Here is a 576716-nt window from a genome sequence, read left to right as displayed (position 1 = left end):
AACATGAAAACAACACTTCCAATTGGTTCTTACTAGTTTCTATTCTGGAATTTACACGCAGCACTCCACCCACTTCTCTCACTATCTTTTCTACTCTCAAGAGAGAACAACGTCCTACATTTTTCGGAAGACTTTGGTGAAATGGCTACCGTATCTCATTCATCTTCCGAATCTGAACAAAATGATCGACTACCTTTAAGAAGAAAAAAAGAATCTTTCATCTGGCAATTTTTCACTTATCCTGAAGATCAAAAGAAACTAAATGCACCAAAACTAACCTGCACGATATGTGACTCGTTTCTCTCAAGAGGAAATCCAACAAAAAAATATTCCTTTTCCATACATACCATGGTGCGGCATGTCAAACAAGAGCACCCTGTGCAATTTACAGAGGGATTGACAAAAGCCCTGGCCACGCTATTACCATTAGAGGTGACCAGCACATTTTTTGATCGACGACCTGTATCTCCATCGAGTGCAGAGATGGACTTGAGATATTTAACTATATATGGTTTATAACCTATAGTTTTTTCAGTGAATTTGCTCCGCCGCCCACCCCAGCCAAAATAACGAGAAACCCTATGCAAATATTATAAAAATATACAACACACCAACAAAGTAACAGGGTAAAACGTTTAATTAATTAACTATTTACATGGCAGCCTGCTGCAACATCGATCCAAATGCATGACACTGTTCCTGTCAAGGTAGCATAGCTGGCGGCCTAGGGGTGGAGGACCGTTGTGCAAATACCCCGGGGAAGGCTCTGCATATGCTTGGTCCCTGACATTCTTCGATGTCACTGCCTTCCATAAATGTCATAAGTCCTGGATGTTGGGTGCCATAGTTGAGGGTTTCACCTAAAGACACGTCCTGCGGTGCCCTGATCCAACCATCACATATACCTGCGCCAGGAGACGGCGTGGGGTGCACTGGAAGGGAGAGGCGGCGCGAACGAGCCTCCCCCACCTCCCCAGGTGGAGGTTTCTCAGCTACACCCCTAAAGACACGTCCTGCGGTGCCCTGGTCCAACCATCACATATACCTGCACCCAGGAGACGGCGTGGGGTGCACTGGAAGGGAGAGGCGGCGCGAACGAGCCTCCCCCAACTCCCCAGGTGGAGGTTTCTCAGCTGCACCCCAGCACTTCACTCGACATAGGCGGCCGGCTCCCAGGGTCCGGCGGAACTTTTAGCCTTTTGGTGACTCTTCCATTCTGGACCTTGTCCCACAATCCGTTTGACCTGAAGACACGTCCTGCGGTGCCCTGGTCCAACCATCACATATACCTGCGCCAGGAGACGGCGTGGGGTGCACTGGAAGGGAGAGGCGGCGCGAACGAGCCTCCCCCACCTCCCCAAGTGGAGGTTTCTCAGCTGCACCCCAGCGCTTCACTCGACAAGATGAGTTGCGCCCGCTCCTACGGCACAGTGCCTTGCTCGGCCAGCTGAATTATGCCTGCTCTTGCTATTACAGCGTCTCACCCACCATCCGGCTGAATTGCACCCACTCTTCCGGTACAGCGACAGGCGGCTGCCACGGAGCTCAGGAAATGGCGGTCGGCTCCACAGACTTGGGCCTGGCCTGCAAGGATGGCTCTGGACAACCCTGGAACTCGGACGCTTGACTGCTACGGCATGGGCCCCATTCCCAAAAGCGTCCCCTCAGCCTTGAAGATACTACAAGAGTCACCGGGGCCCCCGACTCCCGCAGACTTCCGGTGGGCAGCTTCTGCCATGATTGCTCGCAGAATGGCCACGACGTAGCCACGGGGTGCTCTCATGCTGACGCCAGCTTCAGTCTGAAACATCCAGAAACACTGTAGTATCGCGTTGTCGCGTAATGCGTCATATGACGTGCCGCGTTAGCGCATCCGGTGCGCGAAGCGCAGCTTCCCAGAAGCGATCCGGGGCGCGGCGCGAAGCGCGTAACGTAAGCATAACAGGTCATGTGACTTGTTAATAAAACTTTTCATTGGTTCATTTCACTTTTGGTTTCCTAATGATGTAAGGCTAGGTCATGTGACCTAAAAGTAACACTTTTCATTGGTTTAGAACTAAACCACACCTCCTCAGGTGGTGGTTGAGCAAGAGGTGCCCCCCCTCCCTACCTTCATGTTGCCTGATTCGGCCAGCTCAATCGATCGAGCATGAGACTCTGTTGTGATCTGAAGAACAGCTGCCTGCGGTGCCTCACAGAACCGCTTAATGAAGGCCCCCGAGGGGCGGTGTGGTGGCGCGGACTGGGAGGGGCCGCTTATCTCCTACCCCGTCCCCAAGTCTCGCTTGGCCAGCTGAGTTCCGATCACTCTTGCGGCCTACGACATGGAGAGGCCGAGGCGTTGACTAGGCGGGACCTCCGGCCGCAACCACAGCGCCAACGATCGCTGCTGACGGAGGGGAGCCTTGCCGGTGAGAGCCACTGATCTGAAGAACCGCTGCCTGCGGTGCCCCCATGAGCCGCTAGACGGAGGCCCACGAGGGTCAGTGTGGTGTGGTGGCGCGGACTGACAAAGGTCGCTTGGCTCCTGCGCCCTCCCCAAGTCTCGCTCGGCCAGCTGAGTTTCGCCCACTCTTGCGGCCTACGACATGGAGAGGCCGGGGCGTTATGGATCAGTATCAGCAAATTGATACAGATTGATCTCAGTCTTGTTGCCCTGGTGTGGCCTGAGATATGCGGCCTGGTCCCTGAATGTGTGCAGGGGGACGGTATTGATTGGATCAAGATGGCGGCTTCACACCAAGCTGACTCAAGTGTTGCTGCTGATGCTATGCAGACAAAAACTGGTTTTCAGTTTGTACATTCTTCAGGCTTTTTCTTCATAAATGTAACAATATGAGACTCACTAGGAGAACGGCCGTTTATCTTTCCTTTCAAAATGCTGCCAACAATATTTTCTGAATGGAAGACACCATCTTGTAGCATAAAGGGCTGCGTCAAGGGTGGTATTGCCCAGAATGTCTTGTTTTCTAGTGCTCGTAATGACGAAGCCAGAAGACTTTCTTTTCACGCGATAATGAGAAATACTGAGATTGTTACAGGATTTTCTATCAGATATGTGTTCGCATTGCTGTAGAAGCACTAACACCGTGGAAAATTCCACCGATAGCAGTAATATTTTTAACGCCGAGCACCGGCGATTTTTATCACTTAGAAGCCTTCCTATTATGAAGGTTTATCTCCTAACTCTCTGATTCTCAAACTGTGCAACGCGGCTCCCCTGTGTGCCGTAATGAAGTGCTAGGGGCGCCGCCCACACTCTAGTGTGACTAACCATCTATAAATTCCACAGACATCTCTACCCTGTTATCTACAATTGTGAACATCAAAAGGAGCTGCGCTACGCCCCTGTGAGAGGCCTCACTCCCACTGCTGCAACGGCTAGGCAGTCCTCCAGATGCACAAGAACAGCCCCTACGATCCATTGAAGTTCTGTGTCGGTCTCAATACCACTTACGAAATGAAAATAAGCACTGAAGAATATTCAAGTATGTAGTACCCCTCCTGCTACAGCATACAAAATGCATTCTATTACCTATAAAAAAAGTCAAACACCCACGCTACAATCATATAGAATACTTCCTCTAAAGAAGCCTGTGAATAACTTTAAAACATCAGGTTAACCTTTTTTTACTCTCATCATTGTCAAAAATTTTAAATGAAACGGTTTACATTTTTACTTTTTATTTCCAGTAAATTTTAAAAATAAATGTTTATAGTTCCATAGGCTCAAGCAGGTCAGCTTCCCACCCTATGTCATACAAATCTGACAAATCGGCATCCTCATCATGTTCTTCATCATCCTCAGGATTTAAATCATCTAAGGGATCTACTTCCACTGACGTTTCAATGACAAGTTCAACGATAAGATCGACATCAACGGATTGCTCATTATCACTCATGGTTGATGTCGTTATCTTTAAAGAAAGAGAACAACAATGAGATGTTGCAGAGTAAGAGACAAATCTCGGAGACTATAATAGTAAAATTGTTTAACAAGAGTAACATTTTGCAGCTATTATTTAGCCATGTCCAGCGATGCTGAGGAGGTGAGGCCTATGTCCAAGTTTTCAGTGAACAGGACTCATCTCTTCTTAACCTTGGATAAGCCTCACCGACTCTGTGTCCCCTGCTCATACTTAAATGTAAAGAGGCAGATTTATGTTAACTGGCGCATCCCCAGAGATGCACCAGTTAATGTGCACCACTGCTCTGCCACCCATGATGTGCCGCATTTACAATGTGGAACACCATTGAGTAAAAACAGCACAGATACGTCACGCATCTGTGCCGCAAAAGAGGCGCATTGCAGGAATCACGTCGCAAGTGCAACATGTCTACTGCAATGCACAGGAGCAAGCCACACATTGCATGGTGCATCACTCCTTATGCCTGTTTCAAACAGGCGTAAGGATTTGATTCAGCAATGCTATAAAGCTGACTCAGTGAAATCTTCTAAATTTCACTGTGTTAGTTTTACAGGGCTTTCATACATGCACCTCTCGCCATTTTGTCGGTTTTGGCGCGTTTTTTTCCCCTTACACAATAGCATAACAGAAACGTGATAGTGCTTCGCATGAAGAGAGCTGATTGATAAAGACATAATGTCTAACCACTAGCATTTTTATATATCGTTCCTAAACTGAAAGGCCAGAGACCTACTTCCATTTATTAAAATATAATATACTTCCTCATAAGAGTGTATAATTAATTTTGCAAAACCATATTCATTTTTCATCAACTATACCGTTTGTATTCTATGTACTACTGACTATACCGATAACTTTGTTTTTTGCAATGTCTCTACTCGTATTACATTAGAAACTTGCCTTGAAAACAGTGCATTTCTGAATAAACATTTCAAATATACACGTTCTCTCTTTTAATCCATAATCTCAACTAAAATGATTGTATACTGAAACAGTATTCATGTGTTCCACGTAGCTTCAGCTGTACTAACTTAATATTTTCTTTTGTCGACCTGATTTACTCATACTAGAACCCGCAGGCCTATAACATCCCGTGAACCCTTTCTTAGTAGGTCGCGCACCATGCAGACAGTTGTACCTCTGTAAAAAAATAATTTATTACTCTTCTCAAGCACCGCCGCAGTTCCGCTTCACTCAGTGTTAATCACTGCTCCCACGCTTCTACAGACCAGACGCTATGTCGTATTTCTCTCCTTATCACGCTTTAATCTCCACAATAACAAACAATTCTCCGCCAGCCACCAGAGAACAGAGTGCAGATGCAGAGGCACTAAGTCGTGAAATACAACATACCCTCTGCTCTATGGAAACAACCGAGCGGTAATTCTGAAAGAAAACATTCACTAGCGCTTCAAAAAAGCATTTCAATTATATAAATAGTTTTTTGAAAACGTTCCAACTACTTTGATGCGACTATCTGTGTGTGCCTCCACAGCAAAGTTCCTCAGCCCGGACTGAAGGCAGACACAGACAGACACACACACAATAAGATAACACAGGGCAACGGAGACGGAAAACAGAAGAGAGATAAAGATGCAGTCAAACAGCAGGAGTGAGAGAGATATTTTTATACTCCGTTTGGTACCTCAATTTACGAACACATTTACTGCACAAATCTGTGTACAACCTCATGGTCAGAACTTTTCATTTTAATTTACTCGACCACCTCCCCCTCTCACCCCACCAGTACGAGCCGCGGCCACAAACTACAATGTAATTTTGTCGTCTGTCAGAAAGTTTAAGAATTCATTAAGCATTACCACTTTTTGAAGACGATATCACATGTAATATACCATTTCTCTCTCTATCTGCATTATCTGTCTCTCTGCTAATATCATTTTTTCACTTCATAAACAACTTCTCTCATTATATATAAAGGCTTCAAAATCACACAAATAATTACTCTTTATATTAAACATATTTTATACTTCATATATCACATTTAAATTAAAAATAGTTTTAGAAATACAACACATTATGACAGCCAAAAATCAGTTTAGTTTCAAACTATGAGGAAAATCAATCATTGTTTGTGAGTAAACCATATTTTACGGTACATGACAAAACAAACAGTTACAGACTTACCTTTACCAATGCTTTGTACGATGTACAACAGTGACAGTCACAAAATAGATATTCGTTTGACGGAATCTCAATTATGCTGCTATCACTGCAACCAAAATTCAATGGCACAGATATACAGTCAATACAGACTCATATATGTCTCTTCAGCCAATCATATTTCCTCCCGCAAAATTTTGTATTCAAATTTACATTTCAGTTGGTTGTCCCTCACAATATTCTCAATGTCACATAAAAGTCACCCATCACCCACTGCCATCTCTGGCTGTTTCCATGGTAACACCTCATTCTGCACCTGGCTGAAGGCACAGGTCAAAAGTTCATATCTCAACGTTCTACAGCAAACTAACAACACTGTTTTCCCTCCAGAAACACCTGCCTATCCACAGCTCTGTTACATGTCATTTTTTTCACACCCAATACTACTTTTTCTTTTACATAACATTAACATGTAACGTAGTCTTCAATCTTCACGTATTAGAATCAACCAATCATTTTTCGTTTTTCAACCACACCAAGCTTCATCCATTTTTTTATCCTGACTTTCAGCTTCTAACTGCCATTCCACTTCCAGAACCCATCGGAGTACGAGTGCATCTGCCTTGAAAATGAAGGTTTGGCTTTTAGGACACAGCTATATTCACTGGAGTGGAAAATATGCAGCAAGCAGACGAATTTCCAACCTTGATTTACCAAATGTGCAGATAACGTGGATTGGGCAAAGAGGATTAAGATGTCACCAATTAATACCATTGGTGAAAACTTTTATGCATCTCCCAGAACCAGACCTTATAATTGTGCACTGTGGTGGGAACGAGCTTGGCACATTGACTGAGGTAGGTCTGGAAATGCTTCTAAAAGACACCTTTCGACAATTGATGACACTTGTTCCTCGAACTGCCTTGGTATATTCCAATATATGCCAAAGACAGAAATGGAATTGGTCCAATCAACATTGTGCACAAATTGAGAAAGCAAGGAGACATGTTAATAAATCTGTTTCTGCTTTCCTCAGAGATTATAGCATGGGTTCTATTTACCACAACAACTTGCGTTACCACATGCAAGACATCTATAGGACAGATGGTGTTCATTTCACGGATGAGGGAAACAGAATCTTCCTCTGCAACATCAGACTCTGCATCGGTACTTACTTATAAATGCAGAAAAAACTCAATTAACACAAGGGCTCTTTTCAGAGCCACCTTATATCAAAGCACTCAAACTTCTGATTTATCTCCATTTTCAAACTCTTGTAAATAGGTGTGCGCGCCCGGGTGCGTGCACCCCGCAACTTAAAAAAAAATATATATATATATGTTCGCGTTTAAGGTCCTTACTGCACACCCTGAGACAACCTACGCAGCAAAACAATCTCTACCTTCTCCCCTTTCCATGTTCCAACGCTTTGAAATGACAATATATTTACTCGCAGTGACAAAATGGCGGTCAACACTTCCTGATTTCCTTCGAATCGAACGTTAACAGACGTCACGCAGCAACAAAAAAAAATTCCGCTCGCGCGCAGCCGCTCTAGTGCGCGCACCCGTACGCGCTTATAGATATATAATTGACTTTAACTTTAATTTTCTCAGCAACTACTGAACAGATTTACACCATTCCAAAAAAAGCGTAATCTGCGAGCCGGACTCTACAGTTTTGCCAAATTTCTTATAAATTCATTCAGCCGTTCGACCTGTAGCCGTGTCTAAACGTCCTATGGAAAATAACATGGAGAAAACACGTTTTGGGACCCCCCTTTTATCTCAGCCCCCACTTCACCAATCCCTCCCAAACTTTCAGGGAAGGAGCGCAGCGGACCGAGTCATCTTCTTTGAGAAATTTGCAAAGATTCATCCACCAGGGCCAAAGTTAATCCAAATAGAATGTTGAGGATTTCCTATGGAAACTAGGTCCTAACTATAACTACCTACTGGCGACCGCCAGTAGGTAATATATGTATATGGCGATAGCCAGTGGGTATATATAGTTAGGATTGCTTTCCATAGGGAAACCGCAACATTCTATTGGGAATAACTTTGGCACCGGTTGAGGGATCTGCCTGTAATTGTCCTTAACTTCGTCTCGCTGCGCTCCGCTCCTTCCCTGAAAGTTTCGGGGGAATTCGTCAAGCGGGGGCTGAGATAAAAGGGGGGTCCCAAAACGTGTTTTCCCCATGTTAATTTCCATAGGGCGGTTGGACTCACTTTTAGCCCGAACGGCTGAATGGTTTTCCACCAAACATGGCAAAATTGTAGGGACTGGTAGCCCGATGTGCCTTTGCTATGTCTCAAGATATGTGCTCCAGTGGATTTTGAGTAATTTAGGTTAAAAAAAATATATATATCTATAGCAGCTTACCCGTGAGCTTACCCGTACGCTTACGGTACGCTTACCGTACGCGTACCGTACGGGCACCTATGCGTACCGTACGCGCACCTACGCGTACCGTACGCGTACCTCTAGTGCGCGAGCTGCATTCTGATTCGCTGCCAATGTCTGTCAACACTCCAAAACAGAAACTGTTGGCAGCCATCTTGTGCCTCGGTAGACTGAGGCACAGGAAAGCAGAAAAACAAACGTGTAGAACTCAAAAAGGGGGCAGGGTAGAAGCATCCTGACCCCCTGGGCCTGCTCAGGGGGTCCCACAAGGACCCCCAAGGCCCAAAAGAAAAAACAATTACGGAAAGTCGCGGGGTAAGCTTACGGTGCGCGTACCTCATTTTTTTAAAAGAAAAAAAAGATTTGGGGGCCTTGTAGAAACACCCTGACCCCCCTAGGGCTGTTCAGGTGGACCCACAAGGATATTAACATATATAAACGTTATCCGCTAATAGAATTAGCATTTAAAAAACCTTGCAAGTTCACTGAAAAAACCAAAGGTTTCAGGCCTTATGTAGTTAGGAATTAGCATTTAAAAAACCTTTGAAATTCACTGAAAAAACCATAGGTTTCACACCAGTTATAGTTAGGAATTAGCATTTAAAACCTATGAAATTCACTGAAAAAACCATAGGTTTCACACCAGATATAGTTAGCTGAACATTGTACTCATACACACACACACCCCACACACATACCCCACACACACACACACCCCACACCCCCCACACATACCCCCACACATACCTCACACACCCACACCTCCACCCACACCCAAACACCCCACACACCCAAACACCCCACACACCCACACCCACACCCACACCTTACACACCCACACCCCCACCTACACCCACACACCCCACACACCCCCATCCACACACACCTTACTCCCCCCCACACACACACCTTACAGACACACCCCACACATCCCCCACACACACCTCACCCCCCCACACACACACACCTCTGACACACACCCCACACACACACACACACACACCACACACACACCTCACACACACACACACACACACACACGCCCACACACCCACTCCTCACACACACACACCCACCCCCACCCCCACACACACCCACACCCCCCCCACACACACACACCCCACACCCCCCCCACATACCCCCCACACATACCTCACACACCCACACCTCCACCCACACCCAAACACCCCACACACCCACACCCACACCCACACCTTACACACCCACACCCCCACCTACACCCACACACCACACATACCCCCATCCACACACACCTCACTCCCCCCACACACACACCTCACAGACACACCCCACACATCCCCCACACACACCTCACCCCCCACACACACACACCTCTGACACACACCCCACACACACACACACACACGCACACACACCACACACACACCTCACACACACACACGCCCACACACACACTCCTCACACACACACCCCCACACACACCCCCACACACACACACACCCACACACACCCCACACACACACACACACATCCTACACACACACACCCCACACACATACCCCCCCACACACACACCCCACACCCACCCCCCCACACACACACACCACACACACACACACTCATTGTTTTTTTTTTTTTGAGGGGGTGCGCACCCTGGTACACGTATCGGTACATGTACCGGTACGCGTACCCTGGAGAAAAAAAGAAAGACAGAGTTTTAAAAAAAATGTAGCATTTTTATATAAATAGGAGGTACCCCGCGACTTTTTTTTTTAATAAAGTATTTTTTTTGCCTTGGGGGTCCTTGTGGGACCCCCTGAGCAGGCCTAGGGGATCAGGGTGCTTCTACTCTGGCCCCTTTGTGAGTTTCACACCTTTGTTTCACTGCTTTCTTGTGCCTTGGTTCTAACAAGGCACAAGATGGCTGCCAACACTTCCTGGTTTTGAGTGTTGACAGACAGTGGCAGCCAATCAGCATGCCTTCCCGAGAAAGCTGCATGGTCATTGGCTGTCAACACTTCTAACCAGGAGGTGTTGGCATCCATCTTGTGCTAGTGTTGACAGACAGTGACAGCCAATCAGCATGCCTTCCCGAGTAGGCTGCATGCTCATTGGCTGTCAACACTTCTAACCAGGAAGTGTTGGCATCCATCTTGGGTCTTAGTAGACTGAGGCACAAGAAAGCAGAAAAACAAACGTGTAGAACACAAAAAGGGGGCAGGGTAGAAACACCCTGACCCCTTAGGGCTGCTCAGGTGGTCCCACTAGGATATTAATATATTTAAACGTTATCCGCTAATAGAATTAGCATTTAAAAAACCTTTGAAATTCACTGAAAAACCATAGGTTTCAGGCCTTATATAGTTAGGAATTAGCATTTAAAAAACCTTTGAAATTCACTGAAAAAACCATAGGTTTCATGTCTTATATAGTTAGGAATTAGCATTTAAAAAACCTTGCGAATTTACTGAAAAAACCATAGGTTTCAGGTCTTATATAGTTAGGAATTAGCATTTTAAAAACCTTTAAAATTCACTGAAAAAACCATAGGTTTCAGGCCTTATATAGTTAGGAATTAGCATTTAAAAAACCTTGCAAATTCACTGAAAAGACCATAGGTTTCAGGCCTTATATAGTTAGGAATTGGCATTTAAAAAACCTTGCAAATTCACTGAAAAGAACATAGGTTTCAGGCCTTATATAGTTAGGAATTAGCATTTAAAAAACTTTTGAAATTCACTGAAAAAAACATAGGTTTCAGGAGTTATATAGTTAGGAATTAGCTTTTACAAAACCTTTGAAATTCACTCAAAAAACTATAAGTTTTAGTGGTGTTATAGTTAGTCATTTGAGATGTCATCAGTGATGTCACTGACCATGTCATGAATGATCTAATATGTGACATCATCAGCAGTGGATTGCGGGTGCGCGAAATATAGTTAGTACAACTAACTATATAGGAGCAAATTCAATGGTTTTGTATGAGTAAAATGTCCAGCTAACTGTAACACCACTAAAACTTATAGTTTTTTGAGTGAATTTCAAAGGTTTTGTAAAAGCTAATTCCTAACTATATAACTCCTGAAACCTATGGTTTTTTCAGTGAATATATATATATATATATATATATATATATATTACCTACTGGCGGTCGCCAGTAGGTATATATAGTTAGGATTTTTTCCCTATGGGATTTTTGAAAATTCTATGTCTAATAACTTTGGCGTTTGTGGACGGAATTGGCTGAAATTTTCTGGAAAATGGAACATTTTGTTTCTGAGCAGCCACTGGAAATTTGGGGGGAGTTGGTCCAGGGGGGGCCGAGAAAAAAGGGGGGTCCCAAAACGTGTTTTTAACATTGAGTTTTCCATAGGGCGGTTAGCCTCACTTTTAGCCCGAACGGCTGAATGGATTTGCACGAAACTTGGCAAAATATTAGGGACTGATAGCCCGATGTGCCTTTTGTAGGTCTCAATATATGTGCTCCAGTGGATTTTGAGAAATTAACGTTTAAAAAAAGATATATATCTGTAAGCGCGCTCTGGGCAGCGCTCCGGTCCGCGGACCTTAAGCGTACCGGAACTTCGCGTAGCTAAGCTGATTGGCTCTCCGGTGTCTGTCAACATTCTAAACAGTCCGGAGCGGCCGCCATCTTGTCTCTCGGTAGGATTGAGAGACAAGAGGAGGCCAAAACAAAGGGGGAAATAACTATAAGGGGGCATAGTAGATCCTCCCTGACCCCCTAGGTTTGATGTGGAGGCTTTAAAGGGGCCCCGCGAAGCAAAAAAAAATAATTTTTTTTTGTTTTTTTTCGTGGTTAGCGCCCGGTACGCGAACCGGGAAGCGTTCTGGGGAGCGTATCACAATGAAAAATTAATGATAGACTTTTCAAATGCTGTATGTTAATTGATTGTTGGTTTTGTTGATTATTTTTTTTTTTTAAAGTTTTTTTTATTGTGTTTCATAATTTAATAAACTTTCTAACATTTCATTGTCAGAAATTTCATAATCATGGAATATAGATTGTAGTCTCTGAGGTTGTAAAATGTCCTCATTTGCAAGGAGGTTATCTACTGCTTGTACACATTGCAGTAGTTCTTGGTCCCAAGATTCATCCATAAATTCAATCTCATTTGGATCAATGATTTCTGTGTTGGACTCTGGAAGGACAATTTCAAATGAAATGTTTTGTTCACTTTCCATTTTTCCTGAAATTTGCATAAAAAAAATATATATTAGTAGAGGTAGGGCACTGTTGGGATTAATTTTAGATAGGCAGTTTTTAATAGAGAATTTATCTTTGGGCAGTGTATAGTATCAGAGTGGAAGTAGGAATATAAAAAAGTGTATCTAAATTTATAAGTACTACAGAGGGATAGTATATAACTAACAGAAAAAGTTTGCCATATTAACTTAAAGTGCTCAATATACTTCAGTTTTAAAAATAACAACTTACCTTTAAAAAGAAGTTGAAGTTATTAATGAAAATTCTAATAGAAATGTACACCAGGAAGTAGTAGTCAAAATGGCTGTGTTTCCTTCTCTTCCTTTATATATATTCGGGTACATAACCAATCAAATGTCAGGTAAAAAAAGTAGAAAATGAAAGTAACATTTTAATTGGTTGTCAATTCCAACACTTCAGATGTGTTTTGTGAAGTAATTTACCTCACGGTATTTAGTGAGTTCTATAGGCTAAACGGCTAAATGGAATTCCAATCAAATTTGTGAAAATGGTAGGGATTGGTATGTAGTATGAGCTAATCTATATTTGGTGAAATTGTCTCCAGTGGCTTTTCTGTGAACTACTTTCCCACCTTTTTTGATGGTGCGCTTCCCAGGAAGCGACCCGGTACGCGAACCGGTGAGCGCCCTGGTACGCGAACCTTAAGCGTAACAGGAGTCCACCATTTTGTGTTTCGGTCGAATTATGATACAAGATGGAGGGCAAATAATGTTCAGAATAGGTAGAAGGGGGCATGGTAGACTTATCTTGACCCCCTAGGTTTTGTGAGGGTGGCTGAGGAGGCCCATATGTGCGAAAAAAAAACATTTTTTTTAAAAATTTCGCGAGGTTAGCTCCCGGTACGCGTACCGGGTAGCGCCCCAGGGAGCGTACTTTGTTGAAAATTAGTAAAAAAAGTTAGACTAAAATAATAATTGTGAGTGATTAGATGTAGGGTAGCTCTGAGAAGAGCTTTTGGGTTTATGGTACATTTTGGTACTTATAAGTAGGTACCAATGCACATTTTTAAATTCAGAGTGAAAACTCTGTTGCCCTCATCTGAGAAGTGAACTCCATCTCCTCTGTAGATATCTTGCATGTAGTAACGCAAGTTATTGTTGTACAGGGAGCCCATTCCATGGTCTCTCATGTAAGCTGAAACAGATTTGTTTACATGCTTCCTCGACTTCTCAATTTGTGGACAAAATTGGTTTGACCACCTCCATTTCTGTCTTTGGCATATATTTGAATATACCAAGGCAGTCTGAGGAAAAAGTGCCATCAATTGCTCAAAGGTGTCCTTTAAAAGCATTTCCAGACCTACACCAGTCAAAGTGCCCAAGTCATTACCTCCACAGTGCACAATTAACAGGTCAGGTTTGGGCAAATGCATAAAGGTTTTCACCAATGGTATCAATTGGTGACATTTTAATCCTCTGTGGCCAAACCACTTAATTTCCACATCTTGTAAATTGAGGTTAGGTAAATTCCTGCTTTCAACGTACCTTTGAGCCCAGTGAATATAACTATGACCAACAATCCAGACAGAAAACATGGTGAGAGAAGGTTCTCCTGCAGTCAGATGAAGTGTGGCAATGAAATGGCAGTTGAAAAAATGTGAGTTTGAAATGAAAAAAACTGTGGAGTTTCTGTGTTCATGAAGTAGTAACAGTGATTGGTGGATTTTGATTGATGAAAACAGAAAGTTAGGGTGTAGAGATGTGTTCTTTGAAAGATGTATTTTGAGTGGTCAATAAAAAATCATTAAATGAAAGAAAGCACTGGATATGCAGGTGCACTGAGAGTTCAGAGTTCAATTGCAACATTGTTGTGTGAATTTGCAAACACCAGAGTTTCTCCAAGAGGTGGTTGCTATGGAAAATAGGCAGAAAGGGCAGAGGGGGAAGGGTTTTCATTTGAAAAAAAGTGAGGGAAGAGTTTTGATTGGGTGACATGAGAAATATGTGTGAAGAATTACACCATTTCTGTGCTTTTGATAGCTGCAGACTCTGGAGTGCATACCTTTTGCTCTGCTGAAGACAAATTGGTGTGTTTCTGAGACTGTTTTCAAACTCAAAGTATTTGCTAAGGTGAGAAAATATTTCTTTACTTTAGATAGAGAATAGTGTGCTTTAAGGAGAAAATTATGATTTATGTGGCGCAAATTGCTTGTAAATATGCTCTCACATGTGCATGGAAAATTTAGATTTTGAATGTTTTTGTTATATAGCCATGTTAAAAGTGACGCAACCATGCTGGAAAGCCAATCAAAAAATGATTTCATGTGTTTTAATGACATTTTAAGTCATTTTCTGATGTGCAGTGTTTAGAAATTATGATTTGAAAATCGTTTTTGTGGAAAAGGAATTGTTTTTAAATTCATGACAAGGATATAATGGTGTATGGTTATTTATAAGGCAATTGACTGTCCTTGATGTTATTTTTCTCATTTTAGTGTAAGACCTTTCTCTGTGGCGCAAATTGCTTGTAAATATGCTCTTACATGTGCATGAAAATTTTAATTATCAATGTTTGTGTTACATAGCCATGATAAAAGTGAACCAACCATGCAGGAAAGCCAAAAAAAAAACGCTTTCATGTGTTTCAATGACATTTTAAGTCATTTTCTCATGTGCAGTTTTTTGAAATTATGATCTGAAAATCGTTTTTGGGAAAAAGGAATTGTTTTTAAATTCATGAGAAGGACATAATGGTGTATGGTTCTTTATAAGGCAATTGACTGTCCCTGATGTTATTTTTCCCATTTTAATGTCAGACCTTTCTTTGTGGCGCAAATTGCTTGTAAATATGCTCCCACCTGTACATTGAAAATTTTGATTTTGAATGTTTATGTTACATAGCCATGTTAAAAGTGACCCTACCATGCAGGAAAGCCAATCAAAAAACGCTTTTATGTGTCTTAAGGACAATTTAAGTAATTTTCCCATGTGTAGTGTTTTGAAGTTATGATTTGAAAATCGTTTTTGAGGTAAAGGAATGTTGTTAAAATTTATGTTCGCCATATGCCCCCAAATTTCTTTTTCAGGGTTGCAGCAGGGTGTTCTTGAGACACCCCTGCACTTTTGGAATAAATTCCTAATTTGTGATGAGCAAATTGTTAATCGCAAATTGCACCTTCATTTATATGAGCCTCCTAGCCCATGGAAATGAATGGGTAATTTGCAATTAGCAATTTTCTCAAACAAATTTGGAATGGTAAAGAATCGCTATTTATTCCTTAAAATTCGCTTTTTTGGAAATGCAAAATAGTTATATGATACATATGGCGGTTGATGTCTAACAAGATAAGAAGCTTATGGATACATTTATGATGACTGGTGCAATGAAGTAGAAATCACTTACTTCATTGGTAGGCCTTTACAATAAATTATCTCCTCTGTATTCTTCATCAAGCATAACTTTAATCTGCAATCCTGAGTAGGCCTCACCTTAAACAAACCTCTGGATAGGCCACATCTTATTGTCATCCTGATTTAATCATTTATAATGCTAGGGACAGATTTATGATATGTGTATACCTCTTTTGTGCCACTTAGAAAACATTGTCCATGGGGAAATGACTTAAAATGTCATTAAGACACATGAATGTTTTTTTTTAAAACGTTTGCAATTTTTTTGGGTCACTTTCAACATGGCTATGTGTCTGAAACAGTCAAAATCTAAATTTGCAATGCACTGGTGGGAGCATATTTACAAGGAATGTGCTTCATGGGGAAAGGTCTTATAATGTAATATGGGAAAAATGACATTAGAGATACTGAAATGCCTTATAGAGAAGCATACACCATTATGTCCTTGTCATAAATTTGCAAACCATTACTTTTCCCCAAAAACGATTTTCAAATTATATTTAGAAAACAGTGCACATGTGGAAATTACTTAAAATGTCAATAATTCAAAATTTGTGATTCCTTAAATGCAATGTATCAAAAAAAAATATGTAAAAAATGATATTAAGGATTTGGAAACTACCACCAACTTCTAGTTTGTGGTAATTTGCGAATTCTTTTCAAAAAGCATTTTTTTTTTTTTTAAAAAAAAGGTCCCATATGACGCCCATACATGCCATTAGGGCATGTAGATGTAACATGTGCTCCCAAATTTCTTTTTCAGGGGTGCAGCAGGGTGTTCTTGAGATACCCCTGCACGCTTGAAAAAAATCCTATTTTGTGATGAGCTAATTGCTAATCACAACTTGCAACATTAATTCCTATGAGCCTCCTAGCCTATGGAAATGAATGGGTAATTTGCAATTAGCAATTTGCTCATTGCAAATTAGGAATAGTAAAGAATCGCTATTTATTCCTTAAAATTTGCTATTTATAATATGTAAAATATTTTGATGATACATATGGCAGTTCATCTGTAACAAGATAAGAAGCTTAGGGATAGATTTATGATGAGTGGCGCATCCCCAGGGATGTGACAGTCATCCTGCGCCACTGTTCCGCCACCCATGGTGTGCTGCATTTACAATGCGGCGCAGCATGGGGCAAAAAAGGCACAGATGCGTGACGCATCTGTGCTGTAAAGGTGGCACATTGCTGGAGTTGTATCGTAAGTGCGATGCAGCTCCAGCAAGGATCAGGGGTGCCCCATCTATACAATGCTGCGTCAAGACCTATGCCAGCTTCAAGCAGGCGCAGGGTTTTGAAGCAGCTTTCTCCTATCTGATTGTAAATGCGGCACACCATGGGTGGTAAAGCAGTGGTGCACATTAACTGGTGCATGCCTGGGGATGTGCCATTTAATATAAATCTGCACTTTAACATTTGAGTATGTGCAGGGGACACAGAGTCGTTGAGGCTTATCCAAGGTTAAGAACAGATGAGTCCTGTTCAGTGAAAAATTAGACATAGGCTTCACCTGCTCAGCATCGCTGGACATGGCTAAATAATAGCTGCAAAATGTTACTCTTGTTAAATAATTTTACTATTATAATCTGTGAGATTTGTCTCTTACTCTGCAACATCTCATTGTTGTTGTCTTTCTTTAAAGATAAAGACAACCTCAACATGAGCGACAATCTGCAATCAGTTGATTTTGACCTCATCATTGAACTTGTAATTGAAACATCAGTGGATGTTGATCCATTGGATGATTTAAATCCTGAGGATGAAGAAGAGCGTGATGAGGATGCAGATTTGTCCGAATTATATGATATAGGATGGGAAGCTGACCTGCTTGAGCCTTTGGAATTATAAACATTTATTTTTAAAATTTATAATCAATAAAAAGTAAAAAGGTAAACCGTTTAATTTAAAAATAAAGACACCTTCAAAAACAGGTTATGTGTAGTGTCTTCAATAAAATATTAAAATATGCTCATAAAATTAGATCAGATTCACATATAAAATAGCATAGGTAACATAAATATAAATCTCATTTCTTTTCTGCTATTTCTGTATTGTAAATTTGCAAGGACTAAAAAATCTTCTATTTAAAATGTCAAGTAGTGTGTTATGTTTTTGATCACTATTACTGATTTACTGTTTGATAATAATGTTTAATAACATTTTTATTATATTTTTCCTCAGATTCAACTATGCCTACAAAAATAAGAGAGATGAAGGCTGCAAAACGTCAAAGACAGCAGGAGAAAAAAAAAATGCAGCAGTCCTCTAACAAAAAGATTTCTCAAGCGATGAAGAAAGCACCGGGTAAGAGCTCTAAATATTTCATAAGAAATATTTATAATAAAAAAAATATTAGTACAGAAAATGTTTCAATCCATAACAACACAAGTAAATCAAATGGAAAGAAAAGGACAAATGAAAATGTTACTGCTAGAGCAAGAGATAAATCTGTGCATGATAGTAGAAGGAAACAACAGTTTACGGAGATTCGTAAACGAATGTTCCGTAACAGGATAATTGGCAATTTGTTAAAAAATATTAAGAAAGGTCAACAGAAATTAGTTTTTTATAGGAGAAAAAAAAAAGTTGAGAAAGTTATTGATCAGGCTTTTGAAATTAAACGTAAGTTATTTATTTTGATAATCAATAGAATTAGGAAGCTAAACAAGGCAATTTTTGATTTCAAAAGAAATAGTAGATGGAAGAGAATAGTTAATCGTAGTAATTTTTGTGAAGTTTTTTCTGGAGAATGGATACATAGTTCAAGCTGTGAGGCATTTTTTAATGAAGAGAGTTATTTCCAGGATAATGATTTGGTGCATGCAGTTGACATCAGTGGTCGTGCTTATGAAGTGAAAGATGGTTGTCCAGTTGAAAAAGAAAAACTTGTGACAACAGAGGCAGAAGAGTTGTTAGGTAATGAGGTTTTAGGAAGACGTGGTAAGGGTCCTGTGTACACCTGGAAGTGTAGTAGTATTTGCAGTGTGCGACAGGATTCCATCAATTTGCTTTGTGATTTTGTACGGTCATTTAACAAGAAAAGTTTGAAGCAGAAAATAAGGTTGTTGCAAGAATTAGATCCTTGCAGAGTGAGAGAAGTGACAGGTTTGCATGGTCATTCACTGGCTTGTCTTTCCAGGAGAGTATGCCAGAGTGTTTTTCATCATTTCAGGATGCTAGCAGTGCATCATAACAAAGTGAGGAAGTTAGTTAGACTGTTGTATTATGCTAAGAGTCCAGCAATTATGCTGAAACAATTATGCGCTGCTCTTTTGCATGGTTCTGAAATAGATGTGAAGAATATATGTGAAGAAATTGAGTTTTGTTACTTTGGAAGTAAAGAGGAGAATGTTGAAATTGAGCAAGAAGTAGAGGGTCATTTGGAAGATAGTGTACAGGTTTCCAGTACAGATAATTTCCAGAGGGAAATTGCGACGTTTGACATGAAATCAAGTGAGAGGCCTAATTTCACTTGTGTGTGTTGTAGACGCACTTATTATAAGAATCAGACTAAGTTAGTGGATTTATATGCAAAAAGTGAAAGGGAAAATAATAGTGAATGGAAGGATTTTGCAACATACTTGATGGTAGAAAATTGTTTTGATTTGGGATTGGATCAACGTGTGTGTACTTATTGTTGTAACAAATTAAAACAAAACCAGATGCCTGCTAGAGCAGTTCATAATAATCTGGAATTGGTTGAGATTCCTTCTGAATTGAAGGATTTAAATACTTATGAATCTATTTTGATTCAAAGTATCCATCCCTTTCAGGCTATTGTAAGAATGGAGCCAAAGACAGGGAAATTGCCTCCATCAGATTTACAGAGAGGATTAAAGGGAAGAGTTGTTTATTTGCCTCTAGATTTGAAGAAAAACATTAACACAATTGGAGTAGAAAAAGTGGAAGAGGAACCTCTGGTTATCTTAGTTAATGGGGTTCCGACAAAGAATAAGAAAATATGGCAAGATTTAGTAGATGTTAGGAAAGTTAAAAAGGCAACATTGTATTTGAAAAAAAATAATAAATACTATAAGAATGTATATGTTGCAGAAGAGGAAGTAAGTGAGGAAGAGGATAGCGATTTGTGTGCTGGTCAAATTGAGAAAGTAGAACCCTCTACTAGTGAGGAAATATATGAACATTATAGTGTTCATCCTTTGCATTCAAAGGAAGTCATGGGGAATGCTATTGAGTTGTTTCAAATGAAACAAGCCAAAGGGAGTCCCATTAGTGTTTGGGAGGAAAGTTTGGAAGCTCGGTGTTTCCCACAGCTTTTTCCAACAGGTCAGGGAGGAAGATATGATGAGCGACCTCATCAAATTCCTGCTTCTGAATACCGGACTTTGCGATTGTATGCAGGAGATGCTAGGTTTCGACAATGCATTCCTTATTTGTTTCATCTCCTGTTTGAAAGCGATCTGTCTGGACTGTCATATGCAGTGAACCACATCTTGAAAAGTGGTATACACATGCAAAACATCTCGGCAAGTGATTTTATGGATAAAGTGAATGTCCAAGATAGTATTTTGGAATCTCACCTGATTAATCTCATGGCGTGTCAGCGTGGTACTAATGAGTACTGGTACCGTCGTCATGGTGATTTAAAATGTATGCTGAGGAACTTAGGTACTCCCACATGGTTCCTCACTCTGAGTTGTGCCGAGTATGGCTGGGAAGACTTACTTCAATTTCTACGAGAGGCAAATGCTAACGTAGAAAACATCGAATTCAAGACACCCGGAGAACTGTGCTCTTTGGATCCAGTCAATGTATGTAGGTACTTCAATCATAGATTTGAAGCTATGATGTCTTTCATCATGAATAAGAAGAATCCACCTCTTGGAGAGGTGTTGGATTTCTTCTGGAGAAAGGAGTACCAAGCAAGAGGAGCTCCTCATATACATATGTTGCTGTGGATCAAGGATGCACCTAAATTTGGAACGGATCCAGAAGACTCAGTGATGAGTTTCATCCAACAGTATTCTACGTGTGCTGTTCCAAACGCAAAGGAGAAGAAAAGCCTAAGAGAAAAAGTTCTGCGTTTCCAAAGCCATCGATGTGGAAAGTACTGCCGTCGTAAATTCCGAAACAAAGACAAGTTCTACACCAAATGTCGTTTCGGCTTCCCACGACCGGTGATTTCTAAAGGAAGAGTAAACAGTTTGATGTCTTCGCTGCGACATAATGTGATGAAGAAATCACCTAAAAACACTTACAATTTGAAGAGGAACGAAGAGTCCAAGTATATCAACGACTACAACCCGGTGATTTTGTCCATGTGGAATGCTAACATGGATATACAGTTTGTGGCTGATAACTGTATGGCTGTGGCTCGGTATGTGACGTCGTATATCACCAAAAAAGAGAAGACAGAATTGAAGGATATGTGGGAGGACATTTCCCATGAAAAGAGCCTCAGCAAGAAGTTGTACAGTTTCAGTCTGAAGATGTTGTCGCATCGAGAAATCGGAGCGTACGAATGTTCTGACCGGTTGTCTTCAGCAAGTCTCTATGCCAAGTCCAGGAGTATCGTTTGGGCGAGTCTTGGTCTTGCTGCAACGCGTAATCGAGTTCTCAAACCTGTGCGGGAAATTGAGTATTTGGCGGAAAAGGAGCCAAACAGTACCGACATTTTGAAGACAAACATGTTGGATACATATTATCCAAATCGAAGCAGTCACCTAGAGAATGTTTGTCTGTATGAGGTTCTGCAAAATTACATGTTCAAGAGGAACATCAAAGAAGATACTGAGAAAGGAGTGTATGCTGTAATAGGAAGTGAGGGATGTCTGGTCAAGCAAAGAAAATGCCACTTGATAAACCATCGAAAATTGAGTGGCGAATCTCCTGAAAAAAAGGAGTTTTTCTATTTAGCACTTTTGCAACTTTTCAAGCCTTGGCGTGCAGAAGAGGAACTGCTTGGAGATTTCCTCTGTTACGAAGACTCTTTCAATGCCGCCAAGGAGACCATAGAATGTCCTGCTTTTCCCAAATATGTAGAAATGTTGAATGCGGAAATTGAGCAGGAAGCAACGATTGCAGCCGAGATTGCCAGAGACAGTTCTCAGGACAGTCAGAGTTCTGCTTCATTGAGTCAGGATCCACTAGGAGGACCTCTTATTGAAAATGAAGCTGCCACTGCTATGAATGAGGTGGAAAGAGCCATGGCACATGCTCAAGAGGATGCGGTTAACTTAGAAGAGTTGGAAAGGCAACTCAACGTTGAGCAGAGGAAAATATATGACGAAGTTACCATGCAAATTGATCATGGATTAAGTCATGATAAGAAAGAATGCTCATGTACGTCGTTGAAGCCTGTCCGACTGTACGTGAGTGGAGAAGCGGGAACTGGAAAAAGTTTCCTCATTAAAGCAATTTCATGCTATTTGCAGGAAAGGACAGAGTCATCACTGTCTTGTGTTGTCACTGCTCCAACTGGACTGGCAGCACATAATATTAAAGGGATTACTTTACATCGTTTACTGATGCTGCCAGTGGAGCATGACAACAAATTAGAATATCACAAGCTATCTGGAGATGCTTGTTTTGAAGTTTCAAGAATCTTGAGGAAAATGAAACTTCTTATCATTGACGAAGTAAGCATGGTTTCCAATGTCATGCTTGCCTTTGTGCATTTGAGGATGCAAGAAGTTCTCAAAACAGAGTATGATGTGTTATTCGGTGGCAAACACATCATTGTTTTTGGAGATCTTCTGCAGCTGACACCAGTGAAAGGGCAACCTGTGTTCAAAATGCTCACGCATGAAGATACCAGGAAGTGCCTAGGCAGCATTGGCAACGTCAATATATGGTTAAACTTCAATTATGCTGAACTGCATGAAAATATGCGTCAGGCAAAGGATGAAGTTTACAAGACTATTCTACAAGATGTTAGAATTGGAAAAGTGACCGAGCATGGGAAAGAAGCTTTACATGCACGATTACTGTCAAATTTATATCCAGAACAAGATGTTGTGCCTGAGAATATTTTTCAGAAAATTACTGATAAGAAATCTGGAATATGTTTGATGCCAACTCTTGCAGAATGTGCAAAATTTAACAACAAAATGTTGCATTTAGAAAAGCAAGAGATTGTGAAAGTGGAAGCTATTGATAGAGTAGAGCATATGGGATCAACAATTATTTTGTCTGAGAATCTGAAAACAAAATTGGATTCATTAGAGAAGAGTATATCTAAAACTGCAGGTTTTGAAAAGACTCTGAATGTGTGCTTGAACTGCCGTATAATTTTAAGAAGGAATTTACATGTTGAAAGAGGTCTGGTAAATGGATCAATGGGTAATGTTGTTGATTTTGTGAAATACAGAAATAGAGATGGAATTGAATTTTTAAAAATTAAATTTGATGGCATTGAGGAAGTACAGCTAATTGCTCGTTGTTCTGCTAGATTTTTGCTTGTAAAAGACTTATATGTTCGCCGTAAGCAGTTCCCTGTTTGCTTGGCATATGCGGTGACAATTCATAAATCGCAAGGTTTAAGTGTAGACACTGCATTGGTGAATATTGGCAGTTCTGTGTTCAAGGAGGGTATGGCATATGTGGCATTGTCACGAGTTAGAACTTTATCGGGATTGTACTTGATTGACTGTGATGTCAGAAACATTTGTGCAGATCTAGATTGTGTTAAGGAATACAATAGGTTAAGAAGAGAGTATGCGCCACATTTGCCTCAGTTTCCTTTGTTTGAGAAACGTCTGGTAGGCCGGAAACGAAGAAATGAGAACAATACTGGGCAGGTTGTAGCAAAAAGAAAAAAAGTGAATGAACCTAAAATTACAAGCAGAAACAAAGAGGATTCTGTTGAAGATGTTGTTGGTTTTCAGTTTGAAAACAGTTCTGGTGTCAACTGCTATGCTAATGTAGTAATGAATGTTTTGTTTTCTCTAAAAAATGTAAAAGAAGAGATTGTGGTCAATTCTGATCAAAGATTTTGCAGTTTGTTAAATTCTGTGTTAGAGAAATGTACCACTGATAGAAGAAACATAGAAAGTGTGTCTGAAATTAGAAATCTGTTAGATAGATGTTCAGGCCAAACACAATTCTCTCAAAATATTCAGCAAGATTGTCAGGAGTTTTTAATGTATATGCTTCATGTATTACATGCTGAAGGTGTAGATGTAGATCAGCTGTTTGGGCTTTCTTATCAATGGCAGCATGACTGCGAGAACTGTATGGTATCAAGTACTACTAGTGTAGACTCAGAAAGATTTGTATATTTAACTTTGCCAGACAGTAAATCAGTCTCCTTTAATAAGCTAGTAAAAGCTGCTAATCACAACATGGAGTGTAGCCAATGTAAATCTGAAATGATGTCTACATTATTTATACGAACATATGGCCAGTACATCATTTTAATGTTCCAACGATGTAGGCCTGATGGAACAAAATTGACAACTTTAATAAAAAATTTTGTAGCTTCGCAGTTGTCAATATCAGGAAGGACTTTTGTAACTACAGCAATTATATATCATGACGGCCCTTCAATATCATCAGGACATTACACAGCTTATTTAAAGTCTAGAAATGGCTGGTCATTCTGTAATGATTCTGTTGTAATTTTCAAAAAAAAATTGCCGTATGACCTTAAAAACTCTTACCTGGTGTTTTTAAAACCAAAATTTTAGGAAAATAATCTCGGGATATGATCTGTGGAATTTCAAGAAGTTCTAATGGCTCCTACACAATTTGGCCTTGAGGATAAGTGTAGTTCAGAGACATAACTTCTAATCATAGGATTGGACATCATGGACATGTATGTGCAGTTTAAATGAGTTCAGAAAAACTGTTTCTTTTCATAAGCTAATTAAAGCAGCCAATCAAAACATGGAGTAGAGGGAATGTAAGTCTGCAATGCTGTCTACTGTTTTACATTACTTTGTGATTAAAAGTGATGTAGAGAATTAAATAATTGTAGTACTCATAGAGGTAGTGTAAGTCTGCTTCATATTAAGCAGTATCAGTGTCATACGAAATGTAGAACATGACTGAGCAAGAAGGGGAAGATATTACTATTCCAGGATTGTGAAAATGATCTTCAACATTTTAATTCTGAAAGTTGCGGGAATGCCAAATGATGGGATTGGTTAACAAGAAATCCAAGAGTTATACATGGCTCTGACAAAATTTGGCCTTGTGGAATCTTGTGGTAGAGAGCAAGAAGTCATTTATTGTATGTAACATGTTTTTAAAAACGATGGAGATTTTCTTTCAGAAACTGGTGGGCTGAAAGTAATAACAGCACAAAAGAGTATAAGCTATTCATAGGACATCCTTGGACGTCATGGAAAGTAAGTTAACTTTAAGGAGTTCTGATTTTTGATTTCTGATCTTGTATGGGTTTTTTAAACACAATCATTTTGATTGTGTTTTTTTTTCCCCGCTGTTACATGATGAATACCTTCAAGTCACTGTTTTTAGTGAATTTTGATACATTCTGAGAACAGCAAAAATAAACCATTTAACATGTATAATTAATTCTGTAATGTTTCCATTTATGATGTATATGTAGAACTGTGTAGAAGGCATGGAGAAGGTGAGGCTTCTGTAAGTGTCAAAGTTGTTGCATGCAGTGCTGCACTTCTGCGTATTCTTTGATATGCTAGACTACATCTGCACAATGAGATACCTAAGCAAAGGAAACAGAAGTGATGTGATTGTGAAATGAGCAAAATAAATTGCATGTATTTCAATTACATCACCTGTGTTTCCTATCATTACGAATCACATTGTGCAGATCAAGTTTAGGTCTGTCCAGGGAAACATAGGAGGTTTGGACTTTGTTGAAGATTGCAGTGGACATGACTCACTTCATTGGTAGACCTTCACATGTATTATGTCTTCTATTCTCTTCAACAACTTGAAATTTCATCTGCAACCCTGAGTAGGCCTCACCTGAAACAAAACTCTGGATAGTAGACATCTTATTGGCATCCTGAAGCAATTATTTTAAATTTTAGTGTCTTGCGACACTTTTCTGAGAGAACAGCAATGCAAAAGATGCACTATGTTTTAAGATAGGCCTCACTTCATCTGCATCAAGATAGTGTTACTTTAAAATGTATATCTTTAGGACTGTGTAGCTTCTGTAAGTGTCAAAGTTATTGAAAAACTGTTTGTCCTTCAATCTTTGCCCTTGTCTTTTGTAATTTTTCAATACATGTTTTTATATTTTTCAAATGTTTGTTCTCTCTTTCACAGATTGAAAGTATAAAAATAAAAAGTGAGGAATTTAACGACAATTATAAGGTAAGTATTTTGTACTCTTTTCGTTACATTTCTATCACATTGAACTACTATTAGTTCCACTGCTTCATTTCTTTAATCCTCAGTTTCCTGCCTTTGCTACTTCCCTCATTCCTTTCTCTATTACCTACTTACTCAACTCCTTCCACTTTTTTTCTCAGTCCCTCTCTTTTCATAGTTCCTCACTCTTGTTCACTCACTCCGTCTCTATTACTCTTAGTGTCTTTGACTGATCACTGTATCACTATTTGTTCATAATGCTTTCTCTGTGTAGTTGAAGCACACTAAGGGGCATATTATGAATGCAGCCAATAAAATTATTGCTCTTTTTATTGGCAGAAAACTGGTGCAAAAGCGGCTTTAGCGGCAGTTTTCTGCCGCAAAAGCAGCTTTAGCGACACATTTCTGCCTATAAAAGCTGCAAAACTTTTATTGCCTATGTTGATAATATGCCCCTATGTTATTTACATTAGGGCTATATTGTCCAGTATAACAATCAAAATTGCTCTCCAAAGACACCAGGCAAAGCAGACGCTCCCTCAAACAGATCACCAAGCGCAATTTACCCTACTTACAATCTAGCCTGTTCTCTGTCGAGACTTTAGCAATCTTTAGAGCACAAGATAAGATTTTTTTACATGGAAGAGCCATACGTATTGCAATTCTACTTAAGAAACAAGCATTGGCATAGACAATAGGTCTCGCCTTTGGGACCTTATACGTGTTTAGCCATGCAACAGTTGATGTTGCTGCACCAAGGATATTATGCTGCATAACTAAAGACTTAGAAGGTCCAAAAGTCGATACCTATTGGCTATGCCAAAGCTTGTTTTTCTTTCACTTCGTTATCTATTTTGTTTTTCACAATTATACCATCTTCTGTCTGTTTTTTGGTAAATAGATCTATTAAATAGTATCTCTTCTTTACTACCTATAGCTGTCTTTCTTGAAACATCACTCTCTGTTTACTTTCCTTATACTTACTCTTTTTTTTTAAAAAGTTTTTTTTTTGGTTAGCTCCCGGTACGCGTACCGGGAAGCTAAACCGGAAGCGAACCAAAAGAAATAGAGCTTGCCAGAGTGCTAAACATTCTAGCAATTTTTTGGGAAAGGGAAGGTAGTTCTGAAAAGAACTTTTTTTTTTATATTTTTGTTGTTTTATATTTTTTTTGTATTTTTTGAACATTTTTTGTTTTTTTTGTATTTTTTGAACGATTTTATATTTTTTTTGGGTTTTTTTGGGGGGGGGGAACAACAAAAAACAGGCGTTGAAAAGGGCTCAACAGGAGCAAAAAAAAATTACTGGGGGCGGTTAGGGCAATTATGATTGTCATAAGCCAGGTTGATGGCATTAATACTCATGTTACCACATGATATCAACGCACCACAGTGCATACAAGTATGTTTCATGTGCCCAAAATTCTCTTGGATGTTTGGCACAGTTTCCCGTGCCTCTGCTGGTGTCAATGATATTGACGATGTTGACCTGGCCACAGGAGTTGCTGTTGGGTTTTGTTCCATATCCCGTATTTCCGCCCGGCTGTAATTAAGTGGATGCTTCCTGGTCATGTGCCGATGCATGGTATAGTTCCCATAGCTATACTTTTTATCAGTCCCTCTTGATAATTTCTCTTTGCAGATGAGGCAGGTCACATACCTCGCATTCACTTTCTTTTGCCCTGGAGGGATTGAATAAAACTGCCAGATGAAACTGGCTTTCCTATGGGAAACCCGGGGCACCTCTTCCAAGAACTGTGGTTCTTCTCCCTCCTCTTCCTCCATTTCTTCCTCTTCCTCCTCAGTGTTGGTGATGACCTGGGGAGGTGGTCCTCTCTTCCCATGAGGAGGTGGAGGTGGTGGTGGGGGTGCACCAGCTGAAGCAAGTACTGAAGCCATTGCTCTACTATGAATAAAGGTCTTCCTCTCACAATGATGAAAGTCAGAGTGAGGAAAGAAGGAGGGGTTTTCATCATTTGGGAAAAACAATAGTTCTCAACCAATGAAAAGTGTTATTTTTAGGTCACCTGACCTAGCCTTCCATAATTATGAAACTAAAAGTGAAATGAACCAATGAAAAGCTTTATTAACAAGTCACATGACTCTAACTTTCATGTTACGCGCTGCGGAACGCTCCCCGGTTAGCTTCCGGTTCGCTGCGCTTCGCGCCTCGGTCCGCGCCCGGGGACACTTCCGGGTGCGCTAACGCAGTACGTCACAAGACGCATTTCGCGGCAACGCGATACGTCGCGCTTTCGCGCCGCGGATCGCTTCCGGGGAGTTGCGTTTCGCGCCTCGGTCCGCGCCCCGGGGCACTTCCGGGTGCGCTAACGCAGTACGTCATAAGACGCATTACGCGGCAACGCGATACCGTAACTATGTTGATTTGTTACCGGTTCGCGGACCGGATCGCGGAATCGAATTGAGCTAACGGGAAGCTTCCTGGTTCGCGGACCGGGAGCGAAACAAAAAAAATATTAAAAAAAAATTATTAATAAACATATAAAATATATTTTTGGATTTAAAGAAGAATACATTTTACAGCTGTAGATATTAGCTTTTAAAAAACCAATGAAATTCACTGAAAAAACCATAGGTTATAGACCATATATAGTTAGGAATTAGCATTTACAAAACCTTGAAAATTCACTGAAAAAACCATAGGTTATAGACCATATATAGTTAGGAATTAGCATTTAAAAAACCTTATTTTACTCACACAAAACCATTGAAATTCCATATATAGTTAGTTGCACTAACTATATATCGCGCACCCGCAATCCACTGCTGATCATGTCACATATTACATCATTCATGACATGGTCAGTGACATCACTGATGACATCACTGATGACATCTCAAATGACATCACTGATGACATCACTGATGACATCTCAAATGACATCACTGATTACATCACTGATGACATCTCATTTGACATTACTGATCATATCACTGATGACATCATTCATGTGATAATACGATGAACCTCTTCAGACTCTAATATAACCTTAGATACACTCAGTGTAAACAGACACTCATAGACTGTCACTCATCCATGAAGTTACACACACACCTAGTCAGTCATGCAAACAATCAATCACACCTCCATTTCCTTAACTATACAGTTAAACACACCTTACTTATTCAAACATATACTAAAACATATTTACTCACTTATACAATCCTGGATACAAGTTCACAATGATCCATACAGCCACTCACACATTCACCGGCTCTTATGCACAGTTATTTATATATGTCAACTCTCACATGTACTGTATTTTACATATGTACTTACTTTGACATGTAGCACTGAGATATCTATTCACTCACCAATACAGTCATGCACACAGTCAACCGCCCATACAGCTGTTTCCACATGCACTTTTGAACCCATACATCTATGCAGAGAGTCATACACCTCCCAGCCACCCATACACACTCTCAGTCTCCCATACAAATACTTGGGCAACCAATCAATAACCCATATAGTTAATCATATAGCTACTGATCAACACATGCAGCAGTTTACAGAACAACAGACATAATGATGCACAAATTAAGACAGTTTAGTCACTAACCCATGCACTCAGTGAGACACATTTAATCACTCACTCATACAGTCAGTCACGCACCTACTAAATCCTTTGTTCAGACACTTCTACATCCACTCATTCTTCAATATGTAAGACATATTTTAACTTTACAGAAACATACAGTCACTGGATGTTGTCATCAGTGATGTCATCAGTGATGTCATTTGAGATGTCATCAGTGATGTCATCAGTGATGTCATTTGAGATGTCATCAGTGATGTCATCAGTGATGTCACTGACCATGTCATGAATGATGTAATATGTGACATGATCAGCAGTGGATTGCGGGTGCGCGATATATAGTTAGTGCAACTAACTATATATGGAATTTCAATGGTTTTGTGTGAGTAAAATAAGGTTTTTTAAATGCTAATTCCTAACTATATATGGTCTATAACCTATGGTTTTTTCAGTGAATTTTCAAGGTTTTGTAAATGCTAATTCCTAACTATATATGGTCTATAACCTATGGTTTTTTCAGTGAATATATATATATATATATATTGATATATATATATATATATATATCACTTCAGTCTTTCAAAGCAACGGATCCGGACCACGGTATAGTGCAATTATATTCCTTTGTTCAGTGCAAGACAGCATAACGCGCTTCAGCTCTCACGGGAGCCTTGATCACATGACAAAGTTTGGCGTTATCATTGGTTAATTTAAAGTGATTGGTGCAAGCGTGACTCCTTTGACCTGTGCAAATAACGCTATTGACATAGCAGAATTACTGTTACAAATTCAATAATACAAAAATATCGACAAATATATACAAAAAGGTAAAATTGATAAAACTTTGATAAAAGCATAGCCGTAACAATCCATGATCGTATAGTATCATAAATAGAATTTGGTTCTAGTTAATACCAGTAGCCTTGCTTTAAATCCAATCAAATAGCCTTATTGTTCATATCCTATCCCCTAATGTATTCTTGTCTATTTCTGTTCTCACGTATATCTGCACATATGTATTTAAAAATGCTTAATTTGTATAAAGTGCTCAGTGCTAAATCACCCAATTCCCTGAGTGTAAAATTGGTTTGTTGATTGATGCAGTTATTCTTGGTTTCATCCTTTGTTATTATTGCAGGCAAGCCTCTCTAGTTATATTTCTATGTCAGTACTGGAGCCCCAGTACCTGACATATATTGTAAGTGGTTGAGGTGGAAATTGTTCAAATTGATTAGTGACAACTCCTGACCCAGATGAAGCATTATAAGTTCAGCCCAATTGTATAGGTCAAACTTCTGTATATCAATATAAATACCAATAGACCCATTCTTTTTCAAATATATGTGGGTTAATTCGTACACGCTATCATCTGGTTCTCGTGCAGGTTATGCAACAGATAAAGTGCAAGTGATATTTGCTTGATTGTGCCGCAAGTGTGGCTTGTGCAAAATGGCACTGATGTATTATTAGTAAAATCTTCTAGACAGTGATCAATGTATATTAATAAAATCATAACATTAATTGCAAAATACCTTTTTTGATTGCAATATCATTATACATAGAAAAACATCAATAGAATCCACGTAAAATACATATAAAAATCACAAGCTTAAATCCCTCACACTTAAAATTTCCACATAAAAGTCAATTTGATAATTCAATTAAATTGGATTAAAAGACCCCAATGATAAAATGTTATTCAACATTTTACAAGAAAGTGTATAAATCTTCTGTAACGTTCAGCCCTGTTGGATATTTAGAATTCAGCTCCAAGATATATCTGGTCTCCAATTGACGCAGACGTTCCCTGCTCCCACCTCTTCTACTGGGTGAGATCGAATCAATCACAAAATAGTTGAGGTCCTGACTCCTCGACCCATGGATAATTGTAAAATGGCGTGCCACCGGATAGGTGTTATCATGATTATTAATCGCCTGAAGGTGCTGTAATATTCGTTTATGCACCTGTAACTTGGTCCTACCTACATATTGTAGGTTGCATGGCCAAATTAAAATGTACACGGCATATTTGGTTTTACATTACATGTCAGAAGTTTGGTTATTTTAACACTTCAGGCACTGAATGGTGTTGTGTACGTTGTCCGGTTTTTCGCTTGTTGGCACGCCTTACAGGTTTTGCATTTGTAAAAGCCGTAAAGTGGTTGTAGCCAGTTGGTATTGTCTATGACCTCTGGGCTGGTCTTCACCAGTTCATCCCGCATTGAGGGACCCCTGCTGAATGTAATGGAGGGTCGAGTCGGCAACCTCCGACCAATGACAGGGTCACTTAGTACCATAGGCCAATTTTTTGTGATAATTGATTGGAGCTGTCTGTGGTGGCTGTACTGCACAATGAATCTAAATTAATCTACTGTTTCTGGGTTTGCCTTTCTATTGTCTTGTTTTGAGGCAGGGGTTCCTGAGTCTATATTTACGGATGATAGCAATTGATATCTATCGTAGCGCATGGATTTTGTAATAGCTCTGTCGACCACCCTTCTTGAGTAACCCCTCTCAAGGAGCCTGACTCTACTGTTTGACTGCACTTCCCTTAAATCATTATCATTACTGTTTATCCGCCTCAGACGAAGCATCTCCCCATAGGGGATGCTTTTTAACAGATGTCTGGCATGGGATCTACTCACGTGTAGCGTCGGTCTCTTTGTGGAATAGCTTTGATTCAATCTTATTATCAGCCACATAAATCAAAGTGTCGAAAAAGCTCACTTCTGTAGCACTTATTGTCGCTGTAAATTGTAAGTTCAAATCATTGGTGTTCAGAGCTGCAACAAAAACATTAGCATAATTTACATATACATCTCCTTCCCAAACCACAAACAAGTCGTCCATAAATCACAACCACATTTTGACGTTTTTGCCATCATCTGTCTGTGTTGGGTTTTGAGGACCAGCTCCTCCGACCAGCCCATATGCAAATATGCATAGCTGGTGGAGAAGCTGGGCTGCATTGATACACCTTTGGTCTGTTTATACATTAGATTGTTAAATATAAATATGTTGTTGGTTAAACAGAAAGCCACCATGTGAATTATCCTTTCTCTTTGCATGACGTTGTATCATCTTTCTTCTCCAGGTAAAATCTCAATGCCCTGGAATTTGGCGTGTGATATAATCGTGACACAATTTGGAGAAAGTTTTCCCCTAGCTGAAGATGTTCTAATAAAGTTTTCAAAAACTCCCAATTTACACGATCAAAAGCTTTGGCAGCGTCTAAAGCCACCACCGCCAGAGGGAGCTTCTGCTCGACAGCGACATCTATACTACCTATCAGGGAAAACGTTAGTTCATTTAGGTGCCTGCCTTTCACAAATCCTTTTTGGTCTTCGTGGATAAAATACGGGATCACTTTGCCCAGCCTATCAGCCAGGATCTTGGCAACCAACTTGTAATCACAATTTAAAAGTGAGATAGGTCTATATGAATCCATATATTTCGGAGACTTGCCAGCTTTAGGTATGACGATTATATTTGCCTGGTCCCATGATGCAGGAATCTCCCTTTTTTCAGAAAACACCTCATTGAACACCTTTGTTAGTAATGGTGCCAACCCCTGCAACAAACTCTTATAGACTTCTACAGGAAGACCATCGGGCCAGGTGCTTTGCCTTTTTTTGCCCGCCTAATACCTTCCTCTACCTCTTCCTGCCTGATCTCTCTGTTCAAGACTCTTCGGTGTTCTTCCGTAGAGGGCTTTAGAACTCTGACCTACTCCTCCATCTCCTGCCTATCCGGATGCAGATCTTCACTGTACACTTCCTCAAAGTGATTATAAAATGCTTCCACAATCTCATTTGTATTTGAGGCTACTTTTCCTTCTACACCAACCTTGATCTCTTTTATCATATTTCTAACCCGATCTTTCCTAACCTTCCATGCTAGCAGTTTGCCTGGATTTTCCCCGTATTCGAAATGATCCTGCCTAGAAGCCTCCCATCTCTCCTTCACCCTCTTATTAATCACGGCCGTGAGTTGTTCCTTTAACCCTTCCAGCTCTTGAAGAATCTCCTCCTTAGGAGCTACCCCCGAATTTATAATAATAGTTTCATACTTTCGGATTTCCTGTTCCAAACTCTGTACTTCCTGATAGTATACTCTCCTTCTCTTAGCCCCCAGGGTTCCCAGTCGCCACCGGAGGAAAGCCTTGGTGGCCTCCCATACATTTAGTTAAGATGATGGTGCTTCCTAAGTTGACCTTTTTATTTGAATCTATTCCTCTCATGTTTGAGAAAGATGGGGTAGCTAAATTACAGAGCGAAATTGGTTCATTTATTTGGGGTTCCAAGGGGTCAAGGCTATCTTGGAAAAAAATTCGGAGAAAATATGCTAAGGGAGGTCTAGCAGCTCCAGATTTACAAATCTACTCTTGGGCTTTTTTGCTTAAAAACTGTAGAATGCTCCTCGGAATCCCCAATAATTTAGCAATGGGAGACCTCTTTGCTGCCATGTTGAAAGTAGAAAAATGCCACTTGCGGGGCTTTCTGTATAAATTCGCAGATCCAAAGTACTTTAAAAAAGTTAGATTGAAGGTCTTAAGAGATTTAGCTACGGTGTGGTACCGTATTAGGCGAGTGACAAAAATCCCATACTTCAGCGTGGCTGCACCAATCTGGGAGGCTCCAGGGGCTCCAAGGTGGACGGAGGATGTATTAGCTAGGGCATTAAAAACAGAGGGCCCACAGGTTTGGGGCGAGCTGTTCTGCGATGGAGTTTTGCTACCGTGGGCGGTCTACGAGCAACTTTGGGGTCGCAACTTTGCAAAATTTAAGTATCTTCAGATACAAAGTTGGGCGGTAGGTAAGGAAAAGTTAATTGGACGACACAACGAGTTCGAAGAGAAGCTGATTTCAAACATTCGGATAAAAAAAGAAGTGGCAACATGGTATTGGGAAATAGTCGAAATGGAGGATGACCCTTTTCAACTACCAGAGGTCCTGTGGGGAGAGTGCTTGCCGAGGATCGCTACAGAAGAACAATGGCAAGTAGATATGTTGATTCTTTACAAAGTGGTAAAACCTGCAAATTTAAGGAGGAATCACCTGTTCACTCTCCACAGGGCATATTGGACCCCAAAGAGGCTCGCTAAATTTAAGGATGGGGGCATGGTGTTATGCCCTAAGTGCAAAAGCCCAAATGAAGATGACATACATATGTTTGCGACATGCCCAGAGATTCAAGGTTTTTGGGCAGCTGTAAGTACAACGCTATCAAAAATGTTGGAGCTAAATATTACGGTAAGCCCTGAACAGATCATCTCGGGCAGATTGGATACACAAGGTAAGGGCCTTGATGATAACTCTAAACTGTTTTTCTATGCCATTTTGATTGCTCGAAGAGAAATATGTAAATTATGGGTATCGCCAGAGCCTCAGACAGACTTAATGTGGATTAGAGCTATGAGAGGCATAGCTAAGTTGGACATGGCCAGTCAAAATAACAGGAAGCACCAGTTTTGGAATATTTTTAATCACTATGGGTGAGGGAACGGGAGTTTAAAAACCTATGTCTTTAATGATGTGAGAAGAAAATGGTCAGATGATTAAGTCACTTTTGATGCTCTTGGAGGTCAATGTAGTCTATATGCTCTGCTGCACCAGGCATGGCTGTGGTACCTCCCATCCCCCTTAAGCCTATAAGCCTGAAGCATAAGCAGTAGGAAACAACCTCTCATAGTTGAGTTGAAAACCACCTAAGGGCGCTACAAGATAAGAAGGGGTGGGAAGTGGCGTATGAGGACAAAAAAAAGAAGAAAAAAAAATCGCAATGCCCTCAGGCCATCTGGATGTTGAATGCTGGTGTATAATGAGCACACATCCAGTGCTATAAATAGATATTCAGGTTTTCATTGGGAAATCTTCAAGTTTTCTTAAAAAGTCCCCTGTATCACGTACATATGAAGGTAATGTTTTTACAGCGTCTTGGAGAATAAAGTCAACATATTGAGATGTGTGCTCAAGTAGGCTATTTCTGGCTGATATTATTTGCCTGCCGGGCGGTTTCAGTTGATCTTAATGGATCCTCTGGATAAAATAGATTGTGGGTACCACCAGATGATCATTCTTTAGAAATGTATACTCTTGAGGAGTTATTGCTTCCTTGTTTTTCCATGTCAGTAATTTTGAATGGTAAGTTATGTACATTGATTTCACTTCAGTGCTGTTACTCTTGGGAGCTGTTTGTATGCCTCATTTGTATATTCATCTTTAGACATCATACCAATGTTCCCACCTTTGTCCGAGTTGCAAATAATGATGCTGTTGTTTTTCTTCAATCGTTTCATAAGTGAGTCATAATTCTGATTTTGTTTGTTGAATTTCCATCTCTTGTTTTTCGTTTTGAGATTTAGTTGTGTTACTTGATCAATAACACTTTCATGAACCATATCTTTGGAATCTGGCATCATAATGGGGTGAAAGGTCGATTTAGCTTTAAATGGTGTCTTAATCCCTTCACTTGTTGTGATGTGATGGTAGATTCCAATTGCTGGGGTTCCATGTTTGAGTTCTCAATGGTTGATTCATTGTTCAGCCAAAGGTCTTGCAGCTCTTGACTGAAAGAAGCCTCATATTGTGTTGCCAGAATGTCATTAATTATTTCCATTCTTTCAGTCTATTTGTTTCTGATAGGGCTGTCTGCTTTCCTATTTAGTGTGTGGAATTTATTTAACTTCAGTTTCCTGACACCTTTGAAGATATCCAACCTGGTTTTGGAGTAGTTAAAGTCTCTCGTGGGGCAATATGAGAGCCCCAGACTGAGTATTCATTCAATGTTACGTTGGCCAACTTTATGATTGTTCGATCTATGGCACTCGCATCAGTTATTTACCCCTCCTCCACCCTCCTCGTTTTCTTTGATTTTGGCCTGTTTCTATTGGCCTACCTTCTTTGTCCGCGGTTTTTGTTTGTTCATAGTTGATTTTCTGGGTTCTTGGGCGTACGGTTTGTTGCCTGTTGTAACATAAAACACCCAACTCTGCATCAAATGTATGTTGTTGTCCAGGTTGGTTCTTTCTCGTGTCCTGTTCCATTTTACTGTCTTAGGCTGAGCTAAGGTCCGATTGAGAGGTATCTGAGGTTGGGTCCCCGCTCCTAGATGCTCCCAACCTTAGACCTGCACTTTTGTTATTCTTTGTAGCTCTCATTGCCTCATATTTTTTTGCAAAGGTGAAGATTTGACCAAGGTCATAATCGGTCTTATCACGATTACATTCATATGCTTTTCTTTCTTTAATTTTATCATCCTCCTTCTTGAGTCTACTCATCATTTCTTTTCGTAACGTTGTTTGTTCTTCAGCTTGCCTTAGAGTTTCTAGCTCATCATTGATTTTAGCTATTTCTTCAAGCAGGGTCTCCCTATCAATGTCGGCATATTTCACTAGTATGGTAACCAATTTCTGAGAGGACTAAAGATTACATTGGGCCCATTCTGGCATCATTGCCGGATTTGGTGATTCGTAACTTGGAGTTAGGAGTATCCGCAAACCGCACGGTATCCGATCTACATCAAGATATCGCTGTAATGAGCAGGACTGCCACCATTTGCTTTGGTCTGCCCGCATCTTTTTTTCAAGTTTTAAAATTTTTTCTCTGAGTGGTTCTGTTTTGTTGCAAACCTCTGCGTCAACATTCCTGGTGATACTTGTCACTTGCCTTCAGTCATCGAACATCTCTAAGGCTGTGGCTTCAATTTCGCGAACTATGTCAGCCGACATTTTGCACAATGTTATTTGTATCCTTCTGTTTACAAAGTCGTCTTCTCTTTACTTTGGATGTATGACTTTAAACCTGCACACCTCTCCTCCCCTCTACCGCCGGTATAACGTACCTCAGTATCCTCATGGTCCGCTTAAATCCTCTCATTCAATCCGTTCCGTAGACCTTTGGTTTTTCAATGCTTCTCGGCATCGGGGGTCACAACGGCAAAATTCCTTCCGGATTCAGTTCAGTACTTCCTGGTTGCCCATGAAGCTCTTGTCTCTCCATGCGATGTTCCTTTTTGGAAAGAAGGTCTGTTACATATATATATATATATATATATATATATATATATATATATATATATATATATATATTACCTACTGGCGATAGCCAGTAGGTATATATAGTTAGGATTGTTTTCCATAGGGAAATCGCAACATTCCATTGGGAATAACTTTGGCGCCGGTTGAGGAATCTTCCTGAAATTTTCCTTAACTTTGCCTCGCGGCGCTCCGCTCCTTCCCTGAAAGTTTGGGGGGGATTCGTCAAGCGGGGGCCGAGATAAAAGGGGGTCCCAAAACGTGTTTTCCCCATGTTAATTTCCATAGGGCGGTTGGACTCACTTTTAGCCCGAACGGCTGAATGGTTTTCCACCAAACTTGGCAAAAGTGTAGGGACTGGTAGCCCAATGAGCCTTTGCTATGTCTCAAGATATGTGCTCCAGTGGTTTTTACGAAAATGTACTTTGAAAAAATATATATTGTGCTACATTGGGCTATATATATGTTAGAGCCCAAATGTAGCCCAATATAGCCCAATGTAGCCCAATGTAACCCAATGTAGCCCAAAGATGGCCACCAGAGACAAAAAAAAACAAATGTAGCCCAAATATCAGCCAGATGTAGCCCAACTATAGCCCAATGACAGAATGTCCCAGAGTGTTCTAAAGAACAACTAGAGTGCTAACAGTCTTACTTATGACAAAAGTATGGCACACCTGAAGTCATCTTGATTGGAATAAAGTGTTAACACTTAAAACATTTAATTTGCAAAGGAACAAAATGAGGGGGTTCATTTTGCCATAGAAATTATGATTAGTGCTGAAGAAAGAAAAATTAGGGCACATTTTACGTGACTTCTCAAATCCTCTTATATTTCATTAAAAAAATTCTGATATGCAGTCTCCCAAGATGGCCACCAGAGACAAAAGAGCCCAAATATAGCCCAAATATAGCCCAAATATCAGCCAGATGTAGCCCAACTATAGCCCAATGACAGAATGTCCCAGAGTGTTCTAAAGAACAACTAGAACGCGAACAGTCTTACTTATGACAAAAGTATGGCACACCTGAAGTCATCTTGATTGGAATAAAGTGGTAACACTTAATACATTTAATTTGAAAAGGAACAAAAAAAGGGGTTTCATTTTGACATAGAAATGTTATTACCTACTGGCGATAGCCAGTAGGTATATATAGTTAGGATTGTTTTCCATAGGGAAATCGCAACATTCTATTGGGAATAACTTTGGCGCCGGTTGAGGAATCTTCCTGAAATTTTCCTTAACTTTGCCTCGCGGCGCTCCGCTCCTTCCCTGAAAGTTTGGGGGGGATTCGTCAAGCGGGGGTCGAGATAAAAGGGGGGTTCCAAAACGTGTTTTCCCCATGTTAATTTCCATAGGGCGGTTGGACTCACTTTTAGCCCGAACGGCTGAATGGTTTTCCACCAAACTTGGCAAAAGTGTAGGGACTGGTAGCCCGATGAGCCTTTGCTATGTCTCAAGATATGTGCTCCAGTGGTTTTTACGAAAATGTACTTTGAAAAAATATATATTGTGCTACATTGGGCTATATATATGTTAGAGCCCAAATGTAGCCCAATATAGCCCAATGTAGCCCAATGTAGCCCAATGTAGCCCAAAGATGGCCACCAGAGACAAAAAAAAACAAATGTAGCCCAAATATCAGCCAGATGTAGCCCAACTATAGCCCAATGACAGAATGTCCCAGAGTGTTCTAAAGAACAACTAGAGTGCTAACAGTCTTACTTATGACAAAAGTATGGCACACCTGAAGTCATCTTGATTGGAATAAAGTGTTAACACTTAAAACATTTAATTTGCAAAGGAACAAAATGAGGGGGTTCATTTTGCCATAGAAATTATGATTAGTGCTGAAGAAAGAAAAATTATGGCACATTTTACGTGACTTCTCAAATCCTCTTATATTTCATTAAAAAAATTTTGATATGCAGTCTCCCAAGATGGCCACCAGAGACAAAAGAGCCCAAATATAGCCCAAATATAGCCCAAATATCAGCCAGATGTAGCCCAACTATAGCCCAATGACAGAATGTCCCAGAGTGTTCTAAAGAACAACTAGAACGCGAACAGTCTTACTTATGACAAAAGTATGGCACACCTGAAGTCATCTTGATTGGAATAAAGTGGTAACACTTAATACATTTAATTTGAAAAGGAACAAAATGAGGGGTTTCATTTTGCCATAGAAATGTTATTACCTACTGGCGATAGCCAGTAGGTATATATAGTTAGGATTGTTTTCCATAGGGAAATCGCAACATTCTATTGGGAATAACTTTGGCGCCGGTTGAGGAATCTTCCTGAAATTTTCCTTAACTTTGCCTCGCGGCGCTCCGCTCTTTCCCTGAAAGTTTGGGGGGGATTCGTCAAGCGGGGGTCGAGATAAAAGGGGGGTTCCAAAACATGTTTTCCCCATGTTAATTTCCATAGGGCGGTTGGACTCACTTTTAGCCCGAACGGCTGAATGGTTTTCCACCAAACTTGGCAAAATTGTAGGGACTGGTAGCCCGATGTGCCTTTGCTATGTCTCAAGATATGTGCTCCAGTGGTTTTTACGAAAATTAACTTTGAAAAAATATATATTGGGCTACATTGGGCTATATATATGTTAGAGCCCAAATGTAGCCCAATGTAGCCCAATGTAGCCCAATGTAGCCCAAAGATGGCCACCAGAGACAATAAAAAACAAATGTAGCCCAAATATCAGCCAGATGTAGCCCAACTATAGCCCAATGACAGAATGTCCCAGAGTGTTCCTCAGAACAACTAGAGCGCTAACAGTCTTACTTATGACAAAAGTATGGCACACCTGAAGTCATCTTGATTGGAATAAAGTGTTAACACTTAAAACATTTAATTTGCAAAGGAACAAAATGAGGGGGTTCATTTTGCCATAGAAATTATGATTAGTGCTGAAGAAAGAAAAATTAGGGCACATTTTGAGTGACTTCTCAAATCCTCTTATGTTTCATTAAAAAAATTCTGATATGCAGTCTCCCAAGATGGCCACCAGAGACAAAAGAGCCCAAATGTTGCCCAAATATCAGCCAGATGTAGCCCAACTATAGCCCAATGACAGAATGTCCCAGAGTATTCTAAAGAACAACTAGAACGCTAACAGTCTTACTTATGACAAAAGTATGGCACACCTGAAGTCATCTTGATTGGAATAAAGTGTTAACACTTAAAACATTTAATTTGCAAAGGAACAAAATGAGGGGGTTCATTTTGCCATAGAAGTTATGATTAGTGCTGAAGAAAGAAAAATTAGGGCACATTTTGAGTGACTTCTCAAATCCTCTTATATTTCATTACAAAAATTCTGATATGCAGTCTCCCAAGATGGCCACCAGAGACAAAAGAGCCCAAATGTAGCCCAAATATCAGCCAGATGTAGCCCAACTATAGCCCAATGACAGAATGTCCCAGAGTGACAAAAGGATGGCACACCTGAAGTCATCTTGATTGGAATAAAGTGGTAACACTTAATACATTTAATTTGAAAAGGAACAAAATGAGGGGTTTCATGTTGCCATAGAAATTTTATATATAGATATATATTCACTGAAAAAACCATAGGTTACACACCAGTTATAGTTAGGAATTAGCATTTAAAAAACCTTTGAAATTCACTGAAAAAACCATAGGTTTCAGGCCTTATATAGTTAGGAATTAGCTTTTAAAAAAACCTTTGAAATTCAATGAAAAAACCATAGGTTTCAGGAGTTACATAGTTAGGAATTAGTTTTTAAAAAACCTTTGAAATTCACTCATAAAACTATAAGTTTTAGTGGTGTTATAGTTAGCTGGACATTTTACTCATACAAAACCAATGAAATTGCTCCTATATAGTTAGTTGTACTAACTATATTTCGCGCACCCGCAATCCACTGCTGATGATGTCACATATTAGATCATTCATGACATGGTCAGTGACATCACTGATGACATCTCAAATGACATCACTGATGACATCACTGATGACATCATCCACGTGACAATCACATACACCTTTTCATACACTATTACAATATTCATCACTGTTTGTAAAATACAGAGTATAATATTTAAATCCATTGTCACAGCAATACAAGTATCTAAAAATCCACTCAGTGATTCATAGATGTATACACACATCTAATCACTTACCTATGGATTCATGCTGTCAATGAACAATAGAACACTATCAAAAATACTTATACATCTATATCGACATTAAACAACAGCACACATCCTATTCACATATGAAGTCATCCTACTCACTTATGCAAACAATGGATCATACTTACATATTTACTTAGCAAAACACTTATACAAACACCACTTCTTCTATTCATTTAGATAGTAAGTCATAGTTAGTGAATTATAAAATCATTATTACAAGTATACAGTTATCCATACAATCACTCACACAATCATTGTGTCTTATGTATACTTATTTATACACAACAACTGACACATACACTGCCTTTTATTTTTCTAGTTTGTTGGACCCGTACCTTTGAGAAATATATTTGCTCATCACCACACCCATAAAGAGATTCCCTCACCCAAACTGTTAGAACATGTAGTTTTAACTTCATATATCTACTGAATGAACTATTCACACATCTTTGGACAGTCACACCCCCCCCCCACCGAACCACACACACTTTCACACTCCCATACAAATACTCAGTTAACTAATCAATAACTAATATAGACTTTCACATAGCTAGTAACCAACTGTAGAATCAGTTTACACAACAACTGACAAAGTGATACAGATATTCACATAGTTTAGTCACTATCCACTATATTTAGTGAGACATAATAAATTGGTCAAGTAAACAGTCAATTACACTGCTACTAAATTCTCCATCCAAATATTTATTTATATATATCCACTCATTCTTCAATGTAAATTGCTATATATATATATATATAATGCATATTTAAATAACGAAGCAAACCACTTTCACTGGATGATGTCATCAGTGATGTCATTTGAGATGTCATCAGTGATGTCACTGACCATGTCATGAATGATCTAATATGTGACATCATCAGCAGTGGATTGCGGGTGCGCGAACTATAGTTAGTACAACTAACTATATAGGAGCAATTTCATTGGTTTTGTATGAGTAAAATGTTCAGCTAACTATAACACCTCTAAAACGTATAGTTTTTTGAGTGAATTTCAAAGGTTTTTTAAAAACTAATTCCTAACTATATAACTCCTGAAACCTATGGTTTTTTCAGTGAAAATATATACAATTTGAAGAAGCCCCATGGCGAAATGCGTCGTTGCTGTATTGTTCCCGTAATAAATCATCTGTGGAACGACCCCTGAGAGTGCTATTTTCTTTATGGGTGAACACCCTTGGATATTTGGAGCTTGGATATATATATATATATATATATATATATATATATTCCAAGAAAAAACTCCGACCACCTCCAGTAGCAGCTGGCGAAGACGGAGACTCAGACCTCTGCAGTGTTTTTTCAGGCAAAAATGGTTTTTAGTCACAACCTGCGACGACGCGTTTCGGGCTGTCAAGCCCTTGATGACATCCAGCGTTTTAACTGCGCCATGTTTTTACTTTTATACATGCTATGAATATGCACTCCCCGTTTGGCATTCATTAAAGTCACATGGTCATGGTCACTAAAAACAGACTATAATCGTAGTATATAATACTCTGAAATCCGCCCTAAAAAATGCATGTTTGCTAATTATCAGTTAAAATGTCAGTGCATTTTCAACATAAAAGCAAAACATCACAATTCAATGTATAAATACAACTAATTTTGAGCAATACATAGGTATTTGCAAATTATGACAATACAATGGATAAACCGATAAACCGACCGCTGTCTGATTAATTGTGTCGATTGATGATATATTTATATGACATGTACCTTATAAAGTACAATATAAAAATAGATAAATCCAGAATGCCAAATGCCAATAAAGTGCCTAAGTGCTCTATATTTTTAAAGTGCAAATACAGAATTAAAGTGCATAATAAATTTGTGCAAATAACAAACCTAACCCCTTCCTAAAAAGAGGACCAATAAAGTGCAGTAATAAATACGTTAAGACCATAGTTAATATGATTATATCTTATAGCAAACATACATACCAATTAATTATTAATAAAATTCCCCGAATCGGAGAATTACAATCATTAAAAAAGATGATAAAAATTGGATAAAAAAGTTTGCTAAAAACAATCAAAGACACTAACAATTGGTCATAGAGAGAATCATCGTGGAGCATAAATATGGGAACAATGGAAAGATACATTATTTACATATCATGAAAAACACCAATAAGCAGCAATATATATTCTCACAACTATAAAAAAGTATGCATATCCTCAGTATTATTCTACCCCTGTGGCCACTTACTATCAAAGTCCAAAATAAATTTTGTTTCCAGTTGCCTTAACTGTCATTCTCTATTGCCACCTTGTTTGGACTTGGGTATAGCACTGATTACATAATATGTAAGACAGTTAATGTCTTTGTCGTGGCTAATGGAAAAGTGGCGAGCCACAGGGTACGCTGGATCATTATGCAAGATTGCCCTGATATGCTGTAATATTCTGATGTGCACCTGCAGCTTGGTACTATCAATGTAGTTAAGACCACAGGTGCACGTCAGTACATAAACACCATATTCTGTTCTACAGTTGTAATTTCCCTTGATAGGGACAGGAGATGTTTCAAACGGGGTACAATAGGAGGTTTTATTACAGCCAAATTTACATGCACAACATGATGTGCATCTTCTGAAACCATTGACAGGTTGTAGCCATGTCGTAGTTTTTCTGGTTTCAGGAGAGTTTTTGTCTAATGCCGTTCCCATAGATTTACCTTTTCTAAAAGTTATAGCAGGTAATGTGGGCAATTGTGCCCGCAAAGTACTGTCTGTGAGCACAATCGGCCAATGTGTAGATATTATGGATCTAATTCTTCTCTCTTGTTTGGAAAAGGTGGTGATAAATCTGGAGCTATCCAGTGTGTTACTCTCAACGACCTTTTTCACATTGTCCTTCTGGAACAAAGACTCTCTAGGTTGGTTATTAGCTTTACTGATAGCCTAATTGATGACTGTATCACTGTAACCTCTTTCCTTTAGGCGTGTGCACATTTCCTCTTGGCATCTTAAAAAATCATCATTGTCGCTACAGATACGTTTCAGTCTGAGGACTTCGCCGTAAGGTATACTGGCTATAAGGTGTTGGGAACTGTTGGCGTGAAGTGTAATGTTCCCCGCCGTCGGTTTCCTAAAGAGCGTAGTGCCCAATTTACCATCCTTGACCTGAAGCCTCACGTCAAGGAAATCAATCTGCGTGTTATCTATATTAGAGGTGAAATTTAAATTCTGAGAATTGTTGTTAATCTCTGATATAAAAGTTTCTGCCTCTAATTGTGTCCCACGCCACAAAAGAAACACATCATCAATATATCGAAAGTATGTAGCCACATGTGTGTCAAAGGACGCCTTATGCGTGTGCCTGAGGACCTGTTCCTCCCACCAGCCAACATGCAAGCATGCATAGCTGGGGGAGAAACAGGCCCCCATCGCTACTCCTCTCAGTTGTTTGTATATTACATTGCCAAAGAGGAAAAAATTATTGTGCAGACATCATTTGATTAATTCAATGATAACTTCACTATGTCCATAGTATTCTATTGGTCTTTTGGACAAATAGTACTGAATGGCCTCGAGTCCCTGTGAATGATCTATGCTTGTATATAAGGACTCTATATCAAGCGTTATTAAAAGTAGGTCCTCTGTCCAAACTACCTCATTCATTTTGCTAAGGATCTGTATCTTTAATAAAACTAGGGAGTGATTTAACTAGATCTTGTAAAAAATAATCTACATATTGACCTATGCTCTCTCCAACACTATCAATAGCGGAAATAATAGGCCTCCCAGGAATAGGCATTCTATCTTTGTGTATTTTGGGAATGAGATATAGTATGGGTAACTTGGGAAACTCATTATGTAGATATTTGTACCCACGTTGTTGCTTCTTTTTCTTGACACTATGATTTAACCTTTTTAGATCTGTAATGATCATATCATGATATGTGTCAATTGTATCCTTGGGCATAAGGGGTACAAAACATGATTTAGATTTAAAGGGACTGAGCCCAGCCCCTTTCTGTACACAGTCAATTTTACGCAACTTATTTTGTGTGGACAAATCGATGTAATCGTTTTCTGTTGGCTCCCCACTTGCATTGTGTAATTCATATAAGGTGAGTAAATTAGAGACATCAGAAACCAACAGTGGTGGAGTAACTTCTTCCTCCCCCTCCACATTTTGTCTTATTTTTTGATCTTTGCCAGGTTTTTGGGCAAAGAACTTTTTGAGTTTGAGTTTCCTGATGAAACAATACACATCTATGCGTGTGCTGGTGTAATTAGAAATTGTCACCTGGACAAAAGTTCAAACCTAAGGCTGACAGTTGTTCTTCAGCTTTGGATAGTTCAACATTGGTAAGATTGATTACACTTTTGTCCATTACTGCCGTTTCTTATATATATATATGAACTTATTTAGTACAGACTTCTATCGCATGCGCTATTTTTCCTTTTTTTATTTCTTTAGGAATTTTACCTTTTTAAGTATTATTTTTATAGACTTGTGTACCATGTTTTAGCAGTAAGTAGAAATTTTAGTATGTCGTCCAGTGGGATGAGGAGTGGGTGTTATGTTCCATATAGGTACCCTAATATAGGCTCAGGTAGTCACCTAACCCTTCACCTATATTCTCCCTACCATTACTCTACATAACAATTCTTAGTACTGACCTTTTACCTAGTACCTAGTTACAGTAATGTCCAAAGATGACATGGGGTTTTCTCTGAAAAACTTAAGCCTCATTCATTATGCGTGAGGATTCTTAGAATCACAGCAGGACAGCAGGCCTACCATCTCCCGCATAATAACTATGTAAAAGGTTCATTCCTTCCATCATCCTTGCCCAACATGACACAGCAAGGTATATCCCCATGGGGTACCACTTTAGGTGTATATACATCATCTCTTGTTGGGATAGTGAGAGGAGAAAAGGACTTCCATGCCAACACACTGACGCAAGACACCGAGGCTCCTGCTCAGAGGCACGCCAGCTCACAGTGGTCTACCATCCCTTGCGGGCTGTTCATCTCGAGACCAAAACGGGGTCCCGCAGTCTCTCACTTCAGGTAATGGGATTGACTTTATCCTAAAGGGATTCTTGGCTGTACACCAACATACATGCTAGGTACATTCAGGTAAATCAAGTTAGAGAAGCATCGTAGGAGTGCGCATTTTACTACTGTCATGTATTTTATATACTTGCCTGTATTCATTGTTTTTGCACGATGGTAGAAATCTACCATCCGTATACTTTGTTAGTGCTTATAATTATTTATATCTGTTACTGTCTAAAGGTTGTTTCAGCACACCTATTTTACACTAGAGTGACTCTGGTCCAATAAATGCTTATTGAAAAACGTCCCCATCGTTTATTCTATGTATCTCTCTGAGACAAAGTGAGCAGGAGTGACTGAGAGAAATGTAGTACACTGTTTCCACGATTCTGAGGGATCAGGGTTGTCATGTTCGATAGTTGCCAAGAACTATTCTCTCCTTGGTAAGAGGAGTTTCTAGTGGCACTGTGAGCTAGCTCGTATACAGACTTACATATTCGGTAGGGGTGTCCAGAATCAGTCTGACTCCAATCCGACAGTATATGTTGTCTAAACGCGTGGATTCTATATAGGTTTATAGGAACTACACAGCATAACCTTAGCAATGGCAGCATGTCTACCCTGCACCCCCCTGCCCCTTCTCCCCCAAACTGTTTCTCTGCCGGTAGCAGGCAGCGGTCATCCTAATGTGCTGCCTGACAGAAACAGATGCATGATTTAAATTATTTCAGAGGAAAGGAGATCATCATACCTTTCAATGCTGCTTTGCTGAATGAACTTCTCTTTCTCCCAAAAACCAGGGCATGTATTTTAAATGAAGTCCATACATGCACGTCGAAATCTGTTCCAGAATTGCTTTTTTAAAATTCAATTAATCTTTTTAAACTGGCACACAGCCAACGCGTTTCGTTCCCGATTTTTGCCAGAGGGAACTTCGTCAGGGCTCCTATATAATCAGCTGGTAATTGGCAGTAAGAAGTGTAAATGGTGGTATTAGGTCTCATGGGGGATGTATGACGTTACAACGCATGCTTTTACCACGCATGCTGTTACAACGCGGTTTTTACAACGCATACCATTACAACGCATAGCGCTTTGGGGTGCTGGATAGTGAATAGTTTAATTTACTATTCCAACTCCAGTCCCCGTGGACACTAGGAAAGGTGTTGGATAGTAAATTAAATCTATTCCCTATCCTAGAGCGCCCCCCAGCGCAATGCGTTGTAATGGTTTTCGTTGTAAAACCTGCGTTGTAATAGCACTGCGTGGTAAAAGTTGCGTTGTAAAGGATGTTTCCTCTCTTGGGACATAAATTGGCCACAATAACAGGATAGGTGATAAAATCTCGCGGCTCAAAATAGTAGGCTTGTAAATATCCTATGTAGTGAAATCGAAATGAAGAAAAGGTCCAAACATCACTTATTCATCAAGGGACTTTGTAAATATAAAGTCATGCTGTATCAATTAGTAAAACGGCGCCTCCCTGTATATTGGCATAATAACCATCAGTCAGGACTACCATTCCATACCCCCATTTACACTTCTTACTGCCAATTACCAGCAGATTTTATAGGAGCCCTGACTGTGTCCCAGTTTTAAAAGATTAATTGAATAAAAAGAAGCAATTCTGGAACAGATTTCAATGTGCGTGTATTGACTTCACAACGAGTGCACCTTCCATTTCCTTTTTGAGAATTTGGCAACTACTGACACCTCCGGGCGGCGGATGAGGGAAGTAATTGCACCACCTTCTGAATTTATTGTACATGTGGATTGGATGTGCTTGACCTTGATCTGCCATTTGCCCTTTCTTTGCTAGCATGTATTTTAAATGAACAAAAGTGTCCACACACCGGGACAATCCTCGGAAATCTGGGACATCTGGTCACCCTACCCCTACATTTTGAAGTGACCACAAAGCCAAGGTGCAGTAATGTGAAAGTGTCCTTGAGCATGGGGAATGAGGGAATGTCAGTGTCAGATATCCACAGTGAGAACTGGAAATACAATGACAGACCCAACATAAAGGTAGGACTAGAAATGGGCATTTGCACATGGATATATGTACAGAAATATGTATGGATGAACTCACCACTGCTCTGTGTGCCACATGTTATGGCAACATTACATCAATGCACACCTAAAGTTATGTGCCACAGAGACCCATATACTGGCACACAACATCCTCTCTGAGCCAATACCCTCATCACCACAGCTGGGAGCAAACACTGAGGGTCCAGCCGATCTCCTAAACTGCACTGTGAAGGAGGGTGTTGTAGTGTCATGCTGAAAAGAAATACCTTGAGATGTACCACATGAGGGGGCTTGAAGGTGCATTGGAGGAGCAAGCACTGACAAATGTATGTCAGTCCTTGAATAGTAATTGGACTAGGTAGTGCCTAGCATTACCATAACGGCAATTGTATGCACAGAAATCTACCATCCAAACTCCATTGAGTGCAGTGACATCTTGAAAGAACAGAAAGCAGACTTTGCAGCTGCATCACCTTCCAGTGCCCCAGAACTATTAACAGAGATATCTGTAACACTACAAGCACAATCTCCTACTCTCTTCTACAAATCCCTATGCATTGAAGTCACATTTGTGTGACCAAAGTGAACTGTTACTAAAAGCCTTTGCCAATATCAAACACTAAGGCATCTTAGAACAAAATAAGGTGTGCATTCACCCATCTAGATCTTGTCAAATGCCAGAAGTATCGACATATCATATGTGTAGCAATACGTAAAAAGCACATTCATGTGTCTCATTTGGCTGAAAAAAAGTGGCATCCGCATGTGTCAAATTTGTCATTGGAAGTACATATCAAGATCCACTGAAGGAATTCCAATTGGCCCATATCTATTAATTCACATTTTACTGATTACATATAGCTCTGTGTACATGTGTGGCTAAAGTAACTATCATGCATGTAGATTCAAAATGCCTCAAGAGTATTGACAAGAAGATTCACTTGTACTCATCAAATACAAATGCAACATACATCTCATTGAGTGTTGTCCACTGACTCACTTGCACAATGGACTTAGAAATATGCCTAAACTATGAATGCATATAATATCCAATGCAAGGTTTGGCCATTTACCCCACACTCATACACAAACTTCATGTGGACATTGACACCCAGCCAATGTAGGTACACAAATCCTCACAATAGCCCAATAGATGTACCTACTCTATGAACCATTTGCTATCATTTTAACAATTTTTCAGACATTACACATGAATAACAGTTAGCAACAAGAGCTATGTTTGGACACAAGAATACCAAAAGACAAAAAATGCTTTATTCAGCCTCCACAGTCAGATGAAGAAATTGAAGGGCAATTGCCAGTCCAAATGTCTATGTTGTGGGCCAGCAAAATGTTGCCCATCCAAACTTGCCTTCAGTAATACTGCAAAGAGATAACTCCCCTGGATGGGGCATCTAGGGGGCAGGCCAGGCACCAAAAGAACTAGGGTGGGCTTGGTTGGTCCTTGGGAGGGCTGGGCTCAGGATTGGGGGTTGGCTAGGTCAGTGGGAGGGCAGGATGCTGGGGGGAAAGGGCTGGGCTTCAACATTTTTGGGCTCTTATATCCCTGAATGGTGGTGAAGGGAAAGGGGAGAGGGAATTTCTTCCCTTTAGTTTTGTTCCCTGTGGAAGAACTGGGGTAGGATGGGGAAGATGATCTTCTGGGTTGAGGAGGGGGTAGGGCAGTGGCAGGACGGGGCGCTTTCCTCTTCTGGGTTTCTTTCTGTTTAGGTTGGGTCTCAGTAGGGGGCTGGGAAGGTGTTTTGGGGGTTGCTTTCGATCAGTTTGGCAGGCTCTTTTTAGGTTTGGGAGGGGGTTGGTCAGTTTGGAACGGGAAGAGGTCAATTGCAATGAGGTGAAGTTTTTGTGCCAAGTGGGTACAAGGAGAGGCAGGGCAGGGGGTGTGGAGGCAGAGGGTAGTGAATTATGTGGCATGTCTGTGTGTACTGGTGTGGTGTCTGTTGTGGTTGTTTATGATGGTGTGCTGATTGCCTGTTTGTATGTGAGCCATGTGGTGGACTGGGTGTTCTGTTTGCCTGCATGTCAGTGGATATGGAAGTGAGTGTGTCTTCTGAGTGTGTGAGTGCCTGTCTTTGGACTTAAGTCTGTGTGTTTGTGTGCTGCGTGTGAACATTGATGTGGATGCGTGGTCAGGTTTGTGTATGCTTTAGGCAGGTATGGAAATAGGAACTGTGGATGGGGAAGAGGTAGGAGGGGTGGAAAGTTGGATTTGGGCTCAGGCTGCCGTGAGTGTGGAGACTAGACCCTGAATGGATCTCTGTAGACAAGACGTATCAGAGTGAATGCTCCCCAGGAAAGATACCATCTGGGTCTGCTGATTAGTGTGTATCTGGAGGACATTCAGAACTGCTGCCTGAGCTACACCAACATGTAACCCCCAGGGACCACATCTTCGGGGAGATGGTCCTCAGCAGGAAAACCTTCTGATGGGTGTTGACCTGACATGATGACATGATATCAGGCACTTATTACACATGCATTATGTACATATCCAGGTACTTACAGCCTGATTCATCAAGCTTAATTGCGCTCGCAAAGGGCCAGATTCTGAGAATCTGGCCCTTTGCGAGTGCAATTTTTGCATTTGGGATTCATCATCCCAAATGCAAAATTCGCTATTAAAGAATTCGCATATTTGCGAGGAATTGCATTTAAGGAATCTCTATTTGAGATTCCTTATATGCAATTCATGAACCATTTTAAAATACCGAAATCGCAATTTTGGGCCGCTATTTACCGTGAGGTCCAACCTCGTGGTAAATAGCGAAAACTTAGAAAAATGCATTTAAATGCATTTTTCTAAGTTGCATGTTACACACACACATGTCCTTTGGACATGTGTGTGCGCAACACCAATGTAGATTACATTTCAGGGGTGCTACAGGGTGTCCTTTGGACACCCCTGGCACCCTTGAAATCGCTATCTTATTTGCGATTAGCAAATTGCTATTCGCAAATAAGGAATAACTCCCCATTCATTCCTATGAGCCTTTAGGCCCATAGGAATGAATGGGGAGTTATTCCTTATTTGCGATTAGCAATTTGCTAATCGCAAATAAGGAATGTGTAGGAATCGCATTTCTTTATGCAATTTCTACATGAATCCCGTTTTGCAAGTCCTTAATAGCGATTCCTTATGATTCGCTATTAGGGGCTCTCAAAACGGGAGATTGATGAATCAGGCTGTTTGTCACATAGGTCATGAACAGCTAGCTTAATCTATATACAAGCTACCAGACTAGAGTTCTCAACATTGCACCTGTTGCCAAACATGCCACATTTACAGATTTAATAACACATTTACATTTCCCGTTGACATCACACACTCCAACCTGACCTTGCCCTAAGTGACCATGCAATACAGCTATCACTACACTGTGGATGGGAGAACAACACAGGTAGTATGAAAGCTCATAACTGCTAACCTCAGCACACCTATGTCTTCCGTGAAAGGGAACAGTAGAATTTTCTCACTGTACATACATCTCAATAGTATGGGCATTTACCATAGATCACACAGTGACAATAAAACATTGATCTACACATAGCCTGAATGAACATTATAACCCCTACACCTGGTTGCCTTCCTACACGTGAGATTCCCATTATTGAGCACTGTGATTTGCTATGTGAGGGCTTGTGACATGGCTGATGTAACGCTGATATTGCATCATGTGTGTGGAGTTGTTGTAACTGTATATACAAAAATAAATACTTTATTTAGAGAATAAAGTCTATCAAAGTGCCTACAATTACAAATAAACTTAACATGATGATTGTTTTCACAATTTTTCAAAGGTCTGTATAATTCATCATCAGTACTTACTAGTGAAAATGGTTAAAATACGTATCAATGTAAAGAGGATAAAGCGGATAAAAATACCTTTTGTTCAAAAGCGAAGCAATGCTATTAAAGCATTGGAAATTAATTTTATTAAAAAGTACAAATATTCAGAAAACCTCCACTGCCTCGTTTTGAGATTCAGAGTGTATTTTTAATTGCTTCGCCACGCATCCTAGAAATTTTACCGGCTTTTGTGATAGCTTGCGGCTGCTCATTGTTCAATAAAATATTAATGACAAATGGTAATGCGAGTGTCCCCCTCCTCGATCCATAGGAGCCTGAGGAATCTTCCAGTAGTATGGGACATATAGAGAGCAAATGAGTTATTGACTCCTGAAATAGGTTACACAGCTGACAAATTGTTGACTCTGATTTGTCTGCCCATGGCGGAGACAGATCTATAGACACAAAAGTTCCCATCTGAATCTCCAGAAATTTCTTCTTTGGATAGGTAGAGAAAGGGTAATTAATATATGTTTGAGGGCCTTTTCTATCATAGCTACCAAGGACCAGATAAGAGTGTTTTCTTTTAGCAAATACTCTTTGATCTGATTTCCATGATATCATTTTTACAATTCTGTTCAGGAGGGTTTTGAACTGTAAATGAGGGTTCCCTTGATTGAGTCTGTACCAGGGCTTGAGACCAGATGTTTGAATGTTTTGTGTTGTCGAAGCCCCCAACTTCAAGCCAGATAAGATGTTTTAATGATCCTTGCACAGCAGATCTTGTAGAGTGCAGGTATTTTATTATGCCGGCCATTTGTACAAGCATTTGATCCTGTAGTGTGAATTCCAGCCTAATTTGTGTTGGCTACGTGTTACCTGGCAGTTGAAATAAAGACCTGGACACTGCGCTCTGTGCCTTGTTAAAAAAGGACTCCACTTTTTCCGGATAAGCTTCTGAGCCATATGACAATGTTGCCACCAGTTTAGCAGAGACAATTTTCAGAAGTGCCTCGAAAGAGAATTTATTTGTGCCCCTGGATATTGTAACTGTTTACATTAACAATTTAACCACATATGCAAATGACAATTCACATTCACTATTGGAGTTTGATTAGGTATGACTCCACAAGTAAATATTGTTTGACATATGACAGAAATCAAGTCATCATTATGTAAAACTGATGTGTACATGCTTAACTAATACACCATATGAAGTTTGTGTTTGATCATGAGATATTCACACGAGAACAGCGATATAAAGTCTAGAACAGTATTGACACATATACAGCAGTGAACTTGTCCATAACATTTACAAAAACACTTTTAAACAATTGGCAACAGATGTCAATGTGTGTCTCATTGACAAAATCTGCCTGATGTGCATGGTTAGCTAACATTTAAAATATTGTTTATGTCAGAATTGCTCTCACCTGCCCATCTGATGTGTCATACAGCTGCTTGTACAGGGTAGGGCCATGTCTACCAGTATTTTCAGCTCCTCTGTGGTGAAGGCAAGGGCCCTGATCCCTGAACAGCGAGACATTGTAGCTCCCAGAGGATATGAACACCAGCAGCTGGGGAGGTCTGCAAAAGTGCCGTTTCTGTAGGCAAGTAATATGTATTGCAAAACGCAAGACCTATATCTAGACCACATAGGCAGTCTTCTGTGCAGGCAGTCAAAGGGATAGGTCCACGCCTGTCGCATTTTCCAAAGTCATCCAGTGGCTCTAATTGTGCCTGATACTCTGCCTACTGCACGGTTCAAAATAGCCGGTGGTCCGCGGCTAAGATTGTTACATCATGGAAGTTTACTGCGTCATTCCGTAGGTGGAGACAAATTTGCGAGCCGCAATTGTGAACCATAACAAGTTACAACATATGCCTGTGTCTGCCTCGGTTCTGAGCTGCCTAATGTGACTTTTTAAGGATGGTTTGGTTGGTGCAAAAAATCTTGCCAATGTTGCTGTTTTGTACAACACCATGCCCGATGCACTAAAATGTGTGTTAAAGGAGCATCCAAATCAAGCGTCCACACTCCCATAATGAAGTCACCTTGAGAGTAAATACACCAAATAATAGTGTTAGAAGCCATTATCACCCAGTGTGTGATCTGAGTGATATCCAGGTGGAAACTGGGTGTGTGTCTGATGATATATAGAATCCTACATTATCCGATTTTTGTAAATTAATTGAACAATGTAAGTGGCCTTTGTGTACTATTCTTAAATGTGCATCTGCATATTAAGAAAGATGTACATTTTCAAGGGGTTGTGTATTTCATTCTATGTGCAATGCAGACATGGCAACATGACAGTGTTCACCATGTAGCATTTGTCTGCATGACGTGCTCAGTGAAACTCAAGATGTATATGGTGTACATGATGCGATGCATAACCTGATCCTACTGTGTTTACGACAACATTGCAAATACCTAAGTCATGTGTCCGTGGCATGTGAGATTTGGAATATGTCCTGCTTGATTTTGTCTCAAAACAGTCTGTCACTAGTGATATGAGTCTAGTGTACTTTTAGTCCTGTGTAACATTTGAGACATAGTCAGAAATGACATGTATCCTGCGGTATGTTTAGAATCTTTTTGTTCAATGAAATCTGGTTTGCACTGCCATGGACTGTTATGTGTTGTTACTTGGTCTTTGGTGTTGGCAGTTGGGACCTTCATTGGGTCCACATCAGAACTCTCCGACTTCACAGACACACAAAGTTAATGTGATGGGCAGTACTGTATTCTTAGCCACAATTTTGTTCCAGTACACAGTGGCCACATCTGGCCTAATGTTCCAGCCTATGTTTAGCAATGTCCTTCGGACTGTAGTGCATGCATTGACCAGGCACACAGACAGCTACACCAAGTTTCCCAAACCAGGGGAACTGGCCATATCAGCTGATTTTTATGGGTTTGGGAGAATTCCACATGTCCTTGGGGCAATAGATATTGCTTTGATTCCACCACTGGCCAATGAGCAAGTATATAGGAACAGGAAGCACTTCCACTTAAACAATGTACAGGTGGTGTGTTTGGCAGATATGTATATTTCCCATGTCTGTGACAGATTTCCAGGGTCAGCCCCTGGCTTATACATTCCATGGAACAGCATGATACCCCGTTTAATGACTCTACTACCTCCAGATCAGGCCTGGAATGTTGGTAAGTAAGCTTTTTAATGAAGTTTGTTTTGAGCAGTTTTGGGTGTGTATTTAGTAAATGTTTGCTTGAACATTGTACTCATGTTAATCTTTCATTTAGGAAATGCAGGATACCCCAACCATTGCGGAATCCAGTCACCCCAGGTGAAGTCCACTTCAATGAGGCTCATGGGAGGACGAGGCGGATAGTGGAGCAGGCTTTTGGCCTCCTGAAGGCAAGATTCTGCTGCCTTGATAAAACTGGAATGGTGTGCCAGATTGCCATTACCTGCTGCATGCTCCACAACCCGGCAATAAGGAAAACATCCCTCTAATTGAAGATGAAGGAGAACAGTAGGTCCCACCGGCTTGTGTTCCGGGACTGGGTAAGGATGACAGTGGTTAGGAGGAAGGAGTTGACTTGCGTCAACAGCTTATCAACAACTTCTTTTCATGACTGTAAGTATGCACTGAGATGTATTTTCAATTCTACAGTGCTTGTTGTTGTGTAGCTGTGTGGACTATGTGTATGTACACATGCGAATGTAGGATGTGTGTGCTAATGTTTGTGCAAGACAGGTTTTGAATAGTTGCATGCACACTGTTTCACTAATGACTGCCCAAAGACACCTCTGGGGACCTGGTGATAATTAAATTTAAGAATAGGAACATCGCCCCCCTACTTACGATTTTGTCAGCCCAAAGAAGGAGATGGCCCCATCAGCATTTGGGACTTGTATGACTTCTATCCGAGCTTCCTACACATCCCGTTACTTAGATCAACGGCAAAGAAACACAACTCCTGGGGAAGGGGATCTTGTGCACCTAGCGCCACTAACCTCCTAACCTCTAGTAGATTTGAACCACTGTTTAAAAATCGTTTTTTTCTGAGAACCAACTATAAAGAGGCCACCCATGAGTACTAGCTTAAATGACACGGTAGTATCCAATTTATAAAGCCTCATTGTATTTCCAGCTGTCGCATGATGAACTATGTGTGGCTACCATGGTTGGTTTTTTAAAGAGTGTTTTTAGGAATAGGAAAAGTTTAACGTGCCCACAAATCCATTGTATTCATAGTTATTTTATTTTAACTGAAATATAATGTTATATTCTGTGTACATTATGTATCGATTTCTGATGAATGTTGCTTTTATGATTTTTAAATTTACAAAAATCGAATAAAGCTTTTCTACCTACCTTTCTACCTACCACTAATGACTATAGTTAACAGTGGCATTGTTCTGGTTGAAGTTTCAGTTGGCTCTGACTTGATAGACATGATCTGTCCTTGCTAATCTTATTTCATTGTTGTTTCAGTTTACTTTGCCATGTCATCAACTGAGGGGTGTTTCTGGGTTGTACCATCACCAGGCATATGATGCTGTGTTTGAGTACAACTTGGACATGGAATGATCCTGGGAATGTCTGGTACAGACTTTAATCATACATATCTGGTATGACACCTGCTTGCAATAGTAGGGAAGGAAGTTGCTACAACGCCAATGGACTTTCCTTCCATCGTGTGTAATTTGTTTTGCACTTTGTAACATCATGTGCTCAAATACAATGTGGTTGTGGTGATAGACCATGATAATTTCCATTCACATCATCTAGATTATCAATGTGTGAAAACTTGATGTAGCTGTAGATGGGTGTCCTTATTGTATGTCACAGTGCAAGTGCCACACCACTGACATATGCTTGTAACCTGCCTAAAGATGCGGCACAACTTGTTGTAATGAGACCTGTTTGAACTGGCCAGTAATACAGTCCTATTTTGTTTTCTTTTGCCTATTGATTGTGTATGGCATTAAGGGTGTTTGTGATCTGGTACCAGGTTTTGCAGAAAAATAAAATTTGTGTTTCACACTGAAGTTTTGCCTGCCTGATCTAGCGTCTCCTAAATTGTTGTTTTGTTGATTGAACATGACAAAATAGACTAGTGGCATAGATTGTTGAGTGGGATGTCAACTTCTGATGATTGTTTATACAATTAACTATCTGTGAATAGGTACAGTGGACTAAAGTTTGTATGATACACTGAATGTGTATAACTACTGAGTGGTGCCACGCTTGATTGACTTTGTGGCACTTAAGTTATGATTTACATGTACTTGTTAACCTAGTTTGATTACACTCTCAGAGTGATCACATGATAATTACAAAATTCTCAGATAGATGTCAAAGGCACAACATGAGCTAGCTAATATTAATGTACAAACACGTGAATAGGTGATGACCCACAATATGGATCAGAAAAAAATAATAATTAGTGAAGTTGACAGTGTTGTTGTTTGATATCCAACAGATCATAGCCACAGTTATCAGAGTCTAAAGTTCAACAGTGTACTTCCACCTGATGTGGAACATTTGGTATGGATAGTCAACAAAGTGAACAGTTAGCTCACAAAGAAGGATATATGGTGCCCCTTTTTGTACTGGCTGGGGACTGTGCTTTGCCTTCCAGCCCTCCCTTATCTTTCTTTTGCCAACCCACCCCGCGTCGGTGGGAGGGGAAAAGAACGGCAGGCTTCTGGGGAACTGAGGATTCTCACCAGGCTCAGTGTCCCTCCCTGTGGCTTTCGTAGATGTTGAGGGCTCAGATGGAGACATCCCACAGGAAGGGGTACTTGTCTGTGAAAATGTCTGGCGGAGGATGGTACTGATCTCCCTCAGCCCCTCTGTGATCTAGTCCATTTGGTCATTGAAATGCTCAAGTCTTTGGTCTTGGGATGTCTTCAGTTGTTCAATGTTTCAGAGGTGTTGAGAAACCTAGTCCATTGCTCCCCGGTACCCCTCATAGGTATCCATTACCGGGTATAGGTTGGCCTGGGCATCTATGTCACCAGCTGTTTGCCTACATGGATCTACAAGTTCCCTCCCACCATCCCTACCCCCACAGGCAGGCATGGTGTGTGCCTGCACAGACGTACACAATCCTCCTTCCTTATTGACTGGATTTGTGTTTGTCAACTCTAGAGTGGATTGTGTTGCTGTGTTGATGTTGTTGCCCTTGGTTGATGGTGTGTCTAGTGACGGGTCAGCCGTGTGTTGGTAGCTGAGGTGGGAGATGTCGCAGTGGATTCTGCTGGACATGCTGGTGCTGTCTGCCAAACCAAACCTGATGGGGCAGGTTCCTCCTCCTCGTCAAAGGGTTCAGGATAGTCTTTTTCGCCAGGGAGCTCATTCAGGGCTAGAGTCTGAGACTGGTTAGTTTCTTCAATTTGCAAGGCGGTGTTCCCAGTTCGTCCTGTTGGGACAGATATGACACAGTCAATTATGTGTTTATACATTGTACCTCACCTGGTACACATTAGGTAAATGCCTCGATCCCAAAACAGTTTTAGATTGATGATTTGGCACGTATCCCCATGATGTTAGCCTTTATTTGGCATAAATAATGCAACTTTATCATGGTGTGACTTACTTCTCGGATTCTGCTCTCGGGAGTTTCCTCTCTGCGTCAATCGTAACGCTGTTCTGATTTCGAAGTTTGGGGTTTATTACAACTACCTTCCCCTCGGCTCAGATGCCAGACCGAGGTAACGACGGAAAGTGCGTGGCCTCTTTGTCCTGAGCGAGTGCCAGGCGAGGTGAGGTCGTTCCCCCCTACATTGATGGGAGAGGTTTTGAAATTAAGATATGAGACTACTCCACAACTGGTAGGTCTACATAATCTACACTGACTATCACGTCTTGTGGTAAGTGTTGCAGTAGTGTACATCACAGGTCCTGATGAAAGCCCGTGGGGGCTGAAACATGTCGACCAACTAAAATCTATGATGAATAGTAATTTTTTACATACTATTTTCACTCTGTTTTTAAACATGCCGTCTTGATGGTCGCACCTATTAAAGCTTTCTTAAGACATCAAAACAGGCATTTTTATATCACCACTATATTTGTTTATTCTCTTCACACTTTCTGAGCACTGCAACTTGCCCCTTCAGCCTAAAAAATCTCATCTTCTGGTTGATGGTCTTATCAGATGATCCGACACTAGCAATCCTCAAGAAACTCTCTGAGGAGGTGTCTATCGGATACCATCTTTCTCAATAAAAACCCAGATGATGAAGTTCCGCCAATGGATGGGCTGATGGGTATTCTTTCTTTTGTTTTGATCTTTCATTTCTCTCTCCTATGTCAACTCTTGGATAACCTCTTGGTATTCTTTGAGTCTGTATACCACAAATAGGTACCGACCATAATGTAATTTTCACAAGACCCTTGGTATCTCTCGTGTGTTATTGTATTGTTCAGTTGGGGGACAAGATACAAGCAGGTCTATAAATACTAATTCCCCTGGGACCCTTTCTCATATTTTGGTTTCTGGTGTTTATTACAACTACACTTATATTTGAATGACGGGATTTTGTATGAATGACTAATGCTATCAAATAGGATTTTTTATTTTAATTCTATATCTAGAACTGACACGTATGAACACTGCATATGTGGAGTGGATTAGTTTTTTGGGAGAACTAAACTGTACTTACTCTGTCAAATTGGGCTAACAGTTTCCCTGACTTAATATAGGGAACCATGTCAATTTCATAACATTGTTTTGCCCTGATGAAGTTCTTAACGCCGTAACCGCGGCGGCGATTCCTCCGTGGTGCGGGCTTTCTAAAGAGTGGGCGGGGCTGCGACGGCCGTTGGCCGTTCGCAGCACCAGGGAGGGAGTGCTCCTGTCGGCAGCTGGGCCAACGGGAGCACAGAAGGGGCTATAAAAGGAACGAAACGCGGTGTCCTGTGTTTTTAAAACGAAGATGAATAAAGGATTTTTGAAAAGACAATTTTCGCTGTCTTGTGACTTCGCCCCTGGTGCTGCCTCCACTTTCGTTTGAAGTTTTTTCTCTGGATTTCCAGTGAGATCTAACTACAGCAGGTCTTGGAGAGGCTTGGCACAGGATTCCATTACTGATGGGACTTTAAGATTGATGTGCGCCCATATTAAGTCAGCTGTAGGATCATTAGGTTTTCAATAAATGGTGTGTATTATGGTCTTGCTCCACCTCTGTGCTGATATGGTCATGTTCTCAAATTTAATTGTAACATGTCTACTGACATTGAAGTGTAACTGACACTCTGTGGCTGACACTTGAGGATTAGTGAGCTCCATACCTAAACCATTTGCATGACATACATACTCATCAATTGGAAATGTTAGTTGTTGTTTCTCCTGTGTGCTGTGCATGGTCTATGTATCACTAGGCACATTGAAGTAACAGCCTTACCCCGAACAATTTGTGCATTTTCCATCAAAATTTTGTCATATTGTGAATGATGTACTTATACTTTTTTTACTCAAGTCTGGGGTACATCAGCCTAAGTAGGCAAACATGTATGTCCATAGCATTGTGTATACACTGCTCACTGATTTTTACCTTACACTCTATAGTAATATGTGAGGCAAATGGTTTTGGAGGTACATTAAAGGTGACTGTTTTTGTGAGCTTGTGTTAGAAGGCCTGCTGGGATTTGTGGTCAGTACAGTGAGTCTTCCCCCCATCCAGCCCACCTGGGCCTATTGCTTCCTGACAATGAGGGAGAATGAAGTAGTGAGATGGCTGACCCAGGTGCCTGTAGTTTAGAGCATAAGGCCTGATGGGATTCGTGGCAAGTGCAGTGCGTCCTTCTCCCACCTAGCACACTCAGCCCACCTGGGCCTATTACTTCCTGCCAGTGAGGCAGAGTGAAGTAGAGAGATGGATGACCCAGGTGCCTGAAGTTTGGAGTACAAGGCTTGCTGGGATTTACGGTCAGTGCAGTGAGTCCTCCTACCACTTAGCACACACAGCCCACCAGGGCCTATTGCTTCCTGCCAGTGAGGGAGAGTGAAGTAGAGAGATGGCTGACCCAGGCGCCTGTAGTTTGGAGTATAAGGCCTGTTGGGATTTGTGGTCAGTGCAGTGAGTCCTCCTACCACCCAGCCCACCTGGGCCTATTGCTTCCTGCCATTGAGGGGAAGTTGCAAGGAGAGATGGCAGCCACAGGAGCCGGCTGTTCTTAGGTGGAGTGTGAGCGACTGATGGTAGGTGTAGTCCTTACCTTTTGGGCGATCTCATTACTTGATGAAGTGGTTTGCATTACATACCTGGTGACTACTTTAGTTAAGGGCCTTTTGTTTTAGATGTTGACAAATGTTGTTGGTGCCATGATGACTTAATGGGTATTCACTGACAGCCTACATGTACACATTTGTAAATGTGATTGTCTGGGTAATTTATTATGTTCAGTGCAGGTATGCTGTAAGTATTAGGTACACATCTACAATACCTTGGCTACTGCTTCATTAAAAATAATAAAAACTACAAAACCTGGAGCATTGCAATTGTATGCTTAGTTGTCATGGATGACTTGTGACTGATGTTTGGCAGTCACTTACAAGATGCCATTCCTTCAGGTTTTCCAAACAAGCTCTCCAGCGGAATGATGGCATGCACCTTCTCCTCCCAGGCAGCAAAGGGTACGGTCTGTTGTGTGACCCGGTGGTTAGTTTTGGCTGTGACCTTGACCCTCCTCCTGACATCGTGCCACCTCTTCCTGATATGCTCCATTGTACGCAGGGTGCTGCTTCTGCGTTCACCTTGTTCACTATCCTTTCCCACATCAGGTTTTTCTGACTGATGGAAGTTTGTTGGACTTAGGTCCAAAATAACTGTTGCTCAACTCTGAGGATTTCATCCACAAGCACTGTCAACTCCTCATCAGAAAAACTTGGCAAAAAATGCCAGTCTCTGCTCACCCTAACTGTAACTACCACAACTATATCATAGAGTGGAGGTAGTTATAGTTAGGGTGCCCAGAGGTAGGCATGTGGTTTATTTTTGCCCCTTAATAACTTTGCACCTGTTTGATGAATGTCCGCAACCTGCTGCCACTGTTTCATTCTTGTAGTCCTGAAAGTTTTGCAGTGTTTTGTCAGGGAGGGCAGTCCCAAAACAGATGTAAAATCCAATGCATTTTACATAGACTTTTGTTTTTCGCGTTGATTAAATTTGGAAGGAATATATATTTTTTGAAACACTGGAGTCACCGCCGCTGCACCACTTGTCCCCGGTGCCGTCCAAGCGGTGGTGAGCTGCAATGACATTATTCCACTATAGAGTAATTTCGAACTACAAACGGATGCACTCATGGGTTGATGTTGTCAGCAATTCTTTAATGTGCGGACCCCCCCACCGACAGACGTGTTTCGGCGTAAGAGCCTTTGTCAATGTCAGTGTTCTAAAGCAATTACCATGCTTTAGTATAAGCCCATACTGTATCATGTGATCGACATAGAAATTAAAAACGGGTTCATGGCCTTATTTCATGGTGGCCACCTTTTAACGTGCAGTAAACTAAAATGCTATGGCAAAATGTGCAAAACAGTCATATTAAATAACTATTTACAGTCTGTAAGTTGTTCGCCTATCGTGCATGTTCATATCTATGCTTAGATGCATATGGAGAAGGTATTTTTGAATTCCATAAAAACCCATATTTTAGACGTGTATATTGTTGAGAACACATCCTGAATGGTAGAATGTAGGAAGAACTGGATTCTCACAATGAAGAAAACGGCACTCCTCGTGTGTCAACACACACTCCTTTTCCCATTTCAGGAGGCATTGATGAAAGACTTGTATACAGTCCACATACTCAGATCTTTGTATGGCAATGGGCACGTACTTCGCCCCCAGCTACTCGAACTTGTTCGTGGGCTGGTGGGAGAAGCACATGGCCTGGGCAGAAAGGAACAAAAAATGGGCTTGACAATATAGCCTTATGGGCTAGCTATATCGATGACTTTTGAATAACACCTCTGTCATGTGAGATAGCCAACACCATCTGCACTCATGTAAAACAATAGCCCTGGGGAGGTGGTGGTCCCTTGGAGGGGGGGCCCTGCGAACCCCCCACCATTTTTTAAATATAAAATGCATTCCCCCAGGCCTTGGCCCAACCAGGAGCTCAATTATAAAGAAGAGTGGGTGCCCGCACATTTTTTAAAATATGTTCACAGATATTCACAGCGTTGATGCGGAATTGCTGCAAATTATTTTTAAAAAAAATCATTTTTTGCCATGGACCAAGGCTTGGGAGTCCGGGTATTCCTACCCTGCCCTCTTTTCTATTTTTTAATGTTTATTCTTGGGACTCAGCTCAAGCCGATGTTCAAGCACTGGTTCAAGTGGAATCTATAGGTCAATTTCAAACTGGTTAATACTCCAGGTTGATCTTGGGTAACTTTGTCTTTTGGCTTAATCTGTTCTGTTCCATTGTTCTGTTCCATTGTTAGTCAGACCTCAACACAGAATGCATCCCCCTGCCCCATGGTTCACCAACTCCCAGAAACAAGACACAAAACGCTGCAGTTTTAGAGAGGCAATGGAGGAAGCATTAGTTGTCCGAGGCTAAGTTAGTTTTCTTGGTGCATTGAAAAAATATCAAACTAGATCTGCCCGTGCCACCTTCTTTACAGAAAGGATTACGAATTTCCAACACTGCCAGAAAACTATGTATAAAGTTGTGAAGGAACCTTCAGCAGCAAGTACTTTTCTGCCTTTTTCCTCACTTTCTCAACATCAATGTAACAAGCTAGCACCTTTTTTCTTAATAATGTAGAGTCCATTCACTGCCAACTTGACTTGAAAATATCCCATCAAGGTAACTTTACTTTTCCTGCTACATTAAATGTAGACCTGGCTGACACTTTTTTCCAGGCCATTTCTTTTAATGAGCCTTGAAAAATCAGGGCTTGGCTTCTACTGGACTTTGTCACACTTCAATCTTTACTGGGAACTATCAAGTTTGGCTCCCCACTTGACCCTTTTGCCACATCAAAGCTTACACTTCTGGATGAATCGGCCCTTATAGTGAGTCTTAACTTTTTTAACAACACTGAAAGGGGCTCATTAGGATGGTGGTCGTAGGTCCATCCGTGGTGCTGGCGGTGGTGGAAAATGTACTTTTCCATGCTCCATCGGTGGTCCTCGCGTCTGCCATATTACAATGGGCAAAGATAGACCATTTTCCATCCGCTGAGGAGTCTCGGGACCCTCCAGAAATTTCCTTTTGCAACAGTGACGGAGGGAGGCAATAGAGAAACACTGCCGTGCGGAATGACGTTACGATAGCTGGACAAATCACAATGCCTCAAACAGCCCATCACAACATAGCGGAGAAACCAGCCACCTGTAGACGGTGAAAGCAATACTGCGAAAAACTAAACTAGAATCCCGGTCACCTCCTCGCGGTCTTGACCGTTATGGATGCTGCTCTTCAAGCCCTTCCGCTTGTACCTCATCCACTTCCAGCAATTAAGACGTTGCCGCGGTCAAAACCACAGGTACGTAAAAACACAACTCCGCATACAACCACAACATACAATTCGTGTGCTAAAATACGGTTCCTGTCCACATCAGACACTCTGGTGGGGACAGGAACACTCCCCCAGTGTACTCACACATGGCCTGCCTTCTAAAAATGTGTACTTCCGCATCCGGGTCACCCATCAACCACGAAATCACTGCAATGTCCCGGGCAAGTCACCACAGCGGTAAACACGCAGGAAAACCGGTGCACAATGTAGTAGGCAGGGTAGGTGCCAGGTATGGGCATTCTGTGCAGCTTCCAAGGGCTCCACCTTCACCCTACCCACAGTACACTTCCCGCACTCATTTGGGCACATGCTGTCTGCCCCTCCTGTGCCCCCCCGGCCCAATTTATCACCCAGATGTGGCTAGACCTCACACATCAAAGGGCAAGGTAGATTGAATGGGAAGGTGAGGGTGAAGATGAACACCCTGCACAGAAGGTCAGGGGCTGGACAACCCTCCTCCTCCTACCTACCTTCCACTCATGTGAATCCAACAGAGTTTAACACCTTAGCTGCTATGGAATGTCCAGCTCCAGTGCTGGACATTCCATTGCGCAGGTGCAGTTCGAACGTTCAACGGCCGACGGCAGCACTACGGAGGTAGTGGTGCCGTCGGCCGTTGATCGTGCGCAGCACCTAAGGTGATAATTAAGAAATGAAGACTCACACTGCATATGAACAACCACTGAAATGTTCATACTGCCTGTCAAGTCCCTCAGAAAGATCCCACACTGACACATACACATACAATAGGTCAGCAGCAATGTAGGACAATAAATGGGCTAGCCCAAAGTGAAGTGCACAGTGCTGGAAAAGCACACAGCACAAGCCACATAGCATGTGTACATCCCATGCAAGAGGAGGAACATCTCACGCTACCCTTAGGCCCTCAAAACAGACATGGGTGGCACAGTGAGTGAAATCAAACCACAGTGACCTCTGCGCAACAACTCAGGGATGCATCAATGCAAACCATGCATAGGCACAGGAATGATAGAACGTGTCAGAAGTCATATAGTGACCAGCCACACATCTGTGTCAACTTACTTGACATGTGTATGCCACCAGCACAACACACATGGCTCATTGTCACACTCCCTGACTGTCAAACCCAAGTAGGACTGTCACACGTACCCCTCATCTACCCATCCCACACCTGCAGCATTCAACACCAGTGAGAAACACACATCAAGGAGGAAATAAGGTCCTGTGAGTTTACTGACAACCAATCACACACCCTGGTGTGCATCTACAAATGTCAGACTCACACTCAGGGATGTCTGAACCAATGCGGACCAAAAACAATAGCCAAACACAAATTTCACAAACAACATCCTCAGAAGTTTAACAAGCCCAGCCATGTTCAGTCAAACAGTGAAAAGGCAATGTGACCCTAGACAGAACAGCAATACACAATATTGTCACTCTGGAACAATGCACAGACACCATACCCCCAACACAAACAAGAATTGCATCATAAAAAGCCAATCATGAACACTAACTGCGATCAAGGAGACAAATTAGCTAACACAGACATACACACCACACCAGTCATCAAGTGAACATGGTGTCACAGTGTACCACAAGCATGCACATGCACAATCCTGACAAGTGACAGGTCAAAAATAGGAGGACCAACCACTATTGTGCTCTCAAACCAAGCTCATGAACCAGAATCCACCTTGCTGAAATGCACACTACACACGCAACATACATCTGAATGTATCACAATGCACAAACTACTCACACACATTCATGCAAATAGAACATCGCACACACATTGCACCTGTCAGTAGAAAGAGCCAACACAGGCCAAACACTGCATCCATCCACAACAAAATCACAACAGATGCACATACCAATCCATCACATAGCAAACTTACCAGGACATCAGGGGAATGCACACTAGGCAAGTACAAGGCATCATACACTCACAGCACTGCATGCATACCAAGCAGTGTGCACACACCAACCAAACCAGTAGCATATCTGAGTGCCCCACCATAAACCCCCACAACACAAATCATCACAGCACACAGATAACATCACAGTCAGGAAGGGTAGCAGTACCTCAGCAAACACACATACAGCTTAGCCATTACCCACAGCTGCACAACTCAGGGAAACCCAGATGCAAACAATATGACTAGAAGACTGTGCTGATCAAACCTATGCACTGCACATGAGCAACTATGACTGCAAACTAGTAGAAGAAAATAACATATAAGCAATTGTGAAACTGTCCTGAGTGGCACATTGGTCTTGTACGCAGATCATCCTCCCACAGTATAGTGACACGCTATGAAGTGGCAGGGAGGCTCACACACACTGGCAAGCCATGGGGTGGAAGACATGAGATTGAAGTGTTGTGTACATCAGTAGTGGACAGGTGAGGAGTGTACAGTCCACAAACACATAGAGGAGTAACTCAGAATGTGTAGGCATCAGAAGCTCCTATAGGGGATGGCATGACTCCTCATACCACATACCATACTTGAGCCAAGAATGTGTCAAGTGACAGCAATGCATGAGAAAACTCTGGATACTCACAACTGACAGCGACAATACGTAGGTGAACCCCAGGAGCGCAAGGACACACCGACACACTGCACAGTGCTCAACCTACAAGTCCTACATGTGCCCACAATCTGAAGCACATGTCTGACAGTGTAAACAAATAGGCACTCATTACCTGGATCATACATGTGTGTAGTTGGCATGAACAGGGGCACATACACATTAACACAACTGACAATGGCAGACCAATCACACTGTTTGACTACTCAAGTACACACATTCAAATGAACACATGTGACTATGAAGACAGGCCCACACAAAATAACTACACACCAACACTGCTGTGCACACATCAAGAAAGAGCCCAAAGAAATACCAGACCATGGCCACTCTGCAATTAATCCTGTTGATAGCATTCACCTCTGTTCTGGTATTGCACCCTAACATGACATGTGTACAATTTAGCAAACCTGAGCACAGAATGATTAGGAGATGAGTAGATCATCACAACCATCATTGTACACTCAAGCCTCAGACTCCAGAAGAACAAAAGTGCTTGTTACCTCTGTAAAGCTCTGAAAAAGTAAAACTAGCAATTGGCAATGTTAAAGTGGCATACAGAGCATGTGTCACATGAATGGATACCCATACATAAAACCTTTTATTTAGCAAAGACATTGACAAAGCAGACAATAGGAGTAACATTCTTTATTACATAATACCCAGATAGGCATAAAAAGTACAAAACAGCAAGGCCATTGGCCAGTGCAAATTGAAATTATACACATGTGTGCATGAGAAACTGCACAGGGAATGGGCATCCAAAGTGACAAACAGCAAGGCCATTGGCCAGTCCATAGTTCCAGTGCGCACATTTGTGCATGAGAAACTGCACAGGGAATGGGTAACACCGTCCACTGCACTTGGAATCACCCCAGCTCAGGGGATACAAATGGGCAGTCCAGGCACCGCTGTGGGAGAAATGGTGTGGGGAGGGTGACTTTGCCTCAACTTTGGCTTTCAGTTGAACTGGGAGGTGGCTGATTGTCGGGCCAGTTGGAGGACTGGACCTGGGAGAGAGAATACTGGCTGAGGTAGAGGCATCAGTATCTGCGGGAGCCTGAGGGCTGCTTGGACTGGGTGAAGTGGTGGCATGGGGAGGTGGAGACATGCTGCCGGGAGACACAATGTGTGAGGGTGAAAGTTGAGGGCTGGGCCTCAACTTCTTGAGGATTCGGTAGCCCACAAGTGTCTTGGCCGGAGTGGGAAGTGAGGTGTGCACAACAGCCTCACTCTCCACCAAAGGTGTATCAGGTGCAGGTGGCTCTCCCTTTGGGGATTAGCTGGATCTGGTGGTGTGCTTGGGGTGGCCTTACCTTTTACCCTGCATCCCCTGTTGTCCAGGTGACCCCCCACTTTGCTCTCCTGTCCCAGCTTCACAGGGGTGTGTGTTGGAGTTGACGTTGTAGGTGAATCTGCCTTAGAGGAGTGTTTTTGCTTAGTTGTTGCAGGCACCAGGTTCACAGTAGACAAAGCAAATGTTTGTTTGTGTTTGGGAGCAGGTGTGGGGATAGGAGGGCCCATGGATGGGGGTGATTTTGATGAATGTGATGTTGATGCCTGATTCTTGGCCTGATGCCCATAAGTGTCACATGATGGGCTTTTGCCTTTGCGTTCCTGTGTGCCTGTTTGTGTTGTGGGGATGGTGTCTGTGGTCTGGTCCGCTTGGAGTGCTGCAGTTGTGTGCTGTGTGTTGAGGACTTGGCGCCTAAGGGCTGTGGCGTGTGGGCACTTCCGTCAGGTGGTGCCACTTGTACGGTGGTTGCTGAAGGGACAGGTAATAGTAAAACAATGGTCCAAAACCTATTTCTTTTTAAACTGATCCAAACAGTCAATATTCATATAGTTATTTGTTCATGGGCGTTCACTAAAAATCCGCACCTATGCAACAATGCACTCAGTTTTTCAAGCACAAAAATATCACTACATCAACCATAAAACAAATCAGAGTACAAAAACTAATTTATTGTCTCTAGATCATATAATTGATAGTTCATAAATTTCAGTATAGAGAGTTGCCCAAAGACACGTGCACAAGAAGAGTGATCAAAAGAGTGTATAGTGGATAAGAAGAAAAAAAGGACAAAGTAATAATGAACAGAATATTCACATTTTCATACAATTACGGTTTTACAATTTTCCATATTCAAACTACCTGGCCCCATAAGACAATCAAAACAACTAATGTCCAAATTAAAATTTTACTGTGTGGATCAGTTTAAAAAGAAATAGGTTTTGGACCATTGTTTTACTATTACCGTAGTATACCCGGGTCCGTACCTTTTGGGTTACCCCATTTAATGAAGGGACAGGAGCTGGCCTGGGAGCCTGTGACTGGTGAATGGCTGCCGTCACTGTGGAGGACAAAGACTGGACATTTTGGTGTAGGCCACCCACGTCAGAATGAATTTCCTCCATGAAGGCAACTACCTGTGCCAATGTCTTGTCATGATCCTGGAAGGCATTCAGGAGAGCAGTCTGACCCACACAGCTGGCACAAAAGGTCCCCCGCCTCCACACTGAGGGCAGCAGGGGAGACAGGGGCAGGGGCAGCGGTGCCTGGGGGAAGGAGACTCTACCCTTCCTAGGGCTGCGGGCACGGACAGCACTTGTGGGAGCAACTGGTAGGATGGGCACTGGACCATGTGTGGTGGAAGAAGAGACAGATTTTGAACTTCCTGTGCCCGCCAACATCAAGGAGTCACCGCTGGAGTCTGGTGATGTGGAGGTTGGTGTTTCCGAGCGTGATTCATCCTGGGCACTCCTGTCCCCCTCCGAGGCGCTGGTCACATCAGTGTCAGTGGGCTCATGTGTAGCAGTCATGCCAGAAGCTTCCCCACTGGTGAAGGTCCCCTGTCCTTCCAGGCCCTCGGTAGATGCTGCAAGAGATAGAGACATAGGTTCAGTATAGTGCCATACTCGCAAACATCATATGCATGCAAAGCACAAAACTTGAAAATGATACTCCCATGTTGCCCTCCTCCATGTGCAGTCAGCATGTGCAACCTTTATGCAATCATCGAAAGATTCATGGAAACATACATAGTTGATAGTAATTCCCCAAGTGGCATTGTCACAGCCAAATAGCTGGCCCGTGCCTCCTTGTACCCTAACATACTATTCTCTGTAAGCATACCTACGTGCCTCTAGGTGAGATAGATATACATCTTAATGTGTTGTCTCAGTCACATATGGAGTCACTTTAAGGGAACACCACAGATAAAAACTCCCAAATGTCCTTTTGCAATGGCCACAAGCTCCTGCTATCTACCATGTTGTGCTTTAAAGCACAACTACAGTTGCACATTGGTGTCAGCAGTGTAGTTGTAAAAATGCATAACAGCTGCACTCAACACTGAGGCCACTTAGAAATAATTGCATCACACTAGAGACATCACAGAGGTCTGCACCTGCTCCGGGTTGGGATTCATGCTGTCAGTCACACCCAAAGTCACCCCCAACTTGCTGCTGATGGGCCCTCAAGCATCCATCTAGCTCTGGCTGTGTCACTGCCAAGATGCTGGCCATTAGTGGTGTCATGCTCCTAAGTGCCAAACTGCCACTCCGAGGGAGCATCCCCAGCGTCGTCTCTGCCACATTTTTGCTCAGCCGGTAAATGTCATCCCTCCTCTTGTGACGGGAAACAACCTTTACAACGCAACTTTTACAACGCACTACCATTACAACAAAACTTTTACAACGCAACATCCATTACAACGCATGGATTTACAACGCAACCATTACAACGCATGACACTACAACACACACCACTACAACGCATGTCATTACAACTCAGTCATTACAACGCATACCATTACAACGCATAACATTACCATCCAACACTTACCCTACTGTTGCACCCCCTGGAGTTAAAATAGTAATTTTTACCCCTACACTATCCAACACTTACCCTACTGTTGCACCCCCTGAAGTTAGAATAGTAATTTTTTCCCTCTACACTATCCGACACTTACCCTACTGTTGCACCCCCTGGAGTTAGAATAGTACATGTTACCCCTACACTATCCAATACTTACCAAACATGCAATGTAATATAATGCGTTGTAATGGTATGCGTTGTAAAGGTAGTATGCGATGTAATGGAATGCGTTGTAAATGTAGTTTTTAAAATTTCGTTGTAATGGAATGCGTTGTAATGGATGTTGCGTTGTAAAAAATGTGTTGTAAAGGTATGCGTTGTAAAAGTGTGCGTTGTAACATCATACATCCCTTGTGACAGTGTGTGTGTCTTCGGTTGGAGACACCCAGAGCCCGTACCTTGCGTGCAATGGCCCTCCATATGGCCATAAGCTGGTGGAACTTAAGCTGCAGGCATTGAAGACAATAAGAGGAAGTTTCAGTGACAGTGTGTCATCTACCACTGTGTGTCAGTACAGGAGCATGAAAAAACATAGCACACCAATAGATAAATGTTGCGTAGAGGCCATACAGCATGACACGTAGTACACATGCATTAAATAATCTTATAGAAATGTATACATGTATGATGATGGACACAGTACCTGGCCATCTCATACACATGCAGAGTGCCAGCGCAGGAACCAATGTGAAGAAGACCCTCATCTGTGATACAGTATGTGAGTGAGCAGTACACACAATACATTTGAAATGATGTATTGGGGCAGACTCACTGTGTCCTACACTACACACCCCTCAATGTCCTTGGCCAGTGAATGGCTACCTGTGTCATGGAGGTCACATTTAGGGCCATGATCTTACATTCTCACACTCTTCTCACAAGGCGTAGGCCAGTCTTGTGCAATCCTCAGGCCTAAGATAGCTCAATAAGAAATAGGGTAACGGATAACACATATGTTTCACTCATTCCATTTACTGAAAGGTCCATGTATCATCGGGCAGTTTCTGTGCAGGCCCGGGGGACTCAAACTGAGGTTAAATGTGGGCCATCTGAAAATTCACATGCATGTACAATATGAGAGGGCAAACAGTGCCTACACATGCAAGACAGAAAACATAATGAAAACAATGGAAGGATGATATATCCAAATTAATTTTTTCTGATGTGTCATTGGAAAATTACTACCAAGAGTGTTACACTCAGGCATTTTACTCTTGAGCATAATGCACACATATCCAAGGGGGCAATATAAAAACCGTTCACACATTCTTCAGTACCCTCTGGACGAAATACATTTGTAATGTCACAACTGAGCCTGTGAAAACCTCATGGATTATGACATCACATAGCAACAGCAACGTTTTTTCAGACTTCGACTGTCCTAACCAGCATTGTAACTGTATGGCTGCAAAAACACTACATGTCTCTCCCATCCTTCAATTCAGCCATGGATCTGTGGAAATAAGGCTACATACCCCATTGTCATGAAGTCAGCATGCTAGGCATTGTATCACACATTTACATTACCCAGTCTCAGACCAACGTTTGCTTTTTTCTTGCTGAAGAAGTGCTGTAGTAATGTCCACGTTGCCATCCTCCCCAAATACTCAGGTGCAATTCTTACTGGGCCATGTATGGAGCATGGTATATGAAAAATAAAGATGTTTGCACATTAACTTGTACTCACAGGCACATACTCCTGCAGAGCAATATCATGTGAGCACTCTCAAACTTTCACTCTGAAACACTTACCAGTACATTTGGCGCACCATATAGCCTCCCATACTGTGGAAGGACCTCATCCACCAGGACCTCCAGCTCCTCTGTGGTGAAGGGACTGGCCCGGATGTTTTCAGTTCTTGCCATCACTGGGTGCAGGGGACAGGAACAGCAGCAGTTGGTGGTGAAGAATGGCAGGCAGCAGTGTATGGATGCAATCGAAATGTGTGGCTCTCCCACAGACATATATATCCCCCTGGGGTTATTTCAGTAGTACTCAGCTGCTACAATTGGTGTTTTTGGTTAGCATTTTTCAAATGTAACCAATACCCAGGACCGCGGTGGTGGTGCATGCCTACCGCAAGTTTCAAATTTGTAATTCACGACCGCGGCTCCTATTGGCTGCAATGGCATGGGCATTGGTGGTGTCACACCGCGGGGGCCAGGCGGACGCTACCGCAATCGTGCATCTTTCAATTGTACCCAATGAACGGACCCGCTGTAGCGGAGCATGCCTACCGCGGGTTTCAAATGTGTAGTTCACTACCCCAATCACGGTTCCTACTGGCTGCAATGGCATGGGCATTGGCGGTGGCACAACGCGGGGCCAGACGGTTGCTACTGCAATCGTGCATCTTTCATTTGTACCCAATGTCCGGGCCCGCGGTAGCAGAGGAAGCCTACAGCAAGTTTCAAATGTGTAATTCACTACTGCGATCGTGGTTCCTATTGGCTTCAATGGCATGGGCATTGGCGGTGGCACACCGGGAGTGCCCGGCTGTCGCTACCGAAATCGTGCACCTTTCAATTGTACCCAATCACCGGGCCCGTGGTAGCGGAGCACGCCTACCGCGGATTTCAAAAGTGTAATTTACTACCGCGATTGTGTTTCCTATTGGCTGCAATGGCATGGGCATTTGCGGTGACACACCACATGGGCCAGGCGGTCGTTACCGCAATTGTGCATCTTTCAATTGTACGCAATGACCGGGCCCGCGGTAGCGGAGCCCGTCTACCGCGTGTTTCAAAATTGAATGGTACTACCGCGATCGCGGTTCCCATTGGCTGCAATGGCATGGGCATTGGCGGTGGCCAGGCGGTCGCTACTATGATTTGGAATTTTTCAATTGTGGCCAATGACTGTGATTGCGGTGGTGGAGCACGCATACCGCACCTAAGGACACATTATGCTCTAGCAATGGCAAGGCCAAATCTCATCATGGAACACTAGACACTTACAATGTATTATGCCACCTGATTGCTAAATTCAATGCTAGTGTGACATTGAACTTACTGATGCCTATACATGCCATGTCAGTGCACATGATCACATGTCACGTATGATATTTGTGTGCATGTACACAGATTTGGTGTGTAATGGACTCTCATATTTGTGAACATGTCAATGTGTGAGATGGCTAATCAACCCACAATAATGATGGACTGACTACATAATGTACCTATTTCACTGTGTAGATTGCTGAATTCATTTTGATAGTTGATCAGCTTACACACACTGTGCTCATGGTGTAGAAAAGTTGTGCTCTGTGCAACTTAAGCAAGAAGGTGTGGCAGGTGCAGCAGCTATGTAGAAGTCAGCAGTGTTGCTTTTCAAACATGTGCTGTTCACCCCATGTGGGAAGGGTATGCCCAGACGTGGGTCCCGTGCTCACTAACTAAGCCACTGGAGTCAAGCTATCCTGGCTGAAGACGGCTGATAGCCAGAAACCGGTCCTAGAATGCTTGATTCCGGTCCAGGGAAGACATGGCTTGACAGTTCGGGCTGGACTGTTCCCATGAGGCACAGGGTCAAGACTGATTTGCATATGGCCATGTCTGAACTGGGAGGACTTGGTGAGCAAAATAACGATGGATTAAACCCAGATCTGTGACTGGGGGTGAATGTTTTGCCATTGTGCAACATTCCATCCATCATCTTGTGTGTTTTGCTGTTCACCCCATGTGGGAAGGGTATGCCCAGACGTGGGTCCTGTGCTCACTAAGCCACTGGAGTCAAGCTATCCTGGCTGAAGACGGCTGATAGCCAGAAACCGGTCCTAGGAGGCTTGATTCCGGTCTAGGGAAGACGCGGCTTGTCAGTTCGGGCTGGATTGTTCCCATGAGGCACAGGGTCAAAACTGATTTGCATATGGCCATGTCTAAACTGGGGTGGCATGGTGAGCACAATAACAATGGATTAAACCCAGATCTGTGACTGGGGGTGAATGTTTTGCCATTGTGCAACATTTCGTCCTTCCTCCTGTGTGTTTTGCTATTCACCCCATTTGAAAAGGGTATGCCCAGACGTGGGTCCCATGCTCACTAAGCCACTGGAGTCTAGGGTATACAACGTTTACAACGCGCGCGTTACAACGAAGTACCATTACCACGCGGTTATAACAACGAAAGTTGTTACAACGCATTGCGCTGGGGGGCGCTCAAGGATAAAAAATCATTTAATTTACTATCCCAACACCTTCCCTACTATCCACGGGGACTGGTGTTGGAATAGTAAATTATATTTTTTAAATTTGCGCCCCCCCAACGCAAGTCGTTGTAACGACTTGCGTTGTTACAACCGCGTGGTAATGGTACGCGTTGTAACAGTGTGCGTGGTAGTGACATACATCCGAGTCTAGCTATCCTGACTGAAGACGGCTGATAGCCAGAAATCGGTCCTAGAATGCTTGATTCCGGTCCAGGGAAGACATGGCGTGGCAGTTCGGGCTGGACTGTTCCCATAAGGCACAGGGTCAAGACTGATTTGCATATGGCCATGTCCGAACTGGGGTGGCTTGGTGAGCAAAATAATGATGGATTAAACCCAGATCTGTAACTGGGGGTGAATGGTTTGTCATTGTGCAACATTCCGTCTATCATCTTGTGTGTTTTGCTGTGTCAACTACTCCCAGGGCTGGTGACACAAGATGTAGGAATGTACCATTTTCCATTCACATAGTCAGATTCTGTTTTGGAGGCAGTCATTATATACATACTGACCACATGTACAACTACATGAGATCAAGGTGTCTCTGCATGTGACTTGTGCATTAAGCTGTTGTTTCAGTCCAGTCCAAGGACTCCGGGTGAAGTTCGCTACAATGATGCACATGGAGTACATGTCGTGCGGTGGAGTGTACTTTTGGGCTTCTGAAGTTTAGATTCCGTTGTCTGGACAAGAGCGGGGTACACTACTCTACTCTCCCCAAAAGGTGTGTCAGATCATAGTTGCATGCTGCATGCTCCACAATCTGGCCTTGCGCAAAGAGATCCCCCTGCTCCTGGACGATAATGAGCAGCAGATGTCACCCCTGCAAACCCACACATGCCCAGTGACGACGATAGTGGAGAAGAGGAAGGTGTTGACCTGCGTCAACAGCTCATCCACAACTACTTCCCTTGAGTGTAAGTGACATTGTACAAAAGTGACATTGTCTGTTGTCTTTGATGGTAGTGGCAAGGCATAGATCATGTTTTTGACTGCTGTCTGTTGTAGGTTCTTTGCATATGGCTGATGTGTGTGCCCACAGAACATATTTGTCCAGGTACCTCATGTCTATGTTGAAGTAGTTGGTCATTGTTATCTGTGCTGGTTTGTGTGCTTTGATGACTAGTGGTGTGTTCTAGCTGTGATGGCATCACCTGACAAGTAAATCTCATTCTCTTGTGTCTTTCTAGGTCCCTTCACCCTCTCAATGCCTTAACACAATCAGAGCTTGTGGTATATTCGATTTGAGTTGACATTGTACATACTGTGATAAACATGGAGTTGACACAAAAACATAGATGTGTAAAGAGTGTTTATTTACAATAATTATTTGTGACAGGGAATTGATTATTTACAAAATGGTGCTAAGTGAATTTGTGAGTTTTCAGTGATGGTAAATGAGACAAATAGAGTAGTCACCACATTGATGTAGTCACACAGTCCAACAGACTCCTGCCATCTATATGACAATGTGGGTAAGGATAGTCAACAAAGTCAATGTCAAGGGGAACAGAGGTGCCATTATGAGTGGGTCGGCGACTAGCGTTTGTATGGTGCACTGCCTAGTGATTCTCCCCTGGTGTTTCTTGGACAGCCCCTTGTGGGTTTTTTCGGGGGGTTGCCCTGCTGTGGGCTCAGCAGTGTTTGAGGACTAATTTTGTTGCAACTCACCCCTCTCTGTGGCCGCAGCTGAGGTGGTGGGAGTATCAGCATGCGGGCCACTGGAGGGGGGTTAAGCTGTCATTTGGGCCGCATGTCTGTCTCTCAGAACACCTCCAAGCTGGCCCATGAGGTTCACAATTTGGCCCATGCGCATGTCCAAGGACCTCAGCAGTAGACAGAGCTCTCATATGCCCCAAGGACTTTGGCGAAGGTGGCCAGGGTTTCAGTCCCAGTGTCCTCCTGTATTTGTCCCCAAGTTGCCCTCCCACCTGCCCTGCTGACCTGGACCTGTGGCATTAGTACTCGACGCACCCGCAACTCTCCCTACCCTCCTCTGATTGTGTGGTGGTAACCACTGAGGCAGGGAGAGTGTTACAGCAGGGGTCAGCGCTGTTGCAGTTGCAGTGGTGGTGGGGACAATGAGGGCCTGAGACGTAGGGCGCCCTGGTAAGCTGGATGGGCCAGGTGGTTGCTCCTCATCCGAGAAACGTGGGGAGTCTGCATCCAAGAGTTCATGTCCCCGGGGGGCAGGGGGGACTGGGTCTGCAGGTTGGTGTTGTCCCTTTGAACAGAGGTGAAATGGCCATTGAAGTGCACTCCACAAGCTTGGTGTTACTGACGTTTGAATGTTACATGTGATACACCACACACTTTACATCGCACTCACTTGGTATGGCTGCAGGATACTGGGCATCAGGACATGATGTTGAGGTACATACATTACTTGTCCATGGTGTGACATGTGAAAGGGAAGCATGTCCCACGTACAGATTGTGTGATTACAAGGACATGTTGTCATCTAACAACTTGCGGCACATCAACTTTATGTGATGCGTCTTTTTGGTTTGCTTTGCATGAAATCACTTTCAGCTCAGCAAGAACTAGCCATTGTAATATTGTAATGTTATACATACCCTTTTCATATCATGTACTTTACTTTGTTTGTCTGATTGACCATGCATGGTTTGTGTTCATATGGGTCTTCATGCTCTGACACCATAACAATTACACATTGCATTCAGTGCTGTGCATGATTGGGCCCTGAATTTCTTCCACATGTCACTTGGTGAGTCAAAGTTTAATTTCTGTGACAGTTACGTACGTTTAGCTCTCTGCACGCTGGATGTGGCTTTTCGATATATGCCAAGTTGGATGGCAGGGTGCATGCACTGTCTACCTACCTGTTCAGTGACACAGTGGAGGGAAATAGCTGCCACATGGTTATGAGTGGGACAAGTGTACCTTCCTGCTCAGCTTTGGGACAAGGGTGCCTTCTGGAAGTTGTAGTGCTGGCTTCCCACCCACAAACACCCCTCCATGTACAGATGGCTACCTACCTGTTAGGTGAAGGTAAACAATGCAATGGCTGCCACATGGTTGTGGGTTTGGGGAGTGTTCCATCCTGCTCAGCTGTGCTGCCACGAGACGGGACAATGTGATCTATCCGTGTATACCGGGTTAGGCACCTTGGTTTGAATCCACAGCCGCGGACTGACTGATACCACGTCCGTTTACCATACGATAGAATATTACCTTGATCCAGGACCTTTGAAAATCCGCCTATTTTACAAGAATGATAACCACCACCCTTCCTGCTCAATGGAGTACGAGTAATTCACTTTAGGACCGTCGACAGAAGTTCTTTTAGATTGAACCGCCATCACGAAATCATTTGGCGTGTTGATCTGCTTTATTTCAAAGTTAACCCGCCCATCCCTCCCCTCCTGTCCTGACGAAGACCCGCACGGTAAGGGAAAATACCCTACGCGTAATAGGGTCGAAACGTAGACTATCTACCCCCTTGATACCAGTTTCTACCGCTAGCAAGATTGATACAGCTGTTATTGGAAGCCTGGTTACAGGAATCATTTGACCTGTATGGCATGTTTATGTGGCCCCTTTGGGAAGCCAATATAGTAATGTATTTATGAATAATATATATACAATTTATTTATTTTTGGGATTGCACTTCAGTGAATTAACTTTCTTTTTCCAATTTCCACAAATACCCTCACCACCCCCTTTTTACCCTTTCCTTTTGGGCACAACTGCAACTGTAATTGATGAACCTTCTATGCGAATGTATAACTAATAATAAGGTTGAGTACTTTGTGAACAAAAACACTGTACTCTTGAATTGTTTCTTTGATTCCTCTTACACTTATTCCATTTTTTATTCTTTGTCTCTCCCAGTCTGGGACCCCTTATTCTATAAAAACAGCTGTGGGACAAGCAGGCCCGGTGGGACTTGTAGTTCTGGCTTCCCACCCACTAACACCCCTCCCTGTTAAGAAGGCTACCTCTCTGTAAAGTGGAACAGAGGAAGGGATTAGGTTACACATGGCTCTTCGGTGGGGGGAGTGTTCCATCCTGCTCAGGGGTGAGACAAGAGAGCATGAGAAAGCAACCTACCTGTAAGTTTGATGGAAACAATGCAATGGTTGCCACATGGTTCTGGGTGTGGGGAGTGTTTCGTCCTGCTGAGCTGTGGGTCAAGGGTGCCTGGTGGGAGTTGAAGTGCTGGCTTCCCACCCACAAACACCCCTCCCTGTTGAGATGGCTACCTACCTGTTATTCGAAGGCAAACAATGCAATGGCTGCAACGTGATTGCATTGGTTATTATTGAGTATGCTAAGAATCAATTCTGTTACCTGACAGAAGCAGCTCTCTCCACATTCTTGTACACCCAGGTTCTGAGGGGCACGAGGTCATCCCATTATACTAGATGCAGAGATCAGCATGGTTTGCACTCCCCTTTGTTCTTTGTGTCTTTCTGAGTAGAGTACCTTTAGGAAGTCTTCCTCCTGTTGAGTCCCCTTCTCTGAAAGAGAGAAGGTTGACAGAGGCGCTGATTTATTATGGATGTCCTTGTGGTGAACGTGTTTACAGTGAGAGCAATTTGACACAATGCATGTGTAGGAAGTGTAAAAGAAGTTGGAGCTTGCCATTGCTACGCCCACCAGTTTCACCAAGGTTGAAGCTGCCCATTTCTACTGGTCCATCGATGCACTGTGGCATTCAGTACCAGACTTTGATTAGAGATCACACACATACCATAGACAAATAATTGGGATTTACCTGTCTCTGAAGTCTTTACCCGATTCTAGGGAGAATTTGCTCCTTAGATCACAGGGGATACATTCCACTACTCTCAGCGGTGAATCAGGCATCCCCTGATTAGACACTGGCAGACTACATCCAGGATTGGAGGAGCGCTTCTGTTTAATTTTTAATTGGCTGTCTATTCGGTTCTAAACCAGTCCTGAGGAAGACCCTTTGTGACGTATATTTACTTACGCATACATTCTGAGGTTCTGTGATTCTCGAACCGAACTCCATTTTGTTTGAGTTGTTCATGACTCCATTTTGTGTTGCCTTCCCGTAGGCCTATGGAGCTAACCGAACGAACAAAGTTGCATGGGCTTCGTTGTTCATGTACGTATTAACTAGGCCTTTTCTGACTTGTGAGTGAACTGCAGGACGCTGACCCCGTCACCTGAAACTGACCCTTTGCGAAGCCAATTTTCCTGGCTGATCGTTGTCTGAGATTGCCAATCAATGTTCAGGATATCGTTAACTTTAGTGCCCTTGTACATATCTTATCCTATTCAGCATCTGACCTATTTCCTTTAATTATGACTTTTCATTACATGGATAGTGCTTTCAATTATGGGTTTGTCCGGCTTGTAGAAATCGAATTTGGGACATTCCTAATAATTAACTTGTGGGTTGGTACAATGTAAATTGAGCTTTTATGATGTGATAATGTGTGGGAAAATGTATTTCATTCATCAGTATTTGTCGCAGTGGGTGTGCATTTATAATGAGCAAATTGTAGATAAAAAGTGATGTCTTGCTCTACGAAAATTGAGCAGTTTCCTGAGTTGTACACTGTGTTGTATTGCTGGGATTACTGTTACTAGCTGCAGCTAATAAATTTGATCTTTGACGCCATCCAGAAGTATTCCGTGTCTCTGTATAACAAGACAGGAGAACCCGAAGACTTTGGGCGTGCCCCTGGCGCCGCTGGGTTCTAAAACCGGGTTCTTCAGTTCTGGGTCAAAACATCGATGCTTTTTATCAGTCCATGTCCATAGCCTCAACATCCTCAAATTAAGAAGAAGAGAGCTCAGAGGGCTGCTGTAGGACTGTTGTATATATATAGGATGGACCCACACTTCTATTTATTGTCTATTTAGTGTTTATTTGGTTGTTGAAATCTGTATTTGTTTGGTTATCTGTATGTACAGCACTCTTGCACTTTATGTCAAATGGCTAAGCAAAGTAATATTCTCTATGTTATGTGTTTCCATTGATGTATGTGACAGCCATACACTTGAAGGAGCCAGGTTCCACGTTCTAGATCTACTCTGGAACCCCAGGTCGATTTCTCTATTTTATCAGTATGAAAGAGTGGAGGGTAGGAAAATTGTTAGCCAATCAATCATTACAGTTCCAATGAGCTATGACTCAGAAGAATCACAGACTCCCATTTAAGTTTACTTAGTTTATTTCAAAGCCAAGAACAGTTGGAGATACAAACACTTCAAAATGAGGGTGTAGAAATACATTGGAACTACTAAAAAGCTGAACCTACGGGTGAAATGAATGCGGTTCAGCATGCATCGAATAATCAGTTCAAGAAGCAGGATACAGAAAATAATTGCACCAACATCAAGATTCCCCTTCATTGGAGGTTCGTAGGTATAAAGCATTAGTCTGGCCCTACCCTACCACTAACGTGACATCCCTACTTAGCTTTTCGCAAGGCAAGATTCATAAAAGTGTCAGCCTTGAAGTCTTCCTAAGAACTCCCTTCACGTTTAGATGGGCCAAGTAGCACAAAACTACAGAGCTCGTTCTAAGATGCTCTCTCTTTCAAGGCAAAGTTGAAGTCCCCTGGACACTTTCCCAAACTTAGATACTTAACTTTGTAAGAGTAACCAAAGATGCATTGTGACATCACACCATCTATGCTAGCCACTTCCTTGTAGGTAACGTTCCACATGGCAGCAATGCTCCCAGGCCTTGGCGAGATGACCTTGATTCCCAAGCTTACTCTAATGAGCAAATACAATAGTCCTTTATTATCAGTATCGCTGTTCAGGTAAACATCCTTCACAACGAGGTCAAAACACCACGGTGCCATTACGACGCGTCTTTTACAACGGTGCTCTAGACTAAGGAATAGTAGATTTACTATTCCAACACCTTCCCTACTGTACGTAGGCTGGAGTTGGAATAGTAAATCTTACTATTCCTAAGTCCAGCACCCTACAGCGCAAGTCGTGGTAACGACTTGCGTTGTAAAAGATGCGTTGTGATGTACCGTGATCATTTTGATAGCCTTGTAACATCATACATCAGCTGTTCAATGTATCCTCCCCTCCCTAAGCCTAATTTCTAAAACAAAGACATTATTCTAGCTAACAAGGATGAATCCTCCACCTGCAACAGAAACGTGAGAAAGAACAAAACCAACATGCCCATGAAATTTACTAGTAAGTCTAACGCAAGAGCTTTCAAAGGAAAAATACAATTCAGGGCTACAGAAATTGGTCAACATAAGAAATGGCAGAAGGCCTAATGAAGTTACACATATAAAATGAACATTATTACTGACCACATCTAAGTTTACACTCTATTTAAGCAGATCAATTATGTGTACAAATTCTGCACATTAATGTTTTTGACTAACCACACAGAGTTGCAATATTAATTTCTTCATGTTTACATTGAAAATATCCCTAGCACATCACCTTTTACGTTATTACTGTTCACGTTCTAATGGCCTAAGTTAATGAAATAAAGAATTATATGTAGCTGTGGACTACCCACGATTATAATGCACCCCTACAAATGAAAGAGCAAATTTTTCGCTCTAACCTCAGTGGTTACCAACACCATCACACAATAAGAGGAGGCAAGGGAGAGTTTGCAGGTGCGTCTAATGCCAACTCCACAGGTCTGGGTCAGCAGGGCAGGTGGGAGAACAAATACAGGAGGACACTACGACCGAAGCCTTGACCACCATCACCAGAGTCCTTGGGGCATATGAGCAGACCCAGGGACAGATGGCCAGGTTGTGGAAGAAGTGTGTGAGCTCCGCCTGCTGCTGAAGTCCATAGACACGGGTATGGGCCAACTTGTGGACCTCATCGGCCAGCTTGTGGGTGTTCTGAGTGACAGACATGAGGCCCAAATGACAGCTCATCCCACCACCTCAGCTGCGGCCACAGAGAGGGGTGAGCTGCAACAAAATGACTCCTCAGACACCGTTGAGCCCGCAACAGAGGCCCCCCTGCCAAACGCACATGGGGCAGTTTGAGAAAACACTAGGGGAGGATCTCGTGGCAATGCACCATCCAAACGCTAGGCTCCGAGCCAGCCAATATGGAACCTGTGCTCCCCTTGACATTGATTTTGTTGACTATCCTTACCCACATTGCCATGTGTATTGGTAGGAGTCTGTTGGACTGTGTGACTACATCAATGTGGTGACTACTCTATTTGTCTCATTTACCATCACTGGCAACTCATAATTTCACTTTGCATAATTTCTTTAATAATCACTTCTCTGTCACAAATACTTATTGTAAATAAACACTCTTTACACACACACATGTCTTTGTGTCAGCTCCATGTTTATTACAGTATGTACAATGTCAACTTAGAATCCAATGTATCACAAGCTCTGATTGTGATGAAGGATTTAGAGTGTGAAGGGACCTAGAAAGACTCAAGAGAATGAGATTTACTTGTCAGGTGATGCCATTACAGGTGGAAAACACCACTAGTCAAGGTACACAAACCAGTACAAATAACAATGAGCAACAACATCAACATAGACATGAGGTACCTGGATATAAATACCCTGTGCAACACACATCAGCCATTAGCACAGAGCCAAAAACAGCCAGCAGTCAAAAAGATCTTCTTACCATCAAAGACAACAGACAATGTCACTGTTGTACAATGTCACTCATGTAAGCTGATCAACTATAAAAATGAACACAACAATGTACACATTGAAATAGGCACATGATGTGGTCAGGCCATCATTACTGTGTGTTGATTAGCCATCTCACACATTGACATGTGCACAAATATGAGACTCCATTACACACCAAATCTGTGTACATGCACACACATATCGTAGGTGAAATGTGAGTAAGTACATGCCAAAGCATGTAATCATGTACAGTGACATGGCATGTTTAGGTATCATTGAGGTGAATGTCACACTAGCATTCAATTTTGCAAACAGGCGCTGTGATACATTGTGAAGGTCTAGTGTTCAATGATGGAAATTGTCTATTGCCATTGTTAGAGCATAATGTGTCCATAGGTGCGGTATGCGTGCTCCGCCAATGCAGGCCCGGTCATTGGTTACAATTGAAAGATAAACAACACAACAACAAACTGGTGGTCTAGCAAGAAAAAAAAGGAAGCACAGAACACAGGTGATCGCAAATCATATACTTATATGACAGCTATTCGTAGTAAGATGATCCTGACACAAGTACAACTTCATGACAGAAGAAACCCTGAGGAAGGAAGACCGAAAATAAGGATTTCCATCAACTACCCTTCGTGGCCAGTGTCATCATTTGGAATTCCTGAAGTGCCCCTGTCACCTCAGCTCTTCTGGCAGCAAGCCAAACGCTAGTGAACTAGGCGTGATGTAAGGCCAATGATAGACAGATGACAGGCTGAGTATCTCAAGGAAGTATACTAACAGAAGCAGTGCGAATAAAATAGAAATGTGAGTATAAGTGAATTAAAAAAGTTCAACAGTAGTCCAAAATATATTTATTAGTGACAACTGGTGAACTTGTTAAAAAAACACAGTGTCGGCTTTGAATTTATCTACCGAGAAAAAATGTGGTCCACTGCTTCTGTTAGTATACCTCCTTGAGATACTCAGCCTGCCATCTGTCTATCATTGGCCTTACATCACGCCTAGTTCACTAGCGTTTGGCTTGCTGCCAGAAGAGCTGAGGTGACAGGGGCACTTCAGGAATTCCAAATGATGACACTGGCCACGAAGGGCAGTTGATGGAAATCCTTATTTTCGGTCTCCCTTCCTCAGGGTTTCTTCTGTCATGAAGTTGTACTTGTGTCAGGATCATCTTACTACGAATAGCTGTCATATAAGTATATGATTTGCAATCACCTGTGTTCTGTGCTTTCTTTTTTCTTGCTAGACCACCAGTTTGTTGTTGTGTTGTTTATAAATAGAATTGGGGATTGAAACTGGTATGGTCTTTAAATATTTTCCCTGAGACCCCCTTTCTCTCCCCCTATGGGAGTGGAATCATGTATGAGTACAATTGAAAGATGCCAAATTGTGGTAGCGACAGCCAGGCCCCCACAGTGTGCCATCTCCAATGCCCATGCCATTGCAGCCAATGGGAACTGCGATCACTGTAGTGAAATACACGTTTGAAACCAGCGGTAGGCGTACTTCGCTACCGCGAGCCCGGTTATTGGGTACATTTGAAAGTTGCAGATCGGAACCACGATCGCAGTAGTGAATTACACATTTGAAACCCTCGGTAGGCGTGCTCCGCTACCGCAGGCCCGGTCATTGGGTACAACTGTAAGATGCAGGATTGCGGTAGAGACCGCCTGGACCCCGTTGTGTGCCACCGCCAATGCCCATGCCATTGCAGCCAATGGGAACCGCAATCGTGGTAGTGAATTGCACATTTTAAACTCGCAGTAGGCATGCTCCACTACCGCGGGCCCAGTCATTGGTTGCAATTGAAAGATGCAGGATTGCGGTAGTGACCACCTGGCCCCCGCGGTGATACAGCGCCTATGCCAATGCCATTTCAGCCAATGGGAACCACGATCGCGGTAGTGAATTACAAATTTGAAACTCACTGTAGGCGTGCACTGCCACCAGCAGCTGAGTACCACTGAAACAACTTAAGGGTCCTATATATGTCTGTGAGAGAGCCACACATTTCAATTGCATTCAGACACTGCTGCCTGCCATTCTTCACCATCAACTGCTGCTCTTCCTGTCTCCTGGACCCAGTGATGGCAAGAACTGAGAACATCGGGCCCGTCCCTTCACCACAGAGGAACTGGAGGAACTGGAGGTCCTGGTGGATGCGGTCCTTGCACAGTGTTGGAGGCTGTATTGTTTGCCAGCTGTATTGGTAAGTGTTTCAGAGTTAAAGTTTGAGAGTGCTCAGAATCATCACATGATGTTGCTCTGCAGTAGTATGTGCCTGTGAGTACAAGTTAATGTGCATGTATCCTTATATTTCATATACCATGCTCCATACAGGGCCTAGTAAGAATTGCACTTGAGTACTTGGAAAGGATGGCATGGACATTTCTACAGCCCTTCTTCAGCAAAAAGAAACAAACGTTGGTCTGAGACTGGGTAATGTTAATGTGTGATACACTACCTAGCATGCTGAGTTCATGTCAATAGGGTGTGTAGCCTTATTTCCACAGATCCATGGCTGCATTGAAGGTTGGGAGGGATATGCAGTGTTTTTGCAGCCATACAGTTACACCTGCTGGTTCGGACAGTCAAAGTCTGAACAAACATTGCCTGTGCTATGTGATGTCATAGTCCATGAGGTATTCACATGCTCATTTATGACATTACAAATGTATTTTGTCCAGAGGGTACTGAAGAATGTGTGTACAGTTTTCAAATTGCCCCTATGGATATGTGTGCATTATGCACATGAGTAAAATGCCTGAGTGTAACACTCTTGGTGGTAATTCACCTATGACACATCAGATAAATGTAATTTGGAGATGTCATCCTTCCATTGATTTCATTATGTGCTCTGTCTCGCATGTGTAGGCACTGTTTGCCCTCTCATATTGTACATGCATGTGATTTTTCAGATGGCCCACGTTTAACCTCAGTGTGAGTCCCCCTGGCCTGCACAGAAACTGTCCAATTTTACAAGGCCCCATCAGTAAATGGACTGAGTGAAACATATGTGTTGTCTGCCACCCTATTTCTCAATGAGCTATCTTAGGCCTAAGGATTGCACAAGACAGGACTACACATTGTGAGAAGAGCGTGAGAATGTAATATAATGGCCCTAAATGTGACCACCATGACACATGTAGCCATTCACTGGCCAAGGACATTGAGGAGTGTGTAGTGTTGGGCACAGTGAGCCTGACCCGCACATCATTTCAAATGTATTGTATGTATTGCTCACTCACATACAAAATCACAGATGAGGGTCTTTTCACATTGGTTTCTGTGCTGGCACTCTGCATTTGTATAAGATACCCAGGTACTGTGTCTATCATAATACATGTATACATTTCTGTGAGATTATTTGATGCAAGTGCACTATGTGTCATGCTGTATGGCCTAGGATCAACATTTATGTATTGGTGTGCTATGTGTTTTCATGCTCCTGTACAGACACCTTGGTACATGAAACAGTGTCACTGAAACTTCCTCTTCGTGTCTCCCATGCCTGCAGATTAAGGTCCACCAGTGTAAGGCAATATGGAGGGCCATTGCACGCAAGGTGCAGGCTCTGGGTGTCTCCAACCGGTGGCACACACACTGTCACAAGAGGTGGAATGACATCTGCCGGCTGAGCAAAAACATGGCAGAGATGACGCTGGGGGTGCTCCCTCGGAGTGGCAGGTTGGTGTGCAGGAGCATGACACCACTAATGGCCCGCATCTTGGCAGTGACACAGCCAGAACTGGATGGACGCTTGAGGGCACATCAGCAGCAAGTTGGGGGTGAGTATTAAGGTAAGTGTGACTTTGGGTATGAGTGACTGCATGAATCCCAGCCATTAGTCAGTGGGAAGCTCTGTGATGTCTCTTGTGTGATGCAATGGCTTCTAAGTGGCCTCCGTGTTGAGTGCAGCTGTTCTGCATTTGTACAACATGTGGTTTATCATGTGTTTAAAAGCATGACCCGTGTCATTGACAGATGAGATATGGCCTTGAGATATATGCTGCAGTATGAGTGTCATAAACATCACCTAGCAGTGAACAGCAGTGAGCATCATGTTAGTTTGCATTTATAGATGTGTGCTGTGCACAACATAAAATTTGTGACAACTACACAGATGAAACCAATGTGCAACTGTAGTTGTGCTTCAAAGTACAGCATGGTGGATATCAGGAGCTTGTGGCCATTGCAAAAGGACATTTGGGAGTTTGTATCTGTGGTGTTCCCTTAAAGTGACTCCATATGTGACTGAGACAACACATTAAGATGTATATCTATCTCACCTAGAGGCATGTAGGTATGCTTACAGAGAATAGTATGTTAGGGTACAAGGAGGCACGGGCCAGCTATTTGGCTGTGTCAATGCCACTTGGGGAATTACTATCAACTATGTATGTTTCCATGCATCTTTCGATGATTGCATAAATGTTGCACATGCTGACTATTCATGGAGGAGGCCAACATGGGAGTATCATTTTCACGTTTTGTGCTTTGCTGGCATATGATGTTTGTGAGTATGGCACTATACTGAACCTATGTCTCTGTCTCTTGAATCATCTCCCGAGGGCACCTGAAGGATGGGGGATCGACACCAGTGGGGAAGCTTCAGGCATGACTGCTATACATGAACTCACTGACACTGATGTGACCAGTGCCTCGGAGGAGGACAGGAGCACCCTGGATGATTCCGGCCCGGAAACATCAACCTCCACATCATCCGACTCCAGCGGTGCCTCGTCGATGTTGACTGGCACAGGAAGTTCCAAATCTGCCTCTTCTTCCACCACACTTCGTCCAGTGCCCACCCTCCCGGTTGCTCCCACAAGTGCAGTCCATGCCCGCAGCCCTAGGAAGGGTAGAGTCTCCTTCCCCCCAGGCACCGCTGAACATGCCCCTGTCCCCCTGCTGCCCTCAGTGTGGAGGCGATGGACATTTTACCCCATCTGTGTGTGGATCAGACTGCTCTCCTGAATGCCTTCCAGGATCATGACCAGAAGTTGGCAAAGGTAGTTGCCTTCATTGAGGGGATTAATTCTGACGTGGGTGGCCTACACCAAACTGTGCAGTCTTTGTCCTCCACAGTGACAGCAGCCATTCAGCAATCAAAGGCTCCCAGTCCAGCTCCTGTCCCTTCAGCAATACCCTGCCAGTGGTACCACCTGAAGAGAGTGCCCACACGCCATAGCCCTCAGGCATCAAGTCCTCCACACACAGCACACAACAGAAGAACTCCAAGCTTACCTAATCACAGGGACCATCCCCACAACACAAAACAGGCACACAGGAGTGCAAAGGCAAAAGCCCATCACGTGACACTCATGGGCTTCAGGCCAAGAAGCAGGCATCAACATCACATTCATCAAAATCACCCCTTCCAAGGGTAACCCTGGGCAAAGTACTACGCTATGCTCGCGTAGTTTGCGCTACTTTGCACTACGCGAATTGCACTAGCACAGTGCAAACACGCGTAGCGTAGCAGTAATTTTTTGCTTGCTCGCGGTCCTCAACTTCAAGTTGGCGACCGCTAGCGAGCAAAATGACATTCCGGCGAGACTTTTTCCTCGTTCGCGAATATCAAGTTGCCTATCGCGAGCGTGGAAAATAAACCTCCCGGCGAGATTCTCAACGCGGGTAGGTCAGGTTTCTCATTGCGAGTGGCCGTGTATGCTCGTGACTGCTCGCAATGAAAAATTACCAGTCCGCATTGAGAAAGCTGCCACTCGAGAAGAAATCTACTCGAGTGGCAGAAAACGACTGCTTGCACTGTGCAGGATGCGGTTGGCGCTGATTGAACAGTGCGGACAAGCATCCGGCACTGTGCAATCAGTGCAAACAGCATTTTGCACGGTGCACTACGCAGTTCGCGAAGCTCGTGTAGTGCGAAGTGCACTTTGCGTAGCTACCCGTAGCGCTACTACGCAAACTACGCCCAGGGTTATCCAACGGCACTTCCATCCCCACACCTGCTCCTAAACGCAAACAAACACCTGCTCTGTCTGCTGTGAACCTGGTGCCTGCAACTACTAAGCACACACACATTTCTAAGTCAGATTCACCCACAGCATCAGCTCCCACCCACACCCCTATGAAGCTGGGACAGGAGAGCAAAGTGGGGGGTTTACCTGGACAACAGGGGATGCAGGGAAAGAGGCAAGGCCACCCCAAGCGTACCACCAGATCCAGCAAATCCCCACAGGGAGAGCCACCTGCACCTGATACACCTCTGGTGGAGAGTGAGGCTGTTTTGCCCACCTCACTTCCCACTCCAGTCAAGACACTTGTGGGCTGTCGAATCCCCAAGAAGTTGGGACCCAGCACTCAGCATTCACCCTCACACACAGTGTCTCCCAGTAGCATGTCTTCACCTCCCTATGCTACCACTTCACCCAGTCCAAGCAGCCATCTGGCTCCCACAGCCACTGATGCCTCTACCTCAGCCGGTTCTCTCTCTCCCAGGTCTAGTCCTCCAATTGGCCCTGACATTTAGCCACATCCCAGTTCAACTTCAAGCCAAAGTTGAAGGCAAGTGCCCCTCCCAACACCATTTCTCACACAACAGTGCCTGGACTGCCCATTTGTAGCCCCAGAGCTGTGGTGAGTCTCATGGTAGTGGACGGTGTTACCCATTCCTTGTGCAGTTTCTCATGCACACATGTGCGGACCAGAACTATGGACTGGCCAATGGCCTTGCTGTATGTTACTTTTGATGCCTATTCCCTGTGCAGTTTTTTCATGCACACGTGTGCGTACCAGAACTATGGACTGGCCAATGGCCTTGCTGTTTGTTACTTTTGATGCCCATTCCCTGTGCAGTTTCTCATGCACAAATGTGTGGACCGGAAGTATGGACTGGCCAATGGCCTTGCTGTTTGTTACTTTGAATGCCCATTTCTTGTGCAGTTCTTCATGCACACTTTGTAGCAGGGATTCTGCTCCCAACAGAACCGTGCATAGAGACTTGAAACCTCAGTGAATTAGGGTGTGCCAAAACTCACCTTAGTATCCAAAATCCCCTACGAGACTAGCAATCAGAGTCTATTTGGTTCTTCCATAACCCCAATGATTAGACAACCCAGAAAATGGAACTTAGGTTACCTCAGGCAATGTGGAACACATGAACACTCTTTCGTTATACTCTCATACCAGTCCAAAACAGGGAGTAAAAAGAGACACGAGCAAGTTTGAAATATTTATTTCTCATGCCGTGTTCTCAAGCGCAGTATCTTAGCTAATACAAGCAGACATATTATAAGCAACAAGATTATCAGCATAGTTACGATTCCATAAAATACAAAGGCAGAAAGCATGTTACAATGCTAAATGGAAACAGGTTTAAATATACCTATATTTCACCCTCCCTTGCTAGTAGGTTATTTTATATCTACAGAAGGTCTCTTGGGGTTCCAAGGGCGGCCCCATACCTCTGGTCCCAGCAGAAATGGATCACATCAGTTTCTGCAACAGCTCTCTGCATGCGAATGTTCTCCAAGTGTGTGTGATCATGTCTACGCAGTGCATTATTAAACACGCCAAAATCAGAGGTGGCCACAGCTGCATATATGTTATGTCTAGAACGGGCGCTGATCAGTCCGAACAACAACCACTGTGTTGAAATATCATTGAAGGCCTAGGCACTCACTGTTCAGACAAAGCTTACCAAGCAAGGCTGCTAATATAGAAAAACATATTATTCTTGTGTTAAGCAAAACCCTGCTAACTCTAAACATTTCTAATAATGTGTGCCGTGTGCAAAAGGCGACAGAAAGGAAAAATGGCGTTCAAACTTCTAATAAGCTCATGTCAACTTAACACAGTGTAAAGGCAAGGCTCATCCCCATGACACCCTCCCTTGATCTAAGCACGGAGAAGAAAAGGGGCAATTTTGGAAAGCAGAGTTCAAGAAGGATAGTCAGAACCAAGTTCAAATTGCCACAGTGAAAAAAATGGGAGCAAAGTCCATAAATTGAAAGTACTTCAAATCAAGCAATTTTTGCCCCGGAAATTTGGAAGCCAATAGGGCTGGGCGGGGAAAAATGAAATCGATTTTTTTTGTAGTAAATCCAATGTCCAACATGTGACCTTGGCCATGTAAGAGAGAGTGAAATGCGATAACACATCCTACTCCAACAATGTATATGCAAAATATGTAGCAACACCCTCCAGTAGGAAGTCACTGTCCTCATCTGAAAACAGTTCAGCCATCCAATTCAGCAATGGAAAAGAACATGCATGTTCCTCAATTACCGGAGCCTCTAGCACCATCAGAGGGCAACTCGGTGTTTATTCAATAAAGCTGCGTGCCAAGAAATCTTGCGCCGCTGCGAAAACATTCCAACGTCCCAGGACTCCATGCATCGCTGCAAAGGCCATAATCCCTCTGCCAGAACAAAGCAATTCATGAGCAACTAGGGGGCTCATAAGTTGATCATAATCCGCATTGGGAGACACCGTATTGCAGAGACACAAATCCAGGGCCCAGTCGAAATAGCAACTCAGGCAATGAAAGACAGGCTGGATGCATGTGAAAAAGGAAAATCAAAACGATAATCCATAAACTGCACTCAATGTAGCAAGAGGCAGCGCTCCATAATATTCGCGCAGTCGGTTGCGGAGCAGCAACAATCGTGACAGATCTTCTTGCAACACAGGACTTGCATCCATTTGGCAATAAACAAAACAACAGAAGTACGCCTGCAACCAGAGTGAGCATTAAGGGAAATCCACTAAACAGGCTGGAAAAAATTGAATGAAAAAATGCTGGGAACACACCAAATATAGTTTGAAAAGAAGTCACAAGGCCACTGCTAACAACTTTAAAAAAGTGAGCCACCCCTGAGGTGGAGGATGCATTAAAGATAGTGTGAATTAACTCACCGAAATGCAAGGGCAAATCCATATTTAACAAAGCATGCACTTCTGTGCGGGTGTTTGCCATGTGAAGGACAAATGTTTCATGAGCAGATGTGAGGGCGACTTCTTTCTGAGACAATAGTGCTCTTATACGATTCATCTTGTGGAACTCTGCTTTCAAGGTCGGAATCGTCGGCCAGATGGAAGCATCAAGCTTCCCATGCGGAGGTGGAAACATTACATTTTTACAACAGACTACACGCTCACTGACCGTAACCACGTAAGGAATTCCGGCTACCATCCCACAATAATCGTCATTATTTAAAAGTAAATAACTCCCATTTGCCAGTAATGTGAATGTGGGTATGATAGCAGGTGCCGGTGTACCTTTCAAAATACATGCTAAATTCGTCTTGTTCTGGTTACAAGAGCCATGTAATTGGATATTTGTTCACATTAATGAGTAATCTGGTGTTGTAGTGCAATCCTCTCCATTCAAATTAACCTCTTTTCCCTCCCTAAGGCACCTATAGGTAAACGGTAACGACCAAGCTTCATGAAGATAAGCAGTGCCCAGAGGTTCATATCTGCCTATTGCGTAGTACTTCATACAGGCCTCGAACTTGAAAAGGGGAAAAGGTAAAGTTATTAATCCGAGGATAAGCCACGTTGCAGAATTTGTCTCAGACACAGAAAATGGTAACGGTTCTAACTTTTCAATGTGTAACATAGAAAAAGTTGCTTCTTTCATTGACATAAAACGTTGCTTGTCAGTCAAATTAAACGGGGCAAATAATGAGGAAGTATTCATGTAATGCCAAGGCACTTTCCCTGATTTCAATGTTTGCAAGGTCCAGGCAAACTGCATAATAGAACGCAATTGGTTTTGACCATGGTACAAAACAGACACATCTTCTTGCACAATATCAACAACAGATGACACAATATTATCTAACGTGTAAATGCGGGAAGAAAGTGTGTTAATGCTGTTATCTATAACGGCTAGCACTTTCTCTAAATTTGCCTGATCTATAGCTCTAATGCGGGAAGCAGCCTCAATTTGGGACTGTTTCCAAACTTCGTTGTAAATAGCATATATCCATCTTTTAGATCTGCCGGAAGCCGGGCCCTTGACAAAATCATTCAGAGCAACATCGTCAGTCAATTTAGATAAATGCAGCTTAACTGACACCAAAGTGGAATGTTTGAGCCAACTCTGACATAATTTACCTACAGAATAGGTAGTCACAGAATGGCCACTTTCAAAATGGGGATCCACCCTGACCTGTGTGCAGCCTGGAGCTAAACCCAGAAAACGATGCTGGCAAGAATCTGCACTTTTGTGCCACAGCAACCAACCCTTAGGATCCAAACTGGATATGTTAAAGGTAGAATTCAGTAACAGAGTCTGTAATTCTCTGATCGAAAAATTGGTATTATTATTCCAACCGGAATATTCTTCTAATTCAGGAAAAGAAGGAGCATTTAATTTTTTAGTAGGAGCCAATCCAAAGCAAAATTGTAGACTTCAAAAACAACATATGGTTTGGGATGAGGCATGCACGATGCAAAGCCTCGGTGCCTTGCACTTGCCAATCTTTAGAACCCCAAACAGATTTAAGATCAATAGTATCTTTCCACAGCTCGTAGCCTCCAACAGCCAATTGGTCTACTAAGGACTTGGAATAAGATAATTTTGTGAGGGTAAGTCTAACCTTGGTAGTGGACTTTTCGGACATTTTAAAATAAAATGCATTGGGATTTGACTGATTAAAATCAGTAAAATAAGTGAACCGCTTTAAAAGAGAAGTGGAACTGCCTTGTAGAGGAGCGGGACAATGTTCCCATTGTGTATAATTAACCATATTTCTCCTGGTGTTAGCCTTATGCAGGTAATGATTGCCAAAGTGTTGGTAACAAAACAAATCACATAATTTGCAGAATCTAAATACAAATCTTCAGCAACAAAGGCAGCATTATATTTCAAATCAGAAAACAAAGCTTCTACGGCCTGAACATCCCAATCATCAGAACGTATATTTTGTTTAATCACATCCCCCATAGAAACCCTTAGAAGATTTGAGACATTTATAACCTCTGTGGGTCCGTGGATTTGAAATCTAATAGCATCCCACACAATCCCATCTGAGACGGGCCAAGCAGTAATGTTAACAAAAGCCATGTCCCTCTTCAATCTGTGTGATGAGGAATGGGGTGCCAATATTCCATTAATATGTCGAATGCATGTTCTCTCTTCAACATAGTGTCCGTTGACAAGACGGAAAAAATACACCACAAATCCAATGGACACGAACAAGTAAATTGAAAACAGCACCAACCAAATGTAGGTCCAAGGGGGAATCAAAAAATGTTTTTTAAACCATGTTGCAAAAACAGAAATCTTTGAAGGGTTTTCGATGTGTGAGAGTCAGTGTCAAATGAAAATCTGGATTCTGTATCGCTTATTTTATCGTATATCTTATCTGCATCGATAAGTCTGTGGGGTAAGTATATTCAGTCTCAGCAAGATGAGCATCAGGTTGAGAACTTAACAAAGGACTGGAAACAGCAGGCATCTCAAGGGCAACGTCAGGCCTGCGGTTAGGAGCCGGGGCCAAAACAGAAATTCTCAAAATCGATGGACATGAGACCGCAGGTGTCATACTAAGAAGAATCGGCCACTCTGTGTAGTTTGACATTGTCAATGGAGATATACCTTTTTTCTTTACGACCTGGAAGTGGTGGTAAAATGACTGTTCTTGTGCCATTCACGGCAAGCACTGGAACTGGAGCTCGATATGAGGGACCAAATTCTTTCCTGTTTTCGATCTTCTCTCGAACCAGTTCTCCAACTTGGGATAGCCAGCCAACTACCGGAATGTGCAACGCATCATCAGATGTGGAGGGAAAGTGTTTCCTTTGCAAGACTGTCCCTCGTCTCTTGTAGATTCTGTAAAACATGACAATGTTCATCTACGTCAAAGGGGGCAGCAACCGCCGCCTGGTCTAGACTGTCAAGGTCCAGGACGAATATTTTGATACCAAAGAGCATTTTGTATGGGGTCCGCCCACCCAGAGACCTTCTAGGAAGATTATTAAGTGCACGTTGCACGCTAACGAGGTGTGCCAGCCAGTTCCTGCCAGTGCCTATAACTCTAGCTGTCAAAGACTGCTTTAAATCTCGGTTCATTCGTTCCACAACACTATTACCCTCAGGTCTGTATGGAGCCGAAAATTTGACTTGGACCCCCAACGACGTAATGGCATCCTAATACGCCTCAGAGGCGAAAGCAGGACCCTGATCCGAATGGAAGGTGCCACAGGCAAAAATCCCTACAAAGATACGCAAGTCTCTTATGACAGTTCTCGAATCCGCGCTGCGATGTGTCCACACTAAACAAAGCATGTGCAAGAATCAACTGCAACTAAGATGTACTTATAAGCAGTATCAGAGGAAAAAGTACCACAGTGATCTAAATAAACACAACCAAGTGGTCTATTAGAAATGTACAACTGTGTCTGGGGTGGACGCGTAGCAGTCGATGGCTTAATCTGCTGGCAGATGTCACATTGAAGGACATAATCACGCGTCTGTTTGTACAGTCCCCACCACCAGAAACGCTGTTGTAAATGAGATACAGTAGCCGAAAAACCCGCATGCGCAGACGCAACACCCTCGTGGGCAGCTGTAATCATTTTGGACCTGCGGTCCGCATTGGGAATCAATCTTTCACCAACGTCCGGTATTTTCACATAAGGAACTTTATCAGGACTTAAGTGATAAGATTACTTTGAAGGGAACCCTTTAGGATATTTACTTTCCTTCTCAGTAGTGGCAACAGCCACCAAGATGTCATCATCATTCTTACTTTTGTAACGTATAACTGCTATAACCAAATATGTAGATACTGCTGTTTTTGCGGCCTCATCGGCCAAACTATTGCCAACAGTGTGAACTCCTACACGTTGATAACCAAGAGTATGAATTACATACACGAGCGGCAGCTGCTCTTTAAGTTCAACCACTCGGACCCAGATCATTTTATGTTTTATTGTGCTACCCTTGGAATCACGAAAATCATTCTGAATCCAAAAGAACAGGTTTTGATTGTAAGACTGGACACAGTAGTAAGAGTCACTCACAATGAGAGTAGTCACACCAGGATCCGCGTACTCCAATGCAAGTATCAGAGCACGGAGCTCTGCCAATCGGGTGGTACAGTGTCAGACTTATAAGGAAACTCCTTGCGTACCGCACAGGAACAGAGATGCTGGCTCCCGAATCCACCTAGGGCAACAGGTCAGAGCTCGGTTGATTCGAGTCTTTAACTGGTTACCAATGGGGGAAGGGGGAAAGTGGATAAAATAACAAAAGAGAAGAGATTTTCTTGGTTGGTTCCGCTCGTCAGTCCGATCCTCAGACTGCCACTGGCTCTGGATCCTGCAGGGAAAAATCTGGGTTAACAGTAATTTGTAACTTCCTCTACCTCCTTCAACTTCTCCCTATGGATTTTCACCTACCCTTAATTTCCAAGAGTCTTGCCCTCTCTTCTATTTTCTGTTTCTTGGCACTGGGTGGGCTGAGTTCAAAGGTATCTCTTATCTGTAATTTATAACAGGGTTTCTCTATTAGTTTCTCTTATAACCTTGTTTTATCTCTCTTTTATTTCTAGCTTTACTCTCTCAACACTCACTTAAACTTCTGCCCTCCTGCGTTGTTATCCTAGGTGCCTCTTAATCTGCTTTTTAGCCTTTCCTGCAAGGTAATTTACAATACACAATGGGTTACTGTTTTATTGATACACTGTGGAACTAACTAAATTTGTTTAATGATATCTCTAACTCTCCACATTTTTCACGGAAAAGACCAAATCGCTAGAGGTAGAGCTCGCAAAGGCCGCGGCTATCCTCCCGACCCAACATATGCCGACGAATGCGGCCCCTATGACAACTGAGAGGATAAAAGCAAAAAATAAAGCGAATTGGGACACATTTGAATTATATGACCAGATCGAGATCGCCAAAACGCTCTCGGAAATTAGACCGAACAATCTTTATCATGACCCTTTACCGGCAAAGTGTGTAAGAGAGATCAGCCACATCCTGGTCCCAATCTGGACCAAAATAATAAATGCGTCACTTGCGCAAGGGATCCTCCCAGACTGCTTAAAAACAGGGCAAGTAGTGCCAATAATCAAAAAACCAACCGCAGACACAACAGACCCGAATAACTATCGTCCAGTAACCAACATCCCTTTATTGGCCAAACTTATTGAGAAATGCGTGCAGAGCCAATTGAATCAACACATCACCAAGTTCTCCTTACTAGACGAATGCCAATCAGGTTTCAGAGCAGGGCACAGCACGGAAACAGCGATCCTGCACATTGTCGATGATGCCCTACAAGCCCTAGACCAAAAGCAAGCCTGCCTACTGATTCTTTTAGACCTATCAGCTGCATTTGATACGGTAAACCATGAAGCATTACTGTCCAGATTACAGGACAGGATGGGATTGTCCGGAAATGTACTGAAATGGTTCAATTCTTTCCTACGCAACAGAACTCAACGATTCCTGGTTAACCAAGCAATCTCACCCTCATGTCCTAATACAATTGGGGTCCCGCAAGGATCAACGCTATCCCCAGATCTATTCAACCTATATGTCGAACCTCTTACAGACATTCTACGGAAATCACAGATCTCCTACCACATGTATGCAGACGACACACAAATATACTTGAAGATCGCCAATCTTGAGGACATTGACCTAATGAATGAGACGCTAAAGTTGGTTCTGGAATGGTTAACCTCCAATCATCTGAAACTAAATGCCCATAAAACGGAATTCTTACTAATTTCACCACCAAGGAGCAACGCTGAAATAAAGGAATGGACCAAACTGCTGACGGCACTAAACTGCACCCCAACGCTAGTCAATTCAGCGAAATCACTTGGAATTACCTTAGATGAAAATCTTGACATGAAAGCGCATATTAATTCAATGGCGAAAAGTGCCCGCTTCCACTTGAGTTACTTAAGAAAATTAAAACCATTCATCTCGGAAGCAGATTTAAAACTGGCTATTCAATCTTTAGTTATATCAAGGATCGAATATGGTTGCTCCACATTAGCCGGCCTACCAAAAACTTCCACAGCCCCATTAAAAGCCTGTCTCAATGCAGCGGCAAGACTCATCACGGGGTCTAGGAAATTTGATCATATATCTCCGCACCTAAAAGTACTAAATTGGCTACCGTATGAGGCTAGAATTCAAATGAGGATAGCATGCATTACCCACAAAGCGGTGCACTATAACACACCAAGATATCTAGCCAAGAAAATCAAGCTATCGGGTGGAATCAGACCAACCAGAAGTGCCAAGGAGCTATTGTTGCGGCCAGCCATCTTCCGAAAGAAAAAGTTTTATGACCGATCATTCTCTGGAGCTGCCCCTAGAGTCTGGAACTCTCTCCCTCCAAGCATCAGGAAGATTCAAAATATTGTTCAATTCAAACGGGAATTGAAAAGTCATATGTTGAGGAAATACCTTGACTAGGGAAGCTAACGGAACTCTAAGATGAATATTCTTATTCGAAGTAGGGCGGCCATCGTCAGGAACAATATCATCGAGAAGTGAATGACTTCACCCAATAATCGGAACTGAACTTTATCCTCACTGCCATCTCATTACTAGATGAACCGATAACTGCTCTATAGCAGAAAACTATATAACCTCTACCTCTTCTTATTTATCGATATAGATAGGGATATAAGCTAGCCTTAACTGCACATGCATGTGGAATATATATATTTATGCACTCTCTCATAGCCTTAAGTTCTTCTACCTCATATATGTTTTGTTCTATAATTATTATTGTACTGCCAATTTGTAATTCGATCTCGATGTTAAGCGCTCTGATACCCATGGGTCTTGTTCGCGCTATACAAAACACTTTAATAAATAAATAAATAATAAATAAATACTTCTTCCTCTAACTGCCATCGTTTTGTATATTTTCTTCTTTTTTTAAATATTCTTGTCTTATTTCCTCTTTGCAGGTTGAAGAATTACCAGCTTCAATTCGAAGATACTAAACTAAATCCTATATTCTACAAGTTCTAGTCAAGGTAAGTATTCAATTAGTTTTCATACAGTTCATTGAATCGTTTTTATCATGAAGCCTTTACTTATCTTCTTGTTTTCTTCCTTCTTTTTCCTAGGTGCGTCTCTGGCGGTCCGTAGATGCTGGAATCACTCGTGATGCATTTATCTAATGAGCCGCTGACTCTGCTTGACAGCTACGACGGTCTTCAGCACTCGTACGTCACACTCTGACTGAAATTCCTTAACACTTCCTAACTACTTCAGCGTTAGGGTTGGGTGGATTATTTATTACAGGGTACTCAAAACGTGAGTTTAACAATAACGGAGAACTCGTCTCCTAACAGGGTTTCCTTTCTGACTACGCAACTTCTAAAGAAACATTTCCTCTCCGAGTCCGATCTTCAGTGAAGTGCGCAGATTGGAACACGAGCGCACTTCACCTGGACTCGGCTAATGACCGGGGCTGAAACTAGACTGTGCATTCCAACTCCGCTCTTGTGGCCAGTACAGCGGCCATCTTGGAGTTCCATTTTCGCATGATATCAGTCCAGGTCTTCCCTACATGGCTCAGTTTGGCAGAACTATGTCCCTGCTGCGATATCACTGACACCTGGGGTCTTTGGGTCCTGACAGTACCACCCAACAAGGCAGGTCCTCTCCTTCTTGGTTTTGCAGGGAACCGTTGATGAAAAGATTGAACCAATCTTGGAGCATGAACATCTTCTTCTCGCTCCCAAGATCGTTCTTCGGGCCCATATCCTTTCCAATTCACTAAGTAGTATAATTGTCCTTTGGAACATTTTGAATCTAATATTTCCTTGACTTCGTACTCTGTTCCAGTTTCTAAATTGAGAGGTCCAGGTGGCAATGTCTTTCGCAAGTTTATTGGGGCCTTCTTTAACAGTGAGATATGGAAAACTGGATGAATCTTAAGTTTTGTGGGCAGGAGAAGTCGATAAGTCACCTGATTAATTTTCTTCTCTATTGGATAAGGACCAATGAAACGAGGTTGGAATTTTTGGTTCCCCCTCAATCTCAGATTCTTAGTGTTTAACCAAACCTTATCCCCTTTTTCCAACAAGGGACCTTCTTGTCTTTTCTTGTCAGCATAGTTTTTATACTTTTCTTTGGCCGTCTCTAGACTCTCTACAGCTTCTTGGTGAATTTGCTCTAGATGTGATACTACATCTTTAACTGCTGGAACTGAGATGTCCATTTGTCTGAGGGTTGAATTTGGATGTCTCCCATAATTCATATAGAAGGGAGAAAAGCCTGTGGAAACGTTCTTTGCGTTATTATGGGCAAACTCGGCTGCCCACAGATATTCTGACCAGTTTCCATCCTGTTTCAAAAGGAACAACCTTAAATATTGTACCAATTCTTGGTTTACTCTTTCCGTTTGACCATCGGTTTCAGGATGATAACTGGTAGAAACTCTCACTTCTGTCTCTAAACTTTCCATGAAAGATTTCCAAAAACGAGAAATGAACTGTGAGCCTCTATCTGAAATCACTACCTTTGGGATTCCATGGATCTTTACTATTTCTGTACTAAAGTGGGTGACTAATTGTTTTGCGGAAGGAAGCCCTCGCAATGCGGTGAAATGTGCCATCTTGGAAAATGAATCAACTACAACTAATATGGTGTCAAAGCCTTGACTGAGTAGTAAATCAGTAATGAGATCTAAGGTGATTGTGTGCCAAGGATAAGGTGGTGTGGGCAAAGGCTGTAACAACCCTTTTGGGGCCTGCCGTTCAGATTTTCCCTGAGCACATATCTCACAAGTCTTGACATAGTTCTCAACGTCTTTTGCCATTTCTGGCCACCAGTAAAATCGCTTGATCAGTTCCTTAGTTTTCGCCTCTCCCTTGTGTCCTGCCAGCTTCGCATCATGATTTTCTTGCATGATTTGTTGTTGTAGCTCCTTAGTGGGGATGTACAAGCGGTCTTGAAAGTAGGGAAGCTGACAAATAATCTTCCTGCCTTCTTTTTCTTTGACCCAGTCTTGCATAACTTCGGGACTCATGACTTCTGCTATACTAGTCGCTAGACTGACCGAGCTCGTAAGACCTATAATTTTCTCCTTGGGTATGATAGACTGATTCTCTAGTGGCGTCTTTTGATTTTCTGTATCAATTCTGGACAAGGCGTCCGCCTTTCCGTTCTGTGTTCCTGGCCGGTAGGTAATTACGAAATCATAGTCAGCGTAGTACAATGACCATCGCAACTGTCTTGGAGTCAGCGTTCTGGCAGTCTTTAAGAATTTTAAGTTACGATGGTCTGTAAACACAGTCACCTGATGCTGAGCTCCCATGAGGTGATGTCTCCATTCCTTAAAGGCGTCCTTTATCGCCAACAGCTCCTTCTCCGTGATGGTATAATTACATTCAGCTGGAGACAATTTTCTGGATTGGAACGCAACTGGATGCAGTTGCCCTGTGACCTTGTTTCGTTGGGATAGGACCCCTCCTACTGCTTGATTCGACGCATCGGTTTCTACATAAAAGTGTTCAGTGGGATCAGCATGTTGAAGAATCGGGGCCGATGTGAAATTTTGCTTTAACGAGTTAAAAGCCTCTTCGGCTTCTTTAGTCCATTCAAATTGAATTCCCTTCTTTAGCAACTTCGTGAGCGGTAAAATCTTGTGGGAGAATTCATTGATTAATCTTCGGTAAAAGTTCGCAAATCCAATGAAGCTTTGGACTTCTTTTACACTCATTGGGGATTTCCAACTTGTCACTGCTTCAATTTTCCGCGGGTCCATAAGTATACCCGTCGGGGAGATGACGAAACCCAGAAATTCTACTTGTGTGACATTAAAGGCACAATTTTCCAGCTTAAAAAACAGCCTGTTATCTCGTAATTTTTGAAAAACCCCTCGGACTTGGTGTTGATGTCTCTCCTCATCTGCAGAATATATAAGTATGTCATCAATGTATACTATGGCGCATTGATCTACGTACTCCTTTAGTACATCATTGATGAAGTGTTGAAAGGCTGCAGGGGCATTGCAAAGACCGTAAGGCATGACCTGATATTCAAACAGTCCGAATCGGGTCCTGAAGGTCGTCTTCCATTCATCACCTTCTCGCATTCTGACTAAATGGTAGGCGCCTCTCAAATCAAGCTTCGTATAGACCTGAGCTCCCTTTACCTGGTCCAATAACACCTATATAAGGGGCAATGGGTATCTATTCTTCTTGGTAATCCTGTTGATCGCTCTGTAATCAATACACATCCTCAGATCCCCTTCCTTCTTCGGCACAAAAAATAAAGGCGACGAGACAGGAGATTTAGACGGCAGGATGAATCCATTAGGAAGGTATTTATCCAAATATTCCTTGAGATGGTGATGTTCTTTTTCAGTGAGTGCATACACTCGACTGCAGGGCAAGTTGGAACCCGGCTCTAATTCTATCTTGCATTCATATACTCTGTGCGGGGTAGTTGTTCTGCTTCCACCTCATTAAACACATCTTGAAAATCGGCATACTCTTCGGGAATCTCCGGTGTGTTTATTACACATATTGACCCTCCAACTTGACACAGTGAGTGGGCCGGATTAGCTTCCTGCGTTCTTTCCTTATTCTCAAAACAATTCTCCTGGCAATACTCGGAATCCATCTTTATAGTTCTATTACTCCAGTCTATTGTTGGGTTATGCTCAGTGAGCCAAGGGAGACCAAGAATTAATTCAAACTGGGGAGCATCGATTAGATTAAATTGAATTTTTTTGTTCATGGCCATCATTTGAAAGAAGGTGGATTACTTCTGTGTGGCTTACTATGGGTCCAGAAGACAAATTTGTCCCATCCACCGCTCTCACTGGTTCACTTTTACTTTTCATAATTGCTTGCATACCCACTCTTTTTGCAAATTTCTGGTCACAAAAATTTCCGGTGGCTCCGGAGTCTATCATTAGCGATACTCCTTTTAGGGTCACATGTCTGAACTTGACTTCCATGGACAAACTCAAATGAGGAGCCGCGAACTGTAGGGTGTTGGCCACTCTATGTTCCTCTGGAGTCTTTTCTAAATTTGCATCCACCTGGTCAACTCCGCCAACAGGTGGTGCTATTAGTTTTCCTTCGGCTTGTAACTGGTCTTAGGCTTCTTAGGGCAATTTCTAACAAAATGACCTCCAGCCCCAGAGTACATGCACAGGTTACTACTCCGTCTTTTCTCTTTTTCTTCCTTTGACAAGGGTCCACGAATAGTTCCAATTTGCATGGGCTCCACCCCTGACAAACCTTCAGTGCTTCGACTATTCTCTGATCTAACACGATCAAACCTAGGAACCGTTGGTCTAAATTCTCTTCTTTTTTCACCCTTTCTTTCTCCTTGTCGGAAATCTATTTCCAACACAAGATCCACTAATGCAGAAATTTCGGTAGGTTTGTTAGGGATTCCGGCCAGAGCATCTTTTAATTCGTCTTTTAACCCACGGTAGAACACTGCGGCTCGCTTACTCTCTGGCCAGTCAGTCTCAACGACAAGCTTGTTGAATTGCGCCAAATACGAAACCAGGTCTCGATTTCCTTGCTTTAAATCAAGGAGTTCATTATCTACTACTTGTCATATCTTCCTCCGATCGAATATCCGTAGAAATTCTTGTTTAGATTCCTCATATTTCTCAATATTGGATCATTTCTGGTGATGAGTGGCAAAGACCAAGCGGCAGCATCCCCACTCAAGTAGGACAATGCGAAAGCGACCTTAGATTGTGCATCTGGGAAAATTGAAGGGCGGCACATGTAATGCAAGGAGCACTGGTTGATGAATATGTGCGCCTTTTGTGGATCCCCACTAAATCTCTCTGGAGCTGCCGGGGGTATAGCTGGGGACAGTGAATGAATCACTTGCTTGGTCAACCTGTTTGAGCTGTCTGTTAAGGGATTTTGTGTATCCTGACCTGAACCAAAAGACTGCCTAAAGCTCTGTACCAAGTCTGCCGTTTCCTTTCTAGAATTTACTATCTCCAACTTAAGATTTTGATTTTCCTCTCTAACTGCACTCAGTTCTTTTTGTATTTTATCTAAGATCACCCCTATGCCTTGCAGGTCTATTCCTTCTGCCATCTCTGTTCGGGTGCAGGTGCAACTTGGGCACTTCACTCTGTCAGACTTAAAAGGATACTCCTTGCGTACCGCACAGGAACAGAGATGCTGGCTCCCGAATCCACCCAGGGCAACAGGTCAGAGCTCGGTTGATTCGAGTCTTTAACTGGTTACCAAGGGGGGAAGGGGGAAAGTGGATAAAATAGCAAAAGAGAAGAGATTTTCTTGGTTGGCTCCGCTCGTCAGTCCGATCCTCAGACCGCCACTGGCTCTGCATCCTGCAGGAAAAAATCTGGGTTAACTGTAATTTGTAACTTCCTTTACCTCCTTCAACTTCTCCCTATGGATTTTCACCTACCCTTAATTTCCAAGAGTCTTGCCCTCTCTTCTATTTTCTGTTTCTTGGCACTGGGTGGGCTAAGTTTAAAGGTATCTCTTATCTGTAATTTATAACAGGGTTTCTCTATTAGTTTCTCTTATAACCTTGTTTTATCTCTCTTTTACTTCTAGCTTTACTCTCTCAACACTCACTTAAACTTCTGCCCTCCTGAGTTGTTATCCTAGGTGCTTCTTAATCTGCTTTTTAGCCTTTCCTGCAAGGTAATTTACAATACACAATGGGTTACTGTTTTATTGATACACTGTGGAACTAACTAAATTTGTTTAATGATATCTCTAACTTACTTCTTCCTCTAACTGTCGTCGTTTTGTATATTTTCTTCTTTTTTAAAATATTCTTGTCCTATTTCCTCTTTGCAGATTGAAGAATTACCAGCTTCAATTCGAAGATACTAAACTAAATCCTATATTCTACAAGTTCTAGTCAAGGTAAGTATTCAATTAGTTTTCATACAGTTCATTGAATCGTTTTTATCATGAAGCCTTTACTTATCTCCTTGTTTTCTTCCTTCTTTTTCCTAGGTGCGTCTCTGGCGGTCCGTAGATGCTGGAATCGTGGTGCATTTATCTAATGAGCCGCTGACTCTGCTTGACAGCTACGACGGTCTTCAGCACTCGTACGTCGCACTCTGACTGAAATTCCTAACTACTTCAGCATAAGGCTTGGGCGGGTTATTTATTACAGGGTACTCAAAACGGGAGTTTAACAATAACGGAGAACTCGTCTCCTAACAGGGTTTCCTTTCTGACTACGCAACTTCTAAAGAAACACTTCCTCTCCGAGTCCGATCTTCAGTGAAGTGCGCAGATTGGAACACGAGCGCGCTTCACCTGGACTCGGATAATGACCGGGGCTGAAACTAGACTATGCATTCCAACTCCGCTCTTGTGGCCAGTACAGCGGCCATCTTGGAGTTCCATTTTCGCATGATATCAGTCCAGGTCTTCCCTACATGGCTCAATTTGGCTAAACTATGTCCCTGCTGCGATATCACTGACACCTGGGGTCTTTGGGTCCTGACATACAGTCCCCTAATGTCTCCGTATGCATGACATCAGACTTAAACTCATCATTCACCATGGTACCTGCCGCAATGGCGCAAGCAGAAACGTATGCGTGCTTAGACCCATGCACAACTTGCGCTGACTTTATGTCAAATAAGAATTCCCTTTGGGCACCTTACTTTAGAGACACCAATTCTTACACACAGCTAGCTGTGTGTAAGAATTGGTATCTCTAAAGTAAGGTGCCCAAAGGGAATTCTTATTTGACATAAAGTCAGTTCTGGTACCCTATCCCTTTGGTTTGGGGTCCCTCTCTCTTTTATTAGCAACTTGCGCTGAACCATCAGTGTAAATGATACAATGGAAATCCTCCAAAGGCCGCATAGCCAATGGTGCATGATGAACAAACTCATACTGCAAAAACTCCTGTGACTGTAAGGAGGCATCCAATATAAACGTGATATCCGGAGACGTTTATGATGCAGCCCCTTGTATCCACCGTGGGTGCAAAGCTTTAGAATTTGGTACACTGGCTTTCGTCACTGCTTCCAGAGCAGGATACGGGGTTACCACCAACATGCGGTTTCCCTGCGACAGTGCACGTTCCTTAAGAATCGCCATTTGCACTGCTGTCAAAACTTTTTCCACAGTGGAAAACCGCATTTCAGCCGAAGTGTACAAGTGTGACTTGTAAGCGATTGGCACTGTGTCACCTTCATTAAAAGTAAGGTATGTGAAACCCACCGCCCCAGGGATGATTCTTATCACCAGGTTGGCGTGGTTATCACAAGTCAGTAAGAATTTAGATTCTAGAAGATCAGCCTGCAAAGATTGCAAAATGGCTGAATGTTCAGGCATCCAGCACAATTTGGTAAAAGTAGGTTGTATCAAATCATACAATGGCTTGATACGCGGGGCCTATTCGGGAATGTAAGTACGCCCAAAATTAAATAAAATCCAGCAAGGACGGTAACATTTTTCAGTGTTGCAGGAGCGCGCAGTTGTGCGCATTTCTCCAAGAAGTGAGGAGCCAAACCTTGACCCTCGTTATTGAGCTCATAGCCCAGGAACAACACTGTGTACTCCGCAATGTGGGACTTTGCAAAGTTGAATTTGTAGCCTAAGTCCGCAAAGTTACAAATTATGCGGTCAACGCAACACAGATGCGCCCAAATGTCTGTGAGATAGATGTCATCCACATATGAACACGCATCTGGGTCAACTCTCTCCAAAAGAGAGACAATGCGGGCAGCAAACATACCTGGACTATTTTTATAGCCCATGGCCAGGCGTTTAAATTGGCATTGTTTGCCGCCACTCGTAAAACTGGTCCATTGGGAACTCTTTTGGGCAAAAAAACCGTTGGATATGTCAAGGGTGGTTTTACACCTTTTGCGCACAAGACCATCCACTAAAGCAGGGCCGTGTGTATTCTGTAATGCAACGGTACGGCAATGCGAGTTTAAATGCCGGTAATCCAACACCAAACAGTACGAACCGTCAGGCTTGGTCACAGTAAAAAGTGGGTTATTCATCGGTGGCACACAAGTTTCAATCACTCCTTGATATTCCAATTGTTCAAGGATTTCCGCAACGGAAGCCTTCGCTTCATGTCGTATAGGATATTGAGGTTGAGGCTGTGGCATTGACCGTAAGGGAATCTCGTGTTGGGGGGAAAATTTATCCCAACCACAGTGAGTACGGTACAAAGCCGGTGCAAGGGCCTTAGCCCACTCTTCTGCAAAATTCAGCGCATGCTTCTTAGACACCGTGTGCGCGAAACTAGGGAGGATTACTTCCTCCCCTCTCGGAGCTGCGTGAACAAAAGATGGGGGCCAGTCCGCCTCCGCTAACAAAATGTCATAGGTAGTTGTAAGATTTTCCCAAAATACCCCTTTTATGGTACGTTGTATGTCACCTTCAATTAAAAGAACAATTTCAAAAAGCCTATCAGGGGGAGCTACTCTAGTATCAGCTATCTCCACAACAACATATTGGTCAGTCGCTGTCACCTTCAGAAGTGGACGCAGGGCCTCTCGCACTATGGTAATCTCTGCCACGCTGTCCAACAGCGTCAGCGCCCACGTCTGATTCCGAAGCTGCTACTCACTATCTGTGGCATACTTTGCTGTTAAAGCAGCAACTTTATTTTTCTGAAACTGTGAAGAATCGTCCTGCTTGCCTTTTCCGTCTTTCGGGCGGGGCTGGTCGCGACTCTGCTGGCCAACCCGACCTCTGCCACTGCCTCCACACCGGACGAAGAGGCCGATGTGTCCTGTAAAGAACGAGGAGAGCGTTGATCAAGAACCTGAAATCGATCAGGTGACTTAATCGTAGAGCGGTTGCGGAAATCACAAGCGCGCTCAGTAGACGCAGGCACTGGCGATGCGGGACGTGACTCCTGTTTCTGTTGCTGTTTACCCTTTCTTTTGTTCTTACCCCAATTCTGCTTTTGAGATTTGGGCTGATCAACCTTATCAGACTTTGGAGCCTGAGTCTGTTTTTTCTCTTTTGTAGAAAAAGGCTTGACACCTAAACTATTACGGCCAATGGTCTTATAAGCTGCCGTAATAATTCTTGGTAACTGTCGGGTTTGTCGGCATCGGGGACCTCGCGCAATGCATTAGCCACCTGAAAGTTCACCGCATCTCCTTTAATATGAGAAAGGACGAGATTGGAAACCACGTCACATGTGCCAACGAGTCTCATTCCCAATTCAACCGTAGCCTCATGTCCGTGTTCATCTTGAACACGCTTAATGACCATCGGAAGGACAGCCATTAACGGAGTGCTGAAGCATCTTGTGTACACTGCTGCAAAAATCCTACCCCATGACTCACAGTCACCGGCTTCGGGTGCCAAGTCCTTGGGCAAACTAATTCTAAGAATCCTGTGTTTTTCTACGGAACTCGAATTAGAAAAAACTATCTCCAGCTGGTCAAATTTCTTGGCAAGCCAAAAAGGCATATCGTCCTTATCTTGGGGATGCTTGCCCATTACAGCATTGACCATCACGGGACTAAGCTTCATTCCGCTCGGTCCAGCTGGAAGTGCCGCAACTCCAGGGGCCCCGCCCGGGAAATTGCGGGTGATATATTGAACTAGGGCCCTGATAACACTGATCGCAGAGTTATATAGGGGCCTCAATTCAGCAACGGGGACAGTCCCCGCACGAGGATGCGGGTTAAATCAAACCAACACAGGCCAAGAAGCGCCTGGGATGGACAAAGGGCCTAATCTAGCCGCCGTTAAACTATGGGGAAGGGCGCCATTAAACCAAACATGGTGCTGCCATGCAGAAATCAGAACCTCCTGTGTCCTATATGGAACATATTCCCCGGGCACGGGCGTGTGAGTATAAGTGTGAAATACCTGAGTAGCCGCATCCACAGCGGGAAACGTCACCCATGAGTAGTAAATCTCAAAAGGGTATGCCACTTCAGCACTCACCACAAAAATAACTGCCATGCCCTCCAAGCCGGCATTATAAGCTTGTAAATGGTTGCGTACCGCAATGCGACTATGCTGCGGTATGTCAATGTCAGCCATGGTGACACAGAAAGATGAAGTACAATGTAAGAAATACCTTGTAGCACAACTGGGTAGTAACTCAAAAGCAAACAGTTTTGAAAGAGTCAAGCTTGAAAAGACCTATATAACTATAGGTAGGTTTGTCCGACACCACTGTTATCCGGAAACAATAGTGAAGGGGCTAATGACTGATCGAAGTACTACTCAAGTGTCATGTAATAAGACCACCATCGTATGGGCGCCATGTAGCAGGGATTCTGCTCCTACACAGAACTGTGCATAGAGACTTGGAACCTCAGTGAATTAGGGTGTGCCAAAACTCACCTTAGAAGCCAAAATCCCCTACCAAACTAGCAATCAGTGTCTCATTGACTCTTCCATAACCCCAATGATTAGACAACCCAGAACATGGAACTTAGATTACCTCAGGCAATGTGAAACATATGAACACTCTTTCGTTATACTCTCATACCAGTCCAAAACAGGGAGTAAAAAGAGACACGAGCAAGTTTGAAATATTTATTTCTAATGCCGTATTCTCATGCGCAGTATCTTAGCTAATACAAGCAGACATATTATAAGCAACAAGATTATCAGCATAGTTACAATTCCATAAAATACAAAAGGAGAAAGCATGTTACAATGCTAAATGGAAACAGTTTTAAATATACCTATATTTCACCCTCCCTTGCTAGTAGGTTATTTTATATCTACAGAAGGTCTCTTGGATTTACAAGGGCGGCCCCATACCTCGGGTCCTAGCAGAAATGGATCACATCAGTTTCTGCAACAGCTCTCTGCATGCGAATGTTCTACAAGTGTGTTTGATCATATCTACGCAGTGCATTATTAAACGTGCCAAAATCAGAGGTGGCCACAGCTGCATATATGTTATGTCTAGAAAGTGCGCTGATCAGTCCGAACAACAACCACTGTGTTGAAATAACCTTGAAGGCCTCGGCACTCACTGTTCAGACAAAGCTTACCAAGCAAGGCTGCTAATTTAGAAAAATATATTATTCTTGTGTGAAGCAAAACACTCTGCTAACTCTAAACATTTCTAATAATGTGTGCCGTGTGCAAAAAGCGACAGAAAGGAAAAATGGCGTTTAAACTTCTAATAAGCTCATGTCAACTTAACACAGTGTAAAGGCAAGGCTCATCCCCATGACAACATGTGCATACTTTTAATTTGTAATGGCTTTGGCCTTGTTGTCTTGTACTTTTGATGCCCATTTCCTGTGCAGTTTCTCATTCACACATGTGCATACTTTTAATTTATAGTGCTGTTTTGTACTTTTGATGTATATCTGGGTATTATGTAATAAAGATTGTTACTCCTGTTGTCAGCTTTGTCAATGCGATTGATTTATGTATGGGTATCGGTTCATGTGACACATGCTCTGTATGCCACTTTCACATTGGCAATTACTTGTTTTACTTTTTCAGAGGTTTCCAGAGGTAACAGGCACTTTTGTTCTTCTTTAGTCTCAGGCTTGAGGGTGCAATGATGGTTGTTTGTGATGATCTACTCTTCTCCTAATCATTCTGTGCTCAGGTTTGCTAAATTGTATACGTTTTATTAGGATGCACTACCAGAACAGAGGTGAATGCTTTCCACAGGATTACTTGCGGGATGGCCAGGGTCCTTCATATCTGTGGGCTCTTTTTTGATGTGTGCACAGCAGTGTTGATGTGTAGTCATCTTGTGTGGACCTGTCTTCATAGTCACATGGGTACATTTGAATGTGTACACTTGAGTAGTCATATAGTGTGATTGGCCTGTCATTGTCAGTAGTGGTAATGTGTATGTGCCCCTGCACATGCAAACTACACACATTTATGATCCAGGTAATGTTAGCCTGTTAGATTACATTGTCAGACGTGCTTCAGATTGTGGGCACAAGTAGGAGTTGTAGGTAGAGCACTGTGCAGGGTGTTGGTGTGTCCTTGCACTCCTGGGGGGCACATTCTTGTTGTCGCTGTCAGTTGTGAGTATGCAGAGTGTGTGACTGCAAAGTCTGTGCTGTGTTTATGTTGATCATCCTACGGGCAATTTCTTAGAATCCGGCGGAATTGCAGTAATAAAAATGACTACTTCACAAATGCCGAACAGCTACAATCGAAGCTTGTCAATAGAGGGTACCCCAAAAACTGGTCAGGACAGCCCTGAAGCCGGCGTGGTTCACACCGCGTGACTCTCTACTTACACCAAAGGAAAAACAAAATACTGATAAGATGACCTGCGTCCTCACTTATAACCCGAAGGCTAATAAAATCAAGCAAATCATTCTGAGGAATTGGCGACTAATAGAACAGTTTGATATCCCCAAACCACTGTTTGCATTTCGAAAGGCCAAAAACATCAGGCAGCATCTAGTTAAGGCCACAAGAAATCCACCAGAGAAAGGGAACTTGAGGAGTATGTTGAGTCTCCCCCCGGTAGTGGGACACTACAAGTGTAATGGGTGTGTAGTATGTCCATACACTGCCAATACTAAGCAAGTGACAATTAACAGCAAGAGGCATGTACAATTAAGTTTCTCTAATTGTAACACCAAGAACGTGGTGTATTCCATCACGTGTCCGTGCGGTAAAACATATATAGGGCAAACAACTCAGAATGTAAAGATGAGGGTGATACAACATCAGTCGAGGATTAGGTGCCATAACATGGGAGCACCACTGGTACAACATTTTGTTGAGGCAGGACATGACGAGAACGACATCAATTGGTCTGTTCTAGTGGTAGTGAAGGCACAGAGTAAAATGCAGATAGAAATGACACTCAATAAATTGGAGGCAAGGATGATTGAAAAGTATGAAACTGCGAGGGGAGGACTGAATGACCGTGATGAAATTTGGGCACTGATAAGATCTTAGGTCCCTGATGAGGTGTCTTTGGATACCTGAGCACCCTGGCTGTTCCGCATACAGGCTATAGGCTAATGTGTACATATTGTATATAAAAGATTGTGTTGGTATTGTTTGTTGTTGATGATAATGATAATGTCATTCCTACCGCTGTCTTAATGTTTAATGCTGTGTGATAATGTTAATATGTATATACTGTAATGTTATTGCTTGAAGGTGATTCCTCGCTCTGCTGACACCCGGCGCCCTGCACCACCCGTCCCACCGTGGGTCACCTCTGTTTGTGGGCTTTTATAGTGGCCTATGCCCCTCATACTTCTGTCCACGATGTTTAGTCTTCTGCAATGGCGTGGAGTAGTTTAGTGACTTTCAGCATAAATACTCCTCCCATTATAACAAGGTGTCCTGCCGCATTTAGTTTTAGGCAGGGTACCACTAGCGGTCGTCATTTGTTGTGGTCTTGCTAGAAGGGGAGCCTAGTGCACATATTAGATACTCCCTGTAATTTACAGAATCTCTTGGTTGTTTCGCCCTGAGCATTACTATGCACGCGCCCTTTGGACGCGGTTACACGAGGCAGTAGATCCCGGTTTCCGTGGGATTTTTTATTCTCCTTTTTCATTCATTTTTTCATTTGATTATTTCTTCTATTTTCATTTATTTTTCAGTTTTTACTTTGATAATTGTAAATGTGGTAATTTTTTGCCATTTACCTCGTGGCATAAATTCCCCCCCCCCCCCGTTTTTTAATCGGGTCATAGTTACCCCAGATGCCGACTTTGGTATGTTGACGTTTGAGTTAGCGGTAGAAGGGAGTGGAGTAGGCACATCCCGTAGTCCTCTTTCTATTTTTTATTGCGTTTTCGGAGCGTCCCGGTCACGTGGCTGGTCACGGCGAGGACGTTCCCTGTTGATTTATACCGTTGGAGCCGAGTCTATGTTTAACCAGACCCGGATGGTGACGAGTTGCAGCAGTACTTTGGACTGCGGACCCTTTGTAACTTCTGGTGAGTCCCGTAACGCGTATCTATATTAACTGGTCCGAGATACCACGTAGGTGTGGACTTGAACTTGCTGTCTTCCACCCCTTACGTTATTTCCCTGCCTCTTCGTGTTTTGCAGTGCACACAGGCGATGCTTGAACCCTGCGATTGACCCCCCCTTATTTTACCAGAAGATAGAACCACGTAAGGTAGGATATTACGGCACGGGGTGTAGGTACACTACAAAGTTGTTTTGTCGTCTTCAGCTCGCTTATGTCCTTATGGATATGTCTGACTCTATATGTGTTTTAATTTTGTAGAAATTCTCAGCGTCTGCCGACACAATAGGTGGTTTGCCACCTTGTAGTTCAAGTAAGTCTATGGGTTGAACTGTGTGGCTCCAGTAGTCTATGGCAGTAGTGGTGGGCATGTGGTGAGCATTTATTTTATGCACCCTCCTTTCTCCCTGTCCTTGCACACTGATTTTGCAGGATTTTTTTAGGAGTTATTTAGAATTTCACCACTTTAGTTGTAGCAATATGTGGACAATGAGCACATTTCCCTTGACCTTCATCTCTATTTTCTTTGTTTGGGGATTTGTCCCTGGTTCTCTTTCTCTCCCGTTTAGTATGTCACTTAGATGCACCTTGGTTGATGATACTTGTGGCCACAGCTTTAGTAGGATGGTGACGGTGTGAGGTGGGGCGTGGTAGCACGTGGAGTGTTGAATATCTACCTCCAAGTTAATGTAATGTTTTATATGTATTCCTAGGTTTGTTTCCCTTATTCTGTCGCCCTGTCCTGTGGAGGCCTAAATCTTTGGAAGGCCGAAACGCGACCGCGTCGACACTTTCCCCTTGGAGGAGTCATGTTATTTTCAATTTATTGGTGAAAGTTCTTTCACTGGACACATATGAGGAGTGGGGTTTCACAAGACTTTCAGTTGGAACCGGTGTGTTCGACTACCTCCCAGTGTACCACCTAGATTGCATAGGAGGACACTTTTTGTAGTACCGATCCATAGGGTGTTAGATAGGAAGTACTGAATAGAGTTATATATTCAAATTAGACTCTTTTTCCCCCCCCCCTTTTATGTCATATATTATTTGTGTTATATGGGTGTTGTATAAAGTGTATATGTTGCTTTTTTTTGTGTATATTTGTTGTATATAAGTATGTACATAGGTAGGTTTATTTGTTGTTCATAATGTATATATCTTTGGGAAGATTTTGTGTTAGTACTTTGTGACATATATATATAAAAGAAATGAAAAAAGTATATATTTGAATAGATTACAAAAATTAAAAAGTGTAATCGTATCCACTCGTGAGTGTGGTGATATTAAATCTGTGAATTATTCCGCAGTGGACGTTAGTCACATGACCAATAGGAGAATTTGCCGTCACCTATTGTGAAAATCTGTTCATATTTGTTCCTCCTTGTGCCAGTTTTTCTTTCTCTTGATCATCCATTTTTGGCTCGAGTATAGTATGTGGTATGAGGAGTCATACCATCCCCTATATATAGGTGCTTCTGATGCCTACACATTGTGAGTTACTCCTCTATGTGTTTGTGGACTGAACACTCCTCACTTGTCCAATACTGATGTACACACCACTTCATTTTCATGTCTTCCATCCCATGCCTTGCCAGTGTGTGACCCTCCCCACCACTTCATAGTGTGACACTATACTGTGGGAGGATGATCTGTGCACAGGACCAATGTGCCACTCAGGACAGTTTCACAATTAATTATGTGTTATTTTCTTCTACTTGTTTGCAGTCATGGTTGCCATGTGCAGTGCATATGTTTGAGCAGCACAGTCCTCTAGTCATGTTGTTTTCATCTGGGTTTCCCTGAGCTGTGCATCTGTGGGTGATGGCTAAGCTGTATGTCTGTTTGCTGAGGTACTGCTACCCTTCTTGAGTGTGATGTTATCTGTGTGCTGCGATGATTTGCATTGTGGGAAATCATGGCGGGGCACTCAGATATGTGTGCTACTGGTTTGGTTGGAGTGCACACACTGCTTAGTGTGCATGCAGTGCTGCAATTGTATGAGCAATTGTATGTTTCCTTGTACTTGCCTGGTGTGCATCCCCCTGATGTGCAGCTGTGTTTGCTATGTGATGGATTGGTATGTGCATCTGTTGTGTTTTTGTTGTAGATGGATGCAGTGTTTGGCCTGTGTTCGCTCTTTCTGCTGACAGGTGCAATATGTATGTGATGAGCTATGTGCATGACATTGTGAGTGAGTAGTTTGTGCATTGTGATACATTCAGATGTGTGTTGCATGTGTAGTGTGCATTTCTTGTGTGCATGTCACATGCAGCAATGTGGATTCTTTTCATGAGCCTGTTTTGAGTGCACAATAGTGGTATGTGCTCCTATATTTGACCTGTCGCTTGTCAGGATTGTGCATGTGCATGCTTTATGGTACACTATGACACCATCGTTACTTGATGACTGGTGTGGTGTCTATGTCTGTGTTAGCTGATTTGTCCCATTGATCCCAGTTAGTGTTCATGATTGGAATTTGATGATGCAATTCTTGTTTTTGTTGGGGTATGGTGTCAGTGCATTTGTCCCGAGTGACAATGTTGTGTATTGCTGTTCTGTCTAGGGTCACATTGGCTAGCCACTGTTTGCCTGTGCATGGCTGGGCTTGTCGGACTTCTTTGGAAGTTGTTTGTGAGATTTGTGTTTGGCTATTGGTTTTGGGTTAGCATTGGTTCAGACATCCCTGAGTGTGAGTCTGACATTTGTAGTTGCACACCAGGGTGTATGATTGGTTGTCGGTAAACTCACATGACCTTATTTGCACCTTGACGTGTGTTCCTCATAGGTGTTGGGTGTCGAAGATGTGAGATGAGTAGATGAGGGGTATAAGTGAAGGTCCTACTTGGGTTTGACAGTCATGTAGTGTGACAATGGGCCATTTGTGTTGTGCTGGTGGCATACACATGTCAAGTAAGTTAACACAGATGTGGGACTGGTCACTGTATGGCTTCTGACACTTCCTATTATTCCTGTGCCTATGCATAGCTTGCATTGCTGTATCCCAGAAATATTGCACAGATGTCACTATGCTTTAATTGCAATCACTGTGCCACCCATGTCTGAGGGCCTAAGGGTAGTAAATGTTCCTCTTCTTGCATGTGATGTACAAATGCTATGTGGCTTGCTCCATGGTTTTCCAGCACTGTGCACTCCACTTTGGCCTAGCTAATTTATTGTCCTATCTTGCTGCTAACCTATTGTATGTGTATGTGGCATAGTGTCAGTGTGGGATCTTTCTGAGGGACTTGACATGCAGTGTGAGCCGTTGGGTGGTTGTTAATATGGAGTGTGAGTCTTCATTTCTTAATTATACTCAGTTTGATTCACATGAGTGGAAGGCAGGTGTGAGGAGGAGGGTTGCCCAGCCTTTGACCTTCTGTGCAGGGTGTTCATCTTCACCCCCATTTTCCCAGTCAATCTACCTTACCCTTTAATGTGTGAGGTGCGAGGTCGAGCCACACCTGTCTGATTAATTGTGCATTGAGGGGGGGCACACAACATGTGCAGAAATGGGTGTGGGAAGCGTGCTGTTGGCTGTGGCAAACTGATGCAGCCCACCATGTGGGTAGGGTGATGGTGGAGCCCTGGGAAGCTGCCCAGACTGCCCATGCCTGGTGCCGGTCCTGCCTACTACATTGTGCACAGGTTTTCCCACATCTTCACAGCTGTGGTGACTTGCCCGGGACATTGCAGTGATTTTGCGGTTGATGGGTGACCTGGATGCGGAAGTGTGTATTTCTAGCAGGCAGGACCTGTGTGAGTACACTGGGGGATATGTTTCTGTCTCCACCAGAGTATCTGATGGGGACAGGAACCATAGTTCAGCACAGGAGTTGTGTGTTGTGGTTGTACGCGGAGAAGTGTTTTTATGTACCTGCGGTGTTGACCGTGACAATGTCTTATTTGCTGGTTGTGGATGAGGTACAGCAGCGTAAGGGCTTGAAGAGCTGGATCCATAGTGGTCAGGAACGCGTGGAGGTGACCGGGATTCGAGTTTCGATCTCCGCAGTAGTGCTTCCACTGTCTCCAGGTGGCTGGTTTCTCTGCTGCGTTCTGATGGGCTGTTTGAGGCATCGTGGTTTGTCCGGCGGTCGGGACGTCATTCCGCACAGCAGTCTTTCCCTACTGGCTACCTCCGCCACCATTGCAGATGGATATTTCTGGTGGATCCCAAAACTCCGCAGCGGACGAAAAATGGGCTTCATTTACCCATTGTAATATGGTGGACGCGAGGACCACATTTGGAGTATGGAAAAGGATGTTTCCTGCCAGCACCGCAGATGTACCTACGACCGCCATCCTAATGAGCCCCTAAGTTTTCATTGTGACTGTAACAGGATCTATGCAAAAGTCTCTCTCTTTCTGCCTCTCACTGTTGCACAACAAAGTTCATACACAGGTTCTTCAAATCATGTAAACAGTTCTCTGTTCATGGCATGATTTTTTACATAGCTTGAAAGACTTACCTGGCCCTCTTTCTTCTTCTACTGAAAAGTCCCTCATTTTATTCTTTCTTCCACTTGGGCCTAGTTTTTCTCCTTTTTGAGAAAAAGGGTTTTTATTTACAGTTCAGAGTTCGATTTACATCCCTTATAAGGTCAGAGCCAATTTCTTCAATGACACACTTCAAAAGTTCAAAACGAAATGCTGCAATCTCCTGAGCAGGTGGCAGATTCAGAAAGTTTGGAAATGTGAGATCTTCCAAAATCAAGCATTGTAAGCCACTCAGTCTTGGTCAATATCAGAATTCCATTAGCTTCTACTCCAGGGACTAGCAGTTCAATTTCAATTATCAGCACGGACATTCTGCGCCTCGCCATCCTGGACCTCACTCTCCTGAGCATTTGTAACAAGGTAAGTCCACTCCAGAGAGGCGTATCTCTGGCACGGTACTCTGATTCTTCTCGCTTCCACACTCTCCCCTGTGCTTGTTCTCATTTTGATCCGATTCCGATATGGGGGAAAGCTCTCTTGCTGGAAAAATTCTCAGATTCTGCATTTTCTATCATACTGACCAGGATTCTCTTTCGACCACAATCATCTTCTGTTGCACCCAACCACTGTCTATGCCAGTCTCTTCAGCTGAGTCAAACTCTAAACCACTCGCAACTTTACCGTCTCCCTCGAAGTCTTTATCTGTCACACTTACCTAATCAATATGTGGCTCTGTGGCGAGAGGACGGGTACTTGGTGGGAAGCGTCTCCGTCTCTCACACAAACTATGCCTCCCATCATCCGATCTGTTCCCGTCAGCTCGCAAGTGATGACACCTGGTACCCGGAAGCATAAATACCGGACTTCGGTGTTCGTCCTTGCTGTGTACTCCATGCCGAGCAGGAGCGACTATCAGAGGAATCCTGTAAGGAGAGACTAAAAACTTGGTTTGACGCTGTAAGGGCGGTAAGGGTGACACTGTCACCATTCTCTTGATGATTGATTCTCCATCTTGATTCTTTATGGTAGCAAGGTTGGATTCACATGCTACAAAAACAAATCAAGGTCTTATGGGCAGACATGGAATATCAAGAAAGAGGTGGGGTTGACCAGAAGTCCTACTGCTCACATTGAAAATACAAGTCTACCGTAAAAATGTATGTTCTGATGACACCTTAATTATGGTCACAAGACACTATTAACATTGGCAATCACTACACGCATTACTGGGCAGTTATTGAGCAGTCAGGTTTTACTGTTCCGTTTAGTATTGCAATTTTGCATGAAATACTAATGCCTATTATTGAATAAGGACTATTGAAGACATATCATCTTAACTGCATTATGTCTGTTTTGTTTCTATTCTTAGCAGGGAATTAAGGTGTGTGTCTTTACTCAACCCCCCCCCTGTGATGCCAGATCATTTGAGTATTGTGGTGGGTAAAGATTAATGCGAGTGTATGTGTGTGGGTCTTCCAATGTATTGTCCACTATATGGTAATTGGTGTTTTTTACTTTTAGAGGGCCTTCAGGTGATAAGGTATCCTCCGACAAGAATACTCAAAAGGCTTCACGTTATTTTCCTTTACAGGTAGTTATAGAGATATGTATTATGATTGTGTAGAATAGTGAAATAGAGATTGAGTTCAGAACATTCTTATAATGTTTGTTATGCTGTGTGTTAGTCCTGGCACCTTGGCGTGGGTCTCCCTTCCATTTTTTGCTGTTGCTTCATGTTTTTTTAGCTGGTTATAGATGCTTTGCGCACTGTGAAACTGCTGTCCAGCGCCACAGTGCAAGTGCTCCCTATGGTAAATTGATGTATGGATTAGTGATTCCATGATTGGTTGGTTTGTTTTACTTGTCAGACCCTAATACAGTGCACTGAGTGTGCCCAGGGCTTGTAAACTAAAAGCTGCTGGTGGGCTTGCAGCACTGGTTGTGCCACCCACAGAAGCAGCCTGTAAAAGTGTGTCTCAGGTCTGCCATTGCAGAGCCTGTGTGCAGTCTGGTACTGCCATGTTGACTTGACAAGTGCACCCATTTGCCAGTCCCTAAACCTTCCCTTTTCTGCATGTGAATCACCCCTATGGTAGGCCCGAGGGCAGGGTGCATTGTAGGTAAAAGGTAGGGCAAACCCTGGTGTGTGTGGCATGTTCTAATAGTGAATCACAGCCATTTTCGTTTTTCACTACTGCAAGGCTACCTAACCCCATAGGCCAGAATGGGCAGTTTGATTATTACATCTTATAATCCTAACTGACTGAGGGACCTAGGTAGAAATTCATGTTTAGTATGCCTGCACTCAGAATGATAAAATACATATTTTAGTAAAGTTGGTTTTAACATTCTGTGTTTGAAAATACGACTTTTAGAAAGAAGGTATTTTCTTGCCTAACTATCCAAGCCTGCCTCTGCTAAGTTGTGTATTCCATGTCTGGAGTTTGAGTGATATGGGCTGGGCGTTTCCAGGAAACAGGGTGAGTCAGCACAGGGCTAAATAGACCCATCTGCATGTAGATGGGTGGGAAGTGTTGCACCCGGGACCTGAATATGGCTGTGCCTGTCTTCCACAATGCTGGCTCCACCTCCTGTGGTGCGTCTCACATCCCTGGCTGACACTGTCAAAGGAAAGAAGGAGTCTTGTCATCAAAGTGATCCAGGACTGCACAGAACTGGTTTGGACTAGGTACAGGACTCTCTGCCTTCAAAGGACTAAGTATTTGCTAGTATAAATATTGGGACCCAGACCCAAGACTTTTAAATCACTTTTGGGAAACAAGAAGAAACCTTTGCTGAGGAGAGGAACCAGAGAGACTGAGGAGAGACTATCCCTAAGCGTGAGGGTTCGGCCTGCAGTGGTTGCCTGACTGCCAAAGAGTGGAGAAAGGACTTTGTGCTACTTTCATTCAACTTGTGAAGTATCTCCAGGGGCTTGAGATAGAGCTTGCCTCCTGCTGAAGTCTCAGGGACAACAGACTTCACCCACCAGCTCCCCAAGAGTTCTTTGGTAGGGCCTGCAGTTGTGTTGGGCTTTCTGAGGGACTGCGTGTCGCCAGGAGCTGGAAGCGTGATTCACGTAGAAGAAGTGTGTCACCGCTGCTGCTTCTGTCGCTTCGCAACACCGAAGTGCTTCGCATCGCCGGAGAAGAGGATCGATGTCACACCAGACACCGCCGCATCACCGGAGAAGTGTGGCGCCACCGCAGCCACTGTCGTCGCATCGCTGGGAAAGCGTATTGACGCTGAAGCTGTGGCATCGTTGCCGAAGCACCTCGTATCGATGGAGAAGAGGATCGACGTCGCATTGGATGCCGCCGCATCACTGGGAAGCATGTCGCGGCTCAGAAGAATCGTTGAGTCGCCGCAAGGCCGTCGGGCGTGCACACATGGTGTCGCATCAAGGAGAAGACGCCATTTTTGTTCATTGCACCGGATCTTTATCGCATCATGGCGCTGCTGGTCACATTGCCACAGAAGCGCAGTAAGAAACCAACGCATCACCTCCCCACGCCGAGAAGAACCAACGCATCCCCTACATATCAGTAGGGACTGGACGTATCACCGTTCTTACGTGTAAGGAACCGACGCATCACCTTCCCTGCAACACTTTAGTTGTATAGTGTTACGCATCCAAAGGTACATTGAACTCAAAGTGTCGCATTTTACATCTTAAGAGAACTAAGTTAATTCTGCCATTTTTGAAGTACAGAATTGTGGATTTTTGGTGTTTGTGGTCTTGTGTTAAATCTATATAAAAATACTTATTTTTATACTACAACTTGTGTGGTGTCCCTCTGTAGTGTTGTCACTGGGTTACTGTATGTGTTCACAAATGCTTTACACACTGCCTCTGAGATAGGCCTGTCTGCCCGTGCCAAGCTACCAAAGGGGTGAGCAGGGGTTATTTTAGGAGTGTACCCCTTTACCGTGACTAGACGCAAGGGTCCCTATTTGGTCAAAGGTACCTACCTCTACCAACTAGAGACCCCCAAATCTAACATTGTGTTTCTTGTAGTATAGGTCTCCCTCCCACAGTCCCCTTCCTTTACTTCCCTCTCTTAATCGTTCCAACCCTAGTGCTAATATAGCTTCAGAGAGTGAGGCGATTGAGAGGTGGACCCACTTGAGGAACAAGCTGATCCTGGGAATTCGGAATAAAACTTTGACAGAATACTCAGCCCGAGAATTTAATCTCTCCTGATCGGTTTCGAATGAAAGATGGCCACCTTAGTGGATATAATGTCCTCCTTGGTTCTAGTTCAGCATGAGTTAACTGCTTCTAGACTGGAAACAGCGGCATTACAAGACCGGGTAGATAAACTTCAGAAACAAGCTCAGGTTAAGGGTTTGGTGGTGCTTCTTGGCCTTCGGGTACTTTCGCTGGAGCAGCATCACCTGTGTCAGTAGAAATCCCCAAACCTATAGCATTAGCGGCCCGAAAGGTTTACAGGAGATGAGAGTAAGGTATAAGTGTTTATGACGCAGGTGTTGTTACATTTTACATGTAAACCCTGAGCGTTTCCCAAAATCAAGCAAGAGTAGCCTTTTTAATTTAATATTTAGCCGGGAATGGAGCCCAGTGGTCAGTTCCTTTGGTACGCAATGATGATCCTTTATTGTATGATTGGGATGAGATCAGGAAAGAGTTTGAGAACGTTTTTGACCGACAAGTCCATAGCCTGTCAGAAGTCAAAGAGTTAATAGAGTTAAAACAAGGAAACAAATATTTAGTAGTGTATGTAAACACGTTTCAGTGCTTAATCTCAAAAACTAGATGGCCTGAGGAAAAAAGAGCAGCTTTATTTCATCAAGGGTTACGAGATGAACTCAAGGATGTGATAGTAAAAGTGGATCCTTAGCCTACCACATGCACTGATCTCATCAATCTCACTCTGAGATTAGATAGTAGGGTGAATGAGTGTAGGAATGAGAGCAGAAGAAATTATATATTTATTTCGATGAGAAGCCCAGGTTTCATAGACCTAGTGCTGTAGGTGTTCAAGAACCTATGGAAATAGGAACAGTAAGAGCTCCTTTAATATCGGAGGAACAGAAACAAAGGCGAGAAAAATGGGCTTTGTATGTATTGTGGCAGGAAAGGCCATTATGTCAGAGACTGCATGGTAAAACCCAAGAACAAAATTGGTTTTGGTAACGGGGCTACTCCTGTGCTTCCGAAGTCAGAAAACTAGAAGGCTCAAAGGTGAGAGGAGGGTGCTTTTTGAGTGAGTTAGTAATCCCTTCCGCACAGGAAAAAAGTGTTTTTAAATCAGAACACTTCAAGATTCCCTTTCACATGAAGATAAATGGTGGGTGGAGAGATTTTGAAGCCATGGTAGATTCTAGAGCAACTGGTTTATATATGATGAAGAGTTAGTTGCAACATTACAGTTATCATTAGTTGAGAAACATACATCGAGACTGTATTGGCCGTTGATGGTAGAGAACTCGCAACAGGACCAGTCCGTCTCTCCAAGGAATCATTAGAAATCTGTAGTACTCGTCTCCATTTAGAATATTTAATCTTCAACATAATACGTGCACCACAATATGGGATTATATTAAGATTAGCCTGGTTGATAAAGCATAATCCTACTGTTGATTAGGTTAGCAAGACCGTTCTATTTGACAGCATGTGGTGTCAAGAACATTGCTGCCGAAGTCCCAGAGATATTCCGGTACAGGCCTTAGGATCTTTACATCATGCAGCAACTACAGCAGAAAAAGGATTTATGGAAGGTATCAGGATGTGTTCAATGAGAAATAAGGCAATGTATTGCCCCCTCATAGAATATATATATATTTTTTCATTTTCAAAAACCTTTATTAAAGAATAAAAACTCATTAGGCACAATACACCTGCAGCACCATCGCACGTAGCAACAAGATACATTACAAGTCATGTGGTAAATTACAATCAGCTTACATTCACAGCAACATGGTAAATCAGGAATGTAACGACACAGCTCCACAGTATCAGGGTTTTAGCCCCCAGAGGAGGAAGCACACATAAAAAAGCGTTATTAGTGGGAAATCTGAAGCAACAGGGGCGCTGGTGAAAAGTGAAGGGGTGAGGGGCAGTCACTGACCAACACCGGCAGCTGCTGCGGACCCAGGGCCGTCGGGAGCGCGGGAGAAGAAGCGCCGCTAGGGTGGGAACGGGAGAGAAGGTAGGAGACCAGTGGGGTCCAAATGTTAACAGGGCGGGATCTGGTAGGCATTAAGTCCAGAAGAGTCTGGCACCGAGAGGCATCCTCCAGCCAACTCTCAACCTTGGGAGCAGGTCGCCGCCCCCAACACATGGCCACCCTACGCCTGGCGAGTACCAGTAGTATCGAAATTAGGCGGCAAGAGGCATCAGGGCAGAACTTGACAAAACCTAAGAGGCACAGGGGCACAGGGGAGGGTCAGGTTGTACGACAGCGTCAGTGATGTCGGGGATGGTGGAGCACACCACCAGCCACAACTCTGAAACCTTAGGGCAGAGCCACGCCAAGTGGGCAAAGTCAGCGGCAGGGGCAGCACAGCGCAAACTGTTATCCCCAAGGATAAGCCCAAGCCGATGGAGCTGCACAGGGGTGCGGTACAGCCTGTGCAAGTACTTGAAGTGGATCAGGCAGAGCCGATAATTCGGGGACAGCTTTTTGGTTTGATTACAGCAATAAAGCCAGTCAGCTTCCGATATATCTGTACCCAGGTGTACACTCCATGCCCCCCACGCCCGATCAGAGGAGATGTGGGCTGACGCCAGGGAGAAAGCGTAAAGCCTGGTAACTAACTTGTGCGGCGAGGAGGAGGAGTATATGAAGTCCAGGGCTGGAAGGGTAGGCGGGAGCCGGGGGAAGGTAGGGTACAGTTTCCGGCAAGTGGCGCGCAGCTGATAAAATAACTGTGTATCTTGCAGCCCCGGGGAATCGGAAGAGAGTAAAAGGAGTTCTCTGGGTAAAGATCCGCCACGGTCCTGAGGCCCGAGCGCGCCGCATGTCGGGACATGCTGGCCGACTGAAGCGCGGGGAAATCAGGGTGATTCACAATTGGCATGGGGTTAGCGGAGAGAAGGGAGAGGCCAGAGTGCCGGCGCAGGCAAAACCAAGCCCAACGCAGCGTCTCAACCGTGTCAACCTCCGCCCGGGGACGTACCGCGGGCGCGAACAGTGCAGTTGACAGAGGCCAGGGGGAAGCTAAGTCAGTCTCAACCGCGACGTGAGCCTGATAGGGGGTGGGGTGGATCCAAAAATGCAGAAAGCTGGCCTGGGCGCATATGGCGCAGATACGAAAATCAGGCATGCCCATCCCACTGGCAGACATAGGGAGAGTGAGGATATCGTATGCCACCCTGGGTTGTTTACCCGCCCAGACAAGCGAGATGATTAGAGAGCGCATTTTGCAGAAGAAATGAGAGGTAAGGAGATAGGTATATTCAGGAAGAGGTAAAGGAATTTAGGAAGAACCACCATTTTGGCGATGGCGATCCGGCTAGCCAGAGACAGCGGTAGTCGGCTCCAGGAGGGGATCCTGGATTCTAACCAATCCACCTCCCGCCCAAAGTTCGCCCTCCACAGCTCATCCAGATCCTTACTAAGCCAGATGCCCAGGTAGCGCGTGGGGCCGGATGCCCACTCAAACGGGAAGTCAGATGAGAAGGGGACAGTGGCGTCGGTCAAGGGAAACAGAACGGACTTACTCCAATTTACCTGGATGCCCAATAGCCCACCAAAACGTATGATCTCCCAAACTAAGGGGCTGAGGTTATCCAGAGGATGGCGGACATATAGGGTGACATCATCTGCGTACATGGAGACAAGAAGGGAGCGAGACATGAAACCGTTGCCCCTGTGCGTATGGTGCTGACGTAGCCTAGCGGCCGGGGGCTCCATTGCGATGGCAAAAAGCATGGGCGATAATGGACACCCCAGACGGGTGCCGCGGGCGATGCAGATGGGAACAGAAACCTGGCCATTAATGCGGAGATGCGCCGACGGATTGGTATAAAGGAGTTTGATCTTGCGCATAAAGATGTAACTAAAACCCATACGCGGTAGGATGTAAAAAAGGAAGGGCCACTCCAGAGTGTCGAACGCCTTTGTTGCGTCAAGAAGGGCGGCCACAGCCGTTAAGGTGGGGTTAATTTGATGTAGCACAGAAAAGATGGTACGAAGATTATGTGAGGTTGCCCTCCCGGGTATAAAGCCAGATTGATCGGGGAGGGCGATGATGGGCATTAATAGGAGAAGGCGGGAGGCGATCAATTTAGCAAAAATGTTGTTGTCTATGCTAATAAGGGAAATGGGGCGGTAGGAGTCACAACGGTGAGCAGGCTTATCAGGCTTAAGGAGCAGGGTTATCAAAGCCTCACTTAGCGACAGCGGGAATAGACCAGTGTCAAAAGACTCGTTGTACATGGCCGCCAGATGCGGCTCCAGGATATCAGCAAACGATTTGTAAAACGAGGCGGGCACACCGTCCAGACTTGGGGACTTGTCACCGAGGAGGCTGTTTATGGCTGCCAATATTTCTTCCCTAGAAAAGGGCTCATCCAGAAATTTGCGATGGTAATCTTCAAGCCAGACCAGGGCGATGGACTCAAAATAGTGATCAAACTCCTCCCTTGGCAGAGGAGTACCGCTGAATAGAGTTGCGAATAAAAATCAATAAAGCGGGATTTAATATCATCTGGGTAGGTGGTCCTATCCAGACCACCATCACTGAGTGCCGTAATATATAGGAGGTGGTGGGCGTAGAAGGTTAGCAAGTATACGTCCCGGGCAGTCTTGCGCACCAAAGTAGCGTACCCGACCCTCTCTGCCAAGAAAGGGCAATTCACAGTCGGCCTCATCCGAGAATTCGGTGTGCTTTTGACGCAGGAGCACAGCGTTTCCGGGTTGGGGCACGCCGCCTCGGATAACAGCCTTCAAACCTTTCCATAGGGTACAAGTGGAGTCGACGTAGCCAGCGTTGAGCTCAAAATAATTAGTGATCGCAGTATGAATGTCCGAGCAGAACACCGTGTCCCGAAGGGCTTTGGGAGGAAGACACCACGTGAAGGCATGCCGCTGGGAGAGAGGAGGCCTAAGACGAATCTGGACGGGCGCGTGATCGGAGAAGGTGCAAGCCGTATGCTCTGTGTCAGTGAGCATGGACAAGACATCCGGCGAGGTCAGCCAGAGATCGATTCGCGACTAGCAGCATCTCGCACCCGTCACGCAGATGCCCTCACGGGCATCAGGTCAGTGATGGCGCCAAGCATCATAAATTGCGTTACCAGGTAAAATGGACGTGAGAGCTGAAACTGCATGCGGGTGAGATGAGTAAGAGCCTGAGCGGTCCAAGGTCGCTGAGAGAGCAAAATTAAAATCACCACCCCAAACCACTGCCGCGGGGCCACAGGAGGAGATGAGATGTCAAACATGATTTAAAAAGTCTGGGTCATCAGAGTTGGGGGTGTATACTACTATACCTACCCAGTTAGATTGGTCTGATCATTTTTTATTACAATTCACCATTTTTAAAGTCAATAAAGGCCCTCATAAAAAATCCTCACCCCCTACTATGCGCAGACAGTGGCACAAACTTACACTGGAGGCATTAGAAAAGGTATGGGAAAAACCTAATATTAAGGACACTGAGGAAGTAGAACATAGTTTAACTATGTTTCAGCAATCCCTTACGGTAGCTATTGATAAAATTGCTCCTTTGAAAACTTTTAAACAATTTCCTGTGGCCAAGCAAGAAAAATGGTACACAGAGGCTCTCAGAAAAGAGAAGCAAGAATGTAGGCGGATAGAGAAGAGATGGAGAAAATCACACTCAGAGGATAACAAGAAGGCACATCGTGCAGCCCAAACAAATTATTATAAACATATCAAAGCTGCCCGCAAAAATAACATTGCCCAACAGCTTGCGGAAGCTGGCAATTCCGCTAAAGAACTCTATAGAATCCTTGAAACTTTTGTCAAGCCTACAGCCTGCGTAAGTCCAGATGACTTCTCACAAAGTCTGTGCGAAGAAGTCTCTTTATACTTCGGAAACAAAATAGACTCCATTTATGACAAAATCTTAGCATCCCAAATTGGCAATGATACCCGGATTGTTGTCCCCTCCACCGACAGCACTAAACTCACGTTGACCACATTCCCTCCTATCAATACTGAAGAGCTATTCACACTGATGACCCATGTAAAATCTGGGTCTCCGGATGACCTCATCCCTGTTAAAACCTTAACTTCCCTCAGCACCTTGTTAGGTCCATACATCCAAGATGTAATTAATCAGTCTCTGAAGAAGGGATATGTTCCAACTGAATGGAAAAGAGCGGTGGTGAACCCCATCCGCAAGAACGCGGCTCTCCCCTGGACGGAGCTTTCCAACCTCCGGCCCATCTCCCTCCTACCGTACCTCAGCAAGCTGGCCGAGAAACATGTCAACGCACACCTCTCCAACTACATCGAGGCAGCGGGTGGCCTAGACCACTCACAATCTGGTTTTAGGCCCAACCATAGCACCGAATCAGCCCTCTTGTCAGTGACAGATAACATCAGAATGTCACTTGACAAGGGGAGCTCAGTGATTCTGGTGCTATTGGATTTGTCCGCTGCCTTCGACACGGTGTCGCACAAAATCCTTCTCGACCGCTTGAAAGGAGTGGGGGTAAAAGGGACCGCCCTTGCGTGGCTTGATAGCTTTCTTGCAGATAGACAACAGGGTGTCAAATTAGGCTCCCACAAATCTATCTGTAGGCAGCTCACTAAGGGAGTGCCACAGGGCTCATGCCTGAGCCCCACGTTATTCAACGTATATGTGGCCCCCTTAGCGGAAATTATAAGATCTTACGGGTTCTCCCCAATCTCCTACGCTGACGACACTCAGCTGTTATTTCCCTTCCAAACTATTACACCTGCAGTCATGCAATCCTTTCAAAATGGCATGAGAGCCGTGGCAGGTTGGATGGCCCAGAACTTCCTCCAATGCAACGTGACTAAAACCGAAGTCATGTTGTTTGGAGGGGCCACCCTGCTTTGGTTCCCGGATTGGTGGCCACTTGAGCTAGGACCTGTTCCTGCGCCCAAACAGACCATCAAAAACTTGGGAGTACGCCTGGACCAAACACTGATTTTAAAAGACCATGTCAGTCAAGTCACGGGAACATGTTTCCGAATAATTGGTCTCTTACGGCGCATTTTCCCCTTCCTGCCAGACATCCACAGGAAAACGCTGGTACAGGCACTAGTACTCGGGCGGATAGACTATTGCAATGGTCTACTCATCTCCGCTAATCAAGAACAACTATGCAGACTGCAGGTGGTACAGAACACCGCTGCTAGACTCATTTTGAATGCCCCCCCCCGTACCCTGTCACGCCCCCTCCTTTCCCACCTTCACTGGCTTCCAGTGCAACAACGGGTCAATTTCAAACTTTGCTGCATAATGCATAAATGCATCTATGGGTCCGGTCCTAAATATTTAAAAGACATTTTTGCTCTTTACTCTCCTGGACGTGCTCTGCGCTCCAGCAACACCATGTTGATGCATGTACCTAAAGTCACCAGAGCGAGACAAGGTGGCCGAGCACCCTCTTTTAAAGGCCCCCTGTTATGGAACTCCCTCCCACCACAACTGAGATACATCTCTAATCTACTCTCTTTTAGAAAAAAATTAAAAACATTCCTATTTACCCAAGATTAACTCACTTTGCCCCTCATTCTGCCATCCCCCTCAATAAGCATTCGACTCATACAGAAGCTACGCGCGGAGATACCCCTTCGGGGCTGATTCAGGCGCGCTACAAGAATATAAATAAATAAATAAATAAATAAATACTGCGGTGATCGTGACGGGCTGGGCTTGGAGGATTACATACCTACCCTCTGGATCGAAGAGAACCCGGGAGGTCTGCCAAGGAAGGCTATGGCGAGCAAAATGGAAACTCCCCTGGCATAGGATGAATATGTGGAAGAGTGGGATTCCCCCCAGTAGAGGGATTAGAGATGGAACCTGGAAACAAGTGCGTCTCCTGTAAGAGACATATATCTACTTTGTGGTGCTGTAGGTGTGAGTGGATCAGGCGAGCCTTGCAGAAATCGTTCAGGCCACGGACGTTCCAAGTCCAGCAGACAATGTCAGCCATAAGGGGACAGGGCAAGGTGAAGCACTAAGCAGAGCAGACAGCAGGGAGCGCAGACCAGCAAAACGTTTGAATGGAGCAGGGGAGACCACGGTGGCGAGATAGAGCAGGTGTGGGGAGTAGCACAGGTGAGTAAAAACAGCGGCACCCAATGGGTTGCAGCTTACTAGGCAGAGCAGGAAAGGTGCGTGGGCGTCTAAGCGGCGGGTGCGGCCTAGAGGGAGACGCGCTCAAACAAACAGCAAGATCGCCCCAAATGCCACAACACAGGCGGGTGCAACCTGTAGAGGGAGGAAGAGACCAGTGGAGCAGTGTGTGCAGCTGTAAGACGTGTCGAGTACGTACAATCAAAACAAATTGGAGGACAGTGTGCTGTGCAGAAGTCCAAGCGAAGCAGATTACGGACTTATGTAGACTTGCGACGGTGCTGTGCAGGGGGCACAATGCAGTGTCAAAAACCAAACAAGGAGGAACCCACAATCCCGACCACCCTCCACCCCCAAACACCCCCACCAACCCAAACAGCAAGAAACCCAACCACCCCGCAACCACACCAACCCCCCAATCAGGCTGAGAATACCACCCACTCCACCCAGGGGACCCACAACTGGGAGGGGGCAACACAAAGTGAACAATGGGAGACATCCAGGTGGGGGCATGGCAGGACTCGGCGAACACCCCTGCAGAGGAGCACGATGGCCAAGCTTAGGTAAAATAGCGACATCAAAGACAGACCTCAGGTGAAACACAAAAAAACATTGTTTGCACAATTAGTCATTGTCACTTAGGCAGTCAGCAGCTTCGTGTGGAGACTTAGGAGGGGAGGATCTGGATTATTTTTTAAGTCTCTTAGCAAAATCAAGGGCCTCCCTCGGATCAGGAAAGATAAGTGTCTTAGAACCATGTCGGACCCTGAACTTCGCCGGGTAGGCCAGAGACTATGAAACCTCATGCTTCTGGAGGATGCGCTTGGCCGGCAAAAACAGTCTCCTGGCGGCTTGAACAGTCAGGGTATAGTCCGGATAGAAGGAAAGGGTGTTTTCCTGGTGCGTGATGGTGCCCTTATCGCGTGCCACCCGGAGAATAGCATCGCGATCTCGGAAATTCAGGATCTACCTCCCATTCCACTATGGGGCAGGGAGGCAGACCAGGACCAGGACGCGGGCCAAGGGAACGATGGGCATGTTCCATGACAAAGAATTGGGATAGGACCTCCCCAAAGAGTTCCTTAATTAGTTACTCAACAAATCTTGGAGATGTTGGTGGACTTAGGAAGGCCCGTGATGCGAAGGTTACTCCGGCAGGAGCGAGCCTCCAAATCTTCATTCTTCTCCCGAATTACGGCCAACATCTTATCCATCTGGAATAGCTTCTACCTGTCCTGGGTAGCGCGTCCTCAGCGTCAGACACCCTGGACTCCACATGGAGAAGGCTGTTGTCGTGGGAATCAACACAAGCCTTCACAGAGTCGAGGCGAGCGGATACTTAATCGAACTGGGAAGCAATGCCGGTGACGGTCGACTTAATCTTAAGCATTATCGCCTGAAGGTCGTCATCTCGACTCCGGGGGGGATCCATCATCACAGCGGAGTCGGCTCCGTCCGAGCCCTCGCCATCCTGGTGTGAGGATCTCCTGAGTTCGAAGGCGATCTTGGGCTGCTTTGGGTCTGATTTCCCCATAACGATGCACAGTTCTGGTGGGCACCAAAGCATACAGGGTGGGAGAAGAGCCGGCTATGCGGGAAGATTAACAAGCAGTTAGCGGCCAGTAGCATAATGTCCAGCGGGGGGCACAATCCAGGAACCCGGAGGGAGACAGCTCCAGCAGGCCTGCGGACGCGTCCCCCACAGCACAGCACGGAGCGCAGTTGGCAGCCAGAGATGAATGAAAGGAGCCTGCAGAAAAATCCTTTCCCCAGCCGCCACTAGCAGGGGAGGAGAAGAGGAAGACTGGAGCACAGCGCGGTGTGGGGCACCCCAGGCCAGAGCAGCATACAGGAGGCACCGGGGCCAAGGCAGACACCACGAACCAGGACGCTCTGCTGGGCGAGAAGGAACAGCACTCAGTCCCAGGGAGCAGCTAAGGAGCGTGTGGCACACTGTGGGGGGGGGGGCATCGCGCCCAGGTTATAGACTGAACGGAGGGCACCTGGCCGGCCTCAGGCAGCTGCAGTAGGGGGGCCCAGGGATACACCAGTGGGCAGTTTGGAAATTACCAAGGCACCTGGGAGAGCTCAAACAGGAGCGGGAGAAGAGGGGCCCAGCGCCCACCCGCCAGGTCCAGTTGCATCTAGAAGTCCGCCCACGAGGGAGCCAGCGGCCAGGGAGGTTGGCCCAGAGGAGAGGGCCCACACGGTGTAGTGGCAGAGCACTGAGGCACAACCAGACCAGCCAGGCGCATCCAGGTGCAGGCGAATCCGCATTAGGTACGAGCCCAAAAGAAGCGCAGGTCAGGGAGCAGCAGTAGTCCCCCGCCGCACACCCAGGAGCAGGTCACAAAGCTGGAGGCCAGAAGTTGCAGGTGGGCCTCAGGGCGGCACGGATGAAGAAGCACCCAGGGCGGCAAGGCCGCAATGGCAGGCGGCCCCCACAGTGCCGAGCAGCAGGGGGAGGGCAGGGTTCAGCGGCCGGCACACACCAAGGGGGAAGCACCAGCGGGGCGAGCGAGGGGGGTATGCCGCTCCCACAGCCCAGCCCAGGCAGCGCCGCATCTATGCAACGCCGGGGAGTAACACTAGGCCATATCCAGGCCGCGGCGCCACCAGACCAGGCCGCACAACGAACGGCTCCCAGCCCCGCCGGCGAACCCCCCCCAGCGATAGCAGGACTCACCACACTTAGCAGCGTCTGGTCCTCTGCGTCCGCTCTGCCACAGAAGGGCCCCGCAGGCAACGACAGCTCAGGTGGAGGCGGGGGCGGCCTCCCGACACAGGAGCTCAGTGCCAGCCACGAGGCAGGGATCTCAGCCGGAGGGCACGTAGAAGCACCAGAGTGGGGCAGGTAGGTGCGCGGTGCTCCCCCGAGTCAGGAAACCTTGGAGTAGTGCGGGTGAAGTTGCGATGCCAGCAGGATTATGTCGGATAGAAGAGCCCACTTAGAGTGCGGCCATCTTGCAGCCGGCCAAGCCACGCCCCCCCATTGCCCGCTCATTGATCATACGATTGTCAAATCGATCTAGTACCAGGAGCAGAAGTAATATGTGGCAGGATCTATGCTCTTACTGAATCAGAAAACAACAATCACAAAACATATTTGGATCAATACTTGGCAAATGGTTTTATAAGACCTTCCAAATCTCCTGATGCCTCCCCCTTTTTTTTTTATTCCAAAAGCAAATGGTGAGAAACGCGCTTGTATTGACTTTAGAGCTTTGAACCACATCACCATTAAAAACAGATATCCATTAACCTTAATACCTGTTCTGCTAGATCAGGTGAAAAATGCTCAAATCTACACGCATTTGGACTTAAAAGGGGCATATCACCTGGTCCATGTAAAAGAAGGGGATGAGTGGAAAATGGCTTTTCGCCCTCTTTTTGGGTTGTTTGAATATACAGTGGTTCCATTTGAATTGTGCAATGCTCCCTCAGCATTTCAGTTTTTTCTGAATGAGGTGTTGCAGGAATATTTGGATGTGTTTACTGTGGTGTACATTGACAATATTTTTATATATTCAGATTTAGTACAAATGCATTTTCAACATGTCTGTTTATTCCTATTGAAAAAAGCCTTTACGTCAGCAATGGGTTATATTGTAAGTTAAGTAAGTGTGAATTCCATGTACAAAAGGTGGAATTCTTGGGTGTGATAATCTCACCTAAAGGATTGGAAATGTCTGACCGTAAAATTCAGGCACTTAAGGACTGGCCACGTCTAGTCAATGTAAGAGACGTACAATGTTTTCTAGGATTCACTAAATTTTATAGTAGATTTATACAGCAATTCTCAAAAGTAGTGACACCTATTACCAGATTATTACGGAAGAATACTCCATCCAAATGGACTGAAAAAACGGAATCCTCCTTCGATCAATTAAAAAAGCCTTTACGTCAGCACCAGTGTAGGCCCATCCAAATCCTGAGAAACCTTTTGTAGTGGAACCAGATGCTTCAGATATGGCATTTGGGGCCATCTTGTCTCAGAGAAACAAGATAACAGGTCAACTCCATCCAATAGCCTATATGTCTCGTAAATTGAATGAGGACGAGATATTGTACACCATTGCTGAGAATAAAAGACTCTTTTTTTGTAATTCTCTTTTGTATTGAACAAAACCAATGGAATGTATCATTTATTGAGAGCCCAACATGTGGTAACAGCTTATACTGACCATAGGAATCTGCAGTTTATGAGATCTGCACGAATGTTATCTCCTAGGAAATTGCGTTGGATGCTATTTTTTTCTGAATTCGATTACATTTTCACTTACAGACCTGGCTCTAAGAACAGAAAGGCAGATGCACTCACCATACAAAAAACCATCTGCAGTTTGGTAAATAATCATCCTCTTCCCATATTGTTGCCAGATCACGTAATAGGTGCCATAGACTCAGAACAATTCCTAAGGTCTGTGGCTCGTAGCAGTAAAACTCCTATATGGAAAAAATTGTTCAAAGAACACCCTACGGAAGAGTTATGAGAGAGATTGTTCCACTGGTGTCATGTGGTTCCTAGTGCAGGCCATAATGGCATGAATTAAACTCTGGATAGGGTCCTTCGATATTTCTGGTAGCCCTTTGTGAGGACAGATGTTGAAATTTAAACCCACTAGAGCAACCACTTCCCGATGATGAGGAAGATGCGGATGCAATACATTTTGCACCCGAAGTAAGACAAACTCTGACAGTTAAACTTTTCAAACATGGTTTATCTCCTAGAAGAGGTGTATTAATATTTGTGATGGAGGCACACAAAGATTTCAAAACAGAGGTATCCTACTCTTGGGTTACATTCCCAGAAGCAGATGCTGTAACAAAACTTTTTCATTTCTACACACATGAAGAAGTTCCAGTGGCTTACACTCCGTTTGAGGAGATTGAGATTCCGCTTACCTACCGGGAACATATTTTCTGGTTTAATGGCGCCATACCCCACACAAAAACAAGAGCAAGGATTGGTCCTTTAGGAAGACCAGGAGCAACCTGGCCAATATTAGAGACCTATGCACCACATTCAGACATTGACACAATGCCACAGGATGAACTACTTGCTCAACTCAATGAGTTGATAAAACTCTACAGAAACATGACTCACTTCTTCTTGAGTACACTAGCAGTCCAACCTACAGTAATTACACCAAATCCAGCTCTTAGACAGAGCACAGGTACAAAATTACTACACAAACATTACTTGCGGTAATGGGCAAAGTACCCACAAAACGTGAACAACTTCCTTTCTGGGTAGCTCAAAAGATAACCCAGTTAGAAGCAGTATTTCCAAATACAACACCATTTGAAAAACATAGAATGTTAACAATCTGTTTGCCCATGGGGATTACACCATAGTTAGAGGATTGCACCTCTTGGGGTACAGTCTTTGCTGCCATATATACCAGAACACATGGTATTCCTTCATTAGCAGTAATACCAGATGTATTAAGACAAATACAAAATGACTATGGAGCAGAACCTGCCCTAAACGGGATGAAGTTAATAAATAACTACGACCAGGTGGCAGCCATAATACTAACTAATATTAAAGGGGAAGCAGCATCAGTGGCAATCCGCCAACGCCTAAGAGAGGTCGGCCCGTTAATTCAGGAGGCTAAAATACAAAAAATAATTGAAACTGCATACGCAGAATTAGGCCGAGATAGTTTAGGGGGAAAAGCATTAAAACCTCAACTACAGGGCAGTCCTGAGAAGCAAACTTTTAAACAAACACCTACTTCATCTAAAAAGAAGTGGGATGAAAAAAGAAAACTCTAAAAATAAGAGATCTCAGTCACGAGGTAGGTCTCCTCAACAGGAGCCCTCTGAAAAGAGGTATAACCTCAGGAATAGGGATAATATTAGAAAACCTGACAGGTATCAGGATACTGATACACATTCCTCGTTCCTTTCAGGGCTCGAAGAAAAGCTCCAAAAGAGATGGAGGGTCAGAACACAGAGAGGAGCGCACACAGTCCAGAGACAAGCTGCGCGCTCAAGACTTTACTTCTAAAAAAGAAGATAAGCAAAATCCAAAACCTCAATTTAAGAAAAAGAAAGTTGCTGATCCGAAAATCAGACATGCCCAGAATTCTGAGGACACAACTTCTGAACAAGGAATGGGCTCTGACGATGCTAGACAGCGCAGCAGAAGTAACAATAGCTCGTCTGGACCTGAAGGAATTTCTGGTGACAGCGGAGTTGAATGATTACATCACGGTGGAAACACCAGACACCAGGGGGAGCGTCCCACATAGGTTATATGAAGTAACACTCCGACAGGACGGGGACAAGCCCAGGAAAGTGAAAGCTCTTTTTTGGAAGAACTCATCATCTGGTTATGACATCCTGTTAGCAGAACAAGATCGGCCGCCTGCATTCGTTATGGAGTGCCCCAGGGGAGAAAGTATAATTTTTCTCGCATTTTCCAAATATGTTCCCGTTCACTTAAAACATGCTTATGCGCAAGAGTGGACAGTAGCCCAAGCTCCAGCACTGTACAAAAATCATGCAGGGTGGGATGAGATCTCAATCTACCACGTGATCCCGTTAAAAGTTTCACCTAATGCTCAGAGGCAATATCCTATAAAGCAAGAAACTAAAAACCAGGTCAGGGAGATCTTAGATCAACTTGAATACCAGGTGGTCATTGAAAAATGTACCTCTCCAATGAACAATCCTTTGTTTCCTGTCACTAAACCCAACAATACATATCGTCTAGTTTTAGATTACAGACATCTATACTTATCCACAAAGACATTTGCTGTCCAAAATTCACATAGTGCTGCACTAATGAATAACATTGTGAGCAAAAAATACAAAACCGCTCTTGATATCTCAAATGGATTTTTCTGACAAAATATAGTGCCTGAAAGCAGGTATCTGACTGCGTTTAGTGCGTTGGGGTCCCAGCGAAAATTTTGTAGACTATTACAAGGTTACAAAAACAGCCCATGTGTATTTTCAGGAAGAGTAACAGAGTTACTTCAAAAATTTGATGAAGAAGCATTGTCCTATGTGGATGATATTTATCTGACAGACGACGACTTACAGAGGCACTTGACCAGGCTAAGCACCATTATTATGGGATTTGCCGCTGAGGGCTACAAGTTCAACTTTAAAAAGTCAAAAATCTCCCACCTCAATGTCCTATTTTTGGGATATGAGCTGTCAAGTGAAGGCAAAAGTCTGGCAGCTAACTTTATGACTTAATGTATAACTTTTACATAATCTTTTGGACTTTCTCCGATCAAACACTTTGGGCCAGATTTCGATCGTCAGAATGGTTTCAGATATCCCATGCTCTGAAATATAAATTACATTATATCCTATGGGATTTTTATTTCATTGGTCGGGATATATGTCCTTGAAATCTAAATCAGGCCCTTTATCTGTGAAAAAAACAGCACAAAAGTCTAGCCAAAATATGGCCTCTTCTGAACTGAGATGGCGAAGTGAGCGATAGAAAAATGATGGGTTCAACCCAGATCTATGACTGGGGGTGAATGTCTGAAAAGTTTCAGCGCTCCGTCTATCATCTCCTTATGTTTGCTTTGTTCACCGTAAATTGGCAGGGTATGCCCAGACATGGGTCCCTTGCTCACTTTGCCACTGGATTCAAGCTAGCCTGGCTGGTGAGGGGTGTAACCCCAAAACCTGTCCCAGGATACTTTTTTCCAGTTCAGGGCAGACCTGGCTTGGCAGTTCGGGCTGGACTGTTCCCATGAGGCACAGGGTCAAGTCTGATTTGCATATAGCTGGGTCTGAACTGAGGTGGCGAAGTGAGCTAAAGAACGATGACTGGTTCAACCCAGATCTGTGACTGGGGGTGAGTGTCTGAAGTGTTTCAGTGCTCTGTCCATCATCTCCTTGTGTTTGCTATGATAAAAACAGCAAAAAAGTCTGGCCAAAATATGCTCTCTTCTACCAGCTATCACGCTGCAGTCGTCTAATAACAGGGAGTTAATTGTGAGTGCTCATTAGGTTCTCAAATGTATTAATCCTTATCGACTGTAGACCTAAATTTAAACCAAATTCAGATTTCTTGATCACACGCAGCTCCAAAAACCATTTAATGAATCTACAAAAAATAATTCCTAATGTGTCTCTTACTCATTACTCAGATGATGATCAAGTCTTATAGCAACAGTAGAATGTTTTTTAAACAGTCACTTTTACCACTTTAGAATATGCTTTGCATATAGATGGGAAAATTTCTCAATCATTATACTCATACAATCAGTACAAAATAAACAAACATCTAAAGTAAAAGCAAGTTGGCAAAAAACAGGAATACTGATAGAGGCTAAAAGAAGCTAAACCCTTTTCAATGTGTATATAATAACTCCTATTCCAAACAACATTCCACGCCAACTACAGCAGGGAAAGGAAGGACGTTAAAGTCTCTAATCCACAGTTAAGACCTAAACTACACAGCGAGGTGGGGTGCTACACTATGTGAAAACGGGAGACAATGGATGACAGAGGTCTTGTCAGGCTACCATTCCATAGCAGTGAAGCTTCGGTACTTGGATGCTGGAGAGGAGCTGGTGAAACTGTTGCAACTCAAGAAAACTACAGGTTGCATAGAGCAGGAGTTCGCATTGAGGTATGAGTAACAGTTAGATTGCCATAGTAATTGTAGAAAGGCTGTGACAAAAGCATATCGGTGGTATGAAGAGTCCCTGACGCTCTTTGGCACTAAGATTAGGAAAGGCCAGTAAAAGTGGGAGGCCCAGGGAGGCCAGAGGTGATCTATACCAAGACTCTAACAGACTCATCTCATTCTGAGCAAACAAAATGGCAGCATTGCACTACGCATATCTGTAGCGCCACAAAGGGAATGATTGAGATTCGGCACAGCAGTTCCGTGAGTGGCAGATCTGAGGGATGTAACTATAGATGACACTGTGCTGAAAGGCTGTGAATACTTTACAATATGGGGTGAGGCCAAGTGACGTGATGGTCCTATCAGATTGAAGCAACATGTAACCTGTGAAAGGGTAGACATGCAGTCGGAAAAGCTCACTACTTAGTTCCAAGATGCAACCTGATAGAATTAAAAGCTTGTCATCCGTCTGATGCATTCGTAGTTACTTAAATAACTTGGGCCCGCATGCATCACAGCAAAAACCGGTCGCAAACGGGCAGATTCTCAGAATCTGCCCATTTGCGACCAGTATTCTTGCATTTGGGATGCATCATCCCAAATGAAAAAAATCACAATTTAAGTAATCTCTGAATTGGGATTACTTAAACTGCGATTGCATTTAAGGAATCTCAAATTGGGGCTTGTGTGTGTGTGCAAGATCTACTCATATGCAGATTTCAGGGGTGCAACAGGATGTCCTTTTGACACCCTGGTACACTTGAAATTGCATTCTCAATTTGCGATTCTTTAATTGAGAATCGCAAATTGAGAAGGTCTTCCCATTCATTGGCCCATAGGAATGAATGGCGAGGTATTCCTTAATTGCGACTCGCAATTTGCGAGTCGCAATTCTGGAATGTTTAGAAAGCGCTATTTTTTAAGCAATTTCTACATGCATACCCTTTTGCTATTCCTTATTAGCGAATCCTTATTTTTCGCTAATAAGGAATCGCAAAAGTCATTGTTGATGTATGTGCCAGTTGGTGCTGCTAGAACAAGGAGAGCATTCACTGAGGAGGAAGTATGAAGCTTAGCGCATGGTGTTCATTTCATTAAAATACAGAAGGTATATCGACATACTAAAGTTGATTATTTACCTAGCTATCACTGCTGTAGTAGATTCCCTGCAACTAGCTGGAGGAGAGAAGGACGAGACTCCAGGTGGCTTTTGCCTATGACGTACAGCTATCTGTTTTGGAAGGGCCCTGGCATCCAAGGCAGTCTCTGTCTGATTTCAATTCTAATTCTGAGCTGCACAGCAGGCAAGATTAGCACACTCTAGCTACAGGGTGAGCTATTGACGAAAAATGTTCTCCTATACCTGTCACATCTGAGTACCTTGCCCTGTCTCCCTAATCCAAGCATTCTTTGCACTGACTGGGAGAAGATGCAAAAAAAGACCCAAACAAGAAATACTTGCTATAACAAGGAAACATTTCTAAAACCACTGGAGAGAAATCTGTCCGGGTAAGCCCCACAGTGGGTGAATCGCCAATAGATATTGAAGCCACAGTCCAAAATTTGGACATAGCTATCACCAAACATTTCTTCCTCAAACCTTTAAAGAAATTAGAGATGAAATAATAGCGGCAAATCTGATCAACATCAAAGCTTGAAGGAGATCTGCAAATAAGTCTCTGGGGTGGAAGACATGGTAAATATCCTATATGAGAGCAGGTATGAGCAAATAGTTGAGTCACTCCCCACGCCGCTCGACTCCTCTGAGACCCGAGTGCTGCCGAGGGTTCGCCGCTGGTGTGCCCCGGGTTTTGTATTCCTTTTTCCTCACTGTACATTGTTGTTGCTCTCCTGTATTTTTACTATTGTTATTTGTGGATTCTTAGGCGCTCCTTGTGCGCCCCTGCCCTCTGTGCCCTCCCCGCTTCCCGCCGCTGCACCCCCGTGGCCCCGCCCCCTTTTTCCTTTCTGTTCCCCTGCCTGCCCATTGGCCGCCCCGCTCCTGGCTCCCAGCTGCCACTCCCTCCCACTTCGCCTCTTATGGAGGCCGCGCAGCAGCTGCGCCGCTGGAGCGCCAATGGCAAACTCGTCTGCGCCCGTCCGCGCCTGGACCGCGCCCAGCGCCAGAACCCCTGGACCACGCACCCCCCCGCAACGCCAGACTGCACTATGACTCCAGCACCCTCCACGCACTCAGCACCGAATGAGACCACCCCTGCTACCGAGCCACCCTGAAGCGCACCCAAGGACCCTTCGCCTGCCGGAACTGCAGATTCACCAGCATCCAGCCCACCAAACCACCAACCAGAGAACCCAACCACCTCCGCTGCATCCTCCTCAACACTCGCTCCGCTCACAAACCAGCCATCGAACTCTGGGACCTCCTAGACTCTACCGCCCCCGACGTCGCCTTCCTGACAGAGACCTGGCTGTCCACCACCTCATCACCGGACATCGCCATAGCCATCCCACAGGGCTACAAGATCTCCCGCAGAGACCGCACCAACGGGGTAGGAGGGGGAATTGCCATCATCCACAAAGACACCATCAGAATCTCGACCAACACCGACGACACCCTCACCTCCGCCGAGCACATGCATTTCCAGATCCACACCGACCCCAACACCACCCTCAGAGGAACACTCATCTACAGACCTCCCGGACCTCGACCACAGTTCAGCGACACCATCGCCGACCTCGTCAGCACCCACGCCCTCGCCTCCATGGACTACATCCTCCTCTGGGACTTGAACTTCCACCTCGAGAACAACAACGACGCCAACTCCACCGCCCTGATCACCAACCTCGCCAACCTCGCCAACCTTGGGCTCAAACAGCTCATGACGGCACCCACCCACGCCGCCGGACACACGCTGAACCCCATCTTCTCCACCAGCCCCCATGTCTCCTTCAACCACACCACCGAACCCCACTGGACCGACCACAGATGCGTCCACTTCACCTTCAGGAAACCCACCACACACCACCGCACCCAACAGCTGCCACGGCGCTGCTGGGGCAAGATCACCAAGGACCAACTGACTACCACCCTCGCCCTGTGACCACCCGCCGACCCCACTGACCCAGACACCGCCGCGACCAACCTCAAACAGTGGATCAATGACTGCGCCGACACCCTCGCCCCTCTCAAGACCTCCACAACCAACCACACCAACAAGAAAGCCGCCTGGTTCACCGAAGACCTCCGGATCTCCAAGCGCACCTGTCCGAAGCTGGAGAAGAAATGGCTCCACGACCAAACACCAGAGAGCCACACAGCCCACAAGAGCCCCACCCGCAGACACCACCAACTCATCAGGACCGCCAAGAGGACCGCCTTCAAGGACCGCTTAGACAACAACGCACACAACACCAAAGAGCTCTTCAGCATCGTGAAAGAACTCTCCAACCCCAGCTCCAACACCAACGACATCCCACCATCACAACACCTGTGCGACTCCCTGGCCGCCTTCTTTCACCGCAAGATCACCGACATCCACGACAGCTTCAACTCCCACACCCTCGGACCCACCACCGAGTCCACCACCCATGCGACCACCACCCGCACCAGCCACCTGACCGCCTGGTCCAACGTCAGCGACGAAGACACCATCAAAATCATGAACTCCATGCACTCCGGATCCCCATCTGACCCCTGCTCTCACCACGTCTTCAACAAAGCCAGCACAACCATCGCTCCCCACCTCCGAAAAACAGTTCCTTCGAGACAACAACTTTCCCGGAAAGCTGGAAGCACGCCGAGATCAACGCCCTTCTGAAGAAGCCCAAGGCGGACCCCAAGGAACTCAAGAACTTCCGGCCCATCTCCCTGCTCCCGTTCCTGGCAAAAGTGACAGAGAAGATTGTCAACAAACAGCTAACCCGCTACCTCGAAGACAACAACATTATGGACCCCTCCCAATCCGGTTTTCGCAGCAACCACAGCACCGAGACCGCCCTCATTGCCGCCACTGACGACATCAGGATCCTGATGGACAAAGGAGAAACAGCCGCCCTCATCCTCATGGACCTATCAGCAGCCTTTGACACAGTCTGCCTCCGCACCCTATTAGCACGCCTCCATGACGCCAGAATTCAAGAGAAGGCACTGGCCTGGACCACATCCTTCCTCTCCGGCAGAACCCAGAGCGTCCGCCTCCCACCCTTCCGCTTGAAATCCACCGAGGTCATCTGCGGCATCCCACAGGGATCCTCCCTCAGCCCGACGCTGTTCAAAATCTACATGGCACCGCTTGCCCACGTCGCACGACAACATAACCTCAACATCATCTCCTACACCGACGACACCAAGCTGATCATATCCCTCACCGGATACCCCCACACCGCCAAAGACAACCTCCACAGAGGAATGAAGCCGTAGCCGACTGGATGAAGGACAGCAGACTGAAGCTGAACTCAGACAAGACGGAGATCCTCATTCTCTGACCCACCCCATCAGCCTGGGATGACTCTTGGTGGCCGACATCGCTAGGCACAGCCCTGGAACCCACAGACCATGCATACAACCTGGGGGTCATCCTCGACTCCACCCTCTCCATGACCAGGCAAGTCAATGCTGTCTCCGCGTCCTACTTCAACACCCTCCGCATGCTCCACAGGATCTTCAAATGGATCCCTCCCGACACCAGAAAATCCGTCACTCAGGCCCTCATCACCAGCAGACTCTACTAAGGAACAACAACCAAGCTCCTGAGACGACTTCACTGAATCCAGAACACCTCGGCACAACTGATCCTCGACGTCCCCCGACGCAGCCACATCACATCCCACCTGAGAGGCCTGCACTGGCTCCCCGTCAACAAAAGGATCACCTTCAAACTCCTCATCCACGCACACAAAGCCCTACACAACACCGGACCCACATACCTCAACAAACGTCTCAGCTTCCACACCCCCACTCGAAACCTCCGCTCAGCCAATCTCGCCCTCGCCACAGTTCCTAGTATCCGGAAAACCACCGCCCGCGGCAGATCATTCTCCTACCTTGCCGCCAAGACCTGGAACGCTCTCCCCACCAGCCGACGACAGACGCAGGACCTGCTGGCCTTCAGAAGACTCCTCAAGACCTGGCTCTTCGATCAGTAGCGGCCCCCCCTCCCCCCCAGCGCCTTGAGACCCTCTTGGGTATGTAGCGCGCTTTATAAATGCAGTGATTGATTGATTGATTGAGTTAAGCATCTCAGTGCATACATGTTGCATCCGGATAAGCAGCATATTATCCTCTAAGGAACATGTTAAAACTTAGAGGGAAAGTCTCTATATCTAAGGTCCAATCCTTAAGAGGAGACAGACAGGTGATAGCACTTTTTTACATCATACTAGAAAGAGTTGGACATGATCAAATCAAGATCTACTAATCTTTCAGAATTCTGCTAATGACGCATTTGCTGAACTTTCCCTAGACGTCCTTGTACAAGGCCTCGTCTTTCATTGGTTGATCGATGATTGCGGACATTATGTAGGGGGCGCCTCTACTACAATTAAGAGCAACTGCAGATCTTCAAAGACCTTTCAACAGTGACCCTAATTAAATGAAGGCTTTTAAGCCCATTATTGATCACCTGTGAGACAACAGAGCCAGTGTAGGTGTGTTCTCCCTTTTTAGGCAAATTTTACAATGGGAGGAAGCAACATTATTTTTCTCTCTGAAGGAAGCCCAATCTGCCCTGGCACTAGACCGTGAAGAGAAAGCTGAGTTAGCCCTATAGAAGGTCCAGGCTTCATCTTCTTCTCCTAAAAAATGTCAGTGTGTATGCAAACACCAAAACAGCTGACATTCTAGCAGACATGGAGAACATAATCCAGCGTCTACGCTAGGTCAGGGAAGGCTTCAACTCTTAGATCCAGTCCTTACTGCCTCAAGGGACAGAAACTACTGTGAATGAAGATATGCATCTGGTACAGCACCAAAGGGTTGAGCAAGACTTTGGACCAACGAAGAGGGTTGACTATAATCCTATAGCACATGGCTGGATGAGGAACAGATTTAGTAAGTCCCCCATACGCTACATACCCTGTTACTGTAAATAAGTGAAATAGTTTAAGTAATTCTAAAAACACAATTTTCAGGGGCCGATTGAATGCTACTAAAATGTAAAAATAGTTGTTTTGCTTAGAGGGAGGGGTTTGTAAGAGAGGGCATGCAGAGAGAGACACATCCAGAACTATGACATAAATCTACAGCACAAGGTGGGAGGGAGCACACTGCTTCTCATCCCAGCACAATTCTCCCTATTGCATCCTGGTAAATGCAGTACACTTACTTTCAAAGTTGCTGGGCTCATAAGGAGGTAAGCATTGAGTGCAGGCTATGCCTCTTTGTTAAAGAACACTGGCTACACCTTCTGTGCTGCTGCCCTAAATTGAACAAAGAGCGTTGGCACCTTCTTCGACCGCTGCTCATTGCAAATGGAGTAAGGACCTGCAGGGAGGCCTCAGCTTTGTGTTTCTCAGACTCTACAGCAAGAAACTTAGCAAGACTGGGGATATTTGCGTACGTAATTAGGAGTGCCATAAAGGAGGTGTCACAGGAAGAGGTTGCCTCTGTGCTAGTTTGATGGCTCTCTTTCACCTCCTGTGAGGCATCACTAGGGTCAATACTTTTACTCAAAGCTCGTTTATCGTAATTTTAGAATCGCCCCAAATCCTAAACTATTTTTAAATAAATCCCAGAGAGCGTGTACAAATGAATCGAGGAACCCAAGTGCTCTTAAGGACGATGGCACCGAAGGACTGGGGTATGGGCTGGGGTCTAAGGTGAAATTGTTCTTAACCATTGTTGTATTTTAATAGATTTTATATATTTTTTTTCTTTTTCTTTTTTCTTTTCCTTTCTTTTCTTTTTTCTTTTCTTTACTGTAATGATTTTTGATTAGTCGAACAGTTAATAAATTCAATTCGTTTCAGAGAAAAGTTATCAGGGATGCTGAAATGGTGCCCAAGTCTTCACAGGTCACAGTACCACTCCACAGGCACACATGTGCATCCCAGGAGAGCTTGTCAGCTCATTGGCTCAAGGGAGCCTTTCAAACACAGCGGGGAAGGCAGCACTCTGCTTCTCTTCCCAGCACAGTTCTCCCCATTGTATCCTGGTAAATGTAGTATGCTTACTTTCAAAGTTGCTGTAGTTCTACAGCAAAGATGGTACAGGTAGTGCTGTTATCTCTAGACATGTGTTTCTGGGTTTAGCCCTTCATCAGTTGAGAGCAAAAATAATGTAGAGCGGAAGAAAGTCATCAGGGGATGCTGAAATGATACTGTGCAAATTATTGTCCCTTGCCTTCTGCCAGTTGGTAATTCAACCAGCAATTTATTCTCACCTTGACTATGCTCCTATTTGGGGCTTCCTAATTCCTACTTGCCTGCCTCCATAGCATATACAATGCTGAAGTCAGACTTCCATCTTCACCACCAAACATCAGTCAGTGCTTTTAGGTGCTTCCGCCACTGTCTTTCTGTTTCCAACTGTGCTGCATTTAAATCATTATGCTGTGTCCATTGGGCCTACCACATACAATGTCACATATTCTTTCAATAAAAATGTTTGCCTAATTCCCCCTCTTGCCCCCTCTGATCTTCTTCCTCTTAGCTGCTCACAGTTCTCCTGGTCAGGCAGCTGGCCATCTCTACACCAGATGCAAAGTTATGGACTTTTCTTCCTACAGAACTTCATCTCATCTGTATATCTGTATAGTATAGAATAACTGAGGACACATTTGCCAATTGAAATCACAAGGCCTGGAATTTGATACATATAAAAATAAAACTTCTGTACATACTGTTTAAGTCCAGCATTCCCATTCTTAATGGGCTGTAGAGAAGGTCTGTGATCAGCCAGCAGAGGAGAAATTAACTTATGCTTGTATTTTAGAGAAACTCTGGGTAGAAGCTTCAGATATTCAACATTTGGTACCTTTCTTCTAGCTATACTGATATATCACAAGGATTCACTCTGACTTGGACAGAGTCCATCCTTGTTCCCATCTTCAAGAAATATGACTGTAATGACCCGGCCTGCTGTCGACCCATAGTGCTTTTGGATTCCCTAGTGGAAGTGGCTGGGTGCGTTATTTTAAATAGATTGCAGCTATGGGCAGAGGACACTGGTGTAATCTCAGAGATACAGTTTGGATTCCGTCAAGGTTTAGGCACAGTGGTACAGAGCCTAAACCTAAGTCTTTTAAAGGGAAAATACACACTGGCCAAATGGGGGAGCCTCTATTTGTGTTTTGTTGATTTGAGTTTGGCCTTTGATTGTGTTAATCACTGGAAATTGTGAAACATACTTGAACTGCCACTAACTAATTTTTAAGACAGTCTTGCCTAGATGTGTGGGCAAGGGTCTGTTATGGGAAAACGGGTGAACTTAGCCGCACTTTCCCTGTTAGGAAGGGGGTAAGGCAGGGGTGCATGCCTGTCTGCCTCCTTTTCACCCTCTATATAAATAGCTTGGGCACCATTTTATCAAGGGAATGTCAGGACTTACCTAGTGTTGGCAAGAGGACAAAAGGAGCATTATTATATGCTGATGATGCTGTTCTTTTATTTCGTATGGAAAACAAAGAGGGAGGAACCCTACTATTACAAAGATAGGGACAGGGTACAATTGGCAAACACAAAAGAGCGTCCCTAGTAAGTTGTATCTCATATACAGCAGTTAGGGGCAAGCGAAAAACGGTACAGTCCAGCTGATACTTAAAAATAACTTATACATGTGCAGTAATATAAATTTGAAGGGTCACACAAACAACAAGAACAACCAAGAAATTTAAAAAAGTAATTATATACAGTTTATTACACAAGATTTAAAAAAAAACCAAATCAAGCATTAAAACATTTCATATAGTACATGATTCAAGAAAACAAAAGTCGACGCTGCGTTTCGGTGATTTCACACAGATGTTCACCTTCTTCAGGACAGTTTTCTGAATAATAAAAAACAATTTATTCTGTTATTCTATAAACATGCTGTTGGTGACACCTTCTTTTCAAAGCACAAAGTAACGTTACAATTTCAACATTCTAAAACTTGCCTAATACCCACTCACGGGCATTTGCATCTTCATTATAACATTATTAAAATATATTCTTAGACAACCCTCGTATCAAGTCCAAAGTGCTGATGTTTCATAATACCCCAGTATTATGCATGAGAGAACCTAAATTATTCATAAATGTCTTTGGATTGACAAACATCTTTTCTCCTGAACGGACATACTATGTCCTCTAGGACAATTTACACAGAAAGTAGTTAAGACATACCTCTCTTAATCACAAAGTACAATCTACCATCGGCTGTCACTTTCAATATACGTGGACCGGATACTATGTAGATAGATTTTCAGAAATTTCATAAAAACAATTTTCACCATCGGTAAATACCTATTCAAATTAAAAAATGGAAGTTATCTATCATGAAGTGCCAATTCCTATTTGTCCACCTTTCCCATTGGTAAAAGAAAATTAATACATACCAATGTGTGATGCACTCAAGTTTTAAGAGACCTTCGTTGGGATACGTTGTGTACACAAAATAAAACTGTAAAAGTAAATCGAAAAAAGGGTCTAAGCTTTTTGCATGAAGACAACGTTAATAAAATTAATTTCTTTCTCACATGAAACCAAATTGACTTGCCTGATGGGTGCCTGTAAAGAGACGTTGAAATTGGTCTGCTTACAAGTCGCAACTGGATAGCGACTGAGCCTAGTACATCCCCTTGTTCTTCTGGGTCTGTAATCGTTATATAACAGAAGATGGTTCAAGTCATTTGTAACACAGCCTTTCTCACAGTTGTGAGCTAATAATAGGGCTAAAAGTTACCTGAAAATATTGTTTTCCAATTATTCAACGGGAATTAGGCTCTTGATCAACCTGTTTGATATAAAAATATATATCAGCCTAAACAGTGTATTCTATGTCAGGAGATACTCAAAATATGTCCTACTCCCACTACTGCTTTATGGAACTAATTTATGTTGCCACGAAAGTCTATAGGGCCTCTCTATGATCCTGTCAGGTGTTTTGGGCAACAATCTACACCAATAATCTTTACGTTCAATCTCACTACATATTGTGTCAACGGTCCGGGTGGAAATGCTCATTGGATCCATGTGGTCCCACTTTGGATGTTCAGTTATGAGTCCCACAGCCGTTAAACATTACTGCAATCCTTTAACCTCTACGAGTTAAGTTTATTTCATATTGCAGGTCGTCGGTTAAATTGCAGAATAACCGAGCCTGTTTAAATGTCACCTATATGGAGAATGTTTGCCGGAAAATTGTAACATTACACAGTGACCCATATTATCCTGCTCCCCTCTGTGAAGCACTCGATGCTCTTGGGTCTATAGGGGCTTCTGGTAGACTATCGTGGCAGAGGTTCCCCAGCTTACCGCTACCTTCATTATCTACTTCTGGACTTACCACAGTCTTCCTAATTGCCTGTGGTGCACTTTAAGCCTCTCATCCTACATAATACAAAAGGTGCACAGCAAAGTGGTTTAAGTCTCTATCGACTAAGAGCCTCCCGGTTTAAAATGATGACACATTACAGCCAATCTGCTTACCTCAATACCGTGGAACGATGTCCCTAACATCAACGTGATCTCCGGCAAATACGGATATGACGCACCGGACATTCAGGTGTTTTTAAAGCGTGCCGTCAATTAATGTTACAAATTTATTGTCTATGTATATACTCTCCAGTGATTTGTTGTGGATAATTCTTCATGTCTATATTATTAGTGGCGGCCAACTTGGAATGGGCTCAAATGACTACTATACATTCTAAAGTTCCAGCCAGTCAAACTACTGCTGTTGGGTATCTACTATAGAATACATCCTAGTTATTTTAGGAAGAGCATATACTCAATGTTACGCCCAAGTTTAATGTCGCCTCACATCTCTATTCAAGTCACTTGATGATAAGGGGCGACGTGTCGGAGATCGGCACACCCTAAGGCTCAGATATTGAGGGCGCCATATTTGAACGAGAAAGTGAATGTGATTTAAACAAGGGAGTGCCTTTGTGCCACCCTATTCAACTTAGATTCTAAATGTTATGATTCCTATCTGAGCATGTGGGCAATGCCTGTGTCATACATCTATGAGAAATATTGTCTAGTTATTCTCAAAAGAATATTGTATTTATACATCAGAGGTGTCTAACTCACAAAGAGAAGTCTAAGGAAGGTCTAAAGGCAATGATGACATTTTAACCTGATTTAAACTGATTTATATCAGCTTCTCCCAGTCCTCCCTACTATTCACTCCATTCCTAACTGTATTAAAAAGGCACATGAAATGTTGTTCACGTTATTTTCTTTTTATTGAATAATTAACACCTCAAAAACTGGTAGTCATGATCTCAATCCCGCACCATTTCAATTCATCCAAATTGTGTCTTTCTTTTGTACAATGTTCAACAAGTGGTGCATTTTTCTTATTAGTCCTTATTGCAGATTTGTGTTCTAAAATTCTGGTTTTAACCGCCCTAGATGTTTCGCCTATATATGCTAAGTTGCATGGGCATTTAATAAGATATATTAGGTTCTTGGAATGGCAGTTAATAAAATTGCCTGTGCTGTATTTACCCTCATTGATATTAATCTGAGGATCTTTCATGATATGAGGGCAGATACTGCATTCTTGGCACGGAAACGTGCCCACTGGTAGGTTGGTGTTAAGTAATCTCGGTTGTGTGTTGGTCTTTTTTTCTCTATAAGTATGGACAAGGCAATTCCTAACTGTCCTATTCCCCCTGAACGAGAACATAGGTCTAGGAAGCATCTCTCTCTTTCAATTTGTTATAAGGTGCCAGTTTCTATTAATATTATTCTTGATCTTGTTGCTGACACTTGAAAAGTTGGCAACAAATATTAACGGTCCTTTTTCTTCCATTTGGTTCTTGTCCTTGTCTATGAAGAAAGTATCCCTATTGAAATACTTGGCCCTTTTATACTCTTGTTTCACTAATTTTTTGGGGTAACCTCAACAGATACATTTTTGGGTGAGATCTAAAGCATGTCCGTCATAGTCTTTCATATTCGTACAATCGTTTCAATCTTAAAAATTGGCCAAAGGGAATGTTATCCGTCTTGCTCGCGGGGTGGTTACTTTTGTAGTGGAGTATAGTATTTCTATTGGTACTCTTAGTGAAGAGCTCGACATTAAAATTTCCGTCTACATTTTTAATTAAAATATCTAAAAATTCACATCTGTCCTTGCTGACATTGGAAGTAAACCTGAGATTCTCATCTCCAAGGTTAAGCCATGAAATAAATTAGGTTAAGAGTTCCTTGGACCCTGTCCATATAAAGAACACGTCATCAATGTAACGTGACCATTGAGAAATGTTCTCATAGAATGGTGCAATGGCATTAAAAATATGTGCTTCTTCAAAATTGGCTACATATAGGCAGGCCAGACTGGGAGAACAGGTGGCTCCCATGCTGGTGCCCTTGACCTGTCTATAGAACTCTTTTTCGAATACAAATATGTTATTTTTGAGAGTCAGACTCACACACTCCACTATGAAGTTAGCATGAGCGGATAAATCCTCATCTCCAGTTGTTAAAAGTTTTTTAATCATCTCAATGGTACTGTCTTGCGGAATGGAATATTAGTATATAAAGCTTCGATATCCAAAGTCACAAGGCTTTGGATATCTGGGCTAAATGAGATGTTTTCAATTTTTTTTATCATGGCTGTGGTGTCTTTTATGTACGCCTTTTGCTGAACTACCATTGGTTGTAGAAACACATCCACTTACTGACTTAGTGGTTCCGTTAATGAATTAATGCTGGAAACAATCGGCCTCATGGGCGGATCTCTAATACATTTATGGACTTTAGGAAGACCATGTAATGCTGGGGTGACTGGATGTTCGTTAAAAAGGAAATTATATTCCTCATTACAAATTATGTCATCCTCTTTAGCAAAGGTTAATATCTCTTTAGTTTTAACTCCCAATTGTATCCATTCTGATCTTTTAGATCTGCAGTAATGCTGGTCATTATTGAGCATCATATGTATCCGGTGATTATAATCTGTAGTGGTCATCACAACGATACCACCTCCCTTATCCGCTGGTTTTACGGTAAGAGCTGTGTCTTGTTATAATTTTTTAAGAGCTGAATGTTCTTCATTATTTAGATTTCTATTTTGCCATAACTTTCTACTTAACAGATCTTCTACATTTTTACTTACACTCCGCTCAAATGCCTCTATGTCTTTATTAACTTGTGTGATGGACAGTGTTCAATTTGATTTAGGCCTGAGTCCAGATTTATTATCTATTGGATTCTTATCTTCATCCTCAAAAAAAGCGTTTAACCTTATTTTTCTAAAACAAATATGTGCAAATCTCTTTCTAGGCTATATTTATTGATAGGCTGCACTATTGCATATCCCAACCCTTTTTCCAATACACTGATCTCAGCCTGGGAAAGATCTTTTTGACAGAGTTTAATAATAGGTGCTTTATTATTTAATCCCACTTTTTGTGGCTTCTGGTATTCATGTAGGGACGTTTTTGGAATGAGTTCTGTTGATTGAAATTCCCTCTCCCTCTCCCTCTCCCCCTGCCTCTCGGGGGGCCAAAGTTTTTTGGATGTTGTTCTAAAAAAAGATAATGATTCTCTACTAGAGCTCGCATCAATATCTCTCTCTAAATTTTTGTTTGTATCCTGATGAGATTCACTATCTGTATCTGAGCTAGTGTAGGAAGTATCAAAAAACCTTACCTTCTTTTTTGAGAAATTTCTAGTCTCGTTAGACCAGGGTTTTCTTTACATATATTCTTCCCTTGGTCTTTCATAATAATCTTTCTGTAGGTATGGATATACCGTCTCAAGATTATAGTTATTCATATCTTTTCTCAATTTATTTGCTTTTTTATTGACCATATATTCTCTATAGCCTGCTATATCTGTCTGGATTTCTTCTAACTTTTTTTTGGCCTCATCTAAAGCGTCCATCGCTTTAAGTTTGCCTTCCATGTCTTCTATTTCTCCTCTCTCAATTATTAAAACTTCCTGGGCTGTTTCTATGATCAGCAACATCCAGTCGCGACTGCACCTGTTAGCGATAAAGGTCCAGTTCTCAATGAATTTAGGATTTTCAATAAAGACCCCCGGTTCGTTTACTGCCTGAAGGCCTTTGGGGATGATTCTCTTTTAACAATATTGTATTAGAAAATCAGCATGAAGTTCTGTTCTTATTATTCTTTTTTTTCATATTCCACAAAACTTTCCATTGCTCCTCATTGGTGTTCTCAAGGATGACTGTGGGTATATTTGTTGAGGTACCATTAATTATTTTATTAAAATGGTCCTCAGAGAAACCATATGTCCTAATACCTTCCATTGACCGTTTTAGATTCTGAATGGAAGGTGATTTGCAAAATTGTCCTGCTAAACAGCTGTGCAGTACAATATGGAAAACAAAGAGGGAGGAACCCTACTATTACAAAGATAGGGACAGGGTGTGTACAACTGGCAAACACAAAAGAGCGTCCCTAGTAGGTTGTATCTCTTATACAGCAGTTAGGGGCAAGCGAAAAACTGTACAGTCCAGCTAATACTTAAAATTACTTATACATGTGCAGTAATATATATTTGAAGGGTCACACAAACAACAAGAACAACCAAGAAATTTATAAAAGTAATTATACACAGTTTATTACACAAGAATTTTTTTTAAAACAAATCAAGCATTAAAACATTTCATACAGTACATGATTCAAGAAAACAAAAGTCGACGCTGCGTTTCGGTGATTTCACACAGATGTTCACCTTCTTCAGGACAGTTTTCTGAATAATAAAAAACAATTTATTCTGTTATTCTATAAACATGTTGTTGGTGACACCTTCTTTTCAAAGCACAAAGTAACGTTATAATTTCAACATTCTAAAACTTGCCTAACAGGATCATAGAGAGGCCCTATAGACTTTCGTGGCAACATGAATTAGGTCCATAAAGCAGTAGTGGGAGTAGGACATATTTTGAGTCTCTCCTGACATAGAATACACTGTTTAGACTGATATATATTAAAACAGGTTGATCACGAGCCTAATTCCTGTTTAATAATTGGAAAACAGTATTTTCAGGTAACTCTTAGCCCTATTAATAGATCACAACTGTGAAAAAAGGCTGTGTTACAAATGACTTGAACCATCTTCTGTTATATAACGATTACAGACCCAGAAGAACAAAATCAAGGGGATGTACTAGGCTCAGTCGCTATCCAGTCGCGACTTGAAAGCAGACCAATTTCAAGGTCTCTTTACAGGCACCCATCAGGCAAGTCAATTTGGGTTCATGTGAGAACGAAATTAATTTTATTAACAGTGTCTTCATGCAATAAGCTTAGACCCTTTTTTCGATTTACTTTTACAGTTTTATTTTTTGTACACAACGTATCCCAACGAAGGTCTCTTAAAACTTAAAACTTGAGTGCATCACACATTGGTATGTATTAATTTTCTTTTACCAATGGGAAATATGGAGAAATAGGAATTGGCCCTTCATGATAGATAACTTCAATTTTTTAATTTGAATAGGTATTTACCCATGGTGAAAATAGTTTTAATGAAATTTCAGAAAATCTCTCTACATAGTATCCTGTCCACGTATATTGAAAGTGACAGCCGATGGTAGATTGTACTTTGTGATTAAGAGAGGTACGTCTTAACTACTTTCTGTGTAAATAGTCCTAGAGGACATAGTATGTTCGTTCAGGAGAAAAGATGTTTGTCAATCCAAAGACATTTATGAATAATTTAGGTTCTCTCAAGCATAATACTGGGGTTTTCCATCAATGAAACATCAGCACTTTGGACTTGATATGAGGGTTGTATAAGAATATATTTTAATAATGTTATAATGAAGATGCAAATCCCCTTGAGTGGGTATTAGGCAAGTTTTAGAATGTTGAAATTGTAACGTTACTTTGTGCTTTGAAAAGAAGGTGTCACCAACAACATGTTTATAGAATAACAGAATAAATTGTTTTTTATTATTCAGAAAAGTGTCCTGAAGAAGGTGAACATCTGTGTGAAATCACCGAAACGCAGCGTCGACTTTTGTTTTCTTGAATCATGTACTGTATGAAATGTTTTAATGCTTGATTTTTTTTAAAATTCTTGTGTAATAAACTGTGTATAATTACTTTTATAAATTTCCTCGTTGTTCTTGTTGTTTGTGTGACCCTTCAAATTTATATTACTGCACATGTATAAGTTATTTTAAGTAATAGCTGGACTGTACAGTTTTTGGCTTGCCCCTAACTGCTGTATATGAGATACAACAAACTAGGTACGCTCTTTTGTGTTTGCCAATTCTACTTACCCTGTCCCTATCTTCTGTAATAGTAGGGTTCCTCCCTCTTTGTTTTCCATATTGTACTGCCTAGCTGTTTAGCTGGTGAGTTTTTCAAATCACCTTCCATTCAGAATCTAAAACGGTCAATGGAAGGTCTTAGGTCATATGGTTTCTCTGAGGACCATTTTAATAAAATAATTAATGGTACCTCAACAAATATACCCACAGTCATCCTTGAGAACATCAATTAGGAGCAATTGAAAGTTTTGTGGAATATGAAAAAAAGAATAATAAGAACACAACTTCATGCTGATTTTCTAATACAATATTGTAAAAAGGGCATCATCCCCAAAGGCCTTCAGGTAGTAAACGAACCGGGGGTCTTTATTAAAAATCCTAAATTCATTGAGAACTGGACCTTTATCGCTAACAGGTGCAGTCGCGACTGGATGTTGCTGATCATAGAAACAGCCCAGGAAGTTTTAATAATTGAGAGAGGAGAAATAGAAGACATGGAAGGCAAACTTAAAGCGATGGACGCTTTAGATGAGGCCAAAAAAAAGTTAGAAGAAATCCAGACAGATATAGCAGGCTATAGAGAATATATGGTCAATAAAAAAGCAAATAAATTGAGAAAAGATATCAATAACTATAATCTTGAGACGGTATATCCATACCTACAGAAAGATTATTATGAAAGACCAAGGGAAGAAAATATGTACAGAAAACCCTGGTCCAACCAGACTAGAAATTTCTCAAAAAAGAAGGTAAGGTTCTTTGATACTTCCTACACTAGCTCAGATACAGATAGTGAATCTCATCAAAATACAAACAAAAATTTAGAGAGAGATATTGGTGCGAGCTCTAGTAGAGAATCATTATCTTTTTTAGAACAACGTCCAAAAACCTTTGGCCCCCCGAGAGGCAGGGGGAGAGGGAGAGGGAATTTCAATCAACAGAACTCATTCCAACAACGTCCCTACATGAATACCAGAAGCCACAAAAAGTGGGATTAAATAATAAAGCACCTATTATTAATCTCTGTCAAAAAGATCGTTCCCAGGCGGAGATTAGTGTATTGGAAAAAGGGTTTGGATATGCAATAGTGCAGCCTATCAATAAATATAGCCTAGTAAGAGATTTGCAAATTATTTTTAGAAAAATAAGGTTAAACGCTTTTTTTGCGGATAAAGATAAGAATCCAATAGATAATAAATCTGGACTCAGGCCTAAATCAAATTGGACACCATCCATCACACAAGTTAATAAAGACAGCGGCATTTGAGTGGAGTGTAAGTAATAGTGTAGAAGATCTGTTAAGTAGAAAGTTATGGCAAAATAGATATCTAACTAATGAAGAACATTCAGCTCTTAAAAAACCCAGAACAAGACACAGCTCTTACCGTAAAACCAGCGGATAAGGGAAGTGGTATCGTTGTGATGACCACTTCAGATTATAATCACCGGATACATATGATGCTCAATAATGACCAGCATTACTGTAGATCTAAAAGATCAGAATGGATACAATTGGGAATTAAAATTAAAGAGATATTAACCTTTGCTAAAGAGGATGACATCTTTGTAATGAGGAATATAATTTCCTTTTTAACGAACATCCAGTCATCCCAGCATTATATGGTCTTCCTAAAGTCCATAAATGCATTAGCGATCCGCCCATGAGGCCGATTGTTCCCAGCATTAATTCATTAACGGAACCACTAAGTCAATACATGGATGTGTTTCTACAACCAATGGTAGTTCAGCAAAAGGGGTACATAAAAGACACCACAGCTATGATCAAAAAAATTTAAAACATCTCATTTATCCCAGATATCCAAAGCCTTGTGACTTTGGATATCGAAGCTTTATATACTAATATTCCGCAAGACAGTACCATCAAGATGATTAAAAAACTTTTAACAACTGGAGATGAGGATTTGTCCGTTCATGCTAACTTCATAGTGGAGTGTGTGAGTCTGATTCTCAAAAATAACATCTTTTTATTCAAAAAAGAGTTCTATAGACAGGTCAAGGGCACCAGCATGGGAGCCACCTGTGCTCCTTGTCTGGCCTGCCTATATGTAGCCAATTTTGAAGAAACACATATTTTTAATGCCATTGCACAATTTTATAAGAACATTTCTCAATGGTCACGTTACATTGATGACGTGTTCTTTATATGGACAAGGTCCCAGGAACTCTTAACCTAACTTATTTCATGGCTTAACCTTGGAGATGAGAATCTCAGGTTTACTTCCAATGTCAGCAAGGACAGATGTGAATTTTTAGATATTTTAATAAAAAATGTAGACTCTCTTCACTAAGAGTACCAACAGAAATACTATGCTCCACTGCAAAAGTAACCACCCCGCGAGCCAGAGGGATAACATTCCCTTTGGCCAATTTTTAAGATTGAAACGCAATTGTACGAATAGGAAAGACTATGACAGACACGGTTTAGATCTCACCCAAAAATGTATCTGTCGAGGTTACCCCAAAAAATTAGTGAAACAAGCGTATAGAAGGGCCAAGTATTTTAATAGGGATACTTTCTTCATAGACAAGGACAAGAACCAAATGGAAGAAAAAGCACCGTTAATATTTGTTACCAACTTTTCAAATGCCAAGGATGCAGTATCTGCCCTCATATCATGAAAGATCCTCAGATTAATATCAATGAGGGTAAATACAGCACAGGCAATTTTATTAACTGCCATTCCAAGAACCTAATATATCTTCTTAAATGCCCATGCAACTTAGCATATATAGGCAAAACATCTAGGGCGGTTAAAACCAGAATTTTAGAACACAAATCTGCAATAAGGACTAATAAGAAAAATGCACCACTTGTTGAATATTGGACAGAAGAAAGACACAATTTGGATGAATTGAAATGGTGCGGGATTGAGATCATGACTACCAGTTTTCGAGGTGGCAATGATTCAATAAAAAGAAAAAAAACATGAACAACATTTCATGTGCCTTTTTAATACAGTTAGGAATGGACTGAATATTAGGGAGGACTGGGAGAAGCTGATATAAATCAGTTTAAATCAGGTTAAAATTTCATCATTGCCTTTAGCCCTTCCTTAGACTTTTCTCTGGTTTTTTTTGGTGTTTTTTTTTGTCCTCATTAGCCGCCTAGAAATAACCAACCACCATAAAAGTCCTTGAAAGGCAGGTAACCAGAAAATAGTTTCATTCTTCCCAAGAACAAACCAAGTAACTTGGCGGGAGGTACCTTCCGGACGATCTTACTCCATCAAAGCCTAAATCAGGCTGTCGGCCCGCTTTCGTCGTGGCATGGGGGAGCCTCCCGTTGGACCTGGAGTACTCAGCCTAATCATCGGACCCAGGGAAAACCCCCCCCCAAAAAAAACACCCCGGGGTCCCTGATAGTTTTTATCTCCACTTAAGTAGCAAATTCCAAAAGGCCAAACTACGGGGACTACAAGACCTTGCCATGTCTACTTTGGATATTTCATAGAGTGATGTCAACCACTCTGCATGAGTCGGGGGGTTGGCATTGACCCAGTTTTTACAGATTTGTCTTCTTGCTACCAGGATAGCATAAAACAGAAATGACCTCTCTACCCCCCCGATGTTATCACTTAGTCCAAAAACAACTAAGGACCAGGAAAAAGGAATCGGGATTTTGAGGATTGATTCTAGAGAAGCCTTAACTTCCTGCCAGAAGCTACTAATGTTGGGACATTCCCAGAACATATGGACATCTGAGGCTGCTAGGAGGAGACATTTATTGCAGCACTTCCCTGGTTGGAACTTAGAGAGTCTTTGGGGAGAGAAGTATGCGCGATGCAAAGTAAATAGATGGTTGCGCCTCAGCCAGGCAGGTTTGATGACTTTATACAGGAAGCTAAAAGATCTCGTCCATAACTCCTCCGCCTGGACTTCTCCATTCCCTCCCCACAGTTCAGCCGGGAGGCTGAAGTCTCCATCCGCTTCCTCCATAATGGTCCAATACAAAAAAGCGACTTCCTTACCACCCCTTACTTTCTCTACGAGATTTTTCTCTAAAGAACTATATCCCCCGAGTTTAACCTTTTTCTTTGTCTGTTCTCGAAACCAACTTGATAGTTGCATATATATAAACCAGGATAAAGGTAAGCTGACCCTCTCAGAAAAAGCATCCTATTCAACTAAAATCCCTCCTGCCACCAGCTCTCCCCATCTTAATACCCCTGCCTCCAATAGCACAGATGTAACGCTATCTACAAGATGCGGAGAGAGCCCCGGAAGATCCCAAATAGGAGCGAAATTAGAAAAGTATGCCAGCCCAACCCAAGCTTTAATTTGGGTCCATTCTTTTAAAAGCAGATATAGGATCTTTAAACTCACTCTCTTGAAATATCTCTGGTGCCCAAATTTAAACAAGAAACCGTCAAGTGGGAGATTAGAGCCAGATAACATTGCCTTAAACATGCAACCATTTGAATTGTCTTCGGCGGTCTTTAATAACATCCTAGAGTGGGACAGATGGAAAGCCCAAGCATAATATTCCAGGTCTGGCAGTGCAAGGCCCCCCTTCTCCCTCCTTCTCCTTAACTTTTTCCAGGCCAACCTGGTAGATCTAAAACCCCAGATGAAAGAGTTGATGTCCTGTTGGCATTTAAAGAGTTGCTTAGAGTCAAATGCCAACGGAATGGCGTTAAAGATAAATGTATATTTATGAAGGATAGTCATTTTCACTAAACTCGTTCTCCCATAAATATTAAGAGGGAGAAAGGACCATGCTTTCAACAGTGCCTTAAATTCGCGGGAAATCCGATCTAAATTAATCTGGGCCAAAATACCAATGTCATTTGTAATTCTGACTCCCAAATAGCGGATTGAGGGTGTTACTGGGAGATGAAGGTTTGCAATATTCCAAGCCATAAGATCGGTTTTCCCGGCATTGACTTCATAACCCGAAAACTTCCCGAACTCCTCGGCCCTCTTTATGACCCTGGGAAAAGCCTGGTCGGGATCAGTTGTATATACGAGAATGTCATCCACATACAACCCGACCTTTTTATCCCAGCCATGAAAGGAGAAAGGCGGAATGTTGCGATCATCCCTAAGGGTCTGAACAAAGGGTTCAACATAAAGATTGAACAGGAGGGGGGAAAGCGGACACCCCTGTCTTGTCCCCCTACGGATTTGAAAAGGTTCTGTGCGGGTGCCATTAATCAAGAGGCTAGCCCTCGGATCACTGTATAACAGGCTAATTGCGCGACGAAATTTAGGACCAAGTTGTAATTTCTTCATTACGGCGTCTAGATAGGTCCAATCGACCCTATCAAATGCCTTCGTGGCGTCAAGTGTCATGATCGCAAGAGGCAGGGCAAAAATTGAAGCAATATCTATTGCCCGGACCAAATCATAGGTCAAATCAGCCAACTGGCGTCCCCGAATGAAGCCCTTTTGGTCCTGGTGGATAATCGTACCAATCTCACTCCCCAAACGTGCCGCCAAAATTGCTGCAAAGATCTTATAATCGTTGTTTAGGAGCGAGATCGGACGATAAGATCCACACTCAGCTGGGTCCTTTCCTGGTTTTGGGACTAGGGCGATATTTGCCTCACCCCATGAACTAGGCGGTGCCTCACCGCTGATTAATATGTTGTTAAACAAGTCCGTCAAGACTGAGATGATAGTCGAGTCTAACACCCGATACAGTTCACCGGGTATACCATCAGGCCCTGCGGCCTTCCCCTGCTTCAGCTGTTTGATAGCTCTTGTGACTTCTGCCTCTGTTATTTCCTTGTCCAGATGATCGCTCTGTTGCTTAGTTAGTTTTGTAAGGCCCACCCTCTCCAGCCACGTATCTCTCTCCTCAGCATTGACTCCGATTCCCTCCGTATATATATTCTGAAAAAAGACCCGAAAGGCGCCCCTATTTCCGAGTCTGAGTTCCTATTGTTGGCTTCGCCCTCTAACCTCACTTCTTTAATATAGTTTCTGGCTTGGTCTGCTTTGATTTTCCAGGCAAGCAATTTGCCCGCAGCCTTGCCGTATTCAAAGTGTGAGAGCTTTCTAGCCTGCCACCTTTTAGTCACTCTCTCCTGCAATATAGCATCTAATTTATTTTTTAGCGCAGACCTTCTTTCCAAATTCGCTGGGGATCAGGGGTCGTCCGGATCTATGAGCGCCAGGTCTCTCTCTATATTTGATAACTCCTCTCTATATTTCCTCTTTCTATAGGAGGCGCGGTTGGTGATGCACCCCCTTAGATAGGCCTTCCATGTCTCCCACACAGACACCAGGGAGACAGAATCTAAATTGCGCTCCAGAAAAGCAGCAGACTCAGATATAAGAAATTCCTTCTCCTCTTCTTCAAGTAGGATGGTACGATCGAAGGACCATGAGATGTGAGTGACGTTCTGGTCTAATTTTAATGAAAAGAGAATAGCTGAGTGATCAGACAAGTGAGAGGGAAGGTAGACCAAGCTTTTTAGGGAATCTTTGAGGGTGAAGCTAAATAGGGCATACAAGATTTGTGCTTATATTTATAATTGTGAAACGAAACCCCCAAGGTGTTGCCTGCTCTCTCCCACCAAAAATCCACCAGCCCCAAGTTCGACATACAAGTCAAAAGGGTAGCTCTCGCTTTGCTGTGTGGTACTGCTCTAGACCCGGGGGATTTATCCAATTTCGGGTCTAGGACCAGGTTAAAGTCTCCCATCCATATCACGGGGTTTTGAGACGTGATCAGATGATTCTGTATTGTGTCTAGGTGGGAAGGGTCATCTTGGTTGGGGCCATAGTACCCGACCAGAGTGAACACCCTCCCATCGAGCTGGACGTTGGCTATCAGCCATCTACTGCTTGGATCCACCCTATAATCTGCGATCTGAGCTTTGGCTTCTTTTTTAAAAATAATGAATATCCCGCAAATACTGGCATTATGGTCCGTACTGAGAAATTTGTCAACCCATTTAAATTTCTTCATTATATCAATGACCTCTTGCCTTAGCAAGTGTGTCTCCTGGATTATTATGACCTGCGCGGGGAATCCCTGATATATTGCATAATTTTATGTCTCCTTCCCTTCATGCGCAGGCCATTAACATTCCAGGATAAAAACATAATCTCCCTCATTTATCTTTGCCAGCCATCCTCCCCTCTCCAGACCTGCCTACCCCTGGGAACCCTGTACTTCTCCCTACAATCTCCTGCCTAACCTGGGTTATACTGTCAAACCGGTGATTGAAATGGTGCTTGGAAACTGCATAATGCAAAAAAACATAGAGCTGCTTATGAGGACTTTTTAATGCTTTTCCCCCACCCCCACCCCCCTCCCCCTGGAACCCCCCCACTTACTCTGGCTAGATGTCCTGCCAGTGTACCATCTCTGACATACCCCCAACCCTGCCCCTATCCATCTTAAATGGTCGATATTGGCCAGCTGCTGAATAGGAATCAAATACATAGGTGGTGTGCAGAAGAAACCAAGATAAAGATGAGGAGAGGAAGAAAAGAGTACCCCCAACCCTGCCCCTATCCATCTTAAATGGTCGATATTGGCCAGCTGCTGAATAGGAATCAAATACATAGGTGGTGTGCAGAAGAAACCAAGATAAAGATGAGGAGAGGAAGAAAAGAGTGGAAAAGACCATTAATCTGGTTATGCAAAAGGTTTGTGCCTATAGAGTAATGTTAATGTTTGATTCCCTCATTAGTTACATAATATGTACATGTTATTCCTTTATTTTGTACTATATTCTCTTCTCTTTCTTACTGCTATTATTCCACACTTTTCCCCTTTAATTCCCCCTCCTTCCCCCCCTTTTTTTTTATATTTCCTTTTTTCCTTATTAGTGTCCCCCTTTTTGTTTTCTTTTTTTTTTTTAGTAATAACCCCTTTTCTTTCTTTTTTTTTCTGGTACTCTTTACTGAACTTCTTTGAGCACCTTGTTCCATGTGTTCCAGTACTATACTGTACTCCTACCCCTTAGACCTTGCTATCTGTTGTATAGACTGTTATATAGATTAATATATAAAGGAGATGGCCAATGGGTATCTGAAAAAGGTATAGAAGTAAAGACCACCCCATGGAAAAAGAGAGACACTAGGGACCCCTTTTTGCAAACTCGCTGATAGAAACTAGCAGTTCATCTGCTTCTAGAGGTGTCTTGATTTTATGCCTTTGGTTGTTAAACATTATTTTCAGGAAGGCGGGGAACCTCATCTGCACTGTGGCCCCCAAAGCCCTGAACTTCTCCATTCTCTGCCCGAGCTCCCACTGCCTTTCTAATGTGGTTTTTGACAGATCTGATCTAACTTCTAGGGAGAAGTCCAGGGCCTTCAATGTCTTAGCTTTGAGTGCAAGATTCAGAATCTTCTCCTTTGTTGCGTATGTTAGAAAGTTCACAAGGATTTTCCTGGGCTTTGTCCTCCCTGGATTCAGATGGAAAGGGTCCCGGTGTATCCTTTGTATATCCAGTTCTAACTCTTCTGCTGACTCGTCTAAGTTAAGGGCATCTCTAAGAAGGGAAACAACGTATTGTTTGATTTCACTTCCCTCCTTTCCTTCTGGGATCTTTAAAAGTCTGAGGTTGTTCCTCCTAGAGTAATTTTCCAGGGCCTCAACCCTGTCTTTTACCGCCTCCCCTTCTCTCCGCAATGTCTGGATTTTTACTTCTGCATGCTCTAGCTTAGCCTTGAGCTCACCTACTGCGCCTTCCAGGCTCTCCGTCCTCTAAAGAGGCCATCCACTTTCGTCTCTAGAGTTTCACACACCGCCCGGATCTCAGATTGATTTTGTCTCGATTCCGCAAAGCCACTTTTGATTTCGCTCCTCATAGCTATTAGAATATCCTGGAGGGAACCCTCACTGCTACCCTCAGAAAAAATCTCCGGCGTGCTGTTGTCGTTTACCTCACCTCTGGGATCAGGCCCCGCCGGAACGACCGAGAGAGAGTCCATTAGAACCGCTGTAGTTGTTGTTTGTCCAGGTACTCCTGTAGCCATCATATCTAGCTGCCCCAGTAGTTCCCCTGTTGCCCATGTATCACTGCTGCCAGAAGCGCTGGGGGCGGAGATAGGGGCGCTTTCCCTCTTACTATATACAGTTTGTCCGACCACTGGACCCTGCGATTCTTGAGCTATATTCAGGACTTGAGGTAGCACCTTAAAATACGAACTTAGAGAGGGGGTTATTTGGGCAGCCCTTTTAACTGTATTTCTGGATTTGGCTTTCTTTAGTGACTGCTTCGGCAGCTGCTTATTTAGGGTGATGTTATACCCAGACCCAGACCCCTCAGCTCTTGGGTTGGCAACATGAGATACACATTTTACTGCTTCACCTGCCTCACCTGAGATATCGTCCCCTGGCCCCAACACTAAATCAAGCCCAGGCTCAGGTCCAGGCACCGGCTCAGACTCAGGCACGGCCCCGGCTCACGCTCAGGTTCACTGACAGAGTCCCTAATAGGGTCTTTGTCGGTCAACAGGCTTTTTCCCTGCTTCCTGCTCTTGCCCCCTCGCTTCCCCAGAGTTCTGCTGGAACCTTCTCTTTTCCCTCGGGATTCCCCCCCTTCTCTGGAGCCTTCACGCTCCTCTGAGCCAGCACAGTGGTATTAATTAAATTTATCTTGCTCCTGATTTCACTCAGCTTTGGGGCAAAATCAGGACAGAAACTAGGTTTAGCTGGTGCGTCCTGAACAGAACTTGCGGCAATATCTGGCTCTGTAGCGTTATTAATATCCAGCCCTGCCCCACGGGACCCTAAAACTAGCGACCCCCGTGCAGCCCCCTTACCGCACCCCTTGAACGCTCCACCGCCTCTGAGTAGTCCTTCGACCGCCACCCTGCGACTTCTCCGCAGCTCCACGGCTGCCTCCAGCCAACGGAACGGCGCGGGGGACGGGACAAGTGCAAAACACATGGACTGCTCCGGCTGTAGTGAGCCGCGGTCCAAGCTCCATAGAACGCCGACTCAGCCGAAACTTGACCGGGAAAGCCGGGGGGGTCCGGAGAGCACCACCACACGCTGATTTCGCCTACAGGCTTACTGCGCCTCACCACCTCTGCTCCACAAGCTGACCAGGTAACGGTTCAAAACATTGAGGGCGCCGGGTCAGGAGTGTTGTCGGGACGTGCGTGCCGCTCTAACTAGCGGCCGCCATGTTTTCTTCCCCCTTAGACTTCTCTTTGTGAGTTAGACACCTCTGATGTATAAATACAATATTGTTTTGAGAATAACTAGACAATATTTCTCATAGACGTATGACACAGGCATTGCCCACGTGCTCAGATAGGAATCATAACATTTAGAATCTAAGTTGTTTGATTGTTAAATCGTTTAAAATATTAGTATGCATAACAGATTATGTTTTCCCTAATATTTTCACTTATTGTGCCCAGAATATTGAGAATAGGGTGGCACAAAGGCACTCCCTTGTTTAAATCACATTCACTTTCTCGTTCAAATATGGTGCCCTCAATATCTGAGCCTTAGGGTGTGCCGATCTCGGACACGTCGCCCCTTATCATCGAGTGACTTGAATAGAGATGTGAGGCGACATTAAACTTTGGCGTAACATTGAGTATATGCTCTTCCTAAAATAACTAGGATGTATTATATAGTAGATACCCAACAGCAGTAGTTTGGCAGGCTGGAACTATAGAATGCGTAGTAGTCATTTGAGCCCATTCCAAGATGGCCGCCACTAATAATATAGACATGAAGAATTATCGACAACATATCACTGGAGACATAGACAATAAATCTGTAACATTAATTAAATAAATAGGTCTCGCATATCTTAATTCTGTGTGCACACGATGCTGTAATTAATAATCTGACAGCGTGACCTTTAACCTATGACGGCACGCTTTAAAAACAGCTGAATGACCGGTGCGTCATATCCGTATTTGCCGGCGATCACGTTGATGTTAGGGACATCGTTCCACGGTATTGAGGTAAGCAGATTTGCTGTAATGTGGCATAATTTTAAACCGGGAGGCTCTTTGTCGATAGAGACTTAAACCACTTTGCTGTGCACCTTTTGTATTGTGTAGGATGAGAGGCTTAGAGTGCACCACAGGCAATTAGGAAGACTGTGTTAAGTTCAGAAGTAGATAATGAAGGTAGCGGTAAGCTGGGGAACCTCTGCCACGATAGTCTACCAGAAGCCCCTATAGACCCAAGAGCATCGAGTGCTTCACAGAGGGGAGCAGGATAATATGGGTCACTGTGTAATGTTACCATTTTCCGGCAAACATTCTCCATATAGGTGACATTTAAACAGGCTCGGATATTCTGCATTTTAACAGACAACCTGCAATGTGAAATAAACTTAACTCGTAGAGGTTAAAGGATTGCAGTAATGTTTAACGGCTGTGGGACTCATAACTGAACATCCAAAGTGGGACCACATGGATCCAATGAGCATTTCCACCCGGACCGTAGACACAATATGTTGTGAGATTGAACGTAAAGATTATTGTTGTAGATTGTTGCCCAAAACACCTGACAGGATCATAGAGAGGCCCTATAGACTTTTGTGGCAACATGAATTAGTTCCATAAAGCATTACTGGGAGTAGGACATATTTTGAGTCTCTCCTTACATAGAATACACTGTTTAGACTGATATATATTTTTTTATCAAACAGGTTGATCAAGAGCCTAATTCCCGTTGAATAATTGGAAAACAGTATTTTCAGGTAACTCTTAGCCCTAATATTAGATCACAACTGTGAGAAAGACTGTGTTACAAATGACTTGAACCATCTTCTGTTATATAACGATTACAGACCCAGAAGAACAAAATCAAGGGGATGTACTACGCTCAGTCGCTATCCAGTCGCGACTTGTAAGCAGACCAATTTCAAGGTTTCTTTACAGGCACCCATCAGGCAAGTCAATTTGGGTTCATGTGAGAAAGAAAATAATTTTATTAACGGTGTCTTCATGCAATAAGCTTAGACCCTTTTTTCGATTTACTTTTACAGTTTTATTTTTTGTACACAACGTATCCCAACGAAGGTCTCTTAAAACTTGAGTGCATCACACATTGGTATGTATTAATTTTCTTTTGCCAATGGGAAAAATGGAGAAATAGGAATTGGCCCTTCATGATAGATAACTTCCATTTTTTTATTTGAATAAGTATTTACCCATGGTGAAAATTGTTTTTATGAAATTTCTGAAAATCTATCTACATAGTATCCGGTCCACGTATATTGAAATTGACAGCCGATGGTAGATTGTACTTTGTGATTAAGAGAGGTACGTCTTAACCAGTTTCTGTGTAAATAGTCCTAGAGGACATAGTATGTCCGTTCAGGATAAAAGATGTTTGTCAATCCAAAGACATTTATGAATAATTTAGGTTCTCTCATGCATAATACTGGGGGTTTCCATCAATGAAACATCAGCACTTTGGACTTGATACGAGGGTTGTCTAAGAATATATTTTAATAATGTTATAATGAAGATGCAAATGCCCGTGAGTGGGTATTAGGCAAGTTTTAGAATGTTGAAATTGTAACGTTACTTTGTGCTTTGAAAAGAAGGTGTCACCAACAACATGTTTATAGAATAACAGAATAAATTGTTTTTTTTATTCAGAAAACTGTCCTGAAGAAGGTGAACATCTGTGTGAAATCACCGAAACGCAGCGTCGACTTTTGTTTTCTTGAATCATGTACTATATAAAATGTTTTAATGCTTGATTTGTTTTTTTTTAAAAATCTTGTGTAATACACTGTGTATAATTACTTTTATAAATGTCTTGGTTGTTCTTGTTGTTTGTGTGACCCTTCAAATTTATATCACTGCACATGTATGTTATTTTAAGTATTAGCTGGACTGTACCGTTTTTCGCTTGCCCCTAACTGCTGTATATGAGATACAACTTACTAGGGATGTTCTTTTATTTCGGACACCAATTGGTCTGCAGAAAATCATCTCGAGCTTTGCATCCTATATGTCAAGTCTTGACCTTAACGTAAACATCTCCAAAACATTTACTATGAAATGTAGCAAGCACAAAGTTATGTGTTGTGACACCTTCATAAACAATAGCAAACTTGAATTCACTAATCATTTCTCATATCTGGGAATTATTTTTGAAAGAAGGGGATCATGGGTCAAAGCCATTAATTCTAGAAAACTGTTATTTGCCAAAGTCATAGTGGCCCTGATAAACTTCACAAGTAAGCTAGGAAAGTGACCCATTAACGACCTGTTAACTATTTATAAAGCCAAATGCATTTCAGTTGCAATGCATGGAGCTGATATTTGGGGCTATGCTAATGTAGAGCCCCTGCAGCAGGTTGAGTTTTTAAAATATCTTTGATGCTGTTCCGAAGAGTGCAGCCACGTACATTTGTCACGCCGAATTGGGACTGATATACCTGTCTGACCTAATTAAAATTCAGCCGATTTTATTATGACATAAGGTCTGAATCTGTACTGAAACCAGTCTCAATCGGGTCGTGATGAATGACTGACTGAACCTGCAACAGGCACATTGCATTCCCTGGCTTGCATACGTCAAATATTTTATGGATGATCTAGACTGCCCGAGTATCCATGTTAATCCCGCCAGCCTGACCACTCTTACAAGTAAAAAACGAAAGCTATTATGCATTAACCATCTGGGGATGATTTGTTTTTCCTCTAATATTATGAAACCATCCGTCAGAGCTAACCAATTGCTCTTGACGCAACCGGGGATACAACCCTACCTAATAAAAACATCAGGAACCTATGACAGCTGCTATTGACTCGCCTTTGTTTAGGCAATTTTCACAACATGGTCACATTCCCCAAGGTAAATGACTGGTCACGCTGCCTATGCCCTTGCAACAATATATATGCGCAGTCTACAATTCATTTTTTTTGTTGTTGTAAGTTTTATATTTTAATTAGGAAAAGATGGATTCTGCCTATTTTAAAAGAGCTAGGACTAAGACACCGTTGTCCTGCTTTCATCAAGTTACAATTTTTAGATGATGACAATTTTATGGGTCACATACCCAATTATTTGAAAGGGGTGGCTAGATTCAGGAAAACCATGCAAGGCCCCTCCTCTTAAATGTCCATGAATTTTTTATATGACTTGGGTATGTACGTCAAGTAGCTAAGTGTAATCAATGTTGTTTTTAATGTATTGGTACATTTACTTATATGAATTGATGTATCTTTGTTTTTAATATATTGTGCTTTTATGATTTAAGCTTTTTAAATGGAATAAAGTGTATCTTGTTTTGTCTTAATATATGAACAAAGTTCTCCAAAATGAGTCCTCCTTTTTTTGATGGAACCTCAAAGATAGCATATGGAAGGGGTTTGATACATTTGTACTCACTCATCGAGAAAACTGAGCCATGTACAAATTTCTGTCACTCAAGGTGGCTCATGAGTCAGCCAGGTGGTAATCTTAAAATGCATAGTAACATTGTAGAATTAAAAAAAAAAGGGAAACATTGGTGCATTTGCTTTGCTAATTTGTCTTTGATGGAGGAAGGTGAGAGAGAGATTGTTGGATGAATTGAGAGAGTATTATTTTGAACTGAGCTATTGCATTTTGTAGAGAACTACATGTGGATACCTCAACCTGGATTCAACTGCACAGTTCTCGAATTTTTTCAAAGAGATAAGAATGAAGGACAGTTTAAACCAGGATTACTACTTAGGGCCCGATTCTGATGCGGGTTGGAACGCATTCCCACCCAGGGCCTGATTCTAATGCGGTTAGGAAGGCCTTCTAATGGCATTTGCTCCTTCCAAATAGGATTGGGAGCAACCCAGTGCCCAATTATGATGCGGGTAGGAAAATGTGCTCCCATTGAAGTCAATGGGAGTCCAACCAAATCGTATCTGGAAGCATCCGGATGCATCGTACTTGGTCGGCCGAACTCTCCCGATTCGAGTGGGCCAGAAACCATTTCCAACCCGATTCGGTCAGGAAGCATTTCCAACCTGCATCAGAATCAGCCCCCCAGCGTAATTCCTTTTCATTGCTTACCTAGTGGCTCTCCCATGCTTTTTGTGTACGATTGATACTTTCTCCGTAAGAATAAATAAAACTGTATGTTATTTTTTATATGCAAATATGATCCTTCTCTCCCGGACCCTTAAAGGCCTAAAAAATGTTATTGACTATGGAATAAATTGACATCATTGACCCAAAAATTAGCAACGTATACCATTTTAAAAAACTCCCACCGGTACAGCTTTTACCTTGAGGGTAAAATGTAGTCAGAAGTCAAAGATTCTTCTTATTTGGGCATGCTAATGAACTGTAACATCAATTGGTTAATCCATTGAAAATAACAAAGCCACAAGGGGCTCGTATGTCCTATTAAAAAACAATTTAGTGGTCTCATTGTCACCCTAATAAGATATTTTGTTACGGATATTTCACCAGATGTTTTGTGCCTTTGCAAAATTTGGGGAAGGAGGCCCATAATGTCCTTTTTAGTCTCTTTGAAGAACTAGACCAGATAAAATGTTGTTTCTGGTGAAGGACACTGACAGTTATAAAGAATACCCCAGGCAACCTTCCCTCTTGAACTTAAGGCATCATTAGGATGGCGGGCGGGCTTTGTCTGCCCGCCATCGTGACATAGAAAGGGGCCGTCCGCCATTAGTGCCAAAAAGGCATTTCGTGCATTTTCATGCACAATGTGGCAGGCACCGTGCGGTGCCTGACACGTTGCGCATGAAACTGCAGGGGTGTACCATAGGTAACCCCCATGTGCACCTCCCACCAGCACGAACACCCTGGGGGCCCGCAACGGGCCCCCAGAGACAAAAACGCATGCCTTTCCATGGCAGAGTCTCCGCCATGGGAAGGTATTCCACCGCCATGATGATAATATGGATGCCCCGCCACCATATTCCTGGGCTTTTCCGCCCGGCAGGCAATCGGGCGGATTGCCTACCGGCAGAAAACCGTCGGATAGTCCCCCCTGCCATCGTAATGTGGCAGGGGGGAAAAGTTATGCGAACGGTGGATTTTGGCAGGTGGATCACCACCACCATACGGGCGGTGGCGATCTGCCCGCTATCGCAATGACCCCCATAGTTTTTGGAGCCTGCAATGCAGGATCAGATATAGAGCATAGTGTAAAAATATGAATAATACAACTCTTCAAGGTTCTTGTGAATATTTATTTTATTATGCACCATAACTAGATCGTTAAGCAATAATTTATAAATAAATATAAAAAAACAGAAACTGTGAGCTCTTTTGTTTTATTTTCTGAGAGGCCTTAAATTGTCTTCCATAAAGATAGTGTGATTCTTCAGAGGGTGTGATCATTCTTTCTGAAAACCTTGATGCAATTTAATTGGAATCAAGAGATAATTATTCTTGATTTCCAGCATAGACACAATTTTTCTGTTGAAGAGGCATTACTAAGAGTTCTTTTCAATCATGATATATGACAACTTTTTTTTAAAGCATTAGCAAAACCAAAATGTCTTGCCTTTGGGACATGTTGGCTTTTACCAATCCTTATGGCGATGCTGTATATCATATACAAAATTCTGTGCAGTATCTCTAAAGAAAAAAAGACAAGCCTGAATATGTGGCCACAGCAGCAGCCTCTTTTGTAGGCATATGCATATTGTGCATAAGTCCTTACTTAACTACAAAATAATGAGGGTGTCATCTTTTAAATTACCAAGCCGAGATGGATTGGTAAATATAAAAAAAGAAAGTCGAAACAGGAAGGGCCTTTTTAAAGACGCAATCCTCCAAAACTAATGAAATATGGCGCTAGAGGGGGCACAGCGGATGGCTGCCTGAAACGACTGTTCCGCCGGGCAGACCTTGGTACAACTAAATAAAATGCTCGAAACGGATGCCAAATAGCGCAAAAAGGGCACCGATGAGCGTCGGAATGTAAGGAATGGCGGAGGAACGCACCAGATGTGCTGACGGTAAACGCATTATGAAGATATTAACAGATCGGCGAAAAACGGACTGAAGCACAACATGGCGGCCACCACAGAGCGGGGCTCCGAATGCCGGAAACGCTGGTAAACGAGAGCAGAGCAAGTGGCTACAAAGATCAGTAACAGAATGGCACACAGAATGCAGGCGTGAGCTGCTGTGATGATTGCATGGAAGATCACGAATCCATTAATATAGATGCTGCAGAGGTCGAGAATTGCTGAATACGAAGATTCAAAATGGCGGCGCCCGGAACCAAACCCAATCGGACCACATCAGTACGGTAAGAGGAATGAATGTCGCCAACTGCTTAGGGAGGAACACCAATGTGTGTGCGGCTTGCCCTGAAATTGCCGATCGGATCGCCACTGAACGTGTATGAGCACTCAGGGCGCAATATCATTCATGTGGCGGCAATGAAGACAGAAGTATGACTGAAATACCTCTCCGATGCCGATTACTGCGTGAGCCTGAACTGAGCTGATACCGTGGTGGTGGCACAATCGTTTCCCATAACAACAGCTGACTTCCTGACTGTGTAGCACATAATACTCCTGGGACACTGTGTGCAGTGTTGTGTCCTTGCCCTAACCAGCAGAATATACGGGACAGATTATGAGTAGTAGTCCCTCCGAACTTATTATGGTGTATGCGTGACCCTTTATAGTTGGTTAGATCAAAGACTCTGAGGACGACTGCTGATGCGCAGCAGAAGCTGGAGCAGAGGTAACGTTGGCGCGCCAAGGCGGCAGTAGTAAGCCACTTTTTACTATCGCATGGGTCATTATTGTGAACCTGTGTCATAACCGATCTAACACTTCTGCTGAGTAAAGAAGATAGCTGCGCCACTGAGATGCATACATGACAGGAATGGATTCAGCTAATAATCCCGCTATATCCTAGCCAAGATCTGCGAGCAAGAATTGAAGACCCTAGCATTTGTGGCCTTTTAAGTTCTTTACCCTGCTGCTAGGTACTACCGCATACCTAACGATGCCCAATCACTACTAACATAACTTTCTATGTACTACACTCCACCGCAGTGGTGAAGAAGATCACGGTTTGAACAGGACACTCTCCAGCTCACCAGGGACTTACAGGTTTTAAGCTGTGACATCGGCGATAGGTCTAGTAGAAAGTAACGCAGGAAGCACCAAATATTGCCGCAATGGGAAAACCTGACAAGCAGCAACCAAAACTGACTTTTGAATCCCGTAGAACAACGCAAGGCCCCACAGTTCTTTCGGACACGGAAACTGAAACAGACATGGCCACGGAAAATAGTATGGCAGCTATCCTGAAAGCAATCCAGACAAATTTACAAGACATAAATGGGAAGCTAGACCACCTCACCTGTCGGGTGGACAATATGGCGGCAAAATTGGACAAGCAGGGGGAGCGGCTGGATGTGGCTGAAAATCGCATATCGGCAGTGGAGGACGAGGCACATGCTACAGCAAGCAAATGCGGAGGTATGGAAAATGTACTGGAGGTGATAAAGGCCAAGGCAGAGGAGTAAGAAACTTGTTCGAGATGAAACAACGTTCGGATTGCAGGGGTCCCGGAGTCGACAAACACGGGCCGGATGGAGACGTATGTTGAAGATCTGTGTCGAGAGGTGTTTGGGGTGGAACAGCTGTCAACGATCTTTATAATCGAAAGGGCACACAGATCGCTCGCGCCCAGACCGCCGCCAGGAACTCCGCCAAGGCCCATAGTGGCTCATGTGTTGAACTACCGAGACCGCGATAGCATACTGCGGATGGCACGGGAAAAGGGCAAGTGACGCACCAAGGGAATCGGATTAAATTCTACCCGGACTACACTATTGCCGTGCAGCAGGGAAGAAGGGAATTTGCGACTGCTAAGGCAAAACTGAGAAATCTGCAGGTAGACTACGCCATTTTATATCCAACGCGTCTGAAGGTCACCTGGGAAGGCAAGGCCACGATTCTAACCACACCTAAAGCGGCTCTAGATTTCATCAAAAGAATATCAAGTAAGCGTAAGGAGCAAAAGCAAGCGGACCAACAACAAGATTCGGAATAGAGAGACTATTGCAAAATGATGCAATACTGCGGCTGTAGTAGATTCAAAAGGAGAGGTAACCGGCATTGCTACTGAAGTTATTCCGGGTAAGACTGCTGAAATAACAATTGAGCAAGCCTGGGATGGTAAGTGTCTGCTGTACACAAACACTTCACAGATTGAAAGTCATAGTACATGGCCTAAAAGTGGTTAAGGGTGGCTTACGAAAGAGTCATACAGAGGGATGGTACTTTGGACATGACATGATAACACTAATATGTCGCTATGACGCTAACAGGTCACTCCAGACTCTGGATAACTGGTAGTGCCACTGTATGGACGCTGAGAAGAGGGCCACGGAGCAGGCTTTTACTGGTGAACTGCTTGAACTTGCACATGCATTTGGACGCACTGACTGTACTGATCCATATTCCCGAAAATGCATAGACTGCGACAATAAGAGATACTTATTGCAGACGGCAGGGGTCGGGCTGGCAATGTGGACCCCACACAAGACTGCTGAGTGATCATATTGTGGTATCGGGTTCTATCAGGTCTACATACTCTGCAGAAACACTCGGACACCATAAAACAGAAGTTGGCACGGAAACTGAAAATGCAAAGAAACAAGTTTATTAGGACCCCATGGGGTGGTGGTACATTCCTACAGCACCCTTCGGCAATGCAAGAAGTATCACACCGAACATCGGTGCGCGACCTCTTTTATACAGTTTAACAGCAATAAAAAGGTAGGTGGTATACATTAGAACAGTTTTAGGTACATATAGGGCATTTTTGGAACACAGCCAACATGTGGGAGGGGTTTAATACCACTGGTCAGTTGGGAGGAACATTCCTAAGGAGTGACCACTCTCTAGTCCAAAGATCGGATGTACGCATGCGCGAGACTGACCATTGCTAAAAATAGCCTGTTGCTGGGCAGGGCAAAGGTTCATTGGCATGAAGGAAGGATGAAAGGGCACGCTGACCACGAGGCCACATGTTCATTCAAAATGGAAGCCACCGAATACAAAATGGCCCCGCACGTTTAGTCAAGTTAACAGAAATGTTCGTGTAGCTGAGCTTAACGCTAACTCAGGTACTGCCAAATTACGACAGACGACCCTTTTAGCGTTTAGCTGAAGCTACCTCATAATGAAAGTAATCCGAATGTTCATCATTAATATCGATCAGCATAATTTGCTTGACTTCAGCATTACTCATCTGTACATTTTTAGCAATAGCTCGCTTGGATGGGATACAGGCTGTAATACATACAGTACATAAAGTAGGACCACATTGAATACATAGGCAACAGAAGAAAAATATCCCAATAATCACGCATAGAACAGTTAGCAGTTTCCAACCCCAGGTACTAAGCTGAGCCCAAAACCAGCTAGAAAAAGTCCAAGTACCATTGTCAGTGTGAATTTCAGAGGCAATTTTGTGCAACCTAGAGATAGCATCATACACAGATGGTGAATTATCTGGCACATAAACACAACAACTACTTCCGATGATGCGGCATGCACCCCCACGATCAGCTAACACTACGTCCAGAACCATCCGGTTCTGAAGCGTAACGATTCTTGCAATCTGAAGCTCTTCAGTTATATTCCCTAAAGCGGAAGCACTTTCATTAGCAACTGCCTCCACAACACGTGTTAACCGTCTAATTTTCCTGCTGTTTAGGGCAGCACCTACAAAAGAGAACAATCCTAAATTAAAATCCACATATTGTTGTAGTGAGGTGTCGGTTTGGTCGATGTCATCAATACCCAATGTTCTCTTAACTCTATTCAATATAAAATCGTGATACAATACAAAATCATTATGGTACATAGGTGGGGCAATAAACACAGGGGGTAATACAAAAGATATATAACATGTACCTAACCATCCAAGAGGAAGACGATGATAACCTTTATTACCGCAAATAAAGTAAGTGTTTTGTGAGGCCACAAATGAAACACCATTGGGTGTATCAAAGGCAAGAGTAACATTGCATTCACTTCTCCCCACCGGAATTGTTCCCTTATTCCTAATACAAAGGTCTGCTTTTGTATCAATAACTGTAATTACATGTAAACTGGTCATATTTGTAAGTCTCTGATTGGTGAAGATACGAGGCGTAGATACATTGTCCGGTCGATATTCTTCCCACTCGAATTTAGTTCCTTCTGCTTGTGGATAGCCATCTCGATCGTTATAGCAAACCTTGTTCAATCGAAAAAGTAGTCCACCTTTTGTTGACCATCTTAATGTAAAGAGAAGTGTGTACCAAGCATTACATGAACCATTGTGGGAAAATGGAAGAGGAATAAGAGGTGTTCCTCCTTTCTTTTGATGTCCCGGTAACATCCCACAAACCCAACAGTTGGATGTATTTGTCATATTGTATGTGTGATGTAGAATTTGAATGAAACTGTTATTCAAGTAAGTCTGTCTATGTCTCTCCTCATGATAGGGCAAAGTAAAATGGAAATGTTCAGATGGAATTGGAGTGGTAGGCAGTAAATAGTCCCGTGCAGGAAACAGTCTTTCTATAGTCCAAGCTATTACTGCTATTACCACCATAGTCGTAGCAAAAAGAACTGCACCCAACATTTTTCTATTTCTCAATGTCATAGGTGCCATAGTACAAAGAACGAAAGTTTCAAAAACCAAACTAAAAATAAGAATGTGGTGCTGAGAACCGAGGCTGCCGCTGGTGTCTTCTCCGAGATTCAAGACGGGTGTCGCTACACTGGACAGAACTGATCCCCCCCCTTGATATTCCCGGCTTCCGTTTTCACAAACCTCGGAACGGTTACCAACCAGTCACAAAAATACAAAAATTTATTATTTCCTTGGCCGTAGATTGTACTTCACTCCGCCAGAAATAGCGTGGTCCGGGAAGGCTCCCTCCGACTCGTTGGGCATAACAGCTGGGCTTTTCTCCGCATTCAAGATGTCTCTGTAATCGGACAGCACTTCAGGGTTCACCAGATCCGGAGAGACACGTCGGCAGTGCGTTGCATGTATCCACCGCTTCTTATTCGTGACTCGCACAGCCGTTCGCGTTGCCAGCAGCACTTGTTCAGGGCCACGCCATCTCGGCACAAACTACTGGATCTCTCAAACACCCGGATCATGACATGGTCGCCAGGACGAAGATTGTGAGCCTCTCCAATGGAATTGTCGGGGAGCGCTTCTCGAACCTGTTGATGAATAGAAAGTAAATCATTTGTTAATCGTGCCAAATAATCGTTCATCATTATACAAGGCACATCATGTATCAAACGAGGCTTTGGAACTCCCCAGATATTCATGGGCCTTCCAAACACCACCTCATAGGGTGTGAGGCCAGTTCGAGAGTGTGGCACTGATCTAATAGACAATAATGCCAATGGCAAAGCATCCGGCCATTTCAAAGACGTGGATGCCACGATCTTTGCTAGCTTCAGCTTCAGAGTCACATTATACCTTTCTACTAGACCTGCTGACTGCGGGTGGAATACAGCGTGGAATTTTTGTCTAATTCCCAATCCTTTCAGGACATGCTCCACTATCTTCCCAACAAAATGAGGACCATTATCATTCCACAAGAATTTACAAACACCATAACGTGGGAAGTACTCTTTGAGTAATACCTTAGCTGTTGTTAATGCTGTATTGTCCTTTGTGGGGTAGGCTTCAACCCATTTACTAAAAGCACACACCACCACTAGGACATACTTGAGGTTATTACAGCGCTCCAGTTGGATATAGTCAATTTGCAGTACTTCGAATGGTGCAGTAGGTGGAACAAACCCTCCTTTAGGAGTAGAGGTCCCTTTAGCAGGATTGTACTGTAGGCATATCAGACAGGTCTGCACTACTCTCCTAGCCGTGCTGGCAATCTCAGGATGCTCCCAAACTCGTGTAAGCAATTTCGTAATTGCAAGAGCTCCAATATGTGCCAGCCCATGCGTCATTTGAACCATTGCTTGCAAGTAAGCAGCAGGCAATTTCCATTTCTCCATGTCTTTGCATCTCCAACAACCCTCATCATCCAATACTCCCTCTGTTGCCCATGTTGCAAGTTCTACTTTAGATGCTGACTTTTGTATGTCTAGAATTTCTTCTCTAGCATCATGCCATCGCTCGGCTTGCGATCTCACCACATACATAGGGGAGTCATTTTGCAACATGGCAGTCTCTCTCGCTATGCGGTCTGCAAAAGCATTTCCTTGCCCTATTTTGTATGTCACTTTCTTATGTGCACTACATTTTATTATCGCCACCTTCTTTGGACATAATAGTGCATTCAGGAGGTCGCATACCAACTCTCCGTACATGATGTGTGTTCCGTGTGAGGTCATAAACCCTCGTTCCCTCCAGAGTAGGCCAAAATCGTGCATGACTCCAAAGGCGTAACGACTATCAGTATAGATATTCACACATAATCCAGCGCTTATCTCACATGCTTTCGTTAAGGCTATCAATTCAGCCGCTTGAGCAGATTTTTGTGGTATTCGTGCTGTTTCTACCACTGTCTTAAGTGTCGTGATCCCATAGGCTGCGGAAGCCGTACCATCTGGCAATCTCACACACGATCCATCGACCCACAGTTCCCCATCTACATCAGGAAGTGGCGTGTCCTGTAAATCGACACAACCCTTTGTTTGTTCGTCAGTCAGAAAAACACAATCATGTTGTTCTTCCTCCTGGGTCTCAGTAACAGGATATGGCAATAAAGTAGCGGGATTCAAAGTGGCGCACCTCTTCAATGTAATGTGTGGCGCCAACAGTGTTAATTCGTATCCCGTTAAACGAGCACTGGTTAGATGTTGCGTTTTCGTTTGGTTCAGCAAAGCATCTACTGCATGGGGAACTAACACCAACAATTTGTGTGACAAAACTATTCCCTCACTCTGCCGTATAGCTACTGCTGTTGCTGCAACTGCTGGAAGGCATCCAGGCAGTCCTCGAGCCACAGGATCGAGTACCGCTGAAAAGTATGCGCAAGGCCTCTGTTTATCCCGTGTAACTGTATCAAGACTGACAATGCGCACCCATCCTTCTCATGTACATACAATGTAAAGAGCTTTGTATAATCTGGTGTACCTAACACTGGCGCAGAACAAAGAGCTTGTCTCAATTGTTCAAAAGCATTTTGCCATTCGTCCGTCCATTCGAGGGGGAGTGGTGCAGTTTTGGACAGCAACGCTAAGAAAGGTTTTACAATGTACGAAAATCCTAGTATCCATTGCCTACAGAAGGACGTCAAACCTATGAAAGCACGAACATCCTTCTGCGTGCAAGGCACTGGTGTATCTAAGATTGCTTGAATTCGGTCTGATGTTAATGCACGTCTCTCCTTAGACAAAAGATGACCAATATATGTCACCTTTGGTCTACAATATTGTAGCTTCTTCCGCGAAACCTTGTGATTGTGTTCCGCAAGGAAAGAAAGTAGGGAGAGTGTACTCTCCTCGCATTGCTCCTGTGTGTCTGCTGCAAGCAGAATGTCATCAACATATTGGATTAGTGCCACCCCAGACTGCAAATCAAATGAATCAAGTTGTCTTTTCAAAGCCTGACTGTAAATGCTAGGACTTTCTGTGTAACCTTGAGGAACTCGACAAAATCTATAAGATTTATTATTTAATGTAAAGCCGAACAAATATCGGCTATCAGGATGAATAGGGATTGAAAAGAAAGCGTTTTTCAAATCAATCACTGTAAATGTAGTAGCCGTGGGTGGAACCAAAGTAAGTAAGGTGGTAATGTCAGATACTACTGGATACTGCGGTACAACTATCTTATTAATTTCCCTCAAATCAATAATAAAACGATCGATCTTAGTATCTGTGTCTTTCTTTAGGATTGGAAGAATTGGACTGTTGCAAACATTATAGGGAACTTCCTCCACCACCCCTGCCGTTATCAAGTCATTCACAATATGTATCAAAGCTATTTCGCCTTCTCTAGAAATCTTGTACTGAGGAACACGAGGTAACACCGCTCCCTCCTTCACAGTAATGCGCACAGGAGGAATAATCATTTGACCCACATCAGTATCGGAAGTAGTCCATAACGTACTTGGAAGGGAAGCTAATGCGTCGGCCTCTTGCATGAGGCACGATCTCTCAATTTCTGGGTAGTTTTCATTCAAAATGACCCGCACCCCTTCAGGGGCACAGCGTATTGTTGCACGAAAATGCTTTAGCATATCAAGTCCCATAATATTATCTGGTGTATTTGGAGATAATAAAAATGGACATGGGGCAGTGAATTTATCAACATGAAATGTAAGGGGTTGAGACAATGGGCTTAGTGAAGGTGTTCCATCGAACCCTATTGCTGTAATCGTTTCGCCAGACAGGGGAGCCCTTTGAACCAAGTGTTTAGACAGAGCACTACGAGTAGCTCCTGTGTCAACCAGAAACTGATCAGTAGAACCCAAAACATGTGCTGATATATATGGACCCCTTTGATCGACTGGTACTTCAACCGATTCCACACCCCATCCTACGCAATCCTATGCATATCTATTATCCTGTGACTCAGTATTTTCTCCTCCAGCTATCTGGTATTGATTCCGCCGCTCAAAAGTATTATGTTCAACCTGACCACGACCCCTCTCTTCAAACCTACCACGATCATTCGCTCCACCTCTTGATCCTGAATAACTATTTCGTGACCTGCACTTCCTCGACCCCTCTGACTACGCTGTTCACAAAGTACCGGACAATCTGCGAGCCAATGTCCAAACTGCTTACAGTATGCACACTGATCCTCAGAAATGTCGGAACGAGGGGGAGACGTAACGTACGATCCTCGTCTACCCCTATCGTTCCCTCTCGATTGCGTAGCACAAACCTGTGCCAACATCACTTTCGTCTTTAAGTCCTTCGCTTTCTTATCACTACTTTCTTTAGCCTCTAGTTCCTGACGTTCATAATACTGAGCCATAGTTAATAAGGAGGCAGGCGTTGCCGTGGTCCATGAACTTTCACTAGCCTTTAATCGCTTTGCACTCTCCGGTAGGAGATTAGCCACATACTTATCTACGAATAAGTGCCTGCCCGTGTCCTCTGTTAATGATTGACCACTGTAATCATGGAATGCTTCCTCAAAACGTGAAAAGAAATCAGAAACCGATTCGTCTGACTTCTGCTTACAAGACGCTAACACTGTCCAATCTATTTTCTTGAGGGGGACAAGTGTTTTTAATTTATTCAAGATAGCTGTTGGTAATTCTAAAATCAACTGACACGGTTTACATGCAGGTTCCCTATCTGAATCAGCTCTCACTATGTCCTTCCAATCTGCACCTAATATCGTTCGATCGTCAAACTTACGAATCACCCTCCACATATCAGGAGGCAATATCAGCCCAAAGAAAAGATCGATATCAACTAACGTCATAATACACGAAGAAATAGCACCCTCCACACCTTCATAGAAAGCTGCTGGATTTTTACGGGGGTCAGGCAAAGCATTCTTAAGTGCCATAACATCTGCTCTATTCCATGGCGTATAAACCCAATTATATATAAAATAGCCCCTTGAATCCTTAGACGTCTTATCCTCATCCGTACCATCCCCTTTAGGAGGGACATACAAAGGTGCAGCTTCCCGCATAGGCAAAACATTAATCGCAACACTCTTATCTGATCCATAGATAGGGCACACTCTGGAATTTTCCGTCGATCCAGACGCTGATTGCTCTGATGCCTTTTTCGCCGCTCGCAATCGTGTCGCCTCATCTCGTAACTGAACCAACCGCCGGAAGAATTAGTCCGCATCTGAAAGAGCAAAAATACCTTTACGAAAATTCTCACGACCAACTGATATATCTTTAGGTTCCAATTCAGGAGAGTGTTTTCTAAACCGCTCAACAACTTCATCTGTAAAATGATTTAAAAAATACAACCGTTCCTTGTCAGACCACTGACTCATAAGATCATTAACCCCTGACACAGTTATAATATCACTGTTAAGTTTACGAGCAGTCGAACGTAATTCAGTCATACGCTCGGTATGTAACCTGGTACGCTGTTTATCCTGGCTATCCTCGTCCGATTCCTCATCCGGAGCCGTAGGCTGAACATACGGAGGCGGGCAACGATCTAACAATGAAAAATCATCTAATTCATTAGTAAAGACAGGATAAAGAGGACGTCTAATAGGAAACTGACCATTAAGTTACGTTCTCGACTCTCTTTCTCTTTCTGTTCCTGCAATTCCTTCTCCTGTAGCTGTAAAGCTTTATCCCGAGCAGCCTTTCGCTGCTCTTTGTCCGCCAAGGCTTCTGCACGCTTCATTAGGTCACGCACCGCTTTCTCCCACATACGCACACAATCAAACATATCCTGTCTAGACCTGCGCTGAAACAAACACTGTTCTACATACTGGACTTTTCGCAAGTCGAATGATCCATGTAGTGGCCATTGCAATTCACGATCACGTTTAGTGTATTTGTGCCATAACGTGCTATACATTATGGGAGGATGGCCACATTTAATGTACATTTCGCGATTAGGAGTCCCCTCTGGGGGAGCCGGCTGAGATTCATTTAATCGATAAGTGGTACTATTTCCAAAGCAGCACATTCCTCGGAGTGTGCTGAGAACAGGCATGTTCAAAATATCACGGAAAAACGCGATATTACATAAAATGGCACTTAAGGGTACCGTTCAAACAAATTCAAAAGCAGAGAAATATCCCTACATGCCTGCCTATGTGAGGTGCACTCCACATATAATTCAAATCATAGGTCCAAACGTTAGCTAACTCATACAAATTCAAATTCAAATTCAAAAAGCCACAGTAAGTGTCAATAGACTACCTTACCAAACATAAGCTTACCAAATATCTTCAAAAATGTCCAGATTCCAACTGCCAAGTTCCGTAGCCGAATCAGCCAAAACAGGCACTACACGACAAACCAAACGATCAGAATCTCAGTCGAGGACCGGCGCCACCTGGAAGGTCAGATCAGAAGGAAAGGAAAAAAACACCGTGGGTGCCAAGACTCGGGTCACTCAGTGGCAGCGTACGCGTCCATAGCGAATTTCCAATCCTTCGTCGTGACCTCTCCTTCGGGCATCCGAGTCGCCGATGAGTCCCTTCGTGGTCGCCAATTGTGGTATCGGGTTCTATCAGGTCTACATACTCTGCAGAAACACTCGGACACCATAAAACATAAGTTGGCACGGAAACTGAAAATGCAAAGAGACAAGTTTATTAGGACCCCATGGGGTGGTGGTACATTCCTACAGCACCCTTCGGCAATGCAAGAAGTATCACACCGAACATCGGTGCACGACCTCTTTTATACAGTTTAACAGCAATAAAAAGGTAGGTGGTATACATTAGAACAGTTTTAGGTACACATAAGGGCATTTTTGGAACACAGCCAACATGTGGGAGGGGTTTAATACCACTGGTCAGTTGGGAGGAACATTCCTAAGGAGTGACCATTCTCTAGTCCAAAGATCGGATGTACGCATGCGCGAGACTGACCATTGCTAAAAATAGCCTGTTGCTGGGCAGGGCAAAGGTTCATTGGCATGAAGGAAGGACGAAAGGGCACGCTGACCATGAGGCCGCATGTTCATACAAAATGGAAGCCACCGAATACAAAATGGCCCCCGCACGTTTAGTCAAGTTAACAGAAATGTTCGTGTAGCTGAGCTTAACGCTAACTCAGGTACTGCCAAATTACGACAATATGGTTGCACATTGGGAACTTATTAGTGCCATGTTTTATTACCATAGGGTCGTTAATAGCAAATGTCTATTGTAACGGACTACCTGTGGTACAGAACTACCAATAATTGCGTTATACCTGGGCCATTGAATACTGCAGACAGTAAGAATGGTTTGCACTACCTAAGTTACGCATGTGCCTAGATATTAGCACACCTGAAAATTGTTGGAATGTTGTTCTGATGTTTGACTTACGGTTGTGTCACGATACAGTGTATCGCCAGACCGGATCTGTATCAATCATTAAGGTCTGCCCCATCCATTAAATTGGATGGTGCAGTGTGCCCTAGGCAGACCTCCACATGGGTGTTCCCCGTACAACACATGGGATGTAGGGAAGTTACTAATGGGTAATGGCTTCGGCAGGTTTGGGGTGATGAAGTGGGTGGGGGGAGGGGGTGTTGGGGTTTATTTCAGGTTGACGGACTGAGGCACTTAAGATGCATTGCTAATATTCATGCTGTATGCATATCTGATCATAAGATGACCATACCAGAGAGATGTAGATGTTATTACTTGGAGAGGCATTTTGGATATGCACTTAATGGTTCATTTATTGGATGCATATGATGCATATGTCTGAAAAAAGACTGGGTAGGTTGCACTTAAATTTCATAACATGGAACATCAGAGGACTATCGAATCCCCCAAAAACTCGACAGGTGTTTGCGTGTTTGGTTAGACGGCATATAGATATCACATTATTGCAGGAGACTCACATTGCCCCACACACTCATAAACACATAGGCAGTAGATGGGCCGAGTCGATACACTCTTCCCCTTACTCCTCATATTCCAGAGGGGTTATGATCCTAGTGAGAAACGGCACAAATTTCAAAATTAAGCGCAAATTAGAGGACAGTCAGGGAAGGTATATAATAGTTGCAGGGATTTTATGAGGGCAACGGGTGACACTTGTTAACACTTATGGGCCAAACATTGATGCGCCGGATTTTTACCAGGAAATTTGGAAACATTGGCAGGATGACCAGGACCCTACGCTGATATGGGGGGGTGACCTGAATCTTGCTTTAGACGACGATCTCGATCGATCTGGCACTAGCACTGAACCACATTGAAAAGCGAGAGGAAAAGTACTAGACATTATGGCTACATTACACTTGCATGACATCTGGAGAGCGAGCCATCAGGGAGCTACAGAGGCAACACACACATATGCGGCATATGGGAGCTGGTCTCGCATTGATTATTGGTTGGGGTCGGAAAAAGCCTTACTCTGGACTAAAGACATCAAGCATATACCTAAAACTCTCTCTGACCATAACCCCATAATCCTGTCTCTTCAGATACCGCACTATTCCCCGCCCCCATATAGCTGGCGCTTCAATGCCAGAGCGCTTACTGATTCAGCATATGCAGACACAATAGCCAAAGCAATTGAAGATTATTTACAAGTGAACGAACCATCCACGGAGGATCCATGCATTCTCTGGGAGGCTTTTAAGGCCACCCTGAGAGGGGTCTGTATTAGTACCACGGTAGAGATTTTACGTGATATTATTGACACGATATGAGGATAGATTGAAATTGCTAGAGTCACAATATGAACGCACACATGACCCATCCATTCTGGGGGAACTAAGAAAGGTATTAATGGAACATCAATCTTTTGCCGAAGACAAACTTAAATATATCCATAAACGTCCGGCTGCAAGAAGATTTGGAGAGGGAGGCCGGCTGGGCAAGATATTAGCATCAAAAATCTGCGAAGGGAGGGGCTCCCCATTGGTACTGCAGACACGGGGGGAGGATGGGTCTATATCCACTGATGCGGAAGGTATCCTGAAGGGGTTTGTGAAACATTATAGTGAGCTATATGCGTCACATCCAACGGCCCCATCAGAGGAAGTATTCACGTATCTAGAAGATGTGGCCATTGCATGGCTTTCGATACGCAGAGGGAATATTTATCACTACCGATCACGGTGGAGGAGGTTACAGAGATAATTAAATCCTTGCCCAACGGAAAAGCTCCAGGCCCGGACGGGTTTACCTGTGAGTTTTATAAAACTTATGCTGACATGATTGCCTCACGTTTAGTTGCAATGTATAGGAGTGCCTTTGACCAGAATATACTGCCACCGACGTTGAGAGAGGCAATGATCATAGAAATTCTGAAGCCGACTAAAGATCCGGAGATATGGGATTCATACAGACCATTATCGTTAATTAATGTTGACTCTAAGATATTGGCCAAATTACTTGCAGTCCGACTACAACCACTTATGACCAACCTGGTCCTCCCGGACCAGTCTGGGTTCATACCATCCAGAGCCACCACACACAACACTAGGACTCTATTCCCCAGTACCAAAGCGGTGGCGGTTATGCTCGATGCCGCAAAGGCTTTCGATTCTATTGAATGGCCATACCTGCTTAAAGTGTTGGGGAGGAAGGGTTTCCTGCCAATCTTTACACAGTGGGTGAAATTGCTGTATACCAGGCAGGAGGCCAGAGTTCGGGTGAACGGCTACATATCAGACCCCATCAGTAGAGCCCGTGGGACACGGCAGGGATGCCCTCTGTCCCCGTTGCTATTTGCTTTAGCTCTAGAGCCTCTAGCTTGTAAAGTCAGACAATTACATCATATTTCGGCTTCACAGTTAACAACACGACCTTTACACATCTCGCTCTATGAGGATGATATGCTCTTGTATGTCCGTGACCCAGAACAAAATCTGGCCCCATTATTAAGGGAATATATTAAGTTTGGCAGACACTCTGCGCTGCAAATTATTTGGACAAAATCCTCAATAATCCCGCTAACTGACACCACTATCCCGCACACAATTGAATTTCCTTTAGAATGGCAGTCGGACCCCATTAAGTACCTAGGTGTTTGGTATCATAGGGATCCGGCGGTTGTCATAAGTACCAACTATGGGCGTGTGCTATCCACCTTAGATGATAAAGTCAATCGATGGATACAATTGCCGTTATCTCTTGCAGACCGCATAGTCATCGTCAAGATGAACATAATACCAAAACTACTTTATCTATTTAATAACATTCCAATCCCACCACCTAGAGAAGTGTTCAAGCGTATCACCTCGTTAGTGCTTAAGTTGATTTGGGCAGGCAAGCACGCACGTATAGAGCTACGCACCTTAACATTGCCCTACTCCAAAGGAGGCGTCTGCGTGCCAAATGTTTTTCTATACTATTTGTGCGCTCAGGCGCAGTATGCAGCTTATTGGTATCATACGATCCCATACCTGACGCACACGGCTGTAGAGGAAGGTGACGCTTCACCCATACCTTTAACAGCCGTAATTACGCATAAAAGGCCTCCCTTGCATGCTAATGATATTAATACAATAGACACCAATCATGCCGCCTGGTGTAACCTAGGTCAACTGGCACATAAACTGCCTGCTTATGCTCCAACACTCCCATTACATAACCATCCTGACCTTTCAGTCACTGGAGAGAAGGTAGGCATGGACTTACTCCACCAGGTTGGAATAAGCACCTTTGGGGACCTATATAATGAAGGACTGTTCAAATCGTTACAAGACCTCCACTATATTAAAAATCAGACATTGCTGTTTCCCTTCACTTATTACAGGCTTCAGGAGGCGATTAAAAAATTATCCCTACGTTTCCCGCTGAACCTCCACAACTGGACACACTGCAACTTATGCTGTCATCCTCAAACACCACACATTTAGTGTCCCGTTTATACAACGTAGCGCAGAATGAAATTCCCTATGATACCAATAAAGCCATGGAGAGATGGAATGCGGTGCTAGATGCTCCCCTTACAGAGGTGGAATGGCAAAACACATGTGCTTTAACTCAAATGCTAACACCCAACGGAAATTTGCGGATTTTGCATTTTAAATATTTGCATCAAACGTTCTAGTCACCTGCTAAACTTTTTAGATATGGGCTTCGACAGGAGGCACGATGTAAACGATGTGGTTCCGACCTGGCGGACTTCATCCATCTAGCGTGGAGTTGTCCGAGGATCAATGATTACTGGAGGGAGGTTGTCAAGTTACTAGCGGATATGACAAAAACTGTGATTGATTGTACAATACGCATATGTTTATTGGGGCTACTAATCAATGTGCGTGCGATGAAGCGTAAATTTTGCATAGTAGCACTATTGTTAGCAAAACGCAGGGTTTCACTGTGTTGGGAAAGTAAAAACGCACCGAACGTTAAGCAATGGATATGTGATATGACTTATTGTCGAGATACGCTACGCACCTATGAGGAAGAGCTACCAGCCCGCTCTCGCCCTAAAGACTTTTAGAAATACTTAACTGATTATCTAAGTGCCAATCCCTCATTGTAATTGAAATGACTCCAAATACAGAAGATTTGTAGATCCAAAATAGTAGTTTATTCACAGCAACAACCCCAGGGAGATCCAAGTACTAAGTCACTCAGGAACTGTTCATCTGTGCACTGCTCCCTGGATTCCACACTCTGGAATCCAGTGAGCATAGAGACCTTGGAATATTACATCATTGTAAGGATACAACATATCTCCCTTTCTATGAAAACAAACAAAACAATATCTAAAAGAATAAAAAAAAGGAAAATATACATAAACCTAAAACATGTAAAATATACAAAAGAAATCTATGACATGTATATGAGTGCGAAATCTATGACAGTATATGAGTGCTCCAAATCATGAACAAACATAATCCTTCATCCACGCTGGCTTATTTTTGGGCCTAGATGATAAAGATACTGACAAAGGAATACCATCTCTTTTCTCAGCAGAGATTTTTTGAGAACTCACAGTCTGATCAGATATGTGTTTACATTCAAGATCATTGCACTTTGTAATGCTTCTCATATTCCACTGCTTTCCGTCATCTAGTTTCACAATATTGCCAATTACTGAAACAATTTGTTTGGGTTTAGACCATTTAGAGGAACCAGGTCTCCGATTTCCCATTAATTGTGAACGTACCCAATCACCAGCTTTAAAAGTTCTACTACTGCAGTTGATTTTAGAATTATGACTATGAACATATTTGTTCTGATATTGTCGAACTTTACTTGCTACAATCTCACCATCCATTACTTTTGAGCAATTTCTAGACATCCATGCAGGTTTGACTTTCGATCCAGCTGTACGCCCTTTTAGTAAAGAAAATGGAGAGACTCCAGTAGCTGTATGTGGAGTATTCCTATAACACCACAACATTTCCTTAACAGCATCTTTACAATCATCGTTATTATTGCTGGCAAGTTGAATGCATTCTTTCAATACTCGGTTGAATCTTTCTATCAAACCATTCTCTCTTGGATTATACACAGAAGTAGTAATGTGTTTTGTACCCATTTTGTTAAGGTACACTGAAAATTCCTCAGCTATAAATTGGGGACCATTATCAGATAAGATGGTACTGGGATAGCCCTCTCTGCGAAAGATACCTTCACAGAACTCAATAATATTGGAAGCTTTAATATCCCTAACAAAAGCCACTTCAGGCCATTTCGAATGAAAATCCATTAAAACAATTGCAAACTTGTCCTCAATACCCTTCACGTGAAATGGACCACAGATATCAATAGCCACTTTGTCCCAAGGTTTGTCAGGAAAAGGAGTAGCAGAGATAGTAGTTTCTTGGGATTTATGAGATTTGTCACTAGACATGCATGCCAGACAATTCCTAACACATCTGTCTATGTCTTTGTCCATTCCAATCCACCAAAAATCATTTCTAGCCCTCCTTTTCATGCTAGTCATTCCACTGTGTCCTTCATGTAGCAAATTCAATAATCTGTCACGCAAAACTGTAGGTACAACAAATCTGTCACCTCTCCTAAGAATGCCATTATGAAACGATAGTTCCGGCCAAATCATCAGTTGATCATCAGTTGATTTCTTCATAAGATTTTCATTAATCCAGTTTGATGATAAAATTTCTTTAAAACGATCCCATCCTCGTGGCCACTGAAATGACTCCAAATACAGAAGATTTGTAGATCCAAAATAGTAGTTTATTCACAGCAACAACCCCAGGGAGATCCAAGTACTAAGTCACTCAGGAACTGTTCATCTGTGCACTGCTCCCTGGATTCCACACTCTGGAATCCAGTGAGCATAGAGACCTTGGAATATTACATCATTGTAAGGATACAACAGTAATTGACTTGATTATTTGTGGTAATGCACATCTGTCGTTAGATATGTAATGGTATGTAGTTCGTCTTTTACTTTTTCTTTTTCTTCTTTTTTTATGTACATGGATTACACATGAATGAAGAATGCAGTAGTGTACTGGTCCGTTGAGTTTTGCTATTACCTGCAGCAGTCTTGGGCAGCACTCCAGTGCCGTGAGGGGAACGGCTTCTGCAGTCATGGGCAGCACTCCAGTGCCGTGAGGTAAACTGCTGTAGCAACACCGCCGCCCCCAGGAACTACATTACCCAGGTGCCCCAGAGGCGAGTGGCGCACCTGGGACGTCACAGCCTGCGCCCGGAGGCGCCAGTAATGATCGGAGCGCCGAGCGCTCTGTGGGGGCTATTACCTGCAGCAGTCTTGGGCAGCACTCCAGTGCCGTGAGGGGAACGGCTTCTGCAGTCTTGGGCAGCGCTCCAGTGACATGAGGTAAACGGCTGTAGCAACACCGCCGCCCCCAGGAACTACATTACTCAGGTGCCCCAGTATCGAGTGGCGCACCTGGGACGTCACTGCCTGCGCCCGGAGGTGCCAGTAAAGATCGGAGTGCCGAGCGCTGTGTGGGGGCTATTACCTGCAGCAGTCTTGGGCAGCACTCCAGTGCCGTGAGGGGAACGGCTTCTGCAGTCTTGGGCAGCACTCCAGTGCCGTGAGGTAAACTGCTGTAGCAACACCGCCGCCCCCAGGAACTACATTACCCAGGTGCTCCAGAGGCGAGTGGCGCACCTGGGACGTCACTGCCTGCGCCCGGAGGCTCCAGTAAAGATCAGAGCGCCGAGCGCTCTGTGGGGGCTATTACCTGCAGCAGTCTTGGGCAGCACTCCAGTGCCGTGAGGGGAACGGCTTCTGCAGTCTTGGGCAGCACTCCAGTACAGTGAGGAAAACGGCTGTAGCAACACCGCCGCCCCCAGGAACTACATTACCCAGGTGCCCCAGAGGCGAGTGGCGCACCTGGGACGTCACTGCCTGCGCCCGGAGGCGCCAGTAAAGATCAGAATGCCTCCCGCACCTGCAGGACGCGCGCAGGTAGCGTCGGGAGAAGCCCGAGACAAGGGCGGGACAGTCTGTGGCAGTCCGGGGCAGGCCGAGGCTGGGCTAGGCCACAGATCTAGGTCCATGAAGCAGAGGTTATGAAATTACCTGCCAAGTGAGACTTCTGAATCCCCCCAGCGTGTATGAGTATTAACTGAGCAACTAAGCTTTAGGAACACGAGCTATACATTTTATCACCATTGTAATTTGGAATTCATGATAGCTTTTTTTCTTTTATAATATTTTAGGATCTGTCGCTAGTCTTAACAATGTCTAAACAGAAAGCTGTAAAAAATCCGCCAGTGTCAGCTACGGTGGATAACTACCTAGTGAAAGTGGTGAATAAAATTAACAAGGAACGGCCATTATCGTTAGGCCGGGGAAGTCCAAAGCTATATCCCCTACGCCGTCTACCCCATTGGCCGTACTACCATTGGATGATATCAGCAAATTTGGTAACCATGATGTCTCAATAATGGAAGTGCCAGCCCAATTAGTGTCTGATCAGGATCCACAGGACCCACCCTATGATACCCCAGTACAGCGCACCCCGGTCCCTAGAGCACTGAGGGCATGTAAGAAGGTAGGAAAAGTACAAACTAAACGGGGGGGGGGAATCGTAATAATAAAAGAGCAGTAACTCCACCTAAAAGTTATGAGGGTGACGTGGAGCCAGTGGATCAAAAAGGCACAGTTAAAATGAATACTGAGCAATTTGATCTTTTAGTCAGTATTATAGATGCTAAGATAGAAAAGATTATCAAACCCATAGTGGTTAAACTTGATCTGATTTCAGCAGAAGTACTAAGACTAGGAGGCCTCTTGGACACCCATATTAATTTGGCTGGAAGACCTAGGGCTGTTGACAAGGGTTCTAGAATTAGCAAAGATGTATCAAAGCCACCTAATGGGGTGTTAATTGTAACTGAAGTAACCACACCCGATCCCCTGCCAATAGTATGTCAGAAAAAACAGGCATTAATAGCACTAGAGAGTAAGACAGGGTCCATAGAAGTGAAAAAAAGAGGTTTTATTAATCTCCCCCCGACTGTGCACCTTATGTGGTCGTTTTAACTAATGTACCAGCCACTCAAAAATACCCGACCCAGCATCAACAGGAAATAAAAATAAAACAGTCTCATGGTTGCATAAGCAATGTGGGTTTCCAACTGCTTACTCTGATCAAATATTAACCACTAGAAGGGTAAACTGGATTGACAACTCCAGAAAGACATGTGGGGGAGATTGTGTTATTGTTAATCTTAAACATCCTCAACACGTTGCAACTGTCCTGTTAAGAGCAGCTTCCCTAACTCATGATGAGAATAATATATGTGCGCTCCCACTTGGCTACTTCTATAGTCATCTTATTAAAGTACCCCTTGATATCAATAGAAGTAGACCCTTTACACCTATTCATCGCCCAGTTTTTGAGGTCCCAACGGAAAACAGATACCAAGCCTTAAGCTCCCTGTATTCAAATGATTGACATACCCAGGTCTGTGGGTCTCCCCTGTGTGTGTCGACAAATAGCCAGGTGATTGAATTAAGCGAGAAGCCTATAGACCCGGAGCTAACCTTGATGGCCGACTTAAATCTGATTAATGATAGTAGGGATATATTTAATGAAAACCCTAATGTGGGAGACGGCCCAAATGAAAACATTATATTGGATAGTATTAGAACAAGGGGTACTAAAGGAATAACAATTGTTAGCTGGAACATTGCCGGAATGAAATCTAAAGGGACTGTTCTGGGCTGGAATAACTTTATTAATACACATGATATTCTTTGTTTCCAGGAAACATGGAGTAGGGAAGATGTTAATTACTAGTGGTTTGCCTCCTATAATTTGCTGGCGCAAGGTTCTACATCAGGGAGAGCTAAAGGAGGCCTTTTGACATTAGTCTCTATCAATCGGCGAATTGTAGTGAAAAGGTATCTGACTGTGGGAGCATATGCGCAGATTCTTTGGCTCCATGAGGACCAAGGTCGCAACATATTATTAGTAAATTTCTACAACAATGTCTATGATAATTCTAGGACGTCAGTAGTAAGTGACTTGGCTAGGGCCATTGATAATTTAAATGTTGAAATAAATGTTTCTTTTGATTTTATTTGGGTGGGTGATTTTAATATTTTATTATGTGAACTGTCAACCCAAAAAGTCTCAGTGGTCAAGAATAATGCTGGCACGGATGACCTGCACTTTAGACATAACAGCTATGGAGAAATATTACATAAACTTATGGGCTGTTCTGATATGGAAATTATGGGTTTCTCCATAGATGAAAAGGGTCAGACCATCCCTACTTTTAAGAACCGGCAGACCAGTTCAGTCATTGATCATGTGATTGTTTCTTCTAATATTATCCCCTATTGTGCGTCACCCAGGATTGAAGTGAGCTCTTTAAGTGATCACAATTGTATTATTTTTTAATGTATCTTTTGGGGCGAAAGTTCTGCTGGAGTAGGAACCATTGTTACCAATGTGGAACCACACAGATCAAACGGAGTCAGACTTAGATGGATAGGGGAGAAAGCTAAAGAATTAACAAGTTCTATTGTTAAAGAATGTCTGATAGATATCACCCTTATCATTGAAAATAATACTAATCCCGAATGGGTTTTATCTGCTTTTAATGGTATTAACAAATCTATCAATGCCAGGTTCACCAGCTCTAAAAATGTACAGCGTAGAAATGGTTGGTTTGACCATTTGTGCACCACCTTATTAACTGAGTTAAAATATGCACTTGCCAAAAAACCCAGGGACACTAATCTAATTATTAAACTAAGATTAGAGTACAAGCAAGCTTTGAAACGTAGGAAGGTTGAGTTACAGCAGCAGGCTTGGGACTCTCTTAACCAAGCCGCTGAGCTATCTAATAATACACCATTTTGGGCTACGGTAAACTCCCCTTTCCTGAGGGAGGAAAACATACCTGAGTTAACTTCTAATGTGCCTAGCGATGGCTGGGTCTCACATTTCTCTAACATTTTTGGCTCAGATAGTTGTGTAGATACTAACCCTAGTAGGTGGACCGTTCTACCACTGGATATCACTGTTAATGAGGTTGAGCTTGGCATACGTGCAAGTAAGGGGGGGAAAGCCCAGGGACCTGATGGGGTCCCTATTGATGTTTACAAAGCAGACCCAGAGGTGTGGATCCCTCTTTTGGCTATTGTATTTAATGCTGCAGTATGCACTGAGGCCCCGAAAACCTGGGGAGAATCAATTATAATCCCGATATACAAGAAGGGCAGTAGGTCAGATGTAAAAAATTATCGTCCGATCTCTCTTCTGGACTCCTCAGTCAAGATCATGAGTAGAATTATGTTGGTTAGACTAGAAGAGTGGGTTGAGCGAGAGGGCATCTTGTCCGATAGCCAGTATGGATTCAGGAAGGGCTGGGGTACACTGGACCAGTGTATTAACCTCGATATATTGATTGGTAAATAAACTGAAGCCAAATGTGGCTCATTATATCTCTGCTTTGCAGATTTAAGTAGTGCGTTTGATATGGTCGACCATACTATATTATGGCCGACCCTGTTACAGCTAGGAGCCCCTGAGGGTATGATTTTTTTTCTTGCCAGGCTGTACGAAAAGTTACAAACATGTGTGCGCTACGGCACCAAAGGTGAATGTACTCCAAAATTTAGTGTCAAACGAGGGATTAGACAGGGCTGTGTACTGGCCCCCCTACTTTTTATATTATTTATTAATGAAATCGACGAAATTTAAAAAAATGTAAAAGCTGATGCCCCCCAGATCAATGGTGTCCCTGTGCCGGTGTTATTATACGCTGATGACGCCGTACTGCCCTCAAGAACTCCCCTTGGATTACAGCGCCTGATTGACAGATGTTCTATCTTTATCAAGGATAAAAAACTGATCATTAACAAGGGGAAAATGCACACAATGACCTGTGGGGTAAAAAGCAAATCCTCCAATACCTTTTTTATTGATTGTGAAAAGGTGCAACAAGTAGATACATTTTGCTATCTTGGTATAACCTTCTCAAAAGATAGAAAATGGTCAAATGAATTTAATATTATAAGCAATAAAATGGCTAAAAATGCCCATGGTGTTTTTAGATTTGCGGCAAAAATTGGGGATAGACGTACTAAGGACATGCTTCAAATCTACCAAGCAAGATGTGTCACAATAGCATTGTATGGGGCTGGAGTTTGGGGTCATAGCTGTGTACAAAATCTGCAGCAGGAGGAAAACTCCTTTTTAAAAAAGCTCTTGTGTTTACCCCCCACCGCTCCCACTGAGCTGATCTACCTGGAATTGGATATTAATTTCTTAATTGATCTATTATCTTTCAGGCCACTTATGATTTGGCGTTCTATTTGGCTCCAGGATGACAAAATCTTTTAATAGATCTATAATTGAGGATTGTCTATCACTGGATAAACACCGAAAAATTCCCTGGTTAAAATACGTTGCTGATTGTTTCTCTGAAATTTTTAACTTAAACGTTTTAATTGACCCAAGTGCCGCATCCCTGATACCTAAAGCAGAGCTGAAAACTACATTTTTGGCTAGTAGAGCCAGGAAGCGGGCTTTAGCAAATGGATCCATGTCCACTGTTATGTTTTACAGTAGATATACCATTACCAAAGGTTTTCCCTTTTATCTAGTTATGGTGACCAGGCCATCCCATAAGTTTGTGCTAACCAGACTGAGGTTTGGAGTAGCACATCACTTAGGCTCTACCGAACCTTAAGAAACATTCAACAGGGCCGTGTTTGTGTGATAGCGTATGTAAACAGAGCACCTTGCACTTTTTATTATTCTGTAAACTGTATATGAACTTTCGTACTGCCTATTTGAAACCTATGTTTGTTAAATAGGGTGTACGTACAGTTAATCAGGCAATGAGTTTATTATTTAATCTGAAATCTGTCGATCTCTGTTTTTATACTGCTACTTTTTTAAACCAGTCTATTAATGCACGGAAAAGTATGCTTTTTTAAGAATCATGTCTGTATCCTTTTTTGGTATTTTCTTTATTTGAAACTTATAATATTTGTGTATAATGTTTCTGTGCTTTTTTTCTTTGTGCTTTTATGGTAATTTTATATGTGCCGAATAAAGCTTCATGAATTGAATTGTATTGTGATTTAATTGAAAATTCTATAAAAAGACTTTAAAAAAAACAACTAATGAAATATATTTTTTAAAAGACTGCAGAGTTCGGGGTGGAAGGCAGTAGAGGAGAAGGTGGGGGGAAGCAACAGAGAGTGGACGAAGGGAGTAATAATGTAGCTCAGGAGGAAGAGCAGTGCCACATGAGCAAGAAAGCAACTCAGATCGCAGAGGAGGGTTGAGTTTGTTGGGGGAAAGTGAATACGAAAGACAGCTTTCACCACAAGGTAGATAGCGACAAAAATCAAGGGTGGATATTTGGTGAGAGAAAAGCATACATGGGAGAGAGCTGGTAAAAACATGCTCTCTCATGGAGTGCTTTAAAAAAGTTATTTCCTAAAAGTGCACTTAGAAGGATATAAGTCAACCTAGCCAAAGGATGCTGAAGAGGCTACGCTCCAGGTGAATGACAAATAGAAGATGGAAAAAGATGGACAAAGAAATCCATTGAGTAAGAAGCATGCATATGAGAGTGACATAAAGCCAACTAATGGTAAGCAATGGACGGGCTGTAACCCCACAGCAAATTCTTGGAAAACCCCCACTAAATCTATTCCAACCAGACAGTTTGCACTGTCTGTTAGATAAGACCTAAAAGGCTTCTGGCTACAAGTCTTCCATTCACCCACTTCTTCCGCAGACAGGAGACATTTTTAAAGCAAGGAACAGAATTAGATGGGGTGGCTTGAGCAGGAAGTCTCTAAACAAATGGTGGGTTCACTAAAAAAATCTAAGGTGGCCACAGGAAACATCCTACACTGAGCAGAGTGTCATAAAATTATTAAGAGTCTGTTGGGAATACCTGCCACAAAGCAGAGCACAATGTTTGCATAATTTATTGAATCGCTTAGGCATAACAGCCGCACTGCGCCTATTCCAGGAACTGTACCATACTTCACACAGCCAACAGTCATTGTTTTTGTGGTGGTTGTTGGCCGCAGTTTTATTACTCATTACATATGTCATATTTGTACAACTCCCCTGGACACCTTCTCAGACCGGGGTCATAAATCATTATCATATATTATCGTAATTGATTATCACTCAGTGTCATTGGGACATCATAAATCATGGGTCATAAATCATTGGGGATCGTAAATCATTCTGTCACAAATCTGTCATCATTTGTTGTCGTAAATTGCTCTGCCTGATCATCATAAATCAGCAGCCGTAAATCATGGTAATAAATCATGGGGATGTCATAAATCATTCTGTCACAAATCTGTCATCATTTTGTTGTCATAAACCATTTTGTATGGGCATCATAAATCATCAGCCATAAATCATCGGCTGGCCATGAATCAGAGTTGTCTTTTGCTCATTTGCATATCCTAGGGTCGTAAATCACCCTGACAGCTTGTAGATTGTTCTTTGTTGTTTTCCACGCCCCTTTGCGTGTGGGGAGTAGCCTTTTCCCGGGGCAGGCCACAACTCGCTACCTTGCTTGTCTCTCCTGCGTCCTGCCGACTGGCGGGGGCTGGGCTGCGAGTGCCGTCTCCGTTTGCTCCCCCGATTTTTTATCAGGCGTACTCACCCAGCCGTGAGGCATCCCAGAGGGAGTGGCCCTCCTTCTACACACCGCCCTGTCGGTGTGTTCTCATAACCAAACTAATGCACCTTTTTTTTCCGCCGTTGGATTTGCGCACTCTTTGTGCTCTCATCGCATGGGGGTAGCCTCTTCCCGGAGTTAGGCCTCAGCTCGCTACCATGTTGGACTCTTTTGTGCCCTGCCATCCGGCTTTGCTGGGATGCGAGTGCCGTCTCCGTTTGCTACCCCCTTTTGTTAGACCACTTCACTCAGCTCTGAGGCATCCTAAAGTGTGTGGCGCCACTTCGCTCCGTCGTGAAGCGCTGCCCGGTGTGTCTTCATTGCCAATCGTTGCACCTTTAGTTCTTGTCGTCCATGTCAGCACTGCGACACTGCTGTTGTAGGTGTGGGTGGATGGGACTCAAAATTCATTGGTGCCGCTCACCCAGCTCCCTGATGTAAAATGTGAGCTGGCCTGGGGGAGCGTCACCTTATATCCCCCTCCCCCTTTCCTTCTTCCCTTTGTTCTTGTTGAGGGGGAGGAGAGGGCCTCGGGTGCTTTTCGCCGTGCGGTGATTCCAGGCGGCGTTAACCAGCGCAAACCAGATCCGTTCCTTGCGGGCTCGGGCGGTCGTTATGGCGCCGGCCCTCGAGGCCCCCTTCAGGGGCGGCCTCTGCTAAAGTAAGTAACTGTGGCGACATGACAGGCAAGAATAATACTGACCAGAATTTTTGTGACCAGTGTGGAATTTCCGAACCAACCTATGAACTAATAGGTTGCTTCACAAATCCCGAATCCTAGTAAGTCCCAATCTAAACTACCTCAATAGTATTAACCCCTTCCATGCTCATGACGGAACGGTTCCGTCATGAGCGTCGGTTGGCCTGTGCTCATGACGGAACCGTTCCGTTATTAGTCCATAGGTTCTTTAGAACCTTCAGCACCGCAGCGGAATTCACGCAGCGCTGAAGGGTTTAAGGGTAAAGGTCATAAATTGCGACTAACTGTGTTTTGTGGCCATCACAGGGATGGTGGCATGCTGTATTCAGCAGACCACCAGGGTTTTTTTTTTTTTATGCAGCCCATTTTCCTTTAAGGAAATGGGGCTACCTTTAAAAAAGTTTTAAACTTTTAAAAGGTTTGTTTGGATGACTATCTACTCCCAAATAAACTTTTGTTTGTATTCACAAATGAGAGGTAGTCCTTACTTGGACCCCTTCCTATTTGGGAATGGATTGCCACCTCAAATTCGAGGACAGTTTCTTTTCAATAGTGTACAGCTTCTATTTCTATCCTGAGTCATTAATACATATTGATAGGAATAGCTACTTGGAAGAGATGCCTAACACACCCTTTCCAAATAGCAATTCCTTATCCATTTCTAAACCCATTTTAGGGATTGGATAAAAGTTACTGATTACTAAAATGGGTTAGTACATTGCAAATAGCATTTGTGTGACCTCAAACTTCGAATTGGAGCATTACGGCCACAAAAATTCTTTGTACATTTGGCCCTAAGCTCCTATTCCTCAACTCCTCAAAACTTACAGCTCATGAGCTAATATACTAGTTTCCCACTTTTATATCAAACAAAATGATGCAAACATGGCTGGGACGGATGAAGACGGCAGGGGTGGGGGCAGCAGGCTGGATCTAGGTCTTTTAAAGTGACAGCATTCTTTAAGGAATCTTTTGTTGGTCCTACTTTTAGACAATTCACAACTAGGCAGGGCCAAGTGTTTTATTCCACCTGGCTTTTCTCTGGTAGTTTTGGACCAGTTTTGAATTCCAAGGGCCGTTCCTAGTGCCTCTATCACTTTCCTCATCTTTCCGAGGTTTATTGCAGTAGGCACAGAAGGCTCCAAGAGAAAGAGAGGGAGGGAAAAGGTAGTGAGAAAACACTCATACAAGGAGGAGAGAGAGGAGAGAAGGACAAGTAGAATGGAAGGTGGGAAAATTAATGTCTGGTGGGACCATATTAGCCAGTGCAGCTTTTGGTTTGTCCCGACTCTGATTCCGAAAACAGGTTAAAGGAGAAAGTGCAAGGATTCAATGTACCAGATTCACTATTAAGTTCATTTTCTCATAACAGTGCCCTCCTATTTAGTAGATACTGTTTGTCGTTGGGTTTCAATACTTCCGGAAATGTGAGCATACAATATTGGAAGAAAAATCCAACTCCTATCATACAAGTAGGTACTAGTCCTTGGGACCACTGCCTGCTCTTACAACAAATATTTTTTATATTCTCAAAGATAAAGGAGTCCTTAAGGGAACCCCTTCACATTTGTGAATGGGTTACTACCTCCTTCGAGGTGTTGGTGAAATACTAATGTTTTACAAACAGAAGTTGGTCACATATCAATAATACATACCACTTCAATTCAGTATTTGGAAGGGATGCCCTAAACACAGCCCTTCCAAATACTGAATCGCTGACACAAATTGCGATTCAGTAATATATTAGCGAATCGCAGTTTGTGCTTTTGTACAAGCCAAAATGCTTTTTTGTGGTTGCAAACGGCCGATTTTGTGAATCCACCTTTTACGACCACAAAACAGTTCTGCACTTATGGGGTTTTGTGTTTAAAGCATATTTAGTACAATTTCAGCTAGGTTGCAGATTTTCAGGGTTCACTGTAAGTTACTTAGGAATCCCAGTGTAGGGTCATGTTATTTCACTGTGCCTGCATTTATTTTTTTTAAATCATAGCATGTTGGCACTATTATAAGGTTTTAGGTATGTATAGCACCCAGATGGTATTATTATTATCTTTAATTGTTTGATCGCCTCTTCCAGTGTGTGATTTCATTAAAATTAATGACATATAGTAATTATAACAGCAGTATAGTTACAAAAGCATCACAACTCTTTGGAGACTGATAATGTTTGAGCAATATTTACATTTCTAATCTTCTTTGATTGTTCACTTGTGTTGTGTTATCTAGCATTTGTTTAGCACACAAGGGCCTCAAGAGTTGATATCGTAGGTCAAAACACATTCCAGAGCAATCAGAAGCTGACTTTTCTGTATGGTTGGGCGAGTGTGTGTAATATAGCCTATGTGGTGTGTGTGCCTGTAAACATTCTGGAATATCGTGAGCCCTTCATTGTAATCTGACGTCCATGAGAAGAGTTGAGTGTGATATAGGAGGTTGGACTCAAAGGATAGTCATGCATTGAGAACTTGGCACTGTCAGTGTTATAGAGATGTGTGAGATGGCATAGAACATGTTTTGTGCAGCTTCATTTATTTTGCCCAATACAGATTCATAATTCATAGCTGGGCCAGAGTGGTCATCCTGCCAATCTGGCATTTTCCTGTGGAGGACCGCAGCTTGGTGGGCTACTTTCAGAGCCAAGCGAGCTCCCAGGACACTACAGTGGTGACCCAATGGTGCCCACATTCCAGTTGTAGCTTCTTGCAATGTGGGGCTGGTTTGAACATTCTTACCTTGGTGGATTTTGGCTTGTGGTCCAGCCCATATCCAAAGATGTGTTAGTCCTGAATATTGAGTAGGGGGGTTTGTTATGTAAGGGATAAAGTACCCCGCCGCACATTATATGGATATTGCAAGTCACTGAGGAGTTCCATAACAATATAGAGGAACGAGGTTGAAGGCTGACTTCCTTTATGAGTTTATAGATCTCCGAGCTGACTTGCAATATCTTTATCATGTACACCAGGGGGTACTTTATGCCATATAATACACAGTCACGCCATCACCTTTCCCACAAACCACTCAAAACCTTGGTGCGTAGCTCTTTCATATGAAAGAGCGAGCATGTTTACAAACATGAAGAAAAAAAATAAACCTCCAATGCAAAATTAAACAAATTAAAAGCCTGTTAGTTATTTTTTGCAAACATATTAGAAACAGTTCAATTCAAGTTAGATTTTTTAGAAATACAAAAGCTGCACTAGCTCCGAATGTGTAAAACGATGCAGAAAGATTCTAGCTATTCTACAACTATCTAAGGTTTGCAAAGAATAAACATGTTCTCTCTGCTTGTCATTGTAAGCTAAAAAATAGAGAAGAAGAAAGAAAAACAACGTTCTGTATTTGTTGCTTTAAACAGCTGCTTCAATTATGCTCCTTGGTATGACCTGCCTTTCACCTCGGCTGCTTGCAGCAAGCATTGTGACTACAGACCTCGACTGGAATAACTGATAATAATCAAGTTCTGACGTCTTTTCTTTATATTTGGCAACTGGGTGCATCACAGATTGCTGATTATAAAGAAATTAAACTGACGTTTATACAGGGTTTGCAGAATCCCATGTATTATATCTTAATATCATAACCATAATATCTAGGTCAAAAATGGCAATAAGTAAGCATGTATAGATTTTATATACCTAACTCCAGATCAACAGACCAGTAAGATGTATCTTCAAGGTATGTAGATCTGGAGTTAAGAATAGTAAATCTATACTTCCCAATAAGCACCTACCTTTCAGTATTATTATCCACACTAATGTGGATATGATCTTAAGGTTGAGATGTTCCAAACTTGATATACCGGACTACAACCATCCATAGAAAGCTTTCTCTGAGATCTTGTAGTGTCCTTTCCACCTGAGAAGTACACCCAACGTGCGCCTAGTATGTACCTGCTTATAAAATACCTAACCCATTTGTGTAGATTATTGTGCATTATGAAAAGATGATCTGGCCAAGTAATTGCATCCCTCACATTTTCATAGATCAATAAACCCACTAGGGCTTTCTTGTCATAGCTTATTGATGTTGGCAGAGTCCCTTGATACAGTTACACCTCATTCATGGCCATCTTAGCCACTGTTTTATGAATGATGAAAGACAATATGATGAAAGCCAAATGCAGTGCAGTCAATTGATATATGTAGCAGAAAACAGATCATAAAAATGTTTCCATCATGAGATGAAAGGGATGATCAGGAAATGCTGATTTAGGTTAGGTTCCTTAAGGTGAAATATGGTTTTACACGAGACTGTGCCACTTATGGCACAAACTTTTGGAATCACGGCTTGACTGCTGTTTAAATGTAAATGTAAATGTTTAATCAGTTGGGCATTTCGCAGGTGGGCTGTAGCTATTGGAAACCTGTTTTTTAAAGGCGGAGGGTGGCTGCTGTCACCTCTGCCATTTTCTCCAGCTCCCCCAGGTAATTAGAGCAGATGCTTTAAATGACAGAGAAGGGAAAGAGACAGAAGACAGAGAAAAGGATGAAACAAGAACAGTGCTCTTTCATGGTATTTGGTATGCCATGCCATGTGTGTAAAAAAAGGTGGAACAGTATTAGCTATTTTAAAACGATGTCACTGTAAAGTAGTGCAGACAAAACTAACACTTACTAGGCTGACATGCAGGTGTATCCTTGCTGCTGTAACATGACCATATTTAAGAGGGTTAATGTTTCTTTACTGTTTTAATTCTGTTATTCTGCCTTGGATTGGGTTCCTGGACAAAAAAAGAGGAGCTTTGTAAGTGAAAAAGACGTCTTCTATTCAGTAAGCAGAATGGGCTCACATTAAACCTCTCCAGCTAGTGAAATGCTCACTTAAATGACCATAAAGATTAAAACTGAGTAACGAAAACTCCTCCACCTTTTTTAGGTTCTAACATCCTCTCCACGTTCCCTCTGGGTGTGAATGTTTGACAATATGCAGCAGCATTCTATCCATCATATTTTTCTGTTTCAATGTTTGCCCCAAGTGGGATGGGTATGCCCAGATGTGGGTCCCTAGCTCGCTGCACCACCAGATTGAAGCTAGCCTGGCTGATGAGGGGTGATACACCGAAACCCGTCCTGGGATGCTTGTTTTCCTGCCCAGGGAGGACCTGACCTGGCAGTTCAGCCTGGACTGTTCCCATGGGGACTATGGTCAATATTGATTTGTATGTGGCTGGGTGCAAATTGGTCTGCCGTTGCAAGCTAAAAATAATGGATTAAACCCAGATCTGTGACTGGGATGAATGTTTGAAAATGTTCAGTATTGCATACATCATCTTTTTGTGGTGCAATATCTTCCTTTTTCCTTCCTTTTCATCCTGGATAAATGCCTATTTCCCTTTTACCTGCCCAGAGCTTGCTTCCTCCTTCTTGCCTCATGTAACAACCTTTAACAAACTAATATTACGTTTCCTACCCAATCCTGCTGCCAGAAACAAAGCAGAACCCTAGAGTACCTTTATGTTAGGGTGGACATTGTACCACACAGGGAATTACATTTCCTTGTGCAAAAAATGTCCTGTTATCAAGGCAAACATTGAATAATTCCATCCCCAACTCCCTAAACACTGAATCGACCCTAACATCCCTTCTCCCTTTTTCCTTCTCTAATTACATCTATTATTGCATTAACTTTTATTACCCAACTGTTTTACTCGGCCTTACTGACCACCCATTTGGCTCTTCTGAGCCAATCAACTCTGCCTCCAGGCCATCCTACCGGCTCCTCTTCCCCAGGGCTTCCAATCTCTCCAATTCCATTCTCTCCTTTATCCTAGACAAAGCTGTATATACATTTTACTTTCCCACTGCCATTTCTCCGTCACCAGAATATCCACCCCAGAGGTGTTCTCTCTCTCTTCAAGAACAGTCCTCATCCTGACAAAGCACCCCTCCATTAACTTCATCAGGTGTATTCTATTTCCTAATAGTAAGGGATGGGCTCTGCCCTGTACAAATGAAACCGGCCACTTGTAGTGTATGTTCCCATGGCAAACCAAGACAATCAGGGCACAGGTCCTAAAAAAAAGAAGTGGGGGTACTGACCTAGTTAGGCAGTATGCAAGTGACATCAGGGATTGTGACATCACAGCACGTGATATCATGGTGCATGACATCGCACATGGCATCACAGGAATTGTCACCACAGGAAGTGGCATCACATGAAGTGATTTCAGATCTTAAGCCCTACATATATGTTTAACAGATCTAACATGAGTATATTTGAGCGCATTTAGAGTATATATGCAAACCCTCCTGATTTAGGCAGAAGATTCACACTTTTGTAAGCTACACATAAACAATGCTGCCTTTTGTAAGCGTAAATCTTCCTTTACCCATGGACTGAACAAACTAACTCTACCCCAGCCTACTCAACCAGGCATAATATTCCATATGCAGCACATTTCCATGTAGATGTTATTGCCTCAGCAGCTGCGGTCTCTGGAAGTGAGATCATATTCCTATGCAAATTATTCTTACTCAGCCTCACCACCCACACTCATTTTAGGAGATTGGGGCTCATTTTCTGCCAACAGACCATGACCAAAAAGCAAGCGCGCAAGACAGAAAGGGAAGAAAGGAGAGAAATAATAAAAGAATGATGAATGCAGAAAAGGGGATGAAAAAAGAACCTGCAAGAATAAGCAATTTTAGGATAGGGAAATAAATAGGTTATGGTAATATTGGCATTCAGTAATAGTACGCTAAGAAAACGTTTTAGGCTCTTCATTTATGTTTTTACTAATTACACACTGCCCCCCAAAATTTAACCTCCGCATTTAGCAGCAGACTTCTCTCATGCTCTTATTGTTGTCATAACTAAATCAAAAATGCCCTCACATTGACCGCGCAACGTGACAGCTCATCCTTGAATCAATACCACCAGAATGCCCCCACAATGAACCATACATTTCAAAGTAAGAGGTATCAGCACCACGACAAATCCAAGGATAAGAAGGAATGGTGACAAAGGTAACTCACAAGAAAAAGGCACATGCAATTCCAGTCCCAGCAAGCACTTTCAAGAAAATATTGCCCTTCCAGAGGAAATATGACTAGTGTGCATAGAAAACTACTAAATGTAGGAACAGTGAGAGACACCACAAACTATCGCCAGTAATCAGAATCTATACTAAGCTATGCTTGCTAATAAGACCTCTGCATATTGTAGACATGTTACACTGCCAACATAGTGCACCATAGACGGCCTAGTTTTTTACAGAAACACTGACCTGTGGGCTCACCTATTCACTGTAACATCAACCTAAAGGAGTCAGCCCTAGGTAAGCACACATGATCTTTCATTTCATAGATAGCACAACTCTGAATTACACCAGTCTCCCAGACCTAAGAGCATCATAACAGAAAAGCTAACCTTTGTTTTTGTGTTTTAATACAGTACATTGCAAAATGTGCAACATTGCTGCAGTAGGTAGGTGTAAGATGGGCGAAAAACAAAACCACCCATACCTCGGCAGGGTAACAACTTGGCAAAATTTAACACAGTTATATATTCAGAGTTACAAAAATGCAACTTTACTTCCTTTCAGGGAAAACAGCCTTTCTACATTTAGTGATTGAAACTGGTAAATAAAGCACACAATTTCAAATGGTTGGAAATCATTTTTTGTTGTGGTGTGACAGATTTAATTACTTCTGGCCAAAACTGAAATATTTGTGTCATAGAGGAGCAAGCAGGTTTATACAAGGCAGTCCTTATTTGAAGTGAAGAGTGCACAGTTGCAGCATCTGCTTGCCACCCTTTAACCTAATTTGCCAATAATTAAAGACAAAGCATCAACCTATGATGTAAAACAGGAGAAATAGACATATGTCCATCTAATTGCTGAAATGAACAATGTGAAAGCAGAAAACCTGGAATCAATCCCGGCTTCCCAGCTTGACCAAATTCTGCTTTTCAGGCAAATCTCTCCTGTGTTTGATTTAATAGGCTGTAATGTTGTACCATGTATGATAAAAATGTAGGATGAGGGGAAGGAGGGACCAAATAGGTTCACAGCCGGGAAGAGACGTTTGATGAAAGTTTGACTACAAAGTCCACCTGCTTCCTTACCCTCACGGAGATCTACATAAGATGCTACTAAAGAAATACTAACATAGTGTCCAAATGGGTTGGTATATATGGCATGTATGGGTATGGTGTATGGAAGTTTCACAACTGAATGCAAACAAATAGTATACTAATAGGATCCTTGTGAGGTCCTGATGTAAGCCAACTAGCTCGGCGAGGCATTGGTGTTATAGCTGAATGTTGACCAAGGGTTACAGAGGATACTAGCTTCCTCAGTGCATCCCCACCCATTTATGACTCCGTCAGGGTGCTGTTTGAAAATAAAATTAACCCTTGGGACACCCTAGACTATTTTAAATCTAAGATCCCACCCAATAACCAAAGAGCTCCTTGGCAACCAAGAATGAGCCCATCCTGATACAATAGGTATCTTGCGAGGACTCTATGAGGAAGCATGCCACTTGGAATTCCAGTGTGTGAGAGCCCTTTTAAGACAATAGGGTGATCCTCCTGGGTTGGTATGGAGAGATTAGCTAAGCACGGCAGTGGCTCGCTCCTGTTGTTTTTCTATGGTTGGGTGTTTGGAAATGTGAGCAAACCCTGTGTCACTTCTCACTCACTCCTTCTTGGAATATAAAAGAGGGTGGTGATGGACGGAGCATCCGAACCAATCAAACACTCACACCCAGTCAAAAGATCTGGGTTTGATCCATCACCGTTCTTTAGCCCACTCTGCCACCCCAGTTCAGACATGGCTATATGCAAATCAGTCTAACCCTGTGCCTCATGGGAACAGTCCAGCCTGAACTGCCAAGCCATGCCTTCCCTGGACCGGAAACAAGCTTCCGAGGCCCGGCTTGCTTGAATCCAGTGGCAAAGTGAGCAAGGGACTCACGTCTGAGCATACCCTGCCAACTTATGGCGAACAAAGAAAAACCAAAGGTAATGATGGACGGAGCGTTGACAATACAAGCACTCACCCCCAGTCAACTGATCTGGGTTTAATCCATCACCGTTCTTGAGCCCACTCTGCCACCCCAGTTGAGACATGGCCATATGCAAATCAGTCTGACCCTGTGCCTCATGGGAACAGTCCAGCCCAAACTGCGAAGCCATGCCCTCCCTGGACCGGAAACAAGCTACCGAGGACCGGTTTCTGGCATTTCAGCCGTCTTCAGCCCGGCTTGCTTGAATCCAGTGGCAAAGTGAGCAAGGGACTCACGTCTGAGCATACCCTGCCAACTTATGGCGAACAAAGGCATGGCTTGGCAGTTCGGGCTGGACTGTTCACATGAGGCACAGGGTCAGACTGATTTGCATATAGCCATGTCTGAACTGGGCTGGCAGAGTGGGTTAAAGAACGGTGATGGATCAAACCCAGATCTTTTGACTGGGTGTGAGTGTTTGATTGGTTCGGATGCTCCGTCCATCACCACCCCCTTTTGTACCGCTTTGGCCGCCATGAGTGTGGCAGGGTATGCTCAGACGTGAGTCCCTTGCTCACTTTGCCACTGGATTCAAGCAAGCCGGGCTGAAGACGGCTGAAATGCCAGAAACCGGTCCTCGGTAGCTTGTTTCCGGTCCAGGGAAGGCATGGCTTGGCAGTTCGGGCTGGACTGTTCCCATGAGGCACAGGGTCAGACTGATTTGCATATGGCCATGTCTCAACTGGGGTGGCAGAGTGGGCTAAAGAACGGTGATGGATTAAACCCAGATTAGTTGACTGGGGGGGAGTGCTTGTATTGTCAACGCTCCGTCCATCATTTCCTTTGGTTTTTCTTTGTTCACCATAAGTTGGCAGGGTATGCTCAGACGTGAGTCCCTTGCTCACTTTGCCACTGGATTCAAGCAAGCCGGGCTGAAGACGGCTGAAATGCCAGAAACCGGTCCTCGGTAGCTTGTTTCCGGTCCAGGGAAGGCATGGTTTGGCAGTTCGGGCTGGACTGTTCCCATGAGGCACAGGGTCAGACTGATTTGCATATGGCCATGTCTCAACTGGGGTGGCAGAGTGGGCTAAAGAACGGTGATGGATTAAACCCAGATCAGTTGACTAGGGGTGAGTGCTTGTATTGTCAATGCTCCGTCCATCATTTCCTTTGGTTTTTCTTCTTGGAATATAGTAATAAGAATCTAAGCCACATATATAATGCATTTGACACAGCTTTCATGTGGCTTCTACCTGCCATCCTCACTCTAACCTCATGCACCATGAATTAAAGACAAAACATTGACCTTTAGTGTGAAATAGGGGAAATAAAGAGATATCTATTCAGAGGCTGAATTGTACAAAGTGAATGCAGAAAACCTGTGGGCTGCCCATGACCTCTGTATGCCATGTGGGTGCCTCGGTGATGACGGAGGGCTGTCGCCCTGGTGCATTGCTCTATCAAGAAGAGGGCCGTCGCACTGTGCCTTGCTATGACCTGAATGGGGCCGTTTTCTTGTGTGCGCTGTCACAAACCCCGTATGCCAGTAGGCCGACCAACCATGGGGAAGTGAGATGGCTGTTGCCCTGGAGCAGCGTGCAGCTTGAAAGGAGAAGCAAGTCATTACTTAAGGAGGAAGAACAATGATTCAACTACCCAACAATCCATGAGGATCTAAAGACCTGCCACCAGATTAGGGGAGCCTTTCCACATAGGTGGATCAGCTTGAGGACACCGGCAGCCTCTACCATAGCATCTATCCAGGGCACTCCGAGCCTCCACTCCAGCACTAGCGGGTAAGTCTGAATACTAGGCTTGCTCTGACTGACACACTACAGCGCGGAGGCAGTTTGACTTTCTCAAAGCCATCATGGAGCTTAAACTCACTAGCTGGGCCTAGCTGGCATGTCGGCTCACATAATTAGGGAATAACTTTGATCCTTTTACAGGAAACTGGAACTCGAGAGCTGATGTAAGGAAAATTAGTGTGCCTGCCTTTAGAAGATTGTGTATATTATTTACACACAAAATACATGGGTGAATGTAAGGGAATGCTAATGCAACACCAATGTAAAACTTACCAGATGGACGGTAAAGCAAGGCAGCGCAATGAGCTGCCTTGTGTTTTTTGAGGGGTAGGGGGTCCCTCTATGAGGCTATTTACTATTTGTATGTGTGCTGAAGAATTCAGCATGTATATATTTCCTCTTGTTACGCCAGCCTCAGGTAGACTCGCCAGTTTGGTGCAAACCTATGTTTACAAGTCTTTGTAAAGATGGGTTTGCATCAAAATACATAAATGGATGCACAGGAACACCCTAGCACCACTCATGTAATGCCTACCTGACGTAAGGTAATGCAAGGCATAGCAATGTACTGCCTTGTGTTCGTTTTTGTTTTTTATACAATCCCAAAGTTTGTGTGGTACTGTAAATCCCAAAATAGATTTTACGTCGGGGTTGTGCCAGAAAAGTGACTCAGCCCTGACACAAAACCTGGACCTCAACATATACATTTTTGTAAAACTCTGCCACAAAGAAAGCGGCAACAAGGAGAAAACTGACAATACATCTGTACTGCTTAGCTGGTTGCAAAAACTGTATTTTAAAGTATCTTATGAGGTTGAGGCACCTCCTGAAGAGATCTGTGTGTTCCCAGTAAATCTGAGTTAATAATATGGTAAGATAACCCTGGAGGTTAATGCACTTACTGGAAAGATCTGTATTTTGTCTGGTCTTAGTTTTGTCTCAAATTTTAAATATATGAGTAAGTGGGTTACTGCTTTGAACACAGAGATCCTTATGTTACTTGGAGTTGCATAGTAGTCCTTCTAATATGGCATGGGGAGCTATGAAAGATATGTGACTTCTACACCTTGTAACCCCCCACCGTTTTATGTAACACATCCTGTGCATTGATTTACAAACTCATTGTTGTATATGTAAAATGTACGTGTGATGTAAAGCGCTCAGGTACCTTGCATTGGGATGAGTAGGGCTACACAAGAACAAATTGTGGGATTTAAATTATTTCAAGGCTTCCTCATGGGTAGTAAGAGTAATATAAATGCAATTTATTTTGTGTAGATACTGGGAAAGACCGATACATCAGACATTCTTACAATGCAAGAGTATCTTCTAAACAGGGAGTGAACAAAGTGAAAAGATGCCTCTCTTAAGTATATACAAAGTGTGGACAAGGTATGAGCCTTTTGTTTCCCCTCGGCTGCATTTGTATCTAGGTGTGAGCCTCCTGACTGCTCCCAGCCAGGAGACTCGAACAAAATAAGGCCTGATGACTGCTCAAATTCGGCCTTTGTTATGGTCCCAGCTGGAGTCTGGAATAAGAGAGCCCCCTTCTCCACCTGCACGAGTTAATCACATTTTTCAGCGGGGTCCAACTTCTTCACAGGGTGGACGGTGTCCACCCTGTGAAAATTGTGGGTGGACGCTGTCCACCCACTTGTACCCCCAAATGGTGCCCTGCAGCCAATACACTTGGTGTTGCAGACACCTGTGGATATTCTATTCGCTTTCTTCCTTGCTCAGTTTACTACTGTTGTTTTCCTGCCCCTTGTCTTGGCCTTTCTCAGTACCAACAGGGCCCGCATTAGACTACCCCATTCCACCTGTCACAAATTATGGACAAGTTTCTTTGAACAATTCTAATCAGTTGTAGACAAATTAGGACTTTTCTCGAAAACCAGTACACAGTAACCTTGCCATCAGCTGTACTCAATTATTAACTGAAAAAACTGCCTCAGGTCCAGCACCTTTAACAATGGAGTGTCCATCACTGCATTCTTCTAAATTCCAGCTTTCCCTCTGAAAGTTCCCTAACTTCCACCTTCTCAGTTCTTTACGCCTTCCCACGTCGATGCCATAACCCAGTGTTGCTGCCCGTATTCTAAAGAAATGGGCCCATAGATCTCCCTGCGGCAAACCTCACTTCCTAATGGATTTCATCATCACTCAGAAACTGTCCTTTCTTTGTCCTACTCCTATTCTACTGCAGTAAACAGTGCCTACCACTCTCACATCGCAGCTGGATCGAAAATCCAAAATCATTAAAATAGCAACACTTGGTAAATGCTCCCCTCTCCAAACTCCTCAGTTCCACACCAACCCACTTCTTCTCTGCTCCTTCGTGCTTCTCTGCACCTTCCAGTCCTTTCCATAATCTTATTCCACTGTAATCCCACATGGTGCTTTTCACCTAAAGATAGCCCTGGCCACCCAAAACTCGCCTGGGTACTCACTGTTCTAAGAGTATTTTCTCCCTAAATCCCCCTGCAGTGTTCATATCCATAGAAGTATTTACCACAAAATGCTATCCCTGAAAGACTCCCCGTGATGATGGCAAGGTCCAAACATCTTGCCTCTATTTCCATCCTGCAGTTAATGACATTGTCTCTTGTTTTCTCTAATTAGGGTTCCCTCCTAGGCCTCATCCTTGTATATTTCTCAATAATGTATTACACACTTAGTAGTAAGGATTTTTATTGGATGCTGCTACAGATATTCCAGGAAGATGAATAGCCCTCGTAGTCCTACAGTCCAAGAGTCTTCCACAATCACATTAGATCTTGCTCCAATGGCAGCACCGCCTTGAGATGTGTCTTCATATGATGAAGCTCTGCAGCACTAATGTGGCCGGTTCAATTCTAAAGAGAAACAAAATGAAATGCATAAGCCCCAGCACGTCTGAGCACATCAGACAATCTATCTTGTTACTACACAAGCCTAAACATTGTTATCCAGACACACATTTTTGTCGAAACGCCTTACACCAGTAGTCCCTGGCATGATGCAATGTGCATGTTGTGCGTGAAAGCGCTCTGCACTTCAATCATGTAGGAGAGTTGTGTAAGAACAAGCACTGAACAAGTTAAGTGTAATACAAGCACAAGGCCACAAGTCAAACAGACAGTATATCACAATGACCGGCAGACCGCAAGCATTTCGGTTTACAAAGTAAATGTCCTTCACTAGCAACTATGAAGCACAGGACACTTCCAAAACTTGGGGTTATGTACCATGAGTTTACCTGAATCAGAAAATGGGCCGACTTTGGCTTACAATGTGATGTACATGCTGGGGCAGTGTATTCACTTGTTGGGGAGCCTCTGGATGTGTAGTAAATTAACAGTTGCTAGTTTTTCTTGGAAGCTCCCTTGAGAAGAAAAGCAGTACCTGTAAATTCATTGCTTCAAATGTGCGTTCTCCTGTCATCCTGTGCTTGCTCTGGATATTACAACAGTTTGAAGCGTGTAAATGCCTTGTGATCAAGTTCCCCAAAACAAAGAACAAGGACAAAGTGCCACTTCAAATTAAATCAATTTCTCCCCAACTGACACATTTGCTGTTCTGCTTTCCTGACGCCACCCACCCCAGAAAATGGACTGTTGCATGCGACCATACAAAAACAAGCATTGGCATAACCAATAGGTCTCACCTTTTGGACCTTATAAGTGTTTAGCCATGCAGGCATTATCCTGGGTGGAGGTCCACCAGGGCTTGAAGAGCTATACAATTATTACAGACTGTGTCAAGCAATCTGATTCAGGAATAAATGCTTGCCTCAGCAACCATATATGGGCACATTCCAATACTTTTTAACTCACAGGCAGAAAGACAAGTGCCTCAAAGCAAGTCAACAGCTCTATAACATTCTGTGTGCAGCCATCTTGAAGTGGTTTCCTTGATACATATTTTAAAAAGATTGTGCATGTATTATTACAGCATAGCGAAAAGCAACAACAGGAACCATATGCTAAGAGTGCTTTAAACTGGAAGAATGCATGACGGAGGAGTGAAGAAGTTAGAACAATGTCCAAATTAACAATGCTGTACTTTTTCCTTCCAAAGATTCCCAAAGTAGTTTGCATGCACTGTACAGATTAAACTTTAACTGTGATATAGTGGAGCCAACAGCTAGAGACCACTTCATGGTCGGTGTGGATGGTGCGCCTTAGGGAGAAGGACACGGCTGTCACCATGACATAACCTCTGCTGCTCTGTGTGCAGGTTGCAAAGAGGGTGAGAGTAGACAGCCAAGACATTCTTCACAGCCCCTGGGAAACTGAGTTGAATGTGCTTTGAAATCAGAGCTCTGAGAGGAGGAGAACAATAGGAAGAGGCAGCAGGCATCTAACTGCTATACAGCCTTAGCAGTGGCAACCCAAGCTCTAGAGTAGACTGAGGGGAGTACACTCTCAGCCCTCCACATGCATTCTCCTAATTTACCTCTATAATCTGTTCTCTCGAGCTAGAGAACATGCACTCTCTCAGTGCTTCAGAAAAACCCCCCACACACAATTCACCTTAATCTACTGCCTGATGATAAATATCTGGCAAAAACTATAGAAAGCAACAAATACTGAAGCCAACTGGACTTATTATCTCTAAAGTGAGACAGGCAAATTGTCTATAAATACACTCACAACATTTTGCTGTGAAATCCAAGCACAGTGGACAGGGGAGTAACACAGGCCCCCGCAGTGTGGGGGGCTCAAGTTGCAGGGGGCCCCATCAGCACAGTACTCTGGCCTGAGAGCTCTGGACTAAATCCGGAGTGGGTGCCCCTCCGTGTACCTTGCAGGGGGGCCATCTCAACTTTCGTTACGCCACTGGCAGTGGAGTGCAATAACCACAGCATAAACACTAATGGAACAGAATGTAACAGATGCTCCTTCAAAATGGCGGGTAAGTGGATAAGAGACAATGGCCGAGATTACCTCAGAGATAAAAAGAGAATACTGATGTCATCTGTTTCTTGACTTTTTTTGCTTTGCCATGTTATAAAAGATGACAACCATTTTGTTTATATGTGCCAATAATATTTCCAGATTTACCTCATGCTCATTTAAGTCATGTATGCATCAGCTGTCTGTTGGTTTATGTAAAGGAGGTACCATGTTACTTGCCTGACCTCACTGTGGCAACTTCGATGGACATTCCCACACCCTCAAGCGAGTGGCAGTGTTTCACGTCCCCCGGCAGAAGACTGCACAAGAGTTTAGAAGGCGGAAGGTAGGGTGTCACAAGGCCAGAGTGGCGAGTCAGTGGGAGCCACTCTGTACCGAGAGCCTGCCGGAGGAAAGAGGCTGTGAATGTGCCATCCTAAAGGGGCCGAGAGAGTAGAGAGCATGGCTTTGAGCTCACACAACCAGCGTTAAGACAACAGTGCCTCTGTGTCTATTAGTGCGCGTGCAGATAGGCGAGCGGGATAAAACACGAGCACTTGTGAAAAGCTCTGTTAAATAAAGAAACCAGTAGTCCAGAAAACATTTCCTAAATGGGATAAGTGTAAGGCTACAAGTAATGGGGCCGTGCTCCGTGGGAGGGACTTAGTCACATCAGGGCCACAGGAACCCCCCGCCCCAACATAACCAACATCCCGCAAATAACACACAGACACAAGTGTTAAGATTGGGAAAAGTTGCTGCAGGTTTATTGTTACATACAACATTATGTAATCACGGTGGGTTTATCTTACGGGCAATCCAAGGGCAGGCCGCATTCTCGCCACCTGCCCGCCTGTGTCCCGAGGTGTTCTGCGCGACGTCCGGAGCGGCAAAGAGGCCACCACGATGGCGAGTGGGAGAGATATACCCTCTCCCTGCCTGCCGCCCCCCGGACGCGCGTCACGGGTCCGCCCACCTCCACCGGGCAAGCCTGCCCTGAGGAGGGGTGGCTGACCACAGCTAGGGGCGGGGGCAGCCCTCTGTGACTAAGGGCCCGCCCTCCTGATGGCCACCGGGTGGCCTCGGGCAGACACAAACCAACAGAAAAGAAGGACAAATAGTAAAAAGTAGCTACTTTGAACAAAGGCGTTTTAAAGGACACTCGAAGAAACAAAAGAAAAGCAATGGGTGATCTGTACACCTACAAAGTATATATAACATGTCTCAAAGAGAGCACAAGCACTGCCTAGACTCGGCCTAACAAGCTGTAAACAAACTGTTGCAGGTTAACATTATTTTATTAGCAGCACATATAGTCCCATCGTACTTTATTGGTATGTGGCTGACACAAGATTATGGGTTTTAAAACGTCTAACCAACTTGTGCTTTGTATTATGTAGACTTGGTTCCAAAACCATGCAAAACTTCTCAGTCTGCACCACACAAACTGCAGCAGTTCAGGTGGGTGGAAGGTGCAAAGTGTGGAAGGAGGATAGATAAAAAAAAAACGGAAAAACTATGTAGACCACAGCTTAATTTCTAGGTCGCAGCCTGTTCGGACGTCCAGCGTAGCTACCTTAGCCTGTAAAGAGTCTGTGAAGGTCAGCAGAGTTAAAAAAAAAACACTTGGGTTAAGGGAGCGAGAACATCACCTGCAACATGATGCACTGGTGGTACATGCATCGGTGGACAGCCCAGTGAAAGGCAATTTTACTTTCCAACTTACTTTTGCAGTGTTTAGTTTATTTGCTGCGGACTAGTACAGTGCTGGGTGAAGGAAGTGAACCACAGCAGTTTTTTAAAATTTTACGTGAGTGTACGAGCCTGCATGGCCTACAATCGACTACCCAACCACTGAGTTTTATGGTATTATTAGTGTGGCTTATAAAGTGTATTATAATTGCACTCACATAGCACTTAATACCCGACAAGGTGTTACAGCACTTGATGCCAGGCAGCACTCTGCTCCAGAACCAACCCTGGGTTAGTAATGTTTTTTTTTATTGTTGTACTCTTTATGAAATCATGCCATTCATTTACTCCAGTTTCTATGTGTTAGATTGAATTATAGGAGTTGTATGATGTTTTTTGGGGGGGAGAGGAGCTATGTGAATTTGTGCAGTGGTTGGCAGTATTATGATGGACAGTAGTCTTTGAAAATTAAGAGCCAGCTTGCATAGAAATTAAGGCACACACGCATGTCACTTAGAAGTAGGCTGTGCTCAGGGAGGCGAGGGATGCAGAGAATGGAAGCAGACATTCGAAAGAAGAAAACAAAAGGCGACAATCAAAAGTTGAAAGTGAAAGGTTTTTCGTGCACGGGTTTTAGCAATATTGTGTAGGCTTTTGAGATTGTATGCCGAACTGTAGAAAGAAACATTTGCATGTGTTGCGATAGACCACGAGAACAGCACATGCACGCACCACTATCACAGACGAGTAAAAAGAATTAAAATGAGCATAGTTTCATTGGCTCATAAAATCAAATGGAAGGAAAATGCAGAACAGTGATGTTGAAATGTCTGTGTGATGCCCTTTTCCTCTGCCATTCAGGGCAGGATGAAAGAGAACAGTGTCTGTTTTAGAGAGTGTGTGTAAAGGAATGCTTCTCGGAGCAGGTGGCTCTGAAACTTGTCAGTTAACAGAAAGTTTCCCCAGGAAGTTACTTTTTTTGGAGTGTGCCAAGAGTTTACATCTTCAAGTTTTAAATTGTCAGTGCAGTAAATAATTTAGCTATGGTTGAGAGCAAAAGCTAAAAAGAAACAATATTCCGGTGGACTTAAAGTACTTCAGAAATTCTCTTCTACGTAAACATTTGATTAGCAAAAGAGGAAGGTAATTCCAACATTGCGGGGTTTAGCAGGGAACCCTGTTGAGCAGAAAGTGCAGGTGAATACACATCGTCATAACCTTCCAATGATATTTCCTGTAACCTGCTGCAAAACGAAGCTAAAGCCACAAATGCCATCTTCCATGCCAACTGAATAATTATTGAACAATAATTTGAGAGGTGCCTCCATAAGTTTTAAAACAACCTTAATTCGTGACGTGGCTAAGGTGAGTGTTAAGACATAAACTGGGGAACCAGTGGAAGTTGAAGATGTATTTATTATCAAGACAACACACCACAGCATGCGTGTGAATCGCAGCCAGGTGCCAACTGATTCTGTCAACTGTCAAAGAGAATACTCAGCTGTCAACATTCCAGCTTGTTAACCAATTACGCGCTGGGAACAGCTCGCGCAGTTCAGGGTAGGGGATAGAGAAAAAGGGTAAGGACCCAACACATATCCTTCCCTAAAGAGAAGACATTTAGAATCGCGCTGCAAAGTTACAGTAATTCACAACAAGGTGCTACTCGCAAACGTAGTCATCGAATCTGCTGGGTTTACTCAGAACCCTGCCAAAGCTACTTGTGCCGGCTTTAACACTGTCGGAATCGTTCATAGATGCACCGGCCGGTGCTATAGAAGTTCCATCCTTGCTTAGTAAGGATTCTCCAGTCTCTTTGTACATACAATTACTCTCTGCGTCTTCAAACTCATTTTCCTCTTGTCCATTTCCAGAAGCATAGATCTCACAAGTGTCCTGGGATACCACCGAGGCATCCGTGCTGAAGTCCTCGCGTTCACCAATAGATTCGATGTTCCCAAGGTCTTGACTAACCTGGTTGTCCCAAGTTTCAGAAGATTCACCATTGCAATCCTCCTCTTCTTCAGACTCTTCTTCCTCAAATTGTGACCCTCTGCAGTAGTTTTCTTCTTGCACGGTGCATTGTTCTCTGCCTTTCCGTTGGTTAATTTCACCTCTATGACAGATGGACATAGCAGAGGCGTGCCATACTCTCCCATCACTGAGCAAGGCGTAATTGCAGAAGACCTTCACGACTTCCAATGGTGCAGTAAACTTGTTTTCCCCTTTTGCAATGTGACCGCTTTTCTTCACTCTGACACTGTCTCCTCTATGCAGTTCCTGCTCTTGTCATATTTTTCTTTGTATGCATTTTGTGCTTCCATTATCCTTTCCCTGATGGCATCTACTGAGCATTCCTTTCTCACAGCAGGCTTGATCCATCCAATATTGTCTTCAGAGATGGGGGTCCTACCTCTCATAACCTGAAATGGACTCACCAACGTTTTCTCTCCCAGGGTGATTCTGTATCCCCAAATCATCTTGTTCACCTCTTTCCTCCAACATTTTCCATTGTTGTTTGGTAAGTTGGATGGTTCCTTTTATCACCCTATTAAATCTTTCCACAGCTCCATTTCCCGCAGGCTGGTATATTGATGTGGTTTTATGGCTGATACCATTCCTATCCACAAATCTCTTGAACGCTTCTGATTTGAATTGGCTTCCGTTATCGCTCACAATAGTCTTAGGGATTCCTTCTCTGATGAATACTTCCTCCATGAACTTAAGCACGTCACTTGTGTCAACTTTTCCACAAACCTTCACCACTGGCCACTTTGAAAGGTGGTCCACTAACACCAGAACATACACCCCTTCATCCTGCCATTTCGCTGGTCCCATTACGTCTATACCAACTCTTTCCCATGGTACATTCGGGCATTGCAATGGTTGTAGCGGGGGTCTTAGGGTCATTTGTGTCTTGTCTGAATTTTCGCATTCAATGGAGTTTCTTATGGCTCTCTCCACTTGCATGTCACAACCTGGCCACCAATACCAACATTTTATTCTATGTTTGGTTTTGTTCATACCCAAATGACCTTCGTGGCATATGTTAATTATCCTATCCCTAAGGTCTCTTGGTGGTACAACTTTACCTTGTCTTAGGATGAGATTGTTTACCACTGATAGTTCATTTCTCAGTTCCTAAAATGTTCGTAATTCACTCTCCAAACAATTTTTCCCTGGCCATCCTTTTACAATGTATTCCTTGATTTCTTGTAATTGCTTATCGTTAGAACATTCCTTTATCCATTCACTCCTTTTTATGGTTGGAAATTCATCACTGATGCTTGCAACACATAGATCTTCTTTTTGTGCTACTGTACCCGTGTTTTTCAAAGAAAGCCTACTCAAGAAATCTGCTACTACGTTTTTCACTCCAGGTAGGTACTGTACATCGTAATTGTAATCCAATAGTCTAATGGACAGACGTGCCAAGCGTCGTGAAGCATTGTACAACCCTTTCACGGCTAACACCTTTAGTTAAAGGCTTGTGATCACATCTCAAAATTATTTTCTTTCCCCAGATATATTGGCGGAAGTGCTCCATTCCCCATACGCATGCCAATGCCTCTCTTTCGATTACGGAGTACCTTTCCTCTGTTGCTGTTAGAGAGCATGAAGAAAATGCGATTGTGGCTTCACTCCCATTGCTCTCTATTTGCGTGAGTACAGCACCGAGCCCTTTTCCGCTTGCGTCTGTCGTTATCACGCACTCTAGTTGTCCGTCAAATTCTTGCAGAGCTGGTGCTTCACAAATTTCCTTCTTCAGTTGTTTGAAGCTCTCTTCACATGCACTTGTCCACTCATGTTTACTCTTGTTTTTGAGTAGTGTCCTGATGTTATACGTTTTAGCCGAAAAATTTATTTTACAAATTTTGAGTAGTACTCCACCGACCCTAAAAATGCTCTTAGTTCATCCTTGTTGGTGGGTACTGGTGCATCTTTAATTGCCCAATTAAGTTCTTTTTTTGGTCTTATTCCATCACTTGAGATTTCGTGTCCTAGGTAGTTTACACAATCTTTACTGAATTTGCATTTCTTGTATTCAGCTGTCATTCCGCATTTTTCCAATTTCTTCAATACTTGTATTAGCTTGCTGTCGTGTTTACTTTGATCTTTACCCATGACCAGGATGTCATCCTGAAAGATGAGTATGTTTTTCACTCCCTTAAAGATTTCTTGCATAAGTCTTTGGAATAGCGCTGCAGCAGACACTATGCCGAATGGTACTCTCTTGAACCTGAAACACCCGAAAGGTGAGATGAAAGGGGTGAGGTGTTTGCTATCAGGGTGTAGTGGTACCTCATGGTATGCAGCTGCCAGGTCGATAGTAGAAAACACTTTCATGCCTTTGGTGAGAGATAGCATTTCTCCTATTCTTGGCAGAGGGTACTGATCGATGAGAATGTTCTTATCGAGGTCCCTCCGGTCCAGATTGAGAGTGCAGATTGTGAGTGCAGAGTGCAGATTCAGAGTGCAGAGTGCAGAGTGCAGAGTGCAGATTCAGAGTGCAGATTCAGAGTGCAGATTCAGAGTGCAGAGTGCAGATTCAGATTGCAGAGTGCAGATTCAGAGTGCAGAGTGCAGATTCAGAGTGCAGATTCAGAGTGCAGATTCAGAGTGCAGATTCAGAGTGCAGAGTGCAGATTTAGAGTGCAAGTGCAGAGTGCATATTCAGAGTGCAGAGTGGATATTTAGAGTGCAGATTGGGAGTGCAGAGTGCCGATTTAGAGTGCAGAGTGCAGATTGTGAGTGCAGAGTGCAGATTCAGAGTGGAGATTCAGAGTGCAAGTGCAGAGTGCAGATTCAGAGTGCAGAGTTAGAGTGCATAGTGCAGATTTAGAGTGCAGATTGTGAGTGCAGAGTGCAGATTTAGAGTGCAGATTCAGAGTGCAGATTTAGAGTGCAGAGTGCAGATTTAGAGTGCAGAGTGCAGATTCAGAGTGCAGAGTGCAGATTCAGAGTGTAGATTCAGAGTGCAAGTGAAGAGTGCAGATTCAGAGTACAGAGTTAGAGTGCCGAGTTCAGATTTAGAGTGCAGCTTGTGAGTGCAGAGTGCAGATTTAGAGTGCAGATTCAGAGTGCAGAGTGCAGATTTAGAGTGCAGAGTGCAGATTCAGAGTGCAGATTCAGAGTGCAGAGTGGAGATTCAGAGTGCAGAGTGCAGATTCAGAGTGCAGAGTGCAGATTCAGAGTGCGAGTGCAGATTCAGATTCAGAGTGCCGATTCAGAGTGCAGATTCAGAGTGCAGATTCAGAGTGCAGAGTGCAGATTCAGAGAGCAGATTCAGAGTGCAGATTCGGAGTGCAGAGTGCAGATTCAGAGTGCAGATTCAGAGTGCAGAGTGCAGATTCAGAGTGCAGATTCAGAGTGCAGAATGCAGATTCAGAGTGCAGATTCAGAGTGCAGAGTGCAGATTAAGAGTGCAGATTCAGAGTGCAGATTCCGAGTGCAGAGTGCAGATTCTGAGTGCAGAGTGCAGATTCATAGTGCAGATTCAGAGTGCAGAGTGCAGATTCAGAGTGCAGATTGTGAGTGCAGAGTGCAGATTCAGAGTGCAGACCACTTAGACCCCTTGACCGTCCAGAGCTGCTTGTCGCGAGTTTTTCGTTGGTTGGCATTGGCCCGACTTAAATGTAATGAGGAGAAGACGGAGATCCTCCTCTATGGATCTTTCCCGGATAATTTCAGGGAACAAATCTGGCCCTCCGATCTACCCTGTCCGAACTCAACAGGTGACCCTGTAAAGAACCTAGGTGTCTGGTTCGGGCAGGATTTAAAGTTCGGGGAGCATATTAAGAAACTAACCGGGACCTGCTATGCCACTCTAAAGGCCCTCAGAAGGTTTTTCCCCCTCATTCCTGGCGAGGCTAGAGAGACTGTGCTAAGAGCGTTGATCTTGTCACGCTTAGACTATGCAAATGCACTCTTTAGTGGCCTACCAGACTATATGGTCCATCGACTCCAGGTGATTCAAAACTCGGCAGTCAGACTGATGTTCCAATTACCCAGGAGATCCAGTGTTCGTGGACATCTGCGTAGTCTCCATTGGTTACCTATTGCCAATAGAATTCTGTTTAAAATTCTGGTCCTGGCCTATCGTGCTATCCACCAGTTGGGTCCAGTATATCTGCGGAATAGATTTGTTCTTTATGCTCCTAAACGGGCTCTTCGCTCCGCCAACTTGTGCCAGATGGTCCAGCCTAAGTTTAAGCTTGCAAGAACAGGAGGCAAATCCATCTCTGTTAAGGCAGCCAGAGCATGGAATGTTCTTCCCTTGGCCCTTCGCACTGTTTCCTCACTTTCTCAGTTTAAGAAGGGACTCAAAACACATTTGTTTAATATCACTTTGTAATTTCTCTATTTGTTATGTTGGCAGCACCGCTTTTTCTCACTTACTCACCGCGCCAGGATACTCCTGAGTAATAGAGCGCGCATTAAAAGGCTTTATAACATAACATAACATAAAAGAGTGCAGATTCAGAGTGCAGATTCAGAGTGCAGAGTGCAGATTCAAAGTGCAGAGTGCAGATTCAGAGTGCAAAGGGCAGATTCAGAGTGCAGATTCAGAGTGCAGAGTGCTGATTCAGAGTGTAGAGTGCAGATTCAGAGAGCAGATTCAAAGTGCAGATTCAGAGTGCAGATTCAGATTGCAGATTCAGAGAGCAGAGTTAGAGTGCAGAGTGCAGATTTAGAGTTCAGATTGTGAGTGCAGAGTGCAGATTTAGAGTGCAGATTGTGAGTGCAGAGTGCAGATTGTGAGTGCAGTTTGCAGATTCAGAGTGCAAAGTGCAGATTCAGAGTGTGGATTCAGAGTGCAGATTCAGAGTGCAAGTGCAGAGTGCATATTCAGAGTGCAGAGTTAGAGTGAAGAGTGCAGATTTAGAGTGCAGATTGTGAGTGCAGAGTGAAGATTTGAAGTGCATATTCAGAGTGCAGATTTAGAGTGCAGAGTGCAGATTTAGAGCGCAGAGTGCAGATTCTGAGTACAGAGTGCAGATTCAGAGTGCAGATTCAGAGTGAAGATTCACAGTGCAGAGTGCAGATTCAAAGTGCAGAGTGCAGATTCAAAGTGCAGAGTGCAGATTCAGAGTGCAAAGTGCAGATTCAGAGTGCAGATTCAGAGTGCAGAGTGCTGATTCAGAGTGTAGAGTGCAGATTCAAAGTGCAGAGTGCAGATTCAGAGTGCAGATTCAGAGTGCAGATTCAGAGTGCAGATTCAGAGCGCAGAGTTAGAGTGCAGAGTGCAGATTTAGAGTGCAGATTGTGAGTGCTGAGTGCAGAATTAGAGTGCAGATTGTAAATGCAGTTTGCAGATTCAGAGTGCAAAGTGCAGATTCAGAGTGTGGATTCAGAGTGCAGATTCAGAGTGCAAGTGCAGAGTGCAGATTCAGAGTGCAGAGTTAGAGTGCAGAGTGCAGATTTAGAGTGCAGATTGTGAGTGCAGAGTGCAGATTTGGAGTGCATATTCAGAGTGCAGATTTAGAGTGCAGAGTGCAGATTTAGAGCCCAGAGTGCAGATTCTGAGTGCAGAGTGCAGATTCAGAGTGCAGATTCAGAGTGGAGATTCAGAGTGCAAGTGCAGAGTGCAGATTCAGAGTGCAGAGTTAGAGTGCAGAGTTCAGATTTAGAGTGCAGATTGTGAGTGCAGAGTGCAGATTTAGAGTGCAGATTCAGAGTGCAGAGTGCAGATTTAGAGTGCAGAGTGCAAAATGCAGATTCGGAGTGCAGATTCAGAGTGCAGAGTGGAGATTCAAAGTGCAGAGTGCAGATTCAGAGTGCAAATTCAGAATGCAGGGTGCAGATTCAGAGTGCAGATTCAGAGTGCAGAGTGCAGATTCAGAGTGCAGATTCAGAGTGCAGAGTGCAGATTCAGAGTGCAGAGTGCAGATTCAGAGTGCAGATTCAGGGTGCAGATTCAGAGTGCAGATTCAGAGTGCAGATTAAAAGTGCAGAGTGCCGATTCAGAGTGCAGATTCAGAGTGCAGAGTGCAGATTAAGAGTGCAGATCCTGAGTGCAGAGTGCAGATTCAGAGTGCAGATTGTGAGTGCAGAGTGCAGATTCAGAGTGCAGAGTGCAGATTCAGAGTGCCGAGCGCAGATTCAGAGTGCAGATTCAGAGTGCAGTGTGCAGATTCAGAGTGCAGAGTGCAGTTTCAGAGTGCAGATTCAGGGTGCAGATTCAGGGTGCAGATTCAGAGTGCAGATTCAGAGTGCAGATTCAGAGTGCAGGGTGCAGATTCAGAGTGCAGATTCAGAGTGCAGATTTAGAGTGCAGATTGTGAGTGCAGAGTGCAGATTGTGAGTGCAGTTTGCAGATTCAGAGTGCAAAGTGCAGATTCAGAGTGTGGATTCAGAGTGCAGATTCAGAGTGCAAGTGCAGAGTGCATATTCAGAGTGCAGAGTTAGAGTGAAGAGTGCAGATTTAGAGTGCAGATTGTGAGTGCAGAGTGCAGATTTGAAGTGCATATTCAGAGTGCAGATTTAGAGTGCAGAGTGCAGATTTAGAGCGCAGAGTGCAGATTCTGAGTACAGAGTGCAGATTCAGAGTGCAGATTCAGAGTGAAGATTCACAGTGCAGAGTGCAGATTCAAAGTGCAGAGTGCAGATTCAAAGTGCAGAGTGCAGATTCAAAGTGCAAAGTGCAGATTCAGAGTGCAGAGTGCTGATTCAGAGTGTAGAGTGCAGATTCAGAGTGCAGAGTGCAGATTCAGAGTGCAGATTCAGAGTGCAGATTCAGAGTGCAGATTCAGAGCGCAGAGTTAGAGTGCAGAGTGCAGATTTAGAGTGCAGATTGTGAGTGCAGAGTGCAGATTCAGTGTGCAGATTCAGAGTGGAGATTCAGAGTGCAAGTGCAGAGTGCAGATTCAGAGTGCAGAGTTAGAGTGCAGAGTTCAGATTTAGAGTGCAGATTGTGAGTGCAGAGTGCAGATTTAGAGTGCAGATTCAGAGTGCAGAGTGCAGATTTAGAGTGCAGAGTGCAAAATGAAGATTCGGAGTGCAGATTCAGAGTGCAGAGTGGAGATTCAAAGTGCAGAGTGCAGATTCAGAGTGCAAATTCAGAATGCAGAGTGCAGATTCAGAGTGCAGATTCAGAGTGCAGAGTGCAGAGTGCAGATTCAGAGTGCAGATTCAGAGTGCAGAGTGCAGATTCAGAGTGCAGAGTGCAGATTCAGAGTGCAGATTCAGGGTGCAGATTCAGAGTGCAGATTCAGAGTGCAGAGTGCAGATTAAAAGTGCAGAGTGCCGATTCAGAGTGCAGATTCAGAGTGCAGAGTGCAGATTAAGAGTGCAGATCCTGAGTGCAGAGTGCAGATTCAGAGTGCAGATTGTGAGTGCAGAGTGCAGATTCAGAGTGCAGAGTGCAGATTCAGAGTGCAGAGCGCAGATTCAGAGTGCAGATTCAGAGTGCAGTGTGCAGATTCAGAGTGCAGAGTGCAGTTTCAGAGTGCAGATTCAGAGTGCAGGGTGCAGATTCAGAGTGCAGATTCAGAGTGCAGGGTGCAGATTCAGAGTGCAGATTCAGAGTGCAGAGTGCAGATTTAGAGTGCAGATTGTGAGTGCAGAGTGCAGATTGTGAGTGCAGTTTGCAGATTCAGAGTGCAAAGTGCAGATTCAGAGTGTGGATTTAGAGTGCAGATTCAGAGTGCAAGTGCAGAGTGCATATTCAGAGTGCAGAGTTAGAGTGAAGAGTGCAGATTTAGAGTGCAGATTGTGAGTGCAGAGTGCAGATTTGAAGTGCATATTCAGAGTGCAGATTTAGAGTGCAGAGTGCAGATTTAGAGCGCAGAGTGCAGATTCTGAGTACAGAGTGCAGATTCAGAGTGCAGATTCAGAGTGAAGATTCACAGTGCAGAGTGCAGATTCAAAGTGCAGAGTGCAGATTCAAAGTGCAGAGTGCAGATTCAAAGTGCAAAGTGCAGATTCAGAGTGCAGATTCAGAGTGCAGAGTGCTGATTCAGAGTGTAGAGTGCAGATTCAGAGTGCAGAGTGCAGATTCAGAGTGCAGATTCAGAGTGCAGATTCAGAGTGCAGATTCAGAGCGCAGAGTTAGAGTGCAGAGTGCAGATTCAGAGTGCAGATTCAGAGTGCAGAGTGCAGATTCAAAGTGCAGAGTGCAGATTCAGAGTGCAAAGGGCAGATTCAGAGTGCAGATTCAGAGTGCAGAGTGCTGATTCAGAGTGTAGAGTGCAGATTCAGAGAGAAGATTCAAAGTGCAGATTCAGAGTGCAGATTCAGATTGCAGATTCAGAGAGCAGAGTTAGAGTGCAGAGTGCAGATTTAGAGTTCAGATTGTGAGTGCAGAGTGCAGATTTAGAGTGCAGATTGTGAGTGCTGAGTGCAGAATTAGAGTGCAGATTGTGAGTGCAGTTTGCAGATTCAGAGTGCAAAGTGCAGATTCAGAGTGTGGATTCAGAGTGCAGATTCAGAGTGCAAGTGCAGAGTGCAGATTCAGAGTGCAGAGTTAGAGTGCAGAGTGCAGATTTAGAGTGCAGATTGTGAGTGCAGAGTGCAGATTTGGAGTGCATATTCAGAGTGCAGATTTAGAGTGCAGAGTGCAGATTTAGAGCCCAGAGTGCAGATTCTGAGTGCAGAGTGCAGATTCAGAGTGCAGATTCAGAGTGGAGATTCAGAGTGCAAGTGCAGAGCGCAGATTCAGAGTGCAGAGTTAGAGTGCAGAGTTCAGATTTAGAGTGCAGATTGTGAGTGCAGAGTGCAGATTTAGAGTGCAGATTCAGAGTGCAGAGTGCAGATTTAGAGTGCAGAGTGCAAAATGCAGATTCAGAGTGCAGAGTGGAGATTCAAAGTGCAGAGTGCAGATTCAGAGTGCAAATTCAGAATGCAGAGTGCAGATTCAGAGTGCAGATTCAGAGTGCAGAGTGCAGATTCAGAGTGCAGAGTGCAGATTCAGAGTGCAGATTCAGAGTGCAGAGTGCAGATTCAGAGTGCAGAGTGCAGATTCAGAGTGCAGATTCAGGGTGCAGATTCAGAGTGCAGATTCAGAGTGCAGAGTGCAGATTAAAAGTGCAGAGTGCCGATTCAGAGTGCAGATTCAGAGTGCAGAGTGCAGATTAAGAGTGCAGATCCTGAGTGCAGAGTGCAGATTCAGAGTGCAGATTGTGAGTGCAGAGTGCAGATTCAGAGTGCAGAGTGCAGATTCAGAGTGCCGAGCGCAGATTCAGAGTGCAGATTCAGAGTGCAGTGTGCAGATTCAGAGTGCAGAGTGCAGTTTCAGAGTGCAGATTCAGGGTGCAGATTCAGAGTGCAGATTCAGAGTGCAGATTCAGAGTGCAGGGTGCAGATTCAGAGTGCAGATTCAGAGTGCAGATTTAGAGTGCAGATTGTGAGTGCAGAGTGCAGATTGTGAGTGCAGTTTGCAGATTCAGAGTGCAAAGTGCAGATTCAGAGTGTGGATTCAGAGTGCAGATTCAGAGTGCAAGTGCAGAGTGCATATTCAGAGTGCAGATTCAGAGTGCAGAGTGCAGATTCAAAGTGCAGAGTGCAGATTCAGAGTGCAAAGGGCAGATTCAGAGTGCAGATTCAGAGTGCAGAGTGCTGATTCAGAGTGTAGAGTGCAGATTCAGAGAGAAGATTCAAAGTGCAGATTCAGAGTGCAGATTCAGATTGCAGATTCAGAGAGCAGAGTTAGAGTGCAGAGTGCAGATTTAGAGTTCAGATTGTGAGTGCAGAGTGCAGATTTAGAGTGCAGATTGTGAGTGCTGAGTGCAGAATTAGAGTGCAGATTGTGAGTGCAGTTTGCAGATTCAGAGTGCAAAGTGCAGATTCAGAGTGTGGATTCAGAGTGCAGATTCAGAGTGCAAGTGCAGAGTGCAGATTCAGAGTGCAGAGTTAGAGTGCAGAGTGCAGATTTAGAGTGCAGATTGTGAGTGCAGAGTGCAGATTTGGAGTGCATATTCAGAGTGCAGATTTAGAGTGCAGAGTGCAGATTTAGAGCCCAGAGTGCAGATTCTGAGTGCAGAGTGCAGATTCAGAGTGCAGATTCAGAGTGGAGATTCAGAGTGCAAGTGCAGAGCGCAGATTCAGAGTGCAGAGTTAGAGTGCAGAGTTCAGATTTAGAGTGCAGATTGTGAGTGCAGAGTGCAGATTTAGAGTGCAGATTCAGAGTGCAGAGTGCAGATTTAGAGTGCAGAGTGCAAAATGCAGATTCAGAGTGCAGAGTGGAGATTCAAAGTGCAGAGTGCAGATTCAGAGTGCAAATTCAGAATGCAGAGTGCAGATTCAGAGTGCAGATTCAGAGTGCAGAGTGCAGATTCAGAGTGCAGAGTGCAGATTCAGAGTGCAGATTCAGAGTGCAGAGTGCAGATTCAGAGTGCAGAGTGCAGATTCAGAGTGCAGATTCAGGGTGCAGATTCAGAGTGCAGATTCAGAGTGCAGAGTGCAGATTAAAAGTGCAGAGTGCCGATTCAGAGTGCAGATTCAGAGTGCAGAGTGCAGATTAAGAGTGCAGATCCTGAGTGCAGAGTGCAGATTCAGAGTGCAGATTGTGAGTGCAGAGTGCAGATTCAGAGTGCAGAGTGCAGATTCAGAGTGCCGAGCGCAGATTCAGAGTGCAGATTCAGAGTGCAGTGTGCAGATTCAGAGTGCAGAGTGCAGTTTCAGAGTGCAGATTCAGGGTGCAGATTCAGAGTGCAGATTCAGAGTGCAGATTCAGAGTGCAGGGTGCAGATTCAGAGTGCAGATTCAGAGTGCAGATTTAGAGTGCAGATTGTGAGTGCAGAGTGCAGATTGTGAGTGCAGTTTGCAGATTCAGAGTGCAAAGTGCAGATTCAGAGTGTGGATTCAGAGTGCAGATTCAGAGTGCAAGTGCAGAGTGCATATTCAGAGTGCAGAGTTAGAGTGAAGAGTGCAGATTTAGAGTGCAGATTGTGAGTGCAGAGTGCAGATTTGAAGTGCATATTCAGAGTGCAGATTTAGAGTGCAGAGTGCAGATTTAGAGCGCAGAGTGCAGATTCTGAGTACAGAGTGCAGATTCAGAGTGCAGATTCAGAGTGAAGATTCACAGTGCAGAGTGCAGATTCAAAGTGCAGAGTGCAGATTCAAAGTGCAGAGTGCAGATTCAAAGTGCAAAGTGCAGATTCAGAGTGCAGAGTGCTGATTCAGAGTGTAGAGTGCAGATTCAGAGTGCAGATTCAGAGTGCAGATTCAGAGTGCAGATTCAGAGTGCAGATTCAGAGCGCAGAGTTAGAGTGCAGAGTGCAGATTTAGAGTGCAGATTGTGAGTGCAGAGTGCAGATTCAGAGTGCAGATTCAGAGTGGAGATTCAGAGTGCAAGTGCAGAGTGCAGATTCAGAGTGCAGAGTTAGAGTGCAGAGTTCAGATTTAGAGTGCAGATTGTGAGTGCAGAGTGCAGATTTAGAGTGCAGATTCAGAGTGCAGAGTGCAGATTTAGAGTGCAGAGTGCAAAATGCAGATTCGGAGTGCAGATTCAGAGTGCAGAGTGGAGATTCAAAGTGCAGAGTGCAGATTCAGAGTGCAAATTCAGAATGCAGAGTGCAGATTCAGAGTGCAGATTCAGAGTGCAGAGTGCAGAGTGCAGATTCAGAGTGCAGATTCAGAGTGCAGAGTGCAGATTCAGAGTGCAGAGTGCAGATTCAGAGTGCAGATTCAGGGTGCAGATTCAGAGTGCAGATTCAGAGGGCAGAGTGCAGATTAAAAGTGCAGAGTGCCGATTCAGAGTGCAGATTCAGAGTGCAGAGTGCAGATTAAGAGTGCAGATCCTGAGTGCAGAGTGCAGATTCAGAGTGCAGATTGTGAGTGCAGAGTGCAGATTCAGAGTGCAGAGTGCAGATTCAGAGTGCAGAGCGCAGATTCAGAGTGCAGATTCAGAGTGCAGTGTGCAGATTCAGAGTGCAGAGTGCAGTTTCAGAGTGCAGATTCAGAGTGCAGGGTGCAGATTCAGAGTGCAGGGTGCAGATTCAGAGTGCAGATTCAGAGTGCAGTGTGCAGATTCAGAGTGCAGAGTGCAGTTTCAGAGTGCAGATTCAGGGTGCAGATTCAGAGTGCAGATTCAGAGTGCAGATTCAGAGTGCAGGGTGCAGATTCAGAGTGCAGATTCAGAGTGCAGATTTAGAGTGCAGATTGTGAGTGCAGAGTGCAGATTTTGAGTGCAGTTTGCAGATTCAGAGTGCAAAGTGCAGATTCAGAGTGTGGATTCAGAGTGCAGATTCAGAGTGCAAGTGCAGAGTGCATATTCAGAGTGCAGAGTTAGAGTGAAGAGTGCAGATTTAGAGTGCAGATTGTGAGTGCAGAGTGCAGATTTGAAGTGCATATTCAGAGTGCAGATTTAGAGTGCAGAGTGCAGATTTAGAGCGCAGAGTGCAGATTCTGAGTACAGAGTGCAGATTCAGAGTGCAGATTCAGAGTGAAGATTCACAGTGCAGAGTGCAGATTCAAAGTGCAGAGTGCAGATTCAAAGTGCAGAGTGCAGATTCAAAGTGCAAAGTGCAGATTCAGAGTGCAGAGTGCTGATTCAGAGTGTAGAGTGCAGATTCAGAGTGCAGATTCAGAGTGCAGATTCAGAGTGCAGATTCAGAGTGCAGATTCAGAGCGCAGAGTTAGAGTGCAGAGTGCAGATTTAGAGTGCAGATTGTGAGTGCAGAGTGCAGATTCAGAGTGCAGATTCAGAGTGGAGATTCAGAGTGCAAGTGCAGAGTGCAGATTCAGAGTGCAGAGTTAGAGTGCAGAGTTCAGATTTAGAGTGCAGATTGTGAGTGCAGAGTGCAGATTTAGAGTGCAGATTCAGAGTGCAGAGTGCAGATTTAGAGTGCAGAGTGCAAAATGCAGATTCGGAGTGCAGATTCAGAGTGCAGAGTGGAGATTCAAAGTGCAGAGTGCAGATTCAGAGTGCAAATTCAGAATGCAGAGTGCAGATTCAGAGTGCAGATTCAGAGTGCAGAGTGCAGAGTGCAGATTCAGAGTGCAGATTCAGAGTGCAGAGTGCAGATTCAGAGTGCAGAGTGCAGATTCAGAGTGCAGATTCAGGGTGCAGATTCAGAGTGCAGATTCAGAGGGCAGAGTGCAGATTAAAAGTGCAGAGTGCCGATTCAGAGTGCAGATTCAGAGTGCAGAGTGCAGATTAAGAGTGCAGATCCTGAGTGCAGAGTGCAGATTCAGAGTGCAGATTGTGAGTGCAGAGTGCAGATTCAGAGTGCAGAGTGCAGATTCAGAGTGCAGAGCGCAGATTCAGAGTGCAGATTCAGAGTGCAGTGTGCAGATTCAGAGTGCAGAGTGCAGTTTCAGAGTGCAGATTCAGAGTGCAGGGTGCAGATTCAGAGTGCAGGGTGCAGATTCAGAGTGCAGATTCAGAGTGCAGAGTGCAGATTTAGAGTGCAGATTGTGAGTGCAGAGTGCAGATTGTGAGTGCAGTTTGCAGATTCAGAGTGCAAAGTGCAGATTCAGAGTGTGGATTTAGAGTGCAGATTCAGAGTGCAAGTGCAGAGTGCATATTCAGAGTGCAGAGTTAGAGTGAAGAGTGCAGATTTAGAGTGCAGATTGTGAGTGCAGAGTGCAGATTTGAAGTGCATATTCAGAGTGCAGATTTAGAGTGCAGAGTGCAGATTTAGAGCGCAGAGTGCAGATTCTGAGTACAGAGTGCAGATTCAGAGTGCAGATTCAGAGTGAAGATTCACAGTGCAGAGTGCAGATTCAAAGTGCAGAGTGCAGATTCAAAGTGCAGAGTGCAGATTCAAAGTGCAAAGTGCAGATTCAGAGTGCAGAGTGCTGATTCAGAGTGTAGAGTGCAGATTCAGAGTGCAGAGTGCAGATTCAGAGTGCAGATTCAGAGTGCAGATTCAGAGTGCAGATTCAGAGCGCAGAGTTAGAGTGCAGAGTGCAGATTTAGAGTGCAGATTGTGAGTGCAGAGTGCAGATTTAGAGTGCAGATTGTGTGTGCAGAGTGCAGATTGTGAGTGCAGTTTGCAGATTCAGAGTGCAAAGTGCAGATTCAGAGTGTGGATTCAGAGTGCAGATTCAGAGTGCAAGTGCAGAGTGCATATTCAGAGTGCAGAGTTAGAGTGAAGAGTGCAGATTTAGAGTGCAGATTGTGAGTGCAGAGTGCAGATTTGAAGTGCATATTCAGAGTGCAGATTTAGAGTGCAGAGTGCAGATTTAGAGCGCAGAGTGCAGATTCTGAGTACAGAGTGCAGATTCAGAGTGCAGATTCAGAGTGAAGATTCACAGTGCAGAGTGCAGATTCAAAGTGCAGAGTGCAGATTCAAAGTGCAGAGTGCAGATTCAAAGTGCAAAGTGCAGATTCAGAGTGCAGAGTGCTGATTCAGAGTGTAGAGTGCAGATTCAGAGTGCAGAGTGCAGATTCAGAGTGCAGATTCAGAGTGCAGATTCAGAGCGCAGAGTTAGAGTGCAGAGTGCAGATTTAGAGTGCAGATTGTGAGTGCAGAGTGCAGATTCAGAGTGCAGATTCAGAGTGGAGATTCAGAGTGCAAGTGCAGAGTGCAGATTCAGAGTGCAGAGTTAGAGTGCAGAGTTCAGATTTAGAGTGCAGATTGTGAGTGCAGAGTGCAGATTTAGAGTGCAGATTCAGAGTGCAGAGTGCAGATTTAGAGTGCAGAGTGCAAAATGCAGATTCGGAGTGCAGATTCAGAGTGCAGAGTGGAGACTCAAAGTGCAGAGTGCAGATTCAGAGTGCAAATTCAGAATGCAGAGTGCAGATTCAGAGTGCAGATTCAGAGTGCAGAGTGCAGAGTGCAGATTCAGAGTGCAGATTCAGAGTGCAGAGTGCAGATTCAGAGTGCAGAGTGCAGATTCAGAGTGCAGATTCAGGGTGCAGATTCAGAGTGCAGATTCAGAGTGCAGAGTGCAGATTAAAAGTGCAGAGTGCCGATTCAGAGTGCAGATTCAGAGTGCAGATTAAGAGTGCAGATCCTGAGTGCAGAGTGCAGATTGTGAGTGCAGAGTGCAGATTCAGAGTGCAGAGTGCAGATTCAGAGTGCAGAGCGCAGATTCAGAGTGCAGATTCAGAGTGCAGTGTGCAGATTCAGAGTGCAGAGTGCAGTTTCAGAGTGCAGATTCAGAGTGCAGGGTGCAGATTCAGAGTGCAGATTCAGAGTGCAGGGTGCAGATTCAGAGTGCAGATTCAGAGTGCAGAGTGCAGATTTAGAGTGCAGATTGTGAGTGCAGAGTGCAGATTGTGAGTGCAGTTTGCAGATTCAGAGTGCAAAGTGCAGATTCAGAGTGTGGATTTAGAGTGCAGATTCAGAGTGCAAGTGCAGAGTGCATATTCAGAGTGCAGAGTTAGAGTGAAGAGTGCAGATTTAGAGTGCAGATTGTGAGTGCAGAGTGCAGATTTGAAGTGCATATTCAGAGTGCAGATTTAGAGTGCAGAGTGCAGATTTAGAGCGCAGAGTGCAGATTCTGAGTACAGAGTGCAGATTCAGAGTGCAGATTCACAGTGAAGATTCACAGTGCAGAGTGCAGATTCAAAGTGCAGAGTGCAGATTCAAAGTGCAAAGTGCAGATTCAGAGTGCAGATTCAGAGTGCAGAGTGCTGATTCAGAGTGTAGAGTGCAGATTCAGAGTGCAGAGTGCAGATTCAGAGTGCAGATTCAGAGTGCAGATTCAGAGTGCAGATTCAGAGCGCAGAGTTAGAGTGCAGAGTGCAGATTTAGAGTGCAGATTGTGAGTGCAGAGTGCAGATTTAGAGTGCAGATTGTGTGTGCAGAGTGCAGATTGTGAGTGCAGTTTGCAGATTCAGAGTGCAAAGTGCAGATTCAGAGTGTGGATTCAGAGTGCAGATTCAGAGTGCAAGTGCAGAGTGCAGATTCAGAGTGCAGAGTTAGAGTGCAGAGTGCAGATTTAGAGTGCAGATGATTGTGAGTGCAGAGTGCAGATTTGGAGTGCATATTCAGAGTGCAGATTTAGAGTGCAGAGTGCAGATTTAGAGCGCAGAGTGCAGATTCTGAGTGCAGAGTGCAGATTCAGAGTGCAGATTCAGAGTGGAGATTCAGAGTGCAAGTGCAGAGTGCAGATTCAGAGTGCAGAGTTAGAGTGCAGAGTTCAGATTTAGAGTGCAGATTGTGAGTGCAGAGTGCAGATTTAGAGTGCAGATTCAGAGTGCAGAGTGCAGATTTAGAGTGCAGAGTGCAAAATGCAGATTCGGAGTGCAGATTCAGAGTGCAGAGTGGAGATTCAAAGTGCAGAGTGCAGATTCAGAGTGCAATTTCAGAATGCAGAGTGCAGATTCAGAGTGCAGATTCAGAGTGCAGAGTGCAGATTTAGATTGCAGAATGCAGATTCAGAGTGCAGAGTGCAGATTCAGAGTGCAGAGTGCAGATTCAGAGTGCAGATTCAGAGTGCAGAGTGCAGATTCAGAGTGCAGAGTGCAGATTCAGAGTGCAGATTCAGGGTGCAGATTCAGAGTGCAGATTCAGAGTGCAGAGTGCAGATTAAAAGTGCAGAGTGCCGATTCAGAGTGCAGATTCAGAGTGCAGAGTGCAGATTAAGAGTGCAGATCCTGAGTGCAGAGTGCAGATTCAGAGTGCAGATTGTGAGTGCAGAGTGCAGATTCAGAGTGCAGAGCGCAGATTCAGAGTGCAGATTCAGAGTGCAGTGTGCAGATTCAGAGTGCAGAGTGCAGTTTCAGAGTGCAGATTCAGAGTGCAGGGTGCAGATTCAGAGTGCAGATTCAGAGTGCAGGGTGCAGATTCAGAGTGCAGATTCAGAGTGCAGAGTGCAGATTCAGAGTGCACATTCAGAGTGCAGAGTGCAGATTCAGAGTGCAGATTAAGAGTGCAGAGTGCAGATTCAGAGTGCAGATTCAGAGTGCAGTGTGCAGATTCAGAGTGCAGATTCAGAGTGCAGAGTGCAGATTCAGAGTGCAGAGTGCTGATTCAGAGTGCAGATTCAGACTGCAGATTCAGACTGGAGAGTGCAGATTCAGAGTGCAGAGTGCAGATTCAGAGTGCAGATTCAGAGTGCAGATTCAGAGTGCAAATTCAGAGTGTAGATTCAGAGTGCAGAGTGCAGATTGTGAGTGCAGAGTGCAGATTCAGAGTGCAGAGTGCAGATTCAGAGTGTGGATTCAAAGTACAGATTCAGAGTGCAGATTCAGAGTGCAAGTGCAGAGTGCAAGTGCAGAGTGCAGATTCAGAGTGCAGAGTTAGAGTGCAGAGTGCAGATTTCGAGTGCAGATTGTGAGTGCAGAGTGCAGATTTAGAGTGCAGATTCAGAGTGCAGATTTAGAGTGCAGAGTGCAGATTTAGAGTGCAGAGTGCAGATTTAGAGTGCATAGTGCAGATTCAGAGTGCAGATTCAGAGTGCAGAGTGCAGATTCAGAGTGCAGAGTTAGAGTGCAGAGTGCAGATTTAGAGTGCAGATTGTGAGTGCAGAGTGCAGATTTAGAGTGCAGATTCAGAGCGCAGATTTTGAGTGCAGAGTGCAGATTTTGAGTGCAGAGTGCAGATTGTGAGTGCAGAGTGCAGATTCAGAGTGCAGGTGCAGAGTGCAGATTCAGAGTGCAGGTGCAGAGTGCAGATTCAGAGTGCAGAGTTAGAGTGCCAAGTTCAGATTTAGAGTGCAGATTGTGAGTGCAGAGTGCAGATTCAGAGTGCAGAGTGCAGATTTAGAGTGCAGGTGCAGAGTGCAGATTCAGAGTGCAGGTGCAGAGTGCAGATTCAGAGTGCAGAGTTAGAGTGCCGAGTTCAGATTTAGAGTGCAGATTGTGAGTGCAGAGTGCAGATTCAGAGTGCAGAGTGCAGATTTAGAGTGCAGAGTGCAGATTCAGAGTGCAGATTCAGAGTGCAGAGTGGAGATTCCGAGTGCAGAGTGCAGATTCAGAGTGCAGATTCAGAGTGCAGAGTGCAGATTCAGAGTGCAGAGTGCAGATTCAGAGTGCAGAGTGCAGATTAAGAGTGCAGAGCGCAGATTCAGAGTTCAGAGTGCAGATTCAGAGTGCAGAGTGCAGATTCAGAGTGCAGATTCAGAGTGCAGAGTGCAGATTCAGAGTGCAGATTCAGAGTGCAGATTCAGAGTGCAAAGTGCAGATTCAGAGTGCAGATTCAGAGTGCAGATTCAGAGTGCAGATTCAGAGTGCAGAGTGCAGATGCAGAGTGCAGATGCAGAGTGCAGAGTGCAGATTCAGAGTGCAGATACAGAGAGCAGAGTGCAGATTCAGAGTGCAGAGTGCAGAGTGCAGATTCAGAGTGCAGATTCAGAGTGCAGAGTGCAGATTCAGAGTGCAGCGTTAGAGTGCCGAGTTCAGATTCAGAGTGCAGATTCAGAGTGCAGAATGCAGATTCAGAGTGCAGATTCAGAGTGCAGAGTGCAGATTCAGAGTGCAGATTAAGAGTGCAGAGTGCAGATTCAGAGTGCAGATTCAGAGTGCAGAGTGCAGATTCAGAGTGCAGAGTGCAGATTCAGAGTGCAGATTGTGAATGCAGAGTGCAGATTCAGAGTGCAGAGTGCAGTGCAGATTCAGAGTGCAGATTCAGAGTGCAGAGTGCAGATTCAGAGTGCAGAGTGCAGATTCAGAGGTCAGATTCAGAGTGCAGAGTGCAAAAATCTCTGTAAAGTCTCCCTTTAGTTTTCACAATACTCATGTGTCCCTCATAAGCTAACTGTAACATTTGTGATCTAAACTTATTAGTAGGCCTGGGAGTTGAACTCTGCTCTGTTCACAGAGTTTGCAGAGTCTTCTGCACTCTAAATAGCTCACAGAGTCCAGAAAACTCCGCTCTGTGTGGAGCGGCAGAGTTTTTTCTCCACTCGCACTCGTGAAAGGTAAGTTTGCAAGTGTGAGCGACCACTCGGGTAGAATTTCTACCCAAGCAGCAGGAAGACCAATGCGAATGGCAGTTCGCACTGCACTTTGCCACTTGCGGAACTCTGCTGAGTTTCTTTTGTCAGTTCACAGCGTTCAGCATCGCGAACTACGCCCAGGCCTGCTTATTAGGTGGAATCAACCTTGTATCTCTCAATAAAAATCTTTTGTCCACTGCAAGCTCATCCAATATTTTCTCCCATCCTCCATTGCACTCTCTGAGCTCCTTCCCATTTCCTCCACCCAAACTCACAAGTCTCCTGACTTTACATACATTTTCATCATTCTGTAGCTCTTCTAATCACTCATCTTCACTTATGGTACCTCACACACGCTCACTACATCTTCTTTATCCAACTCATCACTACCAGTTGAATCCAGTTCAGTCACATTCACCAATTTTGACAAACAATCCACCGAGAAATTGCTTGCCCCTGGGACGTATTGATCAGAAAAACTAAAATCTTGTAAGCCTACAAACCATCTAAGTATACGTGACAATATTCAATCTAAGCCTTTTATTTTTTAATACCTCAACTAGAGGTTTATGATCTGTCTGTACACCAAATTTGATGCTGCACAGAAAATGTTTAAACATCATGAAAGACCAAAAAACAGCTAGAGACCCTCTCTCAATAACTGAGTAGTTGTGTTCAGCATCTCTGAGGGTTCTTGAAATACATGCAATCAAATTTTCTCTACCATCTTTAATTTGAAAAAAAAGTGCTGTCAACCCCTTTGCACTGACGTCACACAAAATCTAGCTATCACACAATGGTTAAAAAGCCTGAAGGATAGGAGCATTGTTCAACTTTTGTTTTACATTCATAAATCCCTCACTACATTCAAAATCCTACAGAAAATCAACCCTCTTCTTTAGCATTTCCTCATATTGATTGTTTTGCTGGTAAAGTCTTTGATGAAACAACTGTAATATTCAACCAATCCTAGGAATGAAGATAACTCCTCCTTGATTTTTGGTTCCTTCAATGCCTTGATCATCTCAACTAGTTCATTCTGAGGTCTGATTCCTGTTGCTGCAATTCTGTATCCTGGAAAACTGACTGAACTAACTCTATACTTGCACTTGTCAGCCTTAAGAGTCAGACCCGCTTCTTGTAGTTTGCACAAGACTTCCCGCTGGTCATGCGCCTCATTACTCCCGCCAAAAATGAAAATGTTGTCCTGATAACATTTTACACCAGGTTGTCCCTTCAAAATACTTGACATGATAGCTTGAAATATTGCTGCAGCCTTAATAAGACCAAATGGCATCCCTTTGAATCGATAAATACCAAAATGAGCTACATAAGCTGCAAGGTGAGGTCTAGTGTGCTAAAAACGTTGGCAGCCAAAAAAGTGGTGACCATGTCCTCAATAACAGGCAAGGGAAATCTGTCCACTACCACTTCGCTGTTTAGTGCCTTCAAATCCACACAGAGACGAATGTCACCATTACCTTTACATGCAACCACTCTGGGCGCCAACCGCTCCATTGCCTCTACCACCTAGATGACTCCACACTCGACCAATCGCTCTAATTCATTTGCCACCGCTGTCTGCAAACATATTGGGATCCTTCTCACCTTCACCACTACTGTACTTCCATGCTGCTTTAATTTAATCTTGTGTTTGTATCCAACTAATTTCCCTAGTTTGTTTTGAAACAGATCCTTAAATTCCATCTAAAAATGTTGTCTTAATTCAATTTCATCTATGTGTGCCTGGTGTACCTTGTTGGGATAAAACTAACACCCAATTCTTTCTGATAACTCCACCACAGCAAATCATCACCATGACATGAAACATATACTTTTCCACAAGTATATTTCCCACTCACGCCAATGCATGCTTCAAAGTATCCCAATATTTCAATTGTTGCACCACCTTAACCACCAGGTTGTATGTCTATCATAGTGAGTACCTTCCTGTTGGCAAACAACGCTAAAAATGTTTGTTTATCTATTATTGTGATTCAGGAACAAATTTTTTTTATCAGAATGTCACACCCATCAATGCTTACTAACTGTCAGAAAGTGAGAAATAAATTGCACAGAAGCAGAATGATGCATCATCCCTATTCCCTTTAAAAAACTCACTGCCCTGAAGAAATTGTTTAGTCAAGATGCATTTATGTTCAAAGGGGGGAAGGGGTTGGGAAACAGAAGGGACAGCCAAAACAGTGGTTCATCTTGAAAGGAGTTCTTCTTATCTTCTCACTAAGTATCTTTCTTCTATCTTTCATGTTACTGTTAAAGAATAGCAACATTTTATTCTACTCTCTCTCTATCTCTCTTTATATCTCACTAATTATATATTGTAACAGTAACCACATATCCTAACTGTCTTAGGCTATTGCTCCTCTTCCATGTCTTTTCTTGATAGCTTCTTAATCAGTATGTTCTTGACTACTTAAATAATATTTTCACATTCAATCTTCTTTCATAACTTTAAACCCTTCCTTTTTTTTTAGATTCGTACTTGCGTGACCGGAGAGTTTCTTCAAAGAACTGAAGACCCAGCAGGTAACAACCAATTGATAGCCTTGTATTTCTATGAAATCTGTCTCCACTCGAAAGAACAGATCAAATTGCATTAGCAAGATTCTGGTAATAGACTTCCTATCTTCTTTAACTGTCTTTATTTAATTAACCTTTGAAATCCTTATGCGTTTTGATTATTTGGAACCTTTCCGCTTGGAAAGAGATAAGCGTAATATTTTATGCTCTCTCTAGATCTGATTTCTAGTATTTTCAAGGTGCCACAGGATTTGTACAATCGTTTTACAGATTGGAATCGAGACGCTACTCGACGAGAGTCATGCGCATAAAACCAATGCTCATAAAGGTGTCCCAGCAAAGTATTTCCATTCAGACTCGCAAGAGAAACACTTCTCTCTCGAAACGGAACAGTGTGCAGAATCAATTTGGAAACACTTGCCTAAAAATGTATTTTCACACAGATGCGACAGAGATACACTAATCTCACGTCTTAGTTGACTTGCGCTGAGGAGCAACTGATTTAAAATGATCACAGAAGGAGCTAAAACGAGACTCCCAACGTTGCCTACCTTAACTAACTAACTTGACGGAGAACTATGATATCACAGCTTCTTCCTCAATCTCCTCAGGTGAAGTCTGCATTTGGTATGTTGCGCATGCTTGACATTCTATTTGGGTTTCAATGAGATTCAGAACTAGAATGCTAAAGGAGAGTTTGAGCTGCCAGACATCTTGGATTTCCAGAGCTGCCAGCTCAATCTCCAATGGTTTGCTCTCATGGAGTCCAGTCCCATTCTTGAAGTCTTATTCGTAAATACACTGGCCAGGGTAGGACATTTAGCGGGAATACTCTTTGAGACCCGGACACTAACTCTGAAGGAAAAAGGTTTATTTGAAAAACCAATGTGCAAAACCACCTCTTGACACTGTGTCCTGACTCTTGTTCCTGTCAGTTCTTTTGTGCTTGTTCCTGGAACATTTACTAAAGGCTTCCCTGATCCCTTAGGAGTTGCACACTTGAGACAAATCTGGATAAGACCTACCATTGGCCCGGAGCCCTCATCTGAAACATGTTCCTCTGAAGTTTAGCTCTGCTCTCCAGGTCCTTGTCCCAGAAGCTTAATGAGTCTTTACAACACATACTTCTATCACCTTTCCTTTCCCTGGCTTGAGCTCCCCTACACATTTCATCATATGCGCCACCTGTTTTGCCACAACAAGCACCTCCTCAAGTAGGGGTTCGTCTTTCATCCATAACTCTTCACGTATCTTATTGTTGTTACAGCGTAATACAAACTGGTCCCTAATTCTTTCCTCTACCGCACCTCCAAACTTGCAATTCGAAGCCAATTTCCTCAAAGCCGTCACAAACTCTTCTACAGTCTAATTTTGACCCTAACACCTCAGCCCAAAATGATACAGCTCTAAAATGGTACTTATGCGTGGTAAGTAATGATTATCTAATTTGGCTATAGATATTTCAAATTCATTTAAATCTTGCGCTTCTGCTTGTGGAAGCTCTGGAAAATTTTCTAAAACATCTTGCCCCTCTGCCTCTCAGCAATGCAATAATAAGACATGTTTCCTCTCCACACTCAAGTCCCACATACATGTGCATAGTTCCCAAAAACCCTTTTCCACTTAGCCCATCCAATCAAGGGTTCATCAGGAGAGGGTAAAAAACAGTGGTGATGTGACATTCTGCATGTTGTATCACCTTTCTTGCTGTGTGGAATATAAAGACAGCGGTAAAGAGAAATAAAATAGAAGCATAACCAACAACAAGTTGGCAGCAATATTCACTACCACACGCTGCAACACAGAGTGTTGAGTACCTTGACAGGTAAAAGTTGCTAGACTCAAGATGTGCATGCAGAGAACATGTGCTGGCCATACAACATCCTGAACTGACCCCGTAAAAAACTTAGTCAATTGCAGTATCTCATTTACTTCTGATACCAAAAACATAAACTGTCACCTTCAAGTAGAACGTTGAATCTCCAAGCGTGTAACTGAAACCTCACTTCAAGAGCACGCAAAAGCTGAAAATTCTCTGATGAACCTTTGCAGAAAGTGATGAATAAACACTCCTCCATCAAGTGCTGCTACTTACAGACCTCCTACAAGCATGCTCAGCAAGAAATCACTGTTTCTTTGCTTCCCCAGAGAATTGCTGACAGTGTGCATGTGTTGACTCCTCTGCACTGACTCTACCAATGGAGATGACGCCAGATTCACTGCTCTCACCAGACAACAAAGCTTGCATCCGGCAGTCGTCCGTTGTGATATACCTTCCAACCGCTGCTTCCCGAACCAAAACTTATCGACAGGAATTTCCCGCCACCAACACACTGTTCTTCCAGTAAGTGCCGAACCATATGGGTCCCCGGCTGCCTCCATAGGCGTTGATGTGCTCCATAATGAGTTTGAGTTGAACTCAAATCCACATGCGACACACCAGAGCACAACTGCCTCTCCCTTTGTGCTACCTAGGATCACTTCAACGTTGTATGGTGGACACCGCCAGGGCTCAAATTCACCCAACCTGGCTGCGTATCCTGGTGATAACTAACCTAGTTTGGCATTTTGTTTTCTCTGCTGTAACCGCTGTCTGGTTTTGCCCTTCGTTTTCTCTGCTATAATCGTTGTCTAGTTTGCCCTTCATCTCACTGTATTAACTGTAGCCTAGTCTGCCCCTCATTGCTCAGTCTATTTAGTCTTACCTAATTGCTGCCTGTTACCTTGTTTTGCCATATACTTTATTGTATTGTGCCCTGTCCCGCTGCTGCCACTGCTGCCACTGCAGCCCTTCCCCCTGCTGATTCCTGCTCCTGCCTCCCAGCTGCACGTCCCTCCCCTTCCACCACTTAATGGCGGCTGCTGCAGGGGAGCGCGTGCAAGACCTTTGATTTCGGTCTGATTCCTGATCTCTCCCCAGCAGCTCTACCATACGTGCCTCACTGCTAACTCCCTTCACCTCCACCTGGTAGGTATTTGAGGCAGCTGTCAGCTTCACCGGCCCCCATCCCTGACGGATACAAGATCCAGAGGAAGGACCGCCCCAACCACCCAGGAGGAGGACTTGCCAGCCGCACAGAAAATTTCACTTTACCTCTCCACCTCGAGTGACGCCTTCCCCGCTGCTGAACAACTTCACTTCCAGGTCCAGACCAGCCCTAGAACCACCCTCCATTGAACCCTCACATACAGACAGACCCCCCGGTCCACAACTCATTCACTGCCACCAACATCGACCTCATTGCTCCCCTTGCCCCCATGGATTACATACTCATCGGAGACCTGAACTTCCACCTCGACAACCCCAGCAACCCAAACTCCACCACCCTCCTGGACACCCTAATAAACATCGGACTGAAACGGCTCATCATCATGCCTACCCACAAGGCAGGACACACCCTTGACCCCATCTTTGCAGGAGGGACATCATCCACACCATGCAACCCCCATGGACTCACCACCACTGTGTACACTTCCTTGTCAACAAACCCAAGCTGCCGAGACCTAGCCCTCGCCTCCAGTGAAGAAACTGGAGCAAAGTCTCGGAAGATAATCTCGACTCCTCCCTCAAGCACAACACCCCAACCACAGCGACTGATGCCAACCTCGCACCCAGACAACTGCACAAATGGATCTCCAACTGCACAGGCAAGTTTGCACCTCTACGCAACCTCGACAGACAGCACCCCAGAAAGGCCACCTGGTTCAATACCAAACTCCAAGAAGCCTGATGCATCTGCAGATGTCTCGAAAAGAACTGGCGAAACAGCGGAACGCCCAAGGAACATACCACCTACAAGAACGCCGTGACAGAATACCACCAAGGCATCAGAACCACCAAAAGGACCTTCATCCACAACAAAATCCTCGCTAACTCCAGCATCTCCAAGGACCTCTTCAGTGTCATCCAGGAATTCACCAAGCCCACCAGCGAAACCATGGACGTCACACATTCCTAAGACCTCTGCAACAAGCTCAGGTCTTATTTTCACCTGAAAATCAAGAACCAGACATTGGACTCCACCACCACCCCACACTCGCGTAGCTAGGGGGGGCGAGGGGGCGGTCCGCCCCAGGCGGCATCATTTTGAGGGCGGCCGGCAGCGGCGGGTGGTCGCGCAGCACTGGCCTGTTGCAGTGGCCTTTATAATTTATTTGGGTACACTGAACGACACTACTGTCAGTCAGAGTATCCAAATAAATTATAAAGTCTGCCGCAACGGGTCAGTGCCGCGCGGCCGCCGTTTAAAGTGCAAGCGGTCATGCGCAGCAGCACCGCACGTTACTTCCTTCCTGCCAGTGCTTCCAGCTCGATGCGGCGTCAGCAGGTGACGGTGTCTGCAATGAGCGCGCCTCACACGCAAGAAGTATTTTCAAAATGATGGAGCCCAGGATGATGCCCCACTGCTCAATGGAGTTGCAACAGCAACAGTTATGTTCTCATTCAGCCGTTACCCACAGTAAACAAAATTGTCTTATCCGATCGCCGTTCCCCAGCGTCGCTCCCCTGCTCGGATATGGATGCAGAAGGACTGGAGCCTGCCGGACTGAGGAGTTAAAGATTTTATCTTATGCAGGACATTTCCCAGGCAATATCATACACAGTACAGTAAAGTCTAACCGAAAACTGATATTTACGTAAAACCAGGTGATCTACATACATAACCTTGTAGACAGAAGTATGTCTTATGTATTTGTAAACGATTCTTCCCAAACAAACGTCCCTCTGCTGCAAGCGTGCATTGATGGAGACTTTACCTATTCCAAGAGACTCCTGGAAAGCGGCTTTGACCCAAACATTCGTGACACAAGAGGTCGAACAGGCCTTCACCTAGCAGCAGCCCGTGGGAATGTGGATATCTGTCAACTGTTGCACAAATTTGGTGCTGATCTTCTTGCCACAGATTATCAGGAGAACACAGCCCTCCACATGTGTGGCCATGTTTATACTATCCAGTTCCTAGTGTCAAATGGGCTAAAAATTGACATATGTAATCATCAGGGTGCAACACCGCGTGTCCTCGCAAAACGTAGAGGCGTGAATAAGGAAGTGATCCGATTATTGGAGTCTTTAGAAGAGCAAGAGATGAAAGGATTTAATAGAAGTGCTCCCTGCAAGCTGGAGACCATGCAGACTGCTGAAAGCGAAAGTGCTATGGAAAGCCATTCCCTGCTGAACCCAAACCTGCAGCAAGGCGAAGGGGTCCTCTCCAGCTTTCGGACAACATGGCAAGAGTTTGTTGAAGATCTGGGCTTCTGGAGGGTTCTGCTTCTAATCGTTGTATTTGCCCTCCATTCAGCCATTACATTACCAGACAGGAACAATTAAAACTATTTCCGTAAGTCTTTAGTATTACCCTCCTTAGTTTTGACACGTAAAAGTTGTGAGTAGTCAGCCAGTGGATTAATTTATCAAGGTTGTTGGCGGAGGGGGCCACCACACTCATTCTTGGGGGCCAATAGTTATTTGTGCTCATGATCAGACATTTCCGGAGAGGGAGAAAAACACTTGGGAAATGAGGGAGAGAAAAACGGGCAAAACACTCACCAAGGGAGAAAGCGGGAACCTTTATTTCCACATTGTTGTTGTACTTGAAGTTGTTTACAATGAGCCAGATTTCATTACTCTCTTCTGCTAGACTGCTACATTATATTGGTGAGCGCTGATGAGTGCATACTTGTCTTATTATGAAACATCTCCACATTCAGCCGCACTAAAATCGTGTTAGGCTGCTCGAGGTTTCTGAGCCACACTGTGCCACTTAAGTCAATAAAGTCTAGTGTAGCTCTGATAGCATGTGGGGGTCATGGTGTGATCTGTGCCTTGGGCAGATAGAGGTTCCCCAACTGGGGGAGGGGTGGGCGCGGACCTCTCAGGGTTAATGATTTTTATTACAGTTGGAGTCAAGTTAGCTTTTGGAAAAAAAACATTTCTACTCATTTATGTTGCATTTTTTATTCAACCCCAGCGTGTTTACCTCGTCTTCGTTGCTTAATGTTACTCTTGTGACGGTGTCACTCATTGTCATTGAAATGTCAGCAGTGAGCAGACAGCAGTCTGAAACCTTGGCAGCTATGGTGCTGTCTTTGTTATGTGTAGAGGGAGTGGGTTTGTATGCTCTGGCCTTGGCCACAGGGACAAACCGGCACAGTAACAGGGGAAGTGTTTAAATGGGCCTGCACTTCAAAATACTCTTCTCCTCAGTAATGGAACTTTTGTTTTGCAGTTTTGTAGCAGTACAGAGGTGTTAAAAGTACTACAATGTTCCTTGTATATTGAGCAGTTTTCAGGCAACAGTGTCAAGTAAACTCTGGTGAATAAGTTACCTGCTGGAGAGATATGGGAGTTTCATCTAGTGGCAGGTTTCATTTGTGTGAGGTAGCGCGGGTGGTTAATATCATAGCTGCCAAGTATTCGCATTGCTAATGTGACATTTCCATTGATGAAGTGACTTATGAAAAACATTCCACAGCGAAATGTGACACTTCAAAAACATATTATACTGTGTTAAAATAATGAGTTGCATATTTATTGTGCTTTAAGTCATAGGCTGGGACATCGTAGCACTTTAAATACAGAAGTCGTTCACCACCACTCTTTACCCACCACCACCAGGAATCTATTCCTTTACTGTCTGGTTACACTCATCTGTAGTGACTGAATTAATCAATAAAATATCATACTGCAAACAAATGCATTTCCTACCGATTACTTTAACTTGAATGTATCTTTAAACATACAGTGTGCCTTTATTTTATATGCTGTTACCTGAAGGTGAAGACAATCGAAACATGGGACAGAATAAACATATTTTGTCCTTCCAGCTTTGTTTTAACTTACTGCCCCTCCCAACCCTCTTCTGCCTCGTACTGCCCCAACTGCAGAACTCAAGTTAGTCTAGTGATTAGGTGCATTGGACTCACCTGTAGTATCCTGAAGGTGCTGCCAGGGGAAGCGTGGTCAAACCCAGTGTGGTGCAGATATTGCTGAGGTCATGGACGGGGCAGATAGGGGACAGGGGACAAGGGTCCTGCACAAGCTGTGATGTTATGAGTGAGATGTCACAAACAGGGTAGGTAGAACTGATGTAAGTTTTGGGTTTCCTTCTGCTTTTCCTTCAGCGGCGTAGCTAGGTGTGGGTGGTCTGCCCCAGGCGGCACTATTTTGGGGACGGGGCTGTCTAGCCCTGGACCATGTCATGTATGTGCATGTAACTTGCATGATCGAGGTAACTATTAGCGGCAATACTACGTGTCTCTCTGACCTCTTTCAGGTGCTCGCCGTCCTTTTTCCCCAGCACCCCCCACAGGGGGGCGGCAATCTGAAGGATAGCCCCGGGCGCCACAGCTCTAGCTACGCCCCTGCCACCCCAGCCGCCGACAACAACAGCCAGCCCACCATCTCCTCCTGGACCCCAGTCACAACTGAAGAAACCACCTCGACCATGCAAAACGTTCACTCGGGGGCCCTCACTGACCCCTGCCCATCGCACATCTACCGGAGAGCCACTGCCGCCATCGCATGAGAACTACGCCCTCACCATCAACACAACCTTCATGACGAGCACTTTCCCTGAGCACCGTAAACGTGCAGAAGTCAGACCCCTGCTCAAGAAGCCCTCACCAGACCCCACAGACCTCAAAAACTACTGCCCTATCTCTCTCTTCCCCTTTGCAGCAAAAGTCAAAGAGAAGATCATCAAAGCACAACTAACAAGGTTCACCGAAGACACTCTGTCCTCGACCCCTCCCAATCCGGATTCCGCAGCAATCACAGCACCGAGACCACCCTTCTCACTGCCACAGATGACATCCGCACCCTCCTCGACCAAGGACACACAGCAGCCCTGATCCTATTCGACCTCTCAGCAGCCTTCATCAACTTATCCCATTCTACACTAACTCCCAGACTCCACCAAGACGGTATACAAGGAACAGCCCTTGACTGGATCCACTCTTTCATCACCGACAGAACCCAAAGAATCAGACTACCACCCTTCCTCTCCGAACCCATGGAAATCAACAGCGGAGTACCCCAGGGATCCTTGCTCTGTCCAATGCTGTTCAACATCTACATAGCCACCCTTGCTGCCATCATCAGACAGCACAGCCTCAGCATAGTATCCTACGCCGACGAATCCAGCTCATCCTCTCCCTCACCAAGGACCCCACCACCACCAGACTCAACTTCCAGGAAGGAATGCAGGACGTTGCATCCTGGATGAGTAACAGCTGTCTAAAGCTCAACTCGGTGAACACTAAAGTCCTCATCCTAGGAACATACGTCTCATCATGGGACAATAGCTGGTGGCCCACCTCCCTCGGCAGCCCCCCAACCCCAATGGACCATGCCCATAACCTCGGCATCATACTCAAATCCTCCCTCTCCATGGATAGACAGGTCAACGCCACCACCTTCAGCTGTTTCAACACCCTACGCATCCTTCGAAAGACCTTCAAATGTCTCCCCCGAGTCAAGGAAAACCGTCACCCACGCACTCATAACCAGCAGATTGGACTACGGTAACACCCTCTGTGCCAGCATCAACTAGTCTCTACTCCTCAAGCTTCAGACGATACAGAACACCGTAGCCAGACTCGTCCTCTGAATCTCTCAACACAAGCACATCAGCCAACACCTACAGAACCTCCACTGGCTCCCCATCGAGAAGAGAGTCACTTTAAAGAATACTAACCCATGCTTTCAAATGCCTCCACCGGGCCCCAATACCTCAAAAAGAGAATTGCCTTCCACATTCCCAAAAGAAACCTCTGATCCTACAACCTCACCCTCGCTGAAGCCCCTCGCATCTGCAGAGCCAGGACAGGGGGAAGAGCCTTCTCCTATATCACGGACATGACCTGGAACAAGCTCCCAATCAACATCAGACGCGTCCCCTCGCTGAACACCTCCAGAAAGTCCCTCAAGACCTGGCTCTTTGACTGAACGGAACTGCTGACCTCCCCCAGCACCTTGAGACCCTCACAGGTGAGTAGTGAGCTTACAATTCCCTGATTCATTGATTGATAAGTGCAGATGGCTGGTGACACTGAAGGCCCCAACTGGAAACAAGATGACAGCTCAGCTCATCGTGCCTGTTACAGAAGATCAGACACTTAATTTCCTCTTTGGAGTCGCCTTGTTAATGGGCATGCCCAGTTCCTGGATCTTTATCCCATCCTAGACGCCAAATTGTGGTGTCTTAAATAAAAATGACCGGAAGACATAAAGCGTTAAGTGAGATAATATTTATTCATGCACTTTCACCATTGATGGCAATCCAACTGTCGTCTCCCCAACAGGGTTCTATCCCATAACAATCCACTCTGACCTCAGAACATTCCAGTAGAGACGGATTCATTCTACTAGGCTCTATGCCACCAGAAGACCATGTTTTTTTATTGAAGCAATGTTGAGATATTTGGGGGGTTTAAGGGTGGAGGGAGTGGTTAGAACTTTTCATGAATTAGTAAGGTTGAGTTGTTTAGATTGTTTGTATCAATGATGTTCATGTTATATCCTTTTTTGCTAACTAAAGGCATTAGCAGTATGTGACTTATTGTTGCTGTGGGGACCCATGGGGAGTGAGGCACGAGCCGGTCTCCCACTCGGTAACTTCCCACCGTGGAACGGGCCACAAATTAAGATAGGTCAAGTAGGTAATGTCGGCAGGGCTTAGTGGTAGGTTATATGAGGCATCGTTTTGGGCAGAAAGGCAATTGCTGAGGCAGTGCCACAGTGGTTAGGAAGTATGTTGAACTACCCACCCATCCCCTTTTTTATAAAGTTAGATAGGAATTCTTTCTTCATTATTTTAAATTGTATGTTTAAGAATTTTAAGTGAGCTGGCAATTTTATGCAGGCCTGATTCTTCAACAGTCGATAGAGTAAGGTTATTCTGCCACTGTAAGACACGTTGTAGCTTTTGAATTTAGCTTGCCAGTTTTTTGGGGGCTGGACAGCCTGGAGCGGGACAGAACACAGGGGAGGTTAAGTGTAAATGATGTGGCTTTGGACAACAGTAAAGCAGATCGCTTGAGGAAGCTTGATGGGGGAGACAGTGATATTTGGGTATGCAAGGAAAAGGTGGGTAAGGAAGGAAGAATGGGAAAAGGTGGAAGACAATGGGGTTTTTTATTAAATCAATGTTGAGCTATTTGGGAAGTTTAAGGGTGGAGGGTATGGTTAGAATGTTCCATGTATTAGTGATGTTGACTTGTTTACATTTAGTTAAGCTTTTACCTACAATCTCTTTCACAGTCAGTAGATCGGGCTGCATAAAAATAAAAAGTTAGGTATTTAATAGTAGGCTTGCGTACAGATAACAAGATTTAGGATTACATTTCTACATGCTAAACTAGATAATCAAAAGTAGCCATTATTACAGTATGGAAAGCAAAACACATTAAGGTCACTTAATGAAATACCACTGCACTGAAAATGTAAAAAGGTACAGGTTACCAACAAATACAAAATGTCACTTCAATTAACTTCTAGTGATATGTGCAGCCTACATATTTAAGCAAACCATGCAATGAATTCCCACATGCTCAAGCCAGTGTTGGTACCTTCATAAATTGGTAGTTTTAATTTATTGTGCTTACAGATTTCCTGTCCAGTTCTATAAGCTTTGAACTGGTTTTAAAAACGTTGCCCAAAGTGCGCTGCTTGTGTAATATGCGCAATAGCAAACTATCGAATGACGAAAATATTTGGAGCAAGCATTATGGGCTGTACCACTGATGGAACACACGCTGTTAAGTTGGTCAGCACCTGTAGTCACAGCACAAATAGGCCTGCTCCAGTTCCTGCCACCTAGAGCTATCCTACTCAACCATAGCATTTGTTACATCTGCACATTACAGCAAGAAGGATAGATGTGGCAGAGAAATGAGTTGTTGCAAGTCCACACACTAATTACTATTGTGATTAACAGTTTAATCACCGAAATAAAAAAGGTAGAGACAGCAGGATTCTGGAAGGATGGTCTTAAGGATAGTCTAGTACTATTAGAACTCACTATAGTGGCTTAAATCTAACTGCCACCAACATCCACTGCAACAAGTTTACTGAACGCATGTCGCTTGGTTTCAAGAACATCAAGAGAAGTCAGACTCTTGCCATTATTTTTTTTATTTTTTTATTTTTTTATTATAACATTTTCTTGGGCTTTTCATCAAGTTACACAACACCAGTGTCATTTAAGTTCAATTCGTGGAAATATACAATTAGTTTGATTTTAGACATATCATTACAATTCACACATCAAAACCATGTTCACCAAATTATCTGTATAACAGTTTGGTTCCCTTAGTATCGAACAGTGGGAGCTCTGGAAGTTTCTACTCCTCTGAGGACGCTCCCATCGTCTTACAGTTCCTTACTCAGTTCTCCCCACAATCACCGATATCAACAACAATAAAGTATCTTCCCTTTTCCTCCCCACCAAAAATCACACAGTCGATGCAACGGCAATATTCCATGTTCTCTCCCTTTATGGACTAGCTTCAGGGTCAGACATTTCTAGTGGGGGGTCACATATGTGGCCTCGGTGTTCATTCCATTTCCCCCAGATCCTAGACCATTTTTTGGGGCAACCCCTATACACATACACCGCCTTTTCTGCCACCATAGCTGTGTCCATGTCGTTCCCCCATTGTGTGCATGAGGGCACCAGTCCGGAACCCCACCTTCTGGCAATGTTCCGCTTTGCAAGAGCCAGACCCAGCGTCGTCCAAGTCTGCAATCCTCGATTCATATCCGTGGGTGACCAAACATTTAGCAAACAACATCTAGGTTCTCTCTGTAGTTCCACCCCAGATGCCCCTGAAATTTCAGACAGAACTTGGTCCCAGTATAACTGTATCCTTGGACATTCCCATATTATGTGAAAGAATGTACCCGGGGAGCCACATCCTCGCATGCAATTAGGGTCCGGAATGCGGCCTAGTTTGTGCAAGAACGTGCGAGAATAGTATATTCTGTGCAATATTTTTATTTGTACTAGTTTAAGCCGTGATGGTATGGAGGCCTCTCTGGCCGATGCTAGGGCATGTAACCAATCTTCATCCTCAATGTCCCCTAGTTCCACCTCCCACCTGCTGCGGAGAACTACCGTGGGGTCTGGGAGATTGTTGATCAGTTTCCGGTATGTGAGCGAGATCGCTTTCTTGTCTAGGCAGTCAGTGAAGAGTCTGTCCTCTAGGGGAGAGGATTCTGCTAGTGTTGTACCTGTCAGAATGGCTCCCTGCAAAGCATGGTTGATTTGTGCATAGCGATATCGCTCAGTGTCCGCCATCCCGTATTGTTCTTGAAGGGTGGGGAACGTGATGACCTCACCCCCCCTCCACAGGTCACCTATCTTCGAGATACCAATAAGGTCCCATTGCCTGAAACCCTTAGTATTCGCCAGGGTACCTAGGCGGCGTGTGTCCCAAAGTGGTGTGGCTAGTGTGAGCACTCCCTCCCAAACCAGGGCCCTCTGAGCTGCGTGCTAGATCTTAACCGTGTGGGCTGTTGGGCCTGTAAACGTGTGGCGTCGTTTGTTGGTATATAGTGCCCTCATAAGCTGGTCTGGGGGCAATATAGTCCTGTCAAGGCGGAAGGCAGGATCCTGTTGTGGAGCATGGATCCATTGATTCACTACCATTAATTGCGCAGCCCAGTAGTATAGTTTAACACTGGGTAGGGCGATTCCCCCGTCATACCAGGAGCGGATCAGTTTGGAGTGCGCTATGCGGGCTGGTTTTCCGTCCCACAGGAGTGTAGAGATTTCTGCATTTATTGATTTGAAATATGTGAGAGGGACCGGAAAGGGTGTGTTTTGCAATGCATATAGGAATCTCGGGAGTGATAACATCTTAAATAGTGCAGCCCTCCCCAGCAGTGTGAGTGGTAAAGAGCACCAATGGGTGACATCAGATTTTAGCCTCTGTAGAGGTTTCATCAAGTTTTCCTCCACAAAGATCGATTCCTGTGGTGTGATGTATATTCCCAGGTACTTGAAACCTCTAGTGACCGTTTGTAGGGTGCAGTCTGGGGGTAGCGTGGGCGGCTGACCTAGTAGGACATACAGGAGTGATTTTGCCCAGTTAATGGTATATCCTGACACCTCTCCGTAGGTCTTGAGTATGTCCATCAGAGCTGTCAGGGATGAGGTAGGGGACATCAGATAGATCAGTACGTCATCTGCGTAGAGAGAGGTGCGGTCCTCCCATCCCGTCCCCCATGTGATCCCCCTGATTAGAGGGTCAAGGCGAATTTTCACCGCTAGTGGCTCCAATATGAGTGCAAATAGAAGTGGGGACAAGGGGCATCCCTGCCTCGTTCCGCGCCCTAGTGTGAATCTGCGTGATGTATGGCCATTTGCAACCACTTGTGCCAGGGGTGAAGTGTAAAGGAGTTTAATCCAGCTACAAAACTTCGGGCCAAACCCCATTTTTCTGAGTACTGCAAACAGAAATGGCCACTCTACCAGGTCAAAGGCCATTGTAGCATCTAGGGAAAGAATGGCCGTAGCAGGGGAATGCGGTGCATGACTCCATGAATGCGTCGCAGGTTAAGAGATGTGTTTCTCCCGAGCATAAAGCCCGATTGGTCCGGGTGTATTAATGTTGTGAGGTGGGGCTGTAGTCCGAGGGCTAGGAGCTTTGTTAGGACTTTCGCGTCTACGTTCATTAGGGAGATTGGCCTATAAGAGGACGGTTGGTCAGGTGGTTGCCAGGTTTGTGCACTGAGACAATGGTGGCTAGTCTTTGGTCAGTCGTGAGTGTGCCTCTTTCCAGACAATCATTATACATGGGAAGCATATATGGAATGATCTGTCGCGCCAGTGTTTTATAAAGTTCCACTGGTAAACCATTTGGTCCCATGGCCTTTCCAGTATGTTGTGCTGCCAGGGCCTTCCCCAATTCCTCTCCTGTTAAGTTACCCTCAAGTGCTTGTGCGTCCTCCTGGGACAGCGTGGTCAGGGATACGTCTTGGAGGAATATCATGCTGTCCTCCTCCGTCACTCCACCGCGTGCAGTGCATACGGTTTCGTAGTAAGTGGCCAGTTCTTCTACTATGCGTGTGGGAGAAGTCGTGTGCGTGCCATCTGGGAGTTCTAACGTGGCAATACATCTGTTTGCCCTGTCCTTCCGCTCAAGCCATGCAAGCATTTTCCCAGTCATGTCCCCTAATTCGTAGACCCTATGCAATGTGTCAGTCAGTCTCATTTTGGCCATGTCCTCTGCGTATGCCCTGTATTCCTGAGATGCCAGTGTTAGGGTGTGTGCCGTTTCCTCCGTGTGGTCTGATGCATGGGCCACTTCTGCAGTCTGGACAGCTGTTTCTAGTGACTCCATGGTTGCCCTCTGTTCTTTTTTGTGCCTAGTGATATTGGAGATGGCTTGTCCTCTAATCACTGTCTTGAATGCCTCCCAGAGGACTGAGGGCGAGTCTACAGAGTCCAGGTTTTCGTCAAAGTAGTGTGTGGTGGAGGTTGTCAGTGCTTTCAAAATCGTTCTATTTTTTAGATATCCCGGATAGATCGGGAATATTCTTTGCCGTCTAGTGGGTTGCGCTGTGTAGATGAGTTGCATCGGGGAATGATCTGATATCCCCCGTGGGAGGTGTTCTATGACTGTTATCTTTTCAGGGGGGATCGCCAGTGTCAGCATGTAGTCTTTCCTGGAGAGACTATTATGGGCTCCCGAACGAAATGTGTAGTGGCGGTCATGGGGTTGTTTAAGTCTCCACATATCCACCAGTCCCAACGCTTCTAGGAAATCTTTAAATATTTGGTTAGACCTGGTAGCCTCCCGAGGAGGCTGTCGATCCACAGCTGTGTTCAGTACCACGTTGAAGTCGCCTCCAATGATTAGTTCCCCCTCTGGGAGTTCGAGCAGTAGCTTACCCAGGTCTTGGAAAGCTTCTTGGTGTAGTGTTGGGGGGATGTATACTGACAGTATATTGTACGGCCCTCCCGTTGACAACTGATCGCTGCAAAACGCCCCCTGTCATCAGTCCAAGTGTGTTTGATCAGCAACGGAGCGCTTTTTTGGATGAGGATACCCACCCCGCGGGAGCCAGAGGAGAACTCTGCGTGTGTGATCATCTTGAAGCCCCACCGATTAAGAGCCTTGCATGCCGTTCCCACCAGGTGTGTCTCCTGCAGCAAAGCCAAGGTGGGTGCTTTCCTCTTCAGATATTGGAGGACCAGCCCTCGTTTAATTTTATGACCCAGCCCGTTTACATTCCACGAAATGATCGTTAGTGGGGGGGGAGCAATGGTTGTGATTGGGGTTCGAGTGCTGAAAGATCATGATCAGCCATAGTCTCCGGTAAGTAAGTGTATTAGTGCCATCTGGGTCAATACTCGCACTTGTCAGAGCCCAGATTACCTTCTAGGGCGTGTACTGGGTTTCCCATAAGGTGTGTGTCATACCGTGCAGACCGTGACCGGTAGATCTTGCATATTCGCTCCAGTCTGGTCCGCGTGTCTGAGAGTGTGGATAGGAACCAGGGCGTATGTGGTGTGTGCATAGAAAAAGCCAACGAAGTTAGGAACATGAAACTGGAACTAAAACAAAATAAACTCAAAACGTATAAATCCCATACCCCCCACCCTGCCTCCCTGCCCGGCGGACAATAAACCTTCCACCTCCCCAACTGAGCAGAGTGCTTACAGTCCCAACTGAGGAAGATTGTTCTTGGGGGTGAGACTTCTGTGTTCGCTGTCGAACCCTCCCCTCCGAGGGTGATCATGCAGTGCTATTTGTAACTAGAAGTCCTACCTGCATGGATCTTTTCGTGTGTGACCAGAGTCTCACCATATTCGGCCAGCCGCGGTCGTGGCTAGCCGTCTCACCTTTTCCCTGCGTGCCTGAGAAATCTTATCCTATTTAAAGAGGAGTGGGCGAATGTCGTATTCTCAAGATATAGGCTCCAAAGGGATGGGCACCAGCATCAATGTCCATAGTGCATCATTCTGTTCTCATTCTGCGTCTTCGGTTATCTGAGGGCTTCTATTCCCGTGGTTCCGTTGCATGTCGCGATTCCTAGGCCCTCTTGCCGGTCTCCACCCCTCCAGCCATAAATGGGTCGCTTGCGGTGAGTTAAAGAACCATGGTTTTCCTTCGGATTCCACACGCAATTTTGCTGGAAAAATCATAGAGTACTTGAGTTCCCGAGCACGTAGTTCCTTCTTTACCTCCGTGAAGCCCCGTCGCTGCTGGGCTACGGCTACTGTGTAGTCTGGATAGAAGTGGATTTCCGAGTTACCAATTTTGATCGGCGTCGAGTGCGCGCTGCTTGTAAAATGGCGTCCCGGTCTCTGAATTTGAAAATGCGGGCTAATATGGGACGAGGTGGAGCCCCGGGTTTTGGCTGTCCTCCAGGCACGCGGTGGGCACGTTCTACTGAGAAATAGTTCGATAGACCTTTGGGTTGGAGCTTCTTGTATATGAGGTCCTCAATGTAGAGGTCTAGGGCCAGGCCGCGTTCGGATTCCGGTACGCCAATCAGGCGTATATTATTACGTCTCGAGCGGCCTTCTTGATCGTCCAGTTTCGCCTTCAGCATGAGATTGTCGTCTTCTAGCTTTTGGACTCTACGCTGCAGGTCAGACGTGTCCCCCACAAGGTCGGTAGTTGTTTTTTCGACCTCCACCATGCGGTCAGACATTTTCGCAAAATCAGCTCTGATCAGGGAGACCTCCGTAGAGATCGTGCCCATTGAGGATTGCATTGTCTTTAGGGCCGCCATGACGTCATGAAGGGTGATTTTTTCTGTAGTGTTCGGGTCTCCCGTGGGCTGGGGCGGCGTCCGAGTAGGATCCCCCCTCGCATTGTCCGGCGGGTCCTTGTGATAGGCGTATTTGTCCAATTTTGAGGCCTGCTGGCCTCTTGTCTCCCTGCCACTCATCACAGTAGTCGTGCTGGTCGGATTGTCTAGTGTAGTGTTCCCCAACACACACCTGGCGAGGGTCAACCCCTTCTGTGGCCGGGAGCGCTGCGTGGGACGGCTGCGGACCGCGTTAAGCTGGTGCGTCTGCTCTCTGATTAGGCCTCTGCGGTGGGCGAACAACGGCGCTATTGAGGCCCCAGGATAAAGTCCAAGCCGCATCGTGGTCGGTGGGTTATTGGGACGGGGAGCTGCTGGCGAGACCGTGCGGCACAATATCGGGTCTGTCTCTTCTGGTCAGTGCCGTAGGTGCGTTATTCCCCTCCTCCGTCGTATTCTCCTACACCTTCTGGGGTCGCGCCGGTACTTACAGATGCCTTCCTTGTGTTCCCAGAGCCTGTGTGGGTGAGGGCTCCTCCTGGGTAGACGTCACTGCAGATCGGGTATTGGTGCCTCCGCCCGTTTTTCCCGGGGTGCTGCCTACATGCGGGAGGCGGCGGCGGCCGCAGTGCCTGAGTTCCGCTGGGTTCGTCCCGCACTCGAGTCCCCGGCTCCTGGCTCCAAAACAGGCCGCAGTATTCAACACGATGCAGCGTCGCAGGGGAACCACGCTGGGAGACGCGGATGAAAGCCGAGTGCACCAGCCGGCTAGCCGCTTCTGGTCATGCCTGTTAGCAACTGCGAGGAATGCGGATTAGTTGTCGGATTTTGAGAGGAAGGCTCTTCAGTCACTCAGATTGCGGCCATCTTGGCTGTTGGCTAGCCACGCCCCGACTCTTGCCATTATTGCCATTCCAAGGTATTGACATCAGTAAGAAAGTGGTAATCAAGGACACAAGATGGCTAAAAATCTCCATTAACACCTTGAGGAGCACCTTGCCCAGCAATACCACTCAACAGCAATGACTATGCAGTCCATACACTAGGGAACATCCTCAGACCCCTACCCTCACTGACTCTTCAAAGGGCTGGAACCCATTAAGCCAGTCGTCACCCCAATCCTGAATGACTATTACAACCACCTACATGGATGCCTAGAAATACACCACAATTCCCCTCAAGCAACCCTTAGACCTGAAGATGCTAATCAACTCCCAGACCCATCACATTGCTACCCTAACTGCCAAGTCATGAAAAAGATGATAAATGCCGAGCCACCTAATTCAATTAAATCCACCTCCTAAACACCACTCAATCTGGATTCAGGACCAACAGCCTTGCCACGGCAGATGACATCGGACAGAGGTGACAACACAGACCTCCTCCTCAAATGTTCCATAGGTTTCATCACCATCTCTCACCCCATCGTTATCCAACTACTGCACAAAGCCAGTGTCCAAGGAACAGAACTTCAATGAATTACTCCTTACTGACAGGCTGGACCCTGTCGGTCAGCCTGGTCCCCTTCACCTCAGACGCAGTCAAACTCCTCTGCGGAGTTCTACAAGGATCCTCATTCAGCCCCTGTTCAACACCTACATGACCAGCATTATCACCACCCACAGAATCGTATACTACACTGATGACACTCAGCTCTCCCCTCTCCAAAAAACAAGATTCCAAACACCATGACCAATTTCTCCACATACATAAGAAAAGTTACCAGATGGATGAAAACGAACTGCCTCGCGCTCAACACGGAACAAGACAAAAGTAGTAATCTTGCTCTGGGACTCCACCTGGTGGCCTTCCAAACTCTGACCCTCTCATATCCTTGCAACCCATGAAAACAACCTCACAATAGTAATAGACAACCAACTCACTAACACTAGCCAAGGGAATGCAGTCTGTCTCCAGCCATTTCATACTGCATGGTTCCCCACAAATACTTTCAAAACAGTTACCCAAGCCTCATGACCAGCAAGCTAAACTACAGTAATGCACAATCCTGAAATCGATGATCAACTGACCTGATCCACACCATTAAACATAATCTCAGCATCATGGCTCCCACTCAACCTTCCATCCTACTGACTCCCAATCCATGAATTAGCACTCTTGAAACTCCTCTTGCACACATACAAACCCTTATATAACATTGTCCCCATATACCTCGAACACAAACTTCCACAAACCTACAAGACACTTCTGCACAACCAGACTCATACTTACTCATCCCACAACCCAGACATATGGAAAACTAGATACAGAGGTCATGCCTTTTACCTCGCTACTAAAACCTGAAAAGACCTGCCCTGGACATCAGGACCGGGCCCTCTGTTCTTGAGTCCAGCAATCAACATACAACCCACATACCTAGTGATTATGCTATAACACCAAAGAAAGGATACACACAAAAGTTTCAAGTAGAATGATGGCTACAAATATCAAATTGAGGCTTTTCTGGTAAAAGCCTTAACTCACAGATTTCTCCTAGATACAGTCATAACCAAAACTAGAGGAAAGAACGTTTTCATTGACTAGAAAGGGTAGACTCTAAGGCCACGATTATGAGTGCTGGTCCACCGACTCGCAGACTCACAGGAGCGCAGCAGTGGCAGTCTCCTGACCGCCCTATTACGATGTGGGTGGTGGGACCACCACAGCCTGTTGAAGCCATCAGGGAATTCCCATTCCCTGGCAGTGTTGTATCAGGCAGAAGGCTGTAATATGCGTGTTGTGACTGCTGCGGTCCCGCTAAGCTAATTACAGGTTCCCTCCCCCCCATGTTTTCATGGCAGAGAGGAAACAAAGGAGGCTCTACAGGACCCCTGGTGCTTCACGCACTGGGGATGCAGACTGACAAGCACAACATGTGCCCCCCTGTGTGCTTGCACATCAGTTCCTGCATGGCATGTACTTTTCAGTTCATGCTGTGTAGGAACTCTTGTCAGTGTCCCCATTGTGGGGCTCATTTTCAGGACACCACAGTGGGAACGTCAAAATAAAAAGCCCGCCGGACAAGAAGAAACTCCTAAACTGGCGGGTGGTCTGACCACTGCTTTGACTGTGTGGTAGCAGGGCGGAGCTGGCGCCACACCACCAAAGTCGGAATCGGGCCCTAAGAATAATATTCTCAACCCCTTTTCTATCCATCTGTGTTGTAGCAGGGTTATCTCCCCACTTTTTTTCAAGGATTTTGAAAAGCCATTGCAAACAAACACAGTAGCTTGGTCACAAAGGCTGAGCAATGTGTAAACTGACAGCATACTTGGTCCACACAATTCTCTTGCACTAACAGCTGCCTGGAGAACAAACTGGTCAGATTCTAGGCCTCCATAGTGGGGAAATGCACACTTTGAACCAATCTTTCTAGTATGGTTCTCCAATTCATAACATCATGAACTTCAGCTGACTTTAAAGCCAGATCTTTAAAAGAGGCTTGAAGACACTCCTGCTTAATCTCCAACTTCTCCAATTTAATACCTTTTCCCATGTCATGACTTACTCATTTACGAATAGTCTGCTATTCAGCATATACTCTTTTATATCTATTTGCTTGAATTGATTCTCAAGCAAATGGAGAATCCTCTTTAGTCAATGCTTATCCTATAATCTACCTATTCACTCAATTAACAGACAGCCACCTTCCTGTAATCCCAAATTTAAGCCATTGAAATAGAGAGACTTTGCTTTGCAAGAGGAAGCCACTACTCAGAATCTCTACTATAGATCCAGTGAGAACTCCTATTCAGAATAAGCATTTTCAAACAAATCTTTAAAGACAGTACTTTACACCTTTTTGTTCATGAGAGTTTGCACCTGAAGATGTATTGCTGTCAAGTAAAAGTTTAATGCCTGCAGCTCCTGTTGCTGGAAAATAACCTACACTTCATTTATTGAAGATTGTCATGCCATTGATAACAGATCATGTTTCTTGTGAAAACGTTTAAGGACTAAGAAGCCTACCCCCTTAGCCAGAGGAAGTCAAGAAAGAGCCTGCCTTTAATACAGCTATTTAGCCACCACCCTCTAGTGGTAAAATGAAAGCTTACGGACCGATATGCAATGAGAGTATACCAGCAAGAGTACATCTAAAAGATCAAAATACAGATTCTGAACATATAATCTGAAGAAGTCTTAAAATGGCTGTCAGCAACAAAATTAGTTGCAATTGCCTTCGCCTTGAGGCAATCCTATCGCAAGCAGGAAAGGATCTGGCGTTCAGACCTTAACCCTGCGAGAAGAGAGTAACATAAACAATGCCTGAGGGAATATAAAGCTGCCATTATCGAGGAAAAAGTATCATTTTACTCTAAGATCACAGAATCCCTTAGATCTCCCAGAGAGCTTTTTAATGTTATTAATTCGCTCTCCTCCACCTCAGTCCCTAAATTAACAGACTTCTCCCAGGAGCTCTGTGACAGAATGGCAGAATTTTTCAGTTAAAAAATAATTGGAAACTTTTAATGCTGAGATCCCCCTATCAGTCCCTCCCAACCCCTCCCACCTCAATCTTAATAAGTCCATAGCCCCGGCAGAGGTACCTAAAATACTCACCCCCCTTCCCTGGCCCTAGAACTTACTGACCCCCTGTTAGGGGGAATTACATTTGGCTCCCCGATGGAGTCATGGCCTTTGAAGATCTTAATATTAGGAAGGGAGAATATTGTTCCCCACCTTACTTCAGTACTTAATGTAGCTATCTCAGTGGGGCAGTACCCCATCCCTTAGAAGACTGTGGTGGTCTAACCTCTTTTAAAAAACCTCTCTGGATCCGGCTGAACGAAAGAACTATCACCCCATTTCCCTGTTACCAGTTCCAGGTAAAATTCTGGAGAAACATCTGAACTCTCACCTGAGCTCCTATTTAGGAGAGCACCAGCTGCTTGATGGCTTGCAGCACGGTTTTAGAAGTGATCAGAGCATGGAGACAGCACTAACCTCAGTAATCAATAATATTCGTGTTCAGGTTGACGCTGGGCACACCACGCTGTTGATTCTTCTTGACCTTACCGCAGCCTTTGATACTCTATCTCCCATGAGACTGGTCGAACGGCTCAGGGAGATAGGGGTTGTGGACAGGGCCCTCAAGCTACTGACATCCTTCCTTAATGATCGGGCACAAATAGTGAAAATTGGTCAATTTCACTCGGCTCCTAACCATCTGTTATGTGGAGTCCCACAGGGCTCCTCCCTGAGCCCCACCCTTTTCAATATTTATGTTGCCCTACTGGCCAGGGTTGTCAGATCCTTTGGATTGGAGGTGTTGTCCTATACCAACAACACACAAATCAGGGTGTCTACTACCCACAGCATTAGGGAATCTGCCACTAATTTCAAAAGCTGTAAGCAGGCAGTCTCCTCTTGGATGGTTGAGAATTATCTTGAACTCAACGGGGACAAAACAGAGTTCCTGATCTTTGGAAACCAATAGACTGTCTGGTCCAGTGATTAGTGGCCAGATACGCTCGGTTCTTGTCCTTGCCCTGTATACCATGGAAAACATCTAGGAGTCATAGTGGACAATTCTCTCTCTCTGAGCCCTCAGATTAATAGAACGGTGTCCACCTGCTTTGGGATTATTAGGATTCTCGGGAAAATCTCCCATTTCCGTTCTTTTGCCTCCCGAAAGTAGGCAATTATTGCCTTAGTGCTGTCCATATTGGACTACTGTAATACCCTCTACTTGGGCATTAACAAGAGCCGTGTTAGTCGTTTGCAGCTAGTGCAGAATGCAGCAGCCAGGCTGGTGATGGATCTCCCTAAATACCACTCAGTCGCGGCTTCTCTCAGCAAGCTGCATTGGCTCCTTCAAACCGAAGAATTCTGTTCAAGGCTCTTTGTCTTACTCACAAGGCCTTCAATGACAGGCTCAGATGGTATTAAAGGGCTTTTCCGGCGCTATGTTCCAACTAAACAACTTAGATCAGCCAGTAAAAATCTGCAGGCAGTCCCCAGGTTTAAGAGAGCCAGATGCGGAGGTAAAAGCTTCTCCATCGCTGCTGCTAGGCTCTGGAATTCCCTCCCTATTTCTGTAGAAGTGTCTTGCTCTATCTTCCGCAAGGCTCTGAAGACCTGTCTCAACAGGTACATCAGTCTGAGCGTTACTTCTATTTCTGTCCCACAGCCCCTCCTGCAATGCCTTGACGCTTGTGTGCTAAGTTTGCACTTTAGAATCCTAATATTCATTCATTCATTCATTCTAGCCTTCACCTTGCTGGCAGAGCTCTTGAAAACCTGCAAAAAATAAGCATTAAAAAAATGGCCTTGCTGGGAATGCTACACCCAAAGATGACACAGTAGCTCTGCTTAAAGTACTCCATAAAATAATACGCTTCTTCTCTCAATCTAACTACCCTATTAAAGGGCAGCACCATCAAGGCAAACATAACATTATCCAGAAATACAAGCATGTCCTTAAATGTCCATTCCTGGATGCTGATTAGGAGTCAGTGTCAGATGAATTAAGACCACACTTCGGATCTGCCTGAAGAGTTAACACTCTTTCATTGAGAGAAAAGAACCTTATGATTCAAAGGCTGTTCATAACAACTTGAACATTTCCCCTAAATACATATGTCCTACCATTGCTGGCAGACTGCATTTGGTATTCAACACACTGCTGTTTTAGGCACTTACCTTGTGAACGTTTGCATCCAGCTCACTTACGACATTCAGATAACTTACATGGCTGAAGGTATTAGGCTCAGCAAGGCTGAGGAAGTCTGACCAGACTCATGCAAGGTGTAAGCCAACAACATATTTGGATCAGCAAAGCAGACCAGTGTTGTCATGCAATCAAGCCTATGAACCTCCAGGTATTCTCACAGGCTACCGTCTCCAATCCCAAAGCTTCACTGAAGGAAATATACTGTTGAGAAGCAAGAGGTGGGGGGTCTGAAGGATACCACACAACAAACACTACCTCCAAGACCTCCACAACCTTATACACCTATGCTGCAACAATTCCCCACGAATGCCAGAGCAATGGGCAAATTTGACTGAAGTCCTGAGACTGTTGCACACTTGAGCCACACATTACAGGGCTGTTGACCTGTATTGTCACCTACAGAGTTATCGTTCAATATATTGGAATTCCAGCAGAGGCCTCCGAGCAGAGCCAATGATCTTCATACGAGCGCCCTCCAACTCCGTAACTGGTGTTATAACATTCCCACAAAAGTGACTGCTCCATAAGCACACCCAATTTTAATATTTAGGACCTAGTTAATTTCTTAATGGAACTTATATCTTGTGGCCCATAATCTCATTTGCATATGGTCTAAATTCAGTTCTCATTTACGGATGTTCACTGTTGGAACTTTTGTCCTTGTTTTCTTCTGTACTGTGGTACAAAATAATTTGCAAGGCGAGTTCTGTGCATCAATGGCTAGTTTGCTATTGTGATACACCAACAACACCTGGTAATGTGGTGCTATATAATCATGGTGTTTAAGAACTTTAATATCAGACAAAAATAGGCTCCAGGCTGGAAGTTTCGGAATACCAAATTAATGGTCCCAGGCCCAATAAGCAGGAAATGGTACCAGAGCCACTGAATTGCCCATCACACCTATGGGGCAGCCTAAAGTATGTCTAGCCTGGTTACTAGGAAAGCAGCCCACTTAGCAGTGTCAGTTTAATCAAGGACTCCTTTTCAGCTGCTAGCTAGAGGGATAGAATATAGGAGGGGTGCAACTGCCAGCCCTCAACCAGTCACAACATTGGAAACTTCTTAGGAGATATCCATTCTTAGATGTATTCCTTCTGGAAACATACCCAAGGATAGAAAGTGAACGAATTACAAAACCAGACCTTGGACAGAAGAGCTTACTCCATCTCCCTAGTGGCTTTGGGGTTCATTAAAGCACATACTGCAGGTTGTATGATAGTGTCCAGATCCTAGGCACAGGACATGCAGGGATCTGATAAGGACATTGGTTTCAAACCAGACACCTTAGTGTAGTGGTCTTCAAATGTTAATGCTGCACTTCCCAGTATAAATCTAAATCATTTCCCCCTCCCAGATTTTTGCACAATTGTTCTATTAAATTTGCAATGGTTAAATATGTCTAGACTTACTTAAACATTGCAGTTCTTAAACCTTTTAAAAAACAATCAAATACATGATAGCTAAACCTACCATTCTATAAAAGTATCCACAATGGGATTATCCCAAATGAGGGTGGGGAGGTTTGAAGAATATTTGGATTCCCTGCACATTTGATGAACACTCCCAGCCAGCTATAAATGGCAAAAGATGTTGGTAATGGCCCATTACAGAGTGGCTTACTGTAGATTCTTTATTTTCAGCTTAAGATAAAGCACTGCTGTCATTATGATGCTTCTTTTAACCAGAGCTTGGCACCCTCCTGAAATCAGGCAAGACCCTCCTGGGAGAGAGGGGGGGCACCCCCCAGTTTGAAGATCACTGCCTTACTGACTTTCAATACCTAGTCTGCCACTAGACTCTGTACAAAATCTGTAGTTCACTAAAGCAGAGTTTTAGACCCTCATCAGGCATAGAAAATAAAATAAGCCTGTGTGGTCCCATTTAGCAACAGGCAAGTCATGACTGGAACAGAGTGGCACCATTCACCTAGCAGTATGGAGTAACAGTGATGTAAGAGTTTTCAGATCATCTGAAGGAATTATTCTAAAGTTTTGAGGTTAAAACGTCAAAGTAGTGTGCAGAAGCATTAGGTCCAGATACCAAACAAGATCCAATCCTTCTAGCATGGTCTGTGGGTTTTCCCAACAGGAACTCTTGCACTAGAGTACAACCGCAAGCTAACCAGTGGTGACATTGAGCTATAATGACAAATAAAGTCCCCCATAGCTTGGCAATGCACTGGTCTCACAAGACCCAGCTCCATAGACTACAGGGATCATAGAACACAGCAGTGCAGAATCTTATTACCGCTAAAGGAAATTATGTCCAATGCTGTAACATCTTTACACAGCCTGTGTTGACAGAATATTTCAAGTGGAAATCCTGGATTTTATGTGCCTTATTTTTTAACAAGGCCCTTGTTATTGACATCTAGAACTGGCTGGTGTAAGATTCCAGTGGAAATTCTTCAGGGCATTTTACTGACATCATTCAAACTAGGGTAGATCTAATGGGATAGCAACAGCACTGAACAGAATTATATTCATGGATATTGTTTTTTACAAGTTTCCACTTGGGTGATTGGATGTGATAATGCTCAGAGGATACAAGCAAAGCCAACAAATACTTTCAAATGGTAGTGTCTTCAGAGGTAGTCTTATGTTCAAAATGCTGTAGATTCATGAAAATGTAGAATACTCCTGTCTCTTGGTCTTTACCTAGGTGTCTTCATCAGCTGTCAGGGGAGGTCTTGGCTATTGATTTGGCACAGTTCAAATGTGGAAAATTGAGGTAAGGTATGAAAGGAGCCACTTTCTCACTTTTTGTAGAGGGCAGCTACCGAAAGAGGATTATAGATTGAGATGAAAGCCAATGTAGTTAATTTAATATTGAGGCAATGCAGTTGACCTCTGGGCATAACATATGTTCTACAGCATGTAGACCCTTTCGGGATGCCAGAGTTATGTCCAGCAGACTTTAGGATGGGATTCTTTCCATCCAGAAGTTGAAGGCTTGCACTATCCTGGAATCAGCATTAGGTAGGCAAGGCTTTATTTTCCAAAAAAGGGAGCACATGACAAGTATTCTTTGTTTTCTTTGTGAGTTTTGTGAAGGAGTAATCTGTTTAGTTTAAACTCAAGGTATTCTGTAACAGCTGATTAGGGGAGGAAAGTAGTAAAGCTGCAATTATTTATGTCAGATGCCAAAGGCTTAATCAGTGGCTGTGTACCTAACGAAAGCAAGAGTAATTCAGTCTGAGCTTTGGGTAGGTGCTTCAAGTTAGTTCTGGATCAGATAGATGTGGATTAAGTCTATCTGTAAGTAAAGCAAAGAAGCACAAGGTAGATATTCAAAGTCAGTATTGAAATGGATGCCATTAGTAAGTTTACAAGGGGTTGTGTATAAATTCATAATAAATGATAGTTCATAGGGGTACTCATAGCTTGAGTTTCCCATCTGAATAAACTGAAGCTTGTTGCTCAAGACATAAATCATTCGGTGTGGTTTACTGGTGGACATTGAAAGCTGCAGAGGTTCAATATAACCAGGAGGCAGTATCTGTGGTACAGGCAGCATGATCTGAAGCTAGATTGGTGATCTTGAAAAGGGAAATTGATTTGGTCCTATAATTTAGTACAATTCGCTCTAGGATTTTTCAACCAAGGGTGTGTGATAGGTCAACATTTGGGAGAAATATGGCCCCCAGCAGTGGGGTTACCCCCTCTCTTCCAGCTGGCATGTGGAGAATCGTGATTGGGTAGTCTGAAAGTTCCTTGGGGGAGGGGGCAGTGACATGTGCAGGGGTAATTCCATGAAAAGAAATCTCAACTTCATGGTGGAGTGAAGAATATGATTAATAAATCCACAAAGCCATTTCTCTACCTGGGCCATGGAAAAAAGGGGGCAGAGGTTTATTGCAATAATTCAGAATATAATACTGAACTCTTGACTGTGGCATTGAGAGTGGCTTAAAGCTCTGATTGGAGTTTTGCTTATTAATCACTTGGTGATTTGTAGTCTTCTAAAAGCTGGCTGTGATAAGGAGGGCTATAGAAACAGAGAACTCCCCCTAGAGTTTGAGGTCATGAAACTATCATTCTTAATTATTTTTGTCTACATAAGAAGTATCAGGGGCAAGTTATACGAATTTAAATTGTTTGGTTGCTTATGGTGAGGCATGGATTATGAAGAAAGGGGCGACTAGGATGACTGTCCAACCAAGGGAGTTGGCCCTTAACAGAACTGAGGTGAGGCTATCCTTTGGCATGGATAGATTCAGTGCAAGGATGACTGAGGGCCAAGACGTCAATTTGTAGAGGAGTTGTTCATATTTTTAGTGTCAATCAGCAAATAAACATCCAATTAACATGGGCTGGGGGCATTTCATGGAAACAGGTGAGTAGGCCTTTGATTTACATTTGGATGACCTTTATATGTTTACAGTGCAAGCCAGACAGACAAGTAGATAGTGGTGAGAAATCCATGTACTTTTCTATGCAGTTTTTTCCCTGTTGTAATAAAGATGTCTAGATGCTTGAAGCGGGTGCCAGATATATCCACCGAAGTGCATTGAAGGATGGCAACTATGTTGGGTACATGCAGATTCCACTTTATTTACTTATAACGTTTTATACAGTGCAAACACGACCCAAAAGGGTATCAGAGCGTGTTACATATAGTCAGGGAAAGGAAACAAGTGGAACAAAAATAAGCAACACATTCAAGAACAAAACTGGAAGTCACAAAATTAAGGAGAGTTGAGAAAACCCCCCTTAAATATGTGGCAGACATGTAAACAAATAGGAGCATAGGTAGGAAGTAGTAAACAGGGGTGAAGAGAATGCACCATAGCCTGGTCGAGAGGGTAGAGTTCATTCATTCTAGTTCATAAAAGTATTCACAGTAAGGCTTTAACTTATTCTTTTTTTAATGCGTGGTTAAGAGATTCAGTCTGGTTTCAGGGAGCAGGGAGTTCCAAATTCTCAATGCATTGCCCAAGAAGGCAAGGTTTTAGGTTCTCTTTTTATGACATTTCTGTGGTTTCAGCAATAAACTGCTGGTGCTTATAGAGAACCTGCAGCTATCAGGTAACTCCAGTTTTTGTGCAAAGCAAAGTGGGGTGTTGAAGTGTAGTGCTTTGTGGGTTATGCAGGCAATTTGTAGCTGAATCCTAGCCTCAAAGTGGAGCCAGTTTAGAGACTTATAATCCGGTGAGATGTGGCTGTTTCTTTTGGATCCTATGATGAGCCTTGCAGCAGAGTTAAGAGAGGCCCTAAATGCTTAACGGAGCCAACTTGTATCTCAGTACAGCCACGGACGGTGGAGGGAGTTCCGTGGGGCAGAAAGGCAGGGTGGGGGAGGGGCAATGTGGGGGGTGCTAAACACCATAATATGGATAATGTGAGGTAAGTAAACAATTTAATAAATAAAACGAATTTCGTAGCCCGACTTGCATCGCATTTTGAGAATCACAGTGTGATTCTCAGGAGAATGGACCAAGGATTTTTTTTAACTGTTCTCTTTACAATTCTCTAACATTTGTAATATGCTTTGATTGGATCATAGAAATAATGATTGGGTGTGCTCGGGTGTAGTGTACATAATATTAAGTCTGGATCTTTTGGATCTATAGATTGATTGACACCCCAGTGGGTGGGTGTGAAAACACCATTTATGAGCACCTCTTATCAAGTGGAATTTAGATAATTTTGCTATGGACTAAGAAAGTCAGTAGATGTGCGGATCAAATGAGCAAACCCATTTTCTTTGAATGTATGTATCCAATTTTATCCCGGTATGAGCAAACAATAGAGCAGGACGGAAATTGTCTAAGGATTCAAGTAAAAACAGGGCTCACCTTTAAGAAAAAAGTGAGAACAAATGGGTGGTTTAAAAATGAGTGCAGGAAGTCAATTTTGAGGGTACGGAAATGGGAAAGACAGTTAAGGAAAAGACCAGATAAAGGAATTATGGAGAGTCTTCCAGTGGCAAAACTGGATTATAAAAATAATCTGAAAGACAGGAAATTATAATATATGTCCAAAAACTGGGATACAATGTTAGACGTGATAAACACAAATAAAATAAGATCATTCTGTCGCCTGGTAAAAGAGGGAAACATACAGGAGGAAATGCGGTGTTTAGTGGGTTAAGATGACTGAGTTAGCCATTTGAGTAAACTGTACAATGGTATAAATAGGGAAAAGACCCTAGAAATAAGGTATGAGGTGACAGAACTACTAGGGCCGCATTTCTCCATTCAAAACATAAAAGAAACTATTCAATCCCTAAAGCTAACTAAAGCGGCAGGGCCAGATAATCTACCTGCAATCAAATAAAAAAATGGTATAGATTGATGGGCAAGATTCCTGAAATGCGACCTTCCAAAATATTTTAACTTCAGAAGTTTTCCCAGAAAGTTGGAAGGGGGCTATTGTTAGGCCAATTTATAAAAGAGAGGATGCTACATTACCTCAGAATTACCGCCTAATAAGTTTGCTGGATGTAGGGGAGAACGCTTTTTCTAAAATACTACTAGGCGTAGTGAAGTCCTGGGCAGAGAAGTATAACTTAATACCAATAGAGCAAGGTGGGGTCCAGGCGGGCCACTCAACCATCGACTATTGCCTCACTTTATGTGCAATGGCAAAAAAGGCAATCGAAGTGCGAGGTAACCTGTTTTACTGCTTTGTGGACTTCCGAGCTGCCTTCGATTCAGTAGATCGTAGACTACTGAGGAGTACGCTAGCAGAGCGCGAAATCAACAAGTCAGTACTTGCTTTAATCCAGGAAATACACTCAAGGAATTGGGACAGGGTTATCTCGGATACCTATGGAACGCTAGCTAACAAAATCCAAATAATGAATGGTTTGCGGCAGGGCTGTGTTCTTACCCCATTGTTATTTTCCTTATTTTTATCCGATTTGCCTAATATATTGCGTAGGGCAGGTGGTGTAAGCCCTAGATGGATGACTTAGTGATAAGGGATATGACAGAGCTGGGCTTGCAAAAAAAACAGGATGTTTTTTATGAATATTGCCTACAAAAAATGCCTCACCGTCAATCTAGAAAAGACCAAAATAATGGTAGTGGGAAAAAAGAAGAGCTCCCTGTACTGGAAACTGGGAGAGGTTAGAGTTGAAGAAATGGATTGATATAAATATTTGGGTATGTGGTTCGACAATAGGCTAAACTGGAGGGATCACATACAGTCACTTAAATCAAAGGCGCTCTCTTCAGCATGGGGCCTTAAACAATTAAAGCAAAAGTATGGAGGCCCCTCCCTGCGGCCAATTCTATCGGTTTTTAATGTATTGGTACGCCCACAGTTCCTATATGGCGTAGAGGTCTTATATATGGGAGGTAAATCGGATTGGAACTTAGAATGAATCAGTGATCAATCAATCAGTGAACTTGTAAAGCGTGCTACTTACCCGTGAGGGTCTCAAGGCGCTGGGGGTGGAGGCTGCTACTGGTCGAAGAGCCAGGTCTTGAGGAGCCTTCTGAAGGTGAGCAGGTCTTGGGTCTGCTGCAGATGGGTGGGGAGGGCGTTCCAGGTCTTGGCGGTGAGGAAGGAAAAGGATCTGCTGCCGGAGGTTGTTCATTGGATGCGTGGGACGGCGGTAAGGGCGAGGCTGGGGGAGCGGAGCTGGCGGGCGGGGGTGTAGAAGTTGAGTCTGTTGTTTAGGTAGGCTGGTCCAGTGATTTGTGTGCGGGGTGAGGAGCTTGAAGGTGATCCTCTTGTTGACGGGGAGCCATTGCAGGTCTCTTACGTTGGAGGTGATGTGGCTGCGGCGGGGGACGTTGAGGATCAGTCGGGCGGAGGCGTTTTGGATGTGTTGTAGTCATTGCAGTTGTTTGGCCAGGATTCCTGCGTAGAGTGTGTTGCCATAATCCAGCCTACTGCTGACGAGGGCTTGGGTCACTGTTCTTCTTGTTTCGGTCGGGATCCATTTGTAGATCCTGCGAAGCATGTGGAGGGTGTTTTAGCAGGAGGAGGATATGTTGTTGACCTGCTTTGAAATGGAGAGGGAGGAGTCGAGGATGAAACCTAGGTTGCGTGCGTGGTCCGTGCGTGTTGGAGCTGCTCTCAGTGTGGTCGGCCAACAGGAGTCGTCCCACGCAGATGGGGTGGGACCTAGGATGAGGACCTCCGTCTTGTCCGAGTTCAGTTTCAGACGGCTGCTCCTCATCCACTCGACGACTGCCTTCATTCCCTCGTGGAGGTTGGTTTTGGCGGTGTGCGGGTCCTTGGTGAGGGAGAAGATGAGCTGGGTGTCGTCGGTGTAAGAGATGATGTTCAGGTCGTGCTGGCGGGCCACTTGTGCGAGGGGGGCCATGTAGATGTTGAACAAGGTCAGGCTGATGAATGAGCCCTGGGGTACGCCGCAGATAATTTCGGTGGCTTTGGATCGGAAGGGCGGGAGGCGGACTCTCTTGGTTCTGCCGGAGAGGAAGGACATGGTCCAGTCCAGGGCCTTCTTCTGGATTCCGGCTTCTTGGAGGCGTGTTCTAAGTGTGCGGTGGCAAACCGTGTCGAAGGCGGCTGACAGGTCTAGGAGGATGAGGGCTGAAGTTTCGCATGTCTAGCTGGCGCCTGATGTCGTTGGTGGCAGCGATGAGGGCAGTCTCGGTGCTGTGGTTGCGTCTGAATCCGGACTGGGATGGGTCTAGGATGTTGTTGTCCTCAAGGTGGCAGGTCAGCTGTAAGTTGGCGATTTTCTCGATGACCTTCGCCAGGAAGGGGAGCAGGGAGATGGGCCGGAAGTTCTTGAGGTCTTTGGGGTCCGCCTTGGGTTTCGTGAGGAGGGTGTTGATTTCAACGTGGTTCCAGCTTTCCAGTAATGTTGCTGTGTCGAAGGATATGTTGATGATCTTCCGTAGTTGGGGTGCGATGGTTCCATCAGCTTTGTTGAAAACGTGGTGTGGGCAGGGGTCTGATGGAGATCCTGAGTGCATGGAGTTCATGACCTTGCGTGTCTCTTCGTCATTGACGTGGGACCAGGAGGTCAGCTGGTTGGTGCAGGTGGCATTCGGGGTGGGGTCTGTTGCGGTCGGGTAGGACGAGGAGATGAGGCTGTCGTGGATGTCGGCGATCTTGTGATGGAAGAAGGTGGCCAGTGAGTCGCACAGATCTTGCGAGGACTGGATGTCGTTGGTGTTTTGGCGCTGGGGTTGGAGAGTTCCTTCACTATGTTGAAAAGTTCTTTGATGTCGTGTGCGTTGGTGTCCAGTTGGGTTTTGAAGGACGATCTCTTGGCTGTTCTGATGAGGTGGTGATGTCTGCGGATGGCGACCTTGTGGGCTGCGTGGCTGTCTGGTGCGCGGTCGTGCAGCCATTTCTTCTCAAGCTTCCGGCATGTTCGTTTGGAGGTCTGGAGTTCTTTGGTGAACCAGGCAGCTTTCTTGCAGGGGTGGTTGATGGAGGGTTTCTTGATCGGGTCGAGGGTGTTTGCGCAGTTGTTGATCCATTGTCGGAGGTTTCGGGTGGCAATGTCTGTGTCGGTGGGGTCGGTAGGTGAGTTCTGGGCGAGGGTGGAGGTCAGTTGGTCTTCTGTGACTTTGCTCCAGCAGCGGCGAGGCAGCTGTTGGGTGCGGTGGTGCGTGGTTGGTTTCTTGAAGGTGAAGTGAATGCATCGGTGCTCGGTCCAGTGGAGTTCGGTAGTGTGGTTGAAGGCGACGTGGGTGCTTGTGGAGAAGACAGGGACGAGCGTGTGGCCGGTGGCGTGGGTGGGTTCGGTGATGAGTTGTTGGAGGCCGAGGTTGGGGAGGTTGGGGAGGTTGGGGAGGTTGTCGATCAGGGTGGCGGAGTTGGCATTGTTGTTTTTTTTTATTTTTATTTATTGGTTTTTCAAAAAGGAAATCAACAGAGGACATACAATGTCCAACATTTAGGCATACAAGCCCCATACAACTGAACTGCATTACAACACTCCATTTCCAACAGGGTATTTTCATTACAGCTATATTATGTCACATCGTATACATTCTACCTTCTCACTGTTCCAACTGTTCCTCCAGACCAGATAGATAATCCACTAGGTAATGCCAATAGTCTTTAGGGCGTGTTCGTAGTGGAAGTCCTTCTTCATACAGTTTGATAGTGTCCTTACAGTATACCATGTCGCTTACCCATCGTTTTACTTTTGGTGTCTTTTTGCCACCCCAACATAATGCTATGTTACGTTTGGCCATTAACAGTGCCATTACACAAAATTTGCGGTTTCCTGCTTTAACAGTCGGTAGTAGACTCAAGAGGCATGATCGTATATTACAGTGTATCTCAGTTCCCACCATCGTACTCAGCATTTCCGAAACTGCCACCCAAAACTTAGCCACCTCACGACAATACCATGCCATATGTATAAAATCTGCTTCTGCCATCCCGCACCGCTGACACCTGGAGTCCTCACGCAGACCATATTTGTGGAGGCGTTGAGGTGTGTGGTATGTATGATGTAAGTATCGAATGTGTATGAGCCTTAGGTTCCCGTTAGGTGGGAGTATTTCGGTAATCATACCTGCTGCGCTCCATTCTTCGTCAGTGAGTGGTGTTTCCAAACACAGATTCCACCTTTGAATCGCTTTGTCTGCATTATCTCCTATTTCAGCTTGCAGTGTACTATACAACCTGGATACTAGGTGACTAGAGTCGGGGGAGGTGATGAGCAGTTGCAGCGTCAGGAGAGTATCCGGCTCTGCCGGGTAGGTGGGATAGTGTGCCCTCAGTGCACCCTGCAGTCTATGGTATGTGAATCGGAACAGCAGGGATTGATTTTGTATAAATGCGAGGTCTTCTAATTTTTTAGCTATAGCCTCGTGATATAGATCCCCTAGTGTGTCAAATCCCACTCGTTTAAGGAGCTCCATTCCCACTTTCTCTTGCGCAACCAACATCGGCGGGTGATAGTGCAGTGGCATTTCTGGTGCGTAAATCGGTTGCTTCTTCACTTTTTGTGCTATTATCTGCCACGCTGCCGTTGTAGCATCTACTGTGTTAATATCTTGCTTGTGTAATGGCGGTCTTACGTGTGTCAGGATTGCATCTAATGGTACAGGTACAGCGTCTCCTTCTTCTACCGCTGAATGCGTGAGGAATGGGATGGGGTGATACCAAAAGTGGGCATATTGTGCTTGTGCGCATAAGTAGTACAGTAGAAAGTCTGGGACCTTAAATCCCTCTTTCGCATAGGGCAATGTCAGGGTGTGAAGGTCTATCCTAGCTGTCTTTCCTGCCCAAATCAATTTAAGAGCTGCCGATTTCATCGCTTGGAATACAGGCTTTAACGGTTTTATCGGAATGTTGTTAAATAGATAAAGCGGTTTTGGTAGGAGCACCATTTTGACTATGGCTATCCTATCTGCCATAGATAATGGTAATTGAATCCACCTATTTATCCTCTGTTCTAGGCCATCCAGCACTCTGACGTAGTTTGTGCGGATTACCAATTCGGGGTCTCTATGCAACCATACTCCCAGGTGTCTAACTGGGTCTGTTTGCCAGTCTAACGGGTAGTCCAAATGGAAGGGGAGTGTGCTATCAGTGAGGGGTATGATCGTGGATTTCGCCCAGTTAATATTAAGCCCCGAGTGGTATCCAAATTTGACAAACTCCCTCAGAAGCGGGTTCAAATTCTCCTTGGGATCCCGTACATACAGCAGCACATCATCCGCGTAGAGTGAGATGTGGAACTGCAATGCCAAATAATGGTGTTCCTGTCTAATTTTGCATGCTAGTGGCTCTATTGCTATGGAAAATAATAGGGGGAGAGTGGACATCCCTGCCGCGTGCCTCTTTCGATATCTATGGGATCTGAGACATATTTGTTAATCCTAATACGCGCTATGGGCTTTGTATATAGGAGCGCCACCCACTGCAGGAACATTGGTGGCAAACCCATTCTATGCAATATTGTGTTCAGATACACCCAAGCAATGGTGTCAAACGCTTTTGCAGCATCTAACAGTACCGCTGCCGCTTTCGTCTCTGGGGACAAATAATGAGACAGTGCAAACAGGGTTCTCGTGTTATGGGAAGTCGATCTAGTGGGGATGAAGCCTGATTGGTCTGGAAGGATTAGTCTCGTCATTAAAATTTGCAGTCGCGTCGCCAGAATCTTAGAAAGTATTTTGGTGTCAACATTTATAAGTGATAGTGGCCTGTAAGAGTCGCACTGGGTCGGGTCCTTGTCTGGTTTTAACAGCACTATGATCATAGCATCCCGTAATGAGTCTGGCAATGTTCCCTTCTCATGTGCATCTCCCAGCATAGCCACCACATGGGGGGCCAGCAGGTCCACAAAGGCTTTATAAAATTCCCCCGTGAACCTGTCCGGGCCGGGTGCTTTACCATTTGGTAACGCTTTTATTATCTCTGTCACTTCCTCTACCGTGACTGGTTGGGAGAGGTATTGCCTCTGAGCATCTGCCAGCCAAGCCAGCGCCACCATGTCACAATATTGCGCTATTTCATCTGCCGGGTCTGTTGTGTCAGCTTTATATACCTTTCCGAACGTGTGCCGGAATGCTACTAATATTCCCTTTGTGTTATGCTGCAGCTCTCCACATTCATCTCTCACTGCCTCTACTACTGGTGGCGGCTTCTGCAGGCAAATTTTAGCTGCCAGTGTAGTCCCAGGTCTGCCCGCCTCTCCATACCGTCTCGCCACCTGCCGTTTGTGCACATAATTTAGTTCTGCTTCTGCATCTTTTTCATATTCTGATAGTTCAAGTCTAATTTTACCCAAGATGGCTGGATCTTGCGTTTCAGCGTATTCTAGTTCTAACCTCCTTATGTCAGCTTCTCTTTTCTCCAATTGCTGCCTTAGGTCTTTTAATATACCAGCATTAGTGCTAATGCAAACCCCTCTGATTGTGGCCTTAAATGCCTCCCACAGGATTCCCGGATCATCTGTGCTAGCCTCATTCAATTCGAAATATTCTGTTATGGCTTTACTAATCGTGGTGCTATAGCTTGGGTCCTGTAGGGCTTTCGCATTGAATCGCCAACTGAATGGGGGGGGGATATAGTTAGGCAGTATAAGGGTAAGCAGTACCGGGTTGTGGTCTGATAGCGTCCTAGGAAGGTGGGTAGCTTCCACCATCCATTGTAATACCTCTGGTGACCCAAACCAGTAGTCTATCCGTGACCAGCTGCCATAGGCTGCTGTCGGGTGTGTGGCTTCACGTTGGTGTGGATGTGTTGTTCGCCATAGATCCATTAGCTGCCTCTCTAACATTATATCTTGTAGTGTTTGCAACGCTTTTCTGTGTGGCTCTGTCGATGCACCAGATCTGTCAACATCGTCATTTAAAGCCATATTAAAATCACCCCCCCAAATCACTGGGACATCTGGCAGATCAGTGAGTTTCGTCCAGAGGGCGCTATAAAATTGAGGGTCGTCTACATTCGGGGCATAAATATTCAATAGGTTGAGTCTATGTCCCCTGAGGGTGCCAGTGACGATGACATATCTCCCTTCACTATCTGAGAGCACTTGGTCCAGTTTGAAATTTAACCCATGGCGTATCAAAATGAGCACTCCCCTTGAATAAGAGGAGTAGACTGCACCATATGTTGCTTCCGCCCACCGAGTACCAATTCGTGTCTGTGCATGTGGAGCAATGTGCGTCTCCTGAAGATAGGCTATATCAACGTGCAATCGTGTTAAGTACGCTAGTATCTGTCTAATTTTCTTTGGGTTGTTTAATCCATGTACGTTCCAGGTTATCAGCTTTAGGTTACTTGTGTGCCTTTCTTCTACCATATTTTATCTCTAATATTAACATATGCAAAGTGTTAACAGTGGTCTGGTAGGCAATATGTGACAACTGTAGCACAGACATCGCACAATGCAATGCTTGTTTCCTTCGGAATCCGGCAGTGTTTCTCAAATACAGTTCTTCAAACCAACATTCCCCAACTCTCCCCCGCCTCCCCCGCCCACTTTAGCACCCCAATCATGCCAAATGTAAATGTAAATGTACAGGAATTTATATAGCGCAAATCACCGAGCGGTTTCTAAGAGCTTGCTTAGGGAACCTGTCCTGGTATTCCCCTGTGAGATAACCCCGGCAGGGTATCCGCAAGGTGAAAGCCAGGCATCCCGCCGCGAGGGGCAGTTGTGGAGATTAAGCAAGCTATTGCCCAGAGTCGCAGAGTGTGAACCCGTGAATCGAGTAGGCACCGGAGCGAGAATTGTCGAGTCCATGGACATTTTAGGACTCAAGACCCCGCCGAGCCGGAAATTGAACCCTGGTCTCGGGCTGACCTCTGCTTCCAGGTCTGCCTCCTCTAACCAGTGAGCCACACTGCTCCAAAGACACACCCTAGTTTCAACAACAAACAGAACTGTACCATTGTAGGGGGACACCCTATGGGGGGGTCCGCTTGGGTCACACGACTGCACCCAGCATAGTGGATGTGGCCAGAGTACTGTGTTTGGTGCTGGTATATCAGTGTTCACAGTTACTGAGGTCTTACACCCGGGGGGTCCATAGCGCCCACACACTGCACTACCTGTCTATATACCTCCCTTAAGAGACAGTGTTAGGTAAAAAACAAACATATCTGTGAGTCTATCATTTGCTCGTGCGGTATAACTAGGCAATGGTCCCCATAATCTCTATAGCTCACAGACATTTTGAGTTCAAACTGAACCCCTCGTTATTGTGGTGGTTAATTAACTACTCCGCACCAATAGTTCCCTGTAGTCCGGGCCCAGTGTGATAAGACAGTAACTCACCACAGTGGCACACGGCACCATTCGCCATAGGAAGGAACATTTCCACAATATTTTTCACAGTCCGCAGTTTGCACATTGATGGGTACTAAATGTTCACCGCACCAGCAGGCTGGCTGTATACTGAACATACATCTGACAGACTGATATTCTGCAGCATGTACGGCATAATTTTTAGGTCTGTAGTTTGTGCATGCCATGTCGTGGACAAAGTCAGTACCACAGATTCTAAATCACGTTTCCACCCTTTACTCAATCCGATTCATGATGTTGTTCCTGTCGCCTTTGCTCCCGTCGACGCTGTCCCAGCCGTTTAATATAGTCGTTAGCTTCCTTTGGGGTTTGCCATATCACCGATTTACCATCTTTGGTTATTTTCAATCTAGCTGGGTAGAGCATCGCGTAGGTAACCTCCATCTCCCTTAGTTTCTGTTTCGCCGTTGCGAATTCTTTCCGCGCCATCTGCACATTGATGGTGAAGTCCGGGTAGAATTGTAACTTGTTACCTTGATGTTCAATGTCTCTCTTTTCCCGTGCCATTTTCAGTATCACGTCCCTGTCTCTATAGTTGAGTAGACGCGCCACTATCGGGCGTGGTGGGGCTCCTGGCTTCGGTTTTGGCGCCAGTGTTCTATGTGCACGCTCGACAATAAACACTGTCGATAGTTGTTCAGACCCATAGATTGTTCTCAACAAGTCTTCCACATATGACTCCATCTTCCCAGTGTTGGTCGATTCAGGGACACCCGCTATGCGTACATTATTGCGGCGGGATCTCGCTTCCAACTCCTCTGATTTGTTTTTGATGACCTCCAACACTCTGTCCATCTCAGCGCATTTCTGCGTCGTCGCATGTGATTCATCTTCGACAGCAGACAACCTCGTCTCGGCTTCCTCTAGTCGCTCCCGTGCTTGTCGAGTTTTCCAGCCATGTTATCGACTCTCTGCGTGATGGAGTCCAGTTTGCTGTGCACATCTGGCAAGCTTTTGTGGATGGCTCTCAGGGTGTTTTCCATGGTATTTTGCGTCTCTGCTTCTGCGTCCATTTCGGTATCCGCTGGCGCTGTGACCCCTTTTGTAGTCTTTTTATTGTCAAATGGGAGCTTGGTTTGAACTTTTTCCGGTTTACCCATATTGCTTGCCAATTATTTTACAGCTGTCTCAGTTTTCGGTACGTTGGGATGTGGGCCTCTTCCAATCTCTACGCCCTCCACAAACACTATACCTGCGCTTCTAATCTAGACGTCCCCAGGAACAGTAGCCCTGTGTCGACGGATCGCCCCACACACATGCAAATCGGCAATTACTGCAGGTGTCTACTGCCCAGCCAGGTTCAACAAGTGTATTCAATTAAAGATCATACTTCATGCAGACGTTCTTATATGTCCCTCAGGGTCGCAGTTCTCAGCCTCGCTTTTCAGCCCAGTATTGTCCCGTTCAGAATGCGAGCTCCTCGTGGGAATCGGTTGTTGCCTGCGAGCGTCCACCGGTATTGTTGGTGCCACTGCCCCGTTTTCGCGCCTTTCCGGAGCTCTGCCGGTTTCGAAAGCGCCCCGCAGCAGCAGCCAGGACACCTCACAGCCAGGGTCTGTTAGAGTTTCTCTCTGCGTTGTCTCCCACAGCATCTCTCTGCCGGCCGCCTTCACTGCAGTGCATCACTCCCGGGCGCCGGTCGCGCCTCTTCTACGGTTCTCACCAGACTATGGGCGCCGCCATCTTGCGCTTCCAGGACTCGCAGCTGGAACCCAGAGAGCGCGCTTTCCCAGTTATACACAGGTACTGGGGCACTTTATTTCTTTTTGTTCTGTTCTGTGGCTATAAAGTAAGCTCGTGCGCGGAGGGACGTCAGCGCCTCGGCAGCGCAGGGTCTCTGTCGACACCACACGGGCAGAGCAGCTTCCCAATATACGCGCTGCAACCGTAACATTCGACCCTCTCCAATCAGCGGTGTTTATCTACACCTGAGTTCGCCTCGCCCGCACAAGCCACACAGCCTACAAGGGCCACTAAGTCCCCACAGTGCCACCCGATACTGACTTTTAACGTTCCATCCTGTGCCTCTTTTCGGGCGGGTAGCGTGGCCGATCACTTTTCCCGTTAAGTACGCGGGCCGCCATTTTGGCTGAGGTCAGACACCAGTCGCTCCGGTCTCAAGGGCTGATTTCGGGAACACCAGCGTGCGGTTCAGCAATTCTCGTACCTCAGCACGTTCCCCACATCTTCCGACTTCGTTGCAGCTCGTTTTCGTTGGTGGGGATACCAGCTTTCCGCTATTTTTACCCATTAGTTGATACTGGCCGGCGGAGCTGTCTCAAGAGGCAGCCATTCCGCTGTGCGCCCTCTAGCGCCCCCAGTTGTTGGCATCGTTGTTGCTCTCAAGGTGGAAGTTCAGGTCCCCGAGGACGATGTAGTCTGTAGAGGTGGGTGAGTGGGTGCTGGCTAGGTTGGCGATGGAGTCGCTGAAGAGGGTCCGGGGTCCAGGAGGTCTGTAGATGAGTGTTCCTCTGAGGGTGGTGTTGGGGTCGGTTTGGATCCGGAAGTGTAGGTGTTCGGCGGAGTTGAGGTGGTCATCTGCTAGGGTGTGGACCTGGAGGGTGGACTTGTGGATGAGGGCATTTCCTCCTCCCATCCCGTTGTTGCTGTCTCTGCGGGAGATCTTGTAGGCGTCTGGGATGGCAATGGCGATGTCCGGTGCTGAGGAGTCGTTCCACCAGGTCTCAGTCAGGAAGGCAACATCTGGGGTGGCGGTGTCGAGCAGGTCGCAGAGCTCGATGGCGTGTTTGCGTGCGGAGTGGGTGTTGAGGAGTATGCAGCGGAGGTGGTTGGGTCCGGTCCCTGGGGGTTTGGTGGATCTGTCGCATGTGAAATTGCAGGTGTGGCAGGAGAAGGGTCCGTGGGTGCGTTTCAGGGCGGCCTGGAAGCAGCGGTGGACTTGGCTGGTGTTGAGTGCGTGGAGGGTGTTGGCGTCGTATCAGAGTCTGGTGTTGTGGTGGGTGTGAGGTCCCGGGGTTCTGGCGCTGGGCGCGGTCCAGGCGCAGACGGGCTTGCCTGTGGCGCGCAATTGGCACGCCCGATGTGCGCGTCCGCTGCATGACCGAGCAACAGCCGCCATTTAAGGCGGGGAGGGAGGAGCAGCTGGGAGGCGGGAGCGGGGCGGCGAGGGGGCGTGGCCGCAGGGGCCGCGCCGGAAGGAGCGGGATACAAAAAACATGAGGGCCCGAAGTGGTCAGAGAACGGCACAAAAAGTTACAGAAACACCCAAATGAAATGACAAAAAACACAAGAGCACAGTGTAGACTCAGAAGTTACCAACGATGAGCAGCGGCTGTCGGGCACAGCCAGCGCGAACTCGCATTCCAGGCAGGAGCAGGCTGTTACCAGGTGGAGCTGTTCAGCAGCAGGGGGGTGACCTGGCCTGTAAACAGGGTCAGAGAGTAAATGTGTCAAACAGCTCCTTGCAATCACCTCGTCAACAATGATACAGGCTGAACGAGAGGAATGTCAGCTCACAGCCTGTAATTTTCGGGGTACGCAAGCAGTATTGAATTTTTGGCAGAGAATGAATGGAGAGGGGCCCGACAAAATAGCAAACCTCTGTGAAAAAAGAAATAGAGGCTAGCAAACTAAATTGGGCGTCACGAGCTAGAACTAGGCTAGATAAGTTGTGTGTCAATCTTTCCCTAGAACCAGACCAATGGAGGTTGGGGCAGCAGATTCCCAAGTCGGTGTTGCGTGCTATTATTAATATGAAGGCCCGAGAGGAAGATTTGGGTTATTTGAGGAGTAAATCGTCCTCCTGGTTTTTGATAAACGGGTGGACCAATGATCCAACATTCCCGTATATAGAGGCCATGCCTAACCCAAAACTTAGAAATATAATCTTAAAATTTAGAGTTGTCCTGAACCCATGCAACAACGACTGGAAGAAAAAATCTGCTATGATGAATGAACAAGGTTTGTGCACATGTGGATTACAAGTAAAATGTAATGGCCCACATATTCTGTTGGACTGCTTGTTGTTCTTAGAAGAACGGAAAACATTTTTAAAACCCCTTTTTACTGCCTATGAAATTTTTAGGAGGGATCAAGCGCTTAGTTTATTGGTAAATATGAGATTTTTAAATGTGACGTGCATTGGGAAGATTTTTAATTGCAATTCAGGAGTCGTTGAAGGAATTGGTTATATAATTTAAAATGGGCGGGGTAAAAATGTGATGTTAGCCATGTTTGGGAATACCCCTGGCTCTCGTTATTTATGGTGCATGTACAAATGTATACCTAATGTATAAGTGATCCCTTCCCCTTGCTGATGATGAATTAGGTACTCCCTATGGGCTGGTAGAATTCCCTTTGTTTATTTTATCAGGATTTTATTGCGTTTTATACTGTTTTATGGTTACAGTGTTTGTATAATTCAGATTTTAATTGTATGTATTGCAGTACCCCCTTGTTATGGCTATGTATACCAAATAAAAATATAATAAAAAAAATAGTATTAATCATTTCAAAGATGTTGAAATTTCTCTGTATCATTATTTTCTTTCAAATAATGAGGCCCATGGTACTTTTCTGGAAGCCATGCTCTGCTTAATACCAAAAAAAAGGTGAAGCTACTTCCTCTTGTGCTAATTACAAATCTATTTCACTCGTAAATTTGAACGGCTAAATTTGTGCAAAACGTTTTGCCCTCCCACTCAATCAGTTTATCACAACTTGATTGGCCTACAAGAAACTGGGTTCGTAAAGGGTAGATATATGTTGACAACTCTAGAGCATTTTTGGATATTCTACATCTAGCATCAAAAAGCTCCACCCCTTTGACTGCTATTACATTAAATGTAGAAAAGGCATTTGACCAGGTACATAGGCATTTTATTTTATGAGCACATAAATGGTATGGTTATGGACCTCATAACTTAAAATATATTAGTATTCTTCATGCCGCCTCATCTATTTCAATATTCGTAAATGGTATTCTGTCTTCTTACTATTCTCTTTTATGTGGTACCTGATATGGTTGCCAACTATCTCCGTTGTTTTTTTATTTTGGTTTTAGAACCTTTTCTTCATACCTTATGTCATTTTCTTTCATTCCTCAGTTTTTCATATACAGGAACCAAAGTAACATTTTCTGCTAATGCAGTGACATAGTCTTATTTGTCTCAGATCCCCAAATGACGATACCCACCTTTGTGCATCTTTTAATCAACTATTCCAGTTTGCCCGGGTACAAACTAAACTTTTCCAAATTTGAAGCCTTTTCATTAAATACATTTTGTTTAACAGAAATTTTGCAGATAACGACTTTAAATGGAAGTCTAATTCTATTAAATGTTTGGGGATCAAATATTCCTCTTCAATAACCAAAACCATTCCCATAAGCTTGGATGATGCTCTTCTAATAATTCTACATATGAAAAGTGGGCCCCATTGTATTCATCTTGGTGGGATAGGTTAGATACGGTCACAATTATGCTGATGCATGTTACTCATTTGTATTTATCTATGTTGTCAGTGAAACTTCCTCTTAAGTTCTAGAATAGTTTGCTGTGAAACAATTTCTGGAAAAGTTGGAAGGCACACATATCACTGGCCTCTTTGTGCCAACCTAAAGATTTGTGGAGAGTTATCTTTTCCAACATTTGACAATTCCACTCCTCTTTTGTATTAGAACAAGTTTTGCCCCATTTGCACACCATCACAGATACACCTTCAACTGTCAGGTGTAAGGTTTGAAGAATCTAATATCACCCTTTCCTTTTGTGATCCCAAAATTCAACCTATATCATTAATATTTCCGGTCTTTAACCGTCCTAAGGTCACCACTGCAGGGTTTTCTTGAATCCTTGATTTGGCATGATAAATACATCAAGCTATCTAATCGTTAGATTCTATGAGGAGATTGGGTAATCAAGAGAATCATTCAGCTCAAACAGCTCCTGTGGGTTTGACAATTCCTATCTTCATCCGAAGTTTAAAACAAATTTGGCCTTTCCTCTGCTTCACTCTCAAATACGTCTCTTTAAAAAAAGGTTCTCTTACAACATACTTCTACCCCCTCACAGGAATCTTCTTCCATTTCCATATTGCCTCTGGAACAATTAAACTCCTCCTCACATATCAAAGACTCCTATTTATGCAAATATCTCTAATATACACTTCCAAATCATTTCAAATCTAAAATAAAATTATCGTGGGAAACAGAACTACAACGCCAATTTTCCTTACAAATCTGGAACTTAATTTGGTCAAAAATCCATCACACCTCTTGTAATGCGAGCACCACACACACACAAATGTTACATTATTATTTTTAAAATGAGCTGCTTCTAACCCCAGCCTTTCTCTGTAAATACAACTCAAGTACACAAAATACATGTTGGACCTGTAAAAATACTCAGGGCACATATAAGCATATGTTTTTGCATTGCCCAATCATTAATGATTTTTGGATAATGATATGAAAACTAATTATATCAATGTTCTCTATTACCTTTTGTTTTGATAGCAAGTGTATTTTTTGTGGAAGCTCTTCTCCTGTTTGGATTGGGCTACGCAAATTGGAGAAATTTATAGACTTACATTGCTTTTCAAATATTCACATCCAACTGGAAAGAACCTACTAAGGTTACTTTTGCTGTTAAGTGGAATTCGTTCTGTAATCACAATTGACATGAATGATCATTCGTTACCTCCACGCAACAACTTCTTCGGAAGGATACAATTTGGAAGCCACATATCTATCTCGAAACTCCGCTTGGTTCCTGGACAGTAGTACTGTTTTTCAGCTGCCATTAAATTTTCTTTTGTTACTTCCAGCACTGTAATTTAGTACAATGTCACTAAGTACTTGACAAATGTAATAATTACAATACTTGTAAGGTTATATAATCCTTTCGGCCCTTTCTGCTCTTGTTCTCTTCATTCTTATATCCCTCTTCTTTTCCTCTTCTTCCTCTATTTCCAGCAAAACAAAAAATACAAATTGCTGTTTTCATAAGGTACTCTTTTGTATAGCTTTGGTTATTAGGTTTAATAGTTATACTGTAAATTATTTTTTGACCCTTCTCCTTTGGCTTCTATTACATATTTTTGTTGTACTAATTTGATTATAGACATGTTTATTACAAAGTAGCTTTTACTGACATTATTTTAATAAAGCTTCTTTTAATTGAAAAAAATATATTTTTCTGTCAAACCAGGTGATCTGACTAAAGCAGTATTGGTTATCCTATTAATTCATAGATATTTGATCATGAGCTTGCGTGATATCTCGACCAAGAATCATGGGGCATTAAAATGATTCTAAGATGCAACAGAAAAGCAAACCTGAGTAATTTATAAGAGAATTCTTACCAATAACTTCTGTTACATCATTTGGCTTTCAGCATGATAGCTACTAGCCTTTTATGTAAATGAGAACCCAATAATCCAATTGAACTAGTCTCTACTTAACTTATTAATGTTAAGTTCAATAGTGAAGTGCATAAAAAAGTCTGCCTGGTTATGTCACCAGCCCAAAACGATTTAGGCCCTGATTCTGATGCCGTTAGGAAAGCATTCCACCAAGGGCCTGATTCTGATGCGGTTAGGAAGGCCCCCTAACAGCATTTGCTCCTTCCAAATCAGATCGGGAACGTGTCTTACCAACCAAAGGCCCAATTATGATGGGGTTAGGAACATATGCTCCCATTGAAGTTAATGGGAGTCCAACCAATTTGTATTGGGAAGTATCCGGATTCATCGTACTCCATAGGTCGAACTCTCCTTATCTGAGTGGGTCGGAAACCATTTCCAAACCGATTCGGTCAGGAAGCTTTCCAACCCGCATCAGAATCGTGCCCTAAGGCTATAGTAGTTTGAATGCAAGAAATACTCAAGATGCCTAGCACCCATTATAAGGTTCAAAATATTTTGCACTATGAGATTGCAGATCTCATTAAATTATCTTCTATTTAATAACTAACAGTGAATGGACACCTTGTTACTAAACAGTACCCTTATGCAGTGTACCATGAACACCAGTTTTAGAGAGATTTTAATACTTAATGATTGCTTAATTTTTCACAGTGGAAAAATGAAACTGCATTCAAAACACTTATGATATCTATGTTGATCCGATCGTCCCATCTTATTGTAACTATATATTACTTGGCTTAAATGCAAGGTCCAAATTCCCTTCTTAAAAAAAGCAACACTTCAAGAGTTCAACCTAAAGGTGCATAATATATATATATTTTTTAAAACAAATGTTATTGAAGATTGTTTACAAGGTGCAGACCTTTGTACTCCAGAGGTAACCGCAGGAAATTAGAACCACTTCAATGAATGCACAATCTGGATTTCAGCCATGAGAATAAGTCAACCATTGCATAATACAAAAGGAAACATGGCCCCCCCGGCCCCTCCCAGTCCCCGAACCCCCCCTCCCCCAGACCCTTCCCCCCTGGGTCCCCCTCCCCCCCGGTCGCATGGTCATCATCCCTTTTACTGGTTCTGTAGCAAATCCCTGAACACTATGTGTGTACCTGTCGGCATCCACTCATCTCGCCTCAACCAGCGGGTCTTGGTCCACAGGAGGCTCTAGCCAGAGGCCTCTAAAGTCGGCCCACCTCTTCCAAATTTTTTAGTGTTTCTGTGGGCAGCCTTTGGCCATGAATACCGGTTCTTCCAGTCCCATACAAAAGTCAAGCCCCCTCTTCCATGCTGCAATCGCAGGGGCTCGGGTGTCTTTCCAGGCTCTCGCCACATCCCTCTTGGCCAGCGTAAGGCCCAACAAAAGCAAGTGCCTCTTGTACACATTTCCTCCTACCCCCTCCAAGACGTGCAGGAGCCCCAGCATTTCAGACAAGCATTCCCACACTACTTTCCAAAATCGAGTCAGGGCCGGGCAGCTCCACACCGTGTGTATGAACGTCCCCGCCTCCTGTCCACAACGCAAGCATTCCGGGGACTCTATTAGGCCCGCCCTCCATAAGCGGTGCCTGGTAAAATATGCCCTATGAAGATACTTAAATTGTATCAACCGAAGGCGTACTGAAATGGCCGCACCCCGAGGCCCTGCCAACGCTTCCCTCCAATCCTCCTCATCAAGGGCCCCCACGTCTTCCTCCCAGGAGTCCTGCAGTTTTCGTAGTGGCGTGGAGCAATGCGTAACTAAGGTTCGGTATATACTGGATATCTTTTTGGGACCTAACTCTCCCATAAATACTTTGGCCTCTATGGGGCTAAACTCAGGAAGAGATTCCAAACCCTCCAAGCTTGGTGAAAGTGCGTGGCGGAATTGAATGTAGTGAAAAAATTGGGTGCGGGGCATACAAAACTCCCGACTCAATTCCTGAAAACTACATCCCCCAGTGTGGATATCCCAATATAATCCCATCCCCCAAATCCTTGTAGCGCTGCTAGGCCCGGGAATCTACCATTACGCCAAAGGGGGGTTTCAGCCGTTAACCTGTTCCACCATCCCATATAATATATTTTTAACACCACTGTGAAGCTGAAAAAGGATCCATACTCATCTTTCAGATGTGCCCCTTCTTATGGCACAACTATTACTTTATTGCTGGACATCCTACAGCCTCCCTGCCTCTAATGCACAGTGAAACTATTTCAGGCCATAGAGAATAGCCAAAGGTTTGCTGCAAGTTGGGGTTATTTACAAACAAGTAACATTCAGACAAGTCATGCCATAATCAACTGAAAATTCGAGGAGTGCAGCAAGAGATTGTTGAAAAACCCTTATACTAACTCCCTAATTCTGCTACAAGTAAATGTTCAGATAACCTGTACAAACGTCTAGAACTAGCTTAAAAGCATGCCTATTTAACTGCAGTCCACTGTCAAATCACTTTAATGGAAAGCTTACACATATTGTCACACAGAAAAGTGAGTTTTACTCACTCTAGTTAAAAATTGCCAATTATTTAAGCCTGACAGCAACCTTGCATTTTCCTCTGGTGCTGTTGTCACAAGCAATATGCTTAAAATAATTTTATAGCATGGCCTGAAATCCAACAGTGGCTCTTCTGCTATGGTGACGAGCATCGCCACCCCTGTCAGTAGCCTCAAAACTTCAAAAAATAAAATGACAACAAAACAGATACATCATCGTTTATTTTTCTTTCCTGGCTGAGTCTTTGAGGATGGGGTCATCAGGGTAACAGTCAGTGAGTCACGGAGGGAGAGTGGTGGACACGGACGTCAGTTCACATGTCGGTTTGGCCAGACGTCTTAGAATGGCCTAACGACAATCGAACTGCGATGTCTCCAACTCGAGCAGCGTTGCTGGGTTGGAGACAGCAGGCACAGTCTCCCAGTCTCTTTGGAGGAACAAATCCAGGGTGCTCAAGCAAATCTTGACAATGCTCTCATGCTGGAGTACCAAGCTGACTACTTTAGAGTACAAACCTATTAGGTAGGGAGATATTCGACTAACGACTGAGCTTTAAGAACAGTATTATTCCACCTCAGAGGTAGACTAATCAAATCATGCATCACAACACCAACATGATAGCAGGTACAAGAAGAGACCCAAAAGGCAATAGTTGTGTTGTATTCAAGTGATCTGCCACGAAACAGTCAAACTAATACCAATTTATATTTTCGGTAAGAGACATACACTTTCAGGAAAATGACATTTCAAATAGAAGCAACTCGTGCTTAACTAATCTTATTTCCCCATGGTCATGTTTGTAATGGTCCCCGTTCTAGTTGTTATACACACCACCCCCACTCATCCACACATCCGCAGGCCAGGCGTGGCCTGCGGGGAGGTAATAAAAGGAGGCCGTCCGCAAGTGGGCGGCACTTCCGACTCTGACCCTGAGCAAGAGTGTGGTTATTTCCCTGAGCCCCTAGTGCCCATTCATTGTGTCCCCCCCATAGCGTTCATCTCCAGTGCTGCAGGGCCCATCGGAACACTGGCGACGAGAGTGGGATCACTGGAAGCATTCGTGTATAACCCCCCACAATAGAACAACTGAAGAACCTCACCTGGGCCTGGCCGGAACTGCCTGCTGAAGTGCGGTGGTGGTACCAACGCCGGGAGGTGTCTGGAAGAAGACCGCCCGCCAAAGAAAACCCCGCCGGTAAGCAGGGAGTGCCAAGAGCTGCGAGGAGGGACCGGCAGGGGAAGAAAACCAGAAGGCGCGAACGGGGCGAGGGAGCTGGGTGCCGTTCGACGCCATTTGCCGGCAAGGCCAGGCACGCAGGCGCACTGAGAACCAAGGCCTACATTTAACACGCAAGTCGCGTGTGAAGCTACTGGGACGGCACTGAGGCCCGAGACACGTGGGGAGCAGCGCAGACAACGTGCAGAAGGTGCAGGGCACGCACGCTGGAGAAAAAGAAAGGACATACAGCAAACAAGGGGCCACCCTACCGTCAAGAGGGGCACAAAGACAAAACAAGCACTTATAACTGCAAACAGTGTAATAAGCATTGAGGGGCACAGAGACAAAACAAGCACTTGTAGCTGCAAACAGTGTAACAAACAGTGCACACCCAATCTAGCACCAGCAGCAGCAACTACAGGAAAACTCTACAAGCAGGGACAGCCAAAACAAACACTGGCACGCACGATCAGGACAGTAACAGAGGGGCACCGAGACAAACAAGCACTGCTAACCGCAAACACAGCAAGTATCATCACCAGCCATGGGGGACAACGATGCACCCGCGGCTCAGATACATATCCCTTTTCAGCACGCCGCATCAGGGGTCCTACTACCGTTCAGTGAACTAGAAGACCCGTCCACTGCGTCACCACGGTGGAAAATATGGTTAGAGCGGCTGGAAAATTACTTCGTGGTCTCAAGAGAAACGGACGACACAGTCAAGAGATCCCTACTACTCCACTACGCAGTGGATGAAATATTCAAGTTGTTCAAACACTTACCCGACACCGGAGCTGCAGGAGACTACGATGCGGCGGTAAGGGCACTCAGCAGTGATTTTGACCCGCAATTAAATCTTGACTTTGAGGTCTTCAAGCTGGGCCAAGCACGGCAACGAGAGGGTGAATCCATGGACCGGTTTTACGCCCGAGTAAGGGAACTCGCCAGCACCTGTACCGATGAAGACCAACCCAAAGCCATACGGAGACAGCTCATCCAAGGGTGCAGAGACAAGACACTACGAGGACTCATCCTAAGGAAGCCAGTGATTACGCTAGAGGATATCCTAATCCTGGCCTGGTCGCATGACCTATCAGCTGTCAGGGCCACTGCGATGGACCAAGCACTGAATAAACCTCCAGGAAAAACTGATGCTGTAAAGACGGAACGAGCGGATGCAGTGAAGACACAGACACGGAGTTGCTACTCCAAGGAGACCCAGAGGGAGGGTTCCCGAACGAAGTGCGGATACTGTGGGCATGAGCCTCATGCTGCCAAAGACTGCCCGGCCCAGGGGAAGACATGTACACACTGTGGGATTCCAAACCATTTTGCAACAGTGTGTCGACGACGCAACCACGCGAAGTCCTCAAGAAAGCCACATTCGGTGACCAAGGCGGTACGACAACTGTCCGTGAGTGACCCACCAACTCCGGAAGGAGCCCAACACAATCCTGGGAGATATCTACCGACTGTAGATGAATCGTCGGATTTGGAAGATGAAGAGGTACACATCATCTCGTTCGCACGGGAACTGAAGCAGCGCAGGTGGCCGCAGCCTACGTGTATCGTCCAGTTGGGAGGAAACAAAGTCAAGGCGGTGATTGACACCGGAGCCACGGTAAATGTCATGGGTCTACCACAATTCAAAAAGCTGCGTCCCCGCCCGCCGATAATTCCTTCAAAAACTCGCATCTTCGCCTATGGGGCAGACACTCCACTTCCCCTCAAAGGAAAAATCACAGTACCAATAAAGGCTGATGACCTGGAGGTGATGGCAACCATTCACATAATCGACAGAGAAGCCGACACACTGCTAAGTAGCCACACAGCGGAAGATTTAAGACTGATAGCATTTGCCAATCGGATCCGAACCCATCAAGTAGACAAACTGCTGGATCAATTACCCAAGCTCTTCAGAGGATTAGGCTGCATAAAGTGTGAGCCTGTGAGACTACACATTGACAAGACAATAACTCCCATCGCACTACGACACCGTTGCATCCCTTTTCACCTAAGGCCAATGGTGGAGAAAGAACTGGAAAAACTAGAGAGCCAGGGCGTCATTGAGAAAGTATCGGGGCCCACCCCGTGGGTGTCCCCAATGGTGATAGTTGAAAAACCTCGACAACCTGGAGCAATCCGTCTGTGCATTGACATGTGCCTCCCTAATAAGGCCATCAGAAGGGAACGCCATTTGACACCCACTATGGACGATATTATCGCAGATGTAAACGGCTCAAAGTGGTTCTCCAAAATTGACTTAAATGCAGGGTACCACCAACTACCCCTTGCAGAGGAGAGTCGTTTCATCACCACTTTTAGTACACATCTGGGACTGCGGCGCTACAAAAGATTAAACTTCGGCATATCTTCCGCAGAGGAGGTGTTCCAGAACACCATTAGGGAACTACTCTCCGGCCTGCCGGGCGTCATCAATGTCAGCGATGACATTCTCATACACTCCAAGACAGCGACAGAACATCACAAACATCTCTGAGACACCTTAAGACGACTGAGTGCCCATGGTGCGACACTCCACAAAGAGAAGTGCCAATTTTTCCAGCCCACAATCGAATTCTTTGGTTACGTCTTCAGTCAAGAGGGCGTACAGGTGGATCCCCGAAAGTCAAGAGCCATTAAAGATACACCAGCACCAAAATCCCCGACGGAAATCCGAAGCTTCCTAGGAATGGCCACTTATTGCGGCTGGTTCATACCTGGATTGGCCACCTGGAGCGAACCGCTACGGGCACTGACCAAAGCAGAAGCAGCCTGGCGGTGGGGAACAAAAGAAGACGAGGCGTTCCAAGGGATCAAAGACGCATTGTTGGAAAAAGCCACCCTGGCCTATTTTGACCCAGACAAATGAACGGAAGTATTGGTTGATGCCAGTCCTGTAGGCCTGGGAGCGGTACTAACACAGGAACAGGAGCCAGGACAATGGACCGCACTAGCGTTTGCCAGCAAGGCCCTCACCCCAACGGAGGCAAGGTATGCGCAAATTGAGCGGGAAGCACTCGCTATCAAGTGGGCATGCAGCCACTTCCACCTGTACTTGCGAGGACATCCTTTTGTCATGGTCACCGACCATCAGCCACTGGTATCCCTCTTCAAGGGGCCGGCACCACACCCCTCTCCCCGCATTGAAAGATGGGTGATCCAGCTACAACCCTACGAAATGGAGGTAGTCTACAGGCCAGGTGCCAAAAACCCAGCGGATTTTCTATCCCGCCACCCAGGGGAACAAAGTCAGACGGGGGAAGGTGGGGACTGTGACGAATTCGCCCAGTGGGTAGCGCTAACATCATGCCCTCAGAGCATGACACTCGATGACATCAAAGAAGCCGCCACCACCGACACCGTGTATGATCGGACACTGAGAGCGGTACAGGAAGGAACCTGGGTGGAATACCTTCGTCACATCAACTCCTGAACTGCGGAGGACAAAGAAGCACTCACGAAAGTGTGGGAGATCCAACATGAACTAAGCGCCACTGAGGACAACATCTTACTGCGGGGATCCCGACTAGTCATCCCACAGGCTCTGCGACATCGGGCAGTACAACTTGCCCATGGAGGACACCAGGGGATCACCAAGATGAAGACGAGGATAAGGGAAAAAATGTGGTTCCTGGACCTGGACGAAATGGTCGAAGAACACGTGCAGGGCTGCATGCCGTGCCAACTGACAAGTGATCCAGACAGGCCCCAGCCTGTTATCACCGAAGAAGCATGTGTGGAGCCTTGGACCAAAGTAAGCGTCGACTTTGGAAGTGTACCAGGAGAGGGTGTCAGGACTAGGGCGGCTTGCGGTCTAGGGCCCACCCCATCCTGTAGGCACATACGCCTGTTCCAGTGCGATCAACCCTTATGTGGTAAAAGTCATAGAGTAGCCCCTGGAGGATTGTGGTGGCGAAAATGTGTAAAGATGCATGTTCTTGTGTCCTAGTATGTTTGTTCTCTTTACTAACTTTTTTCCCACTCAGGATGCGTGAGATTTGGCATCTCACGCGAGATGCGTGAGATTTGGCATGGGCGTGCCTACGATGACGTCAGCAGCCGCGCCCAGTTCCCCATACTCACTATTCAGCGTCTTTTGGTGAAGGAGGAAGAGAATCTTGGGGCTCCGATTCTCGGCGAGGCCAGCTTTCTTCTTTTTTGAATGTGGATAGTTCTGGGTGCCTTAAGACTGCTGCAACGCTCGCTGAGCTGCAGGAAGAGTTTGGAATCTGCGGAGGCTTCTCTTCTTAAACGGCTCCCGGTGAGGCTAGCTTTTGGGGGATTACCAGTCACTAACCCAGGTTCAGAAGTAGAGTAGGTCGTACTCTACAGGTAAGATTGCGAATCTTGTTAAAACCTTTTCAGTGAATTATTAGGAACATTCGTTTTGATTATCAAGATCATTACCTAATTCACGAGTGTGATTCTTGTTCAGTAGAAATTCTATGCATGTTTTCTCTAGCTCATTACCTTATTCACGAGTGTGATTCTTGTTCAGTAGAAATTCTATGCATGTTTTCTCTAGCTCATTACCATATTCACGAGTGTGGTTCTTGTTCTATAGTAGTTCCATGAATGTTTTTAGGAATACTTTTAAAGTCACATAAAAAATAAGGAAATATAAGACACTGATTGTTAGGTGATTGAAAACCTAGTCATAGAAAGACCTAAACCAAATTCTGCCGCTTATGCCTTTGAGCAGTTGATACTGAAGTGAAGTATTATCGCCTCAATATAGCGAATGAATGAATGAATGAATGAATGAATGAATAAGATATTTATTGAGCGCACTGTGGCCAAGCGGCTTCCTGGCGCTGAGAGCTCTAATCAACAGAGACAGACAGGGCCGAGGGAGTTAACAGGTGTAGGCCTGGGCAAACAAGAAGGTTTTGAGCGCTTTGCGGAAGTGTGAAAAGATGGGAATTGAGCGCATAGATAGAGGGAGGGAGTTCCAGAACCGGGGGGCCATCACAGAAAATCTTGTACCACCAGTGCGGGATTTGCGAAAGCGAGGAACAGTGAGAAGGGCGGAAGTAGATGAGCGGAGGGTACGGGCAGGGGTATGAGTGGAGATCAAGGTATTGATGAATGCCGGAGCAGAGCGATCAACAGCCCGGAAAACTAGGCACCCTAGTTTAAATAGGGATCTCTGCAAAACAGGTAACCAATGAAGTGATTTAAGGACAGGAGTGATATGGTGGGTTTTAGAAAAATGAAAAATAAGACGGGCAGCCTGATTCTGGATTGCTTGAAGACGGCGAGTTTCGTAGGCGAATCTAAGAAAGGTCAACTAAGAGTCTGATTGTCTGAATAAACGCAAGCCACGAAGCTCTTAAGCTAGTTCCTGATTGAAGGACAGAATCTGATGTCCTAATTTACGTCTTTGTGCAAAGGAAAGTGCGTGTATTTTTGTTTGTGAGTAACTTTTCCTTTTCAGATCTCCTTCCCAGCTGTTCCCTTCCTAATTCCCTTTCCCCCCCGCTTAATCACTTCAATACTCTGTGTAATTATTACAATCAGAGTTGGAGGTATTGAGAGGTGGGACCCTTATATCATCACTCCAGACCCTGAGGAAGAAGCAACCTGACAGAGGGGCACACCCTAGTGATCATTGATGCATATTCTAAGTACCCGGTAGAGCCAGGGCGTCATTGAGAAAGTATCGGGGCCCAACCCGTGGGTGTCCCCAATGGTGATAGTTGAAAAACCTCGACAACCTGGAGCAATCCGTCTGTGCATTGACATGTGCCTCCCTAATAAGGCCATCAGAAGGGAACGCCATTTGACACCCACTATGGACGATATTATCGCAGATGTAAACGGCTCAAAGTGGTTCTCCAAAATTGACTTAAATGCAGGGTACCACCAACTACCCCTTGCAGAGGAGAGTCGTTTCATCACCACTTTTAGTACACATCTGGGACTGCGGCGCTACAAAAGATTAAACTTCGGCATATCGTCCGCAGAGGAGGTGTTCCAGAACACCATTAGGGAACTACTCTCCGGCCTGCCGGGCGTCATCAATGTCAGCGATGACATTCTCATACACTCCAATACAGCGACAGAACATCACAAACATCTCTGAGACACCTTAAGACGACTGAGTGCCCATGGTGCGACACTCCACAAAGAGAAGTGCCAATTTTTCCAGCCCACAATCGAATTCTTTGGTTACGTCTTCAGTCAAGAGGGCGTACAGGTGGATCCCCGAAAGTCAAGAGCCATTAAAGATACACCAGCACCAAAATCCCCGACGGAAATCCGAAGCTTCCTAGGAATGGCCACTTATTGCGGCTGGTTCATACCTGGATTGGCCACCTGGAGCGAACCGCTACGGGCACTGACCAAAGCAGAAGCAGCCTGGCGGTGGGGAACAAAAGAAGACGAGGCGTTCCAAGGGATCAAAGACGCATTGTTGGAAAAAGCCACCCTGGCCTATTTTGACCCAGACAAATGAACGGAAGTATTGGTTGATGCCAGTCCTGTAGGCCTGGGAGCGGTACTAACACAGGAACAGGAGCCAGGACAATGGACCGCACTAGCGTTTGCCAGCAAGGCCCTCACCCCAACGGAGGCAAGGTATGCGCAAATTGAGCGGGAAGCACTCGCTATCAAGTGGGCATGCAGCCACTTCCACCTGTACTTGCGAGGACATCCTTTTGTCATGGTCACCGACCATCAGCCACTGGTATCCCTCTTCAAGGGGCCGGCACCACACCCCTCTCCCCGCATTGAAAGATGGGTGATCCAGCTACAACCCTACGAAATGGAGGTAGTCTACAGGCCAGGCGCCAAAAACCCAGCGGATTTTCTATCCCGCCACCCAGGGGAACAAAGTCAGACGGGGGAAGGTGGGGACTGTGACGAATTCGCCCAGTGGGTAGCGCTAACATCATGCCCTCAGAGCATGACACTCGATGACATCAAAGAAGCCGCCACCACCGACACCGTGTATGATCGGACACTGAGAGCGGTACAGGAAGGAACCTGGGTGGAATACCTTCGTCACACCAACTCCTGAACTGCGGAGGACAAAGAAGCACTCACGAAAGTGTGGGAGATCCAACATGAACTAAGCGCCACTGAGGACAACATCTTACTGCGGGGATCCCGACTAGTCATCCCACAGGCTCTGCGACATCGGGCAGTACAACTTGCCCATGGAGGACACCAGGGGATCACCAAGATGAAGACGAGGATAAGGGAAAAAATGTGGTTCCTGGACCTGGACGAAATGGTCGAAGAACACGTGCAGGGCTGCATGCCGTGCCAACTGACAAGTGATCCAGACAGGCCCCAGCCTGTTATCACCGAAGAAGCATGTGTGGAGCCTTGGACCAAAGTAAGCGTCGACTTTGGAAGTGTACCAGGAGAGGGTGTCAGGACTAGGGCGGCTTGCGGTCTAGGACCCACCCCATCCTGTAGGCACATACGCCTGTTCCAGTGCGATCAACCCTTATGTGGTAAAAGTCATAGAGTAGCCCCTGGAGGATTGTGGTGGCGAAAATGTGTAAAGATGCATGTTCTTGTGTCCTAGTATGTTTGTTCTCTTTACTAACTTTTTTCCCACTCAGGATGCGTGAGATTTGGCATCTCACGCGAGATGCGTGAGATTTGGCATGGGCGTGCCTACGATGACGTCAGCAGCCGCGCCCAGTTCCCCATACTCACTATTCAGCGTCTTTTGGTGAAGGAGGAAGAGAATCTTGGGGCTCCGATTCTCGGCGAGGCCAGCTTTCTTCTTTTTTGAATGTGGATAGTTCTGGGTGCCTTAAGACTGCTGCAACGCTCGCTGAGCTGCAGGAAGAGTTTGGAATCTGCGGAGGCTTCTCTTCTTAAACGGCTCCCGGTGAGGCTAGCTTTTGGGGGATTACCAGTCACTAACCCAGGTTCAGAAGTAGAGTAGGTCGTACTCTACAGGTAAGATTGCGAATCTTGTTAAAACCTTTTCAGTGAATTATTAGGAACATTCGTTTTGATTATCAAGATCATTACCTAATTCACGAGTGTGATTCTTGTTCAGTAGAAATTCTATGCATGTTTTCTCTAGCTCATTACCTTATTCACGAGTGTGATTCTTGTTCAGTAGAAATTCTATGCATGTTTTCTCTAGCTCATTACCATATTCACGAGTGTGGTTCTTGTTCTATAGTAGTTCCATGAATGTTTTTAGGAATACTTTTAAAGTCACATAAAATAAGGAAATATAAGACACTGATTGTTAGGTGATTGAAAACCTAGTCATAGAAAGACCTAAACCAAATTCTTCCGCTTATGCCTTTGAGCAGTTGATACTGAAGTGAAGTATTATCGCCTCAATATAGCGAATGAATGAATGAATGAATGAATAAGATAGATATTATTGAGCGCACTGTGGCCAAGCGGCTTCCTGGCGCTGAGAGCTCTAATCAACAGAGACAGACAGGGCCGAGGGAGTTAACAGGTGTAGGCCTGGGCAAACAAGAAGGTTTTGAGCGCTTTGCGGAAGTGTGAAAAGATGGGAATTGAGCGCATAGATAGAGGGAGGGAGTTCCAGAACCGGGGGGCCATCACAGAAAATCTTGTACCACCAGTGCGGGATTTGCGAAAGCGAGGAACAGTGAGAAGGGCGGAAGTAGATGAGCGGAGGGTACGGGCAGGGGTATGAGTGGAGATCAAGGTATTGATGAATGCCGGAGCAGAGCGATCAACAGCCCGGAAAACTAGGCACCCTAGTTTAAATAGGGATCTCTGCAAAACAGGTAACCAATGAAGTGATTTAAGGACAGGAGTGATATGGTGGGTTTTAGAAAAATGAAAAATAAGACGGGCAGCCTGATTCTGGATTGCTTGAAGACGGCGAGTTTCGTAGGCGAATCTAAGAAAGGTCAACTAAGAGTCTGATTGTCTGAATAAACGCAAGCCACGAAGCTCTTAAGCTAGTTCCTGATTGAAGGACAGAATCTGATGTCCTAATTTACGTCTTTGTGCAAAGGAAAGTGCATGTATTTTTGTTTGTGAGTAACTTTTCCTTTTCAGATCTCCTTCCCAGCTGTTCCCTTCCTAATTCCCTTTCCCCCCCCGCTTAATCACTTCAATACTCTGTGTAATTATTACAATCAGAGTTGGAGGTATTGAGAGGTGGGACCCTTATATCATCACTCCAGACCCTGAGGAAGAAGCAACCTGACAGAGGGGCACACCCTAGTGATCATTGATGCATATTCTAAGTACCCGGTAGTAGAAATAGTAGCCTCCATGGCTTTCAGCCACGTGGGACCAGCGCTCGAAAAGATCTTTGCGATGTTCGGATACCCTCAGGAAGTGCGCAGTGACAATGGACCTCCGTTCCAATGTACTGAGTTTGCCGCGTTCCTCCAGAAGAGGGGAATTCATCACCGCCGCATCACCCCACAATGGCCCCAAGCCAATGGTAACGTGGAAAGGTTCATGCGCACACTTAACAAGACCTTCCGCATAGCCCTGGTGGAGCAAGCCGATCCAGAACACAGGCTGCACGAATTTCTGCGTGAATACCGGAGCACCCCTCACTGCACCACCCAGAGAAGTCCATGGAGCCTCATGTTTGCGGGGCCCCGAAGAGATCTCCTTCCCAACAGCCCGGAGTGGACACCAACCCCGGCTCCTGTGGAAGGCACCCAGGAAAGAAGAAGACGGGGCAACCAGCGAGCCAACCGCACCCGGAGGGCAAAACCCAACCGGATGGAACCAGGAACGTCTGTTATCCTAAAGAACAGGCGGCCAGGAGGAAAATTCCAAACCCGTTTCGAGCCAGGTACCTGGACTGTCACCTCAACCAACGGAACCATGGTGACAGCACGAAAAGGAGAAGAAGAGGTGTCCCGGAACACCTCATGGTTCAAAAGCATCACACCAACCGAAGGCGAGGGCGTCATCCTGGATCAAGGAGATGCCGATGGGAATGTGGCAACAGAGTGCGGAAGCGGAACACCCGGAATCGAATAACACTTGGAAGAGGAGGAAACGGAGGGTCCGTTGACATCCGAGGCCATGGTGAACAGTCCGGGCCAGAACGCCAGGAGTGGAGGAGTCTGCTCGCAGAGTTATGGATTGCGGCCAAATCCGCGACCAAGTCAAAGACTCAGAGACTACGCCTGTTTGCTGAGACCCTGATCTTCCAATAAGGGACACGCAAGCAACAGCCGTGCTACACCTGCAACCTGTTATGCACAGCACGTTTGAACTTTTGTTGCGAACTGTTTTCAAAGAAAAGGTTATAGTTGGATAGGGATGTAATGGTCCCCGTTCTAGTTGTTATACACACCACCCCCACTCATCCACACATCCGCAGGCCAGGCGTGGCCTGCGGGGAGGTAATAAAAAGAGTCCGTCCGCAAGTGGGCGGCACTTCCGACTGTGAGCCTGAGCAAGAGTGTGGTTATTTCCCTGAGCCCCTAGTGCCCATTCATTGTCCCCCCCCCATAGCCTTCATCTCCAGTGCTGCAGGCCCCATCGGAACAATGTTGAGGCGAGACATAGGAATCATGTAGATTTCACGTAGTCTCCAAGCAAAAAGTCTGCGATCATCAGGAATATATTCCACCATTGCCAAAACCTTACATTGTTACAGTATTGTGGCAGTTGGAAAAATTATTTAAGTGCTTCTGCAACTTAAAACAAGCATTTACAATGCAATAGGGCTCGCATTATTAAAGTTTGAGCTACTGGCATTGTAAATGACAATGCCTTTTATTCATTTGTTTTTAAAACCTGCAATCAGTGCAGAAACAAGCACTTTGAGCGTATTGTCCTTGCTTACGATGAGCAAGGCTGGCAGTAAAAGAGACTGCCAGCCTTGCTTCTCATAAGCATGGATTACAAAGGGCTTGTTTACGCACTGATGCAAATGAATAAAAGGTGAAAAGGTGAAGAATTTTGAACTGATATTATCACATCATGCAGCAATATTGTTGAAACATTATAATAATGGACTTCAGCCTGGGTTTCGATGCGTGTGGTTTGTTAAATAAACCAGAAGAAACTATGCATTACTTCGTAAATCCTATTTTATTATTGTGCCTTTTTTAACATATTAATATGTTGGAAAGCTGTGGAAATGTGCATGCATTAAGTTAAATTATGCTTTCTGCCCCTTACTGAACAGCGTCGTATTCATTTTGCTGCCCAGTTAAAGATGGATAAGCCAAGTAAAGTGATTGAATATGCATAACGCCTCAACGGCTCAATGGATAAACCTGGTTAGTGTTGTGGCAGCTGCAGCTGACTCGGGGGCTACCAAGTTTGGAGCTCTCTAGTCGGCAATACAAATCTAGACAACATTTGCCCTGACTTGCTGTTTTATCCCTCGCACTGACTTGAGGTTTTATCTTCGTACACAAATGTAACCTGGGATTTACTACCTGACCAAATTTGTGCACGGAAAAAAACGAAATATTCAGCGTTCTCCAGAACGGAAATCTAAGTATTGTTGCACTTTCGCACATTTTTGAGTTTTATATAGTGCGAACTCGACCCCATGGTGGTATCGGAGCGCTTTACATATGTATCAACACGTTACAGATGAGATGACCCATTAATTTTAGTAGACATACGGAGATTAAGTGATTTGCCCAGAATCACAGGATGTTCAGCGTTCCTGCCAAGACTCGAACCCGGTCCAGCTTTGAGTTCGACGCTGTTGCCGTTAGGCCACATCCTCTCTTCTGACCTGTGGAAGGTATAACGACGAGTTTAGACTGCGGGTTGGGGGGTTGGGGGGTTGGGGGGCGGGGAGTGGCGGGACGGAACCCTTTAGTACCGTTCCCACCCAGGGCTTTCTTATCACCTTGCTGTGTTTTTCTTTACACATACAGAAATGCTGTGAAAATGCACTTCTGAAGACAAAATTTGTTTATATACTTTCTCCATGATTTCCAAATAGACATTAGTCAGGATTTTAGAATATCTCCATTTATATTTCATAATTAAATGTGAAAATCTTAATGCACTCGTTATTCGGTTTATTTCGGTCATTAAAACTTGTGGAACAAAGTAAAGCATTGGCAATAGTTAGCAGCGTTTTCCCTGGTTGAGGTTAAGAGGTCGTTCTGCCCACTTATTTCAGTGGACTCAATGCAATGGTGACATGTTGCTGCTCAGCTGCGTGTAATGCTGTTTTTTACTGGAATTCTCGTGTTTTGATATCTCAGAAACATCGTGTGATTGTCTGAAATGGTAATACGAAGGCCAGTACTGTCCAGAGGAGGTGCTGTAATTTCTGTCCATATCTTCTGTAAACTTTTCCTTCAATCCTGGCATAGAAGCGCAGAAGGGTCCGTAGTAATAGGACAGGTCCAGTTCTGACCATCCTGACGACCTTGTTTGTTGGAATCTCGGGCACAGCATATGTCCCTGCAGCCCCAGCGCTGCGAGACGCTACCCTGAACAGAGTGGAAGCTTGGCAGACCCCCAGTTCCTCGACCGAACGGTGTTTTTACAACTTGTGGTCCTATTGTGGCTGGTAGAGTAGGTAGCATCAGAGGCATATCTATCAATAGTGCAGCAGGTGCAGTGACACCGGAACACAGCTGACTGAGAGGTCCACTGCACCTCCAGTTATAGCTATTGTTTGCTTCCAAGCCGGGGTGGCAGACCCACTTTAGATTAATAGCCGCCGTTGAGACCCTTGCTATGCCACCAGATGCAACATGGCGGGGAGAGGGGGTTCCATCACCATACCTGGCACTCCCATCATTTCAAGTTAGATCACTGGCGCAGGTTTCACCAGGGAATTATATACTTTTCCTGGTCTCGACAGTTTGTATAGTTAAGAAACTTGGAGCTTGATAATCGCAGCTCACGCAGTTGCCAAATAGTGTGAGCTGGGAAAAGGACTTTCTCTTAAGAGGTCCCATTTAGTTTATCCAAAACTGAGTGTGCTTATAAACGTGCTAATTCCCGTTGTGAAGAGCTGTATAGAAAAAATGGATTAACATTTTAGCAAAGCACACAGTGTTACGTGTATTGCTACACTTTATTGCTATAATACGTATATGGGCAATGCGTCCATGATGCAGAAAACCTCACGCTACCACAGCTGTCTTTGTAATCACACGGAAATATGGTTTATTTTACCCCATGTCATTATTTCACACAGGGTTTTTAAATGGGTTTTAAAGGTCTCTTGCGTTGGTATCGAGCTTAGTAAAAAAAAAAAAAGGGCGGCCGTGTATGGAATGGGTCGTGTTTTGTCTGCTGCATACAGGAACTTAGAAGTGTCTGCTGTTTGAGACGGGTTGCGCTTTGTTTACGAAATACTTAACTATTTCGTCTTGCCTGGATAAATAAATAATGTTCCTGCTCGAAGGCAGATAAATGGTTGAGGACACCAAGAAGCCACCAGTGACCCCAAGAGAGTCCAGGAAGACGTCTAGCCCCCACCCCTGTCTGACACCTGGCCCGGCCACTTATCTGCAACTTAGTGGCTTCGAATTTTAGCTGCGGTTTATTTACCCTCCTTCTGTGTGGAGACTTTCCCTGATTAATCGCTTTCTGGTAATTCGCGCTGCTAACTAATGTCAGAGTGAATTACCCCACAGACTCTTTCAAGCTCTGGCCCGGGACGCAGGGGTCAGCGGCACCACTGAGCCCTCCCACGGCCACACTCTGTCCAGCCGTTTGTTTGCTTCCGAGCCTGTTTGCTGTTCTTGCAGCTAGGCCTGGCGACAGCCTGCTCGGGCTCCAGCTTGTCTAATTGGCCTGCAGCAGTGAGCACACGATTTAGCAATATTTTCCTTAAAAACTTCTGCTCCTACCGACACTTTGAGATCGAGTTTCCGGCAGCTTAAATCACACCGTCGTCCCTGCGACCTGAGAAATGCTGTAAGAAAGTATTTTTAAACACAGGAAAAAAATAATGTGGTCATTATGATGTCCTACCCAGGTGGCAATTCTAGGCAGCATTTGTAAAGCAGGTTAGGGCGGAGCTGCCGTCCAAAATACGGCTGTTTAACTCCCGATCATATTAAATATATCTATATATATAACAAGCATTGAAGAAAGCTGTTAAGACGTGAGCGAAACTGAAACCTATTGCGGGGCGGGACTTCCGTTTTCTGAAGCCCGCGCCCACGGAGTAGCTGCCCAGAGGAGAAGTGGTGACGCGGGGCTCCCATGCCCGAGGGAGAGCCCCGCGGAGGCTGCAGAAGTCCGGAGTGCCGGTGAGTGGGGCTTAGTTGCAGGGGGGAGGGGGTGCAGCAGGATGTGGGGGGTCTTGGTGCGCTCGTGTGTGTGTGCGGGGGGTGGGGCATTCTCTATGTGTGTGTATGCGTATGTGAATGCGCGGCGGCAGGGGGGGAGCGGGGGGGTGTGGTTTCTCTATGTGTGTGTGCGAGTGCGCGGTGGGGGCATTCTCTATGTGTGTGTGCGCGGTGGCGGGGGGTCTCTATGTGTGTGTGTGTGTGTGTGCGTGTGCGCGTCGGGGGGGTGGGGGCCTTCTCTATGTGTGTGTGTGCGTGGTGGCGGGGGGGTCTGTATGTGTGTGTGTGCGTGCGTGTGTGTCTGCTTAGAAGGAGCCATGGGAGACAGGAAGTGCACGCGACCTGATCCGTTTACGCGTGCGTGCACATCTCTTGTCGCCTGTCTCCCTTGGCTGCTTGTAAGCAGAAATGATTACAATAGAGTCTTCCAGCGACGATCGCTTCGCGATCGGTTCGCAGTGCGAGCCCTAAAAAGCATAAATATTCCGAAGTCAGGTACCTGACATTTCAGTGTGATGGTTCCCACCACTCCCTCTCCTTTAGGGGAAGTGTCGCCACTGTACTCTGAGCATGCACATGAGCGCATGAGTAAAGCACAAAGGGTTTGGCCCATGGTCTGCATCCTAATGAGAAGGGATGGACACACCGGCACTGCACCACAACAAGCCTAATGTTCCAAGTTAACCCTCACTGAACCGAACTGGAGCTTTCAAGAAGCATCCCAGAGTCACAGTACCACGGCCCTTTATCTGCTGGTGGATGCTAGAGCTGGATGTTAGTCGCTGTGTACACAACAGCAAATCTGTGCACAACATAACAGGTGTACCCTGTTCTGTGTAGAGCCACACTCCACAAAGAAGTTAGCAAACGCGCATTGAATCTTGACTAAATCCCTCAACAGCAGTCTGCTGCATACCTCAATGCCAGTGCCGAACTGGCAGTACTGTACTGCATTTCTCTGGGAGGCTGGAAGGGCGGGGGCTGGTTTTGTCGCTGTGGGGGCTCGTTTTGCAGCAGAGCTGCAATATCGGCCCCCAGTAACAAAAGCAGCAAGCAAGCGTTTCTAGCCTCCCGAGGCCAGACATGGGGCTGGTCCAAGAAAATTGCCAGGCCTGCTTTGGGTTCCCAGTCAACCAGGTACGCCTAGTGCTCACCAGTGTAACTAAAAATAGCATAAAGGATTTGCTGTACCTGAACCATTACACTCCGATGACCGTTTCAAGTGTAGTGGTTCACTACACATCCAACAACGCCAGTACCGCAAGAGCCCCTTTACGCTAGCACTATCGAACAAATCATTTCTCACAGGGAGCGCCCAAGAATCACCAGACGCCAGACCACACCATAAAAGTTAAAATCAAGAATATGCTGAACAACCTTTTCCTTGCTCACTCCCCAACTCAATGGCTTGCCGGCAACAACACTCACCATTTTGAAGAATGTGCGTGTTTGTCAATCGGCAGGTTATCTGTCAAAACCGCTCCACCTGCAGACTCGACTCGCAATTAGCACACAGGAGCCACAAACCGCACTTCATAAATAATAAGTCAGGTTCTTAGCCAGTTAATAATCAATGGCAATAAGAGTATCGGTTGTGCATCTTTTAACTTTTTTTCTGGTTCTTGCTACTGCCGTCCACAGCGCGGAGATACTCCTCTGGGAGTTTATTCTAGCGCTTTACAAACCCATAAATAAATAAATAAATAAATAAATGTCTACCTCTGCCCCAGATCACTCTGTGGTGTTGCCTCTTCCTCCACCCTCACACATGAGGCTGCATGGCCTAGCAATGTTGCAATGATGATGTACTGGGATTTTGCAGATTTGCTACTTTGTGGCCAACATTTTTATATTAAAGAGAATATCTACCTTTTCTCCCATTGACCGGTAGTAGCAGCTGAATTTATTTACCCCAAGCTAGCCTCACACATTCTAACAAACATCCCCCTAGACTCTTCCAAATCAGGTTTCCACCAGCGTCACAGTACAAAACTGCAATCCTCCAAATAGTCGATGAATCCTCAACTCCAGGAACTCCTACCTCCTGGTCCTCCTGGATATATCCACTGCATTCAACACTGTCAAGCATCTGGTCCTCCTTTGCACTCTTGAACTTTCCATGAGATGTAGAAGCACTGTCCTCAACTGGTTCTCCTTATACCTATCCAGCCACTCACAAAATGTGAAATTGGCCAACTCACTCTCGAGGCCAGTCAGAGTTCACTAAGGGGGTCCCTAAAGGCTCGATCATCTCCCCAACCCTCTTCAACCTCTACCTAGAAAACCTTTGTGTGATTCTTAGAAACTCTGGGATTCTCTTCCACCTTTATGCTGACGACACCCAAACATACTTGAAAATCTCATCCCTGAAGGACATAGCCCTGCTTTCAAAAACCCTCTTAAACATTCAAAACTGGTTGTCCAACCACCATTTAAAGTTCAAACCAACTAAAACAGAATTTCTTTTGAACTCACCTCCAAAAACAAAAACACCAGTACAAGAATGGATGGCCAAATTTCCCGTCCTAAATGGTTGCCCCGCCATTTTTCAGAGTGCAAGATCACTCGCCATCACCCTGGATAATCATTTCAATCTTCACAGCCACATTGCAGCCATGGCCAACAGTGCACAACACCAACTAAAGAGGCTTTAGGGTATCAGACAATTGATTGCAGAACAAGACCTCATAAGAGTGGTGCAGACTTTCATTCTCTCCAGAATTGCCATTCTCTCACGCATTTCCAAGGGTCGTCTAGGCCCAATGAGAGCAACACTACATGCTTTCTTGAGCACGCTTCGTTTTAGGTCTCAAGAAATGTGACCACATTTCCTTGCCCTGATAATCCTCGATTGGCTCTCCATTGAAGCTTTGGCCCAATTCAAACTTGCTTTCATTACCCACAGAGTGCTGCATTCCTCCTCACCTTTCTATCTAAATGAAAAACTGAAAATCCCTAGAGCAAATAGGGTCTCCCAAAATGCCCAATCCCTGCTACTGGAATCCCCCAGCTTCAGTCGAGAATTATACTAGAACCAGTCTTTCTCGGGAAGTGCCACTAGAAACTGGAACTCTCTGCCTCCCTCCCTCCATCTAACCACCATCCTAGTATCCTTCAAAAGGGACCTCAAGCCTGCCCTTTTTGACAGACATCTAGGTTATTTCACCCTCGCTCTGACTTATGTATTCTCCCCACTGCGATTTGACCTGCCCTGGTTATACAACCCCACCACCTAAACTGGCGCTTTAACTGTGTGCTTACCTTGCTCATTTGCTTTAATTGTTTCATTTGATAATTCCTGCGCACACATAAAGATGTAAACGTCTAAGTCAGTGTCACAACAATAGCCCCAGCTCCAGGGGCCCTTCTCCAGCACTGTGCACGGGCAGGCCTGAGAGCTCCTGACTGGGTCTGGAGCCTAGGGGTGCCCCTCTATGCACTTTGCAGGGGGGCCTGCACATTTTGACATGCCACTGGCCCAGGTTGAATTACTTGTATTATAACCTGCTGTAACCCTGTATACTGATTGTTCTAAAGCGCTCTGATGCCTTAGGGCCATGTCCGCACTATATAAAGTTGCAAAACTAAATAAATAAATAGATGAAAGGTACTTTTTAGAAATTCCCAACAATGTCTAGAGGCCCAAAACTGGAATAGGCAGCTCCTGGCAGGTCAGAACTCTCTGCAATAGTGTTCAGGGGAGCTGGGGTGAAGTATTTGTGGATCTGAGACTTCAGAACGCGAGGCCAGCAGAAAGAGGCCCTTGGAGATTGTTCATCAAGTAGGTTCACAGGAAAGTTCCAGTCTTTTTCCTATCCAGAAGCAGCAATGCAAGCCAACTTCACACAGCACACAGGCTGGCCCAGGCTCAGCAACCTTAGGCTCACTATATAAGAGACCATTCTCCCAATAAATCAAATGTGATCCAGAATAACAACCTGCTGCCTAGTCTACAGCCTGTAGCCGCAGACAAACAAGAGTAGGGCACTCCATCTGCACCTTGCAGAACTCTTCCCTGGAGGGACCTCCTTCCTGCTGCCAATGGGTCAGCTCAGGCAGGTCTCCCAGGCCGCCCACTTGTTCCTCTGTAGGTTTCAGGGCATCACCCTCAAGGTTAGCCTCCTCCTGGACCGTGGGAAATTCTGGGACAGTTTTCCCATGCCCCGCCCCTTTTCTTCCTGGCAGGCATTTGGGCCACTGTTTCAGGCTCCAGGTCCTCTTGATGGTCCTCTTGATTACCCCTACTGGCTGCCATTGACTAAGTGGTCACAGAGGCCACTCAGGCATACCTAACATCTTTTAATGAGCCTGACACTCCACCTCCTTCCAAGGGGAACTCTCAGCCAAGCTGACATGCAATAGGCATGGATGGACTTACAATGACCTGCAAGGAATCTGAGACCCCCACTCATAGGGAACCTGCACCACCTTACAAAGTCACTCAGGGTTGTCTGCAGCATGTACAGGGTGAAGCACAATGGGGTTGGCCTTCCTTCTAATACCCATTGACACCTGACCAATGTCACACTGGCTACTGTGTCCCTCGGAGCTTCTACCCTCCTCCCGTTGGGTCACACACTGCAGGTACTTTTTAGCGTTATCCAGCAGGCAGGTTTCCTAGACCATCTCTCTATCTCCTAATGAGATAAGGGTCATCACAGCTGGCTCCCCACCCTCACTAGGAACCAACTTCTTCCCAGCACTACAGTAACTAAACCCGGTAATGGTACACCAGTGGGTGCTGGTGGTGCCTTGGGATACTTGGGATCATTCTGCATGCGACCCTACTGACCACATGCATGGGAGCCATGGCTTCTTAGAACTGGGAGACTGGGAATCTTTACCCTGGGAACTATTTGGGACCCTTTAGAGAGCTCCTTGTGGTTACTCTTGCCCCCCCTCTTCTTCTGGGGACCCTACCCAACATTGGCTGGGTTTCCGACATACTCCTTGTGTACCCTGGCACTTGTCCAGTGGTCAGCCTCCTGAGAAAGCTTCCTGGGGTCTGTCAGATTACTGTCCCTCATATGCTGGTGCAGATCTGGAACACAAAGACTACTCAAGTGCTCCAAACCAATCAGATTGTACAACCCCAGGCATTCAGTTACCTTGCTACCCATTGTCCAACCTTCCAGTGCTCTGCAATAAAGGTTGACACACTCAACCCACGTTTTGCATTCAAGCTTCTTGAAAGACCTAAACTTTTCCCAGTACTGCTCCGGAGTGAACCCATACCTGAGGCATAAAGCCTCCTTTACATTGGGATAGGTCAGAGCACCTACCTCCTCCAAAAGTGTCAGGGTGCTCCTCCCATTGGCCTCATATTGTCTCCACAGGCTCACCCCAAATTCTTCTCAGGGACCTCATTCCTTCACAGTGTGCCTCATAACATGCAAACCAAGCATAAATATCCTCCCCCTTTTGTTAATTCTGTACTAGGTCCTTTGGATTGTAAACCATACCCACTTGTACTGGCAGTACGCTGCCACCATTTGAGCTGGACTCCGCTTGTTTGACCTTGAGGTCCAGCTCTCCCATGCTCAGTTCAAGTGCCAAAAGCCACTTCCTTTCTTACAAGGCAAGGGTATCTTCCTTGTCTTTTTCCATTTCCAATTTCCTCATCTGGAGCTTCAGCAGCTCTAATTCATGATTTCTTATCCTTTGGTTCCCCTCCATTTCCTCTGGGGACAAATTCCAGGAAGAATGACTGCTGCTAGCCCTACAAGCTGTTCTGCCGACAGCCAAATCTCGGGATCTTAAGCGGCCCTCCAGGACAGGGGAAATTGTTAACATCGATGGTGAGGCATCGCTTCCGGTGACAGTGCAAAGTCGGCCAGTTCATGGAGCCACCCACTGTGGTTATCGGTGCCACAATAACAGGATGCAGGCGCTGGCGATGATGGAGTTGGTGCAAGAGCTGGCGTCGGGAAATGCCAATAACTGCAGGCATCGGAGCTGCGGTGAAAGCCGGGTGGTGCACCGTGCACTTCACAAGAGATGCCCCTGGCCTCAGTGTAGGTCTTCCCATCACAGCGGCATCACTGATGGCGTAGTATACAGATTTTCTGGGCTCTTTCAAGTTGCTTCCAGCTCTCAATAGCAGGGACAACCTCCAGAGGCCTAAACCCGGAATAAGCACCTCCTGATAGGTCTAAACTCTCAGCAATAGAGTTCAGGGGAGTTGGTGGTGAAGTCTTTGTGTCCCTACGACCTCAGAACAGGATTCCAACACACACCCCCCCTTTGGAGATTCTCTTTTAAGCAGGTTTACAGCAAAGTTGCAGCCTTTGTCCTTTCCTTGACAGAAGCAGCAGCTACAGGCCAACCCCACACAGCACACAGCAAAGGGGCAGTACTCCTCACAGCTCTCAAGCTTTTCTCCTTGGCAATGGTACCTCTTGAGTCCAGAAGTGATCCAACATTCTGGGGTTTAAGGTCTGCTACTTATACCCCATTTTGTCTTTGTTCTCTTTGTGCAAGGGTCTCTGCGCCCATTCCGAACCAGTTCTGTCCTCACTGGTGCAGTATGACCACAAGGGGTGGAGACAGCATTGTGCAGGGGAGACAGGCCATATTCAGGTGCGAGGAAAACTCGTCCCACTACTCTAAATGCAGCCAAGTCCCATTCAGCTCAGCTCTGACTCATCCAGGAAGGGCTAGGCACACCCCAACCCCCCAGTGAATGCATATCCCCAGCCCCTGTCATTCCAAAACCACCAGACAGTCAATCCACAAACAGGCAGAGGCACACAGAATGGTTAAACAAGAAAATGCAGACTTTCTAAAAGTGGCATTTTCAAACACATAATTTAAAAAACATCCTTATTAAAAGATGTGTTATAAAATTCTGTGTTCAGAGAGCCTAAACTGTATTACGCTATCTTGTCCTAATGGGAAGGTATACTTGTAAGATGTTACAAAGTAATTCCTATTCTATCCTAAGGGACAGATAGCCTTTCAATAGTGAAAAATGAAATTGACAGTATTTCACTCTCAGGACATGGCACACACACCAGGTCAGTCATGTTCCACCTTTTCCATACACTGCACCCAGCCCAGGGAAGTACCTTTGGCCAACCATAGGGGTACCTCACATGTAAGAAAAGGGATGTTAGGGTCTGGCAAGTGGGTGCACTTGCCAGATTGACATGGCAGTTTAAAACTGCATGCAGACACTAGAGTTGCAGGTCAGAGATGCCTTTTCAAGGCTGCTCATGTGGGTAGCACAATCAGTGCTGCAGGCCCACTAGCATCACTTGATTTACAGGCCCTGGCACACTTGGGTGCACTTTACTGGGGACCTACCAGTGAATCAAAAGATGCCAATCAGGGAGAACCAATTGTAATAATGATTTACACAGGGAGCACTTGAAATTTTACACTGATCAGAAGTGGCAAAGCAAGCAAAGCATTGAAGCCACAGAAAACGAAATCCAGCACAGCATAAAAAATACAGGAGGTTGAGGCAAAAAGTCAGGGGAAACCACACCAAAGATGTCAGGTCTAAAAGTACTTATTTACAGTCTGGGTAGGGGGTTGATGGAATGAAACTACGTTCCATCTTCATACCTGCAATGCTTAACTATACTCTGAGTTCGGTGCACCAGTATATGAGGCCTTCAACAAGCTGCGTGATAACAGAAGAGCAATGAGTTTTGGGAGGGGGTGGAGCTTCAGTCATATTGCGTTTGAGTGGGAGAGGTAGTATGTGCTGATGACAGACAGAGGTTATGAGAACGCTCCCGGCTTCAGGACAAGAATCTCAAAGTCTTTGTAACTGCTGGTGCGATATAAACTACAAAATTTGGGCCCAAAGGAGGCACTGTCGGTGGTGATACAGTTGACAGCAGGAGTATATTATGCTGCTTTATGGTGCTGATGCAACGCCTACTTCAGCTCAATTTGAACAAGGTTACCTCTTTCATACCTGCTAACTTAAAGAACAATCTCACTGTGTGAAGAGGGGATGGGGCCATGAAGAGGTAGGGCTTCATGCCGAGAAGTCCCTGAGGCAATTTTTAACCCCACTTCATCCACAAGCCCCCTTTTCCCAAAAACAAAAAAGCTTGCTGAAGCTGGTGCCGATGTCCTTGGGTGTTGACACACCCCTTAATGGAAGTAGGCAGTTTACAGCCTTGGAAAATGACCTAGAAAACCTATATTTACAGTGGTTTTCAGCTTTTCTCCCCTGCCACTGTGTGATATTGGCTTCCCACCAGGAAACCATGTGATGGCAGCTGATATTGTGTGTCACACAGTGGCACAATGTGAGTTGGAAGGTATGCTCTTTTTACCACTTAGACAGGTTCCAATGAAATCCATTGTAGCATTAATCCTGGAAATAGCCTTTAGAAAGTTCACAGAGTGTTGTGTTCCACCACCTTACCTTTGCCCCACTACCTTATATCTAGCATTACATTGAGGTGGTCTGCTTAGATTCTGGTGCAAGTACATGAGCGCATACCAATGATTAGAAGCAGTCCAAATTTATAGAAAAAATATGTGGGGTTCTGCATTATTTTGAAATGTTCATGGAAAAGATGTAGAATTATTGAGCACAGTGGTGGCTAGCACATTAATGTGTTCAAGACAGTGTTTAAATAATGAGAAAGCTACTTTAAACTGAACATCATTCTTATTTGAACATTAAAGAGCAATTAAAAAAGATACACGGTCTATACAGGCTTCCAAAATCTTTCAGCATCTTTTGTGTCCAGAAACTAGGATATTGGCATCTTTCCTCGTTGCCTTCCTTTGCTTATTGACACACAGCAGCGCACATATTAGGGAAGGGAAAACTGAGCTAGGGCTCCCCTGCAGAGTATTGCTATGCAGATTCCCACTGACCAGGCCAGCCAGCAAGTGAGTGGACCTGTTATAATTCAGGAGTGACTGTTACTACAGTGTGACTATTCCTGGTTATCATTTGACGCTTTCCTACAGGCATTCCACCTTCCTTTCCACCTTCCTTTCCAAAGCTCATATAATCTTTCTCTTTTAAATATGGTGGGAGCAGACAAATCAGTGGAAGACTAAGGAATCTGAACTCTAGGTTTCCCTGCCCATGAAACTACTTCAGAGTTACAAGAAAAAGGGTTTATCCCAGACAAGTCACTAGGACCTGGGCAATGAACGGTACAGGAAACTATTTCAGCAGGCAGTTCAAGGTGCAGAGTGATTTATGTAAGTGTTTCTAGTTTGGCAAATCAATTTTGCCTGCAGCATAGGAGGGAGTTCATTCATTATCCCATCAATTACTGCAGAATATGTTTTATTCCTCATGTTACTCTCCAACAGTACTAATATATTTTTAAATATATGTAATAGGATTTATTGTTTTCTTAAAAAAACAGTTGATTCGCGTGTACTGTGTTCCATGGTAGAGTGCTGTTTTTATCAGTTCAATCCTTGATTTGACTCCTTCAAATTTGTATCTGTCCTTTGCACTATAGAAACGTCTGCCCTGAGTCTGCAAACAGTTCCACAGGAACTCTGAATCAGAATAAAAGGTAGAAGCTCAATGAAGCGTAGATTCAATCATTGTCCTCTTTTGACTTGTTGACAACATTTTATAACTTGCTGATTATTTCGAAAGTGTATCTCAAATTTAAACTGCTATCTCTCAAATCGTGGATCACAGACAACAGCAACCAGGGCACAAGTCCTTGTACGGTGCCCCACCACAATTTTTACAATGGGGACTCCGTTTTCTTTTTCCCCACATCTGAGAAATGTCACCTTGTGCCCCAGCACTGCAGCTGTTCGCATTTACATACACTATGGGCAGTGGCGGCTAGTGTGTGTTCAAAGTGGTAATGCTACATTTTTTGTAGCTGAGAATAGTGAGCGAGTGAGTGAAGCGATTAAACCAGAAGTGCAAAAGGAGAGTGTGGGGGGGGGGGAGGGTGGGGGGTGTTCTACCCCCTCAAGAAAATTTAGGAAAAAATTAATTCAAATGGTGGGTTTAACACCAAATATTTACTGCAAATTGAGGCCTAATTAATTAAGGTTTTGCTCAAGCGTTTAAGTAAAAAATATGATCTAAGCATAGTGAGCCAGCTGACTATTTTGCTGTCTCTTTCTGTTATGGCATCCAGATTTATAATATAACAACTAACATTATACCTAAAGCAAGCCAGGGACTACTTTTGCCACAGGCACAGTGTCACAAGCCCTACTTCCACCCTATAATGCATATCTCCTAGTCTTACTGCTGTTGGCCACGAGGCACTCTTCCATCAAAAGTAATCCTGATTCTACAATGGACTATAGCCAAAACTTGAAAAGACCCCCCCATCCCCACCCTCTATTCCCCCTCATCCAAAGATGGCACAGCGCAGCCGCAGGTCTTGGTGTCTGTTAGTTTATATATTTCATGGGTTTCTAGCCAAATAAACACTCCTCCCTTTGTGTGCTGCTTGAAGCCTCTCTAACTGGACTCGTTTGAACCGTGCACCACTTCATGCCTCTGATAATTCCCATCCCCTGCTCTCAGTACCCACACTGCGCAGAGGTGACCACATCTGCAGCCACAGGCTCAGGCTCGCTCATTCATGACTCCCCAGTAATCCTCATTAGAGCTCTGGAGGGGAGGGGGGGGGACAAACCTGGTGGGTAAACAAAGACAGCGCAGCAGACTTTGGAGTCATATAGGGTTTCCCCAGGCAAGGTGCATCCTAGCTGGTGGCTGAGGCAGGCTTCGGGTCGGGAGATGAAGGAGGCCAGTGAAAGGATGCTGAGTGGGCAGATTGCAGGAGATGCAGCATCCGGAGGCACACTACAAGCTTCTAGAGGTGGCAACACTGACTGCGTGAATGCAGAAGGCAAACCACAGGATTTTGAGGAGGTAGACTTGAGGGAATAGGATGTCTGACCAATATAGGCGGATGGTGTGCCACAGTGGTGAATAATTGAGGACACCCATATAATCTAAAAATATATGAAATAAGTTCAGGAGCATTGCTGGAACAATAAGGACAGAAGTTTATAGCCTTAAATGCTCTCTATATAGGGTGATCTTTTGTACAAGAATGCTCGGTAGGGAACTTTGTTTAAAGAGCATCCTGTTTAAACAGTAGGGCTATGAGAAACAATAAGTGAATTATATACTTTTTGTTCATGTTGTATAAATATCTTGTATATGTATGTCTATGTGTTGTAAATGTTTGTACATATATATGTAAGTCAGAGTATCATTCTTTTGTGAGTCTTTACTAAAATATAAAAAAAAGTGATAATAAAGAAGTACTTTGCTATCAAAAGCATTTGAAATCTGTTTTGAGATATCCTTTGGCTATTGATTCTTTTTTAAATCGCCAGATTTGCTCTAAAGATTAGTATCGTGAGGAAGAGTTATTTTAAGTATCTCTTCAACCTACTTAGGGTTGGTTATTTATCCCAAGGCATTAGTGTTTGTGTATATTTGGGTATTGACCCAGATGCCAAAGGGTTATTTAGGGTACACCTGTTTAAATATGTGCCACAGTGGTGTAACACCAAATGAAGGGGACCGTGAGGGGTGTAACGAGGAGCACCATCAGCTTTTCATATATCATAAATATTCATTGTTATTGATCTGAAAGGGCTCTTTCTGCGCTGCAGGGTCTGAGGGGGCCTGTGAGATCCCCCTCCGTAAGGGGTGAGCAACCTATTGGTGCCACTAGGTGACAACCTGTAGGAGCCACTCTTTTATGTGTATACCTGGGGCTAGGGGTTTTCTTTGCATTTTTATATATCTATATGACGAACTGAACCTGAAGCTACTAGAGGGGAAGGCTTTGCTTTTGATAAAGAGAACATTTTCACGATGCGCGGGTTTAAGAAAAACAGAAAGCATATTACCTCCAATTTGACTGTAACCCAATAATGACTATAGTAGTGAACATTCTGGACTGAAATGGTTCGTCCACGTTAATAAGGGAGTAGTGGAATAAGTTAACTTATCAATTTTTGTGGCTATGCTGGATTTGCCATTTACAATAAACCATCCAATGTTGGCATTGTATGTAGGAACCAGGACACAATGCACATACAATTTCACTAGACAACACAGACTTACATCTCTAATATCACGTTTCTGTGGCTACATAAAACACTGCCTCAATTAAATGTAAAAAATCTAACAGGAAACTGACTCGGCACGATCTTGATAGCAGCCATACAGAAGAAGACATCAGATGGCTTGTGCTAGATAAGCCCAAACACCATAAAAGCATGGGCCCTCTGAATGCTATTCTTTTTCATTGAGAACAACGCTTGGTGTTCAGATTGGCCAGCAACATCAGTGGCTTAAATGATGATATACCTTGGTGCAGTATTTAAAATATGGTACGGGTCCTGTAACATCTTTATATACTACAGACTGTATACAGCCATTTTCTGTTTTATCACATTGACATTTTCCGTTTTATCACATTTACATTTTCTGTTTTTTGTTAGCAAATTTGAAAAATGTGATATATTGGGACTATTTTGTTATTGTCTTCAGCCGTAAGTGTAAGTTTAGGTCCAGCCCAAGTTTGTTTATAAGAACAGTGAGACTTGGACTTCTGGTCATGCTTTACACTGCCCTAGCGATCAAGAGAATTTGTAATAATGAAGTTTTTGTACCTACAATCATGCACTACACCGCCTAAGAAACGAAAGCATGTGTATTGATAAAGTTTCTGTAGTTTTGTTTAAACTGTTTTTTTTATCTGTGGCATCCAATGTATTCTGACAGACACGAGCGTGTTTTTTTAGTACAGCCTGAGTCATGTAGGCTTTTAGCCCTGATTAATATTGTATTTTATTATGCATGCGGCTGGATATGAAGGGTCCTTTATCTGTAAATGAAGATACATTTAGGAACTTCTAAACACGCTTCACGTTGATGATCGCTCCCGACATGACAACCAATGGACGCCATTTTTGATAGGGTATAGCGTCACGTCATGGCATGTCTCTAATGGGGGTGGGGTCGGACACTACTCAGACACCGGCGGTGTCGCCTCCAAGGACTCTGGTCAATGTAGTAAAGTGTTTGCGATGCATCATCTTTCGATCTTCTGCTATCTTCGCTGTCTTTGCCATCCCTGGACACGTGTTTCGGGGTATCACCCCTCGTCAGCAGGGATAGGCCGTGTACTGGGGTTGCCGATGGCTGCCAATATCTGCCAGGTATAGTACCACTCAGGCGCGTAGGTGTGGGATCCCAGGCTCGTCAGCCCACTGCTCACGGGAGCTTTAAAGTTACAAATGGGGGTGGGGTCGCACACTACTCACACACCGGCGGTGTCGCCCCTAAGGACTCTGGTCAATGTAGTAAAGTGTTCGCGATGCATCATCTTTCGAGCTTCTGCTATCTTCGCTGTCTTCGCCATCCCTGGACACGTGTTTCGGGGTATCACCCCTCGTCAGCAGGGATAGGCCGTGTACTGGGGTTGCCGATGGCTGCCAATATCTGCCAGGTATAGTACCACTCAGGCGCGTAGGTGCGGGATCCCAGGCTCGTCAGCCCACTGCTCACGGGGGCTTTAAAGTTACAAATGGGGGTGGGGTCGCACACTACTCACACACCGGCGGTGTCGCCCCTAAGGACTCTGGTCAATGTAGTAAAGTGTTCGCGATGCATCATCTTTCGATCTTCTGCTATCTTCGCTGTCTTCGCCATCCCTGGACACGTGTTTCGGGGTATCACCCCTCGTCAGCAGGGATAGGCTGTGTACTGGGGTTGCTGATGGCTGCCAATATCTGCCAGGTATAGTACCACTCAGGCGCGTAGGTGCGGGATCCCAGGCTCGTCAGCCCACTGCTCACGGGAGCTTTAAAGTTACAAATGGGGGTGGAGTCACACACTACTCACACACTGGCGGTGTCGCCCCTAAGGACTCTGGTCAATGTAGTAAAGTGTTCGCGATGCATCATCTTTCGATCTTCTGCTATCTTCGCTGTCTTCGCCATCCCTGGACACGTGTTTCGGGGTATCACCCCTCGTCAGCAGGGATAGGCCGTGTACTGGGGTTGCCGATGGCTGCCAATATCTGCCAGGTATAGTACCACTCAGGCGCGTAGGTGCGGGATCCCAGGCTCGTCAGACCACTGCTCACAGGAGCTTTAAAGTTACAAATGGGGGTGGGGTCGCACACTACTCACACACCGGCGGTGTCGCCCCTAAGGAATCTGGTCAATGTAGTAAAGTGTTCGCGATGCATCATCTTTCGATCTTCTGCTATCTTCGCTGTCTTCGCCATCCCTGGACACGTGTTTCGGGGTATCACCCCTTGTCAGCAGGGATAGGCCGTGTACTGGGGTTGCCGATGGCTGCCAATATCTGCATGTCTCTTCAGGGCATTACGTACCATAGGCATACTCTACTGCCGTAACAAATTAATACAGCGTGGTTCAGGTGTGACCGCAATAGATAAAAAGCCGCGACAGTAAGCAGACAGCTACTCCCCCCAGAGTCGGACAGAGCCGCGCGAAAGGAATTAGTAGGTAAGAAATTACTTACAAAATGGCTATTCAGACATTTGAGCGTTCTGTATCTTTGACTTTGGCCCTATCGAGTTCGTGTCTTTTCCAGTCGACTGTGTATGGGCATTTTTGTGGCTATGTAACACCGACTGGCCTTTATAGCGCTTATTGTGCTTTATATAACTTTGGAATACCAGCCTAATGGTTACTTTGGAAATTCACTCAATTGAGCATCTATACATAAATCATTCCTGAGCACTGTTAAGCAGATGTAATAGTTCATTTCTGCTTGACATACATTACAGATGACGAGGAAACTAAAATGAATCGTGTATATATGTAATGACAAATTTCTCCGTATGTTTTGGTGCTTCTGTCAGTCACCAGGTCATTACTTACCACATCCTTTCTCAGTTCCAGAAAGACACCACATTTCACAATACTTACCCAAGAAAGGAATAAACACTGACAACATATAAGACCATTGCTGAGGAGCTCGCAAATAACAAGTCACAACACCTCCCAATCCAAGAGGGTAAACAACGCATGCTCCTCCTGGCAATGTAATTTAGACATCCCTGATGGGAGGCACTTTCCCTTCCGTATCAACAATTACCCATTAGAGGGGAATAACCCATCCCTCTGTAAGTACTTGGTAAAAAAGGGTCTCAACCTTCCCTCACAAGGAATACCAACAAATGATATGCTCAAGGTTTTCTTTATTACATGATAATAGGATGACAAAAGAAAGAAATAACTAAACATCACAGTAAACATTAGCAGCAATCATCAGCACATAGATATACATAGAGCCTGAAAATAAAAGCATAGTTAGATAAAGTTAGATATACATCGAACACCTCACCATAATCTTAGGCGTCTTGTCATCTGAAGAAGCGTCCGTCTCTCTTTCCCTCACTGGTTGGTTCCGGACTCTCTGTGGCACACACACGTCTGCACGTCTGCACCGTGATGTATCATCAGACCGCCAAAACACCAGACCAGCATCTCAGCATCTCACCATCTCTCCGCCTCTCAGAAACTCTCTGTCTGCCTCTCTCACTGACCCCCTTTCTCTAATATAGAACCCTATCCTCTATCGAAGCTTCTGGAAGAACCCGCCTACCTTTCTCACAAGATTCCTGTACCCTTCCACACCAGGCACCCAACAGCAGCTGGCCAAGCGTTTTGTTATGGCGCCAATGCGAAGAAGGCACATTCCTCCTGATAAGAACTGGTCTGCTCTGGTTCACTGCCGGTGAACAACACATGTAATCTCAAATATCACCTCTCACCTACAGAGGCTCAGAAGATGGCTGCAGTTTAGAATATGGAGTTGCTCAAGCAGAGGCCTCTACTACTTGGAAAGCAGAATGATATTATACCATGTCAAAGCCAATAGGCTAAAGTCATAATTCACCTAACTCAAATCACACTATGCCCTTAATCCCTCAGTATCCCTTATGGAGCACATGTGTGCACCATCACCAACAACACTGCACCTTGACATCCCATACCTTCTATTCTTTGGCAAGATTATTGTAATGCAAGACCATCCTACATTAAGGCTAAAGTAACATAGCACACTAAAATCAGTACAGAATGGTGGTGATCGAGGGTCATCAAAGATCATCAGACCCCTAAGGTGGCTCATTCACTACAATATATGACAAGCCAAATGCATTATTTTACTACAGGAACACACACAAGAGCAGATGCCTGTTGTACTTTGCTGAGAATTAAGTAGTTTTATAGCATACAATAAACTCTTCTGGGTAGCTTGACTGATACACAATCTCCACTTCGAAAGTTAGAAGAGGGGTTGAAATAAATACCAGCACTGTGTCCCACCTTGAATTGACTGAGTCAGTTAAGTCGCCATACTGTTTCATCATCAATACACATTTGTGTTTTTTATTTGTTGTTGTTATGTCCCTGAATAGAGGATCCTGCTGTGCATACGACTCTGGAGTTGGTAGAGTCGAACTATGCACAGAACATTTAGGTAAGATTATTACACTGAGGTTGACTACATGTGTGGAGGTACACTGTTCTGATATAAAGATTTGGTTTGCTTTTCTTTTCTTCTTTTCACTGCAGGATCACCAGATCTTCTGAATAAGACAAATTGATGTTGGTTGGTCCTTTAATTTTGTATAAGTATATACATAATTTTTTTATATTTCACTGCAGAGTGACTTGTGATGAATGCCTCGAACTAAGTATTGTCAGCTTGGGCAGAAACATGTTGACCATCACATAGGGTAGACATCCATAACCCTGAATCTTGTTACTGTTTTAGTTCTATCCAGGGGGACGTGTGAATGAATAAAGTTTAGTAGTACCCCTTGGAACAGTTTTAAATTCACACACTCTTTTGAAAATATAAATTTTATCTTGCACTCTGCCCTTGACTCGCACCATTGAGGTAGAGAGACACGTACATGCTAGGTTAAAAACACTCCTGCTCCTTCCCGAGGGGAAAGTTGAAGCCCGCACTGGGTACCTTGCGGTCCCAGTTTGCTTGGAGGAACCCAATGATGAAGCATGTCACCCTTGGGTGAGTGAGGGTTTTCATCCATTAACAGGCAGTGCCCCCCTACCTATACACACACACATATATTTCCAACTAGTTTACTATCCTTTGTTTAGTGTGAGTTATATTTAACTACACTTTGCAACCCTTTCTACTGTTCATGATCAGATCATATTTTACAGTTGTTTTAGTTTTCTTGCAAGCACATCATGCATTTATTTACATTTAGTTTCCTCCAGGCTTTTTCTTTGTCTTCTGCCAATTTGGAAAAGTGTGCTTTGCCAAATGTTGTCACTTTGCTTCTACTTACTAAAGTTCTTTTAGGAATAATTCCTGCTTTGTCGTCCAAATATTCTTCATAGAGGTCTTTTTTTTAGCAAAAAGCCTGACAGTGGAACCCTCAGAAAATACAGCGCCTAAACTGCTATCCCTCTAAAATTCTGACCCCCCCCTATATTTCTTGGGGTGTGTGTGCACACTGGAACGCACCCACCATCACAGTGCAAATCCTCATGGATCATAACAATTTAAAACATAAGCAGAGGAGCACCACACATCAATTACAAAAACTGAGAGAACAAATGTATAATCTGTATACTACACAAATATTATAAAAAAACATTTTTTTTCTTTTATTCCAATTTTCTATTGCTTTAAAAACGTGGTCATAAACATCAAATTTCACAGTGATACAGCAGACGCATTTCATCCTACTGGAGGACTTCTTCAGGGCACTGATAACTTTGAAGAGTTAAATCAAAGCAAAAGGGGAGGAGTCAAAAGAATAGCCAGAGCAACGGTCCAATTGACGTTCCTCATCTAAATCACGGTTTACTGTCTTTTTTTTAGCGTACGCAAAGAAATCGAGTTTTTACATCCAATTAAATTATTTTAGAAAATGGCACAGCTGAACTTGAGCATTTTATTTTTGATTACATCACACACAACACTATATCTAGACACAAAACAATGGAAGGGGAAAGAAAACAGAAGAGGAGATAAAAACATGAGTTAAATAAAGAACATCCATCTTTTCATAGTTTTGCAAAAACCAATAAGTTATTCTTTTTGGATTATCTTGCTGAGAAGCGTGCAAAACTGGAAGCACGAGTATTGCACACACTAGCTTCAGCACCGGGTGGGTCTCCAGTCATATGCCACACCCAGACACAAGAGCGTATTTACTCCCACTTTTAACAAGTGACACCCGGTCACTCACCTCTAGGGGATCATTTTGCTTGCCATGGTCTTCACGAAGATCTGCATAGCGCCAGCTCCATATCTTCCTAAAGGGACGATGATTAAACGGAAACTTCAAAGCTGTGCAGTTGCAGACTCGAAGTTTCAGTTGATGCTATTTCACACCACCCTTTCCCCACTCTGTGACGAGTGGGAAAGGGTGGGGTGACTAGCTTATTGGTTTGTAGCCACAGGAATTGCTGGGCTTAATCCTGCAGCGCCCGTGTTTACTTTGAACTGTGACGCTTCAAACATCACAGATAGGGGAGGGACTTGTGTTTCACCAACCCTGTTGGATAATCTCTATGATGATGGTTCAGGCACTGTTGTATGCCTGCGCCAGCCATCAGATGGTATTACACAAGCTGCCTCAGGCAGCTGCTGGACCTGAACGATATGTTTTTTTATTGTACCAAGAGTGAATATTAATAGATTATTATTCACTCTTGGTATAATAAAAATGAAAATGGTCTAGAAAACAAGGAGAGCATAGCGCTGGAGCTCTTAAAGGAGAACCATCCCTGACTTTTTGGGTTGATTTAGTGTCAGAAAGCGTGTTTGGGGGTTCCCAGCAGGACCCCCTTTGGTGCACGTAATCCAGTTGGAGGTTGAGGGGGCACTGATCCCTGCGGATCACTGACATATTATCGAAAGACACATTATCGAGATACAAAAATATCGACACAAAAATATCGAAATCAAAAATATCGAAGTTATATCTACATAATGGTAAGTACAAAAATATCGAAAAAATAATATCGTTGTACAAAAATATCGAAATAAAAAATATCGTTTTTTTAAATGTATTAATAATAATGTAAAAATAATTTAAAAATACATATAATTTTACAAATATTAACGCATGTTTTTACAACGCAGATACTTTTATAACGCATACCATTACAACATAAGTATTGGTAAGTATATAATATTTTTTTATGTAAATTCATTACAATAAATATAATATAATTTAATGTAATTTAATTTAATTTAATTAATTTAATTTAAATTTAATTTAACTTTAATTTTTACACTGTACCCCTGTACACCAAAAACCCCAAACTGACCCTGAACCCTAAAATTACCCCTTTACCCAAAAACTAAAAACTGACCCTGAACCCTAAAAATACCCCTTTACCCAAAAACAAAAAACTGACCCTGTGCCCTAAAAATACCCCTTTACCCAAAAACTAAAAACTGACCCTGAACCCTAAAAATACCCCTTTACCCAAAAACTAAAAACTGACCCTGAACCCTAAAAATACCCCTTTACCCAAAAACTAAAAACTGACCCTGAACCCTAAAAATACCCCTTTACCCAAAAACTAAAAACTGACCCTGAACCCTAAAAATACCCCTTTACCCAAAAACTAAAAACTGACCCTGAACCCTAAAAATACCCCTTTACCCAAAAACTAAAAACTGACCCTCTGCCCTAAAAATACCCCTTTACCCAAAAACTAAAAACTGACCCCGAACCCTAAAAATACCCCTTTACCCCAAAACTAAAAACTGACCCTGAACCCTAAAAATACCCCTTTACCCAAAAACCCAAAACTGACCCTGAACCCTAAAAATACCCCTTTACCCAAAAACTAAAAACTGACCCTGAACCCTAAAATACCCCTTTACCCAAAAACTAAAAACTGACCCTGAACCCTAAAAATACCCCTTTACCCAAAAATAAATCTAATTAATGTAATTAACTAATTAACATTAATTAATTACCAATTAATTTTTAATTAACAATAACAATAAATTATATATCATAGCACATTAAATCTAATTATTTAATTAACTAATTAATATTAATTAATTACCAATTAATTATTAATTAACAATAACACTAAACTAAATATATTACCACATTAAATCTAAATAATGTAATTAACTAATTAGTTTCAATTAATTACAAATTAATTATTAATTAAAAAATATTAAAAAATATATATTAATTATTTAATTATTATTAAATTACTTCCCACCCTATTCCCCTATAAACCCACAACCCGCTCTAATACTAAAACGCAAAATGTTAACATAATTACTAATTTTCAAACATACATTTCTAAACATATTTAGCAAACATATAAACAACATAATAAAATACATAACACTAAACAACAAAATTTCGATATTACTAACATACATACCTTAATCTCGATATTCTGTCTGTCGATATTATGGCACATCGATATACTATGCAACCTATCTAGAGTGGTGAGACCACTCAACTTTTGCGCACTGTTGCTCCTGGTCAATGGGTCAGACCAGACTCATCATTCATTTTTTACACAATTTCTAAATTCATGAACTTTTTTTTCAAAATTTTGTCATGTAACTCTCAACACAACAGAGTCGATATTAACTTTTTAATTTGCAAAGTCATCAAAAATAATTTGTATCAATAAACTGTAATATTGACAATCAATGACAATTCACAAAAGAACTACATAATCTTGCTTAGTAGTAAACAATTGTAGTGGCCTTTGTAGTAGCCCGATGCATTTCGAGTCCCTTGGGACTCTTCCTCAGGGGCCTGTAAATGGGGAACCAATTTTTCAACGTAAATATATTTTGTGACATTCAAGATTCAAGATTATCAGGCAATGTAATGCGAACAACAGCAACATGCATTTAGAATTTCAGAAATTTTGTCAAGAACATGAAAGAACGAAAACTGAAGTGTACCTAACACACAGTAAGACCGACACCACACCACTGTGAAAAAACTCAACCAACCTAGAAATAACTTGTACTCACGTCAATAATAAACACAGTCCGCCCTGCCTGTGAACAAAAAAATAGTAAATAACCTGCTATAGCCAAAGAATATATGACTGGAAACCTTCTTGGTGGAAACCTTACCTCGATCCTTTTAACTGCGCACTACCGCGTTTCTGCCTGTTTACCACGATACCGGAATGTATCTGTGAATAAACATAAAAAAAACGTACTCAAACCTCTCTCCTCTAACGTTTCCCTCCACACTGAAGGCGCACATCGCCATAGCTTCCTACCTCGTTTGTCTTGCTCGTGATCCAATATACTCCGCTACTCTCCACAAACAATCTGTTCCACAAGTTGTCGCGCTGTTTTTTAAAACACCGGACTCCTTCCTGACGTATCACTAGAAAGCGAAAACGGTCTACCATACTATGTTCTGTCCTCCTAGTTAACAACAGAGGTGACGGACTTACCGCAAGCTGCCGGGCCGCCATATTAGAACTATCAAAGATTACCACCTACTAATGAAACTATATACTAGGTACTGGATTAAAAGTGAAATAAAAGTGTGTGAGAAAGATGAGAATAAATAAAAATGAACGTAAAAGAAAAACAATTTGTCACAACCAGGCTGGAAAAGATATTAATATATAACAAGGACAAATAATCAGGTCAAATCAGTACTGAGTCCTTTCATATACACAGGTGATCACACATGATAAAACGATGTCTGCCAAAACCTCACTAGCATCTCACAAGAGTACAATCACATATTTACAGAAAGCAAGTGTAATCAATTTTTTCATTGAGCCCTTTTGGTTCTTGTGTTCCTAAGAACCTTATCCAGAATATTTCTCTCTGAAGGAGTGATCTGGTGAGATCGCCTCCTTCATAGTTTTCCGTTCTCTCCAGAACTGAAAACTTCAATTGGGAAATGTTGTGCCTATTTTCTAACCAATGTCTGGCAAGATTACTTTTGACATTAGCGTTCCTGATTGTGCTTTTATGTTCGGAAATTCTCGTTTTTATTTTCCTTTCCGTTTTTCCTATATATACTTTGCCACACGGGCATTTGATATAGTAGATCACATTTTGGGAGTTACAATCACTGTCATGATGCAGCTCTATGATTTTCCCAGTCTGGGGGTGATGTAAGATGGTTCCAATAATTGCATTGTGACAGTGCACACAATTTGAGCATCGTTTCATCCCTTTGTACGTCTGCCTTCTGCTGATTGATGGGGTTTTCAGTAATTCCTTCAAGTTTTTAGATCTTTTGTAAGCGAACATTGGTTTATGCGCAAAAATACCTCCAAAGTCTGGTTCATGCTGTAAAAGTTCCCAGTGTCTTGTGATAATGTTCTTGATCTTTACCGAACTCGTGGAGTATTTGGATACAAAGACTTGTCTCTCCAGGGTTTTTTTTGGTTTTTGCTCCAAGAGATTATCTCGGTTGAATAATTCAATCTTCTCCTTAGCTTTATTGAGTACAACCTTAGGGTAACCTCTCTGGGCGTATTTCTGTTCTTGTAGGGTCAAGTGTTTTCCCAGGGTATCAGGTTCTGAACAAATGCGTTTTATTCTCATGTATTGCGACAATGGCAAATTGACTTTTAAATTCTGTGGGTGAAAACTCTGAAATAAACTATACCATCGCTATTAAAACATCGATATTATTGTATATCGATATTTTGTTTTCGATATTTTGTCTGACTACCGATCCCTGCACCTTGTGGCAGGCACCTTGGGGTGGCTGTAATGAGGTGCATTGATGAACCACACCACACATTTCACTATGAGAGCACACATTGCGGCTGGTTTAAGGCTGTAATGCATGCTTCTGTAGTGAAAAATAGGAATGTGACCGAACAGTGTTTGATCGCATCCTGATGAGGCGGTCAGGACCGCAGACCAGGTTTCGGTCAGTCCCTGGAACAAGTCAATAGTGGGCAGAAGGGATTCTGCCCAACATCTAAATCAGGGCCTATATGTTTGAGTAGCCTGGCATTAGGGTGCTTTTACACCCAACTTTCCACTGGAAGCACAGAGGCTTTGGGGGGTGAGGGATATGTTTTAATTTATCTGAGTAACAGAGAACTTCATGTCATGCCATAATCATTTGTATTGCTTAATGAAACTGCAAATGTGAGGAACTTTTGTGCTTAGGAGTTGTATAAAGCATACAAATTGTAAACGCGTAAACAAATGTAATTTTCATGATGGAGATAAGCAGCACAGGAATAAATAATGGCCTGAGGACTCAGACTAAGCGTTTCCTCTCAGTGGCCAAACTCCATTTTTATACAATATTGCGTGTGAGACTTCTGTGACTTTTAAGTTGGGGTTTTCAAATGTACAGGTTGCTTTTGCTTTTACTATAAAGAGCAACTAAGTAACAAGAGGCTGACATGGGAATAATTCAAACACTAACTCATAAAATATAAATAGATTTGATCAACAATAATAAATAGAGTTCTCTCTTAGTACTGAACATCAAAGTGATACAAATTTAAAGGATCAAGCTAATGACAGAAACAGAAATGAGGGATTAAAGAAATTCCAGCATACAACAGACTAAGGACACAAAATTGTCCCATCAAGTCCATAGATAGGACCAAAAATACTGCTGGTTCAGTTTGACAAGACGGTAGTTAGACTGGCACCGAATCTGTTGATAAAATTATACATGTATTGATAAAAGTCAAACTGGTTTGATAGAAGCAAGCAGTAGACCGATGTTGACGTTTCGGTCTCTTGTATAATTACTATGCAAGGTCATCCGCAGGACAATGCTTTTAAACAAAATAAAGTATAGATTTCATTAATATATAAAAGAGAGAACAAAAACAAATGTAGACAAATGCCTCGAGAAACTGAAGGTAAAATAAAATATATATTACCGAATCTGTTGATAAAATTATATATGTATTGAGAAAAGTCAAACTGGTTTCAAAGAAGCAAGCAGTAGACAGATGTTGACGTTTCAGTCTCTTGTATAATTACTATGCAAGGTCATCCGCAGGACAATGCTTTTAAACAAAATACAGTGCAGATTTCACTATTGTATAAAAGAGAGAACAAAAAAAAAGTAGAAACCTGCCTGGAGAAACTGAAGTTAAAATAAAACCTGTGTTACACCTGTATAGAGGTATACGTGAACAAGCACAAAACCAAATAGTGTGACACTCTTAGACCAACTAAATCCAACAACGTGAAAATGCCAGAATTGCTTAGGTTGTAGTGTAGTTCCTATATTCCCAATATGCTCTGCGCATTGGAATAACATAAACGATAGTTTAGACGTAGGACTGAGGTCGACTAGGTCTCTACTGAATATGTTCGTCTTAATTATGAATGTCAGCTAGCTCATAGGTCACAAGAAACTTTCTCGAGTAAACAGGAAGGAGTTAACTTTCCCGAATAGACAAGAAGGGATTAGTTTCTGACAACCGCATAAACATGACAACTTTGCTCCCTCCAGAATAAGGAGCATATCTCTAGAGTCGCGGAAACAATAGACAGCTATTTCACTCAGTCAATCGTGCATGCTTAGTTTCACCAGGAGTGCAGAGAAATAGAGAGACGGGCGTTTTCAATAAAAGTGGTTATTTATTGAGCAGTCTTCTTTCTCATGCAAGAGAAGTTAATTGCCACAATTGCAATACTTGTCATAAAGTAAAGTGCGTACAGTAAAAGGAGTATTATAAAATAATACTGTAAAAGCATTGATATGGTTTCTGAGCCATAAGATACTTAAAACGGATAAAATACATACAATGATAAAAGTTGACTAAACGTACTCAACTGGTGTTTCTAAAATATGCCTACCCTGGTGTACCTAACCTAAGCCTAGTACGTGGGAAGGAGTAAGTGAGATGTAGTTTGAGTTCAAGATAGTTTTTGCCAAGAATCTGAATCAAGAATTCTCCAAGGATCTAATCATCTCCGTACCTTGGTTATAGAATGAAGGAGGCCTTGTATCTCTTTCTCAGGATTCGATCTCCCAGCAACCCGCAAGGGTGACTGGAAACACTGGAGCTGGATTTCTCGGCAGGAGAGGAGAAAAGACAGCGTCTCTCTCAGTGCGTCAATGGGAGGGTCGGCTTCCTTCGGCACTCACTTCAGCTGGGCTTCGGGTAAGTAGATAGCCGATCTGCTCCAAACCACCGTGTGTTTGCTTAAGGCAGAGGCTGGTATATTTATACCTGGAAGGTGCCGAGTGTGACGTAAGGTTGGACATAAGACGTCACTAAGAACTCGCAGTTCTTTCAGGACTCCAGGAGTTCTTGGACAAATCAAAACAGAAGCAGGGGGAATTCCTGGGCTGCTGGAGGCTTGGTTTGTTTAAAGAACGCGTTGTACTTTCTAGGAGTCTATGGGAGTAGCCTTGCCGTATTTGGACTGCATTGGCTATGACTAAATATGGATATGATTCTTATGCCTTTATAAGGATATGATTTGTTATAACCACATAAGGGCATGAATCGGGAATATTTAAATAGGGTCCTAGATACGTTCACAACACCCACTCCACGTATAATGTCCATCATTACTAAATACTAAGCAATACTAAACATATAACGATGCATGTGTTTTCCAACCCACCCCAAAATACATAAAATGCATTTGAAAAGGCATGTACACGAAAAAGGAGTATTATACTGTACGTTTTCAAGCCGTGGTATCATTCAGATAATGCATAGATTGTACATTTAAAATATTTGCTGAATGAATTTGCGAAAATTACATTTATGAAATGGCTCTTAATAGAGAAGAGAAGGTCGAGACCATTTCATCACATATTTATACAAGACTGTACATGTGCTAGAGGCTGAGTCGATTCGATTTCAAAGCTTTATTCGATTATTATTAACAATCATAAAAGCATACAATATTAAAAACAGAATAAAATACAGTACAGATAACACACATTATGGTCAGTGAGGCAACACGATTGGGGACAAATATGTTGGCCAGGCAGTCAAATATTAACAGGAAAACCAGAGTTAAAACACCAAACTTTTTCTATGGGAAACAGCTTTTAAAATAAAGGTAGGGGTAAAAAAACAAATATCCAAAGTATCAAGTGTAAACAGCAGTTTCATGGCTTGAACAGTAGTGAACACTGAGTATTTCTTAAAAACAGGTTTAAGATAGTGTAAACGAATGTGCAGATAAAGAGGACAGATAAGCATAAAGTGCAGTGTGCTTTGCTTGGTTATGCCATCACAGGGGCATGGGGTTGGGCTATAGATTTTCATCTGTGGAAAAGCCACCAGGTTATGGGCAATGCCTAATCTCAGCCTAGTGAGAACAAACTGGAGTGATTGTTTGGTAATAGTTTTTAAATACATGGGCATGCCAAAAACAACCTTCCTGTTAGAATGGTAAAAAGTATGTGTTGAAAAGTGGCTACTTTGGACACTACGCAAATTAGATTTAGTCCCCAAATAAAAAGTTTTGAGTTCCTTTTTGGGTACAGTGATAGCGCTCAAGGGCTCATCGAAAACATCAAGGTTAAAAATGTCATTGTATGATGATAAAACATAGTTTAACCAGGGGGTCTTACGGGCATTGTCCAACCGGAGACAGTCTAAAATAATTCGCCTGGTAAAAGCTGTCTCGTCCTTTGCCCAAATTGACCTCCAAACCATAAGGGGTCTCAGGCCCGTTAGGTCTGTGAGATAATCCAGCCCCACCTCTCTATGACACAGTTCGGTAGATGCTGAAGGAGGGAGGCACAAGAGTCTTTTAAGGAACTGGTTCTCTGTGACTTGCAGATCCCCATGGTTACAGTGGCCCCATACACCCGAACCGTATAAGGCAATAGATGCACATCTATGCCGATAGATATTTAGCATGTCCGGGATGCGACGACTACCTAGTTTAGATGCAAAGCAAAATACTCCCGAGGAACTTTTGCCCATCTTGGCCTTCACGTTTAAAATCTCGGTTGCCCATGTCCCTCTACTATTAAAAGTTAAGCCAAGATAACAAAATTTGTCCACTACCTCAATTCTATGATCATTAAAATGAAATGGTTTAAAAAGTTTCATCTGTTTCCCACAGGCCATGATAAAGGTCTTAGAGTTATGGATTTTTAGTTTTCTCCCCTGAATAAAATCAAAAAAATAATTCATAAGATTTTGGAGTCCAATCGGTGTTCGTGAGAGGAGGACCGTATCATCTGCATAAAGCAGAACCGGGACGGGGTGGCCATCGATCTGTGGAGAATCTGCATGTACCCTCTTCAATTTGGACTCCATAGAATTCATAAAAAGGGAGAAAAGTAAAGGGGCCAACACACAGCCTTGCCTTATGCCTGATTTAACCCTGATCTTCCTGGTACATTCCCCTGCCTGGCCAAAGCGGATTTGGGCTGATAGTTTATTATAAAGTCTGGCCAGGAAGTATATTATTGCTGGCGGAGCTCCCCTTTCCAATAGAGTGGACCATAACAGAGCATGATCCACGAGGTCAAAGGCACTTGAGAGATCAGCGAAACAGAGAAATAAGGAGCCCTGTTTCGCTTTAGTGTATTTCCCTAGAATAAGATCGAGGTTAATACATTGATCTATTGTCCCAAGACCCTTACGGAAGCCATATTGGGATTCAGCTAGGATTTTATTGTCCTCCGCCCATTCCTCCAGTCGCGCTAGTAGGACCCTGCTCATGATCTTTAGTGAGGAATCCAGAAGGGAGATAGGGCGGTAGTTCTTGGTCTCTCCTCTATCTCCCTTCTTATAGATTGGTAACATTATGGATTCACTCCAGGTAGATGGTGTACTATCCCTGACTGAGGCGTTAAACACCTGGGTCAGGAGCGGGGTCCAAAGTGTCAGGTTGGATTTATACAGGTCAACCGGGACCCCATCCGGTCCCGGTGCCTTCCCTCCTTTGCTCTTACTAATGGCAATTTCAACTTCTTGGAGGGAAATCCCCAGAGGTAACACGGGTTTAAAAAGGGCAGTGGGAAAGCTAGCACAATCCTCCCCGGCCGGATCAAACATTTCGGTAAAATATTGTACTCAGTTTTCCTCACTAACCTGGGCTGATAGTATGGGGAAATCTTCTTTTACAAGAAAAGGGCTATTAACCGTGCTCCAAAAGAGCTTGCTGTCACGCAGGACTGCTGCTTTGGTCAGATTGTCCCAGGCAAGCTCCCTAAACTCTTGTTTTCTACAAGTTAAATGCTTTTTATAGGTATGTCTAAGGTAATTAATAGCCACCCTGTCTCTAGGTTGTTTAGAGAAAGCCCGCTTAAGATCTTGAAGGGATTTAGTGCAAGCACTATCAAAGCAGCCGACGGCTGCCCTCTTCGATATCCCTTTTGTGATAGTAAGGGATCTTTGTATAATGGTACCTAATTCCTCAAAATCAGCTATATTACACTGAGGGGAAGCATCTAGATCCAAGCATTTAGATATCGCTACAGACCACGCTCCCACAATTTTATGCTGCAGCTTCTCTGAATTGTCCCCACACCATTTAATACGGATACCATTCTGCCTACAGGGGGGTTATGTCATCTATTATCGTGCGCTGGACATTAGCTGGCGAACCCCAAATTGGTGTCAACATAGTGATGGCATTATGGTCGCTGCTGCCAAGATCTACAACAATAGGGACCGAACAGAGTGGAGCAATATGTACAGAGACCAATAAATGGTCAATAACGGAGGCCGTGTTCGCTCCTACAAAAGTTGGTACGGGAATACCCTCATTATCTGTGGCCGGACATTGTATCAGTAGATCCAGGTTAAGCATAAGGGAATTCAGGGAGTCGCCATAGGGTGTGTGTAAAAAGTGTGCCCGGTTTTCCCCATTATCCCCGTCATAACCACATACTTTGGTAAATGAGTGAGGGCATGTACGAATATTAAAATCCCCGCCCCAAATAATATCAAAGGACTTATGGGTATCTTTGCAGATATTCCTCACTGCTAGATCCAACTCTTCCACGACTGAGGTATTTGTGGCGTCGAACATGTTATTATAGTGGTTGATCAGCAGAGTTTCGTGGCCCCTTTTATGTACTATACTTAAGATTTGCGATGAAAGCCCACAGTCAAATGCGATTCCACACGAACAGGGAGTTTCACAGATAATAAGGTTACAAGCCCCCCTTTAGGTTGTTATATGACACAAATCCATCAAAAATGATGTCAGATGTTGCCCAGGTCTCTTGTAAACATAAGACGTCAAACTGGGATAGGGATTCACTCCAGCCCAAGGACAACACTTGGCGGCTCCAGCCCGCAATATTCCAGCTAGCAAATTTGGAGCCGGAAATACATGATGTGATTGGTTCAGTGGGCTCAGGGACACTAGGAGAACCTAATGACGGCTGGGTTACAACAGGGGGGACCATAGATACAGGAGGGGGGTATGTGACGAAGGGGACTGCTACCCGGGGTAGTAGATGTGTAAAGGTAGGGGACATTATGGGTACTGAGTCCTTAGGTATACTATTACCCATGGCAACTCGTGAGCTATTACCAGTAGCAAGGGGGGGAGAAGTTAAAACATGGGTCGTTGGTGGTCAATCGACTCCATCTAAGCCATTGAGACAGCTAAATCAGTTAAAATCACAAAAAGGGGTCTCCGGGGGCAACAGGACTGGTCTTGCATCATACCTACGAGGTCTACCCCTCCGCTCAACCCTCGTCCAGTTATCTCGGCCTTGATCATGGTACAGGGGATTGGGGGAAAAGAAAAAAGACACTGGAAGCGTCTGAATAGTAGAGTCGAAGGATCTATTAAAACCTGCACAAATGTGCGAGACCGTCCTGGGGTCTCTGAAACTCACCATAATACAATCCCCATTTATGGACTTTCTAGTTTTACCCAGCCAGGGTACCCTTCTGACCATGATAATTTCATTGTGAAGGTGGGCCGGGAGGGGTCTATTCCAGTTCAGCCATCTGATAACTTTACCTTTAAGGGATGAAAAGTTCTCGGCTTCACCGGCTTCCAAAGGGGGGGCTCCAGCCAAGACTACCATGAGGCGGTTGGCTTCTGGTGGCAGGTCTGGCCTACGTGGTCTAGGGGTGATCTTATCGGGTAATGGAGAAACAAAATGGCCGTCATTTGGGGCCCCATTAATAGTGGCCGTAGGATGGGTTGGTCCTACAGGTAACAAAGGAGGGATGTTGGGGTTGCTAATTTGGGCAGGGGCTAAAACTCCTGTAGGGGGACATAGAGGATGTACAGCATCTTTCACTAGAGGAAAACCTAGGTCAGTGGGAGTGATATGGGGATTACAGGGAATATTGGACTTGGGGGATCTAGCTAATATGGCAGCAGTCGCTTTCTCAATATTAGTAAGACGCAGTTCGATGCGTTCCATTTTAGATTCTAGTGGAAATAAAAGGGATTTAAACAGGGCCCCCAGGTTTTCTAAGGTAAAATCCATACTGGATAAGGGTTGGGATGATCCTAGTGTAGGGTTGGGGGTATCATGTTTATGATTTGGATTTACCGCCCAATTTCATATTATACGGTCTTTTGCGTTTAGTTGTGGCCCCTTCTTTAACCTCATTAGGCAGAGAATCACAAATAACAATGGGATCAGAGGAAATAGGCACATTATTATCAAAGATCAAATCAATATCTGGGAGAATTTCGTTAACCAAAATGTCAGTGTCAAGTGCCGCTGAGTCGGTCTCCATAGATGTTAAAAATGGGCCAGCCACAGCATTATTGATGGACTCGGTTGGCCGCTCTGGTGTTTTGGCATTGGCTATTGTTCCCAGAGAGGATCTCTTGAAGACCGATAGTTCCTTGGATAAACGCTTCTCAAGGACATTTATTTCGGTGTCAATTATAGTATTAGCTCTGATCAGGAATTTCTCCATACCTCCAACAATGGCCGCTCCAGCTAACGAAGACTTGCTCCTGGTTTCGCGGCAGGACATCTCCCCGCAGGGAGAGTGACAAGGATAAGCGACAGAAGCAGGGGGGGGCCCTAGTCCGGTCAAGTCCGGTCACGAACGGGCACAAACGGGCCCGCCCTTGGCCCTGGGCTTCGCTCCCGCGCAGGGGGATACTGAGTCCAATAAGTAGGGAGGGTTACGGGCTGTGGGCGGAGCAACAGGGAGAGCGGACCAGGTGGTAACTCTAGGTCAGGCAGGGACTCCTGGGAGATGGAGTCCCTGCAACGCTCACAGCCCTGGTGCAACCGTCACGGTGAAGCCTACAGATCTCGGCTCCCTCCAGCCGTCCAAGATGCCTCCGTCCCAGACCAGGAAGCGGCACCCGCGAAGCGGGTGAGGCGAGGTCGGCCGGAAGAAAACAGGAAAATGCAGGCACAGCAATTGTCCGGTCTGATACAGTTCCTAACGGTGCCAGGTATTCAATAAGACGCCCACACGGAAAGTGCGGGCAGGCGGTTGAAATCCCTTCAGGTGGGCTGTGGGCGGAGCAATAGGGAGAGCGGACCAGGTGGTAACTCTAGGTCAGGCAGGGACTCCTGGGAGATGGAGTCCCTGCAACACTCGCAGCCCTGGTGCAACCGTCACGGTGAAGCCCACGGATCTCGGCTCCCTCCAGCCGTCCAAGATGCCTCCGTCCGAGACCACGAAGTGGCACCCGCGAAGCGGGTGCGGCGAGGTCGGCGGGAAGAGAACAGGAAAATGCAGGCACAGCAATTGTCCGGTCTGATACAGTTCCTCACGGTGCCAGGTATTCAATAAGACGCCCACTCAGAGGCTGAGTCAAAATATTGTCTCTAGATTTTCTTAAAAATAGAAATTCTGTTCTCTAAAAATAGTTCTACTTCAAGCAGAGTACTATGTGCCAAAAAGGTAAATATTTTGGGAACGGGAAAAATAATTTCGCTTTCAGGGGAAGAGAGAAAAAAAAATAGTTCCAATGTTTTCAGAAGTGTTGTTTATCAAAAAACTGAAGGTGGAATTCAGAGTTCAGGGAACGCTGTGTGCTCATGTTTTGTTTCAAAATTTATTCTCGTTGTTAGGGGAGAACATAAGTTCAGATAGGCTGGCAAAGAATTCGTCCACAACAGTAGGTGAAAGTTGGACCAAGTCTGAAAAAATAGAAATAGTGCAGATGTGAGATTCATTGCTATCATCGATGTCTGGTCAGCAATGTTCACAGAAGGTTGTACCTGTGTGCCGCTTTCATCTCGTACCTCACCACCACCTAATCGTAATGGTGAGGTCTCAACGAATGCCGTCATCAGAATAGGTAGCCGCTGGGGACAACACGTTGCATGAGCCGTTACCGAACCAAGCAAAGTATCGATATCCATAGGTACTGCTGATGGTAGTGTAAGACAGACGTCCAACATGCATTCTTCTCTGCATAGCAGGCATCGTAGAACATGTAAGATGCAATCTTGCCAGATTGGTCTGAATAAAAGAAACCAGGTAGTATTCAGATCTCTTAGCCGAGCCAAGCCGAGTACTTTAGTTATTCTTTCTCGGTATCTTATTGCTAGGATCGTTTCTTCCATAGTTGCCTGGGTTTTGTCTGTGACTTGACTTGCCATATCGGAGCAGAAGGAACACAAATAAAATTCCTGCTACGAGTCCCAGGAGAAGAGGCAGGCCACCGAACACAGAGTGCACGAAATTCGGGAAGATGTTCAGGACTGCTTCAAAGGGTGCTAATAGTCCCGAAAAAATTGTCTTAAATACAAGCCTGCTCAGCCCTCCACAGGGCTTGGTCGCTCCACACTCCGCTGCCGCTCCTGCCTGCCGCCTCCTGACCTTCCCGCCGAACCCGCTAATCGCCGCCTGGATTTCCCGCCGCTGCCTCCCTGTGGCCCCGCCCCCCCGTGATCCCATTGGCCGCCCCGCTCCCGCCACCCAGCTGCTCCCCCTCCCGGCTCCTTACTTATGACGCCCCCGAGCGACCGCGCAGCGGACGCGCGCAGCGGGAGCACCGATTGAGCGCCGAAGGTGCGCCAAAGGTAAGCCCATCTGCGCCCGTCCGCGCCTGGACCGCGCCCAGCGCCAGGACCCCTGGCCCTCCCCGCCGAGGCAAGACGACCCGACTGACCTACGATGCCGCAACTCTCAACGCACTCAATGCCGGCCGGACCCACGCCTGCTGCCGAGCCACCCCGAGACGCACCCACGGACCCTTCACCTGCCGCACCTGCAAGTTCACCTGCCTCGGAACCTGCCCCGCACCCGCCAAGACAAACACCAGCAGCAACCACCTCAAGTGCATCCTGATCAACACCCGCTCCGTCCACAGACACGCCGTGGAACTCTGGAACCTCCGCGACGCTACATCACCGGATGTCGCCTTCCTCATGGAAACCTGGATGAACGCCTCCTCTGCACCCGACATCGCCATCCCGGACGGGTACAAGATCATCAGGAGGGACCGCATCAACCAGACCGGAGGTGGCATCGCCATCGTCCACAGGAACACCATCCGCATCACGACCGACACCAACGACTCCTTCGCCGCAGCCGAACATCTCCACTTCCAGATTCACACCGACCCTAAGACGACCCTCAGAGGCACCCTCGTCTACAGACCCCCGGGACCACGCACACAATTCAGCGAAGACATCACAGACTTCATCAGCCCACACGCCCTCCCCTCCGCTGACTACATCCTCCTCGGGGACCTCAACTTCCACCTGGAGAACAACAAGGACCGCAACACCACCGCCCTGCTAGAAAACCTCGCCAACCTCGGACTCAAGCAACTGGTCAACACCCCCACCCACTACGCCGGACACACGCTTGATCCCGTCTTCTCCTCCAGCAAGTACATCACCTTCAGCCACGCCACCGGACTCCACTGGACCGACCACAGCTGCATCCACTTCAACTTCAAAAGATCCACGACCCACCACCACCCGCAACAGGTACCTCACAGGAATTGGAGCAAGATCACCACGGACCAACTCACCACCTCCCTCAGCCAGAGCCCACCCGCAAACACAACAGACCCCAGCGAAGCAGCCCGCAACTTCACACAGTGGCTGACCGCCTGCGCCGATGACCTTGCGCCACTAAAGAACCCTCCCAGCAGACCCAGAAGCAAGAAGGCATCCTGGTTCACCGACGACCTCAAGGACTCCAAGAAGACCTGCCGCACCCTCGAGAAAGCCTGGCTCCTCGACCGGACCACCGACAACATGACCGCCCTCAAACACGCTACCCGCAAGCACCACCAGCTCATCCGCACCACCAAGAAGAAATCCCTGAAGGAACGACTGGACAACAACACCCACGACAGCAAGGAGCTCTTCACCATCGTCAAGGAGTTCTCCAACCCCAGCACCGGCACCAACGACATCACGCCGTCACAAGACCTCTGCGACTCCCTCGCCTCGTTCTTCCACCGCAAGATCGCCAACATCCACAACAGCTGCGACGCACCGCCCACGCACCCAACCGTCGTACCAACGCCCCCCACCGCCACCCTTCGCACCTGGACCACGGTGACCACCGAAGACACAGCCCGCACGATGAACACCATCCACTCCGGATCACCGACCGACCCCTGCCCACACCACGTCTTCAACAAGGCCGACTCCACCATCGCACCCCAACTCATCAACGCCTCCTTCAACACCGCCACCTTCCCGGAGAGCTGGAAGCATGCCGAGCTCAGCGCCCTCCTGAAGAAACCCACAGCGGACCCCGCCGACCTCAAAAACTTCCACCCCATCTCGCTCCTCCCTTTTCCTGCCAAAGTCATCGAGAAGATCGTCAACAGACAGCTGACCGCCTTCCTCGAGACGAACGGATCCCTCGACCCCTCGCAGTCCGGCTTCAGAGCCAACCACAGCACCGAGTCCGCCCTCATCGCAGCCACCGACGACATCCGGACCCTGCTCGACAAGGGGGAAACAGTGGCCCTCATCCTCCTGGACCTCTCCGCTGCGTTCGACACGGTCTGCCACCGCACCCTAGTCCAGCGCCTCAGCAACATCGGTATCCAAGAGAAGGCACTGGAGTGGATCATCTCGTTCCTCGCCGGAAGAACACAAAGAGTCCGCCTCCCCCCGTTTTGCTCCGAGGCCACCGAAGTCATCTGCGGAGTCCCGCAAGGATCTTCACTCAGCCCCACCCTCTTCAACGTCTACATGAAACCTCTCGCAGCCATCGCACGCCAGCACAACCTCAACATCATCTCTTACGCCGACGACACCCAGCTGATCCTCTCCCTCACCAGAAACCCCGACACCGCCAGAAACTGCCTACACGAAGGGATGAAAGACGTCGCCGAGTGGATGAAGGACAGCCGCCTAAAACTGAACTCCGACAAGACGGAAGTCCTCATCCTGGGATCTTCGCCCTCCGCCTGGGACGACTCCTGGTGGCCCACAGCCCTGGGCACCGCACCCAAGCCAACCGACCACGCACGCAACCTGGGCTTCATCCTGGACTCCTCCCTCTCGATGACCAGACAAGTCAACGCCGTCTCCTCATCGTGCTTCAACACCCTGCGCATGCTTCGCAAGATCTTCCGCTGGATTCCGACCGAGACCAGGAAGACTGTCACCCAGGCACTCGTCACCAGCCGACTAGACTACGGAAACGCCCTCTACGCCGGAACCACGGCCAAGCTGCAGAAAAGACTCCAGCGCATCCAGAACGCCTCCGCCCGATGCATCCTGGATGTCCCCCGATGCAGCCACATCTCCAGCCACCTGAGGAACCTGCACTGGCTCCCCGTCGACAAGAGGATCACGTTCCGGCTCCTCACCCACGCACACAAGTCTCTCCACGACCTGGGCCCCAAATACCTCAACGACCGCCTGACCTTCTACACGCCCACCCGCCAGCTACGGTCCACCAGCCTCGCCCTTGCAGCCGTACCACGCATCCGAAGAGCCACCGCCGGAGGAAGATCCTTCTCTTATCTGGCTGCCAAGACTTGGAACTCTCTCCCCATCCACCTTCGGCTGACCCAGGACCATCTCGCCTTCAGGAAACAACTCAAGACCTGGCTGTTCGAGCAGTAGCATACCCCCTCCCCCCAAGTGCCTTGAGACCCTCCCGGGTGAGTAGTGCACTATACAAATGGCTTGATTGATTGATTGATTGCGATGCCACTGGTATCAGACATGTTTAAGATTTGACCGAACATTTCTACGAAATGCATGGGGCAATTTGTCGATAATAGTGTATGTATCTCTGCCGCTGTCCTTGCAACTTGCAGATCATACGTCCCTTTGGACGGGGTTAAAGGCACAGTTGTCTGTAAAAGAATAGACTTCATTCTGCTTAAAGTATCAATTTGAATAGAAGAGATATTCAGAGAAGGCCATATTGCTGCCTCCTTGTCTGGTTTGCTGTTTGAATACAATACTTGCATATAGCAAATGACCCTGGAAGTAACGCTCACAAGATAGGCTTTTCCTGGCACCATGCCACAACAGCTGTGGTCACTTATTATAACGTAGCTGCCATTGGAAAGCTGTCTGAAAAAAGGCTCTATCTGTGTTGCAGGGGTGCCGTGCAGGTGACACGAAAGGTTATTTGATAAACCCTCGCAGGCTCCATGCAAGTTAATACCTTGACACAGAAGTGTAGCGCTTAGTGAATTTTTACAGTTGTTACCCCTAAGAAATACCTCTTTTTTCCCTTCACTATAACATCTATGTGTATAAGGTAAATTCCAGGTTGACTTGATGTATCCTTTACCCAAGCTTTCATACAGGCCTGCTGGTATATACTTTTGGCAATACTAAAACCGAAAAGTCGTTATCGGAATTGTAATTGTACCATGTATTATCCATTCAATGACAGGTCGTTCTGACATTGTCAATGGTAATTTGTCTAGTTTTTCAATGCTCAGTACCGTATAGTCTGCTCCTTTTTGTGCCAAAGAGATTTGTTTATCTGTAAGGTTAAAGATAGAAAATAATGACGTTGTGTTGATTAGACGCCATGGCACGTAGCCTGAACGGAGGTTTGGTAACGTCCAGCCGAACTGTACAATAGAACGTAATTGGGACTGGCCATGTTGTAACATTAGCATATCCTGTTCTATTATATCAATAGCAGATGATACAATGCTGTCCAGTGAATAAATTCTGGAGGACAGAGTCGTTAACCCATTGTCCACTACAGACAGTGATTTTTCCAAATTAATACAATCAATTTCTCGTATTTATTCAGCAGTTTCAATTTGCATTACTTTTCAAGCTTCGTTGTAAGCAGCGTATATACCGCCGTATATTAAATGTTTTTGACGCTGTTTGCGAGGTCCCATTATGAAATCTCGCAAGTCAGCACCTTGTTTAAGTAAAGTCAAGTTTTGCTTAATTTCAGGCAGTGTGGATTTCTGTAGCCACTCAAGGCATAGTTTCCCTACATTATATGTTGTTATTATCCCTGGATGTTGTCTCTGGGAATATCTTGGGTCTGGCCTGTTCTGTTTGAACCCCTGTGTTTTGTTCAGGAATCTATCTTGACAGTTATTAGTGTCTGTGGGCCAGATCAACCATTTTCTCCAATCAGGATTAGTTCTGTTTTGGTGTAAAATACGGGATACGTCTTTCTCCACATCTGTAGTGCTATTACTATCAGGTATGGGTTTTGGAATAGACGGTTTGTTTAATTCTTTTATCTTGGCTAGGCCAAAACAAGTTGTTTGTTGAATGGTGTCATTCAGGAATATTATCTGTTCTGGGATCATGCAGGCTCTGAATAATGATTCTAGACCTTGTACCTGCCAGTCTTTTGAACCCCAGATGGTTTTTGTCTCAATGTTGTTTTTCCAAAATTCAAAACCAAATGTAGACATTTTTTCATAAAATGTTTCAGAATAAATCAATTTAGTATTTGTCAACATGTTTTTCATTCCTGTCTTATTTAATATTTTGAAATAAAATGTTTCTGGATCAGTGTTGTTAAACCCTGAGAAGTATGGGAATTTCTCATAAAATGTTTTCGAACTGCCTTTTGGTGGTGTTGGACAATGTTCCCATTGGTTATAAGTGAAAACATTTCTAGGATTAGCAGATTTATGCAAATAGTGATGCCATAATGATTAAAACCGTACATTTCTTCATAATTTGATGAACCCTGTAAATAATCATGTTCTTTACATTTTGCTGACATTTCTAAATCTGACATCATATTATTTATATTTTCAAAGTCCCAATCATCAGAGAAAGTACTTGGTGATACAAAGTCACTTAATGAAACCTTGAACTGATGTGGATATTTCAAGAGTTCAACCGGGCCATAGCTTTCGTAATCAGTAGTGTCCCATGCTACACCACCAGGTATAGGAATGGCTGTGATGTTCACTGATGACAGTTCTCTTTTTTCGATGTGAGACGATCTGTGTGGCTTTAAGAACCAAGTTGATGTTCTGACTTGCTGTGTCCATTGTACTATATTTTCCATCATTAAATCTTCCCAAGCTTAAAACCAAAATGAGCCAGAGCAGGAGGAAAAGTACACCTAACACAATCCATAATTCAATCCATGGTGAATTCAGATATGTTTCTTTGAGTTGATGAAAGAGTTCAGTCCTTTTTTCTTTGAAAGTTTTGTTTGCTGGCTTGTCCTCATGTTCACTTGGATCATCAGAAAAGTCATCGAAATTGATGAAGTAGCCAGATGCAGTTCTGTCAATTGTTGGAATTGCTTCCGGGTTTTTGTTAATCTTTGGATTCGTAATGTCCGAGGCTACATCATTGTAGACAGGTGTTTCTTGACGAACTGTTGCAATTTGGGTTTCAAGAGGCACAAGTTCCAATGCTTTGTTACATAGTCCTTCTTTGTTTACTGCAGGTTTATCAAAAGTGATTAGTCTCTCAGTTTGAACCTCTTGGATTGTAGAAAGGTTTGGTCTTCTGCTACTTCTTGGGAGTCCACTGGGCCTGCTACTTATTATTGGCCACATGATTGTGGTTTTACCAGGTCGATTGATACAACTCTGTTCTCCTTTTTACCAGCAAGGGGCGGTATTACTACTGATCTTGTTCCGCTGACAGCCAAGACAGGTACTGCTTTTCTGTAAGAAGGCCCAAATTCCTTCTTCACCGCGATCTTTTCTCTGACTAGATCCCCAATCTTTGGAATCCAGACAGGTCTTGCTGGGACAGGTGGTTTTTCTTCAGTGGCCGTTGGCTTTAGCTTTGTGAAACTTAGACTTCTTCTTGTTTCATTTAAGTCCTGTAAAACAGCCAAACAATCTTTGATATCAAAGGTTTTTTGTTCTACCACTGAAGTCTGACAATCGAGATCATGAATGATCATTCTAGCACCAAACAAAAGTTTGTATGGAGTGATACCTCCTAGAGAATTTCTTGGCAGATTATTAAGACTACGTTGGACACTTATTAGATGTTTGACCCACCCGTCACCCGAACCTAATACCCTCGCCGTTATAGATTGCTTTATGTCACGGTTTTTCTCTCCACTACCGCATTTCCCTCAGGATGGAATGGACTAGAGTACCGCAATGCAATGCCCAAGCTGGCCATGGCCTCCTTGTAAGCCCGAGAGCTAAACGCAGCACCCTGGTCAGAATGTAGCATGCCAATTGCGTATGTGCCGATAAAGACTCGCAAATCTTTTATAACTTTTCTGGCGTCAGCCGAGCGCTGGGGCCTCATCTAAATGAATCTCGTCTTAATAATTATGGGATCGCATTTTTCCGTGTGGATGTCTGCGTGTAGATAGCCTAATGCTGTCTAATAGAGGTGTCCGGGCTGGTATCTGGTCTGGTTCACAACTGCGATCTCTATTGCAGTTCTGACAATTCATTGCAAAGTTATAAATTTGCACGCTCATCCCCGGACACCAGTATTGTAATTGTAATTCTATTAGAGATTTCAAGATCTCTTGGTGCCGCAGACCCATTCCCATGTGTGCTTCTTGAATCAAGTAAGCTCTCCGGTTCGTGTTTGGAATTACTCTATCCCCCACTCCAGGGATTTGAGCATAAGGAACGGAGTTCGCATCAATTATGTATGTATTTCCGAGTGGATAATTTAGAGGTAACGCCGCATAGTTGTCTATTTGTTTTTTAGAACGTTTTTTGTGGCTACGGAAGCTGGTTTGACAGCTGCCGCTGTGGATCTGTTAGCCAATGAATTCTCTGCAACGTGAACGTCATCACGTTGATGACTCAGTGTATGTATCACGTGAGTCTTTTGTAGTTCCTTCTGTAAAAGAACTACTTGTTCCCAGAGCTTGTTATGCTTTATTGTGGCACCTGTCTCATCTTTGTAACCGTTTTTAATCCAGGTCTGCATGGACTTATTGTACGACTGGATGCAGTAATGCGAATCACACACTATTAGTGTTGGGAATTCGCAATCAGCATTTTCAAGCGCCATCTTTAAAGATCTTATTTCAGCTCGCTCAGCTGTACAGTTTCTGAGTGATTCAGTTTTAGTGACCATCGGTCTGAGTTTACCTAAGCGCCAGCGACCTTTGACAATCGCGCATGCTGCATTGTAAATTTGTTTTTCCACAACGTAGTGTTGTGCAAATCTGTCCGTGTAGATTACACAGGTGTACTGTTCGAGAGGCAGAATTTCGATTGACAGATGATATTCATGTTCGTATTCCAGATTTTCTAGTTTTTTCATTTTTGGATCCTGAATTTCATTTCAGCTTCTGTGTACAAGTGTGATTTATAAGCTATTGGTACAGTTTCTCCCTCATTAGAGGTCAGGTACGTGAATCCGCATCTTTCTGGGATTACTCGGATTACAAGGTTGCGTTTGTTTGCGCGTGTTTGCAGTTTTGTTTTAGTTAACATGTCTGTTTGTAATGATCGTAGAATTTCTGTGTGTTTCTGAGTCCAATTAATTGGTTTGAAATCAGGTTTTATTAATTCATAGAAAGGTTTAACCCTCTCTGCATAATTTAGAATGTATGTTCTTCCGAAATTCAGGAAACCTAGAATTGATTGTAAGTTATTCAGCGTTTTTGGAGCTTGGAGTACTGCACACTTCTCTAAGAAGTTGGCTGCTAGGCTTTTGCCTTCACTTGATAATTCATATCCTAAAAATAGGACAGTGAGGTGGGCAATTCGTGACTTTTTAAAGTGGAATTTATACCCTTCAGATGCGAACCCAAGTATGATGGTGTTCACTCTTTTCAAGTGTGTCTCCAGGTCATCGTCTGTAAGATAGATGTCATCGACATAAGATAATGCCTCATCATCGTACATTTGTAGTAACTCTGTTACCCTGGCTGAAAATAATCCTGGGTTATTCTTGAATCCCTGTGGGAGACGACAAAATTACTTGTGGGCCCCCATACTGGAGAAAGCGGTCAAATACCTGCTTTCTGGTGCAATGTTTTGACAGAAGAATCCATTTGAAATATCTAATGTCGTTTTATATTTTTTGCGCACAATGTTATTTATTAGTGCTGCACTATGTGAGTTTTGTACTGCAAATGTTTTGCAGCAGGAGTTTAGGTGTCTGTAGTCCAAAAGTAGACAATATGAATCGTCTGGCTTGGAGACAGGAAACAAAGGATTGTTCATTTGTGAGGTGCATGTTTCAATTACCCCCTTATATTCAAGTTGATCTAAGATCTCTCTGACTTGTTTTTTAGCTTCTTGCTTAACAGAATACTGCCTCTGCGCAGTAGGTTGATTTTTTTAACTGAATTTTGTGGTGAGGAGAATCCTCATCCCATCCTACATGATTTTTATATAATGCAGGGGCTTGGGCCACTGCCCATTTTTTAGCAAATGTGTATTTTTTATGAATTGAAATGTGATTTGAGAAGGCAGGCATAATCATTTCTTCGCCATGTGGGCACTCTCTGACAAACTCTGGTGGCCAGTCTGTTTCTGCTAGAAGGATGTCATAGCCTTTAGATAAGTTATCCCAAAAGAGACCCCTTATTTTCCTAGTTTTGTCCCCCTCTATACGTAATGTTATTTCATATAATTTATGGGGCATGCTAACTCTGTTGTCTGCAGTTTCCACTTTAATGTATTCATTTGTGTCCACTGTCTCCAGAAGATTCATCAGGATCTTGCGAGCTATGGTCACTTCTGCTGCGCTGTCTAGCATTGTCTGGGCCCACTCTCCGTTTTTCAGTTGTGTCCTCAGAATCCTCTGCATGTTTTATTTTAATACTAGCTACCTTCTTTTTAGGTCTCGCGACCTATCGATGTGCGCATGCGCATCGAGCGGAGCGAGAATTCAAGCGGCGAAAACATCATGAAACCACCAGCTTTTTGCTGGCGTTTTCATGCAGTTCATGTGAACCACGTGTTCAAACATGAACGCGCATCAGCCTCCCTCCATTTGCCGCAGAGCACATCAAAGGGCTTCGCCCAGCGTGCGCTCTGCGGCTTCTCAGCTTCTCCTCCCCATATTAGTCATTTTCGCCGCTCCCCTGCCCGCCGTGTCGCATTTCTCCTCCCCCTCCCCTTCTCTGCCTTCTGCCTTCCTTTCCCGGCGCACGCATTTTTTTTTACTCCCCCCTCCCCTTCTCTGCCTTCTGCCTTCCTTTCCCGGCGCACGCATTTTTTTTTTTTTACAAGCGAAGCCGGCGGTAAACTGAGGTTTTTTTTTTGCCGAGTTTTATATAGCGCGAACTAGACCCGAACGGAATCAGGTATCAGAGCGCTTTACATATTTTCCTTCTTTGCTTTCCTTTCTTTAGAGTCCCCTCCTTGCAGCTCTGGAGCAGTTTAGGGTTAAACATCATCCAAGCAAGCAGTGTGACGTAGCATCATGTTCCCTCTTTCCCTCACTCCAATTCCCTAAAGTATTCCCCCCCCATGCCCTGTCATTCCCTCTTCAATTGTGTTGCAGCGCTTTAAACGTCTTAAACACAATAAGCACTATACAAGCCAATACATTACATAAAGTGACATCCTCCCCTCGCCACTTCTGTGTACCTTTCCCCTTCAGATGCAGCGCTTTGACCCTATCTGCATGTGGCATAAGCACTATCTATGCAAACTGCTGACATATTACATCGGGTTTTCCTATTCCCTCTCTCTAATTCCTTTTCTCCTTCCACTTGTTTCTCCTCACCTTTACTGCTTCCTTAAAGTACTAAGTTGCACTATAAATGTAGGGCAACTTTACTGTCGTATAATAAGCAGCCAACGTGACATAACTTCCAGGTTCCTTTCTTCTCTCTCTCCGGCTCCCTCCTGTGTCCACTCCTTCCCTTGCTTGCCCCCGCTCTGCTGTTTGCAAGCATTTATTAACAAAAGGAAAACATAGTCTGGGAATCACAGAGGCGGGTAACAGGGGGTCCTCAAGCATTGGCATTGCCAATAGGTCTCGCTTGTGGGACCTTATAAGTATTTAGTTTTGCAGCACAATATCCGATTATGCAACAAGGATATTGTGCTGCAAAACTAAATACTTATAAGGTCCCACAAATGCGAGACCTATTGGCAATGCCAATGCTTGTTTGGAATTGTAATTTTTTACTTTGATGAGCAGGTTCCTTGTCTTTGGACTTGATGTGCTCTTCTTTGTGTTCTGACCGTCCTCTTCTTTCCGATTTCTGTGAGGAATTCTGAAAAGATCGAGAGGGACCTGTATCAATATCTTGATATCTGTCAGGAGTATTGAGATTATTCTTAATAAAGGTTTTTTCAGGATTTTCAGTTAGTTGTGGTTTTAGTGGTTTCCCACCCAAACTATCTCTACCTAGTTCTTCATAGGATTTTTCAATTATTCTGGCAAGTTCAAAAGGTTGTTCTGCTGTATCTGTTTCTTTTAATTTTTGGTGGATCGCCACAGATGCTGCTTCTCCTTTTATGTTGGCTAGTAATATAGCCGAGACCTGCTTAAAGTCTTTCAGTAATTTCATACCTAGAGTTAAAGCAGGTTCTGGACCATATTCATTTTGAATCTGTCTTAGTACATCTGGTATAACCGCCATAGACGGAACACCATGTGTTTTTGTGTATATCGAAGCAAAAACTGTGCCCCAAGTGTCACAGTCCTCCACATGTGTTGCAATCCCCATTGGAAGACAGATAGTCAGAATTCTGTGTTTGTCATGAGTTGTAGTATCAGGAAATACTGCCTCTATCTGAGTAATTTTTTTAGATAACCAGAACCGAATTTGTTCCCGTTTTGCGGGTAATTTGCCAATGACTGATTGTATAGGCTGTGGTGTAATTTTATTTGTGTTCCCCTGGTTAGGGGTGTGCTGTGGAGTTCTAATTGCTGGTTGGACTGTTGAAGTCCGCATGACATATTGGACCAATTGTCTATGTATTTTAATTAGTTGTTTTAGCTGAACTAAAAGTTCCCGGTCTAACATTTTTTCAATGTCGGGATGTGGTGTGTAGCTGGCTAGAACCGGCCATGTGGCTCCTGGTCTACCTAGTGGACCTAGCCTGGTAATGTGATTTTGATGTTTTAGGGCGCCTTTAAACCAGAGCTGGTGCTCTTGGTATGTTAGTGGAATTTCAACGTCCTCAAAAGGGGCGTATTCCTCTGGAGATTCTTGTATTTTGTAGTAGTGAAATTCACTTGTCACAGCATGTGCTGCTGGAAAATGTATCCAGGAATAGAATACCTCTGTCTGCCGATATTCATGGGCCTCTACCACAAATATGACTGTACCACCTCTTGATGATACTCCATTTTTTATAAGTTTCATAGTTATAGTTTTTCTTATATTGACCGGGATGATTATAGCATTCTGTTCATCATTTTGGAGACTTGTGTCTTCCGCTAAAAGTTGAGCTGCTAATTTAGCTCTCTCCCTTTCGTCTTCACTACCCAACATTTTTCTGACAGAAAGTGTTTTTGTTGCAGAGCAATTTTCAAGGAAACAAAGATTAGGTTCACAATATTTTGGAACACTGTATCCTTCAACGTTGACTAAACCAAAAACTAATACATAGGATTCTCATCCTACTAAGTTCTGGCGGATATTAACCTTTTACCCACTCCAGACGTCTATTGGAGTTTTTACGGAAAAAAGGGGTCTGAGTGAAAAGCACGACTGAGTTACTCTAGTATCTAGCGTTAGATTATCGCCTTACCAAACGTTGGGCGCCATGTAGTGTAGTACCTATATTCCCAATAGGCCCTGGGCATTGGAATAACATAAACGCTAGTTTAGACGTAGGACTGAGGTCGACCAGGTCTCTACTGAATATGTTAGTATTAATTATGAATGCCAGCTAGCTCAGAGGTCACTAGAAACTTTCTCGAGTAAACAGGAAGGAGGTAACTTTCCTGAATAGACAAGAAGGGATTAGTTTCTGACAACCGCATAAACATGACAACTTTGCTCCCTCCAGAATAAGGAGTATATTTCAAGAGTCGCGGAAACAATAGACAGCTATTTCACTCAGTCAATCGTGCATGCTTAGTTTCACCAGGAGTGCAGAGAAATAGAGAGACGGGCGTTTTCAATAAAAGTGGTTATTTATTGAGCAGTCTTCTCTCTCATGCAAGAGAAGTTAATTGCCACAATTGCAATACTTGTCATAAAGTAAAGTGCGTACAGTAAAAGGATTATTATGAAATAATACTGTAAAAGCATTGATATGGTTTCTGAGCCATAAGATACTTAAAACGGATAAAATACAATGATAAAAGTTGGCTAAACGTACTCAACTGGTGTTTCTAAAATATGCCTACCCTGGTGTACCTAACCTAAGCCTAGTACGTGGGAAGGAGTAAGTGAGATGTAGTTTGAGTTCAAGATAGTTTTTGCCAAGAATCTGAATCAAGAATTCTCCAAGGATCTAATCATCTCCGTACCTTGGTTATAGAATGAAGGAGGCCTTGTATCTCTTTCTCAGGATTCGATCTCCCAGCAACCCGCAAGGGTGACTGGAAACACTGGAGCTGGATTTCTTGGCAGGAGAAAAGACAGCGTCTCTCTCAGTGCGTCAATGGGAGGGTCGGCTTCCTTCGGCACTCGCTTCAGCTGGGCTTCGGGTAAGTAGATAGCCGATCTGCTCCAAACCACCGTGTGTTTGCTTAAGGCAGATGCTGGTATATTTATACCTGGAAGGTGCCGAGTTTGACGTAAGGTTGGACATAAGACGTCACTAAGAACTCGCAGTTCTTTCAGGACTCTGGGAGTTCTTGGACAAATCGAAACAGAAGCAGGGGGAATTCCCGGGCTGCTGGAGGCTTGGTTTGTTTAAAGAACGCGTTGTACTTTCTAGGAGTCTATGGGAGTAGCCTTGCCGTATTTGGACTGCATTGGCTATGACTAAATATGGATATGATTCTTATGCCTTTTTAAGGATATGATTTGTTATAACCACATAAGGGCATGAATCAGGAATATTTAAATAGGGTCCTAGATACGTTCACAACAAAGTGTAACACAAACAATTATATATCTCATTTATAAATGCATCAACATAATCATTTTGTATCATTTGTCTTTGAAACATGCAGAAAAATGCACATAATTACAATTTGATTTATTTTGAATTTGAGCTCATCACAATCCTTATTGCAGCATGAAAAGTAGCTATAATAGTTTGAAACCAGAAAACGCCAGCAAAAAATATTATCAAGTCAAAAATCTGAAGGGCCAAGAAGGCAGCACCAAATTGCTTACAGAGTTAACCTTGAAAAGCGTTCTGATCATTTAGACTACAGAACACAATCCCATGGCTCTGTTCCCGAGTACAGATATAAATGGCCAGAGCATGGACTTCAACAGCCATTTTAAGGCTGCAAGAGCAGATAAACAGATAGGCCGTACACTGTAATACTTAACTACTGTGTTGTACATTCATGACTACCATCTTTCAATGGAATAGTATAGTTTCTTTGGCCATAACACTAGCCACAACTCCAGACATAAAAACATGGTAGTATGGTGATTGTAACAGCCTAAATATGTCAGTGGAGTGGCAGAGGGTACTCCATTTATTATGGTTATTCTTGGCTCACCCACCAGATATTGTGCACTTATGAAACCTTATCTTTGAGATCCTTGTGTATTGTCCTCTCCTCCCTCTGACCTTTCATTCAGTGCTTGAGTATGACTTGTGAGCCCCAACACTTGCACTCACTGTCTTTGGGGGCCATTTCCAGCTGCCAGCACCATTGCACCTTTGCGAGCCATGCAGGACTGCTGCGGTGGGACTCAGTCCTACAGCATCCTCTTCGCCCGGCACGGGAGGTGGCGTAATTCTCCCGGCACCCTTATCTTCGTGCCAGCACTCCTGCAGTGTGGGACATTTGTAAGGGCTTGGGAGCCCCAACGCTTGCACTCACTGTTTTGGGGGCCATATCCAGCTGCCAGTGGCATTGGCACCTCCGCGAGGCACGCAGGACGGCTGGGGTGGGATTCAGTCCCACAACAGCCTCTTCACCCGGCACGGCGCCGGGAGGTGCCGTCACCCTACCAGCGCCCTTATCTTCGCGCCAGCACTCCCACAGCGCAGGACATTTGTAAGGGCTTGTGAGCCCCAACGCTTGCACTCGCTGTCTTTGGGGGCCATTTCCAGCTGCCAGTACCATCGGGAAGTTATCTAAAAGTGTGCTTATTATGAGATTTCTGAAAAATGTACTGGGGTTGATTAATATCGAAACAGCCCAAGTCGAGGAAGAACTTGCGGCAACAAAATACACCTTGGATGCTGCAATAAAATACTTCCTACCGGAGGGTAGGATAGAACCCTCTTTTTCACTCAATAATGGGACAGTGAAGGACCTTGTGGTAGAGAGACCTAGTGCCTGTGAAAAAAATACAGTCGCCAACCCGGTTATCGTTAATCCTTGTGTCTTAACATTGTTACTGGAGATCTCAGTGTTATCTAACACTACAAATTTGGTCTCTCCTCTGGCTAAAAAATTTAAGCAACTTCCCCAACTAACTAATATACCCTCAGTAAACCAGGTAACAAAAACAAAGCCAAAACCAAAAAAAGGAGGGAAAAATGCAGGGATGGTAAAAGACCTGAAGGGTAGCCATGCGGAAATTTATGCTCAAAAACCAGAACATCTGGAAATTCTTTTTAAAAAACTGCATGGCACTATAGACAGCATTGAACGCCGACTGATGTCAGAAATTTAATTAATTCAAAATTTAACAGATTTGGTCTTGCAAATATTACCACTACAAACCTCGAATAAAGCATCCAGAGCAAATATTGCACCCGAGACACAAAAAGAATGTCCACTACCACAGCCGACATAAATTACTCAAGCCCAACTCGTCCCGGAGCCCATTTAAGGACTCGTCAAAACACATAACCTGGATGTGAAAACAGGGCAAATACAGATAGTAACACCAATCCGCAAATTACAGCAAAAGCTAATCAACTGGACGAAGGAACTAGGACTCAGCACTTAACTGACAACCCTGTGGATTCATTACATCTACCAGCTCAGGTGACATCATATGTCCTCATCTTGAAAAATCTTCCCAAATTACCGGTCAATAAAAGGGAAAGTTACGAGTCACTAAAGAACCAAGGTGTTCACTGGATCTGCAAGGAATGATCTTAATGTTAACCTACTACAATATAATATTATAATGTTGAAAATACTGAATTGGGTGGGGAGCTCTAGAAAAACATGTCAACGTGGTGGTTCATTTTTGTAGCAGGGAACAGGCAGGGAAATTGTTTGATATTTTGTCCAACCACTCCACTGACCCTTTTTTTATTCAGGATGATTACCTTACTGCCATCACACTAGGTTATTTTTATAGGCCTAGATACATGCAAGACTATAGGAAAATAAATACTACCCAAAAATGATCACCCCCTCACACAATAAGTACGCTCCTCTACGAAGCTGTAGTGATAAAGATTGACAGAGGATGAATGCCGTTGGATTATCTTTTAGCAATAAGGATGGCACTCCTACCTGTACTGTAATAGCACAAAGGGTGGTGGTATTTTAGAGCATGATAAGGTTAATACCGTAGGAGTGGTAGACGCTAGTGAACAACCTCATGAAATATTATGTATTATGTCTTGGAATGTGGCAGGGGTCAAAAACAAACTAATTGATAGGGAATTGATAAAAACGTTTAAGGACGGTTCTTTAGTGTTTTTACAGGAAACTTGGCACACTGAGCCTTTTTACATCAATGGCTTCCAAATAATATGTACGCAGGCCATCCACTCTAGAATGGGTCGTGCAAAAGGTGGCCTTACCATCGCAATCCCAGTATCATCACCCCTAAAACTAAGAAAAACCTACATCAAGTCACAATTCTATCAGTTTATTCATTTTTCCATTCGGGAGAAACAGTCAATTATTGTAATTAATTTCTTTAACAACGTTTTTGATAATACAAGATTCAAGGTAATTAAGTCTCTAGAAGACGATCTGGCTGTTTTTTTTTTAAAGGGGGTGGCGGGATTATACACTTATTTGAGCAGGTGATTTTAACAGCGAAATATGTGAAATTGTAGCAGGAGGACAATGTGGTTACCTTGATCATTTTGGTAAAGGAATCCCTCATTTTCCATATGATATTTATGGGGAAGCAATACATTTTGCTATCCATAAATACAATTTAGTTGTCATTGAATTGGATGAACTCGAAGGAGAGGTACCTAACCAAACATTTGTAGGGGCCCGATCCTCCTCAACCATTGACCATTTTATTGTGTCAGAGCACTGTAGGGAACTAGTCAGGAATTTTACAACCCGTGGGAACCTGATTAGTAATAATTATCTGTTGATCATGAATTTGAGGCTAATTGCGACATGACAAAAAAGGGGGAGGTGAGTGAACATAAATATTGAGATACAAGGAAACAACAGAGTATTAATAAAATGGTCAGGTGTTAACCACCTTCATAGATAATCCTGTAGGTAAAAAACTGAAAGATATTAAAATCTATTTAGATAGTACTTCAATTAATACAGACATTAAAAGTGCCTTTTGTAACATTACTACCAAAATAGCGGTAGACCTAAAATGAAAACAGAAGAAGAAATCAGGAGTGCACAAGGCTAAATAAGGAATTAAAAACAACCCTAAAAACAAGGCCTAGGGATAGTGCCAAAATAAGTATGTTAAGGAAAACTTATAAAGACTCCCTGAATTAAAGAAAAATAGAGATCCGCAAGGAAGCTTGAGATAAGCTTGTTCAGGCCGCAGCGACACGAGATACAACCTTATTTTGGAAAACTATAGATCATCCTTTTTTTAAAGATAGTTCTGCAGTGAAGATAGACGTTTTAGTTCCGCCGGAAGAATGGATAGTTCACTTTGAAAATATTTTTAATCCAAGAGCTGTTTTAACCAATAAAAAGGAAAAGAGCAACTTTATTATAGTTGAGCCCGTTAGGTTACCCATGTTAACCCTGGAAGAGATTAAAGCAGCCCTAAACAAAAGTGCGAATGGCAAAGATGCAGGACCTGATGGGGTTCCTATTGACGTTTTAAACATGATATTGATTTTTAGTCACTTCAATGTTTTTAACACCACCTTAGGGGGAACGCTACCAGCATCCTGGGTAGAAAGTATAATGGTGCCAATTCTTTACAAAGGAGATAGAGGGAAGGCCAAATGTTACCGACCCATATCTCTTCTTGACTCCACCTCGAAATTGATGGACAGAGTATTGTTAGGAAGATTAGAAAACTGGGCCTCCGAGAACAACATCTTAACCGAGGCCCAGTATGGTTTTAGAAGGGTATGGGGACGGTAGAACAATGTGTAAATTTGGAATTACTGGTAGGCAAATATACCCTAGCCAAGGAAGGGGCCTTACATCTCTTGATTATTGATCTCACTAGTGCGTTTGCCATAGTATAACATGATTATCCATGTTGAACACTGGTTGAGTTAGGCGCCCCCACTGACATAGTAACCTATCTTTCCCAGATATATACTTTTTTACCATTTTTAACATCTAGAGTGCGTTTTGGCTTAAAGGGCAAATGTACCCGGGACTTTATGGTAACCCGGGGGATACGACAGGGCTGTGTTTTAGCTCCTCTTTTATTCTCATTGTATATAAATAAAGTTGATTCTGACTTACAAAATTTAGAGATAGATGCCCCAAGAGTAGGCGTTCGTCCCACCCCAGCGCTTTTATATGCGGACGATGCTGTTCTAATTTCAAGGACAGCGAATGGTCAGCAATGCCTTTTAGAAAAAGTACGCAATTCAGGACTGAAAAAATCTACAGCTGAATCTTAAAAAAACCTTTGTCATGACTTGTGGTAAAAATAGAGCAAGGATCAGACAGCATCATGTGGACGGCGTCAAAATCAACAGAGTTTCGAGTTTTACATACCTGGGGCTATTGTTCAATAGGAATAGTACTTGGGGTGCGCACATAGAAGTAACCAATCTGAAACTTTTATGTACAATATACAACGGAACGGGTGATACTGTCTGTTTTAGTCAGTCAAAAGCTTTTATTATCGGTAAAAAAACATAAAAAGACATATGTACATATTTACAGATAAAATACACAATTGCTGCTAAAAAATAAGGATGTTTAAAAGATCATACATTACAGTCCAAGAACGCAGAAAGTTCATAGAGTAGTTGAAGAAGAGTATAAAATTGTTTGGATGCATTAGAAAGGGGATAGCGCTCCCATAAAGCAATCCCTAACCGTGATGCATATAAGGAACCACATTCGTAACAATGTTTATTCTGCCGTGGGAATGGTGATTTCTGGGCTTTCAGTTTTTAGTTTTGCACACCTTGAGTACCACATGGACAAAAAAAATCTAGCAGTTACAAACACTATATGGGGGTGGTGTCATATTTAAGGATTCTGAATACCTCCCTGTAGTCCCTGAGACCCCTAGACTTACACAGTGGAATGATCCATTTCGCTCTTGCCTTGGCGTAAAAGGGGCAGAATAGCAGAACGTGCAGATCTGTCTCTCTGCTACTCGCGCATCCTGGGCAAGAGCTTGTGGTATATAGGGCATTTGACCACTTATGTGTTACTCCCCTGAGAGGCAATGAACAATATCTAAACTGAATATATAGTTTCTTGGCCAGGGGAGGCTGGATGTCATCCAAAAATTTCTCAAAGTGAGGATGGGCCTTGATATCCAGAAAGGTGTTAGTCAGCCTACCCATTGAAGAGTTTGTCATTATGAGTTCCATTCGGTAGCGCTTTAGAGCCAAACTCAATGATTTCTTGGAATACAAGACACAAGTCTCCTCGGGGGACGACCACATGTCCCCCCTACCTAGAGCGTAGCAAAGTTGCTTGATGTGGTTTAACCAGGGAATTTTCCCCATGCTCCCCCTAGACAGAAGATCCCCCAGCTCCTCCCTATAGCTCAAAAGCTCGGAGGTCGACCATAAACGTCTCCAATACAGGAGGGGACGATTTGAGACAATCTCCTGGATTGGAACCAAACCTAAATCCAGCCGAAGGGGAGTCAGGGGGGTACTCTTAGGGAGTCTCAGAAGACGCCTGATAAAACTGTTCTCAGTAAGGGATAGGGGGCAGCACTGATATGACCCCATAGATCTGCACCATAAAGCGCTCCCCCTCTAGCCTGAGCTTTGTAAATTTCCATGGGCGGACCCAACAATTTAGAAGCGGTGTCATTAAAAACCTTTAGGATACCGCCAGATGATTGGGCCAGCTTCAGGTTGGCCTTAACCATATGAGAACCCCAATCCATTCTGTCATTTAGTGTAGTCCCCAGGTACTCGAAAGTAGACACTCTGTCCAATACCGTTCCATCCATGTGGGGGTGAGGGCAATTGGCTAGTTTGGTGTTATACACAAAAACTTTGTTTTAGAGAGGTTGATCTCCAAGTTCCTCAATCTACAGAAGGAGCAGGATGCCTCTAATGTACGCTGTATGCCCGTGGATGATTTTGACAGTAAAAGGGTGTCATCAGCGAACAATAGGGCAGGTATCTTGCCCCCCACTAAACTTGGGGAGTCCAGGTCTCTTGCTCCCAGTAGATTGTCTATCAACTCATTGAGGAAAAGGGAGAAGAGCGTGGGGGCCAAGACGCACCCCTGCCACACTCCCTTTTCCACCGGGAATGTAACAGACAACTCCCTACTCCTCCCATATCTCACCCTTGCGTATGTACCTTGGTGCATAAGTTTAAATAGATGGCACAGGTAGGCCAGAGCACCCATCTCCAACAATATTGCCCACAGCTTATCCCTTTGGACCAGGTCAAATGCGGACCGAAGGTCCACAAAAAATCAAATACAGGCTACCGGCCCCAATAGAAACCGTCTTCCAGTAGACCAACTGTAATCTAAATAGTTGGTCAATGGTGGAGACCTTTGCACGGAAGCCCTCTTGAAGGGAGGTTAGGATGTGATGTTCGTCCATCCAACTCTGCAACCTTGTTAACAGGACGTGGGCGAATAATTTCTGGAGGACGTCGATCAAACTTATGGGGCGGTAGTTGGCCGGGTCCAGAGGGGAAGCTTTTTTGTGGATGGGAATGATTTCAGCTCCCAGCCAAGTTGGGAGGATCTCCAAACCCTGCAGAACAGCGTTGAAATAAACTCAAATATAGAGGGCCCAAAGCTTTTGCTCATCTAGGTATAAATCACCAGGGATCCTATCAAGTCCCTGAGCTTTCCCCAGCGTCAACTTCTAAGGGCCGCCTGAACTTCAAGGAGTGTGCAGGGTGGGCAAACCAGGCCCAGGGCCTCCTGGTGCACTGGATCCAGAATACTTATTTGGGTCACTGGATCTACTCGAGGTTCGGGATTGCCAAGTGAATAAAGGGGATTAATGTGATCTAGCCAAACCTCTTCACTAAGGTTAGGAGTGATGGCAGACGTCCCTTCAGCCGACCAAACTCGAGCAAGGTTCCAAAAAGACCTAAAATCTCGAGCTTCCAGGGCTGCTTTAATACTTTCCCACCTTGAGACGTCCCACTCGGCCCTGGCCTCCTTGATCAAACTTTTATATGTTTCCCTCGCATTTCTAATACTTGACGGGGACCCCGATTCTACCTCCTTTATCAGGGTATTCTTTGCCAGCCTTCAGTTTTTATTAAACCAGTGATCACGCTTATTTACTCTTGGCCTCTTAGTATCGGTGGTATAAAAGTAACCGGCCAGTGAACAGAGAAGCTTGTTATGGATGCACTGCAAACCCTGGGGGTGGAGGTGGGGGGGGGGGTCGCAATTAGAAAAAAGAGGTTAAGTACCTCTGTTAGAGAGCGTGCGACATGGCGACATAACTCTGCTAGCTTGTCAGGTGCAAGCGCGATCTTCGCCCACCTGATTCGTCTACCACCTGCCGCTGTGACCAGGTTTGTGTTAATGGAAGTCCCAGCTCCCCCCAGTTCGTTACGGTGACCCAGAGTGTTTAGTAATCCTAATGACAGTAAATTATGGTCACTATCGACCCTTGGGATGACAGAAAAGGCTCTCACTCGGGCCCAGAATTCTACATTTACCAGGATATAGTCTATAATCGTGCTTTTCCCTGGTCTATTGAAGGTGCATGAACCCGGAACATCAGGAAGAAGTCTGCCATTGCAGACCCTGAGAGAATGTGAAACAACTAAGTTGTTGATTGCAAGGGCCAGGGGCAGTAAGCGCTTTTCCGGGTATGTAGTACAGCCAATTTTTATCCTCGTCCGAAGTTACCAAAGGGATCCCCTAGAGAGGTTCAAAATGACAGTTAAGATCGGCGCCAATAATTTTGTGATACGACGAGGGGAAAGAGTAAAGGAGAACCTCTCGGGCATCCAAAATTGATAAACCCAACTGGTGCGGTTGGGGACGTAGATAAATGTTAATCTAAAACTGTCTGTTTTAGATGAACTCAGATTGAGGGCCGACAAGAAAAAACCTTGTGCCCTGGTCGTACTAGACCTATCCGCGGCATTTGATACGGTCAATCATGACCAACTAATGTCGCGGATTTCAGAGCTAAGGATCTAGGGCACGGACCTCACCTGGCTTCGCTCTTTCCTTAAGGGCCGCTCCCAAAGAATACAACTGAATGATCATGTGTCCGATTTAGGACTACTCTTGTGCGGGGTACCGGGTACAGAGATCGGCACTATCACCACTTCTGTTTAATGCATACCTCCAACCCCTGACAGCGGCACTGAACCATATGGATTGTCAAATATACAACTATGCTGATGACACTCAGATTGTCATTCAGATAGACAAGTCCACGTCAGCCCATACAAGATTTCAAAATATTTTGAAATTTACTGTTAACTGGATGACGGCCAACTCCCTTAAAATCAACCCGGATAAAACGGAGGTACTGGCCGTCACTTCAGATTCTAATCCGTGATAAGAGCTCTTTTGGCCACAAGGGCTTGGCGCATACCCGGAGTCGGCCGTGGCTGTAAAAAATGTCTGGGTATCAAAATTGATGCCAAGCTCACTATGACCCAGCAGGTATCTACAGTTGTGGGAACATGCACAGGCATGCTGAGACAGCTGCGTAAGCTAGCCCCCTTACTCACCTTCAATACACTCAGAATCGCAGTATCTGCTCTGATTCTTTCACGCCTGGATTACGGCAACTCCTTGTACATTGGCCTTCCGGGTAACCTCCTGACTAGATTGCAGGTGATTATGAACGACGCTGCTAGACTTATCTTTAGAGCGCCCAGACAAGCACATGCGTCACCCCTCCTTAAACAACTGCACTGGCTCCCGGTCGGACAGAGAGCAAAATTCAAAGGCCTCTGTACCGCACATAAAGCCATCTACGACCAAGCCCCCAGCTACATCAAGGACCGCCTTGCCAATTACACTCCTAGCAGGGTGTTACGGTCCTCTGATGCCAGCCTCTTGGCCTGCCTGCGATTTAACAAGTCCACGAAAGGAGGAAGAGCATTCTCCTCATCCATCACCCACATTTGGAACAACGTGACAGAGAATGTACCCAAGGAACATGCCCTTCTCCCGTTCAGGAAGAAATTGAAGACAGTCCTTTTTGCGGAGGTCTGGGGCGCCATCTAAACCCCCTTGTGCGAAGGTTGGAGACCTGGTGGTGATAACGCGCTTAATAAATAACAATTAACAATAACAGTAACAATTAAGGGCATTTTTAGATTTGCCTCAAATATAGGTAATAAACCAACAAAGAAAATCCTTGCCCTATATAGGAGTAAATACATTACAACTGCATGCAAAGGGGCAGCCATATGGGGAAGGTCCAAGATTACCTCTCTACAATTCAAGAGAACAAGTTTTTAAAGCGACTGCTGACAGTCCCAAGCTCGACATCTAATTATATAGTCCATGGTGAACTGTCTCATGGTGAACTGTCTGTTCCCTATATTAGTGACCTCATAGGTATGGCAGGAATTACCCTATGGCATGGGATATGTACGAAAGAAGAGACAAAGTTTACAAAAGACATAATTATGGACTGCCTGGCCAATGATAATTGCAGGAAAATCCCTTGGCTAGAGTATATCTTTACCCTCCTAAAAGGCTGTAAGGTAACTCTAGACCAATAAAAAACCCCTCTCTTATACAGGACTACTGTAAAAATGAGTTGAAATCAAGGTTTATCTCCTCCAAGGAGTTGGTGAGAGAGGAGGAGATTGTTCAGAAACAAAGCGTCACCTCATATTGTGGGTACCCTCTGTTCGTGGGCACACAACCGTACCTTATTATGATAAGAAATACTAAGCAAAAGTTTTACCTAACGAGGCTTAGGTTTGGCACTCTAAATTTCTTCATTGCGTTCCCTAAGGTGGGAGAGTGGTGTCATAAACTCCAGAATTGCCCATGCGATGGCAAGTCCCCCCAGTCCATGCTGCACTTTTTTTATTTTGTTATTTTTATAGGGATATTAGAAAATCTATATTGAAATCACTCTTTTTAGTTAACAAATGTTACCACTAGAAACAAGCTTTCAATTTTATTTGTAAACTGGAGAGTGTTAAAATTATGAGGCTCTAGTCTCTGAACAACATACTGACTGAAGTTGGAGTTGTAAAGCCCGCATGATTTTGATGTACACTATAACTTTGCACTATCATTTTGATGTACGCAGTAACTTTGCACTATACGCACTTTAGGAGAACTCTTCTCATTTAAAGGATGATTGGATTAAGGAACTACCCTGCACCTTATATATCTTACTGAAATGCACTTTGTCCAAATAATTAAGAAATATGTTGTTTTTTATATGGTTTTTATTAACTTAAATCATGACTGCCTTAATATCCTGAAATATCGATTAAAATTGATTTGTATGTATAAATGTAAAACATTTCTTGATTGTAATGAATTTCAATGATTTTACAACTATGTAAATTGTTTTACGTGATAAGAATGCGTTTGTGGTCCTATTCAATCTACCGACTATAGCTGTTTTGACTCTTCAAATTAGTGGCTATTGCCACCACCTCTTCACTGGCTTGACCCGCTTGTTTGATAGGAGAGGCATGGGTCCAGTGTGGTAATCCTATGCAGTAAATAACGGTATTTATTACAAGAATGATTTGATAGGGTCCCCTCCAGCTGGGATCAAGGCAGGGCCTTCAGACCTTTTTATTCACTGGGATTTAGTCACCTGGACTTAAGTCATGACACAGTTCTTGCCTTGAAAATGGTGTCGCCAAGTCAACCTGATGAGAGACAGAACACACCATGTCAACCAACCCTTAGCAGTAGTCAAGAACCATATCATCTGTTAAATTCACAAGTTCAGCTGCAGGCACTGATGAGATTCTTATTGTTCTCCCCGACAAGATTTCGATGGGGGAGAGAGAGACAGAGCAGTCTTTAAATTTAGGATGCTTCAAAGGCTTATCAGAACTACAGGCAGAACATCGGACCGTTTTAAAGCCATAGAGGCACACACCTGACCAATCTGGATTTTAGACTGCTGTTCAATTACTCCACAATGCATAAGATTCAGTCATGTAACTGCAGTGGAATCTCTGATTAATCCTTAATGATACACGTAAAAGTTTGATAACTTCAGTCTGAAAATTTGTCCCATAACGTGACTCCAGAGAATTGTCAGGTCAAACCTAGAAATCGATTCCCTTGATAATAATTTGGCAACAATGAGATTACTACATTTCCTGGTCTAGTGAGCTTTAACCAAGCAGGAAATAAAGGCCACTACGAAAATATAACATGGTCCATTGAAGATGGGCATCGCTATGAAATACAACTGCATTTGATTAATAGTATCATCCTACTTTCCTATGTGACTTATGGTCACAACTGTCCTCTTCCCTTCATTTAACTGCTGGCATGTAACACACCTTTGACACAAGTTCTCAGTGTTGACACAAAAATGTGCCAATCATAGCATTTCTTCCTTTAAGAGTGTAACCATGAGAGATAATGTAGCATCAAGTAAAACAGGGCTCCCATCCCTCGAAACCCAAATTTCATTCTGATTTTTTTACACATCCTAACATCACCCTCCTTTCTCTTTCTGGTTCATGAGTTATTAAAATTACTCAGTAACCTGTTTGAAATGGGGTCATTGTCAACTCACATTTTTCTTCATTATTAAATGTACTGGACTCAAGCACAGTATCCATCCATTTCATAAGCATAGTGTTTTTCAGTAGTAACTATTGGACCTAGCTCTTTTTGCAGTGTTATCCCCAGGCTTTTTGCCTACTGCCGCCTATTCCTCTGACTCTCTGGGCACTTTGCCACTGCTAACCAGAACATAAGTGCAATTGCTCTATGTCTAAAATTTGATGACTATTGGTTTCTCCATGAGATGCATATTTAATTTACTTGTAAGTCCCTAGTACAGTTCTAGTGGGCCTGCAGCACTGATTGTGCCAACACTTAGCAGTCCTTTGAACATGGCTCAGGTCTGCCCTTGCAACACCTATCCATGCAGTTTTAAACTACCATTTCGACCTGGCAAGTTAAACCACTTGCCAGGCCCAAACCTTTGCTTTTATTACATACACGTCATCCCTATGGTAGGCCCTAGGTAGCCCGAAGGGGAGGGTGCAGTGTACATAATAAATAGGACACGTACTTAGTGAGTTTTACATGTCCTGGTAGTGAAATATTGCTAAATCTGTATTTCACTAATGCAAGACCTATCACTTCCGTAGGTTAACATGGGTATTGCCTTGAAACATCTTTCAAGTGTAGTTAACCATTGAGAGCAGATGGAAACTTGGGGCCAGATGTTGGACCCTTTCATTTAGCGCCTTGCAATTTGCGAAATGTACAACAGTGTGTTTACACTGTTTTGCAATTCCCAATGGGGTTGCAAATTGCAAGGCTCATTAAAATTAATGAGCCTCTCGCAATATGTGAGCCCATTGTGAATACCAGCCCTCCCAAGGATGGTGGCCTGCTGGGCTCAGCAGACCACTATGTCTGGGACTGCTTTTTAATAAAGCAGCTTTTTTTTTAAATGCAGCCCATTTTCCTCAAAACGCAATTGCGGTCGCAAAACATTAGTACATTGTTTTAAGACTCGCAATTTGGAAGGAAACACCCCTTCCAAAAAGCGAGTTGCAAAACATATTTAGCGAGTCACAAAAATCGCTAAATGGGCTATGTACATGGCCCAATATGTTTTTACATGCAGGAACAGGTTCGTATACCTGTCTGCGCATGCAAAAACGGGTCGTACATCTGGCTCCAGGACTTTTGTGTCTCTGGACTCACAATTTAAAAATACATATTTAAGTGATCTTGTTTTTAAATTGCAAGTGTGAAAATGCCACCTTTAGAAAGCTTTATAAAAAAGAACAAAGGAACCCACACTTCATTGCATTTCACACCATTTTGATTCGGGATGAAAAGGATAAACAAAGCTTAATATGTTTATCTTGGCGATTAGTTGCGCCGTTTTATTCATCAATTTTTATCAACAGTAGATATCACTTCAGTCAAGAGAAGTATCAATGTCTTGAACGTACTGACCATGAACGTACAACAAGAAATTCAAATCAAAAATTGCGTGATTGCACAATAGTTTGACGTGACATACATATAAATTGTGAAGACATATAACCAATAAACAATATACAAAAAACATGTGGTTTCATTTCAAATGAAAGGGGAATTTTTTCAATGTATTTTTCATGACATTATCATACAATATTTAGAATTTAGAAATATTTGACCAAAATAAAGCCTTTCAATGAGTCTCCAAAAGAACAAAACGACCTCTCGGTAGAAATGTTAGCAGGCTTATTGTTCCTGACAGTTTTGATTATTTCTCAAAAACTTAGGACTTGATCCTGTCCGCCTACGCGTTTCGAGTTTGGAAGGTTTCTTATCAAACTCTCTTCAGGGCCAAATGTATTCCTTTCCCCGTTTGTTAAACCTATTAGTAAAGACACAAAAATTGTGGATACTTATTACAGAATTGCTCCCCTCAACCTGCTCAATCCTTCTCCTATGTACAACTTTAAAATGACACGTACCTCTGGGGATTTGAGGTAATTCTGTCATCCAAAAACACTCTTGTAGATCTGTGGGGTCTGTGCGTTAATCTAAAAAAATCAGGGATTTTTATGAAGCGCCAGTTGTAAACATTTATTTTGAATTAACGTTAAAAAGGGCATTATGCTCATACCTGATTGTAAGGTACAAGGGGGACCAAATTCTGCTGTAATTTTCATTAATAAAGTTGTTCGTATTTCACATGATGCACTGCAAATGAAAAAAGCACATTACTTGCTTTTTCAATGATATATTCTCATAGGCTCCCAAGTGCTGTTTTGCAAACGGGGAAAGGAATACATTTGGCCCTGAGTTTGATAAGAAACCTTCCAAACTCGAAACGCGTAGGCGGACAGGATCAAGTCCTAAGTTTTTGAGAAATAATCAAAACTGTCAGGAACAATAAGCCTGCTAACATTTCTACCGAGAGGTCGTTTTGTTCTTTTGGAGACTCATTGAAAGGCTTTATTTTGGTCAAATATTTCTAAATTCTAAATATTGTATGATAATGTCATGAAAAATACATTGAAAAAATTCCCCTTTCATTTGAAATGAAACCACCAGTTTTTTGTATATTGTTTATTGGTTATATGTCTTCACAATTTATATGTATGTCACGTCAAATTATTGTGCAATCACGCAATTTTTGATTTGAATTTCTTGTTGTACGTTCATGGTCAGTACGTTCAAGACATTGATACTTCTCTTGACTGAAGTGATATCTACTGTTGATAAAAATTGATGAATAAAACGGCGCAACTAATCGCCAAGATAAACATATTAAGCTTTGTTTATCCTTTTCATCCCAAATCAAAATGGTGTGAAATGCAATGAAGTGTGGGTTCCTTTGTTCTTTTTTATAAAGTATTTGGGCCCTTACCCCACTTCTGTCCGAATGGGCCACACTCCCTTTTTGCAAAAACCTTTAGAAAGCTGGCATATTCTTGCTTTACCATTCTGTCCCTCTGCCTGTCCCTCTGCCTGTCCCTGGATTACTTGTCTGGGTTGGATGACAGCTGGGCTTTGTGAATTCACTCTAGACAGTCACACAACGGGAGATGAGGTGTTCCCTGCATTTTCTGATGGCCGATCACCAGACAGTTGAGCTTTCCTGAGCTAGAGTGGTAGGAAGAGCTGACACCTGCCCATGAATACAGCTGTGCCTATCCTCAAACAAAGAGTTTCTTGCCCCCAAGTAGTGAGTCTGGAGCCAGGGCAGGGAAAGGCAGGGTCTTGTGCATTACAAAGACTTTCCTTTAAAGTTCGCCTACTTCAAAGGCTGAAATAGGTATAAATAGAGGATAGCAACTCCTGAGGCGGAAGCCGGGAGAGACAACCATCATTTTTAAAATGGTATTTTGCACGTCTGTGATTTTAAACTTGCAGCTATTACCTGGCTGCTCACTGTTTGATCTTCACTTACTCAGGGTCTTGGGGGATACTCCCGCGCAGCGGATCCAGCGCTGTTCGCGAGTAGGGCAAATTCATCGCCGCCATCGCCCACGAGACATTAGGCCACGCCCACTAACGGGACACCACGCCCCCCTCAGCTATAAACAGCCGCGCTGAACACAAGCCGGCGTTTTAGAGGATAGCTACTCCTGAGGCAGAAGCAGGGAGAGACAACCATCATTTTTAAAATTGTATTTTGCACGTCTGTGATTTTAAACTTGCTGCTATTACCTGGCTGCTCACTGTTTGATCTTCACTTAATCAGGGTCTTGGGGGATACTCCCGCACAGCGGATCCAGCGCTGTTCGCTAGTAGGGCAAATTCATCGCCGCCATCGCCCACGAGACATTAGGCCACGCCCACTAACGCGAAGCCACGCCCCCTCCTCACCCATAACAATGCACATTTCTCGGCAGCGCAGCGGGCGCGCCTAAGGCAAGCCCGTCTGCGCCCGTCCGCGCCCAGGTCGCGCCTAGTGCCGGGCATGCTGCCCAAAGCAATTCATGTACGATTGCAGCTCCTCCACTATATTCCCGAGAGACTCTGCTCAATTTGGGTGAGTATGCGCATGAGGGTCGCCTCTCGTTCGCAGATACTGCTCTTCCTTTGAAAGACTTTGTGGTCAGGGGTTTTTTTATCCTGTGGACTACTCAATGTCAGATCATTGCCCAAACATGCTGAGGAAATTCATTTACTGGTGGAAACACATCAGCTAGATGCCCTGTTCATCACTGAGACTTGGACCCACCTTGACTGTGAAATCGAGCTGGGCTGGGCCTGCCCGCAGGAAAATAAAATTCTGCACTTCCCCAGACCGAAAGGACGAGGCGGAGAAGTGGGGGTGATTTACAGAGTCTCTTGGCTTATTAATAGTATAGGCATGGACCCAGGCGCTGGGGCTGAGCTGCTTGGCCTCTCCATTGATAGTCAAACAGGGGCTATTTTCACGGTGATCATTTGTTATAGACCACCTGGGACCTTCAGCATTCAACAACAACAATCGCTACTTAATATCTTTGCCAACATGGCGACCTCCCACAATAAACTGATCATTTTAGGCGATTTTAACTTATGGCCGAATGGTTCCCTAGATACTGGGCTGCACAATCTTCTGCATTCCTGTGAAAGTGTGGGTCTCCATCAATATGTTAGGGAATCCACTCATAGAGCAGGGCATCGGCTTGACCTTATCTTTTCGGTCCCACAGCTACTATATCTGGATGAAATTTTGCCCATGGGTTGGACTGATCATTTCCTTCTTAAATTTCACGTTAACACCAAGGGGATAAAAACGCAGGCACAAGGCACTACCTCTGAATTTAGGTACAGGGACTGGAGAGCCCTTGGGAGGTTGAGAACTACGGAAGCTGTGTTCAAGGTGGAAGACAGCTTCTCCAAAGACTGTCAAGTTGATGAGAATTACGAGGCCTTATGTCTCAGGATAACCACGAGGGTTGACTCTCTTGCTCCGCTAAAAACGCGCAAGCATAAAGGCAGAGTGTCGTCTCCGTGGTTCAATGACTCTCTAAGGGCTCTAAAACTTGCCTGTAAACAGGCGGAAAGGAAATGGAGGCAGGGATACACCGATGCCAGCAGACTGCTCTGGAAAACTAAACTCTACGAATACAAAGCCCTGATCCAGAAATCCAAAGCTGACTATTTTTGCTCTACGATCTGCACTGCTGCAAACAGCTCCAAAAGCGTTTTTCAGATTCTAAATAGTCTTACTCACCCTGATTGCTCATAAAATTCGACCCTCCCCACTCAGGCCCTCTGTGATAATTTTGCCCTTTTTTTTTCAATGATAAAATAGAAGCCATCATTCGCAACTTGAGCTCCACCTCCACCCTGTCCTGTTCCCCTTGCTCTGTGGAAGGCAGTATAGACACCGGAGCTGGGTGCCCAGGATGGCGGCCTGCGGATTGTCTGTTGGAGCTCCCCTCAATTACTGAGATGGACCTTGATAGACTGGCTCGCGGTATCTCATCTGGATCTCCTTTGGACCCTATCCCTCACAAGATATGGAAAGCCTATGGAGATGAACTCTTTCCTATTCTATGCAGGATCTGTAATCAATCTTTGCTTAGTGGCACAGTTCCTGCTTCTTGGAAACAGGCTCTTGTCTCTCCATTGTTGAAAAAACCCTCCCTAAATCCAGAGTGTTTAAAGAACTACAGACCCATCTCCTTGTTACCGTTTCCTGAAAAAATTGCTGAGCGTTGGGTGAGCTCATGTCTCTCCAAACATCTGGAGCAGCATAAATTTCTGGACGAAATACAATTCGGTTTTCGCCCAGCCCTTGGCACCGAAACAGCTTTACTCACTGCTATGGAAGACCTTCGAATGCGTGCGGACAGGGGTCAGGCAGTAGCTCTGATTCTGCTGGACCTGTCTGCCGCATTCGATACGGTAAATCATGGGATCCTCCTGGAAAGACTGAGGGAGGCCGGGGTAGGTGGTAATGCCCTGCGATGGTTTCGTTCCTTCCTGCTGGATAGGAAGCAGGCTGTATCCCTTCCCCCGTTTCAATCTGTTCCTTCTCCGGTGTCTCATGGGGTGCCTCAAGGCTCGGCCATCAGCCCGATTTTATTTAACGTGTATCTAAAACCTTTGATTACGTTGATAAAATCTCACAGGTTAAAAGCTATTAATTATGCTGACGACACTCAACTCATCCTCTCTTGGGAGGGTGAGGAATCAATTCCTTTGGAGTCCTTTCACGACTGTCTGCGAGATACGGCAGGTTAGCTACACAACAACTCATTATAGTTTAACGCCTCCAAAACTGAGGTTTTGTTCTGTGCTTGTAGCCGGATTCTTCGTCCCTTCCCGGTGGATTTCTGGCCTCCAGAATCCGCAGAAAAAACTCAGCCTGTCTCCACTGTTCGCAATCTGGGTGTTATGATGGATAACAAATTGAGCATGGAAGCCCAGGTTGCGAAAACAGTGTCCACCTGTTCGGCCCTCATTCGGTCCTTACGTAAGATCTTACCACTGCTTCCCTTACAGGCCCGGGCACTAATAGTCAGGTGTACTATTTTAAGTCGCCTTGACTATTGTAACACGCTGTTACTTGAGTCTCCAGGCCTGCTGTTAGACAGACTTCAAAGAGTACAGTCTGCTGCTGCTAAATTGGTCCTTGGCTGGTCCAGAAGGTCCTCGGCCACAGCGGCGATGGCTGAACTCCACTGGCTCCCGTTAAAACAGCGAGTGTCCTTTAAATCTCTATGTCTCGTTTTCAAAGCCTTGCATAGACTTGGGCCCAGCTCTTTGCAAGCCATGTTTGCCTGGTATACCCCAACCAGAGCACTTCGATCTGCAACGGCTTGTCTTGCGAAAGTGCCGAGATTTAAAAAAGCTCGGTCCGGGGGCAGATCCTTCGGAGTTGCTGCCGCTAAACTCTGGAACAGTATGCCCCTAGATATCCGTCAAACGGAAGAACTTCTTCTTTTTAGGAAACGTGTCAAAACTTGGCTGTTTCCGAAGGGTTAACTTGATGGTCACTGTACTGCTCTGCCTCTCCCAGCCTCTTCCTCTTAGAGTATTTCTCTGTGCCAGGATGCCTGCAAGGTGATAGCTGCGCTATATAAATGTTTTAAATAAATAAATAAATAAATAAATATTGGACCACTGACGCCATATACTCAGAACACTTCTGGACTGAGGACTTTCTGCCAGGAAGAAGAGCTATGTTGCTGTCAGGGGGGACTTTCATTTTGCTGTTTTGTTTTGCTGTTTTGTTTTGCTGTGTTGGCCTGCTACTTGTTGCTTCTGTCTTAGCAGTGAAATGACTGGACTTTGCTTTCTACATCCTGCTTTTCAAGTTTCTCCAATGGCTTGAGTTGAGCTTGTCCTCTGTTGGAAGACTAATGGACATCAAAGACTTGAATCTTCAGCACCTGGGCTTCTCTGCTAAGAGCACTGGCCTGCCAAATGGTACTAACTCCAGTTATGGGCCTTTGGAAGTGCATTTGCCTGCAAAACTAAGAAATCAATCAAGCGATTCCAAACTTCACTTCTGAACCAATGCAGCACTGCAAGAACCAACACATCACCCCTGGCTGCAACGAAACCATGAACTCCGCTCAGTTCATGATGTATTGACCATGACATTACAGGTCCCAGTTTTTCGCCACTGAAGAACTGCTGTTGCGTGAGTATTGAGCACTGCATCACCGAAGTCTGTGATGCATCACTTCTACACAGCGCCTGTATCGATGCTCAGGAATCATGCTACATCATCGACGCATCATCAACACTGCTTCGCAGTAAGTAACTGAGGTCTTGTCTAGCAATCAAAGTATAACCTCCCCTGTGACATTTATTGTCTTGCGTGCCAAGGAGCCCACATCGTAGTAAGGATCTGATGCTTCCCCTGCCTTCTTGATGCCCTTCTCCCCTGCGCCATGCATCATCTTTAGCTGTGGTAATATTCACCTAGTGATGCTTCTCATTTACTTATTGGCACGAAACAGCAGTACGTAGCAGTCCTGTTTAATTGACTCTCCACATCTGACACAGGTGTCAACATTCTACTCTGAGCTCCCAGTAGGAAAAACCAAGGGCAGGGAAGGAAGGGGGGAACAGAACATACCAATGTAAACAAGATAAATTACAACACACCTCCCTCCGTATATATAAAGAACAACAGTAGTAATTATGATGCATTTCATTGAAACATTTGGGACTTAACAACTTTGTCACAACTTCACCAATGTCCGTCGTCGAGCTGAACAACATTGCTGAATGCCTTTACAATGCGACAAGGGGGGTAGAATTTGCTTAGGCTGTGGGGTTCTTTCACACTCCTCTTGACCTGCACCACGTCGCCTACTCTCCAGGTGGGAGCTTTGACCCCATTTCTTTTATCATACCAATCCTCAGGGTTATTGTTCACAACCTTACCTCCACCCAGCCAACACGGGTTAAGTTTGGTGCATGGTTCTCTCCCCCTGGGAGAGACAAATGGGGATACCCCTGTTACTAGGTGGGCATGGTGTGGTATGCCCACAGGCAGTTCCTTAGAGATTTTTCCAGGTTGGGGTAGTTGGCAATGGCAAGTTGGATGTGTTCTTTGAGTATTCTATTTGTCCTTTCGACTAGACCGTTGGCTTTAGGACAATAAAGGGCTGTCAACTCATACTTTATGTTCAGGTTCTCCAAGAACTCCTTCATAGGTTGGGATGTAAACTGGACACCGTTGTCGGTGACCAGGACTGAGGGTATGCCCTCCTTTGAGAATACGTCTTTAAGGAATTCCAGGACTGTATTTGTGTTTACCAGATGCACAAATTTCTGGGTGATCCAATGGGAGGTGTACTCCACAAGGACCTACATGAACCTCTTTTGGACACCCAGGATTTTCATAGGACCAATTATGTCCATGGCTAGGGTGCTCCATGGTTTGAGGGGCACAGCAACGGGGTACAGCGGTGCTTTGTGTAAGGACTGCCTTGGTGAAGCAATAAGATGCGAAGGCAATTATGGTTTCTTCCTTCCCATCTCTTTGTGACAGGGTGGCCCCTAAACCCTTGTCCGAAGCATCCTTGGTGAGGATGGTCTTCTTATGGGGATCAAATACTCCTAAGGCAGGTGAACTTAAGATCTCCTCTTTGAGCGCGTCCACCACACACCTATGTTGCACATTCCACTCGAACTCCTTGTTTTTCTTCAACAATTCTCGCAATGATTCGCGTTTGGATAAAAAGTTTTTAACATACGTGGCCATGTATTACATGAGTCCTAGGAAAGACTTCAGTTCCTCCTTGTTTTTTGGGGAACGGTGTATCTCTCACCACGCCGAGAAGGTTACTCTTTGGTCTAAATCCTTCATCAGAAATTGAATGTCCTAGGTAGTCTACCGATGTCATCCTTATCTTGCACATAGACTTCTGGACTTTCAACCCTGCGTCCATGAGCCTCTTGAAAACGAACCTCAGGGCATTGTCATGGTCCTCCATGTTGCGGCCATACACCAAGATGGCGTCTTGAAAACACATAGAGCAGTTTACCCCCTTAAAGATCTGTTGCATGATCTTTTGGAAAACCGGTGCAGCAGAGGCTAATCCGAAGGGCATCCTTTTGAACATGTACGACCCATGTGGAGTTATGAACGAGGTGAGTGGTCTAGATTCTAGGTGTAGGTCCACTTGGTGGTAAGCCATTGACAGGTTGTTGACGCTGAAGTGTTTAGCTTGGGACATGGTGCTGAGCATCTCGTTTATGTTGAGCAGGGGGTGTCTTTCTATCCATATACTCTTGTTGAGGCTCCTCAAATTAAAACATAGATGGAAGCCTTCTCCTCTGGCCTTGGCTGCGATCACCACTGGAACCAACCATTCAGAGCAATCCACTGGTTGTATGATACCCATGTTGCACAGTTTATTAAGCTCTTTTTCCAATGGTTCTCTCATTTGTTGTGGCACAGGGCATAGTTTGTGTACTACCGGTTTGGCATTGGTCTTAAGTTTTATCCTATGTTGGAAATCTTATAACAGGCCTAGCTTTTCCCTTAACAATCTTGTGAATTCTTCGCTAATGTCACCTCCTTTCCGTTCTTCTGCCGTCAGTAGGACTTGTTCTTCATTGTTGGGATTCAGGATGATGCCCAATTCCTTCTGGTGCTGCCAGCCTAACAGGTTTGACTCCACAATGTATACCTTCCCATGAATATTCCTGCCTTTGAATCCAATGCGCATCTCCTTCATTCCCAACTGGGGTAAGGGCACCTTGCTATAGCATGTGGGTGAGATGTCTGCTTCCTGGAGTGTGTTTCTCCTAATTTTATCAAAGCACTCAAAACCATTTTTGTTCAACAACTTAAAGGGAGAACACGAATCTGCAAACATGGTTATAATGGTATCATTCAAAGAAACATCCCATTTTGGATAAATATTGTTGACACTCCCAGAGTCATCTTTAACCTGCAATACATACTTATTTTCCATAGGCTGCACCCACTTTACCTCTCTGTATCCAGCTCCTTCTACACCCACACCTACCTTAACTTGGGGTTCACATTCTCTGCATACTCTAGCAAAATGTCCCCTATGAATATATTTTTTGCAAGTAACATGCTTAGCAGGGCAATGAGGGCTATTAGCTAAATGGTTGCTACTGACACATCTGTAGCACCTTAGGTTTCTTTCACTACTAGGACTTTTAATAATAATTTTGTCTTGGCTTTTTACTTTAAAAACTTCACTGTGCTCTTCTTCCTCCTGAATACTGGCTACTACATCATTTGTTCCCCTCATTTCCTTAATGCACTTCGCAGTATGTTCCCCTGACTTAGCTACGGCAACAGCCTCTCTTATATTCAGGTTCTAGGCCAATAGTTTTTCTTGAATGCTCACATTGTTCATGCACCGCACTAACTGGTTCCTTATAAGTGAATCTGTGAGGTTTCTAAACTCGCACAACTGGGTGAGACTTCTTAACGCTGCAATATAGTTTCTCACAGATTCCTGTTTCCCTTGTGCTCTTCCAAAAAATGTGTGTTGTTCCAAGACCACATTTATTCTGTCACCAAAATGCGTCTCCAATGTTATCATGGTGCTCTCAAAAATATCCATTCCTTCAACATTTTCACCCCCTTCACCAACTGGTTCGGGCAATGTCTCATATATTTTCCGCCCATACACCCCCAAATTATGAAGCAGAATGTGCTGCTCATGTACGGACGTGAAACGTTCTCCCCCTATGGCTATGAGATATGACTCAAACAATATGACCCACTCTTGCGAGCTTATCTCAGGCTTTCCCACCTCATTTAAAAAAAGATGGGGGTTGGCTCATGCTCGCTGCCGCCATCATAGTATTACAAGTTTGCTGAGAACTGTATAATATGCAATATATTAGAAGGGATGCACAAAGTGGCCTTTATCACAGCCTTGGAATATGTGCTAACTAAAAGGAAAGCAACCCTAAATGGAGATGTGGAGACAGAGAAGGCCTGGGCAAGATATATAAACACAAAGACCAAATAAAATGTACACATTTCTAAAAATGTAAAAGTAAGATGCTGGCATGTAACGAAGGAGGGTGCCTCCCCCCTCTTCTTTTCTACGTTAGCCGGGAACTGGAGTTAAGTCCAGAGACTGGCAGGGCTGAATTCCTCAGATGCTTTAACAATAGCTCGGCATGCGGCAACATCTGACAAGTTAGGTGTTCCGGCAAGAAGGAATGTTTTAAACAGTACCTCAGAAAATTGACAGGCAGACAAAACCACTGTACCGTCTGCGCTTGGACTTGAAAGAGCACGCTCGATACAGCAGGGATATGGATTAAAGGCAAGCCGATAGAGCGTACACACTCTGACAGGAATGCGTCCGCCCAGGAGAGCAGTGTCTCGGGACTACACACCCCGGTAGCGTAGGCCAATTAGTCTGGAAGGAGCACTGCACGGAGGAAAGGCAAAGGGAATGCTGTGAGTGAGGAACTGGGGGAAGTGTTCCGCCTGAACAAAGGAACCACAAACCCTCCTCGTCTGGCGCTCACTGGACTGTTGGTGCGAAGAATTCACTAAAATATGGGTGTCGTGAGGGAATGAAGGATGTGCGCCGCATTAGATGAACGCGAACCCACCTCAGGAGTGGCGCTCACAGGAATACTGCTGATGAGAATGCAAAGAATGCGCAGGCCTCCCACTAAACACAGGAGAGAGAATTAAGCTTATATGCCGCCTCCCCAAGGAAGCTGGTCACTCCTCCACAAGCTGCGCCCGCCGGGTTACTGGCTTCTCTCCGATGAACGCTGGTGAGGTGTCAACAAATAATTAGCCCGCCTGCAGCAGGGGAACACTCCTCACAAATGACGCTCTCTTCCACAACTTGCTCGAAGGGAGAAGAGGTTCCCCGTACGTTCGTCACAGGGAACACAGGAAAGCTCCTCAATCGTCAGGGGGTTCTCACACACCAGCCAGACGTACGCCCCACACGAACTCCGGCGCCATGTCAGCTCACAGCTGCTCACCGTCCAAAATTCTGTTTACTTCACTCATATGAGTCACTGTCCTTCGACTGCTCCTCCCCGAAACCAGCTACCAGGAGCGATCTGATCGTTTGATTCAACAAAGTATCTCCTCACGTAGATGTCCAACACAAATGAATTCTCACCCATCAATTTCTTGCTACTTGGACCAACTGTAAGTCCACTCACTTCTCCCTCAAATCTAGAGTCCAGGAACTTGCACTATCACCCAATCTCAGGTGAGCTCTTTCTGCTTTCCCTTTTTCATTTATTATGTACTGTTTGCAACTGGAAAGAGAACAGAGGGGAGATGGCTAAAACTGCTGCCTGTGCAGTGTAGCGTCACCAGTGTTATAAAGTAGAAATGACAGGAAACAGCAGTACTTAGAAGTCCTGTTTAGTTGGCCATCCACTCTCCCCATCTGACACAGATGTCAACTTTCTACTCTGAGCTTCCAGTGGGAGAAACCAAGGGCAGGGAAGGAAGCGGGGGAACGGAACCTACCAATGTCAACAAGATAAATTACAACACTTTTTCTTTTTATGAGTTGATTATTTACTTATACCTCGTATGTCCTGTAATTTCTGGTTGTATTTTGATATACCTTTGGAGCCTCATCATACAGGTGTGTGTAGCGGACAACATGGAGCAGATTTAACTCCAATAAGGCAGCCTCCTGCATTTTTGATCATGGTACAAGATTAGCTACTATAGTTTATGGAATATGATATTGTTCGTGATGGAATAAAAATATCACACATCATTTCCTTTTATACTGGCTGCTTACAGCACATATGGTGTGACCACCATTGCGATATGGACTTGGTTTTCATAATTTCTTTTTCTGCTAATAGTGGGTTGGTATTTAGTTAGGTTATCTTTGTTAAGGCCGTACCTTGATTTGACATCATCTTAAGATGGCGGCAGGCACTCAGCTCCGGTACTAATTTAGAAGTGAACGCATTTACTTCCATTAGTCCGTACTTCATATTTACTAAATTAGGCATTTTAAGGATGCTCCAATATGGTGCCGATGCCAGACGCTGATTACCAAAGCCAATCAAAGCCAATTTCCATCTTTATTCGATCATAATCAATCATAAAAGACACATTAAGACAAATACAATATAATATAAAAAAAGGCATAACATTTCATACAAGAATATTTTGTTAAAAAAAAGTATGTTATATACAATCCCAAGGCTGTTAAAACAATGATTAGGTTTAAAAGGGAGAATTCAGGGTCAAATGCTATTAATGCATAATTACACAAGGCTTGGTTACAGTCTTCAATATTGGACTGAATGGCGTCGGGGAAACTTGAGTACAGCAATGCATAAGCAGATAGATTGCATAATGCATTGCAGGTTTTTTCGTCTAAGGACCCAAGTGCAGCTCAGAAACTTAGCCATAGCAACAACTATGACTTCAGAAGTTTCAGTATTTAAAAGAACCAGGGCTGTTTGACAAGATCTAGTTCCAAACCTTTTACATACCGGCTTGAGCCATTTCAGCCGAGGGCTCTTGAATGCAGGGCACACAAACAGGACATATGATAGAGTCTCGTCCTCAGTTAAACAAGTGTCACATTTTATATCCTGGCCATCACACCACTTTTTAGTAAACAATATTAGGAGGAGTGTTCCCACTCTAAATTGGTGGAAGAGTTTTCTATCACCAGGACGTGTGATAATGTCCCAATAGGCCTCCAGCTTATGCTCACACTTATATTCAATATAGAGGCCTGTGAGGGAACCACTAGTAACCGAGGACAGCGACTTTATATAAACCTTGTCCCTATATAAGCCTTTAAGATCTCTTTTAGATGGAAAGGAATTCCCCTCAGGGTCCTCCCACAGGTGAGTGAGGCCTATTTCAGATAACAATGCCTTCATCTTTTGTAGCCAAGACATTTTGTTTGATTTGTCTGCTTCCCTAATGGACTTAACAGCTTTTGCATAAGGTGCTAGCTCCGGGGTTGTCCAAAGTCTTCGCCAATAGGCAAGTGGTCTAAAACCTGCAACCTCCTCAAGGGGAATACATCCTAGATCTAAAAGTAGGAGTATCAGGGGAGAGGATTGGGGAAGGCCGTCAATGCCCTCAGGAACTTGTTCTGGGCTAAGATTAATGGTACTAAGTTTTCGAACCCCCAAAGTTGCGCCCCGTAAATTATTGAGGCTCTAGATAGATAGATAGATAGAGGTAAGTAGATAGAGCCAGTCCAACTGGTTTGGTTTGGGACAACCAGAATTCTTTTAGGAGGGCCCCTGCAAGTTCATTATGCCTTAAGACTAATAGATCTAACTGTGGCTTCCAGTTCAAGCGTTTACCCAAAGTAACACTCAGGTATGCAAAGGAGTCAGTTTGTTCCAGGGGCACATTGTTCTTTTCCACTTTAGCTTTCACTACTTTGTGTTTATGCAAGACCATGAACTTCGTCTTATCAACGTTAACTACTAAATCATGGTGATTGCAGAACAAAGTGAATCGATCAAGGGCACGTTGCAGACCTGATTGCGTCTTCGACAGAATTAAGGTGTCGTCTGCAAACATTAATAGAGGAACCCTGGATCCAGCAAGAGTATGTGCGTCCATGGAATATTCAGAGTAGTATGAGATAACATTATTTATGAACAATGAAAAGAGGGTAGGGGCCAGAACACATGCTGATTACTTACGAGGAGTACTCCCCACGGTAGCATGATGTATAATATGGCATGTCGTTTATACCTTACCGGTGCTCCTCAAGAGTTCTATTTATTTGATTTAGTTCTTTACTGAGAACAACACATTTTAGTCAAAGCATTTATTATTATGATATAGTTTTGAAAAACAGATTATGACACAGAAGTTCATCTGGGGGAAATTTAAAAAACAAATTTCAAACTCTGCACAGTTTCACTATTGTATCGAAGTTGGATTGGTTTTAAATAGCGTCTTCTTGCCTCGACTAGTTTAGAATTATGACTTACCGACAGAACGTGCATCAGGTCTTGCACTCCACCATTGCAAAGATCGCAAAAACTGGTAGCTTTTTCTTTGCCTGCCCCTTTAAAGGTGAGTGAATTTAACGGCAGTAACCCAAGCCGAAGTAAGATTATACAACGCCAAATTCCATGCTTTAGGATAAAATGGATATATTGTTGGACCTGTTTGTATTCTATCGATTCAGCATAGAATTCATAATGGTGCAATTTGGAACAGTGCAGAGTGTCCAATTCGAAGCTGATCCTTGGCGCCAGATGTTTCAGGTAGATCTTCAGATGGGCAGGAGTCCATGATTTCAGGAGTTCAGTTGTGCATTTTGTTAGTTTGAAAACTGTTGTCAGATTCTGGTTAAAAGTATATTTAGTTGATTCCGGCTCATATGTTTCAGTTTTTAATAAAAGTCTTAAGATGGCTTGATCAGCATGTGGAAGATTGTAAGCCAATCTTAATATATTGGTGATGGCTCGGGTAAAGGAGCTAACTGAAGAAAATTCCAAACGTAGTGCTTGCGCTGGAACAGCTTGTTGGACCTTAGCCAATTTGTGGGGAATTTTCCCTTCTTTAGTTTGAATTTGGTGCCACTGGGTAATTGGAATATATTCCAGAGCATAGGATAAGGTCGGGGTGATCTTGGAACAGTAGACCTGTAACAAGGAAGAAAAATGCCTTTGCCCAGAAGAAGAGTGCCCCTGCGTGAGAGTCTGCTTTGTGATTCAGATGCTGCAAGTTAGGAGAGTTTGTTAATGATTGAGTAAATGTTAATCCCAGGTAGATGTGGTATTTTACCACTTCTATCGTGTCTCCTCCCAGTGTCCAATTTTTGTTTTTTGTAAATGGATTTTTCCCTCTCAGTGGGACTTCTTTCGTTTTTGTTATGTTTGGAACCAGGTTATTTTCTTTTGTGTATCTACTTAGCACATCTAAGTTCCTTTGTAGTCCTAATGGGGTGAGGTCGAAAATTACCACATCGTCTGCATACATCAATATGCGTATGTTACGTGATGGGATCTTAGGAGGGAAATTGACAACCTTTAGAAAACTGTCCGAGAGGTCACTGAGGTATAGTGAGAAGAGGAGGGGAGCCAATAGGCAACCTTGCCTAAGGCCGTTAGAGGTGGCTATCTGGCGAGTTAGACCTTTTTCTTTTCCCATTTGTACCTGTCACCAAGTTTCTGAATGTAGTGAGATGATTAAATGAAGAAGAGATTCCGGAATTCCCTGGTTTCTAAGTTTGTTCCAGAGTGTTGGTCTGTCCACTCTATCAAACACTGTTAAAAAGTAGACAAATACGGCATAAATTACCTGAGATTTTGAGACAACGTATTTGTATATAATTGTCTGTAAAACTGCTATATTGTCCGTTACCGAGTGTTTCTGTCTGAACCCGGCCTGATTAAAAGGGACCACTCCAGATGAAAAGCCCCAGTCTTGAAGGTGGTCCAAGACACTTGCTGCAAAGTTCTTCCCTATTGCGTCCAGCAGTGCGATCTGTCTGTAGTTGCCTGGTTGCAGCCGTGATCCTTTCTTGTGGATTGGTATCACTATGCTCCCCCTCCATGATTTAGGAATTTTCCCGGTAGAGTGGCAGTGAGAGTATAGTGGCTCTAGAAATTTGCTCCATTCCTCAGGTTTGCCTTGGACTACCTTCATTGGGATTTGGTCCGGGCCCATTGCAGCAGAGGATCTGGCTTTCTTTATATATTTCACTATTTGAGGGGCCACGGGGGGAGAAGTGTTAAAAGTGTGTTCATGTTGGGTACTTTGTGGGTGACTCCTTTTTTATTGATAGTAGTCCACTTTATATACGTTACACAAATATTTTTTCTATTCAATCGGGTGAACAGGTGAAGCCTGCAAGGATTTGTTAGTTCCTGTATGTTTAGCTATCAGGCTCCAGTACTCCCGTGAGTTGTTTTGTTTTGCAACGATTTGGATTTTAACCCAGTTTTTGTCCTGTTGCGGTTTCCGGATTTGTTCTTTTTCCCGTCTTCTGCATTTTTTTAACGTATTTGATTTCTTGTCTCTGAAAACTGTAGAAATTGCAGGCAAATTAATTTATTTAACGTGGTGGCTCTTGTAGCCGGATTCTTTCTGACGTTAGGTTTTGCTCCGGGGGCCTGATGTTTTAGAGTTACCTGTAGAACTTGCATGATTTTGTTTAGGACCAGTTCAGAATTTGCTATTGGGTACATGGAGTGCGTGAATTGTTGTACTTGTGTGTTGTCAATTGCATGATTGATTTGGTTAAAGATGATGGATTTCCATATTAGTCGCCTTGGGACTGATTCACAAATGCTGAACTTTGTAAATGCATTACGGGCCCCGGAGAGGTACGTTGCAAAGTTATTGCAGTTTCTAGACTGAGTATTGCATGGTCTCTTCCCTGATAGAATTTAATACTGAGTTTTTCGATTTTGCCAAACAGTTCTTGACTGCAAATCATGTAGTCTAGAGTAGACAAGGTGCCCTTGCCTTTTCTAGTGAAAGTTGCCGGTATGTCTCCATCGACCTTACCAGTGAATTTAGCTTTTTTATTACAGGTGATTATTTACCATGATTATATACAATTGGGTGCAGTATTTCGCACCCTTTGGATTCTTTCTCCATACTGTCTACAACTTACACACTGATTTTGTTTTTGTTTGTGCAATGCTTATATCATTATTACGGGCTTGCCAATATTCGTTTTTCTATATTATTTTAATTTACTCAGTGTTTGTTTCGTTGGTATATTTGTCTCTAGACTGCATGCTGCCTTGTTGTGCCTTTGATTTTGCATTGCACCATGGTGACATACCAGAAGGATTGCTAGAATAAATATGTGACTTCTTTCATGGGCAGACTTTCAAACTGTCTAACTGTTCAGTGGTTTGATCTAATTTACATTCTGAGCTCACTTATGCTCACACCACACCCTTTTCACCACTCGTGTGCTGATGCTCATGACGTTTGTTGCACGACAAAATATGTTTCTAACGTGTTTTACTTAATGCAGACTGGTTGCATGTATTTGATGAATCAACACTTTTGAGAGTATGTTGGTAGTATTTAATATCCAATATATTCATATTTTATTTTTTCTACACTTGTCATTTGGAACTCTTATAAACATCGACCGGTGAATAGCGAATAATTTTGGAGCATTTATACATATTGGTTTTTGAAGACTGACCATCTATATGAGTGAGTACGGTTCTTACTTTTGGAAATAGGGAATGCAGGTGGTGTATTATCTGACATTTCTGCCCATGTCACATTTTGTTTTTGTAGCTATTGCAACAGTGATTGTGCTTTCTTCTTCACCCTAGTATAGGTCTCGTTTTTTTTTGGATTGCAGCATACAATACTGGAGTTGGTTTGGGTAACGTACCCTTTCGGCATAGTTTATTCCATGACTTTTTACCAAGCTTCATTCTGAGTTTGATGAGTTAATATATACCTTCCATGCATGCTCTGTGGGAAGGTTTGGGTTGTTCTTTTTTTCTATATATTTTTCTTATTCCTCCTGTCTATTTATTAATTTTGTCCTTTAGATATCATTGGTCACTTTCTATGTTCTTTTGACACTTGGTGCACTACGGTGAGGTTCTCACTGGATCGAAAACTGTTTCTTTCGGGTAGGCTTTCAGATTTATTGCCAGCACATTCTTAAGCTCACATATGTCATTTCTTCTGCTTGTTTTTAACACCTTGATGGTGACACTAACAATGGGTCTCTGCCTACCGGTTCTGCTCACTTTCTTTAAATATAACCTTAGTCTAACTTGTGGCTACAACATTTTAGCATACATAAGTGCTATAATATGAGCCTTTCTTGTTTGATGTTTCTAGCCCTGAAGAAGTCTGTTGATCACTCCATATAGACGAAACATGTGTTGGCTAGGAGTGAGATTCCCGTTGAACATTTGTACATGGAAATAAAGAACAGAAGAAGAATTCTGTGGAGATGAACTTTTGTGGACTGTTCTGATTATTTAGGACTATTTTGCTCAGGATAATAACGTAATTATTTCACAATTACATGGCAAATGAGGAAGAACAATCACACCCAGTCACACTTAACACAACGTACATATCAAGGCATTAAACATGAAAATAACAGAATATCATGCACCAGTCAAATAACTTATTTAAAAGTTTTCATTAAAATATCACTATATTGTATGACTCAGTGCTAAACATTACTTTTTGGCACCACATATTTATAGAGGTAATTTACTTCCCGCAGTTCGGATTACTTTGGGCTCGACTGTTCTTTCTTTTGTGTCAATGATGCACCACCTCTAGTTTTGTTATCTGTTGTCTATGTCTCTGTAGTGTCTGCCAGCAGAGCCCATATTCAGAAGAAGAGGAATCGCTGAGGGCTGAGAGCTGGGTGGTGGTTAGGCAGGCTAAAGTGTGACATACTTCAACTGCTGCACTTAGATCCACTTTTCCTGCTGCTGCCTCCTTATTCCAACACTCGCCTTGATCGCCCAGCAAGCATAAAGGGGACTGTTGATTTCGAGGAGTGCTTGAAGGACTCGCCCCATTTCATTTACACAAGGTTCCTGCAGTCCTTTGTATTTCTCGGACTTCTCACCTGTACACCATTGATGTCAGTTTTTGTGTACCCGGCTAATGGACAGGACTGAAGACTTAATGGTTGTGTTTAACACATTGCTCAGAAATGCACGACACTCATCTACTGAACTTATTAAAAATGTTTGTTCAAGGGTAGTGCACATTATCATATTAATAAATCATCTATCATTAACACCAGAAGCAAGTCTTGTGACATTGATGGAACCCTGGGGCTCAAGATTCTTGTTTAAAATGTTCTAAAAATGTATTTGGTTTACTTAAAATCAGGTTATTGGTGTGATTTGGTGCTGGATAAAAGGCAGCACTAATTTTAATAAATGGTTTCATAGTCTTTTAACCATGCGTGTTTTACATGTCAGTAATGCACTTTTGAAAATGCAAATACTTACTTAAATGTAAATAAGGCCTCCTTTCTTGCGCATATAATCACATAATGAACCCATTATCAAAATAAACAAATCTATTGATTCGATCTGACAATATGACCTTCAATGCAATTACATTGTAGGAGACTTCAACAATTTTTTAATACAATGTGCCAACAGGCTCTATGAAAATAATTTGAAAATAAATATGTTTTTATTCTCCATTCTCAATAACTGAACTAAATAATTTTTTTTAAAAGAAAGCTATGTTGCCTTTTACATTTGAGTTTTAATGTTGTACTAATTGTTAGTTATTGTTTATGGTACAGATTTGCACTAAATGCCAAGATTATTGTAATTATGCAACATAAACACCAAAACAATGCCACAGTGTTGAAGTAATTATTTGTCGATGCAAGGTGAATTACCACCTTTCTGCAAGCAAAATGTATTTAACATTGCACACATTTTTTGTTGTCCATGCTGCATAATTCCATTGTCCCTGGCATTTTAGTGTGATGTTATACAATGTTGCCAATTTGAAACAATGTACCAACATTGTCCATTTGAGACATAAACAAATGTTTTCATTATTAATTTAACTAGAAATACATGCAATCTTTCATGACAATTTGATCCTACCAGGGATTTGTTTGCATTTTCTAAACAATTGATATATATCTGTTTGAGACATAAAGATAGATATTGAGCTGTAAATAGATACTTAGAAATCCACGCCACATCACATAATTCCACGTCACATAATTCAACAACAAACAAATCCAATACAACCCATCTCTCCGTTGCACTTCCACCCACTCTATCCTCTTTCCACAACACACCAACTATCCCTCACATCTCTCCATCTCCCTGTAACTCCCACTCACCCCCTCATCTCCCAATACCACCTCCTCTCTCATCTAACCCTCTCTATAATACCTGCTCACACATGCTAACTTCGTATACCTCCTCGCACTGTACACTAGTCCACCTCTCCCCTCCTCACCCACCCTGCCTGGGTGCCCCACCCACTCGTCCTTCTAGAGAGAGATCTCATACCATATCTAACCCCTCTCACTTGCTCTCTAATGCACTCTTCTACATCTCTCATATCGTCACTTCAGGTCTTCAAGCACAACATCTTCCCCATACCTTTTCAACTCACACTCTTCTCCTCTTCTTTGGGTGTCTTCTTCGTACACAAATGCTACCTCTATATGCATTTAGGGCCTGCTATCTACTTCTTTCTCGCACACCTTTTCTGCTGCTCTGCCTTGAGTTCATTCACCTCTTGGTGCACAAACTACCTATTCCTTTCTATCTTCCTTTCAATTTACTCTCAGCAGCTTTAGCTGCAGTTTCCTGCTGCTAAAGTGGCGATAATGAAATGAAATTAATTTGTACTTGTAAAGCTTACTGCTGCCCCAGCAAAGGGGCGTCCTGGTGCTGTACTCATACCACTGTGGAACCCTTCCTGGCTTTTCCCTGTGAAATGTCCACTCCTGGGCACCCCCAAGGTGAAGCAAGGCATCCCAGCACTGTTGGGGCTGTGTGGAGATTAAGAAAGCTATTGCCCAGAGTTGCAGAGTGGGACCCATGATTAGAATAGGCACCGAAGCGAGAATTAACAGGTCCGAGGAAATTGAGCCCAAGACCCGCCAAGGCAGGAATTGAACCCTGGTCCCGGGCCAGACCTCTGCATCAGGGTCTGCCGCTCTAACCATTGAGCCACACTTCTCCAATGTTATCTCTGTTCTTGATCATATGGCCCTTTGTGTTTTTTTCCTTTCTTGATATAGCTACTCCTGCTGCTTGAGCCAGCCACCAACAGACATATTGGTGGGAGATAGCCACCTATCTGTAGCACCAACACTGTAGGCCCTGGCAGTAGAATACTATCGGCCTGAGGCTTTGGAGGAGGAAGAGGAGGAGGCACAAGCCTCCTGTTCCTTGTGCCGACAGCCAGGCCCACCTCTATCCCAGCCACACCGGCCCAGCCTGCAGCTGGGGTCTACTGTCCTTGGAACAACAGCAGCCATCCCTCCTCATTGCCATCTTCCCATTGCCTTCTCCACCGCATTGTGCATAAGCTGGTGCTCCTCAGGCGTGGGCAACAGAATTTGACCTGGGAGGTGACAGATATCAAAAAGAAGATGGATGCCCTCTAAGCCCTTTTTTATTGAACATTTTCCTTGCTGGGAGAGCCTGTTGTGGGTGAAGAAGGTGGGACGGGAAGTTGGGGAAAGGGTTGGAGACCTTTGAGGTTTTTGCTTGGGAGGGGTGGGTCTGTTTTTGGTGGAGAGGGTGGGAAGGGGAGTTGAGGAAAAGGCCAAAGTGACATTTGAGGTTTTTGCTGGCTAGTAGGGCAGGCCTATTGTTGGTGGAAAAGCTCAAAGGGACATATGTTTTTTTTGCTTGGGAATGGGGTGAGCCTGTTGTGGATAGAGAGGGTGAGTTTTATATGTTGAATTCATAATGAGTCTTTCCTTTTCTTTAGCCTGTTTTTGCATTGCTAGTTATTGTAGCATTGTGGTTTAGTGACAAGGGTGAAGCAAGAAACTGTCCTCTAAAACTTTCACAGATTATACTGTACATCTACTTTTCCCCCTAGACTTTGCCTACCTGATGTCCCTTGCCATGTATTTATACTTCAGTAGGTAACTTACCTGTTCCTGCAGTACAGTATACCTCGCTACCAGAGTGAGACCTGAAAAGTAATTATGTTTGACTTTATGGCTTGGTAAGGTTTTACAGCACCCAGCCACCTATCAATGATACTTGTATTCTAGTTTCTACTCTTGTCCTACCCTCTGTAACTATTTACCACTAATGAGGTTTGGTAACAACATACACTTAAATCTTAATCGTATCTTTCTTTCCTGAGATCAACTTCAGTATTACTAAGTCCATAACTAGGAAAGCTAGGAACATAGGCATCATTCTGGACAATAAGCTAACCACGATGACTCGGGTCAACTCTGTCCCTCCTCCTGCATCTTCAGTCTCTGCATGCTTCATATGATATTCAAATGGCTACCCCAAAGCTCAAGACACACCATCACTCAAGCCCTCATCTCCAGCAAAATGAACACAGCAACACTTTCTAAGTAGGGATCACAGCTCACCTCTTCCAACAACTATAGACCATACAGAACACTGAAACCAGGCTCGTCCTAGATCTCCCTAAATGAACCAACATCACCCTGTACCACCGGGATATCTCCTGGATCCTTGTACAGAAAATATGCCAATTCAAACTCTTGTATTATGCATACAAGGACATATGCTACTACGTACCCGCCTACTTGAACCACCACTGTACTTCCATTAGCCAACTTGACACCTCTGCTCCATGTCCCTTTCACTAACCCTCATCCCCGTATCTGACTTAGAAGATTCAGTGGTCCTTCCTTCTCCAACCTAGCGGCAAAGGCATGGAAGAGCTAGCTTTTGATCTATGGACCTTTTCATCCGTATCTGACTTAGCAGATGCAGTGGTCCCTCCTTCTCCAACCCAGCAGCAAAGGCATGGAATGAGCTACCTTTTGATCTATGGACCTTCGCATTGTAAGCAACACAAGGGCTGATTCACAAAGGCGAAGTAAGTTACTTTACCTTACTTCAGCTGTGTAAGTTTACAACTAGTAACTTTTCCATCAGTTACTTTATGAGTAGTAATTTTGAGAGTAGTAAGTAACCCTTAATATTTTGAAAGAAGTTAGTACTAGTAGTTAGTTACTACTCATAAAGTTACCGGTAGTAGAGTTACACACTAAGACTAAACTTACACCAAATTTGTAACTTTTCCTTTGTGCATCAGGTCATAGTGCATACTAGTAGTACTACTTATCCTGGGCCAGACATTGTTCTAAGACTCTGCACTATAATGATGTCCCTTTCATGCCTGGGTGAGTAGTAGACCTGATGTGATCTTTTTTTTATTTAAGAATTTCCCCAGCAATTGGCTCTGCTTTGACCACATCTGCCTGTCAGCTGTGTGACCCATTTATGGTGTAAATTATTAATTCACACCTTAATAGATCATACAACCTGGAGGAAGCAGGTTAGGGATGTGGAAGGGGGATACCACCTACCTCAACCGGGCGACGCCCGTGTGGGGGTACCACGACCTCTAACCCTCCCGCGTCTCTGACGACCGGGAGTCCTTCTTCTTTGTGTCCTGTGCAGGTACGAGACCAGAGGAACAGACACCGGCCCGTCCCAGAAACGGAGAACCCCGAACACCCGGAACCCGGAAAACCCGAACCGGAAACAGCCTACAGGGGAACCGTAAGTCCTGAACCGGAAGCAGTCCACCGGGAAACCGGAAGTCCCTCCCCCTGCCCAGGACCTGGACGTACAAGAGCCGACGACGAAGAGAGGAGAACGTTCCAGATAGCCGACTCGTGGCAGGAGACAGCGCGCAGCGAACCCTTGGCGGAGAGTGGAAGGAGTGAGAGGATAGAAGACGGAGAGTTGGAGGACGTCTGGACCGAGGAGTGGTGGAGTCCTCTGGAGGTGGCTGGAGAGCGGCCGTAACTCTCGGGAGAGTTACGGCGGGGCACGTGAGTACCTTGTTACCGTCTCCGTGTCCCCTTTGTATATAGCTGTATCTACTTGTAAATTGTATAGATATTGCATGCACTGATAGAGCACCCTTACGCACTGTATATATTAGAACTTAGAGACACTGCACTTAGACCTTGTATCATAGTCCCTACACCCCGACCCATCACCGGAGCACCTCGTCTATACCCTTTCCCCTCCTACTTTGATCCCTTCCCGTCTACCCCCTTCCCGTTCCCATCCTCACGGTCCTCTTTAGTCCCGCACGACCCTGGTGTTGGTAACGGTACATGTATAGTCCATACTGAAAGGACTAACCCCTGCTTCTCTATCTCCCTCCGAGGTTATCCCAACGCCCGGAAGACGTGAAGACCTCCGGACGATCCATCAGCCGGTGTATACCAGAAAGGCGACTACAGCTTCACCCCAACCCTCTGTACTGACTCCGGTTTTCCTTGTTCCACCGAATAATAAAAACATCTACCATAGCCCAATACATACGGCCTCCACGCCTGTTATTCCGGTCCGCCGCAACCCCCAGTCCACACCTGGTGTCAGAAGTGGGATCCGGAAGCATGGAGGCCGCCGTGAAGCAACTCGCAGAAAGCCAGGATCTTCTTGGGAAGATGATGGAGCGGTTTCTCAAGACGGCCGAAGACGACCGTGGCCAGTTGCACGACGTTCTGAAGGATCAGGGCACCGCTCAAGACCGAGCCCTTGGGAAACTAGTCGAAGTCATGGGGCAAGCTAAACCCGCGACTGCCTTGCCCTCGGTGGTATTACAGAAATACGTCGCAGGAGAGGACCCGGACTTCTTTTTTACAAACTTTGAGCGTTTGGCTCAGGCGGCTGCTTGGCCAGTTGATCGCTGGAGCCACTATCTTGGGCCACTGCTAACGGGGGAACTCCAGGCGGCGTTCCAACAGGCCAACATCCAAGGGCTGACACCATACCAGGATATAAAGACTTGCATCCTTGAACGGCTTGGGATCGATGACGAGACCTACAGGGCACGACTGCGACAGGTGCGGGAGGGACCACAGGAAACACCCCGAGCCCTGTCGTTTCGCATCCAAGACCTAACCAATCGCTGGCTGAAGCCTGCCACGTCTACCAAGGAGGACATAATGGCTAAAATATACCTGGAGCAATTCCTATCCTCCCTTCACCCAGCAACACAGAAGTGGGTCCGCCAGCACTCAAGACTCACCCTGGAGACAGCGGTCGAGATCGCAAGCGCCTTCAGCCGTGCACAAGACTCCCAGAAGAAGGACGAACCTCCAGCACGAACGATCCATGGAAATCATCCCAGAACACTGAGGCCATTGGCACCTCGAAAACCAGAACCAATCCCTTTTGTTCCCTTTCCGGTGATTCCAAGACCAAGTCATCCCGGCCCTCAATGCTACCACTGTGGGGGATATGGCCACATTGCACGGTTCTGTCCACAAAAGGAGGAACCAATGGAGGTTGGACTGGCTCGGAACTATGTGTGTCTCACCACGGATACCAGTCCTCCTCCATTCCGGTGTCCGGTGAAAATCGATGGCTACCCCATGATGGCGTTAGCCGACTCCGGTTGTCGGCAAAGCGTGCTAAGGCCTCAAGAAATGGCCAGGCCAATGGGGCCTGTGACTGGCACCGTTGACATCCAATGCGTACACGGTGACACCAGAAGATATCCCACCACCCAGGTGCAGGTACAACAACCCTCCGGAGAAAGAAGCCCTCTGAACGTGGGCCTAGTACCCAACCTGCCGGAACAGGTCATCCTGGGTAGCGATTACCAAGGACTACCCCGTCTGTTGCATGATGCCACGAATTCCTTGGAGAAATGGTGGTCCGAGGCCCCCTTTTCCAGAAACCAGCCTCCCGTAGAGCCAACAACCAAAATCCCAAAGACCAGACGGCAAAAGAAGAAAGAAAAAAGGTCATACGCCCCTGCCTATCCTGTTCAGGTGGACCCACATCCATGGGAAACCGACCGGGAATTTCATGCAGCCCAACAAGAGGACCCAGTGTTACAAGACGCCTGGGGACGTGCCCTGGAAAACGAGGATCCCTTGCACGTATGTCCCTATTTCTTTAAACGAAATGGTCTGTTGTACAGGAAGGGCGGACCCCAACAAGAACCACAGCTACTCGTTCCCGGTCCCTTTCGCGACAAAGTACTATTTTTGGCCCATAGTCATTTGTTGGGAGGGCATTTCGGGGACGAAAAAACCGGACAAACGATACTGGAAAAATTCTATTGGCCTGGCATACACAAACAAGTGAGCCAATACTGCAAAGAATGTCCGGTGTGTCAAAAGAACAGCCGATACAGGCCCCCAAGAGTTCCCCTTCAGCCGCTCCCCCTCATAGATGTCCCGTTCACTAGGGTTGGGATGGACCTGATAGGCCCCATGTTGCCCTCAAAAAGTGGATGCCGGTATGCTCTCGTTCTCGTAGACTACGCCACTCGGTTTCCGGAGGCCGTACCACTGAAACATCCCACCACACAAAACATAGCAAGAGCCCTTGTAACCATCTTCACCCGAGTGGGTTTTCCCCGAGAGATCTTGACGGACCAGGGAACCCCGTTTGTCTCTTCTCTCATGCGTCAGGTATGTTCGCAACTGGGCATCAAACAAATCAGGACCTCGGCCTACCACCCCCAGACCGACGGACTCGTGGAACGGTACAACGCGACCCTGAAAACCACACTCAAGAAATTGATGGGTCTAGAAAGCCGTCGCTGGGAGGAAATGCTTCCGTTGGCCCTCTTTGCTATCCGTTGCAAAGTACAGAGCAGCACAGGGTATTCGCCATATGAACTACTCTACGGAAGACCCCCTAGAACCCTCCTGGATATGGCACGGGAGGCATGGGAAGCCGAGCCCGACCGTACCCGTCCCCTGCCCGAATACGTTGCCAACCTTAAGACTCACTTGGGCCAGATCAGGGAAATAGTGAGGCAGAACCTATCGGCCGCCCAGGCTACACAAAAGCGCCAATATGACAAAGGATCCAAAGCCAGAACCTTTGCCCCCGGAGACCTTGTACTACTTCTCCTTCCCTCCTCCGATCATAAACTACTGGGACAATGGCAGGGACCGTATCCGGTGACGAGACAGGTAACCCCCGTTACATACGAGATAGAATTAGACCATACCCGTAACCAGAGACAGATCTATCACATCAATCTGCTTAAGAAATGGGAGGGTCCCCAACCTGTACTGTCCAACACGGTTGTTCCTGGGAGCCCACTCTTCGAGAGTTGTGTAGATCCAGACCTATCCCCGACACAACGAGATGACCTCAGGAATGTCTTGTCCCCCATACAAAAAGTGTTTTCCTCCTCTCCGGGACACACCACGGTCATAGAACATGCTATTCATACAGAACCAGGAAAGGTCGTGAGACAGCGTCCCTATCGCGTCCCAGAAGCCCGCCGGAAAATAATCCAGGAAGAAACCAAAGAAATGATGAACATGGGAATTATAGAGCCGTCTATCAGTTGCTGGAACTCACCCATCGTGCTTGTTCCCAAACCCGATGGCTCCACAAGATTTTGCATTGACTTTAGGGAAGTCAATAAAGTGTCGAGTTTTGATACGTATCCGCTACCCAGAGTAGACGAGATGATAGAACGCATTGGTCGGGCTCGCTACATCAGCACGCTGGATCTCTGCAAGGGATACTGGCAAATCCCCCTGAAAAGTGAGGACAAAAAGAAAACGGCGTTTTCTACGCCTGACGGACTATTCCAATTCAGAGTCATGCCTTTCGGGCTTCATGGGGCCCCCGCAACTTTTCAACGGGCTATGAATATTGTCCTGCAGCCCCATGCCCGATACGCAGGAGCATACCTTGACGATATTGTCATATACAGTAATGACTGGCCGGAGCATCTGTCCCACTTGACACGGGTGATCACCTCTCTGGGGGAACACGGATTCACTATTAACCCCGCTAAAACCACTCTTGCTGCCCAAACAGTCAAGTACCTGGGTTACCTCCTTGGGAAGGGGGTCATACGACCCCAAGATAATAAAATAAAGGCCATCCAGTCAATACCCTTCCCCCAAACCAAAAAGGATCTCCGGGCTTTCCTTGGGCTTTTAGGTTATTATCGGAGGTTCATCCCTAATTTTTCTCAGTTAGCCGTGCCCCTAACAGACCTCCTAAAGAAGAACATAGGAACAGAATCCTTGTTACGCCAACCCTCCCCTCTGATGCTGACAGCCTTCCGGTCCCTTAAACAAGCCCTACTGTCTGAGCCGGTTCTCATCAGTCCTGATTACACGCGTCCCTTTATTCTCCAAACCGACGCCTCAGAACAGGGACTGGGAGCAGTCCTTTCCCAAAAAGACCAAGCAGGCATAGAGAGGCCCATCCTCTACCTTAGCAGGAAACTCTTCCCTCGTGAGATGCACTACGCGGTAGTCGAAAAGGAAGCCCTGGCCATTAAATGGGCCATAGAGAGCCTGCGGTACTATCTGGAGGGGCGGGAATTCGTCCTATACACTGATCACGCACCTCTAGAATGGATGGCACGAAACAGGGGACATAACGCCAGAGTGCTCCGTTGGTTTTTGTCCCTACAGCCCTACAGATTCCAGACCTTGCATAGGAAGGGGGCCGAGCAGGGCAATGCGGATTACCTGTCCAGATATCCCCCGCCATCCTCCCCCACAAGAAAGACAGCTAGGGAAAGGGGATGTGGAAGGGGGATACCACCTACCTCAACCGGGCGACGCCCGTGTGGGGGTACCACGACCTCTAACCCTCCCGCGTCTCTGACGACCGGGAGTCCTTCTTCTTTGTGTCCTGTGCAGGTACGAGACCAGAGGAACAGACACCGGCCCGTCCCAGAAACGGAGAACCCCGAACACCCGGAACCCGGAAAACCCGAACCGGAAACAGCCTACAGGGGAACCGTAAGTCCTGAACCGGAAGCAGTCCACCGGGAAACCGGAAGTCCCTCCCCCTGCCCAGGACCTGGACGTACAAGAGCCGACGACGAAGAGAGGAGAACGTTCCAGATAGCCGACTCGTGGCAGGAGACAGCGCGCAGCGAACCCTTGGCGGAGAGTGGAAGGAGTGAGAGGATAGAAGACGGAGAGTTGGAGGACGTCTGGACCGAGGAGTGGTGGAGTCCTCTGGAGGTGGCTGGAGAGCGGCCGTAACTCTCGGGAGAGTTACGGCGGGGCACGTGAGTACCTTGTTACCGTCTCCGTGTCCCCTTTGTATATAGCTGTATCTACTTGTAAATTGTATAGATATTGCATGCACTGATAGAGCACCCTTACGCACTGTATATATTAGAACTTAGAGACACTGCACTTAGACCTTGTATCATAGTCCCTACACCCCGACCCATCACCGGAGCACCTCGTCTATACCCTTTCCCCTCCTACTTTGATCCCTTCCCGTCTACCCCCTTCCCGTTCCCATCCTCACGGTCCTCTTTAGTCCCGCACGACCCTGGTGTTGGTAACGGTACATGTATAGTCCATACTGAAAGGACTAACCCCTGCTTCTCTATCTCCCTCCGAGGTTATCCCAACGCCCGGAAGACGTGAAGACCTCCGGACGATCCATCAGCCGGTGTATACCAGAAAGGCGACTACAGCTTCACCCCAACCCTCTGTACTGACTCCGGTTTTCCTTGTTCCACCGAATAATAAAAACATCTACCATAGCCCAATACATACGGCCTCCACGCCTGTTATTCCGGTCCGCCGCAACCCCCAGTCCACAAGGGGTTTCATAAATGGATAGAACTGGGGAGTTGGAGAAAGGTGTGACAAATACAAGCGCAATATTCATCAGGTCAACGAGCAGCAGATCACATCTGTTGTGGAAGTAAGATGACATTTCCGTTACTAAATGCAAACAGTCCTTCAGCCCCAGTGTCCCAAGTTATCTTATTGTTATGCTACACAGGGTTGAAAATGCAAAACAGGACCCACACACATCTAAAAAAAAAATATTTTTAAGGAAAAGAAAATTGATACTGTATAGAAATGCCAAAATAAACAATGCATCTGCATTCTTCTCGGAACGTCTGTTTAGAGTACAGGGCTAATCAAATCTGGACGTGGGAGTGTCAGTGGTCTGTAGCTTTTTTGCAGAAGAAGAGAAGGCCGTTTGAATGCAAAAAATAAATGCCAATATTGTATAGTCAAGGTAAGCTTCATGGTAGATGAGGATCCAGAGGGCAAAGTGTAGGTTGGAGCATTTGTGTGTAATTAACTGAGAAGTGAGAACTGTGTTTTACCACCAACCCCAGACAAGTAGCTGCAGGTACCTGGCTGATCAATCTCACAAATATTAATACCATTTATCAGTGTTTGTCCATCTTGTGCCATGTATCCAGTTACAGTCCCTTTCTGACCACAACCACTTGGAGTTTGACATTGGAGCAAGTCCACTACTCAATATTCCCCTTATCAACGCAACTCTTTCCACTCCACATAAGTTGTTTTGTTTCCCATTTAAGTAGATAGACATTTTTTCTAACTTGCTTCTTCCTATTGTGGTAGTCTCATCCTGACTCGAATAAGTCAGACCTGTAGTGTTGATGAACAAGGAAAGCAAAATAATTTGAGCATTTTGTGTAGTTTTGTTAACTAAACTGAAAACCTGATAAAAAAGAAGTAATTGAAAGTTGTAGACCATGTAAGTAATTTTAGTGAAAGCAGGGCAATCATTCAAGCTGAATCATTCCCTGGACCCAAAACATTACAAATCAGTTTAAAAAATTGGTTAGAACACCCACCCAGCCTGAATAATCAATCATTGCATATATCACTCATTGGTGCAATAGTTCCAGTGTCAAGTGTTGTGTACATTTTTCTATTGTATCTCTTTCCCAAGGGCAGTCTTGTTTAATAATTGGTGGTCTTCAATGGCAGCCCAGATAGGAATGAAGAAAGTATAGTGATGGGAGGCATTGTTGTCTTCTGGTCCATTGAGCAAATGGGGGCTTCTTGTGTGCACACTGGTCCATTCCATACATATTAAATATGAATAATTCGGGCAACATAAGATTTCTGAGGTATGACGTTTTGGTTCATTTTAATCATGGTCAATCTCTCCACATTTTGAGATGAGAGAATGGTCCGTCTTACTGTGACAGCTGCACTGAACACCTGCTCCTAAGACACACTGGCTACTGGACAAACCAGATACGTTATTTTCAGCCTGCTGAGCTCTACCCATTGTTGCATATTCCTATGCCAATAAACCAATGTGTTGTGATCTAAGTAGACCTCTTTTGGGGGTCTTGGACCATCCTCTGTATTGTCACTGTTGCTGCCACTTGCTCAACCTCTGTTGCCTTCGGCTCTGCACTTGACTTAAGCTCTGCTAATTGAAACCAAGCCATTGCGGAGCTTGGGTCAAATTCTTCTGTTGCTGGAGTTGCTGGTGTAGCTGGGATGAAGGTGGTGGCTGTGAGACAACTGTTATAGCACTGGCCTCTCTGGAGACTTAAGGCTGCATGGTGGAACTTCTGCCTGGGCCTCTAGCTACTAGTTGTTCTTCTTCCTGGTCTCTCGCCTTGATTGACAATCCAAGTCTTTTACAGTGAAACATCCCTTTCTGAAAAAGGAATGAAAGGGACTAGTGTCTTTTTTGTAAGTTGGATCAAGTATTGTGGCACATATGTACACTTTAGAGGACATAATGTCTCTTTGCAGCCTTGGATTAACAGCCAAGTGTAGGATTATTCTCTGAACCAACTCATTTGCTTCTTTACATGGGTGAACCTTTGCACCACCTTTTTCAACTGGTCCTGTAGCAGATGCAACAATGGGATTGAGTGACTCATTGTACTGTTCTCCTCGCTGACTTCCCGTGTTAAAATCTCAAAAGAAATTAGTGTTTGTGTCAGGTACTTGAATAGCCCCAGTTTGTTCACCTCCATTGTCATTCTTTTCCAAGTTGCATCCCCCGTACTGCTCAAACTGACTTTCCAACATGTAGTAGGAGGAGTTACAATGTGATGGCTCCTCCTGCTTAAGCTCTAGGGCTTTAACTGGTACTATATTTGCACGTTGAATGATCCTCAACTGGTTCCAGGCTTTAAAAGAGTGACTGAAATGATGGCTGATTCTTCAGCAGGTGGCCAGTTTGTTCATGACTATGTCTTCTTTTTTCCCCCGAAAGTCAGGACCTTGAAATATCCACCATCTTTCATGGCCTTGAGTATATTCATGCCATTGTCCGTGACAACAAATCAAAACCTGAGACCTCTTGGTCAATGCCTCTCAAACATCTTGCTGTTAAACTCTTCCAAGATGTTTACAGCTGTATGGGATTCATCCATGATGAACATCACTACTGTTGCATACTGCCAACTGCCATTAAATCTTTAAACCTGTAGATAGTTGTTGTCTAACACCCACAAAAGAGATCTAGTGTGCAATGAAATACATATGATCAGTTGCTTGACAACTGGTCCACATGTCTGTCATCAGTTGGATAGTGTGATCAGCACTCTGCTGAACAACTTGCCAACCAATTGCAGCACATCATGTGTCATGGAAGTTTTGTCTTCCATTGGGGCTTTTGTTGTTTCTATAGAGCATATTGCAGGATACGTGTTTGGTCAATTATTTATTTTTTTAAAACAAAAACATTTTTATTGTTTTGCAGCTTAGAACAAACCGTTAACAAGCATGTCAGTGTCAAGCAGCATCCCCACGTCCCCAGCCCCTTATCCCTCCTACCTCCCACCGGGTTTAGGACCCCCGTGCCATCATCCAAACATCTAGCCAGCATTGTCCTCCAAGTCCTTGTCAGCAAGAGCTCCCGGCTTCTGGCGCTCTTCCCCTTCATAGTAATTCTACAGCTAAATGTTTGTGTCCCCTTAGAGACCTCCATATAGTCCATGATAGTCTCGCCATTTACCCCACACTCTTCGGAATTTCTTGGGGCACCCTCGTGCTTTATATGTAACCCTTTCGGCAGCCATGTATAGGTCCATTCCCCTTCTCCATTCCCCTAGTTGTGGTACATCTGGTGCCCCCCATTTCCTGGCTACGTCCCTTTTGCCCACTACCAGAGCTAGTCCCAGGAAAATCAGCAGTGGACGGGCTAGGTCCACATCGTTGGTCATCCCCAGGAGTATGAGCTTCGGGTCTATTGGAATGTCTACCCCCAGCACCTCTCCCAATTAAGCGAGGATCTCCCTCCAGTATGTTTGAATGCGTGGGCAGGACCAAATAGTGTGTAAGAAATGTCCTCCATCATGTCCGCGGCGCAAGCAGCAGGGGTTGGATATTCTTCCCATTTTATATAGCCTCACTCTATCGAAATAGGCCCTGTGTAGGATCTTGAACTGGATCAAACGGAGGCGCGACCTAATTGCCACCTCCCTGGGATGCATCAGTACCGTACCCCAGTCTACGTCATCCATGTCCCCCACTTCCTGTTCCCATGTGGTCCGGAGCCCCTCTAGTCTGTTAGGTCTATTGTTCATAATAGTTTTGTATGTGAGGGATACCGCTTTTTCGGGGATCTGTTCCTGCAGCAGGCGGCCCTCCAAAGGCGCATATTCAGGGAGCGCCTCCAGCACCGCCCCCTCTGCCCTCCATGCATGTCTCAGTTGCATATATTTAAAGAACTGGGAGCGGTGAAGCCCAAAGTCTGCCTGTAGTGAGGGGAAGGATTGCAGTGCCCCCCTTTTTTTTTTTATATATATTTTTTTTATTTTAACAGTAAGACAAGAGCAGGCAATACAGATATCAGGTGTTTCGCAGTAAAATACAGAACAGGGCCAGGCAGGGGAAATATACAAACAATAATCACTGTAGAAAGTAAAAGGCCCATCACGGGTACACATAACGGAAATAGGAAATAAGCAATCTATTAAGCAATCAAAGCAATCCCACCCGCGCGACCTCGTCCACAATGTTACAGGATAATTAAGCCAGCGAAGACACCCGGACAATAAAGGATTCGTGAAAAATAAACAGCCCACCTCTCATAGAAGGAAAAAAAAAAGAGAAAAGGGGCCACAGAACAAAAGAAAGGCAAAATAAAAAACCCCACCCCTAACCCCCCACCCTGCACCCCTGCAATGGCTACGGCCTAACCCCACTAGCAGCGTGCCTGTCGCCCAAGAACTACCCTAAAGGAAGGGAAAAGAGAAAGCGGAGGAGGAGAAAGCAAACACACTCCCGGTCTCCTGTACCCCCCGCCTACAGCGACCACCCCGAGACATGGTAAAATCAATATTTAGCAATTATACAAACCAGTCAGGGGAGGATAAACAACAACCACCCAATTCTCGTCACAATATAGGCACAGCCCCGGCAGCGCTAAAAGCTATTTTATCGGAACCCAGTGATAAAGTTCAGCCCTGGCCAGTACGGTCAGTCAGAAGAGTCTTTGCCACTCGAGCCGCCATTTTGAAGGAAAAGGCAAAGCGTTCACAAAAGTTCTTGTCAGCACAGGAAGATCGAATACAGGATAAAAGTTCACGGCTCGAACGAGAAAAGGTGTCCAAAAACAGCGAGTATCCCAAACCATCACCAAGGAACTCGTAGCCACATGGAAGACCGTCCATAGATGCGTTAGGCGGCAACAGGATCAGGCAAGAGACGCTAGCAAGAAGCACGGGCTGGCTTGCCGGTAATAGGGGACCGACAAGGTTCATGAACTCCGGGTTATGCACGGGGACCTCGACCTCTGATGTGCAATGCACCGCTGGTACCATCTCTAGCTGGAAACCAATCGAGGTGTCGTCCTCAGGTACCAGGATACCGTCCACTTTCACCACCAGTGTCCGGAACACAGCGACTGTGCGCGAATGGAGCGCCCCAATGGCGGCCACAACGGCCTGCAGCGATGGCGCGCCTTCCGTCCGCTCCATCCCCTCTCAATAGGCGACAGAGCCGGACTTGAACCCCGGACGCCGGCTGCTCCGGGGTCACAGGCCACGCAAAGCTGATATCAAGTAATGGGCGCTCCTCGTCTTACAGAACACACCTTCGCCGTCGGAGAGGGCCCCAGCCCGTCGACCCCGGGCGGGCAGCAAGGTCTCCGGGCACTGGACCCCCACCACAGGAGCCGGCGTGGCACGCTGGTGTGTCCTCGGTGTAGATCGTTCAAAGGATCGTCACAAAAAGTCAACAATTCAGGCACTCTTCGGGAGACCGGGCTCAGTCCAGGTCTCACGGCCGATGTTGTTCAACTCTGACCCTGATAGTCTAGAAATCGAGGCCCCGGCTTCCACACGTTGTTAGGCCGAGAATGGAAACACGGCGTATCTTCGCCAGCCGATGAGGTAGAAATCTCGGGATTGCACCTTTAGAAGCAGTAGACCTTCATGAACAAGGATATCAGGTGTAAGGTCAGGATTGAAGACAAGATAAACGAGCTGCTGGCGGAGGTCAGCGGAGCCGGGAGCTTACGCGGCCATCTTGATTCGTAGCGTAGCTCCTCCCCCCAGTGCCCCCTTTTTGGTTACGTCTCCTAGGGTAGAGATGCCAATGGCTTCCCACCCCTGAAATCCCCTGAGCTTGCTGAGTTCCTTCAGCCAGGTGCAGTCCCATAGCAGGGTCTGTTTTGTCGGTCTATGCTCCCATTGGGTTTCGTCGCCCTTTTCCATGACCCCAGCGTGATTTTAGTAGCCGGCAGTAGCCTGGCATGCCCCCTACCTTCCTAGATGTAGTGGAGACATGTGTGGGTGCCCATACTGTGCCTTTCCAGAGAATAGGTGGGGTGTATAGCAGGTGCGTGTATCCACTCATTAATGGGGGTCAGGTGTTCCGCCCAATAGTAGGCTTCTAGATCAGGAAGCGAAATCCCTACATCATATTGGTGTCTCTGCAGGGTCGCCAGCGCTACTCTAGGGTGCTTTCCCAGCCATAGATATGATCGCAGTTCCGCATATACGTCCCGGAAGACCTTACTTTTCAGGGGGAAATACTCGTTCTGGAAGGCATAGAGGAATCTCGGAAGCGAGATCATCTTAAACATAGCTGCCCGTCCCAGATTCGAAAGGGATAGCGATCGCCATCTGTCAGCGTCAGCTATGAAATTACGCAGAACTCGATCAATGTTCCGGTCGTAGGAAAGGTCACCGTTTGTCGTGATAAATATCCCTAGGTACGTAAATCCCTCTCCGGTTGTCAGCAGTCTCTCAGGCAGCCTGGGCCACTTGTCCCTTCCCCGAGGGTCATAGAGCGTCGATTTGTGCCAGTTGATCTGATAACCAGACTTAGCGCCGTAGCGGTCCAGTTCAGTGAACAGCGCCGATATCGTGGTTTCCGGTTGCGTAATAAACAGCAGAACATCGTCCGCGTATAGGGACAGCTTTTCTTCCCGTGACTCCGCTGGCCCCAACCGGAAACCCGTAATCCCTACATTCTGTCGGACTGCGCAGGCCATCACCTCAATAATCAAGGCGAACAGCAAGGGAGACAAAGGGCATCCCTGCCTAGTTCCCCATTGTATGTGGAAAGCCTTAGACATTGCCCCGTTCACCCGAACCCTAGCACTCGGGCACGTGTATAATAGACCAATTTTGCGTCTGTACTTGGGTTCAAATCCCATGCGCTTCAGTACCCCCTCCAGAAAAGGCCAGTGGACAGCATCAAAAGCTTTTTCTGCGTCCAGGGACAGGAACCAGTGAGGTTCCGCCCTGCTTCTCACCTCCTGAAGCCAGTTATGGGTCCTCTGTATATTGTACCTAGTGACCCTCTCCGGGATGAACCCCGTTTTGTCAAGATGGACTAGCCCTGGTATGACCCGTCGCAGACGGAGAGCCAGAATTGTTGCGTAAAGCTTCGTCTCCACATTCAGGAGGGAAATGGGGCGGTAGGACGAGCAGTCCTCTGCTGGCTTCCCCGGTTTGTGGATTGGGACGATTGTGGCCTGTCTGAGGTCCAGCAGGAGCTGGCCTTCCTCCTCAGCGTCCCTGGAAGAGGCCCACCAAGTGGCGTGTCAGGAGGTCCGCCATTTTCTTGAAGAATTCCGCGGGAAAGCCGTTCGGGCCCGGAGCTTTCCCTGTACGAAGTTTGGTCAGAGCAACCCGAACTTCCTCTTCAGTCACCTTGTTCTCTAAGTCTTTGTGATCCGCCTCCTCTAGTGTCGGGAGGTCGAGATGTGCCATATATTGCAGCGCATCCTCTTTCGACCCTAGGTCACGTGTTTGGTAGAAGGTGGCATAGCAGTCCGCAAATGCATCCGCTATTGTGGTATCCTTGCATGCCCAGCCGCCACGACCATCCCGCACCCTGTCCACCCATCTAGCATTTCTTTCCTTTCTGCTGAGCCATGCCAGCAGCCGTCCAGATTTGTCCCCTACATCATATATAATAATAATAAATAATAAAGACATTTGTAGAGCTCATGGTTACGCCTTCTCGGCGTGTCCCTGCGCTGTGGAGAAAGGACTGTCAGATATGAGCCACCGCCAGAGGACGCCATCAAAGCTAGTTGTTAAATAGATGAGTTTTAAGCAGTCGTCTGAACTTGGGTTCCAACCTCTCCAGCCTGAGGCCGACCGGAAGTTTATTCCAGTTTTGAGCGACTAAGAAGCGGAATGAACGGCCGCCCATTCTAGCTTTCCTAATCTTGGGTACTGACAGCTGCCCTGTTCCCCCGGATCTCAGGGCCCTACCTGGTTGATATCTGGTAACCAGATTCCTCAGATATGCAGGCGCCTTATCCCAGAGAATACGATGGCAGATAATAGGGCTTTGAACAAAACTCTTTTTTTTACTGGTAGCCAATGAAGAGCGTCAAGGGCCGGTTTAGACGCCACCCTTCGTGGTAGCCTCAAGATCAGCCGTGCTGCGGCGTTCTGTAGGACCTGCAAGCATCCTAAATTCTTTACAGATGCACCCAGATAAAGTACATTTGCGTAATCAATACGCGACGTAATAAGGGCATGAGTCAGTGTCTGTCTAGCTTCCAACGGGAGCAGGTTTAAGGTCTTGCGCAAGGTTTTTAATACGCCAAAACATTTACCCACAACACGGCGGATCAGGCCATCATAAGAGTGGGCGGGGTCCACTCATATCCCTAGATTCTTAGCTTCCGTACAAGGGGTCGGGGTGGGACCTAAACACTTTGGCCACCAGTCTGAGGTCCAGCTAGATCTGTCTCCATCTACCACCAGCACCTCGGTGTTGCCACCATTCAACTTTAGGCAGTTCTTGTTCATCCAGCAGGCCAATGCCTGCATGCATGCCTTAAAGTTGGATGCCTCGATGAGGATGCCTGGGATAGGGAGATCAGCATCTGGGTATCGTCTGCGTAGGAGACTAGCTCCACGCCAAACGCCTGTACCACCTCAGCCAATGGAGCCATATACAAGTTGAACAGGGTGGGGCTCAGGGCAGAGCCCTGAGGCACCCCCTGTTCCAGTGCGAAGTCCCTGGACTGGAATGTGCCTCTTCGAACCTGGAAACTGCGCCCCGTCAAGAAGGATTTCAGCCAGCCAAGAGCAGAACCCGAGACACCACCCCTGCTCAGACACTGTAGCAAGGTGTAATGTGCTACAGTGTTGAACGCTGCGCTGAGGTCTAACATAATCAGCACCATGGTGTGTCCCGCGTCCACCCCCTGTCTAATGGTCTCCGTGGCCCTTAATAGGGCGGTTTCTGTAGAATATCCCGCCCAAAAACCAGATCGAGAGGGGTGTAAGAGGCTGGCCTCGTCCAAAAATGCCATTAGCTGCTTGTTGACCACTTTCTCCGCTACCTTAGCCATATATGGCAGAAGTGAGATGGGTCTTAAGTTCTATAAAACATCATGACTAATGGTAAGTTTTTTCCTAATGGGCAGTACCACTGCTCTCTTCCAGCTTGCCGGTAGCGTCTGTGATTCAAAGGAAGTGTCCAATAGGTGCCTGATGTACGGCTCCAGAATCTCCAGGCTCTCTCCCATGATCTTAGGGAGGGCAGGGTCTCTAGGGGATCCCGATTTGATAGTGAGGCAGATGCTGCTTAAGGTCTCGGGGGGGGGTCGAAAAGCTTGTCAGCCTCCTCCACGACCCCTTGTCTCCAACCACTTCCTCAAAATCTCCACCAGGCCCTGGGCAATCCGTGAAAGTAGAATAGATAGTCCTCACCTTCTGGGCGAAGAATTCTGCCACCCTGTTACATTCCCCTTCTGAGTCATCACTGGGAGTGTTTGAATTGGCCACAGCGGAAATCTCTTTATATATCTTAAACATCTCTTTAGAAGAGTTCTCCGCCTCTCCAATTCTAACTTTATAGTGTGCAGCCTTAGCTCCTCTCAGAAGGATCTGATATTTCCTCTGTCCCTCCCTGTACAAACGCCTGTTATGTAATCCAAAGTCCCTTCTCCAGCACCTTTCCAAGCGATTGCAGCCTGCCTTGGCTTGCTGCAACGCCGCGGTGAACCAAGGGGCAGATTTCTGTCCTCTGGCGCCTGCCTTGTTCATAGTCAGCGGCACCACTTTATCAAGAGCCTTAAGAATGCGCCTGTCCAGATTTTCACTAGCGCTCTCGCAGTTTGACCCCCCCCGGAGGGCCCCCTTCACTCAGCTCTTTACAAAACTTGCCCAGCGTAAAGCCTTTCCACTTCCTACAGGGATAACTATTTGTCACCCACTTTTGTGTCTCCTCTTGATATCGATGTTAACAGGCACCAAGAAATGATCCGACCAAGGAACTGGAATAGGAGTCTCCACTTCCACACTTCCCCAACTAGAAAACACTGGGTCTAACAAATGCCCTAATTCATGCGTAGGTGAGCTGGACCTTAACTCCAGTCGCATCGACTGCAGGTCCTGACGCAGCTCAGTCGCCTCCCTGTGCAAGGGGTCCTCAAAGTGCACATTGAGGTCACCCAGCACCATGAATTTGTTTCGCCTTATTGCTACTTGGGCAATGCCTTCTTGCCGACTAGCCCTGAAATTACCAAAGGCACCTGGTGGTCTGTAGATAAGGATCCCAGCTATTGAGGACTTGGGACCCAGTTTTAATAAAAAGCTCCCAGCCTCGCTGTTACTCATCGCTAGCGGGTTCAGGGTGCATTCATAGGGGGCTTTTGTAATGACTGCAATTCCACCCCCCCTTCCCTTGTCTCTATCAATTCTGACTATATTATACCCCAAGGGGAGAGCCTCAATTATATCTGGGTCCGAGTCCACCCCCAGCCAGGTCTCTGTAAGGAACAGTACGTCGAGCTTCTCATCTATGAGTAGCTCCGCGATCTCAACGCTGCGTTTGCCCAGGGACCTGCAGTTCAGTAAGCCACCCACAAGCAGCTTCCTGCCCACCTTACTGGGCTGTCCCCGATTTGCCTTAAAGGGACAGTGTTGGCAGCTGTTAAATTGTGCTACTGTCATGGTGTGACTGCAGGACTTCTGTGTCGGGGGGGGGGGCAAAGCTGCAGTAGTTCCTCTCTCCCATAGCTCAGTCCAGTGGGCTTACTTGCTGCAGGGGTTTTGGCCCCGGTCCCCGTACGGCCGCGGACGGGCGCAGACGGGCTTGCCTGCGACGATGCAGGGTCACCAATGCCTGTGACTTTGCCTCCCCTGTACCCAATTGCCTATACTGGATTTGCTGATCAGCCAGGCGTCTAAGTTTCCCCGGGTCCCTGGTAAGCAGGTGATCATTTTCCAGCGCCAGTATCTGCACTTCTAGAGCCTGTATCATAGCCTGGACTTTTTTCCTGTCTTCTGCCAATCTACACTGTGCTCGATCTCGGAGCACCACCTTGAGGGCTTCCCAAAGTACTACTCGGGAGTCCACCGAGTCTATATTATCTGCCAGGTACACTTTCACGTCCGCTCGCAGTCCCTTCAGGATTTCCGGGTTCTGTAAGTCCCAGGCCGAATGGTCTAAGTATTTTGGGCCCCTCCCTCCGCTTCCTGACCACCGCCAGGAGCAGTGGTGAGTGGTCAGACACCCCTCAGGCGCAGTACTCTGCTGGATCAGATACCTGTAATGCCTGTCGCGCCATGAAAATATAATCCAGGCGAGAGTACACCTTGTGTGCCCCGGAGAAGAAGGAGAAAGCCCTGATGTCCAGATGGAGCCATCGCCACACATCTAGGAAACGGAGCGCATTCATGGACTTGGCCAGCGGCGTCACAGTCTGTGGTCTGTCTCGATCCCCAGTCCTGTCTACCATGGGGTTCATTACGTCATTGAAGTCTCCCCCAAGAATATGGATCGTGTCTGACGTATTAAGGATGATATCTGACACTCCCTTCAGCGTTCCTACCTGTAGTTTGGGTGGGGCATTTGCCGAGACAAACGTGTATTCCTGCCTGCCCCACCGTCCGCGCACCCCCACGTATGTGCCCTGCTGATCAGTCCACACCTGTGCTTCTTTCATAGGTGGATGTTTCTTAATCAGGATTGCCACCCCTCTGGAGCCTGAGCTGAAGCCTGCATGAGCTAGGACTCGATATTGCCCCCGTGCCAGAAAGGCACATCTCGTGCCCTGCAAGTGTGTCTCCTGAAGGAGTACTACGTCCGCCCCGGATCTTTTCACATAGTTGTTGACAAGGCCCCGTTTGATCTTACAGCCTAGGCCGTTTACGTTCCAGGTCAGGACCTTAAAATCCCCCCACATGTAGTTACTCGGTCTGGGCTAGCCATAGGCGTAGTAGGGAATGCGAACTGGCGGCATCGTACTTCCTGTGTTGGGATGTGCTGTGTTATGCGTGTGTGTGCTTGACATGACATGTTAAGGAGCAGACCTCTCCTCTGTCTCTTCATAGGAGATGTTCTTGACAAAGCCGGCCAGAGCCGTCCCCCACCCTCCCCTCACCCCTCCACCCCCTCCCATCCCCCAACTCCCCCGAACTGGCAACACCCGCAACTGCCCCCCCACCCCCCCCTTCAGTCTCAGCTTCCACAGAACTAAGACTACTGGCGGAGTGGGTCTGTCGCCCACCCCTGGAGACCCCCCACTAAACCTACTAATGCACCTCACGTAGCGGGCAAGGTTCCCTCTCACTCCTGATTAAGCTGAAAAATGTGCATAACATATAATTAAACAATAAACAATGAATAAAGAAGTGTGTATAACTTGCGTGCCCCCTCATTGATGAGCTGCCATTTCAGATATCAGTCCTATCCCTCGTCAGGATTGCGAGCCCTGCGTCCCAGTGTCCAGATCTTCGGTTGGGTCGAGAGCCTCCTGTTCCAGGACTCGGATCGCAGTCACTAGGGGATGCAAGGATTGTTCCACCACCTCCTCCCCCTCCGATGTCTTGCCACCTGAGTCATCTTCTTCCTCAGAGCCATCGTGGTTGGCCAGACAACTGAACCTGCACCCCGACGCTGTCGCCCTCCCTGCGGAAGTGGCCGTGTTCCGTCTTCTCCGTTCCGACGCGGTGAGATCAGGATATGGAGTTGTCTGGACGCGTCTCCTGGTCCGTGGTTTCTTGACTCTTTGGGTCTTAGGGGGGCTTCGTCGCAGGTTGGCAACCGCCAGCTCGTCCCTGATCCTGAGACCTTCATCTTCTGCCCCCTGGAGTATTGGACGCTCCTCCAGCCATTGCCATGCCTCTTCCGGGCGATTGAAAAAGTGTGTCCTGTCCCCAAAGATTACTTTCAGCTTCACCGGAAAGAGCAACATGTACTGTATATTTAGATCTCTCAATTTCGCCTTCACCGTATCGTAGGATCGTCTTTGTTTCTGTACCTCCTGGCTGTAGTCTGGGAAGATCATGATGGTTGTGTTTTCTAACCGCAGTTCCCCTTTCTTTCTGGCTTCCCTCAGTATTAGATCCCTATCTACAAAATTGAGAAAGCGTGCGATGATCGGTCTCGGCCGTGCTCCCTCCGGCGGCTTCGCCAGCAGTGCCCTATGCACCCGTTCAATGACAAAACAGTTAGAGAAGTGGGCCTGTGGGAATGTTGTCTTTAGCCAGGAGTATAGATAGGCCGCCACGTTTGTACCTTCAATGCCTTCTCTAAAACCTACGAAGCCTAGGTTGTTGCGTCTGGCCCTGTTTTTGGCATCATCCACCTTCCACAGCAGCTGCCGGTGGGACGCTTGAAGTTCTGCCATGTCCTTTCGGAGGGTGGTGAGAGAGTCTTCCGCCTCGCCGATCCGTGCTTCCGCCGTCGTCACCCTCTCCGTCAAATTCCGAAAATCCTGGCGCAGCAGTAGTACCTCCGAGCCCACCTCGCCAATCTTGACCTCCAAGGCCGCCCTCGAATCCTGGATATCCGTCCTAGATGCCTGTATCGCCTCCAGTAGCATTGCGGTATCGGAACGTGCACCAGCAGCCCCCAGGCTCGCCTCCTTCTGCGGACGGGCCGTGGCATAGTTATCGATGGTCTCCTGCCGTGTGGGCTTGGCCACCGGATCCCTTTTCCCCATCGCACCCTCCGTTGGGCTCACCTCTCTGCAGTCGGGCCTCTCTCATACCCTTCCCCCACTGTTGGGCCGGCGCTGGGGTGTAAAGGATGGTGGAGGGGGGGTGAGAGTGCGTTGGTCCCCTTGGATCACGCTTGCGAGGGTGATGTCATGCGACGGGGTCACACTATAGTTCTGTCTTCCAGTTAGGGGACCTTCATCTGGGTCTCAGCCTGGTATGGATGGGACTCCCACGTGGGCCGCTTCCCAGATTGTTGACCGGTAGCTGGGGGTAATCTTCTAGCTTGTACAAGGGGTATGTAGCGGAAAGGGGCCCTCCCCGGCCGCACTTCACTGCCCCCCCGAGCGGTGGGGTCACTGTGGTGCTCGGTCACTTCTCGTGGTTCGCTCGTTCTCGTGGCGTTGGCGTTCCGCGTCTCTGAGCGGCGTCGCACCCCAGTCATCCCCGAGTGTCAATATGAAGGGCTTCAGGGCGGCCAGTGGTGCAGCTGAGGTCCCGCCGCACTCTGCAGGGCCTCTGCGATACGCCTTCTATGTCCGGGCTCTCATATCAGGGTATGTGCGGCATGCTGGGAAGGCTGCAGTGTGGCGGTTGCGGTCCTCGTATGCCGTGACCCACAGAGGCACATGCAGTAACAATTTTGGAGGCCTGCACCTTATAGCGCTGCCGCGAGCTTGCCCCTTGCCAGATTATCGCAACCGGTGTTTAGTCCCAGCCAGAGTTCAGGGTGGCCATGCATAAGGCGTGTGACATGTGGTGTTGCCCACTGTTGGGGCGCCCAATTCCGCCCAGCCGAAGCCGCCTCAGCCCGGTCGACGCTGCCTCCAGTTCCCCGGGGCTCGGCCTTCACTACGAGCCCTCCTCAGGCCTATGCCTCCCCGCAGGCTGCTGCTCCCGGATCTCCTCAATGGCTTCTCTCGCGATCTCGGTGCGGACATGCAGGTCCGGACGGACGTCTCAGCTTTTTTCGCTTCCCCCGCCCGTGCGAGTTGTCTGGGGCTGCAGCCGGGTTTACTCCGCAGCTCCTGTCTGGTCTGATTCACGGCCAGATTAGGCTCCCAGACAGGAAGCAGGCGCCTCCCGGGGGTTCCGCCTCCGCAAGTCGGCTCCAGCGTCTGAGCGGCCACTGAACTGGGGTACGTCCGATCGCAGTGGCATGCCTCCTTCCCGCCTGCCTCTGCCAGCCGCAGGCACTGTCTGGTGCGAAGTCCGGGACCGGAGCACTACTCTTGTCGGCCCGTCGGAGTGCAGTCAGCCGCCATCTTAATGAAGGTATTCAGTGTGGCCGGGTGTTCAGAGTCCAGTTCCTCGTCCGCAACGGCGGGAGTCTGTGGTTTCTCGGTCTCTCTAGGTTCCCCAATCGTTCCGATCGAGCATTCGCCGTCGTAGGGAGTCAGGGCTGTGTTTTAAGACGGATTTTGTCGCAGCACATCGGGAGCTTTACTGAGGCACGTCCTACCCAGCCATGCTGTTGGCCACGCCCCGGTCAATTTTATTTTTATCTCAAAGGCCCCTCTCCCCTCAGAGAACAAAGGATTTTGGGGTATAAATATAGGGACCCTGATCCCAAGAAATAGATCACTTTGGACTACAAGAAGAAAGCTTTACTGAGGAGAGGAACCTGAAGAAACTGAGGAGAGACTATTCCCAAGCTGAAGTGCTGCTTGGGGGATTGGCCTGCAGTGATTGCCTTACTGCAAAAGGAAGGAGAAAGGAACTTTGTGTACTTTGCTTTCAACTTGTGAAGGATCCCCAAGGGCCTGGAAAAGAGCTTGCCTCCTGCTGAAGTGTCAGGGACAACAGACGTCACCCCCTAGCTACCCAGAGTCCTTGTGGAAGTGCCTGCTGCTGTTTTGGGCCTTCTGAAGAACTGCGTGTCGCAAGGAGATGGAAGCGCGACGCAAAGAGATCCAAGCGTGTGGCCGTCGCTGCAGCTGACGTCGCACTTCTGCACATGGGTGTCGCCACTGGAGTTGTCGTACTGCACCGCATCGAGAAGAAGCGTGCCGCAATGAAGAGGAAGCGTGTCGCCGTTGCTGCTGCCTGCCGTCGCACTTCTGAACAAGGGTGTCGCTGCTGGAACTGTCGCATTGCACCGCATCGAGGAAAGAGCCTCGCATCCCCGAGAAGCGCCCAGCTATCGGAGCTGCTGCCTTCGCATTTCTGAACAAGGCTGTCGTTGCTGTAGTTGTCGCATTGCGCAGAAGCTTCACGCATCATGGGAGAAGTGTGTCGCAGTTGGAGCTGTTGCCGTCGCACTTCTGAACAAGGGTGTCGCCTCTGCAGTCCACGCAACGAACCGAGAACTTCTCGCATCCTCGGAGATCCTCAGGTTTTTATTTCTTTGCACCTGAACTTTCCCGCATTTCCCTCGCTGCGACATTGTTGTGGAAGCGCAACGCATCGTAAGGTACATTGACGCAAAGTGTTGCATCTTAAGAACTGAACTTAACTAAGCTAAATCTACCATCTTAAAGTAACAGTATTGTGTATTTTTGTCGTTTATGGTCTTGTGGTAAATCTATATAAAGTATACTCATTTTTAATATAAAACCTTGTGTGGTGTCCATCTGTACTGTTGTCACTGGGTTACTGTATGTGGTCACAAATGCTTTACACACTGCCTCTGAGATAAGCTTGTCTGCTCGTGCCAACCTACCAAGGTGGTGAGCAGGGGTTATTTTAGGAGTGTAATCCCCTTATTCTGACTAGAGGCAAGGGTCCCTATTTGTCACAAGTACCTACCTGTGCCAACTAGAGACCCCCAAATCTAACAGGTCGCATGCACGCCTAGAATAAATGACACTTAGGAAGTTTTCACAAAGTAACTACAGCACTGAAGAATCTGTTAAGAATACAGGTAATTTATATGAGCTTTATTTTATCACAGTTAACCCTGAGGAAGGGCAGTTGATGCCCGAAATGCATTGGGTTAAGAAATATCACGTTGCGATATGAGGAATGCTTAATCCCCAAATGTTTTGAATGAAAGCCTGGATTGGCACATGTTAAAAAAGCAAATGCTAAATAGACCAGTACTGCAATGCCAGACCACCAAAAATCAAATTTAGAAATTTAAGGAAAAAATAAAACGTATCCAAACTTTTTTTAACGTACTTGATTTCTCACAAACAATAACCTTAAAACCCGATGGTATACATGCAGCAGGGATTGTAGACTAGGGTTGGGCGATGAATTATGATCCACCAGCAGAGTTTGCGAAGTTTTTCCTGCTCTGCACGAAAAATTCCACTTGCATTGGGAAACCTGCCACTCGCGTTGAGCAAGCTGCCACTCGAGTAGATGATCTACTTGAGCGGCAAAAAGAATCGGCACCCTCCTGCACGGCACATGTTGCAGTTTGCTCCGATTTTACAATGCAGGACAAACTCCAGGTGCTAAAAATAAGCACAAGCAGCTCGATTTAGCACACTCTGCTGTACATGAAATTTCGCAGTGCACAGCACAGTTTTTTAGGCACTTCACGGAGTTCTGCAAAGATATATAGATAGTGCTGAATAGATAGATGGCTAGGTATTGTTGCACTGATAGACAGACAGTTGCAGCACTGATAGATAAAAAGACAGACTGCTGCATATATCTTGATGGTTTGATAGATAGATAGATAGATAAATAGATAGATAGATCGATAGATAGACATACAGACAGACAGACAGACAGACAGAGCAGCAAACTGGAATACACAGCACATTAGTAATTAGATAGTTAAATGTCTATATAAGCATGAAACACAAAAGCACTGAAAGCAAATTAGAAAGCCGTTCAAGCAGGACATACAGACTGTTTTACAAGTAGGACTATAGTCCTTTATTCAAACATGTACAATCATTATATAGGAGTCTGCAGTTATAGGTGCACTTAATTGCATTCAAGCTGAAAAGATAATAGGTTTATAAAGAACAATTTCAAATGAACACAATCTGGTGTGCTTTGAAACAGCAGCTGTCAGATAAACAAAGGCCAATCCAAAAGGAATTTACAGCAGTATTAGCAGGAGCAGGAACTGATAGAGCTAAAAAACGCAGAGGCCACCCCCCCCAAAAGGGGGCCTCGAGGGCCGGCACCATAACCGATGCCGAGCCCCGGAAAAAACAGTTTTTTGGTGCCCTGGAGCTCTCAGAAGCGGGAGAAGCACCCGCGCCCCTGCGGCGACCGCCAGGAAGGCGCAGAACCCCCTAGCCTATGGGGGGACAAGCGGGCAGAAAGGGGAGGAGGACGATCGAGGCACCCACCCCGCCTACACTTGGGATCAGCAGCGGGCATCTCCCCTGCGCTTTGGGAGGCTGAGCGGATCAGCGAGAAAAGTCTACGTGAGGAAAAGGTGCCGAAGAGTCATTGCATGTCCACCTGCTGCTGATACCCAGGGAAAAAACGCAGGGAACGCTAGCCGACCCTCCGAGAGCTGAAACACGGACTGGGCACAAGCCGCTCTGTTTTCCTGGCAATGAGACCATCGTCCGCCCCCGATCTCCCTCAAACCTGATTGTTGTTTGTTCACGCCGGAATCTTCCGTTGCTGCATTTCCTGTCGTGGCCCATTTGCTGGGGACTCTGTTGAACTGTGGAGCGCTTGGTTATCGGAGCGCTATCACCTGGACATCCGGTCCCCCCCGCCGCCGCCTACCAAACGCGGCTGCTGAGCGAGGGGACTAAAGCCCCCACAACCCACTCCTAGTCCCGCCCACCTACCTCATTGGACGCGCCCGGAGGCGCACAAAAACAGCTGAGCTCCGCTGAGGGAGCGGGAGCCTTTGTTCACGCCGGAATCTTCCATTGCTGCATTTCCTATCGTGGCCCATTTGCTGGGGACTCTGTTGAACTGCGGAGCGCTTGGTCATCGGAGCGCTATCACCTGGACATCCGGTCCCCCCCGCCGCCGCCTACCAAACGTGGCCGCTGAGCGGGGGGACTACAGCCCCCACAACCCACTCCTAGTCCCGCCCACCTACCTCATTGGACGCGCCCGGAGGCGCACAAAAACAGCTGAGCTCTGCTGAGGGAGCGGGAGCCTTTGTTCACGCCGGAATCTTCCGTTGCTGCATTTCCTATCGTGGCCCATTTTTGGGGACTCTTTTGAACTGAGGAGCGCTTGGTCATCGGAGCGCTATCACCTGGACATCCGGTCCCCCCCGCCGCCGCCTACCAAACGGCGGCCGCTGAGCGGGGGGACTACAGCCCCCACAACCCACTCCTAGTCCCGCCCACCTACTTCATTGGACGCGCCCGGAGGCACACAAAAACAACTAGGCTCCTCCCGCGCCGCGGGACGCGCGCGGGAGTAGCCCGGGTGAAGCTCTGGCAAAGGGCGGGCCCTCTGTGGCCCTCAGAGGCCGAAGTAGGCCGGCAGGGTCACCCCCCCTGACTTCCTATTTGCAGCCAGAACTATATGTGCTACACTTACGTAAGCAGACATTTTCATTACCATTTGGTTAATACCACTTTCGGAAATCTATTCTGTGGATGTAACTGTTTAAACATACTTGTAAAGTTCAGTGTGGTTTAACTATCCTTTCACTAACTCAAGAACACATTATGACTTTACATCACTCAAAGGGTAAATCCTCAGTGGTAGGAGGGGTAAATAGAGGAACGCTAGATGACTATGTTATAAGGGCCACTGCAGGAACTGATAGGGAAATTGCCCTTGCTGAGCGACGAGCTGAGCGGCGCCGCTCTGTTGAGCTTATTAAAAATAAGCGCTCATCTTTGGGCCCGATACAGCTAGCCACTTCGCCACCTACCAGAAATCAAATTGTAAGCGAGGGCCTAGATGTATCTAGTAATGACAGTATCCCATTACTTTTGCGAGATATAACTCCCTCTTTCAAAACAAATAACAAAAATAGTGGCTTGAACTTAAATGTTTCTGCCTCCTTTTCTAATTCTATACCAGAGGTAGAAGTTTTAGTAGACACGCCGTCACCAATAGTGGTGACAGACCAAAGGAAAAATCTCAATACATCTAAATGTCATCGAGTCCCAGGCCCACCACAAAAAAAAGGAGAAAGAGGAGGAGTGGCCCACAGAAAAGTAAGACTATTCGAAATGATTCGGGCATTCCTAAAAACCCTCCCCTAAATGTACCAGTGATACCTGCCATAATCACGCCACCACATCACACAGTGAAAGAAACATCTAGTAACGACTTATTGGGCTGTATTGAACAGTTACTTAGATCCTTTATATCACCGTTAATTGAGAGACTGAAACAAATAGCACTTCAGCTGGGCACTCTGGAACAAGTAATTGGGGGAAACAAAGGGTTGATTAAGGATTTACAAAAGCCCACTCTAGTGCCCTTAATTCCTGTACCATCCTCAAAACCCACTGTTCAAAAGGAAGCAAATGTTAATGGCCAAACTAAATTAAAAACCCTGAAACCATTGCCTCCCAAAATAACAAGGCAAAACGATAAAAATATGGATAAAGAGGCTCAGACAGGATGGAAACTTAATCTCCCAGGAAATGTACAAAACGGGAAAGGCCCTGAAAATTCTGTTAAGGTAATACAGACAAAGAGGCATAGAGTAGAACTGCCACCGGAATCAGTTCCGCTCGTTGTGGTTCTTACGGGAGTTCCGTTGTTAGAGGATGGTAAGAGAGAAGACTATCATCAGTTAAAAAATAAAGCCATGTTTTGGCTCAGACAAAACCGACCACTTCCCCCACATATAAACGGTGACATCCTACATGTTAGGCGTCTTTCCTGGCTGGGTCAGAGGAAAAAAGATTTAAAGGGGGATGTTATTGTAATTAATTTTAGAGACCACAGGGCAGTTAGATATATCTTAAACTGCCCCTCAGAGAACGGTACCAATGGCATCATACCTCGTGGATTGACCTATTTTTATTCCAGATCGATGATGATACCTATAACCAATCTCAGGCTCCCATCTTGTTACCAGGAAGATCGTTTCATACCTGTTTATAACCGCTATGCGGCTTTAACAGGCATGGAGGGAGTGGACTGACTGTCTACACAGCGTATCGGAGGGTATCGGCCACAGTCCACAAAGTATGTCATCTACAAACATCGAGTTAAGTCCGAATCATAATGTCCCTGTCTCCCAGTCAAAACATACACAAAATCAGGTCACAGATGTTGACCTATTCCCAATGTCCACTGGGTCAAATCAGGCACACACTGTTCCTGTTTTTGACCAGAACTTAAATCATAAAACTGCCAATAGACCTTTGACAGGTATTGTGAGATGTAATGGGAAGGGAAACAAAATAAAACAGAATATTTCTGGTTTATTTTGGAACATAGCAGGACAACGCGCTAAGGTAACAAATGACGAATGGGAGGCTTTTATTCCTAAATTCGACATCATAGCGCTCCAGGAGACTTGGACCCTTGACGCAATTCACATAGAGGGTTTTAAAACTTATTTTACACCCGCCCATCCATCTACATCGGGCAGAGCGAAAGGAGGTCTAACCATCTATGTCTCAAACCTCCTCAATGTATTGGAAGTGGACCCCATAAGAATGGACCCTAACTTTCAGATACTTAGCTTACGTATAAGTAAAAGGGACAATTTCCTCATAGTGAATTTCTATAATAATCTTTCAGACGTCGAGGCAGTGAATGTGGCCTCTTCGATTCGCTCTATACTATTATTTAAAACAAGGAAGACAGATAGGCATGAGATAATCATTTGGGGGGGGGGACTTCAATCTGGGACCATGCCTCGCTGGTAATAATAACATCTGTGATATCCTAGATGAGAGGGAAAACCCAATCCCACACTTTAGACACTCTAACCTAGGTAATTCTTTAAATGAAATAGACCTGACTCAAGCTAATAATCTGAACAATGAAGAGTTACTACTGGCCCCTACATAGCACGGGAGAGGACACCAAACAACAATAGATTATATCCTTGTTTCAAATGGGGAGAGGATCAAAGATACGAAATTTACCCGACATATAAATGCGTTGAGTGACCATTATCCACTCAGCATCTCTTTACCAGTGTCTCATAACGCGGGAAAAAAAATCTTGGCACTATTTTAGCACAAAATAATATGGAACTAAACAGGCTAAATGGATATGCACTGAAATGGGGGAAAGTAGATCCAATAACAATAACAAAGACAGTGATAGAAAGGGCTTTCCCTTCCATCATGAAATGTCTTGCCTTAGATACGTCAGATCTAGAAGTTATTTATAACTTTGATATGATTATTAACGTGATCAACGAGGCTCTGTGGATAGAAATAAAACATAAAACAAAGAAGAGGAAAGGATGGTTTAACCACGAGTGTACGGCAGCTTATTCAAATCTAAAAGCTGCTCTGAGGAAATCAAATAGGATTGCACATGAAATAACAACTCTTAGGAAAATATATAATTCCGCATTAAATAGCAGGAAAAAAGAGTTAAAGAATCAACTATGGGCCCAACTCCATGAAAGCTGCACCCATAAAAACTCCGTGGCATTCTGGCAGGTGGTAAATCTCCCTTCTTAGTTGATAATACTGACCATCCAAAATTAGAGGTAGCAATAGAGGGAAATCAATGGGTCAATCATTTTTCTAAGATTTTTTCAATTAACACAGAGGCTGTTAATCCTGAGGAAGCAAACACCCAGAACCCTAAGCCTCAAGATGATTTAGATAGTCCCTATCCCATTGACCTCTGGGTTACAGTGAAGCAAGTTGCCTCTGCTCTGAGTGCTAGCAAAAATGGGAAGGCTCCGGGCCCAGATGGCATCCCCGTGGATCTTTTTAAAGCCCAGATGGACCTTTGGACCCCTCTTTTAACCAGAGTCCTGAATGCAACATGTACCATAGGCCTAATGGAATCATGGTCCAAATCCATACTGGTCCCCATTTTTAAAAAGGGGGATCGGGGGTCGGTAACCTGCTATCGCCCAATCTCTCTTTTAGACTCCCTGGGAAAAGTGGCGCGTCGAGTCATTTTAGAGCAACTACAGGATTGGCTGGACGATGGCAGGATTATCTCAGATCTCCAGTATGGATTTCGCCAGGAACTGGGGACCATTGACCAGGCTTTAAACCTGTCTCTCTTGATAGACAAGTATGTCCATCTCAAAAGAGGAGACCTGTACATGGTCTATGTGGACTTATCGTCTGCATTCGATTGCGTCTCCCATTCCAAACTTTGGGCATTATTGGCGGATATGGGGGCACCATCGAATCTGGTCAAGTTCCTTAGGGAACTCTATTCAAATGCCACAGCAAGGGTGCGTTATGGGGTGGGGGGAGAGTTGACGGCAGAGTTTGCTGTAGAAAAAGGGGTTAGGCAAGGATGTGTCCTGGCCCCCTTTCTCTTTACATTATATACCAACGGATTGGAAAGAGAGATGATTAAAGGGTGCCAGGACCTCCCAATGGTGAACAACCGTTCAATACCCGCCCTGCTCTACGCAGACGACGACGTCATACTTGCCCGCACCCCCCTTGAACTACAAAGGGGCTTGAATAGATACTCTAAGTTCATGGCTGACCTTGACCTAAAAATTAATATTACGAAAACCTTTGTTATGAGGGCAGGTACTGGCCATAAAAGCAAAATGAAAGACATTTATTTAAATCAAGAGAAAATAGCAACCACACAGAAATACTCATATTTGGGCATAACGATAGATCATAAATTATCCTGGAAACCGGCAGTAGAATCTAGAAAACTTTCATTTATAAGAACTACTACAGCCCTTGTAAGTTTTTCCAGGAAGTTGGGTAAGAGAGCCCCCCTTGAAATCGTTATGATCTATAAAGCTAAATGCCTTTCTGTGGCATTGTATGGGGCAGGTCTCTGGGGCTTTGTCCCTACGGATAGCATCCAGAGGGTGGAAAACTCTTTTTTGAGGTATCTACTCGCGGTCCCTGGTAGTACGGGCACTTTTGCCTGTCATATAGAGTTGGGACTCCCATACGTGACGGACTTAGCTAAGGTGAACCCCTCCTATTATGGAGAAGAATTTGGATGTCGGAGAAAGCAACTCTAACTCAATCCATTCTCTCTGATTGCTTAGCCAGGGACAATGTGCATAAATCCAGATGGTTGTGGTTTACGATTTGGGATGGGAAAAATATTTTCATAACCCCTCCTCAATTCGTGAGATTCCGAGGAAGGTTTTTAAAGCGAAGTGTCTTGCACATCTTGAAGAGCTGATACTGATGAGTGAGGTCACGAAACCATCTGTTATTCATTGCCTGCTCATACAAACGGCACCTACAATACAACCGTACCTTACATATAACATCAACAGTTATGAGCGCTATTTGTTGGTCAGGTTCAGGATGAAGTTATTTCATCGACTGGTTGCTTTCTCCACTCGAAATAATTGGGTTAAAGATCTCATAGTATGTCCCTGTGATGATATCTCTTTGCAATCCACTCTGCATACCATTCTTTTTTGTAAATTTTACAAAGATCTCAGGAAAAAATGTCTTGTTCCATTTCTACGTTACATTGGATATAGACAATGTCGCCCGGCTTTAATTTTTTTGCAGCTTCTAGAAGGGGAGCATATAATATAGTTTTTATAATAGTTAGTCTTCTTAAATGTATTGTTCGTCATCGAGCGAATCTAGATTAAATACTGTATAACAGCCAACTCTGACTTATACTAACAAAACTAATGAAAAACTTTTAACTGATTCATTTTGCATGTAACTTATCGTTTTTAATTAAAGGATAATAAATTGTACTGTGAACATTTTTAATGTTAACCTTGTAAATAGATCCTGTATATTTATATGATTGTTTTAATGTATGCTTTTATGATTTGCAAACCTAAATCGAAATAAAGCAAAATTGAAATGAAATGAAATGATTGTTGGGACATCGTGGAGACCTGGCCTGTGTCCACGGCTGTGAGCTGGGTCACACCGCTCCGACAGCATCCGCCTCTCCGAGTGTGAGTCAGCAGTGTCCCGGGCCAGCACTGAGCATAGGACTAATCACGCTTCCCCCAAAGGGCGGTTGCGTGGAACTGGGCAGACCACTCTGAGCTCCGAGCTCTGCTGCGATTTGCAAAGTGTTTCGTCGCTGCCCCTCCTGCTGTCCCACCTCCTCAGCTGCAGCTGACCCTAGCACCAGCAAGCGAGCAGGAACAGGAGAATTAAAGGGCCGCGCATGAGCTGCGAGAACACGAACACAGCATTTTACCCTAGGAAACAGGGAGAAACTCGAGGGTGCAGGCAGTGTGCACTAAAGAATCCTTCACAGGTGGCTGAAATGCAGGGGGTTTGAAAGAGTCACTACAATCTAAGGGAGGAAGTGCACACAAAAACAGCCGGTTTGTGCATACAGGGCAAAGACAAGTAAAAGAGCAGTGGTTTTATTTGGTGCATAGGGACTGGTGGCAGAACCCCGCCTTAACTGAGCAACAGTCCGCAGCCATCACCACCAGGTACATTCCAAGCAGCAAAGAATCACCCAGAGGATGGCAAGGCGGGGAGGCAAAAATCAGCCTAAGGACCCAAGAGAACTGCTGCAAAAATCTGGGCGGCATCCGAGGTCCATGGGGACGGATGGTTGCAGCCACATCTGTTGCACGACACCAGGGAATGACCAGGCAACCAACATTGTGACGGCACCTACAAGCCGGCCCCCTAGAGGAGAAGGACGACCGCCAGTCAAACTGGCAGAGGCAGCAGCTACCAGGAAAGCCCCCCAGAGAAAGGCCCTGCCACCTGTAGCCAGTCTGGAGGCAGCAGGAAAGAGCAGCGGAATCAATGACGCAGCAACCAGTGGTGAGCATATTTCTGCAATAGTACAAGAATGTTTCAGAACAATGGCACCACTATTGCTTGGGGGTTTGGGCAGGCAGGGGGTAGGTGCGGCAGGACTCCAAACAGAGGGAGAGGTTTCTGGTTTGCCTTGGCACCTAATGGAACCAGGCCAGATATGCCAGAAAAGTTTGAGGGTCCAGGGCACACAGGATGCCCGGGGTGAGATAGGGTCTCCCATAGCAGCATGGGGGGGCTCGACCATAACAGGTGACCCACCCGCTGCTTCCCCTGCCCTAGACCATAGGCAAGGCCATCGGGCCACAGGTCTAACAAGCCTCATACCGCTAGCGGTCAAAGAAAGAATAGGGAGGAAAGAGTTTATTGATATTTTTACACTTCAAGAGATACAGTTAGATGAGTTTGATCTGACAAATTGCGACAAGAAAGATGATGACAGAAGGGAAAGGAGGAAGGAGAGAAAGGAAAGACATATTGACAATTGGCTGGATGCATATAGAATAATGGCATGCATAATTGTAGGGAAATTCCCGTGCTGCGCAGCCGACCTATGGCTCTACGAGGCCAACGTACATAAAAATGCAAACACACCCAGAGATGGAATGAAATGAGGAGGATGTATCAGGTTTCATACACAAGATGAGGGTCGCCAGGGAGACCAAGACATGGGCAGGGAAGAGTAAGCAGCCATTTCGGGGTTCCTTCCACAAAGGGAGGGGGAGGACGTTCCAAAAGTCCAAACAGTACAGCTCTTGGAAAACCCCTACCAATAGCGGGACACCCGAAATATGCTGGAAATACGAGGCAAATGAATGTACATACAGGGCCTCTTGCAAATTTCAACATATTTGCTCCTCCTGTGGCGGGGAACACCCAGCAGCAGGGTGCAGACACAAGAAGGAACACAAAGGGGACAAGAAAGAGAAGAAGAAGCAGTGAGGCAAACACGAGGTGAGGGGGGACCAACAGGAGTTCAAAGTTTCAGGCTAGCTAGATACCCCATCAACACTCGCCAACTACACAGGCTAGCAAATACATACCACAACAGGACAGAGGCTGCTATACTAGTGCAAGGTTTTGAGGAAGGTTTTATCATCCCATTTACAGGCCCCTCCCCCCAGACAGGGCAAATAATCTCAAATCAGCACTACAACACCAAGTGGTGGTCACTAAGAAATTGGGGAAAGAAATGGAATTGGGCAGAATAGAGGGCCCCCTCCCCTCCCATATGAGTAAGAGGTTGGTGATCTCGCCATTATGGATGGTTCCCAAGAAAGAACCAGGACAATACCGGCTAATTCACCACCTGTCCTTCCCCGAGAGGTCATCAGTAAATCAACCTAGTCAGATCACCAGGCCGTGGGGCCCTCATGGCAAAGGCAGACATCGAATCATCCTTACGCTGGCTCCCGGTTCACTCCTCGAGCTTCCACCCACTAGGGTTCTAGTGGGAAGGAGACCTATACTCTGATAAAGCCATGCCCATGGGGTGCTCGTTATCCTGAGCTTACTTTGAAATATTCAGTACCTTCCTTGAATGGACACTACACGTCAGGCACCCACCAGGTGGGAAACTCCATTACCTCGATGATTTTCTCCTCACAGGCCCTGCCACATCGACCGAAAGTGGTGACACCCTGGCAGCTTTCGCAAAATTAGCAAAGGAGCTAGGGATCTCGCTGGCAGCAGAAAAAACAGTGGGCCCAGTGACAAAAATCACATTTCTAGGGATAGAACTGGACTCCGTAGCGGAAACGTCAAGGCTTCCAGTGGACAAAGTGAGGGATTTCAGGGAAGACATCAGGGGCCTCTGTAGGCGCGAAAAGGCAACACTGAGGGACCTCCAAAGGCTCCAAGTCAAGCTCAATTTTGCGGCCAGCAGGCAGGGTGTTTGCTAGGTGTTTAACAAAATTGACAGCGGGACTCACCCTCAGACACAATCACATCAGGCTGGAGCGGGAGTCAAGCAGGACCTGTTAATGTGGGACACATTCCTGGCAGACTTCAACGGGACGTTGATCTTGAGAGAAGGCTGGGTCACCAGCAGACAGATAGTGCTGTTTAGATATGCAGCAGGCAGCACAGTTTTGGGGCAATCCTGGGCGGTGAAGGGTGTGCGGGCCAATGGCCCAGCAGCTGGCGCAGGCATGGCATAACCATCAATATCACATTTCTTGAGCTGTTCCCTATCGTAGTAGCGCTAACAATCTGGAAACACAAATTGAATAACATGAGGCTGACAATGTGGTCTGACAAAAAGGGCATAGTACAAGCGATTAATAGAGGATTAGCTAGATGTCGAGACACGCTGCGACTAATGCACCAACTGGTTAAATAACAGTGGAAGGGAAACATAGACCTGAGAGCATGCCACGTACCGGGGGGGAGAACGAGGTGGCAGACGCTCTGTCAAGAGCACTGATGGACAAATTCAGGGAACTGGTGCCTGGGGCGTGGCAGGGTAGATCTGTCGGAGCTAGTCAACCAAGCCCTCGCTCCGGGGGCAGCCAGGTGATATAAAAAATATGTGGAGACTGTGATGTAGATGGGGGGTATCCAGACCCTGGGGGATGTGGGGGCCACAAGCAGGGCGGCGGAGATGTTCGTTCAGTGGGCATTCAACTGCAAGAAATCAAGGTAATTGGCACCGGCCCACCTGGCCGCCGTGGCCCACCATGCAAACCTGGAGACAGGGCAGAATTCAGTGGCTTCTCATTATAGCAAAACGGCAATGAAATGATGAAAACGAGCAGAAAGCGCAAGACAGGACACCAGGCGCCCATAGACTACACAATGCTGGTCTTAATGTTGGTGGCACTGGGTGACATAACAAAGGATACACACTGCTTACAAGCATGTGACGTGATGCCCAGAACCACTGACCTACAAATACTACTGAGACAGTCAAAGACAGACCAGGCAGGCATAGGAGCAGTAGTGCGGTTGCAATGCAATAGTGACCAAAGCTGCTGAGCAGTGTGCTGGCTGCTAGCATACATGGCGGTGTGACCAGCTGGCAAAGGGCCACTGTTTCAACACAGGGACGGCACTCAATTGAGAAAATTCCAGTTCACAGCAGTCATGCGACTGACCCTCAGCAAAGCGGGGCTATAGATTACGGGTCACACTCCTTCCGAATTGGGGCGGCGACAACAGCAGTGCAGCACGTGATGACCGAGGCTGGGATACAGGAGATAGGCAGACCACAGTTACTGTAGAACCATTTTGACTGCAGGGGGAGGGCAGGGGTACCCCCCACACACACACACACACACATCAAGGGGCAAGCTGCATATTGACAATTGTGATCATTACCTCGGCAGGAAGGAGACCGCACCTGGTGTGGGTGGTGGGCCATTCCTTCGTAACCAGAATGCAGTCCTGGTGGCTGCGAGGGGGCCACAGACAGGAGGACGACCGGTGGACACATGCATCCAGTGGATGGGCCGACCAGGAATTAAGTGGGACCAGATGGCGGCGACCCTTGCGGACCTGTAGGCGGAAGCTGCATGGCATCCAGACATTTAGATCATACATTTGGGGGTTAAAGACATGGCCAAAACTGGGGAGGAAAGCACTCCTCCATGACATACAAAGGGACGTCACAGAGGCAGCCCGGTCATCTGGTCAGAACTGAGCAGCAGAAGGGAATGGCGCGGGGCTGAATCACAAAAAGCTGTTGAGAACTCGAAGAAAAACCTGAACCTCGCCTTGAGCAAAAACTGCAGGACCAATGGTTTGGAGAGTGCGAGGCATGGGCTCATCCACACGGGCTGCCCAGAACTCTATGGACAAGATGGCATGCACCTGTCAGAGGAAGGCGTGCAAGTATTTTGGACCAACCTGTGTGGCAGCATGTCACTAGCAGGTTGCGGATTAGAAGACAAGAAGAACAAGGGGGAGCAGCAGGAAAGCTACTGGGATAATGGTTGGTACGGAGGCACACTGAAGGGCGGTGTGCCAGAGTAGGCCTACTCACCTTGGGATGCCTCACGGCTGGGTGAGATGGCCTAAGGGCATTGTGTAGGACCACTCACTTTGGGATGCCTCACGACTGGGTAAGTTGGCCTACAAAAAGGGGGTAGCAAATGCAGTCGGTGCTCGCAGCCCAGCCCCCGCTGGGCACAAAAGAGTCCAACAAGGTAGCGAGTTGTGGACTAACACCGGGATATGATTTATGACGCAAGTATGACAGTTCACCAATAATGATTTACACCAACACCAGACTTTGAGAAGCCTCACGGCTGGGCGAGTTGGCCTACAAAAAGGGGGTAGCAAACAGAGACGACACTCCCAGCCCAGCCCCCAACAGATGGCTGGGCACAAAAGAGTCCAACAAGGTAGCGAGTTGTGGCCTAACTCAGTAACAGAAGCTACCCCCTGTGCAAAGAGAGCGCAAATCCAACCGAATAAGGAGATGACCCAGAAGGGACAAGAAACAAGACAAGCCTGCAAATGACCTAACCTACGAACTGCCAGTCCAATTTGCTATTGGGTGATGTACATATGATTTGTGGCAGATATGATGTTTGACAAAATGCATATGATTTATGATGCAAGTATTACAGTTCACCAATAATGTTTTATGACCAGGGCATGCAAATAATGTCAAGGTATATCCATGTATTCCTAATAAAACTGCGGTCAACAAATGACCACTAAAAACACAAATGCATGTTCGCCTGTTCATTTTAAGGAATACCGTGTGAGAAAGGTTGCATGTACTCTGGAGTGGGACCAGTGCGGGGGTTATGTACCCTGATCTCACCTGTAGAGCTGATAGAAAATATCCTGATATCACAAAAGGAACCACTAACATAATAATAAAGAAAAAACAAAACCACTGTCGCAAAAAGGGAACTATCTTGTGTGTGGATATGCTCCTCGTGAAAGAGCAAATTGCAGTCATTGAAAGTGAAAATAGCTAGTGGCTGAAGTTGGCTGACCCATTGCCCCATGCTGTATGCTGCAATGGGAGGAAGTGTGAATGACACAACAGACCAATGGATGAAGAGAGCTGGATGAAAGTCCCCATAAGTAATTATATTATACATAATTTTAGTACAATCAAAAGGCCAACACCAGACCAGAAAAAGAAGTGCTAAATGATCTTTTAAAATCGAAAATATTGTTGAAATGGCAAGAATATCTTGTAAAACACTCCAAAACGTTCAGGTCGAGTTTGGCTTTATAAGACTGAAAAAAAAATCGTTATGGTTGATGTTGAAGAATGATGAACAAGCTGCTAATGTGATGTTGAAACAGATGTAACCTTTAGCTGTGACAAAAGCAGTCAGTAACATTACAAAATGGCAGCAGGATGGATTATCGCTGTTTTTAAAAAAAGCATTGAAGAAGTTTACATTGATGGTGCAGCCGAAGGTGCAGATTGAAGAACAGAAGCAATTTAAGCAGCAATTGATGGAGATTGACAATGCACAGAAAAGGCTGTTGTTTGATGGAGTGATAAAACTATGTCAGATGACTCTAGAGATACACTGTGCCACGCAGGTTGTAGAACAAATGGTGACGGAAATGCTGCACTTACTGAAGTGTGGCGGAAACACAGTCGAACAGATTAGCATTATGTTGTGGAGATTGTGCTGGGAAGAGCTGGCAGATGGTCAGGCGATGTAGGTGAAAATGAAGATCATCTGTTAAGGAGTTGGGTACATCCAATAGAGAACCTACAGCTGAGTTAAAGTTGGCAGAGGACACTGGATGATTGGGGGCCATGCATGATGCTAAGGAAAAGAGGGGCATGTTAAATAACTTGTAGGCTACCAGTGGCAAAGGTTACAACTTGAAGGTAGCCATCAGTTATGTAGATGAAGCATGGTAGTGCAAGGTGGCAAATCTGAAGTTAGGTCTGCTTTCATTAATGGTGAAGGACTTTTACCCCACACTCATAAAAAGTTTTTTTGTTTCCAAAAACAAATTCCCAAACGGTAGTTCATTGGAAAAGAATACACTAATGGGGTGACACCGTAGGAGTTTTCTCCCTTGGTGCGGCAATAGTTCTTTTATTTTTTCACCACCAGGAATATCCTGACAGAGACAGACAGTGAATAAAAAGCCACCCTGCCACCAACTCCAAATAGAACGGACAGTCGGGTGGCTTACCTCCGACGCCCCTTACCCCCTTAGGCTGACAGAGGAAGGTTTGCATACAGAGGGAGTCCATTTTAAAACATCTGCATAAACTTAGTGGTCTGCCTCACCCAAAATTGGGCAGGCAGACCAAGAGTTTGGTGAACAGGTGAGTCAGTCACTGTGGTGACGGGCTACCCTGTCCACCAACTCTAAATCTGGCCCATTATGTGTTATTAAAAAAAAAAACAAGGTAGTAGTTTTGATTTCAGTGCCTTTCCAACTTATTGGAAATTTCAGATGGCTCTGTGTTGTTGCTGCTCTTATTTAAAGGATTCCAAATCTTCCCTAACTAGTGTAAACCAGAGGAAGTGAGTTCAGAAAATGAATATATATTTTCAGATAATATTAGGAGAATAGTCTCTTTTTTTGTTTAATAGAACATCTAACAGCTACAAGAAAACAACAATAATAAAGTTTTTACACCAATGTGTGAAACAATGAAAGGAATGGAGTAATCATGTGATAACTCTTGACAAGCAAAACATTGCCTTGGAAGCAAATGTTACACGGAAAGTAACATTATCTAGTGAACTACGAAATTTAGAGGAAGACAAGGTCTGTTCTAAACCAGCCTGTTAAGGAGCTAAAGCTATTTGGAGACTTGAGAGTGGGATGAAGTGCAGGCATGTAGTTTGTTGGACTCTGGGATTGAGAAAGACGATGTCTCGCTGGTGCATGATGCAGAAAACAGCGTTTCTGATCAGTGAAGCTACAAAGCTTCAGCACCCCATTCACATTTGAAAGAAACAGAAGTACATTAAATATCATAACTAACCACATTTGAGGAATTGATGTCTACAGAGCTCTTACATTTCTCATTAAAGTATGGCAGATTTTCTGGATCCTGCAAGCAAAAATACAACAAACACAACAATTAAATATAACAAGTTGTGTCTGTGTAGACACTATTATACAATTTAAGCAAAAACAAAGCCTCTGGGTAAACAAGACATTCATCCACTGGTTCTTGAGAAATAAAGTGTTTTAATGTTCTAAAGAGCAATCCAGCTGACATGTGTTTCGTTGCATGTGGGATTGTCCTCCCGCGACTCCTCAGGACTGGCGAAGATACAAGGGACACTGGTGGAAAACTTGACAATATACATCAAAACACGGTTTCTTGTGACATGTCTCCAAAAGGGACTGTCAATGAATGAGCACCTGAACCAAAGGAAAACCACCTAACACGTGAAAAATTTGCGGTGTGCAGGGGATGAATTGTATGAGGGTGGTTTTATGTACTTGCAGACGGCGCCTTCAATATGAGGAGTTATCCGCTCCCCTACACGCCACCCTCACAGATGTTCTGATCATCTCCGTGGAGCCTTTCGCAACGGAGTTTGGTAAATACATTATTCCCACCACCCGATCTTACATTTGTATTTTCTTCCTCTCAGGCACCACCCCTCATGGACTTTCCGTCTTTTTGTCTCCTGTTTCTTTCGGACATTTAGATTTCAATAGTTAAGAAGGGGAACAAATTCTGTTTCACCAGCGTGTTCATTTGGACCCAATAAACGATTTTTTCCAGGACCTAGGGACATATTATACTCAACCATTGATCTGGTGAGCAGGATATTATCCACTTGTTACAAGGCACTCCCCATATGTAATATCACCTGTCGCTTACCCTTGCACTTTGAAATTGAGCAATTTATCAGTATTTTTATTCTTCCCTCTCTTTCCCTTTCTCCAGATCCTTTTATTAAAGCACCTTTACATTGTCATTTTAGTCCTGGGCCCTGCCGGGTCGGAATTATCACCCGCGGAGCGGTGAGCTTCTAGTCCGTTTTCTTTGTTCAACTCCTGCCAGCTTTAGGCTTCTCTTTCTGATTCTTTCCTTCTTCTATGTCTCCCCCTTTCTTTTTAGACTTCCCCAGTGACGTCCCATTTCATCATAGGTATGATCGAGAATTTGACTTCACTCCACTCAGGCACTTGCAAGTTTTTAATTTCGAAACACTTTCTCTGTCTGTTCTCTGTATGGCATGCCAAGCACATCACAATCCTTCTGAACCCCAACTAGCTGGGGTCCAGTGTACCCTTGCTTCCACCCAAAAATATCCCCCATCTTTCACAGACACACTTCTTGTCATACCACCCTCACACAATTCATCCCCCGCACACCGCGAGTTTTTCACACGTTAGGTGGTTTTCTTTTGGTTCAGGTGCTCATTCATTGACAGTCCCTTTTGGAGACATGTCACAAGAAACCGTGTTTTGATGTATATTGTCAAGTTTTCCACCAGTGTCCCTTGTATCTTCCCCAGCCCTGAGGAGTCGCGGGAGGACAATCCCACATGCGACCAATCACGTGTCGGCTGGATTGCTCTTAAGAACATTAGAACACTTTATTTCTCAAGAACCAGTTGATGAATTTTTTGTTTACCCACAGGCTTTGTTTTTGCTTAAATTGTATAATAGTGTCTACACAGACACAACTTGTTATATTTAATTGTTTTGTGCAAGGGTATTGAATATACCAATTGATGAAGAGGGCTGACCCAAACTCTCTCTGTGTATGTATGTATGTATGTTTCTTTTATTTATGATGTTTTTGATGTCAGGAGGCTGACAAGACAACTGGCTCTAGGCAAGCCCTAAAATGAGTTGTAGAGTTAATGTGCACTGATATCTTTCTCCTCTGGCAAGGAAATGGTGAACAGCTCTCTATTTCAGTCCTCCTGACCCAAATGTCAAACTCAACCTGCACAAGAAAGATATTTCAGAATCAAATTTTATAGGCCTAGCACAAAAAAATAAAAAGACAGCGGACAAAAAGTAATGTCTGCTCTCCTCTACTCCATCTGTCCTCCTGCCAGCTGTGCTTGCTGACTGAATGATGCATTTCCTGCTCGTTTTCATCTACAACTTACCTACATACAACACGGTTGAGATACATGGACCTATCTTTGCTCAAGTGAAACAGTGAGGAAGGGGGATTGCTTGGAAAGTCTATTAATAATAGAAAATAAAACATTTTCTTTTTCCATTTTATTATGAGATTTTCCTTGAATCACACAACATAAGTGCGGGTGCCATAGCCAGAATTAGAACCCACGCCTCCAGATTCCAACTCAGGGGGAAGCTACGAGCATATTCACCGTAAACAGAGAAGTCTAATGTGTTAAGGTAGCGCTTCACTTGGACTTTGAAAAAAAATCAATGACGATATCTCGTCTGGAGAAGGACTTTAGAGTACAGTTTACAAAATACTTTAAAATGTAATTTAAATAGGGTGGAAATAATGGTAAAATATTTTGTTTCACTACTCATACACATTCAAACCTCACAACAGACACTCTCCAAAAACACTAGAAATTTCAAAAAGACGATAATGGGTAGAAAAGGTACTTTTAGATGCTGGCAATGTCACCCTGTGAGTAAATCTAAAACTGAAGTCAGGTTTTAAAACTGAGAAAGCAGTATCATATATACAATGCCTTAACATCAGAGGTTTATTATAAATGCACTGTTATTATAAATGCTATTTTTTCTGTATGCCTGAATAGGCACTGATATGCTACATGACCAAATGTTAATATTGTTTCTATATTAATCTGAAGCACCCACTAACCTTAACATGTGTGCAAAGTTGTATATTTTTCGGGGAACAGCGTTTACAACGCAACTTTTACAACAAATACCTTTACGACGCAACCATTACAACGCAACTTTTACAACGACTTGCGCTGGGGGGCGCTATAGGATAGGGAATAGTTTTAATTCACTATCCAACACCTTCCCTACTATCCACGGGGACTGGAGTTGGAATAGTAAATTAAACTATTCACTATCCAGCACCCCCCAGCGCAAGTCGTTGTAACGACTTTCGTTGTAAAACTTGCGTCGTAAAGGCATGCGTCGTAAAAGCATGCGTTGTAACGACGTACATCCATTTTTTCGGAAGCCTAGAAACTATTTAATTCCATTTTGCACAATTGCACATTTCCTTGCTTCATGTAAGCATACCGTCGCTCTCAGGTTTGGGAGTGAGAAGTGTTGGTGAGAACCACAGCCCGAGACCACCCTCACAGCTGCCACGGATGACATCCGCACCCTCCTCGACCAAGGCCACATGGCTGCCCTCATTCTACTAGACCTCTCAGCATCCTTCAACACCGTCTCCCACCACAGTCTAACCACAGGGGAAACAACCATTATATCGCAACTTTTACAATGCACTACCATTACAACGAAACTTTTACAACGCAAAAACCATTACAACGCAGGTATTTACAACGCAGGTATTTACAACGCAGGTGCTATTACAACGCATACCATTACAACGTAAGTATTGGTAAGTATATAATTATATTTAAATTATTAAATGTTTTTTTTTTATGGGGTATTTTTGGGTTAAGGGTCAGTTTTGCGTTTTTTTGATAAAGGGGTATTTTTAGGGTTCAGGGTCAGTTATGGGTTTTTGGATAAAGGGGTATTTTTAGGGTTCAGGGTCAGTTTTCAGTTTTTGGGTAAAGGGGTATTTTTAGGGTTCAGGGTCAGTTTTCAGTTTTTGGGTAAAGGGGTATTTTTAGGGTTCAGGGTCAGTTTTCAGTTTTTGGGTAAAGGGGCATTTTTAGGGTTCAGGGTCAGTTTTTAGTTTTTGGGTAAAGGGGTATTTTTAGGGTTCAGGGTCAGTTTTCAGTTTTTGGGTAAAGGGGTATTTTTAGGGTTCAGGGTCAGTTTTCAGTTTTTGGGTAAAGGGGTATTTTTAGGGTTCAGGGTCAGTTTTCAGTTTTTGGGTAAAGGGGTATTTTTAGGGTTCAGGGTCAGTTTTCAGTTTTTGGGTAAAGGGGTATTTTTAGGGTTCAGGGTCAGTTTTGGGTTTTTGGGTAAAGGGGTATTTTTAGGGTTCAGGGTCAGTTTTGAGTTTTTGGGTAAAGGGGTATTTTTAGGGTTCAGGGTCAGTTTTGGGTTTTTGGGTAAAGGGGTATTTTTAGGGTTCAGGGTCAGTTTTCAGTTTTTGGGTAAAGGGGTATTTTTAGGGTTCAGGGTCAGTTTTGGGTTTTTGGGTAAAGGGACATTTTTAGGGTTCTGGGTCAGTTATGGGTTTTTGGGTAAAAGGGTACAGGGTAAAAGTAAAGTAAAATTAAATTTATATTAAATTAATTAAATTAAATTAAATTAATTAAATTAGAATTATTTACATTTGTAATTTAAATTATATACTTACCTATACTTACGTTGTAATGGCATGCGTTGTAATAGCCCCTGCGTTGTAAATACCTGCGTTGTAATGCCATGCGTTGTAATGGCACCTGCGATGTAAAAGTTGCGTTGTGATGGCATGCGTTGTAAATGCATGCGTTATAACGTCATACATCCAACCACAGACTCCATGACACCAGCGTACATGAATCAATCCTAGACTGGATCCGCTCCTTCCTCAGAGACCGAACTCAAAGAATCAGACTCCCGCCCTTCCTCTCCGAACCCACAGAGATCAGCTGCGGAGTACCACAAGGATCCTCACTCAGCCCCATGCTCTTCAACATCTACATAGCCCCCCTCGCTACCATCGTCAGAAAACACAGACTCAGCATTGTATCCTACTCCAACAACCCCCAGGTCATCCTTTCCCTCACCAAGGAACCTGACATCACCAGACATAGTTTCCAGGAAGGCATGAAAGGTGTTGCATCCTGGATGAGCAGCCGCTGGCTGAAGCTCAGTTTGGAGAAAATGGAATGTCCTCATTGTCAGATCCACCCCCTCTTCATGTGACAACACCTGGTCTGCACCACCCTCGGCAACCCTCCCACACCCACGGACCATGCCTGCAACCTCTGCATCATACTCGACTCCTCCCCCACCATGAAATGACAGGTCAACATAGTATCTTCCACGTGCTTCAACACCATCCGTACCCTCCATAAGACCTTAAAATGGATCCCCTGAATCCAGAAAGACCATCACGCACACACTCATAATCAGCAGACTGGACTACGGGAACGCCCTCTATGCCGGAATCAACAGATCTCTACTACTCAAAATCCAGACCATCTAAAATGCCGCAGACAGACTTGTCCTCGGCATCCCACAACAAGACCACATAACCCAGCACCTACATGATCTCCACTGGCTCCCCATGGAAAAGAGAGTGACCTTCATGCTGTTCACTCACACCTACAAATCCCTCCACATCACCGGATCCCAATACTCCAATTAAAAAATCTCCTTCTAAGCACCCAAGAGAAACCTTCGCTCCGCCGACCTTGCCCTGGCCGAAATCCCACCCATCCTTAAGTTCTTGTGTAAGTTGTTGTCTCTAACTAGGAGTCAAAAGTAAGGATTCTTATTCCAGTGGGGCCTTCTTCTTCAAATGGAGTCCAGTAATTTTCTGTAGTGGTGGTGGCTGGAGTGTTAGATTTATCCTGTGCCATATGCCATGTTCATGTGTTATCCAAGACTACTTTTATGAGTGGCAGAGGAAAGCGATACAATCCAGTAGCACCCATATTTACTGTTGGTGAGCATTCAATGATGCTCATTTTTGTTCTTTCAGGAGTTTCGCTGTTCATCCAGTAGAAATACATAATTAAATTGAATTTTGGATTTCACAGTTAGGAACTTTATAAATAGCACCGATAAATACTCCAAGATTGATGTCTAGTGATTCAGATGTGAATCAGGGCATTTCATGCCCATTGGTGGTTTAAAGTTGCAGTAGCTCTGGCACACTGAAGGTGGGGACACACTGGCAACCGCCTCTCTGAAGTAGCCATCATAAGAATAAGAAGAGTGGGAAGAAGCATTGTCAAGCCCTCTCCCCATGGCGGCTGCTGTGGGAGGAAGGAGATTCGGAAAAGAGTATTACCGATCCCTCTTCCCACATCAGCGGCAATATAAAGAAGAAGTGCAGAGAAAAATGATTGTCAATTCACAAAAATTCCTGGTGTAACAGATGTGACATTACTCACCCTTTGACCTTTATGACCTTACTGGAAGGGAGATCACATGACCTATGTCCTCTGGATCTTCCTGTGATGTAATGTCACATTAGCTTAAGCCTGTGGGCATTACAATAATTGGTATTATTAAAGTTGACAATAGCTGCATACTTAATATAATACCACAGTCAAATGATTGTTTCATACACCAACTATATTAGATTGATGATATGGGGCCATATGTATCAATGTTAGGTTTTGTGATTCTCAAATAGCGAATTTTTGAGAATCGCTATTTGAGAATTGCAAAACGCTATGTATGTAGGATTTGCAATACATTTTGCGAATCCTACATATTCCTTAATTGCGAATCGCAAATTGCAATTCGCAATCAAGGAATACCTCCCCATTCATTCCTATGGGCCTAAAGGCCCATAGGAATGAATGGGAAGACATTCTCAATTTGCGATTCTCAATTTGCGATTCTCAATTAGAGAATCGCAAATTGAGAATGCAATTTCAAGGGTGCCAGGGTGTCAAAAGGACACCCTGTTGCATCCCTGAAATGAGCATGGGTGCACATGTGGCGCACATACATGCTCTAAGGGCATGTATTTGTGCCACATGCCACTTTTAAAAATGCAAAAATGTGAATTTATAAAAAAAATGCAAATTACCACCAACCTGTAGTTGGTGGTAATTTGCGATTCCATATTCGCATAACTTGGGTGCCTCATACATTCCATTTAAGGAATCGCAAATTTTGCGACTCCTTATTTTGCAAGGCAGTTTTTCATTTATACATACCATCAAGCCTAATTGCGATCGCGTTAGTGATCGCAATTTTGCCTGATACATATGGCCCATGATCTTTAAAAGTGGTGTGGTGTCATACTTTCCCTAAATTGTTGTGCAGCAGCGAAGTGACTGAGACAGGTCTCTATAAGAGGGTTGTGGGGAAGTGGTGAGAACATTTTTAAAAGGATTCGCTCAAAGAGTGCAGTTGAAAGCACAATTTTCACATACATTTGCTAAACTCCATAGGCTCTGAAAGGGCACTCAGTAATTGGCTTTCAGATATGGTAGTAATTCATTCACATACATATGTGCCTAATGTTTGCAAAGGAAATAACTTATAATGGGCATAACCTAAAGAAACATGCAGAACAGGTTGCATATCTGTCATGTAACTCACATTTGATTGATGTAATTCTCGTTTAACTGGTATTAAAGACTTTAAAGAGATCATCTAACTGTTATACCTTAAACATCTTTTTTTTAAGTGTTCTTTCTTAATTCCCCTTAATGTAATTACCCTATTAAATACCTCACAAGCTCCACAATGGTTAGATACCAAGTTTGATAGGCATACATTGGCCACATATAAGGTGCCTTCAGGTAGACCTTAAGGAGAAACCTCTGTTATTCAGTAAAATACACTACATACACACTATTGAGATAAACACAATTGCATACAACTTTAGAGCCTTGCTTTCAATCACACTGGAATGGAATGGGTTTCTGTAATGCGCATGGCTACTCGGGAGCATCCCAGCGATAAGCGGGAAAAAAACAGAATGGTCAGGCCAGAAGTTAAAGGAAGGGCCAGGTCTTCATCTGCTTTCGAAAAATAGAGTAGATGGGTTCACTACGAAGATCAAGTGGGAGAGCATTCCAAAGATTGGCGGCATTGTATGAAAAAAGCCTTCCCCGCTTCTGGCTCTCATGATTCTGGGCACTTCTGCCAAGTGAAGCGTGTCGGAACGAAGAATTCTGGAGGCTTTATATGGACGGAGCAGACCTTTATTAATAGGAAGACCGTTCCCTTTGAGAGACTTATGGGCAACACAAAGAGCTTTGAATTTAATCCTGTCCTGCACCGGGAGCCAGTGCAGGGAGCGCAATGTGGGTTTCGCAGAACAGCTGTGGCTGGTGCCAGTGAGCAGTCTTGCTGCCGCGTTCTGAACAATCTGGAGCCTAGAGACCACTGCGATGGGCGCTCCCAGTTAGAGTGCGTTGCTAAAGTCTATCCTAGATCAGAACAACGCCTGTATTAGAACCTTTTTTGCTGAAAAAGGAAGCAAGGGGAGGGTACTTTACGAAGCATTTTGGGTAGGCCATAACATGATGCAACTGTCTTCCTGGCTTGGGTTTTGAAGGAGAGATCTTGGTCTAGCCAGAGGCCTAAGCTTTTTATTTCAGGCTTTGGGGCCGAGGCCAGGCACATACTGGCTGGCCAAAGGGTTGTGAGGTTGACGCTTAAGTGATTTCCAAGCGTCATCCACTCGGTTTTATCGCCATTGAGCTTGAGGTAGGAAAGGCTCATCCACTTAGTCACTTCCTCTAAACAAGAGAGGAGGTCAGTGGGTGACTGGTCGGCTTGATTCAGAGCTACGACCAGCTGGGTGTCATCAGCATAGGTCACTATATGGATTCCAAAAGGGGCGATGATGTCCTCCAGTGAAGCCATATAAATATTAAAAAGTAGTACTCAAGGAGGAGCCCTGCCGAACTCCACACTGCAGAGGTATGGGGTCTGAGGTAACGTTTTATTCAAACACCTGAAAGCACCTTCCTTCCAAGAAGGATTGAAGCCAGGAGAGAACATGGCCTGATACTCCTACATTCCTTAGATGGTGAACCAGGATTTGATGGTTCACCGTGTCAAGGCCGCACTCAGATCATGGAGGATAATCGCAGATGAACCTCCTGCATCAATAATTTCTTGCTTCCTCCACAACCGCTAACAAAGCAGTTTCAGTTCCTTGACGAGGACGGAAGCCAATTTGTGAAGGATAAAGCAAATCATGAGAGTCGAGAAATGCAGAAAGTGTGGAATTCACATATTTTTCTGCAATTTTGCTCACTCCAGGGAGGAGCAATAATTGCCTAAGTCATTGGGATCCAGGTGTGGTTTCTTTAGCAAGGCTTTGACCATCGCTCTCTTCCACTCTGGGGGAACCAAACCCGCAGCGAGGGAGGCGTTGATCACACTCAGAATAGAGGGGGCAACTGTAGAAGCTGCCTGTAGAGGTGCGGGGTCGAGAGGCGATCCACTTTTCACAAAGGCTAGGATAGGTAGGAGAGAGCCCAGGGTCAGGGGGGCAAAAGTCTCCATAAGCGGGGCATTCTCAACTCGACTGGAGATGAGGCTGTTAGTTATAAAAGCGTTGTCTTTCACGGGGAGGGACTTGAGAATGTTTTGCACTTTTGACAAGAAGTATTGTGCAAGGCTGTTACACCAGCTGTTACACCAGATCAGGGATGATTGGTGGGTTGGGGACTTTTAATAACTTTTTTGCAATTCGAAAAATTTCCCTGGGAAAGTTAACAGCAAGGGATATCTTTTCCTGAAAGCAAAAAGCTTGAGCTTGAGTTTAAACATCTCAAAGTGGTCACCCCTACATTGTTCATCTATGGAGTATATGCAATGTCTCAAAGTCTCCACTGAAGTATACACAATGGTATAACATATATTCAACAGGGGCATGTGCTCTGACAGGAGAATAATCTATTGTGCACCAAAGCTTTGGCTTTTCTCACAGATTTTTGTCAACACACTTCGCTTTTAAGGGAGAACCTACAATCCAACACAAGCTGAGTTTGGTCTTTACCTTCTTTATTAATAATAATAATGATAATAATAGAGCAGCTTATAAAGCGCATAGCTGCTCCTCTAGCAACGTCCCAGGGCTAAGGTCAAAACACCAACCAGAAGCGCAAGAACAGCAGATATCTAGTTAGCAAACAACCAGGTCTTTAAATGTTTTCAAAACAGAAATTATGTCCCAGAATGCCTTAACTGCAGAGAGAGAGAGAGAGAGAGTTCCAAAGCTTGGATGCAAGAAGAAAATACTATTTGCATTCAAATGTTTCTGATAGTTAAATTGTGTTTCTTACAAAACTCTCACTGCAAGGCCACACTTGAATCCAGGGCTTAACCCTTGTTTGTTGTAAACACCAGCATATGGACACAGCATACGTTTAAGCTATACGTCATTGTAGGCCCTTTACTATCATTTTTTTCAGTATGATGTATGGCTTTAAGGAGTATTTTTAGCAACAGCATAATTAATGATGACATCAGTGATATCACCAGTTACTTCATTTGAGGTGTCATCAAGGATGTCATCAATCATGTCCTTTACCACGTCATGCATGATGTAAAATGTGAGGTCATAAGCAGTGCATGATACAGGTGTAAGTTATAGTTAGCTCACTCAACTATAAGTGTTGAATCTCAGTGGTTTTTCGTTTACAATTTCGTTCCTGTGTGACTTTGTCATCTAACTACAAAGTCATTTTAACCGTTATCTTTTCAGTGTTTTTGGTGATATTTTATTTTTGGTATATGTATAAGTCTTGTAGTCTGGCACACATCATATTGCAAAACCTAAGTCTGTATCTACTTAGATAACAAACAGAGGCAGGCCTCCAACCTCTAACTGTGTCTAATCCTTTACATTAGCTATTTGAAGAGGTAGTTTTACGCAGATCTTTCCATGTGTTTATTCATTTTTTAAACTGTTTTGATTTATTTTTTTTAACTATTTTGTAACTTTTTTTATTTTTATGAAATTAGTTTAACCAATGTTTTTTTAAAAACTTTTTTGAAAACTATGCTCATCACATAATATGTGCAATGAAGGTTTAAAGCAATGTTAAATTGGCTTTTACTTTAAACTTTTACATTTGTTGGTTGATTTATTTTTAGAAATGTTTTATTGCTTACGTTTTTTATACACATTTTTATAGTGGTCGCTCAAGTTCGAAAACCCACCTCTTGGTCGCGTCTTGGTGGCATTTGTGTGGGGACCCCGGAGCACATTATCCAATATATTTTCTTAAGTGTAGATGTCTGCCTTTTTCCATAAAGACCTACAGAGGAACTTAAGATAAAAACTCATTATGCAGCCTATAGAAGTAGGCTACAGTGGCCAAACCCTTCATCTTGTAGTTAAAAAAGGTGTCAAGAAATTGTCTATTCATGTAAAACCATTCTCTGCCTCTGCCCTTACCTGTTTGTCGGGGGCATCGTTGTATCGCCGCAGGACCCTCAAAGCTGCCCGGAAGCACTCCTATCTCCGCTGCAGGGCTCAGGACTATACTCCCCAGCACGCCCGGGGTCGCACAGCAAGGACGTCACAACTAAGCGCCCGGAGGCGCTTAAAACAACGCGGCGCGGGACACTCTTCTCTGCCCTTACCTGTTTGTCGGGGGCATCGTTGTATCGCCGCAGGACCCTCAAAGCTGCCCAGAAGCACTCCTATCTCCGCTGCAGAGCTCAGGACTATACTCCCCAGCACGCCCGGGGTCGCACCGCAAGGACGTCACAACTAAGCACCCAAAGGCGCTTAAAACAACGCGGCGCCCCCCGCAGCGCGGGACGCGTGCCAGGGCGCTGCCCGGTCGAAGCCCGGAGGAGGCTGGGCTGGGTCACCCCCCTTTCATCTTTAAATTGGCACCTACACAGAGCTGATCAGTGACTGATATTTGTTGAAGTTCCTTGTTTCTTCTCTGGTAATTTGGTCCCGACCTCAAAAGTACAATATGAGTAAGATCATCCAGAAGGGGGTTGTTGGAACACTTGACGCATTCCTTCTGAGAGCTGAAGCTGTACTCATTAAAGAGATCGAGCTCACCCAAAGAAGGTTATCAATTGATCCCCGTAGAGTATCAGCTGGGGCTCCACTTACTAGCCTACAAGAGGGGGTGGGTTTGGTAACGGAACCATCCTTACATATATCTTCTGGCCTTTCTCCCTCAATGTTAATTGTTCCCTCTTCCCCACCTTTAGTGAGTGACCAAAATGCCACTATTTCCTCTCCGGATATGGTTTTAACTCGCCAGCAGCGTCAATCCCAGGCCAAAATGGGTTAGGGTCAAGCCTCAGTTGCATCCAAAAAGAGGAAGGCGGGTTGGCTCCCTACTACCTTGCACCAGGTTAATTAAAGTGGCTAAACCAAAGGGTCCACCCGCGGAAAAAAAGGGAGCGTCCAAGAGGCTGCCATTTCCAAGATTTTAACCGTGACACTTAATAATCCTATGATCTGCTCCAACCAGTTGCCCTGTGATGTGGAGGCGAGGTTTATTGCTAAGTTTGAAGAGTTATTACAGGCAAAGCTTGATCCACTGGTACTAAAACTGTCAGACATCAGCCAAAGACTAACCAACATTGAGCACCACTTATTGGTTAGTATCCCAAGTTGTTCTACAGTTTCCAGTAAAGCACTAGTTCCAGCCCCAACTGTTGCAATTGTCCCTGTTGTTCTACCTACCAGTAATAATGTGTTGGCAAGTACAAATCTGGCAGAACCCCCCAAGCATCCTATGGGTAATTCAATGGTTCCTGACACATTAGTAACTGGTAGAGGCGCAATATTAGGGCGCGGCATTCATAATAGGGCTCGACAGGGTGGTTTGAATAGTCATCAATGCAATGAAACTTTAAACTTACCGCCTGAGGCAACGCCCTATTCCATTGTCCTAACTAACGTTCCCCATTTACAAGCTGGCCTTGAGGAAAACTGGGTGTCGCTGAGGAACAAGGCCCTACAATTTATAGACTCTAAAACAAGGTTGGGGGGTCAGTTATTCGGGGGGCTACAAAATGGCACGTAGAGTTGCCTGGATAGGTAATTCTAATAAAACAAGTAGAGGTGACTGTGTGGTGGTTAACTTCGGGTCTCCCTACCTAGTCAAGACAATTCTAGATAAGGCTGGCTCATCGTATTTGAGTGAGGGAAGTATAAACATCCTACCATTGGGATTTTTCTACTGAGAAAACCGGTTGATGCAAACGCTGATGGCCGTTAGCAATCGTGTACCACCACCTCAGGTGCTATATGAGTATACTGTCCCAACTTTTAATAGAATTGAATCATTTAACAATCTGGAGGACATTGACTGACTGGGTTTAGCGTCCCAGCCAACTTATGCCTCCCCATGCTGGGTTCAGGAATTTAGTAGGAATGGAGTGTAGAGCCCCCGTGGTAGGGATTACTATGTATCCCAATGCAGTAGCTCGGGCAGTCAGGCTCCAATGAGGTCCTGCGCCATTGACATGGCTAGAACTAGTATTACTAGTGATAATGTTATACCCATATCATTGTCAATTACCGATGCAGGTCTCCCACAAAGTATACCTATGGTGTCTCCCGCAGTTCTTAAAATAGTATCCTGGAATGTTGCGGGGCTTATAAGTAAACTTGTTTCTCTGGAGTGGACTACATTTATTGAGGAACAGGACATCATATTTTTTCAAGAAACCTCTTGAAACCTCTTGTATTCCACAATTACACAGATGACAAAATCTTTCATTTTTGGGAATACCCTCCCAGGCACCTGTTACAACTCTCAGGGGTAATAAATTCAATCTTAGCAACAGAATAACTCTACGAACACCATGTTCCAGGTTCCACAGAACATATGGCTCGGGATTTTTGACAATAGAACTCCCCGCAATACAGTCCATCCTCCCATTCAATGAACATAGTATCATATCTCTTTCACGAGAGACCACATAAATTGACTTCTTAATTATCTGCTTTAACACAGTTTTACATAAATCATTGCACCATCTTAAACAGGCAGCCATTGATAACACATATGTTGACAGTAGACCAAATTCGAGCCTAAGTGCCGCTATTGGCGCAGCAGAATTCAGATTACATATTTGGCGCCAAATCTTTCCTTCCACTTTCTCAAATTTGGCCCATTCACACTCCTCTACTATTTCACTTGCGTAATTCAATGTCGCTGTATTTTTATTTTGTACACCGCAATGATGTGGGAAAAATGTATTTTCCCACATTGCATGTACAGGCGATTAATTGCAGATGCTTGTGAAATAGCTTTCCCTTTACAATGGTCCATATGTCTGCTAGCAGAGCACCTGTTTGAGAATATTTTCCCTAAATATGGATAAAATTTCACAACTTCAAGTTTTTCCCTTTCCAAAAACCAACTCAGGTTTTTTCTCACTTTACACCCTTGATAACTAAAAATCATGACTTTTCTCTTTAAAATATTTATTTAAAAAAAATGCTCCTCTGTGTACTTAACCAACTCCCTCAATCTTCTTTGTAACCCAATTGGTGTTAGATCCATTATTATTGCATCATCTGCATACAACAAACAACTTAATTTAAGAGGACATAATTGGGGGGGGTGTCACCTTTACTCCGTCCCACACTACTCGGCAGATCACTAATATAAATAGAAAAAAGTAACGTTGACAAAAGGCACCCCTGCTTTAGCCCGTTGTGGGTACATATTTTCCTTGATAGGCTTTGGGATCCCCCCAATAATACTTGTGTCCACGTAGAGGAATGAAGTGCAATTATTATTCTTAAAAGGTTCCCTGGGATCCCCATTGTCACCAATTTCCTCCACAGCGACCCCCTATCAACCCTATCGAACGCTGTGGAGAAGTCTATAAAAGTGGTGTACAACTGGACCCCTCGGCCCATAGGATATTTTTCAATTAAAGTTTGTAAAACAGAAATGTTGTACAGAGTGCCACTGTTCTTGCGAAATCCTGTTTGTTCCACAGGTATATTTTTGTTTCCAAAAGTCCACTCTTGCAAGTGGCCAAGAATACTTTTCGCAAACAGTTTCCCCGTTGCGTCTAAGAGGGAAATTTGTCTAAAACTAGACGGGGAATTTCTTGAACCCTTCTTATATAAAGGAACCAATATACTTCCTTTCCAGGAATACGGGATGTTTCCAGTGTCATAACAATAAGCAAACAATGGATGAAAAATGTTGCCCAATCTTCGCAATCCTGTTTAATTATGGCTACTGGAACATCAGCTGGTCCCATTGCCCCAGAGTATCTTGATCCCTTAATATACTCTACAATTTCCAATTCTATTGGTTCCCCTACGTCAACCCTCAATTCTGATTCTGAGTTCTTAAGAACTCCCTCACACTGGTCTGATAATTGATTAGGGGCATACAGTTGGGAAATATACGTAGACCATTCCGATTCGGAGATTAAAATGGTTGGGATTTTTCTCTACCATCACAAAACTTCGCTATCAATGCCCAATACTTTCTGGTGTCCCCGGATAAGGACACTTCACGAAGAGTTACCCATTTTTCATCTTCTACTGTCCTGCGATCTGATACTTTTTTTCTATTCCGTACCTGTTTAAGTTTATGAATCTCTCTCTGATTTTTTAAGCTAGGGGCTTTGAAATGGAGTCTAATCAACTCGTTAATCTCCTTATTCAGTTTTTTTATTTCCCATGAGACTAATACTGTAGGGGAGGTTCTCATCTCTTTTTTCTTTCTTCCCAATGTTCTGATTGCTGCCAAAACTCTCTCATACCTCACAATCGGAGTCTCCAGACTAGGCCTAAATGCAATATTCTTGAAAACCCTCTGGAAGTTCGGCAGTGCCTTAAATGACCAATAGGTACGGCCATTGTTTCGGGAGTAGGTGACATTTTCCTTCCTCTGATTCCAGCGTTCGGGCTTCTCTGTATTTATAACCATCTGGACTAATAAAATGTTATGGTCACTCATCGTAGAGGGGAGCACCTTAAACTGTGTACACGCACTAAACAGTTGAATGGAAACTGCCATGTAATCAATAAGGGTCTGACTATAGGTACCATTGAAAGTATAAGATGCGGGTGAGTCCTCTGGAAATCTACCATTCAAAAATATTAAATCAAGATTCCTAAGGTTTTGTAAAAGGAAAAGGCCTCGTTTATCAGATTTTAACTGAGCCGGAAATACAGGCTCTGGAATATCCCACACCTCCTCCACACAGCTACTCACTCAACCACTTACACACCCATACAGCCACTTACACACTTAAAACAAACAAGGTTTCATACAGTCACATTGCTACTCACATAACTTATGCAAAAAGTAGTGTCACTCAGTAGTAGTGCACCTAGCATTGTTATATTCCCGGGTAAGGCCCATGTACCAAAGAAGCCTATTTCTTCACAAATAACATTTCAGCTGTGACCTTTTGCATACACAACAATGCTGGATTAGTTTCTCAGAAACTACTTTGTGTACACATTTAGCTTTGCACAATATTATCAGGATGCCCCGAACATCATCTGCAAGGCCTTTGTGCACACTATGTACAAATGTCATCCTATCTTTAACCACAGAGTGGCAGGGCTATCTACATTTCCATAGCATTGCTAATCTATGCGTACATCGCAAGGCTGCTTTCTATTATAAAAATGAGCATCCCAATAGATTAGCAGAGGAGGCACTTCAGCTGACACTGTGGGACCTTGCATGCTGAGAATTCACCAAGCAACGGCCTGACACCTTGGGAGGGGTGACCAAGATGGGGTCCTTCATTCTATTCCATCAAGTACTGGAGTTGGATTGTCCCTTGGGGGGATTCTTCGCTCCACACATGCACATACGCTAGGTACACTTAGAGTAGGGTTTGCATAATAGGAGCACGCTTGATTACTGTCCTGTTTTATATGCCTACTTATATACACTGCTTTAGTGCCCTAGAGGATCAATAACTACTAATTATAATTTTGGTGCTCGTTATCAATTTTATTTGCTTCTGTCTATTAATCATTGCAGAGCATGTATTCTATACCTGAATAACTATGGTTCAATAAACGTATTGAAAATGTCCTATTTTGTATTTTTTTGTACACTTCTCTGAGAATAAATAAGCACAAGTGATTGAGTGAAAGGTGATGTACTGTTTCCACGATTCCTGAGGAGTCAGAGTTGTCATGTTCAGCGGTTGCTAGAAACTATTTGCTTCCTGGTAGGGTTAGGGGGGCTTATGGTGGCACTTTGAGCTATCTGGTCTATAGGGCAACATATCCTGCAGGGGACTCCGCAACCAGTCTTTACACCAAGTCCCTGGTTTATGTTGTCCAAACAATGCCCAGATCCCAAGGATTAGTAGGAACTACACGACATGGCACCCAACGTTGATTGGGTTCTTTTTCAACGTTCAAGCTAAGTATCTTGGTAGTGCTCTCTCAGAGACCCCTAGTCACATTTAAATTGGAGATGTCCATGGTGGGAAGGGATATCTGCTTCAGCTGAATAGGTATACCCAATGTATTGGCTGTAGGTATACGAGTTTGAAGGATTGAAAATTAGAAGTCCCATTAACTTATCAAGAGCATATTAATTGGTTCAAAGGTGCCCTACCCCACACCACAGAAAACATGAGACTCAGTCCGCTCAGCAGAGAAGGAAAGATCTGGCCGGTCTAAGCTTCATCATATACACCACAACCAGATGTTGCTGCTTTAGCAGCAGAAGGAACGTGCACACTCTATAGAGACTTAGTAAACATTTACAGAAATCTTACACAATATATAATGAGAACATTGACAGTTCTCTCTTTGAGGGCTGATCAGGCTGCAAACCACAATTTGCTTTTACAGATATCACCCCTAAAACTCTGAACGCCATTATGGGAAAGATTACCACTAGCTGGGAGCAAATCCCTTTCTGGATAGTGCAGAAAACAGCTCAGCTTAAAGCACTTTTTCCCCATACAAGCCACAGGAAAAACACAGAATTCTAACAATTTGCTTGTCAAGTGGAATGGCTCCACCAATTGAGGATGGTGTCACTTGGGGTATAATCTTTGCTGCCGTTTATACCAGAACTCACACTATCCCTTTAATAGCAGTTATACCAGATGTGCTAGAACAAATACAGAATGAGTATGGGGCAGAACCTGCCCTGGACTTGGGAATGAAACTAATGGGCAATTTTGCCCACGTTTCTGCTCTCATACTAAGTAACTTAAAAGGGGAGGCAGCAGCAGTGGCTAGACGCCAACACCAGTGGGAATTCACTCTTGTACAGCAGGAGCGAGTATTGCCTAATATTATCAAAGAAACATATGCTTCACTTAGAACAGATAATCTGGGAGCCAGACCTGGGAAACCAATAGCTAAAAGCAATTCTGAAAATTATAGCTCTAAACAAGAATCCAATTCTTCTAAGAAGGAATGGGATAACAAACAAACAAAGAACGGTCACGGGGTGGGCCTCCTCAATAGGAACACACCGAGAGAAAATACAATTTGAGAAACCATGACAATATTAATGAACCTGGCAGGTATCAGTATACTGATACATGTTCTTCTCATTCCATTCAGGATACATCTGAAAAATGTTCAGAGAGAGATAGAGCGTCAGAACACAGTTCGGACGAGCGAGTCAAGCCAAAAAGATAGACACATCTCACTTCGGACTACATCATTAAACAGGAAAACAAACTATAGACTTCTAAACCTCAATTTAAAAAGAAGAAGGTAGTGGGCATCAAAATTAGAAATTCCCCGGCTACTAAGGACTCTGCTTCTGAAAGGGGAATGGGCAGTGACAGTGCTGGACAGTGTGGCAGAAGTCACAATAGCTCGCTGGAACCTGATGGATTATCTGTCAGTAGTAGCGCTGAGTGAGCATATCACAGTGTAAACACCTGATACATGGGAAAGTGTCCCACATCGTTTATGACATAACTCTATGAATGGAGGGGTGATACCCAGGCAAGTGAAGGGTCTCTTTTGGGAGGACTGACATATGGTTACAATATTCTTTTGGCTAAAAAGGCAAATTGATTTCATTGTGGAATGACTAAATGGGGAAAGATGTCATTTTACTAGCCTTCTCCGAACATTGTACCAGAATCAGTTAAAAATTCATACGTGCAGGAATGGGCATTAGCACTAGCTCCTGCACTTTACCGCAATCATGTTGGGTGGGACAATGAGTCACAGCATCACGAAATCCTATTAATATTAATTCCTCAACCACAGAGACAATAACCAATAAAGTATGAAGCAAAGAAACAAGTCAGGGAGATCTTAGATCAACTTGAGTTTGAGGGTGTTATAGAGAATTACACCTCACCTATGAATAATCCTTGGTTTCCTGTTTTGAAACATGATAATTCATATTGTCTAGTCTTAGATTACAGACATTTAAATGCTTCCACATGCACATTTGGAGTACAGAATGCACATAGTGCCGCACTAAAGCATAATATGGTGCAGGAGAAATATGAAACAACATCTGATATCTCAAATTGATTTGTTTACCCAAATATAGCTCCTGGAAGCAGATATGTGACCGCGTTCTCAGCTCTAAGGTCCCAGTGGCAATTTTGTCATTTACAACACAGGTATAATAGTTTTTCCATTTAAGGATTTTTAAATTTTGGCAGAATGTACATTTTGGATTAAGCAGAAAGGGTAAAAGATTCCTACGACTTAATGAGACCTGTTTTTTCATCATTTGACGGAGGAACATACAGATATATTATGTTATGTTTAAGCTGACATGATTGCTTCTAAACATTTACATACGCGTGTCAACACAAGTAACCTGGTGATGCGCATAGCTGCTGGACCAACCGGGTACATGTATATTACTTTCAATTAAGGCAATACCGTACCTATAGTTATATTTCTTATAACAATGTGTTGACTTGTGGTTTTATTGTGAAATTCTTTTAAGGATATTTCTCTTTTATCCAAATAAAGATTTTCTACTCTAAGGCAATACCGTACCTTTAGCATACCAATCATATTTGTAAACAAAAGCTGAAATGCGTTTTGCACCCACAGAAAGAATTCTCACAGCAGTACAGACCAGACTGCTGGAATGAGAGAGAGAGAGCAGTGGCTCAGGGTAAGTGGATAATTGTCTTTACCCCGCTACCAACCTTAGAGGCTGTTACTAAAGTAGCAAAAAAGGAGAGGTGTGTCCCAATCTAAGCACAAGAACTATATTGTGCAAATGAGAAATATTGATCACAATCTAGTAACAGCTACACTATAGGGAAAGGATGCTAAATGCCACATGTAAGAACGTGCTCAATACAATTTCTACATAAATCACAACAGCAACACAGGACCATACGTGTCATTTCCAATATTAAATAGGATTTATTTTATACAGTGGTCACACAAATTCGTTTAAAATTGAATTAACTCCAAACATATTAAAAACATAAAAAACAGTTTATACATTCACATTTCAAATTCAAGAAATTTTTTGGTTTGAGATGGTTGTCGACGCAGCGTTTCGGTTTTCTTAGATTAAAACACCTTCTTCAGGACAGTTCTAAATTAATACAGATATATACAATTAAAAACAAAGGTGATGGTACAGGGTATATGTTGTGACAAACATCAATTTAGTGGCATTCTTTTAACAGATTTACATGTCATTTTTTTCTTACATAGTTATGGCATCCCTATTATCCCTAAGTGATCTACATCATTGACTTTATTCAAATGAATCCATATATTTACAATTTGTCAACAGTAAATCTCAAAGCTATACTTAATCTATAGTTGCTGGGTTTTACAATTCCAAAAAGAACCATAAACACGATAGTTTATAAGCATACCTCAACTTAAATCTTTTAATCAGGGAGGTAACTTCTGTAATCTATCAGAACCCAAATGAGGATAATGGAATTCTGATCTTCACTAGGTCGTTAAATTAACTTGCCAGGAAATAAATGTTTGGATAAGTATACTAATATCTAGAGGCTCTCTATTATTTAGCATAATTATTGTTAAAGTACCTCTCTTAGTGGAGCGCAGGTAAAGGGTGTCCAGGGGAGCCACCAATAGGGTATCTTAGTCATCCAGATATATGCTAGGGAAAGACATTGTACATATAAGTGTTACATTTCTCATCATATTCTGTGCTGTGGTATTTATTCCCAAAGGCCTCCAGTGGAACTTACAAAGGTGAGGAGCCTGCCCAGAAACATGCTTATTTAGGCGGCATGAAGTTTTTAAGGGGATTATCCTCCCTTATGTGTTGTTCCACGTACAAACACAATCTGCAATACAGAGGAAATATCTATGTATGTAGTATCTCTGTTAGGTTACCACACTGAAAGTTAAAAGGTGAATTATATAACTTCATATTAGGCAGTTAGAGGGCACAGAGTTTTTTTTAAAACTGCATTGATGACGTTACTCAGGATTTTGCCGATTATTTTAACTGGTGCGAACCATATATTCTCTGGAGTATCTAATGTAACACCTCCAGGGGTAAGCCATCATTATTATTGCTAATACCGGAATAACACTTTCGAACATCCATTTAGGATAGGACTAGCGGGACTGATAAGTCAATACTCCTTTGAGTCCTGCCTGAAATACAATGGATTACCCTCGTCTCCGATAAAAGCAACCATATTTGTGAACATACCCCCTAGATACATTGTTATCATATCTCTCTGCTATTAACTATATAAGCATTGAGCATTAGTTCAAGAACTTTATACTTCGAGCAAAAGGCTAGGTTGTGTATGCGTCCCGTTGCCCGCAGCGCTTACCTTTCCTAGTAACTTTGGCCTCCCTGCTCCTGCTAGATAAACACCGCAATCCTCCCTCTCGATTTCGAATGGTAAAGTGAGAGATGCGGCAAGGACAGCAACTTAAATAGTATCTACTTTCCTATTGGTTCGGTTCATAAGCCGTTCTCCTATTGGTGGAGCCCAAGTGAGGCACAAACCATGTGACATTACTACGTAATTTTTTTCTTAAAATTGTTTGAACCAATTCTTTATTGTTAATGACACATTGTAATATAAAGACCACTTAGCTTAAAGTGTCCCATATCTCTCTCTTATTTTGTGATTATGGGACACAATTTTTATTATAGAGCTATATAAGAGAATTGCTGCGATGTTTTGACAATTTTTAATAGAACACAGCGAGGGATATTTTAACAGGAACCATATTTCACATTTTCTCTCTAGTGCCGTGGTGCACGGATAGATGACCAGTTTCTATCGATGTTTTGACAATTTTTAATAGAACACCGCGAGAGATATTTGAACAGGAACCACATTTCACGCGTTCTCTCTAGTGCCATGGTGCACGGATAGATAACCAGTTTCTATCGATGGTATTAAATACAACATGCACGGTCACAGTGGAAATGCAGCGTTATTCATTAAACGCCTGGTACTTTTTACTTATGAAAATGAATTTTATGGAACTAATTATAAAGTTATTGTGCCCACATCGTATGGATGAGGTTACCTACAATCCATAGTTACTTACAATTCGTCGTTACTATCTCCCCTCTGCTGCAAGGGTACATTCGTGGTCAACAAACAGAGTTTCGACATTTATTATAGAAGGTGATGATACAATAGAGATCAGTAATCATGAAATCATGAGAAGATGCGTTCCCAATCTTCCGCATCTTACGCTATTAAACCGGGACATATAGAATTGCTCCCTTTTCTTACGTTTAGTATCAATATCACCACCTCTTGTATTTATTACTACCGTTTCTAAGCCACACCACCTAAGGTCATTGATGGTATGACCAGCTTCCTGCCAGTGTACAGTTAATGGGGCAGCCTTTTTCTTGTTCCTTATAGCTGACCTATGTTCATTCATTCTAATGCGAACTTCCCTAGAGGTCTTGCCTATTTAGATTAAATCACACGGGCATTTAATTAAGTAAATCACATTCTTTGTCCTGCAGTTAATGAAGCTCTTTATTTTAATGGACATTTTATTGTGTGTGATACACTCCCCTCTAAGGATGCTATCACAGTTGGAGCACCCTTTGCACGGAAATGTGCCTGTTGGTAAAGGTGCATGATCAATGCTGAGTTGGATATTAGACTTCGCTTCTCTGTATGTATGAACCAGACTATTCCGGATCATATGGTTTCTCCTAAAAGAGAGCATTGGTTTGGGCAGTTTTTCTTGTTTATTATTAGTGGCTAAGAGCCAGTTTCTGTTAACTATATTTTTGACTTTGTTGCTGATGGTATTATAGTTAGTCACAAAAATCATCGGGGGTTGTTCCTTAGATTCACTGCCTTTTTTACCAAACAAATTTTTGCGATTAAAATACTTAGCTCTTTTATAGGCATGCCGAATCATACGCTTCGGATACCCTCTCTCCAGAAATTTATTTTTCAAGGTGTTGGCATTTTTATCATAATCCTGAATAGGGGTGCAATTGCGCTTCAATCTTAAAAACTGGCCAAAAGGAATATTTTCCTTTTGGCTTGGAGGATGTTTGCTCCTGTAATGGAGCATCGTGTTCCTGTCGGTCGGTTTTGTGTATAGCTCCACGTTTAAGACACCCTCTGTGTGTTTAATGACTATGTCTAAAAATTCACACTTCTCATTGTCTCTATGGGATGTGAATCTGAGGTTAGTGTCTCCCAGGTTTAGCCACTCAATAAACTCTGTGAGCATCTCAGACGTACCGGTCCAGATAAAAAACACGTCGTCAATATATCTTGACCACTCTGAGATGTTCTCATAAAAGGGAGCCATATTATTAAAGATATGTTTTCCTCAAATTGGGCAACGTAAAGGCAGCCCAGACTGGGAGCACATGTAGCTCCCATGCTGGTCCCCTTGATTTTTTTATAAAAATATTTATTAAAAAGAAATAGGTTATTCTTAAGGACTATAGATACACAGTCCACTATTTTTATTATAGAGCTATATAAGAGAATTGCTGCGATGTTTTTACAATTTTTAATAGAACACAGCGAGGGATATTTTAACAGGAACCACATTTCACGTGTTCTCTCTAGTGCCGTGGTGCACAGATAGATGACCAGTTTCTTTCGATGTTTTGACAATTTTTAATAGAACACCGCGAGAGATATTTTAACAGGAACCACATTTCACGCGTTCTCTCTAGTGCCGTGATACACGGATAGATAACCAGCTTCTATCGATGGTAATAAAATACAACATGCACGGTCATAGTGGAAATGCAGCGTTATTCATTAAACGCCTGGTACTTTTTACTTATGAAAACATCGCAGCAATTCTCTTATATAGCTCTATAATAAAAATTGTGTCCCATAATCACAAAATAAGAGAGATACACTTTAAGCTAAGTGGCCTTTACATTACAATGTGTCATTAACAATAAAGAATTGGTTCAAACAATTTTTTTTAAAATTAAGTAGTAATGGCACATGGTTCGTGCCTCACTTGGGCTCCACCCAATAGGAGAACGGCTTATGAAACGAACCAATAGGAAAGTAGATACTATTTAAGTTGCCGTCCTTGCCACATCTCTCACTTTACCATTCGAAATCGAGAGGGAGGATTGCGGTTTTATCCAGCAGGAGCAGGGAGGCCAAAGTTACTAGGAAAGGTAAGCGCTGCGGGCAACGGGACGCCTACACAACCTAGCCTTTTGCTCGAAGTATAAAGTTCTTGAACTAATGCCCAATGCTTATATAGTTAATATCAGAGAGATATGATAACAATTGTAACTAGGGGGTATGTTCACAAATATGGTTGCTTTTATCGGAGACAAGGGTAATCCATTGTATTTCAGGCAGGACTCAAAGGAGTATTGACTTATCAGTCCCGCTTATCCTATCCTAAATGGATGTTCGAAAGTGTTATTCTGGTATTAGCAATAATAATGATGGCTTACCCCTGGAGGTGTTACATTAGATACTCCAGAGAATATATGTTCGCACCAGTTAAAATAATCGGCAAAATCCTGAGTAACGTCATCAATGCAGTTTTAAAAAAAACTCTGTGCCCTCTAACTGCCTAATATGAAGTTATATATTTCACCTTTTAACTTTCAATGTGGTAACCTAACAGAGATACTACATACATAGATATTTCCTCTGTATTGCAGATTGTGTTTGTACGTGAAACAACACATAAGGGAGGATAATCCCCTTAAAAACTTCATGCCGCCTAAATAAGCATGTTTATGGACAGGCTCCTCACCTTGGTAAGTTCCACTGGAGGCCTTTGGGAATAAATACCACAGCACAGAATATGATGAGAAATGTAACACTTATATGTACAATGTCTTTCCCTAGCATATATCTGGATGACTAAAATACCCTATTGGTGGCTCCTCTGGACACCCTTTACCTTCGCTCCACTAAGAGAGGTACTTTAACAATAATTATGGTAAATAATAGAGAGCCTCTAGATGTTAGTATACTTATCCAAACATTTATTTCCTGGCAGGTTAATTTAATGACCCAGTGAAGATCAGAATTCCATTATCCTCATTTGGGCTCTGATAGATTACAGAAGTTACCTCCCTGATTAAAAGATTTAAGTTGAGGTATGCTTATAAACTATCGTGTTTATGGTACTTTTTGGAATTGTAAAACCCAGCAACTATAGATTAAGTATAGTTTTGAGATTTAATGTTGACAAATTGTAAATATATGGATTCATTTGTATAAAGTCAATGATGTAGACCACTTAGGGATAATAGGGATGCCATAACTATGTAAGAAAACAATGACATGTAAATCTGTTAAAAGAATGCCACTAAATTTATGTTTGTCACAACATACACCCTGTACCATCACCTTTGTTTTTAATTGTATATATCTGTATTAATTTAGAACTGTCCTGAAGAAGGTGTTTTAATCTAAGAAAACCGAAACGCTGCGTCGACAACCATCTCAAACCAAAAAATTTCTTGAATTTGAAATGTGAATGTATAAACAGTTTTTTATGTTTTTAATATGTTTGGAGTTAATCCTATTTTAAACGAATTTGTGTGACCACTGTATAAAATAATTCCTATTTAATATTGGAAATGACACGTATGGTCCTGTGATTGCTGTTGTGATTTATGTAAAAATTGTATTGAGCACGTTCTTACATGTGGCATTTAGCATCCTTTCCCTATAGTGTAGCTGTTACTAGATTGTGATCAATATTTCTCATTTGCACAATATAGTTCTTGTGCTCAGATTGGGACACACCTCTCCTTTTTTGTGCCATATCCCCTTTTGTCCCAGATTGGATAAAGTACGGGGACCTCCCTTCTTTTTTAGTGTATTTTCCACAGCTTGTTAGCTGGGGGGGTTTATTTGAGTATTTAGATATTTACTGATAGGCATTGATTAAATGGCTTTGCTTGAAGGTATTAAGACCTACAGTTTCTCAGAGGACCAATTTAATCGAATAATTAATGGACCCTCTAAAAATGTAACATCAGTTAGACTCGACAAAACAGATGAAGAACAATGGCATACACTATGGAACTTAAAAAAGAAAGTGATTAGGGCTGAACTCCATGCAGATTTCTTAGTCGAATATTGCAAGAAGGGCATTATACCCAAAGGACTCCAGGTGAATAATCAACCTGGTATTTTCATTACCAACCAAAAATTCATTGAAAACTGGACCCTAGCGGCTAATCGATGTAGCCGTGATTGGATGCTTTTAATTATTGAAACAGCATATGATGTCCTAATATTAGAACGAAAGGACATAGAAGACCTAGAGCAAAAACTCAAAGACAGTACGGCACTAGATGATGCTATAAAAAAACTAGAGGAGATACAGGCAGATATTTTGGGTTATAAAGATTACCTTGTGAATAAAAAGAGCAACAAACTCAGAGATGATATCAGCAAGTACAACCCAGAGTACGTATATCTGTACTTACAAAAAGATTTTTACGAGAGACCTAAAGAAACCTACCAACCCCGTAGACAATGGCAACAACCTCAAAGAAACTTTTCAAAAAAGAAGGTTAGGTTTTTCGACGCATCTTATACCAGATCTGAATCAGAGGAAGAGACACATAATGAATCTAGGATCAATAAGGACAGAGAAACAGGTCAAGGCACAAATAGAGAAAATCTGTCATTTATTGAACAGCGCCACTCCAATAGAGACAATCTGTCTTTTTTGGAACAACGCCATCAGAATTTCGCCCCCCCCAGGGGCAGAGGCAACTACAATTCACAACCCCACGTCCTTCAACGTCCGAACACTCGGAGTCAAAAGAACTGGGAACAATGAATAAAGCAGCAATTATCAATTTATCTCATTATCCTCTATCTGATATTGAAAACCAACTTTTAGAAAAGGGTTTAGGATTTGCAATATGTTCACCTATTGATAGATATACACTAGAGAGGGACTTACAAAGTTTCTTTCGAAAAATAAGACTCAATGCTTTTTTTGAAGGCAAAGAAAAAGAACCGAGTGTTAATAGATCAGGCCTAAAACCAAAGTCCACATGGACTCCCCAAATAAATATGGTGAAAAAAGATATTTAGGCATTCGATAGATATACACTAGAGGGGGACTTACAAAGTTTCTTTTGAAAAATAAGACTCAATGCTTTTTTGTGAAGGAAAAGAAAAAGAACCGAGTGTTAATAGATCAGGCCTAAAACCAAAGTCCACATGGACTCCCCAAATAAATATGGTGAAAAAAGATATTGAGGCATTCGAAAGAATAGTTGATAAAAATATTGATGACCTACTTAAGCATAAAAATTCGACAAGTCACAACTTAAATAAAGATGAAGCAGTGGCCCTTAGAACACTCGAAGAGAACAGTGACTTGACAATAAAGCCTGCCGACAAGGGAGGAAGTATAGTTGTTTTGGATTCTGTGGACTACAACAACAGAATGTATTCCCTTTTAAAGAATGAGGAGCATTATAGACAGTCAAATAGGAACGAATGGGTACAATTGATGGAAAGGATTACAACTCTTTTAAGACAAGCAAAAGATGATGAAATTATTTGTGAGAACGAATATAGATTCTTACTTAATAACAATCCAACTATCCCAGCGCTATATGGGTTGCCGAAGGTACAAAAGGATATTGGCAACCCTCCAATGAGACCCATCGTGTCCAGTATTGGATCTTTAACAGAACCATTGAGCAAATATGCAGATATCTTTCTGCAGCCACACGTGGTTAAACAAAAAGCCTATATAAAAGATACCACAGCCATTATTAATAAAATCGAGCACCTCAAATTCAACCCAGATTATCAATTCTTAGTGACTCTAGATATAGAGGCACTCTATTCTAATATTCCTCAAAATGACACCATTGAGATGATTGAATCCCTTTTTAGTCCAAATGGTTTGGATCTGGATGCGCATCATACATTCATAGTGGACTGTGTATCTATAGTCCTTAAGAATAACCTATTTCTTTTTAATAAAGATTTTTATAAACAAATCAAGGGGACCAGCATGGGAGCTACATGTGCTCACAGTCTTGCCTGCCTTTACGTTGCCCAATTTGAGGAAAACATATCTTTAATAATATGGCTCCCTTTTATGAGAACATCTCAGAGTGGTCAAGATATATTGACAACGTGTTTTTTATCTGGACCGGTACGTCTGAGATGCTCACAGAGTTTATTGAGTGGCTAAACCTGGAGACACTAACCTCAAATTCACATCCCATAGAGACAATGAGAAATGTGAATTTTTAGATATAGTCATTAAACACACAGAGGGAGTCTTGAACGTGGAGCTATACACAAAACCGACCGACAGGAACACGATGCTCCTTTACAAGAGCAACCATCCTCCAAGCCAAAAGGATAATATTCCTTTTGGCCAATTTTTAAGATTGAAGCGCAATTGCACCACTATTCAGGATTATGATAAACATGCCAACACCTTCAAAAATACATTTCTGGAGAGAGGGTATCCGATGCGTATGATTCGGCATGCCTATAAAAGAGCTAAGTATTTTAATCGCGAAAATGTGTTTGTTAATAAAGACAGGGAATCTAACTATAACAAATGCTAAACTTTTACATCGAAGATGGATTCAAAGGGCTAACTCCCTCACTGCAACAGAAGTAGATTACAGATACGACTCTACATTACAAACACAATCATTCTTGTACTATGGACAAGAATATCCTCTGCTGAATGAAATTAGGCCTCTAGAGTGATATGAATGTTTAATTTATACCGATGGATCTGCCTGGCCGGCCGTAGGAAGGAAACAGCAATATACTGTGGCATTGGCAATTATAAAAGGGCGCATGCATGACGGAAAGTTCTGTCCAGGGAAAACACACACTCAATCCCTAAGGGACTGTACAGCACAGCTGGCAAAACTAAAAGGCCTGATACTGGCACTCTAAAATAGAGATCGCAAATTCCCCACACTTATTGTGTCTGATTCGTTTTGCTGTGTCAGGCTTATAATGAATATCTTCACTATTGGGGCCAAAATGCATTTTGTGTTTCTACGGGTTGCATAATAAAGTGCAAAATGCTTTGGGAACAGGTGGCAAAGCTGACAGAAAGCTTACCAGGAACTCATGTTATCCGCACATTGAGTCATCAGCATGCTGACACTCACATTGAAGGGAATTAAGCCACAAAGGCAACAGTGTGCACTGCTGCCGTTGCTGCAATTACTTGGTAAAGTACAAGGATAGATGGAACAACGATGGTGGCAGTTAATGCCACATGCAATGGGTTAGCCCTGCCAAAAGGCTTTCCACTTAAGTACTCCTATAAGTTAGATGCACAGAACATTCCGTATGCTCAGATTACAGGAGTTGGGGATACAGTAATACCAAACATTGATCACAGATTAGTACTGATACTGGCTACACATAAGGGTATGGGTCCTGCTGGCGCATTACTTAAGCACCGCAATTGGTGGCCAGGTCTATCAAAACAGACCAAGGACTTTGTCCTTAAATGCGACATCTGCCAACAAATGAAACTCCACTGTAGCACATCCAGCACAGACACCTCTATTGATCTCAGACACGTTTTTGACTAGTGTTTATTTGGACCACTGCGGCCTCCTACAATTAGATGGGGATTACAAGTATATCTTGGTGGCAGTGGAATCATGCTCCAGATTCCTGTGGGTTTGGCCACAGCACTTGGCTGACGCTCGAAATGTTATAAAGGATTTGCGAGTCTCTATCGGGACATACGTAATTGGCACACTATTTTCCTACCAGGGTCCAGTGTTTAGCTCTCGGGCTTACAAAGAAACCAAGGGAAGTTTGGGTATGGCCTTGCAGTACACCTCCCCTATCACCCTGAGGGAAATTCAGTAGTTGAGAGTAAAAAAACGTGACTTAAAGCAATCTTTAACCGCAAGGATATTAGGCTACTGTGGCAGTTGGGTCAATCACCTATGTGGGGTCCAGAGAGCATATAACAACATGCAAAGAAAATCCCTAGGGGGTCGTACAGGCTATGAACTCCTGTTTGGTGTGAGAATGTGGGTACCAGACCTCAATAGTGTCAACATAGTGGTGGCTGAAACCTCATTTGACATCAATGAATGTTTGGCTTTTTTACAGTACCTCAATGGAGTCTGAGCTTTACAAAGAAACATCCAAGTAAAATGCACCATTGGGTTCTTCCAGCAAGACCTACCTGGGTCCCAAAGACTCGGGCCCTGGTCAGAGAAGAAATAGCAGACAAAAAGATATTTGGGCCATCTTACAGAGCCTGTACCTATCCTGGCTATCGAAGGTACTCAAACTACTTCTTCCGCCTCTTTCCAGCTGCCAAGACAAAAAGGTTGTCTCCATTGATCTGTTCAAATCACACTATGTGGCTGATTCTCAACCATAGGCCGCATGGGCTCTTGGGTTGCTGCTGCACTCCCCTCACTACCGTACAGGAAGTTCAGTTGGAAACTTTAATAACAAATGAAGACTCCCCAAAGAAAAGCAGTAAGCCAAAATTAAATTATGCCTCTCCCTGTTGAAACAACTTCAACTGTACAGTCAACGAGTAGAGAAATTTCAGTTTGATAACTATGTGAATATGCCACAAATTGAGGCATCTTCTGGGTATACATAACCTGCTGAGCTGCCATAAAAAGACCTGACAGCGTCTGGCTACTTCGTGCATTATGACAACTTCTCATCTCAAGAGACCCTGAACTGCCAACACCGCCTCTCCCTTTCAAGCTGCGAGATTACACTCTCCATCTTTGGCTGAAAAATACATACTTTGTTGTTCTTTGGATACATCTCAGGATTACATTTGTATTACTTTTTCTTGTCCTCTGGATCAGTTTGGTAACTGTTTTCTTCCTACTTCTGAATAGACACTATCTCCCAGAATGCTTAATAGACCAACTTGGTTCTAAAATCACATGCATCATTACACCGTGAACTGGGAGACACGTCCCTGGTGAACATTACGACAGTTCCAGTTCCTGAAGGAGTAGTGTATGATGCGTATGGCCCTACTGAACTTTTGCTAATTCTGTATTTAAGTTTTCTTTATATTATATCATCACCTCTAATACGTTTGCTGATGAATGAGACATTGAAACTGTGCACAATTTGTTTGCAGATCTAAAGCAATCAGCTGCATTTTCTAATGATGAATTATATGATGGTACATCTAATTTTTGGGACAAGTTCTGTTATCAACATTATGGTCAACATTTTCTACAAAAAATAGTATCCACATTCTGTTCATGATTATACTCAATGGGAACACTGCCCAGCACTACCAAAAGGTAATTCAAAGACATTTACACAAACATTTGCTTATTTTTCTGGTTTTGATACATCAGACCCATCCACATATTATTATAGGCTTGTACCTACACCTGCAGATAAAAATATGCTAACAAACACCTAGCTCATATACTGTGCTTCCTTTATTTCCCCACTGTCTATCCAAGGTTTTGACTTTTGGAAAGACTCAAAAGACTTAAAATCTATCTGGGGACAAAAGATTGGCAGGGTCAGGGAACTGAGTCCTTCTCTAGAGCATGTATCATACCACATCAAATACCTTTCCTGAACAAAACAGTACAACAAACCTCTTGTCATGGTATAGCAAAATTAAAGGAATTGAATATATGGCGTATTCCCGCATTCTCATGCTTAGAGAATTGGTAGCACTCAACACACTACAGTGTGGATACTCTAGATACCATTATACGTAATGGTTCTTTCAATTCATCAGACCACCAATTGAAAGGGATGGTTGGTTTGGCCAAACACAAATAGGTATCAATCTAGATTCATGGGTAACATCAAAGGTTTTGAGATCAATAGGCCTGATCAGCGGTATGTACAGATAGAACACTCGGGGTGGTGACATCTTATGATATTGAGAAGTTGTGCCTTGATTGGGTAAAAACCTCAATACTTTCCCAGGTGAAGCAACACTTGTCCCTTCTTTCTGGTGGCATGGATCTCAGGGTCTTTTTGTGAGGTCCCCCTAATCCACATGAAAAATGTTTTTTGTATAGAATATAGAATGAGCTGTGGAAGATTTCTCAACAGGAAGCTGCTGAGAGGTTGCATAAGATCAACAGGGTTATTTTAAAAAAGGCTTAGGATGCAGTTAACAACGGTATGGCAGCATTGCAATCCATAATTTATGCACTGGGCAACATAGTATCTTCTGCAATTAACATCATACAGCAAGATATGCCAATTTTACAAAATGGGCAGTCACAGTTGCGGTCCATCATGATTTTGAGCTGGATTTACAAATGTTACGTTCTGGCCACGTGCCTTGACGTTACGCGTTACATACATAGTACCAGTCTTTTTTCTGAATATAATGGGAAAGGCAGATAGTTATGGCATGCAGAGATGCAAATATACTGTGCGGCACATTGACAAATTGGACAAATTACCTTTCACCGTGGCTGAGACACCTTTCACTGATTGGGGAGATACTGCGCCTGGTTTCTTTGCCGTGCCAAGACTGCTGGAGGACTTATGAGTGGATTGCAGGACCCAGGAGGCCCAGGGGTCAGCCGCGCACCACCCGCCCCTCCCAACAGCAGAGCGGGGGCTTTAAATACTTCTTGCGTCTCCCGCTCTGCGGGAGACGCTGCGCCTGGTTTCTTTGCCGTGCCAAGCCTGCTGGGTGACTTACGAGTGGACTACAGGAACCAGGAGGCCCAGAGGTCAGCCGCGCACCACCCGCCCCTCCCAACTGCAGAGCGGGGGCTTTAAATACTTCTTGTGTCTCCCGCTCTGCGGGAGACGCTGCCCCTGGTTTCCTTGCCGTGCCAAGACTGCTGGGGGACTTACGAGTGGACTACAGGACCCAGGAGGCCCAGGGGTCAGCCGCGCACCACCCGCCCCTCCCAAGAGCGGGGGTTCTAAATACTTCTTGCGTCTCTCGCTCCGCCGGAGACGCTGCGCCTGGTTTCTTTGCCGTGCCAAGACTGCTGGGGGACTTACGAGTGGACTACAGGACCCAGGAGCCCAGGGATCAGCCACGCACTACCCGCCCCTCCCAACAGCAAAGCAGGACTATTTCTTTGAGTTCTCTCTCCCGCCTCACGGGACGCGCGCGGGCGGGCGCCGGGCAAAGCCCGGGCCAAGGGTGGGCCCGTTTTAGCCCGTTCGAGCCCGGCAGAGGACGGGGCGGGCCACCCTTTAACATCCGTGGAACCGAGGTCAGTGCAATCAAAATCTACATCGCATGGCAGCGGATTTATAATCCTGGTGGCGACTATTGAGACAGTTTCCAGCCGCTAGCTTCTGTTATGGCTACCAATAATGATGGGAAGGGGGGGAAGTCCAACATGGGTGGCTCTATCGTGGGAACTTTAGATCGCTTCATCACCAGGGCATCATCTGGGCTCTCGCGCGAAATTGAATTGACAGAAAAAAGACTGTCATTGGACCCAGTCTTTGATAAACGTTCATCTTTGCACCTAATACTGCATTCAATTTTCCCAAACCAACAACACGGGATTGGTGCTGGCAATAGTGAGGTGGGAAGCTCACATCCCCAGGGCAGCCAAGACCTGGAAGTTTCACAAGATAGCAGGAACAACGCACCAGCTAGTACAAGTGTGCTTGACCCCAACAACGAAGAATCAGGTCCTCCAAATATGAGACCAAAATCGAGATCCCTACAGAACTCTAAAACAGAGACCACGAATGTGGTAGCAGATTTGGTCTTGAAAAGGAAGCGCGGAGGAGCCCCTTTAACAAGTAAAACAGCGAAACTAAAAAAAGGGAATGACAAGAGCGAGGACCAAGCACAAGACCCCCAAATATCTCAGTAACAATCCCACGGCCTACCCAAACGGCCACTGCTCCTATGAACTTCAGAGACGTTGATCCGGCAGATTTGGGAACTGCATTCTGGGCAAAATTGGAGCTTATCTTCACAAGGACTTGTCTCCCCATATATGATAGACTTGCCCAGATTGAAAAGAGACTATTGTATTTAGAGTCACGGTCTGCTCCAGCCCAGTTAAGGGCAGACCTGCAAGCTTCAGTGGGGGATGGACTTCAAGATGGGGAGCTGCAATCGGGGAAAGGTGAAGCGATTGTCAGTAACCAGTCAAATAGCAAATACATACCTGATGTTCCGCCGCTGGTGGTAAATCACAATCAGCCCACTAATTGCGTCCCCCTACCACTATGGGAAAGTACTGAAGATAACAACAATGTACAATCCAGTAGTAGGGCTTTGGGGAGGATAACAGGGCATTTGGATGAGCAACCCCAAGTCCGTAGAAATATTGTCGAGGTGAAGCTCGTGCAATCACTACCCCGTATCGATCTCCCCCCAGCTTCACTACCATATGTGGTGGTGCTTGCCGGGGTACCAGCGTTAGATAATGGGAAAAACGAGGCATGCACTGATCTTAAAAACAAATGTATACAGTGGCTCAATTGCAATAGGCCTCTCCCACCACCGGTCTCTGGTGAAATACTGTTTGCAAGACGGGTTGATTGGGTTGGGGTAAGGCCAAAAACCATTGCAGGTAACTGTGTAACTATTAACTTCAGGAACACATGTGTAGTGGATTATATCTGCAATGGGGCCTCAGTTGGGTCTAAAACGCAAATCCTACCTCCACACTTGTCCTACTTCTACCATGCCCCCGGTCGGGCCCGAAGCAACTTAGAGGGGGGCAGCTAAGGGGGGTTCTGAACCCACCACCATACAGAGATCAAGTAGGGGTGAATAACTGGAAGGGCCCACAACCAATTACCCCTTGCTCTCATTGTTCCCCCAGAATAACAGGTTTAGCACCTTAGACCTAGTGGATTGACAACTATAGGCCAAATCACGCCCAACCCCAGGTGACAGCGAACTAGGCCCGCAAGTAGCTAGAATGTTGTATACTGTTGATGTTAATCCCACCTGTGCCCCTAGTATTGTTCAACAAGAGGATGTGGAAGGCAGAGGCCCCAAAGTGTCAAATGCGGGTCAGAGTAGGGAGAAGGTCTGTAGATTCTGATGCTCTATTGCCTGAGATGCAGGAGGGTGCATCCGGCTCTGTCGCCGAGCTGCTATTGGGTGAAGCGGCAGAACGAATGCAGGTGTCTGTGAGGACGATGTGCATTAGTGGGGCAGCACTTGGTGGTCATGGCCCAATGGAAGTTTTAGGTCCAATTAGTTCTGGGGCTAAGGACGGCAAGATTAAAGTCCTGTCCTGGAACCTGGCAGGGATGAGAAATAAATTATCTACCCCTGATTGGGGCCAATTTATAGAAAAGAATGACATCTGTCTGATGCAGGAGACATGGGCGCCGGAAGAGACCGTGAGGGTTGGTTTTGCCACCTTCGATATCCTGGCAACATCCAGGGGTAGGGGGAGACCCTCGGGTGGCCTGGCGATATGGGTGGGCAAGCACTTGGGTGCGAAGGCAGTCCATATCCCAACCAACTCACTCGACATCCAATGTGTTCTTCTGACACTCCTTGGTTCCACTCAGGTTGCCCTTCTCAATATCTAGGCCTTTGCAGGGTGGCCAGGAATCTGGCACTATCGACACATAAGGGCAGTTTATCTCTTCCCTTGACCCCGCAATAGCCCTATTAGTTGGAGGAGATTTCAACTGTCAGTTTGAACCCCTTGCCAGCTCAGACATGGGTGACCTGGAGGATGAGGAACAATACTGGCACATCCCTGAACCGCGGATAGCCCCGATTAAAGCCTGGACACCAGTGGTCTTCCAAATTAAATCACTATCACATGTAATGGGAGGGTGGATCCAGACAGACCGGGCTTATCCACTTTTATTAGACTGTGCAAAATTCTAATATTGATTATGTACTGGTTGAAGCCAGACATTGGAATAGGGTTTCTGATTTCAAGGTTCATCAACGGAGCGATAGTGACCACAATACCCTTGTGCTGACTTTGAAACCTGGGAGTTTCGGTCTGTCCAGTCCAGCCCCTGAGCCTAATTCCGCCCAACCACCTTTCCTGCTATCTAATAATCGGCGACGAATTAAGTGGTGGAAATTCGAGGACTCGCCGTCTAAATTTGCAGGGATATACCAGCTCGCAATACCAGAGTTGATAGTTTTGGGTGAGGTTGGAGAAAAAGCCTCTGATGCAGAGGCCCTGACTAGGTCTGTAGAAATTCATAAACAACTGATTGTAAATCTATCGGATGTGATCTTCCCTTGTGGAAGTACGAAGGTTACCCCATCCCAAAACCACCCCTGGTATGATGCATCCTTCCGGAAAGCGAAAAAGGACCTGTTAGTCGCAATAAAAGATAAGGATAGGGCTAGTATCAAGCAGTGCCGACTTAGGTATAAGCAGGTTGTTAACTGGGAGAAGAAGAACTGGAAGGTGAATAGGTGGGAAGAATTAAGACTAGCACTCCTGACCAAAGATTCCAAGACATTCTGGTCCATTGTCAACTCAGGGGGTAGACCACCTATTCTAGTGAATATAGCACCGGCAGCATGGGAAGCCCATTTCGGGGCATTATATACCAACCCCGATGAAGAGTCATCATCGTTCGCTACCCCTGGACCCTCCCACGAGCATAGATTGGAGGTGCTGTTGGGTCCTGTGACGAAGGATGTGGAAGAGGTTCGCCGCTCTCTACCCCAGGACCCCTCCATAAGTACCGACTGGTGGGGCCCTTGAATACTGAGCAGGGCGAGGGGATAGTGGTTTCCCTTTGTGAGCACCGCTTGGGTGGGACCGAAGACATCTGACTCATGGAGGTTGAGACAGCAATAACCAAACTTCGACCCAACAAGGCCCCAGGGTTGGATAAGCTTCCTGGTGACTTATTTTGAGCACAACCTAAAATTTGGGCACCATATTTGGTTGTCTTATTTAATGCAATACTTAAGGGGAATGTCCCGCCTGACACCTGCTTGGAGCAGAGATCGTCCCAATTCACAAAAAAGGCTGTCCACTAAGCCCGTCCAATTATAGGCCCATCAGCCTGATAGACAATACACAAAAGCTGATGGGCAGGATTATTTTAGACAGAATCGAGGGGTGAATAGAGGAAAATGGGATCCTGACTATGTTCCAAGCAGGGTTCAGGTCGGGCATTTCCACAAGAGATAACATTTTTAGGCTGCAGGTACTATTCTGGAAAACGGTATGTGTGGAGAGTGGCAGCCTCTACCTCATATTTGTGGACCTGCGGGCCGCATTTGATTTAGTGCCAAGGGAAAAATTGTGGGGTGTAATGCTAGGTATGGGTCTTCCTGCTTATTTGCTGGACATCTTGATTAGACTCCACACGAATAATTATGCTCAAGTTAGGTGTGGACGGCATGGGAAATTGTCGGCTCGCTACCCTGTGAAGGAAGGGGTACGCCCGGGGTGTGTCCTGGCCCCAACTTTATTCTGCCTTTATATAAATGGGCTAGTTGACCATCTGCTGAGAGTAAAAGATAACGATGCCCCCGGGTTGGTGACCGGGCGAAAGCCCGCTTTGATGTTTGCAGATGACACTCTGTTGTTATCTAAAACATCAACGGGCATTCAGCATATCTTGGACAGCATTACAGCTTTTTGCAAACTGCGTGGGCTGGAGATTAACTTGGATAAGACCAAGTTCATGATTTTTAATCCTCAGAGGAAAACTCGCCCTAACCCCCTGTTAAATGGTATACACCTGGAAAGAGTAAAGACCTTCGATTACTTGGGCATTACCCTAACGGAAAATCTTGACTGGAGGCCTCAGACAGCAAAGGTGGCCCTCAGGTTGTCCCAGGTAGCGGGGGGAATCAGCAAAGTTCACAAAACTTTGGTTTTCAAACCTGCTGCACCGGTCGTAGAAATTTATAAACTCCAGGCAAGAGCGGCTTCTCTGTATGGTGCAGAACTTTGGGGCCATAAACGTTTAATTAGTCTTGCGAGGGTAGAACATGGTTTTATGAGGAACTTACTGGGTTTACCAGCTAGCACACCACTAACACTGTTGCGTATGGACTTGGGGTTAGATCCCATAGAGGAGGCAGCAGCTGCACGGCCATTGATGTATTGGAAGAGGCTCTGGTCCGTGCCTGAACTAATCTCCTATAATGAGGAGTTTACTGAGGTGTGGGCCGTTTTAAAAACTAGGAATATTCCGTGGCTTGCACATATTAGGGCACTCTGTGGGCAAATTGGTTTACCAGAGCTGGGGGAGAACCGTGTAGATAGCTGCCCAAGGATAACGAAAACCGAGCTTTTGCGTTATGTCAGGAATTATAACCTAATATCTCTCCAGAGGTGCACCACTCTGGGAAGATTGACGGTGGAGTTCCTTCAAGTGAAAGCTGGACCGAGTATGGAGAATTTCTTGGATTTAATTTACCCATCTCTTGCAAGGAAACTCTACATACATCTTAGGATTGGCAGCCCCCCACTTAGGGTATTTACTGGCAAATGGGCTAATGCCAAGAATATTGCTTGCCCGGCTTGCAATTATAAACAAGAAGATATTTTCCATGTTCTGTTTTTTTGCCCTGCCTATCAGACAATAAGGAAATGCTGGCTGATTCCACTATGTAGAAAGTTAGGTTTTACCCACTGTGCCCAAGCCTGTAGGGTTTTTCGATATGACACACACTCCCCCATCGTCTTTGCTGTATCACGATTCCTGTTGGGTAAGTGGCGCAGACGGAAACGTTTTTTATAATCATGCATCTATTAATTTTACTGTACCGTTTGATCTATCTATCTATCTATCTAGTTTAATCTAATTTTATCTGCAAGTTTTACTGTACCAGTAATTTATTGTTTTAACCCTTTGTGATATGTTCTGATTTTATGTGCACTTTTATGGTCTAAGTTGACCGAAATAAAGTTATCAAAGAAAGATTGGATATTACATCACCCTAAACAGTAACGACTTTCCAATTTCAATATTGTCTCCATTACGAACAGGTTGGCAGATATGAAGTGCTAGGGGGTGGTTATGTTCATGTGTACTGGAAATTACTATTCTGGTACAGATGCAGGAACAGGAACACAGAAGTTTTCCTTAGTGGTTCAGACTGTGAGGATGCTTTAAGCGGATCCTCAGCCTGCAAGGGCACGGGGCTTGCCATGCTTTTGTAGCAAACTTGTCTTGTTATCTGAAGGGCTCTCCAGCTGCCGTGATGAATCCGGTGTTCAGGCTGCTCTTGAATGGGAGCTATTTGATGCTGAATTATCAGGTTGCTGCGGAATGGAACTGGGTATCGCTTATCTAGTGATGGTTAATACCATAGTTACTTGTTGCACACAAGTACTGTTTCCACCTGCCCGCACAGTTAGGGAGGCCGCATTATGGCCTTCAATAAATGTTTACAAAATATGGTTTGATCCTCTGAGCAAACTGAAAGCCATGCCTTTTCAAAGAATGTGGCGTTAAATTCAGCCAGAGAGATGTTTGATCTCCAGGTTGTAAGGTCCTTGTCTGAGATACAGACATTACTCCACACTATTGTCCAACTGTATTTTGGTGGGCTGGTAAACCGCATCTTTACCATGTCAGATACAAAAGGAATAGTGCACTCTTTTTAATGTATCAGCTCTGGCCCAGTAAGCACCTTTCAGATGATTTTCAGAGTTATACCATCTGTCATACCCTCTATGTTGAGAAGCATTTTTGGAGGGCTGCTATATGTGGCGGAAATCCTGTTTTAAATTTTTCTGCTCCACAATGGGCATCCCAGTTCAACCCGGAATGGAGACAGCACTGCTTGTGCTGCGATACCGTGAACTCATGGTACACTGGTTCAGCACACCTCGGATTCAAGAACTGAATGAGCACTGGTTTTTATCCTTCAACGCTCTCTGACTTGACTACATACATCCTGTCTTCTGTTGACTGCTTTGCAGCTACGAATGCACAATTAGTTGCGCCATCAGACATTGGAATAGTGATGGACCCCTTTGAGGACCATTTGTAATGTTGTCCCCAGCATATCATTGATGATGATTACATGCTTAGCGACACACTGGGATGCTTCAGCTTCTAGTGATGTGAACAGCAGCTCTGCAGCACATTTATGGGTAACAACACCTCCCTCAGCAGCTGCTGTGGGAACTAAATGGAATCACCTTGACTCCATAAACCTGCAAAGAGGTTTGCCTCTGGGAATGTCGTCTGTGGTTGTGGGCAACAGCAATGTTGTCTGCCATTCGGGATACTTAAACATTTGGCCTTTTTCCCTGTGAGAAAGATTTGGCTTATTTTGTAAATAATCAGATTCAAAACAGTTTTTGTTTTATTTTTCTAGGCACTATGGCTATCTGTGTGCTTGGAATTTCAAATATTATAATGACTTTAGGCTTTTATATGAAAAGAAGCTTGCTTTTAGATAATTTTAAGAGTAGTTTTTTACATTTTTAAAGCTTATTTCCCTGAGATAAGCTGGATTTTTAGATAGTCTTTTTTATATTGACCCAGAAAAGGACTAAGAATAGAGCAATAAGAAGATTCTCAAAATGGAAGGCCCAGAAGTTAAACTTTCCAAATCTCTTATCTCTCAAACATAAAACCCCAGAAAAAGAGCAAACTTTAACATTTTTAACAAATCCACATAACAATGGCCATTGTCACCCTGGGCCCGATTCACAGAACTAACTTAAGACAAAATCCTAAACTTACTACCATTTTGGTATTCATAGAAGGGACTTACTCATTTTGGTATTCACAGATGGCACTTACTCATTTCGGTATTCACAGAAGTTAGGAGTCCTAACTTTAGGACTCCTAAATACCTTCTGTGAATACCGAAAGTCTTAAAATTAGGATTTTTTCTAACTTTACTACTTCTAAACTGAGAAAAATCCTAATTTTAAGACTTTCGGTATTCATAGAAGGCATTTAGGAGTGCTAAAGTTAGGAGTCCTAACTTTACTATTACTAGTAGTAAAGTTAGGACTCCTAAATTTAGGACTCCTAAAAGCCTTCTGTGAATACCAAAAGTCTTAAAATTAGGATTTTTTCTAACTTTACTACTTCTAAACTGAGAAAAATCCTAATTTTAAGACTTTCGGTATTCATAGAAGGCATTTAGGAGTGCTAAAGTTAGGAGTCCTAACTTTACTACTACTAAACTGAGAAAAATCCTAATTTAGAAAAATAATTTATTAATAAATTTTGAGATGTGGGCATGCCTTGGGGGATGGGGTCCCTGAGGTGAATGTAAATTAATGAAAGTGAACAGTTTTTATTTTCAAAACAATTTGGAGTCGCGACCCTAGCTCGGCTTTCAGTGCGGCCCCATAGTGTGAACACGAAGGGTGCACGGCTCTCAGCACGGCCCCCTAGTGTGAACGCTCTGGGTGCTTGGCTTCCAGCTTGGCCCCCTAGTGTGAGCACGAGGGGTGCGCGGCTCCAAGCAAAAATAATTAAGACTTTTTTTATAAAGCTTGGTTATATGTTAGGTTATTGGGTGGCTCTAGAAAGAGCCCTTTTTTCATTGAGAGATTGTTGTAGCTACATGTAAGTGCGGATGCAGAGGTTCTGGTTCTTGAGAAACACTCTATTGCCTTGATCAGTGAAGTGTACTCCATCACTTCTGTGGATGCCATCCATATGGAAACGTAGATTGTTGTCATAGATGGAGCCTATCCTATGGTCTCTGAGGTAAGCAGAAACAGCTTTATTGGCATTTTTTTGGCTTTCTTAATCCGAGGGCAACATTGATTGGATCACTTACATTTCTGTCTTTGGCATATGTTAGAGTATACAAAGACAGTTTGAGGAAAAGCAGCATTAAGTCTGCAGAGGTATCCTTCTTTAACATTTTCAGACCTACCTCAGTCAATGTGTCTAGGTCACTGCTACCACAGTGCACAATCATGAGGTCAGGGGATTGGAGATGCAAAAATGTTTTAGCCAAAGGCATCAATTGATGCCACTTTAATCCTCTCTGTCCAATCAATTTAATGTCTACATTTTGCAAAGCTAGGTCTTTGTCAATACCTCTGCGTTCATTATACCTTTTGCACCAGAAAACATAGCTGTGCCCAACAATTCACACTGAAAGTAATGAAAAGATGTCTGTAGCTGAAGTGGTCAGTTGGTAGAATGAGAGGTATCTAAAATGGTGGACAAGATGCTGTTTTTAAGAAAGTAGAGAATTGATTGGCTGTTTAAGAACTTTGTACATTAAAAAATAGGGTGTGTTTTACGTTCTTTAAAAACAGGTTTCTTATTGGTTAGTAAAAAAAATTTTGAAAGGGTACAGTAGAAAGTGTAATGTGCCTTGTTGGGGGTGAAGTAGGATGTGTGCGACTTTAAGATTAATGTTTGTCATGTCTTGCATGTGGCAAATGTGCTGCATCGCTGTGTGTTACGTTGCCTCACAGCTGCTCCTCTGTCCTTCAGAGTCTATTTACTTGTGTGTGCTGCGCGGTTGTATCACTTGCACTCCTACGGCACATCATTGTCATGCTTTTATGCACATGTCCACGAGCCTGACTACGACACACTGATATTGAACGTTGAAGGTGGGCAGACATGTGAGTGTACGACTCTGGTAAGTAAAATCCGGACTCCGATGTAGAGTTTATGCCTGGTGAAGTTGCGCTGTGAGTAGGGCTAGGCATGTGGTATATGTGAGAATATATCTAGGCAATTGTGAATGCTTGTCTCAAGAAAACCATCAAAGGTTAAAGGCCACTCTCAAAGATAAGGTACTACAAATGTATTACCATCATATCAGTTCATAAAATTTATATAAAAACAATTGTTTATTACAACTAAAAAGTAAAAATAACCCTGTTAAGGGCATACACTACATATGGAACAACTTATACACAAAGAAAAAGTGGGTACACAGAAAACATAATATAAAATATGTGGCAAGATAACATATATTTCTCGACGCGCGTTTCGGCGACCAGCGCCTTCTTCAGGACAAGCCACGAAAAACCTAAGTAATAAACAACATATAAACTTTGTTAAAAAACATACATTGAGTTAACAATTAAAAATACATACCAAAACAATCATTAACATACTTTGATTATACCAAGTTAATCTAAAGGCCTTTTAGTTTGACAAGTCAAGCTCATGGATAGACATGAGCCGAAAAAAGGAGGAGTTTCTGTGCTCATTTAACATGGCAGTCAGTCAAGACAATCCCTTATATAAAATTCAACGTGGTAACCCCAGGGAGATATTACTGACCTCTATTGAGTGTTTTAAAGAACATAAAGGAACCCAGAATGTTCATAAGATGTATGTATAGATACATATAACATCACTTACTTTCTTAAAATTGGTATTGATGTTTTTAAACGATGATGACATTAAGGACAAAGCTGATAGTTCCTTGATATGAAAAATCAGATTTCCAAGTCTGTCAGTGAATAGAAAAATATAAAATAATAAAAAATAAATTTCATACTTCAAATTTTTCGAGCAGGAATTGGCCATTTTGAACCATATTTTACTAAGGCAAGTTACTTGGTTGAGTTCTCATTTAATGGTCTAAAGGGTAAAACACATTGGCTACATATTTGGATTTCTAATTCAACGGCATCCTCTCAAAAGAGAAAACCCAAATTTATAATATTTGCCAAATATGTGCAGGTCCCAGATATCATCATTTAAAGATTCGGGGTTATTTGTTTATATTAGATGGAAACAAATCTTTTGTTCAGTATTGAGCCATTTAGAGACATACTTTATTAAGGCATATTCGCCAGTTAGATTCATGTTTACTGGTCTAAAGAGAGAAAAACACATTGACTAAATAGCCTGATTTTTAGCTTAACAGCTTACTCTAATATAATAAAGGAAAAAAGCCTAAATACATTAGTTACCAAATATGTAACAGTCCAGCGATATCGTCAAACAAAGATTCAAAGTGGTTTGCTAGTATTAATTGAAGACGATGTGTCCTTTAATAAATGACAAAAAACGGAGGGTTTTGCGGAGGAAAAGAGGAAGAAATAAGGCCATCTCACTAGGTTACAGACAACGTCACCTTTCAAATCATAATTGTATCTCAAACAAACAAACCTTAAGGAAAATGAAGGTTCTTTTTGTGAAGGACGAAGTATGGACAACAATTGGACCATATAAGTTGTTAATCCGGATATGTCCAGGATTTGCGGAAAAGTAATCAGAATGTGAAAATAAATAAATGATGACACAATCTGTGAATAATAAAACAACAAACGTGTGATTCCGGTTAACTAAAGATAAAAGAAGATAAACAGAAGAAAACAGAACCGGCGTCATCTACCTGTTCAAAGACTTGACTGCCTTTAACCTCTACGTAAGCGTATTGGATGAAGCTTATAATACTACGAAAGAAAATAAAAAATGGAGAAAAAACGTATTTGTATGTTATTTGACAACAACTTTATAAGGTCTAGAAATCGGATGTATATTAAGTCCAGAGGACTATTAGTCTTCGATAGAGGTAAGACGTGTTGAAACGATCACATGAAAGTCGTGTGATTCTTATGAACGCATACTCACATGTTGTCCATACTTCGTCCTTCACAAAAAGAACCTTCATTTTCCTTAAGGTTTGTTTGTTTGAGATACAATTATGATTTGAAAGGTGAAGTTGTCTGTAACCTAGTGAGATGGCCTTATTTCTTTCTCTTTTCCTCCCCAAAACCCTCCGTTTTTTATCATTTATTACAGGACACATTGTCTTCAATTAATACTAGCAAACCACTTTGAATCTTTGTTTGACGATATTGCTGGACTGTTACATATTTGGTAACTATTGTATTTAGGCTTTTTTTCTTTATTATATTAGAGTAAGCTGTTAAGCTAAAAATCGGGCTATTTAGTCAATGTGTTTTTCTCTCTTTAGACCAGTAAACATGAATCTAACTGGCGAATATGCCTTAATAAAGTATGTCTCTAAATGGCTCAATACTGAACAAAAGATTTGTTTCTGTCTAATATAAACAAATAACCCCGAATCTTTAAATGATGATATCTGGGACTTGCACATATTTGGCAAATATTATAAATTTGGGTTTTCTCTTTTGAGAGGATGCCGTTGAATTAGAAATCCAAATATGTAGCCAATGTGTTTTACCCTTTAGACCATTAAATGAGAACTCAACCAAGTAACTTGCCTTAGTAAAATATGGCTCAAAATGGCCAATCCCTGCTCGAAAAATTTGAAGTATGAAATGTATTTTTTATTATTTCATATTTTTCTATTCACTGACAGACTTGGAATTCTGATTTTTCATATCAAGGAACTATCAGCTTTGTCCTTTATGTCATCATTGTTTAAAAACATCAATACCAATTTTAAGTAGGTAAGTGATGTTATATGTATCTATACATACATCTTATGAACATTCTGGGTTCCTTTATGTTCTTTAAAACACTTAATAGAGGTCAGTAATATCTCCCTGGGTTACCACGTTGAATTTTATATAAGGGATTGTCTTGACTGACTGCCATGTTAAATGAGCACAGAAACTCCTCTTTTTTCGGCTCAAGTCTATCCATGAGCTTGACTTGTCGAACTAAAAGGCCTTTAGATTAACTTGGTATAATCAAAGTATGTTAATGATTGTTTTAGTATGTATTTTTAATTGTTAACTCAGTGTATGTTTTTTAACAAAGTTTATATGTTGTTTATTACTTAGGTTTTTCGTGGCTTGTCCTGAAGAAGGCGCTGGTCGCCGAAACGCGCGTCGAGAAATATATGTTATCTTGCCACATATTTTATATTATGTTTTCTGTGTACCCACTTTTTCTTTGTGTATAAGTTGTTCCATATGTAGTGTATGCCCTTAAAAGGGTTATTTTTACTTTTTAGTTGTAATAAACAATTGTTTTTATATAAATTTTATGAACTGATATGATGTTAATACATTTGTAGTACCTTATCTTTGAGAGTGGCCTTTAACCTTTGATGGTTTTCTTGAGACAAGCATTCACAATTGCCTAGATATATTCTCACATATATGATTTTACCCTGATCTAGGAATTGCTCACTCATTATTCAGGGGGCCTTTGTTTCACTCACGAGGGCTAGGCATGTGGTTCATGCTGCAGAAGCACAGATACGCACAATACTTGGTATGTATGATCCTGGACCCCGAGCGGTCTTGCACTCTTTCATTTCAGGCTATAGTTGTATCTAAAACTCCTATAAAAAATTCCATTGGGGAAAAGCATTTTGGGACCCCTCCTTTTTCTTAGCCCCCACGCGACGAATCACCCCAAAACTTCCCAGACAGCAACTGAAGTGAGTGGCAAACTAGTTTTGAACATTTTATGGAGATTCATCAAACAGCTCCAAAGTTATTGTTAACATGGTATCGGATGTCATTTGCTGCAGACCAAGGCCTGGATTGTCGATTGATAGGTCACAGGTGGGAGGGTGCATAGCTGGCACACAAACACACAGGCAGGAAACTCTTGATCAATCCCACAGATATCTGCAGAGACTTTAGAAAGGGTCAAAGGAGATTGCCCCAATAAAGCACATATGGCTGGAGGGGGTAGGCACATGCCAAAACCTCATAAAGTTAGATGCAACACAAGTAAGGAACTCATACCCAATCAGGGTCTCGCACACATTGTGATCAAATACTCCCAAGGCCGGAAATCTGGACAAGTTCACCACTGTCCACACTGTTTCCAAGCAAAGTCGAGAAGCACCTGTGGTAACCATATAGCAATTAATTTATGACTCCAAACGCAGCAACCATTCCTCGCCATATATGGTTCGCCGGGGAACTTTACAACCTGTTGGAAATTGTATTGAAGAATGAAACCATCTTAATGTAAATTGAGACAGTCCTTAGACCCTGTGCCTGTAACTATTCTCCAGAACTAGTCCACGACAGTGATTGACCTGATTCCAGAGATGGGTGCCCGCAAGGAGGGAAAAGAGAAAATACCCCTACACATGATCAGACCGAGGTCTATGAATTAGGACAGTCCCACCGCAAGACATACGCAGATGAGACACATTCACATTGGATGGTTCTCCCCATTATTTGTTGCGACCAGTAGATCCACAATTTCATGCAGCTAGATACCTGGTGTGCTAGCTTGCTGAAAACCCTTGACTAAGTCTTGTATTATATGATTGTATGACTTAACAACTACTGCCTAAACCACGACTTCTGGAACAACGAAGGCTAAACCACGACCATTACTTAACCACTACATTTTAAACCACTACTCCCTAAACCACGAAAAAATAAGATTTCATGACACTTTTTCAAATTCAAATTCAAAATATCTTTATTTCGGCATAGTTGCCATAAAAGAGTCACTACACATACATATAATAAAAAACATTTAACATAAAAAACAATCGACTAAAATACATTACATAATAAAAGTAAATCAAAGCACAAACATCAATAAGATACTAGAAAAGGAAAAAGACCCCCACTAGTTGCTATATTATTCCTGTTTTTATGAATAAACTTTATTCACAACTGTTGACCCTTTTTTTTCCTTAGGAAAAAGATTGAATATAAGAATCTACTAACACTAAATAGTATTGTTTGGTTTGTGTTAGTTATAAGGATTCTCAGAGCCTGTGTACATGATCTCACACCCAACAATAGGCATATTGGTTTTATCCATCTTTTCCTGGCCAGTACATAAGCAGGACACAAGAAGAAAATATGAGACTCATATTCAATCTGGTGGCATTCACACATGGAACAAATTTCATCAGTCACTAAGGATGGGGCATTGGGCCTCTTTGCCCAGCGTGCCAAAGTTGTTTTTAGTAAAAGATTCCCATACCTTAATTTTAAGAATAAAGTTTTGGCAAGAGGGGGCTCTATCTCATCCATAAAGGTCTCAAATAGTGGTGCATTCTTAAAGCTAAGAAAATTTGTTACTATGGTCCCAGCAGTTGAGGCACTTGTTGTCATATTAGCAATACAGCTCCAGAAAGCCCTTTTTAAAATTAGTTTCGAGTTGGGCGGCAATTGCTCAGGGTTCTCCCAGAAATGTTTTAGGCCTATTTTACTGAACCAGTTTTTGACGTGCTTTAACCATGGGATAGTTTTTGAATTATCTAACTCCATGATTTCTTTTAGCCCGTCCCTATAGTCGTGTAATTCTGGCACCCGCCATAGTCTGACCCATAACATCAGTGGCCGGATTATGGTGTGGTGATCGGTTCTTTTGATGTTTAGGTCTAATTGTAGGGGCACTAGAGGAGTGCCTCTTGGGACCCTTCCCAGGCTTCTCATGAATTTATTGTCCAGGACAATAAAAGTATCCTTAGACCCTGGTCCCCATATTTCTGCTCCATATAACACTGCTGGTTGTACCTTAAATTTAAAAAGTGCAATCGCCGGAGACACAGCTTTGCTAGTGCTTAGACTTTGCTCCCTAAGGATTGGCTTTGCATTCTGAGCGAATGCCACTTTACTTTTTTCCATTTGTGCTTTCCATGAAACTTTGGAGTCCAATGTGACCCCTAGATATGAGAATTGGGAGACCGATTCTAGTCTTACTCCTTCCAAGAATAAGCAGCCTTTATCAGTTTTTGTTGGATTTAGGGCCATACATTTAGTCTTTTTCCCATTTATCTCCAGTCCTTTCTTGCTACAATATTCGCTAAAAGAATTCAGTAGTGCCTGGAGTCCTTTCTTAGTTTGGGAAATCAAAATAGTGTCATCAGCAAATAGTAAAGATGTCACCCTTTCTCCATTCAATTTTGGAGAATCATTTTTACATCCCTCTAGGTGTGACGGGATGTCATTCACAAAAAGAGAAAAGAGCGTGGGTGCCAGTACGCAGCCTTTGCGAACACCGCGCTCGATAGGGATTTTTTGGGTTAGTTCCCCACTTGGGCCCCATCGAATTTTCGCAAAATTCCCTTCGTGTAACTCTTTTATCTGAATTAATAAACTAGTTGGCATCCCTGCTCCACTCAGCATTTTCCATAAGAGGTTGCGTGGCACTAAATCAAATGCTGCCCTCAAATCAACAAAAGCAACATATAAATGACCCTTTTTGATTAAAACGTATTTCCAATAAAGGCAACAAAATCTAAATATCTGATCAATTGTGCTTACTTTACATCGGAAACCAGCTTGGAATTTAGTTAGAATTGCATTTCCCTCCATCCAATCACTGACACGAGATAAAATGTGTCGTGAGTAAATTTTCTGGAGGATATCCATCAGGCTGATTGGCCGATAATTAGAGGGATCCATCCTATCCCCTTTTTTAAAAATGAAAACAATTTCAGCTCCCCTCCAACTTTCGGGGAAATCTAAAGTAAGGGATAACTTATTGCACAAAAGGTTAATGTATGGTACCCATACTTTTAAATCGTGCTTGTATAAATCCCCAGGGATCTTGTCTAGACCTGGTGCTTTGCCAGACTTTATTTGGTTAATTGCCAGCTCGGTTTCTCCTAAAGTGAAACCCAGGCAATCTGTGGGGTGATCGTAGCATGGGACATCCGAATCCATATGAGCATCATCATATTTTTTATAAAGACTAGTAAAGTGATTAGTCCATGTTAGCTCATCCAGGTAGATGTCCTTGGCCACTCTCCCTATGTGGTTTCCGTTGGCTACTAGCCTCCAGAAGCCTACGTTATCTCTTGTTTTAGCAGCCAGCAACATATCGGCCCATTTTTCTTCCTCCCAGGCTATTTTAGATACCCTTTGAACTATCTTATAGTTATTCCTTGCTGTTTTTATGTCCAAAGGGGACTTAGATTTGATTGCTGATAAAAGAGCCCTTTTGGATTCTCTACAGGATCTACCATACCAAGGTTTACTATGAGACAGATTCTGTGTCTTTTGTTGGTTCTTCTTGGGCATTTTAGTAACTAAAATTTTTATTTCATTAAAAAAGTTTTTGTGTAGGGACATAAAGTGAATTGGGTTTACCTCCTCTATCATAAGGCCTATGTATAAACCAAAGGTTTCTGCAAAGAGAGTGTATATTTCTGCGAGGATCTCACCATGGTCTAGTATAAATGGCCATTTGAGTGCTCGTCTGTTGTTGCTTATATGGATCTCAGCGTTGTCAATATTACTACCATCTGCTAGAGGAGAGGAAATTACTCCTTCAAACAAGGAGGCTTCCATTGAAAGACTTACAGGAAAGTGATCGCTTTCTAGCCTATCCTTTACCTCAAAGTCTAGAATGTTCGGCCAGATGGATATAGAAGCAATCACAAAGTCCAAATTACTTCTGCAATTATTCCTACTAAAGGTTGGTCTTTTCAAGCTGTCAGACGGAAAACGTCCATTGCAAGCCCTAAGGCAATACTCCGTACATAATTTTGTTATTTGGAGTGCCAAAACCGAACATTTTACGGGTTTCGCATTCTCCAAGGCAGGGATATTATTGGCTTGATCTTCCTCTTCGAAAATATCACATAGACCCAAGATTGGTTCGTAGTTACAATTTAGATCACCTGCCAAGATAACATAGTCCTCCCTACCCTCTAATGTATTTAAAAAACAATATAATTTGGATAATGTTAGTGAGTCTCTTGATGAGGATGTTGGTCTATTATAGACATTTATTAGAACACATTTTTTCCCTTCATATGAAGTTATTTTTAAAGCTAGTATATCAAGAGAATTTGCATTCATCACCTCAATTTGTACCCTTAGGTTTACTTTCACCCAAATTAAAAGTCCACCCGAAGGCCTTCCACTTCTAGATTGAATAGCACCTATTCCAAAAGACTTATAACCAAGTCTATGTGGTGTGACTACTGCCCAAGTTTCCTGTAGCAAACAAAAGTCAAAAACATCAATGAAGCTTGCCCATTCTGGGTCCCTTAAGTTTTTTACAACTCCAGCTATATTCCAAGAGACCAATTTTACAGGCTCCCTTGTTCTAACTAGGATCTCTGGGGCTAAGTTAGATGACTCCCTTTGTCTAACTGGGATCTCAGGTTGGGTCACCAAGGGTACTTCCCCAGTTGTTAACATTGTACGGCCCTCCCCCTGAATAATTCCATCCCTCACAACCAGATTGAACAAAGGTGAAAACCCAGTATTCCCCAACACTTCAACTCCATTGACAACACCCTTTACGCTAGGGGTGTGTATCCCACCTTCCTCGCCCCCCATACTAAAAAAACATCAATCACAATCATCTAGGCCACTAAATATGTCAAATCTATTCATGGTCTCTAGAGGTGTGAATGGTTTTAGATGATCCATTCTCCTGTTGTTTACATTGTTGGGTCTGGCTGGTACATAGTTCCACCCATAGGGATCTGGGGTTGGCATGGGATAGGGCACATATTGGGGGTTCCTGACACTCTGTGCAATCAAGGGATAGGTGTTCAGATGGGTTTGTGATGTTATAGGATTGGGTGGTTGGTGCTGGGTTGGAAACACCACTGATCTTGGATAAAAGTATGTCAATGGTCTGGGAATTATACGATTATTACTGTTACCTGGTGGCCAGTTTAATATAAATTGTACGGCATTTGGGTCCCTGAAGTTTACTACCACCACATCACCCTCGGTGTCCTTGGGTCTGCCCCCCAACCACTGAAGACGGCGAACGTGGACAATGTCGCCACTGATGTTATTTATAAGTGGCCTAAATAGACTCAGCCAATGGATAATCTTGTTCTTCAGTTGTGCAAACCCCTCCCGCTTATTTGGTTCCAACACAGGCACCCCTGTCAAAACTACAACAAAAGGTACGGCCTCTGGTGGAAGTTCTGGGAGTGGAACCCGTTTGTGTCTCCCCCAGTTGTGCCTAGTACCATCTGCCTCCCTTAATGGTCTCCCCGATAGTAAACTCGCCATGCCCTCGTGTGGTTTACTGGCTGGAATAGCCGAAATCTGGTCGGGTTTATCTTGTGGGAGCTTGGAGGGTGGATTATTATGTTTGGTAATCTTATTTTCAGGGTGCTTCGAAGTAGATGGATTCGTGTTCGGAGCAAGTTTTGGGGCAATTACAATGGGAAGATTGGCAATGTAGTGGATTGTAAGACATTACTTGCAGCTGATTTAATGGCAGCTCCCTTGCTTCCCAATTCCCGTTCGATTTTCCCTAATCTATCCTCCACTTTGTTCAGTCTCTCTAAGATTGCAACTGAATAGCTTCTGATTAAGCTCTCTATACTATGCAGTGTAACGAGTTCCTGAGCTGCTTGGGGCATGTTATCAGCCACACTAATATCTAGGCTGGCCTCCTTATCTATCAACATGCTCGATGAGGGTGGAGGTAGAGTATTAGTTCCTTCTGTCGTGGCTATTAAGGCATTAGCGCTTTCAGCGGAAGTTATTGACTTTTTTCCAAAATCAGAATGGCTCAACTTTATTTGTTGTAATTCCCCCATTTTCTGCCGTTTTTTATACGGGGGTGGGCCATGTATTTTAGGCATAGGCATTATTTTTTTACCCCTATATCGCGTTGTTTTGCCTGGAATAGGAGCAGGGGCAATCGGTGGCTTCATTGTTTTAGGAGTGCTAGTATGATTAATAGACGGGTGCCATTCATACTCAATGTGGGGCAAGTGTTGTGTATATGCGTGGTATCTTTCAATGCTATTGACTGGCTTTCCAGCAAAAATACACTGTCATTAACATTCTGGCTGCCCTCATCAGAAGAAATAGCAGGTAAGGATGAAACAATCACTGGCCTGTTCTTCATGCTTTCTACAGAACGGCGGCGTTCCGCTCGTCGCTTTTCTAGGGTGGTTCCCTCGATGATGTTAGCAGCAGGCTTAGTAAAATAATTGTCCAGAGTTCTATTTAGCAAACCCCCTTGCTTATCCGACATAGCTAAATCAGAGCTTAACAGAGAAAATGACATTTGACAAACAATGACGGCTATTAATAATCAGGCACAGTAGACCCTGTTACAATGAGGCGGAATGGCTGTAGGCCAGAGGGTTGTGCCCAGTCCAGTCTCTTCAAGCCTCTGAGGGCCACAGAGGGCCCGCCCTTTGCCCGGGCTTAGCCCCGGGCGCTCCCGCGCAGCGGGAAACTTGGATTACTTATGTAGTAACCTCCAGTTGAGAGAGGGGGCGGGGCGGAGAGGGAGAGCAGCCCAGGTGTGACGGGCGCGGGTTATCCAGGGACTCCTGGGAAAGAGAGTCCTAACCCGATTGCTCGCAGCCCTCCTGCCCAGGACCTCACAGGCAGCAGCTCCCAGACGTGGATCACAGACCCCAGACGATGCGGGACCCGCGAAGCGGGTACTGCGAGGTGTGGAGATTAAAAGCAGTCCGTTCGGCAACAGGCGTCTGCAACAGGCGTTAAGAGGGACACTTTTTCAATGTTTGCCTTTTTTTCTATAATACTAGTTTATTTCTGTTTACAAAAATGAGCACACCTATCATATTCTGTTCGTTATTCTAAATCATTTACAATTTTTAAAATCAAAGCAACACTGCCATCTCCTGACATAAACCGGTATATTATATGTAAACCAATTTCTTCAACAACCTTATCTGTATTTTAAACATAACTATTACGAATTTTTTCATCACGTTATATTTTATTGTATTTGTAGGGGGAGTCCCCCCACACCCCTCATCTACCCATTTATACGTTTTCCTAAATTATCTTATCCTACGTGCAACTCCGGTGTTCTAAAAGTCGTGGTTCCATCCTTCGTTGTTCCGTTGTTCGTGGATGTTACCTTTGTAGTTCAGCCCTCTTCGTTGTTCACTCTTCGTTGTTCCGGTAAGTCGTTGTTCATACATCGTGGTTAAGGATGTTTCCCGTATGATATATTAGGAACTACGTTCCTCTACTTCCCATGTCCTGAAGAATCCCAAACACAAGGGACAAAGCGTGTCAACTAATTTTTTGACTGGAGTAGTCTGATTTCATAATAAACTTGATCCATTTTACAAGGGACATCCCCAAAATCTTTTTGGGAGGATAGAACGTTCCCTTATGGGACTACATCTAAAATGGTCTGCCTATGATATTCACAAGTTGAGCTAAATATTTTAAAAAACATTTGGAAGAGAAAGGGTTCCTACTGTTATGGGGACATTGTATTTGTTTGTGTTTGTTGTTTTCAAGGAGTTATATTTTGTTAAAACAGGCCTCACTTTGTATTTTGAATATGTACTCAATCAATCAAATAAGCTTTATTCGATCACAAGTATCATAAATGCGTTACAAAACCATAAATATATAGAATTCCAATACATTTGTAAAATATAAACAAGTTAACATTTTAAAAAAAAGATAAGTTAAGTTATTAAAAACAGAGGTTTAAGACATGGTTTCCCAAAGGTAGAGCATTGCTTTTACAGGATAGAGGACACATTTTCTGTTATTATTAAAATATCCCCATCATAACTCTAGGCAACAGTTAATAACAAAATTACAATCATGGAAGTGCTTCCTGCACAGAGAATCATTGTTCAGCTTTAAACCACTGCCTTGTTGATAATTTTTTTTGTGCGGATAAGCAATGCACAGCCCAAGTACTTGGCAACTCCGCATACGAACAGAGACCTAGAGGCATCAGTCCGCAGGATGTGAAGTGCCACTAGATGGTCTCTGGTTCCCAGTTGGGTGCAAATTGGGGTGAGCCATTTTGTCCTGGCCTGTTTATAGGCAGGACATGCAAATAGTATATGGGCTACCGATTCTTGCTGGGCTCCGCAACACGGACAGTCGGCTGAAGTATATTTTGTGGGGTCCCGTTGAGCAAGCTTAGAATATGTGCTGTGAATTGATATTTGTTTGCTATTGTTATATGTATATATACTGTTTTCTGTACCCCCTACCTAGGAGTTTGGGGATTCACTCTGTAAAAAGGCTAATAAATATTACTTTGTAGGTTTGGACCAGACCAGTGACCGATTCAAAAGCTTACTTACTATCTATATTGACAGGTGACCAATTCCTGTTATTTCATTTATCTTTTGCTCAGGTCAAAGTGGGATGAGTAGGGCAAACCCTTATTGTTTATACATGTAACTATTCTCCCGGCCAAAAAGTTTAATTAAATAAACTGTTCCTGTTTTGCCAAATGCCTCTTGTTTTCTTTTGTCTTCAAGGGATTTCATACTAAGCAAAATTATTAGCAAACAAAAAAATGCTTTTCCTATGAAAACTTGGTCTTAACTTTACCTACCTTCTGACCATCTTTTTCAAGTAATGTGGAGAGTTTATCCACAAGATGCAATGGCTCTGTACATCCTAAATTGCTCACATCAACTGAGGAGGGCACCTTTCTGGCCTCACAAGCATCTGCAGTGGCACTCAACAGGTAGGCCCACTCTCTCCACGGTTTTTCTTGTTCGCCTTGGAACCGTTAGCGGTAATCATTAGATTCCATCCTCTTATCAGGGGAGTATCATTGAGAGCAGGCCAAAGTATTTTTTTTTTATTTATGCAGATGATATACAGCTTACTGTGGTGGATACCCAGACTACAATGCCCTCTCTACTGGACACCTTCTCCTCATTTTCTGTATATGTGGTGAAGTGAGGGAAAAGAGGAGGGATGCCAATGTCCCAGGTCATGGCCAGTGCCTGTTCTGAGGATCTGGGCTTGAAATGGGTCTAGGGAGGGATACAATTTCTGGTAGTACTCTTAAATGGGGATCTGAGATGCATGGTTGGTGATAACAATAGCCCTTTCCCCCGTACCATGGAACTTGACTGCCAAATGGCCCTCCCTGTAGTTTTCTCTCCGGATTAAGGGCATAGGAGGTAGGAATTTTGACAGTCATGGTGATTTAGTCACATTGTGAGTTTGCTACTCTTTCCTATTTCATGAGTGCGACTCTAAAAGACTGACTTAGGAGTTAGAGGCATTGTTTGGGGCAGTGTGAGGCCTTGTCTCCACATATCTAAATTGTGTTCTAGTACTGCCGTGGGCGGTCTCCACCGATCTCACATGGAGTCTTATCATCTGGCTAATCATTTGTGTCAGATGGTGCATTGATGCAGCTATAAAGGACCCTCCAGGATCGAGATTGAAAAGTTGATATTAGCCTGGAAGAACACTCTCAGAGCCCTCTATTTCCTGCAGCATATACCTCAGCAGTCAGTTAATCCAATGATCCGTCAAACACTGAATTTCTGGAAAAGAGCTCATGTACTACTACATATATGCCCATGGCTCCACAAGTGGGTTCTCCTTTGGCACAATGTCATCAGACGGGTGGACAGCCTGTAAAATGGCCTGAATGGAAAGAATAGGGCATATGGAGATTGGACCAGCTCCTACCAGAGGGTTTGCTACTGTGGGAAGAGGACATATCTATAGTATGGTCTGAATCATAAACACAGGTTGCTGTATACCTGGATGTGGCACTGCCTCAGGGCTAAGATGAGAGAGGGAACTCTCTCATGAATACCATCCCTGATTCACTTCTGCTTTGAGGCATAGGATACAGCCAAAGGGTTGCTATCAGGGATATATGCACAGTTGATAAATGGTTCCATCCAAGCCCTGCCCATGAGGCAACATGCTGTGCATCACACATAGGGTAGAGGTGTGGCGCCGCGGCCAGGGCGACTGACGCTGGAATCTGGGGATCACGGTTCGATCGCCAGCGGCAGATTAGCCCAGCACCATGTGACTCTGGGCAATAGCTTGCTTAATCTTCCCGACGGCCCCCAGCGCCTGGAGACCCTTTACGGGTGATTGTTCGCGCTTTACAAATGTGAACTATTATTATTATTATACTCTTCTAAGGCTTGAGAGTCACTGATGTGTGAGTAGGGCAACCTACTCTGAGAAATCAGAATGAGATTTGTGTATTTCAAACTTTTACACAACTGGCATTGGTGCCCCGCTAAATTATGCAGGGCAGAACTGTTACCAACTGATACCTGCTGGTGATGTGGGGAGGGTGGCTGTGACAGTTTTCATACTATAGAAATGTATGCAACTGATTGACTACTGGGACGACGTCTGGAATGTCTTGTCAAGATCATACAATGTGGTGATGAGTCCTTCTTCACAACATGCCACAGCAAGCACTAGATACTGGATTGGTGATGGCTAAACTGTGCATCTTACACCACTGGAGGTAGCCGGTGCATCATACTGGGACGAAATGGTTTGCAGAATTCGCAAAAATCACAGATTGCGAATGCATACTCTGCAGACTGAATGATGAGATGAACCTCTATGCCCTCCGCTTTGCCCGATGAGCGGAGGGTGAGATCTAGGAGATCTCCACCACTGACCTTGGGGACTGAAGATTTGTGAATATCAACCCAATTTCTTTGAGCCACAACCTTATCTTTCCCTGTTCTTACTGACAGGTACACTGAGGGTTCCAGGCTATTCTCTGAGCGGGGTCTAGACAACTAGTGGGGACTTAGGATCATAAACTGACACCTATGCATACCTATGCAACCGGCAAGTGCCAGGGAGATAATTAACCCCGGGTAGAGAAGTCTGCTCCGTGCTCCGTTGAGAATACAGAGTTCAGGCAAAACTCCACCTCTGCAGCGGAGCAGAGTTATCCGGCCCCTGCCTACATCCAAAAGCAGTAAAAAAAGCACTTACCTGCTGTGGTGTCTCTGGGCTTCCCTCTACCTCACTGTGGTCTCTCTTTCTTCGCCTCGCTGTCCTCATCCGCACAAACCCCTACTATGTACGTCTTGGGAGGACTGCGCATGCGCACACGTGGGTGCAGTTCTCACAAGATGTACAACGTAGGGGTTTGGGAGGACGTTGAGAATGAGAAGGAGAGAGAGACCACGGTTAGAAAGAGGGCAGCCCAGAGATGCCACAGCAGGTAAGTGTTTTTTTATTGCTGTTAAAATTTTGATTAGGGAGGGTCGAGAGGAGTGGAGTTTTTTCCAACTCCGTGGAACGCCAAGTAGTGGCACTCCGCCAACTCTTGACCATGGGCTGTTACATTCTTTACTTATCCATGAGTAGGGGCTACACTGTGATTGAGTAATTGTGGGAACATGGAAGGAGGGTTGCATGAGAAGGTGTTCGGAGGGAGGTATGTTTTTGTTTATTACTGTTTTAGGGGAGACCGTGGGCCTTTATTTGATTCTCTTAAAATGTTTTGCTTTTCTTACTGACCCTCATGCTCTTTCAGCAGTAACAGAGGTTGAATTGTAGTCCCATGTCTAGGATTTCATTACTAGTTGTATGATGGGCTTCTGTCCTGTGCCTTTCTCAATAAGGCATAGATTGGGGTGGTAATAGTAAATATATCACCTCTTCTTTTCTGAAGCCCTTTTCATAATTTGGTATTTGGTTTTATGCCTGTTTCCTTGATTTCTCTTCTGACCTATATTCTGGTTATTCTTTCATTTTGAAATATTGGAGGTGATTTTCATTTTTTTTATTTATTTGTTAAATATTTATAAGTTTAGTTTTTTTTAACAAATTCTATTTCTTGATTTAATTGGATTTATTTTGTAGTGAGCAATGTTTAAATAAAAGGTTATTTTATTTTTATTTCATTCTAATTCAAATTATACATATATATTGAAAAAAACATGTATATTATTAAATAATTGTAGGTATTGTGAAATATGTTTTGCCAATTTTATTTTGATATGTTTTAAGTTTGTTAATCTTTTTAAAAGAATTTTCATGTAGTTTTGCAATTATGTGTTTTTATAAAGAATTTATGGTTTCATGGTGCAGCTTTGCCATGATCTAAGATTGCAATTTGCTGAATAGCTCTGGCAACCAGAAACCTCACTGGCCATGTTCTTAGGCTTCATTGGGCTGACTATATCATAAACATGGGAGTCCTGTCCTTCTCCTATCTGGCAGCAGTCATGGGTGCCCTCACCCCTCTCTGAGCGGTACAAAACGCGCTCTGCCGAGTAGGCTTGCCTATCTCACTCCATTCATGCTGCGCTGCCATGGAGCTTGGCAGACTTCTGCACTCATGGCTGCATCCTTCACACCGTTGGTCTACCCTGGCCGGGGGTAACCTTGCCGCCAAGGGCCTCATGAAGGTCTGCCATACATGGAGACTATGTTGGAGCTTGAATACCCTGAGTCTCACTGAACCACATGTGCATGCTGGCTTACCTTCTCTGGAATTACAAGGACTCAGATTTGGAGATAGTTGAGAGGTCAAGAGAAGGTCTTGCTTTTACAGCACTGAGTGTCCATTACTTTTTCAAGTCATGCTTAGATTTCGCCTGGGACCAGGGTTCATCCATAAGATACATTGGCTCTATACATCCCCAAAGGCACAGATCAACTGAGGAAAGCACCTTACTTGCTTGATATGCTTATGCATGTGTGCTCTTTACATGTGAAAAACATTTTTGGGTGCTTCTGGGGGGCCTTAGGTTCCCAGGCACCCTTGCTTTTGCAATTACCAATTTGATAATCACAAATTAGATAATGTCCCTAATGCAAAACCATTCGAACCTATGGGCCTTTAGGCCCATAATAAAAAGTGGATGTGGTGTTATCTAATATTATCTAATAGCGATTACCTAATCGGGACTGCTATCCTGTAGGAATCGGAATTAGGTAATAGCTATTTTCTTTTATACCATTTTGCATTCCTTAAATAGCAATTACCTAATATTAGCTATTTACGGGATGCAAAATAGATTTTCGATACATGTGGCCCGTACACTCCTAAGGCTTGAGATTTGCTGATGTGTGACCAGGACACCCTACTCTTTGAAGTCAGACTGAAATGTGCGTATTTCAAAACCTGTTTGTAACTGGCATTGATCCCCTGCTACATCATGCAGGGATAGACTGTTGCCCCTGGACAACTGCTGGTCTGGGGAGGGTGGTTGAGATGGTGCACATCATTTGAGAATGCCCACAACTGTGCGACTCCTGGAACGAGGTCTGGATGTTTTGACAAGATCAGAAAATGTAGTGGCCTGCCAGTCTGCTTGTCCTGCCCTTCTTCTCCATAGGGCCAGCTCCTTTTTTCCCTCCAAGTACAGGGAGCATTGACTTTCTACTGTGTTGTCAGCAGCTAAACTGTGCATCGTACACCAGTGGAAGCTGCCAGTCCTCCCTACTGAGATGGAATAGCTTGAGGAATTGGCATAAATTGTAGATCGTGAATGCATATTTTACAGATTGAATGACCAGATCGACCCCTATGATACAATATGGGAATGCATCAATTGTCCAAAGGGTCTGTCTAGGAGGTCCCTACCATCGACCTTGGGGAAAGGAGAAGTGTGAATATCTACCAATGTCTGTGAGCCGCACCCCTACCTTTGCTTTTTCTTACTGACAGGGATACTGAGGGTGCCGGAACCTTGTATGACCGTTAGATTTGGTGATAAGACCATGAGTGGGGACCTGTAATCATGGGCTACCACCTACGACACCAGCCTAGTGCTGGGGAGATGCTGCAGGTGAGCTCTATCTTGACTAGGGCTGTTACATTCTTCACTTATCCCCGAATACAGGCTACATCAGATGATTGAACCCTGTTGGAACATGGCATGAGGGTTACTTGAGAGGGTGGTGGGAGGAAGGCATGTTTTTGTGTGTTATTGTTTTAGGGGAGGCTGTTGGTCCTTTCCTTGGTTCTACAAAGATATTGTTGCTTTGTGTACTGACCCTGCTCTTCCAGGAGTTGCGGAGGTTGAGCTGTACACCTATGCCTAGGATTTCATTGCTAGTTGTAGGACACTACGTCCATTTTACAATATGTGTACAGATAATCCTCCTATCCAGTCCCCCGGGCAAATAATGTGCAGAATAGACACCGTCTTCAATAATCCTTTAAATATCAAAATGATGTCCTACCTTAGCTACTGTTACGTTGAGTACCTTGCTAAAAAATTCTGGTTCCTAACAGAGCAGTTCAATAAACAAATACTGATTCAAATTATTTTTATAACCACATATCAAAATACTTCTCAAAAATCAGTCTCCCTGCTCAGAGATGACTACTAAAAATCAGTCTAGTTATACATCTACAAACATTGAAATTGTACTTATATAGGTCTTACTAGCACTAATACGACATTGCAACATTTTACAGTGAGTAGCACAGTACCTGTCCATTGGTTATATAGTCTGGCATGCTAAAAGAAACAGTTCAATGAATTTCTATGTCAGGACCGGAGGCGAGGATTATGCTCAATTCTCTCTTCGCTTTATTTTACAAAATTCCACAGCAGCTCAACACAAACTTAACAAAACTACATTTCCCACAACCAAGAAAAACAAACGTCATAGTCTCTTATAGTCCTTCCACGCTGTCCATGGATCCTAGGCAATAACTGCTGCTAACCCTTCCTGCACTTCCTTTTTCTTCGCTGCTCGGCAGCTTGAGATGAGTGCTTTTGATTTTCTCCTAATGTGCTAATACTTTGGCCTGCGGGCGTTCAGTTTGGTAATGATGATATGTTAATTGCCTTTCACAGATTCCCTAGACTGTCGCGGGAACGCTAGTGCGCTCCTTACGCGACTCGGCCATTGTCCTGACCGCAGTGCTGTCCTCCGCCCGCCAGAGGGCGCTGTGGGTGGCGTCGTGACTCGGTGTCCGGAGAGCGTTCGTTCCTGTCAGTGAACGTTCAAACGTGCTCCAGTCCCGCGAAAGTCCGCGCCTTGTCCTGCCTGCAAATCGCCCAGTTCTGGCCTGGGTCTGTATCTATTTGCCCCGATTTTGTGACGCCCGCGTCGTGGGTCAGTATTTGTGCGCTGCACACACGGGGTTCACCCTGACATGCCCGGTGGCTCGGGTCAGTACTGTGGTGAGGGGGCCTTGGGCCACGGCTCACAGGGACACCTGGGCAGGCAGAGTTAGGTCCCGCCGGATAGTTGGGAGTGTGATGTGTCCTGAGGGGTTGACAGCCCTGCTAAATCTGGTGCCTCTGGCCCTTCTGTCACGCCTGAGAGACCCTCAGCTATAAAACCAGATATAGGTAGAGATCCTACTTGGTGCTGTGAGTGGGAGGGGTTAATCAGTCACCTCTATAGGAGTACAGTGGGTGCTGGTTCTTGTGTATAAGATGGATGACACAGTAGAACAGGACTACTATGAGGAGGAGGATTCCCTGGCCTACTTGCAGTGGGATGATGAATTTTATAACAAGGTTGATACGTGGAGAAGTGTGGCTCAGGGGTTAGAGGCAGCAGACCCGGAAGCTGAGATCGGTCCTGGACCAGGGTTCAATTCCCCGCCTCGGCCGGGTCTTGTGCTAAAAATTCCACGGACTCGATAATTCTCGCCCCGGTGCCTCCTCGACTCACGGGTTCACACTCTGCGACTCTGGGCAATAGCTTGCTTAATCTCCACAACGGCCCCTCGCGGCGGGATGCCTGACTTTCACCTTGTGGATACCCTGCTATCTCACAGGGGAATACCAGGAAGGGTTCCCTAAGCAAGCGCCGGGAAACCCACTGCGGGTAGCTGTGCGCTATATAAGCTCAACTACGTTTACATTTACATTTACATACCTCCATTTATAGGGCGGTCACAGAGCTTATGACCCCTATGGAACAGCCCTTAGCAGATAGGATTGATCAGCTCTGCGCAAAGGTTTCCCCGGGCATGACGACCCCCGCAGAGGCAGTGGCGAAACCTCAGCCACACAGTGAGGGACCCCTTCCCCCCAAGAAAAAGTGTGAAGAGGGCGAAGATAAGGACGCGTTTGAACGCTTTAAGCAGGCGTTCCTGGAACATACTGCCCCCATTGTGCTACCTCCACATCCAGTTCCCCCAGATGAAGACCCGCAGCCAGCTTCTCCTCAGACTCAACAAGGGGATTCCCCTGAGGCCTCAGATGACGAAGCTGGCTCCTCAAGATCTTGGAGACCTTCGGGGTCTACTGACCCTCCGAAGGCTGCCATTGCTGATATGCTAGACCCCGACAAAATTGTACACCCGAGAACGGCGGAATGGTTCCCGGCTGAGAAGGCAGCCTTGTATGTCGCATCCCGCCTGAGGAAGCCCTTGGAGAACGAAGCCCGAAGCAGGCTAATGGCTGAATGTCCCCGACCCACTTTGGCGGGTAAGGTGGCAATCACACGGGAGATTGAGGGAAAGATGGCGTACCTTTCTGGCCAAATTTATAAAAGACCCGAAGAAAGGGATTGATAGGTCCTGGCGCGCATGCCAGGACAAGTTGCTGGATGCCATTGGTCCAATGACAAAGATTTTGGACATGGCGGAGGAAGCCTGTAGTTCAGGTGCCCTTATTGACCCTGAAGTTCTGTCGGCGTTGGCGCAGCGCGCGATCTGTTTTATGGGCAATGCAAACTGTGCCCTCTCCACAGAAAGGCGTAGGTCTCTTTTAATAAAGGCAGACCCCAAGCTAGGTGACTTGGCTTGTTCAGAGGCAGGGGCCTCGGCGCAGGGCGGCTTATTCGGCGAGCCATTTATTAAAGAGCTCGGGAAGTTTGTCGCCACGTTTACATCCTTAGACAAGGCGAACATAAAGAGAGTTTTTAGTCCGCGGGATTTCTGCGGGGCTGGTCGGGGCAGGAGCCGCCCGCCCGGCTGGGGACAGAACCAACAGCCCCAAGGAAGGGGGCAAGGCTCCGGGCGTGGCCAATACCAGGCGGACCAGAGCTTCAATAACTTCTACCCCACAAGAGGGCAGTGGTTCCGTGGTCGAGGAAGTTACAGAGGCCAAGACGGCAGTGGCAATGGTGAGTGTTTTGCCCTCGGCGCAGCTGCGAGTGGGGGGCAGGCTGGCGCAGTTCTTCCCTGCTTGGGAAGCTCTGACGGGGGACGCATGGGTGCTTCAGATGGTGCAGGGCTTTCGGATGGAGTTCTTTGGGACCCCCAGACAGAGAGTGCGGCCTTGGCCACTAGTTTTTTCTGCAGCGGACGCAGTGCTGGTGAGAGAGGAGGTAGCCGAATTGCTACGGAAAGGGGCAATATGCCATACAGAGGTGCACCCCACGGGGTTCCTCAGCAACCTCTCTTTAGTGGACAAAGCAGATGGGGGTCAGAGACCGTGATCAATCTGCGAGAGTTCAACGAGTGGCTGGTGTACAGACACTTCAAAATGGAAGGAATGCACCTGCTCAGGGATGTCCTCCAGCCACTTGATTGGATGGTACGACTGGACTTGAAAGACGCGTACTTGGTGGTGCCGATCTTTTCCCCGCACAGGCGGTTCCTTCAGTTCCTTTAGCAGGGTCGAGCATACGAGTTTTGTTGTCTGCTGTTCGGCCTCCCCTCGGCCCCATGGTGTTTCACCAAGGTCCTCAAACCAGCGGTGGAATATCTGCGAGTTCGGGGTGTCCGGTTGATCGTTTATTTAGGCGACATCCTTATCATGGCCCAGTGTCCGGTGATGCTGAAAGATCACCTGGAGATGGCGGTGTCTCTGCTTCAGCGGTTGGGGTTTGTGATCAACGAGAAAAAAATCTCTTCTCTCCCCAATGCAGCAGGCTTCTTTCCTGGGGTTCGTGATCGACTCCATGTCAGCCACGCTCAGCCTCCCTTCCCGGAAGGTGGCAAAGATCCGTCACGAAATTCGCCAAACTCTGGCCAAACGGGGGACATCCTTACGGCAGATAGCTCGGCTGGTAGGCCTTTTCTCAACTTCCATCCAGGCAATATTTCCGGGCCTGCTGCATTACAGGGCCCTGCAATGCTTAAAGGCTCATCACCTGCGGAAAGGCCTCACGTATTCTCAGGTAGTTCCACTGACGGATGAGGTTCGCAAGGAGTTGGAGTGGTGGCTGTCACACATGGAAGCATGGAACGGGAGCGCAATTTTCGGCTCTGCCCCTGACCTGGTGATAGAGTCGGACGCCAGTCGGTCCGGCTGGGGAGCAAGGTGTGGGGAGTTCTCCACAGGCGGAAGCTGGTCTCCTCAAGATCAACAGCTTCATATCAATTGCCTCGAGTTCCTTGCGGGCTCCTTTGCGGTCCGCTGTTGGACCAAGGACAGAGTTCAAGCATCTGTCCTCCTGAAGATGGACAATGTGTCTGCGGTCAGGTATATCAACCACCTCGGCGGCACGCGTTCCAAGGCTCTGGCGGCCTTGGCAAAGCAGTTTTGGGAGTTTTGTCTCTCCAATCAGGTGTCGGTCACGGCAGAGTACCTCCCGGGGAGGGAGAACTCGGTGGTGGATTGGCACTCCCGTCACCTCCGAGATTCCAGTTTATGGAAGTAGGACCCGGAGGTCTTCAATTGGCTGCAGGACCGGTGGGGTCCTTTCTCCATAGACTTTTTGCGTGTCGGCTGGACCATCAGCTGCCCCGGTTCTTCAGTTGGAGACCAGATCCATTGGCGGTGGCGTCAAATGCCTTCACTCAGGAGTGGAGTCAGAAGAAGGGTTACGCGTTTCCGCCCTTCTCCATGATAACCGGGGTGGCGGTCCAGGTGCGCAGACAGAGGGCCTCGGTGGTCCTGATAACTCCATGTTGGAGGTCGCAAGTTTGGTTTCCAGTTCTACTGGAACTTTCTTGGGATTCTCCAATCCAACTCCACCCAACTCCCCGTCTCCTGTTGAGTCCGGAGGGGACTCCCCACCATCTGGTGGAGTAGGGCTTGCTCCAACTGATGGCACTACAGAGCAACGTTGGCGCTTGCCGGGCCTTTTGAGCCACGCTGAGCTTCTATTGTCCAGAGCCTTGGCAGACAGTACGGCTAAGCGGTACTGGTCGGCCTGGACACAATGGGTATGTTGGTGTATGCGACGGGAAGTGGATCCCGTGGTCGCAGGTTTGACTCATGTTTTGAACTACTTGGCGGAGTTGGCCCAGAAAGGCTTAGCGTACAGATCAGTCAATACGGTCCGTTCGGCCATCTCGGCGGGGCATGCTCCCCTGGATGGGGCACCCTTGAAAGAACATACTTTTGTTTGCAAACTCCTTTGGGGCATTCGGTTATCGCTCCCTCCAGAGCCCCGCTATTCTGTCCTCTGGGACGTAAATCAGGTGTTGAACTTGCTGTTGTCTTGGCAACCGAATCATTTACTGTCACGGAAAGAATTGACGGCCAAATTGGCAATGTTACTCTGCCTGGTGTCATGTAGGAGAGTCTCTGATGTTAGAGGTCTTGACGTTACGGCAAGAGTTTTCTCCCCGGAAGGGTTGACCTTTATGGTGAGTAGACGAACCAAATCTAATACACGCACAATTACTTATCCTGCTTTAGTGGAATCACCTAAACTCTGTGTAGTAAAATGCTTGAAAGCTTATGAGGAGGCCACGGAGGAAGTTCGACCTCCGGGCGAACGACAACTCCTGATTGCCCTCAAAAAACCTTTCAGGGCAGTGTCCTCCCCCACGATAGCCTGTTGGGTGTGTTGGATTATCCAAGAAGCAGGCATTAATATGAGTGTTTTTTGGGCACACTCTGCTAGAGGGGCAATGGCTTCAAAGGCCTTTAGCCTGGGGACACGCCTGGAAGATCTTATGAGAGCAGCGGATTGGTCCTCGTATTCTACCTTTAAGAGGTTTTACTTTAAGCCGCTGCTAAATGTAGCCCAGGTGGTTATCAACAAGCTTTGAAGGAGCATAATCCTCGCCTCCGGTCCTGACATAGAATAGAAATTTGCCTAGCCTACGAGAAGGTAAGTTTCAATTCTATTAAGGACGCGGAGGTGAGGATTATCCCTCCCAGCAAACGCGTGGGTTGCTGTCCCGCCCCGTACGGTGGTAAGTAATTACCTTTTGAGTTCCTCTGACTTCGTGATACTGCTTTGTATGGCTTGACATTGCTGATCGATGTACTGAAGTTATCTTGGTTTTTACAACGTTTCAGTTGCTATGATACTTGTCATCCTTCATGGTCAAGGGACGGTATTTGATTACTGTGGTTTCTTTCAGGGAACGACAATGCGAAGCAAAATGGTTAATCATGGAAGGCATCCTCCAGCGAAGAAAGAGGAAGTGCAGGAAGGGTTAGCAGCAGTTATTGCCTAGGATCCATGGACAGCGTGGAAGGACTATAAGAGACTATGACGTTTGTTTTTCCTGGTTGTGGGAAATGTAGTTTTGTTAAGTTTGTGTTGAGCTGCTTGGAATTTTGTAAAATAAAGCGAAGAGAAAATTGAGCATAATCCTCGCCGCTGCGTCCTTAATAGAATTGAAACTTACCTTCTCGTAGGCTAGGCAAATTTCTATTCTTATGCATTCACTCCAGTTTCTTTATGGTCCATTAGTGACTTATGTGTGCTGCTTAGAGGGGGCCCTTTCATAAGCAAATATTTGCTGAAGTTAATAGATACTGTTTTGAATTTTAAAAAAAGAGCTCAAGAGAGACAAGCATGAAGTTTAGAGTAGTTTTATTGCATGTGGGTATAACTGGCTTATTTCCCTCCAGCGTAATTTACGTGTAATTACCACAAAATTACTCATAATTATGCATTGTTATGTGGGAATCAAATCCAGCATTTAGCGCTATGTCTTAATTCAAAATGCACACTCGCATCCAGAATTGACCAGAGGATATATTTTTTGCAAAACAATAGCGATAAATGCAACAGCACAGGAATAGCAGTAGCCAGCAGACTCTTGATTTCTCTTAGGGCCTGATTTAGATGTTATTGGAAATGGTCTTACCATGCTTTTTCGGCGGTGCCCAACCTACCGGCTTGGCAGTCCACCCACTGTATTTAGATGTTGGCAGGTCTACGATGGAAGACCGTAGCAGTCCTGACGCCTCTGCCAGGATCTGGCTCCAGCATTGGTACCATCAGAAGCAGAAGAGGCTGTTGGAAGGAGTCCCTCAAAGATTCCCGCCATCCCTACTATGATGTGGCTTTTGGTAGAGGCAACTGTGCCGGGAAAACTGCGAGACTCGGGTTAGCGTAAACATCAAAGAGGAGGAGAAGACTACCTGTTTTCAGTTCCCACTTCTGTTTCCAACTTAAATCGCATCGTCCAGGTCCTTTCTGTGCTCATACCAATGGACCACGTTTCTCAGCCACCCGATGTCGCCTGAAATTTAAGGTAGGCTTATGTATCACTTGTCTCACTATATAGCGCGTGGTAACAATAGCCTTCCCCTCATGCATTTTTACAGTGCTCTTACATGCAATATTTCTAAGTGTCATGCATGAGTGTACATCTACCCACATATTGTGGCAAAATTTAAACACCTGTAATGACACTTACATTTTTGTTGTTGTTAGTGGTGGTGGTTGTGGGTGTTGTGCTTTTGGTGCCTGTTGGTGTACATTCAATAGTGTGTGTATGGTGGTGGTGGGAAATGCTATGTGACAAAGGTCATTACACATTGCCTATGCTTATGACATATTCACTACATATATTAGTGTATTGAAATAAAAAAGTAGTACTTACCTGTCTCCACACAAGCAGGGCCTCACTCTGTCAGGACTCCGCCGCCAGGACATCGCCAGCACAATGGGAACATGTAAACCCGCTGACCTGACGGCAATGGAGAACTGTTAGCCAGCAGTGAAGGTGGCATCAGGACCCTGTCTATTGCTGCAATGTCTAAATAGGTGGGTGGATCACTGTCTGCTCGATGGAGTACTTGGGCCTGCTGTTGCGGTGGGACGGCAGTTGTCTCATTAAGATCTAAATTAGGCCCTTACTTTGATTTTCCCGTACTGCTGCTGTAGGATGTTTTCCCCATGTTGCTCTTAATTTCCAAGCTGGCATAATCACAGAATTTCCATATTTTCAAATCACAAGAGTAATGCCTAACTAATGAAATGACTCCCATTACTTTGCCGTAATTAGATTTTGCCCAGGCCTTGTTTATACATAAAAGAGAAATGCAGATAGTAGAAGGGAAGCCAAGGTGAATTCAAAATAAACAAGAGAGGGTAAATGTAAGTTTAATTCAAGTGAAATTTTTCATGCAGGATTGTAAGGAGATTTTCTTTTTGCGATAACATTCTATTGGTGGATGTAATCTTGTGGAAAGAATGTTTTAAATTCTTCTGGCACAGAATGTGGCTTTTAACAAGTTTGCTAGAGACACTTTTAACAATGTGGCAAATAGTTGCGTCATGGGAAAAAATAAGCTCAATGCTAGTTGAGACCCCTTTACAAGCGACCATCCAGCTGTAGGAAATGTAAGCACATTCCAGGACAGTTCCAATGTTTTAAATCAGTTATAGCCATCTCAGGTGACTATAAATTCTGCACTACAGTAACTATAAATCATGTCCCCAACATGCAGTGTTAATTAGCATACATATGTGTTTGTTAAGGTACATATATATTAAGTTACGTATAGTAAACCAATACTCGAAATGTTTTATTTTGGCAAATTATATTTTGTAGTTTATATTCTGATGAAATACTACCAATATCGAGGACTGGGATGGGTTTTGACTATGCCGGAGTATCCGGAGTAATTTTGTTCATTCTACATTACTCTTTGGAGCTAAATTATTCTTTCCCTCAAAATTAGGAGTAATTTGGGGCAAAACATCCTGCTTTGAGAACACATTTAGTGAGTGCGAGAGGCCATAGCACAAGAGACTGGCCGCTCTCTCTATTTCTGTTCTGTTGCATTTAGCGCTATTTCTTAGAGAAAAATGAATCATTGCATCCATTTTGGACGCGAGGGTGGATTAAATTCTGTTGTATTCATCTCTATTCTTTAGTGCAAAATACAACCTCAAGTCCATTTTAGATGCAAGGGTGCATTTTGTGCTAAGAAAATAGCACCAAATGTTGGGAGTAAGTTGGGGGTAAATCAGTGTTTTACATGGGCTGGTACTGTCTAGTACCGAGTACCAACACTATTAGAGGGAAAGTACCTGCACTTCTCAAGAGAAACAATACATTTAAATGGAGAACACCAGTACTTCTTGGAAACAAGCAGGTAGACTAGCACAGGGTACCTGCACTCTATCTTTCTTTTACACAATGCGGTAGAGCAACACTTCATTGCATGATTTCCTACTACACTTTCCCCTCAATGTTCAGGTCACCCGATCAGTGTTTTCAGCCTAACTGCGGATATCAGAAGCCAGTGAATCTCGAAGTGAGCTCTGCCTAAAGCCTTCATTTCCCAAGTTGGTGACACAACATGAACTTGCCCATATTTGCTTTGCCAAGGGACTGCAAGTTCCCCATGGCACAATAATTCTAGAGATCCACCTTTCTATGTTCTTATCAAGGCCAAGTACACACTTTGGCATGTGGACCTAGGATGCCTTAGGATACTGCAAATCCCACTCATGACTCCGTACATTTGTTCTCTCCCGAAAGGAATGTGCCACTCTGTGTTTTTGATTTGTTGACAGGAAACACCTTTGTAGAAACATGGTGTAGCTGCAGACGGAATGCTATGCCCTCCAACCTAAACTGGAAAGCAGCCTATGGTTTTCATGGATTGGCTAATATCATGTACCTGAAGAAGTCTTGGAACACACCCTGTAGATTTCCAAAAATGGTAATTATTTACTTTTCAGAGAAAAGGACAACTGTCATTTGACTTTCATCCTTTCCAATGTGTTACTCAGAAGTAAAGCAAGTATGTTAGAATTAAACCGTGTCAGAAGTGATACTGTTGTTGGGTGATGCTACTTGAAGACCTTCTTTGAGTTTGTTTACATCATGAATGCTAGTTTGGAACCTGTGCTACACCTCTAAGTTAACTCTCAGACTTCACAAATCCTTTTGGATTCCAGGGTGTATTTATCAATTTCTAATGAATTATGGAACTTGCATGCCTACCCCGGATCGAAGGCCTGGTAAGGAGCTTTTTGGTGAATCCCATTATTCTTTAAACTCTTTGTTATCAATTCCAGCATGCTCATGTGCTATGCTGCATGAATTCCTGCTATATTCTGAAACACGATTTAATCAATGTTCCACTTCTAAGTTTTTTCTACCCACTGGTTGCTTCCGGAAACGTCAGTGCAGTCCTTCAGACAAAGAGGTGGAGGAGGGACTTACAATATGCCACAACTAGCTCGCACATATTTTGTGTTCTAATCACCTTACGTGGTGTGTGTGAGCTGGAAGAAGGGATTTAAACCTGAGCTTCAAAGGCCATTACAGCAAGCTCCTGCTCTGTTCTTCCGTTATCTCCACTGCTGAACTTTGAAATCCCTGCTACTGATTTTTGCACTGTCCTATTTTCTGTGGCAGCTGCCTTGTGAAACTTTGTGTTTTATATGTTTTCTTTCTTCACAGTCTCCCATTGCTTTGTGTTTTATATGTTTTCCTTGATACACAGTCTCACCTTATTATCTTCTCATCCTTTCTATCCTCATAACCTGAAATCTGTGTTTTCCCTGTGGGATTTTGACCACATATTTGCTGAGTTGGCAGTGGTTTCTTTGGCCTCTGTTAGAACTGAGGCTCTCTAGTTGGCAATGGTATACACCTTTGAACAAATAGGGACCCTTGCTTCTAAGTCAGGGAAATGGGATTACAATACTAGATAACCCCTGCTCACCCCCTTGGTAGCTTGGCACTAGCACACAGGCTTATCTCAGAGGCAGTGTGTTAAGCATTTGTGAATACATACAGTAATACAGTGAAAACACTACAGATGTACACCACACAGGTTTTATAAAAATAGGTATTCTTTATATAGACTTAACACAAGACCACAAATGACAAAAATCCACAATGCTGTACTTAAAATAGACTTAAAGATGGTAGAAGTTACTTAATTCAAGTTGATGATGAATGCGACAAAGTTCTCACAACAGTACCTTGATGCGTAACGCAAAACAAACAAAAGGTTCGCAGGAATTAGAGATACGTCGGTTTCTCGCTTCGGGGAGATGATTAGTCACGCCTCAATGCTTGTGAACAGTAGTGCATGCGTCTCGGTCCTTACCGGAGAGGAGGTGATGCGTAGTTTCTCGTGATGCGTTCGGCTTGTGATGCGAGAAGATGGAGCCTCAATACGATGCGACAATCCAGTGCAATGCGATATGATGGCGCCCTTGATGCAACAACGTGAAGACGATGTGTGCACGCCCGACGGCCGCGTGGCAAACTCTGTACTTTGGAGCTGCGACAGGCCCTGTGACACGCTTCTCTGGTGATGTGACAGCGACCCTTGCTGTGGCGACATGCTTCTCTGGTGATGCAACGGAAAACAGTTGCAACAAAGACACGCTTCTCTGGGGATGCCTCGGCGGCACGCTTCTCCGGCCATGCGACAACAACATCTGTGGCAGCGATACACTTCTTCACGTTGAGTCGCACTTCCAGCTCCCAGCGACATGCAGGCTTCTGCAGATAGAATACCGAGCAAGGAAATTCAGGTGGGAGCTGGTGGTGAAGTCGTGTAGCCCAGAGACTTCAGCAGGAGGCAAGCGCAAGTTCAAGCCTTGCAGCTTCCTTGGTTCTTCTCCTTGGCAAAAAGTTTGTCATGTTCCCAGAAGTGATCTAAAGTCTTGGGGTCTGGGTCCTCATATTTATACTCATATTCTCTTTGATCTCTGAAGGCAGAGAGGCCTTTGCCTAGTCCAAACCAGTTCTGGTCAGTCCTGCAGCACTTTGTTGACAAGACTCCTTATTTCCTTTCACAGTGTAGGCCAGGAACATCAGACACACCACAGGAGGTGGAGCCAGCATTGTGGAAGACACAGCCCTATTCAGGTCTAAGGTGCAATTCCTCCCACCCATCTACATGCAGATCTCTCTATTCAGCCCTGTGCTGACTCACCCTGTAATTCAATATTAGGACATGCCACACACACCAGGGCATGTTCTACCTTATAATTACAATGCACCCTGCCATTGGGCCTACTTTAGGGGTCTCTGATATGAAGAAAAGGGAAGGTTTAGGGACTGGCAAGTGGGTGCACTTGCCAAGTCGACATGGTGTCATAGACTGCCCACAGGCTCTGCAATGGCAGGCCTGGGACACACTTTACAAGCTGCTTCTGTGGGTGGTACAACCAGTGCTGCAAGCCCACCAGCAGCATTTGATATACAAGCCCTGGGCACACATGGTGCACTGTACTAGGGTCTGACAAATAAATCAAATAACCCAATCATGGAGTCACTAATTAGTACAACAATTTAACATAGGGAGCTCTTGCAATGAGGCACTGAAAAGCATCTAAAACCTGCAAAAAGATCAAAGACATAGGAGGCAGTCAGAAATGGAAGGGAGACTCACACCAATGATACCAGGTCTAACACGTGGTCCCCTCCAGCTGAAATATGGGGAGAACTACCCTTCCCCTTGGGAGTTCTCTTCACTAAGGCGGAAAAATCTGGACAGACGATCAGCATTGGCATGTTCTGTACCAGGGTGGTGTTCCACCGTAAAGTCCATCCACTGTAGGGAAATGGACCACCTCAACAACTTTGGGTTCTCACCTTTCATCTGCATCAACCATCTGAGGGGCCTGTGTTCAGTCTGAACCAGGAAGTAAGTTCCAAACAAGTATGGTCTCAACTTCTTCATTGCCCAGACCACAGCAAATGCCTCACGCTCAATTGCACTCCACCTCTGTTCCCGTGGTAGTAACCTCCTACTGATGAAGGCTACAGGTTGGTCTAGGCCCTCTTCATTACTCTGTGACAGATCAGCCCCCACACCATGCTCTGAAGCGTCCATTTGAACAATGAATTCCTTTGAGAAGCTGGGCGCTTGAAGCACGGGTGCTGTGCACATGGTAGTGGTCAGGGCGTCAAAAGCCTTCTGACAGGTGTCAGTCCAGTTCACTTTCTTGGGCTGCTTCCTGAAAGTCAGCTCAGTCAAGGGTGCAACAATGTTGCCATACCCCTTGACGAACCTCCTTTAATACCCTGTGAGTCCTAAAAAGGATCTCACCTGTGTCTGAGTCTTTGGGGGTTCCCATGCCAGAATGGTTTCAATCTTGGGTTGTAGGGGCACCACCTGGCCCTTCCCTACCTGGTGCCCCAAGTACACCACGAAACCCTGCCCAATCTGGCACTTACTCGCCTTGATCTTGAGGCCTGCCTTTTGCAGTGCCATCAGCACATCCCAGAGGGGATGCAGATGTTCTTCCCAACTGGCGCTGAACACTACAATGTCATCCAGGTAGGCGGCACTGAAATCCTCCAGTCCTGCCAACACCTGGTTAAATAACCTCTGAAAGGTGGCAGGGGCATTCTTCATCCCAAAGGGCATACCCCGGAATTGGTAGTGCCCATCTGGTGTGGAGAACGCTGACCTCTCTTTGGCCCCATCAGTTAAGGCGATCTGCCAGTACCCCGACGTCAAATCAAATGTGCTGAGCTACCGTGCAGCCCTTAGCCGATCAATTAGCTCATCGGCTCTGGGAATGGGGTGCGCGTCAGTCCTGGTGACTGAATTAGTCCTCAGTAGTCCACACAGAGCCGGAGTTCGGATGTGGCACCAGGCACAGCAGCCGTTGGGACCAAAACCAACCACTGGGCTGGCCCAAGGACTGTTAGAGGGCTCCATCACCCCTAAGGCAAACATCTTGGAGACTTTCTCCTTGATGTAAGCTCTGACCTTGTCAGTCACTCTGTAAGCCTTGTAAGGACTGTCCCCAGTGTCCACTTCATGGATGCACCACTCTGCGACACCAGGAATCAAGGAAAACAAATCAGAGAATTGTACCAACAGTTGGTGACAATCTTGCTGCTGATCAGGGATCAGTGTGGCAGAGAGGCTGATACCATCTACTGACACATCTTGCTCTGTTGCAGACAGGAGGCCAGAAAGAGGCTCTGTCTCCTCCTCCATTCCATCATCTGTTGCTAGGAGCATGCCCACTTCGGACCTTTCTAAGTGGGGCTTCAGGCGGTTAACATGCTGGACCCACAAAGGGTTCCTGGGAGACCGCAAGTTGACCAAATAGGTGACATGAGTCTTGCGCTCCAGTATACTAAATAGGGAGTGATTCGGTTGAGGAATTCTGAAGCTGGAATCAATATTAATATTTTTGCAACAAAATGATGCCTCAGAAACCATGAATTCATTTTCACTTAGATGCACAGAGGTTTTATTACTTAACTCTGTGTTATCTTATTCAAAATCTATTTTCTGTACATTTTACAAGAATGGTTCCTATTGTCAGTTACTATTTTGAGGAAACCCTGGTTATTATTTTTTGTAACAATGACTTTCAACATGTATAATATTTACAATACTTACATATATCAACACATAAACATCACAATTAACATTTGAAGTCTTTTCTAAACATACAAGAATTATGGCATTCAAAATATGTTACAAAAACAAACACCATACAGAAAGATACTTTTAGAAACAATTGCAGTCCTACTTATTAAAGCTGGTACAGAGACTTATGTATTTTCATCCTCAATATCTGCTAATTTATAGGTCCTATACAGGTCAGAGATTATTAGTACAGTTCTACTTTTTGAGTTTATATTTTCAGCACAAAGGATGCCTTAATTATTTGGCATATATTCTAGTCCTTTTCTCTCTTGACCTCCTGTGGTGTGATAGCCAGTGCGTTTCGACCTTCGCAATAGATGGACCCAAAGTTGTTTAAATGAAGGTCTTCATCAATACAGATTTTAGATGTCCTACATGAAAAACAGTACCGCTGTTTTTCATGTAGGACATCTAAAATCTGTATTGAATAAAAAGGTGATTGTAATTCTTTTGGAGTTTTAAGCCGGAGCTTTTTTGAAAATATTTTTTTTAAAAACATTGTGTTGCACATTTCATAGCTTTTTTACTCACGTACCTCGTGTTCCCTTCACGGTTGAGTCTAGATTTCAGTAACCTGTGTAAATAATGTCATGTGTCATAATAACGCTCATATTCAAATTTCTTATTTTTGCTGTAAGAATTCTATGTCAGTTATTTAAAACCCGACGACGTACCGGGATTGTCTGCACTTTTCACTTCTCATGGACGTAAACAGCTTTGGTTCCTCTTGATCTATAGGGGCCTTCGATGTCTCTGCGATCTATAATTGAACACATTTTGTGAGGGGGCTTGCGTCCCCATGCTTTGTACTGCATGCGTACTATGTGCTCGCTCAGTTGGAAGTGTACATCGTGTCATGCAGAAGAATCGCTGTGCTGTGTCCCAAGAATGTTTTAACCTTTAGCCCAGATGCATACTGTGATTGATTATAACGGTCCGTTGTGTTCCAATTACAGTCACTCGTTCTTTCATGCTTTCATTGGCATTCGTGAAGGTTCACGCTTGCGTGTTAGTACTCTGCCCGTTCGCGTTATAGGCAGCAGGCATGCTTGGCGTTTATCCTAGCTTCCCAAAGGATTTCTCTATAGTTTGGAGTTCGGTCCATGTTTCCGGTGTAACCGCTTTGTGTTCTTCGTTTTCTCACTTGCTTTAGAAAGCCGCTCTCGCCATTAGCTCTGTTTTCATTACTCTTATGGCTCCTTACGTCTGCGTGTGACGTCGCTACATTTACGACCTTTTGTCTACGTGATGTCTTTTGCGTGGCTGCCTGACTTTCGATTTTGTTAGGTATCCGGTTGTCCTGGTTAGCCCTATGTAGTGGAGCATGCGTGCAGCGTGATTCTTTATATCCATTCTTGCGGTGGCTTTTTTTAAAACATTTTTTGATCTAGCGAACACATGTGCGAGCCATATATTTATATCTTGTATGAATTACTCAGCTTGTATGATATATTTATTGATTGGTACCGCCACTTATTGTGTGTGTAGAGTTGTAAACGGACACCGTTATCATGAAGATTATATTTTTGCAAAAAGGTGAGAACGGATGTTTTTTCATTGGCATTTACACCTCAGCCTTTTTTAAACTAGTGTGCAAGGCGCTATGTGTTTTCCAAGTTGTTTACAAGCATTTTATATCTTTCTTGATATGGTTTTCAGTGATTACTGGGCATCTGTCTCCCCTGTTTGTATTGTTTGTACTATCTTAGAGGTCGTCTGGCTGACATATTGAGATCTTCGTCTTCTAAATAGATTGTGGCAAGATTGAAATTAACTTACATGGTTTAACTCTGTCATCTCATTCATCCCATTTTCAATGGTGCCAAACTACATGATGGTCTTTGCTTCGACTCTAGATAGTTTACTCTCAATGTTTTTTCCAGTTACATGTCTTAAGACTGTCCATTTGATATCGTTTGGTCCATGGTCTTTTGCAATGCAATGTGCAACCATTGGTGCGTGCATTAGGAATTTTACACCTTATTCTGGATCGGTGCTGCGTTATTCTTTTATGGACAGGTTGTGTAGTCTTCCCAATATATGCTTTCGGACAAGGACATATCACGCAATAGATTACATTTTGTGTATTGCAATTTGTGAACTCTTCATGCTTTATAAATTTGGACCCGAATGTAAATTTGCTGACTTCAATCGTGCTGTTGAACGATATACAGTTTCCGCATCTTCGATGTCCTTTTATTGGTGGTAATGACAACATTGTTCTTAATGTTTGTTCTCCCTTTTTGGCTACAGTATTGGCACATACTAGCTTATCCTTGATGCTTTTGTTTTTCTTCAGAGCGAATATCGGTTATTGTACAAAAGGGTCAAGGTCTTTCACGGTATTCCAGTTTTTTCGTACAATCTTTTGTACGTCCTTTGTAACTTCTGAGTAAGTTGTAACACACATTAAAGGCATGTTTTCTTGTTTTTCCCTAGGTGTAAGTAAGGCATCTCTGGGAGTATACCGGGCTCGTTTCATTGCTCTTTTGAGCAATCATCTTGGAAAGTTTCTTTCTGATAGTTTGTTCAGCAGTAGGGCATCATTCTCAAAATAATCCTCTTTCTTGGAGCAATTCCTCCTTATTTGTAGAAATTGACCGAAAGGTAGATTTTCCCGAAGGTTGCGTTGGTGAACGCTTTCAAAGTGGAGTAATGTATTTCTATCCGTTTTTTTGGTGTACAGAGTGGTGTATAACAAGCCTTCTTGATGTTTAGTCATCAGATCCAAGAAGTTCATTTCTGTACGACTGAAATTAACTGTGAACGGAATGTCTGGAAGTCTCTTGTTTAGCCATATCACACATTCTTTCAAGTTTTCTGCTGTACCTCGCCAAACCATAAAGACATCGTCGATATATCTACACCAGCTTTACATATGTTCTTCATACGGATTGTTGTTGTAAATCCACTGTTCCTCAAAGAGGGCCATAAACATTACGGCCATTTGTGGGGCAAATGGACAGCCCATTGCCGTACCTTTAACTTGTAGAAACTGTTTGTCATTGAAGGTGAAATAGTTATATTTGAGACAAATCTCTGCAAGTTGTATTATATACGATGAAGGCACATTGAGGGGTTGTGCTCGTTTGTCTAAGAAGAATTCGAGTGCTTCCAATCCAGCTTCCTGTGGTATATTTGAATAAAGACTGACTATGTCTAGTGTAACTAGTAGATCTTGTTCTTCATCAAATTGTTGATTGTCTAAGATTACAATTGCTTGCATCGTGTCCCTTATGAAGCTCGTTGTTTCACACACCAAGGGCTTAAGAAATGTATCAACATATTTTGCAGGTCTTTCCAATATGGAATTGACTCCCAAGATTATAGGTCTTCCTCGTGGGTTAACTGGATTTTAGTGTATCTTCGGGAGAATATATATTAAAGGTGTCCTTGGGTTGTCATTAATCAAATATTGGGCTTCTTTGTTGGACAGCCAGCCTTCTTCCTCTCCAATTGCTATCAAAATAGTTAATTTCGTTTTGGTGATTTTGTTCCAGTCCTCTTCGGTTTTTCTATAATACTCTTCATTTGATAATTGGCGTAGCACCTCGGTCTCATACTGTTCGCCCTGATTGATCACAATCGCGCCGCCCTTATCTGGGGGTTTAATTATTAATTCTTGGTTTTCTGTCAATTTGTCGAGTGCCGCTTTTTCATTTCTCGATAGATTCCATTTTGTAAATGTCTTCTTTTTATCAAGTGTTTCCAAGTCGCACAGAACATTTTTTTTTAATGTTAGTAGCTCTATAGGCATACTAGTTGCGCTGGGAAAGAAGGTTGAATGATTTTTCAATCCTGAGTAATTTCTTTTTGTAAAGCCAGCATTGTCAGTGAAATAGGCTTTTAGTCTCATTTTGCGGAACAATTGAATAATCTCAAGTTTGTCTGTCCTATGTCCAGTGTTAATGATGGTATAAATGATAACCCTTTTTGTAATACCTTCGTTTCATCTTGAGAAAGTGTGTGTTGTGACAGGTTGTAGATGGGATTCTTCTTTTCTTCTACCAACTGTACACTCTCCTCCTCATGGTTATTTCTCCTTGGCATTGGTTCGATTGGTATTGATTTTGTGGCGGATTGTACAACTGTCTGGCTCTCCCTCTGCCTCTGGGGCGGCTGTTTCCTCTGTCTAAAAAAGGTGCTGGTTGGTACGGCTATCGTTATTGGTTATCTCTTATGCTAGTGGACGGTTCTGCGTCGCTTGAGCTGTCGGAATAGGAAGATGCATCAGAGAAGGTAGTGAATTGTCTTCTACTTCTTCCCCCGTAGGTTCTTAACATTCCAATATTTGATGACTGTTTGTAATATTCAGTATCCAAGTATGGGTAGGTCTTTTTTCATTGAAATTACTTATATCCTTTTGGAGTTTCGATCTTTTGGCATCCTCAGTGTTTTTTTTAAAGGTCTCATTTTCTTTTTCTAATTTTGCTAGTAAAGCACGTGCCTGAAGCCCTGAGGAAGACCTTCATTTAAACAACTTTGGGTCCATCTATTGCGAAGGTCGAAACTCGTTGACTATCACACCACAGGAGGTCAAGAGAGAAATGACTAGAATATATGCCAAATAATTAAGGCATCCTTTGGGCTGAAAATATAAGCTCAAAAGTATAATTGTACTGATAATCTCTGACCTGTATAGGATCTATAAATTAGTGGATATTGAGGATGAAAATACATAAGTCCCTATACCAGTTTTAAATAGTAGGACAGCAGTTGTTTCTAAAAGTATCTTTCTATATGGTGTTTGTTTTTGTAACATATCTTGAATGCCATAATTCTTGTATGTTTAGAAAAGACTTCAAATGTCAATTGTGATGTTTATGTGTTGATATATGTAAGTATTGTAAATATTATACATGTTGAAAGTCTTTGTTACAAAGAATAAAAACGAGGGTTTGCTCAAAGTAGTAACTGACAATAGGAACCATTCTTGTTAAATGTACAGAAAAAGATTTTGAATAAGATAACACACAGTTAAGTAATAAAATGCTTAACTGTGCATCTAAGTGAAAACGAATTTATGGTTTTTGAGGCATCATTTTGTTGCAAAAATATTAATATTGATTCCAGCTTCAGAATTCCTCAACCAAATCACTCCCCTATTTAGTATACTAGATATTAGTGTAGGCACCAGGCCTACGAGGGAGCACCTACAAAGTGTTCTAAAAAAACTACAAACTTCTCAGGGTTCAGAGATTTCTCCCTGAGCCACTTTATATCACAGATATGGTTCCTATTCTAGAGTCACACATGGGACAAACCGAGTTTGAAAGTACGCCCATCTCACGTACCATAACAATATATTCCCTAGAACAATTAAGACAACATTTATTGTGTAAATGTCCAAACCCAAAACCCTTAGCATTAGAGAAGTAGACATTGAAGAACTTCTCAAACGTCCGTCAACTTTGAACCCCGGAAATGTCTCAGCAAATCCAGGTCAACAATCAGAGCTTGAAAAAATAAACAGACTGAAAAAGAAGCAAATACGAACAGCCCTACATGGAGAGTTGCTCTTAGAACACTTGCGTGCAGGCACAATACTAGCTGGTCTCTAGGTAAAAAAAACGTCCGGTTATATTCATTGATGAGCCTGAGTATCTAGAGGGATTCAGTCACATTGGAACCAAATGCTCCAGAGATTGGATGTTTCATTCGATCAAAACAGCGGAACGATTGAGCCTTAAAGAATTCTAATTGATAAAAGAACTTGAGGAAGCTCTCCTGAATAACACAGCAGTGGACAACGCACGTGCTTTACTAGCCAAATTAGAAAAGGAAAATGAGACCATTGAAAAAAACACTGAGGATGCCAAAAGATCAAAACTCCAAAAGGATATAAGTAATTTCAATGAAAAAAAGACCTACCCATACTTGGATACTGAATATTACAAACAGTCATCAAATATTGGAATGTTATGAACCTACTGGGGAAGAAGTAGAAGACAATTCACTACCATCTCTGACGCATCTTCCTATTCGGACATCTCAATCAACGCGGAACCGTCCACTAGCACAAGAGATAACCAACAAAGACAGCCGTACCAACCAGCACCTTTTTTAGACAGAGGGAACAGCCGCCCCAGAGGCAGAGGGAGAGTCAGACAATGGCACAATCCGCCACAAAATCAATACCAATCGAACCAATACCAAGGAGAAATAACCACGAGGAGGAGAGTGAACCGGTGGTAGAAGAAGAGAAGAATCCCATCTACAACCTGTCACAACAAACTCTTTCTCTAGATGAAATGAGGGTATTACGAAAAGGGTTATCGTTTATACCATAAGTAAGACCGGACATAGGACAGATAAAACTTGAGATTATTCAATTGTTCTGCAAAATGAGACTAAAAGCCTATTTCACTGACAAGGGTATGCCCAGACGTGGGTCCCGTGCTCACTAAGCCACTGGAGCCAAACTATCCTGGCTGAAGACGGCTGATAGCAGGAAACCGGTCCTAGGATGCTTGATTCCGGTCCAGGGAAGACATGGCTTGGCAGTTCGTGCTGGACTGTTCCCATGAGGCACAGTGTCAAGGCTGATTTGCAGATGGCCATGTCTGAAGTGGGGTGGCTTGGTGAGCAAAATAACAATGAATTAAACCCAGATCTGTGACTGGGGGTGAATGTTTTGCCATTGTGCAACATTCCGTCCATCATCTTGTGTCTTTTGCTGTTCGCCCTATGTGGAAAGGGTATGACCAGACGTGGGTCCCGTGCTCACTAAGCCACTAGAGTCAAGCTATACTGGTTGAAGACGGCTGATAGCCAGAAACCGGTCCTAGGATGCTTGATTCCTGTCCAGGGAAGAAATGCTTGGCAGTTCGGGATGGACTGTTCCCATGAGGCACAGGGTCAAGACTGATTTGCATATGGCCGTGTCTGAACTGGGGTGGCTTGGTGAGCAAAATAACGATGGATTAAACCCAGATCTGTGACTGTGGGTGAAAGTTTTGCCATTGTGCAACATTCCGTCCATCATCTTGTGTCTGTTGCATCTTCCTATTCTGACAGCTCAAGCGACGCAGAACCGTCCACTAGCACAAGAGATAACCAACAAAGACAGCCTTACCAACCGGCACCTTTTTTAGACAGAGGGAACAGCCACCCCAGAGGCAGAGGTAGAGCCCGACAATGGTACAATCCGCCACAAAATCAATACCAATCGAACCAATACCAAGGAGAAATAACCACGAGGAGGAGAATGTACCGTTGGTAGAAGAAGAGAAGAATCCCATCTACAACCTGTCACAACACACTCTCTCAAGATGAAACGAAGGTATTACAAAAATGGTTATCATTTATACCTTCAGTAAGACCGGACATAGGACAGACAAAACTTGAGATTATTCAATTGTTCCGCATAATGAGACTAAAAGCCTATTTCACAAACAATGCTGCCTATACAAAACTGAAATTACTCAGGATTATAATACTTCTTCAACCTTCTTTCTCAGTGCAACTAGTATGCGTATAGAGCTTCTAACATTAAAAAAAAAATGTTCTGCGCTACCTAGACAAATTTGATAAAAAGAAGACATTTACAAAATGGAATCTATCGAGAAATGTAAAAGCGGCACTCGAAAAATTGACGGAAAACCAAGAGTTAAAAATTAAACTTGCAGATAAGGGCGGCGCAATTGTGATCATGCAGCGCAAACAGTATGAGACCGAGGTGCTACGCCAATTATCAAATGAAGAGTTTTATAGAAAAACCAATAAGGACTGGAAGAAAATCATCAAAACGAAATTGACTATTTTGATAGCAATTGGAGAGGAAAAAGGCTGGCTGTCTAACAAAGAAGCACAATATTTAATAAATGACAACCCAAGGACACCTATAAGGTATATACTCCCGAAGATACACAAAAATCCAGTTAACCCGCCAGGAAGACCAATAATCTCAGGAGTCAATTCCATATTGGAAAGACCTGCAAAATATGTTGGTACATTTCTTAAGCCCTTGGTGTGTGAAACAACGAGCTTCATAAGGGACATGATGCAAGCAATTGTATTCTTAGACAATCAACAATTTGATGAAGAACAAGATCTACTAGTTACACTAGACACAGTCAGTCTTTATTCAAGTATATCACAGGAAGCTGGATTGGAAGCACTCGTATTCTTCTTGGACAAACGAGCACGACCCCACAATGTGCCTTCATCGTATATAATACAACTTGCCGAGATTTGTCTCAAATATAACTATTTCACCTTCAATGACAAACAGTTCCTTCAAGTTAAAGGTACGGCAATGGGCTGTCCATTTACCTCAGAAATGGCCGTAATGTTTATTGCTCTCTTTGAGGAACAGTGGATTTACAACAACAATCCATATGAAGAACATATGAAAAGCTGGCGTCGATAGATCGACGATGTCTTTATGGTTTGGCGAGGTACAGCAGAAAACGAGAAAGAATTTGTGATATGGCTAAACAACAGACTTCCAGACATTCAGCTCACAGTTAATTTCAGTCGTACAGAAATGAACTTCTTGGATCTGATGATTAAACCTCAAGAAGGCTTGTTATACACCACTCTGTACACCAAAAAAAACGGATTGAAATACACTACGCCACTTTGAAAGCTTTCACCAACGCAACCTTTGGGAAAATCTACCTTTCAGTCATTTTCTACGAATAAGGAGGAATTGCTCCAAGAAAGAGGATAAATTTGAGAATGCTGCCCTACTGTTGAACAAACTATCAGAAAGAAACTATCCAAGACGATTGCTCAAAAGAGCAATGAAACGAGCCTGGTATGCCTTACTTACACCTAGGCAAAAATAAGAAAACATGCCTTTAGTGTGTGTTACAACTTACTCCGGAGTTACAAAGGAAGTACAAAAGATTGTACGCAAAAAACTGGAATACCGTGAATGACCTTGATCCTTTTGAACAAAAAACGATATTCGCTCTGAAGAAAAACAAAAGCATCAAGTATAAGCTAGTAAACGATCTGGGCGCCTCCTTATTCCGCCGATATGTCGCCGCTAGAGGTGGGGGTTCCTCAGGGTTCTATTCTTAGCCCCATGCTTTTTAACATCTTTATGGCCCCTCTGGCGGTGGTGGCGGAATCCTTTGGCGCCCAGATCATATCCTATGCTGAAGATACCCAGCTTCTGTTCACGTGTGACAGGGGCGGGGCTTTCGACGGCACACGGATTAGGGACTGTCTAGGTGCTGTCTTCGAGTGGTTCCGGCGGCATGGCCTAAAATGCAACTCCGACAAATCGGAGCTGCTTTTTTTTGGCTGCACCCCTGATCCCAGCTGGAAGGCCTGGTGGCCACAGGATATGTTTCCCCCGGACAATGTCTCCCTCAAGGCGAAAAACCTTGGAATTTTGATTGACTGTGACCTATCTTTTAGACCCCATATCATTGGGCTTTCAGGGAAATGCTTTGGCATTCTCAGGATGCTGAGGAAGTTTCTTCCTTTGTTGTCACTCCACCACAAAAAAAACATCGTGCAGGCCCTGATAGGGTCGCGTTTGGATTATGCGAACGCCCTCTACTTGGGTCTACCTAAATATCTTTTGACCCGCCTGCAAGTGGTGCAGAATTCGGCGGCTCGAGCCATTTTTGGGCTCCCGAGACGGACCAGCGCCGCTGAGTTACTCAAAGCATTACATTGGCTGCCCATGCCCAAGAGAATCTTATTTAAAAGCCTGACCTTGGCCTTTAAAGCCCTTCACGATGTAGGCCCCAAGTACATTGGGAAACGCCTATCTTTCTACCTGCCTAGCAGGGCTTTGCGGTCAGCTTCTTTGGCCAAAGTGGTTGTGCCTGCCATCAAGCATTCCAGAATAGGAGGCCGGTCATTCCGTTATCTGGCTCCGCGGGGCTGGAACGAGCTACCTCTCTCTCTAAGAAAGACTAACAGCCTTCTCGCTTTCAGGAAAGAACTGAAAACTTGGCTCTTAGTTTTTAGCTGCTGTGTTGTCACTCTGCACTTAGTTCTCTTCGCCAAAGCGCCGGGATGCTCTTGGGAGTAGCCGTGCGCTATAGAAGAAAATAAATAACATAACATAACGTGCCAATACTGTAGCCAAAAAGGGAGAACAAACATTAAGAACAATGTTGTCTTTACCACCAATAAAAGGACATCGAAGATGCGGAAACTGTATCTAGTGCAACAACACGATTATAGGCAGCAAATTTACATACGGGTCAAAATTTATAAAGTATGAAGAGTTCACAAATTGCAATACACAAAATGTAATCTATTGCGTGATATGTCCATGTCCGAAAGCATATATTGGGAAGACTACACAACCCGTCATGAAAAGAATAACGCAGCACCGATCCAGAATAAGGTGTAAAACTCCTAATGCACCAATGGTCACACATTGCATTGCAAAAGACCATGGACCAAATGATATCAAATTGACAGTCCTAAGACATGTAACTGGAAAAAACATTGTTAGTAAACTATCCCGAGTCGAGGCAAAAACCATCATGTATTTCGGCAGCATTAAAAATGGGATGAATGAGATGACAGAGTTAAACCATGTAAGTTAATTTCAATCTTGACACAATTTATTGAGAAGACGAAGATCTCAATATGTCAGCCAGACGACCTCTAAGATAGTACAAACTATACAAACAGGGAAGATAGATGCCCAGTAATCACTGAAAACCACATCAAGTAAGATATAAAATGCTCGTAAACAACTTGGAAAACACGGAAAACACATAGCGCCTTGCACACTAGATTAAAAAAAGGCTGAGGTGTAAATGCCAATGAAAAAAGCATCTGTTCTCACCTTTTTGCAAAAATATAATCATCATGATAACGGTGCCCGTTTACAACTCTACACCACAGAGTGGCGGTACCAATCAATAAATATATCATACAATTCATACAAGATATAAATATCTGGCTCGCACATGTGTTCGCTAGATGTAAAAATGTTTTTAAAAAGACACTGCATGAATGGATATAAAAAAAATCACACTGCGCGCATGCTCCACTACTTAGGGCTAACCATGACAACCGGATACCTAACAAAATCGAAAGTCAGGCAGCCACGCACAAGACATCACGTAGACAAAACGTTGTAAACATTGCAACGTCACACGCAGACTAAAGGAGCCGTAAGAGTAATGAAAACAGAGCTAATGGCGTGAGCGGCTTTCTAAAGCAAGTGAGAAAATGAAGAACACAAAGCGGTTACGCCGGAAACATGGACCGAACTCCAAACTAAAGAGAAATCCTTTGGGAAGGTAGGATTAACGGCGAGCATGCCTGCAGCCTATAACGTGATCGGGCAGAGCACTAACGCGCAAGCGCGAACCTTCACGAATGCCAATGAAAGCATGAAAGAACGAGTGACTGTAATTCGAACACAACGGACCGTTATAAGCAATCACAGTATGCATCTGGGTTAAAGGTCAAAACAGTCTTGGGACACAGCACAGCGATTCTTCTGCATGACACGATGTACACTTCTAACTGAGCGAGCACATAGTACGCACGCAGTACAAAGCATAGGGACGCAAGCGCCCTCACATCATTTGTTCAATTATAGATCGCAGAGACACCGAAGGCCCCTATAGATCAAGAGGAACGAAAGCTGTTTACGTCCATGAGAAGTGAAAAGTGCAGACAATCCCGGTAGGTTGTTGGGTTTTAAATAGCTGACATAGAATTCTAACAGCAAAAATAAGAAATGTGAATATGAGCGTTATTTTGACATATGACACTATTTACACAGGTTATGGAAATCTAGACTCAACCATGAAGGGAACACGAGGTGCGTGAGTAAAAAGGCTATGAAAGGTGCAACACAATGGTTTTTTTTAAATCTTAAAAAAAAAGCTTAGGCTTAAAACTCCAAAAGAATTACAATCACCTTTTTATTCAATACAGATTTTAGATGCCCTATATGAAAAACAGTACCGCCCTGGTGAAGACCTTCATTTAAACAACTTTGGGTCCATCTATTGTGAAGGTCGAAACGCTTTGGCTATCACACCACAGGAGGTCAAGAGAGAAAAGGACTAGAATATATGCCAAATAAATAAGGCATCCTTTGGGCTGAAAATATAAGCTCAAAAGTAGAACTGTACTAATAATCTCTGACCTGTATAGGACCTATAAATTAGTGGATATTGAGGATGGAGATACATAAGTCCCTATAACAGTTTTAATAAGTAGGACTGCAATTGTTTCTAAAAGTATCTTTCTGTATGGTGTTTGTTTTGTAACATATCTTGAATGCCATCATTCTTGTATGTTTAGAAAAGACTTCAAATGTCAATTGTGATGTTTATGTGTTGATATAAGTAAGTATTGTAAATATTATACATGTTGAAAGTCTTTGTTACAAAGAATAATAACGAGGGTTTGCTCAAAATAGTAACTGACAATAGGATCCATTCTTGTTAAATGTACAGAAAATAGATTTCGAATAAGATAACACAGAGTTAAGTAATAAAACTTCTGTGCAGTTAAGTGAAAATGAATTTATGGTTTTGAGGCATCATTTTTTTGCAAAAATATCACTCTTGCGCTCCACCACTTCAAATGGTCTGGTCCACCTGTCCTGGAGCACACAAGGCTCTACAGGGGACAGGACCTAAACTTTCTGTCCAGGTTGAAGCTCAATCAGAGTGGCATTCTGATCATACCACCGCTTCATGTCCTCCTGGCTGGCTTGCAGATTCGCCTGAGCGAGCTGTCTGAATCGCCGTGTCTGGTTCCTGAAGGCCAGCATGTAACTGTATACATCCTGGGGAGGTTTCCTGGGAGATTGCTCCCAGCCTTCCTTGACCAGACTCAAAGGTCCTCTTACTGGGAGTCCATACAACAGTTCAATTTTAGAGAGGAGCCTTGTGCTTCCTTCCACTTTTCCCACTTGCCTGGCAAGTTTGACATGTCCTACAATGAGTATCTGAACTCTTCTGCATCTGGAGCCAATAAAAGTGGGTGACAAGCCTTTCAAATGTCTTGTTCTGCCCCAGATGTCCAGTTGTAGGTACATCATGAGCCAACCCCAGTAGGAAGGCTCTGAAGCACTGGGGTACCATCAGCACACAGGCTGACCCAGGCTCAGCAACCTTAGGCTCGCTACACAGGAGATTGTTCTCCCAGTGGATCCAATGTGATCCAGACTGATCACCGGCTGCCTGGTTTGTGGCCTGTTGCCGCAAACCCTCAAGAGAAGGGCACATCCTCTGTTCTGCACAAAATTCCTCCCTGGAAGGTCCTCCTTCATGCTGCCAATGGGTCAGCTCAGGTAGGTCCCCCAGTTCAGCAATTTGCTCCCCCTGTGGGTTCCAGGGCATCCCCCTCAAGGTCTGCCTCCTCCTGGACTGTGGGAAAAATGGGGGCTGGTTTCCTGCGCTCCCTACCTCTTCTCTTTAAGGCAAGTTCCTGGGCCATACTTTCAGTCTCCAGGATCTCTTGAACACCCTTACTGGCTGCATTAGACCGAGTGGTCACACACGCCGACTCAGGCAGACCGAACATCTCCAAATGAGCCTTCTTCTCCACCTTAGCCCAAGGGGAGTTCTCTAAATAATTTCCCAACAGACAATCTACAGGCATGGCTGGCCACATGGCTACTTGAAGAGTACCAGAACCCCCCCCCCCCCACTCAAAGGGAACTTGGGCCACCTCACACTGGCTCTGTGAGTTGTCCGCTGCAACTTCAGGGAAAAATGCATGAGGGATAACCTGCTCCTTGGACACTAACCGGCAACTGACAGCTGTCACGCTAGCCCCGTGTCCCTCAGAGCCTCCACTCTATGGCCATTGATGGTCACCCACTGCCTGTACTTTTTTGTGTTATCAGGCAGCTGAGTCTTAGGGACCATCTCAAAGTCTCCTAATGAGACAAGGGACAAGGGACATTTCTGCAGGACCCCACCCACCTTGGACTCCCATCTCCTCCCCTCTCAGGGCTACACTGACCTTCTGACAGGGTGGTGCACGGGGTGGCACATACTGACCCTTTTGGGGACACTGGGATCATACCAATGGTGTCCCACTTGCTTACACTGAAAGCATGTAGGGGGCACCCTTGAACAGGTTTATCTGTTGGGGGCTCTGACTTTCTCAGAGGGAGGTTGGGAACCCTTCCCTTGGTTTCCTTGGGAATTACTTTGGGGCCCTTTCTGGAACTCCCTCTGTTTACCCTTGTCCCACCCACTCTTCTGCTGGGGACCCTGCCCACCATTGGCTGAGTCTCCCACATTACCCTTGTGGTTTGGCGAGGTACAGCAGAAAACGAGAAAGAATTTGTGATATGGCTAAACAACAGACTTCCAGACATTCAGCTCACAGTTAATTTCAGTCGTACAGAAATGAACTTCTTGGATCTGATGATTAAACCTCAAGAAGGCTTGTTATACACCACTCTGTACACCAAAAAAAACGGATTGAAATACACTACGCCACTTTGAAAGCTTTCACCAACGCAACCTTTGGGAAAATCTACCTTTCAGTCATTTTCTACGAATAAGGAGGAATTGCTCCAAGAAAGAGGATAAATTTGAGAATGCTGCCCTACTGTTGAACAAACTATCAGAAAGAAACTATCCAAGACGATTGCTCAAAAGAGCAATGAAACGAGCCTGGTATGCCTTACTTACACCTAGGCAAAAATAAGAAAACATGCCTTTAGTGTGTGTTACAACTTACTCCGGAGTTACAAAGGAAGTACAAAAGATTGTACGCAAAAAACTGGAATACCGTGAATGACCTTGATCCTTTTGAACAAAAAACGATATTCGCTCTGAAGAAAAACAAAAGCATCAAGTATAAGCTAGTAAACGATCTGGGCGCCTCCTTATTCCGCCGATATGTCGCCGCTAGAGGTGGGGGTTCCTCAGGGTTCTATTCTTAGCCCCATGCTTTTTAACATCTTTATGGCCCCTCTGGCGGTGGTGGCGGAATCCTTTGGCGCCCAGATCATATCCTATGCTGAAGATACCCAGCTTCTGTTCACGTGTGACAGGGGCGGGGCTTTCGACGGCACACGGATTAGGGACTGTCTAGGTGCTGTCTTCGAGTGGTTCCGGCGGCATGGCCTAAAATGCAACTCCGACAAATCGGAGCTGCTTTTTTTTGGCTGCACCCCTGATCCCAGCTGGAAGGCCTGGTGGCCACAGGATATGTTTCCCCCGGACAATGTCTCCCTCAAGGCGAAAAACCTTGGAATTTTGATTGACTGTGACCTATCTTTTAGACCCCATATCATTGGGCTTTCAGGGAAATGCTTTGGCATTCTCAGGATGCTGAGGAAGTTTCTTCCTTTGTTGTCACTCCACCACAAAAAAAACATCGTGCAGGCCCTGATAGGGTCGCGTTTGGATTATGCGAACGCCCTCTACTTGGGTCTACCTAAATATCTTTTGACCCGCCTGCAAGTGGTGCAGAATTCGGCGGCTCGAGACATTTTTGGGCTCCCGAGACGGACCAGCGCCGCTGAGTTACTCAAAGCATTACATTGGCTGCCCATGCCCAAGAGAATCTTATTTAAAAGCCTGACCTTGGCCTTTAAAGCCCTTCACGATGTAGGCCCCAAGTACATTGGGAAACGCCTATCTTTCTACCTGCCTAGCAGGGCTTTGCGGTCAGCTTCTTTGGCCAAAGTGGTTGTGCCTGCCATCAAGCATTCCAGAATAGGAGGCCGGTCATTCCGTTATCTGGCTCCGCGGGGCTGGAACGAGCTACCTCTCTCTCTAAGAAAGACTAACAGCCTTCTCGCTTTCAGGAAAGAACTGAAAACTTGGCTCTTAGTTTTTAGCTGCTGTGTTGTCACTCTGCACTTAGTTCTCTTCGCCAAAGCGCCGGGATGCTCTTGGGAGTAGCCGTGCGCTATAGAAGAAAATAAATAACATAACATAACGTGCCAATACTGTAGCCAAAAAGGGAGAACAAACATTAAGAACAATGTTGTCTTTACCACCAATAAAAGGACATCGAAGATGCGGAAACTGTATCTAGTGCAACAACACGATTATAGGCAGCAAATTTACATACGGGTCAAAATTTATAAAGTATGAAGAGTTCACAAATTGCAATACACAAAATGTAATCTATTGCGTGATATGTCCATGTCCGAAAGCATATATTGGGAAGACTACACAACCCGTCATGAAAAGAATAACGCAGCACCGATCCAGAATAAGGTGTAAAACTCCTAATGCACCAATGGTCACACATTGCATTGCAAAAGACCATGGACCAAATGATATCAAATTGACAGTCCTAAGACATGTAACTGGAAAAAACATTGTTAGTAAACTATCCCGAGTCGAGGCAAAAACCATCATGTATTTCGGCAGCATTAAAAATGGGATGAATGAGATGACAGAGTTAAACCATGTAAGTTAATTTCAATCTTGACACAATTTATTGAGAAGACGAAGATCTCAATATGTCAGCCAGACGACCTCTAAGATAGTACAAACTATACAAACAGGGAAGATAGATGCCCAGTAATCACTGAAAACCACATCAAGTAAGATATAAAATGCTCGTAAACAACTTGGAAAACACGGAAAACACATAGCGCCTTGCACACTAGATTAAAAAAAGGCTGAGGTGTAAATGCCAATGAAAAAAGCATCTGTTCTCACCTTTTTGCAAAAATATAATCATCATGATAACGGTGCCCGTTTACAACTCTACACCACAGAGTGGCGGTACCAATCAATAAATATATCATACAATTCATACAAGATATAAATATCTGGCTCGCACATGTGTTCGCTAGATGTAAAAATGTTTTTAAAAAGACACTGCATGAATGGATATAAAAAAAATCACACTGCGCGCATGCTCCACTACTTAGGGCTAACCATGACAACCGGATACCTAACAAAATCGAAAGTCAGGCAGCCACGCACAAGACATCACGTAGACAAAACGTTGTAAACATTGCAACGTCACACGCAGACTAAAGGAGCCGTAAGAGTAATGAAAACAGAGCTAATGGCGTGAGCGGCTTTCTAAAGCAAGTGAGAAAATGAAGAACACAAAGCGGTTACGCCGGAAACATGGACCGAACTCCAAACTAAAGAGAAATCCTTTGGGAAGGTAGGATTAACGGCGAGCATGCCTGCAGCCTATAACGTGATCGGGCAGAGCACTAACGCGCAAGCGCGAACCTTCACGAATGCCAATGAAAGCATGAAAGAACGAGTGACTGTAATTCGAACACAACGGACCGTTATAAGCAATCACAGTATGCATCTGGGTTAAAGGTCAAAACAGTCTTGGGACACAGCACAGCGATTCTTCTGCATGACACGATGTACACTTCTAACTGAGCGAGCACATAGTACGCACGCAGTACAAAGCATAGGGACGCAAGCGCCCTCACATCATTTGTTCAATTATAGATCGCAGAGACACCGAAGGCCCCTATAGATCAAGAGGAACGAAAGCTGTTTACGTCCATGAGAAGTGAAAAGTGCAGACAATCCCGGTAGGTTGTTGGGTTTTAAATAGCTGACATAGAATTCTAACAGCAAAAATAAGAAATGTGAATATGAGCGTTATTTTGACATATGACACTATTTACACAGGTTATGGAAATCTAGACTCAACCATGAAGGGAACACGAGGTGCGTGAGTAAAAAGGCTATGAAAGGTGCAACACAATGGTTTTTTTTAAATCTTAAAAAAAAAGCTTAGGCTTAAAACTCCAAAAGAATTACAATCACCTTTTTATTCAATACAGATTTTAGATGCCCTATATGAAAAACAGTACCGCCCTGGTGAAGACCTTCATTTAAACAACTTTGGGTCCATCTATTGTGAAGGTCGAAACGCTTTGGCTATCACACCACAGGAGGTCAAGAGAGAAAAGGACTAGAATATATGCCAAATAAATAAGGCATCCTTTGGGCTGAAAATATAAGCTCAAAAGTAGAACTGTACTAATAATCTCTGACCTGTATAGGACCTATAAATTAGTGGATATTGAGGATGGAGATACATAAGTCCCTATAACAGTTTTAATAAGTAGGACTGCAATTGTTTCTAAAAGTATCTTTCTGTATGGTGTTTGTTTTGTAACATATCTTGAATGCCATCATTCTTGTATGTTTAGAAAAGACTTCAAATGTCAATTGTGATGTTTATGTGTTGATATAAGTAAGTATTGTAAATATTATACATGTTGAAAGTCTTTGTTACAAAGAATAATAACGAGGGTTTGCTCAAAATAGTAACTGACAATAGGATCCATTCTTGTTAAATGTACAGAAAATAGATTTCGAATAAGATAACACAGAGTTAAGTAATAAAACTTCTGTGCAGTTAAGTGAAAATGAATTTATGGTTTTGAGGCATCATTTTTTTGCAAAAATATCACTCTTGCGCTCCACCACTTCAAATGGTCTGGTCCACCTGTCCTGGAGCACACAAGGCTCTACAGGGGACAGGACCTAAACTTTCTGTCCAGGTTGAAGCTCAATCAGAGTGGCATTCTGATCATACCACCGCTTCATGTCCTCCTGGCTGGCTTGCAGATTCGCCTGAGCGAGCTGTCTGAATCGCCGTGTCTGGTTCCTGAAGGCCAGCATGTAACTGTATACATCCTGGGGAGGTTTCCTGGGAGATTGCTCCCAGCCTTCCTTGACCAGACTCAAAGGTCCTCTTACTGGGAGTCCATACAACAGTTCAATTTTAGAGAGGAGCCTTGTGCTTCCTTCCACTTTTCCCACTTGCCTGGCAAGTTTGACATGTCCTACAATGAGTATCTGAACTCTTCTGCATCTGGAGCCAATAAAAGTGGGTGACAAGCCTTTCAAATGTCTTGTTCTGCCCCAGATGTCCAGTTGTAGGTACATCATGAGCCAACCCCAGTAGGAAGGCTCTGAAGCACTGGGGTACCATCAGCACACAGGCTGACCCAGGCTCAGCAACCTTAGGCTCGCTACACAGGAGATTGTTCTCCCAGTGGATCCAATGTGATCCAGACTGATCACCGGCTGCCTGGTTTGTGGCCTGTTGCCGCAAACCCTCAAGAGAAGGGCACATCCTCTGTTCTGCACAAAATTCCTCCCTGGAAGGTCCTCCTTCATGCTGCCAATGGGTCAGCTCAGGTAGGTCCCCCAGTTCAGCAATTTGCTCCCCCTGTGGGTTCCAGGGCATCCCCCTCAAGGTCTGCCTCCTCCTGGACTGTGGGAAAAATGGGGGCTGGTTTCCTGCGCTCCCTACCTCTTCTCTTTAAGGCAAGTTCCTGGGCCATACTTTCAGTCTCCAGGATCTCTTGAACACCCTTACTGGCTGCATTAGACCGAGTGGTCACACACGCCGACTCAGGCAGACCGAACATCTCCAAATGAGCCTTCTTCTCCACCTTAGCCCAAGGGGAGTTCTCTAAATAATTTCCCAACAGACAATCTACAGGCATGGCTGGCCACATGGCTACTTGAAGAGTACCAGAACCCCCCCCCCCCACTCAAAGGGAACTTGGGCCACCTCACACTGGCTCTGTGAGTTGTCCGCTGCAACTTCAGGGAAAAATGCATGAGGGATAACCTGCTCCTTGGACACTAACCGGCAACTGACAGCTGTCACGCTAGCCCCGTGTCCCTCAGAGCCTCCACTCTATGGCCATTGATGGTCACCCACTGCCTGTACTTTTTTGTGTTATCAGGCAGCTGAGTCTTAGGGACCATCTCAAAGTCTCCTAATGAGACAAGGGACATTTCTGCAGGACCCCACCCACCTTGGACTCCCATCTCCTCCCCTCTCAGGGCTACACTGACCTTCTGACAGGGTGGTGCACGGGGTGGCACATACTGACCCTTTTGGGGACACTGGGATCATACCAATGGTGTCCCACTTGCTTACACTGAAAGCATGTAGGGGGCACCCTTGAACAGGTTTATCTGTTGGGGGCTCTGACTTTCTCAGAGGGAGGTTGGGAACCCTTCCCTTGGTTTCCTTGGGAATTACTTTGGGGCCCTTTCTGGAACTCCCTCTGTTTACCCTTGTCCCACCCACTCTTCTGCTGGGGACCCTGCCCACCATTGGCTGAGTCTCCCACATTACCCTTGTGGTCCCTGGTACTGATCCAGCGGTCCACCTCCTCAGCAAGCTTTCTAGGGTTAGTTAACTTGCTATCAATAAGGTGGTGGCGTAGCTCTGGAAACAGTTAGCAGGCAAGTGCTCCCTTGCAACCAAATCATAGAGCGCTTCAAAAGTATCTGCTTTGCTACCCTTCACCCAACCATCCATATCCCTGCAAAGAAAGATACATATTCTACCCAAGTGGTTGCCTCCAGCTTCTTACAATTTCTGAACCTCTGTCTATAGAATTCTGGGGTCAAACCATACCTTGTCATCAGGGCTTCCTTCATGTGGGCATAAGACATCCTATTCTTACTGTGTAGGTCTAGCAAAGTATCCCTCCCCTCACTCACAAAGCGGCCCCACAACACAATTCCCCAATCCTTCTCAGGGACCCGGTTTGTCAACATTGTTATCTCATAGGCTGCAAACCACTTCCCAATATCTTCATGATTATGAAAATCTTTGATGACATCCTTGGGGATATATACCCTGCCTTCTGAAGGCACAGATTGTGCGCTGCCACCAGAGGGATTTATCTCCAAGCTCTCAACATCCTCTCATGTTCCATTCTCATTCTCTCTCTCTCCAAGGACAATTTGTTATTCTCTATTTCCCTCTGACCCTCCATCTTAAGTTTAACCATCTCCAGCTTGTGTGCCCTATTTCTCTCCCTGTCTTCCAGCTCAGGTCTTTGGAAGAGGTCCTACTGCCAGGTGGGGAAGGTACCGCTCCCCTGGTAGGAAACAATGGCCCATCCAGTTGCCCATCCGCATCCCTAATTGGCTCCACCACCAACTATGGGGCATTTCTTGCTTCTACCCTGGCCCTCAGCACCTTTTGATAGTCATCCTATTTGGAAATGCCTGGTGTACCAACTTTCAATTTCTTGCAGAGATGCTTGAGCTGTTTCAAAGTGTAGGTTTCCAACCTCTCTTCCTCAAAATCTAGATCCATAGATGCAACAGATGCTGGTCTACTCATGGCAGTAAGAATTGGCAGTTCTCAGGAAAAAAGTAACAGTCCAAGGAAAAAACATTCTACGTAAAAATAAAAAAAAATGTGGTCTTGTTTGGTTTGCACTCACTAGTAGTGTACACCAATCACTATATATGAGTCACAAACACAGATCCAAATCTTCACCGTTGACCACCATTGTTAGAACTGTGGGCCTCTAGTTGGCAATGGTATAGACCTTTGACCAAATAGGGACCCTTGCTTCTAAGTCAGGGAAAGAGGATTACACTACTGGATAACCCCTGCTCACCCCTTTGGTAGCTTTGCACGAGCAGACAGGCTTATCTCAGAGGCAGTTTGTTAAGCATTTGTGAACACAAACAGTAATACAGTGAAAACACTATATATGGACACCACACAGGTATTATAAAAATAAGTATTTTTTATATATACTTAAAAGTTACTTAATTCAAGTTGATGATGAATGCAACAAAGTTCTCACAAAAGTACCTGGATGCGTAAGGAATGTAGGAATGGAGATGCGTTAGTTCCTTGCTTCAGGGGAGACGATGCGTAGAGTAGGGGATGCGTCTCGGTCCTTACCGGAGAGGAGGTGAAGCGTAGTTTCTCGTGATGCGTTCCGGTTGTGATGCGACAAGATGGCGCCACAATACGATGTGACAATCCGGTGCAATGCGATATGATGGCGCCCTTGATGCAACAACATGAAGACTATGTGTGCACGCTCGACGGCCGTGTGGCAAACTCTGTACGTTGGAGCCGCACCAGGCCCTATGACATGCTTCTCAGGTGATGCAAATGCAACACTTGCAATGGCGACACGCTTCTCCGGTGATGAGACTGCAAACAGCTGTGACAAAGACACGCTTCTCTGGGGATATGGCGGTGGCACACTTCTCCGGCGATGCAACGACAACAGCTGCGGCGGAGACACGCTTCTTCTTGATGAGTCGCGCTTCCAGCTCCCAGCAAGGAAATTCACGGGGGAGCTGGTGGTGAAGTAGACCTGAGACTTCAGCAGGAGGCAAGCACAAGTTCAAGCCCTTGGAGAAATATTCTGCAAGATGATGAACGTTCTTTGAAAGTTCCTTCTCCTTTCCTTGGCAATGAAGAGACCAGTGCAGGCCAACCCAGCAAACAGCACACTGGCAGAGGGGCAGTCCGAACTCCTGCAGCTTCCTTGGTTCTTCTCCTTGGCATAAATGTTTGTCTTCTTCCCAGAAGTGATCTAAAGTCTTGGGGTCTGGGTCTCCATATTTATGCTCATATTCTCTCTGTTCTCTGAAGGCAGTGAGGCCTTTGCCTAGTTCAAACCAGTTCTGGTCAGTCCTGCAGCACTTTGTTTTGTTTTTTTAATAAATTTGTTATTGAGCAGAGCACAGGTAAAGTACAATACAGACAGTGAAATGTTAAGCAAGGAAATGAAATACAAAAAACGTACAAAAAGCTTCTTCATATTAGAAAACCAGGGGCGAGGGGAAGCTCTTCAGCTAAATTTAGTCCGTTAGCAGTCAAGTTATAGAGTATTCATACATTATCAATTTATAAGCAATATACAAATCCTAAAGTGCAAATGCAATTACAGTACATTCCAAACGAAGACAAAAAGTGCCAGTGCCTACGAATTTTCAAAAAGTGCAAAACACGCCAAAGAAAGTTTAATAGCTTATCACTTGAACCTGTCCCAAAACTTAAGACTGCTAGCGTGCATTTTAACTTAATATCAACATTAATCTGAGATGTTTAGCTTGTTTAATTAAACCCCCTCGTAGCCTCAAGAGTCTCCAGGTATTTCCAATTATTTTCAAATCTCCTAACTGCACCCACCCTCATAGCAAAAGCTTTTTCAAAACTCCTTGACCTCCTCATTTTATTAAGCCATTTCAGATGTGATGGAACTTCCTTGGTTTTCCAATTTTGGAGAATTAGGGAGCGAGCAATGGCACAAGAAATAAAAACAAATGTTTCTTCAGCATTTTTAAGGGACCCTCTGTCCTTACTAGTCCCAAATAGGGCCAACTCTGGCTTGGGAAGGATTTTTTTACCACCCAGAGCCACCTCTAAATCTGCGAAAATGGCTTCCCAAAAAGATGTAAGCTGGGGATAAGTGAAAAAAATATGAAGCCAACCACCCTGGCTCTCCGCCTGGCATCTGAAGCACTTGTTCACTACTTCAGGAAACCTTTTCCCAAGTGCCTCCGGAGTCCAATACGCCAACCAGCGGGACAAGAAAGCCATTCTTTTAAAATTGGCAGCACGCAACGATTTATAACCCAACACATTTAACGTTTCCCAGTCTTTATGTGTAAAATTACATTGTGTAAGGGTGTCTATTTTGACTAGATGATAATATATTATATATTTATATTTATATATTTATTTACTTATTAAGCGCTGCTGCCACCCCAAGGGTATCCTGGCGCTGAGACTGCGTCTATCCTGCTGGCAAACTATCACTACCTAGGTTTAGGAAACAGAAAAGTTTTAAGATTCTTTTTAAATGGAATAAAATCTTGTGTGCACCTCAGCGCCAGCGGGAGGGTGTTCCAGAGTGTGGCAGCCGCGAAGCTAAACGCACGGCCACCCATCCTCACTCTATTGACCTTAGGAACTGTGACTAGGAACGCAGAGGAGGATCTTAGGGGTCTGGCAGCACAATACCAAGAGAAGAGGTTTTGAAGCGAAGTCGGCCCCTGTTCATGCAAAGCCTTAAAGACAAGACAGAGAGCCTTAAAACAAATTCTCTCTTGGATGGGCAGCCAGTGAAGGTCTGCTAGAGCACCCGAAGAAGAGGCAGAGCGAGTGCGAGATAAGTAACCCTGGGCGGGCGGCTACGCTCCGTGCACGGAGTGTGCGTAGTGCCGGCTTCTACGCATTTTGCGTAGCAGGCGTAGAATCCGGCACTACGCACGTGCCGCAGACGGAGCGTAGCTGGCCGCCACCCGCCTCCCTCCCGCCCTCCCTAAATACTTTACATTAATAGTGTAAAAGAATTAAAACGCACTTACCTTGCCCGCCGCTGCCCGCCGCGTCCCCGGGGCTCGCTATCTTCATGGCTTCCGTCTTGTGTATCTAATGCGCATGCGCGAGCGGCCGCGCATGCGTATTTCTCACGAGAAATGCGCATGCGCGGTCGCCCGCGCATGCGCATTAGTACACAAGACGGCAGCCATGAAGATAGCGAGCCCCGGGGACGCGGCGGGCAGCGGCGGGCAAGGTAAGTGCGTTTTAATTCTTTTCCACTTTTAATTTAAAGTATTTAGGGAGGGCGGGAGGGAGGCCTGCGGTGCGTAGTGGGGCTACGCGGAGTGCGGAGGTGGGCGTAGTTTCTCGCCCACTTCACGTAGCTCCGCGAAGCCCCACTACGCCCACTACGCCCAGGGTTAGAGATAAGGCCAATTTAGCCGCCATATTTTGGATCCTCTGCAGCTTTAGGATCAGTGTTTTTGGGGCTCCCAAAAGTAGTGCGTTGCAGTAATCTAATCGACTAAGAATAGAACTGCGCACTACTTCTGCCCTTGCCTCCTCAGGAAGAAGTGGCAAGATCTTACGTAGGGCACGAAGTAAGCCCATACAGCCCGCTATAGTTCTATTCACCGAGGCATCAAGTTGCAGATTGGGTTCAAATAGAACTCCCAAATTGCGGGCCGATTTGGCTGCCTCCACCGTACCTGGAATAGATGTCGGCCAGAAATCATCCGGAAGCGGATGGGGAGTTCGGTCTAGGGAGCAATGAAGGACCTCTGTTTTGGAACCGTTAAATTGGAGCGAGTTGGCTCGTAGCCATTCCGCAGTAGCCGACATGCACCGGTGGAAAGTGTCTCTCGATATTGCCCTGGTACCCTCAAATGAAAAAATCAATTGGGTGTCATCGGCATAATTGATGACGGATATGCCGTATGACTTTACCAGGGCAACCAGGGGGCGCAAATACAGATTGAACAAGATCGGACTGATCGCCGACCCCTGGGGGACACCCTGAACCACTTGCTGCACGGCGGAGCGGAAAGGTGGTAATGCCACTGCCTGCTGTCTGTCACTGAGATAAGATGTTATCCATCTCAAGGCCAAACCGGTAACTCCTACGCTCCGGAGGCGATCCAGTAGTACTGCATGGTTTACCGTGTCGAACGCTGCCGACATGTCAAGCAGCACTAAAAATGCTGACTTTCCCATGTCGACCCGCGTTCGAAGATCGTCCAACACGGTAACCAACGCAGTCTCCGTGCCGTGAGCCGGCCTAAAGCCGAACTGTGATGTATCCAGGCCGGAGTTGCTTTCAAGAAAGTTGGACAGTATTTTTGTGACCCACTTCTCTACCACCTTTATTATAATAGGAAGGAGCGAAATAGGCCTATAATTGGCCGGGCTTAAAGGGTCCAGGGAGGCCTTTTTAAGCAGTGGTGTAACAATTGCCGTCTTCCAACTATCTGGCACTGTTGCTGTGTTCAGTGACTGGCAGCAAATGGCGTGGAGCGGAGGAAACAGCTCAGTTTGAAATGCCTTCCAGATCTTATGAGGCATAGGATCAAGTGGCGATCCTGAGGACACACCATTTGCCAGGACACAGAAATCCTCCAAGGAAGGACTAGGAAAGCAGGACAGCTGAGTCTCCATAAGAGGGGGTTCTGCAGAAGGTGGCAAAGTAGATGCAGGCTGGCCAACAGTCTGCAGTCCACTCAAGATTTTCTTAATCTTGTCCTCAAACGCAGAGGCCACAGCATCACACAATTCCTGGGAGACAGGAATAGCCGGCGCAGTACAAGGCGGGTTAGCTAGATTATCAACCGCCTTGAACAGGGCCTGCGATTTGTTAGGGGCCTTGGCCAGCATGTCTACCAGAAATTGAGCCTTGGCCTTCTTCAGCTGGGTCTTATATTCCTGCAGTGCAGCTTTATAAGCTACCTTATCAGCCTCCCTATAGTCTCTTCTCCAGAGTCGTTCCGCCCGTTTACAACGGAGCTTATGCTGTCCAAGCTCATCAGTGAACCAGGCATTGGTTCTTCTAGGTCTATCCCTCACTTTCCTGAAGGGGGCCAAGACGTTCAGAGATGTCTCAATCTGCTGGCGAAGAACCTGATAGCTTTTTTCCACACTATCTCTCACCATGAATGGTCCGGGCAGCAAATTCGGTCTAATCGGATGTTTCAGTAGACGAGTCCATTGCCTACTAAGCTTAGTGGCACCTGGATCACCTGTCCTTAGTGAACCGGGCAGGGAGATAGAGAGTGGGACCAATGTATGATCCGTCCAACATTGATTCATGACCTCCCCTACTGCAACCAGGTCTTTATCGGCAAATACAAGATCTAAAGTGTGCCCTTTGTTGTGCGCAGGTGCTAAAACCAGCTGTGCAAGTTGTATATTGCTACATGCTTGGCAAAGTTCTCTATATGCCAGGTCTTGAGGGCCGGAAGGCCAGAGATTAAAATCACCTAACACTAATAACCTAGTATGGGAGTTTGAGAGGTCATAAATAAGATCAATCAGTGGCTGAATGGCCGTGGTGGTTGGGGCGGGTGGCCTATAACACAGAAGTCCAGTTATCAAAGTACCACTCTGGGCTGTGATGGAAAAGCCCATGATCTCAAACCCTGGTACATCCTTTACCTCCAGCTGAAAGAAGGAGATTGAATCCCTGTATATATACCCTATACCGCCCCCCCCTCCCCGTTGTTCGAGGGGAGTGTTTTATGAGATAACCCGAAGGACAAGCCCACCCGAGTTCCACTGCGCAGTCTGAATTGGTCCACGTTTCTGTAACGAAAAGGACATCTAGCTGTAAAGACTCAATCAGAAGAGCAATTTCCGCGTGATGTTTAACAAGCGGCCGGACATTCAGCAGGCCACAAGATAGTACTGACAGAGGAGAAGGAGTCCTAAAACAGCCATCCCCTGCTCTAGTATCAGTTTGAGAATCCTGTGAGTCTGCAGAGGAGATAGGCAACCGAAGATTGGCCGAGGTAAACACACCGGACGCGCCAGGGACACGAACGGGCGCAAACGGGCTTACCTCTGGCGCACCTCCGGCGCGCACCCGCTGCGCGTCATCGCTGCGCTCTGACCGTCTGCCCATTATTTATAACCCTACACGTGGGAGGAGTGTGAGGGGAGGAACTATTCCCCTATCAAAGATGGCGCCCCTAACTCGGCTGCCACGAATGCCCTCTCAAAAATGGCGGCCGCAAAGGCACCCAATGTCGGTCCCTAGCTGCCCTGATTCCTGCAAATGCAGGGTGAACCACTCATTTAACGTGCGTGTCAGAACTAACGCAGCGCTAGGAGTCCAGGGTACACAGCGCGAAAATAGGTAGGTAAACAGGCGACGCAACAAAAATATCCAAAAACGACGAGATAATACGTTTTTTTTAAAAGTAACAGCAGCCAGCGCGCTACAGCAGCATATCTACCTGTGCGTGGATCTTCTGGCGGTTAAATACGCTCCTGCGCGCTCTTCAGGTTGTGGGAGGAGTGTGAGGGGAGGAACTATTCCCCTATCAAAGATGGCGCCCCTAACTCGGCTGCCACGAATGCCCTCTCAAAAATGACGGCCGCAAAGGCACCCAATGTCGTCCCTAGCTGCCCTGATTCCTGCAAATGCAGGGTGAACCACTCATTTAACGTGCGTGTCAGAACTAACGCATCGCTAGGATTCCAGGGTACATAGCGTGAAAATAGGTAGGTAAACAGGCGACGCAACTAAAATATCCAAAAACGGCGAGATAATAATTATTTTTTTTAAAAGTAACAGCAGCCAGCGCGCTACAGCAGCAAATCTACCTGTGCGTGGATCTTCTGGCGGTTAAATACGCTCCTGTGCGCTCTTCAGGACGTGGGAGGAGTGTGAGGGGAGGAACTATTCCCCTATCAAAGATGGCGCCCCTAACTCGGCTGCCACGAATGCCCTCTCAAAAATGGCGGCCGCAAAGGCACCCAATGTCGGTCCCTAGCTGCCCTGATTCCTGCAAATGCAGGGTGAACCACTCATTTAACGTGCGTGTCAGAACTAACGCAGCGCTAGGAGTCCAGGGTACACAGCGCGAAAATAGGTAGGTAAACAGGCGACGCAACTAAAATATCCAAAAACGGCGAGATAATAAGGTTTTTTTAAAAAGTAACAGCAGCCAGCGCGCTACAGCAGCAAATCTCTCACAATCTATCATTGTGGCTTGCCCCTCGTAATGAAGCTTTTTGTACCAGTTTCCTATCCCGTTGATTTTAGACTCATACAAAAGTATTGCCATCTCGTTCGTTGAGTCTAGTAAGCCGCCTATATCTTTCCTTAGAAAGTGAACAATTTGTAAATATTCAAGAAACATGGGTCTATCAGAATTACATGTTCTAGCCAATATTTCTTGCCATGTAATAATGCTAATATTGATGATAAAATGCCTTATCTCCCTAAATTCCAAATTCTCCCAATTTATTATATGACTATTTCTAATTTGCAGGCCTAAACAAGTACACTCTCGTAAGCTCAAAAACTTAGAGGCAGAGACGCCAAGGTTCTTTTTGGAAAAGGACTGCACTCTGAATAAGTGGTCTTTCAGAGTCTTATATCGTGTCCTTTTTGGGAGCTTTGCAGTTTTTAAAAACATCTGGACTTGAGAGTCAGCCTCCTGTAGCATTTTTTCGAAGAAGAAGCCATCACGAGAGTTTTTTGCACCTATCAGGCCTGCCATTATATCGATAAAAACCGCATCATAATACGTTTTAACATGTGGCAGAGCCAGTCCCCCCTGTTCAGTAGGAAGTTGGATTGCGGACAGCTTCACCCTTGGTGCTTTCCCACCCCAAACAAACCTTCTAAACATGGTTTCCATGTCTCTAAAAAAAATACAATTCACTTTAATAGGAACATTGCAAAACAAGAATATAAGTAGGGGAAGGAGTGACATTTTAATCAAGGATACCCTGCCAATCAGAGTGAGGGGAAGTAAAAGCCATTGAGCAAACAGATTCTTAATTTTATTAATCATTCTCCCATAGTTGAGAGAACACAACTGATTATATTCACAGGTCACATAAATACCTAGGTATCTTATCGGGTCTCGGCTGGCAGCCTGAGCGCGCAGGCAAGATGGAAAGAGGCTGAGTTTAGTATTTAGCGCGAGAACTTAAGTTTTCTTTGGATTTATTTTGTAGTCTCCTATTTGTTCATAGGCCTCAAATTCCCTCAAGATGCAATCTAAATTCTCTTTATTTGGCCTTAAATAAAGGATAATATCGTCTGCGAAGAGCTTAAGCTTCGCCATCCCATGGATAGGGGGGGGAAATAGAAGGATTATTTCTTATTTTGATCACCAAGGGTTCGATAAAAAAAGTAAAAAGCAGGGGAGATAACGGGCAAGCCTGCCTGGTCCCGCGATTGATTTGAATGGAATCGGCATTTTCTGAGTTTATTATAACCTTCGCTGAAGCATCCTGATAGATATTTTGAAGCATCTTAATCACATGATCTGGAAACCCAAACTGGCCCAAAGAATAAAACAAAGTTGACCAATTTACTAGGTCGAATGCTTTTTCCGCATCGACCATTAAGATGCAGGCAGGGGTTGAGTTAATGTTGAAGAAATCCAAAGCCTGAATTAAAAATTCGGTATTTGAGGCCATAGAGCGGCGAGATGTATAACCTCTTGTGCAGCATATACAAAGCGCCGAGCCCAGATGTTCATAAAGATCTTGTAATCTGAATTTAAAAGACTAATAGGCCGATAGGAGTTAATATCTTCTGGATTCTTATCTTTTTTAACAAATGATACTATAGTTGCTTCCTTAAAGGATGCAGGTACCAGTCCACCTTGTTTAATATGATTAAATAAATTCTTAAGAGGTGTCGATAATTCTTTTATAAAGGTTTTAAAAAACTCGATTGGAAATCCATCCTGCCCACAAGCTTTCGCCCCGGCTGTGACTTTTATAGAGTCTACTATTTCCCCTATACTAATTTCAATCCCAAATTCAAAAGCCCGATTGGCCGAGATCTTCGGGATTTCTATGTTAGAAAAATACTCCACTATTTGATCCTCTCCCACCGGATATTCGGTGGTATAAATACGACCAAAATGCTCCAAAAAAGCCTTTTGAATCAGATTATTATTTACTAATTCTTGGCCACTCATGGGATCCTTAATTTTAACTATCGAGGCAGACTCCTGTCTCTTCCTCGTGGAATTAGCCAGGAGCTTGCCCACCAACTGACTATCCTCATACACCCTCTGCTGGAAGGTTTTAGAACTATTAAATTCTTCCAGGACAAAAAAGTCTCTTAACTCTGCCTTTGCATGTACCAATTGATTTGGGTGTGAACGGAGCTGGAGGGCATATTCTTTATCTACCGTTTTTTGGAGCATAGATATTTTTAATTTCCTCTCTTTAGCCAAGGCAGATGTAAAAGATATTATCTGACCGCGAGCCACTGCCTTAAACCCCCCCCCAGACTGCAAATGTTTCAGCTGTATCGTTATTGATTTTAAAATATTCCACAATCCATGCCCTGAACCCAGTTACCCACTCCTGGTTCTGGAGCAGAGTTCGGTCCAGCTGCCACCTGGATTGGTCTCTGCTTCCTACGCTAATGCTAACTTCCAATTCTACCTTCCCTTGGTTGGAAAAGGGATTGCACCCAATAGATGAATCAAGGGTTTGGATGGATCTAGATATAAAAAAAAAGTCAATCCTGGATGCCGTCCTGAAGCGATGGGAGTAGCAAGGAAAGGACTCCCCATCTGGATTCAACAGGCGCCAAGGGTCAATGAGTTGGTATTCTGACATTAAGGTGCCTAAGACTTTTTTGGTGTTCGGTTTTAATTGTTTCTTATTTTTATTGGAGGTATCCTTTTTTAGATCTTTTATATAGTTAAAATCTCCTCCCATAATAATCTGTCCAGGAGCCCCTCTCAGAAAATCAATGATTTCTAAGATACTGGAGACTTCATCGGATACCTGACCATAATAATTGATAACATTCATCACCTTTCCATGTAATCTGGCAACCACCCATATCCATCTCCCTTTAGGATCCCTTTGAGTTTGTATAACTTCCCAAGGAAGTCTTCTGGAGAAGTAAATGGCAACACCTCTCTGAGCAACCTCTACTGCAGATGCAAAAACAGCGTGGGAAAAGTATCTTGGAATAAATAGATTGGGAGCATTTGATTTTAGGTGGGTCTCTTGGAGAAATAACACATGGGGATTTTGGGAGACTGGCCATTTTATAGGAGCGCCATATTTCTGTTTGTTTAAGACATCATTGGCGTTCACTGATAGGATACTACATTTATTCATTTCGAAAAAGAATTTTCCCCCAATTTTACGTTCTCATATTCGAATAAGTACAAACCCTGCCTGCACCTTCTGCTCTTTTTAACTGCTTTACCCCCAACCCCAGATGGATCCCCACCCCCCCCTGAAATGTGGAACCTTCCGTCCCCCCCACGCTAACCACATTTCACCCCTTCCTCCTGAACTGGGTGTCTTCTTGTTACACCCTGCGTGACCCTGAAACCCCCGCCCCAACCCCCTCCAGCAAAAGAAAACTACATCCTATTTTCTATTATTCCAATAGAAGGGTGAATCAAATACCTAATACATAATACGTATATAATCAAACTTCATGACACCCTCCTAAACAGAGCTTTATACTTGCTCAGGCAGTCGACCCTGGAGAGATCTCCTTGAGGAGAGATTGAGCCTCCTCTATGTCAGAAAACATATAAAACTTTCCCTTCACCAGGACCTTTATCTTTGATTGATGGGCAATAGAAGCCTGCGCCCCATGAGATTTAAAAAGATGACGTATCTTGACAAATTCTTTCCTCCGTCGTGCTGCCGTCGCAGTCATGTCCGAGAAAATTCTGCATTTAATTGTCTCAGTTGCTGAAAATTGTCGCTGTTGGAGCGCCTTTGATATAATTTTTTAATTTATCCTGTAGTCCGCTAAATTCATCAAAATAGTTCTAGGAAAAGTCGAGTTTACAAATCTCTGTGCAGGAACCCTATGGGCTCGCATGATAGTCAAGTCACCCTCGAACTCCGGTAATACTTTTTGGTGGATAAAGGAGTTAACCCATGAGAGCATATCCGACCCTTCAAGGCTCTCCGGGACCCCCACTATCCTTAGATTGGATCTTCGAGAATAGTTTTCTAACTCGTCAAGTTTATTCTCAAGTTTGCTCTCCAATATACTCTTTTTACTGACTGTCTCTTTAGCTTTTGCTCTGACTTGATTTATGTGGTCCTCCAGAGCCGAAATCCTTTCCTCTGCCTCATGTAGTCTATTAGGGAGTCCTGACATCGACTCTTCAAATTTTTCAAGTCGGGAATGAAGGGCGGCTATTTCAACTTGCTGATTAACTTTTATCTCGCGGATCTCATCGAGAATTAAATTTAACATCTCGCGAATATCAAGCTGATAGTTAATTCCCTTATCCAAATTATCACCTTTCCCCTTAGCCTGGACTTCTGGAGATGCAGATGTAATTGACATAGATACACTCTCTTGCTCTGATATGTTTAAAGGAGATTCTATAGCGATGCACCGGCTTACCTCCTCATCTGGGCCCAAGGTATTTGGAGCTGCCATTAATGCCCCCTCAGAGTTATCTTGTGAGCATAATTGAATTATTTTTAACTTTAGCTGCTTTGAATGTGTTACCCTCTCGGGTGATTCGGGCAATTTTGGCGGAGAAGTGATCCTATTATGTACGACCTCAGGTGAGGAGGGCGAAACTAGAGAAGGGGCTGATACTCCAGAGTTTTTTTCCAGCTGAGCCATGGACATTCGAGGAGCATGTGGAACCTTTTTAACAAACAAAGGAAACAAGAGATTCTGCCCATCTTGAGCCGATTTGGGCGGAGCTGCTGACAGAGGATCTGTGTCTGCTTCTATTGTTACCACGTTTTCCTCCACATTTTTGGGAAAAAATTGTACTATTTTCAGATTCCTCCACACAGACACCTCTCTTTGCAATTTCTCTAGCCTTTTCATCAGATGGAGAGGTTTGAGAGACGTGAAGTTCTTCTTCTGAGCTTTCTTGTGCTTCTATCGTTGTGTCTTGCCCCAGAGCTGATGAAGCCTTATCTCTCTCTTTAGCTGCCAGCCGTGCTGCCTTTCTAGCCAAGGCTAAACGAGTTTTGGTATTAGGACGTGTCCCTGTTTCAGCCTTGGTAGTTTTATTAGGCTCCTCGCTGTCCTTTAATTGCTTCCCCATTATCCTGCCAGCAGGCTCAGAACTGGTTCAAAACTGCCCAAAAAAAAAAAAGTAGCTTTGGCAGTCTATAGTCTATAGAGGCAGCCCCCAATGCTCTCAATTCCCCCCTTATATCGCTCCTCCTTGCCTCACCATATTTCTTTAGGAAAAAGTCCAGCCCGTGTTTTCTCACTTGCCAGGATCCTTCAGGAGTTTTTCCAGTCACTGCTCCTTATCGCTCCAAATCAGGTCTCTCGCCATCTCTCTATCTCGCCACTGTGAGGCTGGAATCGCTGGAGCACTCAGTCGGCTCGTCGGCACCCGGGCATCAAGGTGAGCAAGCAGCCAGATTCTCGAAATTCCTCCAAAAGCGCCAAATCACACTTCCCAGATGTCGAAGGGAAGAAGGGAAAAAGTATCAACTCAGCGCCGCTTTTCCTGCCGTTTTTCGCAATTTCAAAAATGCCAGCACGACGCACCGCTCGCCATTCCTGCTTCCTCTGCAACTGACGAGGAGGGGGCGGGGTCTCAGGTCACAGGGCTAACCGGAGGCGTGGAGCTCCGGAGCCATCCGCCAATGTCCGTTTGCCTGAAAATTCATTGTGTGTTTCTTTGGTGCCAGACAGTCCTGCAGCACTTTGTTGACAAGACTCCTTCTTTCCGTTCACAGTGTAGGCCAGGGACATCAGACATACCACAGGAGGTGGAGCCAGCATTGTGGATGAAAGGCACAGCCCTTTTCAGGTCCCAGGTGCAACTCCTCCCACTCATCTACATGCAGATCTCTCTATTCAGCCCTGTGCTGACTCACCCTGTCTCCTGGAATCCCCCAGCCCCTGTCACTCAAACTCCAGACAAGGAATACACAACCTAGCAGAGGCAGGCTTGAATAGTTAGGCAAGAAAATACCTACTTTCTAAAAGTTGTATTTTCAAACACAGAATGTTAAAACCAACTTCACTAAAATATTTATTTTATCATTCTGAGTTCAGGCATATTAAACTCGAATTTCTACCTAGTTCCCTGAGTCCGTTAGGATTATAAGATGTTATAATCAAAATGCCCATTCTGACCTATGGGGAACATGTAGCTTTGCAATAGTGAAAAACAAAAATGGCTGTAATTCACTATTAGGACATGCCAAACACACCAGGGCATGTCATACCTTTTTTTAAACTTTATTTTCAAGTTTATAATGTATAATAGAAACCCCCCCCCAAAAGGTATCATAAAAATATTTGTATACAGATCGACGGACTCATTATGGCACATTTTGGACATAGGCTACAGCTCGACATACGTAGATGTCCTACCCTAAACTTACAATCCACCCTGACCGTGGGCCTACTTTAGGGGTGTCTGATATGAAGAAAAGGGAAGGTTTAGGGACTGGCAAGTGGGTGCACTTGCCAAGTCGACATGGCGGTCCCAGACTGCACACTGTCTCTGCAATGGCAGCCTGGGACACACTTTACAAGCTGTTTCTGTGGGAGGCACAACCAATGCTGCAAGCCCAACAGAAGCATTTGATTCACAAGCCCTGGACACACATGGTGCACTGTATTAGGGTCTGACAAGCAAATCAAATAACCCAATCATGGAGTCACTAATTAGTACAATAATTTAACATAGGGAGCACTTGCACTGTGGGACTGAATAGCAGTGGCACAGTGCCCAAAGCATCTAAAACCAGATAACAAATCAAAAAAGAGGAGGCAATCAGAAAAAATGGAAGGGAGTCTCACGCCAATGACACCAGGTCTAAAAGCCTTGTTCTGATTTACTGTTCCTCCCCTGTTTTTAATTTCTGTGTTATTCCATTACCAGCGGTGTACTAATTGTTCCAGTACCTTCTGCTCAAATGCATATATTCCATTTTTCCACTATTAACAGGCCATATTCTGTGTCTGTGCCTGTTGGTACCGGCTGCTTTTGAACACAGTATTACTGTTCTTGATTTCTGAAGCCCTGTTCATAATTCCTTGACTTGGTTTTCTCAATATCTCCTTGCTGTCTTTTCTGTCCTGCATTCTTTTTCACTCTCTCCACTATTATTGCTTCGTCCATACCAAATTAAGCCAACTGTCTGTTGCAGGCCATGGGCCCAATTACAACTTTGGCGGTCCTGGGACTGCTGTTTCAATCTGGCAGACCGACCACCCGCATACCTGGCGGTCTGACAATTGAATGCTGGTATCTTGGGTCCCACTGTAGCAGTGGTGTTGAAAGCGGCAGTCTATGGAGGCAAAGTCGACATTGATCCTGCCATGAAAAGGACAGCAGAAAGGAAGGTGACCAGGGACACTTATTGTGCCCCAGTATGCCTACACGTTTGTGCGTGCACTGTGTGCCATGCACAACATGGTGCAAGTGTTGCCAAGATGCACAGCACGGCAGCAGCATTTGCTTCAGGCTTTCTTCATGAGCTGAAATATACAGCAGCCACAGTACTGCCACCGCAACACCGCCATCCCCTCTGTGATGAGTTTGTAATGAGGTCATCGGGATACCATCATATTAATGGCCTTTTCTGCACCACTGCCGCTGCGACCTGGCAGTCCAACCGAAAAGGTTGTAATCGGGGCCCATATCTGTTTATAGTGTGACCTCTACCGTGTTCTCAGTTCTGATCCGATAAGGAACTTTTGTGGATACACCCGGGTCTTTTTTTTATATATTCTTACTTGTCTCAGTGTTGTTGGTCCTTCTTGCTCTAAGTAAAACAGTATCTACACCAGCAGGCCCAAAGTTGACTTCACTGTCTGATTGTTGTTAAGTACAAAAACAATAATTCATGGACAGAATGCAGAACAATGTCATACATTCAACCCAGTACAGAGATCTGGGCCTAAATCCATTGTTTTTTTGCTCACCATGCCATTCCAGTTTGAATCCAGCAATAGGCAAATCAGTCTTGACCCTGTGCCCAATAGGAACAGACCAGCCCGAACTGCCAAGCCAGGTCCTCCCTGGACTGGAAACAAGCATCCTAGGACCGGTTTCGGGGTTTCACCACTCTTCAGCCAGGATAGCTTGACTCCAGTGGCATGGAGAGCACTGGACCCACGTCTGGTCATACCCGTCCCACTCGGGGTGACAAATACAAAAACAACAGTTGATAGACAGAAGGCAGAACAATGTCATACATTCAACCCAGTACAGAGATCTGGGCCTAAATACATCGTTTTTTTGCTCTCCATGCTCCGTTCGGTCTGGACTGTTCCCATGAGGCACAGGGTCAAGACTGATTTGCATATGGCTGAATCGAAACTGGGGTGACGTAGTGGGCAAAAGAACAATGGATTCAACCCAGATCTCTTGACTGGGGAGAATGTTTGCCTTGTCAGCATTCCGTCCATCAATTGTTTGCTGTAAACTTTTCGCCCTAAGTGGGATGGGTATGCCCAGACGTGGCCCTTGCTCACTGTGCCACTGAATTCAAGCTAGCCTGGCTGAAGAATGGTGACATACCCTGAAACTGGTCCCAGGATGCTTGTTTCTGGTCCAGGGAGTACAAGGCTTGGCAGTTCGGTCTGGACTGTTCCCATGAGGCACAGGGTCAAGACTGATTTGCATATGGCTGAGTCCAAACTGGGGTGCGTAGTGGGCAAAAGAACAATGGATTCAATCCAGATCTTTTGACTGGGGAGAATGTTTTCATTGTCAGCATTCCGTCCATCATTTGTTTGCTTTAACACATGATTTTTGTGAAGAGCAATCTGCTGGTGTCTATCTAATGCGGTTTTCGTATGCTACTAAGAAACCCCTTTTATTTATCAGTACATCCCTTACCCAATCAAAGCTTTTTTTCACTGTCTCCAGTCTCTCTCTGCTTGTTCCTGCTTACAACCATCTCCTATCCTTTTTAATTCCTCTACTACAATTATACTTTGAATAGCGTCATATTTACCTAGCACTGTGACCTTGCTAATTCTTGCTTCTGGAATCACCCTTCCATGTCTTCACCCCCTGACAGAAGCACATCTTTCATCCTTTAATACAGCAAATAAAAATTCTGTTGTGTCGACGCTTTACTAAAATATCAAATAAAAATATTTTGTTACCAAAAGATTGTTGCCTTTATATTGTGTTTACCAAAATATTGTTGTTTTATAAATATTACAGAGTAATATTATTTTTGTGTTTTATTTAAAATCATCATATATGTTATTGTTTAATGTTTGTAAACTTTATTCCAAGTGGTGATAAGAGGTGCATTCACTGTAATTGTTAAAATCACCTAATTAAAAAAAGTTGCTGTTGGCAATCACGAGGGGGGCTATTAATTCAGCTAAGGGTCCTGATGGTCGATATACTAGGGCCCCCTTCCAGCTAACATGGGAGGGGAAGTCTATTCGAAAGACTAGAACCTCCATAATGGCATTGCAGCACTGATCCAGTGGGGAGACATTAATGCTATCTTTGTGCACAATAGCAATTCTACCCCCCACCTTTAATTGTCTGTCCATCCTAATATGTTCATAGCCTTCGGGTATGGCTAATGCAATAGAATAAACAGAGTGAGGCTTAAGGTCGGAAATCCCAGCTCAGGCTGCGCAGAGGACAGTAGATCCCAGACCTCAATGGGATGCTTGGGCAGGGATAGGATGTTGCATAACAGACTTTTCCATCCCATCTGCGACTTATCTTGGGGATTGCCTATATCTTGGTCAGAGAGGGTGGCGGGTTCAAGAATAGAGGAACCCATACTTAAAAGAAAGCAGTGAGGTACCTCGTGAATCGGTGCCGTCTCACCAGAGTTACCCTGAACCTGACAGGCTCGGAGAGCGAAGGGGCCTTCTGGGAATGACCAGGACGAATATGTGATGTTACAACGTATGCTAATACATAGCATGCCGTTGCAGAGCAAACCTTTACTCCGACTCTCTGTTGGGGGGCGCTGGAAGTTGGAATAGATTAATTTTCTATTCCAACTCCAGTGTGTGCAACAGTAGGGAAGGTGTTGGAGTTAAATCCAACACCTTCTACCCACTGCTGCTCACCTTTTGTGTTGCAACGACATGCAGTGTAAAGGCATGCGTTGTAACAGTTTCGTTGTAAAAGCTGTTTCCCGCCAGGACTCTGTCTGGCATGAGAGTGTAAGGTTGGTCCTTAAATCCAGCAGCTCCCGTCTAGTATAGGACCAGAGGGGAGCTGAGCCTTTTTAGGAGTAGATTGACCAGGGTTCCTGCCTCCTGGAGATTTCCAGGCGCGGATGGGCGCAGACGGGCTTGACTTAGGCGCACCGGCAGCGCGCCGCCGGCGGGTCCACTGCGCGTCATCTGGGGCATCCGGTTAAGGAGAGGGGGTTGGGGCACTAGAGCGCCAACCTCCCTCACATCCGGAAGTGGATTAAAGATCAAAGCTCCCTCCACATCAATCGCGCTGATCTTGCGGTGGACTGGGAGGAATGACCTGAGCAAGTAATGGAGGTGAGCAGCAATATACAACTATGCAGAATAAAAGTATTTAAAAGTTTAAAAGGTACCGTGCAAAATTGCTAGGGAGCAAGCTGAGCAGTTTCAAAGTGCAGCTTCTATGTCAGTGCGCAGCGGCTGCGCGTCTTCAGGGGCATCCGGTTAAGTAGAGGGGGTGGGGCACTTGAGTGCCAACCTCCCTTACATCCAGAAGTGGATTAAAGAGCAAAGCTCCCTCCACATCATTCGCTGCTGATCTTGCGGTGGACTGGGAGGATTGACCTGAGCAAGTAATGGAGGTGAGCAGCAATATATAACTATGCAGAATAAAAGTATTTAAAAGTTTAAAAGGTACTGTTCAAAATTGCTAGAGAGCAAGCTGACAGCTTTAAAGTGTAGCTTCTATGTCAGCGCACATCCAAACAGATTAAAATTATATTTAAGGTATGACTGATTGACATAAGTGTAACGCTTCCTCTCATGTGTTACTGTACATAAATCCTCCGTTCGCCGCTCTCTACATATGCACACTATGATTTCTGTATGCCCTATGTTTGTTTTGTATAATAATAAAAATTGTTTAAAAAAAAATAATAATAATTAGATTTAAAATCTCATACAAAATACTTCTCAAAAATCTGTCTCCTTGCTCAGAGATGACTACCAAAAACCAGTATTGTAATAAATATACAAACATTGAAATTGAAATTGCATTTAAATAGGTCTTGATATCAAGAAATTGAAACACTTTATTGCAAGTAGCACTGTACCTGTCCATTGGTTATATAATCTGGCATGCTAAAAGAAACCATTCATGCATTTTACATACATTCGCTCCAGTTTCTTTATGGTGCATTAGTGTCTTCTGTGTGATGATTACAGGGGGTTCTATCAGAAGCAAATACTTGCTGAAATTAATAGATACTGTAGTGAATTAAAAAAGAGCTCAAGACAGAGAGGCATGAGATTTAGAGTAGTTTTTATTGCTAGTGGGCATAACTGAAGTACTTCTCTCTAGCCCTAATTACTTGTAATTACTGTAAAATTGCTTTTAATCAAATGCAGTTACATGAGAAGCAAATACAGCATTTAGCGCTATTTTCTTAGTTCAAAATGCACACTTGCATCCAGAATGTGTCCGAGGACTGGTGTCTCTCCAGAAAATATCACCAAATGCTATAGAACACACACATAGCAGTAGCCAGCAGATGCTTGTTGAATCTTACAGCATTATTTAGGTATTGGCAATACTAGTCCCATCGTCGCTTTTTTGGCGGTCTTCCATGCAGGCGGCTTGGCAGTCCACCCTCAGTATTTAGATTTTGGTGGGGCCTACAAGGGAGGACTGTAGATGTTCTACTGCCTCCACCAAAATCTTGCTCCAGCTGGCTTACCTTTTCTGGGATTTCAAGGACTCAGATTTGGAGACATTTGACATATCAAGAAAAGGCCTTGCATTGGCAGCGTAGAGTGCCCCTTACTTTTTAAAGTCTTGTCCAGTTTCAGCCAGAGTTAACCCACAAGATACAGTGGCTCTATAAATCTCCAAAGGCACAAATCAACTGAGCAGAGCACCTTACTCGCCTTATATGCATATGTATGTGTTTTCTTTACATGTACACATTTTTGGGGGGGATGCTTCAGGGGGGCCTCAGGATTTCAGGCACCCTTGCTTTGGCATTACCTAATTTGCATTTACCAATTAGGCAATCGTAAATTAGGTAATGAAAAACCATTCACCTCTTTGAGCCTTTAGGCCAATAGGAATGAATGGAGTGGTATTACCTAATAGTGATTGCCTAATTCTGATTGCTACTCTGTAGGAATCGTTAGTAGGTAATCACTATTTTCTTATATACCATTTTGCATTCCTTAAACAGCGCTTACCAAAGATTTGCTATTTTGGAAATGCAAAATGGATAAAAAAAAAAATGAACTTTATTAACAAAGATTATACAGCATATAAATACGTTAGAGTGCATCAAATTTCCCACCCACTCCACCCCCAAGGATCTTGTGGCTGGTCCTTGAAAGAAAAAGGAAAAGAGAAAAAAAAATATAGAAATACATTCGCACACAGGCATGAAAAAAGGACGGCAAAAGTAAAAAAAAGTAAAAAAGAAGAAGACAAAATTGAGAGAAGAAATGCTATCCCGAAGTGAAGTCAAACAGCAACTTTGCCCATGTTATAGCACACAGTTGGGCCATACACAATATAAATATACTTTATCACCCAATCCCGTCATCTTAGCTGTCTTCACACCATCTGATCAAAGGAACCCAAATGTCCATTCCCTTGGTTTTTTCTCATTGCCCCCTTGTAGCATATACGGCAGTCTCTAGCGTGTAGACAGCCAAAAATCTCCCCAGCCATTGTTGTCCCATAGGAGGAACAGGATCAAGCCAATGAGTGGCTAAGCAGAGTCGAAATACTATCATAGCAATAAAAAGGTAGGCGAGAGAAACTCACTCCCAGTACTATCAGCTGTGGTGCCATCTCTATTTGCTGTCCCAGATTGGATTCCATAATGGTACCAACTTACCTTTTAATTAAACCCAAATTGGGTCAGGACGCAAACATATGTACAATGTCTGCTGCTGGATAGCTACAATGTGGGCATGTTGTTCCAGGCACCTCCTCCCCATCTAGAGATTCTCTCCGGGGATTATATAAAGATTAAAGCAGGTCTTGAAACATTGCAATTGGAGGTTGGTAGCAATACAAAAGGTTTGAGCCATATTGAGTAAATCCTCTACCTCCCCCGCTTCAACCTGTAGCCTCTCTTGCCAATGTTCACAGTGTTTGTGTAAAACGTCAATCATCGTCTCATTTAGTTTTTTATAGATCCCACCTAGTGTAACTGATCCTTTAAGCAGCATCTCAACTAACATCACCTGGGCGAAACCACTGCTGCCTCCACATTTTCTCCCTAAGAAATCTCTTATCTGGAGATATTTAAAGAATTGTCTATTATCTACCCCAAAAGCTTCCTTAATCATGTCAAAGGTAATCACCCCAGTATCATCCATAATGTCCCCAACAATCCTAACACCTTTGTCATGCCATATTTTTATAAGGCCATCATTAAAAATACTAGGGAATGATGTATTGCCATACAATGGGGTATAAGCATGAATGAAGCCCAGACCGAGCCTTTTTCGAACTGAAACCCAAGTTTTAAAAGCACACATCAGCGTCTCAAACTTCACTCTTTTGTAATACTTGAAATCAGTATAATATAGAAGACAGCCCCTAGCCCCTGAACCCAACAATAAATCGTAGATAGATTTGTGCGCCGCCTCCTGCACTTGATCAAGTTCCCCCCTAATTAGGCTTCCTATTTTAAACAATGTGGTCGCCCAGTGGTATAGCTGAAGGTTCGGGACCGCCCATACTCCTCTGTCCCTCGGTAGCGTAACAAAATGTTGCGCTCTCCGGGGGCAGCGATTGGCCCAGAGAAATTTAGTAAACAACTGGTTCATAGTTTTAAACTAAATATTGTAGATGGCCAGCGGAATTGCCCTAAAAAATATAAAAGTTTTGGTAAAAACACCATCTTGATAACATTACACCTCCCCACAAGACTTATCTTAAGATTTTCTATGCAATTTAGATCTGCTTTAAATTTTGGAAGCAATGGATCCAAATTAGTTTCTGCAATCTTAGACACATCTGCCATTATCTCGACCCCAACATATGTTGCCTTCCGTACGGTCCGATGGTCATTAATCTGGAGTCCCTTGCCGACTACAACAAGAGTTTTGTTGGAATTGAGTTGATATCCAGAGATATGCCCAAAAGTCTCTGCCTCCTTTTTGATTTCAGCTAGTGCACACCAAGTCGGTTAGGGGTCATGATAGCTAAGTCGTCAGTGTACGCCAAGATCTTAGTGCTTCCCCCATTACTATGTATAGCTAAAATCTGATTATTATCCATAATTATTCTGACCAAAGGGTCAATGTATAAAGCAAATAAAAGGTGGGAGCAAGGGCACCCCTGACGAGTCCCCCTGCTAATCGACACAGGACCTGACAGTTACCCCATAATATCGATTCTGGCCACCGGATTGTTATACATTATTGAGATAGCCTTAATGAAGCCTGTACCGAGCCCTCTACTCTCAAGAGTTGCCCATAAAAACGGCCAGGAGACCCTATCAAAGCATTTCTCCGCATCCAGTAGGATTAGCCTGATAGGGTCTCCCGTAATCTCTGCGGCAACAAAGAGAGCAATCACTCGCTGAATTGTGCTCCTACCCGGAACAAACCCATGTTGGGTGGGTGAAACCAATTTTTTAATCACTGCGGCCAGCCGATTTGCCAGAAGCTCAGCATAGACCTTTACATCACTGTTAATTAGCGTTATAGGCCGATAAGAGCCCATCTCCTTAACCGACTTCCCTTTTTTGGGAAATACCACAATGTTGGCCGATCCCCATGAGTCAGACGCCCTCTGGCCAGACTGGGCTTTTAGAAAGACATCGAACATTATTTCGAGTAAGGAGGGAGCCCGTTTTTTATAGAATTCCCCTGGAATAAAATCGGTGCCCGCTGCCTTCTCGTTAGCCAAGGAGCTGATGACATCTGCTACCTCCTCAGCCATGGTGGGTACCTCTAGTGCTTCTCTTTCCTCTCTAGTTAGCCTTTCTCCTGGAAGCTCTGCTAGATAACCCCAAATGTCCTCCTCACTTCCCGTAGTTTCTTCGGTGTAGAGTAGTTGGTAGAAACGCTGGAAAGCAGCCCTGATGTCTAAGGCCTCAGAGACTAACCCAGCTTGAGGATCGTCAATTGCGAGAATTGCTCCCTGTGTCACCCTTTGTTTAGTGCATACCACAAGCAAATGTCCCACTGTCTCACTACATTTGGATCTCCACGCTGCGTATTTTCCTGCCGCTTTCTTTGTTGAAACTTCTACAATTTTAGATTAGGCTAATGTGACCCGAGTTTGTATCTGGCCCACATCTCCCCGATTCATAATAGCTTCAACCAATTGCATCTCTGCCTCACCTAATTTATCGTAGAGTTCCTATAGGTAGAGTTTACCCGCTTTCTGAGTCCTAGAGCCATACTTTGAGGTTTTCCCCTTATCCCAGCTTTCAGGGCATCCCATACGATATCCACCTGAGTGCTACCCCTGTTCTCGGATATAAATCTAGGAATCCATGCTCTCATTTGTGCGATGTACTCTTGGTCATAGAGGAGTGCTCTATCAAAGGTCCACCGTGGTACCTCCCTCTTTAAGGCCTCAATTGGAATCTCAGGGACTAACGGATTGTGATCAGAAATGACCCTAGGAAATTTAAAAATCCAGCAGTTAGTCGTGAGACCCTGGGACAAAAGAAATAATCAAGCCTGGCATGTGTCTGATGTGGGGCTGAAAAAAAGGTAAACCCATAGTGATGGGGTTCTTGCGAGGTCCAGGCATCAATAAGTCGATGAGTCAGACATAGATTCAGCAAAGATTTAAAGACTTTGGGTTTACATCCTCTGCATAAGCTACGACCGAGCTTCATCTCAAATTTAAATTAATGTCACCACAAATAATTAAAGGCAGTGGCCACCCAACTAGTTCCACATCTAACCAGTTAAAAAGAGCTGGATCATCTCGCACTGAACCATGGGTTGAGCTAAGCGTAAAGGAGTAATTATCTGCATTACATAGAGTGAGAACCCATCTGCCCAGGTGAGCTGCCTCAGAGCATGCGAAATTAAAACTTTTCTGCGAGCCATGATGGCTACCCCTTTTGTGCATGTGCCTTGAGTTGTAAAGGAAACTAGCTGATAGCCTGCTAATTCTGCCACCTTTGTCTCTCCGCTTCAATATGTGTGTCTTGTAGACATACTATGTCCGCATTAAGATGCTGGATATCTTCATTGACCTTGCGTTTTTTATGCGGACAGTTCAAACCACATATATTAACGGATGCAATACTTAGCTTACCCTTTGCCATTTACTACATTCTCAATTTTTTTAAATAAAAATTCACCTAACATTCCATATAATCTCCATGCCATTACATATACATCAGCCCAATGGACCAGCCATGCCCCCAGAAGAATCCCCACCCCCCTCCTCCCTCCACCCACCCAACCTTGGGCAAAATGGATTTTTGATAAATGTGGCCATTACTCTCCTAAGGCTTGAGCTTTGCTACTGGGTGACCATGGCATACTATTCTGGGAAGGCAGACTGATATTTGCGTACTTTTAAACCTTTACATAACTGGCATTGGTCCCCTGCTAAATCATACTGGGCTGGACGGTTACACTCTGACACCTGCTAGTGATGTGGGGAGGGTTGTTGTGACGGGGCACATCCTTTGGGAATAGATACCCACAACTGGCAGGCTACTGGAAAGAGGTCTGGATTGTCCTGACAAGATCAGAAGACGTAGTGGTCCGCCAGCTCCATCGTTCCGGCCAAGCACAGGGAGCATTGGATTTTAACTCGACTGGCAGCAGCTAAACAGTGCATGGTATGCCAATGGAGGCAGCCAGTCCTTCCTACTGAGATGGAATGACATGCGGATCTGGTGAGAAACGGAGATCGCAAGTGCATACTTTACAGACTGAATGACCATATGGACCTCTATGAAGAAAGATGGGCTCCCTTCTGTTAAACAGAGGCTCAGGTCTAGGAGGTCACCTTTGGGGCACAAGAATTGCAAATATCAACCCAATGACTGTGAGCCGCACCCCTACATTTGTTTTTTCATACTGACAGGGATACTGAGGGCACTGGAACTTTGTCTGACTCTAAGATTGGGCGATAGGACAATTAGTGGTGACTGGTAAGCATTGTTTCCACCTATGACACCAGCTAGGTGCTGGGAAGATGCTGCAGGTGAGCTCTATATTGACCGTGGCTGTTACATTCTTTACTTATCCCTGACTACCGGCTACCTCATGTGATCAAACCCTGTTGAAACATGGGATGAGGGTTGCATTAGAGGGTTGTGAGAGGGAGGCATGTTTTTCTGTATTTCTGTTTCAGGAGAGGCTGTTGGTCCTTTATTTGGTTCTCCTAAGAAGTTGTTACTTTTTGTACTGACCATCATGGGCCTTCAGGAGTTGGGGAGGTTGAGCTGTAATTCTATGCCTAGGATTTCATTACTACTTGTATGACATCACATCCATTTTACATTATGTATTCAAACAATATTCCTATCAAGCCCTCCTTGGCAAATTATGTGCAAAATATGCACAGTTTTTAATAATCCTTTAAAGATCACAATGATGTCTTACCTTGCCTTCCTTGTGCAAGGCTTCCTATGAAAGCAGTTCAATAAACAAACATTAAAATTATATTTAAAACCACATATCAAATTACTTCTCAAAAATCTGTCTCCTTGATCAGAGAAGACTACCAAAAATCAGTCTAAATGTACAAACATTGAAATTGAAATTGCATTCAAATAGGTCTTTCTATCACTGACAAGGCATTGAAACACTATGGAAAGTAGCACTCTACCTGTTCATTGGTTATATAATCCATGCATTTTCCATACCTTCACTCCAGTTTCTTAAGGAGCATTAGTGTCTTATGTGTGATGATTAGAGGGGGCTCTTTCAGAAGCAAATACTTGCTTAAAGTACTAGATACTGTAGTGAATTAAAAAAAGAGCTCAAGACAGACAGGCATGAGATTTAGAGTAGTTTTTATTGTGTGTGGGCATAACTGGAGTACTTCTCTCTAGCCCTAATACTTTTAATTACTGTGAAATTACTCTTAATTATGTGCAGTTACGTGTGAAGCAAATACAGCATTTAGTACTATTTTCTTAGTTCAAAATGCACACTGATATCCAGAATGTGTCTGGGAATGCATTGGGTGCCCATACAATAACACCAAATGCTTCAGCACACACATAGCAGTAGCCAGCAGATGCTTGTTGACTCTTAGGGCCTGATTTAGGTCTTGGCAATACTAGTCCCATTGTCACGTTTTTGGCGGTCTACCAAGCTGGTGGCTTAGCAATCCGCCCTCTGTATTTAGATTTTGACATGGCCTACGAGGTAGGGCTGTAGCTATTCTGCCCACTCCAGCAAAATCTTACTCCAGCTGTCTTTCCTTTTCTGGGATTCCAAGGACTCAGATTTGGAGACAGTGACATGTCAAGAAAAGGCCTTGCAGTGACAGTGTTGAGTGCCCCTTACTTTTTAAAGTCATGTTCAGTTTTGACCTGTGGCCAGAGGTAATCCACAAGATACAGTGGCTCTATAAATCTCCAAAGGCACAGATCAACTGAGCAGAGCACTTTACTTGCCTCATATACATCTGTATGCGTTTGCTTTACATATACAAATTTTTGGGGTGAAGTTGCATCAGTGGAGCCTCAGTCTTCCAGGCGCCCTTGCTTTTGCATTACCTAATTTGTGTTTACCAATTAGGCTAGCAAAAATGAGGTATGCAAAACCATTCACACCTATGAGCCTTTAGGCCAATAGAAATAAATGGAGTGTTATTACCTAATAGTGATTGCCTAATTCAGATTGGGACTCTGTAGGAACTGTTAATAGGTAATCGCTATTTTCTTACATACCACTTTGCATTCCTTAAACAGAGCTTACCAACAATGTGCTATTTTGGAACTGGTAAATGGATTTTTGATAAATGTGGCCCTTACTCTCCTAAGCTCCTAAGGCTTGAGATTTGCTAATGCGTGACTATGGCACCCTACTCTGTGAAGTCGGACTGATATTTGTATATTTCAAACCTTTACATAACCGGCATTGGTCTCCTGTTAAATCATACAGGGCTGGACTGTTACCATCTGACACCTGCTGGTGATGTGGGGAGGGTTGTTGTGATGGTGCACATCCTTTGGAATGCCCACATCTATACGGATACTGGAAAGAGATCTGGATTCTCTTGACAAGATCAGAAGATGTAGAGGTCCACCAGTCTGCTTGTCCTGTCCTTCTACATGACAGGGACAGCTCCATTGTTCCGTCCAATGACAGGGAGCTTTGGTTTTCCACTGGATTGGCAGCAGCTCAATGTTGCATTACCAATGGAGGCAGCCAGTCCTTCCTACTGAGATGGAATGACTTGTGGAACTGGTGAAATAAACAGATAACAAATGCATAATTTACAGACTAAATGGCCAGATGGACCTCTATGACACAATATGGCAACGCTTTTGATGACCAGAGGGTCAGGTCTAGGAGGACCCCACTATGGACATTGGGACAGAAGAAGTGCCAATATCAACCCAATGTCTGTGAGCCTCACTCCTACCTTTGCTTTTTCATACTGACAGAGAAACCGGGGGCACCGGAAACTAGCATAACCCTTTGATTGGATGATAGGACAACTAGTGGTGACTTGTTACACCAGCCTTGTGCTGGGGAGATGCTGCAGGTGAGCTCTATCTTGACTAGGGCTCTTACATTCTTTACTTATCCCGCACAATGGGCTACATCATATGATTGAACCCTTTTGGAACATGGGATGAGGGTTGCATTAGAGGGTTGTGGGAGGGATGCATGTTTTTGTGTATTGCTGTATTTGGGGAGGCTGTTGGTCCTTGCTTTGGTTTTCCTAAGAAGTTGTTGCTTTTTGTACTGACGATCATGTGCTTCCAGGAGTTGGGGAGGTAGAGTTGTAATTCTATGCCTTTCATTTCATTACTACTTGTATGACATGACATCCATTTTACTTTATGTATTCAGACAAGCCCTCCTCATGCAAATAGTGTGCAAAATACGCATGGTGTTTCATAATCCTTTAAATATCACAATGATCTCCTACCATGGAATCTGCTGCTTTGGATCCCATGCTGAAAGAATCCTTCACCTAGGAAAGCAGTTCAATAAACAAACACAGATTAAAATTATGTTGAAAACCACATATCAAAATATTTCTCAAAAATCTGTCTTCCTGCTCAGAAATGACTACGAAAATCAGTCTTGTTATACATGTACAAACATTGAAATTGAAATTGCATTGATATAGGTCTCACTACCACAGACAAGGCATTGAAACATCTTACAGCGAGTGGAACAGTACCTGTCCATTGGTTATATAGTCTGGCATGCTAAAAGAAACCATTCCATGAATTTTACATGCAGTCACTCCAGTTTCTTGATGGTACATTAAAGACTTATGAGTGTTGACTAGTGGAGGCACTTTCAGAAGCAAACACTTGCTGAAATTAAAGATACAGTTTTGAATTAAAGAAAGAGCTCAAGACAGGCATGGGATTTAGAATTGTTTTGTTACATGTGGGCATAACTGGTGTACTTCCCTCTAGCATGAAATTGCTAAAACCTAGGGCAACTCAAATATAATTAGAACATGACAATAATTTATAAATAAGCGTGAAGTGATGAAAACACCATATTACAAACAAATATAAGTTTTATTAAAGCAATTCAATAAATATTGATGGTAAAGAAATCCACATGCGTACTACAGTCGTATCTACATTCACTCTGACACCATGCTGTGCAATCAAGAAAAAAATTACATGGACAAAAACAGTTACAAAGAAACAGGAAAATATCTTATGTTTTCTCATTTATAATGCATATTTCATCCTAAAGAATCAGATCTGGCAACATGGCAATTGATATGATCAGGAATGGCTAGGAGCCTAATTCTTTTTAGCAACAATAAGAGGCTGAAGAACAAATTTGTTTTGGCAACAATCAGTGGCTATGTACCGAATTGTATCAACAGGCATTTCGGCACAGAAGAGCCTTCGTCAGGAAAGCCACCCATTACAAGTTCAAGATACCTGTAAATATAAAAATATATTCAGGACTACAAGTGCCAGCATGCAGTGAAGGACTAACAAGCACCAAGCGAGACCCACTGGGGGTTAGCATGCAGGAAATGGATAAAAAATAGCCCTCCGCGATTCATCTGTGAATGATGCAGCCTATGAGTAAGAGGTGTTGGCCTCGAATCGCATGAAAGTAACTTCTGGAGTGCTGTAGTGGGTTGTTGCAAGAATAAACCGGATGGTGGTTTGCTGTTGAGTGCGTCCTCAATGCTTTCAGGTGTTTATTGAAGAATTGATGGACACAGCTGCCCTGCCGTGGAGGATGGCACCTTCTCTGCAGTGAGGAGAGGCTGCGGCTTGGAATTGTGTCTAGGCCGGTAGTGCAGCACAGTAAGTGGCATTAGTCCACCCGCCTCAGCACTCTGGACCCTACCAAGGGAGCAAAGAAAGTCTTAATATACGCTGATGTTTCCATGGAACCTACTAAAGGTTAGTTTCTTGCTCTTTCAGGACTATAAAGTCTCAGCATGCAGTGTAGGACTAACAAGCACAAAGCAAGACCCACTGGGGGTGGGCATCCCGGAAATGGATAAAAAAAGAGCCCTCCATGATTCATCTGAGACTGAAGCAGCATATGAGTAAGAGGCATTGGCCTCGAAATGTGTCAGGTGAATAAAGAAAGTAACTTCTGGAGTGCTGAAGTGGGTTGTTGCAAGAATAAACCGGATGGTGGTTTACTGTCGAGTGCGCCCTCAATGCTTTCAGGCGTTTGGTGAAGAATTGATGGACACGGCTGCCCTGCGATGGAGGACGGCACCATCTTCTCTGTGAGGGGAGGCTGGGTTTTGGAACTGTGTCTTGGCTGGTGGTGCAGCACAGTAAGCGGCATTAGTCTTCCCGCCTCAGCACTCTTTACCCTACCAAGGGAGCAAAAAATGTCTTAATATATGCGAATGTTTCCATGGAACCTATTAAAGGTTTGATTTCTTGCTCTTTCAGGACTACAAGTCCCAGCATGCAGTCAAGGACTAACAAGCACAAAGCGAGATCAACTGGGGATCGGCATGCCGAAAATGGATAAAAAAGAGCCCTCCATGATTCATCTGTGACTGAAGCAGCCTCTGAGTAAGAAACGTTGGCCTCAAAACGCATCAGGCAAATAAAGAAAGTAACTTCTGGAGTGCTGTAGTCGATTGTTGCAAGAATAAACCGGATGATGGCTTACTGTCGAGTGCTTCCTCAATGCTTTCGGGCGTTATATATATATTTAGTCCATCCATCTGTAGATGACTGAATAAACAGCATAATTGTATTGCTTCGCATCTATGAACTCATTTGCATTCAGAAACCCGATTTCTATGTGATGGCCAAAAGAGAAAACAGAAAAATCACCAGATGAAGAACTGAATCTCCCCCAAAGCTGATAAAAGATTATAAATGAAAATTGCATAAAAGTGCTCCCAGGTCGATGGAGAACCATTAAGCCAGGAATTACATCAATGACATCATACATGCAAGATCCATGCCATGCATTGTGACAGGTTTGATTAGGCGCCCCCTCACCTAGAGGAGGGGCGCCCTTAGTCGCACCATGAAACCGAGCCTTTTGTCGGAGGGGCTCGTTTTCGGAGGGTCAGATTACCAATGACGTTTAGGCATACGTTTGGAAACCGAAACTTACATGTATGTGTCTATATAAGGCGGCGGCCCTGGGGTCTCCTCCTCTTTGTCTCCTTGGACCCAGGGAAGCCACAAGATCGTCGGAAACAGCGAGGCAAGTGGCACTGTTGGTCTAGGGAGGCCTGGCGTAGCATTGCAGGGAGCTCTTAGCTCAGGGCAGTAATCGTTGTCGTAGGGGTCAATTCCTTTTATAATAATTTACAATAATATATTTTGGATTGCATTATGTACCACATCTGTTTTGCTTGCGGTACTGGCTCTTTAAGTATAGCATACATGAAATGTTTTGGTAAGTTATGGGCAGCCGCGCTGTGTTCAGTGAGTTTGGTGGCGTGGTTTTTGGGTTGGTGCGTCACCGTCCCTCCTCTGTTCCACCTGCTTCGTGGGTTAGCAATGGAGTTTGACAACTACGTTTCGGGGTGGCATCGCGGCTGTGTTGGCACTGGCACGCAGAGCTCGGTCCCCCGCAGCTGCTCTGGATCTAAAAATAAATATACATATAATAATTAAATAATCATTTTGGTATACAGGGCAGCCTTCAGGGTAAGCTAGCGTGTTACACCATTGCATAACGCGGTGTGCTGGGGCGATCCTGCTGCTGTGGCTATGCCTGTTTTTTTAGCTATTGATTTGCCGCATGGCGCTGGGTGGGCCTGTAGTGGTGTGGGAGTGGCCAGTGGTGCGCACCAGTAGAACTGTGCTGTGACTGAAACATTTGCTCTACTTCAAGCAGGCGGCTCGCGTGGTTAAATACCGTCATGGGGCGGACTGGGCCATACAAGCTTCCTTTGTTCGTTTGTTGCAGTTGGCAGGGCTTAAAAGCAGGCGGTGGGGCGATGTGTAACGTTATTAAAAAAATAAATAAAAAAAATTTAAATAAACAAGCATTTGCAATGCAATAGGTCTCGCATTAGGAAAGTTTGATCTATTGGTATTGTAAATGACAAATTTTTTATTAATGTGTTGGTTTTGAAAATAGCTAAATAGCTTTGTCATTTACAATGCCATTAGTTTTAACTTTCGCAAACGTGACACCTATAGCTATTGGCGTTGCATTATTATCAGCAACGCCAATAGCTCAAACTTTAAGTAATACCAGACCTATTGCATTGCAAATGCTTGTCTGAATGTGAGCGGAAGGTTGCTAACTGCATCTGCAGGACTATATATGCAGCTGCACTGATTAACATGAACAGAAGGTGATTACAGCCCCCAGGATGGGCACAGCTGTCAGTAGCCCTAAGCTCAAGAAAAGCAAATGGATGCAAAAACCGAGCCATCAACAAATAAAACAATAGGAACACTTGAACAAGATCACACATAGCAACAGAAGATGCAAACAACATAAACTGAGCCCAGTGTGATTTGGTAAACAGATTAAACACATGAACACTTACAGGAAATTTGATTATCCACTGGCAATGAAGGACACACTAGGGCAAAATGTAAATAACACTGTAATTTACATTTTAGATATTTTAATCAGTTCACTTGTCGACATATTTTGTTTTGCCAATTATTTCTGGAAGCCAACTGTTTACCTGGATGCAGGGTTGGGCACGCTAAAAAAACAAGTTTAAAAAAAAATGGCTGAATCCGAGCGTGTGTGCAGCGAGAGAGAGGGGAGGTGCTGGCGGCTGGGGAGGGGGAGGAGAAATGCGCGTAAGGCTGTGTGCGGGGAGAGAGAGGGGAGGTGCTGGCGGCTGGGGAGGGGGAGACAGAAGAAAACACAGTGACGCTGTCTGATCACTGAGTAAGAATGCAGCTGGATACTGAGACCGAAAAGTCACGCACGTATAATTTACGAACGTTAACTGGTATGTACGTTTTTTTAATTCTGACTTTTGCAACTCAGAAGAAAATACTCCGATAGAACGAGTGCTGAGAGAAATAAATAAAGTAATGATTTATGGTTCCACCCACTTGTAAGAAAAACAAAATTGCCCCTCCAAGCCAATGAAATCAATAAATATTGAAATAAAAGCTTTCAAAAAGGTATTCTTTCTCGCCTATAATTTACGACCGTTAACTGGTATGTACGTTTTTTAAATTCGGACTTTTGCAACTCGGAAGAAAATACTCAGATAGAACAAGTGCTGAGAGAAATAAATAAAGTAATGATTTATGGTTCCACCCACTTGTAAGAAAAACAAAATTGCCCCTGCAAGCCAATGAAATCAATAAATATTGAAATAAAGGCTTTCAAAAAGGTATTTCTATCAAGACCGAAAAAAAAATGAAAAAAATAAAAGGAGACACAGCCTGGCGGCCGTGAAACTTAAAGTACTGAGTCCGAGCGTGTGTGCAGGGAGAGAGAGGGGAGGTGCTGGCGGCTGGGGAGGGGGAGGAGAAATGCGAATAAGGCTGTGTGCGGGGAGAGAGAGGGGAGGTGCTGGCGGCTGGGGAGGGGGAGGAGAAATGCGAGTAAGGCTGTGTGTGGGGAGAGAGAGGGGAGGTGCTGGCGGCACCAAGCTGGGGAACAGATGGCGATGGCTGGAGATTTGATGCTGTGCACGCGCATTTTAACTCATTGCGCTTGCGCATTGAGCTAAAAGCGCACTAGCACTGCATCAAATCTCCAGTCTAGTTAAACTCTGTTGAAGCCCCTATATTCTCGCAAGCTCAGTGCGCATGCGCATTGAAAGGCGAGACCTAAAAAGGATTAGTATGTCTTTTCGCATGCGGTGACATGTTTGGTCCGTTGTTGTAACCAGAGGTGTGATCACATCTTTCAGCAAGCATGTGGGCGGCGAATATATTGCTGCTCCTTTTAAAGTAGTTCACAGCAGCATGTTCGCTCTTAGGCAGAATCTGACAGAATGCTGTTCTCCGGGGCTGCTTGGCACAATGCCGACTGGGCAGTGGTTTCAGTCCCGTTAAACAGCAGTATTAGAGAGAACCATATCTTCATAAAATACCATATTCCGCGACGTATGGACTGTGTGGACTATTTGGGAGGATGCCTGTGTTCAGGTTCCTCGGTGGGCCGGTGCGCTATGCGGTGCCCTGTTTTTCAAGTAATGCAATGTTTGCTGTAGCGCATTGGGGCCTGCCGGCACAATGGGCACAGCCGAGTGGGTCGGCCGAGTAGGCCAACAAATATAAGTACATGTGTTTCACAAAGCTGAAATCAATTACAAAGTTATGCCTAATTTTATTACTGCCGTTGTCAGGTGGATGTCGCAAAGTCTGTTGCTATGAATATTGATATATATCCAAATAATACTTAATCCCATAGTGGTTGTGTAGATTTATATGTCTAATGTGAATAAAAGTCTACGCCTTGGACAACATAACCGATTCTGTATATTCTTGGGCCCAGTGGGTGCCGAGGGGTGTCAGAAGTGTGGGGGGCTGAGTGTTTCATTGTGCGCGCACTAAGACACACCGGAGATGGAATTCCATGGTGCAAAAAATACATGCAGGCTCCCAGGGTGGGTTAATGTGAATTTAGATGAAAAATACTAAATACACGAATGGACAGGAGTCTCTGGGGTGGGATAAGAAATGATGGAAAGGATTCCTCTGGAGCACAATGTGCATAACGAAGAAATTATCTGTAAAGAATAAATGAAAGGCACCGTGAAACAATGCCCGTCTGCTGAACACTGAATTAGGAAAATTTAGTGAGAGAGTTTACCTAAAATAGTTGATAATCTGTTGCCCAGAATTTACGTAGACCAGTTGATGCAATACATGCATACCTGTAGGCTAAATCTGTAAAAGTACCTAAATTAACACCCAAGATTAATTTTAAAAAGTGAAGAAACTTTAGAAAGATGTAACTTTCAGACTATATTAGTCCATACGGAAGAGAGAATTTACCTAAAGTTATTGTGAATAGAGTAGTCCGGAATTTACATAGATCAATTAATGCTGTACATCGGTATCAAGAAGCTAATTCTGTGTGAGTACCTATACAAACTTAATAGCTGGAATTAAAAAAAAAAGTAAGGTCATTTCAGGAAGGTGTAGAAATTTATGATATCTGAGTTCATAAAACAAATAGCTTAAACTGCGGACTCAACGGATAGAATATGCTTTCACTGGAAGTGGATGCCGGGTTTATGAAAATTGCTATGAAAGATCTAAAAAATTAGCATGAAGACACTATAGCCTAATCAATATATATGACTCGAAAAGTCAATAAAGAAGCCAAAGTTCTAATAACTCACTTAGGAAGGTCCACTCGATGAACTGAACATTAACGAATCAGAAGTCTAACACCGTCTGAAGAGTCAGAAGCCCAAGGGCATCTGAGCAGGAGTGAAACAATAAACAAGCATTTGCAATGCAATTGGTCTTGCCTTTGGGACTTTAACATTATTTATTTTATTTATTTATTTATAAAGTTTTATATAGCGTGAACTTGACCAAAGAGGGTATCAGAGCACTTTACATTTAGGATCAATGTGTTGCAAGTTACATCAGACACAAAAGCATAGTAATGAACAGTACACATAAAACAATGTTACGGTAATTCGGAGAAGGGAGAGGAGGAAGGAGTAATAGTGGGGAGACGAGGAGACTCCTCATTAGCTGTCAAGCAGATCCACTGAACATCAGCCATGTTGCTCAGGTCTCATCATTCAGGAAAAGCCAATTTTTAGTTTATTTGCTATGCGAAGGTTATATGGCGCTATCTAGACCCGGAGGTACCAGAGCGCATAACCAGTGGAACATTGCATTATAAGGTACATCAGAAAGGATTATAAAGCGCTGGCTATACCCATAGGTATCAGAGCGCTATAGCAGAGGAAGATTGCGTTACAAATTATATCATTTACAATAGCGTAGTAGGTACAGTAAACAAACAATGGGAGGAAGGAGTAATAGCGGGGAGACGAGGAGGAACAATGCCCAATGTCCGGCTGGGTAGGTGATGGTCAAGTGGGAAAAACCAGGGCCAGACTCCTCATTAGCTGTCAAGCAGCTCCACTGGTCATCAGCCATGTTACTCAGGTCTCAGCGTTTCAGTTTTTAGTTTAATTGATTTGCGAAGGTTATAAAGCGCTATCTAGACCCGGAGGTATCAGATCGCATAATCAGGGGAAACATTGCATTATAAGATACATCAAAAGGATTATAAAGCGCTTGCTAGACCCGTAGGTATCAGAGCGCTATGGCAGAGCAAGATTATGTTACAAAGTACATCAGTTACAATGGCGTAGAAAGGTACAGTAAACAAACAACGAGGTTGAGAGAATTTATAGGAAAAGGAAGGGAGGAAGGAGCCTTAGCAGGGAGACGAGGAAGAACTGTGTCCAAAGTCGGGAGAGACAAATAGAGAGAGAAAGGGGAGTGGTGGAGTGAGAGGACGAGGGGGAAAAAGGAAAGGAGATAAAGGGAAAGTCAGCCCAAGGACAGTGTGGGTAGGTGACGGCCGAGAAGTTCATCAGAAGCGCCAGCCGGTAGCACATTTTGCTTCACATTTTGCCGGGTGCCACAACAGCTTCTGTTTTTTTATCAATGAAGCTTTGACACCAATAAGCAGATTATAGGACTGCATGCTAACAATCCGCATTCCTCTCCATTTCCACTGCCTCTTAACCCCTTTTATGAGCCCCGCTTGTTGCATAATGTGTTTTAACACTATATGCCCCATTGATTGTTTGAAAATCTGAAGCTCAGAGAGAAAACAAGGAGTATTTTTTTGAAATCAGAGATACAGAAGAACTGTTTACACTGGAGAAAATTGGACACAATAGACTACACAAATCAAATATGAGGCACTGGAGAGACCTTTTAATTAAGTAAGTCTTGTGATTTTACATGTCCAGCACTTCACATGCTAGACTTTTTGGGTCCACTCCAGTTATCCTAATATCTAAACTAGGAGTCCCATAATGCAAACTGATCTTGGCAGACATAAAAAAACAAGCATTTGCAATGCAATAGGTCTCGCATTTATGCGAGTTTGAGCTATTAACATTGCAACTAACAATGCAATTTATTTTTGTTTTTGTTTTACAAACATAAATAAAAGGTATTGTCATTTACAATGCCATTAGCTTAAACTCGGGTAACTGCAAGACCTATTGCATTGCAAATGCTTGTTTTGCAAGGGCGTTCAATGGAGGTAGACAGGGAGACAATTCCCTAATTCATGAATTTGTGGCTAAATTAAGCATTCCACATTGATATGGGTCTGCCATAAAGATTTGTGACATTCCACAGGGCGGTGTGGGACAGGCCTGCTTTGAAATTTGATCACTAACCCAGGAAAAACGTGCATCTAACCCTGAACACTAAAAATAACAGAAAACAAGCAAAGGGCATTTGAATAGTTTTTTTTTAATGGCACAACAAACAAAGGTATTTGTTTACCTTGCAGTTCACTCCGATGCCTGAATTCCAAAAGGGGGCTGCTCCCCGGTAGAGACGGGGTAATGCTCTTCTAGTTACTGATTGTAACCCTTGCTCTGGTTTATGAAGAGTTAAACAGTTAGCATCCTGTGAACGTTTCATGAGTGCACGTGGTCACTGTGAGTGGACTGTCCGTGTCCCCAACAGTGTAGCGCTGGTGACACATAGCAACAGGGATGGGGGGCAGGTAGGCAATAAAATACAGGTAAAAGCTGAGGGAGAGAGTCTGCTCATATGAGAGGATCAACTGTTTAAAATAAAACACAAGCATTTACAATGCAACGGTTTCGCCTTTGTAAAAGTTAGAGCTATTGGCATTGTAAATGACAAATTTTGTATTTATGTGTTGGTTTTAAAAACTGATAAATAATTGGCATTGTCATTTACATTTACAATGCCAATAGCTTAATCTCTCACATGCGAGACTTATTTCATTTGCACACACACACAGAGCACAAACACACACACAGAGCCACACGCACACACACAGACAGAGCCACACAGACAGAGCCACACACAAACACAGAACCACCCACAGAGTCATTCACATAGAGCCACCCACACACACAGAGCCACCTACACAGAGCCACCCTCACACAAACAGAGCCACCTACACAGAGCCACCCCAACACAGATAGAGCCACCCTCACACAGACAGAGTGGGGGGACAGACACCTGCACAACGAAGAAGAGCAGGGGTGGGGGGGGGACGGACCCCAGCACAACCAGGAAGAGCGGAGGTGGGGGGGACGGACACCAGCACAACCAGGAAGAGCGGGGGTGGGGGGTGACGGACACCAGCACAACCAGGAAGAGCGGGGGTGGGGCGGAAGGACACGAGCACAACTAGGAAGAGCGGGGGCGGGGGGGACGGACACCAGCACAACCAGCAAGATCAGGGGTCGGGGGTAACATACACCAGCACAACGAAGAAGAGCGGGGGTGGGGTCTCGCCTTTGAAAAAGTTAGAGCTATGGGCAATGTAAATGACAACATTTTTATTTATGTGTTGGTTTGAAAATAGATACATAAATGGCACTGTCATTTACAATGCCAATAGCTTAATCTCTCGCAAATGCCACACACAAACACACAGACCCACACAGAGTCCCACACACATACATACCCACAGAGCCACACACACACAGAGCCACACACACACACAGAGCCACACACTTCCAGTAGTCGGTGGGCAGCGTGGAGCAGACCAGCAACCAGCCCGACAGGGCCAGCAGGAAGGCCACGATCTCCCCCGCCATGCTAGCCATGGTCATCCGCGAGGGTCACAGGGCACAGGTGTCAGAGCTGAGGGCACGGGTGAGGGCAGAGGGGTAAGACCTGAGGGCAGAGGGGTGAGAGCTGAGGGCAGAGGGGTGAGAGCTGAGGGCAGAGGGGTGAGAGCTGAGGGCACAGGTAAGAGCTGAGGGCACAGGTGTAAGAGCTGAGGGCACAGGGGTAAGAGCTGAGGGCACAGGGGTAAGAGCTGAGGGCACAGGGGTAAGAGCTGCGGGCACAAGGGTAAGAGCTGAGGGCACAAGGGTAAGACCTGAGGGCACAAGGGTAAGAGCTGAGGGCACAGGGGTCAGTGAGGGCACAGGTGAGGGCAGAGGGCAGCGTGGTGAGGGCTGGAGGCCTGGGTTGAGGTCAGAGGGCACAGGTGCCAGAAGTGAGGGCCTAGGAAGAGCTGAGGGCAGAGGGGTAAGAGCTGAGGGCAGAGGGGTAAGAGCTGAGAGTACAGGGGTAAGAAGTGAGTGAGGGCCCAGGGTGAGATCAGATGGCAGAGGATTCAGAGCTGAGGGCACCTGCGAGGGCAGAGAGCAACGCGGCAAGGGACGAATGCCCTGCTTGAGGTCAGAGGGCGGTACAGGGCAAGAGTTGATGACCAAGGGGTAAGAGCGCTATGTCGGAGCCGGGCACCGGTCAGAGCTGAGGGCACAAGAGGGGGTGGAGCAGATGGACGAGGGGCTCAACATAGGTGAAAGTCCTGGTCGGAGCTAAAAGTAGCGCCACAAGGAAGTGAGGCAAAACCCCCTGTGACAGCTTAGACACAGGGCACTGAAACACGCTGCAACTGCACTCTCTGCTCTCATTGACTGAACGCCATCTACTCTGCAAATACTCTTCTTGCATGATTTTGCATCTACTTTCTCCGCACCTGTTGCCCAGCACATCCCCTGCTCCCCTTTGCTTTCGATGAGCATCTGCTCTTTGTCTGCGGTGCCTACTGCCCCATTAATCCATTCCAAATATGAAATATTCCCATCTGTGCAGCCTGCCCCTTTAGAATGGTTCGCTACATTAAATGCACCTGTCCTAGAAGCCCTCAAGCCCTCAAGCCCCCGCCGATTCGTGCCACTCTACACTCTGTCTCTTATATCAACCGGTGGTGCACTTTGTCCATAGAGCCTAGTGTTCAGTGAACCAAATAACTACCTTCTGTGGGCACAGGCCCAGTAACACATTGTCCACTGAGGCAAACACGTCCCTAACCCCTGTATGGTGGTGGTGGCACGTTCATCACTGTCCTGTACCGATGACCATCCCTCACCCCATGAGACAGTGCCCACTGTCCGGGTTTGTCAGTGCCCACTGCCCCTGTGTATACTCTCCGGGTATATGTTGCTCCCTGTAGCGCTGTACACACACTCGCCTCCCTCTTCCTAATGCTCCAGTTTAACCCTGTCCCGGTACTCTCTGCCCGAACTCATCTGACAGCGGCTCCTTACTGTAGTGAGGGTGGGGGCGTCCGTGGGGCTGTGCCCCCTGCTACTTCCCGTCCGTGCAGCCACGGCCGGTCTCAGGTCCCTTACGTCCGGCTCCCACCAGAGTCCAAAGAGACGCGAGTGACGTCAGTAGCATGAAGCTCCAGAGGGCGGGGCTAGGAAGCCTGGGAGCGCCAGTGAGGGCGGGGCCTGCAGACATGTGAGCACCCAGGGGGCAGGGCCTCCTGGAAAAGCGTTCATCAGGCGGCCTGCTTAGAATCACCTATATCAGTTTCTTATACACCACAATGTCACATTGGTCACGGATGTCAGCCCTTTCATTGCCCATCACCTCCATCACAACCTGCTCATCAAAGTAAACCCTCCACATTGCCACTAGTGATATCTCTTGAAACCGATACCATAGAGCAGGCATCCCCCCAAGGTACATCGGTGTGTAGCAGGCCAGCTCCGCCGAGGCCGGGAAGTACAGACTACACGACCACACAATGCTCGACCTCTCTAACGAATGCCAGAGGAAGTCCCAATTGTGAGCCGTATGTGCCGCGGTGCCACATGCTACGAAATGAGAATTAAATCTGGCTTGTAAGGTATGGGGGCACAGCTGTGGAATGGCAATGACAAAGCAAGTTATTACGTTTTCCTTGCATAGTCTGCAGACAATGCCCTCTTTATTCACATGCCTCCGCCGAAGGAATACAGCCAAAAAGAGTGCCCATAATCTTGCCAACGACACTCTGCCAAGAACCTTGTCCCCTGCCAAGGCTGGCAGAGAAATCCCGCAGACTGTCTGGGCCGACAGAGGGAGGTGGCCTCCAATGTGAGGCAAAGGACACGGAACAGGAGCCTGCAGGAGAACAGCTTCCCTCCAAATGAGGGAATCCACAAGTCCTGCCACCCACTAAAGAGGGCGAAGCACCACGCTCAAGATGGGGACAGCTGCAGCACAAGGCTTCATGGAACACGAGGATGTAGCACAACGACCCGAGCTGCCGACTTTGGAACTAGGGAACCAGGTGCAAGTCTCGGCGTTAGCTCAACATCCTGTGATTCAGGGCAAATCAATTAATCTCACCGTGCGTACAAAAATTATATATAAACGTCCTAATATAACCAATACTCATGAAAAGCACACGGTCTTCCGGTCGAGTTCATGCTATACATAAAAAAGAAATGTAAACACGAGACCCGACATTTTTTAGCTGTCCCACACAGTTCCGAACATGAACACTATAGCACGAATACCATAGCATGAGCACCGTAAGTGACATCACGCCCATCTGACCACTCATTAACTCACAGGGTTGAGGGACGGACAGCGGGATACAACCATGCGGGACCATGACGATCTTAGCAATGAGGAAAAACGTCCATGTTAAAAAAAAAAAAAGTACACGCCCACAGTGGCCCACGTCTTCATGACGGCAAAAAGGGGCGGGGCTTGGAAAAAATCACCGGAACGCCCGCGAATCTGCTCAGATATTGAGTGACACCTCTCTCTTCCAATAGCTAGCCTCCATTTATGGAGCTAGCCAATGGAAGAGAGAGGCGGGTGAAAGCCCCTTACTGAAAAACAAAAGATTTCACCTGTGCGATACTGCTTGCGCAGTAAACGCCAGGCGAAACCTAACAAGCAGTGGGGAGTGGAGAGCTCTCTTGTGAGAGGGACATGGGGAAAGCAGTAATAATGCGCACAAGGAGCGTTCAGCGCCGTGCTGTGAGAGGTACATGGGGAGTGCACTAGTAATGCGCACACGGGGCATCCAATGCAATGAGCAGTACATCAGGGGATGGAGGTGAGCGAGAAACACGCTGGGATTGATGGAGGCATAGTGGGTGAGATGTGGTGATGCTCCAGCAAGGATTGCCTTAGTGGAGCCGTACGCTACCTACACAAACCACTTCATGCATTGTGATGCCATAACTATAGCAGTATGCACTAAACAAATGCCAAGAACTAACTCTAGAAAGCAGAAAGAAGGAGGGGGCTCCAGTGGGCAGCCAAGCTGCATTATTCCGAGATGTGTTTGTAATCTCTGGGGTCAGTGGGAAAGACAGCACTATAGCCCGGCACAAGATCTGTCCTGGAGGTCTGGGGGCAGAGCAACAACCCCAAGTACTGGCACCGACAAGAGAACATGGTTGGGACAGGTAGGGTAAAAAGGGTAGTGTACTGTTAGCGTGGGTGGGCTAGGAGCCGGGTGCCCAGAGGGAGGAAATGGGCTATGATTGGACGCAGCGGCAGAGACCTGGGTGTGAAGGGAGGTAAGAGGCTGGAACAGCAAAGCCAAGTTGGTGGAGGGAGTAAGTGGTTTAAACTATGGACGCAAAGCCTATCGAGTGAGTCTGTGTGTGCGGTGGGGGAGTTCAGGGTTACAGGCATCACAGCCAGGTATCCACAGACATACAGTGCAACGCTACAGAGTGTCGAGCCAGGTGTCCACAGGCAGGGGAGGGGTAAAGGCTACAGTGTGTGGAGCCAAAAGTGCACAGGAAGGGAATCAAAGGCTACAGACTGTGGAGCTGAGAGAGCACAAGTAGGGGAGGAGTCAAGGAAGAGTGAGGAGCCGGGAATGCACAAATGGGAGAGGGGCTTAAACTATAGACTGCGGATCCAGGTTTGCACAGGGCAGTACGAGGGTAGAACTAAGGGTGGCAAAGCTGGGTGTGCATGATTGGAAATACGGGGGTGCACATAACGGTAAAGGTTAGGTGTGCGGAAGGAGGTAAGGGGATTGGACTGTATGCAGCAGGGCCTAGTGTCCACTGTGAGTGGTGGGATTAGGGCTTCAGACATCAGAGGGAAGGGACGATTTCAGGAATGCTTAGGAACTGGCAGTGAACAACGGGTGGCACAGCAGGACGATAAGGGGTACAACTAAGTGGACCAGGGCTGGGTGTTGGCAGGGTTGTAAGTGGGTACAAGCAAATGTGGCAGAGCCGAGGAGTGTGCAGGGTGGTAAAGAGGGTACAACTAACCGTGGCAAAGCTGGGTGTCCGCAGGCGGTAAGGATGTCACTAAAGGGTGGTTAGGTATGCAATGCACGAGGAGCCTTGTCACCAAGAAGCCATTACCTGCTTTCTGCAGCTCTGTTCGCAGCCCCAGCTGGGCTGCCTGTTCTTTCCCTCTGAAGATCATCGGGAGCTCTCTTGAATGCTTCCGAGGGCTACGGCTGTGCTGTGACTACAGAGGGGTCTTCCCGGTCTTGAGAGCCTCGGTCTTTGGCACGCGGCGACTTATCCGTTCACCCTGGAGTGGTGAATTCGTCCTGCACAGGGTCGCCCGCCATCTCCAAATAGCAGCCTACAATGCATCAGTATTGTAACGCAGCTTCGTGTGAACACTGTTAGTCAGAATTATTTTAAGGAAAGTTTTGCAGAAATTCTAACTGTAAGACCTTTATTTGAAGAGTAACTGAAAACCGGAGCCAAAGCCATGCAAAAAGAAGAAGATAAAATTTCTACATCTCTAAAGAATAGTCTAGAACAAGATTAATTAATGGGAGGAATGTCGGAGTGTTTCTTGGAATTGGCTCGGTAACATGTTCTGCATTTTCAGAGCACGCTTGATCCGTTCTGGTGCCCAGAAAACTCCTATGGAAGCAAAGTGAAGCAAGCAGACCTACCTTTCAGAAGGAGAGGATGGTGGAAGAGTTGAAAACCGAACGACTGACCGGGAGGGGAACAGAAGGCCTTTAAATACCGCCAGTTGCCGGGAAGCCATTAAAATCGATTTTTTTTTTTAAAGCAGAACCCAGCTTTCGGATAATTGTTCTGTTTGGTAAGTACTACATACCTAGGACTTCCTTCATGTAAGCACCGCAGAACATGGATGTACAATAGTGTAAACTACGCACCAGGCTTTTACATTCCGTGCCTTGAGCTGGACATCGTACAGCACACAGATGCTCAGCGGTTTGCATATCTGCTGTGTGTTTTGTCATTGTGAGGGTGCTGCCAGTTTTAGAAAAGAAACATCAATATACATTTTGTTACCAGCACACTACTGCATTCGTGCACAGTAACTGAAGGCCCCCAGGGCCTACAGTTTTCAAAATATCCCTCTATGTTATTGTTACAGGTTCTGATTGCCGACATATTGAGAAATAGCAAGGATAATCAGCCAGGGGGGCTGTGCCATTTTTACATGTCAGTTGGCACTGTTCCGCACAATACCTTTCGGCGTGTTTGCAATACAAATTGGTGTTGATGGTAAACATGGCACTGCTCTGAAACCTAAAACATGGCCCTGGTTTCAAATTTGAAAGCAGATGCTGTGCTAAAACAAACTGCGGAGCCCGGTATATATCAAAAGCGCATGGCAGCTGATTGAGTGGGTGCCAAGGTGATTTAAAAAAATGAAAGCGGACTATGTGCTATACCATGAAGCAGGATGACTGTGCCTAAAAACTTTATGTGCGCATGTGAGGAATTACTAACAGGAAATTACTAGCAGGAAAGAAAACAAATAGCCCCTAGAGAAACAGATTTCATCGCATAGTGTAAGTAAATTGTAGCTGGCCGGTGCTCCTCGGCATAAACCGGAAATGTTGTATCGGGAGCACCAACCAATAGGGAGACAGGAAAGATGAGAAACGCAGGAATTAACCAATTGCAAGCAGCAGGCAGGATTACACTCAGTACGTGTGATTACAACTGGTCTTGCAGACAGCGCATGCATGCTGATGCTCGACCTAAAAAGGGGATGGACTTGATGCAGACATACTGATTACAGCAGGTCTCGAAGAGAAAGCGCATGCGCTGTCTAGCTCAACCTAAAAAGGAAGTTTTTTATTGTGTGGATGAAAGAAAAATAAGGCCTCTCTTTGTTGAATGCCCTGCAGGGACAGGGTATAAGCAGCACAGTCAAAGGCCAGCACTGCCATTGACTGCAAACAGTCCCTTCCTACTCTCCCTAGCTTGGCGGTCCGAAAACTCAAAAACACTACTTCTTTGCCTCTGAATATTTTGGTAGTGTTGTTGCCCTGCACATTTTTCTACCAGGAAATTTCTGTCTTTCTTCTAAATCTTTGTTTGTGCAGCTCTCCCTACCTGTGTTCTCTGACAGCCAGATGCTGCCGAGATGCCTCCTATGTGTTCGCTTATTATGGGATGGTGGTGGGTCAAAACCATGCATTTCACATTCACCTTGTCTGTCTCTTTCCCTTACTTTCTGTACAGATCGTGCTTCACAATTGCTTTCAAAGCCCCTGTCATTTCTCAATCAGCGCTTCTCCCGACGCACTGATGGCTCCGACAGTCTGCGGTCAGTATGCAGGCTTGTGCTGCACAACAAATGTTCATTTTGAAGCCATTTCTGATGCTTTCAGAAAACCTCACTTTGACGTTGGACCTTTGAGCGGCGAATGAGGGAGGAGTTCAGAGGTTTGAGAGAGATTCAATCATAACGCGGAAAGGACACTGTGTGTACAAAACTCCTTTTACTGAAGGGTGGAGCCTAAGGCTGATCAGATCGTCTGGAGCTCTTTCAATTACAGCAGTGGGCTGATCTAATCGGCCTGGGCACTGAATGGTTTAAATAATTGGACCTGGCGAAAATACAAATATTTGAATGTAATGCCCCGTCCGTCCCTATCCGCAGCATGCTCACCAAACAAGGATAAAGACAACTAGACTGTGTTTTGGAGGAGATGGGGCTTTAGGTATGGTTGCTAGGGGGGAGGGAGAAACAGACACGAGGGCAACGGATCGAGATTATGCAGGGAAGGGGACTTGAGATAATGTTGGGTGCCAGTGTTGTGATTAAAAGCGGGCCCCCCTGTTGTTAATTTAAAAGCACATAGGAATAAAATAAAGCAATGCCATGCTACTTAAATAAACACAAGCAGTTCCAGCTGAAGCAGCGCATGTCCTGCCTGCAGTAGGAGAAAGAGAAACTCAATAAAGAAAATAGTGCTTACTAGACTAAATAACACGTACCGTGTAAGGTCCGAAGTAAAGTCGTCCAGTAGCCATGGGGTACTCAGGAGGGACTAAGAAGCCTATTAGGGAATCAGAAGCTAGCATTTATGAAGGACAAAGACACAAGCAAATGAAAAATATCGGTGAGGGAGTGGGCAGGGCTTCTATTCTGTACTGAACTACAACAGATCATCACCAGAGCAGCGCTTGCATGCTGGCTCAGGCTCGACCTAAAAAGGGGAAAACCCACCAAGCCAGTCATGTGATATATCCCATGTGAATGTATCTTGCAGTGGAATGCTACAAATGAAACCGTCATCATGAGGTGAGTGAGAACATACTGTACCCGTGCCAACGTATCTAACTATGGAAATAGGAGAAGAAATCTAGATTCTTATGCCTACTCAAAAGGGTCCACTCGGTAAACCAGACATTAGGCATCAGCAGCCAGACACCGTCTGGGTCGAAAATGCCGTGGGGAAAGCGCCACGGGGGAGAGAGAAATAATCAAACAGAAATTAAAAAAGGCAAATGCCAATCATGTGATGTATCACATGTTCAAATGCAACCTGAATCCGAATGTTGCAGTGGCTATGATGGAAAAGTGTCCATCTACCCAAGTAACATAGAAATCATATGATAAGATAAGCAATCAGATTTTGTACCAAAGAAAAAGGAGAATGAAATGAAAAAAAGTATATATTTCAGGGAATAAAAAAGGTTAAGCTGTTTTATACTGACCTAAAAGAGCTAGACAAAAAGGGAACGTTGCCAATATAAATGTGCAAAGGGGGGACATGCCAAAGAAATCACATTGCACAAACTTATATGTACCAGGACACAGACATAGTCAGATGGCATGGTCTAGGGCCCTATACCTAGAGACCAATATATGGGTCACACATCGTACATGTATATTATAGTGTGATCTGAACTTGGAACAGTCTAACCTGCAATATAACAGATGTCTTGCTCCCATGGAATTTCTTGATTTAAGCCATGGGAGAAAGTATCTCATGTAAAAATCCAGTATACCTATTTGCGCTTTCTTATTTCATCTAGATCCCATTCCAGTGTATGATTGTTTTTTTCCAGGATAAGCCAATCGATGTCTTCAGGTGTATGCCCAAGTTCAAGGAAATGTTTTACAAGGTGCACAGCAGTTTTTTGGTTTGGATGGCCAATCTATTCTCAGTGAGGTGTGTGGCTAAGGACCGAGATGTTTCCCCTGCATATCCTAACTTACACAGACAAAACAAGAGATGTACAATATTCTTTGTATTGCAATTGGTGAATGACTTCAAACGTAAGTAGTGTGCATTATGTTTAAAAGTGACTGTGACAATGGCATTAGCATGTGTCACATTGTGTATATTTGTAGTTGACTACTATTGCTTTTTGTCAGTGAAAGGTTTTCTGTATGTTGGATACATTGGTACTCATACAGGAGTGAACTACATGATCCTTAAGGTTTTTGTTGCACCTATGAGCAAACATAGGATGCAGTAGATCTTCACTCTGTTCTTTGTTTGTATTCAAAATGTGCTAATTAGCACATAGAATCTGGCAAACTTTTTCATTAAGAGTGGAATGTCTGGTCACACATACCAATTTTGGCTCCTGTTTGGATTGTGGTTGTGGATAAGATGGTCTCTGTCAAATAAACAAGCATGGTTAAAGGCCTCACGTACCAATCTTCTGAGGTAGCCTCTAGATATAAATTTGGCTTTCATAATGGATTGAAAGTCATAGTCCTTCAAGTTTGTGCAGTTCCGCAGAAGACGAAGAAACTGTCCCAACGGGATACTTTCCTTCTGAGTTTTCGGATGATAGCTGGTAAAATGTAACAGTGTGTTCCTATCTGTAGGTTTCACATAAAGTGTTAGAATTGAAACTTATTATTGCCATATTGCTCGTATTTTACCTGATATTGTTAGCATTTATATAGCTAATTCATTATATATGCATATTGTATGTATACGCAACTAGTAAATGCAGATGTTACGTTTGTTAGGTTGACATCTGTGCCACAATTTTACCTCTCGAAGACACCATTTTCTATTGTAATCAAAACTGTTACTTGATTAGATACGAGAAATGGTCCTTGGTAAGTTTTGTTTCTTCGTAGCTGAATCTTGCTCATTAACGCATGCATTTTCTATTACATGGAGGCCTTCTCCCAACTGTCTAGTGGGGAGGATAAGCCAGATGGCCTTAAGCAGTAGATAGCTTGTGCAAGGCTGTGAAATTAAAACTTGTGTTCTGTACCCCTATTGTATTACGACAGCTACCAGTGTTTTTCCATAGTAGGCGGGTCTTTGTGGGCTCACAACATACATAATGTAACTTTATGCTTGTTAGAGTCAGTCCCTTATCAGCCATCATGGGAGGCTGGTCAGATTGAACTCCACTGCAGAGTACTTTGTGAATAAGCTAGTTTGCTTGTCTTCTCTACTGTGTCATTGACCTTTCATTATTGGAAGGGTAGAAGAGGTCGAGAGTGACCCCGGTGGCCCTAATTGGGTCACTTCCTGCAAAAGATTGACTTCTAATTTATGATTGCAGTCCTTAATTTCAATGTCAAGAAATTCAATCTTTTGGTTACTACAGCTAGTAGTAAATTTCAGATTTGTATCACACTGACTGTCCCACTCCAGAAATTCAGTAAGGGTGTCTGACGCTCCACACCAGTATAGGGTGCTATTTCATGATGAAATTCTGCTCAAAGAGGGCCATTTAGATGTTTGCTACAGGGGGACGCTTGTAATCTTAGACTATTATCTCGCTACTCTGGCTGAGGCATGTTGGTTCTTCAATCACGATACTGATACTAAATACATGCAGCCTCAAAGCCCTTACTCCTGGAAGTAAATTGCCTGTTTGGTGTACACAATCGCTTGCATCACTGGAATATTTTCCTAGCATGTCGGTCATTTTTATCCTAGTACCGTTATTGCATTATTAAAGATATCATGTAGATCACAAACATGCTTATGGTTTGAAAGTGGTTTGGCTTCTTTGTAGTTTAGGGCGTACCTGGTCCCAAACGGTAGACTCTACACATAAATGCTGGCCTTGGGCTATCACATAGATGACACTGTTGGTGATTTTTAGAAATAAACACCTCATAAAAGTAGTTTCGCTGTTCATATGTGCTGTAACTCAAACTGTTTTAACCTACAAATTCTGTGACTGAACGCCATTCCTGTGATATTACTATGATGGCAGTTATTAGCTGTTTGAAATGAGTGCATTTTTTCTACTAAATACAATAAATGACCCTACATTGCCTTCCGTATACATTGAACACTAGTGCTGTCCTTTATAGAAAAATGGATGTAATTACCTAATTAATGCTGTGCTAGTAAATTTGGAAAATGTGGTTGCTCCACCAGTTTTTCATGTTTGTGATATATGTTGTAGTACCTCTAACTAGAGGAATCTACGTTTGGAGAGGCTCTAGATGATAGAGATGGACTGTACACATTGTTCATAGGTAAGGTTACTATGGAACTAGGGAAGAGGAATTCACTTGGTGATGGTGCACACTGGTGTTTTGATAAACTATTTGATATGTTGTTCTGTTGTTCTATCACAGGGCCACCTGACCTACCCAACAAATTGCTGCCGCTGCGCACGGTTGGTCAAGAATATGGGCCTAAGTATCTATTTTTGGACCGGTAGGGAAGGGTCGTAAGGGCAGAGTATAGAGCGCACCCTCGAAGCTGCCCCCCGGGAGGAGGCATCCGTCAATCTGATTAGCGGTGTTGTTAGGCGAGCGATATGTGCACTGATTGATAGCCGCTAAGTGTGCCCACCAGTAATATTTCTTAACATCAGGGAGCCCTTTCCCCCCATCGAACCAACCGAGCATATGTTTGTGGGTGGCAATACGTGGTGGTCTGCCCTCTCACAGGAGATCCCGGAGTACACCTTTGAGCTCTCAGAAATAGGCTGCAGGGACCGAAAGAGGAGCATTTTGCAGTGATTATAAAAATCTGGGCAAGGACATCATTTTGAACAGGGCAGCACGCCCAGGACCGTCAGTGGGAGTGTCTTCAAATGCAAAACGTCCGCCTTAAAACGAGCCAGCGGCAGTAAAAGATTGTTTTCATAGGACCGAAAGAGGTTCCTTGAAACCCAGATACCCCTATATTTGTGTGAGAGCCATGCTACAGTGGGAGCACACAAGGCTCCCATACTGACTCCTTTGATTTTCCTGTAAAGGTTGCCATTGAACTCCAAGGTGTTTTCCTCAATTGTAAAATGTCTGTGAGGAAGGTAACACAACAGTCAATATGGTATTGTTCAATGAACCATTGTACTGCTTTTACGGCATTCCTTTGAGGTATGTTACTATATAGGTACTCTATATCCAAGATGAAACGAGTATTTTTCATTGCATTGAAAGCAAGACCTTCCACTGTTTTAATCAACTCTTTAGTGTCTTGAAACTGAGAAGTAGTTTTTGATATAAATGGACATAGTATCTAGTCCACATCCACATATTTGGAGATGAGTTCAGTTACTGAGCCTAAGGTGGTAACAATGGGGCGTTATGGATGATTGGTAGTGTTTTTATGTATTTTAGGTACCCCATAAATACTTGCCATGCGTGGATGATTGATGTTAAGAAAATCATATTTATTCTGACATACAATGTCTTGTTCCAAGGCTCATTTGGTAAGAACATGAATCTTTCTCTGTACTCTGGTTGTAGGATATGTTTTAGGTAATGCTCTTAGTTGTTTAAAAAGGACATGCATATTTGTCACATACTTGTGAATATATGATTATACAACGCTTACCTGTACCACGCATGGCTTTACCACGCAAATTTTACTTCGCATGTGTCTTTACCACGTAGCAATTGATAACGCATGATTCTACTCCACAAATTTTACGTTAACTAACCTCTTACGTCCCTTCTAAATTTACATAATGATGCTGATAGGCTACAAAACCATTTTCAAAACTGCTGAACAAAGTAAAATATTGTTGTTTATATCAAACCAATACTACATATTACCTTAAATTTTAAATTTGTTTTCATTTACAATGCGCTTAAATTATTTTTCAAGTTTTAACTTTTGATCCTTATCTCACCTCTCCACGCCTTTCACCAGCAGCCCTTCACGGAAACGAGTGTCAAAAGTAACACGTCTTTAAAAATAGAGATAGGACTTCTATAATGACGTACACGCCACGTCGCTGGGTCGGCTCTTTCCTTGATCGTCAGAGACACTTATTCTCGTTTTTTTTCCAAGTTTTCTTCTTTTTTTTTTACATTCCGCTTGTTCATTTTGCGGGGGAGACCCCCCAGCCCCCCAAGCCTCCTTTTCTATTTTTCCTTTTACTAAATGATGAACACACAGGACGAAGGAAGACTGGAAGGATTGATCGTTGCTTGGTAAAGACGGTCGTGGAATGCACCCGCGTTGAAAAGACGTTTGCGTGGTAAGTTACCCGTAGTAAACGTAACGCGTGGTAATGACTTCGTAGTAAATGATGTTTCCCCATACTTGTCAGTATCTAGAACTACTATGCCCCCTCCCTCGTCACAGTTTTTGATGGTTACACCATATGTACTGCTAAGGGCTCATAGGGCATTAATTCACTCTTTTCCAGATTAAGTGAAGGAAGTTGTATATTATTAGTCGCTGCTTTCAGGCGAGTCAATACTGCACTTTTAAAAATACTCACTTCTGGATCCATCTGGCCCAGGGTAGGATTAAAGGTGGAAACAGGTCGAAGTCCTTTACAGTTATCCAAACTGGTGCCAGTGCATGATGTATCAGAGAATATTTTTTTTTAATGTATTGTTCGACAAAAGGTCTTGGAATAAATCAAACATATTTGCACAAGTGTGAGGTACAAAATAGGCCTTTTGATTGTAGCGCAATCGTCAATGGTTCTAAAGATTTCTGGGACAAATTGAAAATAGGTATTTCCTTTATGGTCTCCAGTACTGCGCATTGCGCGGCACTAGATACTGAGAGTTATTTTGTTGGAAATTGCCCCAATTGAAGTTGTCCCTAAATCTGGGTTGATATCTGGGTCTTCTAGAGCCCTGCCGTGCTCCTCGTCCGCCTAAAAAAGTTTGTCCAGTTGCTGGATTTGAAGGTACGATAATCTATCTCTTTCTGAAAATAATAATGGGAGCTACCTTAGTTATCTGAATCAAACGTATTTGAAAAGGTTGGGATTTTATGTCTCTGTTGTTGATGTCCAGTTGTGTCTGAATCATGGTATTCCCCTTGTGTATAGAAATGTTCATTTAAGTATGGATATGTCCTCTCTTTAGTTGTAAACTATACATCTTTTTTCAATGTATCTGTTTTCTTTTTAATTAGATAGTCTGAATGAGATGTTACTTTCCTATCTATGTCTTCTAGCTTTTTTAGCTTCATCTAAGGTGTTGCTGTGTCTGATCTTATCTTCTAATGCTGTCATCTCTGTCAGCAAGATTTCTAAAAGCTCATTCATGGATTCCACAATTAAAATCATAAATTCACGTGAGCAACACTTGTCAATAATGACTATTTTTCTAAACATTATCGTATTTGGACGAAAATTACAGCTATATTCCAAACTCAGAGGCCCTGAGGGATAACTCCTGCCCATAGATAGTGAAGAAAAAATTGCCCATGTAGTTCTATTCTTTCAAGTAAGAATAATGTATTTATGTCTTCATTGTTGGCAGGATTGATATTACTCCCTTGCTGCTGCTGGAGCATTTTTACACCATATTACTCAAGCTGGCATAATCGCAGAATTTCCATATTTTCAAACCACAAGAGTAATGCCTAATTAATTAAATGACTCCCATTACTTTGCTGTGATTACATTTTGCCCAGGAATAGTTCATATATAAAAGAGGAATGCAGAATGTAGAAGGGAAGCCGAGGTGAATTTAAAATAAACAAGAGAGGGTTAAAGTGCTTTTAATTCAAGGAACATTTTTCATACAGGATTGTAAGGAATGTAGCAGGTGGAGCTTTATTTGCGATAAAATGCAATTGGTGGATGTAATCCTGTGGAAAGAAACAGTTTTACTTTCTGTTCACACAGAAGGTGGCTTTTAAAAGGTTTGCAAGAGACACTTTTAACAACATGGCAAATATATGGGTCATGGCAAAAAACAAGGCCAATGCTAGTTAAGACCCCTTTAAAAGTGACTGTCAAGCCGTAGGAAAATGTAAACACATTCCAGTACTGTTCCAGTGTTTTAAATCAGTTATAGGTAAATATAACTTCTACCCTACAGTAACTATAAATCATGGCCCCACCAGCAAAACTTAATTAGCATATATATTATATGTGGCTAAGGTACAAATATATGAAGTTAGGTATAGTAATCCTATCTTTACCTTCACAATACTCGAAAAAAATTTATTTTGACACATGAGATTTTGTAGTCGATATTCTGATGGAATACTACTAATATCTAGGACTGGGTGGTATTTTGACTACGCCGGAGTAATCAGAGTAATTCTGGCAATTCAACATTACTCTTTGAAGCTGAATTACTAATAATTATGCGATTACTCTTTCTCTCAAAATTAAAAGTAATTTGGGGCAAAAAATCCTACTGTGAGAACACGTTTAGCGAGTGCCAGAGGCCACTACTTAAGAGGCTCGTTGCTCTCGCTATTTCTGTTCTGTTGCATTTAGCGCCATTTCTAAGCGTATAATGCATATTTTCATCCATTTTGGATGCAAGGGTTCACTTTGTTCTAAGGAAATAGCACTAAATGGTAGGAGAAAATTAGGGGACACCGTAAACCAATAGCACATTTAGTGAGCGTGAGTGTCTGTTCGTTCTTACAATTGTATTCTGTTGCATTTAACTCTATTCCTTAGTGCAAGGGGGAATTTTGTGCTACGAAAACAGTACTAAATGCCAGGAGAAAGTTGGGGGCAAGTCATTGCTTTAAATGGGCAGGTACTGTCCAGTATTGAGTACCAGCACTTTTTTTATTTTGAGAGGGAGCGTACGTGCACTTCTCAAGAGTAATGTAATAGTTTAATTGGAGAGTAGAAGCACTTTGCAGAAACAAGCAGGTACTCTGGTAAAAGATGCCTGAGCTTCCATTTTTCAATTTTAAGTACTGGGGTAAATCCTTCCTCAAGAGTACATTTAGGGAGCACAAATGGCAGCTTGCATTTGCTATTTGTGTTGTGTTGCATGTAGCACTATTTCTTAGAAGAGATAGTGCTAAACACAGAATTACTCTTCTCAAGTACTTCTGAGTAATCATTAGAAATTCCTGGGTTTTTACGCGTGATTATACTGCATGGGATGCCTACCCCTTCTAATATCACTTGTAGGAATCTCATGTGCATTCTGCTGCAGGAAACATCGAAATCGCATAATTGGGACCAGATTTATCAAGGCTGTGCACCGGTGGAATGTCACAAAAAGTAACACAAACTATGCACAGTCTTGATAAGCATTTTGAACTATGTATATTCATAGTATTTTGTTCTTGAATGGTACTCTTTCAGTACAATTCCTATGCTAGACATCACACATTATGCAGGTGTGTATGAGTGAGGCAATGCAGACTAAAGTGCGCCAGAGATGGGGAGATAGCAACAGTGAAAAACTTTAGTAGATAGAGCACTGTCCCTCTATCTCTCGTTGACACTATGCAGTACAGCAACTTTGGTTGTAACCCTTCATTGCATGATTTCCTACTGATATTTCCCCTCGATGTTCAGGTCACCTGATCTGTGCTCCCTAACTGGCAAACTTCAGAAGCCAGTGACTCTCCATGTGACCTCTGCTTAAAGCCCTCATTTACCAAGTCGATGACACAACATTAACTTGCCCATATTTGGTTTGCTAAGGAAGATCAAGTGCCCCATGGCACAGCATCTCTAGAGATCCACCTTTCTATGTACTTTCCAAGGTCAAGTGCATGCTTCAGTATGTGGATATAGGATGCCCTAGGATACTGCAAATCCCACTTATGACCCCCTACATTTTATCTCTCCCCTGACAGGGAGGTGGTCCCATAACACCAGTGGAATGAGCCCCAAAGTATTTGTGATGTGTTGGCAGGGAACATCTCTGTAGAAACGCGTTGTGGCTGCAGGCGAGATGCTCTGCCCTCCAACCTAAAGTGAAAAGCAGCCTATGGTTTTCATAGATCGGCTAATGTCATGTACCTGTAGATGTCTTGGAACACCCCTCATACATTTCCCAAAAAGCAAACAGGATTTTTTTACTTTTCAGGGAAAAGTACAACTGGCAATTGACCGCCATCCTTTCCAATGTGTTACTCACATGTAAATCAAGGATGTGAGCAGTAAATCTTGTCAGAAGTGATTGAACCGCTTTGGAACATGGGATGAGGTTGCATAAGAGGGTTGTGGGAGGGAGACATTTATTTGTATATTGCTGTTTTAGGAGAGGCTGTTGGTCCTTACTTTGATTCTCCTAAGAAGTTGTTACTTTTTGTACTGACCATCATGTGCTTCCAGGAGTTGGGGAGATTAAGTTGTAATTCTATGCCTAGGATTTCATTACTACTTGTATGACAGAACATCCATTTTACATTATGTATTCAGATAATCCTCCTATCAAGCCCTCCTTGGGCAAATAATGTGGAACATATACACAGTCTTTCATAATCCTTTAAAGATCACAATGATGTCCTACCTTTTGCATTCCTGCTTTGATTTTTTGGGCCAAGGATCCAAATATCTAGGAAAGCAGTTAAATAAACAAACACAGAATAAAAATATATTTATAATCACATATAAAAATACTTCTCAAAAAATCTGTCTCCCTGCTCAGAGATCACTACCAAAATCAGCCTTGCTATAAATGTACAGACATTGAAATGGAAATTGCATTTAAATAGATCTTACAATTACTGACAAGGCATTGAAACACTTTTACAGCAAGAAGCACAGTGCCGTCCATTGGTTATATAGTCTGGCATGCTAAAAAAACCAATTCCATGCATTTTCCGTGCATTCACTCCAGTTTCTTTATGGGAAATTAGGGACTAATATGTGATGATTAAAGGGGGCTCTTTCAGAAACGAATATTTGCTGAAATTAAAAGATACCTCTGTGAATTAAAAAAGGAGCTCAAGACAGACAGGTATGAGATATAGAGTAGTGTTTATTCCATGTGGGGATAACTGGCGTACTTCTCTCTAACCTAATTACCACAAAATTACTTGTAGTTATGTGTAGTTATGCGAGAAGTAAATACAGTATTAGTGCTATTTTCTTAGTTAAAAATGCAGAATTGGAGTGAGGATGCATTTTGTGCTAAGAATATAGCACTAAATGCTACAGAACAGGAATAACAGTAGCCAGTAGATGCCTGCTGTCTCCTAGGGCCTGATTCAGATATTGGCAGAACTGGTCTTGCTGTTGCTTTTTCCATGGTCTTCCCACCAGGTGGCGTGACAGTCAGCCCGCTGTTTTTAGATTTTGGCAAGTCCTAGGAAGGAATAGCTGTCCTGCCTCCTCCGCCAAAATCTTTCTCCAGCGTCTATGGCATCAGAAGCAAATAGTCTGTTGGGGGAAACATCCATTACAACGCAGTCATTACAACGCACTACCTTTACAACGCAACGGTTACAACACGACAGCCTTTACAACACATTCCATTACAGCGCATGTCAATACAACGCATGCCATTACAGCGCATACCATTACAAAGCATTATAAGGTAAGTAATGGAGATTTTCTTTGTTTTAGGGTGGTTTTGGGGTACACAGGAATAGTAATGTTTACCCCTACACCAGCCAAACACTTACCCTACTGTTGCCCTAAAAGTATTATGCGTTGTAATGGTTAGGGGTGAGGAGTTGGCCTAAGGGCTAGGCGGTCTACTGTGAAGCTGGGGAACTGGGTTTGAGT

General features: G+C 44.2%; 1 long non-coding RNA gene and 1 pseudogene across 1 annotated transcript; one reads left to right on the top strand and one right to left on the bottom strand.

Moving 5' to 3' along the window:
• Window positions 1-213048: 213048 nt before the first annotated feature.
• On the bottom strand, window positions 213049-563603 carry LOC144761886 (uncharacterized). Its single transcript, XR_013595930.1, has 5 exons — window positions 563534-563603; window positions 548163-548207; window positions 545654-545677; window positions 250469-250499; window positions 213049-213198 (listed from the first exon to the last, which is right to left on the bottom strand). It is a non-coding gene; the product is annotated as an uncharacterized LOC144761886 (long non-coding RNA).
• Window positions 244835-245554, top strand: LOC144761434 (ankyrin repeat domain-containing protein 46 pseudogene; annotated as a pseudogene).
• Window positions 563604-576716: the final 13113 nt, after the last annotated feature.

This window comes from Lissotriton helveticus, chromosome 6 (genome assembly GCF_964261635.1).
Source record: "Lissotriton helveticus chromosome 6, aLisHel1.1, whole genome shotgun sequence".
Classification (NCBI taxonomy): Eukaryota; Metazoa; Chordata; class Amphibia; order Caudata; family Salamandridae; genus Lissotriton; species Lissotriton helveticus.
This window is presented reverse-complemented; position numbering and strand designations above follow the sequence as displayed.